Below are 572,226 nucleotides of genomic sequence, written 5' to 3'. Positions count from 1 at the left end.
CAGTCTTCTGTCAGCCACATAAGCTGTGTGCTCGTCCTTCGTCTCCGAGTAATTCTGGCTCTCCATTATAAACAAGAACAAAGTCACTCACACTCAAAAAACAATAAAAAGCAACTTAAAGTTTTCCAAATTTAAATTAAGAAACTTTCACCGTCCCAATTTGAAAATCGAATGCATTGTTCACTCAATAAAAAAAAAAAAAGTAGTGACAGCAATAATAAAAGCTCCCCGTATTTTAAGTGATAATTAATAGTAAATTTCCATTTTTCATCCTATAAATAACAAAAGTATCAAAAATAGACTCTGAATATTAAGTGCAAGTGTTATCCCTCCAAACAAACGATCAAAAGTGTATTAAAACTCTAAAACAAATAGTACATACTGTTCTGTGCAATTAAGTGTTTAACAAGTGATTGAACTAAAATATTATAATTAATTAGTGACTCTGAAAAGACCACAGTGACATTAAAGACATTATCTAATAAGTTTCGTGTATAACTGGATAATTATCGAAGAAACAAAAACTTTAGCAGACGTTAATTTTGGTTTGTTTACAATTTTCAAAATTCCTATCGCACCATAGACAAAATAGACCAAGAACCCAAAAATAATTTCTGACATTCTATACCACATTACCGATATACTAAACTGCATCCGACGTAAGACTGACATTCTCGACTTATTGACTGATTTTTACGGTTTATAAATATTGGAATGTTGCCAACAATAAAAAGTAAAGAAGAAATAGTAATATTTTTTTTTACGAAAAAATAAAATTTCATTTTAGTCAATATCAATATAATACCTACATTAAAATGGAGAATGTGACTATTCGACGACGACTAAGAACCTTTTCCGAAAACACTGGTGTCATTGAAAAGAGCCACTCCCTACTAAATTCAACCCTTTTAGACGACACTGGACTGAGTGACTCATTTATGCCAGCTATAGATACATCTTTGACATGCGATTTAAGTCAACAACTAGCTGCATCAAAAAAGGAGCTTGAATGCGCACATAATAAAATAGCTGACTTGAATGACCAGATAAGACATTTGAAAAATTTATTAGAAGAGAAAGACATGACTCTAAACAACACAATTTTAGATTCCCAAGTTGATGTAAAGAAAACACCTGAAAACATATTCCCATCTACGTTAATTAATAAAAGGATTACCGAAATTCATATGAGAACTCCTAGAATATCACCACTTCATGCAAGTACTGTAATATGTAAACAACCAGCCTTGAACAACAATGACTGTGGCGTTAAAGAGATTAACAAAACATTAAATAGTAAAGAATCGTCGCCCAAAGAGAAACCCAAGATAATCATCATAGGAGACCAACAGACTCGTGGATTTGCTCAAGAAATAATTCAGCAACGAGATCTTGCCAGATGGAATAATGTATACTCGGTACTGGGAATAACAAAACCACAAACAACTGGTACCCAAATTTTAGAGCAGTTAGACGACACTATAAAGACGCTTAAAAGTGATGACATTGTTATATTAGGGATAGGAAGCAATGATAAAAACCCTTATTTATTTTTATCTTCTCTTTGTTCAACTCTTAGAAAACTGAAAAATAACAAAGTATTTGTATTAAGAATTTTAAATAATGATTATCTAAATGTAGAATTACTCAACAACCACATTAAAGTACACCTAAAAAATTTCCATAATTGTACTTTTGTCGATACAATTGACAATATATATAGAGTTCAGGGAAGAAACATAATCTCTAAAAATTTTTTATGTGCTAAATTAAATATAGAAATTGATAACATTAATCTTCAGAAAATAATAACTAGACCGTTTATTAATTGTCCAAAAGAAATAGCAGATAATGTCCCAATTAATGTCAAAGATCCAAAATCTATACAAAGAACTATCCCAGATTATTTTAAAAAGCAAAACAGAATTCATAACTTGACTAATAATATAATAGATGGGCCTGAACTAACGAAAGCATTTTTTCGAGCCTAAACGTAAATGTACCTTACTTCATCAAAATATTGCCGGAGTTCTCAATAAAATAGACTTATTGGAAGTAACACTATCCGAACTGCAAGCTAACGACACTGAAATTGATGTAATCTGCCTCACTGAAACTTTTATACGCCAGGGGTCTGAAAATAACCTTATACTTAAAAATTTTAAATTAGTCTCAGCTTACTCTAGACCTCACCAACGACGAGGTGGAACATGCATACTTGTCAAAAAAGACCTGGATACAAAACTTTTAAATATAAAGATCAAGCCCTTGCCATACCATTTTGAATACTGTACAATAGAAATAACTTCTTTAAAATTATTTATCATTTGTTTATATCGTACACCCAATTCAAACATAAAAATTTTCTTAGATAATTTAAATCTCCTTTTGAAAAACATCGTGAAAAAAAATAGAAATGTAATAATATGTGGTGACTGGAACTTAGACTGTATTAAGGCTGATAAGCATTTTAAAGAATTAGAATCCATTTTATACAATTACAATCTTCAAAATCACATTAAAAAACCAACTCGAAAACTCTCCTGCATCGACCTTATTGCTAGCAACTTGTCCAATGTAGAACCACAAATTCACTACTTAGCTTTATCGGATCATGAAACAGGACAAAGCGTTTCTTTTGAATTACCTACATTTAAAAGCAAGCAAACTAAATCGTTCTGGTTTGAAAAAAGACGAGATCTTAGTGAAGACAATATTAAAATTTTTATAAATTACATTTCAGCTTTATCTTTTTCAGAGATTTACATTTTAGATGATACCAATGCGGCTTTTAATTATTTTCACGACTTACTGACCCTCTTTTATAATTTATGCTTCCCTGTACTAAGAGTTAAAATATTAAACAAACCACAAAAAAATAAATGGATCACAAAAGGTATAAAAGTAAGCAGTATTGTTAAAAGACGTTTATACCTCCAACATCGTTTAACACCTATAAATAAAAGGCAACACATGAGTATCTACAAAAGGTATTCAAAAACCCTTAAACGATGCATGTTAGAAGCACAAAAGTCTATAAATACTCAATACATAGTAAAATCAAAAAATAAATGCAAGGCGGCTTGGAAAATAATTAAAAATACTACTAAGGACCAAGATATCTCGAACGACATAGATTTAATAACACTTAATAAAATGACTTATACAGAACCCGACGTAATTGCCGACAATTTTAATAGATTTTTCATTGACACCACAAACAAATACATTGACTCCTGCCCGACTAACTACAATGACTACAAACCAACGTTACCTAATTTAGCAAACACCATTTACCTAAGTCCTACTACAGATACTGATATATATAAAACTATCCATTCATTAAATTCCACTAATTCTACAGGATTTGATGATATCAGTACTATGATATTAAAAAAGTGCGCAAAATTTTTGTCGCCTCCCATTTCTCATATCATAAATATGTCTTTTAACAAAGGACAATTTCCAACAAGGTTAAAGTTTTCTATCGTCAAACCTTTATACAAAAAAGGAGATAGAACCGATATGAATAATTACCGCCCAATAACATTAATTCCGGTACTTTCCAAAATTTTTGAAAAAATTATGCACGAAAAACTATATTCATTTTTAACTAATTTTAATATTTTAGAAAAACAACAATTTGGGTTTCGGAAAAACAAAAATACTACATTAGCATGTTTTAATTTACTTCAATTTGTTACTACTAGCTTAGACCGTAAAATTCCCGTAACTTCTTTATTTTTAGATATGACCAAAGCCTTTGATTTTGTGAACCATAAATTATTACTTTTTAAACTACACCGATACGGAATCAGAGGAAACGCGCTGGAATGGTTAGAAAGCTATCTAACCAATCGGCAGCAATGCGTAGAATTTAAAAAATTTGAGAAGCAAGAAAAGACTTTGTATCGATCCCCATATATTTTCAATAATTGCGGTGTGCCACAAGGTAGCATATTAGGACCCTTGTTGTTTTTGATATACATAAATGATATACCCAATGTAACTTCACATAATTGTATTTTATATGCCGATGATACTACTATTAGTATTCAATCTCGTTCTCAAAACCTATTACAGTACCAAGAGGAAATTAATAATACGTTAAATAACATTATAGAATGGTTGAAATTAAATAATTTACATATTAATATTAATAAAACAAAAATGATCCAGTTTCAAACATACAATAGCAAAAATTCCCAAATTCAAGTAAAATATAAAAATGATAGTATCGAAGAAGTTGATAACACTAAGTTTTTAGGTATTATAATAGACAAAAACTGTAATTGGAAAGCGCATATTGACGGTCTTTGTACAAAAATAGATAGATTTGTTTTTGTTCTCTATAAGATATTAAACGTGGCCGGAATTGAAGCAGCCATGTGCGCTTACCATGGATATGTTTCCTCAGTCCTCCGTTATGGCATAATAATATGGGGTAATTCTGTAGATACTATTAGAATATTTCGCGCCCAAAAAAGATGTATCAGAACATTATGTAGAGCACAACAACTAGATAGCTGTGTCCCACTTTTTAAAAAACTTAATATTTTACCTCTCCCAGCTCTATATATATTTGAAATTTGTGTCTTTGTTTATAAATATCCCTATCTATTTGATAAACATAATGATATGGTTTCTAGGCCAAGTAGAAGAATACACAAATTGTATATACCTCAACAGAGACTGCATTTGTTTTCCTCCAATGTTTTTTGTATGGCTATTCGTATTTACAACAAGCTACCTGATTATTTTAAATCTTTAAAATTTACTATATTTAAGGCAAAACTTTTTCAACTATTAAATGAAAAATGTTATTATTCAATAGATGACTATTTAAATGACAAACTGTGACCTTTTAGCTTATATGACATGTACCAATTCTGTTTTTTTTTTTATTTCTTTTTAATTTTTACTTTTTGTATTGTTACTAAAACCCCGTTTGCGATATGACATTTTTCTATTTTCATTCTAGACTTAATAATATTTGGACGCTGGAAACAGTAGAATATTATGGACTTTATTTTATGTAACACCTGTTGTAACAATATTCTTCCAAATAAACAAATTATTATTATTATTATTATTATTATTACAATGTTCATTTACTTCTATTTAAAAAATATTTCCGAATTCTTACCATTCGTCCGCAAATGCAATTTATGGCACATAATAATACAACAAACACAAAATTCGATATACTAAACATAAAAAAATACATTTTTAATTGTAAGCGCACACCGAAGGTTTTGTTTTGCTATTGATCAAAATGATTTTTTATCAAATCAACAAGTACCAAGCTTATCAATTATCACGAATGACGTACGTACGAGATATGGTGTTGTCTCACTTGTCTCAATAGTCAGTGACTGATGACGTATGCTACTTTAGTGATGTACTTGCTTATTGACTACAAAGCTACTAAGCGTGCCCTACTATTTATATTACAACTCGAGAATGGAATGGAATAAGATAGTTGCGCTTTATTTCCGTTGTATATTATTAATTAATCTTAAGTCGCGGCCTTATGCAACTACTCGAAACGCGTTTGAAGCGACAAACCTGGTCACGTGACCCCATTTTAAATATAAAAGAATTCCATATAGCATCGGTTTGGTATATTTCATGAAATTATGTCATATTGTAAAGATGCTGCTTCATGCAGTTGCTCGGCGCTCATTTGTAACGATAAATCTGGTCACGACGCCGCGACGCGACCCGAATTTTTAAGTCACTGGAAATGACCGTCGAACGGCTGCATGAGGCCGCACCTTTAAAAAAAACGAGAAAACCGTGTGAAAAGGTGTGTTCGCATTTTAGTGTAAACTCTTATAGAAAAAAAGTTTTTTTTGTTATCATTTAATAGTAAAAAACTTTTTGTTTGATCTAAATCAGCCATTCCGTTTCGAACTTATCAGAAGTTTAAGCTTATAGATTGGGGAGGCCTGTGTCCAGCCTTGGACGAATATGGGCTGATGATGATGATGATGATGATGAAGCTTATAGATTAAATAATATCTATACTAATACATAAAGCTGAAGAATTTGTTTGTTTGTTTGAACGCGCTAATCTCAGGAACTACTAGTTCAAATTGGAAAATTATTTTTGTGTTGAATAGACCATTCATCGAGGAAGGCTTTAGGCTATATACTATGAGGCTGCGACTAATAGGGGCGAAGATACAATGGAAAATGTGGAAAAAAGCAGGGAAAAATTATTCAACTTCGAGGGCTTCCGTTCAAAAAATCCTAACTTAAATCTTCTAACCACGCCGTCGAAGTCACGGGCAATACTTTTTCTTATAAAAATAAAACCTTGTACATAAGACTGCTTCAATATGATTATAATAAAGAGCTTTTAAAATTAAACAATTTGGACTTCCATTGAAAAGATAAACGGAGATTAAATATTTAAGTTAGTGAAAAAGAAATTGATTGGTCGGCGCTCACACCCAGCATCGGCACCGAAAGGTAAATCTTAATATATATAAATCTCGTGTCACAATGTTTGTCCTCAATGGACTCCTAAACCACTTAACCGATTATAATAAAATACGCACACCATGTGCAGTTCGATCCAACTTGAGAGATAGGATAGTTAAACCTCAAGTTATAGTCGCAATTTCTTCTAACCACGCGGACGAAGTCGCGTGCAACGGCTATACTTTTATACTAATATATAAAGCTGAAGAGTTTGTTTGTTTGAACGCGCTAATCTCGGGAACTACTGGTTCGGATTGAAAATTCTGACCATTTATCAAGAAAGGCTTTAGGCTATATAACATCACGTTGCGACTAATAGGAGCGAAGATACAAGGGAAAATTATTCATCTTTGAGGGCTTCCGTTGCGTGCGCTGTGAAAACGGTTCAAGATCTTCAAACCACGTGGACGAAGTCGCGGGCAACAGCTAGTCTTTACATAAACTTGTATCTTTATAACTATCTGTGACCGCGACGTGGTCCGCGTGATAAAGTGACTTTGGTCAGATTTTCACGAAAACCTATGACGAAGTATATGGGTTCCATAAAGTTAGGTCGGAAAACAGTCTATAATGAAACCTTTTTAAGAAAAGTATTTAGTTAATTCCTTCAACCTTGAAGGTTGAACAACCTTACAAAATAAGGTTATACAAATTTGTGGTAGGAACAGATAGCAATTATCCGGTAGTTTCGCAAAACCAGAAAAACATGTTTGCTTATCATTACGTCTATTGACAGCTTGTAAGAAGGTCACCTATTTACCTTGTACCGTGAAATTTACGAATCTATACTAATATATAAAGCTGGAGAGTTTGTTTGTTTGTTTGAACGCGCTAATCTCAGGAACTACTGGTTCAAATTGATAAAATATTTTTGTGTTGAATAGACCACTCATCGAGGAAGGTTTTAGGCTATACACCATCACGCTGCAAGGTCAAGCAAGCACTGTCCCAAAAGTAGCTGAACAACATAGTCGTCAAAAAGTGTATTAACACACGGCAACATTAAAAATATACTTTGTTAACCTAATTTTGTTTTTCTGCTGTTTAGTGACTTTTGACTGAATGATGTTCAGCGACATTTGGATTGATGGTGTACAGCGACTTTAGGAATACTAGTGCACATATACTTTTGAAATACACGTGTTTAACGACTTTTGTAAATTTCTAGTGTACAGGCTATTTTGTTTCCTAGTTGCGACTATAACTTATGACATTTTATTGTGAACAGGTGTTTGTAAAGTTGAGCTGGCTGTACTATTATATCTGATTTATTTAAAGGAGGCTATTGGTCTTGCAACTATAACCGACATCTAAGCGGTCGAAGCTGCGCGCAGCTGGTAGGACATAAATGTTATGGATCGAAATTAAACAAAATAATGCTTTACACTAAGAAGTTTAATAATTCACACGCACAATTCAGTGCCATTACACCAAACCGGCAAGTCGAGACGAACATAAAACAGATCCCGTACGGGGATCACAAGTAGAACATGCCAGTGTTCGCCTCCCGCCGCGCGCCTCTGATTGGCGCCAACATAAAATATTTATCTCCTAATTATATTTTATACATTAGCCAAGAACAACTGCGCTTGCTCTTGGGTTTTCCTTATCTTCTTTAATGCTTTTGAAGATAAGTGTTCCTTCCTGAACATTGATGCGATGTAAGAGTGCAGTTTCCTCACCAACTCGAGGCGAGTCTTCTTAAGCGGGCCCCCCGTGGGCCGCGCGCTCATGAGCCTCTTGTGGTAGAACACTAGCTTCTGAAGCATTATGGGATGTTTACTGGCAGTGGCCACCTCCTTCGCCTTCCCAACATTCTCTTTATTTCCATTTTGTATTGGCTGAATTTGTTGTGTTGGAATGCTGTTTACTTTTTTCATCAATCTATTTATTTTGAGAAGTTTCATTCTTTCCTGTCTTTTTTCTTTTTTATCTTTTTTTGATGAAGTAGTAGTTTTCGGCATGTGATACATTTTTAGTAAATCCGTGTAGTCATTTCTGTGGAACGCGGTAAATATAGTTGTGTAATGTTGACCGATCTCCTTGCGAAGTTCAGTCGGTATGGTTTTTTGTCTCAGATTCATTAGTTTCTCTTGAATAGAATACAACTCACTCACGTGTTCAGAGCCGTGGGCAAGGCCAGCTTGACCGACAAGTACCATGTTTAATTTCTTGAGCATTTGATTAATGTGCCCTCTATTATTGGTGAGCTGTTGTGGGTTGACGACTTTCTGTTTGAGGAGTTGCTGTTGACGATTTTGAAGGTACATCAACTCCTTGTACAGAAGAGTAGGGTCTCCTATATCCTCTTTTAAAGAGTTTAATGCTTTATTCAGTTGCCGAAGCAGATTATTTCTGTTCTTAGGTATCATGCTATAGTCCTGATGGTCACTTTTATTCTCATGTGTAGTGTCACCTTCATTACTTGGCTTATTAACACTATCTTTTCTTTCTTGAGGTTTGACCCAATCCCTGAGCTCTCCTTGGAAAGCTTCTTGATCCACAAGCTTACCCTTAATACTCAAAAATGATTTGATTTCAGCATTGTCTACCTCCACACCGTGTTTCTGTGTGGTGACTCTCAGCCAGGCTTTACCTTCTTCAGTGTTGAGTTTGTCAATAATGTCGTTTGTAATGTAAATTCTCGCGGAAGTAATAATGTCGCTCGTATCAGAGACTTCATTGTCTTGAATCATATTTCCTTTTTTGTCATGATTGGGCTGAGCTGACTGGAATGAAGTTTGCTGCCTTCTCTGCAGGAGCTTGATTCTTTACGTTGTCACTCTTGCTAGTATCCTTCTTGTGATTGTCGTCGGCATCTTTGCTAATGGAAGTCTTTCTCTGCGGCGTGACTGGGCTCTTGGTGTTGCGGCGCTCAGTTTCCTCGCAGGTGGATAGGTTCCTCTTCTTGTTGACATGCGTTTCGTGCGCGGAGGGCGACTTGGAGTGTCGCTTGGCGGCGTCGCTGCGGGCGGGCGCGGCGGGCGCGGCGGGCGGCCACACGGCGCGGTAGCAGCACACGTAGGGCGAGCTGAGCGCCAGCCCCGAGAAGGGCAGCGACACGCGGCAGGCGTGCACCAGGTGGCCGCGCCGCGAGCAGCCGCTGCAGTACAGCTGCTGCTGCTTCTTGTTGGACGTGCAGCGCTCCAGGGCTGTGTTCGTGTCCAGCTGTTCAAACAAGACGTTCATATTATATCGCAAGGACAATATTTTTTCATTTGTTTAATTTTTATTAAGGAAAGCAACTCCCGCAGTGAGGAATTTAACCCTTGTCTCGCGGGGGTTGTTCTGAATATTTGTATTCAGTTTCAATGAAACTTTTAAATTAGGTCTTGCGACATGCCGCATATAAAGCACAGATATGTAACAATTAATACTAACAGTGTTGTGGTACCGCCGCCAGAGGTCGGGGCAGTGGCTGGCGGGGTGTCCGCTCTGGCCGCACTCGGAACACGTGATGCTGCCCCAGTTGCAGCAGTTGCGGCACATCGACGAGTACATCTGATTCGGCGAACCGCACTGCAACAATGCAAATAAAACATTTTCATTAAGATTTCCTAATAAATAATAACATCATTGAGGCTCATATTGTGAATCCGAAATAAAAATAGGTGATGTGAATAATATTTGGACTTGGTTTACAACTAAAAAAGCTTATAATTAGGTTTACTAAAAAAAGCAGTCTTTATCGCAAAATCACCTATATCTTGTAGTGCAACAAATGAACAATAAATTTTGTTTTTTAAGATTGGTACGCACTAATTGATAAAATAGTGAACTCACATTGACACAAATCTTCCTAGGACACCGGGGCTCGTAGTGTCCGGTGGAGCCGCACATGTAGCAGACGGGCGGCTTGAGGCGGCACGAGTCGTCGCGGTGCCCGGCGCGGTTACAGTAGTTGCACCTGGAATGTAGTAAAATAACTGAGCTATAGGAATGATGACTGGGTATAAAAAGAAAAATCTAATACCCTCAGTTAGATAATTGAAAAGTATTAGACACGTATTTTTTCCTTTTTCAGAAAACTAAAATTGATAAAGAATAACTGCTTTAAATTTTAGGAGGGGCTTGAGATTTAATGATATGGTAAAATTTGTGATGTCACGCGTAATCATGCGTATCCATTATATGTATATACAATTAACTAGAAGGCGGACACTGGAAAAGTTATCATCCCTATTCTGTCGTATCTGCATTATCGTATATCCAATCATTTATCATCATTGATGTATCGGACAATACCAGGATAAGTCGTGCGGCTCGACATTTAAGTATTTTGTGCACACGAGTCTTAGGGCCCATTTACATTGTTGGCGATCATACCCGACCTGCCCACCTGCACAGTTTATTGCAACTTTCATGGTATTTCTAGCATCGGCTAAATGCGCCCTTAATATGTAGAACACAAATTTTTGTATTGAAAAGGTTCAGTACCTCACAAATCATCATCATTGGCCTAGTCTTTTCCCAACTATGTTGGGGTTTGCTACCAGTCCAACCGGTTTCAGCTAAGTACCAGTGTTTTACAAGGAGCGACTGCCTATCTGACCTCCTTAACCTAGTTACCTGGGCAACACGATACCCCTTGGTTAGACTGGCTGTCAGACTTTTTCAAGCTTCTGACTACCTGTAACGACTGTCAAAGATGTAGGAATAACAGCCGGGACCCACAATTTAACGTGCCTTCCGAAACACGGAGGAACTCGTTATGACAAAGATGGTCACCCATCTACGGACCAACCGCGTTAAGCATAGCTTAACCTGTGATCGAATCACTTATGCGGTTATAGCTTAGCCACGAGCTCCTTTGTTCAGTACCTCACAAACATACGAAAAAACATTATACGATTATGTTGTCTTTTTTCGTCATTGCAATTGCAGGTACGAATATTTTGCAAACATAAACTACCTACTACTTGTTATACAAAAAGATGACTTATAATATAAGAAATGTTTGTTTCTCGAAACATTATATTTACAAGTATTTATCATAACAGTATTGTATATAAAACAATGTACTTACGTCACTTTTCTTTTAACAAGCGATGGCATCCTGTCTTTAGGATCAATCACCCACAGGCTCTTATCACCTAAAATTAATGACATAATTGTTATATGTACAATAGTCATTATTCATTGTTCTAGAAACAAGATAAGGTAATGAATTCCAATTAGTAAGGGTTATTAGCTATAATTAATAACTTTGTTAGCAGTGATAACTAAATATAATGTAGCTTAATAGTAATAAGTTATACTTTAACTTTAATTTAGTAGTAATAAGTAAATATAATGTTAGGCACATATTTTAAATACCCCTCCTATGAATATTAAGTGGGTAACCTTCTTTCAGTAACTCAAGTCTTACAAAGATAGAATCCCAGTTTAAAATGGATATTTTAGCTAAAAATGATTATGCATCTTTGAAATCTGGTTAGGAAGTAGTAAGTAGTAGGGTGGTAAATATTAAAAAAAATACTCGTTTCATATTATATTATTATAACTGTCGTATTATAACTGCTTAAATAAATTTACCTTCTTATTCATTTCTAAAACCTGAAGGTAGTAGCAAATTTGCAAAACATTTCTAGTTTTTTTAGCATTTTACCACAATACCTTTGTTCATTTAAGAAGAAACTAATAAATATGACTTACGTGACATGCTCTTCTGTATTTCCCTGTGATTAAAATTCTCTCCTCCCCAGCTCTCATTGTAGAATTTCTCCATTTCGGCGCGAAGAGTTGTTAGAGAGTATCTTCGTCTTTTGCAAACCTTGTCTTTGCCTTTAAGATTGTCAAAATCAAGGTCCTCGTTCAATATTGCAGGTATTTTCGTTGAGCCAAACTTAGAAATATTGTTTTCGGATACATTTACATCTTCAAAATCATCTATTTCTGTAAACCCAGAGACATTGCCCATGATAATGCTTTCATGGATTTCAGAGTCATCTAGGGTTAGGCATTTATCATTGCCAGTGAGATCTACCACAGATATAGTTTCAAATGTTTCATTACCCTGGCTGGACTCATTTCTCTTGGAAGTTTTTGACAGAGGCTCTGTTATTTTATCCAATGACATATTGCTGTCTGAACTGTCAATATCATTTGTTGGTTTCAGTTTTGAGGTATCCTTTGTACATTCAGATAGATTTGAATCAGATTCATAAACATCAGTGCTGGGTAGACTTTTATCAGTAACAGTGTATGAGCTCCTATTTTTATCAATTGATTGGTTGCTGTCAGAGTCATACACATCAGGATTCGGAATACTTTTCTCGGTCACAGTATACAATTTAGTTTTCTGACGTTTATTCTTTGCCTTACTTTTCGGTGTTGCAAAACACACATCACTTGGTGTGGTCTTGTCTGGAGTAGCTTCTGCTACTGGAGTAGATGTCACAGCTTCTTTAGATTTTTTCTTTTTCTTTTTTTTTGATGGTGTACTTTGAACAAGTAAGTCAGACCCATGAAGACTGAAATCAAAGCTGGGATTGTCTGGATGTCGAGAGGATATGTTCAAGGCTATACAATCACCACGGATGAACTCGTCAGACACTGAAGACACCGCAGATGGGGCAGGACTTGCTGATACTTCTCTTTCCCTTCTGGTAGATGACTTTTCAACACTCACTTGATTCTTTATTGGAGATATAACCGGGTTGACAATTAGTAGTTCATCTTCATCTGAGCTTTCAATAGTGATGGTAGGTTTTGGTGGTAGCGCCACTTCCACTACCTCATCTTCATCACTAGATTCAAGAACTACTGGTTTTTCATCATCATGGTCAATAATTTCAATGGTTCTTTTTAAGTTTTGTGGTACAGGTGACTGGAAAATAGACAAGTCAACAGCGGGTGGTTTTAGGGGCGAATCACGTTTTTCTTCTTTGGGCTTCGGTGTTTGGTTTGTTTGGGTCACATCAGGTTGTTTGTTGTTGTTAGCGAGTGTTGTGGGCTCTTTTGATGTGTTCACCTTTTGGTACGGAGTTGTGGGTTCGCTGGTGCGCCAGTAACGACGCAGCGTACTTCTCGGCGCGGTGTCCACTATACTTAACCCATCGCTCTGGCTTGTTGCTAAGTTACCCTCTGTCTCATCCACATGATGTAGCATAGCATACAGCCTTTCCTCCAAATCATGCTCATTAAGTTCCTAAAAAAATAACAAATGTAAAATAACCACACAATAACGTTGCTGTATTGTGACACAACAAAAATATGGTAACATTGGTAACCTAACAACTCACCTCTTCCATGTTTCAGCAGCGAATTTGAACTAAACAAAACTCCACACGAGTTTAACATAATCGTAAATGTTATTTGGAATAACTGTTAAAGTGGTGACAGCATTACAAGTAAATAAAAAGGAAATTTTGTTATTACGGACACGTCCAACACTCCATTGCGAAAGGTGACAGATTCGTTCAGGGTTACCGCACTAAAGACTATTATGTGTTTTGAAAACATTTTTAAAATCCTAAAAAATCAATAATACACCTACTGAGATTTCTAAGCGATCCTGTGAGTAAAAGTAACTCTAATATTTAAAGTTTTTTAATATAATGTTTTCAGGTATTCTACTCATATTCATGAAAGCTCGTTTCACACAAAAATATGAAATAAGCGTGGTAGTTTCAAGATTTTTCGTAGATAGCAATACATTTGATTCTGTCAAATTACGTTTTGTTGTGCCATGACAATCGTTTTTTTCTTGTTGATCGACTTGTATTTAGAGATAGAACTGGTAGTTACCTATTAATAAATAATGTTTCCATATTTCTTTTTAATCTACACATTCTACACCGTTTTCTGCTGCTGACCAGTTTTTCACATGGTGGTGGAAAAGACAAGGGAGACATGGCTATGATTATTTTATGAATGTGGTTCCCTCATTGCATCGCGGGAGAGTTAACCCTAATGAATTTGGATCATTGCTAGCACAATAGGAATCTTTTATTATATAAATTAACACTGACGTAATTCACGAAGTATGCTCTATAAACCATTATGTCACTGACTGTACTTAAGAATCATACTTATTTGCTTAATAAGTTCTGGTATAAAAAGTAACATTTATTATAATTTGTGGGGACAAAGAAAAAAGAGCACATCTTAAAATAATTTATTCATAAAAAATATATTACAATACCACTTGATTAATATCTTGAAAGAGTTTTTATAAAATATACACGATGAAGAGGTAGAAATATCACGTTATTATTTTAAACCATCTGCAAAGACATTCTCCAACTCGGTGAACGGCGTTTCTGTAAAAGAAAAAAAAAATAGTGTTGCCAGAAACATTCAACATGACCATATGAGTGTGGGGTATTTTTAAGCCCAGTTCGGCCTTTCGCTTGGTAAAACTTATTATAAAAGTGTTAAAAACTAAGCCAAAGCCGTAGTCAACGGTGCCTGGGTTTAAATACATGTGCTTTGAAATCGATCGTGTTATATTAAAACACTGTTCAAAAATGTATAGCTGTGGTTATTTTTTTACACGTTCATTGTAAACTGAAATTGTAAATGAAATCCATTTGTTTAAGTGCTTAAAAAAATAAACTCTTGGCGTGTGTTTTGTTTGAAAACTCAGTCAAAAAATAGAACGAAAAAAAAAGTTTAAATCGAATATACCGCTGATATATGTAAATCATTCGGTTATTTATTTTGCATTTGTTTGTATGTCAGGATTCCCTCAAAGATATAAAAAAAATGAAGTCGACGAATTTAAGGTAAACAATCTTATAATAAATAACATTTTTAAGAATCTAAACAAATGGATCATAGTTACTTGTCCTAATAGGGTATGACGTCTGACGTCACTTACCAGTGCTCTTTTTACTAGCTAGTGATGTCTTTAGACCCACATGCTTTTTACCAAACTTGTGCTTTTTAACTTTTTAAATGCTGTGATGAAATGAAAAATACTTATTCTACATTTTTTGGAAATCTTTCTGACAGACTATGGAGTTTTATCCTATTTGAAGTCTCTTACCCTCGAGTGTGGGCCAGTGTCTCACCTGACAGTGTAGCTGGTCGCGTGTGGCGCGTGCGGGCGCGCGAGCAGGGCCTCCACCACGCGCCCCGCCGCGGCCTCCGCGCCCCCACATCGACCTACCCAGATGGGCTCACACTGAGACCTGGAACAAACACATACCTTATTAGCTCTTTATTGTGTTCTTACAACGTTTTTGAATAAACCAGAGTAATTATTTAATAACACTTCTGTTTATAGAAATACTACATAATAAGAAAGTAACTCAACTCTCGTCGTCACTAACCGATAATAATTTTGCGTGGACAGCATAATGCTTTTTGGTTTTCTTCTTTATTTAGGTAAAATGGCCACATTAGGCCATATAAGGATAAAGTAAATTTTGCTCTTTTTTTCGCTCTCTCAGAACGTAACCTGTCAACCACATTTTGCGACTATATAAAATGAGTCAAGGGACCTTGGTTTAAGATTGGCAGAGAATTCATCAAGCGTCTAGGTATATCGGGATCGCTCGACTGGTTTCGGAGTCAAATGGAGTTCTAAATCAGGAGCGGCGGCGGTGTCAAGAGTGGAGAATTAGAGTAATGATAGTAGATGTGTAGGTTACAGGTAGGTCTTACATTTTGGCCACATGCTGCAGGCTGGCCCGCAGCACCGTGTCGAAGGCCGCGCCGGCGCAGCTGTAGGGCCGCGGCGCCGCGCCCGCGCACGCCCACGCCAGCCGCCCGCCGCCGCGGACGCGACGCGACAGGGACTCCAGCAGCTGGCCGGGGAATAACACTACTTAAGTATACTCTAAAGTTTGTGCTGTAGATAAAATCTCACTGGAGGGTCTTATCTTATCTGCATCAATAACTCTCCTTCTTAAAATGACTGCTGCAGTCGTGAAAGCGAGACGTTACGCACCTAAAGAGTAAGAATACTCTAAACTTTTAGATATAGCTACAAAATAAGTAAGGTACGTCGTAAAGAGCGATTTTGAAGATAAATTAAGACACTTCCTGTCATTCGCTATTTTCCGTGAATGCAATTAAGTTTAAAGTTTTCTAGTTAACAAAATAAGGCCAACTACCTTATTTTGTTAACTAGCAAAGTTAACTCTTGCAGAAAGTATTCAGAGACAGGAAATATTGCCCTTCAACACAAATTTTTAATACTTAGTAAAAATCTATTAAATTTTTAGATTACACGCTCTGATTATCCCGTAAGGCTACGTACATAAGGTCAGTAATAGGAGTTGGTTAACGAAAATTTTCCATAAAGGAAAATTTGGTAGCTATGACTGCTGACACGAAAGAGCCACAACCGGTATGCCTTCTTTTCTTCTCCACTGCTCCCCCCCAAAACTTCTGATAGTCCCTGAAGTACGTCGAAGGCTCTCTGTAGGGGAAAATTCAATTTCAATTCCTCATTTACCTTCAAATTGTCATAAACATCTTCCGTCACGAGGGTAGCCATGCCATCCAGGCCGTCAGTCTTGGGTTCAGCACCGACTATAACTATCGCATCCACGATAGCGCCTCTTTCTCTGCTGGCTTCATTATGAACCTCAACGATACAGCCTCGCTCTTCCAGTTTTGTCTTTATTGCTCTTCCTAATAGGTTAGTCGTGTTTGTTACCTGTTATTAAGCATATGAAATGTAAGAAATATTTAGTTTACACATATTTTTCTTTTAGTGACTACTTATAATAGCTATATGATATTGTTGCAATCGTAGAAGTATGACATTTCAATACACGGGAACTTTAAATAATATTACTTTATGGGGTGGTGTACACCTTCAAAAGAAAGTGAAGAATATAAATTGCTTTGCATCCTGAACCCAAATTAATATTTCATTTCAAATAAGATTTGAAACAGCAGACAGACAATAAGGTATCATCTACATATGGCAGATTAGCTAACCTTAACAAATGATAGTGCAGACATAGCGGACCCGCGATAACCATAAAACATGAATTGTACTTACCAAGACGCGCCGTATGTCCTTCCACGTTCTAGTTTTCTTGGTAATCTTGTTACGAACACTATATACCAGGAGAGCAGAAGACGCCAGGAGTAGCGAGCCTCCTTCGAGCGTTGCCAGGACCCGCCAAGCGAGGGCTGCACCACCTTCCACCGCCTCCGCCATACTCTCTGCAATCAATTAATGATCTTTTTAGATGCACGGCAATCTATTTCCGGTACAACACTATATTAAAGTCCGACCCAAAAACGGGGGTGTTATAAGTTTGACGCAGATTAAACGGATTATAATGTTCATAGACATGTTTTTTTAAACGAGGAGAATCGAAGTGACTGAATGTTCACTAACTATCAGGGAATTCGAATGAAATTGAGCATTGATGGCAAAATCAAGAGAGTTCTAAGCTACGTTTATGACAAAATTGCCGGTGGAAAAATGGGATATGGAAATCCTACTTTCAAGGAGAGATCATTGATTACAATTCTCAGTCCGAGTTTTTCTAAATTTTATTGTGTGTGATAGAGGAATTATTGTTTCAATTTTTAAGAAGTGTTAAGAAGTTTTTAAGAAGGTATAGGGCGCCGTGTTGTTTCCACAGTTACAACAGTCTTACCGCAAAAGGTAATAGCAGACATCCAGTTCTTTTCTTGACTACTTCTACAATTACTTATAATTTGCAGCCGCAAAATAGACAATAAAAAAACATAAGTGTCAGAAATAGGTTTTATGGGCAATTGTCGCTTTCCCTGCAATAACAATTAACGAAATTACTACATAAAATGCAAATTATGCTAAAACACCTTAATGGTATTTGGAAATCGTAATTTAATGCCCTGATTATCGTGTTCAAATGTTTTATCTAAGTGTGAATTAATGGGCAAGTAAGTAGTAATTATTCACAGTTTATTAAAATTAAGGGATTAGGGTCCCTTATTACTGACTTAAAGTTACTGACCTTTTATGATGTGTATAACCTGTAGAGTGTAAGATAGAAGTGTAAGGTAGATAATAGAATCAATTTACATTTATAAATATGAGTAAAAACGATATCCTAAAATGCAAAGAGCGTCTCTTCATAACAAGTACTGAAACTGGTATCCGAAAATGTAAAAAACATACCTATAATAAATAAGAAGAATTAATATACCTTTTTATTATAAAATGGTTAAATGGCACTGAAAAAGAAAAATGGGGCCTCAGTATCTACCTTTTTGCATTTTCCGACTAATGTTTTACAAAATAAATATCTATAATAACTAGTTTTTATTCTAGTTTAGAGTGCAATAAAATGTTCGACGAACATTGAATTATGACAACGATTGATGTAACACTCATAATTGATGCGGACATAAACGCGTAAGAACCTTAATCTCGCATCCAATGACGTAACGCCAAGTTCAATAGTATCGTGACCCTGAGCTAATGGCAAACATATTTTTGTTATCTCACTTCTTGTTGAGGTTTTTATTTTGTTTGTTTTCGAGGAACTTTACCTTGCTGAAGTTAAGTGTGTAATTTAAGGAACCTTGTTACTTTAAAGTGCTTGAGTGTAGAAGAAAAATGTAATTTCAAGTTTTTGTTAAATTTAATGCTAGTAAATAAAAGTAGAGACTTCATATACTACATGTGTTTTAGTACATCTGCTGATATATTAGTTCAAGCCAGAACTTAATTATCAATTGAACTGATCAATTCAAAGTGAAATAAATAGTTAAATTAAAAATAACCCTATTAACCAACTTCGTATAATTATACTTCAATGCATTTAATATGTCTAGTAGACATAAATTACCTGTACGGAACTATAATAAAATATAAAATGTGTCAATGGCTAGAAAGGAATAATAAATCGTGTAGTGTGAATAGCCTGACTATTAGATTAGTGAAGCAACAGAATTAATTATGAACAACCGTCACTGCTAGAAGATTGCTGAAATCATTGCAGCTGGAAACAAGTTAGCCTGTATATTATAGATTTAGAGTGAAAGTATAGTGGATAAACTACGAGTTGCAGATTTAATCAAAGACGTCGAACGGTCATCGTTTGATGACCAATAATAGGTGTCAAGTTTGTTACAACATTATTTACATCATAGAAATCAATAGTGATCCAAATTCATTAATATTTTTTTAAGGAGAATTACGTTTTTATTTTAAATAGTAAGTTATAGTTATGAATCACATACGTACCCTGCGTGTGTACGTACGTATCTACTAATCATACATCTTTAGGTAACTATGTGATTAAATTGTAGTTTGTACGTTAATTGCAATTACGAAGTATTTGCGGAATATCATGATGCAAAACCCAAGAATGCTCCCCAGTTTTTACCCTACTGTGACACATTATTTGGAATATCGCCTCTAAAATACTCTAAGTACAAATGAGGTTTATAATATGAACTTGAAAAGTTAAAAATCAAAAGGAACTATATTTACAGTCAATGAACTCATTTAGTACCAAAACCAGTTACCGAATCAGCTGTTTCAATTTACATATTTAATTAATTGTTATGTCGGATTTTTTATTATGTTAAAACCTGTTTCAGATTGCGATTGCGATATCCATTAGAAATTTTAGAGTGAATCCAAGAAGGTGAGTTAGAAATGTAAATATGTAAAGTTTCTGGAATTCATACATTTTACACTTGCTACAGAAAATCCTTCTACGATTACTTTAGGTATATACAATATGTACCTAAACATACCTATTTTAGTACATTAGATAGACTTCAGTACCAAAAGTATCAAATTACCTGATTGTAGGTTGATGGTTGATTTTAAATACCGGTTTAAGCGTCCTTAGCCTAACTGCAGTAGTAATTGCAAGGTATTTAAAGGTGTTTTAGTCATTTTAATGACGTGACACAAATAAATATCTGTATTTATTTTGTATTTCGTTCAACGTTTTTATTCCCTAATACTAGCTATTGTCAGCGGCTCCACCTGCTACAAATCGAATATGATTCTACGGGAACGAATCGGGATAAAAACTGTCCTATGTGTTAGTCTAGGTATAAAGATAATAAAGAGTAACAAACATCCTTCGGTCTTACAAACTTTCGCGTTGATAATATGTAGGATTTACCCAAACTACTAAGTCTAGAAAATTCGAAGAAAAATTCATACTACTCACTTCTGGATTGTATTTGACTTAAGATAAAATAAAAAAAGCCTCAAAAAAACCGAAATTACAAAATATCGTAACACATTTAAAAAATACAAACGGCGCGTTGATGTCTTTTCAGTGTTCAAATAAATGCTACATTAACTATTTATTTAAACATTTCTGAGTGAACCGTTGACCTCTACAAGTGTATTGAAAAATAATACTGTAAAGTCACTGTACATGGGCATTGGGCTCTGCTAATAAGTCACGCTAAATATTTACCACCTCGTCTGACATGTCATTGTGTCTTGCGTAACTCGGTATGTGGATTGTTAATTCCTGACATTGAATCTGTACGTCCGTTAGATGTATGAAGATATGTGGTCAATATTAGGTAATGTTGAACTTATGATGTAGGACATAATTATAATATTTGGTTGGTATAGCCAAACTAAACAAAAGGATTTTAGTAGGACATTTCTTGCATACAATTAAGGTTTTTTCATCCAATAGATAAATACTATGGGGAAATATAATGAGATTAAAAATCTGATTCATAGCCCAGGGATAGCCATAGCCAAAGGATTAAAAAAGGTCTGTAACCGATTCAAATCGTTTAAACACCGAAAGAAAAAGGTTTATACGTTGACATTAAGATAATCTGTTTTTTGTAGAATCACGCATTTTCGAGTAAGACCTTATAGCTTAAATTGAGGGTCACCATAATAATTACTCAGCATGTTGGTCTCAAATAGTCTGTATTTGTTATTTATTTTGAGAACGCCTAAGTTAAGTGGTTCTCAAGTAGATCAAGGTTTAGTAACTAGTCGGTACTGGTTGAATATTAACTGGCATACACAAAAAGATTAGGTCTTACGTAAATACTAAAAAGATCGAGATAAAAAATTTAAAGGTGTACTCAATAAAAACCTAGCATCAACCAGCATTTTTACAGAAAAGCAAATGTAAAACACAAAAAACTATTTGCGTAAATAGTGATAAAGAGAAAAAAATACAAGATACACGGTACCTATATGGCTTTGTTTTACTTATATTGGTATTTATTGTGAAAAAGAATAAATAAAACAACGTACTCATTTTACGAGCGAAAATAAAAACAGAACTTACAAGGTAATGTCACAACTTACAAGCGACTATTTTTTAAATGCCAGCACGTACATAACTCTGTTTCTTAAGATAAAGTGAACAAGATTAAAAAAAAACTGGACGTCTGGAGGCAACAATAGTACTTTTTATTATATTCTTAATGTTTTGATGACCATAATAAACAGTCTAGTACATTTATTTCGTCGTTTTACCTTAGCTTTTGTAAAAATAACACTTACAACTGACAAGTGTTTGAAATTATGTCATTAGCAACTTACAAAATATTGATTGATTAGTTACCCTTAACCTTACCTTGTTATTTAAATTTAATTATAGAAAACGAATAGGATATTAATGCTTTCATTTAATTTATTAATTTCTTAGTAGAGTTTCAATGTATTCTAATGTCAAATAGATCAGCAAAGTGATACTTCTACAATCGTTTACATGAGTAGAAATAGCTCAAATGTGATATGATTTTTAGTCGTCTTACAAAAGTAGCCCAGTTCATGTGTCCGACATAAAATACCTCAAGGCGCGATTATTATTTTTTTATCTTCAACTAAGATAATAGGTACGAAGAAAAATAAAACATGAAAAATCTGAAACATCCTGTTAAAATAAAAATGCACCACGAATTGCATCATAATATTGAATAAAAAATGCATTTTAAATTTATTAAAATCTCATAAATACCTATTTTTTTATCATGAACGTGTTCTAGTCATTGGATACATGAACTGGGAGATGCTTTTGTAAGACGACTAAAAAATCACGGTGTATTTATTTTCAACGTGCTTATTCTGTTGGTTCTCGTCACAATACGGTATTGGACAAAATAAATATTCAATATTTTTTGGAAATCTGTCTGACGGACTAAACTGATTTGTTATTATTAGATTTAAATCACTTGGCTGGAGGGGCTAACAGTCTACCTCAAATCTGTAATGTTATTGCTTCACGTCGAACGCCGACAGCGTTACAAGTTACAACAGATGTTTTGACAAAATAATAAAACCAAAAAATAAACCCTAAAGTAGATTGCGTGGCTGTGTAAAGATACTTAATCGTAATTGTGGCAAGAATGTGAAGCTGGTGAAATAAGATTAAAGGACGGCGAAAGTATGGGCTTGTGTACTTAGTTTTTGAACGATAATTGTTGGTTTCCAGAAGTAAAAGTATTGATAAGATTAGCTAACAGTAAGGTAACTTGTTGCATCAGACATTGTAACTTGATATATGACTTAAGCACTGTATGCAACAAGCAAACCATTAAATGTAGACTCTCTTAGCGAAAGAAGAGTTCGAATACCTCTATATTTACCAAAGTGCATATAAAAATTTAAAAAAGTTTGTTAAATTCAAACATTCGTGTAGATAATTTCATTGTTTATTGTTTTTTTACTTATTTTATAAATAGACAAAAACCAGTCAGTTCTCATCTATTGTTTCATGATTGTCTCCATAAGCGTGGCATTATAATAGGGTTTCTCATGGCGAAGTAGACATTACCATATTGTTCTGGTGATTTATACATTTTCTTATTGAAGTTAACGAGTATCGGAAACAATGTTTTCTTGGGTATGTAATTCAGTTAATTTTCAACTGATTATCTGTAATTGAATTTGCCTCTGTGACCAACAAAGATGAGGTTTTTTCCATTTCGGTTCATTATCTTATTATGTAGGCTTGTTTAACATTTCAACATTGTCTACCGTTTCCCTCTTGCATTTATCTCGGGGACGTCAGGTTTTCATTTCTTAATATAAACTGTAAATTGTGTAATGTGAGCACATTTTTGTCCAGTCAACGGTGGCGGCTTGGTAAACAATTACCAAGGCTACTTTTTATACTTTAAATTAATTTCTAATGTTTCGAAACAATTAGTTTATACTTGAAAATGAGGAATGAAATCCGTACTTGTACAGGTGAAATAAAGTGTTTGAAGTATACTCAAGTATTCTCGGTCATTCTACCTGTACATAGGTACTTATTTTTTGAAATGACAGGCGGATTCATATTTTTATAACAAAAACTTCCCATCAACGAACTTTAACCGCGGAAATGTTTTTGCGTTTGCACCTGCAGGTAACTACTTACTGAATCTGTTTATAATATAAATATAATATATTTTGGAATAATACAAATATATATATTTACCTACTTTTGTGTTTTTAAGTAGATTACTGCAGACGTGTGTGTTCACATTTATATAAACCACGTTGTTTCTAAAAGTGAAGACTTATAATTGGCTTTCTGTAAACTGAATTATAGCTATTCCAGATTTGTTTAGCTGTTAGTCTTCCATATTGTATTAAATAAATAAATATATAAATATGCACTATAATTTAGATCTTTTTACAATGAAGGTTACTTTTCATTGATGTCTGATAATTGAACTTTCAGTTTTCAAACCAATCAATTTAAGATTTTTATCATTAGCTATCTGTTTGTACGACATATCAAATTATCAAAAAGTTAATTACAACTAAGTTAGTAATTACAAGATTTTAATAAAGATGTCAAGTACTATTTCGCCATAAGAACTGTAACATGAAAAAAATCTATGAATATTTAAATTGACTTGTCAATAGTAGTTGTTAATAGTAATGCCAAAGTATAAGAATTGACACATAAAAATGTTTACCATAATATATCAATAAATTTAGATCTAAAGTTAACATGAAAAGTGAAATCAGCCAATAAAATGCATCGTAAATTATATTACACCTTTGTTATTGCTTACAGGCTCCATACTAATCAAAAGGCGCAAAGCCAACATAATCAAGTCATGAAACAGAAAGGCATTAAAGCAACCTTTACGACTAAGGGCCTGTATAAAGGTTCTATTATCCTTAGTACACAATATTAGGTAATGCAGATCTAATCGATAACCCAACCCGCTTGCTTGGTATTAAACGGAGTACAGTAACTATTTGCTAACATTGAATTGATCGCGGCTAAGCGCTCTTTGTAGTTCGATTTACATTTGGCTTTCGAGGTGTTAGAATCAAGTATGTTTTATAAGGAGTTGGTAATCTTTGTCCAATGCGTGTACAAATTACAAACGTGAGCTCGGTCATGTAGCTACCGTGGCATGTAAGCATGACGATTTGATTGTTTTACGCGACATGCACCGCCGGTAATAGCTCACACAACTGGTAATTTTGATCACGAGACATCATGGCATCTTTCTTTTCTTTTGTAGTTTCCTACCTAGAAGTTTATACCATTACTTATTAAGTCTTCTAAGGTGATATCTGCATAAGTGAACATAAACGTTAACATAACATTTATAAACGTTTTTAATGGTTTCATTCTTTCTTACGCCAGCTTTTTTTTTAATTATCTTATTCAAAACAAAATGCATACAGAACAAAGTCAAGAAGGTGAAATCTGATCTAATAAACAGCGCAATTGTGTTGCAGGTTAAACCGTAGAATATCTTGGAACATCATTAATGACTAGATGTAACACGCAACCACTATAACCTTGAACCTTGTCAGCCTCATGTGATACAGACAACCGTCACATCTACTAATGATATACCTACTATAAAATTGCTGCGAGATCATAATAAAGACAAATTACGATGGTGTATTTTCCAAGTGTAATATAAGAATACGCAGTTTTACCTGCTTGGTATAAATATGTACTAAAATTGTTAGATAGAAACATAAAATTGCCTAGACATGAATTTGATTGTATTCGTAAGTTGTCTAACCATGTTTTAACATCATAATGCACAAATATCCAGATTAGAAACAAATATTTACACTCAACTAACTTCTAAACACTTTAATGTAAGATTTAACACAAAACACTTTAACACAAAATTTGCGAACATGCATTGAAGCCATGTTAATAAACCAATAATGACAAGCTATGTATTTATATAAAAGGAAGAAAATAAAAAAAAATCTAGAGAAAAAGCAGAAAAAAACATTTCTTCATTGTTTTGAACCTAGTTTTGTTCATAAGAGTCTGTACGCCTAAGTGCATCATCAACAAAACATTAACAAAATTAGTTTATTATTATAAATTGATATCGATTTGCAGTATCTAATTGTAGTATAATAGTTAACCCGTACGGTTAGTGAACCCTTTGCCTTGAAAAGTGAGAGCCAACGCACGTGCACCTAATAAGGTCGCTAGCTGGATATGTACATAAATTCGCTATTTGCTGATGTTAATTGATTTTCTGCAGGTCCTGCCAAATTTTGAATTCTCGTGTTAAATCTTTGAGTTTGGAATACCGTGAAATATTAAATGCCTGCTTGCTCTTTTTGTCCAATAACCGAACGTACGTGAGGTCACGATTTTCGCGATTACATAAAATAATTACGTGATTAACTACCGTTTGGTATTTACGCATTGTTCCAAGAATCACGAGTGTTGTTAAAGACTCTTCTCACATCGATAGGATTTTTTGCCCTCTTTACGGGCAAATCTTTTTTAAGTTACGTCATCAACATTATTATTAATTATCGTTCAATTCAAACACACGAAAAAGTGAAGAAGGTTAAGTTATATTTAAATTACAGTTAGTAGTATACTGTTTTCACTATTCATTATTACTTCATGAGACTAGTAACATCTACACACATTTTATGATATCACAGGATTGTATAAACCGTATACTACAAGTTGTAATACTGGTTTTGTATCAAGTGTTCAAGACGGAAGCGAATACAGGTGTAACCCAGTATTCTATAGATGCATGGAATATGGGGCTATATTGAAGATTGCAAGAATTATGGAACAATCCTTCGAGAAGAAGATCCTTTTATAATTAGGCATTAATCAATAATTAACTTGCGTGAGGGATAAATGGAAAATGATCTCATTTTTTCTCAGTATTTAAGTTTGTAAGAAGCATGAACAGTTATTTCTATACTACCTAGCTAGTTATTATATCCATTCGTCCAGTTGACCTTGGTACTTTTTAAAGTCTTCTTAGTAAGAGGAAATTGTCGTTTTGATATCAATACACGTAAGGAGAACTAAGAAGTTACTGCGCAGGAGAGCTGTAACACACATGCTTACAATGTGATGTAGCAATTTATAAGTAAACCTGTCGTTTCTGATCATGACACATACTACATTATCATATTTTAAATGACAATGTTTATAAAAGCTTAACATATTCATAGCCTAGCTATACTTACTCTGTATAATACGTACATTTCAGTTTTCTTATGTGTCAAATGTTTTAGATAAATGATACCTTAGTTTTTTATTCTAAGCCGGTGTCAGGGGCGTATGAAGTAATTGGTAAAGCTCTGAATAAGTAGGCAGGCACAAAAAATACTTTTAAAGGTTCAGTACCCGAGGGATAAAACGCTTGCTAAGGTTTCACTGTTTCTCCATTTGCCCGTCCATTTGTCACCAGTTTGTAGCTCATGAACCGTGATAGCTGGTAATCGACATTGTCACGGATGTATTTCTGATGCCGCTAAAAATAAACATTGGAAATAATCACTACTCATCTGGAAGTATGGTCTTAAATTTGATAGGTGACTAATGTTTACCTTATATTTTGACCCTTGTGTCAACAATAGTCAACATACCATAAAAGGAAGGAGATTGCACAGAATAGAGTAAGATGGGCTACACCGACACGTATACTGTGTACAGCACTTAAAAATTTGATAATGACAATGACTTATTTCTGATAATAATTAGTTTTTCTTTAGCCTTATTGTACGAAACCCTGAGTATCTTGAGACCAATTTGCTCTTGGCCGTTTTTTGCGATAATTTAAGCACCACTCCCATTATTGTATTGAAATACATACCATAAAAGGTTTCATCTGTTATTTTAGTTTGTACTAAATTATTTGTATTTTGTGAGTTACGTAAATAAATGACAAACGAACATCCAAACATGGACTCCTTGGATTTTACAAATTTTAGCTGTCTTTCAAATTCTTGAAAATTTAAAAATACATCTTATGATATTTACAATACATATTGAAATAAAACGCGATTGACACGAAAACGTATATTAATATTCATACTACTTTTGCAAGCCTTAAAATTGGAGCTTAATAAAAATAAAATGGTATTTTTATTATTTAAAAGTAGGTACCTAATTGTTTATTCTTGGCACATCGCTTGACTGTATTCTGTCTTTGGATTGGACGAAATAGCCTAAAAACATCTTTACCATGCATAAATTCTATACACATAAGTTTGATGTAAATTAAGACTATTTAAAACCCAATTCAGGTGAGTAAAATAATGAAAGTAGGGTACTTCCTTGCTCATGGCTAAGAAAATAGTTAAATTACATTAGACGATCGGAATATACTTTATTGTCCACCATATACATAATTAGTGATACTTATTACATACTACTACTACAGACTGGCCAGAAGTAAATGAAAAAGATGGAGAATTGCTTATAAATTAGTTACTAAATACAATGATATTACTACAGGTATAAAATTTCTAAAAATATACAGTTAAATATTAAAATAAACTTACAACTTATGAACATTACCATACTTTACACCCTAGACACATTACTTACACAAAATCCAAGTAAGTTGCTTTAACCTTTAAATACCAACAAGCACTCAGGACTTTATAAAGCCAGGTACAGCCTTGGTAGAGCTGATAAGTCGACTGACTTCGGCATCGTCACACTTGAGCAAAAAAAACATTTTTACACTGCCTTTATAACACTAACGACCAAATGATGACTTAATGCTTGAGGATACATGCCTTGTACTGTTTTTTTGACTAACGTCAACGGCTTGCGGGAGCAAACAGTTATGGTGAATGCATACAGGATATTGGTAAATTCTGAAAACCTTTGAATGTCAGAGCAAACATGACAATACACTTAAAAGGATACGACCTTCATGTTTTGCTGTGTACTTTGAATATTGTGTTACCAAACGAGAGTAGGAACCCACGTCTTAAACTAATATTAATGTGGGTGTGGAAGAGAGATGCCGTTCTACAACATGTATAGCGCTGTCACGCTTCCACAACCGTAGAACGGCCGTAGTAACTTAACCGTAACTTTAACTTAAGGACGTGGTAGATCCAGTGTTTGCCTGTTCCGTTTACATATTCCTCCCTAACCATAGCTTTTATAAGACATTACAATTAAAACCGCGGTAACAGTATAGTGTTGCTGGACACGACTCTCCTGAACTTTAATAATAATAATTCATTCGCACCACGATTGTGAAAACGTTCGGCACACCTCGGTAATAGTAGATTTTGATAGAGTAGGTAATCTAGTCTGGCTTACTAATCCCGTCTGCACGACATTTCAATAACAGTCAATATTCATGCATAATAATGATACATATACGATACGGGGTCAAAAAAAGGGCACACAATAAAATTGAGAACTTGCCGTTGCAAATGTTTGTGGTTAAGAAATAAGTGGGTTATAATAAATATTTCATAAGTTTTTAATATAAATTAAAATTGATTCTACAATATGTTCTCGAAATGTGCGCAGAGTCCGTTAATTACGGAATAAACATTACTTAAAAAGAGGACATGCATGGATGTATATTTTATACGTAACCTAGCTGTGCTGCTCGTGCCGACTTTGTTGAGAAGTATTGTTCGGGTTAATACATAGGCAAATAATGTGAATAATCTGAAAAGATAGTTTTGAGACTGAGGGTAGTCTTTAAAACTGCTTTTACACGACCTCACAAACTTCAGCTAGTCATAATAATACATATTTAGGTATAGAAATTAGAAGAATATTATTCTCAAATGAAACAATAAATATTAGGTCAAGCGCAAGACGCGACACTTATAGAAACAAAGTTTTGGATGGGTACCCTTAAAAATAACAAAAATAATCACCTGTGTGAACATCAACTCTCTAGCTATTTCGGTTCTTGAGATGCAGACTGACGACAGAGGTACCGGCCATTGTGTCTTAGTAAAAAGGCCCAGTTTCAACCGTTTAGTTGTGAAACCCCATAAAAAATTTTATCTACTCCAATAATAAAGAGCAGCAGAAAAAACTTTTCACGAGTATTTTAAAACGAAATATTAAAATACGTTTTGATGATTTTATTATGTACCGTTTTTGAGTGGCCTACATTTTTTTAGTTAATACAAAATTATTCATTGAATAACTTGCGGCAAAGACAAGAAACATCAAAATATATATTTATAGACTCCGATTATAATTTTTTAATTGTTTGTTCATTAAAAACTGTGTCGCTTTAACGTTAGTCACGGATAAAGACCCATGAAGTAACAAAATGAATGTTGTTATTTAAAAGGTTATTTATTTTTATCTTACAAAACCGGCTGTTTACATAAAGGATTAAATATGGTCTCAAAACATGCTTTCTTTGTAATTAATAAAAAATGTAAAATTACCCGATACATACCTAATAACATACAAAACATTATTAGGTACACTTTAAATTTTTGATAAAATAAAAAATTGAATACAAACAAACCTTCGGTATAAATATCCTTTGCGAACATCACACACTAACTAAAATAATTTGTACAATTTTACTGTAAATCGTCATTTTTATAACTTTACAACTTTCCCGCCTCACTGATATCCACAGACAAAACGAAGCAGTCGAATTTCGAACCAAATTTTTATTTTTAAAAGTCGCCCTGTGCGTTCCGGTACGCGTTCGATTCACGAATGCTGCCAGCATTTTCCTTCGGCGAAGGCGCTTACCATTCAGCCACTCACCTTGATTTTCCGGAACGCGGATAACATTTGGGTCATAGGGTTTGATTAAATCTATCAAATTGGTGTTATGTAGTAGGTTTAGAGTTACTCTCGCTCAATAATCATAGACTTGAATGTGATATGAATGAAACTAATACTTATATTGAATTCGGTCTCTTATTACATAAATTACAACTGGCTAGACATTTCTAGACTAGTCGGTAATAGCTATGTTGCAGACCTGTCATTATTTAAAAAAAGATAAGAAATTCATCTATAACGCCGATTCTATTCTGTTACTGCGTGCGATCAAAATAATTCGTAAAAAAGAATAAAAATACACTTTCGTCTATAAAAAGCATTTTAATCACTAAGTAGGCCGTGCCATACACATTTCAGTCAGGCCATTTAAAACCTCTTTAGTACATTACATAGAAAAAGTAAAGATCACTTATTTATCCGGAACCAGTTCGTTTCCACACTTTCCACGCGACACCCGAGGGGTCTCGTTACGCTGGTTGTTGTTAATACCTAGTTATTTAGCATGTAAAAGGCTGGCCACTCTAAACTATGTGTTACGTTGGTATAATCGAAGCAGGAATTACTATTACAGGCATTTACGTAACCAGGGACAGGGTGTTGAGAAAGATCTGTAACTGTATGGAGTATTTATGCAGCTAACTTGTTCTATACCTACTAAGAATAGTTTAAAAGTGTACGTAAAGTTTTCTTCGCCATTAATTTAAAAAAAAAATTGCGTGTTTAAAAAGGTTCTCGTATTCAGTTTATTGTCTATTAGGGGTTACCTCGACGTACTCTTGTTTTCGAACTCGTCGAGGTGTTACAAGGAAACCAGAAAAAAGTGATAATGGTTACAAAACATTATATATTTTTGCTAATATATGAATGATACATTGATAATCTCATTTCCAAACCCAGTTTAGTTAGACAACGGTAATAATACGAAACCAAATTGTTATAGTTTACAATACATTGTTAATGGATTTAATCATCCTGTTTAATGAACACTTAATTTATGTTCAAAGCGCATGCGTTGTGCGAAACGAGAGCCTACCACCGCCTCTAGAAGTAAAGACTGCAGTAGCTGTTAGAAAGAGACAGACAACACGATGTAGAGCGCCGTCTCTCTTTCACATCAGCAACAGTCTTACTTGATACGAAGGTAGTAGACCCTTAGATTGCAAAACGCATCGTTGCACAAATAAGCGGAAACTCTAACAATTAGCTCGCCTTGTGTTAAACTTGTATACAATATCCTGTGTATGAACAATAGCCCAGTAGAAATAACTATTCAATTTAACATGAATAATAAATAGAGGTCTCTATTCATTTGTAGTGTATTATCTGGGAAGCAAATCGATAATCGGCTAAATCGATCGGAAAAATTAAATTTTTGGCTGTTTGACTTTACGCCGCGGCCATTCTTGAACGAAATCGTCAAAATTTAAAAATCAAAATAGACAATTGAATATTACAACAGTAATTAGGCAACGTAGGTATTCTTGCAGGAATACAATGCAAGATCCTTTATATCTTTTTGTCAAAAACTAAAATTCAAAATATTTTTACGATCCTTAGTCATATTTTCCCAGGTTCAGCAATGTTAAATACAATTAATAACTGCTGTTGAATAAAACATTACGGCTTTTATATTTTACGAGTTTCATGCATAATAATAATTATCCATCTCCACTATTGTAAGAAAAACTATTCGTAGCTGCACTTTATTGCAAAAATCACGGCGCCGCGCCTGTGTGGTCGTAAAAACAAACTTTCCGTACAGTCTAATTAGCCGGCAATACTTAACAAGGAAGGGGAAATTATAAGATGGGAATGATTTTACAACTTAATTGTGGTACGTATAATAAAATGGCATCAATAGTGGATGATCTAACGGAAAGATGGAAAAAGTGTGTTGTAAATCTTAGAATTATGATCACAGATGGAATGGAACATCATCACCATTTCATTTGAAGTCGGTTTTTTTTTGGGAAAATTGACAAAACACATCAACATTGTCTCCTTTTAAATCAGCAAAACCAATGGAGCATTTTCATAGCATTTTCAAAATATTTCGGTACTTTTTGAACTACTTTCTCTACTCAGTACCTACTTCTACTAATTTTTCTGACTCGGAGAGTCAGCGAAAACTCTCGTAAGGATTAACATTTCAACACTCGTTTACTTTTAATACCGCTTGCGCAGATTATGTCGTAAACCATGTAATATGGAATTAAATAACATAATCATCTTACAGGTTATCAAATAAAGCACCTACCTGTATTTATAATGCGTCGGATTAATATCAGCTGAATATTTTAATTTCGTTCTTTATAAACTGTGTCGTGTTTATGATGATTATCTTTTATCACGCAGCTATTGTTTTAAGTACTGAGCATAGTTAATTATGATGCTCTTAGTGCAATTTAAGTTTCTAAGTTATTTAAGTAATTAAAACGAGCACGATAGATTTTTCTTCAATGGCACAGTACGAGTATATTTGCTTTTTACAATATTTTTATACACATACCAGCTGACCCAGTGAACTTTATTTTGCGAGGATAAGATCTAAATGATGTCCGATTCTAAGATATACCCAATTTAAATACCCCACAGAATTCATGAGAATCATTAGGTACACCGTGACACGATAATTTTATGTATTATCTGAAAATGTTTTTGTTGGATACATAATTTTTAATTGGATTCACAAATTTCTGACGTGTTTTATTTTAAGTATCAGTACTTAGGTAATTTACTAACAATAAGAGTAACTAAGAATGTTACTTGGACAGTGACAAAACAAAAAAATCATTTTAGTGAACAACCAACTGAACTTGAACTCTATTTTATATTATTACCGTGTGTCTGTGTTATTATTATGTAGGTACTATTCAATAATAAGAAATTAAAATCTGTACTGATAGATCTAATCAAACAGTTTCATGGTCGAATGCTTAATGTTATTGTAGTCAATATTTGATTTAAAAAAGAATAAAAAAAAGAATCGAGGTTTGCGTAAGGCCAGACTTTCGTTCGATATTTGAACACAATACATTGATATCAAATTTAAAACAATCAGAATTTAGTTAATAGTGTAGGTATCGATTTCTGTAAGTTTATATATTTTTTCTATAATCTAAACTTTTTAGTACCTATTCTGATAAATCAAACATACAAACAGTCGTGCAGCTGCGCAATGCTTTGCGAAGTATAAACATGTTTTTATTTGTTCTTTTTACTTTGGGTACACATAATGACTTTTTGAAGAGGTAGATATAATCTACTCATTATACAAAAACATGAATTAGTCGTATCCGGGATTCATTGCAATGAGATATTGTGACGTGGTACGTGTACGACGTAAGAGCGTAAAAAAGGGTTTACAAAAAGTTTTGTTTTAGGGCAAAAACCCTCACCCACGTGTATGGTAGATCAACAATCTAGAAAACGTCCCCTCAAGCTCGCGGAGACAACCAAGTGGTTTTTCTAGTCTGGGAAGGACTGCACACTCTGCACAGGTTGCTGAGTGGTTGAGGTCACCACGCCAAACCCACTGAGCGCGACATGTTCCTCAAGGATTAAATTCCTTAATCCAAGACCCGTAAAAAAAGAAAAGAAAGGTTGATTTGAACTTGTTTAGCGCGCAAAGCATCTGAATGTATTATAACACCAAACTTACATTTAGGTACACATACAATATATATGTTGTGTACCTACTTAAGTATTCCTATTGAATAATAAAATATCAAATATTGTATTGACACTCCTATCTCTACTTAACTATTCATACAAGTTGGATGGGTCGACCGAGTGTATTACCTAAGTGGAAATATTTTACTTAATTGCTAAATGTTTTAAACAAATTCTGACAGAAGAGTAGGTAAACTTGACCGCAATGAGTACAATGAGTAAATAAAATAAAGTATGTAATTGAGGTTTGTTTTAAAACAGGGACCGGACAACCCCACTTTAGAGTTAAGCCGTTTGACAGGGTAACCCGTACACGGGGTAACTCATATCGCAGTGTTACCTTTTGTTCGGGTTACATCCTCGAAACCCAGCGAAATGGTTAACACCTTCATTATGGTAACCACGTGAAGGGGTTAACCCCTTCAATAACTTAACCCTTTGAAGTGGTTACCTTCACGAAAGGCTTTTATTCGTGTTACCCTGAATTACCCACTAAACTTGAGCTGCATACTTGCACCCTAGCGGCCCCTCATTGCTTTACTAAGACTACAGCTGATTTTCTTCTATCGCCGACGCGTCGCGCCGCGACTCGCGCCTCTCGGACAAACTACCTACGCGCGAAACGTCATATAGGTAAGTAGCTGTTGCCTGCGACTTCGTCCGCGTGGTTAGAAGATATAAGTTAGGAATTTTTGAACGAAAGCCCTCGAAGATTAATATTTTTCCCCGTATTTGCCACATTTTCCATTAAATCTTCGCTCCTATTAGTTGCAGCGTAATTTTATATACCTAGCCTAAAACCTTCCTCGATTATTGGTCTATTGAACACAAAATGAGATCAAATTTTTTAGATGAAATTATTTATAATAATTTAAAAAAAAATCGAATAAGTACAAGTTTTTTTTCATTTTTTGCATTTTCTGAGAAGATTTGACGGGTGAATTCTCGATTGAAAATTAGAGTGTTTTTTTATATTAATTCAAAAATAAGGTGAAAAAATAAATGTTTTTAATCAAATAAATTACAGCGTATTTGGGACACAAAAAAGTAAGTTTTCACCAAATTTCGTTACAAAAATAAATTTTTGGTAAAAGATAAAAATAAAAATCCACAATCTTGGTTTTTTAGATTTTTCACATAAATTTTGAGGTTCTGTGAAAAAAATGTAAACACAAAAGTTTTAGATCTTTTTCTTTTAGAACTTTGCCATTTGACTTTTTTCGATACGAATTTTAGTTTTGCCGGAAATCGATAAAAACCGTTTTTTACTCTTCAAACGTCACTCCCACCCCCTTCCCGACCTCAGATCACCCGTAAATTATTTTTCCTTATATTTTTATAATATTCCCCTCCTTTTCTAATGGGTTTCATCCTACTATTTTTTTTTTGGTTTTAAAAATTATCGACCCTGGTCTACAAGTATAGACACGAAAAATATATATCACAACGTTTGAAAAGTGCGACAAGCAAAATTAAACTGTAAGATCATATCCACAATGATTTTTATTCTATGTTTACAAGTCGCTCGGTAAATACAACAATGGCGCCGCTGGGCGGTAAGATGTCACGTGCGCTCGTGGTTATACTATTTTCAAACTAATGTCTATGATAAAGAGTGCATATTGCATTGTCTTAGGTTGGAGTGGGTTACCCTGTTACAGTGTTACAGGGTAGTAAAGGGTAACCTGTTCGGAACAGGGTTACAGTAATCCGTTCGAAGGTGTAACATATGTCATAGGGTTTTTTCTTGAAGCGCTTAAAAAAACCCCTTCAAAAACCCTTTCAATGAGTATCCGGCCTGTCCCTGTTTTAAAACGAGGACCTCGCGTTAATGCATCGTATGTAATGATAACTAATTATATGTGACGTAACGTAGAAATATCTACTCCTTTTAGATCTTGCGGCTAGCTCTACACCGCGAAGAACGGTATCTCTCTTCCACAACTGCAAGGAGGTAATAGACTCCCATCCGCCTTCAAGTAGGGTTGCTAGGTCGTCAAACAAAGTCAAAGATTCCCTACATAGAAGGTTTTGAGTGGTAATGGGTAATATCGGTACGACAGAAATACTCTGTGAAAACATAGGTAAATGTTATTTAATTCTAAATAAATTTACATAAAATCGAATGTCAAGTCAGAGTAACAAAATACGGACTAGCCGAACACAATTAAGTTTGGCCGGACAGGCAATAAGAATGCCTTACTATGTCTTTATCCGGACGCCTGACAACCCTGTCTTTATGTAACTGCCTTACTCATACGTTAAAAACCTAAAAAGTAATAAAAGTTTTGGAAACTGGAGACAAAGGATTCTCAGGCAAGATTTTATCAGTTTTAGTATGAAGAATTGTTGATTAGCGTGGGTAATATTAAATATAGGTGTTAGGTACCTACTTAATTAACAATTTTCAATGCATACTTTGTCCTGTCAATTTAGTGAATGTGCATCTAACTTAATAATGTTTGTACGCAATCCGAGGACTTGGCACATTGCCTTTATGATTGATGATACTCAGTCAACCACACAAGTTTAAATTGCATTTCGAGGATGAAGTGAAGGACGATACGGCATCAAGCGAAGCAAACTGTTTCTAAAATCACAAATTAGGTACTTAGGTGCTGTAGCACAGTGATGTACTGACTGACATTTAGATTATCATTTTAATTGCACCTTCTTATAACATGACTTACATATATGCATCAGATAAATCAATAACGATTTCCATTCTTGTATTCATTCTAATATTTTTTATTCAATTGAATTTTTCATGGCTCCGTCCTATTTTTATGGAAAATTTGGCATATCTCTTTTTCTTCCTAGCCAGACGTATTCTAAATTAGATTTTGTGGTTTAATCCCACGCTGTATAATCCAATTTAGTTTAGAAAGGTGAACATAATACCTACAAGCATTTAGGTTTATTTGCAATTTCGTTTAGTCTAAATATGGCTTGTGTTATGTATTACTGTACATAAATAATTGTTTAAATGCACTCCGGGTGAAGCTGTTTATAATGATTGATTTAATATTTTCTTACCAACTTTAAAAGATAGTTAAATGTGATTAGCGATAGTTAACAAGCGATTTTAGAAATTAATTTAACTCAATTGTACCTATAAAAATCTCTAACTAAAACTAGAGACAGGTAGGTACTTCTATGAACATTTTCCGAAATTCAAAGTCACATCCAATCGAACGACCACTCAGTACTCACATTCCATTCCAAAAAATATAAACTCTGTTTTTTTTTTAAATATAACTAATTAAAGCGTTTTGTCTAGTATCTAAAGGTAAAGGTTTTCTGTACCTAGTCACTATACAGGAAACGCATTAAGGTAATAATTGTCAAGAACCTACCAGCCCCTATAATTAGGTACGGATTACAAGGCTAGGACGGAAGGCACAACTGCGACTATATTACTCCATAGGCAATGGATATAGGTACATGTACACAATAGTCGATGTAGGCCTTAACACAGTATATAACAAAACGAGTCTTTAATCCATTCGTTCTTTTTTAATGTTTATATTGGCTGTTTGCAGTTGATTCTGAAGGGGCCAAATACCGCTTCAGTTTAGACATGTTTTATAGTTCTGTATACGGCTATGATTTTCATAGTGGGTTGCCATTGTAAATAAATCATCACCTAGAGGTACACACGTAAAACTTACCTTCTTGTGTAAAACTATGTATTTGTTTATTCGTCTTAATCTTTACCGTAGATACTTTAACCCCATCCGTACTTACCCACCTAAATACAAAAGATTTAGATTAACGTATACAACTAGCACGCTGACGTGATGGCCTTGCGGTCCTATGCATGGATGTGTATACACGAGATTTTTACAAATTAATATGCCTTTTCTTAAATAGGTATTCAAAAATTCACGAAAACATCGTGAGGAAACCTGGATTCCAAATACTGGAATCTGAAATCACGAACCCGCCGTGAGATAGCGTGGTGATAAATACTCAACCCCTCCCTATACGAGGAAAGGCCTGTGCCCAGCTGTGGGACGTATATCTACAGGCTGGCATTATTATACTAGCATTATGCATATGACCATTGTGTAATAACTCACTTAAATTACTTTAATATTTTATTGCACAAAATGGTGCAATGATTACGAGTGGATTGCACATTACGTATGCAGTTATTTAATTAATTAATTAATTATATATTGTTACTACAGATAAAATGGTTCTTTTTCTCCTTAGAATATTACCTTCCCAACCGGCAGCATTCGAAGAAACTTATAAAGGATGCAGTAAGGGGCATGTCAGAGATGCAGAGGCCTACGGGCGGTTGAAAACTGACACAAGGGTGTAATGTTTGTTGTACGTCAACCATACGATAAGAAGACAATATAATACAGGATTTAAGCGGACTTTGACTTTACTAGAAATCAATATCATACATTTCCATTGATTGTAAAAACAGATTGTCACACTTTTTTTTTGCCTTTGACAATCTCTCTTTTAGCAATTTCTGCTAGTGTCCTGTTCTGACCACACAAGGTAACTGTAGTACTGTACGTAATATATTGCTGGCTGGAACACGAATCGATTTGCGGTAGGATTCCAGTGACTAACACAACACAATATAAAATAGATTAAAAAAATTGTGAACGGATGTTTCTTAGTTTCAATATATCTGATTTTGTAAAATATTATTAGGTATAATAACTTTTGTGATGCGGATTCATGAAATATTGTTCGACTCGCGAACCTGCATCTGAGTTACCTAATGATTTAAGATTCCAATCGAGGCCGGAACTAGTCGGGCGATCTCTGAATTACGCGTAACTATTTTGTAACGGAGTGTTCATATTTGTTTATGTTGTAGGTACATTATAGTGATGTGATTCGGTAACGAGTTGTAAAGGCTGAAGTATGAAGACCTTTGCCTTGTTTAGCGGTTAGTTTGAGAGGTCACGCGGGCACGTTTATTTACAATAGCAAGTGTTACGTTATCGAGGCTTACTTGCGGTCAAACAAACGCTTGTGTTCTTGGAGTAAACCATTTTAGTGAGTAATTTCAATAATAGTTCGTTCAACGAGAACACTCAAATCTCGTACAAAATACTAAACGCACTTACAATACGAATATTTTTATTAACATGGAATACCTGCTCGCCAACCACCATAAAAGGAATATTGTACAATGAATAAAAAATATATTGTAAGAATACATAACGAAAATAATAAGTAAATAAAGAATATTATTTTCCTATAGCTTGCCTATAGCTGTAAATTTACAAATTATTGCCATTCAACATGGCAATGCTGCCAGCCTTTTGGGCACAGTCCCAGCCAGCAGCGATGCCGATGATTTTTTTTATGCCTTGATTTATTTATTGTTTATGTTTTTTTTTTGTATATAGCAAATGATTGTACTGTAAATATCTAACTCTATAAAATTGTAAATTATAAAATAGATTATTTAGCAAAGTAGTTAAGTGTTATTTATTTTTCATATCACAACACATTCTCCACATATTTAATGTATACTTTACCTTCTTAAAGATTATCTTTACAATAAATCAAGAAGTAAAACATTTTCTTTTTCTACAGTATTCAGTCAGTAAGAGTAAGGCTGTTAAATTATCTAATTGCATGCTGGTTTGTTTCAACAAAATCATGTTATCTGTTGTACTGCTTTCAACTCTTTTACATTTCGAGCAAATACAGATATTTGATCACGATACAACCTAATATCATTGTGCTGCCATCTGTTAGGCACATCATAAACAATTAGAATACAGTGCCCTCTTAATTTTCACTGAAGCACTTTGAGGAGAGCGTGTTGACTTTCCGTACTACCCCATAGATGGCTCTGAATGGCAAATTGTGAGTATGATAGATGTCTGGTAATTAAAAAATGAGAAAAACACTATTGTAAGAAAATGTATTATATATTAAACTTGAAAATTACATTAACTTAAAATAAGCAATCCTAAAACTAACAAAACTCATTACAAATTGTCATTTATTAAAAATCTTAAATTTAAAATTATTTTGTCTTGTTTTTTATTCTGAAAAAACCATTATGACTTTTAAAACCTAAATAAAGATCCCATTCAACGCATTCATACAACATAAGTTACAAATATGTCCATAGGTAAATCATTAAAAGTTGCTTTACGCTTGTGCTCTTGACCGTAAGAAACCTGATTTTTTAATTAAAACATCATCAACATAAAACTCAATCAAACATAATAGCATGTGCCTCTACTTCTAGCTGAACCCTGTGGAAATGAGGAACCCACCAACAAGTATCAAGTAGAGGTCCGAGTAATAAAATTATTAATATGTGTTTCACAGGCAGTCTTTTGACAATCATTAAGGTTTGTCAAGCGTTCACCATTCTATAATTAACTGGAGAATACACTAAGCTAAGCCTACACCCTGATGTCAGTCTTGTTCATTATTACTAGAACTCTCTTCAGTACTTTCCTCCTCACTGGATTCCTCACTAGATTCATCAGATTTGCCTCCTTTAGCAGCTTTTTTCGCCATCATTTCTTTAAACTGACGAACAGTTATCTTACGCGGCATGATCTCTCGCAGAAAGTCTAACGTATCATCCTCCTGCACGACTTCGGCTATGTGTTTGTATTCCAGTAAAGAGTTTTTACTGTTTTTAAAAGCTCTTTTAGCTAAATCCGTTACAAACAACTCCTGCAATCGATATAAATGAATGAATTAGTAATAATTATAATTAGTTTCTTTCATCACTAAGTGTAATAATTATCACAAAGTTAATACAATTGCAATATTAAATATTTTAGAACAATAGGTTAGGTATAAGGCGGCAAAACGCCGGTACTCACAGTAACTTTAGTAACTAAATATAATGGCTCGGCTCCTACTGCTTCGACATCTGGCGAACTCTTCATTATAGTTTTCACTCTAGATAAAGGTAAATGCAAATCTTTTTCGCTCTTTGGGGTAGACATTTTCTGCCGTGCGTCGTTTACAAAACAAAATTTCGTATGTATAACAGAAGCAAATGTCAGCTGAACTTCATTGAGAAACTAAGCACCAATGTTGCCATTCCATTTTAATGTACACAGTGTAAATAATGTAAATATGTATACTAGATCTATGACGTAAATGTGACTGCATGGCATTGTTTCTAACACTGAATTAGTTATTGACGACCATAATATATTCATAATAAAATGAATTTGAATCGAGTAATGAAACTAAATTATTTATATTAATATAAATAATATCGGAATTCTTGAGCGAACTATCATTGAAGGAAGATAAGCGGACATATCACATAGCTTGCGCTGGTCCTGCACAAATAATCAGTATTGGAATATCAACATACCATCTATGTAATACCACGGATCACTTATTATACTCAAACAAAATGTTGCCTGAATTTGTCAAATATTAGTTCCAAGGACGCTCGCTACTGCTAACAGCGCCATTACAGCGGTATACCAATATTAGCAATAAAATTCAAATGTAATACAAATTATAGCTAAAGTGCTGTAAATGTAAGTCCCAATTCCACCACTTATTTAAGGTGGGTTTATATACTTATTCTGCGATAAGTGTAAGGATTGTTAGAAAGTTCTTTCATTCAAGATTTTCTAGATTTTACGAATTTCTTGAAATGCGAATGCAAGAGATCTGCGAAGTGCGAGAGTAGTAAAACCAAATTTGATGCTCAGTGTATGTTAACATAGAGGCTATAAACTATCATCTCGACAGTGGTAAGTTATTTTTTTAAGTTGAATTTATTTTTTGCATAAAACACGTTGAAATGGCATTTACAATATATTCATGTTCTGTTTCTTTGTATAATAGTGTATGTGTAGGTAGGTACGGTGAGAAATAAATAGTCAATAAATGGTCTTAACGCTAGCTGTCTTTATTTTCCATTTCCTTATAGAAAATACTTTTACGAAAAACAGTATATAGGGCCGCTTGCGTGGCCGGCCACACTCGCGGGGCGCTGACTAGTGCCGTTTGCCGGCCCAACCAATCCGACATCCAATCAATTCTTACGTGAAAACGATAAATAATACAAAAAATACTGATAACGCGAGATCGTTAAACCGATTTACAGTGACTTCTCAATTTTGATCAGTTCAGCGATGCCGTCGTACATCTCCTTGACGGCGTCGTACTCGGTGAGTCCCATACGCCTCTTGTTGGAGATGTCGTAGACGCCACCCTCGGCTTCGGTGTGCTCACCACGGGTACCGCGCACCTGCAAGTGGTACTTGGATGCGATCTCCTCCAGCTTGGCCTTGTCGGCGGCCAGCTTGGGCAGCTTGATGTGCACGGAGGCACGCACGGTGGTTCCCAAGTTGGTGGGGCAGAAGGTCAGGAATCCCAGCCTGTCGTCGTGAGAGAAAGGAATGCGCTTCTCGATGTCGTTGACGGCAGTCACGAGCCTCTTGTAGACCTGCTTCAGGTCACCGCCCATTTGCATGGAGATGAGGCGGAGGTGGTCCTCCTCATTGCACCACACCAAGAAGGTCTTGTTCTCGTTGTGGTAGATACCACGGCCAGAGGGCCAGAAACGGCAAGCGTTGGCAGCCTGCAGGAAACGGTCACCCTCCTTGAACAGGAAGTGGTCATCGATGAGCTGCTGCTGGGTCTCCTTGGACATACCAGTCAGGGGGTAGAAGGTACCCTTAAGCTCAGCCTCAAGTCCGGAGAGGGTGGTGGCAACCTTCTCTTCCATCTCCTTGTACTGGGCCTCAGTCAGGCAGGGGTTGAAGGGGTAGCCCTCCATGGAGCGACCGCAACGGACACGGGTCGACACGACGAACTCGCCGGCAGGGTCCAAGTTGCCGAGGGTCTCGACATCACCCCAGTTCTTGGCGGGGTGCTTGTCGGTTTTCTTGAAACCATTGTGGTAGTCCTCGATGATGGGGTCGAACAAGTCAGCGAACACTGTGTACGCCTCGGCGTCAGGGGCGTAGATTCCTACACCGGAGTCCAAGTTCTCAACACCTAAAAAAGATTACGTAACTCATTTTAGATAACATTTAAAACACAACTAACAATAAAAAATAAAATTAATGAAACATTGTAAATGTCTATAAATAATCTACAACTGCTTTATTTATCGCTTGATAGAATATAATCAGATAAAAAGCAAAGTTGATTGGTACTTGACGTAAGGGCCTACGTGCTGTCTTAGTAAACTATCAAAATCGAAAATCTTCCAATTATAAGGTCAGGGATTAGTCATAAGAAACACTACTAACCAGACTGGATGCAATCCAGGAGGGTCGAGCCGAAGGAGGTCTTCTTGTTCTTAAGAGCGTCGAATACCTCCTTGGTAAGGTACTTCTTCAGCAGTGACTTGGAGTCAGAGGCCTGGAGCTTGCTGAAACCAGCCTCCAACTTCTCGATGGTTGCGGCGTCCACCATTGCTGCGGCTTTTCTGCAAATACAATGTAACTGTTAGTTTAACATTTTCACTAGAATTCCTACGAAAATAACCATATAATAACGATTCTAACGCTTTTAACGCAGCGCATGTTGCTCTAGTGCACATTTTTAGTTGATTTTGTAAGAAAGTTCGTTGATATTGTAGAAAAATTCTGTTTAAAGCGACCGCAGCCAACTATTACAGCAATATTTTTAAATTTGAAAAATAGTGACGTACCCATGGTCTTTGAAATCGAGCGGGGGAAGTGTAAACCTATTTCATAACAACCAAAAAGTTTTTAATCAAATAATAAATTCAGATTTGTGTTTAACTCTTATTAAAACATAAATCATAAAAATACCAATTTAACTACGGCACAAAAAAAAACTCAACATGTAATGTTACTTTTAAATTATTACGAACCGCCTGATGATATAATACGCGAGAACGGCACCTCCGCAAACCACCACGGGAATTGTTACTTTTAGTTTATAATTCATTTTTATGAATTACACTAAAGCCACGGGTTATGGTAGAAAAATGAATGCAACAACAACGAGTACTGGAGATGTTACGCGGACTAGACCGGGATTGGAATGTTTTTGACCGAACACACCCAGGGATACACTCAGTTTTGTGGTGGAATTACGTAATTTAGCCAGAGGTCGCCTTGACCGACACGCGCAAGTCGAACGGATGTGTCAGCTCACTGCGCACCGGTGCTTCTTCGTCGCGCGCAGCCGTACCTCCCACTCGCGACCAGCGAACGAACGTGTTATCGCGAGTTTCTTGTTACTTTGCATTCATTTCTATTCGAGAAGGTAATGCAATAATTAAACATCGTCAGATTACGGAATCCACTTATCGTTCCATGAATTACACCCGTAGCGATATTGGATATAAGTTGATATGATTATGATAAACGTCTGCATGAATTAGCGAACAGGACACTTGGCTTTTAGGTAGACTTCTGCGTCTACTGACCCTGCATGAGAGGAACGAAATAGATAGATAATAGATATGATAGGTATTAATCTGCCACGAATCCTTACAATTCATTATATTATATACACATAGCCATAGGAAGGGAACCTTTATATGCAAAAAACAAGATCACACCTTTACATTTTAATAGAGGAAATAAAAGGAATTACGATCATTACGCGGTCGGTCATTCCGGAAATACCAAATTGCCCGTTCCGTATGAGTTCAATGTCCGACGGGAGGGCGCAAGTGAATAATACACGAATTATTACGTCCAGTCGTCAATTTTAAAAGAAAATTGGTAATTTTCATATCATACACAATTTTAGTGAGAACTTTTTAAAATCATTTCTAGGAATATAAACTGATGATATTTCAAGCAAAGATAATCAATTTGGCACCTCGCACCGGAGATAGAAATGCCGGCCGGAGAAATACGCACCCGTCGGCTTCGTCAGCCGGTTTGTTTTCCTTGTTTTCTTTGGTTGCACAGCCACCCATTTTCACAAATACTAATTCTTAACTAGACGCTAAAACATGCACTAATCCACTAAAACTACGGCAAATAAATAAAAGTAACGGAGGATACTAAATGCAATGATGGAATGATATTTTGTCCAAATGAATGTATCGGAGCCGGGAGTGGCAAGGGCGAGGGGTGGCCCGATCGATGCGCGACACGCAGCACGCACGCGGGTTCACGCTTCCCGCCCTTCGGGAACCGCTTCAAAACTTTTCGGAGAGAAAGTTCCCCCGTTAGCGCCACTAGTTACCTTCGCGGGTTCTATTTAAATGTAATGCCGATTTCTTCAAAGAGCGATATCATCTTATCGGAGAAATTGAACACTTAACGTTATCAATGCACATCTTGACTTTAAAATCGGTTATCACACAAAAGACTAGGAACATTGTTTCAATTCAGGTGCGGCGGTCGCGCGGTTCGGAGACACGATCTAGGCTTTTCGTCGATAGAAATAATTGATATGACCACCGCTTACCTTGCGCTTGTACAACCGTCAGAGTCGACTGCGAGGTGCAGAATGGTCGGTGCGGGTTCGCGCCGAGCGTTAAGCCCGCGGCAGCGTCCCGCGCCCCCCCTTCCCTGTCAACCTTGGCCTTGGTGTGATGCTTGCCTGGCCGGCAGATCGCGCGCCAGTTTAGCTCCAAGCCATGATTTGAACTATTATCATGACACTAGATATTTAATCTCATCTCATTTAAAGCATTGCTTACCTATCTACTATTGTAGGTACCTACATCTACATACTGCATTATTAAACTTTCTAAAAACTAACTGCAGCAACAGCCTGGTACAGGGAGACTAAAGATAAAGATAAAGATAAAGAAAATATTATTTCATCCTTAAAGGTTTTTAGCAAGTAAATATCAAAGATGTCTTTTCTTGTGACAAAGTCATTAATAGCTGGGGATAGGTAGGTATCTACTTGTAAAAGCTGGTGACATTAGGTTCATATTATACAATCTAAGTACCTACATAATGAGCTTAGTAAAACATATTTCGCAAGGAATAACCCCGTACGGATCACATTTAGAAAATATTAACCCTAGTTCACATTTAAATACTTAGACCTTTGTTTAGTCCTAGCTACCGCATAAGGCTAAGTAACCTGTAATGGTAGATTAGTGTGATAGTTAAATAAATAAATAAATAAAAATAAATATTAAAATAATAATAAGTAGGTAGGTACAGTAAGTTTTAAAGTTTTATTGAGCTTAATAGGTTGAGCATTTTTAAATTACATAATATTAAGTTTAAATAAACTTCGTACCAGTTAGATATACCTAGGTACGTAGTTTTATTGACTTAAACTAAAAGCAGAATTCATATCATAGGTAATCAAATAAATGCATAGATAACTAATAATTCCTTATTATTAATTAATCGATCGATTAAGTATATTGATTTGCGTCACGAACTATGGATTTTGTTATCAGCGAATAGGTGGGAATTTTAAAATTAGAACGTTGCTGGTTCTTTTTCGTGTCTGGATCAAGTCCAACACTCCAACGTGTGCCGCATCGGCGATGCCAATGTCAAGTTTGTTATTTTTCACTTTCATTGCATAAGTTTGGCGTTGCCCTATTTATTATTATTAATTAACATTTTTATTTGTTGAAAGCAATCATGCCGCGTATCCTACTTGACTACTATATGTGATGTATTCTGCAAATCGTTTAGAAAACTTTTTTCGTAAAAGATACAATATAGGCAGGCTTCGAGTGTTTTATTTCGACCTTGAACGTGTCCTTAGTCCTTGGGCCGTAACTCGTGAGTGCCCGTGACCCAGAGTTTATATAATAAGGGTACGCGGTACGGCGATCGCCTGTGGGTCGATTCGTTCACCTACATTCAAGGAAACCATAAAACACCCTTGGCTTGACGCAAGGTTATTGATCTAAATATCCATTGAATTAGAAAAATACGTTATTTCAGGCAACTTTCACTTTAATTAACAATATGATATTTAAAATTTTGGTATCGCGTTAGATACATGACATTACTTACCTATTTACGAAATTTCAATTAGCAAACATTCATTTATTGGTATTTTGGATGTAGGTAGGTACCTAAATTTATTTAAACCTTCCAAGTACTTACCTACCTACTTAGTTCATCAAACTAATAACAATTAAATTAAACCATAAATTAAATATCAATAATAGTAACTCATCATTAATTTGTATAAATCATTCATATTTATCTCGTAAAGCAAGTACGATTTTATTGTTTACTGAAGATACTTACCCAATGCATGTACCTAGGTAAATAGTAGGTACACAGCAGTTACTCAAATAACTCATTAGTAATGTTTACAAATAGCTTAGCTTACAATTAACTGCAAATTAATTATATTAATTGGGTTGTTTTGATGTAATTTAAACTACTCCTCCCCGGAACTAAATGTCAAAAATAAAATGACAGCAGGTGAAGGTTGTCAGGAAATGGCGTCGGAAAATATTGTTTTTTACAAAACGAGTTTTATCTGCATAAAACACTATATTTGATTATTCTATAAACGAATAAAGATTAATAGATATATTTTCTATGTATCAGGAATCAAAAAACAAATAAAAACCGAAAAAGTATGTATATTCTACTAGTTGGAAGTTTTTAAACCCATCCTGTGAGTTTGATTACAAGAAATATACAAATATTGAAACCAAATATTGAGAACAAGGGCCTATGCTATCTAATTACGTAAACAATTAGATGAAAGACGTTGAGATGTTTATAATAAAACCACATAAACATTGACGTGGCAAAGCATTGAAACAACTAGTGATGTTCCATCACTTTTTTAAACTTTATCGATAATTGGTCTTTTTGTAAGGTATTTAGTATTTGTAAATAAAAATACAATATAATTAAAAAAAGTATATTTATTTACGATGAAACATGTAAAATAAAAGAAAAAATAAATAAATGCAAAAACATGAAGGCATTTTTATTGACAATTTATAATTAAGTTGTTCAGATGTGTACAAAAAACAATAATTCGTCTTTGCTGTTATGGAGAAGGGCGATGAAGTCTTGAGGAGCCTCGTAACTTGGACGCCAAGCTGACATTCTGTAAAACAAAACGGAGAAAATCATACCTTTCGACACACTTATCTATTCGAAACATTTTATTACTATAAGTAATTAAAAAAATATAACAACATACAATCATCACTAACAAATAAAAATAAATACTATATTACTATAATACGAAAACGTAAATTATTATGAGTAGGTAATAAATAAAAATAATTAATAATAGATAATAAATTAAAATAAAATAATTAATTAAAATTTTTCAAACTCATTACAATATATAATCATAACTATCGATAAAAAATACTATCTATTCAAAACGTAATATTATCATAAGTAATAAAAATAATTAATTAAAATTATATTAAAGCATTACAATTTTCAATCGACACTATCGATTAAAAAAAAAATATCGTACATTTATCGACACACTTCATTCCCTAAGAAAAAAATAATAAAAAAGAAACAAAAAAAAATTCACTCGGATTTAGACTTTATAACTAACGGGATAAAGACGAAAATCGACGGGCTGAACATTTGTCAACAAACCGCCATTTTTATATATTTTTTTTATAAATAACAACAAATTTAAGCTTACTATTATTTTACAAAAAATGGATAAATACATTAATAAATCGCCGTGAAACCTTGCACAAATTACTTAATAGCATATAAATAATGCATTTTACTGTATTTACTAAACAAAATCACAATAAATCACTCGGAATTCCTAAACATTCTAACGGATTTTATCTGGCTTAATCTAATTGTTATAACAATGTATTTCTTACAACTAATTACCTAAATAGCATAATTATAAACAAAATAATCACATTAGTAAGAAAAAACAGCACTAACCTCAGACAAATTGTGAAATCCGCAAAAACAACACTGCACCACACTGCGCAACGGCCGCGCAAATGACAAATGTCTGATCAAATTTTAAATAATGGCGCGTAGATTACGTTTCGTTTTTGGTTCACGACATAGAAAATGTCACTAACGACACATGTCACTCAACTTCTTTATACAAAAGTAGTTTGTAAACAGTGATTTCAAGTGTTAAAGTCGAGTGGACAGGCGCGGTGCCCGGCACCGCGCGGGGCTATAGGGAAAAGTCGCGTTATGTCAAACGCGGTGCCCGGGCACCGCGCGGGGCTTTATGGATTAACTGTCAAAAGACAGGTAATCATGAGCTTCGTAAAAAAAAATGCAAGCTTCTAAGGGATTGGGTACTTAGTTGTCTTTGTTATTATTTTTTTTCCTCAATCCTGCAAAGGTGTCATAATTTTTGCAGCTGCTCCTCCTATTGATGCTTTCTTTAAGCTTCGTTTGAATATTAAATTTTCGTACATTTAGTATTCACTTTATTCAAACCTACATATTTTTCGTATAAATTGTTTACGGCAAAAACAGGTTTTACCACGAAAATGACGATGACCTGACTATAAAATGTATAGCTAAGTAACTAAGTACCTACTTTGTCGGTTTTGTTCATGGCCAAATAGAATGTAGGGAGGTAGGTACGTCTTGAATAGGTAAATTTAGGTAGATGCATTTATATACTGGATAGGTACTTATTTATATATCTACGAAGGTTCTTATGATCCGCAAGTTATCAAGTGCTGTAAGTAGGTACATACGGACCAGATAGAAAGGCTATTACATGTAAATTGCCTGGGTAGGTAACAAACAGAACATCGAAAGAAATTAGTAAAATAAATACCTTATGTCAGCAATTCGTTTTCCATTGTGAAAAAACCGGAAAACTAGTACTGCGGAAAGTACCATTGTGAATTCAGTGATCTGTTAGTACGATAGAATGAGCTTTTTTACACCTAAATTCAAGTTCAAGGGAGTTTCAGCATTGTGCCTTGGCGTCAATCTACACATTGTCATTTAAATATGAAAAAAAAACACGACGAAGTTTCCAGAAAGCCTTGGCAATGACAACGGTGTTCGGCCTTGGAATAGCGGTTCAAACGTTCGCAATTTAAATCTGTACGGAACGTGACGTCACGTAATTTCGCGATCTTTTGTACGTTACTTTGCAAGACGAGGCTAACGATTATGCAGTGTTAGATTTATTTAAATATAACATAATGCCGGAAAAAAGCCAGCTTATGTAACACAATCAAGTGCCATCCAGATTCTAGTACCTATACACCACAAAATATTAAATAGGTAGTAATGGCGTACCTACATTCTGCTTTTTCTTAATGTCAATGAAATTGCTCTATTTCTCATTAAAGCTTTGCTATAATATATGAACTTAGTCTTGCCTTTTAATCGAATTTAGTAGTGCCTTCTTTACTTTTTTGAAACATGATGTAACTACAATATAGCACAGTAAAGTTTGTAGGTTTCTTAGTCAAGTATCATCTGTCAGTGTATACTCGTATGTTCCCCTGAGCTCGGTTGAGTGGGAAGCTTGAAATTAGCACAAGGTTTTCTCAGTGTGTTACGAGTGGCCTCGAGCTTCACGAGGGTTGAACAGCTGAAAGCTCCAGCTAGGTACCTACTTTGAATGTTAGTCTGGCCTTCACATTTGTGTATAAGTACGTAGTACTATTCTATATTCTGTACCTATTTAGATAAGTCCTTTTGAAAACACTTATTAAAAACAGAACAAGCTGTACAGAGTTTCAACTGCCTGACACGGTTTACGATCCGTGTTATGCAGTTGAAACTCGGCTATGACCACTCAACTTTATGAAAAAATAATCTTTTTTTTTTTTTAAATAACCCAGATTTTATTTCTACTATCATGAACAACTCGTGAAAAGGTTTTGCAAGGTATTTACATTTCAGTTTTTGACGTTTTGGCCTTAATAATTCATACATTTCCATTGGGTTTGCAAATACAAATCAATATTTTATTTCTTTCTCGTTCTAAGTTAAAAAAAATATCCTATTTTAAATACATATTTGAATTGTTACTTATTTACATACGTTTTTTACGTAATAGTTAGTATACTTACAAACTGTAACATTCATTTTTGTGCTAATAAAGTTGTTGGTGCATTAAATTTATTAGGTGTGAACAAATGCGGTGATGACGAGTGGAATTACACATGTTGATAACATGCTTGTAACATACATCTATGTTATTTACGTTCATTGCGTTCTTATCAGCCTAGACAATAAATTCCAATTAAGACCTATAACCATGCAATTTATTACACTTTGTACACGGAAATCAATCGAAACTTTTTCTTTATATGTAAACAAATATTGCAATCTTATCAGTACCATAGACAAAACAGTAATGACATTCAACCTCCTTGCAATATTAGAGCATAAATATGGCCCTGATAGTTTATGGTCTGATTTGTTTACTCATGTCGACTCATGTGCTGTCGATTGAAAGCTTGTATAATCTGCGGCATGTGACTTCAATGAATTTGTTTTTCTTTATTCTCATTGACGTCATAAGTCTAAGGTATGTTCGAAATAATACTGCAGAAAGTTTTCTTTCTTAGAAGGCAATTATCAGTAATAGTTGAAATTTATAAGCTTAACAGCTGTTTGTCTTCCTTGCTTCGCGTGTCTTCAAGGCCAAATAGAAAATGCCTATCCGTGAAACTGACGTTAACCCTTCGTGTGCTCGTTAATAATCTAAAATATTCGTGGGCTTCGGGAGGCACGCACACGACCTTTGCTAGTTGTTGGCGTAGGAATCAATGGTATTACCCACATCATGCGAACGTCGAAGAACCGGAATTTATGATCGTTGGTATTTAAATTGGCACAATAAAATGAAACTTATCTATCTGCAACAGTAACAAGAAAGGATGACAGCAGAGAACATTTCAGTTTTTAGGACAGTTTACGGAGAAGCAGATATTGGTAAAATCAGAACAGGTTGTTAAGTGTTTTTCTGGAAATTCAGATATTCTTCATCACTCACCAATGTTTGTTAGATTTATCAGCTAGGTTGGAATATCAGTATCTCTCGTACCTGAAAAATAATCGTAATTATTCCTTCCCTGACATTTAGAATCCTTACATAACGTTTGAGGTTGGCCTTGCCCTATTTCCGTCACGGTCGGCCAATGTCAGTGCCGAAGCCGTACGGGCCTTGCCCGAGGTTTTGTACCGACTCGGTTTTATGCGTGACGTCAGTCAGATGTTGTGTTTACACGCTTATTCCAGATGTAAGGCACTCTTGTGAAACAAATTGGACGAGCCTACGTTTATTTTTAGATTTCTTCTTTACCTCGCGGAACTAACGTTTGGCTTGGTATAAAATCCGGTGTTATGGGTTAAATGTCTATCCAGATGCGGCTTTCCATGCTCGATAGGTACTATGCAGGTTGGTATACCACTTGGGAGAACCTAACCAACATTACATTGTTTATTTATTTTTATTTTTCCCGATATCTTGGTAATTGGTACATATTGTAGTAGAGTTCCTGAGGTGCATCGTTCCTCCTTACCCATAACAAGCACGGACACAAAACACGCAATCAGCATGCGTAATGACCGATCATTGCGTGTGTCATTAAAAATTAAAACGATTGACCGGTTTATGTTTGTACTCGACCATTAATATTCTCAAGCGAATAGTTAGACGGTACCTTGGTAGCTAGTACCCACTTCATATAATTACGGTAATAAATCGCGATGTGGTAGGGGGGCAAAGGTGGGCTCTCGTTTGGACTATTTAAAATGACGACGGGAAAATTTTCCGTTGTACGCATAGAAGATATCAAACTGTGATCTAAAACCTAAAGATTTTATTTCAAGTGGCCCATTTATCGGACAGTTTCTTCGCGCCAACAATAATGAGGCAACGGCAAGAACCTGCAAGAAACTACGATCTCCATAACTTAAGCCTGATGCTAATTCAAGGACTTTAAAGATCTCTCAGGTCAAACAGCCCAATAGCCACTTAAGCTTTCAGGAATGTGCAAACCTTTCGCAATAACAACTCTTTTTTTTCTTAAAGAATTGTCTCCCGCACTAAGGAATTTAATCCTTGTGTCATAAGGAATCCACAAAGACACCCAGACTCAGAACAAGCATTCGTGGATCACACAAACGCTTGTCCTACGCGGGGATCGAACCTGCGACACGTCGCGCACTCTGGGCTTGGCGTGATGACATCGACCGCTCGGCTATCCGTGCAGTCATACCTTACCCATACCGACTTTATAGCAACAGAAGTAGTTACATCGTTATACATCGTCATGTAAAGCTTTATTTTGTTTCTTTATATCCCACACAACGTCGACTTACCAAAATCCATGCCGGCTACAAAGTGGTTTAGAATATCAACAAGATTAGAAAGAAACCTTATGCGTTAACCTGTCTGTAATTATGTGACCGTCTAGACAGTTCAGATTATAACTAAGCTAGTGGACGGCAAGGTCAGATGGATGCAATAAGCGTCTGACTCAACCACTGATAAACACCAGTCACAACTCACAACTCATGTTGTAGTTGTTTACTTATTGATTTATAATTTAATTACTTACAGAGATAGATACCCAGAACAGTGTCGGCAGTTGTGGCTGAATACTAAAATTATTTGAAAATAGGAAAGAATGGCATAAATATATTATTTGATCAAGCAAATAATTTAACTTTCAACGAAAAAAAAAATGAACAAATGAGTCGATATAAGCGTGAATTCATAACGGTAAAACTAAATGATATATTTTCTGATTCGCATTAAAAAGACGGAATTCAAGAAAATTCGGTTTTTTTATGCGTCGATTACTATGATGAATCCCTATTGCACCAACATCCTCTATGTCACTGCGTGTTGTGTTACTATTTAAGTTGCATTTGCATTACTGCATAATTGTGGCTCAAAACTGACACAAAAGTTTATAATTTGTGTCAATTCTTAATTTGTAGATTTATTTCTGTACTTGTTCCCAAGTTTTATACTTCGGCAAACACGCTCATTACAATTAAAAATCGTATTACTTCTACAATTCAATGAACTACATAAAATCCACGATGTACCATTATTGTAGTAAATTTATTTCGTCGTTTTCCTTCTGCCTACTCAGTCTATCGTAATAAATGTAATTCAGACTGTTTATAGTGTTTATTTTGTAAGACTTTTGCAGCCAAATGAATGTAGTAATTAATCACCAAGCGGTAATAAAGTCCGCAATATTTTTGCGTCAATCGAATTCGTTTGTCGAAAGGATCGCACGATATTTATCTATTATCACCGATGTTATCTATAATCAACTTGGCAACACCCATGTAAGAACTTATTGCACGCATTTATCAACACTTTAGATAAGTTAATCTTGTACGGTGGAGCCTACAATTATAGTAAAACGGAACTACAAAATTCGACTTTATGGCTTTGACATAAGACGCCGTCAAATATAGGTTTTGTTACATGTCGATCGTACGTTTAAAAATGTTTACCCGGCTTAACTAAGATTACGAGACCAGCTAATGTTTGTTTCTAGAATATTGAAAGATTAATGATGTTTTCTTGAGTGATAGCCAAAGTGAATTCCTGGGCACTGTTTGTTGGCTGAGAGAAAGTACCTAAGGAAATAAATACAGGAAAACAAGTTTCTTAGACTTTGTAACAACAAAAAAACACTCGTTTTTTTCACGCACTTTTCATACGTGCGACAAGTCACGGCAGATTATTTAAATAACTTGATTGATTACTTACTTTACCTGTACTTGTTTTTATTCTATAAACTCATCATATATCCATGATTCATTCAACTTACGACTCATAATCCACAGTTTAGAATATTTCACACACTAGTGGAAGTTCCATGAAGTTTATACAATATTTTTATTTTTATGTGAAGCAATAGAAAACTGTATTTCAAAGACAGTTTTATAAACATTCACTTACCTATTCACATCCCGTGTCCCCATCGCGTACAAAAGTACAATCAAGCACAGAACTGCGTAAACCCTGATCCATTTTCTGGTTAAAACTTTTAACGTTGATGATATCATTATGGAAGTTTCGCGAACTGTAATCGGTCACTTCTGATAAATTATTGTGTGATTTCTTATCAGTTTATCAGGTGTTTTCTATTTCGTCGATATAGTATCGTGTGAGTTGTGTGTATGCGTGTCAGGATGTCACTATCACAATGCACCAGTTGTAATCTTTTAGGGAAAAATTACGGCCGTGTACAAATTAAGCACTAATACAGTTTCAATTTATAATCGAAGAATTAAAAATGCCAAATTAATTATTGAGTATTGATTCTGCCTCACTATTCAACTGTCATTTCTACAATTGTTAACCTCAACGTCATTAAATATCGCTTAAATATATCGAGAAGACATGACAGGTGAAAACGAAATGTCATTTCCACAAATTTTTATAAGCGTTATTTAATTACGTTAACGATTGCAGAAATGTTATTGTCTAGAGGGACTGGACACCTCGTCACTGAAGCCTGTATCCAGCCAAAAACGTCTCATTTATCTTAAAAACAACGGATTTAAACTAATAACATTTTTAAGTAATACTGCACAATATTACACTACTTCTTACAAGGTGTTATATCAATGGTCTCGATTTTCTGCATTACACCTCACACCTGTGCGCATGGGCATGTAGCTATACACCTCACTTGTTACACGTAGCGTATTTACATAAGGACGATAAGGCGTAATGTTTTTAAGCAGTTTACTTAATTTAATATACATAACTGGTACTGTGCTCAATCAGGGACCTCATAACCACGTCCTAACCCTAAGGATAAAATGAGACCCCCTAGGATTACTCTTTGTCCGTTTATCATCAGTCTATGTCGTACTAGCTTTCCGCCCGCGACTTCGTCCGCGTCGAGGTCGGTTATATCGCGTTTCCAAGAGAACTCTTCAAAAGTACGGGATAAAAACTGTCCTATGTTCTTTCTCAAGGTCAACTCTATGTCTGTACCAAATTTAATTGAAATCAGTTCAGTGGTTTTGACGTGAAAGCGTAACAGACAGACAGAGTTACTTTCTCATTTATAATATTAGTAGGGATAGTAGGGATTAACCGTCATAGTTAAGACAGGTATTTCTTCACATACTGTATTTTGTTGCCGCTGTAACATTAATACAAAAAAATAGTATACAATAAAATCCTTTTGGCTCCCAAACAACAAACATGGTCTCTTGCATTTCTGAGACTAGTATGGCTACGTCATGGCGTCACTACTATTTTATATTCTGTGTTATGGTACCCCTTGAAGTTGTACGGTCTTTTGCATTGTACATTTTTCAAAAGCAACAATTTTTCCCAAATATTCTCCATATAATAAGAGATATGGATGTCTATAACAAAATAAACGACTGACAGAAATCCAAAAATGCTAGTCATACAAGTATTTTCGGAGAAATCAAACGTTATCGACATTTACCTAACACACATAGCCTGAAATATCGTTCCCTTGTAACAATAAATACATATCAGAGTCAGATCAGTCTTACGGCTGATTTAGAAGATGAAGAAAAAATCATACAAGTAGCAATACATTGGCAGCAGTAATAAATAACTTTCGATCCCACAGCTACGAGACTCGGCAATGTATTGCACATCGTACGGTATTATTTAAATACGTTCTGAATTAGTCTTCAGCATAGTCCTCAGGTATCTTATCTAGGTTCGTATCTAGGTATCTAATCTTGTTCTTTGCTAGGCCGCAAGTGACGTTATGTCGTGTTAGATTGTGCAACTGGCTTACGGTCCTCTGACTGGCTGTGAACTTGAGTCATGTGTGATGGAAACTTTTGGGATTTGTGATGCATTATATGGCATGGATAGCGGAGTGCTTGAGGTCATCAAGTGTTTGTGCAATCAAAAACTGCTTGTCCTGGGTCAGGGTGTCTTTGAGGATTTTTGGAAGGATCACATGACCGTATTGCGAGAGTATTTACCGTAGTAGTTCCTAAGTTTACTCGTTCGCAAAATATTCTCCTTTTAGGAAAATATCTCTCCACAACTTATCATGTGCCACAGCAATTCATATTTTCGATAAATAATTTATCACACTAATATTATAAATGCAAATGTGAGTCTGCTTTTATGTGTTTGTGTATGTTCATAGTTTATGACCTCTTCACGCCCGGCGGCTCAAGGGCACGACCTTTTTTGATGAATCGAATTTGGTATGGAGTTAGCTGCCACATAGGCTAATTTTATCCGCCTTTTTAATGGAGGGCAATAGATGCATCTATAACCGAAATCAAAGCTGGCGCAACCGTGATTAACAGCTAGCATCTGAACAAATTCCACTTAAAATTATTTTGTCAGCTACTGTACCCAATGTTCGATCATACCTGTGTTCCCATGATGTGTAAAGAGAAAGTATTCACTCTACTTTGGCGATCCTATTCTTGATTTCACGGGTCACGAATTTATTTCAATTTTTCGGTCCAGTTGGCATCATGATCGCTATTTGGAAGCAAATTCACAATCTAAGTTGACCGACTATTTTGTATTACATTTTTTGACGGAGGTGACTCCATTGTTAAGTGTATTGAAAGTTCTTGACCATATTAGATTTCTTTTCAGAATTCTTTTAGATTTTTAATGCCTCGAATTGTTGGTAATGGACTTGAGTTCAGATAATTTGTTTTGTTTTTTTTTTATTGAGGAAAAATTTACTTTGTCTCTCAAATAGTTTAGTGACTAAGTAAGTAAGTAACAGTTTCTACGACAGTAAATTAGCATCAGAAATGATACTCCGTACGCTTTTAAATATAAGATTCAAACTATAACATTCTTTACTTAGGTAAAAAAGGCCGGTTTGATACAATTTCCGCAGTTTCTGCTACCCATTGTTATAACTGCGCATTGCAATTCTTGTGTAGATGTACATTGTTGTTATAACTGGCCGCCAGAGGGCGCAGTCGCCATTCAAGATGAATACGAGCAATATCCGGCCTCGCCTGCTTCCGACGACGCGACGCGCTGTAGGAGACAAACTAACATTAGACATTCTCGGGAATTACTGGAACTTGTACTCAATTAACGTCAACTCACTTAGACAGGTATAAAAGGGTTGACTATAAAAAGATTTCGACCACTCAAGCCATCAGTCAATAGGATGCAACGCTCATAATGTGTTTATTCCTTCTTTGAAGTAGCGTCCTTCGCATCATCAAGCAAAGAGGTCCTTCCAGAAACTTTTAATTTCTCTTTCAAGTGGCCAGTTTGACAAAACTTCAATATGATTGTTCCATCTATTATTTTTTATCTAAGACTTGAAGATTACTTACACGTATCTAATACGGAAGTTTTTGCTCATGACGCATCGGACTTGTATCCTGAGTCATTTCAAATTGATTCATATTGAGAACGCTATACATTTTTAGTGGAACTTTTTGTAAGTCGGAGGCGTTGTTGCGAAATTTTATTACTTTGGAAAGGAAAAACATCGCTTTTGTAAATAGGATAAGAATGAGTTAGCACCTGTGTTTTTGTAGGCGTAGATAAAAGCGAATCTGTCTGATTCATTTTTCTGAGAATTAAAAAGAAGAACCTCATTATATGTATGTATAGGGTACCTTACTATGATCTGGAAATACTTCGTATCGCCGAATTAAAACTGTTTGACCGTAACATAAAATACTTACTACGCAAAATGCACAAGCTGTTATGCGAGTTACTTCTATTTGCGATCACATTGGATCTGCTTGATAAATTCCTCCCTCCGTTTAAAAATCGTCACGACGTTTGTCCATGAATATACTCAGGCAAAAATGGGGCTACATTTTAAAAAAAATATACATACAGACTGTTTATATATAGCCTCTATAGTACCTACTTTTTCAGATCAAGTGACTCCCTTCAATTAATTAAAAAAATATTTGTAGATTTTTTTGTCGAATGTCCAGAAATAAAGCAACAACTTACTTGTTTTCCAATTTATTGTTATCTACATACTTATACTTTGAAAACACGCAGTTAACATTTGAATTGTTCGTTCAAACTAACAATTTATAACCTCAAATATTGTTAGTATGTAGGTAAGCATGTTGTTTGACAAGACTCGAAGCATCCGACAAAGGCCGTCAATGGGTTGCTGTCACAATTTCTGGAACAATATAACGACTTGTTTTAAAAAGGTGATTAAGATAATCTCACGTAAATACCGGTCTTGTTCACAGTCAACTGATAACAAGTTTGTAGCGTACGAGTGCCTTCGTGATAGGTAATAACTTCTTACAAAAATCAATCGTCGTAAGTTAGTTAATACAAGAATGTAAGCATTATATAGAATCAAATGTAATTCGAGAATATCCAATATCAATGACAGTATTGCACTTGCGTAATATTCAACCTAAATTATGTTGCAATAAGTCGTAGGGGGTGAAACGGGAGAAGGGAGGGAAGGCGGGGGGCGGGGCCGACTCCCGCGCAGAGCGCAGACATGCGACGCTGAGCCCCTATTATTAAGAGCTATTAACGCGACCAAAAGGGAATCCGTTGCAATTGGTTTGCATGAGGGCTTTTAGAGAAGGGGACATTAAAGATCCCTCATTGCAATATAAAAGTCGCGTCAAGTAAGACAATTCGCTAAATAATTTAGACATTAAAATCATGTTTCATGTTAGTAGATGAATTTTGAAACAGTATCCTCATTAGGCATAATCCGTACCTGTACCGAGCAATAAATAAACGTCAAAAGTTGTTTCATGCAGATCGGCATTGTTAACTGAGCGAAAAGCTACTTTCTAAAAACCTAAAATACCACCATCGCTACTTTTCTAACGACATTAATGTCTTACAAAAAACGTCAGCATGCAATGTACAGCATCGATTGTTCTTCGGACAATCGGCCTCACACATCAGTGGACAGACAGAGCCGGCTGTGTGAGCTGCGTCTGCGCTCACTGTGTCGCTGTGTGACGTGTCACGTGACCATTGCACCGTAATAGGCGCGGGTTAGCGGCTGAGTCACACGAGAGGCGCGCGGCCATCGACCCCGCTGCACTCGCGCGCAAGCTGACTCCGAGGTGTCCAATGCACGCCCGAAATATGAATATTCGCTAGTTTTCTCTATGCGATATTCATATTTCATATTCTTTTCCGTGAAGCGCGCCGTGTGTGTTCTCGTACATGCCACACTTCATTTTAAAGTAACAAAATTTCAAAACAGTTACAAGGTGTATACCTCTCCACTCTCAAAAGCCTGGAATTTGATATGGAGGCAGTAGCTAAATACCATGCTCGGCAAATTACGATATCACAAACGGATTTCATTCAAGTGACTTAAGTACTATAAAATAATCTTATTCTATTTATTATATTTTTAGGAAAGCCCAGGGTAAAACCTATGACTAATAATAAAATACTGACTCAAAAAGAGAAAATAATATGACAGTGTTGTTTTAACCTAGGTATAATATTTCTTTGGACTACCTAACTCATGTTTGCGTGAGGCGACACAGTACAAGATAGTGGTGACAAGTTGTCTTATCACGAGATTGTCAGGTGTCTAAGGGGCTCGGTCGATACTTCTTTGATAAGGATATGGTCTGATATCAGGGGAACACTTTGAGGCCTCATCGACGGGCTCAAGAAACATCGGAATCTTATCGGTTATTTAAGATGATATTTTTCGCGAGAATGAGTAGATGTGGCAGTTACAATATTTCAAAAGGTAGGTACGTAAGTAAAGGTAAAGAAGGTAAGGTAAAGTTCTCTTTTTTCATGTACATCTTATTATTAATTGTAAACACCTGCCAATCAAGGGGGAGACAATATTCCACCAAACAAAGTTGCCATAAAAATATAATTCAGATCAGTCAGGTATGGTGAACAACGTTTATCTGCAGGGGTAGTCGATTGGAATAAATTTCTTAGGCTATAAGTCGATATAAGAACATCACCCACTACATCATAAATAATCAATTTAAATTATGTCTCATCAATTCGTATCGTGTAGTATCTAAGAGCAACGGGCCTGTGCCCTGCACCGCGAAAACCGCATTCTGCGCGGGCGCAAGCCGACAGTGAAAGTATAAACCTTTCACGACATTGCAGCATTGGTACAATTCAAACGGTATTATCTTGAAGATTATGTCAGTCATCTTTGCTCATATCCAACGTCAAATGGAAAATCTATTTAAGACCGGATAATAAAGCCATTGCTGCCAATTTACATAAATGTGTTATTTTTAACGTATTTTAAAAATACTTCGCTTCACAAAGAATAGACAATATCGTGCCTATTCATAGGTTAAATGGCACATGTACTGACAATTAAATAGCAAATACCTGTATGGTAAATGATCAGACCATAATCGGAGCAGACCTTATTTACAAACTAATGGAGTTTACGTGTTGCTTCTGTCTTCCAAAACGACGAGAATGATACTTCATGAGTGGTGGCAGGACACCAAGAATACATGAAATAAGAAATTTGTCAACTATAACCTTTTAAGCTTTCGACGACCTCCGTGGTCGAGTGGCTTACACACCGGTTTCAAGGTGTCGCTAGCTCCGAGGTCCCGGGTTCGATCCCCGGTCGGGTCAATGTAAAAATTCACATTTCTACATTGTCTCGGGTCTGGGTGTTTGTGGTACCTTCGTTGTATCTGAATTCCATAACACAAGTGCTTAAGCAACTTACTTTGCGTTCAGAACAATGTATGTGATGTTGTCCGCATTTATTTATTTATTTAAGCTTTTATGTTATTCCTATGTTCTTCGACATAGACTACCTATGTTATTACTTATTAGACGGAGAGAATTCTGTACCACTGACCGCATTAGTTTCAACATGATCGATTCTAAGATGATCTTTATTGCAAAGCGATAAGGTTGATTTAAGTTGATCGTTGTGAATGACGACGTGCTGTAGACTGTACACAAAAAGTTGCAATAAATCATTTGTAAATGTTTGATGTAACAAGCCGTGCCTCTGTTGCTGTTACTATTGTGCGTGCGTTACCAACACGCAATATAGAGGGTGTATTATGAGAATCATGTGTGTGCCAGTTCATAGGCATAAGAAAGATAGCGTTATCTGCCTATATATCGCTATCCTTGTCATTAAAACTAGCTTTGCGGTTTCATTTCATATTACGTTTACCTCTAATGCTAAATATTAACTTCGCTTGGTATTCGTTTTAGGTTGGAACAGGTTTTTTGTTGAAACTATCGAAAATAGAATCTGTTCACGAGTTGAAAATGCAATTTTAGACACATGTTGAAAAGAAGTGATTTTAAAAAATAAAGTTTTTTTCACAACTTTGCTTGTTTACATACCTCTGCAATAACGGTCCAATATGGGCATAAGCGATTTAGCTGAAGTTGATGCCTTTTCCCGTCTGTAACAATGGTTTGATGTCAGGCTTTGCTTTGCAAATATCTCCTTTATAAATAATTGACTAAAGTTAATAATGCGATAAGATGTATTAGCGTCTACCCGGATTCCAGTAGACCGCATTCACCAAGTGTCACTGGAGCTTGCTAATGTGCAGTTCGTTGGGTTACTGGGAACTAGCTGGAACTATTTTCTAGTCCATGAGAATTTCAGACATAAGTAGCCGTTCCTCGCCGTAGCTCCGTAGTGCGTCTCGCTTCCACACATCCACACATTTCAAGAGGTGTGAGTACGCTAGCTTGTCTATACTTTGTCTCCTATAGCAGAGCACCCTGCGTGATCAGGTCTCAGGTCACAGGTTAGACTTCAGTGACTTACTATCGTAATTCGGCCAAAGGTGGCTTCGGATGCGGTGGTTTTGGGGGCTCGGTCTGCGTTCCCGACGCAGGAGCCCCGGGCGCGGCCGGTGCGGCGGGGGCCGCGGCGCCAGGCGGAGGAGGAGGGGGCGGTGGCATGAAAGGTATCCGGCCCCTAACAAACAAAAAAAAACAAAAAAATGTCAATACAAAAAGTTCTGCTTGCAAAAAAAAAACATTTTATTTCAATCGATTCATAATTAATCTTATTATATATACACCTGTTACTGATAACAAAGTTTAGCTTAAATAATAATTTAAAGTGTCTTTTATTACGCAGTCGTAAAGTCGTGGTTAATTATCGATTTTATTTTGGGTTAACGTAATTAATCCCAGTCCGCAGCTTAAATACTAATAGTTTCATACGATAATGTTGCAATGAGTCGTCAATATTAGGACGATGGCTGGGACCGACGGAGGATTGTCGGTACGTATCCGCGGTCGCCTAAGTATGCAAGTGCTTACTATCTTAGTTCAGGCGGAGGTGCTGGCTTTTCAGGCGGATCTGCGACTTCGGGCTCATCTTCTGGCTCAGGCAGAGGTAGCCAACCACTAGCAGGCAAAAAAAAATCACATGAAACGTGAGAACTAGAATATTAAAAAGGCTGCTTGAATGATGACAAATTGTGGCACACGAGTTAACTTTAGTTAGACTGCGACCAAGAAATTAATAAATCCTCTGGATTGGGCTAGATAATTATAATAATTTAAAGTTTCTTTATTTCTGCATTTTTTTAATTTTGCTGCCCAGGCGTTCTCTCACTCAGTTTTTTATATATTTCTGTCAAAATAAATTAAACGATTTTTTGCGAAAAATGGATTCTTGGGAAGGTCAAGTGTAAGTTAATAAATATGCTAGTAAACGCGAGTATCCTTGCGCATTTCCCTAAAATGTGCAATGAACAAACATTGCCGTCGTTCGAAGTCTGCGCAAACATTGCTTGATGTATTTGCACAGTTGTGCTGTTTGCAGCGCAACGGTGACTGGAACGGCTCTTAAGTTAACACTAGACTCGGGGAGGGACAACTTTATCGTCCTAACCAATACTAGTGATATAACACGGAGGAACCAGAATTGTGAGCCGAGCTGGACTTCTCGGTATAGAAGAAAGCTCCCATCATCAGAAAGACAGGTGATGAAGAGTTTTTAAAGCGTTGGGAAAGAATGAGAAAAGAATAACGATATTTGTCTTCACATTTAGACAGTGACGTCGCATTTTGTGTTATTTCGAAGTTCCTATTGTAAGACCACGTCAAATTTAGGGCGTTTACGAAAATCTTGATGATGTCTTTCTATTCGATTAGATTACTGCATAATATACATATTTTCAATTCAACAAAAAAAAAATGTTATTAACATACTGCACCAATTTAGCCAGTTGTAACTGGAACAATGAGACTTTTTTCGCGTACATAAAAAAAGTTGTGTTTCAAAGGAGGATCATCAAGTTACGAATATTTGTAAGTTTACATATTTTAACATTAAGCCATACCGAATTACCTCATTAAGTTTGTGACAAATAGTTATTAAATATTTATTTCAGTAGTTATTACTCGGTTTTTTTTATTCTGGAAACCACATAACACAAAATAAATTTAATATATACTTTAATGTCCTGCTCAAGAATTCATGGAATGCTGAGTCAGAAATTGGGTTAACAACATTAAGAGGAAAAATAATAACAATGAACAGTGAGGTTACATAAAGGGCAAACTAAATATAGATCAGGTGTCTGCAATTGATAGTTTGGAATATCAAAAAGTATAGTTAGAAGTCCAGGTACCGGAAAACATTTTTCTTTTATAATTTATTATGATATCTATTAAGTCGTTATTTATACTCAAATACTACCTTTTCGTTCACTATTGGGATCATAAAGAATTTGCAACTGATCCAGTAAAAGTGGACGAAATCCACTATGAAGGTTTAGGTTCTCTAGCTATTGCCCGCGGATCCGCCCGCTGCAAATCGAAAATAATCCCACGGGTACATAAAATCGGGATGAAAACTATCCTATGTGTAAATCCTGGTTATAAACTATATGTGTACCAAGTTTCGTCTAAATCCTATCAGTGGTTTTTGCGTGACAGAAGAACAAACATCCATACATACAAACAACCCCGGTTCACAGCACATGCAAGCGAAATGCGGGACCCTGGTAATGGTCGCAATTCCGTAAAACGGGGTGAATAGAGGCTAAATAAGCAAGTGTTCGACATCAATACATCTGTTCATTTGACATTGAGCTTGACTTTGTCTCTAGGCAGTATTTATCTATCTGATACTGACTCACACATCGTGTAAAGTGTCACGTTATTCGCAGATATTGTGTAAATATGCATGTGAGGCTCGTCGAGTCCTGCGAATTTGCACAGTACGAGTATTAAGTGAATATGTATCTACCTTTTTTACTTAGATGAAACGGATTATAGAGTAATTGTCTCCTCACTTAAACCTAATAATTATGCTCTTCCAGAAACCTTTATAATTTGGAAACAAATTAACAGGTTTGCCTTTTATTTTGAACCATGTTAAAATGAAGTACATGACGAAAATGAAGTGTCTGTAACATTAATTACCTGTTGACTGGTAACTGAGTTAACACCTCCGGCGCAGGCGCGAACAGACACACAGACAAACATGCGCTAAATGCAAAATATTGTTAGTAGTACTGTTGTAACATGCATACACGCCACAATCACACAAATAAGAACCTTCTTCACCAGCAGTAGAGTCCAAATTTAAGCAGCACATTTCATTTAACAATCGGCCGGTGACGTACCGAAAGGTCTTATAAATTTCCATGGTTATGCTATATTGAATCCTGACGTTGTGTGATACGGTTTAAATTTAGCTGAATTCTTCGGAGGAATATGTTTATGGTTACATCGCCAAAGCAATGCGATACGACATTGAGTTTCCTATGTTTGTTATCAGGAAAATTGTAACTGCTGCGAAAACTGAACGGAGTAATGTAGGTCAGAAATAAAACGCTTGGTTGTTTTGGAAAGTAATGTAATAAGTGAATAAGAGTCTAAAAAACTAATGCTGCTGAAGCAAATCTTCTGAAATGACTGTAAATGAGGACGAAACCAAAATACGATTGTAGATGCTTCAAAAAATGTTACAGTCACAAATGTACAAAATATGGCATTTTCATATAATATTCTCCAATGGTCCATTGGTCTTGAAAATTTGATTTGTATTAAACTAAAATATGTACTTAGTATCTCGCAAGGTTGAATGAAAGGTAAAGTGAGGGGGTTGAACTATACTTCTTCCATAGAAAAAGAGTCCTTATCTGATTCTGGCGGCGGTGGCGGCGATGGCGGCGATTGCGGTTGGGGCGGTGGCGGTGGAGGTAGGGGTGTTGGTAATTCTGGTGGTAGTTCTGGTGGTGGTGGTGGTGGTGGCGGTGGTGGTGGCGGTGGTGGTGGTGGTGGTGGTGGCGGTGGCGGTGGCGGTGGTAGCAGCGGTGGCTGTGGACCATATCTCGATTTATCACCGACGTCGCTGTCACGGAAACATTTGCATCGGTACGATCCTTCGCAACGACGGCGGCGAATCTCCAAAATCGGTGAACTGTTAATAAAGACAAGGTAGAATCATATTTCAAAGAAAAAATAATGTAAAAGGGAAAAAAAGCAATGAAAAAATCTTCTTACAAACAAAAATAAAGAAAACCAACATACCTTAGAAAAAAACCGAACACTGCATTAAGATAGATAAAAATATATCATTCCACGATTGGAGTGTAAAAAAAAAGCAAGATTTTCAGACATTCACTGATATTGGTATCAAAATTAAGATATGAAATATTAAAAACCTGTATTTAAGTAAATGTCAAGGAAAAGATATAAAAAGTAATTTAAATTTCATTTAAGCGGGGGTAACTGGGTTGAGGAGGTCAGATAAGCAATCGCTCCTTGTAAAACACTGGTACTTAAACGGGAAGCCGATCCTAACATAGTTGGGAAAAGGCTAGGCCGGTAATGATTTAAGCAGGGTTGACTATATCCCGGCATGGACTGAATATTATGTGGCATCCTGACGAAACAGCCGAAACGATGTGGTTTAGCTTCCACAATTTTGCTTTAAGAGGTACCTGATATTTATGAATTGTGATTGTGTCGTTCAGTTATCCTTTTTGGAATAGCCTATTCTCATTTGCTACTTCTTCACCCAAAACCTTGCTATTGTGTTTTTTTTTACACCTCATCTGCCAGTTAGAGGCCAAGTGCTAGTTTTGGGAACATTTAGTTTACGAGTAGATCAGGTATGCCGTGGGAAGAATAGAACAGAAGAAAATAATAAGAAAATGACGTAGTTTATTTTCGTTTAGGAAACTATTTTGTCTAAACTTGGCATAGTGACTTATTCTGTTTTACAGGCTTTTACAACCCAAACGATATCTCTACAAAGTCAAAAAAAAAGTTTCAATGACACTTACTTTATATAATTCACTAAATTCATTATTTTCTCATAAATCGTTTCATTTGGTTCGGGGATGGGATCGTCTATAGAAGGGCATTCACAGATAACCTTGGAACCCCTGGAACCCTTGCAAAACTTGGTAAACTTGGACCACTTGGATAACTTGGAAGGCTTGGTATCAACCGGTTGTATTTCGACCGGTGGTTCTCGGGGTTTCACGGGCAACCATTCCCTACCAATAAAAAAAATAAGTAAATAAAGAGTAAGTGGAGAAACGCATTCTAGCCTATCTCGACTTATTCCCATAGTAAAAGCCCGTAAAAACAATGAAAATATTCTAATAATTTTAAACGAGATTTTTGTGGATCATTATTTTGCTAAATGTATTAAGTTGTGATGAACGCAACTGTTACAAAACAATGGAGAAACGCAGATCAGAAATAAAACACAGCAATGTGTAGAAACGATTGTAATTAGGTAAATAAAAGCTGAAAATATAAAAGAAAAACCTACTAACCTTACATAATAACTGCTAATAACAACGATAAATTAAATAAAAAAGTATAAGTAGAAAATGCTTCTAAAAATTTTAATAACAACCGTATCTAAAATATTGTCGCTACGATCAATATTTATTTTTATAAGGGTATAAAAAGGGCTTCGTTCGAAATTGTTAGGATTGTTAAAATGTGATGTTTGGGTCTTCATCATCGGCAGGAGGTTCCTCTTCAGGGTCTATTTCAGGTGTTTCTTGGTTTCCCAGTCTTATATCAATCGGGTAATCAACTATGGGAATTTCATCGATCACTGCATCGATGGCATCAAATATAGTGATGGGTTTTGGTTTCGTGATTGGTACCGTTTCGCCGGGTATACCTTGGATCTCGCAGGAGTTGGACATAGAGATTTCAGAACACGTGCACGGCGTTGTGGGACTCGGTATGTATCCTAAACATTTGCAGTTGTATGTACCTCTGCCGCGACGAACGAATTTTGGGGCACTGTGAAAGAAAGCAAAGTTTTATATCAAAAATCTTCATTCAAATAATTTATTTTACTTTAATTGTTAAAAGAAAAATAATGTCAAATTACTGGTGCAAATAAAAAAAAGGAAAAACAACATACCTTAGAAAAAAATCTGGATGTTGGTAACATAGAATGTGTTTATCACTAAACAGCATTGAGGGAGTTAGAAATATCTTGTTTACAGCACTCAATGGCATAGGGGTTCAGCCAAACCGAGTTATTATTGGCATTGTGATAGCAATAAATGCGTTCGGGTTAGCAACAATCAGCTGATTTTAATTTAGTTATAATTTTGGAGTGTTTCCAAATTTTTATGAAATTATTTACGCTGTGCCACCCTGTGTGAACCGTTTGTACTTGGAATTCAATCGCGTGTAAACATTTTCCGCTTCCTAGAATAAAACTTTGTCAACAACGGTCGTATCGAGAATCATTTGAATGACGTCTTTTATATTTTTTTGCATTATTTTCGTTGATTACTTCCCCTTTTCAGGTCTTTACTGAAAGCTTAGAATTTTGTGAATGCTAAATGTTGTCTACTAAACTGTAGTACCTAAATATTTAGAGGCCGTAATATAATAATTTATGTGACGATCACGAATATCAATAATTGTGTATGACGAAATCTAGTGCCAAGTGCCCGGCCTCTAGCATCTGGCCAGGCCTAACTAACGGCCGCTTTCTATATTCGATCCCGAATCTAAGATTCCGATCAATCCAGATTTTTCTCAATCCCTCGATTGAGCTTGAATCTGCATTTCTTTAATCGATCTCGTCTCGAAATCTATCGAAAAAAAACGGATAGATCGCCCTGCTAAACGTTTTGTTTTACGCATGTGCCGAAAAAGTACTTCAGCGATTATTAATGTGTAAAATGGTGGCTATTTTCTTTTAAAGCTTATCTATTTTATGTATAATCACTAGAAATTGCACAAAATACAAAAATAAAAGATTGGGAAGTCGTAGCGGTAAATACTATAATTCTACCTGAAAATTAGAAAAAGCATAAACGACAATAAACGTTTATTGATGAGCAACGGAACGTCAGTCAATCGAAAAGTTGTCAGTCAGTTTGACATTAACATAATATATTTTAATCGCAAGTTTATTTGTTGTTTGTTTTTCCGATGTCTCAGCTATAGAATAGAATACAGCGGTAATATTCGAGCGCATTCAGAATAAGTTCACGCGCCATCTGTACAAGAAACTGTATGGGGTGTATCCGTTCTACCTACTCATGGATCCCACTCTGTTTGTTCTGGGCATGGTTGGCAATAATCAACTGTATATGAGACGGGAGTTTGCACTGGTCGTCTACTTGGTGAAGGTGCTTCGTGGAGTGGAGAATCACCCGGAAGTATTGCAGTGCTTGAGTGGCGGAGTGGGCGGCGAAGCCCGCACCTACTGCCGGTTCCTACCGCGAGAACAAATTTGCTCGCCAAAGCACCTCTTACAAGAGCTCTCCACACCACCAACTTCTTCAAAATCAGACTGACGTGTTTTTAATAATGTAATGTGTTGCAATTTTTGTTTAGTTTAAGTTCTCTGCTGTCGCATAAGGGTAAACCCTGTAATGATACTTCATGGTTTTAAATAAATAAATCAAAACGAGAATATTATAATCGTTATCCATTGATTCCAGTATTACAGATATTGGTAAAAGTGTACTTACTACACAAAAACTATCCGAAAGCAAAAAAGTTTAAGCGTCAGCTTATGCTTAGCAATCCAAAAGAATTACTGAGCGCTGGTCTTCAGCTTAAATCCTTGACCCCCGTTTACAAGTAAACTACAGAACAACCACTCGATACATCACAATCACAATTACAAATTTTGAGGACAGAGTTTGTTCTTCTTCTCTGCCACTACTATCCTAGTCCGATAGCTGAGCTAATACTTCAAGATCGCTATCACTATCACTTGAAAATATTTCCATTTTCACAGATTTCTCAGTACAATCCGTAAAAAATTGGGGATCGCGATTATAGATCAAAAACGTCAAAAATCGATTTGTCAAAACCAGAGATCGGTTATAGAAAACGCATAACTGTCACTTTCATAGAAATACCAATCTAAAATCTCGATCCGCCTTCCCAAAGATAGATTGAAGAAAAAGATCGAGAAAACGATCCATGGATCGGTTATAGAAACACTAAAAGTTGTAAATGGATTGAAATGTCAATCTCGATCCGTAAATTAGGGATTGAGATCGAATATAGAAAGCGGCCGTAAGTCTGCTAGAAAGTTTTCTTGCCGGTGAACTATTTTTGACAATGCAAAAAGCGAACTAGACGTCAAACCCTAAACCTCTTAATGTAAACAACATTTTGATTAATAGCCAATAGACACAATGAAATATTGTGACTAATTGCCAAGCCATTAAGAGAGAGAGAGAAAGTTTTTGAACTTAAACATATTATGTTTTATTTTATTTTATTTTATTGTTTAGGCTTATCAACAGTTGTTACAATGTTAATAGTACAAGGTACATTCAAAGTTGGTTTTAATTCTAATTGCACAACTACCTATAAACACAGCATGCATGTTTATTCAACAACAACTTAAAAATTGTTTAAATCGCTGTAGACAATGTTATTCCTGTAGTACATAGTAAATCCGTGCGCAGGAGTGGCGAGGGCCATTCGTAGAGCACCGGATGTGCGCGCGACTCATTACGCTGTATGAAGTATGGTGCCAGTGTGCGATATATCATAATCAAGAAGTACTGCGAAAATTTAGCGAGAGATTATCAGAGATATTACAACTGAAAACGAATATTGAGCGATAAAATGTGAGATAAAATCGCGTTAATTAGTCAATTGTTCATTAAACATTTTAAGACTATAATTAAAGCAAGTTTATTTTTTATTTTTCAAATAGCGTCAAATCGAACGCCAGCCAAATAATTCTTATAAAAAACATGGAAGAGGCAAAGACAATACGCACTATTCCTCCACCTTGGCTAATGGCCAGTGTTGAGCTTCGAATCTTTGATGTCAGATCTATTCAAGTCGTATCTCACGAACGAGTGGTATATTTTCCAACAGTTTATTAGATTTCGTTACAGTGAGAAATAGATTTGTTTATTTAAATGGGTAACCTTCTTTTCTTCGGCTGATTGGGTTTGTGGGTTTCGAATAGCACGTAAAGTGTTACATGACGAGATCGTTTTGATGTTTTATTTTTAAGACGGAAAAGGCTGTCTATCAAAGTACGATAAATAAAAACAATAGTGATTTGTGAAGTGTGTGGAATACAAGAATAAAGTATTCAAAATTCGATTTGACGACACATAGATTGAAAAAAAATCGGCACAAGAAACTTTGTAATGCCAGACGATTGGAAACCTGATAATCGGAGATATTATTTCTATTTGCATATTTTTTGCTGCATTTATATTATCTAGTTCTAAAACGTCTACTTGTCTACCTTTTGATATTCTATTGAGGTCAATAGTGTCAATTACAAAGTTTTTATAATAGAATGCAGTTGTTTCTTATTAATCTTTTAAAAAGCTTTGGCGAGAGAGCATAATAGCCACTTCGTTGAGAATTGCATTTATACGCCCACATACCAATTACATTTTAGAAAACGAGGTGTTATTTTCTACCAATGGCCTGGATTTCAATTACAAAATATATAAAATCGTGTTTTTGAAGTGTATTTAAAAATGAATAAATTATTTGCAATAGCATTTTGGTAGGATTAAGGGAAGATTTGATTAAAATTTGCAAGTTGTCTTTGTAAAACGTAAAACAGTAATTAAGTAATCATTAAAACAGGTATACGACCTGTTTTAAAAGGCAAAAAAATTAGGATATTATACAGAACAATAGATTTACAGTTAAAATTTTGTATTGTCTAGATTCCAATCCACATTACATCTAGATATTCGATGTAGAAGTAAATAACACGCCCAGTGTAATCCTATCTTGATGTTACGTTTCCTGCATCATGCGCACACGCATCCATAGTTGTATACGTTATAGCGTCCATTAGATGCGCTTCCTCTGCGTGGATGGTAAATCTCAGACGTTCATAGATAACATTACTGTTATTATGCATATTACATACATAGATTTACCTACTGAATGGTAAATACAGATAAACGAGGTTTTAACGATCCATTGCCAGAATTAGAAGGCCATAAAAAAGTAAATAAATATGACAAAATTATTTGGAAGCTTTAAAAAATATGTCGATTCGAATATGACACATTTATTCGGTCCAGAATAATAACAGGTATGAAAGATAAGTTAGTTGCTAATTGAAATTTTATAGTGCCGATTCTCAAGCCAAAGAATGTAGAAATGAAACAATCGTAATTTAGGCTCTAGACTAATTTTCTTGCAGTAGGATTACATTCAGATGAAGTTGTCAAAACAAGCTTAAGGCTACCAGTATAGTATAAATAGTAGCAAAAAGAACACTTGTACAATATACAAGCCTCATAGGCGAAATTCAGTAATCAAACGTGAAATAAATGTTCTAACAACAATGTAAGAGTAGATTCATCAATTTTACAGGAACGGCTAAACCGATTTGGCTTATTTTAGTCTTTAAATATTCGTCGAAGTCCAGAGAAGTTAAACGGCAATAAAATATGGAAAAGTTGCAATAAAATAAAATATTACTATCAACATTATTATTATCGACAGGCGGTACGTTGTTCGCCGGGACAGCTAGTCTTCAATAGAACTCGTTACTTTGTCGTGGTTTTGGCAGCCATTATTTCCTAAACCAGGAAGAGACGTCGTAGATTTATGTAGCGTTTAACAGTATTAAACTAAACTGGGAGCACCTGGGGGGCTACTACCGTACCTTAACCCACAAAATAGGTTTTTTTTCAGTTGTGGGAAAGAGACACCTGTATACGCTGTGCAGTTCACAATCTCACTTTAAACTAAGACTGTCTTAATTGAAGATGTGGTTGTAGGCTCCTGCAATCTGCATCGTGTAGGTAGTCTCGCCCATGTGGCGGGCTCGGCTATTTGCGTGCGCGCGCGCAGTGCAACAACCCCGTCTTATTGCCATGTTTAGCGATGACAGATTTGCAGTTACCAAATATAAATAGATAGATTTGTGGGCTATTCTGTAAGGTGAAGTGAAGAGAAATATTTTGTAAACTGAGATTTATGAAAAAAATAACATTCCTTCTAAGATTTTTCAATACCATAGCAGCCAATGATTTGAGAACAACGGCTTACAAATGATTGTTCAGTTGAGTAATAGTGTATGATAACTTTAAGTGAATAGTTTTAATACAAAGACCATAATTTAGAAACAAATATTACCTGCACATCATATTATAAATAACTTTTGTCTTTTTCCATATCGACATTCATTCCGTTCAATATAATGTCACATTACATTTACTACAAAGCTTAAGATTGCCTTCCATAATAAATTAGCCGCGAATACCGACAGTAAACACAATAGCAACGATCGTAAAGAATTAGAAAGCTCTCTAAATACAAGCTGATTAGCATCGGAGCGGTGTCCACTGGCATTCAGCTTTGAAATAATGGTCACTCGTGAAACAGGCGGTATCGGCCGCCCACGACACCGCACTGTAAATCAGGATTAGAAGTAATGCACTACAGAAGAACTATGCACATAAAGTACTTGGATCTTGTTGTGCTATCTGTAAATACAAATGGGATATTGCTAGAATATAATACATAGACCAGTCTTTTAACACCAAGCCTTTGGTTCGAAGGTTCATCTCAGGATAGACAATAACCAGCGGGATTGTCCGAAAGGGTAACAGCGGCCCCGGTACACAAAGGGCAAAGGAAAGAACATGGGCGAGAATTAGTCAATAAGAGTCTGACACCTCTTTTAAATAAAAAATAAAAAATAACTTTTGCTTAACCCAAACTGGGAGGAGTCATTTGATGATTTAGCATCCGGAAAAAGGGCAGCCAGTAAGGAACTGCAGGGATCACAAAAATGTAATTTGACATGACATCTTTACAAAATATTTCGTTACGTAGAACATGACGGATCAGTTAATTCGTGTACAATGGTCCAGTTGGTAATTTCAGTGAGAGCACACACAACAGTTGATAAGGGCATTGGATATGATGATAATCCAAATCTCATACTTCACTTTACATTGGAACTTCTGCATCCGTTTCCATGGTAAATAGTTTAGTGAGTAAATCAGCAACCGACGGACGCTAACGAGTACATTATGCACATTTGTAACGATATCCGCCCACAGAAAACGGGAAGCATTCTGCAATTGCAGCGACTATGCGAAAAATTCGAAAATGTTGGAGCGGTTTCAATTGTTGAATTCATAATGCAGTATTGAATATTGATGATGTAACATTTCGGTGGAATAAATATGAAAATTTACGGGCAGAATTTTATTTGGACGTGCATTATTTGTGTACGTATTTTTATTGAACGGATAACTACTTTATAGAGATCATAAAAATAACAAAAACCACGGTTTGACCGATTAATAATTATTTACAATTGTTAGGTTATAAGTTAATTTAATAAGCTCTAAGACAAAAGTGATAAGAATAGCCCCGAGGGCTATTGAATTCGCAAGAACTGATGCAAGAGGCGGGAAGCACCGATTTGTTTCAGCCGGAGAACCGCGCCGCCTTAAATGATCTAACATTCCTTGTTCCCACTCACACGCCTGCGCGACGTCGCGATCCGCCAATAATTGGAGCCGACTGTGCAATTGTTTGATGTGCATACAGTGGGCAACATATAAACATAAACTAAAATTTGGATAATAAAGACTATCATCCAAATTATAATGGGATCTAGCGCTTTCCCTTAAAGTTATGTTATTGAAGTTTTGGAAGCGTGGCAGCGCACCTATCTAATATTAAATATAAAGCGACATCTTTCTTCCACATCTGTTGATCATATTATATTTATCACCAATAATCCATCATCATATAATTTACTAGCTGTTTTTTAATTCGAACCAGTAGTCTCTAATTCTGAGATTAGCGCGTTCAAACAAACAAACTCTTCAGCTTTATATGTTAGTATAGATATAGATAAATGTGGCTGTGGGCTATCGAGTTCAAAATCCAGAATCGAGTGATAAAGTATTTGACAAATCAATCTAGACCGAGTTGCCCATCGCTTTAACTAACTCAACTGTCAACCTCAATGAAGTTATATTTGAATAAACACTTGCTTCTTGGGTGGCAGATACATATTCAACAGTCGCTGAATAACATGAATGTACATAGTTTCCGTTGTGAAACGAGTGAGCTCATTAAAAATCAATTTCATTACAAGAAGATGCATGTTTTGAGGTTAAAATCTGTAATCGGACTATCCTGATTCGCTATCATAGAAATGAATCATAGGAATGAATGAATTCATGGAAAAGATATTGTCTAGAATGTATGTATGGAATTTAGGTACTTAAGTAAGCAACTATAGTTTATGTGAGAAAATAACTCTGCTTTACTGTGAGAGATTCACAGACCAAAGCAAGCAAATCAAAACAAGTATTGGAAGAAATAGTTACAAGTAGAATAAAACAATAATCATAAAAGTACACCTACACGTAACGAGTATAAAAATAAAAGTGTTTATATCGAACGGTTTTACAGTCTATGATTTAAGATGCTCTTACCGAAGCAATTTGAATACCATCGTGAACGTTTCATAGAGTCCAATAAAACTAGGTGAATGGTAATGGAAGTTGTACCTAAAAAGAATATAGAACTTGCGTGGAAAGTAATTATGCTGGGAGTGGGAGCTTAGGTAGTAAATTAACATACATTGGACTGCACAAACAAAACAGCCAAACCAGAATAGAAAGAAAGATCTGAAAGTCCACAGATCCATAAAGAAAGTCTGACATCTAGCCTGCCTTAGAAGTATTGTACTGCCCAGGTTGGGTTGGAGAGGTCAAGTAGGCAGTTGTTCGTCGAAAAAACACTGGTTAAAGATAGCTGCAAGCTGCAGCCTAAAACAAAGGCGGAGACATGGTTTGAATTTTATTTTGTAATTACACGGCAGAATATTGTTGCTGCATTTTTTTCTGACAATCACAACGAAAATTAAGAAGACCTCTAAATTCATTCCAGTTTAGTTCCAACAGTCACTGCAATAAATAAAACGGAGAGACATCACAGCTTTACCAATTCATGCAATTCATGACTTGATTCAGAAGGCACAGGAAATTGTATAAGTCTGCCGGGGCCGCGCCGTCTACAGCAATGTGTCTGCAGTTATTTGCGATGCGGACGACGCAGGAAATCGACTGATTTGTGCAGAACAGCGTTTATCCAGTTACGAGACGGACGAGTCAATGCAATCTTGAAGCCGGGAAATGTAAAATATTCTACTAAACTATTATGGAAGACGCGACGCTACCTACTTGTGCAGGAACTCGGTCACAGGACTTAGTCGTATGAAAGCATTTTAGATTATTAACTTCTTTCGGAAAGAGATTATCATTTTCTGGTTACCAAGCTCCATAGCATCCCAGTTGATATCAAGCTATTCGCTCTTATCCTCTATGAAATGTATATTTTGATTGCCATTTGTTTCTAATAATGATCGCTCGTCTTATCAACTGAGATAGCCCAATCAGCTGATTACTTTTTTGTAGAGATAGTTATAAAGTTTGATTTTAATACTAGTATCAGCTATAAACTTTAGTAGGTATTTCATCATTCTCCGATGTCGCACAAAACCTTCGCTTTAATATTTCTGAAGCTATTTTTGGAAAATAAATCAATACCGTGACTGCAGGTGGTACTTCCCATTGCGATTCTCAATAAATCACACAAACTGTCCATTTAAAAATTTTTTTTCTAATAAAAGGAAACCTACATAATGTGTCACGTTAAGAAACAGTTTTGCAGTTGAACTGGTTTATTTATTTTGGAACTGTCAACAAACAAAAAATTCAATTAAGTTGACAGGCCCAAAATACATTTACAAAAAAAAAACATGCAACGATGTGTGACAGACAGCCTGACGAATGTTCCCATTGGTTGTTCCTAACCAGATGACGTCATTTGTCACGAGACGTGTCTCACCGAGATGTCAACCGTCACGGAACGAATTTCCCGATACTGTTTGAGTATCGCAAACAAGTTAATGAGCACTATTTGCTTTGGAACGTGCTATTTGCCTTATATTTAAGGTACATGCCTAGTATTATGTCATAATACCAGCTGTTATACATAAACGGGTCCATTTAATTCGGTATTCAACACTTTACCAAGTCTGGTCTCGAATCTCATTAGTTCCGGACTTCAGTTACAGCTGCAGTCTATGCATATCGAATGGATTGTCACAGTTGTCAGTTGCAACAAAGATGTAGACAACAAGATTATAGTAATAAGGTATAATCTCGCCTGATCATGTTTCACTCGGGTTTTTTTTGTTCACGTAGAGGCTGAAAGGATTTGCGAGATAAAGTCAAATGCAAGATAAGTTATCTTTTGAGAAGAGTTTAGGTTTAACTTTATACCTAGATTGTCAGTTTTCGTCAGTCTAACAATAGCCTTCCACAATTTTAAAATTTCGGGAGCTATGATGCCCCATCATAGCTCCCGAAATTTTAAAGTTGACAGCCAAGTCAAACATCAAACATCGCTTTTTGCGTATTATTTTGTAATTTTTAATTTAAAATAATTTGAAATGTACCTATATAACCGAGGATAAGTGTACATGCTGTAAGGATATTTTGAAAGGGTCTTTACTAAAATATCTACCAACAACATTAGAAGGCATGAGAGATGAGAAATTAGCCACTTTCAAACGTGTAACCGCTCATTAAAATACCTCTTGAAATCGTCATCTCACACAAACCATCAAACGTAGTAAGAATAATCCGTTATTAAGTAATAAACGGTAAGCAGCGGTTACCGTGTCCGCGGGTGAGACATGTTAAAATTACCGGGGCTGCGCCGGAGACAAAGACATCATGTCTATATCGGGGAGGCCCATGTAAGGCGCGCCCGGGGGACGCACGAGTCCCGGAATAGTAGCTGCATCCTTACAGGGCTAGCACGTACACATTTTTATTTAAATCTAGCGGAATTAGGCCTTGATTGGGATTGGATCTCAACTAACTAGTATGACTGCGGTCGGGTCCGATACTAGTTGGACGATCCCGATAAATACGCTTGTGGTAACAACTTTGTAGGGGATAGCATTTTATTTAATCGTGAAGTAAAATGGCTATTACACAAAATCTTATTTTTAATCTTTTATATAGTCTAAATATAATATCCGTGGATGTTGTAAATGGGCATAATGATATGTAAATGAGTTTAGTGGTATCATATTAGAGATGACAGAATCTGATAATGCTTTAAGATAGATAAGTGGTGAAAAGTCAGAAAAAATCGGGCAGTAAGTGCGTCATACTATCAAATCTATGTAACGTCAAAGCAATCTAATCTGCACTGCGCTTTGCGTCTGCGCAGGATAATATCAGCGATATACTTAACGCAAATGTCACGTAGATATTCTTAAAAATATGTTTTAAAAGCCGCAGTGAAAAAATGATTAATGATTTATTTTTCTTAAAGTCTTCTTTAAAACAGTATGACGCGTATTTTTTTGCATAGTTGGCGTAATTTCCTGTCCGGGAACTTTGAAAATCGGCGTAAATAAACGATGAAATGAAAAAGACCTATTTGACGGTATATGATTCTTATAACCCTTGAACAACATTTGAGGATATCAGAATGAATATTTTCATCACTAGAAAAATAAAAGTTGGCCGCAGAAAAACGTCACGGTTAAAGCATATCAGGGACTACACGGGGACAGCTAGTGTATGTGCTGTATTTAGTAGAACTACAACAAGCTGATCGCTACCCTGCACTAGTTTGAGAGGCATGACCAGAAGAAGAAGATGAATATTTCCCTTATTCAAGCAACCTCCCACTACATTCTCCTTATTAATCTGCCGCTCAGTACGGTAAGTAGTCAGAACAACCATAACTATCAGACAGAAGCTAGAAGGCTAAAATCTCTATCGAGCCCTGAACGAAAACAGATTTATTTTCTATTCCAATGTTGGTCGATTTATAAATATTATTCCATACCAGTCATAAAACTCTATTGAGGACAATTGTGGTTTCAAGTCTAAAAATAGTTCGCCTTGAATGATAGTCACAGACGTTATGCAGGTACCTGCCTGATATTGATCTGCAAACATGATTTTAAATAGTCTATAGTTAAGAAAATGATAAGGAGAGATAATATCATCTCTTTTGATTCCATATTTCGGTTTATTGCCTTGAATATGTTTATAGATTTTTAACAGCTCACTTTATGGTAGGTAAATCTGGCTAATTATAACTTGGACTTTTGTTTTACTTTTTCATGTATCTTGATTACGAATACGGATAGCCGATGGACGATGGTCCAAAAAATTACAGGCAAAGTGTTGGCCACAACATTTTGAGTATTTAAGATCAAAAACAGTTAGTTTCTGATATATTTCTGTCTGCCAGCCCTGATGCACCACGTTCAATGCAAATAAAGTTAAAACATGGAGCGCACGGCGATGCGCGCACGCATTTAGAACGATCGCCGCGCCCGCGCCGCTCGAAATTAACTACAAAACATTTGCTGTTGCTATGCGCGTGTCAACGCTGAGATATGCCCATTATTTACAAGACTACCTATCACACATGGCTGCGGCATGCATCTTCAAGTAACATTGACTTGTAATTTCTTTTTCAAATAATAGTTAAATAAATAATTTTACATGAACTATCAAAAGACATAATGGTCGTCTTTGGCGAAAACAGTCTGGATTCTCAAAAGAAAGAGGTCACCACAAAAGAGCTAGAAATTATATTATTAAAAAAAAAAATCTCTGAGGATGCAATAGGCAATTGGCAAATGGCAATAGTGTGTAATAAGTATAACTCTGCTATAACGCTAAACATCAAGTAAAAACAAAAGGTTTCGAAGACTTATGATATTTTATCAAGGCATCAAAACAGACAATTTCACAATTGCTTTTGCTCCACCTTATCGATTTTGCTAAAAATATCTGCCATATGCTGCATTTTTGATGAGAAAACACCGTATGGGGAAGATTGCCCGTAATTGATATAGAATTTTCCAAGGTTGGGTTATTAGTTATTTCTGGAAATAATCAGCGAAGGATCGATTTTCTTTGTCTTTTTTAACTTGTTTGGAAATATTCTGATTTAATGAAAAATATTCACTTAAAGAATTATTTTTTGCTTCTTATGTACCTAACCTTGTCGGCAGATTTTTGCTGTTTAGAAGTCTTAATCTACTATCTATTATTTTTTCTTAAAATAAATTTCTGTCATTACGGCTTTCGTCTGATTCTACGTCAGCTTACCCATTGCTTAGTAAAATTTTGGATAAAGCCCATAAACGAAAAGATGTAAGCCATCTTTTTAAAACTCAGAACGTAGAACATCAGTAGGACATCCTAGACTAGTACTATTGTGGTTTAAGGCACAATACCATCAATAATACCATTCAGAATATACCAGCTACCGTGATTGTCGGTGTGGGAGTTGTGAGCACAAAGGCACCGCTGTCACGGGGACCGCGGCGTGACGGACCGTGACCTTTCCCACGCCGCCAAGGACAGCTCGAGCTCTGCTATAGAAGCCAATTTGAATGACAAAATAGTATGAAGACGTTATATTTCGTTGTTGTCATAAACAAGTACGAATAGCTTATTAATTTCAGCATTATGAGCTCGTAAAACTCTAAAAATGCTTACTGTTAACGTATATTGGCTGTGCATATCCTGGGTAACACCGTAAATATAACCCTCCTTCTGATGCAGTTGGATAAAATAAAACAAATACTAAATCAACCATAGGAAGGCATTTATAGCACTATGAAAGACCGGCATCATATATTGTAGAAGAAACGTAACCAAAATGGAAAACTCCTTTACTCACACATCTCCTTAACATAATCTGGCATTGAACCCACTACGGAACGATGACAAGAAGCGATAAACTTACTACAAAACATTCACTATTCAAGGATACAATAAGGGAATATCGCGAGGCATGGTACAATCTGATTGTCGCTAATAAAATGTGGGCATTGTGAAGTTGTGAACGTACAATGGGCATGAATGCAAAGTTATCGAGGCTTTAGTTAAAGGGATATATGAATGAGGACAGATAATGTTTACTGGTTGTTAGTGACAGAGATGTATTGGGATCAATACTTGAGAAGCAAATAGGGTATTAGAAAAAAAATATTTCGTCAGATTTTCGAAAAAGATCGGGCACGTATTTTTTTATCCACTACTATTGGCTGTTTTCGAAAAATGTCCTAATTATAGAAAAACGTATTTTAATGGGGAATGAGGCTGCTTGGAGGATTTGTTCAGTCAATTTAAAAATTTTCACCCAATAAAGTTAGCGAACACATGCCCGCTTGGTCCACGACAAAAAGCAAAGGAAAAATACTCCATTGGACACCACCTTTGTGAGAGTAAAGGATATCCATACAATTAAAAATAAACTACATAAAACAAAAACATGATTGTTTCAAAACATCGTAATTATCCTTCCCGTATGAAAACGATCATTGAATAAAACCCGCATGTGGTTTGCCTATTCGAATATGCGACATGCTCGCGTCACTTAATAATTTTGTGAATTGATTAATGGCGTCGTTGAAAATTGTACGAATTCATTTAATTATCGTCGGTCGGTCTAGGTCAAGTGGCTGGTGAGTAGCGGGTGCCAATTGGGCAGTTGCAACTGGATGTAAGGCGAAGAAGGCAATTGGATAAATGGGAGACATTGTAATTTTGGGATTGTTCGTTCTCATCAAGATTTTTTTTTTAAAGAAGATATCATATACACCTGTATATACCTGAATCAAACCAACAAAAATTTTCAAATAGATATTTAAAGCCATTTTCTCGCAAAGAACTCCTAGAATCATCAATCATGAAAACAGAAACATGCAAAGCGAAGATTTACATACACATTACACATCGAAATTACTCAAACCATTTTCTAGCAAAAGTAACTAACATACCGCCATTTAACATACATAACAAAAATCATACAGTACTGTACAGGATGTTCCAAATACATAGGTATTACAAGAGACATAAGCATCTGAAACAATTGCTAATGTCTGTCTGTCGTCAGTAGTTTTCCTCAGGTCGGCCTTGAACCGCGCTATGATTTAGTGACTCATTGTCATCGCAATGGTAATCATAATGTTTTGTACATAATATATATTGTTGTGCTACGTATGTGTGTGTGTAGTTGCTTGTGTGTGCTAGTGGATCTAATAGACATAACTATGGTTGTCATTACAAAATTGGATTTGAACATATGCATATAAACGTCATTGATTTGATCGCATCAATTCTCTAGATAGTTAACACGTATTATTATGATATACATAAATAAACAATACGAAGGGAATTATACTGTTTTATGAAATCTATTTAATTAGAGCTACCTGTCGTAACAAAACAGAATATACAATTTGGATTATGTAGCCCCTCATCTGCTAGCCCGTTCACGCGTGACATTTGGCTGCTAATCACCATATTAACAGGATCTAAGGCTTCTCTAAGTGATGACCGTTTTAAGCGTTAATACATCTACATTAGCGTAGAATTAATTAAGTTAGTATTAATCTGTACAGTATAATGCCTCAGATCAAGAAGTTAGTGTTCCAGGACTAAGACTAGCATAAATGATAATTTTGCATCGGTAACAAGGTCAGTGCCAATATAACATCAAATAGCATTGACTATCTAATCAATAACAACAGTTCTTAGAATCAGTCCATGGTTGCCAAAAGGCGATCGATGTGTAATAGAGAAAATGAAAACCAAAATCTTGTCAGCCGGTTACTAGTAATCATCTGAGGCCCAATTCCGCTCTTCACAATGGCCGATTAAAGAATGGAAATTGGATTAAATTTGTATTATTCGTATTATTCTAGAATTTTTCCAACGATCTAATTTGAAATTCAGTCCGGGGCGGATCACCATGGTGAATACAATGAATTTCCAATTATTGTGTTGGCAAAATGCATAAGAACCATTACTATGCCATTACTACATCGGCCATAGTAAATAGCAGAATCGGGGCCCTGGTATAATATCAATGAACTGTTTCCTACAGACAGGATATGCCTTCATTATAGACGTACGCAGTTTTGCCAGTTACAGTTGCCAGTCTACAGTTCTCGAGTAATGCAATTCGCAAAGCCGTCTCCCTCGATTGGCGTGTTCCTGCGCCTGACTCATGTGATCATGTCCCGTCGACTTCCCGTCTTAGGGGTCAGTGTGACGAACGCGAGCGGCCATTTTGTGAACTAATTATTATTTCAGATGAATTCAGAATTTTTTGATACAAAAGTATTAGTATCTAACTAACTAACTATAAAATATATAAAACAAAAACATTATTGTTTCTTCCCGCCTTAGGGGTCATCAGGATCATCTACTGAGAAATTACGATTTCAAATTAGTTGAAATTTGGATTTGAGGGTAACAGCTTAGAATACCGGTCGTGATTGAATATAAAAGTGGAGCATAACGGAATATAGTAATCCAGCAGATTTATAAGATTCCAGATCACAGTAATAAATTCCTGCAAAAGTCCTCAGTGAAATGGGACGGTTTGGCATGACCGAACATGAAACAGACGATAGAATAGAATAGAGGATAGAGAATTTTGAGATTTGATGCTAGTCAACATTAGAAGTTTGAGACGTATTTTTTTTCTGGTGGAAATATCTTTATTCCTATATTCCTATCACCTCAATATTAGCTAGACCAAGCCAAATACGTAAGTAAACGTTTACTTTGTCAGAATGCGATAGAATGCATGGAAATGACAGGTCAAAGTTACATGACTAATCGCAACGACATAACATTTCCAAACATTTTAAAAGCGAAAGCCTTTTCTATCAACTTGACTGGAGGAGTGACGATATTTGAACATACGACATTTTAATTCCTTCCTCTCTCAGACATCCAAAACGACAGCGAAGTAATATGACTAAGTCAAATTGTGAGGAATGTGCATCGTAATAAGTTTATCCGCCGCGAGTCCGACATCGCGATCCAACGAGTCACTGGGGGACTACTGCCCCGTCTTAAAAGGAGACCTCTGCTGCAGATGTGGGAGAAAGACGGCGCAATACACAGCGTAGAGCGGCATCCCTTTCTCACTAAACCAAGAGTCTTACTTTAGGAGATGATGGTAGATCTAAAGGGATATCAATGTTCACTGTCACTTTTATCTTGAATGGCTTATCTTTATGTGCATTGAAGTATGTAACATGTTGAGGTAGATTATTCAATGATTATCTGTTATATCTTTCTGTCTCATTCGTTATGTATAAAGGCAGAAAGCGAGTGGAGAGTGACCTGATGTAGAGTTTTTTCGCTTCCTTTGGTATCTTGATTATCATAATTAATATTGATTTTGTTTGTGGTTTTCGGAATAAAATTCAATTGGCTGGCTGTACAGTTTTATAACTGCAAATTGTAACTGAAGAAAACAGTAGCCGTATCAAAAAGAAATTAGATTAATAAAACCATCGTTATCTAATTACAGATTATCGCAAAGTTTATCAATATTGATTAATTTGTTTCAGAGATTAACATGGAGAGACGTAGAAACAAGTAACAGGTGTTTCGAATTAATTATTAGAACATTCTCGATAATCAGTTCTGGAAATGAACCTAGATGGTAGTAGATAGATTTTAAATGCTAGTGATAAAGCTACAAGCATCTCTTGGAAGTTCGTGTGTTAACACAGCTTGATATATTAGGGTAAACATTTGTAAATATTTTACTCTAATCCGATGTACCGCTCTTAGTTTGCATAAATATTTACGTCGAAAGAAAAATCGTTAGTTAATGAATATTGAATGTGTTTGGAAACTTGATGTATTCTTTCCTGTAAGGGGTTTTGTTTCAATCAATATGCTTGTGAGCTCTTAAGTAATGGTCTGTCAACCAGGATAAATAAAATTAAAATATTGAAATGAAACTACTTTTACGGATTTTATCGCGGTTTAATTTTAGATTTTAGTTCCGGACGTTTAGAAACCTTTGCAGGTATCATGGTATGATAAAATCTAACATGAAACCGCGATGAAATCCGTAAAAGTAGTTTCATTTCAATGTCTAACATTCGCGTAAACCTAAGATACCATTAAAATTAAAATAAATATTATGCGTGGACAACCCTTATCTCTTTGGGGTATGTAAAACAGATAGTAGCCAATTTTTAGATCCTCTACAAATATCATAGAAATTGTTCAAGCCGTTTCGGTGGAGTACGGTTAATGGTAACTGACATTGTGACTCGAAAATCTAAAAGGACACAGAAAATTTTAAATCTTCTTCACAAATTTTGACCAGTTAGTTATAGTTTTGTATCGTAAGATAGTAAGACTTCCGTGTGACAGTCACTAATCTAAACACGACAATAGACAAATGCAAGTTGTCTTTAATTTGGCAAGCAACTAGTGATGATGTCTGTCCTAGTGAAGTCCTATTACTAATAGGCGATCGGCAGTCGCGATCGTAGTCTAGTCACCATTAAAAAACAAATGAGTGATTTTTAGTATTCAATGTAACTGTGTTTGAGCTATTTAATATAACACAGTAGTAACATATAACATAGTTACATGTTTGTGTGTAGGTTTTACGAGGTCGAATATAAATCTGTGTTGAGAGGACGGCTTACCGTCCAAACTCCTAAACGTTGAAAACAGCGAGTTCACTGTGCCCGTTACACGATCAGTTACGAGACTGACAAAATAATTCAAAAGTAAAACCATATAAACTTTAACCCCTAACACTTTTGAAATGGCTTGACCGATTTTTATCGAACATGTCTATGAACACTCGCACATAATTCAGCTTTAATACAAAATAAACAAAATTGAAATTGCTCAATCCGTTCGGGAGTTATGATTCCACGGACTGGCAGACAGACATGTCAAACTTATATCGCCAACTTTTACGAGGTTTAAAAACGGTCGAGTGCTAGTTAGACTCTATAACACTCACTTCTGTAACCCAACCCAGGGGTACCCACTAATTTATTTGTTTACATTACGGCGAAGCCACGAGCAACAACTACTCAGTAACAGATTACAGAATGTCACAAGTGTAGATAATAATATAGATATCTATCAGTTAAATCTCTTGTAATATTCCGTTCGGTGTTATCATGTGTTACACCTTGGACAGGTATAGACATCAACAAAGTTACAAACAGCTACCGACTTGTTTCAGGCACTGAAATGTGTGACGAAGGTCGTAAAGGAGGTTTTGTAATGACGTGCAAATGTACAAGCTATTTAACTTTAGGTATTATTTTATTCAAATACTACATTGTATTATAAGTGCTACCAATGTTTATAAACTTTGTATTTTGGGGTTAGGTAACCAAAAAGTAAAAACGAAACCTAGAGAGAGAGATACCTTGAGATAGAGGGAGTTCGTCTGTTACCAGGCTGTATCTCATGAACTGAGCCTAGAAACTTGAATATTTGATGACATGATATATTGCTGCAGCCGCTCTAAGAGTAAATAATGAAATTACGAGGTTAAGCTGCAGCTGCTAAGATCATAAACTGAGTCGGAGACCAATTTTTGTTGCTTATCTATTTTCTGAAGCCTATTTGAACTGAACCATCAGAGGTTTGCAAATCTCAATTGCAATTGACCAGGTTTTTACTGTCTCGTCTTGGTGCAAATAACTTATTTACAAAGCTACAAAGTAATTTTCAAAGAAAAAGGTAATATGATTTTGAATTAGCAAACATTTCAGAAACGAAGTTTTTTTTAATATAAAATAAACAAGTTAAAATAAAATACTTGTATAGAACCTGTATCATAAATTCATTCTCAAGTCCTCAATATCAATCAAATTCTCAATACTTGGTAAAACGGGAATAACTAAAAACTAAATATGTCTGTAATACTGTTAATTAAATATTCGCAAGACAGAGAACACGCACTCTCTAATAAAACGAATATCCGTGCATATTGGCAACGCTGATGCTGCTTTATATTACCGATATAATTCAAGCCAAGAGTTCAACCGATAACACTGAAATTCAGTAGACATCCTTCAGATAATCCTAGAAACTCCGAAACAGTATAAACAAAAAAGTTTCGCAACTCGCGACGCCGCCGCCGCACCGCCACCACGTCAGCTCATGATTAAAGACTGTGGTTGGGTCCGAAACTAGTCGGGCAATCCCGATAAATACGCGTTTCATCATTTGGTAATGAATTTACACACGATAATTATTTCAGGAAACTAGCTACAGACATCCAAAAAGTATGCGTTCATAAAATAATCTTCGTAGATTGTTTGCGAAAGGAAACCCGCTACTTATATGAGATTAAGGGCGTTCTAAGGGCAATGAACAATACCAAAAGAAGCCACCTTCACGGCTGGTTAGCAATTAGTAAAAACATTAACGGAACGTAACTCATTATTGCCTAATTAACGATTCAAAGGAGCGTGTCGTGCAAGGGCAAATCACCGTGTTTTTATGCAAATTGATCTAAATGAATTATTGTCATATGGTTTTAAATAATTTGTGGGATATTTCAGAATCCGTTATTAAAATAGAATCAATATGAGCAATGTAAACGATCAAAAAACATTTTCCCGAGGAGAAACAGCATAGGAAGTTTGTGACGCCCTCCGCGATACAAGGATTGAACTCCATACACATGGACTCAGCATAGTGTCCCCCTTGGAATGTAGAAACAAATAGCAACGATATTTAACGTTGTTAATAATTTAGCTAATTACAGACAACAATCGATCAAGTGCTTAAATAGTCTACCCTAAAATATAAACAACATAGTCTCATAAATAGTTACCTAAATTATGTACAGGTCTATAGTATTATATTAGTGATGTAATATAATGATAATCTTCTAATAAATATCTAGTGATAAACAAATCAATATAATTTAATGGCTTCCCTAACTTGGCAAGCGCGCTGATGAGAAACACTTAGAGAATAGACTAGAAGCCAGACGGGCTGCAATGCTTGGCATTCTATTATTCTGGCCAGTATACAGGAATATCAGAAAATCTTAAATTTGCTAGAATTTGATGAATTCTAGCAAAACTCAGTAGTTTAAAGCCCTTGACTTCTTCTTTTAACGACTTCCGCATTTATGACAGTAATCCTTGTGTCGCGGGGGTTTCATAAACTTTCAATTCACATACACAAAGACACCTAGACTCAAGACCAGCACATGTGGATCACATAAATGCTTGGACGGGAATACAACGCGCCGCGACACATCGCGCTCTGTGGGTTTGGTGGTGACCTCTACTTCTCGGCTATCCGTGCAGCTTGGCGATTTCAGAGAAACTAACTGCTTTTATAGTTTGAACAAAGAGTTCTTTATCCCTTCTATCCTCTCATAAAGTAAAACATTTGTTATTGTGGAAGAGAGATGCCGCTTGACGCTGTATTTTGCTTCGTCACATTTACACGATGGTTATGGTCTTACAAAGCCGTAGTAAACTTTCCACTAAAATGTTCAGGCGCGTCCTGCTGATTTTGCTATACAATAATATCTAAGATTGACGACAATGACAAGAAATTTTTGCTAGTTTATAAACTTTGTAGACTTTGTGGCTAAACATTTTGTTTTTGTTTATGATTTGATATAAATTTGATTTGAACTTCTGTTAATCTTTTATTTGTGACATAACATAATTAAAAGGTTATAATATATGTTTGTATGCATAGTGCAAAGAAAAACAACATTGTCTGCTGAATGTTATTTATAGATAATAGCTATAATTGTTTCGTTTTTACTTTCGATTTCTTTAATTTTATAAAAGTGATATCTATGTCATAGGCTGTTGTTCATATTATAATTGAACACGAATCGGAATCGGGTATTTTTCTTCTCGTTCCTTCTCTTTAAGGCTTGAAATGTCTAGTGGGTTAGATTAGTATGGGTATAGATGGGAATAGACCTGCGGTCCACCTTAAAGATTTCAATGTGACTATTTTATCTGTCTATTTCTATTTTCACCGAAACTTCTTGTTACGTAGAGTTCAATAAATTTGAAATTACCAACTACATACATTACAAAAGTAATTATAAAAGTGATACAAGTAATTCGCAAAGGCAGAGGAAAACCTTGGAATTGAAAAGAGGCAGTGACTACGAAAAAAATCTAACCCTATTAACAATTTTAATAAGCGATCAACATTTCAATAGACTAATATCGGTGGAGCGTCAATAATTCGGCGCCGCATTCTAGAACCGGCGGCTAGTTAATACAAGCTATCGTAAACATTGGCAAGAGCTGCTTCGGCCACCCTGGACCGACGCCAGGGATTATAACCGCTCCCGCTGACGGTACTACACGTTTTTTGATGTCTGTACCATTCCAAGAATACGTTTGGTCGATATTTGTTTTTTCGTCGGTGAGAGTCCGATAGAATGCGCGGTATTTTAATGGGTATTTAGATGGAGGTAACGTCGCGGGATTAGGTGTAAACATGAACATATCAACACGCTCAAGTGTATCTTTTTTTCTTGTATTTCGGGGAAAACGATGAGCAATAAACCTGGGTAAATAGTGCAGTAACCATAACTATCTGTGATTATTATTAGGTCTGCACGATGAAGATCAGTTATGTAAAACTGGGGAGATTTTGGCATTTTCCGTCATTTTTAACAAAAGTCTTTATGTTCCTATATAGAAAAATTATAAGTCTTGGAGGTTGAGTCAAATCCTCAGAAAACACTGGCCTGCAAAAGTACCTCCACAACAAATAGGTCAAACGTACAAAACAAACCTCCTTTAAAAAACCCTCATCAAGCACAGTACAGTGTATACCGATTGAAACTTAGGTCTTATAGTGATGTAGCTGCCCCAGATTCAGGGTCGGAGTGCGCACGCGCGTTGCGTAACCAGCTAACGACTGAGGAAGCAGGCTTTCAGGCGAACTAGGTTCATACAGAGGTCGTATCGATCCCAGCTTGCGTAACCCTGCGCCCCTGACATATACCAGCTGGTCTTGTATATATGGAGGGTTTTGATGCTGTGGAAATATGATGACGTCAGTATGAAGTTCTTCATTACGGACGACTTTTACCGGCTGGTATCTGTATATGAGGTTAGTTTAGCCAGACTTAATGATAAGGTGGACTGAGCTTATTGAGATATAGGTTTTAATTTAAGCACTTGAAAAATATTTGGTTCTGCTTCTCAGGGTAAGAACAAGCGATGTATGATAGCAAAAAATGTAGTAGAACCAAATGGGACAGGATAAACAGTAGTCAGGTAGATGTGGAACAAACTGTTTATAACTCATATGTGTGCTATATATATCCTGAACCAGTACCTACGTCAAGTGTAAACCGGAATATTCGTAAACAATTTCGTGTACCTAATTCAAACATTGACAAATGTTGGATGTTGACAAAAATAATAGACCTAAATTCGACTACACTTGTAGCCGAGTAGTATCGGTCATCATGCCAAACATTTTGTGCGCGAAGTGTCGTGAGTTCGATCCCCGCGTAGGACAAAAAAAAAGTATCTGTGCATGTGAATTAACACACGACACAACCGACAACTTTCTGTGGAAGCATTATATTAATAAAAAAATATATTAAAAACAGAACAAATAAAAAATAACTTAATAGATGCAAGGTCGTGCGAATAAATTATTATCTTTACAGTCCACCCTATCAACACACTGGCTTGATATTAAACTAAACCACCATACGAATAAAATAGCAAACAAGCAATCTGAATTGTGAAGGAATCGATAGATTTCAAGGTCTCATCGAACATGCTGGATTTAAATCGTTATGAATCGGCTTCCACTTTATGACCAACGCATGAATTAACCATTCCTTTAAAACGAACCACCATGTTTTATTGTAAGACTGTCATAGTTGTGAGAGGGAGAAAGAGCGTCACAACGTGTCATACGGCATCTCTTTTTCGCAAATTAAAAAAGGTGGAGTTATAAATGGCGTAGAGATACTAGATAAGATGAATGAATGAATGTGATCATTAGTAGTACGGCTTTATTAATCCTCGACGAATAGAACCTATGTTGTTGTTGTTGGAGAGTATAATAATATGATGTTTATATAAGGAAGAAAAGTGATTGCCATCATTTTAGCGGTAACCGAAATACACTATGTTTATGTTCTTTAATAATATTGTTAAGGTTTTATGAAGACTAGTTAACGACAAAAAGACAACTTAAAAAATTAGATCTATTACATTTTCGAAGATACATAATACGTAATCACTGGCTGACCTAAAAACTTAAATCAATCCCCGATGCCATAATATTGCGTCGACGACGGGAAAATTGCGTGTTGTTACTTCCCAGGCGTAAACACATAAAAACGTTTACTGCGTCATGTTCAACCCTTAAAATAACCTTCATTGTTATGAATTTGATAGTTTGTTACCTATCGATTTGTAGCCATTCGTGACCAATGCTGCGATGTTTTGTTATTACCATTTCATGTATTGGCCATGACTATATTATTGATTCTACTGAAACGTTCAGGAATTTAGAGGTTCTACGTGAGACTTAAGTTGCGATCACCGCTTGATGCTTATTCGAGGATATTATGTAAAAAATGGTCAAGTGAAAGTTGAACTCGCGGGCACTTAAGGTACAAATAAACTAAAAAAGCAAAATGCAAATGCTCATTTTTTATTTATTTAAAAAGTATGCAGTGCATTGAGAGAAACCAAAAATGTCAATTTTTCCATCACGGTTTTTATCCTTTTGGTACAAAACCCTAACAGCAACAATTTACCATTAAACCTAATATTGTTCCATAGGGAGACCTAACGGTAACCTTTAAGTAAATGTCAAACCCAAAGTATTATGAAAATGGTATTTTGATACAAATGCCTGTATAAAGATAGATTGTGTATAAAATGGCGATAAAAAGTAAAAACATATTAAGTCTGTTAGATAGATAATAGAAAAATGACACGTACTTATATGAGCAAAAAGATAAACTGCGTATAAGTTTAGGCGAGGAAGCTTGTGTCGTACCGACTAAGCATAATGTTTACACAGAAGTGACGTCACGCGTCAGGTTCATTATATAATAAAATTTCATTTTGATGTTGGACCAAAGAGTGGAAGGGTGTTTGTGGTACCTTCGTTGTATCTGAATTCCATAACACAAGTGCTTTAGCAACTTACTTTGGGTTCAGAACAATGTATGTGATGTTGCCCGCATTTATATTATATTAAAGAAAAATACGTATCCAATATTAGTCATTAAACTAGGTACTGAGCAGACATTAAAAAGTTAACGTCATCGACAAAAAATGAAGATAGGTAATAAAATAAATTTATGGCCGCTATAAAATTTTAATATGTTATGAAAACCAATCAACATCTTCTCAATAATGTATTGTAAAAGAGGTAACGTCATAAAAAGGTTAGTCTCTGATTATAAGTGCAGTCTGTAGCATTTGGCACAGTAATAGTATAGATATGTTAACTGTGACTTTGGCTTGATAAAACTTGGAACTTTGTGTGTGGGAACATAAGCAGCTGTTACCACTAAGTCATTCTACTGCATTTATATTTTATGCGTACTAATGTCTTCAGGCGTTCTATTCCCAGGACTCAATTAGACTAATACTAATAACTTTTTTTTTTCAGCATTACTCTTTACTGCGAATATTAATCACCTCTCCTATAGCATTCTTTTACCCATTTTTTTGCACAAAAAGTATTTAATAAATGAACAAAATAACTTCGACCGAAATAAGTCAAAAATGCGGGTTTACTTAGCTATTTGGATTTTATTGCCCGTTCTTTAACGCTTACACTTTTTAAAATTCACCTTGCAATAACGCTACAAAAATAAAAGAATTTCAGAAATAGAGCTTCAAAAAATTATGAAGAAAAGGATTTATATTTTTTTAAAAGGCATCTGCGGAATTTTCTGCCGAAACAACAATCATTCCAAAGAATCATAAAAAAAGAAGAATTCTCATTTGTCAGGAAATGCGGAACGCTGAAAGGTCACCCTCCAGGCTTACGTAACGCGACCTAAATTGGAACTGGAGGGAACTAGGTTGTACGACTGAAGTGGGGCTTGTTAGCGAATAAAATGAGCAAAAAGTTCTCGTACAATGATTACAAGTTTAAAGCAAATGTTAAATAATATATGTAGAAGAGATAAATTCACGAGCGAAATTTTAACTTTACATGTTTTGTCATGTCATTAATTTCAGCCTTGATACGTACCTAGTTGTACTTTATTGATAGGAAGGAACCGTCATGAACGTAATTGGCAACAAGGATTGCAGGTTAATATTGTTATTTATAAAATTGCGTGCAACTGTCTACCGCAAAAATATATTTTATCAGACACAAGTCTGCAATTACTGCACGTAATCGCTTAGGTAGTAATAAAAAGTGATACGACTTCGACAGTAGCCATTCTCCAGATGGGGAGATTTAAAAATATCTTAACCACACATGTTGTGTAGCTTATCTTAAATATAATGAACTAATAAATGAAACGATTTTAATATAATGTGGCCACCGACAAACGAAATTAAGTATCAGATGAAGTTTTTTTTTATTTTACTCATGCTTTGTTTGTAGACATTCAGCCCATGTGTTCCATTTAAAAATAGAGTGTTGTTATTATGAGAATAGTTTATGGCATGAGTAAAACCAATGGCTTAGGTAAGCATGTTTCAGCCAAGTTTTAAAACAAGGTAAAGTTAAGTAGGTATGATAACAATTTAATGAAGTTGCACGTAGGCGTATTTTAAAATTATTAATATGTATAATAAGTTTAAGTTTGTTGTAGTAAATATACCTTTCTTCGCAGATATTAAGGTGTAGGTTGATATAACAATAAAAATAATCGAAAATGGCAAGATGTCAAGACACTTTAAATTATTATATAAAAAAAACATACACGATTAAAATAAATCAGTAAAAATAAATTATAGCAGAAAACAAGTCTTGTTAAAAAAACGAAAAAAAAAAAGTTAGGAGCGATATCAAAATTAACTCTGACAAAAGGTAGACGGACGCTCGAGAGTAAGACTTTCTTGCAAAGCATCCAATTTAGAAACCATGAATTGCATTTTCTTAAAGCCAAAAAAAATCATAGAGCGCCATCTACTTTTTTAAATGCAACTTCAAATATTGTTTAAAATAAAGAACAACTCACATGTAATAGTTGAAGGCGATGCCAAGATACCATAGGATAAAGATGATAATGCCAGCTGTTTCGGCCATATCTAAGATGGCGTGTGTTAGCCCTGGGCAGTCGGGGCTGGTGGCGTTAGTGCTGCTCTTACTGCTCTCACTGCCAGTTCCCGTTGTCTGACTGACTATGTATCTGTATCAAATAGAAGGAATTGGAAAATTGAAGGAACAGGTTGTACTATGGCTGTTGTAGAAATTGCAGGTGTCAAAGGCAGACAAATTACTTAAACTAAACAAAACAATTGTCTTAAGTCTTTAGCCAAATATTAAGGGTGAAGGAGTATACTTCCACTTTGTATCTTTATTGTTAGGCAAAAGTAGTGGGCACTATCTACTAATACTCTGTAAGGATAATATCTGTCGACCTATAACGGTTTATAAGAGACAGTCCGCTAAAAGACTTCTTTAACAGCGGATTTAAGACGGTCTTAGCGGACTGATAGATTCTTGTTGTATATAAAATAAAGATTGCTAAGATAACACTTCTATTACTATGTGTAGTTCACACGACAAAGTCAGTGTAAGTACAAAAATATATTTACCGATGACTATAGTCGTTGTTATGAGGTCCAAAAAAGAACCAGGCTATAATTATAATAGGCTGCAATACGATCTTTAGCGGGTCCATGGACCAAGCTTGGCCGATCGCAACGTCTCGGCCCGTACCCGATTCTTAGGTATTATTCGCATGACACGGCAGAAGCAATATTAGCATTTTGAACTAAATTTTATCTGTTTTATGCAAATTTGGTCATACCGAAACTATTATATTGTTATGCGAAACGATGGTTTTAAACGCCTGACATTTTGTTGACAAGCAACTTTTTTTTGTTTCTTCTTAGTTGTTGACGTAATTGAATCATCTACAGAGTATTTATTCAGATAGTTATGCTGGAGTTTCAAGTTATTCTCGCTCAATGTAAGTGTTGGTTAGCAAACACATTTCTGATTATCAGTCAGCTTGAAGAATGATATTCTAGTTACAGCTAGAAGTAAAGTTCTGAATCGAATGAATAGGTTCCTAATATATAATCATTTATAAAATATGCAACTTACTTTATTTGGTTTTCCGAGTAAAGTGACGGTTTGTGTCATGAATATTTAAATCACTTTGGCTATGATACCTCCAGTGAATCATTATAATATTCTCGCCGGTCTTATATAACAATCGTTTGCTACAAACAATGGCTTTGGAAACACCTAACTAATTCAAGTGTCACTTATCGATATACGAACCTAAATCGTAAACATACATATATACTCCATTTTTTTTAAATACTTGAAAATAAAAACATAATATCATTAAGACTGAGTTTTAAGTCTTACACCAGATTATATATTATCTTTTTTATGTACCAAATGAAAGTGACAATTGAGTAGAACTTACAAAAAAAAAACCACAATTATTTACAGTATAATTTGTATATTTATAACAACAGGATAGAAAGGTAACAATTATATAACGTCTATAATATATTAGATACAAAATATTTTAGCATAAGTGTGGATAATTTACCAAGAAACCCATTGACTTGCCTTGCTTTCAAATTGCGTTCGTTTGAGCAAACTTTACGTTTTCAAGTGTGTTACTTTACTTTTCTTAATTAGATGGATAGATGTTATTATATTTCGCCTTCCTTAGTTCTAGTGAAATATGAGACATACACTTTATATGATATATTTGTTTGCCATTGCTGATGATCAATTCTGTCCCTTCTCGGTATAGAAAATATTGTGTTGGCCTAGCAGGTCGATAACCAGATTCGTATCGTATACATGTAGTTGCACGACCGAATCCGAAGTAGCACCAATGAAAATTTCTCAAAACATGCTTGTGATAACATAACACTTATCTGAAGATTGGAAAGTCTTATACTTCTTCTTATACTTGCATCTGTTATTAAAAACCAAAAGCAAAAGCATTCGGTGAAGGCATAACATAATAAGGTAACCTCAATTAGGGCATAAAAGACAAACATTTGAAGACATTATTTAAGTAAAGATATTTACAATAAATTCAGTTACAGCTGAATTCTTTTTTAATGAGTTTCTTTTATTTAAATTTACTTTCTAAATGGAATTAGTTTTCTTTTCTCACTGACTGTAGCTGTCAAACGCTACAAAATGTTATCACATTATCTGTATTTACGAGATTTATATCTTTCCTACCAATTTCCTACATATACTTGCTTATATATTAACTTACAAGGATTATTTACGCAAAAGCGTCGTATTAGTGGATAATCTGTTTTGAGTATTCCACATAGATTAGTAAATAAAGAGTGATTGTTCAAGATTCTGCTTTATGATAATATTGATAGTAAAATGTAGGTACATAAAGTTGATTAGTATAAATTAGTGCCATATACATTTTGTGCTTTTGAGACATCCAAATGTTTGTACAAATAATTAAAATATGAGAAGATACACATTTAATAAATATAGACTGTATTTTTTTTTGTTTTAAACCCTATGCATTTAGAAAGCAGCAATAGTTTTCAAATACAGACATTTTAGAAAGATCTTAAACCACTCCTTGTATTTATTAATCTGTGTCACATTTCACAGCATTCTTAACAGGCGGCCGCCACGAATCCCTTCTCGAGTTTGTCTACGTACTCCTTGCGGCACTCCATGTCGTCTGCTGGCCGGTTGTAAGGTAGCCACACTGGCTCACCGATGAAGAAACGCTTTGCTTTGATGTAGTTCTGAAATTCATACATAAGGCTTTTTACCCAAAAATAAATTAAACAGTATTCTAGCATTTAGGGTAGATTCTGTTAAAGTTCATAAAAAGAGTCATTCAAAGGCTTCTTTATTATGTGTGGAATGAGTTAATGTGCTGATGATTGCTTAAAATATTGCTGTCTTGCCATGAAAATTACTATTATAACATTACACATTGTATTTATGTTATTAGTTATTACTATGAATAGTAAGTCAAACTGCTGTAAGTGAATAGGGATAATTTAAGCATTTCTTTGTTTCATTATGAAGAGACAGGAAGCAAAACCTGCACATATCGGGACATGAAGAGGTTAGACTAAATTAAGTTTTTGATGGTGTCCGAGGAATGTCGTGCCAATGACGATGGCGGCTTCAGCAGATTATGGACTTCGATTAAGTGTAGTAACTACTTCAATAACTTTATCTTCTCTTATAAGACAGTACCAACCTTGGTATCAAGCGTGAACCGGTGATAGATGCCGCTCGGTATGACGATCATGTCTCCCGCGCTGACAGCGATGCGGATCCACTGGTCGGCACCGTCGCGCACGTCGAAGTAGCCCGAGCCGTCCAGAATGAATCTGGAAGTTTACATGTGGATTGTTTTATTGAATTTGCTAGCTATCCCAGCTAATGTTGTTTTGGTATAAAAATTATATAAAGAAAAAAAATGAAGGCCTGAAAAATAGATGTCCATTTCTCAGACTGACTGATTATGTACAGAAAACTTGAGAACTAGTCAAGCCATTTTAGAGGAAATGGAAATTACACACTTCAATTTCCACCACTGCTTACATATACTACAAAGTTTAAAAAAAGTTGAAAGTCGAAAGCACTGACATAAACAAAATGTCCCTTGGCCTGAAAAGCATTTGTCATATTTGAAAGTTTTGTTAGTATTTTTTTTTAATTCTATTGGTAGAAACACGGAAGCTTCCCTTAAATTAAATATTATTGGAACAAATGACTTTTAATACAAAGCAAATGCTTAACCTGATCTCCTCATCAGTATGCAGATGCTCGGTGAAGAATGACTTGATTTTCTCCTCATAGTTGGGCAAGCACTCCTTGGAGCAGACCATCTCATCCTCATAGCTGTACCCTCTTTCCTTCTTCAGCTTGTCCAACACTCCATCTGATGTGTAAGTGTCCACGTTTAGCTGGAAATCAGATAATAGGAGTGTCAACACTTGAAACCATAAAATATCTAGATAAAATACATGTTAAAGAATTCAAGGAAAAAAGTATTACGCTGTGGAAATGTCTAGAATTTTATGCATACAAATGCATGTACAAAAATGTAGAAAATGAAAGAAAGGTAAATTATGTAAAATTTTGTTTGTTTCACTGAACAAAGAATTCTCTCATTCCTGTTGAATGATGTTTATATGTAAATGTACATATATCAGATTCTATTTGTTACATGTACATGCATAGCTTGCTATTTATGCAACATTTGAAAGCAATTACAATTAATCATTACATACAGAGAAAGTTAAAAAATAATTTACAATTTAGCATAAGCTAGGTGCTTGTTATAACCCTGAAATATACCTTTCACATACATATGGCTTTTTAATACATGCAAACAATCTTATGTACTATATTTACTATATCATTTTACAGTAATCAAATTATACATAAAGTTCTTAAAAGCATGAATAAGCATGATAAGTTTGTTAAACAATATCTTTATTAAAAGACATCTATGTTGACATCAATTAAGTAACATTGTTATGATAACATTTAAGGTCAAAACAATTACATATTTGAACTCCATTATTTTGCAAACTTGAACATTAAATCATCAGTTTGCGTTATCTATAAGATGCCTGTAAGTAATGAGAAAAAAACTATAGATAAGCAGCACTTAATTAAACTTTGAAAAGACGCAAAAAAGTATACCTACTTTGAAATATTCCACACCGGTTTTCTTAAACAAGTCTTCGAGAGTAAGGTATTCTGGAGGATTCCTGTGGTGCTCCAATCGCTGGTCAGTTTTCTCCTCGTCCATATACCACGCCTGAACCATCTCGGGAAGTTAAATCGATAATTATTAAATAAAAACAAGCAGTAAACACACAGCCAGACTCGTTGATTGACGTTATCTGTTTGACATAAACTGACATTCGTTTGTGACTTTTTCATTACCACAGATAATACAGATTGCGTTTGCGATGGATGGATTGTGTGAAAGACGATATGGCTGTAAAGAGTGTTTCTTGTAAGATGACGGCCGATAGGAAGTTATGGAAAAAGATGATATGTTGCGCCGACCCCAAATAAAATAATTGGGATAAGGGCAATGATGAATACAGATTGCGTTTAGTTTTTTAATTCGCGATTTGAACAGTTTATTTTAAAAATGTTATTGTATTTTAAATCTTACGTCATCTTGTGCTACAAGATTTATTGAGTGTTATCTTTAACAATTCTTAATTGATGTTTTTAACTGCTTGTTAAATTTAACTGTGTTTTTTCATATTTAGTTGCATTGCATTGTAACGAAGCAGCCAGAGGAGGTAACTTGAAATTTATGTGGAAGTGCGGTGTTAGCTAGCTTGCAACGCATCTCACCTAGTCCAGGGTCGACATTTGCTGCAGTAAAGTGTTATACGCTTGCAAAGTAACGTATGTTAGAAACTCATTAAAGTGTATTTAGTATACCAACCAAATCTGAAACTTCTGAGGGTCCTAGTGGAAGAAAAGTCTGTCTCAGAAACTAAGCTCATTTGAAAATAATTTAATTAATAAATATTCAGCTTCACAATCTGGGTTATCGTTTTTCTATTTGTTATTTGTGACCAGTATGACTAGGTTTTCATTTAGTGCATCTTCAACTTCTATCATAGATGGTCATTCGGAATAAGGTTCGCCGCAACCGGGATGGATTTAATAAAACCAGAATTAGACACATCAAGACCTCTCGCATTACAAGATAGGTGGAACCAATTTATGATTGTGGTATCATCGTAAGGAGAAACGACTTTTTGTATTTAAGATTGAAATAAAAAACATCATTGCAAGTAAAAATATATTTAATGATACTAAATTATTACTATATTTTGGCTTATTAACCAATTACACAATACTGTGATCTACATAAATTGGGGGTTTTACGTTTCATTCTACTGCCATAAAATATCCTAGCACCTTGTACTGGGAACTTCATATACTTTTAAATTAAATTTTACATTAAAAACGAATTATTTATCTATGGCATCTATTATTTATAAGTACGGGTTATTATGGGTAGTTTCAAAAACCATTAAAATATGCATCTCACAACACATTAGTATTTTAAAGTTAAAGTACATTCAAAGTTTACATGGGAACTTATTTCTAATAGTTCTAATGTCCAATAATAAACGGGTTGAATGACGTACATATTTAATTAAGTGCCAGTGACGTTGCAGACAGACTATAACCGACTTGACCCGTCATGTGTCTCTCTGCAGTCGTAGAAAAGTGACGCCGCTCTCCAGCGTAGAGTACGCTGTCACTTTCCCACAACTGCTATAACATTCATTTTGGTAGGGGCAAGTTACGTTACGATATTTGCAACGGCACTATTCTTTGACACTTGATCACAAAACTTAAATACAAAGGCAAGAGAACTATTAGTAAATGATTGATATATAATGTTATAAGACTTCTTGAATACTTCACACAACACTTCTTACACGTTATAATATATCAGAATACTTACATACAAATAACTTGATATGACTGAATACAATGTGAGAAAACAAAGTGTCGCATTTTATAAGTAAAATGTTGACAGTAATTTGAATGTGGAACATCGCCAATAAATAATAATAACCAAGAAAAATCTCAATCAATGGACGGACATGGAATCACAAGAAACTAAAATAACATAATTATGTAAGAAATACATTATTAACATTCAATCATGCAATAAAATAAAAACTGTTAAAATAATAATTTAAAATTTGAATTACAGCAATAAAAAATATTATTGTCAACAAAAATCGAAATTGAAAAAATCAATAAAATTTATAACGTAGGAACTCATACAAACATACATACGCAGTATGCACTAAATGTATGACTTTAGTTCATAGATAAAAGTAAAATGGAATCTTTAAAGCTATCACACATTTTCCACGCTAATTTAAAATGATATATTGAGATCACATCCCTATGCCTAAGGACGCCCATACACGCGTAGATTCAACTTTGAAACAGTTATGAAATATTACTACGATTTTAGTGTCGGCGTGAATGGGCCGTTTAAACTATGATAAATGAATGTATGATGGTGGATTTAACTTGGAAAAACGTTAAAGAATAGTAATCTTCAATCTTACATTAGAAGTTTTTATATAACACTGTATTTACATCATCTAAATAGTAAGTTGAATGTTTTAGATAGAAAGAAAATCGATCACGTGACACTTAGCCAGGGTTTAATGACATACCTAGTTTTTTTTTCTTATAGTGTATCAAATCGAATGTGCCTGTTGACAAGTAATTCAGAACAAATCACTGACCTTGACATAAGATTGATAGGTGACGATCAATTTTTTGGAGTGATCACTTAAAAAGCCTTTACCATACAGGGGTTTTTTGTATTCTTAATAAAATACAGTGTTACATAATAACTTTGCTGAAAGGGAATATACAAAAATATCAAATTTACATACAAGTATGATCTACTGGGATAACACTAAAAGTGTTCAAACATTACGTTTTGAATGTCCCAGTAAAGTACTTCAGTATTCCTCTGACATTTTGTCGCACTGTCTGAACACACATTTAGGCAGTGGTCTATAATATTTGGTTTACATACAGTGCATAGACAAACCATAGAGATATATTCTTACGTCATTTTAGAATTTCCATTAATAATTTTAAGTATAGATTATAAATTATAGTATTACACGATATTATTAATACAGAATGCCAATTTAATATTTTTAAATGTATCTTAAATGTAATACAAATTTCAATGTTAAACTCTACACACCTTATCTAAGAGCAAATATTAAAAACCACGTTTTAATTAAAAATAATGATTTAACGAAAATTATCACATCAATTATTATGTATTTACAATGTTCAGGACATAAACACAGATAGAATCTAGTATAAATTAATAACTACATGTATGTATTTATTAAAAATATGAATTATTTTTATCTTAATCAAGATTGCATTGTATGTGTTACTAGTAAAAAATTATACTCAATTATAGAAAAAATATGATTCTTGTCAATTCATTTGTGTACAAACTGTACTGTCACATGGTACCAACGTTCTAATATCAACAGTTTATGAAGTTCCAATTTCAAAAAAAAAAAATGTATAAAAGTTTATGGACTTTTTGGAAATTTATTTATTGATTTTTTTTTACTCGAACGAGTCACTGAGAGTTATGATCATGTTAATATGTAAGTGTACTTGTAAGCTATTAATTAAACAGCTAAGTCCTAATCTCAGATTAGGATCATAGCAATGCTGTAGCTCTGTAGACCGGCTTTTATAGAGATTGCAAAATTCACAGAAACGTCAAATGAACTTACTAAACTGTTAATTATTAAATTCAAGATTTGGTACGCAATATTATTTCTCGCACATTTTTAGTGTAATGAATACCAATATTTTAGTCCTAGGCCAGATATAAATTGTTTTTATTGGCATGAAGCTTTTTTACACGCACATGGTCATACAGTGTCAAATAATTTAGTATCTAGTTAAAAAAAATGTCGAATAAGTCAGAGATATCATCGTCTACAAAGTGTTATTACGAATTATCTTAAACTAAATTGGCGAGCTTCATTATGTCAATTGTACAATAGTTATTTCTATGAACATAGTGTCAATTCCTGGGGATTTCATAGACAAACGTAGTAACGTCATACTATGCTTTAATCTGTCAAATCTTTGGTGACGTCAGTTGTCATGTGATGTTCTGCGGTCAATGTCATCAATTCCTCGTGTCTGACAGCTGTAGGGTTCGCCATCTAAGTGTGATGACGTCACGGGCGCTGTGATCACAGTTTGGTGTGCTTAACGGTGTCCGTCCAGTAGTTCTGAATGGTCATCGCCTCTAAGGAGTTGAGGAACGAGTCATTGTCCAGGCTGTACATCTCCTCGGAGTTATCCTGGAATTAAGAAAACAATATATTAGGTATAGACAATGACCTGTAGCAGCAACATTAGCAAGTCATAGATCGAAGGTAAATTAAGAGCATATAAATTAGCGCAATCTCGTTTTAATGTAGACTTTCTCCTTACAATGGGACGCTCCTAGCTCCATGAAGTTATAGAATATTGAAGTAGTTTTCGTTTGAAAGAAAAGGACCCTTTTCACATTTAAATGTTGCAAGCGGACGTATTACAAATACGACAATCGAATTTCAGAATAATATTAATTATTGTAATCTTCGATAAGTGTTACTTACTCTAATAGTGCTGTCATCAAGATATCCACTGGAATCAGGGTTCGAGCACTTGTCATTAAGAGTCTGCGGCTTGTTGAGATACCTCCGCCGGTACAGCACGAAGGCCGTGCTCCCCGCCAGCGCCGTGAGCACCAGCGCCGCGAACGAGATGCCCGCTATGGCCCCAGTATCCATCCCCCCCTCCCCTGGATCTATCACGCGCCTCGATGACTCAATATTCGGTGGTATTCTTGTCTGCAAGAACGTGGTCTCCAAAGACAATGGCTTCTCAGTCACGATCCTACTCTCCGCCACGTTACCCCCGTCATCTTTCACGAAATCTGGTCTAGTCAGATTCCTTCTCTTGGTCACGAACGTCGTGTTCTGCGTTTCAGTTAGATTTGTGTACGTTGGTATCGTCGCGTTTGCGTTTTGTGTTACGTTTGGGGTCACGTCTGTTATGTTGACTGGTGTCCATTGTATTGATGGATGAATGATTTCCTCTGTAGTGTTTGTTGTTGTTCCGTTTGTTATTGTCTCAGGTGGGTCTTGAGTTTTCTCTGTCTGGTTGTCTGTCGTGTTGGGTGTCTGTGAGAGGGGAGTCTTAGTGAAGTACATGGCTCGGCCGGTGCGCTCGGGCAGTCGTCGGTCAAGCTCTGATTCGCCTTTGATGTGTTGTAGCTCTTCTGACTGCGGCGCCGCGAAGCTCCGCCCGATGCTCGCTGGAACATATACAGGAATTGGTTAAATAGTGGGAATTATTAAGAACAAAAAATAAAATAATATTCGCTTCACAAATAATACCGTGTGAGTCACAAGCTATGCTACAAATAAAGAAACGAGGCATTTGTGTAAAAACCTTGTTTTTTCAACAAAAGACGAATGTTTGTTAGCTTTCAAAGGAATGGTTTAGCGGAAACGCTCGAAATTAATGAATGCGGCTATTTACACACACGTAGGCGTTGTAGCAGTTTCAACAAACATTTTACGAGATATGAAACTAACATGTGAAAAACATTTTTGTGCAGACAGAGGGTCCATATATCCTAGGGTTGTACTGTTTATCCATAAAAGCGAATAAGAGCTCTCAAAGTCACGTTTAAAGTATCTTGAATTGCGGCCTTCGTTGTTTCATATGAAAGTTACAAAACAAGGAATTTTATGAAGAAGTATTTTCATTTTTGTGGCTCTCAAGTTTGCGAGAACGAAGTCGAAGAATTTATTAAATATATAATTTTCCCGGTTCTCAGAAACAATAGCACGATATCCAATTATATTATTATTATTTCGATCAAAATATTTTTCAGTCTCCAAACTAACGCATTAATATAATAGCTATAAAAACGCAAACACTGACAACAGTCATGTAATTTTACATACATACACATCATTTTTTCTTACATCGCGTGCATTTTAACCTGACATACTGTATTCAATATGAAATCGGCTTCTAGACATACAAATTTGCAAATAATTTTAATAAATCAACCCTAAAAGTAAATTAAAAATAAAACCGTGTCCGCCATCTTGTAATTGAATATCGTTAATTTATTTTCCAGACGCAAATTATAATAATTGGATTACTGGATTCACCAAATGAAATGTTATCGGAAATTCCTTTGCTTCAAAACGAAGTACAGTTGGATACCAGAGGGAAGTGACTCCTGAATTATATTACGAATCCGCCGTCTCCTCGGAGATTGCGGAAATAAAAAATTGCCAGCTGATGGCAAATAGAATCATTAGAACTTGGCTATCTGTGGAGTCAATTGACTATACTGATTTGCTTCTAAAGCTGACAACATACCATCGAAATCTACAATCTCAAGTTATATATTTTACGATACAATGTCATCAACATATGTATGCTATGTCGTAAACATGTCAGTGCCATAAACATTTAATTTGTACCATCATATTTCGAAAGGAACTGTATGACATTTAATACAAACAAAGGTAGCATTCACAATAGCATCATACTGCAACATTTAAAATCCAGGTTATCGCGGACCTGAACGAAACGAGTTGTAAATAGGTAATGCAAGAAAGGGACAGGAAATGATTATGGTGCTAGACGAAGACGGAGAGATAACCTTTATAGAGGGCCTGCCATTTATTAGGTATGAAATGTCAGGTATTCGTAAGGCAGCCTGCGACTGACCTGTTTATGCGTCTTCCGCGTGAGAACCTGATCAGATCTCGAGTCGAGAGTATTATAGTAAAGAACAGTTCTGACTAGGAACAGATTTATTATTATTATTTTGTCTGATAGTATTCTAAATCAAAACACTGGACTATGTATCATGAAGTGTGGGTGACTAAGGGTGTTTACTTACGGATTTTTTTTATTTTGAATAAGGATCAAAAGCAGCATATTTTGGCAAGCAAACAAATTGATTAAGTACTAGGTAAAAGTTTATGTGGGAACACATTTTTATGCAGTATTAACGATTAATATCGACTGCATTGCTATAAAAAGACTACACAAAGCTCATCAGTCAGCCTACATCCATCAAATGTGGGTAGGTTTCGATTTTCCTCATTTATTTTAACTACGGGGTTGGGTCACAACAGGTCGAGGTCGGTTTCGACAACAAACAACAAAAACTAGTGAAGTGTCATTCGATACCGAGGCCTTAAACGAAAGCTATCAATAAAGTATAGTGTATGTACAATTAACATTGACACTAAAGTCACATTTTGTATGGAAAATGAGGAAGGAGGTTCTCATTGGTTATACATACCAATTAAAAAGGGGTCAGACGGTCAGAAAGGTTTGATTCACACACGAAGGTTCTGGTTTGACTCACAACGGGTTGATCATTTCAGCAGCAGATTTGATTCTTTGTATTATTGATGTTCATTTTGTTACATTTTTAGTTTTTTAGCTAACTTGCTTCGCGGCGACGAAATGCGGAAGGACGCTGAACAGCAGTTCAGGTTCAGTCAGTAAGAGTTTGACACTAACCGTTCCATGTCCTAAGTAGGTGGACGTCCGTGACCAAAAAAGAATTTAAAGGAAAGAGGTCTTCGAATTCGAGAGAAGCTTGAAGGTCCCTTAAACGAACCTCAGGTAGTAAGACAGAGACGCAATGATTAAATGAAATAAGTTAAGTCGTCTCAAATACTATTTATCAATAGCCTTTGTGTTTCTCCTTTCAAATCATTCAACTTGTTTTTCGTCCATTGAAAGTAATGAGAAACAGTTTGTAAAGGGCTTCGCAACGTTATTTAGAGATTCTGAAGGGTAGTTTGTCCGTAATAAGTTTCCTAGGGCCCGAGTTACGGACTTTGGATGGATCGCAAGCTCAGAAATTACATTATTGGGCTTCGATACGTAGGGTTGCCATTCCAGGAAAATGAAAGTGAAATAAACATTTTCAGCACAGCGGTTTTGTATTTGTCATTGGTTACAAAGTTACAACAGTAGTTACCATGATACTATGCCTAGTAGTAGTAGTAGTAGTAGTAGTAGTAGTAGTAGTCAAAGTAAGTATAATACTGTGAACATAATATGTTGACTATATTTAAAATTTATACCAACGATCAATTTAAAAACATAATAACAAACAACGAGATTCCTTTAGTGAACAAGTAAAAAATTGCGAGCAGCAATCCTGATTAACTCGCACAAAAATTACCGAAAACACAAAAATGTTTTATCTGAACGACAAATAATGCTTCGGTTAGTTCGACAACCCTACAATTTGCAAATAGTTAAGGTTTTCTTCTGTTATTTGTTAGTTGCTTTGACGTAGGTCTTAATGTAATAAAGTTTCTGAAAGGCATGTACATGGAGCTTACCAATACGTATTAAATCATCAAACGTTTGAGAGAGAGGGGAATGGAGTTATACTAAATTTACCCCCATCCCTCTTACTGAGTGTCTTATGGCTTCGTATAAATTACTTTCGTCTATTTGTTTGGCGAGTAATAGAAGTAAATCTAGTTAAGATATTGACCTTTCTCTTCAAGTGTTATTACAGTACTCATTAGGAGCCTAACCCTTTTTATGAGGGGTTTTCCTTATATCTTCCTCACGAGAGTTGGTTTAACGTAATTGTATATACATAACGACTTCAGATCCGTCTTCAGATCTTCAAAGCTAAGAATAACTAGTACACATATAGTACCGCAAGTAGTTAGGTTAAGGTTAAGCGCGTAGGTACAAAATTATTTTCTAATAAACTAAATAGTGAAATACAAAACCTCAGTAACCTAAACAATTAATTATTAATAGTTTAAATATTGTTTTACAGTGAACGTGAACAAAATCTAAATACATATTTGCGGGTACAAATATTGTTCTAAATCCTTCATAATAGCGCTGAGTTCTATTATTGTTTGGTAATTATTAATTAAATATACAAAAGCAAAACTAATATTGAAGGAAACAACAAATAAATTAATTTACACTACAGCAGCTGTTTGCTACATTGTCTGAAAAGGGTTGTCCACAAATTGGTCGCAACAAACTTTAAACAAATATTTGAAATACATTTAATTCGGTTAAGGGTTTAGCAATAATTTAATGAAAGTTGAGATAAATATTATTACAAAGACATAACCGATATTTTTTTTCTATTGTCTTTATCCAAAATGAATACTGATTTAGACCTTAAGTATGTATGTAGGTCTGATCTAAAGCTTGCTTTAAAAAAATATAAAAGTCTATGTTCTATACGTAACAAAGTAGAAAACTCCACGCAATTTTAAATAATACCTTGTTGTTTTACTAAATTAAATAAGTCTATCTGGGGTTGCACGAAAAAAATATTAAAAACACTATTATTACATTTCACTATTATTAACCCTGAGCAAGCTATTTATTACAGTCGAGATGTCAGACAGTATTAACTATTTCACCTATCACCTTCGCTTTATACCCTAACCTTGTATAAATAATAAAGTTTGAAAATAAACAAACAATTATTTTCATTGTTTGTATGTTTGGAGTCAACTAAAATATGGTGTTACAGTGGCCTAGAAAACCTAATCCGCTTGAGTGCAGGGTGACTACATACGGGGATGCAATGTGTGCGGTGCCGCTTGTATGAGTAAACTAGCTGTTTCCCGCGACTTCGTCTGCGTGGTTAGAAGATATAAGTTAGGAATTTTTGAACGAAAGCCCTCGAAGATTGATATTTTTCCAAGTTTTTGCCACATTTTCCATTAAATCTTCGCTTCTATTAGTTGCAGCGTGATGTTATATAGCCTAAAACCGTTCTCGATTAATGGTCTATTGAACACAAAAAGAGTTTTTCAATTTGAACCAGTAGTTCCTGAGATTAGCGTGTTCAAACAAACAGACTCTTCAGCTTTATATATTAAGTATAGAGTATAGATTATATTGTTAGTAAAATTAAAAAACTGTTAATGCGCGAACATTGGTTATGGAGATATAAATTAGGATTTTTTAATGGAATTAATAGTTCAGAGCCCACGTATTTCCTCCCTGATTTTCAGTGTCTCCTATTATTCATAGCGTGATGGTAAATATTCTAGAGCTTTCCTGAATAAATTAATGGAGTATCTAAAACTAGTAAAAAAAATGACTCGGACCAATAGTTCCTTAGATTTGCGCGTTCAAACACCAAAAAAAGAAATAAAAAAACATAATGACTTGAGATTGAATACCAAAAACATTAAAATTTATTGAAACTTTTGTTCCCTGGATAATATAAAAATGTTTTCATAAAACATATCCAGATGCTTCATTTCAGTTACTCAACATTTTAGTAAAAGTCTCAGATATCACGCTACACGAGATCTTGACTCGAGTAGGTTTATCTTTTCATGAAAGTGAAAATAATGACGTTACCGCCCATAGACACATATCCAGTATATTTCAACATAACTTCTTACGATAACTGGAACACTAACGAGATTAAAATGTGTGTCTACACAAAAATAGAACTCGGTAAGTTCTAATGTAAGAGTTTGTGCACATTGATGCGAAGGATTCAGGGAGAAGGTACGATTACACTTGAAAACAAGATCACATGTATTCTAATGTGTGTTGAATTTATGTATCTTCTCTTTTTTTTAAATTTATGATGATTTTTTGTCTGCAGAGCTAATGACGTTCGCATCTATACGGACTCAATCGAAAACATTACAATTAGTAGGGAGTTTATTATGGAGATATGGTAGGAATTTGATACTTATAATAAATCTCATAGTTCAAAACAAATTGTTTACTATGATTTTGATTCAAACAAGGTCACATTCATTGTTTATGGCTGTATATTGCGTACTTATATTTTGAATACCTTTAGAATACGTACATTTTCAATGTAAATACCTGAAACTCGATCAAGTGCGTCCATGTGTACACAACCTAACGAAGTAACAGAAAACTTTTGAAGTAGGTCAGCTGAGTTGAAAATAAAAGAAATAAACGATATTGTATGCGTGGGATTATTTTTAGATGTAAATTCGGATTAAGATAAAGTTAAACGGTAGCTGGATTTCTATGTTAGCGAAATTTAAAATGTTATTTTGTGAACATTTTCTGTTAAATTTTAAAAGAAGGTTAGGTATGGTTTTAATCCTGGTTTAAAATTGGCGAAGTAAAGTTATTTATAATTGTAGAAGCAAAACGTGAACTTTCCTACCTTCTAAAGAAATTGCAGATATTATAAAACATAACACATAATTCTTAATGGCAAAAAAGTATATGATTATGAAAATTTGAGGATTGGGTATCCATTATTTTAACTTTTATGATTCTACTTAAAATTGTCTTTACTGTGTTATTGCACAATACACATTATTTTTTCTCAAATTACGAGAGATGAAAGCATCATGTCTTAATATTACATAGATCATGATATAACGAAACTTGCTCTAGCGATACAAATTGCCACATTAATGGCGCATCTGCTACATAATTCTATTAATTATCATGTATGAGAAACATTATACAGCGCTTTATAATAGAAAATTACGTGTTTTACGGCCATTTATCTTAAATTGATATTAGACCTCATTTTTGATGTATTAAGACATCTTCCTCATGTAAAAAATATGTTAAGATGCGTAAATGCTGGTTAGAAATGATCACGTAAAAAAAAAGAACAGCCATTCTTTATTTGATTTACTTTGTCGCGATAAGTTTCTGTTGTTTCTGCTGTTTCTGTTTGTAAACAAGTTTGAAAGTTAAGTATTTTAATATTTTGCAGATTTGATAATGTGTTATAATAAAATTAAAGTATAAAGAAATATCGTGCGAGGCAATCGCAAGCGTGATGAAATACGTACAACATTAAAACACTCTTATATCATGAAAATTTTCATAAATACACAGCCTATTCAAAATTGCATGAGCAATACACGAATACGATTGGATCGTGATTTATATGCCCCTATGTCTGTACGGGTTTATCAGAGAAAGTGACAAATACGTATATTTTATAGGTCGTAAAAGTATGGGCAACCGTGCAGAGAGCGGCATGTTGCAATACATGTACTATTTGTATTTATGACTGTACTTAATTCAGATGGTTATTATGTTTGAATTAGTTTGGCCCAAATTATGTGTCAGGCGTCGGTAGAGCGGGGGACTAGACTTTTTCCCAGGCCAGACTAGGATAGATACTGACATTTATCGCCATAATAAAGTTGTATATTTGCCAGTGAAGTCGGCACTGTTTAACTTTGACATAAGCCGATATGTTCTATCAACGAAATGAAATTTAAACATTTATTCTGTAAGTAGGATATAATATTTCATTACTTTTACATGTCTTTTTTGAGAACACTAGAGTTGACTTTCCTATCTGGCTACCCTTAGAAGGAATGTGGAAACAACCTAAGCGATTCTTTTAAAGTAGAGTCAATTTTAAAATGCTAGTTAATTGTATATAAGTAAGTAAATACCCCTTGACACTTGAGACTTGAGCTTTTTAATACCATACAGCATGACTGGCTACTCCTTATAATGTAAAAGGTACTAAAATTACTTCTGACATCACTGCTTGCTTTTGAACACTAAAGCAATGTCCGACCTATTAGGATTAGAAGGTCCTCAATATGGTAAACGTTAACACAAAATATCGTCATATCCGTTTCACACGTTACAAGACAAACACGACTACAAACCATTACCATATGAAATTCTATTACGCTGACTGCTGCCATCCCCAAGGAATGAAACTGTATAATGTAGTAGTATACAAATACAAGGGGCCTACTACCATACTTAAAGTAAATCAGTAAGTTGCTGATGTGGAAGCGAGATAGTGCTACCGGTTCCCAACTTTTTCTTGGTTAGTATCCACTTTTAAATTATTACTAGACGGGATCACAATGTGGTTTGGGCTCGACTGGGTACCGCCTTGTATTCCGCTTCCTCAATGATGACGGCTACGCGGTTGGGTAAATCCTTCATAACAATTGTTTGTTAATGTTAACCTATATCTTTAGTTTAAAAATACCCGATTCAGGAATTGAATCCTTGTTGTCGAGGAGTTTCATAAACATTCAAATAACATGCACAAAGGCAACCAGACTCAGAACAAGCATTCGTGAATCAAACGCTTGGCCTACACGAGGCTTGGACAATCGACACGACGCGCACAGTGCGTTTGACGTGTTGACATCAACCACTGGGCTATCCATGCAGTCAGTGTCTTTATCTCGTGGGTAGAGTGATATCTCTCTCCCACAATTACAATCGACAAACTGGAAGCGACGTTGGTAAGTTCCCTGTATTTGGGAACGACATAGTATCACATTTAATAAACATTCACTGCTATTACGTTTGCACTTCGTTCCGTACTTTCGCATATCCGCTTGTTTTTTTGACGTCACTTTAACGATGGATATGCAAAAGTTATGTTAGCCTAGTTACATATCTGAGGAAGACATTATTCGTAGATAGATAACAGTGTTTGAGTATGAGTCGGATATAGAGTTATTTTCCTAAGATATTTGTGTTTGTAAGTATTCTTGGCACCGAGTGGTTTTTAGAGTTCTGCACCTAACCTAAAGGGTAAAAATGGAACCCTGTTATCAACACCTTGCTTTCTGTCCATCCATTGAAAGCTGTATATCATGAAACGTTGTATTTCTGAATTTATTGAGGTGATATTTTTTGCAATGTAAAACTGGTCTAGGGCCAGTCAGACTCGCACACCCTCAGAGAAGCGAGTCGGTTTTATAATTTATAACAGCCCATGTAGTCAGTCAGATGATCGCGGGGAAAGTGACCGCAATAGAAGCATTCATAATCCTAAATCTAATACAGGTTACATAAAAAAAAACCCATTTCAAGCCAACCCTGATTAAAGAAAACACTTACCTATACAAACAGCATAAAGGTTTCGCTACAAATATATTAGTTAGGGAAATACGTTAAATGTTAATGGCTGGAGTTAATCCCGGTGATTACGGCGCGGTACATTAGCGTTATCAGCGCAAAAAGCCGATTTGCCTAATCACTGGGCAGCGGTAGTGAGGGCAATCGGGGGCGGTAACTCCTGTGAATATATCGTGTCTATTGTTTTAAGTTGTTTATTAAACCTTTATTTCCTGAATTCGTGTGTTTAAAACATTATAGTCAGTTCAAGAGCCGGGAAAGGGGGATTCGAACTTGCGACACTAAGGGTCTAGTACGAATAGGCAAATACAGTCTGGTGTCGGCCAGTAAGACGAATCCTATATATTAGTATCGTAACCTTTCTCCTGATTCTTCTGACTGAAGTCGACGATGGCGTAATGAGTGTTTACGGATAGTGAGTGCCAAACATAAAATATACCTTCAATACGTTCGTAACATCTCAAAGCACGATGACACACCATAACGTTATCAGATTTGCAATCGATTAAATGCATATCACCATGCCTGTATTTATTACACTTACAAAAAAGCTCGAATGAAAAAACAAAAATAGATAGTGCTACGTCATTTATAACCCTTAAAATAAACTACTCATGACATGGAAGAGCCCAAAAAGTTAAAGCTCTAAAACTCAACTGAACGTGACATTGACACACTGGCGTCTGTTTTTCCACAGCACTTTTTACTTATTTCTCTCTCACAAATGTTTATTTCCATTCAAGTTTAAGTTGAAGTATTCAATGCGTTTGATCCGTTAAAAATCTACGAACTTTTGATATTCGGAACGAATGAATGTTCTTGCATTTAACGGTTGATTACTTGTTAAGAATATAAGGAAAATGTTCAATTGAAACTAGGTTTGCTCAGTGAAGTAACATTTCAACAGGTTTCATTTTCGGATGTCTAATCTATCTATGTATAAATAGTATGTGAATGTTGATTTGCCAGCTTCATTCAAATAAGTATGAAGATAACTAGCTGATCCGGAGAGCTTCGTTCTGCCGGGCTGATTTGTGAATCTAAAACATCAGAACCAATAAAAAATGAACATACAAATCGGTCCAGCTCTCACAAGTACAGTAAAATAAGAAATATAAAGATAAAAACAAAAATCATTCTTGTCAATAAAATCTAAAAATAATCTCTTACTTAACAAAATATACGTTATCATAGGTAAACTTGATATTCTCATTTCTTTTTCAGCTTTCATTTTTTTGTAATACAGTATGTTGGAGGATGCAGTTTTATGATTTGGACGTAACTAGAACAATTATTCACACGGGAAAACCATACGAAACGATTGACCTAGATAGTATGAGGGGGGCATTCAGATCATATCCTCATCAATGGATAAAGTCATTATGCAATATTGAACCTAAATACCAGCTACTTAATGACAGAATTTAGCATAAACAGTTATATACAGGATCCAGTGATTCAATTCAATGATAGTTTACACATGGAACGTTGGAATTCAGGCAGGCACGTGGCGGTAGATTTCCTGCGCTGGAATCGAATGCTAATCCGCCATTGTGACAACAATTTGCTGAACACAGGGTATTTGACACGTGTAGCATCAACCGCCAATAACGCCGCATTTCAATACAGACAATAGGCATAGCTATCTAGCTAGCTATAATAATATCGTTAAGGTTCGTGATTTATGAGGTACATATTTGTTGTAAAATTTTAATAGAAATTTCATTCGAGTTCCAGTCGTGAACTTAAATTATTTATTGAAGAAGACAAAAACATATGCAGTATTTTTTAAAACAACATAAACGTACAATCTATTCAAATAAACACTAATGAGCGAAACAGTGTTTTTTTATTGAATCAAATGATAGCTTATTCACGTTAAATGAAAAAAGAATAAACTAAATCGATTCTTCAAGCCCGAAGTTATGACGTACAACAAACATAAAAAAAATACAAATACAGACAAATTAATATCACCTTTTTTAAGTTAAAAATCGCACGAAAGGATATAGGCAACGAAGATTATAGAGCAGCATCGGAAAAGCTATCCTTTAAACCTCTCAGGAACTGTCCTACATAAATCCTTGTAACAAATAATGTGTATCGTGTCAATGACAAACAGTCATTGGTTGCAGCACACGGCCCACGAGGATGAAATATGAAGCGGTCACGGCTCAGTAGTCAGGTGGCCAACGTTCTCCCGATTGATCAACTCGCCGAGAGAATTATGATTGAATCATTGACACATTGCGTGTACAACGTTTACAATACGTTATTAGATTACTGGTTGACTTACGGAGAAAATGTTTGTTACGTTCGAGTGATCTTGCATCATTTGTCGGGTTGTATCTTAGACGTATAATTTAGAAGTATTTTTTAGTTACGTATATACGCACGCAAACATCTCTGATGTTATGGTAACTAGTAACACGAACTGACGTAGGAAATTTCAAGCGATTCCCAAAAAAATCCCGAACGGGCACATTGTAAACAAATAAATATTTCACTGTCATCAATAAACCTGCCTTTATTTATGCTTCCTGTCTCAGTCCTGTGCCAAATGAATTCGAAATCCATCCGTCTTTCTAACGAACGTCCATAGCAAGTCTATGAAATAATCTGAAGATAAATAAGTTTAAATTAAATTAAAACTCCTTAACCATTTAATCGTTAATAAAAAGTGCAGAAAAACCTCGTCGCATGGTAGTTGCTAAGCATAAATCAATGTGTTGGAATATAAACAGCGCAAATTCTATCCTCTTTTTAGTGTCCAGCGGACTAATCTAGTAGTTTATAAATAAACATCAACAAGTGCCTGAAGCATGAGCAACGAGGAGCGTTGACCTACACGAGAGTGCACAAAATTATCTCCACATTAGCAGTTGGCGCACTCGCGTACTGGACTCACTGAACGGAATAAAGTGGAAAATGTGACGCTTGCCATTATCGTCACTTCATGCGATTCTATTATGTTCCAGCACTCAGTTCTAGTTTCAGTCGCAATATGACTTCTTTTACGTCTTTTTTATAATATATGAATTTGTTCATTTGATAGCTATTGGGAGCTCATCTTTAAGTATTCAATCTTCTGTTCATTAATATTTAGGATATCCGTCAAGCAGTAGTAGTTTTTATGCAGGCGTTTTTACTGCGCAAAATGAGTCATATTATTAGGAAATAGTTTGAACGTGTAAGACATCTTCCTTGATGATTCAGAACAATGAATCTATTGAACACGATGACATAATACAACATATACTCTCAAGTAAATATAGCTCGTAAGCTATTTCTAGTCTTACATTCAAGTTTATATAAATACCGTCACTTAACGTATAGCAAAACCTTTTTTGCAGGTGGAGAACCTTCAAAGCTCTCGGCTTATGTGGATTATTACGGGAGAGTGTGGAAATCTGTTTAAAGCTGAAACCCCTCTTTCAAAGCTTACTATATGACTTCACTGGAAGCACTTTTCGCTAGGTATACTGATAGACATAGGCAGCCTTTTGTTAAACGTTTTGTCAAAACATCAATGTTATTGGAACATTCCTGTCCATTGTTAAACGTGATGTTGCGCACCTGGGGTTCTATTACTACATACCGAAATACCAGTTCGAGAATAAGACGCATTACACTTAATAGACTGGCTCTATCTTCCTAAACTGAACAGATATTAAATTCAAATTCCAGAGGTTACCGTGATCGATATTTTTATAGTAACTATCGTGAGACTGATTCATTATTAAATGATGTAACGGTTTACTCACGCGTATCTATCGGGAGTGCCCGCCTCTTTCGGTTTGCCTTCAGACTGCGGGTTCCGGGAGTCTGATCAGTCGACTCGCGAAATAAATACGCGTGAGTAAACCGTTACATCATTTAACCATTGGGATCGTGGTTGAAGATGGAGTTTCTTGCCGGCTATTCTCCATAGGAATGGCATTTTCGCACCTGGAGTCGATACTGAAATAAAAACTTTTTGAACAGCAGGTGTAGGTGACATGTGCGTGTTTCCTTAGAGAAACCTTTATTACGAGTTGTCACGCTGAGTCACACGGGCGCTGTCAGGTGGTCAGGAGTACAAGGTCGGTGAAACGATTCCATCTTATTATTCTCGCGGGCTATTGTGTGGAGTGAATGTAAAGAACCACATACTAAGTGTTAATGACGATAATTGATCTTCAATGTTGTCTATTATGGATAGTTTGGGCTAATTTTAGTATAAATTCGAAGTTTGGGATGTGTTTTTGCACTGCAATGTTCATGGCTCCTAAATAATATTTAGAAACCTAAGCATTTTCGTTGATAAGGTTACAATAGAAAAATAAAAGTAATTCTTTCCCATTTGAGTTTTTTTTTTGTGTTTTCATAAAAATACGATACAAAGTGAAGTTTCACTTTTTTTACGCTTCTACGCATTACTGTTTTACACGTAACTATATGTATAACTACATAATATTGCACGTTTATTTATAAATCTAATTACTTCCACACCTACTCACACTGTAGTTATACATAAGTAGATGAGAAGCCGTTCATAACCTAACAAAATAGTGGGCAGCGCGGCGAGCCAAGGTCAATGCTATAAGTTAAAAATTTAATTATTTGATGGAATTCTTTAGTAGGTGCGTTTTACAGTCGTATTCCAAACAGACGCATAGCAAAGAGTCACCCTTTACTATTACGCTGACCTTGTCATTTTTACGTGGAATGTAGGAACAAATAGACGTTTTAGAACTTCACTTAGTTGAGTATCTTATTGCTTGTCGTTAGATTGTTACTTAACAGAACAAGGGCGATAGCAAAGCGATGTCAGTTAGATTAATATTATATGAATCTATATATATATATTATAGTAATGCGACGTTTACGTGATATAAATGTCACACATAGCCATTAAACAAATATTAATATTTTATAAGCCGTTAATGTCGCAGTGTGTAGCTAAACGTTTCTTTTATTATAAACACATAACCATGACAAATTAGAAGCCATGCATTAGTTGAATCAATAGTGAAAACAAACAAATATGTGTCTATTATAAGACAATTTATTTCTAGTGTCTATTATATTTATTTATTTATATTGACGTGACTACGGATATAGCAATGATATTAATCACTTGCAGTTCCCAAGCTCTCGTTAATGTCATACAAAAGAAAAAGTTTTCGCAAGTAACGGTACGCTCTATACGTGTGAGGTCAATTTGACGAAAGATCAGACTTTTCTAAGGAATTCAATGGACAGAAGTACAATTGCAGTAAGTAGGTAAATAAAGCAATCAAGCTATTATATACGAATACCTAGTCATATAGGTAGAGAATACTTAAACAGTTCAGTAGTAACTGCTTAAGATGTGAATGCAGACATAGTCACGAGTCACGACTAATTGTGTAAGTACCAAAGAGTTTGCAACACACCATACCTACTTTATATGTGAGAGACAATCGCGAATACTGGTTGCTTGGATGTAAAACGCATTTCAAAAACGAATAAATCAACGTTTGAAAATGGAATATGGCACGTTTCTCTGCGACATAAGTCCGCCAGGAAATTCAATTTATAGGTTCGTTAGGAAACATGGAAAAGATCTTGCAAAAGGAAAAGATGCATACATTCTGCATACTAAGGTAGGAGCTTGAGTTGTTGATATGCAGAACATATAGAAGTGAGACGGGAATGTCTGCCTTCAAGAGTTTCTCTAAACCATGTTAGGGTCAACTTTTAGTGTTCACAGATTAAGCTCACTACCGAATTTTTATAATTATCGACTGCTGTCTATATGGCCACCACAATTGTTTGATATATTTAATCCCATATAAATTCAGCTCCAATTAATGGTTTTAATTACCTTGAAATAAACTAATATTTAAAAGCAGAAACGTATTTTTCCTAAATTAACTCTGCCTTTGGTCCTAACTCCGCATCAAAAAACGGGAAGATATACTCATATGTATGTTATTTCACACAGACCTATTTCCAAAAGTTGTGAAAATCGCTGGAATACAAGTTTGTGTCGACGACTTAACTTCGCACTCACGACGGGAGTGGTAACGAGAGCAACGGATAATGGGTTTCCAGAGTTTGATGTAATTAGGCAATCTCAATGTTTGTATTGAGAAGTTTTGATGACGCTGTGTTATGCTATACAGTTTATTCAAGACCGTCGTCCGATAGATGAAATCATGGAAATGAAATAGTAAAGTAACCTAATGAAATCTATTTTTTCATTACCAAAAGGTCTGATTGAATTAGATTCTCCGATTTATAAATTTCTACTAGAACCTTCCTTGTCGTACCTTTTCAAAACAAAAACAGTGCTAGTACCTTTTCTAACACGCATCGAATATCATTATGTATTTCAATCTTCGCGACTTCCCCGCCTCGGGAACGGAAATTAAAAAGCGATAACATTTCTCAGGAAAATTATATTTTCAAGGTTATAAACAAGGGCATTTATTATTTAGGAATAAGGTCCTTTTAAGGTCTGGCTTACTATTTGCTCTTGTAGTAGAGACTGTTGGCGTTGTAGAAGAGAAATGCCGTTCTAAGATGTGTAGTGCGTTATCTCCGTTTAATACCAGCATAAGTCCTGCTTTATGAGTCATAGATGGTGTGATGCTTTTAAGTTAAGTAGGCGCAAAGCTGCAGAGAGGCTTAATGGTCTCGCATGTGGGTTCACGTACAATTGTGTTATGTGTCTCTGGTATATGTGATCCTACTTCAAAAGGTGCTTGTGATAGAAACCTGTCTCAATATACTTGCGTATTATTTAAAGAGACGAAGTATATGAGACGATTGATTAGCGTCAAAATTTATTGTGATGATTGGGTTCGGGCCGTTGGTTTGCTTTGGAAGGTCAAGAGCAAGTGTTTTTTCTTTTCCACATAAAGTGTTTTGAAAAACCCGTCTCAAACTTAGAATATTTATCTGAATTGACACTTCATCGTTTTTTTGTTTTCCTATTTTTATCAGAAGTGGAACATTGACTACCTAAAGATGGTGAAAATTTTTGATTGTTGTTTTTAACAACAATCAAAAATTTTCACCATCTTTGACATTTTGCTATGAATCTGCTGCAGGCTAAATTCATCTTTTCCTTCATTACTTTTGTCCAATACCAGTTCAATTTAAATTGATCCAAGATTTAAATTAAGAGAAATCTAATCCAATAAAACTTTTGCATAAATCTTTCATACAAATTTCAAAATCTTCAAATTTTCGTCGTTGTCAGGTTTGATGTCAAGAGCGTGGGTTCTCGGCGATACTTTTCCAATGCTAATAAATATAATATCTGTGGCACTGAGATAAATCGCTTTCAGGAAAAATGGTACATAAATCTCACTTGTCATACTTTACAAAGGAGAGCGACTCGCGTGGGATGTGAGCAAACTAGTCCGCAAGTAAATGGTGTTTATTAAGTAGAACGGTAGAATTTTGCTGTCAAAGGAAATATAGGTGATATTTAGTTGTAGGTGGAGCAGGTATTTCTTACTCCAGGTAATTGGAGTGAAGTAGTTAGAATATTTGTTATTATGAGCATTTTCTGTCACCCTACCGGGCTAAGACGTTCCAAGACCTCTATATCTTCGGTTTATTTTTAGGTTGATTAATCTTATTTTCAATTTTATATGTTGAAGTTAAACATAAGTTCAATAAAATTCACGATCCTTATATTTTCCATCTGGACACGCTTAGTAATTATCGTTTAGATTATCCTGAACCGCTTTTGAAGAATAAAAGTTTAAACAAACAAAAAGGCCCTATTATCCAAAACTTAATATTACTTGAGTATTAATATTCCCTCTATTCCGAAGGGACTTAAATTTGAATAAAGTTTAATAGAACTTGGCAGTCACTTAGAGAATTCTTTTGTGAGTAAAGCTGACAGCACTTGTGCGTCCATTATCTGTTAATAGAAATTTGCCAGTACAAGTTAAGGGACAAAAGGCTAACACTTATAATGGAAGTATAGAACCTCTTTGTTGGCATTTGCCAGCATCGTTAATTAGCAATCGGTAAGTCCGTAGTTACCGTATTGTTTAGTTAGCATAATGAATAATTTGCGTATTTACTGTATTTAGTTTTGTAAGCCTTGACCTAATTGCTTCGTTATTGGTTCTTTGTTCGCGGTCGGCTTCATATACTGTAGTAGTTGCGGTTCCGCCCGCGAGGATTTTGGGCGGCAAATAGTAGATTAGTTTTTTTACTCCCGGGAAAATTTTCGTTTATTACTATTATCCTCCCAAAGGTGGAGGGATGCTACTTTCTTTTTTTTTAAGGGTACAGAAGTTTTTACATAGCAGCGTATGTCCTGGGACGTTCCAGTTAATTTCGCCGAAATTAAAATTTAGCTAGTCATTGCAGATTTGTAACAGAAGCTTCCGAACTGTCAAAGTCATGGTTTGCTTGGATTTTTTTATGGATGAGAACAAAAAAATAATAAATAGCATTTCATCTGAAGTAAAAAAAAATACATCTAAAACACTTATTCAAGTCACCAAGGGCGAAAAAATAATTTTCAAGTAACAAGTATCCTGTACATAGACATCAAAGTTTTCTGTTTCCCGAGAAGGGACTGACGTACATTATACCCACGTTCGTCACTTCCATGACAGATATTAAGCGAGGCTTCATGTGTTGTGTCGGAAGCAATACATTTGTCATCTATCTGACAACGAATATTATATTTTATTTGGTTATATCACAAGTAAAATGAAATGTCGTCGTACTTAACACGACGGTGTTGGTTCCATGTGTATGGAATGGTGTTTCTTTATTTGCCCGAATCATCTTTTTTCATGTGCTTGCGACTAATAAAGGTTAGCAGTCGGTTTTGTATAATGAGCCATATCACCTGCGAGGCGAAAATCATTCAGATTACAAAATCCCACCAAAATTCCTTCAATACAACTAAAACATGTACCGGCTGAAGTGAAAGTTTATACCTTACAAGCTTACCCAATTAAGAGTTCTATAATCTAAGTTTGGATTTTATATAATTAAGTCGAAAAATGTCCAATAAAGAATCATAGTCAGCAGTCAGCGTGTTTTAAAGCCAAAGCAAAATGCTGTGTTTGCATTCCATTTATCATTGCAAATATTTATTAAGCTAAGCGTGGCCTAACCTGTCACCAAGTTTGGCAGGTTGCCGCAAACGAATGTTGCATGAGACGGCAAGTTTAATGAAATGGCTACAGTGACTATGCGGTACTGCCAAAAGATACAGATACACGTGGCTAAACGCGTCCTTGAACTTTTGCAGTTATAGTATACAGTGACATAATAACACCTTTGTTTAGTTTAGCTTTCGCCCACGACTAGCGCTGCTTGGATTTTGGATGACACGACGGGTATAATATCTCTTTTAAATCGATTGGTTACTCTCCGCCCTAGTGGACGATTGGTATTTTTTGTTCGTTTTATAATAATTACTATTTAAGAAATTTAATCCTAGTCACATGCCAAAAGATATCTAGACTTAAGACAAGCAGCCGTGGATCACTCAAACACTCGTCTTACGCGAGGATCGAATGCGAGATACGTCGCGCTCGGTGGTTTTGGCGTGGTGACCTCAACCACTCGGCTATGAGTACAGTCAAGTTAGGACAAAAGCCTGCAGTCTCTTTATGAAGTTTAAGTAAGAACTGTTTGGAAGTTTAGTATAACAACATATTACTATTTGATGCCTGTAAACAAAGCAAACACTCTCACTTTTAAATAAAATTTTACCAAACAATCTCGTATTTCACGAACAAAATATAAGACAGCAAACAAACCCGACCTCTCACCGCGCCCTATACCTAACTACGTCTATCCGTACCGCCGCCGACACGTTTCCCTGTCACAATATTCATTCCTGGATTTTATTCGAAAACAAAACACTCGTTTTGTCCGCTACTCGCAGAACGGCACTGTTATGCGGGATTTGTTCAACTGTATAGTTAATTTCGTTTGAAATGTTGTGGGCCTGTATTTTATCTTTCCGTTATTAAAATATTCTCAGATGTCATTAGCTAATTTTTAAGACGAAAATGACATTCAGTAAAGTTAAACATGGTGAGGGAATTATTTTGATCTGAAATTGCTCCGAAGCGAGCTAGTATGGTGATCAATGGTCGATCTTTCTCTGTAAGGAAGGAAGGGAGAAGAAGGAAGGCTTATATCCTTATTAGTAATTTACATTTCTTTTCATGTGCTACAGGCTATTGCCTGTATTATATTGCCTACTAATTTAATTGCGCTCGCATTTTTGTATATGAATGCAAAATTAATTATTTAAATGAACAAATTTTTCACATGACAAATCAAAGAGTTTACTCATCCGTGAGAGAATGAACGTTATTCATGAAAAATAATTACCATTCGTGTAGGTGTACACGTGTTGACAGAAAGCCTTCTGTTATCACTCAAACATTTCAGAATGGGAGCGTAATAACTCAATAAAAAGTTGAATATTCGATGAGTGGTATTAAAAATAAAAGTCATAACAAGCAAAGTTGTCTCGTTGAACTCATATGTAACTAAAGCGTATCCTGAACTAAATGTAAATTCTAGTTAAAATGGAGAGCTCAAAGGAAATACGAAAGCAAAAAAATGGGAAAACGGGATTTCAAATGTCGAGGTTTCGGGATTCTCGTTTCGTTTTACCACAACGACACAACTTTTTTGGGTCGTGTAGAGTTCGTTATTTTGACTATCGAGTTTCTAGAACAGGCTGACCAAACAGTATATTGGAAATCTACATATAGATAATTGTATTAATGCTCTAACTAAAAGTAATAATATAAATGCGATATAGAATGATTCATTTCCTACATACAAAAATACGATTATTCGCAAAAGGAATTATTTTAAGAAGATAATACCAAAATTTCTTTTTTTACTTATATTCCTAACATTTCGTTTCAAGGTATCTTATGACACATCTCCCTTACATATGTCAAATAACAATACAAAAAACACTAACAAAACATAACCCATTTTCACATAAGCAATATCTGTCTTTGTGAACGTGTTCCAAGAAGATAAGTCTTAAGATATCACGTCACAATTACAAGTGGAGACTAGATCTCCAGTGACCTTGGAATTTGCAAATCAGCCGAGAGCTAAAGGGCCCTCCATCGGTTCAGCTGGATCAGGGATTTGGAGAGCATCGGGCGACACTCAACGAATATAATAAAATTAAAATATTGAGTGGGTGTCAAGTAGTTGAGTGCTGGTTAAGGATACTCCGGACAAGTGCTCTTCTACTTTTGTTTAGGTGGCAAGTTTAAAGTTAGACGTGATTGTAGAAAAATAATGTCTTATAATCAAATTAATTCTGGGTTTCATAAATACCAAGTTATTGGGTAGAAATGGGAAAATCAGTAATACTTCGGGTAGCATTTTCCGTGCCTTACTTTTTGGTTCCTAAGTAAAAAGGTAAGACATAAACTTACCTTGGATGATGAGCAGCGACGTCACCCAGAACCAGTGCATCCACCAGTGCAGTGTCATGACGACAGTTTGGTATTATCTGCTGACTATTATCGACCTGAAACAAACAGTAAACATGTTTACAAAGATTGTAAAAGCTCTGCGACTGTTGGCAATTCACATGACTGTATAGAATTAAGGAAAGACTAGTGATGCGACATTGTTTTCTAAAGTGCTAGGGGATATGTCAATTGGCCCTGCTTGGAAACAAACAGCTCAATTGTAATAGTTGCATAATAGCACTGCTTTAAGATGAGTATCCATTTCAGCATTCACCTTTTCTTTCTCGTCTTCATTTGCAAAGTAAATAATTTAATTTCATAAAACATCACTTTAATGTTACTTTCAATTGTATTTCTTGTCTAGTTCTAATCTACCGCAGTGCTAATGGTGCAGGATAATGATGGCTCCCATCAGCTATACTTGACTCTAGTAGTGTTGGGTGTCATTATGATAATGATAATGTCCAATGTGAAGATCGAGTCATTTAGCGCGATTGAAGACCTCAAGGTTTCACTGAAAGTAATTGAGAATCTCACTTGTTACGTGCCGTTAGATCATGTTATTCACTTTTCAATCTTCATCACTCCTAAACTCGTTAAGTTTATGTTAGTCGTTTCTAACATCTTTTTTGTAATCCTAACGATTAATTTGCATCTTATATTATTAATATAGGTACATAATGTTCCGTCGATAGTTCCATCATCAGATCAGCTCTTTGTTTTCTAAAATACTGCATTATCACGCAAAACACATGTGCAGACAAAAAACAGCACAGTTGGAAACCGGGATGTGGACCAAATTCAACTTTCAAGATTTGATAACAAACTGACAACGGGACGGGAATCTAAGAAAAGCTTGTAATAAGATTTATTCTATCATTAAATCCCAGATTCCTAGACACAAAAAGAAAACAAAATAGAAAATAACAATTGAAATCTGTACGAACTCCTTTATTAATTTCAAAAAACAATAAATCCGCCAACCGCCAGCACGGCGCAGTCTTTTCATGTCACATATAAATTCACAGCTGAATTTACGACGCATTAATTCCACATTTGCCTTTGAAACTGGCTTTTTCATTGAAGTGTTCACAAAGAGCGTCGGGGGTAATTGAGTGTGCGGATATATTATAAAGTGTATGTTGTTACAGGCGGGATTCAATTACAGGATAAACTGGTTTGGCCTAGACTGAACGTAGTTGTGAGTAGCGCTCATGATGGAGAATATACCTGTAGAGGTAAAGAGGATATTACCATGAAGGCGTCTTAGGAGCATGTGGAATTAATGAGGTTCTTAAAGTAAAGTGTAAAGCTTGCTTAAATTGGTAGGTAAGTATAAATACATTTGTAGAGTTGATTAGTGGATCTTGTGTTTATGGAAAATAAATCATATTGTAAAATAGCGGCTCTCAAAGGTTTAGGTAGGACTTGACATTAAAAAACCAAAAATGGCTGAAAATTAAAAACGTTTTGGGTGTCTAATGCGGTGTGGGTTGAATGTTTGTGTAACCCCCGCGACACAAGGACTAAATTCCTTAGTGCGGGAGTCGATAAAAAAGGGCAATACAAATTGTTCAGTGGTTCAGTTCAGAGTTCAGCGTTATTTTTCCAAACACGCACCGCTAGACGACGTCTTATAATAATAACTAGCTTTAAACAGAAAATCTGTTTAAAGTGCGATGTTCAATTCAAATTAGGAAAAATAATATCGCTCTGAATTTTGATTTTCTCAGTTAAGCAAAAGGCGAGAATTTACATGGTTCTATAACAAAGGATATTACCGATCCTGTTCGCGAGCGGTCTTATTAGTCAGTACCGTCTTAAGTTGGAGGAGGAAGAGACTTTGCTCTAAATTTTTGTAGTCTAGGAGTAAATATCTTGGGCCACAATTTAAAGCTCTATACGAATACAAAACTGTATACTTCTTTTGAAACACAAAAAAGACGATAACTAGACTTATACTGTCTTAAGGATGAAAATGCAAATTTCATCCCGATTTTTTCTGTTCTTCTTCATTTGGTCTACGAATGTGGATAGAATGAATGACACATATAACATACGGTCAGTGAATTTTATTCAAAACATTGTTGTAATAGGGGTTTTTCAAGCGGTGCTCACACGAACCCAGACACCGGGCAAATATTTGTGGACGTTGTTTCGTGTTAACATCGACTGTTCGGGGATTAAATCGAGCATCATATTTACAATGTCTGTGTTTTATATACCTACCTTACTTGCAAGAGCTTAATCAATAGGATCAGACGTACTGGTAGTATGTGGTATTATTGTAAATGCTAAACCAGCTTCATATTTCAATCAAAGAATAATCGGAACCAACTTTACATTTCAATCAAATAGTTTATCTTAGCATTCATGAATTCAACTCCAATTTAAAACGTACAGCAAAAAAAATGCAATCACCCAAGCCTTTGTCGAATTTAAGCATTATTTGTCACAACACAAAAAAGCGTAATTTTACAATACAGCCTTGAGACTGACAAAAACATGTTTTACCTACCTTCTGTTGAAACATATTTAAGTAAAGTAACTTTGTCGCTTGTGCTTCACAACTCACAAAGGGGATTAGCTAAGTACTAGCAATCCGTAATACCTGGGTCTCAGGTTGTAAATTTTCGTTCATTAGAAACAAACGCGTCTGTACGAAGTTTAATTAAAATTTTATCATGGGTATGCTGCGTTTGATAGAACTTTTCGTTGAATGGAATAAGAGTTGTTACTACAGTGTTCCAGACTTTTTTTATTTTCTCTTATAAATAACTTTCACAAAAATATATAGTTTAAGCTTAAGCTTTTTTGACGAGACAGAAGCGTTAATTCCTATTGTGACAAACATATTGTATGAGATCTTTATCAAGTATATTGTAGGAGGGCTCGTCACCCATCTATTTTCTCCAACACCACGTGATTGCTTTACTGACGTTAATTTGAGGGAACATGCCGGAAAATTACACGAGAAACGATGTGCCTTGTCGGGTTGAGAATTATCTTATAGTGATGAAGGTTGGGACTTTAAGAGGTGTTTATGAGAAACAAATAGGGTTGAATGTTTAGTTCCTTGCAAATGATGTGGGAAAAGAGAAACAGAAACTGTTCTTTGAATTGATAACTGAATAGAATAGAAGAATAAAATAGTTATTTATTTGAAAGAATATTGTTACAATAGGTGTTTTATGTACAACAATAGGTTCACAATATTTTGCTCGTACAGCCAGCGTACGAATATTTTATAGTCTAGGACAAAGACTCGTAATTTTCAGGTAAAAAAGATTTTTATTTGGATTTCCAATATCAAAAGATTACAAAAATTAACTTGCTTCAGTATTCGCAGGAAACTTTGCAAAAGCAAACATTTTTGCCAGATACTTACGCAATTGCCGGTATGATTTGTCATAACGTGAGTCATAATGACAGCGCTCGTTTCAGTGAAAACCCCAGTGCCCTTGCACGTCACGCAAAACGCGAATAGGTGAGAGATCAGACAGACAGTGTCGAGGGTCTTCTCACAGTTCAGGTAATAAACAAATACTGAGGAAATAAGACGAGGATTGAAAAGTGCTTGAGCTCTTGTACTATTATTACAATCGTTATTTACTACGTAATAATGTTGAACAATAAATTTCGTGCTTGTGCCTTTGACACAATGTGCTGGGAACTTCCAAGTCCCAAGTCTTAACAAAAAACAAGAAGTCTTAAGTTCGAAAACGGCTAACGACAGTTTTTTGTTTCGGTAAGTTCGTTCCCGCAGTAAAAAGTCGGTGGAAACTGTAATCGACTGACATGGCTCTATTTGAAGAACTTAAGTATAAGAAGCTTAGTTCGAATAGACTTTAAAAAAATAAACAGTTTGGTGAAGTTTTGAAATAAAGTTTGTATGGTATGGGGAAAGTGCGATTACGTTGGTTTAAGCCAATAACCTTGCTACATTAATCGGATCTGTAAACTAGGTCACCTCATTTTAAATACAAGGTTTGTAGTGATTACTTTTAAAGACTAATATACTTCCTATATGTAGTGGGATCACACACAGTGGGAGCTGAACACTAGGTCTAGATCAAAAAAAGGGTGTTTATTAATTATATCATACGTCCTGAACGAGGAACTAATCTGAGGGCTGATGATTGTGTGGTACACGACGAATGTTCCTTAAGTGCCTACCGTAAGAGTATCTTAAAAGCAATCTACCTGCTTCCACACGCTGGAATAATAGATAAAGGCAGCGAGGGCTCAGCCGTAAGCTTCTTATCTCTTACTTGGTGAGGGGAACTAATGGATACTTATTCATTTAGCGGCGGGTTTGTGTTCTCAATACGTCGGCCTCAATGGTTAATGTAAGGTAGGTGCTTTGGTTGACGAATTTAAATGAAATCATTAACTTAAGCTTCAACCATGGTAGCATCAAAATAAGTAGTAAAATCCTTATTAATATTACTCTTTTATTAAGGCATGTTCACATTCAGCCTTGCGCAACACTTGTTCCCGACGAATACCTACTTTCGCAAGAATAAATACATTCATCCCAGATCCACAGTGGAATATAAAAGGCTCTGGAAAATTTACGTCCTGTATTCGTCAAGGATGAAAGTGAACCACCCCTTACAGTCCGTTGGTTTTGTTGGCGGATACAAATGTGCTGTGCACGGGATTTCGTGGATCAAGGTGCGTGTGACGTCATTGGAGGTTAGGGTAGTCGGATCGATCCTTTTTGGGTTGTTGAATGAATTCTCTACGGAGATTTGATGAAGATAAGAAATAAGACGAGGTTAAGCGGCATATCGTGAAAGGTTTGATTCAATTTGGGGTTATTAGGCAATCATAAAGATTGGGATTTACTTGTAGCTCAGTTATGAGAAACATTTACAGAGAAAACCATTATATACTCGATTAAAGATTTTTCAAATTAACAAGGACAATAGCCGTCACATAAAGCTGCAATTTTAATTCTCCGCGATCTCGTTCGAACTAAATCGGGTTAAGTTAGTCGAGAGAATGAATGCTCGAAGTTTTTTCTCCTTTAACCTTTGTGGCTTCTTCATTTTCTATTCAGAGCAGTCTAGGCGTCTTTTTATGAAAATCCTTTACCAACTCGGGTAATTGAAAGCCTCGCTATTGAGTATGAAATATCTTTATCGGAAAATGAAACCGTCTAAAAATAAATTTAGTATATATCTAGTCTACTTATGTATGAAAAATCCAATATTAATATCTTTTGTTCTATCAAATACTTTAAAAACTAAAAATTTGTGAACTAACATGAAGACGGCTATCTTTGAAGAATTCTTTGAACAAAACAAAACTATTTATTCTATTCAATTAAGAGATGCGACGTGCAGTACATTCACCTGCATTCATGAATGGAATTGAATGAAATGAAATTGTAAAGTTTCGAAGGAGTGATACAATTTTCCGAGAACTTTTTTAAGAAAATTCTTCAGAATTTGCAAGATAACCTACGTCCTACATGGTTAGTGACTAGATGACAATGGTACATGAACTAAGAGCACATCGACATCGTTTGTCAGGGCATACAGCGTGAAGCGATTACCTTAGTACTCTGATACTTGTGCGACATGCTTTGATAAGCACGACCTGCTAAGAGAGCTGGGCTAAGACAACAATGGTTATTCAGACGACAGTTTTGTCATGCGAGATGTAGGTTGTTAGAAGAAACCTAAGCTGAACAATATCTAAGATGGTTGGATGCGTGTGGGTAATGTAGCAGATGTTTTATTATTATTACAACGTCGCAACGATATTTTAGTAAAAAACTCTGTCTATATCAGATCTAGGCTTACAGACAAGTTAAGTTTTTCAACGAATCGGTTGTATTTATTTGACTGAAAGTCAAAGCCACGTGATTTGACAATTTTAAGCACCACAATCTTCCTGTACCTCGAAAGCTTAACTATTAATTCAGTCTGTAGATCTAATACTAAAATAGTGCAGAACGTATTAATTGGTATCCGTAACTAATCAGTTTCGAAATCCATTTAAAATGAAATTATATTCGGTTATTTTTTACATTTTCAGTAGCAGACAGCGATTGAGAGCGGCAAAAAATGGTCGAAATTCAGTATCAGTAGCAATATCCTATATAATTCTCAGCTGGTTATATTAAAACGTGAGTTGAATTATAATCAGCACATTTATCATATTAGATGATATAAGCCTGTTTACGTTTTATAAGGGAAGATCTCGGGAACATTACTCAGCTTTCTGAAAACGTGTGAAATGGAAGCCGCAACCGTCATAAACAGGTTGTATGCTACTGTAGGGTTTGAAAGCCCTCTGGGAATGAGTCGGGCGCGCCGTCTTTGAGAATATGCGGGTGCATATGTGAGAAATGAAACTTCATAAGCTACTACATTAACTCGACAAGATTCAAGCCATATCAAAATACGGTAAAAGCTAATGTTTATTAAAGAAAAAATGACTCCTGCTTTAAAGAATTTAAACGTTGTGTCGCGGGGAGTTTTATAAACATTCAAGTCACATGTGCAAAGACACCCAGACTTAGGACAAGCATCAATTTGTTTATTTTCCTAGCCACAATAAAACCACGATTGAACCTTAAAATATGAACCTTCTTCTAAACGCGAGTAATAGATAATTCACTTTGCCGTCAACGACATTTTGTTCAAATCCAACCTCGATCATGATAAATATGCCTGTAAGCAGACAAAAGGCATTCTTCGAATAATACGGACTTGATAGCCTTTTGTAAAACATTCCATTATTTTCTAGTTCTATTTCAGGACTCACAATTCCATTATACGACAAACCCATTAACAAAAGCACTCGAAAAAGTGAGGAGTGAGTGAGGCTCGTGAGTTCTAAGAGTAGTGCTTCTATTGTTTGCCAAGTAGTTTCTGCGGGGAGTCATGATAACAGAACTGGATGCCGAATATAAGTCTGACGAACGTGGAACATAGGTAAGTCGGAGGAAATGTTATGCTGGCTTCCCGCGCGTCATAACTATTGACGATTGAAGGCGAATAAATTTTAGCGTATATAAATATGAAACGTTGCACGAAAGTTTCAGTTTGTAGATACACCCAAATAAGTATGTATAATTACTTTCTAAATTGTTCTAAGACACCGACTGACAAACGGTGAAGGAAAACATCGTGAGGAAACGTGGATTCAAAATAGCCATCCCGCAGTGACCTAGCATGGTGATCAATGCTCAAACCTCCCCTATACAGGAAGGGGCCTGTACCCAGCAGTAGGCTGTACATAGGCTGGTATTATTATGATTCATGTGACAGGCAACAAAGAAGACAACATGAATAAAAATGGCGATGATATAGCTAGTATTAGGCTAGTGTAGAGGCACTTCCACAACTTGCCTGTATTCCATGGTCACAAGGGACGGGAGTATTGTGTTTGTTCTTTGTTGACGCAGAGTACATGCCCCAGGTATTCAGATGGCTTTCAACGAGATTGTTCCTTTTGAGAGTTGGTAAGAGACAATGGGGAATGTTTGTTAATTAGTACAAGTAGGTACTGCATGGAGATTACTAAGTGAACATTGGTATTATTAGGGGTAGATAAGCCAATCAGGTCAATAATAATGGTAAGGGTGAAGATTAAAAACGACTTTATATTTTCATTCAGCTCATAGATTGACGGCACGTGAGGTCAACACGAAAAACCCGCAGAGGGCAACGTTTAGCGGGTTCGATCCCCGTATAGGACAAGTATTTGTGCGATACACACTATCTGTCCTGAGTCTGGGTGTCTTTGTGCACGTGCACGAGTTTCTTAATTCGTTTAAAAAAATATAATTTACTTAATATTTTACAACCTTCGGTGACTTTTTCCTTAAGATCCTCAAAACAGCACTGATTTTCTTAAAGGTCCACAACATGTACGTAATAAATATTTATTAATAGCATTTCTAATCTGACATTATCGCAGTACATTAACTTAAATGCCGACACTTCATTACGATCAAGGCTTCCGATAGCCGAACATTCCACGCACTATTTTCAGTACGTTCTAAGAATAGATACGGTTTTCTTCCAAAGAAAATACCCACGAGATTTGTTAAGGCTGGTTTCACAGTTGTCCGGGAAAGCCGTACAGCCCGTCCGTAAGGAATCCCGGAATGGAGACACATGTGCGCGGCTGAAACATCGTTTCACAGCCACGCGGATTAATCCGGACGCGATCTTATCCGGGTTGACCCCGTTCACGGTAGGCTACCTGGATAGCCGAGTGGTGTGGGTCACCACACCAAACCCACTGTGAGCGATGTGTCGACGTTTCGATCTTCGTGTGGAACACCATTTGTGTGATCCTCGAATACTTTGTTTTGAGTGTGGGTGTCTTTATGTATGTGAATTGAATGTTTGTGAAACCATATGCGACAAACGGATTAGATTCCTTAGTGCACGATTTTATAAGAAGTAAGAAAAAGAAAAATAGTTTCAGATAACTGCAGGCGATACTGTGTGTCTTTTGTGTCTCGGCATTTATGGGTCTCTCGAGTAGGTGTGAAATCAGCCTTAGTCTCCACTCCATTAATGTCTTAGGGATTACGCAACCGCTGCAGGATTGAAGGAAAGGATCGATAATCCTTTACTTCCAATATCATTGCCTCATCTATCAAGTAATGTGGTCCCTTCGTGGCACTTGGGGTCTTCACATTGATGCAGATCGACTAAGCTATGTAGAAAATGTACTACCAAGTGACTACTATAAAGTTGTTACAGTTTACATAAAAATCAATAATTTGGGTTCTCCACATTTTATTATGCTTATAGTCACGTCTAATTTTGCAGAAAAAAACAGTTCTAGGGAATAAAAAAATAGGGCTATAAAATATATGTAGATATTTTCCTATTCTCATCCCTACCCAATATGCACACAAAATCTCATTAGAATCGGTCGAGCCGTTTCGGAGGAATTTAATTTCATATTTTGTGACACGAGAACGTCACATATTACATCCACATTTTTTGTTGATGTCACAAAGTTTCAGTTCCGGTTTACAGAGCTATCGAAAATGGAAATGTAGTACAAACTCCACCCGTTCATTACTGTTGCTATGCCCCATGAGTCTAGCTTCCACGCAATATTTGTCTAACCTAACGATATTTGTCTGGTGTCTAGGTGTTTGTGCTAGTAAGATTTATGAAGCGAAATCGGAACTCTGTGACGTAAAAACATGCATTAATATTAGTACAATCTTTGTATCTTTGACAGGTAATATTTCATATCTGACATAAACACATGATTGTGTTTATGACGAAAAATGTTATTCCTACAAAAAGTCTTGTTATTTGTGACTTGTAGCCTCATGAATAACATGATCTATAACATGGAATTTGAAACATCTTTACTATGTGTATGGCTTAACTCCTTCACAGGAGGTTTTATATTTGGGCTCTAAGCGCTAGGTCAGTTTGCGATCAGCGTTATTCTAAAATCAGCTTAAGAGCTTATAGCGGGTACGTAGAACAGCGTTTTAAAACAAACCTTGAAGAAGGAATTTTGCCAATGAAGAAGCGAGATCACACAGTATATACCAGCGTCGTTAACGGAAAGGGTTCTGTTTTCAGTCTCATTTTCAGTAATCAATAATCTTGATTTGTCCTTTAAGAAGATCATTTTAGACACGCAGTATAATTACAGTATGTATTTCTATTCGTATTATGTATAATTCGCATCTATCTCCGGGTTATTTATGTTATTTAACTCTTTTTATATTATGCACCCGTCTTATGATCTCTGTATCACCCTTTGATTGACTGGTAGTGAATTCGTATTAAGTCCACCACTATACCTCCATTGTCCATGTATATCAAGTGTCAACACAATGTTCACCTCTAATAACGCTAACAGGAACCACTATACATTCACTTTCTTTCCGCGCGTTGGCTTAGCGACCCAAAATGTGTCTTGGCCTGTGATACCAGAGAAGGCCTCTTTACCCGACCTTTGGCCAGTTCTCGCCAGTCATCGGCCTGAAGAGGCCGAAGGATCACCCACTCACTTCACATTGTGTCAAATAATCGAAGTTGATAATAACAGCTGAAGATCACTTACCGACTACGCTCGGCCGAGATCCCTCAGCTCGCGATCATACGCGCACCGGACACGCCGAACAAAACCTAGAACAAAGAAACACTCATTAGTATGTAAAATGGTACATATTCTCTGTTCGATCTGCTTAGCGTGATTGTTTAATAAGTGTGCGTTTGCACGCGATATATAAGTATGTTTTTTTAAGGTAATTGCAGTTTGCAGTATCTAATTTGTTCAGTAATAGATCTAATAGATGTTTTGTGTTCGTTTCGTTGTAATAGTTTTGTATATATGTCTGTATCTTAGTTGCAGATTGAAAGGCACGAATGACACTCATAATTGAAAAACATAATTAGTCTGTGTGACTCAGGCTTGACCAATTTTTTAAATAAAATTCCTTCTTTTTTTATTAACACCTCGAGAAACTTTAATTAGCCCTACCTTTGTTGAAAACTAAATTAATAACAAACAACTATGTCTAGTATTGTAAATTGTTGGTTTAAGTTAATAACAACTTTAAGGGCAACGCCTTGATACCTTAATTGCGTATTTGATTACCAACCAAACGAAGCATTTAGAAAATTAATATTGTTTAGCGAGCTTTCATTCATCACAAGAATAAGGAATTTTACTAAATGGAACTTTTTATTCATCTGCCTGGATGTCGCTTATACCTCGCAATATTAAAGCCTATGTTTTATCTCAGGGTTTTAGTAGTATTCTTAAAAACAATAGACGAACAGTTCACACATACATTTTTACACAAAAGCTCATTTTTACACACTCGTTTATTAAGATTTTTTTACATACGTACAAACTTCTTCTGTCTTCTGTCTTCATAACATTCATCTTTTAACGCGATTTGGTGAATCTTTTTACCTACTACCATATCTAACAAAAAATGTGCAGTTGCATGAAAGTTTTCGAAGAAACAAAGGCTTTGTTTACAAGCATTAGGTATTATACATATCTGTGTACTTTATGTATATTTATAGTTTCAGAAACTACCTTAATTTATGAATAGCATAATATTTAATAATGAAGTGTGTTCGTGACCATAATCGGTGTTGTGGGCGCCAAATCATTACAAACACTCCTACTAGGGTATAATTAAACGTCACCCTAAAGTTTACCAAATAAATTATTTAAGCTTTACACAACAATCCGTTTTTGTAGATATATTTAACTGCTGTAAAATCTAGATATAAATATTGTTATATTTATACTAGTTGTTTCTTGCGGTTTGTCTCGTTGTCGTCGGTTACAGCTGCAAAAACATTACTCTCCTTTAAAGCAGTCGGCTAAAAGTGATGTATGAGTTGATTGATTTCGTTTCGTTTTCTATAACGTTTGCGTGGCACCCTGGATGGTTTAGTTTAACAAATCGGGATAGCAGAACAAAGTTCGCCAAATAACGCTGTGGAGCTAAAACAATGTACTAATTGTGACAAATTAAAATTTCTAAATCGTTTTTACGACGATTTCCATGCACCTAATCTCGGTATCGCTTCACAGCTGATTGGCTATCGGAGACGGCCTTGATCAGTCATCTCTCTAGATTTAATTACGCGACAACACTGATGAAAGACAGCCTCAGGCTTATGTGGCAATACTCAATTCAATTAGTTAGAGTTTTGAAAATGTTTCGAAGTTGAGTCGAAATTGAATCGGCGTTTGTATTACAAATTGAATACTTGTTCAATTTGTTATTTAGTTTAAAAGTACGGACTAAAGCTTATTGTGGGGGCCTTGGTTTAGGGCTCGGACAATACAGGGGGCAAAGTTACATCGCACTATCGTGGTCTCAAATAACCCTAGCTAATGTTGACTCCTTGATGTTTTATTAAAAAAGTACTACGCTGCTTAATCTGCGCAAGTGTCTAATTCTATAAAATAAAACCTAGATCGGTTTCATACTAAACTTATTCCATGTAAAAGTATAGTATCTTAAAATCTTAGACCATAACCTAAAACAAATCAAAATCCAAACAATATAGTAAGAAAACCAATTTACCAGGAAATATTTCCTTAACGAGGTTCTCATTGCATAAAAACAAATTGCAAACAATTAGCAAGAGATGGTTCCTTTTATCTTTCGCCAGTACAAAAGAGATAATATCTCAAATACAAACAAAACGTTGACATTTATGTAATTTGTTGCGGTGACGTTAGCTTATTGTATCGCTAATAGATCACTCAGTACTTTAAAGTAACAAAGGAGTATTTAGTATTAAAGACTTTGAGTAATGGTTCTTTATAATAATAAGACTTTTTAGGGTTAACGGAAACCTGAAACTATGGCTCTGTTGTCCGTCTGTCTGTTGCAAGGCTTTTATGGATGATATGAATTGAAACAGTTTGGCAGTTGATTTTGACAGATTATTTTTTGCGTGGTTACGCAAAGATTAGTCCGGTTATTAAAATGATATTTTTTGGAAATTTGTTTTCTTTTATCCTATTTGTGTAAAACCTTAAAACTCAGTATTTCAAAACCGGTTCGTACTTGACCGTTTTTTTAATTCATCTCATCCTTCTTTCATCATTTTGTGAATCATAAACAAAGCAAAATATTACATTTAAAAGTATGAATAAAAGAAATGTATTGAAATGAAATGAATTGTGGAATAGTCAATAGAATACGATAAGTGTATACTAGTACAGTAGAATTCATTGTTGTTCATTTAAATCGAATCGATATTGAAATTGCAAATCGATTCTAATGTGAAAAATTATATTACGTAAACTATCGAAGTTATTTCGCGGTTGAAACGTGAATTTATTCATTTTAATATTAAATCACAGAAAAATAGAATTGTTTAAAGAAATTGCATAACAATCAAACAGAATCAGAATATTGTTTAACCATAATATTCTGCTCTTTCAATATATGGACAGCTTTTAGACAAGTGACGTTTACTTCAATGTATTGTAAGAGTTTGGATCCGCACTCGAAGCGATTATGCTTATTGACAGTCTCATACAGATGTAATTTATTTCAGACTAGCTGTTGCCCGCGACTTCGTCCCCGTGGGTAGAAGATATAAGTTATGATTTATACCTGCCCTGTTATTTTGACATTTTCCATTGTATCTTCGCTCCTATTAGTCGCAGTGTGATGATATATAGCCTATAACCTTCCTCGATGAATAGTCTATTCAACACAAAAAGAATTTTTCGATTTCGACCAGTAGTTCCTGAGATTAGCGCGTTCAAACAAACAAACAAACAAACTGTTCAGCTTTATATATTAGTAATATAGAAGTATAGATATAATAATAATTGATGGGATGAAATTATATTATTGGTCACGAGACTTGATCAAAGGACGAAACGAATAAGTTCAATGCCAGCTTTCGTTAGTTGATAATATGTAACATGTCTACTTGCAACAGCGTGTTATCATTTTATCGATTCGCTAATCGATAAAACTGATTCCCCGATAGATTACAGCTGTTATGGTCCTGTAGAATTTTATCAATTAATTCCAGTTAAAGTTCAATCAAACTTTTGTAAGATGCTGTAAGAATATTTTTTGGATAAATGACACTTAATGGTTAATTTCTCAGTTTTTTGGAAATAAATTTAATTTGTTTTAGCAACAGATCAGCGTCAAAATGGACTATAGAGGATAATTTCTAAGGAATTTGAAATCTCAGAGCTTTCTGAAAAAATCGATAGAGCAATAATGTATTTAGGGTTTAAGTTAATCTCCAAATAGGCAATATACATTGACTCAAAAACGTCGTGACGCAATCAACCATAAAGACATCCTATTTAAAAGAACCTTTCAACATTGAAATTGTGCTCATTTAACAAAACAAAAGAGTGATATTTACCGTTCGTGTTCCGCCGCGCTGGGTCCGAGTGTACTCTCAACAAATATTTGAGGTTAGGCCAGCCTACACTATACAGGGTGTCCAGTATATGTTCTATTTAAATAGCTATGTGGATATTGGGTGAAGGTCATTTTAGTTAGAGATTAGTTTCATTAAACGAAAAGGTTAATTTTGGTGTTGCGAGGAATAATTTAATCAAACAATAAACAGTGGAACTTTAATAATTAATTTTAATGATTTATTTCGACATGTGTCCAAAATCACAATAAATGAAGATAATATTTATGTTACCTTTAAAATACACTTGTTTTATAATATTTAATTTCATTACAAGTATGATGACTAAGAACGAGTACATATTAAAGTAATAAGTTATTTTTAAAGGATTGATGAAGCAATGGCTTATTCAAATTACACCGAGTATAATTTACAGTATGATTTACATAACTATAACATATAATAAGCTATAAGTCATGAAAATCTACATAATTATAACTAGGCTCTCAACTTTATCGATTCGTTATTATTTTATAAAGTCCCACGGCTGGGCATAGGCTTCTTCCCGTACATTGTGAAGGGTTGAGCATTGAATAGTATATTATTTATTTGTCATCTATTTGTTATAAACATTAAAACAAATGACGCTGTGGATGGAACATCCATTTAGATCATTACGTTGTAAAAGTAATCAGACTCAACTCTGAATCACTCACTGAAAATACAATTGTAATATGTTATTCACAACACATGAAAAATACCTTAAATTAACTTGCTTGATCGCCCAATATTAGCGGGTCGAAATCTTCGACGAGATTAAAGATTTACTGTTGTTCTTGAAAATTTAATTTACCTGTAAATGTAAGAAACTATTCCTTTTCGAGATTCTTAAGCAATTTGTAATGTTGGACAGGAACTTTCAAACTTAGCACAAACTGCATTCAGACGAGATATCAAAAGAGATTAGAGAGAGAGAAACGAGATTTCCACAGCTGATGCAAAATTGAATTGTTCCAACCATAACCAGTAAAGGCTGTATAAAACTTATACTGATCTGTTAGCAATTTAGCGTGTGACACCATGTATGCGTCACCCTTGTAAATATCGTCGGCATACGTGTGTCAGCGTCACACAAATAAAAAGATTCAATAATGAACAATCGCTGTCAATCGCACGCACACATAGCGCCTCGAGCAAAGATGAGTTCAACGTTCAGTTCCAAAATAAAATAAAACAATGCTATTCCAAAACAATAGAAATTCAACGGACTATTTTAAAATGGAGGCTGGATTCAATTAAAAGATTATCGAGAAGCCTGCTCTGATTGGCTAACGCTTTGTCGTAGTAATCCTGTCTAGACTAGTTTTTTTCCATGTAAAAAGGTTATATTCGCAGCTTTGTTGATTTAACGAATCCATTGTATAAGGGAATAAAAGAGTTCATTTACGCCACAAACTGAAATACAAATGGTTTTGAGATCACTCATTAAATCAGAAAACAGTTTTTTTAACGACTCCCGCATTAAGGAAATTAAACCTTGTGTCGTGGGGGTTTCACACGCCCAGACTCGGAAAAACGTCGCGCTCAGTACATTTTGGCGTGGCGACTTCAACCACTCGGCTATCCATGCAAATTTTAAAAAAACTACCATGTCAGACATAATCCTGTCATCATAGTTCTCATCAAACAAAGCGATTAGTTACGGACGTAACACCTATGCGAAAGGTCATTAACGTGGCAGTAATTAAGCGAAGGATCATATTCTCTAGACACCGCCTTAACAAGCGCGACGTGTATTAACGGTAGCTTCACCGTCCACGCGTCTGTACGTCTGTGTACATTTGATGTACCTACCTAATACCCGCCGCTTGGCTGCCCACAAACTTAATTATTTACAGTCCCACGGGAATACAAGGCATTCCTGGTTCGAAGATAAAGAAATTCTTTAGTAATTTTACAAGCTTTGAGCTTAAGATTTTATGTCTTTGAATTATTGTTGTTGTGGCGTTGCTGTCTGTCGGCCATTAGATTTAATCTCTTCAACTGTTTATATAGATTCCTTCAAGAAACCGGTAAGTGTGAGTCAGACTGGGGGTACTGAAAGTTCCGTACAAATAAGCTGAAGTAAACGAAAAATAATTTGTCATCCGTCACTTTTATAACCATACCAGCTATTGTTTAACTTTAATAATAATATGTTTGTTGGTGTCAACATATAGTGACCTAAAACGGTACATGTGATATACAATCTGGTGGCAGATGGAAGCACGAATGTCCTTAGTCTCTCTAGGAAAGGTGTAACAATTCCCGTATTAGAACACCTTCTAGACTTATACGAACCCGTTGGGAAATATAGGGATTACAAACCTTAGGTCAGAATCTATTCTGGAAAGCAGATTAAGTTGGGAATGCTAAGAAGTTGTTAATAAACCTTGTATAACGTATGTCTTATGTAACCTACTTGGATTGATTTATGAGTTGAGGGGTAAAAAAGGGATACTTGTGGTATGCTAGACCGTTATACATGAAGCGACTACCTGACTTCCAACCTCTCTCTGGATAAACGGCTCACACTATATCCAATTGGAATATGCGTTTGTTTGAATTGGAATGAGTTCGCTACTGAGGTCATCGGGACAATCAGCTTCACGTGCTTCTGGGTCTTCCAAAGTACGGAGGTGTGAACATGGATCTTGAACTAACGAACTATAAAATAACAGTATCTTACTCTACAGTATAAAACTGAATTATAAATTCGGTCAGACTCGTGTGTGTTCTATTAATAAAGTAATATATTCATAACAAGTCAACACCTCGAAACAAAATGAAGTAGTATTTATCAAGCAGACATCGTTAAACCTCCTTAGTATTCAGAAAACGTGTTTAATAATTACTTTAACACAATTAATTATAGTAGACAAACTGTTTCTAGTATTGTACTCACGATATATTTTTGAAATTGTGAAATTCATTAATTACTTCCAGAACCTATATTTATTAAGACACAGGAAAAAAGCTGTTTAAATAATTATAAATTATTTAGTGTCTACTTTTAGTAGTAAAGGAGATTATTGAGATTTAGGTAGGGGCTGATAATAAAAAGACTCAGTCACTTGTACAATAATTTTATATTGCCCTTTTTTAAAAAAACTTGGAAGTAATACAACTGGATCCTACCACACAGTATGACGGAAGAAGGAATGAAGAGCATTAGATAGATTGAAGTAAAATAACAAGATGGTGGCTTGAATGTGTCATTCTAAGAACTGTCAATCTTTAGTCAATACAAAGATTGTTTTTTGCAATCTCAATCGAACAAATCAACAGAGATGATAAAGTACTCTTTGCCTTTCCATTTCCCAAGTTATTGTGAACCCTGTATTTTCAGTCTTACTGGACGTTAGTTATGCTTTAACCCTAGGCAAGTACCTACTTATTTGAATTGTAGAATATATTTTAATAGGTTAAACAATTCCTCTAGTGGGACTAATTATAGCTAAAATATTAATACGGGTAAAACCACGGTGATGACTAAAATATAAAGTTCCAATTAAGCATTTTCCCGTTCATTAAAAATAATAATAAATGTTGTCCCTTTTCCCTACATTGTTATTTTTGTGCCGTATTTGTCAATGTTTCGGTTCAGCTTTGTTAGCGCCATTGCTTCGGAAACTCTTCCAAGGCTTTTCTAAACTTGTTTTATTTTTTATCTCCACAGGAAGGTGAGGAATACTAATGGATTTCCTGTTGGCTGAATTGTAATGGACAAATAAAATAAAAATACAATACGTACTACTTGGACTTACTAAAGTGTTATACGATAAAAATATTATTGGATAAAAATCTATCCCCGACTTTCTAATACAAGAAAAAAAGGACTTTTGTGGAAGGTTCCAATAAGGGGTGGCATCAATGATTCTCTCTATCCATGCAAGTCTATCGACATCTACTCTACACCTTTAAAATGACAGAACAATATCAAAATTTTATGGCGATTTAAAATTGTTTTGGGTCTGAGTTAGAATGATGCTTATTCTTGCTACTAGCATTGTATGCTCAGACATGATGATGTCATTTCATTTACATTTGTAACGGGACTTTTATTCAGCTCCTTTTACGAAAAACTCGTAAAACCAAAACTTTTACTATAGGCGAGCATTCAGGATCCACGTGCGAACATCGTTTTATAAGACGGAATCCATTATTAATGTTACTATGATTTGTTTGAGAATATTTATTATCATAATCATATTGTAATTACGATCGCAAGAATAATGGTCAATACTTCCATATTATGTGAGAAGAAGCCATTGACGAGCGATAAGCAATTATTAGTATGTACTTTTGACATAAAATTGTAGTTAGTAAAAATAATACATATTATGTGTATTCGTTGTATTATAACTGTGTGTCTTCAGTGCTAGTTGATTGTATGTTTGTGAAACCTTCGCGGCAAAAGGATTAAATTCCTGAGTGCGGGAGTCGTTATAAAAAAACTGTTTGATCAAGTGACTTGAAAATGTACATGGTAGCTTATAATAACCGTCATATTTATCGGAAATATATGTCATATTTTTATTAGAAACAAAAATAAACAAAATATTTCCTTCCCTAAAGCGACCAGCGAGGCATGTCGGGCACATTTGATTAAAAATTCCATGAAAGGATAACAGGGTACAGGTTTGCGGTATTCCCTAATATTCTTTACAAATAGGCCATCAATCAAAAACTCATAAACAGGAAAAAGAAACTGATTTGTACGAGCGTGATGCGACATTCTGTCAGTCAAAGTAAAAGAAAACCATTTACTTACAACGGTATATTTTTTTTAGTATGGTTACGATTATTACTGTATATTGGTGCTGAAAAAGCATGATTATTTAAACAAATAATTACAAATAAGCCAGTTTCCTGCAATTTCCTTAAATAATTCTTAGGGAAAATTTAATTTCCATTTTCCACCGTTTCACTTAAGGGACCTAATGTCAATCGAAATTTAACAATTTTCCTACTTTTTTGTAATTTTCATTTTATCGCTTCGTCCATGATTAGGCTATCGAATTCAAATATACTTTGATATAAACACTAATATTATACCTCTCTTAAGACAGAATCATAATTATTTATTTAAAAACAGGTTGATTGGCCCTTCGCTTTATAATTAACGACTCCGGTTGAGTCCAGAACTAGTCGGGCAATCCCAATACGCGCGAGTAAACCGTTATTACATAACTCAGTGCGTATTTTTATACTTCATCTCATTATCACCCATATTATATCAGTTGGTATATCATCACGATATTAGCGTACTCAACGCATACCGAAAGCTTGCTGAATCATCGGAACGTGAGACATCAGACAGGGTATCACAGTGTGGTTACACGCCGCGTCAGCAAAACGGGTGTTACACACATGTATGTAGTGGCATGTGTGATATGCGGTTTAGTGTTGGCCGGTATTTTGATTTAGAACCTTGTTGTAATTAATGTTAGTATTCTCATAGTTGACAGGATTCAGGGTAGTTAGAGATATGACAATGATAAAGTGATGATATATCGTAAGTGAGGTACAAAATAAAGATATCATTTGCTTTTCAGTAACCTTTTGGACCTTTATTTTTTTTTGAATTTTACTCAATGAATTGCCTTTTATACCTTTTTCTTCGTTTGCAGACAGCCAACGTTTAAATTTAACGCAGTAGATTTACCTAATGCTCGGTATTTAACGAACCAAACTATGACCTTAAAACATAAAAATCATAAATTCTGAAGAATACATAAATACTAAATTCGTGAAACACACGTGTAGATATAACATAAACACATACTTCGATACATAAATCTGTCAACAGCATTCGAAATAACTCAGAAACCCTAATCAGAGATTAAGTTTCAATCGACAGAAACAGAAAGTGCCGGCCTTCGAACCAATAAGTCATAGCCGAGGACATACACATGACATTTTGTGATCGAGTTGTTTATACTCGGCTGTATTGGGTAAAGGCAACTTATGATTATAACCTACATTTGAAGTGGAACAATAATAATGTACGGAATTAGTGATTGTTAGGAGTACAGCCTTAGTGTAGTTTAAAACTTATTTTCTGATCCATTGCACGTTAAAGTTCACTTTACCTTCCTTTTTCTGGTCTCTAGGGCTGTGATGTTCTAGTGTTATTCTAATGTATTAAATACACTAATTTTAGGTGTCGTTGATGGTTAAAGGTCACTTTACCTTACCTTAATCTTTTTTCATCTATTGTTGTAATTTTTTAAATATATAAACTACATGCAATAGCCATGTCTGCGAGGCGTAAAGCTGCTTGTAATGCTCATTAAACATGCGTTGTCTTCTGCCCCCATTACATTCTTAAAAGAGGACTTTTCATGGCATATTTTACTTGTAAGAAATATAGGTAATTATGCACATCTGGCTGCAAATTTTCGCAAGTCAAAGAAGACGTAATAAAAGAAAACTACGAAGTACGACACCAGTATAAGGTTGTTATCCTACAAGTTGTTTAAAAGTCAAGAGGCAATGCAATTAGACTGTAGGTACTAAGCATCGTGAATGCCAGATATATAATCATACCTATTATGCAAAGAGTATTCAATTATCAGAACTAAAGGTGTTTTTGTGTGAAGATAATTTTATAACAATGACTATAATTATGAGCAGCACGAGATCCCTCCAGGCAGATATTTAGCTTCAAATTCAGTACTAATTAGGCAAATACAAATAAGTAGTATCTTAGTAGCTATTTAACAAGGATATATTATTCAAATACTTAAAACAAGTCATCAAATCGGATTTAAAGAATTCTTTTGTGATGTAAAAGTGTCCAGATCTGACAGATATTTGAAGCATTTTCCGTCAATCGTTTGACGTCACAACTCAAAGAGTATGAATGAGGCCAACGACCTTTTGACGTAATAGCCATCGGCGAGGTTTTTTACATAAGGGTGGTCGGATCATCCCACTCACAAACTCAATATTCAACAAGAGGAATAATATTTGTATGGTAATATAATCAAATTCTGGGATAAACAAAATGGATTGGTGAAATATTTTTTAGAGATGTCGATATCCTTACCCGACCTTATTCTAACCACAGAACGAATGAAGACGTAGATATCCTACTTGTTACCAAATAGTTAATACGAAAGTTTGTATGTATGCATGTTTGTTCGTCTTTCACGTAAACCACTAAATGGATTCAGATGAAATTTGGTAAACAGATAGTTTATACTAGGTTAGATTTCATCCCCATTTTATGTTCCCGTGGGATCATTTTCGATTTGTATCGGGCGGGCCTGCGGGCAACAGCTAGTTTTTAATATTTCCAATGAATATTTGCACGTCCAGTTTTCCATTTAGGCGGGTGCAGCGCCCCAACCCCAAGATATTAGAATTTTAATAAAGTCGGCCTTGGTATTACCTTTAGGTGTTTAACGTAAAATATTGCTTTCATCTCTCTTTAATCCTCTATTTATGACACTCTGAAGTACGTAGGTAGGTACTATGTCTGCCAGTGCAAAATCAAAATCAAAATCAAAATTCATTTATTCAAATTAGGCTACTAAGTAGCACTTTTTGAAGGTCATTTACATTGGACAGCACCCAGTTTCGCCCACCCTTCACCGCTTCCTAAGTGCTTTTGCTGCACAGATAAGACCAGCGTAAGGGTAGGGTAAATGAAGTATCTGTCTCTTAGTTCAAACATAAAATCTTCTACATACTTTAAAGCAGTTTACCTTTGTAAATTTTTGTTGTTTAGATAAAAACAAAAATCCGTGTCTAATACTTTTAATTATTTGTCTTGGGTTGTAAAAAGTTTTATCATTTAATATTTAATACTCAATTATTGCATTCCATAATGTATGTTAATAATGTCCAACGATGGTAAAAAACCCTGTTAATATTCACAATCTGGCTTCATAACACTACGGTACTATTTTAAAAGGTTTTGTTTATACTCTCTATGATTTATAAGGCGTGTAATATTCCCATTCATTGCTCGATAATTTCAAACTAATAGCTTTGGCCTTTACAGAAATACCTTTTTTATCGTACACAAAGGGAGCTTTCGAACTCCGTAATGGTTCTACGGGACAGTCAATAGAAAGATTTAACGTAATCGAGTTTTCAATAAATGGAGAACTTTTATTTTGTATTGAGTTTTTTGTGCCTGCTCGTAAATTGTTTATGTCACTTATTTATTTTAAGGAACATTGAAAAGATGTTATATAAAAATATGAAGGATCTTTTTTATGATGAGAAATTATGTAATGATTTCTTTCGCTTTGGGCTGAGTGGGAGGCAGTGTCAGACGTCTACTGATTAAAACTCACCCATATTCCTTCTTTTTCCTTTTGTTTACCGGGGCCACGGTAACCCTTTCGGACTTTTCCACTGCTACGGCAAAAAAATCTAAAGCCTGAATTTATCTTTCATTGCTTATTCTGGTTTAAAGAGAAATATATGGGACTTAAAAGATTTGTCAAGAAGTGAAATCTCTAAAAGTTAACAAGCAAGAGTACAAGCAAGAATACAATAAACGAAATTCTCTCATTTGGTTTAAATTGTAAGTAATCCAGTTAAAAGCCATGTTATTATGAGGACACAAAAACAAAATTAACTTTCTTTTTTAAATTGATTAAGAAAGTCACAATGCATTTAATATACGACCGCAAAGATGTTACAGTAAATGTTATTCTAAATTCAAATATCGATACTTTGACCTCATAACCTTGATGTGAAACAATAACTTTTAAGATAACCTACTACAGACAATGAAACACGAACGCTTGCACGCGTGTGACGTCACATTAATTTACTCCGCTAGGCAAATCATAGAACAGCAAAAAGGGCTCAAGAGAACCTACATTACCCACAGTGGGTATCTACTGGCACCGGTATCAACTAACTTATTGGCTAGCTGTCTTTTTCTCGTTGTCTGTCAAGTACAAATATTAAACAAAAACCATTGAAACGCTAGAAAGGGTTCTTAATGGACTAAGGAAAAATAAATTTGAATGACAAGTAGTCTTAATATGGTGACTGTTTGTTTTATTTATTGTTTACAACGGCAACATCTGTAATTATTTCAATCACCTAGCTGTACGGTAAATGAGATAAATGGAGTCTAGTGAAAGACGGAATCCTAAAAAGTATTGTCCAGTTGTTAGATTCAATTGAATGTATTTTGGGGTCTGTTACGCTGTACATACATGCATGCTAAGGTTAATCGTTATCTCTATATCATAGTCGCACGCGTGGCCCACACAATATTCCATGGTACGACTACCAAAAAGTTTGCGTAACTATTAAAAAATGTCCCACACTTTTGAATTCGTGTATTCGTTCGGATGCTAGTGACAGGCAGATCGTTTTGTGGCCTACAATGCGTCACGACATCCTATTGCAAGCAGAGATCGCATGACGTCGCCTACGTTGCCAGGGCCAGAATAACTTGCCATTCGATTTTGAACTCTAAAATTTGGCAATGAAGGGCCGTTTAGAGTTATGTCGTTAAGTAACTTGCTACGGGAGCTGTGTCTGTGACAGCCTCAAGAACATCAATTGTATTCAACATAATGGACAGTTAGTTTTGACATGATCGTTAATGTATATGTTGACGCAAACTGTAATAGGCCGGAACTAATTGTTTAGAACGAATACAGAGTGGATATGCTACTCATACTCAACTTTAAATAACCGTTAAATTAAAATTTTGTACTAAACTAGCCATGGCAGCGGCTTCGTTCGCGTGGAAAAGTGATGTATTTTTTGGATCTTTTTTGAACAAATTCTCTGGTTTATTCATTAAACTGGCGTAACTATTATGTATGAAATGATTGACATGAAACAAACATTAAATGTTAAGTGATCCTTACTTGTGATTCATCAAAGAAAACCGTATTTGCCGTTACTGAGTTCATTGCGTACAAACGCACAGACAATCAGACAAAAATATGTTTCTAGCTTCGTTATCGATTGCAAACAAAGTAGGAAGATTACTTTAAAATAATAAAAATGTACAGAATTCAGATTACACTTTGATACGATTCTGTTATAATTATGATAAGTTATTTTCAAGACGTCAAAAGTATGGTATTAAAGTTCAATGGGACAAAACAGCTGATAACAAGAAGAAAATTGCCTATTATTAAAAATATTTATTACGATTTTGAAAGTACTGGAGCACGATTGCAATTAAATGATCTTAAATTAATACCCGCCGAACAATATAATTGGCATTGTTTCAAAAAGTATAATTGATGTATAATTTTGTTATAATTGAGCTTGCTTTGTTTGCGTTCTCAAAAGGTACAATTAGCAATGTAAAATGAATGAAGAATATGATATACTCAGGACCTTATTTTAATTTAATTAGCTTTTTATGGCATTTACAATTTCATATTCATATATGGATAAGACAGCGAAACTTTATTCAACAAACCTGCAAAAGTCTCTGATTTAGATAATGTTTATGCAGTTTTGATGTTCCCATCCAAAAACGTTGTTAGTTACCTGAAAAAGAGAAAAGAAATACATAAGTCATACTTTAAAAGGAATTTAATAGAACCTTTTTATTATATACCATACAATTACAAAAATAATATTGGGTATAAATAGTTGAGGGATCGCTAATAGGAGCATCTTCCAGACAAACTTTGGGCGGACGGGAAAGATATACGCCATTAGTTTCGCTATTTAAAAAAGTAAACAATCTTTGTGTGACTATACAAACAAAGCTTTAATAAACAGTGTTATATGAGTTTCTTGGCAAAACCTTACAAACTTTATTTACAATACCTTTTTTAAGCTCCAGAACGAATATAGTATAGATAATAAACATTAAAACTTAACATATCCATCTAATATAGTCCGTTTGTAGTATGAAGAACAGTGATAACAAGCCTTGTCTCCTATAATCTCAGTGCTTGTGACTGTACACTAACAGAATGCTGATTACTAAGGACTGACACAGTTTGTGGAAACATATGGGACTGAGTTAGTTAATCCTAGAGTTGATCGCTGTGACAGAGTCTGTGCGGTGCTGTTAAAGTAATTGGGAATGGCTGATATTGAAATATTATAGAATCGATATAAGTAAGTATCAAGTTTTGTCGTTGAATAAAATAGATCAGCTCTGTTAATTAACCAGGTATAAGCGAAATTATTAAATGTACCAAACTCAGACTCGACTCGGATTTGTAATTGAAGCGTTAATTTTATTCTACTAGACAATCAGGGATTGGGATTTTTTTTTTATCATCGACTATTTTGTGGTGGCGGCCATCTTGGACCATTTTTCGTTGAACATAGCTAAGAACAAAGAAACAAGTATACCTAATGACTAATCTTTTTAAGAGCTACGATGGCTTCGAAGCTGTCTTCAGCTACACTCATGCGTCGATGGTTAATCTGATCCAAATTACGTCAGAGAAGATTAGGTGATGATTAAAAGGTTACAATTTGATTTTATTAGTTTACGAGCCAAGTTTTTGTTCGCTTATGCCTTACTACACACACTCAAACGGGCACAAAAAACCTAATATGTATGTAAACAAACGTTACCAAACCCACGGCCAATATGACACATACATGATGCAATTGTACAGTGGACGGCACGATACTCTTAGCAAGGAATCAATAAAGGAGTTTGTAATGAATCTTATACCATTGCCATAAAAGTCCTAACAAAGTCTAAATTCTGTCACCAATATGTGATGAACTGTACAATATACAATCACGGACACATTTACAGTTTTCATCACACGACCGCCAAATTAGCCTTTTTTTAAGTTTATGCTTTAACTTCAAAGTTTTGGCCAAACGTGTTGTTTAAAAACCTCATTTGTAAATCGGTCACGTTTCACGAGAGTTTGTGAACTGATTCGTCCTATTCCGATGGTTCTTTTGAATCATTACTACGGTTCTTAGATATCCAATTGATATGCGGTACGGTATATTTTGGAATGATCTATTATTACGTATGTATTGGTAAGCCATAACCTACCAATTGATGGTGGAAACGCATTAGATTCCGGTTTGAGGGATAATAGTTGGGTATTCAGTTTTCTTTTCGTCTATGATAATCTATACCTCTAACTTTTATTTGTTATCAAAAAAACATTGGACATTAATATTGGTCGAATACTGAAGTTTGGTAGATAGTCTATCTTTTTTTACTCTTTACTTTGACTCAAAAAGCATTACTTTAGAAGTTCTAATGATACACTCGTGATATAAACGTATCAAAATCGATGCAACACGTTATTACGAAATAATTATTTGTGTCGTATTAGTTAACATATTACTAAATAACCAAACAGTTTTTATTTGATACCAAATTGTAACACGATACAGCATGTTTTACTTTCGGCACAGACGAACACATTACCCTCCTTTTTCATCGATATGGAGAAACAAACGTGAACAGTGAGATGGTTTGCGTGCTAAGAAACAATTGTGTGTCGCGTGAGCTCATATATAAGGTAATTTTGAAACTTGTATCAACCCTAGGCGTGGTATGACGGTGATACATTTAAAATACAACTTATGACAATTGAAATGAAACCACTTTTACGGATTTTATCGCGGTTTAATTCTAGATTGTAGTTCCTGACGATTCGACACCTATGCAGGTATCGTGGTCACGGGCAGAGAGACGGCAGAGTCTGCCCGTGAAATCAAACGGCGATAAAGTCCGTAAAAGTAGTTTCATTTCAATGTTTAACATTTGCGTTAACCTAAGAAACCACAACTTATGACAACATTAAAGCAATCCTGCATACAATGAGGATAAATGAAAAGCAACTTATTGTGCCAACTCATAAAGAAGGTTTTGCTTAGTCTTGGCGGTATGAACTTGATGAATTTCATTGAATGGATGATTGTATTTTGTTAAATTGCTAGTAACGAATTGTCATCATAACAAGCCTTCAATAAATTACAGCTGCACAAGAGAAAACAAAAGAGGTCTCTATATTTACCTGCCATTCACTCATCTATTTCCATCTCATTAAACCTGTTACACTGGAGATAATTCCTAAAAATCCGTAAATAACCTCTCATTAATATAATTAGACCAAACTTAATATCCTGCATCCATCATTCGTTCTAATTCTAAAAGCGAGGCAATTAGAGCGTTATTTTTCGTCCAGCAATTAAAACCTAAAGGAACGGCATTAGACCTTTTGTACAGCACACCACACAAGTGTAAAAACACTTTAATATCGTGTCGACTTTATTTCAAAGCTTTAAGGTTCATTTTAGAAGTTTGTTCTTCGAAAGTCTTCGTGGTTCAGCCTACCCTGTACCCGACCTAGTTATGTAAAAAATTTTTAAAGGTGCGTCGAGTATGCCTGAAGAGCTTTGAAGTTAGAAGCAATTAAAATAAATGAATGACCTACATTTTATATTTAGTGGGTTAGGATTCTTGGCAAGAATTTTGATGTTGGTTCAAAATTTTCTTGGAACCTATTTGCTAAATTATATAGGTTATAAACACTCGTAAAATGAGTTAAAATTGTTTTAATAGTAACATGAACATAAGTTACAGGCACCATACGCATTGCTTTAGCAAGTAGTTTTAATTTCGAAAGGTTTTTAAATTTGCTCGGTAAAAATCTACCCCTTATCTCCCTTCTTTAAAAAATAAACTTGTTACGACACAAAATAAGGACAGTGTATACGAAAAGCGAGTAAAACAACAAAAAGCACTTGACCTATTATGAGTTAAAAGCGAATATTTTTCTTCCAGGTCTCCCGTTAATTAAGCGCGTTGTTACCTGCTCGCAGTCCTCTGAATATTCTACTGAAAAAAGGTGAAAAGTTCTGACGTCACTAACCTGGATGTCTGGATTTCAACCTCGTATAATATATCAACGATTTATATTGAACTAGTTAAGTTAAAAGCAAACGTAATTTTGTCCAATTCAAATAAGTTTGATGAGAATACTTTAAGAGGAATGTTTCTCAATCAATCCCAATTCAGGCTATTGAGGTCCATTGCTGGACATAGGCTTTCCCACAAAAATTTCTGCTTATAATTAATTAGGTATTTGTAAACGATGGAGCACTTGATACTCATAATCGTGAAACCATAAAAAAAGGATCCAAAAATTTTACATGTTAATTTCTTTGGAATTTTAAAATAACACTTGCTTCAAATCATTTTATCTTTGCATACGATAACACGCTTTATGCATTTTGGCGCCGGTACAATGTTTGGTTATTTGCACAAAACACATATTTCCATGACCACACACGTTTTGTTTGAAGTCTGTGTTTACTTATCTACAAATATGAAGGGGAAGTAATTGCTAACAGTTTTTGGTAATTCATTATATACTTTACCTAACCAAGAACCGATACGTAATCTTAAGCTAAATATTAAGCGTCAACTTATATTCAGGCAGTCTCGGTTACTTAAATATATTAGAAAGAGATAGTTATTCATTTAAGGACTTCCAAACTTAAACTAAGTTTCAGTGTTCCGGGGTTAGATATACATACAGTCACATAAACAAATGAACATTTTAATCATCGAAAACTTCAAGCTTTCTTTACGTGCAAGGCAAATACATTGTAAATTATGAAGTAGTTTGAATGAACCTTAAATCACTTTAACGCGGGTATCTATGTCGGTCGGTATTACATCACCTTCACCGTTAATGAATAATTCATCACTGCACTTTCAAACAATATAATTTACAGCAAGCGAACAATCATGATTGATAACCCGTTCACACTTGATGTATTCAATTATCAAGTTTCTTTTAAAATATTGCCTGAAATTATATTTCATTGACTAGTGTAAAGTAATATAATAAAGCAATATATCATACAGCAACTTTCTCACAATGCTTTTAGTAAAAACTTAGCATAAATTGAATTATGAGTACAAGACAACTGATACACATTCATAGTATAGTTTTTTTTACAAGCAGACACAGAGAAAATAAACGTGCTCATCACACAAACATTTGTAGTGGGTAGAAATCGAACTCAAGACGGTCTAGTAGTGAGGATCTCTAATCACTAGACCAGCACAGTTCCTACCATAATCTCTTAACAAAACTGTTTCTGATGTAGAACAAAGATACTATATGCAGTGTAGTATGATGTATCCTTTTCAAAACTGAAGTAATTATACTTTTAAAGCTGGCGGTTTACTCGAACAACCAATAATACAAGTATTTAGTAATGTACAAAATATGCTAATTCAAAGTCCGAGTGTATTTTCTAAAAGACGAATGCAGTAAGTCTGAGCACAGGCTTTTGTTTGTTTGTTTATTGAATGATTTATAACAAGTGATATCCTACTACTCCAAACAATTAATATCACATCTCTGCAGAAGTCTTCGTATAGAATATGAACACTAGCATAGTTCTCAATAATTAAAACACAGTTGCTATTAATGTTTCTATCGTCTAAACAACAAACATAAATAAAAAAATCCCTACGTACATATGTCCGTTCCCAAGAGTGCCCAAGACAGTTGGCATACCCAACTATAACTTAAAATAAAAATAAGTTCAATACATTTTCAGTGTCTAACATTAATAAATAATGCATGGATCTTTAGTCCTGACCTTAACCAAGGCAGCAATTTACGAGAAGACGTGACGCTTAGTAAAGGTCAAACGATTTAAAATAATACGCATCATCAAAATAAATGTTGAAGTTCAAACCACAGATTTCTTTTTCAAAGAATGTTGTTTACTTTTAAAATAAATGGTACAAGGAAATACTTATGAATCCTCGATAATTCATTGAATAGTTTTTTTTTTTGTACTGTTATTTTTAGATTATTACTGTCTACTAAATTATCCAGTTGATTCTTAAAAACCTTGTAGACTATAATCGTTTGAAAACATAAACGTTTGTTAATAAGAATCTCTAAAGATACCATAACAATCGCAATTTATATATTAGGATAAAAAAATTACACGGTCAAATTACACTGATTCGAATAAAAACATATAAATATTACAGAGACGTATTTTAAAGCATAAGAAGCTTACTTAATATCATGTTTCTGTACGTTAATCCTTGTAGCTACATATCATCTACAGACCGTCAGTATCCTATATTACAGCAACACGCATTGCCAAACCAACAGACATCGGAACAACAACGCAAATACGCATGATAATGAATTACATAATCCTGTTTCCGTATAACACGGCAAACATGTAACGGCCGACCGGGCAAATGAAATAATAGCGATGCGAGGAGCGAGCGGTTTCCTCGCTGTAATAACTCCCTTCCCTGTTTGGAAGTGTGGACGAAGGTACACCGAGGAACGGTGTTAAACCCGTTGGGAACTCTGGTATTGGATAGTTTTTGAGTTTGACTGTAAATTATAAGTATGTGTTGAAATCATCGTTGAAAATTTTGACTCAGACATAATTAAAAGTGATCATTACTCGGGTCATTGCGACCATATTTGAAGGTATGGGTGAAATGAATACATGAAGGTTTTACTCAAAATCGAACAAATTGAAAAAAAAAAAACAAATTTAAAACACAGAATCTAATTCAAAATAAATTTACACTAAGCGTAAAATTACGAAAGTAAAAAGACAAAAACTCTTGGCATTAGCAAATTCTTTTGGGAGAAAAGGGCGTCACTGTGTGTTTATATTAAAATAACAGTCGTAAAACACGAGCCTTTGGGAATTAAATTTTCGCAATACGACAATGCTACATTACAAAGCTGCGAGGCCTTTTGCGAAGCACCCTTAACATCGTGTGACATTCACGGTATGAAATAGGCAACTTACACTTACACTACTTACAATTGAAGACATGAAATACTTAAACTGCACGGATAGTCGAGTGATAGAGGTCATCATGCCGAAACCACTGTGCGTGACGTGTCGCGGTTTCGATGCCTGTGTATAAGAATTATTTATGTGTGACCCACGAATGCTTGTTCTGAGTTTGGGTGTTTTTGTGCATGTGATTTGAATGTTTGTGAAACGCCCGCGACACAAGAATTAAATTCTTAAGTGCGGGAGCCGTAAATATCATGGGGAAACACTCAAATTATACAGTAATATTGTAACTATTATCATGTCTATAACTGCTAGAATAACACACGAAAGTAAACCATATTTCGCGTGTAGAACGACACTGTGTGACACGGGTCGCACGGATATTATTACAGTTTCAAACGCATTTGGTACACGCGATGTTGGTGCTTACAAAACGTTCGTGTGAATACGGCTTTATGTTGATACTCGAATCTTAGTAACAGAGATTTGTCAAGACATGTACCTAGTATATGTAATGCATATGTAAGTCTCTATATAATAGTTATTTGATAGTTAGTCGAATAATCTCAAATATAGATTCGAAAAATTGTTAACGTTCAATATTTAGAATCTATTAATGATTGTATCTGGTAAGATAAACAGTGATGTAAGTATGTTAGAGGCATCATCTTTATTCATAGTTTGCTAATCTTAACACTATGCCAATCAAGAGCAGCGATCTGGGTCATTTAATTGCTTTTTTAATTTATAGAATTCTGTACAGATTATAAATAACCGTATCTAAGGACCATCAAGTGGCCATGTTTTAATCAATAAGAAACACTCTCAATTTACTTTAGTCTTGATTTTTTTTTAAAGTTCAGAGCAAACCTTGCACATATTTATCTACATTTTCTATAACCTGGCGAGTACGTGTGTTTATTTTTAGGTAATGTAATCCGATTATGCCATGAAAAAAACATTTAAACGTTTTTAAACCATTCCCAATCAGTATTTTATTGCTGTTCGAGGTTCTTTTTTTCTGCAATGATTACGACAAGTTAACATTAATTATTAAAAGTAATGACTGAAACATTGTTGTTAGATCATAAAAATAAAAACTTATTTCAAGTATTGGGAGGCCTTTGCCCAGCAGTGGGACACAGCGGGCTAGAGAAAAAAAAAGTATTGGAAACGACTTGAAGGGGCACGTAAAAAAAGGTGCAAGAATTGATTCGATAACTATGAAATCTGATGAATCTTCAACGTGAATTCTATAGACAACTTAATAGTTCCATGAGCTGAGGTGGCGACCCCGCCGCCGCGATCCAAGGATTCAATTCCTTAGTGAGGGAACTGTTGAAAAAAACTTACGTACATACGTACAATACTTTCTAAATTATTGTATAGCTCTCAGTATAGGCAAACATCGTGAGAAAGGCTAGACTTATAACATAATTATCTGGATCCGACCTACTGACCAGAAGTGATAAGGCACGTGCTCGGATTATGAGAGTGCGTGAGATAATATTACGGATACTAGACCGTATATCTAAACTCGTCTATTAGAATAGACCTAAAGAAACTTGGATGTACAAAGACGAAGATAGATTTTGTAGACAAGTTGTTTATTGGAAATTAACTGTACATGAAAACATTGGAAGCTGACGGAAATGACGGACTTAATCAAAAATCCAAAACCATTTCAAATCAACCAGTCTACTGACTAAAGATGTTTTCTTATGTCAGAATACAGCTAACAGAACCTTAATTCGTCCACCCATCATCCTAAGTGCACGGGACAAGAAACGGAGTAACTCCACAACTTTAGTAAAAGTTAGTGAAACACCCGCGACACAGGGATCAACATGCTAAGTGCGGGAGAGGTTTTTTTTTTAGAAATACAAATTCGCTTTTAAATACCTTGTAATATGGTATGGAAGTACTACTGTATCGATACGCTTATCTACAGAACGTTGTCTTTCCGATGCTCCTTGAAGCGGATTAGCATTGCTAATTAGCACCAAACGTGCCAGTTCACGAGTTTTATCGACCATAAGGTGTTGAGTATTGACTCAGCTGTTTCATTCATGGCGAGCTGTGAATAACTTGGTGTATTTATTTCGTGTGCTGTTGAGTTATTGGCTATGTGCGAAGCAATAAAAAAATACCTTGCAAATCAAAGACGCTAAGATAAACTGTTTTAGATTTGTTTGAATTTTAATTTTGTCATTGCTTAACTTAGTTTAAGAGAACGCTGTTTACAAATAAGCAATTTTAAGTACCACATTAATGTAAGAGGCTTTTTTTTTCAAATATATCCAAATTTTATTTATCAAACACCAATTTACGAAATAAAACATGTTACAAAATTTTACAACAAACATAGCTAGTACACTTATTCAGATTGTACCAACATTGTAGACGATACAATTTATTTAACGACGACGGATCGAGTCAATTCAGGTTTCACAAGGGACGGTATGGAAACGAGGAACTTTATAGCCGTCCCGTTCTGAAGTTAAAGGAGATTTGAACGAACAGAATAGAACTCGGGTCCCTGAAGACGAACGAACATATTCGAAGGGGTTACTGAAAAGCCTTCAAAAGAATTTGGCAAGATACGGATACAGCTCTTTAATTTCTTTAAAGAAACAAGTAAAAATAGGCTTATGATAAACAAATCGGTTGCACGACAAATATATTTGTGGGTAAGGTTGTTAACCCCGATCTTTTTATAATAGCGGCAGCAGAAATACACTGTGAAAGTTTCAACTATCTAGATATCTTGGTTCATGAAATACAAACTAATAACAAAAGAACAGGGAACTGACGCACAGAGGGCGGAAAGCTGAGCCTCAGTAAAAAAAGTTCCCTAAAAATATAGTCAGATTTAGGAATAGGTACTTATTTTTAGTGCACCAAGGAAACAGATTATATGTAGGACCTAGACTCAAATTACAGTTTTTTCGCTATCAATAACATATAAATCATTCAGTTATAAATCCTTCTTTCTCGTTCCAACGGCTCAATACTTCAGCTTCAGTAAAGTCTACGACTCTACGACTACAACATGGAAAGCCAATAAGTCTCTAATTACAAGTAGTTAGTTGCTGTTTAATTACATAACTTCAGTCTGCAATTACGTTTATCGGACCGTGTATTTATATCCAGCAAGTTCCCAATACAATACTTGCTTAACACAATTAGGCGTAATTAATGGTTTGTATGTCTGTTTGACTGGTTCAGTATTATGAGTGCCATAATTATTGTAATATGGTTGATTGATCGGGTTTTACCAACAGCAATATGTATGATTTGGCACATTAGTATAATTTAATATAATTCCTTCTTAACATCTTAGAACTCGCTAGTGTGGGAGTCTTTATAAAACTATCGTCGACAACAAACTCAGAAACGCGGGGATCGAACCCACGACTCATGCGAACAGGTATTTGTCGTGGAGACCTATCACTACCTACCACTTGGCTTTCCATACAGTCATCATAGCATTGCATTAGATTCCGTAATGCAAGCCTATGATGTCGCCGCTACCCTGGCCGCTTTATAAACCCAAACTGAAAGTTAACGATTACCTTGAAAGAAGAGAACATCAAGACAAGCGAGGTAGCAGCCAAGTGCGCTGAACTATACAGAAAATCGTAATTTTTATTTATGAAAACCCTTAAATCAGGTCGCTAATTTCTACATTAATTAACTTAATATACTTCTATCCAATTCCTAGCTGAATATATTACAAACTGTCAAATCAGGCGAGCTCCTAAATCCGCAACAACTTATGCAAAGCTGCTTAGAGCGATAATATGCAAACTTTAATCCATAAATACGGTTTGACTGTCAAAACAGTTTAAACTTTAGGGTATGGTGGGTACAGGGCGGCGCAGTGCTTGGATACATTACTCATTAAAATAACATGACGCTCCATTTTGAGCATGCGAGAAAAATAACTAAACTTTTGCTTTGCGCAAAAACGTTCTTAAAAATAGCTATTTTTGAATCGATAAGATGTTGAGAAGAAATGATTGCTTCTTTTACATAAATTAACAATTTATACATATATATTTTTGCAATTTTCGGCTGATATTTTGTTAACTTTCAAAACTTAAACTAAATTACCTAAGAAAAATATGAAAAAGAGTACAGTTATTATTGCATTAAATCTCGCTTAAATTCAACGAAAAGCTATAGAATAGTAATGTCATGTCTGTCCATATCTGTCCATGAAATACGCAGTTAAAACGCCATTTAGTACCAAGGTCTTGTTAAAACTTAATACCAGTTGAAAGGGCGACGCAGTTTGGAGCAGTTGTAGTGCTGCGGTGAACGGCGACAATTAGGACGCAGGGTCCGCGGTCAGGCCCCAATAAAGCACGATACAAACTATACAAAACTTTGTGATTCTAGCAACAAGGTCTAAATTTGCATAACTTGCAAGCACGTGAATTAACACACGTGTATAATTGGTATGTATGTGTTTTGAATTCGATAAAAGCTCTTTATAATAATTCACGTTGCCAATATAGAGTACTCTATCTCTATATTTGACATATAGGCTTAAAAAATGATAAATACATATTAAATATATTACTTTATAGTTTCATCCTTGCACAACGGGCGGTACATTTAATAGTTTTCATATATTTCACTAACGTCAAATTAGCATGCGTTAAAAAACAAACGGTAATAAAATTAAAACTTAACTGTTATCTAAGCCTTAAACAACCAGCACAAGGTTCTCTCACTGTTCCAGTTAACAATGGCTGACACTGACTACTATCAGAGGAACTGAAGTTCTCAACCTTGGATTTAAGGCATTATCCGTCAAACTATTGTCTTCTGACCGGTTATGCGGAATCATATAATTTGCACTATCTAAGCATCGGCCGAGACCTCATTAACAGGTCTTTAGTCTATCTATTTTTTTAAAGTCTCGCCCTCGTGTGTTGTTTAACTCAGAAAGGAGTCTTAATATTAATCCGGAATGTCGGCTACCGTCAGATTTTATCGAAATAGGAGCGAGAAAAGGTGCAAACGTAGACACACTGAACTTTCCTCTATCGAATATAAGTAATTTTCTACATTTTTAATCGACTAAAATACTATAAGTGATAGAAAAAAAATCGTATATAAAGCTCTTACGAAATGTATTCTAAATTCAAATCATATTGAGAATGAAATCGATACGTAACCTGACTGACCTGACCTTTATCAATAAAGGAATTGAAAGCTTAGTCATAACAATTATGTAAGCATAATCTAGATTGAGAATATTTCAATCTGTTCCTTTCTTACATCATTTTAAAGAGGCTTTAAGCACATAAATAATATTAATAAATAGATTTGTAACAACCTGTCATTGTCACAGAAGGAAACGTCTTTCGAAGAGAAAAAATTATCTTGAAAGTCTATGTAAGAAGACTTCATGCAAGAAGTACGTAAGTACAGTCGGAATAGGTGATTTATAATTTGCCAAAATGTTAAAAAATACATAATAATTGTATACAACGAGATTTGAGTAGTATTGTGCGCTATATTGATTCGTTTTCCAGTCCAAATACTGGTCTTCTATAATTCGGTTATATTCTGGCGCCCTGCAAACCGAATGACTTTATTTTTATTGTAACTATCGTAAGAATGATTCATTATAACATGGGTCTCCGGACTCCGGTTGGGTCTGAAACTGGTCGGGCAATCCCGATAAACAAGCGAAAGTAAACCATTGCATTATTTAGTATTCAATAACTTTACCAGCTGACTGTACTACTTAGCTGTATTTTGACTTGACAAATCTATTTTTAAGTCAACAAAGGATATGTATGGGTCGATTAAACATCGTTCATCTCTAAACAGCGTTCCAAATGAGATGATTTGAACAATTATCGTTTAAATTATTCAGGCGTATTAATGTCGTTGACTCCGCGAAATGAGTGACGAGTGCGTTGACCTGACATGCGTAGGAGTCGGTGATAAACCGCGATTTGTATATTGAGGCTTAGTTTGCTATTTAAATTAAGTTATAAATTATTTTGTAGGTTGCTTTTATTGTTATAAATATTGAATCGAACAGTAACGTGGGTGCGATGAATTTAAAAGTTGTTTTTATTAAAATAGATTTATTTTGTTTGACGAAACGCGGAAGATTAACGCTGACAATTTGCGATGGATGCAAGAGATATGTTTAAAGAATTTTAAAAGAAAGCACGTTAAGTTTCAGAAATAGGCTCATGCATCAAAACAAAGCGATTTTACAGGTTCTTGTAATAACACTTATCACTGTACATCTCTAGTGGACAGGCAGTTCACGTAATAAATAAAATAACCAAAAAGTTTCTTACAAATAAGTTCCTAATTTGAAACTAGCACTCACTTGCCTTATGTCAACAAAAAGTAAACCAGGATATAGCCAATTACGGACCGTATTCCGATCAGATTCGTGTCCCACTAGTTTCGTACTATTTACAATTATTTACATTAGTTTGAGTAGTTATCATACAGACCACGCAGGGCTTGTTTGGAACAAGAATACGAATTGTTTACACACTCTGTGTGTTTGTCATGCATGTGTCATGCTTACCTCAAGAATAATACTCTTATATGGAACAATACAGACGCTTATGGTAGGGAAAGTGGGATAATAGAATAGTCCTTTGAATTTCTTTTATATATAGGTAATTGTTGATATTATTTTTATAGTGTTATGATTAATTAGATAATAGAACGTGACAAGGCTACTAGAAATTATTTGATAATATTAGAACAATATTTAGTTTGCATAATTAAATGGCATTAAAATAAAGAAACCTGGCATATTTTTAACTTTTATCTATTCAGTAATAAATGAGAAGAAATCTCGCTTCAAATACAAAATAAATAAATATATTTTGGTCCAAATGTATTCATCATTCGCCTAGCCTTTTCCCAATTAAGTTGGGGTCGGCTACCAGTCCAACCGGTTTCAGCTAAGTACCAGTGTTTTACAAGGAGCGACTGCCTATCTGACCTCCTCAACCCAGTTACCTGGGCAACATGATACTCCTTGGTTAGACTGGCTGTCAGACTTTTCAAGCTTCTGACTACCTTGTAACGACTGTTAAAGATGTAGGAATAACAGCCGGGACCCACAATTTAACGTGCCTTCCGAAACACGGAGGAACTCGTTATGACAAAGATGGTCACCCATCTACGGACCAACCGCGTCAAGCATAGCTTAACCTGTGATCGATTCACTTATGCGGTTATAGCTTAGCCACAAGCTAACAAAACATGTATTACAACTAATAAAAGGTATCCGTCAGTTTTGCGTTCGATGCGTCATCTCGTACTTAAAACGTAAGGTCTCGGGGAGAACGTCCGAAACAAACGAAATCAACAAAGCAGTGAGTAATCAGCTCTAGGTCATCGCCTCCGAGTTATACTGAAGTAAGTTTTAGAAGAACTAATTTCACGACTTCAAGTTATATTATTGCCGTTGTGGAAGAGTGACAGTAGTATGAACACAATCTATTTCTCTCTCTCTTCGACAGATGCAAAAATCTTATTTAGGTAAATAGATTAATAAACATACGTATATTTTGTCAATATCCATACTTGCTAATTCGCTACAGAATAGAAAAAAAAGAAGTGCCCCCACTGCATACGATATCCCATTGAATTATGAAGAAATAGAATGATTATCAATACTAAGTACTGCAAACAATGAACAATTCATCAAATGGTACTAAACTACGTGCTAAATCAATACAGCGTCAGTGTTCTAAAGTGAGATATTATACTGCGCAGTCACACACAAACACACAAGGAAACTTATCGGAAAACTAGAAAATAATGACGTGGGTGTTTGTCCAACCAATGCATAATTATATGTATATAGTATAGGCAAATTAGATATGTATTTATTGAAGAATAAAGAACGGATTCGAATGTATGTGATTGCAGGTTCAAACCTAGTGTATTGACAGCTTGTAATTGACCCACTGCTATTCTTAAACTAGCACCTAATTATTCCAAAAAAATAAGAGTACCTTATTTATTATGAGGAAATTTGAATTCCAAACATTGGAAATCAGTAATCACCAATCCACAAGTATGGGAAGGTGGGGTAAGACGGGGTAGCGAGGTAAGATGGGGACCCTCCAAAAATATATAATACAGTATTAATTGAAAAGTTATTTTGACGCCATCTAGTCGTATTTATCAGTACTTGTTAGAGTCGCAAAAAGTTTGTTCGAAGGAGCGCACGATTCTTCATGGTAAGTACATTTTTAAAATTTGAAGTGGTTTTATCTAATTATTGAAGCATATAAAGTGCATGACTGTTATAATGTATGATAAACATAATGTGTGACATATTTTTTTTGTTAATTTGTATTTATTTTACTATTGTAAACTCATTAATTCATGCCGGTTTCTTTTGACTTATAACCTCTAAAAATTCAATACAACTTTTAAGTCCAGTTTGGGAAAGATGGGACACTTATGTGGGGCAAGACGGGGTAGGTACCCGATCTTATCCGCTGAGTTGTTATTCAGTTTGTATTGAGATTGCATTCAACATTAACTATTTTTTTATAGTACAGTTCCAAAAACAGTAATGTTGTCATTTCCTGATGCTTAAATGGCTACACCGCCGTAAATCATTTAGCAAACTCTCCACCTCCACCAACTGCTTCAACCTCATGTCTCAAGCAGGCAACAGTAAATGATTATATAGATAATGATGCATTCCATCTGGTTAGCCCGAAAAAGTTAATGCCTTATTCGCGATTCGCCGAAAAAAGACCAAGACAAGTTCGAAGAAGGGGAAAAGCAGCTATTATTACTGCTTTTCTATATAAAAAAGAATGAGAGGAAAACTAAAATAGGTAGAAACTAAAACCACATGTAACAAACAAAAAGTAAATGACAAAAATAACAATAAAGAGAACTTGAAAAACCGAAAAAGCGAAAAGGCACAGAAGAAGAAGATACAGAATGTCTATACTGTCGCGGCTTGTATTCCGATTATCATACTTGTATCACTTATCGTACTTGAGGCAAGTGAGCGCATTGTGTCTGTGCAGGAGTGGAAGACAGCGATGACGAAGCTGAACATATCTGCCCGGTTTGTGAAGATGACGGCGCTTAAATAGTCTATACCCCATCTTACCCCAGGGGTATACCCCATCTTACCCTATAGGTGGGGTAAGATGGGGTGATTCAGTTATTTTTTAAAAGTTTATATTTTTATGAGAAGAACTTATTTTTTTTGTTTTGACTGATTGTTATTAAAAGAAGAAAGACTGATTATTTAATTAATAAAAGTTCCTACGTTGTGCAATTAAAAAAGATGGGTTTTATTTATGAAATACCTTAAGGTCCCCGTCTTACCCCACCTTCCCCTACTCGTAACAGTGTTGATTAATATTATTCACCCATCACTTGAATACAGGCCGTATTACATTAGTAACATACATTCTAATACACCTTTTGTTTACTAAATATATTATGCAATACCTGCCAATATCTCACGATGTATTTAAGTCACTTACATAAGACATGTTTACATAATTCTAATTAAGTTCAAGCGTGGGATGTGCCACTCAAACTTTTACGAGTAACTTACTTTGTTCAAATAAAAGTTGTGTATTATATTCGTTCCATAACCTTTTGTATGATAATGATCGTTATTTTGGAGTCTCAAAATGAATTCTACATTTTCAATACATAATAAGTATGTATATCTATATGGTTTGCCTTATAACTAGTTTTCCCAACACTCCACGATATAGAGACAATTGAAACATACTGAGACGGAGAAAGAGAGAGGTAGAAAGGCCTCTGTCACGTAAAAGACAGAGAAAGAGTATAGAAGAAACAGCATAACGAAGAGGATGGTTAGAGGAAATAAGAAAATCTTCAAGTCCAATAGTAAATAAGATTATAAACCGCGAAACAAAACCTATTTTTGATGATGACCTTAACATAGAAATATCGATCTAGAACAATTGAATCTACGATAAGTATCGATTGCAAAAACTGCGTCTGAAAGGAAACAATCAGACATAGTTTTACGTTATTCAATAGAACAATAACATCATCATAACAATACAGTTTGTTTGTTTACATCAGATTCGCGTTATACACACAGGATCATAGACACGGTTACCTATAGTAAAATCATTTCTCTTGCAATACCTTGAAATTATCCAAATACGAAACGACCTTTAAGAACTTATTAAATATCTCTAAATGGTTGAATACAATTGATTGGTTTCATTATTCAGCCTAAATCATAAAGGCAAGTACAATCTTCATAGAACAAAATAATATTCAATTTCAATAATACCGCAAACAGATTTATCATAGCTTAACAAAAACCACAAAATAAATAAAACATAATAATTATGTTTTAGGAACAAAAACATCGAAATATTTAAATTATAACAAGCGTGTTTTCCGAATTAATATTAACATAATGCATAATTAAACGATAATGTAAAATGAAAGCTAAGTTTAACACAGTGACATAGATTTTACCGCTATAGTTATTACAAACAAAGCCATAATTATGAAATATAATAAGAGAGCAAATCTCATTTGGTACTGTTAAGCTATTAAAGTACTTATTTTAAATACAGATCAATAATACCCTAGTATATGGAACAATTTCTATTATTTTAATATAATGACAGTATCTTTTACAATTCAACTACGAACATTTTAAGACTTTAAGATAGACGAAGACAAATTAAGTGATATTGGACCATCGTTAGAATATTTTTGATAATCTGAGGACTGAATACGTGATTTGATGAAAGTAAGCCTTCCCGTGGCTATAAGAAAACAGACTAAATGCAATAACTTAATCGTTTAAGTAAAAAAACGGAGAAGAGCGAACATAAATACGACTAAATGCCTGATAGACAATTTTGTAGTTGACAAACTGCGTTCCAATTCGATTGTTTTTTTCCAGAATAACACATAACAATTACCATTGTTATTGTGGACTGTTCATGCGTGAATATGAATGGTTCCACTCTTGATATTCGCGAATAAAAGCTTGGATATTATAATGTGTTTCAACTACCAGGGAATATGGGTATGTCTAAAATATAACGTATCATTGCATACAGGAGATTTAAACAAATATTCATATATCAGTTTTGAATGAAAACCTTTGAGCATACTGTCAAGCAGTGGACTAAAACATTCTTTTAATTTTGATGGTTGGTGCCATCTGATGGCCCAGAAGTAAACCTGAATAATTTTAGTATTTTAATGGAATACTGGCTGCAGCGCGCGACTTCGTCCACGTGTATATATTAAGCTTCTATATATTTATGTATCTTATAGACGTATCAAATCGGACCAGCAGTGAGCCTGAGATTAGCGTGTTCAAACAAAACTCAGCTTTATAATATCAGTACACATGATGTACGATGTATATGCAAAGAAACAATAAAATTGCTTGTTTTTATCTAAAAATGTTGACCGATTAACGTCAGCCTTCAATCGCAGAAACAATACTGTGAAATACTGTGTTTAACTTCGTGAGTGTGCTTCCGTTGCCGATGCGCTTCGCCAAGTGTAAATCTACGTACAGTCATCCCGTCATTGGAAAAACTTTAAACACTTAATCCAACGCAATAAGGTCTAAATTCGTTCTTCTTCTATAGTGTGGTGTACTGTACTAGTAAGGTAGAAAAACTCATGCTTACGACTGTTTGCATTGTGGTAATGACACAGTCTAGATACAACTTGAATGCTTGCGACTTTTTCTTCAGACTGGAGAGGTCAGGAAACATAACTTTCAAGCATATCCTACTAATATTATAAACGTGAAATTTTATTTGTATCGATTGTTGTATCGATGTTCGTCTTTCACGCAAAAACTGCAGAACAGATTTAGATGAACTTGGTACACAGATAGTTTATAACCTGGATTAACACATGAGTTTTTATCCTGATTACATGACTTATGTTCCCGAGGAATCATTTTAGAATTTTAGCGGCCGGAGCCGCTTTAAACACGTAGTCTGTGAAGAGTTACGTTAAGAACTGTTTGCGTAATTTTCTCAGTAAATATTTGATTGAATATGAATTCAGGGAAATAATGTTATTTAAGACGATGTTAAAGCAGCGAGGACGTTGGCACTGACATATAGTGTTTCAATGCCAATACTTACTCTCATGTTTACGATAAGTAATACGATATTATCTACATTACTATACGAACACGTTAATCGCTTTTGTTAAGGACCGATTCTTGGTTTTCAATTTGCATTATTCACACATCCCAAGTTTTGTGAAATGATGTGAGTAAATGAAATAAATAAATCATGAGAGCTTTGGAATTATTACTAATTCGAATAAAAAAAAGGCAAATGCAAACAAATGAAATTTTTGTCTTACTTCTAAAAGACTAACTGTAAAGTTAGCTTTTTATTCTCTACTAAACTCATAAGGAACGAAAAAACTTTAAAGATTAACATTTCCGATTCAAAGATTGTGCGAGAGATCAGTCCAACAGTACTATGTCGTTTGTCAACACTTTCGTAGAACTTCACTTCTATTGTTCACTAACCTTATATAATTATTGCACTTCATTAAATTGGGTACAAGTATACGAGACACGAAGAAAACCGCACGTTTTAATGAATTCAGAACGTGTGTTACTCTCCGCTAATGGATGTACGGCTTAGGTCACGTTTTAGCATAGTTTCTATGACATAACAACTAGAACAAACTAATAATAACTTTCGTGAGGAGGATTATAATTGTTTGAGAACAGGCTCCTCATGGACCAAGACCTGACTCCGGATCAATCCAGAGCGACAAGTCGTGTGTTCTTAAACAGTGAGAAAAAAACTTAAAGTGATAATAAACATGTTAAAGGGTTAGTAAAAATAACAATATTACTATTACTATTATAAACCTCAAAATTGATTATGTACATTATACAATCTTGATGTATAAAACATTGTTATCTACCGGAGCAGTGGCTATAACCGTACTATTGTTGACAAAGCGTATCGTAATCAAAATCATCAGATTAATTATTTCGACGATCTCAAATAATCCTGATATAATAATCATCTTCATCGTAGCCTACATATAGGCTTCATACGAAAAGGCCTCAGGGTTAGCAACAAACTAACCAAAGAGTATCTAATTGGGTTTCCCAGGAATCCGTGAGTGGCACAAAACCCGCAACGTAGCAAACCATAATATTATTTTATTCAGTTCCATTTTATTACTGCGGACTCTCAAAAAGGAAAATCACAAAGCAAACACGGGTACATTAAACCAAGGTCTGTGTTTAAAGGTCTGAGAAAAATACGTGAAACAAATGCGTATCATTCGTTGAGCAATGTTGTAAAACAAATCCAATTGAATTGATGCAAAGCAGATTAGACTATAATGATAATGTCTCCTTGTGGAGTAGATCAATTTTAATGAAACGTGTACCTTCTTTTTTTGGTTAGATTGTAGACATAGCAAGAGTTCTGCCTCATTTGTACAGAAAGGGCTCAAATGTGTGGAAATGTAAATTCGTTTCGATAAATAACGTGAATTTGGCCTTTCATCTCCATACATTCTAGGGTTTACTATTGACATAAACTATTGTAGAAATGTCACTTGGCTAGAAGGGTGGAAACTTAAAAGCGTCCAGGTTGATGTTATTACTGCGGTACAACGGATCCAAATTAAGAGACATCTCGAGAACAAAAGGTTGATTCAGTTTAATCGTAACGGCCTTCAAAATTAAGAGAAGTGTATTGATTAGAATGCGAGTGAATGGAGAGAGGCTCTCGATGTAAAAGTAAACGTGGATTAAGAATCTGATGGCCAAATGAGATTGGTATTATTGTTATCTCTTATTGAAACTAGGCTGACCTTGTGTGTTTGGGTAATACTTGGCAAAGTTGGTTAAAGGCGGTTGTTTGAACAGAGAGATTAATGGTTATGTTAAATTTAGGACTATGTACAAGGTAGTAGACCGACACTATACATAAGGAATTCCAAAATATGTTTTTTGCAGAAATGTGTGCTTCGTATACCAAAAGATGGAAACTTTGCAGGTCAAACAGAAGTTAAAAATTCCTTTGCAGAAATGTATCAATTAAAAAGGAAAACTGATCCAAACTAAAAGTCACAGTAAACAAGTCACCGACCATACAATGGTTGGACTTTCAAAATATAAAAAGAACAAGACAACGTGGACATAAACTGATTGCGAAAAGGTCGCTTGATTTGCGGAAATTCATAAACCACACGATAAAGGTGTCGCAAATAAAGCAAGTGGTCGTGAACTCGTGACTGTTCGTGAAGTACGGACCAAGGAGGCAAAACTTCATAAAGTAAGTCCGTTTTAGGTGTGGAAGAGAGACATTTCTCTACGAGGTGGTCTGCCATCTCGCTTCCACATATGGAAGTTTTACTTCGAAATGTCGTGGTAAGTCCCTATCACAGCCCGCAGGAAAGCAAATCTTGGCAATGGGCCGAAAATTTCTTTGGAAAATACGTATAGGTGTAAATCTTTAGTGCTACTTGACCTTTCTCAATATCTAGCTTCAGATCATGGGTAACATAGAACGAGAAAAAAAATTTAGAGCCTATATCCAACAATTGGCAATCTACTCTCTATATCTCTACTAAAATTTTCGGCTTTAGTTGTACCTAAGTAGAAAGGTAAAAAGATCGGCGTATTGTAAGGGAAACAAAAACAAAAGACTATCGTAACGGACAATAACGCAAATGATCATTCAAAACAATTACTTGTCAAAGTGAATAAGTGTAACTACGACATGTTTTACATAAATTCTTCTGCGGTAAATTCCCATTTGAAACGGAGTAGGTACAGGTAAGTTTGTGTCCCTAATGCGAGAAGGTAGCGTGCCCTTAACCAGTAAAGGGCTTGACATGAATGCTAAGAAGTCATTCAAGTTTTTTTTCTAAGGGTCCCTCCGGCTCTCGGAACATCCCTTTTCGTGAGGTCGTCGAACGAATACACTTACTTTTTTATAAACCATTCTATAATATCCTCGATAACAGAGGTCCGACCTACACGGTTCATTCAATGTTAAATTACGAATGAGAACATTTTGTGAATGAGAGTTTCGGTAGAAGCTTGTGTGAGACCCGAATGTTGTAAATAATAAAAATAATTTAAATAGCAAAGGGTAATAAAAATAAACAAAAACAGTACTAAAAATAAATAGGGCTATGCCGGTTGTGATACGGATCTCAAATAATAAAAGTATCGCAGCGTAACAAAAAAGGCCAAAGAAATTATAGAACCAAATACAGCAACAAAAATTACCTTTCAACTTTTACGTGAAAACGCAATTTGCCGACACGCGATTCAGTCAAATCCAATTCACTAATATTGTAATCATTCACACAACACAATATCAATCCATATTTTCTAAACCACGTACAATGGCACGAAATACAGCGAAGCTAGTCACACGTCCGCTCGGTTTGCGCGCCAAACCGCGACTGGCAAGCTGAGTTCGCGGCAGGTTTGCCGCCGGCGAGCCTTTACCAATGAACTGCGTCTATCTAGATTATATTAGGATAATCTACATACATTGCTAATTTATTACTGAGAGCGGCATTAACGCGCTTTACTGAATCGGTAGTGGATTTTGGGTGTACTATTATCATAAATATAAACTTTACGCTCAGCGTGAGTGAATGTAATTAGCCTGTCGATTGGTTAACACCGTAACGACTAAGGAAGCACTAGTTTCACAGGGCTTTTAAAATTATTGTTTTTATTTAAATGACATAATAGAATCTGTAGAACAATGGGGGCGAACCCGTTAATGACTTCTATCTTAGAAGATCTCTGAACAATAGAAAATAAAAGCTTAGATGTTGGCACGAATGAATGGCTGGCAAATTAATTAGTGAGGATTTCCCATAAGACTGATCTTGATAAATACGGAAACCATTCGACAAATGGTTTGACCGAAACGAAATTGAAGTGATTAGATACAAGAGAAGGAAATTGAATACGGTATCGCGTGGTGTCTATGAGCCCGACCAGTACGGGCGTCAGGCACTAGAGTAAAAGTGTTTTGGCGCTAACTCTATGCGGTGTCCCTGACCCGGTTGTACAGCCTTCGGTGTTTTATGACCGCCTAGTACTTGACGATGCGGGCTGAACCTGAATGGTTAATTCATTTTTATAAGGATAACAAAATAACCGTTGTTTTTAGGAAGACCACTGATTGTCTTTTTTTATTACGTCGTAACGTATAAATGAGAACAGTATTGAAGGTATTTATTAATAATGCTCTAATTAACATGCAATTGATTGTTTTATTCTTATCTTTTTTTAAATAATTAATATGGCACACACACGCTACACTAGAACATGCAGTGATGTAACAAATGTTGAAGTATATTGTTTTATGAATAAATGAAATGAGGCAAAAAGTTGCTGATTCTCGGAATCATCCGCCAACTTTCATACCTACTAAAGTTGAGAATATGTCAATATAAGGAAACCTATTGTTAAGGGACGACCCACTATTTTGAGACTAATTAGTTAGGCTGAAGAAGTGCCGATATGACGAATTGCAATAATAAATCTTACTGCTTTGAAATAAAGGCTGTATATATATTTATGATTTGCGGTCGAGACTTTCTCGTTAAATGAAATGACATAAGTAATATATTATTAGAATTTAATTCTCAATCCATAAATATGAATAATTCGGGACAGTACATTATTCTATACATTGGTTTTCCTTATGGCAAAGCAGTAGTCCGAAGTGCTACCTATTTCGTGGGAATCGCTTCAGGCGAACTGGAGTAAATTGCTTCTCAAAACCCAGTTGTGTTATATTTAACACTTGGAAGAACTTGGGTCAATTTCTGAGGGATAGCTGAATAATTATTGGGTTATAAATTAAACGGTTTATAAACACAATTTTAAAATACTGTTTGATGCGACTTGCGCCTTGTTACGGGACGTTCGTACGGGAAATTTATTTTCCGAAAATGAACCAAAATTTAATCATTTTAACATAAAGGGTGAGCTATGCAAACGACTTTCCATCAATAAATGTTATGCTACGATGAAGATGACACAAACATACAGACCTAAAGCAGACTTTAAATTTCCTTATTGCCTCATACTTATATTTAATCAAGTGAACATCTAATCAAATTAAACCACCAAATGTAACTACCAAATCCTCAACTACCCACATTGTTATTTATCACCGTTCCACTTCATCGGTTCCTTATAGATCGCTAGCTTCCACCGATTAATTAAGCATTCGGCGACGCTCCAACGGGCTCCTGAAACCGTTTGTGTATCGGAGCGGGCGAAAGTTATGCCTGTCTTGTTTTTATGCCTTCCTAGTACAAACGGACGAGTTGGTGTATAAACAGCCAGACCAATAAAACTAATAATGTTTTTGGGAAACTTCCTTTACGATTTTTTGCATCACGAAAGTTTTTTATTGGGTCAATGCGCATTAAGTCTCCCAGTATAAAACATAAGTAGTTTTTCATTGCATCCATCTAGGAAGCATTATGTTGATAAATCAATAAGTTAAAGCAAAAGAAAGAATACAAGTCACCTGAGCGGCTGAACTACATAAGAGACGTAGTCAATTACTCCGTTGGATGCAATTATCATAAACCTATTTAAATATATGTAGGTGTAAAGGTATAACAAAACTGGTATTTTCTGTGCATAAATCAGCAAGCGTATGTTCGTTAAACGTTTTGCATTTATGAATAAGTTATGTCCAGTGAAAACTGTTCGTTACTATCGCTGGTACAAAAACGATGATCTATTTCTAGCATAAAACAATTGTGAATGCTCTGCAAAGTGGAGAATGGGACGATGACGAGGAACAAAGGTTAATGAATAGACCAAAACTGTTTTTCGGTTCGCAAGTTTAGTTTTCAACAAGAACAAACAGTCTTGCCTTCATTTGCACATGTAAATAGAACATTTTGCTTCGGATGTCACACCTCAACGGCCCCACCTACACCAGCTAGTAGGCGCATGATAAGTGATATCACTATATTGGAGTCACCTCGCTAAATTGTTTAGACCTCAGGTCCCGTATCGTGCAACCCTGACATACTTGGTACAGCAGACCACATCAAAAGATTAGGAATATCAGCCTTGTGTCCCACGAAATAAAGGCGCTTTTATTGCCAACTATGCGATTGGCACAGGAAACGACCTAGTTTTTGCTATCATTTCTCCTTAAAGAAGTAATGTAAATTAAAAATCTTGTAGGTTTAAAGAAATACCTTCAATCGATTCTCCTTTATTCAAGATTTTGCGATGTTTATTCGTCACAAAAGATTGTTTACATAGCGGCCACTGTTCATAATCTCGGTTAAAAATGTCCGCGTACTGATTGTGTTCATGCGAATGTAAAAGCGTAAAATCGATTATTATCGATTGACGCGCGATTGTTGATATCGATCGGTACTGTCGAATACAGACTGCGAGTTGTCACGTTTTTATGAGCAAGGGTTTGGATTCACGTTATAGTAAACAATCATTTACTGAAGTAAAAATATATTCCATTAATCAAATACTTATTGTTTTTTTTTCTATAGAATAATATACCATCACTTTTACGTGACTCAATACCTATGAGTCATTCTCTCAAACTAAGCAAAGCTTGTATTATCAGTATTAGACAGCTGATTAAATTTCTAGTTAAATTAAACTCAGACACAGAACAAGTGATCCGCCACATCACACAAACATTTGTCCTGAGGGGCATCGAATAAAAGACCTCCGGTATAGCAGTCAGGGCCAATACCCACTGGACCAACAGGCCTGTCAATGGTTATTAACAATGTTTGGCAAATTTAATGTCTAAACCAGATATCTTAAAACATAACTTCTGGTCACTGATTCGATGTTTTTCATACCGCATCAATTTCATTTCACAAAATAAAAAAGTGGAAGATGATATATGACTCTCGATGAACCAAGGGTCTATATTTAGTGTGTTGTTGTACTAACCACTCTCTCTCTGATTCACGGGGCACACATCCAACAACAATTTGTGAGATCGATCAAAATTCGTAGTCATCCTCGGCCAATATATCGAAATAGTTTAGACGATGCAACGTTGATAGCCTGGCCGTCATCCAACAGCGAGTGGAGATTCTATATCAATCGCATTCAGACAGCCAGTTATCACACTTGATGGATAACTCATCTCTATTCAGCTATTAACCTTCAAGTTGTTTATAGTTATTGAGAAGTGATTTTCATCGTCTTACACAGCGTGGTTAGACGGATGCACATTTTATTTAAATATCGCCTCTGGCCGATTGGGTAAATATCGAAGAAATTGACAAATTTCTTCAATGAATAATTTAATGTCATAAAATTTGCTTGGGATTACTATTGTCATAAGCTGATCAAAATTTGTAACAATCAATTAACTAATTCAGCTTATCGTGGGCAACTGCTGGACCAAATCGGAAAAGTCAAATTGATTTGATTGTTTTCTTAAATAAACTTGTTAATATCCATAAATAGCTGGATCGAAAATATGATGAAGCTTTTTTTTTTTTTTTTTCAGCCATTACTTTCCCACTGCAGGGCAAAGGCCTCCCTTAGGTTCTTCCACTCTGTCCGGTCTATTGCTTTTGCCATCCACTGTTTGTGGTACGCATCCAGTTCGTCGCGCCATCTCATTCGAGGCCGTCCTCGTCGCCGTTTTATGCTGAAGCTTTGATGATAAAAAAAACAAGTAGATATGCTCACTTCAATATTTTGATATCTGTGTAAAATGAGTAAAAGTAGCAGGATGAACGACGACGGGCATTCTTTCGTTCGCTTCATAATTCGAACACGTGGACACATCCCTTAGTTCGATTTCAACTAGAAAAGAAAAATATAATTCTAGATGGCCATCATTCAAATTCTCGAACGTTCAAAACATCATCCAAACACGTTAGGGTTGACGCCACAGCCATCAATCGTAACAATCTGACATCAATAATTACGTGTTTAGCTCTAATACACAACACGGTAACATTAACCCACGCCTCCAAGCTTACTTGAAATAACACTGTGGAGTTGTGGAAGCGTGACAGAGCACTATACCGCGTAGAGCGCCTCTCTTTCCCACAATTTGCAAACGCGCTCTCAGGCAGTAGTTACAGGCCCCCTTATTATGTGCAGTGTGTAATGCGAGTAAGAAATACAGCGAAAAACTCATCGATAAGCAATTAATTAAGGCACTGGGTTACTAAACATTCATTGTGAATGTAATTGAACTTTTTGTGGATAGTTGCATTCTCATAGATTCCCGTGTAATGGGTTTTGTTGGAACTATGGAAACTCTGATTGCATTCTAGGAAACGATTGTTATATTTATTTAGTTTTTCATGTGGTTTGATCAGCAGGTTTTGAGATCTATCTTCGGCTGTTTGCATCCAGCTCCTGATAGCCATCTTGCACAGATCATCACTCCACCTTGCCTGAGGACGTCCTACCCTATGTTTATGTTTAGGCCTATGTCCAGCAGTGGAAGAATATGGGCTGATGATGATGATGATCATAGTTTATTTTGCAAGTCAAAATAAAAGCCGAAAACAGCTTGTATTATTTGCAGTTCATTAATTTCTCACTTCAGAAATTGGATCTGAACGTACATCAAGACCATTTCAACCAACCAATGAGTTCACAAAAGCATGTAAGTAAAAATTCTGACCGCCTTTACGAGGGTAAAAATTCACTTTGTCAGCAGTAATAATACAGTTTCCCTTTTCGTCGTACTTTCAACAGTTTAGCGGGCATAAACGGTATAAAGTAGGAAATAAAATGGACATAAAAGTGAAAGAGGCATGTTTTTTCAAGTACCTGCTGCAATTAGAGCACTCTTTGTAATCGTTATTAAACGTGTGTGCTTTTAGCAGTCATTAGGACGCGTATACAGTATGTATTAAAAACCTGTCCAAACAATTAATAAATTTAGTGAAAAAGGATTATTATTAAGTACTTGTGAAATTATATCGTAAACTAGATAAACAAAAACGAAAATTTTAGGGTAATATTTGCCGTTAATATTGTAGTAAAGAAATACATGGATTTTGATGCTATATGAATACCTAGATTTTGATTTTTAACTTCTGGAAGGTCTGGAAAATCATATTTGTCCTTCATAATATATGTCGGGCAGGGTTTTTCATACATACTGTAGAAAGCCTACCACCACTTTTCAGAGACACTGATTGACTGACTGAGATAGCGCACTACACGGTGTAGAGCGGCGTCTCTGTTTAACAACTACATTAACATAAGCGGTGCGGGCAGGCCCCCTGATCGCCGAAACAGAGATGTAATTTCCATTTTTTTACGAAATGCCTTGATGCGGGTTTATATCGTCGATGGACTCTGTTTCATTTCTCTTTTTAAAACTTACCCGTATTTCCATAGATTGTATTTTGTTTTTACACATTCTGAGTAAAAACCTTTTTTTTTGTGAAAATTATATTACTATAATTAAAAAAAAACTTGCCTTGCGAAAACAGAACTATAATGTATTAACACACAAGTTTCCCGGAAAAGTGTCTGCGTATGTCTTCCACGTAACCAGGCTACTCGTATTTACCTAGAAATATGCTGATTTTTTAAATAGGTGACTGATTTATTTTGGCAAAGTGACAAATATGTATATACGTGTTCTCCTATTACCGCCTTAAAAGTATGTTAGAATTAGGCAAGTAGCAAAAGTCGAATATATTAGCGAAATGCTTAAAATTGCTCCCTCATACAAAAAAAAAATATATTTTTTTTTATTTATCACTCTTTTCCAAAATTTTAATTGTTTTGAAAATTATTTCCTACTTTATTTAGAAGATATTATTTATAAAAGCTTAGTATATTCGTTTTTTTAAACTTTGTTTCTTTTTTAAAAAATTTTATGGTTAACTTGATAATATTTTTATTCAGTTTAATATTTTTAAATTATTGTATTGTCTTCGGTCCTCGATAAACCTACTTGGTTTAAATTAAATATTACCAATTGAAGTGGGTAAAATCAAGTCAAGAAGACGAAAGGATCGGCTTAGAAAAAAGATAAACATTCATATTTGATGGTCCACTTACGGGCTGTTACATCACATTGAATGTCAAACAAAGGTCTCAAAACATTTGAATTATGACAGTTAACATCATTATCCATATTAGCGCACATGAGTCGATACTAGTCATAACAAGCACTCGATAAATACGCGGTGTGTTTTTAAGGAACGCTCTTCATATTTTAAACGTATATTTTGCGAATTTAGTACACAGATAGTTTGTTACATGGATTAACATATAGGACATAATGTTATTCCCCGATTTTATATTCTCGTGGGGTCAATTTTCAATTTTTAGCGGGCGAAGCCGTTGGAAATTGCTCGTCATATTTCTTTACCATATTCGCCTATCTAACAAGAACATTACGAAATACTTGTAAATTGTTCCACACCCAAGCCAACCCTTGAAGACGTCAAGCGTGACGGTTCTGGCTATCGTGTTAACAACTAACAGTAATAATTAACAAATGCAGTATACGTTACTCATTTTAATAAGTTGTAATGGTATGGCATCGTAAAGTTTTCGTAAAATAAAAAAAAATCGAAAGATATAGAATTTCTATATCACATATCTATGCAATCCTGCAACTTTTAGTCAGGGTAGGTAACTAAATAAAGCTTTTTTGAGTGTCAGGCAACTGATAACATATTTATGTATATACTTCTGAATACATATATGTACCTTTCGGCCTTTCGATAAATTACACCCTGACACAGAAGAAATAATCGTGCTTATCATAATATATCAAATATTTTTCCTGGATTAGAATCCCATCCACTACTTCTGGGAAAGCAGCCAGGGCCTTTAACCATTAGACCAACAAGCCAGTCAATATTATTAGCCAATCTATTCCGAACAAAGCTTCTGAACAACTCAGCCAAATTAAATAGCCCGTGCCTTCAATTTGGGTTAATTACCCGCCGAGTAAAAGTAAATCACATGTAGATAGCTTTATCACTTTCATCAAACACGCATGCGTAACATTCATTTCTCCTCCTAATGCATTATTAATTGATGTCGCCTAAATAAACGATGAAATGGAAAGCACTGTGTGAATTGGGTCGTCTTTGTGATGCGCGAATGTTTGTGTCGGTGACGTCATGCCATTGTGACGTGTAACGGGATGGGTGCAGGTTCGGACAAAGAGGTAAATGCCAGCGATCTGGTTGAATGCATTCAAATGGGAGCAGTTATGAAAGGTCTTTCTTGGCGGACATCCGGAGTTTAATGATGATCGCATTAATATCTGCTCCATTGATTTTTGTAATAAATAATTTTACAATTTTGCCTTTCCATACGTTGCGATTATAATTATTATCATTGCAGAGTGTTGGCGTCTAATGTGCCCAAATGCGATAGCCGTCAAATATTATGTTGGATGACATTTCACAAACAAAGTTTTCGCAATCGTTACGGTGTTACACTTGTATGAATAGTAATATAAAGTATATTAAATGTTTCTAGGACCGAATCACCCTAAAATATATATTACTTAAGACTTACCGTCTATGTCCAGATGATTGTTTCACCTGTAACAATACAAAACAATTTTGTAATAGAAGTCTTTAGCAACAATTATGAATTGTCAATACAATAGTAATATCAATATCAGTAGCAATAGTAACAGCCTTGTAGACAGGACGACGGCTAGACGAGTTGTGAAAGAATTGGCTGTAGAACCAAATTCAACCATACACTTAATTAATAAGGTAGGTTATTAATTGGCAGAGGTTTAGTCAATCAACAGCGTAGTCTAATCAAGCAATTGGCGGTTAATGTGAAAATCCTATTTATTAATTTGTATGAGAATTCGCTGTGTAGACGAATTGACAGGTACTTAGTTATAATCATGTGAAATAGGTCTACGGTTTTGAAAATTAACATATTGCATCTAGATAAAGAAACTGTAAAAATATGATAAACAAAAACGAATTAACTAATTTGATGTAAAAGTAGTTGATAATTGTGACACCAATGGCACTTGCTATCAATTAAAAAGCGATTTAATAAACATTGACATAATTTGAAATCATATTAATGTTTGACATCTACCTAATGACACTTATCTATTTTTTATAGACATGGACCTAATTATTTCTAAATTAATGTACCTCACCGATAAATGCTTAAAACTAACGTAGTAAACTCATTGAAAACTACACTCAACGCTATTTCGTTGAGTAAGTTAAAAACCTGGCTGAGTCTAACTACCAGTATATCCTTGCATGAAGAATTGCAACGTATTGCCATGAACCGACACCAAAATGCGAATGAAGTTGCATGGCAGTTTCGGTAAGAGCGTCTGACACTAATTCGTCAAGTGAATTGGTAGAAACAAATTCCATAAAAAAAGTAATAGTATCGGTATCAGTATAAACAGTAGTAGTCCATAATTATAATCACCAAAGCTCCAAATATTATCAAATTCTGTTACATAAAAGTAGACATAATATTTGCAAACCGAACAAACCGGTTCTTAGAATTGTGATCGAACATTCACCTTTCATCTAGCTATAAATAGATTCTTTTGTCGACACAAAAAACGAAACACTCATAGAACTGGTAAAAATACTCTTCTTACCTACTTGCACAAATCAACTTCAGTGGCTTAGAACATCAATAACTTTAAAAAACTTTTGTAATTTTATAGGAATATTGTACCTCTAATAGAGCCTTAACATTTCCGAATGTATTAGCAATAAGGACTGGGGGTTTGGGGCGTTACTTGGGTAAGGTCTATGTCCAGCAGACGACCGCGATAGGCTGAGACTGTTCATCAATCCATCCTACTAACAAAATTTGAGAACCACGTCTAATAGAATCGAAATACAGTCAACCTAAGGTAATGCTGAGACAATAAAGAGAGAAGAACCAACTAGTTTAAGTAAAGTCGTGAACGAAAGCTAGTTCATATATAAATTGCTATAAACGAGTGCAACAGTAGAACAAAACAGATCGGTATCAGTGCATTAGATGGTACTGCACATGCGATAATGACCGGAGATGTAGAAACTAGATCCACACACACGTTGCGTACAAACGCATCTTTTGTTAGGAAACTATAGAGAACGGAGCTATGGGCAAAAACTAGTTCTGTATGGATGCAGTTACAGGCTGTAGAGGTCATGCATGGCGGGTAGTGTTAGGAGAGGAGAACCGCATTTTTATAATGAACTTGAATCAGTATATGACAAGAAAAAATAACATGAAAATAGTAAACATGGCATACTACCTCTAAAAATATTCTCAAGGCAAGTATGTGGAAAGGAAACGTTGGTCTACGCCGTGCAGTACTCTATTAAGCTTCCAAAACTGCAAGATTCCTACTTTAAATAGCAGTTTAAGGATCCCATGAATAAAGCCGATAAATTAATGTAAATTAAGTTAGAGAGTGTCGAATTTTCATATAGTTTATTATAACGGGATTCTCAAGTAAAAGAAACTAGAAAAAATATTTTTCGGTACTAAAAGTAGATATAACAAATTTATGCTGATATGATAGCTTCATTATTATAATTTAATGAGTCCTGCTACACATTATACACGTGAAGGTTTAATTACATTTACGTATTTAAGTAAGGAGATTTAGGTAAGCTCAGAACCTTTTCAAATTCAATTTGCGGGCAGCGAGCCCGTCCTCAGGGTCTTATAAATTAATTTATCATTGTTAGTGGCATCCATATTCTCTGGAAACTAATCAAATTAACTATTAAAATTTATTAGAAGTATATTTCGTTATTATTATATATTCTCTAACTTGAGATTGATTCTGAAAATTTCTTCCTCTTAAGTTTTAGGACTTTGAAAATTCAATATTTGTTGTCAAGGAAACTTCAATGTGAAAGTTCTTAATGAGCTCAAGATTTGAAAATGGAAAATTGAAATGGTTAATTGAAGTCCATTACGAAACAATTGTTATATTAACTGAACTATTGTATAAATGGTCATAACTAAAGATTTTATTGACAAAAGAAGATCACCTCGCTTTCGCCAATAGACATGCGATGCCGTCACGATCTCATGACGTTTCCAATCACGTTTTAAACGTAACTTGAATGACAAACGTCAAAGATTGGAACATTTTGTTTATGAAGAAATCTATGATGTTTTGTATTTTTTTTCTGTGAAGTGGACAAATGGACAAGTGGAATATGGGTAAGGAATGACGCTGAGCATATCTAAGTCACAAGATTCTTCGAAAATTATTAAATGTCGTCTCTTAACATTCGAGGGAATCGAACGGCGACGCTAACGCTTGTTAAATTGTTATTTGCCAACCCTTTCTCTTCAAGGCTGTCTTTGGATATTGTTTTAGGGATTCGTACAAAAGGGGCGAAAATGAAACCTACTTAGGCTCTGCTGTCGCGTGTCTGTTTATCTGTTCGTTCTTTTGTTACAAGGCCGTATCTCATGATCCGTGGTAGGCAGTTGAAATTTTAAATATTCAATTGTTCCTTTGCTACTTTAACGAGAAATCATTAATATCAAAATTTAGGTTAAGGCTCGGCTTTTTACGGAACCCCTTCAATGTAGCGAGTCCGACTCGAGTGTGACAGAATTTTTATGCCATGTTTTTTTAATAATAAATTTCCCTACCTTGGGTTTTTGGTGCCATTATTCGGTACGAGAAAGTTTGTTCATAAAGGCTTGAAAATTCCTAAAATTGTTAGATTGGAAAAGTTGTCAAAGTGTTCGAAGAAATTACATAGAAACTTGAGTGTTTCAATATTTCTTAGCCTAGACATTGGTTCTTGTATTGTTGTAAAAAACATTTAATAGTTACTTATAATATGATCTGTAATCGTGAAACATTATCTAATATCATTTTATCATAACGAGAATTTTTAACACTGATTTCAGTCGGACCAAAACCTAATTTTTAAGACACACCAAGAACTTTCAAATGTTTAATGATGCAAAGTAAGAAACCACAACTAAACATATCGGAATTATTTGCGATATAGTTGTTTGATTTCCAGAACATAAACTGCAGTCATATGAAAAATTTCATTATAACGTACTAAACAGACACGTAAGCACCCCTTCGCCGCCTCACGTCATGAGTCAAACAGATAAAGTGAAGACAACAAAGTGAGGATCAAACGGATATACACTTTTAGTTATTCGAGACGACCTCGATGCACCAGACCAAATGATCCCCACACATACCTACACAGTATCCAAAGGGTGGACCAGGTCAAGCTGGTTTTGTCAGCCAATGTCAAGGCGAGAGACGTAAAGCCATTATATGGTGAAGCTATCGCGTTTCTGTTTCAGAGAGAGCTAAAGAGATTAACTTCAATTCAATTAAAGGTTACGTAATACAATTATTGCATGCGTTTTGTTATAAAACAATTGAAATGCATTGAAACTGGTGTGCGTGATGGGCGGTATTTTTATTGTCTGCGTTCTTTCTAGAATGTGCGTTATTTTTGCTTCGCGTAATGGCCCATCCGTCGTAAATAAAGATTATATTATCATGCACAGCTCATAGCAACGGCATAAAGTAACATTGGCGTTCAAATCCTATAATAGTTTTCTTTCAATATTCATAAAAATATATTCGATGTCTTTATTTGTTTCTATGTTATTATTGTGGTCTAAATGCAAAGGTCCTCATATTTTATTTCTTTTCAAAATATTATCATTTCATTTTCACCTCTTTTTCTGAGTTCGGCCGTTACCAAGTGTTTCCAGTAACCTTATGTCATCTACCTAAAGTGTTCAAAATACTTTATTATTGCAAAATACCCATTTTTCAATTGACTGTTAGGGGAGATTTCTCCATTCTTTTAAGTGGAAATGAATATGGTTACACAGGTGTTAAAAGCAAGGAAGAACTCTTGTATTATCGACTGTGAAACTAAATTAGCAGCTTGTTGGCAGTAAATATGATTCATAGATATTTTATTGTCCGTAAATACGCAGTAAACGGTTAGGAGGATATACTACTTTGTATCGATGAAATATTGAGTGACGGTCTACTTGAATAAAACAAAGTTCTAAAGGCTCTATTGTTTTCTTTAATTTGATCATTTGATTACTGCGCGTATGCAACCATTAAAACTGTATAAATAATTATGATGCAACTTCCTGTAAGGATCGGATCATCTTACTCGAGTATTGGAGTAGATATGTTTAAAGAACTAACAAATTGCAAGACTAGATCGGATTTTCTGAAATCATATAATTTGAATTTTGAATTATGAAACTCATCTAAATATAGTTCAAAAATAATGGTGATTGCACAGAGTACATTACATATATGGGTGATAATAGAATGACTTTGACGAAATAAGATGTCGCCAAGGACTACAGCAGAAGGATTTATTTTATTGGAATGTTTTAAAACAAGTAATGATCATAGGATTTGCGGATGTAAAGTACGTCGACCCGTCGTTATGACAGGATGATAATAATGTATTGCGTTACATAATCAAAAACAATTGAAGAAGTCGACTAAGATTTACGAGGTGAAACTTATACAATTTTCGTAATCGTAATTGATCACGCATTGATTCGTACATAGTAGACACCTGAACTATTATATTGAGAATAGCTTCTACAAATTTCAAGAAAAGATTTTAAAGAAGTTTATCTCTAAGAAACAAATCATATTTATGAAAATTATGCGAGTGTCACCACGCAAAATCTACTGCGTGACGTGTCGTTTCGATTCCTGCTTAGAAATATCAGGGATCGATCCATGAATGCTTACTTATCATGGATCACTTAGTGCGAGTCGCGTTTACAAAGTCAAAGAAAGAAGCTTAGGCGTTTTTGATCTCTCTCTTCTTTCAAATTCTTAACAATTTTGTTAAATACCAAAACAATCTCCATAGAATATAAATCAAATAAAAACGCAAAAATAATCTTTTCGTACCGCTCGTAAATGTGTTAATTTAATGTCAGTCGCGTTTAATTGCAATATCGTAAACGAATTTGTGTGCATTCGAGCGAAAATAATTAACTGCTCAAGATTACAAAACGGAACACAATATTAGTTTTTCTGTTCATTTGTGGGTTCATTCGGTTCCATCTACGAAATGATTTGAGTATTAATAAGCTAATAAAGTATAATATGCTAGGTATACGAGGCTTAGTAATAAATCAGTGTCCCTTTTTACTGCTAATGATTCGGGATTACAAACAGTTGCAATGTTGGTAGCTTTTTCAGCAATGCCTATTGTAAAACGATAGACAGGTTTATGCCGAAATTATTTTAATAGGCACCTGATTAAAAGCATTGTTAGGTTCACGACGCAAGTCTCCTATGGCTAATAATTTAGCATCTAGGGAACTATTGACATAAAACTTTGCAAAAGACATCATCTATAAAAATTTTAACTGTTTAGCTTTCATGCTTCATGAGATACACAGATTGGTGACGGCATACGGACAGTGCATCACCTGTAATAAGATTTTGTTTTCGCCCGACGGGTACGGAATCCTAAAATGAGTAAAGGCTTTTTTTTGTAGGCCAACAAACTGTTCCCATTGCTGGGCCCTATTTTAATTATGATTTAGTGTGCTTCTACACAAACAAAGATCATTAATTTTAATTTACCATCGTCAGAAGCAAGTGTCCCTTTATTTACTTTTTTCCATTTCATTTTATAAATAAAGAGTTAAAAGGAGACTCCTAACTCCTCTTTTTTATAGTCGGTAAAAGATATAAGCTCGTACATAAGCGCTTAATATTGTACGCTAAGCGGATAGCGTGATTTTGATTAAACTTTGGCACTGTAGGCAAAAGCATCGAAACTAATAATTATAATGAAAGATGAAACTGTACTTGATTGGTTAACTACAGCTCAACATTTGAGAACAGTGAAGATAACTTAAAATTTATCCCAGATGGAAAAACATCCAAGACCGGATCGACGTTCCGAAAAGCACACCTTTACCTGAACAATTCCGTTAAAACGATTATAAAAACACCTCTAAAATAGTTGGATCCGTGTCTGATTGCAGATAATTAGCAATCAACGAGCAAGACTCTTCCGATCATGCCTCATCGCTTGGACAGTCAAGGGCGTCCGTTGAAAGTCTCCACTGTATATAAACAGTTTATTAATAGTTATCTGAAATAGAACACAAGTTTATAAGTACGCATATTTTGTCCCTTATAGGTGCAAAAATGTAATAACGCATTTGAGAAGCTATTCCTCCTATATCGATATCCTAGGACTTATCTGTACTATCTTATCCACTAAAGGTTTTTTGTCAAACACAATATGATTTGCTTGAAATCGAAAATCGAGAATCGAAATTAATCCTTGCTGAAGAGACTTATCCCATGGTAGGGGTTAACAGCATAACATAATTAATAATATAATACTTACCACAAACATGGCAATTTGCCTAGACAATATCGATCACAGCACATGTTGCTCTAATTAAATCAGAACCATCAATACTGCTCATGACCTCGTTGGATTTACATGTTTAATCCAATTTGCATGACATGCAACGTGGTACCGGATTTGTAATGGATGATGATTTAATGAGTACTAATCGGTGTTATTTCAAGTTATTTTTTATTGCACTGTGTGATTCATTGTTAGGATAGTCGTGGATTTGAGTAAATTTTAGGATACAGGGGTCTACTAACGCTGCAAAGGACGAAACATGGGTTTCAGTCAGCAGAAGTTTGACACTCGCTTCCAGTCAACCCAAAGCGTCAGGAAGTCATTTAATGATTTCTCATCCGAAAAAGGGGGTCTACTACATATACCGTACCACATTGCGTAGAGTGTCTTCTTACTTTCACAACTGAAACAGTTCTACTCTAAGAAATTGTGATAGACTAGGGTCTATCAGGGCCTATCTAAAGCTAGGGCTTTCGGCCATAAATCTGCTACTGCAGAGCCTTACCTAACAAAGTTTGATACAGTCAGGTTTTATGATAAGCACTCAAATCGAAGCCATGTAATACAAATATGAACTTTAAACAAGCACAAGTCGGTCTGGTTTCCGTTAAATACTATTTTTAGGATGTTTTTCTATTTAATAGTCTTCTCTGAAGGTCACCGTAGAGCAACATCGTCACAAGCAATGCATATCATACAATGTTTAAAAACTCATAAAAATCACATAAAACATAAACGTCATCTACATTGTAATGAGTTTTAGGAGTTCGTTGTCTCTTATTCTCATGATGCCCTTGACAGCTTTCGCAGACGAAGTGACTTCTTTGCCCGACACCACGACATTCATATAACCGCCAATTACACACGCCTTTAACCGCCATATAGGTTTCCATTTAAACCGTTTATCATAGCAACGTCTTTGAACCACAAAGCTGATAGGGTTCATAGAAATTATTTCGCGTAAAGTATTTATTGGTAGGGGTAATGCTCTAGTATTTAGATGCTCTTGCAATTTTATTACTGTCAAACTAAGGACCTTATTGCCTCGTCTTAAAGTAACTTTTTGCGGGTGTGGAAGAGATGCCGCTCTACGCCGTGTATTGAGCTGCCACACGTCCTTAACCATAATTATATCGATTTCAGATGTAGTGGACTCACTGGATCCTATTTTACAGTATTTTTGGACAGCTTCAACAACTCTCGTGTTACTAGATTACATCATTGTGCATTTACAGTCGGGTAAGCAATTAAACCTTGTCTGAAATGAAATTACGGAGGATTATTGGGGAGGCCTATGTCCAGCAGTGGACGAAAATGAGCTGATAATGAAAATAATCAGTTCCCTGATTCAATAACACTGCAAACACAGGATACATGTAAATAATTTTGCATGAGGTCCGTCCCGCAGTGGTCATGATTTCAGTCATGAAAAGGCCCTATGGCGAACTAGCTATTGGACGAAATATATGCAATACATCTATGTAAATGCATTGTGATTGATAGTTATTAAGTCCATAGGATTAATATTACTTTGTCTTTGAAACAAGAAGTCAGGTACAAAGAAAGTGATTAATCATGTTTGTTGAAGCCTCTTTTTTGTTATCCACTTCGATCGCGCCAATCTGTGGTAACGTTCAATACTTTGCCAATATCTCCGATCCATCGCCTTCCCGACGGCAATTAATCAAGATAATTAATTACATTTTTATAAATGGTGTTCATTTTTAGTTTTAGTGAGTAATGATACACATAAAATATCTGTATTTAGGGAAGCGGCCTCGGAAAATTAAGTGATGGAAAAATTTCGGATGAAATTTGTTTCGGGCCCAATTTTGGCTCAGACATTTTTCGATATGGAAACAGTTGGTATCTGACAAATACATGAGTAAAACTACTTCGAATAAGTATTGCTATTTCGAGGTTTTGTGTGATGTCGAAGGCTTCAAAACGATGGAATTTATAAATGGATAATAAACGTAGGAATTTAGCGCGAGGATTAACAACGTCGCTACTACACATAAGTGGACAATTGAACATAGCTTATGTAATGTAGACATAAAATGGTAGTTGCAAATAATACTTCGAATTAATAATTTTAGTTTAACGTAATCCATATATTATCAGTGTTAATTAGGAGCGCCTGTTTTACTGCTTACATGTTCAAGATTTCGGGATAAGATTTTCAGAAAAGTTTCAATACAGAAAGTAAAAGTACATATAGGCCAAAAATGTTAAAGCAACTTTATCTTAATATTATGAGGATGTAGCAACACTTGGAAAACAACTTCTACAATAAGACCTTATATTCTATAAGTTAGCAAGGTTTGGTATGAAAAGTTTTGGGTGTACCTAAAACAGAATGTTTTAAATGAGGTCGACCTCCTTAGAAGTTTTGTAATCTTAAGAAAGTATCTACTGGATAATAAGTAGGAGATATAAATTGTTACAAAGTGTGTTCTTATTTTGTTATAATCGTACTTTACACTTTTAGTTTGACATTATCTAGTGTTAATGTAGTGTTTCGTAGTACTGTGACGGTCTTAATGGCGATACAACCTCTTTGGAAGTTCCCGCTCATATACCTTTTTTATTATGATCTGCCGAGGTACGGAAAACTTAGTCTCAACACCTACTTTATACTTACGTAAGAGACAGAAAAAAAAACATAATGAAACTTACAATTTGAAAGAAATTGTACCTGCCTAGGCGAGTTTGGCCCCTTAAGTTCGGATTTGCGGGAGATAAGAAGGCTCAACTCTTTCTGAGGTTTAAAATTGTATCGAAACTTCCGGCATTGCCGATATGCGACTCACGCGGAAAATCAGTGCTTTTTTTTTCATTTTGTTTTGCTTAGACACAGTTCCTTAGACATCTCTTCTGGTCTACATAAGGACTTCTAAAACACTTTCAGGAAACAAGCGCCACACTTCAGGTTCAGGGCCTCTAAACATTTTCCACACATTTATATAACAGCAATTACTTAGACAACACAATCATCTATTATTATCTAAGGTGATGAGAAAAAGCAGATCTTATAGTAACTCTTGCAACATAATGTAAACAATGTTTTTTATCGTTTATCTCGCGAGGGAACCGCGGACGTCACGGCATTGTGTTGAAATCGCTGATCTGCGTTCCACTAATCTGTGATTTGTTCCAGATTACATTCAGGTTGTAGTCCTTAAGTCAAAGCTGTTCTTTTAAGATTATTTCCAAGTGGCAATTTTTCTGACAGCTCTAAAGAGAAAAAAAGAGAAAAATTTCGGTAATAAGGTACTTAATTTATTAAATACTAGCTGTTGCCCGCGACTTCGTCTCCGTGGGTAGAAGATATAAGTTATGATTTATACCATCCCTGTTTTTTTCACATTTTCCATTGTATCTTCGCTCCTTTTAGTCGCAGCGTGATGGTTTATAGCCTAAAGCCTTCCTCGATGACTGGTCTATTCAACACAAAAAGAATTTTTCAATTCGGACCAGTAGTTCCTGAGATTAGCGCGTTCAAACAAACAAACAAACTCTTCAGCTTTATATATTAGTATAGAGTATAGATATAGATAAAAGATTTGTAAAAAAAATAAACTTTGATAATTTTTTACATGCAAATTCACAATTTGGTTATAAGTAGAAAGGTATATTTTTTATCTTGTAGGCTACGAAGTATAATAACTATATTCCTCGAAAGAAGGTTGGAAATTTTGCGCCCACGTTTTTCCACTTTTAGATAAGCTTATTTTCGATAATTCATAACATTTCTAAATTTGGAAGCTTTTAAGTAATAGTAAAAAATATTTAATAAAGTGGTAGATAAACTTCAATAAAGTAAACACATCCGAAATCGATTAAGCTAGTCAGCAGTTTCCATGAATTTGGACCAAATAATATTTTAATGGGAGGATTCATGACATATATTACAATAACTTCCACAAAAAGCTATGCAAAAAAAATCTGTAATAGATGATCCGACAATCGAAAGTATTTGCACTTTCGTAGGTAATTGAAAACAGTGCACCCAATCTTGATAAGGGCATTCCCAGGATCGCAATATAAACGGAAACAGTGAGGACACGCCCCTTGAGCACATGCTCTCACACAATATTTATTTAAGGATGTTTGTCGCTGCAGTATACTTCCGAGATGTACGGTCCGGACGTGCTGGGAACATCCCGTTTAATTCCACGTTTTCTGGAGATAAGCGAATTTCGGAAGGAATCTCTTGATGTATGAAGCACTTAGGATTAATTAAAGAAGCTTTGCGCTATGTCGTAGAATATATGTTGTTTAAGACCTAAATGTGTGACTTGATCCCTAAAACAACATATGTAATTTTTAAGCTTTAAAATAGCTTCAAATGTTTCAGCTGTTTATTTAGACGAATTTTAGGAGATATAAGAATTGAAATTTTTAATCAATTCTATTAAGGAAGACACAATATACTCTTGAAACTAACTATATGGTAATAGAGCCAAAAATATGTAGTAAGTACATGAAACTTCAACACCGTTAAACATTAAATAGAATAGAGTTATCAGACAAATTGTAATCGTTACCATAACAATTGGGTATTCTGTGGAACTAGACAGTTATTGTAGTCAGTTCGAATGGTTATGACGTAACAAATCGCGGTTACTATTGGAAATAGGACAGAAAATAGTGCACGCAGTTACCCAACCGTTTTGAAATAGACTAGAGCTATAAAATGTAGAAATAGTATTCAATAATAGACGAATTGTGCAATGATTAATGAACGCCATCGTTTGTAGCATAATGATAAAGTAGCTCAATAAATTATGTTGTAAAATTTTATAGTTTTTGACGTAAACAGTAACCTATTTGAGGAACCTATTCAAAAAACGTGGACTAGCTAATGTTAACAAAAACTCGATGAGCTGCTTAATTGAAAGGACGATGAGTCAGCGATGGCGTCGTTAAATTACACGTAGACCTTTTTCCACTCACAGCTCCGCAAAAAGCTTTGCTAAGTTGGTAGATTTGTTTCGGTAGGTAGTCTTCATGTCTATTTTTGGATCAGGAAAGTTTAGACATTGAATTTAAACACACGAAGAAATATGGAGCAGTTATCACTTATTCGTCAATTTAGAGAATTAAAAATCATGCAATATTTATTTATAAAATATTTAATTTCCTAAGAACAGATAGTTGCCTAAGACACGTCTAGTGCCCATAAAGGAACGGACACGGACGGTATAAAATTAAATAAAACGAAAGGAAATCCTGCAATAAGGCTTTCTAAACCAACACCAAGAATTTTATGGCCACTTGGAGGGTTATATAAAAGCACCCGTAATTGAGTTGTCAATCAAAATATATTTATTCTGCAGGAATATATTCATATAATTATAGCAACAAGAGTAATTGCTATGGTTTTGTATAAAAACAAAAAACTTGGGTAACTGATTGATATTTTTGATACTGCAGATGAACCTGTTGTTAAAAATAATTTGTCAGCTAAATCTTAAACGAATGGGAAACAAACAAATTATTGGTACAGAGAGGTAAGCAACAGAATGGACTGGTCTATCAGACACTAGCTGTTTGACAGTAGGATGACAAAAGTAAAGCAGAAATTGTGAAAGGTGTGGAGAGAAATAGTAATACTCATAAAATGAGACCTGGATAAAAAAATTGGACTATAAATTTTAAATTACGACATTAATATTCGATTGGGATAATAGCGTATTAATATTCCAGTAGCGGAACGATGGCCAAATCAATTATATTATTAATGGCGTATTCAGATGCATAAAGGCCTTTAATAAAACCACATTCGTTGCAATATCCCCGGAGCTTATTTATCGCACGCGCTTAATTAAGAATTTTTAATAAAGGGATTTCGAAGTTTGCAAGTTTTAAAATGAGGCTTATATTTCAAGGTTTTGAGGTAAGCATTTCAGTCACTTTATGTTGGTAAGACAGATAAATTAGGATAAAATTTAAATGAGGATAGAATACAAATGCAGGAAAATATCCTGGAACGTAGCTTCCAGTAACTTTCATTTTTTTACTGAAGAATGCGACAAAAAAATCTACACTGTTAAATAATTTCTCCATCTCCAGTTGTCTTTGTGGGCATGGTTATGGATAGGCTGTTAAGCCCTCATTGAACAGACCGTTAGCCATTGTACATTCCACGCATGCTGACGATGTAGTAAAATGCGACATACACGTTTTGAAGGTCTCGTTTGTGCTAAAAGCTTGGTATTCATTACTGCTTTCAAGGAACATTTGTCTTACGTAGTGGATTATAAAGGGCTGTGTAATTGTTAACCCGCGGGGTCTTATTCGGAGCTGTACTAAGTTACAATAATGTAAGCCTATAAATAAAGGGAAATGTATTAAAGGAGAAAATTATGCTGCGGGGAAATGAGTAGGCGTACCAAAATTTTAGATTTATTGTTACTGGTGTGTGTTAAATGAGTATTCTAGATATAACAAAAAGGTTGTATTTGAGTAACGAATAGGTTTCGTTAAAAACAAATGATAACCAATTCTCCAGGTGAACTGAATAGGTACATTACTAAAATGGTATTAGGTAAATTTATATTTTTGAATACACTATACTTGATTAAACATTATAAGTGACTGCCGATTTCCGAGCAACACAACCATTTCAGTAATTGATTGTTAGTCTTCTGCCCTACCATCACCATTCCTTCGTACTTTACAAAAGTTACATTAATAGATAAAGATAGGCAACATTTCCATAAATCAAACCAGCAGCGGCAGCATTTCAAAGCTTCTTCGACTGTTTAAATATGTAACAAGTACAAAAAATGAATTATATACATTTATAGACTTACTCTGAGCAGATGCTATGCGGCACTCGGAAGTTTTCAGCTTCAAGGTCAGCCCTCTACCTGAGAAAGATAATAAGGGATGTGATAAACGGCACCCATTCCGGTAAATTATGGCGACGGGAATATAGCGAGGTGGATGAACGTATTGCGTACGCTTGTTATACGGAGTTTAATATTAAAGAAGAAATGTTTAAAACATACTGTGATGAGTTATAATGAAGTGAGAGATAAGTTATTAAAATTAATTTAGCCAAAATTGCTGAAAACTGATTAGTTGAGATGGAATATCTTTCCATTTATATTTAAAATCAAAATAGTTACCAAGTGTCGTATAGAAACCGTTTCGTTATGAAATTACCAAATCAACATTTGTACAAATGTAGCGCTTAAACTTAATCTCTGGTCTCTTTCATAGTCAAGCTCTGGACAAATAAAAATCAAATTATATATGAGAACCTTTGCTTGGTGAGCTTCAAAGTCGTTCATTTATCAATATTCCTATCGAAATTAAGCAAACTTTACCTGTTATATTGAGTTTGAGCCATACAGGTACTTGTAGAAAGGCAATATTGAGAAACAACCTACATCCGGCCCGGTAGTCGCCCGGTAGTGACCGGTAATGGGCCACTCTATTTTCCGTCTTTTTCTACAATCTCTTAAGCATTCCTGCTCGTATTGTTTATATTTAATTATAAAACAAATTTAGGTGTATAAACATTTTTAAATCGTTGAACTTAATTTTTAAAATTGTTATAAATAAATATTAAATTAAAAAAATTATACCCGTTTTTAGTTTATCAATTGAAATAAAAACGCTAAAAATGAAGAGTGATGTTACAAACATTAAAATTATATTTATGTAATCATTTATGTAGGTACACACAAAATAGCTAAATATACAACATATAAAATATGATGATTTACATTCGGATCCCTATAAATTGTCACAAACCCCAGCAGGGTGCGCTAAGATACAGTCAGCTGTTGTCATTACGTCACAAGATGGCTGCCAGATATGAAATTGAAACGATGCGTGTAATTGAATCTATGGGAATGCGACTGACGTTTCTATAGCAACTAGATGAGACGGTTTAAAACTTTGTTTACACAATGGATGATTTATTAGTAGGCGGAAATAATGATTTACTAAATTTATCAGGTTTAAAATAGATAAAAAGGTCTAATCCATGATAATAAGTATTAATATGACTTCAAATTTCATCATATTAACTTTTTAATTTTATTTTGGAATCTTTCTTAAATAGGTACATAATAATTAAAGACAGGAACATTATTAAGTACGCATATATTAAGATTTTACATTTGAAGAGAATTTTTCAACATCTACAAATTGGTTCTTCATCATCATCATCATCTCAGCCTATCGCCGTCCACTACTGAACGTAGGCCTCCCCCAAAGAGCGCCAATCATCCCGCCAACCATCAAATTGGTTCTTACTAGAATCTAATAACGTTACATCGCGAAGTTCTAAATTAGGCTGAAGATGCCATAAAAACGTTTCAAAACGAAGCTATTTTTAATTATTACGCAATAACGAGATGCTTATGAATAAATTAACCCTAATTGGGTTACTAGCAACAAGAGTTTACCAAATACAGCACCATCCCACGCAACAGGACTAAGATGGCAGACTAAACTTAATCGTATGCTTGACATGAACCTATATTTATACCATCATCATTAGCCTAGAATAACTCATAGCCACCCTTTATTTTTGTCATTCTCTTCTGGTGTTTTTTTATTTGCCTTTCACATCCATCCGTTTTTGTACTATATAAAAACACAAATTGCTGCAAGATAAGTAGAAGGCCTATAATATCGCTTAAGTCTTATACAATAAACAAGCTGGTACGATGTGTTTCTCTCATCAACAATGATTCCAAGTATCTATTTTGACGTATAACATCTATAGCTTATTTTGAACCTGGTTGCCTAAATATTAGTATGTAAAATAAAGGGTTTCCTAATGACCTTAAAACCTGGCAATCAAACTAAAAACACATTGAAACGAACCTCTCTAAACTGCACATTAACGATATACTAACGATGTACCTTTAATAGTGACATGTGCCTTAACAGCAAATCGTTCGTCGAGTAATTGCAGTCGTGTCTAAATAAAATTGCCTTCAAATTAATGGATTTTTGATTGATACTGTTTCTAATACTTCATACGTGTTAAGTACGTCATACAATAGTTTATAGGTACTACAACAAACATCTCACTATACATATCAATAAAAGTTGCAATAATTTGGATCACCAAAAAAGATTGCCCATACTTAAAATATGCAACGGAACACTCATGCGCATATTTATTTACCAACCAGAGACCTCAATCATGAGGTACGCAGGGGCGGGATCGCGAGTCGAACTGGTCCAAAACTAGTCGGGCTATCCCGACCCAAAATTATAACCAAAACTGTTAAAGTATATTGAAAAGCAGTGATAACAGAAGGTCCAGTTGAAGACGGTGGTCAATCAATTGTAAATCAAAATTATCTTGCTGATTATAGTTTTATATTTTACTATATTTTAGTTCTAACATAAAGAAAGGAACGGATGGCATTTGTTCGCTCCACTATACATCGCTTTAAATACTACGAGATACAGCGGAAAACGAAGATCCACAAACGGGCGAAAACAGTCGACGAGCTGTGTCCAATCAAAAACGTTATGCCTATCAATATAAACAAACGAACAACACCAATCGTTTTCTAAGAGCTAATATCAGGTGATATTCGGCATCAGCGTCGTACCGTCTATCGGTCGTCTGTAGTGCATAACAATGATCGTTTTGTGGTACGTGACGAAACGACTTCCGTCTTCAGCAGGATCGATGTGTCGAATTGTATCAAATTGTATTGCATTCGAAATGAATTTAAGATCAAAAATTTTAAGATATGATGATGTAAATGTGAGGAGTATTAAATTAAATGAATTTGGAATAGAGGATCAACATGTAAACAAGGTTTTCGAGTAGTAACTAAAAATTTGTGGTTTTAGTATCCAAGCCCTTTAAATATAGGCATAAGAAGTTGCTTGGGAAATGTAAATTTATTAATGTGGAGAAAATACTAACTATAGGTTACTTACTATCAAATAAGGTTTTAATGTGCATTGAAAAATTACAGCGCATTGTTACGATAATTATAACAATCAAATACCACGATGACGTGAAATACGTACAAAACTGCCGCCTAAAGCAGGAGCAGACAGACTTGTAATTTTACTTTCATCAGGTAAAAGAAAACGATCCAGTTCAGATCACCTACAATTAGCTTTATAATAGACGTACCTAATTAATTACAAAAGAAAGTTATCCAATCTACGTTCATGTAAGAAGTTTGTTGCATCCAGTTCTGCAATTATAGTCATTATTCAGTTCATTACATTATAATTGGAATAAATTAAATTGGAACACGCCTAATCAAAACATCGATATTGCATGAATAATATTAATTGCTACTAGGGTTGGTCAGTAATTTCCTGGGTAGAAAGCTAACGCCCCATTAATGGGTATTAAGTGTACCAAGTTTACCAAGAAAACTGTGAAAACCATCTGCATTCGCAAAATCGTCATCGAGGTAAAATACGAATAGGGTAATATAAATTAAGCTTGGAATCTGATGACAATATAATGGCAGTTTAAGACTGTTGTTTTTAAGAGAAGTTTTAAAGGATTGCTGGCTCGGATGGGTGCAGCAGGCGGAGGACCGGGAGTTGTAGCGCGACTTGGGGAGGCGTCTGTCCAGTAGTCGACCGAGACTTTGAGACGAATGATCTATATGATAAAAATAGATTAAAGATAAATTTTGCTACATCACTCCATCCTATTTTTCCGTTTCGAGGTCCAGAAATATCTTGAAGACAAATGGTATGAATAGAGCCCTACCTGCCACAACAGGTAACCTCCTCGGACAAGTCTGACAAGTTCTAGCCATCTTTTATAACTATCACCTTCCACGTGAGCCCGAACAATCCCACAAGCGAAACTAGTCTTTAGAAAATGTAATTTATATCGATGCTTTATATGATCGCTTTACATCCGGACAAGCAAACCAGTTTCCAATAATCGCTATGTATAATGTTAGAACTGGCGTGAAATGTAATTTTACGGTACTACGATACCAATAAATCAATGCGATGTTATCGTAACTATTGGAACAAAGCTTGCTTGTAAGTTACGTCCCATCCTTAGTTATTACGTTTAAGTGCGGGTAAGTCGCTTTTATTAGCGGTTGTTCATCTTGATGAAGGCTGGAGGTTATTTCAATTTTTAAACCCGGTTTTCCCAGGTGTTCGTGTAGTATTTAGTATCGAGTATGAATCAAGCACTTTTTTTAGCATGCTTCAGTATTAAGTAAAGGTTACTTCTTTTATGAGATCTAAAAATTACCACACTTGCACACTTATTGGAACCTCTGTGAAAATCTGTGAAGTAAAGGGAAGTATTTCATTTAGGTATAATTCCGTATTTTAATTTTGTGTGTGGAACAGAGACAGTTCTATCTACAAAAGATTTTAAGTGAATGTAACGTTAGATTTTTATTTTAGGCGATTTCGCACGGCCGCCGTGAGAAGCCCTGCCTAGTCCTGATTGGACGAAGGTTTGATACAGTTAAACATCAAAGCTTTTGTTTTATGACACGAAAAGGTTATAATAATAATTATTATTTATTTGTGGGAATATCGTAGTTAGTTTGTGTCAATTTAAAATGTCCAAAATATTCTGCCGTTTCCGTCGCGCCCGACAATGCATACTTAATAGAAAAAAAAATAAAAAATTAATAATAGCACAATCTCTAAGTAACAAAAGTAGGAAAAGTTGAGTTTTTTTTATAGAATTAAAGATATTTTCTTTCATTGAAAGTGGCCGCAACTGAATATCAACATTAATCTAGAAAAAAAAAAACCAAATAATCTATTTTTAAATGTCACACTATTAATGTTTTTGAAAACATCCAGTAAATCCGAGTAGCCTCACAGAAAACATTGTCAGAGAACAACGAAATTCTCTCTCACATCAAAGTAATGAATTTTTAACACCGTCTACATATAAGAAACATTTAAATTCTTTAAGCGTCTCTAATAATGAACTCCAATTTTGTTGAAGATTCGCTTTTGACAAAATGTTTTCGTAATGAGCTGTCAAGTGAAGTCTTATTTAATTAGGGTCTTACGACACGATGTTGTGAATATTCAAACGGTTAAGCTTTTATATTATGACATCAATTCTAATTTATGAATAATGTGCTGATAAGCCTTTTACATTCGGATTACATTACATTCGGAAAATAAAACTGTGTAAATATGAAAACAATTAATTAGGTACACTTCGGGGCACTGACGCTTTTTATTTGTCATTTCCATAACCGCAAACGTCAAAATATTTCATTCAAATTATCTTGATAATTACTCAAATAACAGTTATTACAAAACCAGCCATACCCTAAGCCCTACAATTCAAGTCTTACCACATCCCCTCAAATTACCGCTTTTCTGAACGCAGCATATTAAAATCCATCATCTGTAAGTCAATTCCGATTTTTATTCTAACAACAACCGTATTAGGATCACAAGGAACCTGTGGGTCTACCATCCACACTTCTAAAAAGGCTGTTGGGTTTTTGAAGTATGGTGTACTACAAGGCGAAGAGTGATATCTCGATTCCTCAAATGAGGTTCTTATAGGAGGTGAAAGGTCCTTAGTAAGTCTTGACGAGTTCGGTATTCGTGGCTATGAATAAATTATGGCCAAAATAAGCAGACGTCCAACTTGAGATGAGGAAAAGATCGGAGATACTCCTTAAGCCTTCGTTCACGTGGCTTTGGGAAAGGACGTTTTATTTTTAGGTTAAATTTCGGTAAGAGGCCTTCGATGAAGGATATTAGAATTTAAGTAGGTTTATAATAATGTCGACGACTTAATTCAGAAGGATCAGAAAAGTGAAAATTACATTATTATATTAAAGTAAGTATCCAATGGTGGAAAAATCAGCCATCTTTGTTACATAACATTATGTTAACAAGCCTAAAAAGCACCACCATTATCCATACTAGCTATCTATGCACATAAAAGTTCACAAGCAAAACTTGTGCCGGACTAAAACTAACTTCAGTATAAAATATACCAGAAGCAACTATATCAGAATACCTATAAAACACGTCTAGAAAAACAGCAGAACTAATAAAGATTACATAAGACGCCTGTCACATAATTCACGATTAACAATAACGAAGTCTTCGGGTGAATACCAGAAACCATTAATATTCCTTTGAGCTTCGCATACAGAACTATGTAACATATACCTACTTAATACATCAACTAAGTACATTATATATTAGTTCATACGACGTGGTTCAGGAAAGTCCTGCTCATATTTGAAATAACTCTTTCATGCATGGTGATGAATAAATGTCTTCGAGAAACTCTTAATAATAAAATTGGGGTGGTCATTCATACATACTGTTTTTTGAATATCCTTAACGTCATATACCAGTCCCCTGAGAATTATTGAAGAGTATATAAAACCATGTTAGAGGTCAGCAGGCGGCTTGAGCTGTAACACCAGGTTGAATATCAACCATACGAAAAAAAACCTTAAATATTTCCCTCTGCTGGATATGTCTTAACTTTTTCCAAAATATGGATACTACATTCCTTTTAAAAAAGTTATCAATTTTAATGACCGGAACCGATACTTGAAATAAACATTGAAATACCCCCTCTTGTATACACGTAATACGTGACGTGAAATCTACGCCAAGAATGAAAGTCAAGACACATTATTAATGTATCTAAGGGGTCGTATTTGAAGACAGCTCTGCCTTTTATTCGTCCTGTCGTATTGTAAGGGAATTTCATTTCAAGTTTTTTCTTGTCTTTAAACGTAATATGACTTCTGAGAAAAGCAGCTTATTCTGTTGAAAGGGATGTCTTGAATCCTTTTAAGTGATATTAAATATCATGAAAAGACATAAAATAGCATTAAGTATCTTTAAGATCCTCAAATGTATGGACATTTTACTCATTGGTTTTGTCAGCTTCAACAGGTGAAGAAAATATAACTGCCACAACGTTAATTATGACTTAAGGTATTTCTTACTACCGACTTAAGCCAAATAAGTCCAAGAGCTTCACGTTTTAAAGCTTCTTTGCCAGCTAAGTTTCAAAAAGTTTCTACAAATCTTGAAACAGATACAAAACAAAAGTCAAACGCAATGACTCCGCAAGTAGTTTGTATGAGAGTGAAACATTTATAATACAAGGAACTAACTGTGAACAGTGTCGTACCATAACCACTCTGACGCTATTGTGGAAGCAAGACAGCGCTCTACACAACATCTCGGCATCTCGCTTGCACATTTACAATTGTGATACGTGAAGAGTTGGTAGTAGGTCCTCTGAAAGAACTATTATTTGTTCGCTCGGATAAGCTTGAGGAAACTTGAAAGTATTAAAAAGTGCTCAAGTCGATGAAAGATGAGCTCAAAGATATTTCTTTGTCGATTAAGAACGCAAAAGATGTTATAAGTTTATTCTTTCTTCGTGGTATTTGCGCTTTGTTGTTGAATAAGATTGAACAAGTATTTACCCGATGGTAAGTTAAAAACGCAACCTAACAATACATATTTCACAAAATGTAAATATACATAGGTACAGTTCTTCTTATTTTCGTATGGTTGATGTTCAATGGTGTCAAGAGCTTTAAGCCTGTAGCCCTCTGTGGCGGTTTTAAAAATACACTTGCGATGTTTTCAGGTTTTTCTTCGTAGAAGTCGATTCAGATATAGTTATGTTACAAGTATTTCAAAAATTACAAACCGTTAAAAATCTTTCCGTAAACAGGTTACGTATCCAATTCATATAATACCAGCAAAAAATCGCTCGTAATTTATTAAAAGAAAAACTAGGAAACACACTGCGAACATGTTGCTAATCAATTTGGTAACATCAATCAACATCGTGACACGCGATCCGCTTTCATGTAACCATGCCATACGTATTTGAACTTTAAATGTAAAGTTGCAATACTTTACTGTTTTTACAAGTAGAAGTGTTTGTCTCGTCAATGTTGAAGCAGCAATGTATGGAGTCACTCGATTGACTATAATTGGCGTGAAGAGGAGTATGATTAATTTGATTTTAGCATTCATTACTGCATTTTCGTTGGTTTTTTATCTTGCAAGTTTACTTACTGCTGCATTGCTGAAAAGTTATTCTACAGTCTACAGTATTATTAAAATGGTTGGCATCTAAACAAATTGCAAGTCTTCTTAAAGTTGAATTTTTTACTAGACTCTCATTATGTTTGTGTCACGCGAAGCTAAATTGCTATGTCATTAAAGTTGCCTTCATACTTCCGTAAACAAAGAAATTCCTACAAAAACTTTAGTCGCTTGTAATTTAGCTTGCAAAAAATAAAGACTATATTATGAGCAGAAAATTGAACTGAATCAAAATCAAAAATCGATAGAAATGGTCACAACATATATCGGTATTGAACTGCCAAAGGAGTTGGCTACTTAAATGATCCAATAGAAACACCAAGAACCCAGTGGTATTTTCAAAAAGGGCTAAGGAAGATTCATGGATGAGTGGTACCAAAAATTTTCCGTTTATCCCAAACCGGGAGGATGGATACGATGATTTCCCATCCGGAAAACAACACCAAACATAAAAACTACCAAATCGTTTTCATGCAAAAAGCAGAATCCTCAAAGACCGCAAAGTACGACCACTAAATACGTTCCATCCTATGCGCCTAGTAATAAAACAAAAGAGGGCTTATCTTAATCAAAACCGCACGAGCGACGAACAGACAACCTATCACCACCTCATAAAGTAAGTCTCCCAGTGGTGGAAGAGGGACAATGCTATACGCGATGTAATGCCATCTCGCTTCCACAATCCCGCTTTAACCGGTCTAAAAAATCCTTTAGCCTCGAGCCCTACTCTCTCGTCCATAGTTTTTTTAAACAAATTGCGTCTATTTTCGTAATGTCTTGTAATGAGCCATTGTCTACGGGTTTCGCGGACGTTACCAGCAATCTGTTCGCATCGTGTTTTTGTGAGAATGTTCATTGTTATAGTAAATTCGCTAACGATTTTGTAGCGAATTGCTTTTGTATATAGACAGATCTTTTTATGTTAACATTATTTCAGAATTTTTGTTGGCATTTTTATGGATAAATACATGTAAAAATGTTAGTGCGAAGGAAATAGATCGTATGAGACGTATGGTCAATAGCATAAATATTTATACAGTACTGTAATATTACTAACATCTCAGAAATTATCGGCATAATGGTCTCAGTCGGTAGCCAAGTATTCTATGCCTCAATGCTTGCTATTACGAATTCAGTTCAGTCCTACGTAATCATTCTAAGAATTCACAAATCACCTCTTTTGTGGAATGCTTTAAATGCTATAGATACCTTGCAGTCAGCGCTTGAACAAATGGCATTCATTATACATAATACTGAATTCTATAAAATGGCTTTCATTAAGCGATCGATATGGAAAAAGAAGTTTCTTTTGAACAAAATCATGGTCACGTTATTTGAACTCGTGTCAGCCATTCGTCATGGTATGATAAGAAAGAAATCTAGTCGCCTTATAATGCTTAGGTTTGAGTATGAACAACTCCTTGAATAAGATTGAGCAGAAAAAGAGGCTAAAGAGGAAGAAAACGGTTACAAATCAAATTGCTACAACAAGAGAATCGTTACTAATTAATGTAACTGACTGGCTCATGTCGGAAGAAAAACTGGAAATCACTAATATTTTCATTTACCAGCTAGTGCTAAAGACGAAAGACGCAAATTAGTCCTGCAACACCGGACGTAAAAATTGGAAGATGAGTTAAAAGATATTTACTGAAGCAGTTAACAAAAACTGTGATAATGCCGTTTTGATTGCCTTGATTAGGGCGATGTTAGTATGCGCACTTCCTTTTGAAACAGGAAAAATTGTGTCAAGATACTAAGGCAAAAGAATAGCAGGTTTGTTTAACAGTATTTAATTATATTATTCTTTCGTAAGCAATTTCTAAAGGATTTAACCGGGAATTAATAATTGGTATTTGGACTTTTAAGACTTACCTATGTCTGGTCTTTTACCAAACTCATTATTACCAATTACATAAAGATTGCGTTTACGAAACAGTCAATTCAAATATTCCAATTTTAATGCAAAAACGAAATATCGTCTACAATTTACGCCAAGGCTGCGGAGCTAAAGAGATAATTTGCCTGCGATTTGAAATTGCAACACGAATATAAAAGCAATTCCCGCTGTATCGCAAAAGTTGGCGCGAGTTAACAGTCCCGAACTAATTGAATGATACAAGAAAACTTTCTCGGGAACCTCGCCTGTTGAGCGAACTGAGATTCTGAACGAATGAACTAGTTACCAGAACGCCGTCGTTAGCATTGCTATGCAGATATGAATGAGAGAACCGAGGCGATTAATTCGTAGATGAAAGAAATCTAGAGATAAAAAAATTGAGTAGCATTTATTTAAATACAGTGGAAAAAAAGCGATAAAGGAAGATTACTTGTGGGATTATCGTAAGAAGAAAAAGAGCTATGTAGATATCACTGCAAATTACTAAGGTCAACAGGTGATAATAGATAAGTTATAAGATCGTCAGATGTAAACAAGCAATTATCTCTTTTATAAACCCGGATCTAAGACTAACTGCAACGATAATTTTCTTACTAGCTAACTAGCTGAATTAAATGAAATGCTTTACACAACCTGCATTTAATGGAATCCTTGACCGGTACAAACCGCTTCAGGTCGACATACAAAAACTAGGTCAAACTTCACTAATGGTCCTAGTGTGAATTCACACGGACTGAAACCTGACTGGAACTAGATTACACACGACAACATGGTTTTTTAGCCAACTCGCTTTGATATAAGGGTGGGATTTTTTATTATTCGTTTAATTCGGTTTTAAGTTCGGCAATGGAATATTTTTTTTGACGTGATTGGACAATCAGTCGTTCATTAATCCTATGATTTAATTTACACGTTTCAAAAACTTTGTTTCCGGAAATGGCAGCCACATTTTAATTTAGACTAATTTTCCTCTCCTCTAAAACACGTAATAAAAACAAATGATACACTTAGGTCTCTAAATTATACCACTAAGTCCAGTTTAAAATAAGACAAAGCAACTTTCTTCGAGCACTTAGGACGTGCAACATTTTAGACAGGACTGGCCATTAGCAAACAACAATTGTCATAAAGGACGAAATACTCAATTAGAACGAATTGCCAGCTCCATTTTCAGTAAAAGCTTTCTCTGAAACGCACTGCGAAAGAAAACTCAATGATATGAATGATTTGAGCATTTCAGAACGAAAGGAAAACAAATATCTTTATAAAATAATAATTTTAATAAATTAACAGGACTATCTGAAGATAGAGAGACCAAAATGATAGAATAAATAAAAATTACCATAAAAAGTATTTAGTGTAACAATAAAATCAATCAAGGAGGATGAGTTTTAATTAAGGATAAGGTTGGATGGCAAGTAGATTGCTTTATTAATCAGCGAGCTTTGTCTCGGCATCCAGTGTACACTCAGGTCGAAGTTTAATTGGATTTTTCTGCAACAGAATGTCATTGTTGAACGAAGGGGTAGACGACAAACTAGTAGAATTGTTTACGAAACTTTTTGAACCATGAAAAGCTGAAAAAAGTAAGAAGTGTAAGAACTGCATTTTTCTCCATAAAATGACCACCTGAATGCAACTGCTATAAGCTTGAATAGCCATCCCACCTTAAAAGCTTTTGAGTGTCAAGAATTGTTAGCTACACAGTAACATTCCGACTTCATGACAGTTTGTCATTTTGTAGCACATTTTTTTGGCAAACGATATTTACTGAGAAAGGCAAAAAAATGAAATTGAGACGTCTTAAATTTCACTGGAGGAACGGAAAATAAATGTTGGCACGATGCTGCCATATCTTTTGCTCCCTACAGACATTTCATAAATGATTTGAAAGAGAGTTCGATTTTATATTATCGTAGCTTTACGTCCCAAAAGATCTCAAAAAAAGACGTCACTGTTTTGTCCCTAGCGTGTTATGACTTTTGTTCATATGTGGAAGTTCCCTTAAAGTAACAATGTATGAAATTCAATTGTTTAAATAACAATGCCTCTGAAGTTTCAGAAACGTTTGTAACTATTTGACGTAACTCCAATTAGGAACACAACGGTCGTTTGTAAGTCAGAGGTCACAGAAACTTGTATAGCGTTGTGCGGTCGCAAACTGGTGGGTGGCAATGGAGGCATAGCGATTCAAACTATTATAGCTATCCATTGTAAAGTTGTAGACTGTTAGGCGTATAGAACTGTGTACAAGCTAACCGGTCACCAAAGTTAGTGTAAACTGAAATCTTTGGGTTGTCACTCGTCGTATTTTCACGGCTTCGTTTGATACATCTTAACAATGAGATATAAAGTTGCAGTCTCAATTTAATTTGACCATTTTTGATCAATATTTTGAAGACTTTCTTAAATAATTATTTATATACAATATAAAATAAAACAAGCCTTCCGTTTACAGTTGAACAACTTAAACACGCGAATGAAACAATTAGTACTCATTAAAATAATTACATTGGCTCAACTTGCATATTGATTTAGTTGGCAACGGCTTCCCGTTCATTTTAATACCGCATTACAACATAACATAATTTGAGAAGTCACTATTCAGACGGGGACATGACAACTTTGCATAAGCAAATAAATTGAACAACCCAAACCACTTTAGTTTAAACAGAAATTGCAAACGAGGGAATTGAGTCTTTGAATATTCCACAGTTTCTATCCAAAGTAAGTCATACGCAGCGAACATTCTGGAATCTATTCCGGTAATAATTTGCCACAAGTGCGGTGCTGTACGGAGGTTCAAGGACCGTTAGTGGCCCCATACCAGTTTATCCAGTGCAGCACTTAGGACGGGCCTGTGTTAGCCCAGCTGCTTGCATCGGGAAGGTACACCAGATGTCAAATAACTTCACGGACTGAACAACTATTTTTGGAACTTGTTCTAGGCGTATTGATTATTTTAACAACACCTTGAAGACAAGTATTTTATTTGAAAGGGTAGGAATTTCAGTCTACTGTGTATTTTTTCAATTAATATTGTAAGTAATAACTTGTTGAAGATTTTTTGTTTTAAAATCCTTAAACAATACATATATTATTAAAATCGTTTCTTCACCTTTTGCAAGCTCGCATGAAATATCGTTTGATCGACAAGGGCTCAAACTTTACCGTTAACAGTTATGATACTATAATTTCATATTCAAGTGAGGTAGGAAGGAAGACTTTTACGTGAAATAATAATATGTCTGAATAAATTATTGCAGACATGGAAGCAAATATTTAATTTCACGCGGACATGAAACGAAGCGGTCTGTCAATATTGGGAGTTCATCACCAATTCACCGCAGTTGGTTCCAACGTTGGCTGTACGACAGTTATAATTGAATAAGCATCATAGGACCCGGTATTTTGATCTAAATGGGTTTCAAATATTGGTGCTGTTCATTAATACTTACATACATAATTTAGATAAAATCATTTTGGGTGAAATACATCTGAGCTATACAGATAAACGCTAATTTGGCAGAAGATTTATTTAGAATGGATTCTGTTGCATTTATTAGGTACACATTTTCGCAAGCGTTTCATTTTAACTCAACGAATTTATTCTTATCTACAAATCTAAGAGGCTGAAGGAAAAACAAATTGACATCCATCAAACTAATAGCCTTGGCCTTGATTTTCATCTGTTGTAAAAGTGGCAAGAGATCCATCAACAGTGAAGAAGTTATAACGGTTTATGAGGTAGCCAGGTGGCATAAGGATTTGCCAGAGGGTAGTGTAGGGGCCCGGCCCGGGGTGTTGTTAGTGGAAGAGAGTCCAACATATCCCCGTGCCCGTGCCTTCGACGTGGGTTGAAGTCATTAGCTTTTCACACCGGAAAAAAGGGCATAAGGACGAACAAACAATGTTCCTTTTTTACACTTTGGGAGCCCTATAAGCAATTATGGAGTACTGATTGCTGTTGAACTCCATTTTTGCATCAAGCAGCAAGCTAGGTAATTCTTCTTTGTTACGTATATCGCACCAGTTTCAACATTACAAATACAGCAGTACTTCCTCTGTTACAAACCCGTGTATATTATGATTATCTACTTGCATTCAACATAAGTTTTCGAAAGAGACTTTATTCCCACGCTAGTCGGTGGGTGGACAAAATTATATGTTCATGTAACTTCGCTTAGCGTTGGTGTAAGTTATTCAGGATACTACGGGCTGCCAGAAACTGATGTCCGATAATTTCGTATATATTTATGGATCCTTATCTAGAATTATTATCTAGGTATGTATTTGCTAGTATTATCTACATATTTGGCAATATTCGAAACTGTTGTGTTATTTCCTAAGAAACGAAACTGATTCATGTTTAACTGTTTATTGGTACCTTTATTGATGCTATCGATAAATTATTTTCATTAGATATCATTAGAATGATCACAACGCGAGTGAAAATACAAGACTACGAATTTTATAACTTTATATCAGGAAATTATCCACATATGACAACTATAGGTATGTGACATATTGAAAAGTACCAATGTTCCCACACCTCGCCTCAGATAAGATAAATCCTGATAATACTGTTTGCTTTTCCTTTGAATCCTTTTGAGCACGTGTGAATCGTGTGCTAAATAAATACGAAGAAGAATCAGTTACTATTGACACATATTATTATTGTACCTGGCCTATACTTATCTGTAGGGTGAATGGGCTACATTTGTGTCATCACTAAATTGTAGTCGACCTCACGAAAGAAAAAAAAACACGATTGATTTTCCAATATTGATATGCCAATGCATAACTTTTGGTTAAAAGAAGTTTTTTCTTAAAAAAAGAGGATATATACACAGATTGTTTGCAACAACCCAACAATGATAAAATACATGGAATGGTTGATCAGTCAATATTTGGTGACTGGCGACAATGCAAATATAATATATTTATAGGTTAGAGAGCACCAGTGTGTTAGACTTAGGTAGAGTAGTTTTTTAATTTGATTATTAACAGATACACATACTAACTACAAATGATTTAATATACATTGGCAAATCACATGTGAAAAATAATTAAGTTTTAAATATTACCTTCCTGTAAATGTTGATTGATTGACTTTATACATTAGACAACATTCTATATTATTGGAAGGAAAATTTTAGGAAAGCCAGCCCGGCAATATGGTAAGTCCGGCAAGTCGGTCTAACAATTTAATTTAGTTTATTCCATAGGACTAAGTTAATGACAGCACCATGGGAACAATAAAGATTATTCTAACCAAGCAGTACCTTCGACTCTTCAAATTTTGATAAAATGTTTATGGTCTATCTGTTATATTCAGTAAATTTTATTTTTATTTTAATGTTCGCAAAGAATCAATGGGACTTTTTTACACATTGAGTAAATCTCATGTTGTTTATGTCTAAAGGGTTGCCACAAGACCATACCATAAACCTGGTTTTCTGTTTATGGAAGGCAAAAGTATATTATGTATATTTAATTATAATTCTAGTATTTTTAATAAAATATTAGGAATTAAATTGGCAAAACAAGCACAAAAGAATATTTTATTTAATTAGAAACAAAACAAGTTAGCAATTGTTTATCTTATATTAGATGATAAATATTAGTAATTAATATTATATCTTAGACAATGCTAATCGCATTGGCAATGGTAGCTATCACACATTTCTTGGTGATAAGATAGCTAGGCCAGGGATTAAGGAAATTTATAAATACATTGTATTATTACCTCATAGGTAAAAGAAGTCATAAATAAATAACATTTTAAAGGTTAAGAAATACAATACAAATATTAAACAGCCCTTGTAAAAAATGTATAATTATTATTATAATTTAATAAATTAAAACTACTAACAGTAGATAATATTTATAAGAGGCACATTTTATTAATTTCTGTAGAGAGAAAAATTATTGTTCACAAGTAAGTCAGAATTCTCTTGCAAATTAAAACAGTAGGTACACAGTCAGGAAAATTATGTTTACAAATAGAATAAAGTATGTTAACTTACGTTCGAATTCAAATTTTCAAACGTGTGCAACCGAGCGTGAAGTTTACGAGTAAGTAGTCGTTCAAATGAATGTATACAAAACAACCGCTTTTAATTCCGTACACATGTATGACCCCACCAACGCTACACATTATTTCTTCTACACGCAAGGACAAACAATAAAAAAAACAGCCATAGAACAAGAATGTGGTAAGAAATAAATAAAAAAAATAACTAAAAATCTTACCGATAAACGCGGTCCACTTTTATGTAAATGAACAACACTAACCACACGGAAATCACAGGAAAACTTTCACAGAACTCGCGCACTTAATATTTGTCCGTTTATTTACGTTATTTCATTCAGTATTATTAAAATAAACACAACGAAGAGGAAATCGTGAAACGATACACAGCCTTCCGTCGCGGTTTGACTTACGGAACTTGACAGATCGAGTAATGTCTATTTCGTGGCTAACTTCGTGTCAATGGAACTAAAAATTGCGTTTTGTTCTCGAATTAGTCGATAAAGCAAAACTGCGATAATTTCAAATTCTTCCATAATTATGTCACTTTCTTTATGATCTAAAAGTATAAATACCATTCCAATAGCATATCAAAGTCCAACGCTTAGTAAACGTAACGTTGCACTGTTGCCTAACTTCACGATTGTTGTCGCTTTTAATTTTAGATAGCCGATGTAGATGGCGTTGATTTCAGTTTTAAGGTTGTGTATAAGATTAATTTCACAAAGTATTCGATAGATGTCATTAAGCACACGCAGTTATAAAATCTAAGTCAGTAATTCTTTTATCATCATCTAAACATTAACGACAAATAAATAATATTTCAGGTTCAACCAACCCAATATAACGTTATTTACCTGTATATATAATAGTCATTTAAATGAGTCAATCTAAGTTATTACCTTGGTGATGCTATTAGAATTTAATTTAATTTGTTCATATCACGAAACGATAACTTTAAACCACATAAATAAATAGGTTTTATTATAATTAGGCACGGAATTAGTATTAGGCTATTATAGATAATAATTTTATCATTAGATTTTTTTATTGAGGCTGAAATAAATCGGCTTTCAGCGTAAATCTCTTGGTAGTTGTAAGGTATTGTATTCTACATAGAAAGTCACATACTTCTGAGACTAGCTAATTATAGTAATTATCTAAGTAGCCCTTAGAGCTGCTCTATTTTGATTGGCAACTACGAAACATAAATTATATATTCCTAAATCATTGCATAGCAATTGTATTAATCATTCATTACAATACAATTCATTATTGTTCGTAACATCTTCAATTCAACCCTTCAACAGCGTCGCCCACAAAAATCAATTCCGCCGAAAAACAGAATACCCGAAAATTGCGTTTCCAAGCAACGTGGCAAACATCAGTCGATACACCGATATACCTACGAGTAACGTTGTACCCATTGTAAATCACATGTTATACTTGTATGTGTGCTTGTTGTCAGGGGAATATAGTCATAAATCACAGGTCAGTACATAGTCAATGTAGACAGTTTATCTATGTAGTAAAGTGCTCACGTTAACAAAGTTCCGTGGGATGCTTGATCGATGCATGCGTGGCGTTAAGGAGGATAGTTATGTTATACAACCTTTTTCGACGATGTTTGAGGTTTAAAGCTATTAGTATTCTTAAATTGAATTTTAAAATATTGACAGTCCCATTATTGGTTGCTTACTTTCGTGTAAAGTAATGGTTGTTGATTAGTTTAATTTTATCTAGAGGTTAATATTATTTGATGTTTGGTTCTGTACCTTATAATGTCTACGGATATATTCGTTTTTTGGTAAATAGTTCCAAATCTATACTTCTATACTAAGATATAAAGCTGAAGAGTTTGTTTGTTTGTTTGAACGCGCTAAGCTTAGGAGCTACTGGTCCAAATTCATCGAGGAAGGCTTTAGGCTATAAACCATCACACTGCGACTAATAAGAGCGAAGATAAAATTAAAAATGTGAAAAAACAGGGCAGTTATAAATCATAAGTTATATCGTCTACCCACGGGGACGAAGTCGCGGGCAACAGCTAGTTAAAATATATGGGGACATATTGAGTTTGCTTTCTGCTCGGTGTCAAAAATCAACGAAGAAAGTCATAAGGCTACGTCATGCTATACATTAGATGGAAGCTTCCTGGTGGAATTACATTTCATTTATATGATTATATATCGTTAAAAATTGAATGTCTTGAAACGGCAGCGCAGAAACACAACCAAATAGATACAAAAAATAGTCGTCTATAATTCAGTCCCGAAAGTATTTTAACTGTCTCTAGGATATACTTCCAATATTACATTTCTAGTCCGTTTATACTAATTGTATCAGTCAATCAGTAAACCCTATTATTATAATATTATTTATGCGGCAAGCAGACAACATTAGCACCTAACAATACTTCAGTTATTTAAGAAATACCTAACTTCCATAAGGTAGCTTAGCTTAGAGATACTTGTGTCAGATAGAAATCTGACACAAGTATCTCTCTGTGCCCGTAGACTGTGTTATGACTTTAAATTTATTGACACGTGTATACGTAATCCCATAAACCTATCATAGAGCCCCCCCCCCCCCATAAAATCCGCAAAACATTTAAAAAGCATACAAAAATACATTTATTTGATAACGTATGAGTACATCGCGTGTTCAGTTAGGATTCGAATGCAAATACTATCATGCATTGCTCATATGAATATCGATACAATCTCTGAAGACAACGTAAAAATACCTTTTAAGAAGAACTGAGAGCCTACTGCCACGTAATATTACCTACATATTATTATAAAGTAATATTATTGAAATTGTCAGAGAGAGGTGAAGCTCTTTACCATAATATAACTGCCAAGATATTATTATGAGTTGCTTGAAAACTTAACATTTTATGTAATAAATGATGAGAACCCCTTCTGTAGGGGATGATGATTTTTTTAGGGGCCCTCTTGGAGTTTGATGCGTAATAATGGACACGTATTCTTCTTTTGTCCAAACATAAAATGATAAAATTACAATGAATGGAACTTGCACGTGACACCACGATTGTGTATAATTTTCGCAAGCCCCTAAACTCAAAGTAGTTTATCTTTGTCAATGTTTGTTGTTCAGGAAAAGGCAAAAATACGTGTCTAATTTGTTTTTATTATCTAGCAGAGGAAATCTATCATCCCCTATTGCCAAATTGTTTATAGTACCTAAATCAGTAGTTCCGTGTAACCAGAGAATTGTTTCGGTTTCAAACCACACGAAATTGCTGACATATTTCGGTAGATATAAGTCATTTTCAGATAACCATCGCTCGGGAAATATGCGTGGGAACTACTAATAAATCCGTAATTCCATACACATATTACAAAGTCAAAATGAAAGCACGAATTATTGTGGGCGCTGTTGGTAACTTTGTTTCGTAGTAACTTACAATCCTGTGACATTTAAAGGCAAAATAGGTAAATAATAGTTAGGAAACATTATAAAAGCTAAGCTAAAAGCAGGATATTTTACAAATAAAAGCACATAATATAAGGTATCCTAAAGGAAAGGTTACTAATAAAAAAGGCATTTTCATACGGCTTTGCAGGACTTCCCTAGAGTTTTTTCCGGTTTGATCAAAATATCGTACTTTTCAAATAGTGATCTGCCTAACCACCAGATTTTCAAAACCCAATTTACTGGATAACACAGTATTTCAAAGACTACTGGCCGATATTTAAACCCTACATAACAACTATGTCTCTTCGACTTACATGTATGTTGCATTATCATTACAGAACCAGACGATACTTACAAAAACAAAAGCTATTCACATTCGCTCTATTTTTCGTTACCCGCAATATAAGTACTAATAAAACCAGTTTCTGAACACATCACCTTTCAGTGACGCGCACGGTACACATAAAACATATATTTTATGCCCTGTCTTTGTATATTGCGTGATTGGTGCCCTTTGAGTGACACGTCGACGACCGCATTCACCCATCGAACTTTAATCGGGAAAATACTTCGAAATTGTAACGATATGAAATATGGGGGACAGGGACATGATTAAGTAAGGATGGGGTGGTTTATTACGGAAATTAGTTCCGAAAAAACGGGGTCCAATTCGTCGTTTGTAAAATACTATTATGCTTTCTCGATTTTTTTTGTGAATGGGAACTGATTTAATGATAATTATTATAATCATGTTGACTCCATCGCGACTAAATTACAACTAAATAACCAAAATGACTCGTCTACGTAACACTTAAGTTCCATTCACTATAATTCAACTAATTTTACGGTGACGGTAAACAAAAACATGTATCCAATATTCAACGACGTCAAAAACAATTATGTTACATCCTCATTAAGCTTAGATTGTATTTCATTATTTTTTCTCCTTCCCTTGTTCCACATCAATTAAATTTCATCACGATAACTATTTTACTTCCCACCGTCATAAGGACTTCGTAGGACTACATTATTCCTCTTTCTAACATACCCACACAATAAAGTCAATTTCTTCTTTCCGATTGACCTATTTCTTCCATCATTTTTACACGGCACATACACAAATTCAGAACACAAAGGGTTGGAGCTCACACAAAATCCCCAATCGACGAACGAAATAGACAAAAGATTTTGATCGACTATAATCTACATAGTACCAACTATAATGTATTATTATACATGAAAATGTGCGTCAGTTCCGTGGGGTTCTAATATAAACAGAATGTTACAATAAGCGATGTTTAGCGTGCCATCAGGCCGCACAAATTGATGTATGTCGGTTGACTTAAATGTATCGTTGCAATCATATTGGAACTGGCGACCTGATTGGGGTAGCATGTGACTATTTCAGAAATAGGGGTGTTTTGAAAACGGTAAATTAAATTGTTGGTTTTATTATTTGAGATATTTTTAACGACTCAAGTCATGTTGTTTTTTCTATTTCGTCACTAGAAAGAATGTTATGAATTAATTAGGCCTCAAAATATTTAGATACTTACTCAAAATATTTACTACAGAATTTGGAAATAATTGTCGAAATACATTGGTAGATATAATAGCTGGTCATATCCTTAAAAACAAATATTTTAGTCAAACAATATCTCAGTAGGTACAACTCAACTTCATTGAAAATTTCCTTTTCATTCCCACATCTATGTAACTTTAAAACTCCTCCACACTCACCTACGAAACTTTCAACCCTATCCATCAGTGAGGTAGCAACAAACTTCGTAATTAAGCTTTGTATCAGCTCGGTAATCGGCAGTCGGTGCCTTCCACCAACTATTTGAACTGGGTTAGCATTAGCACATTACACAGCTAAAACTATGCATGTCCGACTTAATGGGCGACGGTGGAATCACAGGAATTCTACACGATTAAGTTCAGCGGTATGAAGAACTCATTTTGTTCTGTAGGGTCGGAATGTTTAAAATGGGAATGTCGGTGACGATTATTAAAATCTCCTTGCTTAATAAAAAATAGTTAAACAAAACTATTTTTAACTAAGGTTTTATTAATTTTATGAAATTTTCACGTTTCCAAATTATATTCATAAATACTGATTAAGATACATAAATGTGAATGTATACATGTCATAATAATAAAAATTTCAGATATCTATGAAAAATTTCGTTATTTTACTCACTAAGCTTTATATTCAAATCCAATACCAATTCAGAATCCACGACATAATTCCTATACTTAACACAACTAAATTGACAATAAAAAAAACAATTGAAGTCATCGACATTACCTAACTTCTGATTAATCATTATTATCATCCTATCCTCCAGTCGCGTCGCCAGGTGTCATGACAGAAAACAAGCAGATCAGTATGGCTGCCAGTGCTATCGCTCTCCGAGGAGTGCGGCTGTTCCTGAACGCCGGCAAAGCTGCTGCAGACCGTCCCCAGACACAGGCAGCACAACCCGCCAAGTCCAAGCGCAAGGAGAAGAAGGCAGTCGGCACGAAGCCTCCGCAGAAAGTTTTTGAGATGCTGTTGAAGTCTTCAAGGTTTAACAAGTAAGTCCCCTTTTCATACCATTAGTATTGCTGTCAAAATACCAGATGTAATTTGCTACAACAAAAACATAGTTGACGAAGTTTGTCCTTCAAAAATTTGGTGTCCAAGTAGCAAGTAAGTAAATAGGATTTCGTCTATAAACACCGCCAGTTATTTAATGTTTTAAATTTTTATCCCTAAACGCAAAAAGAGGGTTGATATAAGTGTGACGCGTTTGTTTGTGTGAATTTCTGTGTAATCATGAGAAACGAATGAAGGGATTTCAATTGGATTTATTTAAAAGTTGTAGAGTTTTAACAGTCAGAGTTATTTTTTTTTTATTTACTTCTCTTGGATTTCTTATGCTAATTACAGCTCTACCAAACTAGAAGTGATCAAATTGAAGACGTCTAACTTTGGTTCTGACATATGCACTTTCGGTTTAATTACTTTGTAGACGAGGTCTCAATTTGGCTGTCAGCTGTCATCTGGAATGTGCACACTACACTCCCTAGTACCGAGAGTTAGGCTGCAATTGTACTAGGTGTGCGAAATCTAAAATTTGTTTTATAGAACTTATTGTATTACTACATTTCCCAAGGAATTGAACCTATTATTATTGCTGAAGTGATTCTATTGGTCGCTAAAAGCGCAACATTCACATCGGCAAGTGGAAGCATAGCCTTAAATTTGGGACAAACTATTGAGACGTTAATAAGTCGATCTAATACATTGGCTTATTGAAGCAACACATGAAATACTATTTCGTCGAAATTTCGTAATTTGTTTCCGCTTTTTGCTGTACGTATAAACAAGAGACCAAAAAGTTTTTCATCTTCGGGATCCTTTTTACACAGTTATGATCATAAAATTAAAACCCATAGACGTAGTTTCCATTAAAAATGCTAACCTACCTTATAATTGCAACGTTGATAGATAATAGCGATAGAAACAGACAGAAAGAAGGTAGCGATGGTGTTTTGTCACGGTATGACTAATGTCTCCGAACCTGCTACCTTGACAGTCATTGTAAATGGAATCGTGTTTCAAATTATTGAGTCACGTGATATAACGACCTGCAGCCTACTGTTTGCAAAATGTTGTTAACTGATATTTATTTTGTTTTTCCTATAATAAGGCAGATGTTTTCGTCGAGGTCATAAATTAATACCAAGGTATTAATAATTAAAAAAATTGCACGATGGGATTGACATAGTTGCAATAGCGTACTAAAGTCCCTAAAAATAAATTAGATGAAAAAAAACATAGGTACGAGTATCTCAAAGTTAGCATACATTCATGATGAATTGCTTTGCATTTCCACGCACCGACGACTTGCTTGAGACACCACATCATTGCAGGTTCAGCTAATATATAACTAATTGAGCAATATTCATATAATTAATCATTTTTAATTTAATAATAATCAAAGGAATCCAAACACCTTTGTACTTACACTCTTATTTTGTCTCTTTTTAATTGCATTTAATTTACAACAAAATGTTTTAAATGATACTACGAATCGGTTTGAATATCGAGCAAAAGCTTACAGCGAAAACAAAAATATGACTTAAGTACCTTAATAAAAACCAAAACAACATAATCAGAACGCATTACAACCCATTAGCGATAAATGAAACCATTGAGTCAACCTATAAACGATCGAAGGCATATGGGGCAACCCTTCGCTGCTCAGTCAGCCAGTAGGGTGACTGGGGCCAACCGCGGAGGTCGTGTATCAACTATAATGTAGCCACGATGCCTAATAAAAAGTTAAAAGAAAAACATCTCGACGCTTTGTATAGAACAGTGCATTTTAATAAGTGAGTTTAGAAGGTTTTTTTTTTATTAATTTAAAAGTTTTGACATTCTATCCTGTTATAAACTTTTTTGCGTTCACTTTTTTGTGTCAGTCCCAAAATGAGTTTTGAAATTCGAATGTTTTGATAGTTTCGTAATTGACAACAAACTTTTTTTAATTTATTGTTTTTCGAACATGCAATGACGAGTAAGTTCTGAGACTGATTGAGAGGCATTCACCATAAAATTTTCTTTCGGCACACGTCATTTCGACTGTAATAACAATGTAAAACTACACTAATTCTAATTTGATAGTAAAACCTACTTTTTGGTGTTTCAAGCCAGTTATACATACAATACTAGGTATAAACAGATTCGATAGGAATCCTATTTTACGAGGGAATCCGTTGTAACTGTACGGAGTTGCGTTGTTATCGTGAAATGGACAAATAATTGTATTCAGTGCTTGTATGGACTCGGTAGGCATAGACATGGTTTTACGAGCCACGGGTATTGGGGTACCGTAGTCGCTTATTATAGTTATATTTGTGTGGTTGTGTATGTTAGTTAGATTTTGAATTGGAATTACTGTCAACAAGGCAGGGAATAAGTTGTAAACAGTTCTTAATGAGTTTGTGTGGTATAAAATAGATAATAATGCCATAAAATAATACTTTTCTCTTTTTAAAATGACTTTTCATAATATGTCAAGTCTGTCTGCGAAATTGAACAAATATGTCCTTTTGTGTTTTTTACGCTTTTCATCTGTTTAACAAACCCTCAAAAGTATTCGGTCCCAAAAAAAAAAGATGAATTTTAAAACCAAACAATTTTGAAATGTGTACAGAACCCTTCGCACAACATTATTTTAATTTGAAACTTTACTTTTCGTTGTAGTAGGTTTTCTTTCTGAAATATTATATATTCTTTCTGGTAATAAGACAGTGTTTTATAGTCTTCAAGCAGATTTATTAGGGTTATAAAGTTGTTTCTTTAAAATTCTGACTTAGGTATATTGTTATACGGACTGCAGTTGCTAGGCGGAATTTTCTTCTGGGACCCGTGCGTGTGAGTTTTCATAATTGAAAATATGTGTGTGTCAACTTGATGGTGCGCTCTCTTGTCCGCTGGTTCTAAATCAGCCCACTGTGTGTAGGGTGGCCAAGGCGTTCAGTCCAGTCATCCCAGTTCAATCCAAAAGACCAGAAGTCTCCTGTGACGAATGTGGAAAAGTCATATTGGGGTCCATTTCAAACGTTCTACACAAGTACACATCCATAATGGAACCGAGGAAATCTAGTCTGTATAGGCACAACACATTTTTTTATTTAAATCCTTTTTTTCCACAGGCCTGAAATAGAGGCTCTCTACACGATGTACCGCAAACTGGTGGCGAGCGCGCAAGCCGCTGCCCCAGCCACTGCTATTGGACACTCTCCTAAGATTGATGTGAGTAGCTCTACCTACTGTAAATACATTATAAGCAATTTATATTACAAGCAATTCCAGGAGGACCAATGATGGGCATGTGTTTCAGGCCTATGCATATCAGAATTATCAGAAAATTACATATTATAACAGTTGCTGGAATTTAGACCTGTAACTATGTGCATAATAATTCAATCTTTGAAACCCTAGTTCACATAAATACTTAGACCTTTGTTTAGTCCTAGCTACTGCATTAGGTTAAGTAACCTGTAATGGTAGATTAGTGTGATAATTAAATAAATAAATTATACCAGCCTATATATGTTCCACAGCTGGGCACAGGCCTCTTCTCCTATAGAAAAGGAAACAGCATTGATCACGACAGAAGATTCCAATATTTAGAATCACGATGTTGTCAAGTATTAATGGTGCTAATTACTGAAGGCCTACCACTATTTCTTAACGGAAGCTTGTTAGGGCTATGTAACTACAAAGTAAAGAGCGGCATATCCCAAACCAAACACTTTCTCTTTGAATGTTAGCCCTAAAATCAGCGGGAAATTAGCAACAAGATTTGGTTTTAACCCTAAAAACGTGAAATACGTATACAGGGTGTTTGGCAGAAGAACTTTTAGACTTATACACTTTAAAGTTAAGAAAGTGGTGAAACAAGAAGAAAGAAAAAAAATTATTTAAAAATATCCAGTGGGCCAGGGCCAAATAAATTAGGGCTAAGTGAGTAGCAGATGACCCCACCTATCCACCATTTTCGTATGTTCAACGTTCTGCCAAACACCCTGTATAAGTTGCTTTACGCACACTTAGATACAAGTTCTAATAGTTTTTCCTACATGTTCTGTTCTGACTCACGCTATAAATAACAGACTTGACAGAAGTTTAATGTAGTAGGTTTGTTCTATTAGAAAAAGTTTGTGTAGCGAAAAAGTCAAAACTAGGAGAAACTTAAAACTTGTTCGGCAGAATCAGTGACATATTTACCAGATACGTCAAAAAGCAAAGATGATAAAAAGTAATTCACACAACCTGAAAATTTTGTCTTTCAAGTAAAAGACATAACTACTTGAAAGTAAGTGTTGACGAATAAACAAAAAACAGCAGTCCAGTGTGATTAATACGTCGTACGAATAATCTAAAAAAAATCTTAATTGTTCATCCATCACATTTAGTGCAGGAGAGCCGTTGCAGGTCACGTAAACTTTGATGACAAAAGTCTCTTGCACTCCTAATAACAACCGCAAAACAGACGAAATAATTCAAGCTGAATGGCTTTAAAACTAGTTACCTACATACGCAACCTAATTCTGCCCCCTGCATTCATAGAGGCACGCAATGCAAGGAATTTGTAGAAGATAGCTTCCTGCCCTCGGCGGTTAAACTGCGGTGTTATTGCCAATAAACTGTTTCGAATATTACGATCCTCGTGAACTACCGCTCAATTTTTATTTTCTACTATATTTGAGTACCTCAAGAATTATAGTACTGCAGTCAATGTTCAATAGAGGTGCTTAGGTTTTATTAAGTTGCAAATTTAGCGTAGCTTAATACATTATTGAAGACAGTGCGGTTTCTGAATTTTAGAACAGTTCACGGACGTTTTTGGACGACAAAAAAAACATATTTTTGAGGAGTGAAATAAATATTCTTCGCATTCATTTGTTATATGTAAAAAATAGCAGGTGATATTAAAGTTATAAAAAAGTATACGTTTAAACACTTCATTATTCTTTTTATTTATTTATATATTTTTTATCTGTGAATGCTCATTGTTCTTATCCCTATATAGTCATTAAATGGATTGATAGTACACAAAAATAATCAGCTGATCAATTTTCCATCCAATATGGAAAAGTCTTACCCAGAATTCTGATGTTTTACTGGTATAAGAATTCAAAGCTTCAATCTTCCAGGGTATAGACCAAAGCACGTTCCGCGACGTGATGCACAACACCTTCGACTTGGTGACGGAGGAGGCGATCCTCGAGCGCATGTGGATGACGTGGGAGAGGGGGGCGGTGGGCGGGGAGGGGGCACTGCGCTTCGACTCCTGGGTCAAGGGGCTCAGTGTGCTGCTGCGAGGGAACACTGAGGAACGTATCACCTACTGCTTCAAAGTCTACGATCTGAACAACGACGGGTTTATTACTAAGGATGAAATGTTTTTGTTGCTACGGTAATTTGTTTGTCTTCTTCTTTTAGCGTTAATTCTCCAAATTAGTGAAGGTTAGCAATCAGACTATTTTAGTACTCCTTGTCAGTAGCTCGGTGGTATCTAAGCTCTGATAGGCTAGCTATCCCGGTTAACCACTTGATGTTTCTAACCGAATCGCTTAATAAGTATCTACAAACAGAATTTAGATTTCTTTTAATTTTTTGTAAATAACAAATTAATTTAAAAGATTAATTCAAATTGAATCTATGCAAACTCACCATTTTACAGTGTTTAAAAGTCTTTATATCGGAAACTTGATAAATATGCAGTGTGCTTCGGTCTTTGTTGTAGGAACTCGCTCCTCAAACAGCCAGGCGACGAGGACCCTGACGAGGGAGTGCGGGAGCTGGTGGAGTTAGTTCTGAAGAAGTTGGATGTTGACAAAGATGGAACTGTTTCGATGGATGATTACAGGTAACCTTGATACTGATTAATTGATCTAGAGAAAAGGTACAAACCATCCTATTCCAGCTTATGTGTTTGATAATACAACCGTCTCCAGTCTTCTGAGTCATAATCAAAGAAATGAACATTTGCTTCATACGAAGCGGTGTCACCACAGATGACGCAAATTTTTATCTCAAACTAGTCAAATGCATACGTCACCGGCAAAAACAAATTTCAAGACAAACTAGTTTTGCCTAGGCTAAACTAATTTCCCCTGAAATCGGGTTTTGCTGGTAGCCCATACACCTGTCAACATATAATTATTCATTTACAGACAAGCGGTAGACCAGGAGCCTTTACTTCTCGAAGCATTTGGACAATGTCTGCCATCGAAGAGGCATTGTACCACCTTCCTCAAAACACTTGCGAATAAGTGAAAGTTATGCGTAACGTTATTTGTTAAATGTGTTATAATAATTTTAAGAATATATGAGATAATTTAAGAATTCCGCCGAAGCGTTTATAAGAAGTTAACTTTGTGATCGTTATGATTTTTTTTAGGGAAGTAAAATATTTTACGTAGATACTCGTAAGTATACATGTCTATACGGAAGCAATTAATGAAATTCAAGGAGCTTTTTATCATGTAGCAACTATTCCCTAAAAGTCTTGGATCTAATCCAGTCAATCTTAAACCTACGTGCAAACTTACTGATCCTCGAAAAACATATCTTCAAAGAAAGTTAGCAATGTGAGTTGCCTTGTTCGTTGAAAATCGTTTGAAATAATAAGCCTAAGTTATTACTTACTACTGTCCCCCAGTGGACAATGATTTTCCATACATTAAGAAAAATGTCCGTAAGTTTATCAAGTTTTTATTTATTTACAAAATATTTGTTCACAATTAATTTAATCGTGGGGGTCCAGCCCGGTGCCGATGAAGTCAGTCAATATCCTACCACCTGCTGGCGGGAACAGGTTGAAGATCTGAAAATAAAATAAATTATATTATCTAGAAACTACAAGGAAGTACTTAAGCCGAGTTATATGTTTAACAATATTCTGGCTTCGAGGAGCTAATGAAATTAATCATCTACTACCTAAACGCCAAAAAAACTACTATCATGGATAAGAGAAATATTATTAAAAGTTTGGAAAATATACGAATACTACTTAAAAATAAATATAGAAACTGATAGGTCTTCCGGAATAAAGAAAGAAGACCAGAAATGTCATTACTAGTTTCCACATGATAAGCAAAGGAATTCTAAATTAAAGTTTAAAATCAAAAACACCAATGTACCTTATTAGTATAATACAAGTCGCTTGGGATGGTGATCTCGTGGTACTCCCTGCGGACGGCGTCCACGATCTGGTCGGCGGCCTCGCCCGGCTCTACTGTCTTCATGAGGCCGGCGAAGCGGATGCGGGGGTTGTGGCACAGACCCGTGTTCACGATGTACGGGCACACGGTTGTGAACTTAATCTGGAAGGTGAGAAGGTTGGTTTTTGTATGATTACTAGGGTGAGAGTCAGGTCGTGTGATTCAGATCTCTGATTGAGGATTGAGTTTTAGTGATGGAAGTTCAACGCGGAAAAATATATAAAGTTGCGTTGAACTCTCCTTATGTTAGAGTTATGTAGGTCATTCCACTTGAAGTAAATTAGCAGTAAAGTAAGTAATACTAAATGCCAAAGTGCAACACTTGTTGACAGCTGGATAAATTCGATTTGAGGTATTTCATTTAGTATTCAAAATGACATTTTTGACTTGAAAGAAGTCTAGTAGAGCCTTATAAGTAGACCACAAAAATCCAAGTTTACAATTGATTTAAGACACATACGCCATTAGTATCTCTGGGGTCCTCGTGCAGTTCAAGAGCCAGGGCTTCCATGATGCCTCTGACGGCGTACTTGCTTCCACAGTAGGGCACCAGGTTACGGAGCCCCATCTTGCCGGCCATGGAGGACATGGCGACGATGTGGCCTGAGTTGCGTTCCAACATGGCTGGTAAGAAGGCTTGGATCATCTGAAATAGTGCGAAGAAGTATTTAGGTTAGTTTCTTGCTGCACATTATCGGAGCAAAGAATCGTGTTCGCAACGAAATCGTGGCGAAGGCAAAGACGGAATTGAGGTGTTTTTAGACAGTCCCCAATTGTGTTTGATGATGTTGGGCTATCGATTAAACAGAGGTTGGTATAAAACCAGAATAATCTGGTTTGTCATTTATTTTTATATTGTTAAGTATTAAAATCGGTCGAACAGACAAAATAAACAAAAAAATAGTCAATCTGCCAACTAATATTTTTTTTATCATGTTAACCATGTTAGTTTGTAGTCCAGTTGGTCGAGTAAAGCATTCAGTTGTATACGTAAGCTTAACGCTAAAGCTTGTTTTGTTTTTTATAAACCGCCCTAGTCAAGTAATTTTTTGGAGTCTGCAACATCAATACGAATAAAATCGAATATGAGAAGTCACAGTCACGAGACTTATCAAAACGAGATGTCATTTAAATACATGTCACCGTCATTAATCGGCCGAGTTGTCAACTGTTTAAAAAATGAACCACTACTGACTTGTAAATCAACTTCTGGTAACGAACCTACAGACAATCAGCCCATAATTCTAATTGTTTTTCTCAATCACATGGAAGTCTTCATTAATTTAAGTAAATGAAATCCAAAAGAACAAAGGTTTAATGTTATGTCACAATCAGAATTAAGTCATGTCATGTATGGTGTAGCCATGGCCAGCGACTCGCTAAGTGATCTTGATAATCACAAATTTGGAATGCAAAGCCCTAAATTGAATAATTATAAAGCAAAGAATGACAATTATAAAAATTATCGTACTTAATTAACATTTTTGGCTACTCTTTGAGTAAGATGTCAGCATTTTTGCTTCGATAAAGGTCTGAATGTTTTGATAAACGTTTAATTGGTGTCATGATGGCTGTATTACTTTGAAATTGCTGGAGTAAGTAGGCATGAATTGAATAATTTACTCGTACATACTTGATTGCCCATTTGATATGATCTGATTTTGATAAGATTTAATGAAGCAGCTTTCGTTGTAAAGAATTCCGTTTCGCGGGGGATTACATGACACATGTTCAAAGAGGGTGTCTTTGACTCAGCAAAAGCCTTTGCAGGTCAGACAAAGAAATGTCAGTAGCGAGAACTTTAGCATGATAACTTAGCTACTCATATGCTGTAGTGAATGTTTTAAAGTATCATAGGTACTGGTCAAGTAAAAATATACAATGACACCAATGTAACCTTATCATGGAATCAGGAAATTTCGAGTTCCTAAAAGGATGCATACTGGCGATTTGACAAACAACGAACATACTAAGACACATTCTAAGTAGATCAAAATTATGATTTTATCATAATTGGCATATTTTTCTGAGGAATATTTTCAAGTAATTAGTAATGATAACACTTATCACGCTCAGTTGCCGTTACTAAGGATTGAATAGATATGAATGGTAAATACTTATGGTGACGACGTCAAAATGTACGAAACAAAAAGTTTTAATATCATTGCAATTGGTAATGATGAAATTATAAAAATGAAGATAAGTTATGAATGTACCTAATGACCGCGAGAATTTCTCTACCCATTAATGATTTCATTGGTTTATTTTTAACTTAGATATAAGAAGTTTTGCTATAGACATATTTAACATCAAAAGCTGTAGCGATGAGTGATTTATTTGGCGAGAGTACTTTGTACAACAATTTTCTTCTTCTATTCGTATAATGATGTAACCTAGTGTCTTAAACCGACCGTAGGGCTCTGGCGTGGCTTAACACACCTTTGAAATATTCTTATATTTTCTCATGACATTTTCCTCACACCGTTCTTAGCTACCTATAGTAACTTTGTAATAGCCCTTGAGATTTGATCCTTTGAGTTGGCAGTTGATAACGTTTGAGTTGGCAGTCATACCACTAGGCGGTATAATCACGATTCTTAATTAATAAATCAATTGGTGGCAGTGATGTGCTCAACTCACCCAAAGGTTTCCGTTAACATTGATGTCCATGAGAGTGCGGATCTCCTTCTCGGAGTGCCTGAGTACTGGCTTGCAGGGCATGATGCCGGCGTTGTTGATCAGGATGGTCACCTCTCCTACCTCTCTCTCCACCTTCTGGGCCAGCTGCATGACGGCCTCTCGGTCTGTGACGTCACATCTGGAATGTCAATGTAAGGTTTTTAACCAATATCTATTCTCATCGTCATCATCATCATCCACAGCCTTTATCCTCCCACTGCTGGGCATAGGCCTCCCCTTTCTCGTGCCTACTACTTTCTACGGTCCTAGCGCCTCATCCAGACTCGACCCGAGACCTTTATTGTCATCGACCCATCTTGATCCCATATCATTGCATATCTAGTCTAAGTAATTGGAATTAGTCTATTTCGAACTGTAGGTATGATACCTATGGTTTTTTTGCTAATAAAATCAGTAACAGACTATAAATGCTGTAGTGCACGAACACCACACGTCACTATAAATTCTGTGTCATTGTCACTCAAAACAAAGATTAAAAAACAATCACACGAATATATTACGTCACGCGCATAGATGACTTGAACTATTAGTGAAACTAAGAAACAAAGGAACATCTTGGAAAAGCAGGAATCTAATAAAAACTTCGGTCGCTTAACATTTGTGGAAGTTTGTAATACGGACGGAGAGACTTTCGATGCTGACTGTATCATTCCATTTCAATTTCGGTTCACAATTTAAAATTTATGAAACAAGTTACACAAAGAATGTAATTTGTTTAATTTTACAGATAGTATTAATAAACCTTGGACCGAATTAAAAGTTTTTAAGGTATTTAATTAACCATTCATACTCCTTTTATTCATTTTCAAGGTTGTTATTGCATTGGAAGGGTACTTGAGCGTGAATTAAGGATCCGCTTTTAGTAAATAAGGTCGGGAAATAATATTGTTATTTATGGCAAGGAGATTTACCTAACCTTGCTGAAATTGTTACAATCCAGTAAATACGAATGACATTTAAGAATTTATTCTCAATTAGCTGTATCGAGCATTCGCTGTTATGCTACAAAAGTATAATATGGTCAAGTATGAGGCGGACTTGCACACAAAAAAAAATTGGCAATCGTTTGTTATAGCGGTAACCAATAGTAGTATTTCAACAGTGAGATATTTAACTATCTCGAGATACAGCCAAGTGGCAGATGGACGGACAAACAGCGTAAGCTCAGTACTACGGTTCGATTTTGACCTTTTGGTTACGGACTTCTAAGTCTCGGGTTCAGGTTTTTGCTGCAGAATCTCGGATATCGTTTCACCTTCCACAATAACTATTCTAACGAAGAAATAGTTTTAATTATAATCATAATAATCCACATAATTCATTTAAGATTGATAAACATTTAATTCCTTGATATTAGTGAATTAATCGATAGATTAGAACCTAGCATGTCTACAATTTGTATCCGTCAGTAGATATGAGTTGGATCTTTAAAAACTATGTGAGCTTGTCTTAAAGCCCTTCGTTTCAAAAGCAAAGAGAGCCTTCTAACACAATGATTCTGCTGAGCCTTAAGACACGCGCAGTCCATTTTTATGCACTCACTATCCGTAAAGGCAAATTAAATTGGACTTCGCACACAAATTGTAATCAGAAGATGTTTTATGACAAGACTATTTTTTCATCTTAATCATCATTATTAATCTACTGCCAGCTTAAATATGCGTTAACTCCAAATAAAGAAGCGGTATGTAAAATATGACTTCACTCAGTACTTATTATAAAGTAGCATGACGAGGTAAAAAAAAGGAAAAATATTTTATCACAGGTATGCTCAGACTTTGTACATCTAAAAACAAGCTTACTCGTAGGTGAAGCCCTTGCCCTTAGCCTGTTTGATCATCTTCAGGGTATCCTCGTTACCCTTGGCGTTGATATCGATGCACACCACAGTTGCTCCCAACTTGGCGAATCGTAGCGCCACCTCGCGACCCATTCCATGACCGGCGCCGGTGATCTGCGGGAGAATCATTTAAGTAATTTTACTCTCAGATAATTGGGTTACATGAGTTCCTTTGTTTGTTTATTACATCATGTAAAATCGAGTTGATCCTAACAACGCATGTGTTCTAAGATTATTAAATTACTGTTTTCTTGCATAGTTAAGAAAACAGTAGGTATTTTGATAACTCGGCTACTAAACAGGGTCCCAAATAGAATAAAGTCCTACTGTTCATTCAATCCTTTATGCCAGGAAGCCTTGGAAAAAGGTTTAAAAAAGACTGAAGAGAAAGGTTGAAGAGAGCCGACGACGACCATCATCTGCCTAGTATTTTTTTGCAAATATTTTGGGGTCGGCTTCCAGTCTAGCTGGATGCAGCTAAGTACTAGTGTTTTGACCTGGCTAGAAGACCTGAAGACCTGGGTACCCCTTAGTAAGACTGCTTAGCCGAAATCCTAGCTTCTAACTATCCGTGACGATCTTTTTTATATTCAAGCTTTAAACTAAGGTTTGTATTTAATAAGCTTTTGTCTAATGTTATAGCTATCGGAAACATTACAAATACCATTAGCAGATAAGCATGCTTACATACTTAGTAAGAGTTCAAACTCCACTGAGCCCTAATTTATTACAGATAAGATATGGCCAAAAATAATGCGACCTTTGCATAGAAAGTCAGTTGATAATACATGATAATAATGCAATGTTATTAAAGTTAAGCATATAGTTATTACCAAGTAGTATACATTTACTTTGATTATTTTTATTAAAATGGGCTCCAGCACTGAGATATCTAATCCTTTCCCAAACATTCAAATCACTTGCACACTACATCCAATGAATAGGGGAGAAATACTATTATTTTGAGGTTTCTCATGACATGTTACGTAAATAATTTCATTCTTTCCGTTTACATTGCAAACGCAGACTTAAACCTACAGGATATATCAAAATTGTTTAAAATATTTTATACCACAAAAAGCTCTTCATAAAAGTCTGCGATGTCTTTTAAGCTTGACTCTATATATAACTATAACTATATTTTTTCAGCAATATTTTAATTAAATCAATGCATCAAAAAATTCATCGGCATCGCTGCCGGCTGCTATTTCTCGTGACCCAAAGGCTGGCTTTTACCTCGCTCAGAGGATTAGCATTGCCATTCAACGTGGCAATGCTGCCAGCCTTTTGGGCACACTCCCAGACGGCAGCGATGCCAAAGAATTTTTTAATGCATTGATTTAATTATTGTTTGTTTTTTTTGTATATAACAATAAACAAATATTTTCCATATGAAAAAAAATATATATTTTAATTTCTCAATAACGCTTATTTCGAAGTATGTTTTTGTTACAATGAGATGAATTTCTTATCAAAATGCAGAGAAATTAGTGTAGGTTGATTAGTACTTATTGCACCCGTGAAAAGCCGGTACGATTACACGATGCTTAATAAGTCAATGCTAAAGTTAATCGTATCATGTCGAAACACAATCCGTCTCATTATTAACGCTTAATTGACACAAATAAATCATTTTAATAGCTCATAAGACCTTTAAGACGCGTTAATTGTAAACAAACAACTTCATTTAAATTTTAATTGTTGTTGTTGGTTAAATCTTGTCAATCTGTTTTACAATCAAATGACGATTACAATCGAATGATGAATGTTTGATGTGATATAGATTATTCAGGTGAATCCCGAGCTTGTTTTAAACCTGGCTGTATTTTGTGAATGTAATTAACACCAATCAATATGCCTTATGACGATTCACCTTTAAACGATGAAATTATATATTTGTTTTGTTTTATCGTTGCGAAACCCTCAGGATAAAATAATTCAATTTCAGTCGCTAATCGTTTGTCTCAAACTCACCATGAATTATTGTCTAAACATGTTGTTCGCATATGTACAGTAAATGACATTAACTACTTGATAACTGAGTAAGCTAACCTAATAAGTTAAATTAGATGCAACACCTTAGAAATATTGAGGTGGTCACAAAAGGTTAAATAAAGTTAACATAAAGTAGATAATATCGTCTCCACAACAAACAACACTCATTTGTTTAAAACAACGATGCGTATAAACATGAAAATCACACTCAGCAAAATCGATTCACAATTTTCCGACAACACTATAGTTATGTACCTTTCAATCTTTGAAAAAGTTAAAAAGTTAAAGTGTCATAGATTCAACCGCCCTGCAACGTTTATTGTTAAATACGCAGAAAATAATATATCGAAATGGATTTTGATTTTGATTGATATTAAAGACAAATAATGACAAAACGTAGTTTATTAAGCTAGCTTTGTTGGTAAAGTAACTATTGCATATTTAGTGCGTATGAACAGTCGCATGTACAGGGTATTAATTATTCCATTACATTAGTTGTTACATGTTCTTTACATTTTCGGCCACAAATTACACAATCACGTAAAAATATTAATTTGCCAACGTAGGTCCCTTTGCTGAGTACAGGAATCATCTCGTATAGAGAAGGTTGAAGTTTAAAGAGATTGAAGAGAGTTGGTAAGCGTTATCTTAGTCAGCTCAAAGTTAGGTAGCCCAATTATAGACAATGGCAACATGTTATATACCATCACACATATGGGTAATAGAAAGAGTGAAGTAATGAAATATATAACAAAAACGAGGAGAAAACATTCACACTTTAAACTATTAATCCGAATAAAAATAAATCCTAACTTATATCTCCATAACACCGCAGAGTAAGTACCGCGCAAAAGCTAGTATGATAATAAATCTATTAAACTTACCAAAATGATGTCTTCATTAACTTCCTTAGGGGTTGGAGGCACCACAAATCTGAACAGCGCCTTCAGAATCTCGAAGATTAGACGAAGATGCGTCCATATTACTTCGAAGAGAATACGGATCGCCGAAATGATCTGCGGTTCCTCAGCCCTGGAAACGTCCATAGTATTTAGCACAAGACTTTATTAAAGATATAATACTTGAGAACTGCCTGTTAAATTTACGAAGTCTCGAAATGTAACAGGCGCCCAACTGTATCGAGGTCTGGAAATGAATTCAGATATTGTTAAACTGAGATTATTTTGGAATAAGGTAAGGATGTGTGCAGATTGTGTTTTTGGACTTTTTTGAGTATATTATAAACAATATTTTTAATCTGACGTCTGAATCTCGTTTTTTGTGCAGAGTTTATTACTTTATTTACAAAATGTTAATTAACGGCTTGAAAAACATACCTACACTTTAAAAAACAAAACAAAACTATTTAAAACATGCTATCTACGTAATCTTTGACATTGATTTATTTTATCAAATATTCGATAATTCGTAATTAGGTGGGTATTAAAATGTGTTGCAATCTCTGAAGTCTCTTTACAAGTCCCAAAGGTAATTAGAACAAAAATGTGGAATAGAGACACCGCTCTAGGGTATATATAGCACTGTCACCCTTACACCACAATATTTCTGCGATAATATCTTTTTATTAAATCGCGGGTCTACCGCGATTTAATATATTATAGTAAAAAATCTAAGTCGGAAGATCTATTCTAATTAAAACCTTTTTTTGTGAACAAAACCTTATGTACTATTCGACGGAGATTATGACGTAGCCGAGACCTTGATAAATAATTAAAAAAGTAGTTCTCAATCGAGTCGCCTGACTGGTTACCATTTTATTAACCAGTGCGACTGATACCTAATACAAATTTTTTTTTTATTTCGACTTTGTGTTTAATAACATAAAGCCGAATTTTCCACAACATTTGCAATGTAATTTTATTAGTATAATGGCTTCCGAATCACAACATGTTGTATATTGTTTGATAATTTAATAAATATTTTTTTTTTTGGAGATTGGTTTTTGCCGAACTTTTTGGTTATCTTTCCATCGGGATTGTCCGAAAAGGGTTACCGCTTGCTGAATATACAACACGATTTAGATGGCATTAGTTTGAAAATCCTTTCCGTTTAACCCAAAGCAATAATCATCATTTGACGATCTCCCAACCGGGAAAGAATGAAGTTTTGGGTATGAATTAAATTACGGAGAAAAAGATGGAAGACGTTAGAAGAATAAGTAATATTTGGACTATGAGGGACGGATTGGCGAATACCAGGTAGTTTATAAACACCATGGCTTGAAAGAGAAATAGAATAACAAATGTTTGCTTTGTAGTTCTATTTCTGCCCTTAGTATAGTTGACTCAGTTCCAGTTTCCAAAAGGATAAACAATGACATGTTGTCAAAACTTCTATGATTTGTGAAACGAAAGATTAACGATCAATTAAAGCGTTTGACATGAGTTTTGACAGCTGTAGCTATTGCCCTGACAAAACCAAAAAAAAAAATACCGTAAAACTTAGAATTAACCAGAATTTTAACCTCCACACCCCAGTTCCAATCAAGCAGTCAAAGTTTGAGGCCTGACATTTGTACTTTGACAGGATATTAATGACATTTGACAAATGCCATTCCTGACACGATGACGACTTAAAATTTTGGTAATTATTGAACTGTCAGCAATTGGCCTTGTTTGTCAATCTTTATGATATTTTGAGAGTTGATAATTATGCTATTTATATATACATAAAAGTAATTCTGTCTTTCTGTTAAGCTTTTACTTAAACTACTATACCAATTTTGAATAAACTCTGAAGACTACGTTTTCTATTGTACTTTTTTATTTTACATTTCAGCGATTTCAGCTATCATTGACCGCAACAATTGGCCTTGACTTTACACTTTAATCATTATGTTAATAAAAACAGTAAATAATAAAGTCGTCTGAAGTTTAGTGCACTCATGCGTGTGCATTCAAAGTTTCATTAACTAACTCATAAATCTGACGAAGACAATTAGACACCGAGACAACGACTTGACGTGGTTTTTGAGGCATGGAGAGATTCAAAATAAAATTACCAATAACCTCAGAAAGCAAGACCAAAATCGATATGTTTTTTTAACAGGGGTCCTACCACTGAAAGTGTTTTTGTGATGATTTGATGGTAGGCCCCTTGAACTTCCGCACAAGTCTTAACATTACAATCATTAATAGGTACTTTAGATGTTTATAAAAAATGTAACAAAAAATCGTAATAATAAATGTATGAACTTACATGTTATCAGTGTATGTTCCCCTTAGCTACTAAAAAAAAGTGATTATAACCGTGTGTGATATGTCCTGATAAAGTATTCTGTATGTTAGATTAGCGAGCCAGAGATATCGAGGTGTTAGGCAGTTTACATACATGCGACTGTCTGGTGATAAAAGGTACTTTGTATAATAGATATTATAGTAATCCCAGCCTATATGTATTTAAAGTACCATTGCTGGGCTCTCGTCCTAAATAGGGAAGGTTTTAGGCATTGATCAATACGCTAGTTCACTGCGGGTTGGCGAATTCCGATACGAAAATTTTGAATCCAGGTTTCCTCGAAATATTTTCTTTCATTGATTATCAGTTTATTTTTATATATATATATATCCCGCCCTGTCACTCACATCTTCAAAGTCCAATCTTTAATTACCATTCAATACGAGATCCTACTCAATTTAGCTAATATCTAATCTGTAACACACAAACATTGGTTACCAACATGTCTACAAACACTGGCCACCAACAAGTACAAACATTGATCTGCCAACATGACAGTCTTGACAGAAACATTTAAGATAAAAAGGTCGTTATTCCGGCTTCAAGTTACATCACTAGGCCACATAATTAATAGTACCGGTTCGTTGGCATAATTTTCTAAACAAAGTATTTCGAAAGAAAGTTACGAATCTATTAGTTAACACATGCATGTGTTAGAATAGAATTTAAACGGGTTCATTATAATTTGTTAATGCATTGAACCGAAATTATATGAGTTTTCTCCTAATATTTGTTCAACAGATTCGGTGTAAGTTATAAGATGTATTTCAGTTTTTCGTAAATAATTTAAGTCATTACTTTAAAAAAAATAAAAAACAAAACTTCGTGCAGAAATGCATTTGTTTAAGAACAAAGGATTGATAAGGTCCTAACTACTGTCAGAAATAATGATAAAAGGTTTATAAAGATATTAATTAATTTAATAATAATGTTGCAAATTACCGAGATACTATCAAAAAGTTATGAAATAAATATAGTCGCATGTATGTATACGTCCTAATGATAATATTAAACGGACTTCAGAAACGTCATTGTTGTAAAAGATTATAAATAATCGTAAGTAATTAGTATTAATGTCACCAAATCACATATTTTAGAGTTAGTAACATGTGTACACTTTGGGAAAGATGTAGGTAAAAGATTTTTCATGTTTTACTCTATGAATAAAATAGGAACTAACTATCTTAAACAAAACACTAGGGTTTTTGAGACGAATCAATTGTGACTTCATAACGCTGTAGTCATAATATTTGGTATTAACAAACAAACACATACACACACACCGCTAGAAGATATGCACGAACGAAATATTCCTTTGCAGGAGGGTAGTTTGATTACTTCTATTTAAAAAATAAAGTAATTTCCGTCCATACCTACGTCGTAAAATACATTTAGAAAACATTGATGCAATGCAACACACGCGAACTTCAATCAATCACTTAACAGAAATAAAAAAAAAATACATTTCGCGCTATTTTTTAAATTATGGAACGGACTCGCGCCTCGGCTCGCGGGATCTCGCTTCTTCTACATTCCGAAGACTGGCCATAGACACTGGCTGACTAGACGAAAGCCGTCTGGCCGTATAATTTTCGGCCAGTGTTAGATAATTGATTTATAATTTAAGTATTATGTATGTACTTTCATTTTGGAAGCGTGACCGAAACGTGATTTGTAAACAGTTTTGCCTCTGCGTTGGTCTTCAATCCGAATTGAAATTTCGAATGCGCGAATAAACAGTTCGTTTTTATTTTTACATAACTCATTAAAGAGGCTATGACCCCAAACATTTTTTATTCGCTCTAGTTTTCAGGTTTGTGATCAATGTGCAATGTATAAACAACAACTACAACGGTACAGACAGAAATTATAATCACTTTCTAATTAGGGACGTACAACAACGAACGATTCTGAAGTCTATTAAAAAAAAACTATTTTGGTCTGAGATAAACTTAAAAAAACACACCACTAGTAACTTGGCGGGAGTTAAGGAGTGAACTGTAAATGACTACATTGTCTGTCGTGTTTAATTACACGGAGATAACGCGATGATAATCATGTTTATTTCTTTAACACTGGAACACACTCGACAGGACTAGTTTTGTTGTTTTTGCTGCCAAAAAATAACTGTTAGTCTAATTAATAAACATAAACGATTTTTTTTATTGTTAATAATGTCGGTCGTTGAAACAATTAGACAGGCTCATTTCAATGGTGGCTAGCGTATAAAAATAATGTAAAATCATCAATCTAGTTACAAACTAGTGGATATTGTTCATACCAGCTGCGTAAACAAACTGAAATCAACCCGTCACTATAAACAGATGCCTTCAGGCTTCTGTACTCAAAGGTACGCTATAAGTGAGGATTCGCTGCATGACCGTCCTCGTCTGTTCGCATTTCTCTCACCAAACTGTATCCCAAAAACCGTCATATCTCGAACTTCACCGGTTTTTTTCCCGTCAGCAAAGTTCAATGTTTTTATTATTTATCTACGTAGTTTCGCGTTTGTGAGCAACACCTTACTGTACTACACAATTTTGCGCAGATTACTTAATTCATTATGTAATTATAATTCACCCTTTAGACCCATGATAATAAAGCTCAATGTTAAACACTAGTTTTTATGAGATTTTTGTATGCAGATTTTGTTAACAAGAGCCAATCCTGGTCCTTAGAAAGTAAAGGGTTTTATTGCTGTTGTAGAAGCAGGACAGCCCACTAGACGGCGTATAGTACCGTTAAACTGCCACAGCTGCGATAGTTTTAGGTACTCTAAGATAAAGTAGAAAGCCCCAGTTCATTCCCTGATGTTGGTGTTCTGATTCTCCAGTTTGTGATCGCCTAGTGGGAAGACAGTAGGTCTCGAGTTTGATCTCAAGACACGCACTGACTTTTCGGATGTTGTGTACTTTTTACCACTGCTTCCAGTTTTGGTAGGGTCCTGTTAACATTTTTGTCCTTGATCTCCTCCGGTCTTGTCGAATTGCCGTCGAATCAGGCTATGAGAATAAGGGAACAGAGAGTGCTCCAGTGTTCGTACACACTGCTTGTATATATATAATTTAGATATTTTAGAGGTAATGAGGTGTCTAGTGTTTAGTGGCACCTACTGCTATACCAGTGGTCGTGGTTCGATTCCCACCCAGGAAAATGTGAAGAGCGTGAAGAACACAATCGTTTGTTCTGTTTGGGTGTAATTTACTTATAATATGTAAGTATTTAGGAATATATAAGTATGTTTATCAGTTGTCTAGTAGTCATTACACAAGCTTTGCTTAGTTTGAGACTAGATGGCGTTGTTTGAAAGTTGTGGAATATTATTAGATATTATCTTGTAAAAGCTAGTCACTTATTTTTTTTACTTAATTCGGCATATTGTGTGCTCCTACCATTATCCGACATTCACTAGATAGCGCAGGGTCAACAGATAAACCTACATTTTTTATCAAACAATGACATAAAGTTCAAGACGTGACTGAGTTATTTCTTCATGTTTTCACATTAGGAGAATTGAAGTTGTTGCACTTAGTAATTATGTAAGTCGAGTGTGCTATAACGAAACATACATATTCTGTTATTTTCTTTTCATATTTGTTTCAGGGAATGATAAATTAGATAACGTAATTAAAATTTGGAAAGCAAGAGTTCAGCAATCGATTTTTCTCTGTTAAAACACGTCTCCAGCATTAAGGACTATAATCTTTGTGTCGCGGGAGTATCCCAAACGTCCAAGTCACATGCACGAAGACCCAGGATCCCAGATCCAGGATCGTGGATCACACAGATTTCTGTCGCGTTCCGTGGATTTTTTGTGGTGACCTAAACCGCTCGGCTATCCGTGCAATAATAATATTAGATTAGTTTAGTGAATTGCTAATAATCTAAAATTGGACTAAATGATGGTACTCTCCTCTTATCTCCTACTTTTGCAGTGTAAGACAGAAACCAAAATGGTTAGATACCATTTTTTTCAGACCTTCATAGATTGTGGAGTGCAAATAGGTATAGTATTGAGTGAAAGCATAAAATAAGTGGAATGCTGCAATAAATTATTTATCTAAACACAAACAAAGTAAGTATTTTGTTAATTGACTAGCAACGATAGATAGTTAATGTTTTTTTTTGATCAACTAAACTCTTATGAGTTTTTTTTTCTTCACCTTATCAAAATAATGTTCTCATATACCTAATAATTTTCGTAAAACTGCTTTAGTGGTCTGTGTAATGTTAGCCCGTACCTGTAGCACACCAATATAAAAATAAAAACTATATACTATTTTTAACTATATATATATTGACTGATAACCTCTTTACACTGAAAGTATATGAACATAGCGCCTAACGTTAAAATAATAGCTATGTGTTGCTGGCTTGTGTAATTGTAAATCCCATACATACGAATCTACCGCTAATTGAGCAAGTCTTTTGAGCAAAAGTCGACTTTTTAATTGTGATGATTTGATAAACACATAACACAATGGTGCTACTAAAGTATGTTAAAAATTTAAGGTTCCATTAAAATAATAACAACAAAAAAATTGATTTAAATAAGTACCTACCTAATGAAAAAACACAATCGCCTCGAAAAAAAACATTCAGGTACAAAAACAAGTTTCTCGAACGGACAAAAAATCGTGTTTACTCATTGAAAAGTTTCCATTAAAAACAGTTTACCTGCGATAAATTAAACACAAGTTCCAAACTTCCAAATATAAATGTTTATTCAAAAGGGCCTTGATGGGTACATAATTAATTGCAGGACCAAATATCTTGTGAGCAAGAATGTGAACACGATGTAGATCACCTTGCGCCGGATCTTTATATCTAAGTGGATGTAGGGCAGGCTGTACGGTTCCATAATTCATACCCTGACACAGTTGACCGGAGGGATTCAGGTGTGAAGTTTCACGAGTGTCTTCGGAAGAAGTGAGGTACGAGGTTCAGTTTCGCGTGAGCGTCTTTTTTAAAAAGGACGACTCCCGCTTCAAGCAATTTAATCCTTGTGTCACGAAGTTTTCACGAACATTCAATTCAAGCACCAATACACCCAGACTCAGGGCAAGTATTTACAGAACACACAAACGCTTGTCCTACATGGGGATCGAACCTGCACTCAGTGGGTTAGGCGTAGTGACTTCAACCACTCGGCTATCACGGCAAAAGCAATGCATGTGCTACCACGGTTCTAGCAACGTCACAGATGCACTCATGGAGGAGAAAGGGTATTGTCTAATGATTTTAATAACTAATCCAAGGCCTCCACTACGCGATAAACTGAACGCTTGTTCTGCTTTTAAATATTATCGTGGTTGTGACTTGTGACTAATATTTGTGTGCCGCCAATTTACTTCGTTACTGGAGGATTCGTTTTTCGAGAACAATAAAACAATATATTTTTAATGGGAATGATGGCAATAAGGGTATCAATATCATTGAATTATTCACCATACATGCATTCCTACTTACCACAAGAGGAGTCTGTACTTACTTAAATCAATTTACAAACAACTGAAAATAAGTAGTTTGACAAACAAATACACTTACATGAAGTGTTTTGACATCATCATCATCATCATCATCCACAGCCTTTATCCTCCCACTGCTGGGCATAGGCCTTCCCTTTTTCGTGCCAATTTCTACGGTCCTGTGCTAGCCTCATCCAGACTCGACCCGAGACCTTTATAATGTCATCGTGTTTGTCATTGTGTTTTGACATACATAAAATTAATCTATTTGCTGCAAAACAAAAAAAGGGCAAGCTCGAATCCTACAGACTGGAACTATCAAGGCTGTTACCATTCATTTACTTACTTAAAATAGTCTTGTGTGTATTTTGATACAAACATTTTAACATATGAAGATAGGTATATTAAAGAAAAACGATTCCCGCATAAAACATTTAAATCCTTGTATCGCTCGGGGGGTCTCATGTACGAAGTCACCCAGACTTAGGGCAAGCATTCGGGGATCACACAAATGTTTGTCCTACCGTTGATCAAACCCGCGACTCGTCAACCTCTGTGGGTTTGGCTTGGTAACCTCAACCACTCGACTATCCACATATATGTGCCGCAATTTTTTTTTTAAATTAACACCATACAATCAAACAGTAATCTTAACATATTGAGACATCCATGGCGCCAACGTCAGCTAGACACCTATACTAAGAGAGTGGTGACGCAAACCTATCAATCGAGTTTGTCAGATTGACGATAGGACTGCATTCAGTCCGTGAAAGTAGATGGATGTTATAGATGCTGTTTTATGTTATAGCAGTGTTGTCCAATCTTGGCATAAAATGCTATAAACTGTGTCGGAAGATTATCATCATTATATGAACCCGCAGATCGCAATAATATATTTTCAAGAGCAAGGCCCTTCTCCGTCCTGCTATTTTGGTCTGTCCAAACCATTCTTCACCAAACTTTTATCACTAACTCAGCATACTCTTGGTAGTCTTTAGATGTCCCGACGACAGGTTCCAAGCCTATTCAGTAGCTCACGTCCCATTTATTGCCTTGCGTAGATATATGAAGAATTTCACGTGCACCAATACCAAAACACAAATGAGGTTTTCTATTTTTAGTCAGAAAGAGTCTGACACTTCCTCTTCTGAGGCGGTGTCCATGAGGAGTAAACCGACTTCCAAAAAAAGATGTCCTGTGCAACTGCGTTTATAATGTGGAGCCTGTTTATATTATAATCCTTGTAATGTTTGAATGCTGGTTATAACCCTTATAATAGTCCACATTCATTTTAAAGGATTTTAAGAAATCTCCCAAAAACGTCAACATAATATTTTAGCCAGTTTACAACGCCATCACTATAGTGTGTACAAATATGAATCGACCTTGGACTAGAAAGCTCACGTGTGTTTCGCGCTGCTAAAGGCGGGTCCTCACTGTAACATAACTAGTTAGTGAATAAATGAATAGAAAGGATACATCTGGAAGTTTATAAATACAACTAAGATATGAATTAGAATATCAAAAGGTTTGATGTAAGAGGACAGAGATATGAGTTATTTATTTCGCTGAGCAGATTTTTTTTAGCTTGTCTTTGACCTTGATCCAACTACCCTTTCTTAGCGATACCTTCCTTTTTTTTCTCCAGTCTTGAGGCCTTGTCGAGGCAGATTCCTCGAAAACCGTTGCTCCAACATAACAGTTCCACCATAGAAAGTATGACATGTAAACGCCTCCTAACATCCAACATGCTTTTAGGCAATTGTGAACATTCCCCTCGAAGGTCGCGTCTCGTTGACCCGTGGAAGTTGCTCTTACCTTACCAATGCGTGCAACGGATTTGAGCAAATTTGCGTGCAATACTTGCTCAAGATGTGTTGCTGTACGCGTACTGTGCAATGATATGCACGGGTTTAGTTGTTGGCTATAATTTTATTTTAATGTCCCTCTATGCGTCAAAGAAATGGCCTGGATGCTCAAGGTGGAGTATTGTGTGACGTGGCGCAAAGTAGGAAAAGCCTATGTCCAGCTGTGGACCACGATAGGCTGAATCGATTATATTAAAATTTTCTACAATTTGTAAATTTTAAATTAAAATTTCGTAGTTCTATTTAAAGACTGTGGAGGTCAAATTAAGATTTTAAATAATACATGAGGATCGACATCTGCGGTTTTAATCAGCAAATCAAAGATTTGATTTGGAATATACCTGTTAATCTGCAATTAACAGTGAGTGAAAGATCTGTTACGTTTTATCTTCCTATCCTTTCTTATCACGCCCCTTTGCATCACAACATTATCACTGTTCTCGCCATGCAAAGGTTATAAAATTGTCGAGTTAAATCTAATTTTTAAATATCAACATAAAATCTCTATCGATAATATTTTTACGCAAGGCGCTAAATATTTTTCTGATAGGCACGTTTCTTCACTTCCATGTAATTTCTTACAAAACTCTAGAAACAATTGATTGTCGAGTGTAGTTTTCGCAACGACACGCCTTATCAGTGCCAGTGGCAAATGCACGTGCGAGATCATTGACTTGCATCCTAGGGTTGTCCGTAAAGGAAATTTTCAAGACGTACTTAAATACAGCTAAAAGTGCTATGTCATTTCTTTATGACACTAACTCTGAGCATTGTTGTACTAAACATAAAAGAGACGATTTTAAGTATTCTTGTTATAGGTGGTCGACATTTCTCTCGAAAAGATTCTGTTATTAAAGTGAAAACAGTTTTATCATTAAAGCAAATGCTCGTTTGAGCGATTTCTGAAGAATACATCTAATTTAATACCAGGATTCAGTAAAGAGCTCCTAAGAAGATCGTTCCTAAGGAACTGGTTGATATGTAGATAATAATGATAATGGTGTTTAATACTTTTGATGGAATTATAAAATTTTACAAAGGCAACAAAACTGAAGTTCAGATTGAACTATGTACCTACTCAAATAATTAGATAAGTGACAGCCCTATTAGTAGAGCACTGTTCTCAATTAGCGATAAGCCGGCGACCTAATTTAGTGAGCGCATCGCTGGCTACCGGCTGTGTTCACATGCTGTCTGATTTGAATGTCAGAAAATCCGCTGAAATACATAACAATCAAATAAAACTATTCTTAGAAACCAGAAGTGAGGACAGGTTTTTAAAAAGCAAGCACGGTTACGTCACAAACATTTAAACCCAATCATTACAAAGATAACTTAAAGTTAATACATCAAACTCTAATTACTGCAAAGGAATAGGTATGAATGGCAATTATCGAAATAACAATATGGCTGCTATGCTGAATAAATACAACGAAGGTCACGGAGATGTTCCAGCGAAGCCAGCTGACACAGGAGAGAGAGCGTTGCTAAGAGCGCTCCGTCTTTTATAGCGGACTGCTTGTCAAATCCCAGGTTCGAAAGAGGTTTCACTAAGGATCTTGAAGGAGGTTTCACTTTGAAAAGGAGGTTTCGTTAACACGGCCGTTCCTGACAGCGAGGCGTCCTCGACCGCATCTTGCTTGGAGTCTTCACTAACTCAAGCATCACCAGACTGCTGTCGCTCTTAGACTGGAAATAATCATCTGCAAAATGACAACAACACATACTAAACATTTGTTTTCTTGCGACACTTGTGTCGAAGCTGGAAAACAGAAACCATTTGAAGTGATTTTGTTAAGTACGCGATAGTGAGCGTGCACTCCCACCATCAAGTACCCAACAAGCGAACAGAAAGATTTCAGGAATGTTATTGAAATGGTAAACTTAAAAGCTATGACTTAAAAATATTGCACAGCAAAATCAATGATTCTTAAAAGTAAATAAACTTAAAAGCTAAGACTTAAAAATACTGCACAGCAAAATCTGATTCTTAAAATTAAAATGTAAATGGAGCTTAGTAACATTCCAAGCAATGAAATTCCCAACTTCCATTGTGTAGAATGCTAGCCAAGATAAACAGATGGTATTGAAGCTGATATACTTAACCAGATCGGAAGCCATGAACCGTAGGTCCAGGCCAAACAGAAGCCATGAACCGTAGGTCCAGGCCAAACAGAAGCCATAAGCCAGAGGCTCAGACCAAACAGAAGCCATGAACCAGAGGCTCAGGCCAAACAGAAGCCATGAACCAGAGGTCCAGGCCATACAGAAGCCATAAGCCAAAGGCTCAGACCAAACAGAAGCCATAAGCCAAAGGCTCAGACCAAACAGAAGCCATAAGCCAAAGGCTCAGACCAAACAGAAGCTGTGAACCAGAGGTCCAGGCCAAACAGAAGTCTTCCTGTTGCTCTGAATTCTCGAAGACAGCACAGCATACGTCCAGCGTGACTCGCCGCGCCAGATCACCATACGCCCGGCAGCCGTAGCCGAACCAGCCAGCAGTTCCAGCTCGCAGCGATGATGTAGCTGTACACGTAGGAACTTACAGGGCTCCCGCATGCCAGAGTCCAGCTTTGCTGCACTCCACGAAGCCTTCTACAGAGTCGCCAGCAGCGTATTCTCGTGGTTGTTTTGGTTTTGGTGAAGTCGTATTGACGCCGCTGATTGTCTGTAAACAATTCTGAGGCACGCTATCTCCTGAGAGACATAAATGCTTCTCGATTAGGTTTACGGTTGTCAAGTGTTACGTCACACACTATAGAGCATAATACTTGTGTAGAAGCCTACCAGCGCCTCAATTTTCTTGAGCTCGGCCGCTCCTGACCATTATCAAGAAAACGTCCAAAGTAATCTATTTCAGTGTCTACGAAAGAAATATTTTTAAATTAACCGAATAAAAACCAGCATTCGTGACAGTACTCAAAACTTGACAACAAATAAAGTCCTTCTTGACACATAGGTACTAACAAAAATTCAACTAAGTCTGTTATTTTAAGTTTCGCATTCGTCGCAGCAGCCCTTATTCGAGTATCAGTAATACCTCTGACTATTATTGCAACTTTCAGATCGTCAGACAAACCTTTTTGGTATAAAACGCAAAAGAGACTTTCGGCATATGTCATTACTTATTTAAATGTTACACATAACCTCAACGAGCTAATATTCAACCTAAGGCCCGATCACGCGTGGAATCACGGCAGCTATATGAGTTATCACAACGTCTATGACCACTTCATGGACTACGGAACTCATGGTGTTTATGCGATGATAAAGCGATCTACTTCTCAACATGCGAGAACAATTACGACACAATCTACGCGAATCGTTTTGGTTTTTAACACTTTTTCAAACGTTTGGGCATGTCTCGGGAAAAACAGAATAAAAATAAAAAGCTCACCGATACTCGTGGCACAGTCAAAAATAAAATTTGCAGTAATTAGATGAAATTCAACAAATCCTTTACTTTAACTGAAAACAGATGGCACAAACAGCACTAAGCACGTGGTCTATCCCACTTCTGATCTTAGAAACCAGAAGTGAGGACAGGTTTTTAAAAAGCAAGCACGGTTACGTCACAAACATTTAAACCCAATCATTACAAAGATAACTTAAAGTTAATACATCAAACTCTAATTACTGCAAAGGAATAGGTATGAATGGCAATTATCGAAATAACAATATGGCTGCTATGCTGAATAAATACAACGAAGGTCACGGAGATGTTCCAGCGAAGCCAGCTGACACAGGAGAGAGAGCGTTGCTAAGAGCGCTCCGTCTTTTATAGCGGACTGCTTGTCAAATCCCAGGTTCGAAAGAGGTTTCACTAAGGATCTTGAAGGAGGTTTCACTTTGAAAAGGAGGTTTCGTTAACACTATAATGTGAATAGGAATAACTGTCCAGCTTATTCGCCTTTTTGATGAGGCATTGGATTATATTTGCTTTTTATGATGTATTAAAAAAAAACTTAAGGCCACGTATACACAATATGGTTAAAAGCTACAAAATAATACAAAAAAGAAATATATCTACATAAGTTGAGACACATTATGTAACTAAAAAACGAATTAAATCACTCAATTATTTAACATCCAAATCCATCTCTATTGTGTTAAAAATCCATTTATAAAATAATTAGTCGTCTACTGTAGAGATTATTGTGGACTTGCCCGTGCGGCAGAACGTGAGTTACCTTTGCTCTAGTCACTCGCGACATCCGACGACGAGCGCACGCGGCCGCCATTGCGGTTGGTTTCCCGCCTATTATCTGACAGTTGTTAGTCTGTGATCGTTGTATTGTTTTACCGTAAAATATTATGTAAGTTGCTTTTAAATTATGCATTTATTACTACATTTTATAAATATTATCAGTATTATAAATATATTGTAATATACTAATTTATTTAAATTGTCGGCAAATACGAGACTTTTTACTAGTAATTAGATAATTTTTGTTTTAATTTATGCCATTTAAACCTGTCTTTTTTTAATTTATCTCATTTGTTGTTCCGTCATTTAACTAATAAGATGCGTTAAAAAGTATTTACTCTGAATTAACTGTTCGGTCATTCATTTCATCAACATTGTACAACAAAGTTAAAGGAGCAATAACATTCGATTAAAAACTCAATGTCACCAACCTATTGAATATTTATTAATTGAAATTTACAATTGTAACAGCTAAATAGTTAGAGCATAACGGTTAATCAAATCGTAGGTCATGAGCATAGTATCTAATAATGAGAAATTCCAGTTTCCTTATAAACTTAGATTTTAGTACCTACTTATCTTAATTGCAAGTACTAGCTTATGTAGCAAGTGTAACAATATTTTTTATTCTACACAACCATCCCCCTATATTGTTACTTCTCAGACTGAATTATTTTTCATTTATACTCCCTGTTAAATATTAAAAACGTTCTAATAAGTGAATTAAAACAAATATTATCATAACAATAGTATTTCAACGTTTTGAATACTCTTGTAGGTCAAAATTAGCATTTAGTATATCAGCTCTCAATCGGTACAGATGCAAACGGCGTGATCTAAATATAGACACAAATATGGAATACAAATGGCGGATCAAGACTTGCCGGTTTTAAGAACTACCTACATAAGATCATACTGTAATGAAATCTGTGTAATTCGATTCAGGAATAATCCTAAAACTTTGAGATTTTCTTGTGTTTGTGAGTTTGATCAAACTGACTTGACTTATGAAGTCACCAGTTGGGTTTAATTAATTGTTTTGGCATATAATAGTTGAAGAAGGTTATAGGTTATTTATGTCATGACGAAACTTCTGGACATAACTGGAAATAAAAAATTACACTTACATGATTTCGATAGATCGTATTGAAATAATAAAACAAAACTTGTCAAAAAAATTTGATTGATCGATAAAAATAAGATGTTCTTTCAGAAATAAAAACGTAACCAAGTATCGAACATGTAAATACTTTTGGAGAGCAACCGGCATTTGAATAATTGATCTCAAGTTATATTATTTTTGTTTACATATGTTTCGTTTTCATTTAACTGTAACCAGTGATCGAATCAGAAACAAACTTCTGTTACAATTGATAAGCTTATTTTTTCCGGTGCAAAAACATTTCGTTTTTTCTTTATCTGTAAAAAGCTGCGGCAGTTTGTGTAAGTAATATTTACAGCGGTTAATTAAAAACCAGTTTTAAGTGTACATTTGGTCTTGAGATGGAAATCGAGAAATCGAAATACAATCGATAGTCTAACAAATGAAATTCGAATAACAAGTCCCCGATTCTGCTATTTACAATGGCCGATGAATGAATGGCAATTGGATTCCATTTAAAAATATTCTTATTCTCAAGCATTTTGCCAATTAGTTGGAAGTTCAATGTATCGACCGTGAATTTTCCGCCCCTTACTGTATTTTCAATTATTATGTTGAAAAAAATGCTTAGAATAATACGAATAATGTTAATTTAATCCAATTTTCATTCATTTATCGATCATTGTAAATAACAGAATCGGGGCTCAGTTTAGTGGCAATGTATTTGTTCAAAGCGTCTGTAGTCTACCAGATCATAAGGAATTACCTTTTAAATAAGACTTACCTTCTAAAATCATTACCTTGAGTATTAACGAACTTCTCTTCCTCCGTTTTATCAACAAACGTCAACCATTTTCCTTTCTACTAAATTTCGTGTACCTACTGAACCATTTGGACTGTCAATAAAGGTATTAATATTAATAGTAAGCTTAGTTTATTAGCCTATTATTATCTGTTTAAGAATGCAAACTGGAGTAAAAATCAATATAATTAGAGGTTACTACGACTGTCCTTTGGGAAATATCACATGTGCAACCGACTTTAAAGTTATTAGCACTGTTTCAATGTTACAAGTAATAATTTAATTTTTAAAGACAAATATGTATAGAAAAAGATAAACTGCAATTAAAAAGCTTTTGATCTTTAATTAATTTACAAACTGGCACATTTTAATAATAATCTTTAGGAATAGCATATATACTCATTCACTTCTAATTCAAAGTTAAGAGCTTGTTACAATAAATACAAATTTATTTCATATTTATATTGAGCAATAACATCTAAAAACAAAATTAGTCCAATATTTGATATCCAAAAAAGTTTTCTTTAAACATAAAACATAACTTTAATTACAATTTAAACTTTTTTGTTATTGACTAACTTTACCTTACTTTCTGCACAACAGCGAAGGCTATGCTCGAGTTTGTGCATAACCTGTCAAATTCGATCACCTTGATAAACAAAAAGTAAAAATAACTTGGTTTTGTGAGTCGAAGCAAGGCTAAGTCTTACTCCACACACTTTAAAACTATATTAAAACAAAATTTAGTCAAAGCGGAACAATTACCGAGGTCTCGGAAGTTCTGCTGATGTTGAGAGACAGCTTATCCTTGTTGTGTATGACGTATTGACAATATAATGTATGGTACACAAACTAGTTCTGAGTTCAGTGATCTTCGTGACGTCACGGCAATCGATGCTGTTGGTTCTTCCTAGAAGGATATTAATGACTTGAAATAAAATTATTGCTTGAAGAGTGTTGTATTTACGGAGGTCTTCCCTTCCCCGTTGGTGATGATAGCGCGATTTCTACTGTATTAGAATTCGTTAAAAAGAATGTAATACAATATCTTCAGTCTAGCAAATATACTTTTCAGCTTTGTTATTGATATTACTAGTCCAATAGACAAGTTTGTTTACATTTGCACAAGTTGTTTATTCTTGTACATGATATGTCTACATCCGACTCATGGATATTGGTAAATGAATCGTGTATACTTAATTCAAGTTTCAATTTAAGTTTTTCCTTTGGTATGGGATTACCGGCTTAATAAAAATCCTTGAAAAGTCTTTGAATGAATTATTTAGTTAATTTTGATCATTGACTGTCCCCGTTCTGGTTATGTTTCGTTTATTATTAGGTATTTAATTGAACGTAATATGTCACTGGAAGTCACAGATAATTTATCCAAACTAACACCATATTATGTCAAAACTAGCTGATGCCCGCGACTTCGTCCCCGTGGGTAGAAGATATAAGTTATGATTTATACCTGCCCTGTTTTTTTCACATTTTCCATTGTATCTTCGCTCCTATTAGTCGCAGCGTAATGGTATATAGCCTAAAGCCTTCCTCGATAAATGGTCTATTCAACACAAAAATATTTTTTCAATTTGGACCAGTCGATCCTGAGATTAGCGCGTTCAAACAAACAAACAAACAAACTCTTCAGCTTTATTTATTAGTATAGATTCACTGTATTTTATACGTATACGGAAAACAGAAATAAATAGATATTGGTTTAAATTTGACAGTATATATTCGTATTCTCGTAACCCTTTTTCCAACGCAATAATTAGAAATACAATATCATAATATGGTACCGGGACCTACCTCAATCGGTTTTCAGTTTTAGATTATTAAAACTTGGCCTATTCTTAACCGCTAACATGTAGACCCTATGAAAAACCTTCTTCATTTTCACTACAATCACATAGTAATTTAGTAAACTGTTCTCGACACATGGCTACGAATTTGCTAAGGCTGCTGCTCACACGCACGGCGCCAAGACATCGTTAGAACTATCAACTAGCGCTATGAACTCATATGAACAATAGACTTATCAATTGATGGTACTTATCGAGTAAAATTTTCCATGATGGTACCGTAAATGTATTGAATTTTGTACTATAGAGCAAATTGAATAAAACTACCGATGCAATTCCGTGAATTGCGCAAACGTACTAGAGACCTTCACTACTTATTTTCTTGCGTGCCTTGTTAATTGTAAAATGGTTCCTTAAGTGAATATTAAAAATTGAGCGTCGAAAAGGACTTCAAGATGGTTTGATACGTTTCTTTACTGTTGACGTATTTCACCAATAAAGTATAATTAAACTAAAAGTTAAATTACAGTAAAAGTACTATTTAATCCTGGTTTCATACAAATAACATTGTAAAAGATAGTTCACCTCATTCCCTATTAATCTAGATTCTTTTATATATTTCTAACTCTTCAAAAGGTATGTACAAGTTTTAATTAATCTCTGAATAATTAAACTGACAATATGCTTTCTATTTCAGTTTTCAAAATGGCGACGGTAACTGGAGAGTCAAGTAAAAACGGAGCAGCACAAAATTTGATGGAGAAAGCACCATGGTGAGTTTGAAAGTCAAATATTCTACTCACAGTCGAAATGTAATTGCAAGGCTACTACTAATAATCCCTACTAATTTTAATGGGAATGTAAGTTTATTTGTTACGCTATCACGCCTAAAAACTAAACCGATCTTTATGAAACTTTACACACATTTTCTTGAAGAAATTAGAAGTAACGTTAGGGGTTTGTGTTACTCAACTTACTAAGATTACGATATCCCAGGCGTTCAGAACCGAGGGAAACAATAGTTAGATATTTATAAAAAAGAATTAAAAAAAATTGTTCCTCTTGATACAACGATACGACTCGATTAAAAACTCATTGACGGAACCTTCGGCAAACGTAATTACTTGAAATTTTGTTATTCATGGTTTAATTCACAGCGGATATGCATAATCATTACATCTCGGTTACATTGTTGCCAACATGTCATTCGCATAATTGATCAGCAGTTACAATGTTAACTTTTATAGGATTTTAAATTTATATTTAAATACATTTCACATGACTGTGATATATTTCCAACGACTACAATATAACTATAAGTGCCCATTTATGATGATATAAAATATTGTTTAGTGGGTTTGTGTAATGACAATAGATAAGTCTTTTAATGATGTTTCCACGATTTTTTAAGCTTAATAACCATTCAAGTATTAATTTGGATAGCGACGAGGATTTCGTGCAAATATGGTAAAAATAAACGGTCCATCAACAGATGTATGACCGTAACAACCGTTGCTTATCAATGGCACTAGAAAACATCACTTTTAAAATTTTAAACTTTCTTCTAGCTATCATGGACAGAAAGCAGAATCTCAGAAATTGGGTTCCGATTTTACCCTTTAAGAACGAAATATTAAAACAAAATGATATAAAATCCGCTGTTTTCCAAACATTTTCTAATCTTACAAAAAAAAAATATGCATAAATAAGCATAAATACTGATCCAATCTAGTTCTTAATCTCTCTTATTCATTCAGCAACTACTTAAAACTATCAAGGTTACCAGTTCAGAATATTGCGTACGACAAAAAAAAACACCAACATTGGCCAACTTTACATCAAATAAAATTTCAGCACAGATCTTCCAGAAACTTCTATTACGTTCTAATTCTGCTGGCCGGTATTACTGTATTACTCAACCCTCTGTGGCATAGGAAGGAAACCTTCGAATCCGCGGCAAGCAGCTAGTTAGTGCAATTTGTGTGTATACGCATGTGCTGTTACACAACCTCCTCGCATCTCGATCACGCGCAGACTATTGACCTTACGCCGTTTATACGTGACTGTGTGCGTGACATTGACTTTCGGGTTTATGGGAGATCTTCAAGGCCGTTCAGGGTTAATATGGTGATTTGATATTAAAATGGGTTTTCTTATTGGGTTCATTGTAAATATTTCGAGTAGGTATGCAGTGGAGATAGATGGATAATTTTGTGTGGAGTGTTGGTGTGCGCTCATTTTAAGCAAATACAAAAATATTAGTGTGTTTAAAGGCACTTTATGGAATAGAATTGTATATTCTCTCTATTGTACTCCATAGTATTGCAGCAGTGTTTACGTACAGAGAACGGGTAACATAGCGATGCTGTCTCTAATTAGTTATAGCGCGCGACTTTGTCCACGTGGTTATGCTGTTAGGATTATTTGTTTTATAAGATCCTTTAATTATAGCTTGATAGTATCAACCCTATAGCTTTCCTCAATAAATGGGCCATCTAACACTGTAAATATGTATTCAAATCGGACCAGTCGTTTCTGAGATATATTGAGTAATAATCTGAGAGATACTTGACCTGTAAAGTTCTAGTAAAGATAGCTATATCTTCCAGACTACCTTTGATGTAGTCGACGGAGCACGTAAATACGTAAACATATTACAGTTAGTATCAATTGCTCATTAAAACTATTCCCATGTACACCGATACGCGACGCTTCTGCGCGTCCAACATTAATTTGCGTAAATTAATCTTCTAATACAGCATTAAAAGTATCTTTATCACATTACTAAACAAATGATCTCATAAGAATAACGTGTCATGAATAGGCGATGACGAATTATATTATTATTTAAAAATGTTTGTCAATAATATATGTATCCTAAATTGTAATAAAATAAGGTTTAAATAATTCAATTGTTATTGTGTGATGTACTTTTGTTTTGTACTTGAAACAATGAAGGTGACTGCATTGTATTGTTTCAAATATTTTTGGTAGCTATTTACATATATTTTTTGTGTAGAATAATAAAATTTCACCTAAACTCGCTTTGAATTTGAGTATAGTTAAATATAAAAATAATATTTACATAAATACAAAACAACACATCTTTGTTTATTAACGTTTTGCTTCCAATTAAACTGATTAAAGGAAAAATCATAGGAACAGACGACCAAAATTGCTAACAAAACTGACTCGGGAGTAATTTATACAGCTATCTAGATAATTTGAATCAGGATACGTGGCAGCGTGAAAAGCCAAGTTCAAATAAGAGAACTAGTATGCCGCACCGCGTGTTTGTACTCTACACGAGTATTCCAAAATTGATAGGTATGAATATCGATGCCATTGTAAATGTAAATAGTATTAAAATTACAGGTCTAGCCGGAGGTAGCTGACTGTCTATGAATGTTAGTAACAATAACGATGCTTTATTTAATTTTAAACAATTAATTAGAATTGAAATAAAACGACTTTTACGGATTTTATCGCAGTTAAATTTTAGATTGTAGTCCGCCGCTCAACGAGGTCTGCCGTCGCCGAACATGCTGAAAGCCCCAGCCATTATATTAGATTTTACCAACCACAGATCCTCGCTAAAGAATCCAAATTCCTACCTAGAATGTATCGCGAGGCTATTGAGATTAAAAAAAAATACCAAGAACAGAACTATACGACAAATACTTAATTGTTGAATCAGTCTTACTGAGGGGTATTCCATTGTCCAGGTATAGGGTTGAGGATATTAGATAGGCAGACAATGTAATTGTTTTCTTCTCTGGAATCGTCAACCCGCTAGCAAACAAGCTTGTATATGGTAAGATGTCTTTGCCCGGCATTAAGATAACCGACAATGTTCTATTTAAAACAAGTTAGTTCAATTCCTTACTGCTTGGACTATTGAATAACGTTTTAACGTATACCCGTAGACTGGTCAATATTATGCGTACTTACTCGCACATAATGTGTACTTAAAGTACAATAGACAAGACAGCTTTCTACATCTTATTAACTTGTGGTTGTGTCGAGTCAAATACCTTTGTCTTAAATGAAACCGCACATATAACAGTGTTACCAGTTAATTATAATACCGATATCATTCAAATATTGGCTCTAAAACTATTGTATTCAATCTTCTTGTTCATACTCGCCTATCGAGTTGTTATTACGTTTTTAATGGCCTAAGAGTTTTGATGATTTTCCTACAGCGTACTTACCTACTGTGTATATAAATGGACAAAAATATTGCGCAGAAAGAACCTTACAATAATACTCCGTGATGAAGGTACTAAGTTTTATGCAAATGAAGATATCCCATTCTAATTTCATTAAAATTTAAATAATTCTGTCTTCGTTTGATGCCGTGGCCAATATATTTCGGTATAAGAAGGCAGCTAATTGTCTGCGGCACACGAACACACTGCACGCACTCCACCTGCACTCGTACTGCTTCACTAAACGCAGGATGCCTCACAGGATGCACCTATATTGTGTATTATGCTGATTTTCGAAACGTTTCCTCTAATTATGCAATGCACAGCGCTGCAACTGGCATACTAGTGAAAGTCGTCTTGTGTGCACCGCGTCTGTACTGCAATACAACAGTTTTATAAAATAAAATCTGTGTTTGATGGTACACATCCCTCATTTCACTTATGTTTTAAGTGATTTTTATGATCGGATTGACTGGGTTTGACATTATCTGTGTACTATGTGGTTCGACGTGTCGTTCGTTGGCAAAAACGGTGGAAAGCAGAACCTTCTATTTTTCGAGTGAGTAGATTGCTTGATTTATTTAATTTACGGACGAATAGAAAACAAATAACAATTGTCTTTCTATCGTTTGCGTCCAATTATGTTGTAAGCGTTGGTATTATAGTTAGTTTTTCTTCAATTAACCTACTTACAATTAGTTCTAGACACTTCAGCCTATTATCTATAAAAAACCTACTCAAGCACTTCATTTATTACTTTTCCTCATGATTAGTCAGCTTGATATAAAGAAAAACGTGTAAGAGCAATAGCATTAATGAAAAATTAAACATTAAGAGACGTTTGATGTGCAGTGTGAATAAACTTAAAACTCTTAGTATTCAATTGAATACAGTTAATGAAAAAAGAATCTTTAACACAGGTTTAGTCATTTAAGTAAGAATGCGCCGATCAAATCAATTAGATCTAGTCATAGTCTACAACTTATTTGCGTAACGTTTTGTAATAGAATTATATGCAGTAATAATATTATAGCCAACAATATTTCTTGTGCCACGGAGACGTACGTGTATACAATTTTTAAATATGAGATGTGTATTCATACTTGGCACCATACGTTTATATCCAGGTCACGGTCCATGTGCCAAAATATGCCCGAAACCGTTAAGGCTATTAGATATTAACACACTCACAACTAGGAGATTAATGGCCATAATAAAGTTATTCCGAAATCTTAGGATATGATGAATCAACTCTATAGGTATGCAACCTTTTTCTGGTACGAAGTGGAGGGTAACGACTATACCAGATCGTGCCCAAGACCTAGGGATACGATGTAGGGTATGGGAAATTGTCCGAATTAAACTATCCCAACCCTTTTTATACTCTGGGAATTCCTCCTAGTCTCTTTCTTCCTTTTGGGCAAGGCGTTGACAACTACTGAGAACCACCAGATTCTTTCGCCCTTCCAATATATCAATCTTCCAATGGTCCTATAGAAACGCAAATTCCACAATTTCCAGTACGCAAGCTTTTTTCTATGGATAAGCGACGTTAAGTAGAAGAAACTTTTTCTCTTCGTTTCTCCAATTAAGGGATCCCGTCTTTACCTTTGCCAGAGTCACGAGATCGCTTGCGCACGCTTTTGGCTCCGTTGAATCCTGCCAAAACCTTGAAAAAACAATAGCAACTTTCCTACCCACAAGTACTTACATAATTGTGCGTCGGCGATATAATTGGTTCAAGCGAAGGTCTTTGTAGATTTCTTATCGATTAACCGTATTAATGATATCCTCTGCTGTTTATTTAGCAGTTTGAACAATGAGATCTAATTCATTTATTGTCTAACCTTGATAGAATAGTGCCAGCTCGACTGACGTTAGAGAGTTCAAGATAGTTTGATTTTAAGATTTTATTTGTTTTTTGTATTTAGCTCGTCTTTAAGTTACATTTCTGGGAGGTTGAATGTTTGGTTCAAAAGTATGGGAATATCATTTCTTTTTGACAAGTGACGTAGTTGTTAAAATGCATATGCCTTGAATTATAATTTTTAACAATTCATTTGCTTTGTCTTATCCTGAATATTTTAATACAATTTAGGTATAATGCGACTGGGATGCGGGGATGGTATTCCAGTTGCACAATTATAGTTCCACATTTTTTGTGTGAAGTCTTGCTTCTTGACTTCGACAAAATCACTAATATTTTAGTACGGTCATAATCCTTCTTCAAGTTCGTTTACCAAACTTGCAGGCTTTCAGCTTAACCGCATTTAAATGGCTAGCTTAACCTTTTCTTACTTTAAATCTGTCATCGCAAACATCAGAACCACTGCCTGATCTCGCAATGCGTGTCAAGAAGTACGCAAGATGTGACGAAAGCATTGCCTTAGTATTTTGCAAACATCACTCATATCACTAACATCTGCGGAGACTAGAGTTATGCTATTCAATTATAAGATGTAGATATAACTGTAAATCTGTTACCTTTAACATTTGTTTACTTCATTCGTTCGGGAATCGACTAAGGATTCGATCGTCGCTTTTGTTTTTGAAACAATGCATATGCAAAAATGCGTGCGTACATATTTTTGTACTGTAAAAAAATGTTTTTTTTAATTAGTATCTCATTTTAAGTGATGGGTTTTCTTTGCATCTGAACTTGTAAAGGATAGGAAGAGAAGAGTGAGGAACTATATATGTACTATATAGCTAATTAACTATATAACTAAGCTTGGATTTCTGTTTCAAGTATGGATACGTATCAAATGGTGAATTATTATTTGTTCTGGATTGATATAAGTGTCAAGGCAAATATACATAAAACTTAGGCAAATATAGTAGATACATACATAAATATTCCAAAGACTCAACATTTCCCATGCAGCGGAAATCGAAATTCTAAATCCAATTTCATTATCAACAAAAGACCGCTGCAATCACTAAATGTTTATAAAACATCATAACAGCTCTCCACATGCAGTTTATCAATCTGCCTTAGGAAACGATGATAATAACGTGTAGTGCATTTATCAACGACACAACGCTCGTGTCATGAACGCCAGTTGCGTCACTAACCCCGAACTTGAATACGCACTGTACCGTATTACCGCCGCGTTTCAACACCGCTAACTAAATGTGTTGTAAAATATATTTAGGAAATATTGTTTGCGATGTGAGCCAATCATTTACTGAATGGATTTCTAATGGCTTTTGTTTAATAATGATCTGATGAGTTGCATTGAGTAAATAAAATATCTTGTCTGGGCGACTGGTTCTGGACTCTTAACTATTGGACATGATATTGCACAATTATATGATCACCTTTTGATGCTATGATTATGGTAGTTAATTTAATTTCTTATAAGGGTTCACGAGTGCGTCTTTAATTATTTTGCGATCGGTGTTATTGAAAAGTTATATTCCTATAATGTCAAATAGAGTCTGTGTGACACAAATCAGATTAGTTGCTGATTTTATTTATTAACTTCACAAAAAAGACGAAAAACGGTTTGAGTAAAGTTCTGATTTTCTTGACAGCTGGATAAAGAAATTAGCCAGCATAATTCTATGCTGCTGTCACACCTACACTGCCTACCTAAATCCCACCTATTACTAGAATTGATAATCACATTTCGACTTATTAATTCATTCCTGACAACACGATTAGTTGCACTGGTTGTATCTATTTTTCATAAAAATATTTTGAAGCCATATCAATATTGAAATGTTATGATTTTTTAATTAACGATATTTTACTCTTCTGTTCGATGTATTTATACAGACGCTGTTTTATCGAGCGTTCGATATCCCCAGTGCGTACTGTTATGTCAACACAGGCAACCGTCACGTACACTTGATTACTGGCTGGGTGGTACGTAATCTGTTCTAGTAATTACTACTTATACACGGTATTCTTAGCATGGCTTTCAATATTCTAGCCGTATTGTTTCCGTGGTTATTTTCAGACTAATTTTCATTATGAGTTTCCTTGTGTAGTTCCAACGTTGTCTCAAATTGTATGCTTGTGTGTGATTTTCTAAGAAATAAGTAACACATACTTATGAATGGGACTTAATGAGTAGTATTTAAATCTTCAATATTCCAATCTTTATTTTATCTCTGTGTATGATATTTAATTACTAATAACTTTGGAGAGAGAAGGAATACTACAGTAATTAACGATTAAGGGTACAAAGATGCAAAAATTATTCGTCGGATATCAGATATTCGTGAGATGCCTTTGTGTCAAAGATCTTAAGAGTCTAACATTCCATTATTTTTTGACGTGATATCATTACTTTAAACAATTCTTCGACAATTCATCGTGGCCGCGTCGTTTAAAACACAACTGCTTGTCCTACGCGTAGATCCAACCCTGCGACACGTCGACCCGTCGTGTACTGCGTTTTCGACGTGGTGACCTTTACCACTCCACTATCCGTGATGTCAATTGTTTACTCGTCTACCCAGACGTATTAGATTTGATGATTTTACACGGCAAATATAAATCATAATAAAACGAATGTGTATTTAAACAATATTTGGCCTACATTTTTGTAAATAATTTTGCATGTGGTTATTAGTTTTGCCTACATCTTGTATCTATGTAACTATGAACGAAATATCCATAAATTAGTGAAGCAAGGCCAAATAAAAATGTATATGATCCGTAGCCCTGATTTTGTGCTCGGTCATCATTAAGCGGTTTTTTTAAGACAGATATAACATAAATTCTGTTTCAATAATTTCGAATTTAGTGAATGAAAATGTAACGAAAATATCGAAAAATATATTGTATGAATTTAACGCAGATTATCAAAGATTCATAAAGTATTATATATCAAACGCAAAAAAATAATAAGGGAAGAATTTCTTTTACTTTAAATAAGTATCCTATTTTAAAACTAATAAAGTAATAATATACCTACATATGGTATTGCTTTATTATGTGCTTTCAAAATTATTACTTCCAATGCATGTCCTAATTTAAATAACATTTAAAATGACTTTCAAAACGCTTTATACTTGTTGTTTATTGATATTTACAGTCGTCCTCTACATTGACTGCGCTTTGTTGGTTGATAATGAAACGACTGGAAATGAAATCGGTTATCAGACTTATCGCCTGTCACTAATAAATGAATTTAAACAAGAATATTCAGTCTGCTTGTTGGAGAAATAATAGAAATTTGTTGTTGAATGAAGGTTAAATAACGAAGGACAAATTAAACAATAAAGTTTCGTAAACAATTTCGATGTTAATTCCAATTTTAAAATAAGATTGTTTTCTTATTACTTATATTTTTTTCTATTGTAGTTACTGCAAAACTACGAGTATATATTTGACAACCTGAGTGCTCATGTATACAGCCAGTACCGTATATTTTGAAGATTAAATAAAATGCAAAAATAATAATCTTGTTTATTGTTGGATAATATTGGATATTATATCTTAAGTGTTAGAATTTCTTTATCAATGTTCTGTTATTTGCATAATCGGAATGTTGTTGAAGCAATGATAGACCTTACCCAACTGCGCTGCGAAATAGGTGGTATAATTGCTAAATTGTAAATCTCAATGTCAGTTGCTTGTGTTGGTATATTTTGTTGGATGTTTTAGCACTTGAGTGATTATAAATAGGCAGTTTACTATTAAAAAGTGAGAAGCCATCCCTGTACTTGTAGATGCAATGAAAATCCATGGTGGCACACTCACACAGCGCACTAATACAGCTTTCGCTGTATTACGCTGTCAATCTGTTTCGAACGCTATCATTCTAGATTGCGGATCGCTATCAAGTCTAAAAGTGTACAAACACCTAAGTTAGATGGATAAGATAAGTGGGATTAGTTTGTTAATTTTTATATTTAAGTATTCAAATGATTTGAATGACTTGCACTATGTCTTCGAACTTGTCCGGAACAGTTGAATCTTGATCCCCGCAAGGTCTTTTATATTTTAATTAAATATACTACCGTATTTAAAAAATAATGCACTTAAATTTATTTTGCTAAATATTTTTCATTTATTAATATTTTTCGTTAATTGAAAACCACGCAATAGGTACTAAGAATTAAAAAGTAGTCATATAAATAATTAAAATGTCACCATAAAATTTAGGATATTTTGTAATTATTCTTATTTTTGGAAACCATCAACAATATAAATGTTGTAATACATTGTTAAGTTGTTTAGGCGAGGCGCGAAATACCCTGCTTTTTACTATACATTGCGAAGCCGCTCAACTATAATATCAAAACAGAAATACCTTCGCCGGCAATGTATCGTACTGTCACTTTATTTCTCTTTGCGTCTAAGCGAGCCTTAAGTTATGAATGAAATGAGGTAACGATACACTGACATTCCTATGAATCCTGTCATTGTTTCTTGTGTTATAAAGTTGGCCAGGGTCATGGAAACAAATAGAATATACAAAGTACGGCATATCAACATATTAACCTATGATTTGTAATGGCCGACTTCCTTCGTGCTTGTAATTCACTTAAATACGTATGGTGTAGGTACATTTAATGTAATGTGTAGGTCGATGTGTAATGAATGATTGATGTTTACGTGGTTAGGGTGTATGTATATGAGCGCGTTTCATGTGTTGCGTTTGTTATGGTTCGTTAGGGCTCGCGTTTGTAAAAAAACGCGCGTGTATGCATATGAACGCGTTTTGTAAAAAAAAACACCCTTGCTCACGTTTCCTTATTGGACAAGAAATATTCTCAACATGTGGGCAGGCCTTTAGACACAAAATAAAACGAATTTACCACATTATACGAATTTTAGATCCTGACCTTTGACTCTTACCCGAAGCCCTGGCACATGTAAAGCGGATCAAAACATGACCATGTTGTAAAACCGCTTAGAAAACCTTTTATAATATAATCACGTATACATAAACATGCTTTAATGTATCCAGTAGTCCAAAAAAGAAAAAAAAACTCATAAAATAAAACAAGTTTGTCCTAGGAAACGACAACAGAAAAAAAAACTAAAATTTTATTTGTTTATTTTTTTGTTGTAGCTTATAAATGTAAATGAATGGGGATCTCAGTCTATTTATTGTGCAGAATTTATCCTTACAAATGTTTTTGTATCACATCTAACTATCATGGTTAACCTTGTGCCGAAAGATTTTTTTTACAAACGTCTCTATAAGGAAAATGATTAATATCTAATGTAGCTTTTTGTAGTCACAATCTTAATTATCTACCTCATTTTGTACAACCACTATATCGGAAGCCCTAATACAGGTGGTATTCTGTAGATTTGGGACCCACGGTGCGTGACTTGTCATGGGAACGAACCCCGCGTAGGACAGACGTGCGATCCACGAATGCTTGCCCTGAGTCTGTGCATGTGACTTGAATGTTTATAAATCTGATTAAATTCCTTAGCGCAGGAGTAGATATCTCTCAGTATTCTAATTAATCTTTAGATGACTATAGTAGTCGAAGACCTGTCTTAGACTGAGTTTAACAGGCTTATCACCATGTCATAAATGTTTTTATGATGTATGAAGTGGACTACGCACTTTGGACACAAACTCATAGCAGTTATATAAGTTAGACATTCAGAAAAACAAGACAATTAAATTAATTACAGACACAACATGTAATTTGTAATGAAGTGTCATAATGTTATCCATGCTTAATCCTTCACTACATTCAAAATGGCCTGTGCCCAGCAGTGACACATGTGTATTATTATCTTAAGTGTCTCAAAACATTCCTAATATCATCACCTTAAGTATATAAATCATCTTATACTGATGATAAACTAGATCATTACAGCGAGCTGCTCTTTGTTTTGTAAGAGTATACGATCAAGAGTTTCATCACCATTATACACATGCAGATTCTGAATGATTCTAAAATTTCATATGTCATCATTATTTATTCTTCCTCTTTCCCCAGGACTGACGAACAAGGAATAGCGATGAAGGTGTACAACGGCATCGCGCTTGCCCTGGAGATCCTGGTGCTCTACATCAAGATGACAGCCACCTGGCTCCACTGCCTCTACCAGCTCGTCGTGCCGCCGGAGCCCAAGAGCGTCAATGGAGAAATTATTATGGTAACTATCTTTATATAGTAAACTGGACTAACAGATAGACCTAAGACAGGAATGATTTGCAATGCAGCACGCCTTTACAAATCAATAGAAAATTTATAGAAAAAGACAGACCTAATTTTCCTGCAGTGGATGACGTCATCAGCATACATGCCGAATTAACAATGATAATATCTATGTCGAAACGCAAAATTATGAAAAAGCAGTCTTGTTATAATAACATATATTATATTTCTTACAGCTATTTGATACTAAAACGGTGTTACATATCGGAAATTGTGTTTTTGTTCAATAACTTATATCCATCTCCTTCAATGAATCATAAAACTCTTATAAAACCATGTTTATAGATGCTTTGCACCACTACTACGTACAGATAGTTATAGGTTCCTATTACAGTTACACAATAAAATTGAAGTATAAAAATAAAAAAAAGCTAACGATTCCAGCAACCTAATGACACTACCACCAATGCCATTCAAGGTAACATAAGAGGAAAATTATTTAATAACTAAGAGTTAAAGATCAAAGAAAAATCCTTGATGAGAACAATCTATTATTTAATTAGTCATTCTTTATTCTCCGCTTTATGGTGAGTTCCCACAACCTTACGATAAAATTATCGTCAAACCGCTTGTTGTCTTTAGCTGCTCTTATTCTGTCAATTGTATTTTTTACTTGAAAACTTACCATCATCGGCCATCATTAGCCTTTTCCCAACCTACAGCTTATAAATACTGGTTTCTGAAATCCTAGATAACTGGCGCTGGTCACGGCATGGGAAGGGAGACTGCTTTGCGGTTTGCTAGACTTGGAGGGACTATAGTCTGCGTGGACATCAACCCTACTGGCAACCAGGAGACCGTGGACCTGATCAAGGAACAGAAGGGGAAGGCCCATCGATTTGAGTGAGTAACAGTTATTGTGATCATTTTCAAGGTCGAGATAAAATCGTTCTGAACAATGCGACGTTTTTACCCTGTTAAAATTGTATATTATAGAAGATTAGATAGAAGTTGGTAAGAAAATCTTTTTTTAAAGGATAAAAAAACGTGTCCTCATTGGATTAGGACTGCAAATTGTTGCTTCTGACTTTTTTTAAATACTTTCATATCAATTCGCACAGTTAAGTACGTATCCGTATAGCAAAACGAGGTTGTTTTTGCTGTACAAAAAATTCTATTCCATCAATATTTTATATTGCTTAAATTTTTTCCCACTGGAGTATTCCGGAGGCACGCAAGGCCAAGAATAAAAGATCAACAACACAAAAAGTGTGACTTAATTCCAACCGTCGTTACCAACGCATGCTATTTAGTGATGACAAATAAAACTAATTACAACCAGTTCTAGATTCATTTGCCATAAAGAAATAACCTCTTGTTTTTATCTAGCACATATCATATTAAATTTATAAATAATGTGAGTTTATGATGTGAGAAACAAGGAAAAAAAATTAATGTGAAATTATGGGTTTTTTTTTGCTTCTGTATTTAGTTATGTTAGGTATTGTAATTGTTATAAGGTTTTTGAGACCGTCGAATCAAAAATGATTACTTTTTTCCAACTTATATTTAACAAAAAAGTTACAAGGTCTATACAAGTATATTGTACCTACCAATGTTTGAAATAAACCCAAATATTACTATTTTAAATTATTGAATTTTAGTTCGTTACACATCATTTTGTTCTGAAGTGTTAAGACAATTATCACGTCAGTCACTAAAACATCCTATCTCTTGAAAATCGAATCATTTACTGCATTATAAAATTAGGCTATATCACTCTAGCAGTTGCCGTTTTAAGATTCCATAGAACTTTGATGATGGTGATTGACACCAGCCAGCTGCGCAGTTATTTGTATTATGCACACGCGTGTACGCAAACACAGGAGCACTCACTGTTCCCTTGCTCTCATAACCCGATGCGACGACAATTACCTAGCCTAGGACTCACACCTTTACGTGCCTTCTGAAACACGGAAACTGATATTTATATCTAAAACGCACACATTCGAAAAGTAGTTTCGTGCTTTGATTCGGCTGTCTTTTTTTAACACCTTTTTTTTTAACATGACATATTGATGGAACATTTTAAAAGTCAAGGCTAGAGATCAGCCTTAGTCAAGGCAAGAATATTAATTTTAAAATAAATCTTAGTGATTATTGTTGGCGCCGTACCTTTGTTCTTGTGCTTTGAAGGATTTTATGAGCAATAGTTGGCACTTGATACGCATAATTAACATAAATACATGATCGAACGTCATCCGAACATGGAAAATATACATGTGTACATTACATTGGTGTGAAAACGTAAGGAAATATTGAAATTAGTGTTTACTTAACTCAGATTATAAGGTTAATAGTGATGCTGCATTAAATTTTATAAATAAACAAACTCAATTGTAAATACTAAAAAAAAATGCATCAATATTACATGATCAAAGCCTGTCTCCTTTTCATATCGCCCGTAGTCTCTGAAGTGGTTTCACACACTTGAAAAGTTTTCAGGCGCGTTGGATTGGTCGCTATGTTTTCTTACGCCATTTTTATCAAGTGATAATTGCTTTGCAATACACATATGAATGCCAAAAGACATTGATCCCACGAGTATTTTCTTAGCTGTCCAATGGTCATATCTCTAGGCTATCACTGATATACTACCAACGTAGTACCACCGTGGTGGGGCCTGCGGGACGGACATGTCGTTTGGCGCATCCGATCTTACGAGGAAAGGAGGGTTGGCTCTTTACATCCAGCCATAGCATCCAGCCTTCGAGAAGAAGTCCAACGGGACAAAGGGGGAGGTTTTCGAACGGGAGGACTATAAAAGGCTATCACTGATATCACACGAAATTGGGAGCAATATTTTTATAAAAAAATATAATATAATATCATATAATATCATGGGACAACTCACACACGGTTATCTGATCCCAAGCTAAGCAGAGCTTGTGTTATGGTAACCAGACAACTGATAAACTTACTTATATATTTCTAATTACATACATATTATAGATAAATTACACCCAGACACCAGAACAAATGATCATGCTCATCACACAACATTTGTCCTAAGCGGGAATCGAACCCACTACCTCCGGTATAGCAGTCAGGGTCACTAACCAAGTAACCACTAGACCAACCATGTCCTTAACTTTAAATCATTTTAAGTATTGAAATTTACATTTATTTTAGTCATTGTTTGCTCTTTGAATACCATCACGTACTGTATATAAATGTTCTTGCTAATTTTCACACCTACTCAATTTGAATTTAAAACAAGATTTCGTATAACTCCATGGTAATTTGGGTGGGTGATAAATATGACTCGTGCGTTAATTTTATGATGAAGCACGCAATTAAATATAAGTTTTCATTGTGATTTAAATCATAATTCAAATAAGAATTTCAGGGGTTAATAATTTTCATAATTTATTTAATTTATATGTTCCACTGTCATATTTATGGAGGCTATTTTCTGAATCTTTAAGAAAGTTATTAGATAGAAACAAAATTAAAAGATCCTTAAAGATCGTTGAAATACGAACATGGGTAAAAGAACGATTTCTCTTTGTCATTGCAATTTGTCTCGCTTCTACAAATACAACTGCGTTTTAATCATCTTTTGCTCTACTATTTGTTATTTTTAGTAGTAGTTTTTTTCCAAATTCTTTTCTACTAGTGAAAAGTATGACTTTATTATTAATTTACACCACTCTAGATGCGACGTGACAGACCGCGAAGCCATCAACGTGCTGGCAGAGAAGATCCGTCGTGAGGTAGGCGAGGTGACCATGCTGGTGAACAACGCCGGCATCATGCCCTGCAAGCCGCTCCTGCAGACCTCCGAGAAGGAGATCCGCGCCTCCTTCGAAGTTAACATCCTCGCTCATCTGTGGGTAAGTGAACAGTGGCGAGTGTCGAGATCAGATCTAATGTCGGGGCGACGGAACTGTCCATGAAGGTTACCGTGGCCCCGGAACACAATAGCAAAGGAATTAACATGGATGGATTTTAGTTAGTAGAAGTCTGTCACTCCCTTCAGCTCGATCCAAAATGGAAGGAGTCATTTCCAAGTCACATCCGAAACTAAAAATAGATCAGATGTAGGTAACTAGATAGCATAGAAATAGCAAAAAGAGATAATTATAGTATCTTTAAATGTATGGGAAGGATTAGAGGATCACATTATGACAACTGTCGAGAATATTTCTAACTATACACAACCCGTTAAAACATGGACTTCGTTTTGACATATCATGGTAACTATATCGAATACTCAGTATGTATTTAGTCACTCATACAACCCCGTGTCCTATCAGTGGAAAAAAACATCCTAAACGGGTTGTCGGTAATGTTAATGTTACCAACGCTTCAAAACAACCTGGGCCCCTTCGCCCCCTTCATTTGCTAAACCGCTTTTTGTTTACGCGTAATCACTGCGCATGACAACTTATAAATATTAATAAATACTACCGCTGTTACTTGGTGTCGCTGGATTTCTTTTTTGCGTATTTTTTTTTATTATACACGTGTATCAAGTTTTATTTTAGATCTTTTTTCTCTAAGTAAATTATGTACGGCTAATGTTAGATAAAAATGTTCACTAACAAATTTAAAATATAATTAATATCTGACTGAACGTTTCCTTACTTTGCCCTAATATCATAAATTGAAAAAGATATGAATTTTTCACATCAGGACATAGTATACGTGAAAGCCATTTTCGACAGACGTTTTTCTGGTTTTTCAAAAATGCCCTTTATGTTGTAAACAAAACCCGATTTCCTGATGCCTTTAACACCCACTCACCAATTCACGTACTTACACATAATATTGTTCCAGCTCCTCCAAGCCTTCCTACCCTCCATGATGGAGCGCAACCACGGCCACATAGTCGCCATGTCCTCCATGGCCGGTGTCGTCGGTCTCCGTAACCTCGTCCCCTACTGCGCGACCAAGTTCGCCGTCAGGGGGCTCATGGAGGCCTTACATGAGGAACTCAGAGAAGACAAACTGAAAGACTACAGTGGAGTAAGTTTTATACTAATATTATAAAGAAGAAAGATTTTATTTGTTTGACACGAAAAGGCTTCGAAACTACTGGACAGATTTGAAAATTGAAAGTGAAAATTCTTTCACTGTTGAGAAGCTACATTATCCCCGCTGAACATAAGCTATAATTTATTTTGAAAAATATTAGGGATCCGTAAGAAATCGGAAACCTATTTCAGCGTACGCTGCTAATACTATAGACTAGTATAGACAATATAACAAAATGACAAAATGATGTACTACGGTACGGGGCTTGCCTACCACGCGGACGAAGTCGCGGGCAACTTCTAGTTACAAATACAGCTCATATAATATATATATATATTATATATATATATATATGATCTGGTGAAGTAACACAGACTGCGGTCAAGTTTACTATGTTATGGTTTTACAGTTCCTTTTTTCTTGATGTCCCCGGATCTAAGGACTTGAATAAATGTGTCGCGGAGTGTTTTACGCACATTAAAATTAAATGCATGACAAACAGTCTTGGTTCGTGAATTCGTAAAAAAGTCATTTTTTTTATTTACTTTGTGCAATTACTTACTAACATCCTTATGCACATCCGTATTGCCTTGCGTCCTTCAACTTTAGGAAACTACCTAGTCTTTATCTTAAGCACAATCAAAATTGTGATCATTTTATACCATTTAAAAATCCAAGGTGGTTAACTCTCAAATCCAAGATTATTTTTAATAACCTTAATGTGCTAAATATCTATTTTTATACATAACATTTTGTTTTGCATTTAATATGTATATGTAGCAAACAGATACAGTTGTATAACATGCTATACGTCCAATGTCCATGCTGTGCTTAATATCTGTTAATCATAAAGTGCTTATCCCATGTATCGAACAAAATAGAGTCATCAGGAATTACTAGAAACTGCAATAAAATCTGCACTTTCTCATAAATTTCAAAGGCTTAATCGAGTAGTTATTGGGCACAATATAATTACTACTTACGCAATATGTCACAAGCTCGACCCCCGTTTCTATGATATATAAATATATGATCCGTCTTTACACATGTGATTTGAATGTTTGTAAAATTCCCACGATACAAAGATTGTGAAGATTTCTTGATTTTCATGAAAAAATCGTCATCACCCCTACCTAAATAATAATATTTGTTTCAGATTAAACTAACAGTGATCTGCCCTTACATAGTGGACACTGGGCTTTGCAAGAACCCGAAGATCAAGTTCCCGTCTCTGATGAAGATTCTGACGCCTCAAGAGGCCGCTGACAGCATCGTAGACGCCGTCAGGAGAAATTACTATGAGATCACCATTCCAAGCTCCCTGTACTACATCAACATGGTGAGTTGTATTTTGGACCTTATGCCGAAGATGATAAAGCTGACGGACTCGATAAGTGGCATTAATATAAGTGGTAACATGGATTAATTGATCATGCGGATCAGTTTTTTATAGTCAGCTGATAGTTTCAGCAATTTTTGTGACTTTTTTATCCTTATGGCAATCTGGTGATAGTTTTCTGAGAGTGTTGTGTTATAACGGCACATAAGCACAATTTCGAACTAATTGGGATGTCAAATCAACTTCCGAACCAATTCGATCGACGCTAACGCTTGTGAAAATGAAAAAAGAATCTGATATATAATTATATTAAAGTAGAAGCAAGGAGAATATCATGTAGGGTCACATTAGCAGTCACACTATTTAGACAGAATATAGAGGCCATCCTTACAAATTTATTTAAAAAAGTACAATTATCGAAACTGTGTAAATGAGGCGAACATAAAACGGCAAAAAAAAATGACAATGGCACTCCCTCAATACCTATCGTACCTTATAAACACAATCTAGAATAAATCAGCTCCAACCCAGTCAAGTCAGGTCCACCCTGTATGTATGTCGGCGTCCTTGGACTTACGAGTCTTGAAGCTAGCACCCGTGACACTGAACAATAAACTCGTTGGCTGACCCTCGCTGAACAACCGGTTTCAATAACTGCTCATATAACTTAATGACTTCTGATATTACTACTAATGCTGTTGGGTCTGCTTTTTTTAGCTACATAGTTGCGGAATTCAAACTGAAATGGAATAGTTAATTCTGCAAGAAGGATTTATTATATCGCTTTTACTTGTTAAAGATTTTTTTTTTAATAATAGTAACTGCTAAACTAAAATCCTACTTTGATGTTATAAAAGCGAAAGTTTGCGTGTATGGATGTTTGTTGCTCTTTAACGCAAAAATCACTGAACGAGTTAAGACGATATTTGGTACACAGATAGTTTATAAAAAAATATCCCGGATTTATGTTCCCGTGGTTCCATCTTCGATTTTTAGCGAGCGGGCCCGCGGGTAAAATCTAGTTTTAATATAAATTGTTTATTTTCAGATCTGCAGAGCATTCCCGAGAGCGGTTCCATTATACCTGAAAGACTTTTTAGATTCAGGATTGGAAGCCCATACATAAATATAACAATCAAAAACTTTACATGATTCCCTCATCACGTGTTTAAGGGAATTCAGCCCTTAAGAACTAAAACAATTATTAGGCTGAAGTTTATTTAGAGATCAGGTCCTAAATCAAACAAATTTTATGTTACAGGGCAAAAAAGATAGCCCATGAAAAAAAAATATTTGTAAACAACGTTTTGACCCAGGAAGGTCAGTTGGTCGAACTAAACCCTACTGCGGGTAAAGCCTTATTTAAAGAGGGTAAAAATTAATTAATAAAGCCCCTATTTGTTTGGGTCTGTTTGTTTTTATGATTTTACACAAATGTTAGCACATACCTATCACAGAAATTGTGTGTTTGCCGATAGAAATAAAAATAAATGTTTTAAATTAAGAACAATTTAATGTTATTCTTTTTTTTAAGTTCTTAATTTATATTGATGGAAAAGGTTTGAAAAACACATTCGACTTTTGAAATTATGTTTCGATATTTAAATAAAATAACAACTCACTTCACATTTTGGTATCATTATTTTATTTTTGACGTGATAAGTTTTTGTTTTATTATGGTAGGTTAGGCAATAAACAGTTTTAATTACGATGACTAAATAGCCAACCGAAGTATAAAATTTTAAATAATCTTCTTAAATATTATGATAATAAAATATTGTTTATTTCATCAAAATTTGTTCAATCTACGAACATAATCTGTAAAATATTTATTTATATATTTAATTGTTATTTTTGTATAATTTTCTTAATTGCCTTACTTATCTGTAAGATTTGTGATAATAAGTCTACATTGTACTGAAACCATTTTAATATAAATATAGGTATAACCATCGAATACTAAAACATCACTTATACAACTTACACAAAGTAACTCTTAAATGTGTTGTTGCTGCGACACACACCTTAAAGTGGCAACAGAGACAGCATGCGACTTAAAATAAAGTGACGTTTTAGTATTCGATGATTATTTTCATACTTTTTTCAATATTAGTATAAGTATAAAAGTCAAACAATGCGATTAAGTGATATATGTGCCTAGATTTATATGTTTTGAATGTTTTTGTATATTAATATAAATCTTGCCTTTGTGTAATCCCACATTTATATACTACATATACTATTCTATGAATTAGTATATATGTAATATATTTTTATATCTGTATATAAGATTATTACCATTATATACACAAAGTACAGTTGTGAAATGTTTTTTAATATTATCAGAAAACAATAATATTAGGAAACTTTTCTTCAACACAACTTAGAAATAGATTTACTAAATTCATTTTTTTTAAAGGATAAATGCTAACTTATGTTTAGTATTGTAAATACATGATTAATCGTCCATATTGTGATCAATACTGAATTTCTGAGTGCCATCGTTAGTAAAACAGTGAATGAAAACATGATAATATATATATACTTAAGTTTATCAAATATTCTAAAGTGGTTCGTTACTCAACTTTGTTTTCTTTACACAAAAGGCCAGCCAACATCATTTATCATTATTATTCGATGAAAATTTCTCATTCTTAATTAATAAGTTTCTTGAAAACTGGCTACATATAGAATTACAGTATATGTAGTTATATCCCAAAAAAAAAGTAAGCTCAAACGACACTTTGCATACTTTGCCGGTGTCGATTTGTCTCAACATTTCACTTTACCGCAATAGAGACAGGATGCCACTTAAGGGTAAAATCTAACTAAGTGAAGTTTGCGAATACGGCAATTATTTTAAAGTAACTTTCGTGAGAACGATTCATTATTAAATGATGCAACGGTTTTCTCACGCGATTGTATCTGGAGTGTCCGGCTAGTTTCGGACCCAACCGGAGTCCTTAATTATGAGCTGACGCGGCGACATGACTTAATGATACGGCAGATAGTTTATTGCTTGTGTAAATTAAACAAAGTTGACAGCCACTATTTTTTTCTTTATTCTACTGTTGAATGTTTGATGTGCGAGTGCCTGTTACATAGGATAGTGAAGCTGTGTGCAATTGTTTTTGAATGTGAAACAAAAAAAGTTACATAATTTGCTTACTTTTTGTTTTATTTTTCTACCCTTACGTAGGTAATATATACACTTTCTCAGCATTAAATGATGTAACGGTTTACTCACGCGTATTTATCGGGATCGCCCGACTAGTTTCAGACCCAACCGGGGTCCTTAATCATGAGCAGACGGGTTTCTGATCGTTAAGTATCGAAACCGAACATGGAGCTCAAAACGTATTTACGCATGATTGTAATTATTATTTTTATTTGGGCCCAAAACCCAAACAGTAGAAACTTGAGGCGACAGTAAAATTTATGAATTGACCAAGCTATCTCAATGAATTACAAAGGAAATACTTCTAGTGGTCCATACAAGAACAACGTTCGGTTTCATGATTAGTCATTAAATTTTATAAGGTCTTTCAAAAATGAAATGCCAAAATAAATTCACAATCTATTTAATCAAGGTTTACATTTGATTATTCACATTTAAAATGTACAATTTCCGCTACGTATTACCTACATGGGTCCTACAGACATTTGGCGTACAATCACCGTATCAACGACATTAACTATGTCACCATAAAACGATAGCTTAGATAAATAAATTATTTAAAAAGTGGTTTTAACCACGATCTCGTAGACGCGGGATACACTGACAGTTTTATAATAGATGAATTCTAAGTAAGTTAATTTTAACACAACATAATCGCGACGTATCTATGCTTAGTGGCTTGTATGGGGTCTCATCTTTGCACAAAAGGGAGAGAATAAGAAAAAGGAATGTGACAAGAAAATGACAGTTGACTTGATTCATTTGTTTCTTACTACTACGCGTATTAAACAAATATGTATTTGCACTGATATAATACGGCACCCAGTTACGTAACCTTGAACCAAACCAATCTAGTTACTGATCCTATCTTTTTACGGTAACACAGTAAACGTCTTATTTTATTATCAAAATATTCAAAGCAAATGTTTACAGCTACTTATGATACAAAAAAAATTCATTGGAAGTCGGAATTCTGTGCATTATAGGAACTATTTTAAAAGCAAGTGTACTTTTATAGTATTCTTTATTAATAGCTGGAAGTGTTCAGGGGTTTGAGGTTCTGTATAAAATGAGAATTATTTTCATTACGAATATTTTTAAATAACGTAATTTTATTCACGGTTATTTTTCACACGCTTGGCCCAAAGATGGCGCTATCTGTCATTTTAGCTCCATCTCTCTCTGATACAATTCAAGGCATTATAACGCCAGTTCTGAAAACCTACTTAAAGTGATCACATTTACATCAACTTCGTTGATCAAGTGCCAAAGTTATACTCAAACAAGCGTAGGAACCTTAACAAATAAAACTCGGGACATACTTTGAGTTTGGAACCTTTTCAAAGTAATCTGTAATCTAAATTCCACTAAGTACTACGTTACGTAACAACTGATTATGTTTTTTTTTTACAAAATATCTTTACTTTACTTTACATTAGAAGCACATTTACTGGATATAACAATTAAATTCATTCAATATTACGCAACGCGAGTTTCCGATAGCCTCCTCGCGACTACCGCGTCACAGACTCATAGTTGCTATAGACGTCATCAGACCCTCCAGACAGTTGGAATAGCGTTGATCGCTGACGTTGATAGAAAAAGATTAAAATGTATGGAGATGACAGGATATAGTCACGTGACTAATCGAAACAAAGGGTCACATCCACACATTTCAGCGTTTTCCATAACTCTTACGATTGTACAAGTCACCTGAGGTGCAGGTATCGGGCCCTTACCACAAGAGTCGCGCATCGTGCATAAGCGATCCTGTGACTCTGGCTCAGGTATATAGTAAGCGAAAGTTGGAAATTTCTCCTCGCTCAATCCCTCAGTGAGGGTTTGGAGTCATTAGATTTTCACGTGGAAAACAAAAAGTAAAGGTATCGAAGACTTGCAATGCCTTGTACTTGAAGAAACTTTATTATAAAATTAACATTATTTTAAAACAGCAATGCAAATATGACCTAATTACTAACGTATTTAAGTTATTATTTGCACGCCAATGTTATCGTAGGTATTAACAATTAAGTAGACGCTTATTCCACGCGCATTAAATTTAATAGCACACGATTTCGTTAACAATCAGTAAGAGAATTCGGTTTACAAAATCCAATTTAAAAAATTTCATTCTTTTTTTAAAATTTATAGGTTAAACCTATAAATATAAATAAAACCTATAAAAAAGAATGAAATTTTTTAGCCTAAATGAAACAACAACAAACTTAATAAATCTGGTTTCATACAGTTCTTCTGAAAATCTATATTTGTTAGCCGATTTCTGCTGTTGACCTTAACACATCGTGTTTAATCGTAATTACATGCCATTTCCAGTTTATGTGCCCTTCACCTAACATCGACTAGATATCTTATATATTTAATACAACTTACGAATATAACGCAAAATATTACCATTTTCACAAGTACTTATTGTTAGTGCAAAATATCTTTGTATTATTTTTTGCTTAACAATTTTAAAGTTATAATTTTTGCTAATTAAATTTTGATTTTATTTTATGATTATAGCCTTGTTCTGGCGCTTATAGTAGACGTAACTAAACGGATGCACGTTCATCAGCGGAGACAAATGCCTAAGTTTATGTGCCCTCATAGACGGACATGTCATTTTCTTTTTAGATTGACAATAAGTACTATCAACGTTACTGAACACTGAGGGGACCCTTTCTCCGTATTTAATCTCCTGGTTGCCGCATACATAACAATAACCCATATAATAATTCGTCAACATACTGAATTACCATTTAGTCATCGGCTATTGTAAATGGCAGAATCGGGACCCTGCGAGTTTCCCCGACACCAATGTTTTATTATCATCACATGTTTATCCTTTACAGTCACGTTTACAAATCCTTCTATAATAATCACTATTTGTTTTCACACTGGCAAGTTTTTCACATCACTTTTTCACACGAAATCTTTAAGATTAGCTGATGAACGCGCATCCCGCTTACCGCTTCTAATGTTTTATTACACCGACATCAATGACATTGAAGCTACTTATAAATGTTCATATTTTATATCCACATAGATTACCTACCACAGACCTATAATATCATTGCAATGGAGTGCTAAAGATAGTACAAATACAACATGTTATTATGTGACTTTGCATTAGAATCTCTCGTATTCAGTAAATTACATAAATGCAAATTCAAAAAAGAATATAGAATGTCTATAGGTAGAATGAAAGTTTTTGAAAAAAAAAACAATTAAAATACAGTACTATTTCTTAACAAATAGCATATTTTGTTTAACCAATTTCTGTACGTGTTTCCGATTTTTTATATCGACGGTCGACCAAATTGATTAAGTAAAATTCCAAAAAAACTGGAAATAAAAAAATGTGGATCTGTTGCAAGTCACCATGTTGTTGTGAGTTCACTTTCGACATTTGTTACACATACAAGCTTTAATCTACAATAATATTACAAGGTCTACTACTAAACTTAAATGTTGTGCCAAAAACTTAATTACTGCATCAAATTACAACTTCATTGACTTTATGCCAACTTTGTTGAAAACAACAATTTTGTAACCATTTTCGTTGGTAAAATTGATTGTTGTTATTTGATCTTTATAAGATTAGTGGTTTCTTAGGTTTACGCGAATGTTAGACATTGAAATGAAACTACGTTTACGGATTTTTTTTACGGTTTAATTTTAGATTTTAGTTCCCGTACTTACTGCCTAGGTCGGACCACAAATAATTAATTAAAATATGAAGGTAGAACGAGCAACATCTTTTGTCAAGACGAACGCCATCTCAGTCTGCCCGTGACCATGATACCTGCAAAGGTTTCGAAACGTCGGGAACTAAAATATAAAATTAAACCGCGAAAAAATCCGTTAAAGTAGTTTCTTTATAAGATTTTTATTTTTTTTTGCTTTTATGAAAGTCAGCAATTCTTTTTCTTTTATGCTTTGTTTTGATGTCGGACTTTCCTCCGTTAGTGGTCTCCAAACTCGGTTCTCAGCTAACAATACCTTACGCATATAATTTCTCTACGCATCCATTATAAAAATGTTGACAGTGATAAATGCAACGTAATGCGTTATTATTAGAACTTTTTGATGGAATGACAATTAAATACATTGGAAGCATTGGTAAAAAAAAATAGTGCTTTTAGAAGTTTAACCAAAGTTCAGGGTTCCAAACATTTCAGTTATGTTTCGAGTGAACATTTTTGACACAACATTTACTTGATACAATTTTACTAATAATTGACATCACATTTTTAGTGTATCGGAGGCAATTTTTAAATTAAAATTAAAACATTTTATTCTACATCTTTAAACAATATTCAAATATTTTTGCAGTTACAATATTCATTTAAATAAAATATTTAACATTAAGCGATAAATTAATATACAAGAATTACATTAAGTACACGTTTTCAATCTTAACACTACCTTACACATCGTAAGCACACTTAAACAATCTTAATTTCTAATTATATTCATGAATGTAATTTAGATTTTTGACTTTTTAGGCAAAGGTTATGACTCTAATTTATGTCTTTCATTGCAGTTTCAGCATTCTTATGCGTTGTGCCGTTGTGAGATGTGCTCTTCGAGCTAAAGCTAGCAAGCTCTTCTTTCGAGATAAAGTCTCTTTGCGAAGGACTATACTAGCAGGAGCAAAAGATCAAATGACGATATACCTACCATGTGGTTTGAAGACATTAGCTGTTCAATCCCGGAAAAAAGTAAATCACTAAATTTGTACTTTAGTGTAAGCGAGATGCAGCTATGGGCATTGCTTTGCACCGTGTCGCTTCGCCATACCAATTGTCTTTCTCTAAGAGATCCTGCTACTTCGACTGATGATCTTCATAAACTCAGTCACATTTATTTTCGTCATAATCTTCGCCACAATAGTCGTAACCGTCGTATTTTACACAAATCGCGATGAAAATATTTATCTTTCGTTATAATTCCATTTCATCTGGTCCACTACTATATAATATTTTATATTCACTTTTTAAATACACATTTTAATCTTTTTTTTTATTTTCAATTTGCTTATTTACAGTTTTTGAGGCCATAGCTCAGAGGTAAGTAGAACAGTGCCAAAAAAACAGAAAAAAAAGATTAAAACCCGATAGAATAAATGAGAGTTTAGCAATAATGAAAATAAATGCATTGTAGCGGAACTAAAATAATGTACAATTGCATAATAACTACAAAATAAATAATAGTATTTTTTTTTTAATAATCTCACCATAAGGTTCTAAGGTAAATCTCAACTTATTTTACTTTACTTTGCCAAATATATCATTTACTTTTTTATTTATTTTTCATTAAATCCACTCCACCACAATAATTTCAAATTATTCACTCCACTTGTCACGTACCTACTTCATTAAATGCAACACTCAGAAATATTAATACGTACTTCAGGGAGATTTTAATGGCCCTTAACTATATCTGTTAAATACTCTTTGGTACTACACACATACCTACAAAACTTCAATTTCAATTATTGTGCCCCTTTCCTTTCCAACATATTGTATCAATTAAATTTTAGAACGACACATTATCATAGTATAATAAAAAACTAAAAAAAAATTGTATCATTAACTCAACTAGTAAATAATATCATTTGGCACAAAAATATCAATAGCTTAGTCTGTAATGTAGCAAAAACAAAATTTATAGTAATTCAAGTCGTATTTGTACGCTGTTAAGGTTTAAAATATATCGACGTCTTTCAAGTGTTGGTAGTTGCGGTCCCAGTAGCCGCCGTTGTAGAGCCAGTCCTCCTGTTTAGTGTAGGGGTTTGTGCCTTGGCTGAACCACCTGGAAAGTGACAAGGCAAACTGTCAAAACCTGCCTAAAACATTAAACAGTTTATAAGATTAAACTCGGAAGTAAAAGCCACAGGTATTAAAACAAAAATCAAGGAACTTGTAAAGTATACTCCACAGTTGATAAATGTGTCGGCTATATTCTGGCTAACTGTTGAACTGTAGGCCAGCTTCCAATTACCCTTGAGTTTATTCGTTATCTATTAAACACAAATGTATTTATTTACGATCAATTGGTTGGAAGATTTTAACGAGCCATAAAAAAGTCCATTATAGCACAAGAACAACAATGAAACATCATGTTGTGTAACCATCCATCAGCTTTGAAAGCAAGATAATCCAACACTCTAACAAATCAGGATGCTTTTTTCACAATGCCATCTAAACATTCAAGTTTACCTCGGCTGCCAAGCCTCAGGTGACTTCTTGAGTAGTTTCCTGGCGGTCCTCTGCTTCTCCTCGAGGCGGGTCTTCTCGGCGGCTGCTGCGTCGATCTCGCCCTGCTCCAGCAGCCGGATGTCGGGCCGCAGCCGGCTGTCCGTGGGACACAGCTGCCCCTTCATGTCACGCTCCAATTCGTTCAGGGACATCGCGAATTCCGTGAACTGGTAATACTGAAAGCAGATAAAGTTTGATTTTATGAGTTGAATCGGCTCTATAAATAATAATACTGGACGAATTTAGACGAAATTTGATACACAAATAGTAAATCATTTTTGGATTTCATGTTCACGTGGAATCATTTTCTTATTAGCACTTAGCGAGAAACAAGCAAAACTTGTTACTATAGCAACCGTCACAATATTCACTGTTAGGGTCAACAAAGCGTAGAAGTTGAATTAGGTACCTACGCCTGCGAAAACTTTTTTTTCCACTATCTTCTTATAAAAGAAGATAATTATACTTAATCCTTGTTTACCTGTGCGCTGGTGGCTGGTCTTGGCCTGGCCTCCCACAACGTGACGGAGCCGGCGATGTCGATGTTGTTCGTGTCGTCCGACTTCGGCACGTCTTCCGAGTTCTCAGCATCGTCTGACTGCAATCAATCATAGTAAAGTTGAGCAGGTTTCCATGATCCAAAATGGGAATGTAATATATTTTTATATCTTCGTTCTTCTGTCGACCGTATCTGCGTTATACTATCGACTAATTTACTAATGAGTACAACAGTTTAATGATTAAAAATCTAAGTGCTTAGAGAGATGAATCTCTGGCGTTATTCTTAGCCCTTCAGCAAATTTTTGGTATTCTAAATTGAAAATAGCGATTTCCACTTATTGTATCACAACACTTTTCCTTCTCATCTTAATCATCTTTTGGACAACTATTCTTAACAAAAGCAGATAAACCTTTCCACTTCTCTTAACCAATCAAATCAATTACAGAAGCATAAATAGATCCTTACATCCTGTATAGACATGGAGCGCAGCGCCCCAACTTTGAAGCTGTTGAGCTTGGCGAGCATCTTCTTGGGCGTGTGCGAGGGTGTCTGCGAGGACGCCTCGTCACCCTTCTCCTTCGCCCACTGCTCGTAGGCCGCCGCGCTGCAGCACTTGATGTACTCCGTCCACTTGCCGTACAGGAACTTGATGCGTTTCTTACTGGAATGTTTGAGACAGACTTGTACTACTTGACATTAAAGTTAATTTGAATCCTTTATGTGTTTCTACATTCCGGATTTCGCCAAACCAATGGGAATCATTGCTTGTATAACAATGCAAAAGTATGTCATCATGCAATTTAACACTGATCTACTTTTTTATTAAACCCACAACACGTGCAAATGTAAATTGTCAAGATCCCATGACGTATAAATACCAAATTCGAGCTACTATAACCTGCATACGTAACCACTTACTTAGCATCAACAATGAAGCCATCAACTCGATGCAGGTCCCTGTTATTGAAGCCAGCCGGCTTGAACACGAGGTTGGCCTTCAGGCCGGCACCGCCGTGGCATGTCACCTCCATGGCTCCAAACTGCTCGATCCACAGCTTGCCCACGATCACATTGTGGACGCAGCAGTTCACGTTACTCCAAGTGTAGGCTTCACCCCACCTGAACGATAGAGGAAACATTTAAAAGTTATAATTTTAAATATGAACATCTTTGAAATGTTTTTTTCCAAGTTTTTGAAGCGTCGATTAAGCATAGTTCTAAGTTAATCTATAATCTAAAAGGCTTGAAAACTCGTGATCCGGCCGCCACCCAGCCAGCTCAGGTTAAGGGTCCAAGTTGGGTCCGAAACACAAAAATAAGCGACATGTAAAAGAACATAAGCTAGCCAAAAATAAACTTAAATTATTAATAACTTAAGAATTAAATAATGTCCAAAAAACATCATCTATAAAGTCATCTGAATTGTCTGTAAACTGGCCACTTTCCCTGTTAGATAACAAAAAATGGAATGTAATTCCAAATTCAAATAATGACAGTAGGTATCGGGTGGACCAAAAGCCGTTTGTTATCCGAACGAGAAGCAATTTGCTTCCCAAATATTTGCGAAAATTTTCAATTTAAAATCCTACCTAAACTTCCAGACTAGCCAGATATTTAACTTGACAACGTTCGGGTACTTTAAAAATATACTTTACTGGTATTGGAATACGGTATAGTTTTTGTTAATATCAAAAATGGCCATGTAAATTGAGTGTTATTTCACGGTCTACAAATGCGATCGTTTATTCGGGTCCGAGGGCTTTTGTGTAACTATTAAGATATAAAAATAATACAATTTCTAGTAATGACGGGCAAGGGAAGGTAATAACATCATCATCAGTGGATATGGAACCATAGCTAATAGTTTGAATAAACTTGGCTCATAACATAAATGGTGTAAGAACATGATCGCGTGGTATGTGTACGATGTCTGTTCGTGTTCGTTTTTAAGTTCCTTTGTCAGGAGTCGCATTTTAAAAGAAACATTCTCTTAAACATTGCTTCATTATTTAAGCGTATTATATTCCGAAAGCAGTTACCTTGGCAACTCCACAGTGACGTGTCCCTTGGGCTGTATCTCGACGCTCTTGCCGCAGAACTTGAGCTTGGGATGCACGGAGCCGTGGAACACGAAGTGAGGGCTGTCCGCGTGGAAGGCTGACACCGGGGGGTGGTGGGACACCTGGTGTAAAAGGAGGAAAACATGATATTTTGTAGGTTAAAGATTTGGAGAACTGTCTAGTAATTTTGAGACACGAACGATCCGCCAGATTCTTTAGTTTTAAAATGGATATAGATGTTACTTTAATGTTCATGGAGTCACACTCCCAATGCCACCCACACAATACCTGTTGGACATTTTTGTGGAACAATCTTAAGTCTCAGTTTTCCCAAAATAATTTTAAATACTTGGTGCTCTATATAGCGTCAGCTATTATTTTAGCACACTTTCCTATGTAATTTATCTCTGCTTAATAAATAATAACATACCTGTTCACAAACAGCTCTGAATTCAGGACGTTCGAGTTCATATGTTTCTCCCAGCAGGGGGTTGAATGGCTTGCCCAGGCGCTCCCAGTTCGATGCTAGTGCGCTGACAGCAAATGCTGGAATAACAAGGTTAAGTTATGGAATAATAAGGATATTTGTAAAGTGAACTGAGAAAATAAAGTCCTCTTTTTTTATACACCAGTGCCTGAACAAAGAGTTATTTAAGGCTGGACTGTTGTCATTATGAAAATTTGAAGGTGCATTGCGCTTAAGAATTTCTAAATCAGTTGCACGTTTCAAACTGCATCCTGCCGTTGAGATTACCTAGCAAGCACGTAAATAGTTAGCGAGCTACGTTAGTCAGATAACGACAAAACTGAACACAATAGAGACGAATTTCTTTAATTCGTAATTTAAAAGAAGTCCTACTAACAAAAATTTCCAAGCAAACCTAAAAGAAAATTAATATCACTAAACGTATTATCAGACATAATAGTTCCAGACGCGAAGATACCGCGAAATAATTCTTCTTAGATAAGATCAGAGGCTGTCAAACGCAAGAGACGGAATAATCTCCTTCATTATCCCTGGCACATAGAAAATAATGAGGTCTGCGCCATCGAAAAACATTGGCTAAATATTTCAAGGACAAATTGGACACCAAAGTATAGAATATCTTGTTATTTCGATCTAAATTGTTACGAGCAGGAATAACGATCGTCATTTGTAATCTGATGGACTCGACGAGTTTTGTTTTTTGCCTTCCTTGAAAATTCAAGTGGAATTTTATGAACAGAGATTCATACGAGGAAGGATATTAAAAAAGTAATAAATTCGAGAGAGTACACATGAATAATGTAGGCTGCTACTCTTTTGTCTAAACATTAAAGTAAATAATTCGTCCTTAAATTTGCTCTAGACACTGTTATAAGAAAAAATTGCCTTCAAATAATTGGTTGATGATGATTGACAATAAATATTAATATTGACCGCGAGAATATACTTAAAACCTCAAAACAAAATTCCTAATTACTTACTCAATTCAGATTACAACCGAGGGAAATGTAAAATGGTCACGCATTAGTAATTAAGGTCAACGACAACGAAAATTTGTTGAATTTTAGAACACTCATACTGAGTGCTAAAAATAAAAAACGTGTGCCACTTAGCACTTAAACCTAGAGCAATTCAAACGCCACAAACTTTTTTATTCGCAATTTTCCCTTTCAAGCGTATCTGTACCACATAAGTGCCCACTTGTTGCCTCGAAATGGGTATAGAATATAATATAAGGGGCGTTAAAAATGTTGGGCTAGATACAATAGCCAATATTGGTTACACACATTCTGCTGGCGATGAGGGCTTTTGTTAAGTCTTCTGTATTGTTGGTTTAACAATAGCCGAGGAAAATATCCATAGTTAAATAGCTTGATGACGGTTTTCTTTAGCCTGTTGATAGGGTCTTGATAAGGTTTTCATTATAAAGCATTTCATTTAATGGATGTAGAATTTTTTTAACGTTTTGAGGAACTCTTATTCCGCTGCAATTCAGAAATGTAAGCATTTCATGATTTAACTGTTTGACCCGAAAAAAGTGATAATTGATCATGTAACGATTTTTTTTTTGTTAATGTGCCTATTTCCCACGTTTGGATCTGTTATAATCTTTCAAACCAACATAGCCATATAAAGAAACATAGATATAAAAACTTACTGCCAATAACAACATCCAGATTGTCTCCTTTTAATTGATACTTAATATTACCATGTCATGGATTGACAGCAGATGCTTGCGTGTTGTCAACGTTGGTCCTATTTGAACTACCCTAAAACTACGTCGACAAGGGGAGGCGATAGACGAACGGCAATGTAATCACCAAGGAACCTGAAGTTAGCTAAAACCTTACCAGCGATATACTCCATCCTGGCCACAGGGTCGGTCTGCTCCGAGGCCATGCGCAGCAGGTGCGCGTACTCCAGGTACTCCAGCATCCGCTGTAGGAACGACAGCGGCTCGTTGAACACCACCGGCATCGTGATCTTCGACAGCTCCTTACCGACGCAGTTCTTCAATACAGACCAGAGGGAGAAGTCGCCGCGGCTAAATTGAGCCACTGGGAGGGAGGTTCTGTGGACAACAATTGTAACATTATTAATTTGAACACGAATTCTGAAATTTTAATGTAGTTAAGGATTCTAGGACTAATAGACAGTCAAATTATCCTACATCGTCAAACGTCAGTACTTCACAAAGGCCACTCTGTGATTTACTGACCAAGATGCGCACCTTGGGATCGGCCTCGAAACCTTTGACTTCGCAATCCTGCGGTTTTATAACTAGTCTACCGCAGCATCAAACATTCACGTAAATACGTATTAAACAAAACGCTTTTTATAATTACATTGATGATGAATTACATCTTTTATAACTCATTAGATCCTCTCAGTACCCAAAAAAGCCAATTTTATCAGTATTAGGCATAAAACTACCGTTAACAACTTTTCTTCCAAGTTATTAAGTAATTCAGTGCTTCTAGCCTCAACTTAGCACTGAAATGGACCTATTAGTATTCCTGAAACGTTAGTCACAAGGGTAATAATTATGCTCCATCAAAGAGGCTGTATTATAGACCTCATTACGCCATTTTCTCATAAAACTGGTGAGAAAATGCATTGACATTCAAGTCTCGCTTTAAATTGTTTCGTTTTATAGAAATTGAGTTTAGTTTTGTTAAAGGAGGTAATAATACGCTGCGAAAGTCAGAACAGCGCTTCAGGGATTTAGGTAGTGTAGGTTCATGAATGAATAATGCCTGAAATTCATGTTTCGAAACTAGGAACAGCACTAGGGAAAATCAGGTGGCAAAAAATGTTACGTCTTTTTTAAATGGGATTAAAAATTAAAATGAACGCTGAGAAAATTCTGGTTTTATTCAACGTCGTGTTATAGAATAGAAGGTAAAAGTAGCTCCGAACGAAAGCGGCACTACTTGAACTAACTTTCTTTTAGAAAAGTTAGCAAGATGAGATTACCTGATACGCTGTCGCCGGCATCACTTCTACACATCGTTGCTTCCAAGTTTAAATACTTTGGATTACTCTACACTTCACATAGCTTAACATTTTATACACACGTAACTCAAACAAACAAAACAAACTAAATAAATACACTATTATTATAATAATACCCCCATTATCCACATAATTTCCACATGTCGGAACAAGTGACCTGTGACAAGCAAACTAAATCAGCTGCTGTTCTAACCCGAAAATGCCTTACAATAAATCGGTGAGGGTGCTATCGACCGAGGGAACGGGGCCAAGGGCGGCTTAGCGAGTCGCTCAACCCCCAGCTATCGCGTGCCACTGTTAAGGCAAGTTAAGGCTGCGGGCACACAGCTATGCGAATTTACCGCGACGCTCGACCGCGCGGCTTCATAAATAACGAGCTACTGGTTTCTTACAGATAACCGTTGTAATTACCTACCATTTTAGAAAACTGAAATTGCTACTTTCACTTCTTCATACATTTGTATCAGGGTATAATTGTAGAACGATCCTAACGTAAAATTCGGTTGTTTACAGACTTACATCCAGCCACTGCATTGGATAAAAGTTGAAATTGGTGATTGGTATGTTTACTGTTGTTACAGTGACTAAACCTCCTCTGTAAAAAATATATGTAGCTTCAAAAACGGAAGAAAAAAGGTGACCAATAAGGATGACTTGGATAAGGACGATGGAATTGTAATTGTGGAAGTAAGGCACGGACCTTGCGGTTTTAACTACATTGAGAAATTTAATCTTTGTCTCGCGGGGGATTTCCAGACATTCAAGTCACATGCAAAAGACACCTAGATTCTGTGGGTTTGGCGTTATGACCAGTAGGCTATCCGTATAGTCATTGCAGTTTTGCAGGCCCACAGGTGGTAAAACAAATGCCTTCTTCATCCGATCTCTGTCATACGACAATGGTCGGTGTATCCAACCCTAAGATCCCAGTGAGCGTAAAGTCGCTGGATATTAGAATGAAGTGCCGACGCGCTGGGCTTTACACGCTTCGCTGTCCCCAGAATAAAGACAAGAGGTTCATTTTAGGGTTCCCTACTCGAAGGGTGAAAACGGAACCTTTAGCCCTAGTTATCTGTCTGTCAGTAGGCTATACATAAAGAGAGTTAAAAATTTCTAAAATGTTGTATTTCTATTGACACTATAACAATGAAATCAAAATGGAGATTTAGCAGCAGTTGATGCGATCATTGATGGGAAAACCTTAACCGTTAAAAAATTGTTTTTCTTTGCCCCATAGGCACGGAAACCTAAATCGTGAGACCGACTCGTACTTGACGGGTTTTATTAACCCTCAACTCCAGCACTCCAGGGATTTCCTCCGCGACAAGTGAAAGACACTTATAAATGTTAAAGCCGCAAGAAATGTAGTTGTCTTCTGGGATTATTGAGAAGTACCTAAAACTGTCGTATCCCAAGGCATTTCTATTATGTTAAACTTTTTGGTTGTGCCTACATTCATCTTGTTTGATGGATAAAAGGGATACGGAATTATTTTTAAAGGATTTTGCTCTACCTACGCAGTATTCAAGGAACTAGGCAGGCATTGAATACACCCACATTCGGCAAAAGGTTCTGTCAATATTTGGAGATCCAGTTGCTGTTACTAGGAAATATTCTCCAAAAACACAAGGCTGTTTTATTAAACATAGACATAAATTAAGAAAAATTATAGAAAGCACGGATATCGTAAAATTGACCAAGATTTTTAAATCAGCAATTAATTTATGACCGAAACAAACTTGAACGTTGCTTTAAATTTTGTTTTTTGTTACGGCGGCAGCAGAAATACCTCACCTGTATATATTTAACTGTCTCAGTAATTTAGGTTCATGGATAGACGGACGGACAGAAGAGCCGTAATAATAAGGTTTCGTTTTTATCTTTTGGGTTCGTAACCATTAAACGTGCATAAAACGTTTTTAACGAACGAACATCAATTCAATTAAATTGAACGAGATCATTTCCGAATCACGCTCAATTTTGTTTAAATTTCGTTGCAGAGGGATTAAATTGTGCGGTATCTCTATCAAAGAGACTTCTTCTTTCTTCTTTCACAAATGCTGTTTTGACGTTATTCTTGTTGTTCCGTTTCTCTGCAACTTGGGTAATCCCAGTTTCGATACAGGATAAAGTAAAATATCCCAAAATCTCGAAAGTTTTATCTTTCGATCAAAGTCGGGCACTTAATAAAGATTCAGTTTTCGAGGCCACACGAGACATTACTGGGGCCCATACGTACACTTATACCTTTATAAAGATTTCAGAATAATATTAAGTGGTCCATAAATTATGAAAAATATTGTCAGTTTTTCTCATTGCGGCGTTGAAATGAATTTTAGTATGAATGATCGTGCGATATTTTTAATTTCAATTATATTATTCGAGTTAGCATTAATAATAAGGAAAATATTGAATTGGATGTGTAAAAGTGTCATTGGCTTATTGTTTCTGCTTCCGATAAATAATATGAGAGACACACATCATAAATACCAAGTATTTTATTCGATTGTATAATTTCTGACAATGTATTTTTAGAGGGACTGAAGTTCAAGAGTCAATTCTGCAAATGAATGGGTGGTTGAATATTCATTGAGAACACAAAGCGAACAGATTGCAGCATCATGTTTATTTATTAAATAATTTTTCGTTTCAGCTACAAATAACGGTTAAAATACTTTTGTTGAATTGAAGCTGTGAAGATTAATTTAATCAAAATATTAAAGTGGTATTGTAAAATATTTGTGCACTTTTTCTCTATTTAAACATCAATATTTTTAAAAATTGTCATTTTGTAGGAATATCTTACGGTCTGTTTACATTTAATGACACACAAAACTAATTTTGTTTCAAGTGAAAACGATAGAGTTTTTTTTACTTGAACCGTATTTTAGTCGTGATGTTAAATATAACGAGCGTAACCGCGAAAGGCAGTTAATTGAAAAAAAAAATACTTTATTTTTCCGGCGAACACGTATGCTCCTAAAATTTTCAATAAAAAAATTAACTTTTATTCCCCGAAAAGTCCAACTGAAATTGACAGCACAATTTAAAACTTTTGTAGAGCAAAACTCGGCGTAACAATATGTTTACTACTGTCATAGGACAAATATTTGTGTGGTCCACGAGTGAGTGTCGTAAGTCTGGATGACTTTGTGCATGTGACTTAAAAGTTTGTGAAATTCCCCGTAACGCAAGGATTCAATTCCTTAGTTCGGGAGTCGTTTTTTCTAAGAGAAAAACATTTAAGTCCTTAAAGATCCATTAACCAGTTGATAAGGATAATGACGTCCTTAATTTGTGTGTTTTTTCCTGAGACTCACCCTTTAAACTATGAAAGGTAGTGGTATTCCCAAAGGTAAACTTATATGAGGAATGGAAATACAATTTCCGAATGAAACTCGAATAAATTTCCTCTCATATATTCCGTTGGTATCGAAAACTGACAGCGCGATGTATTGATGCCTTAGGCGGCTATGTGGATGTTACGTGTGATATGCTATTCCGAAGCGAAGTTGCATTTGTGCATATACGAATGTTCACTTGAATTTTTTGCTCTTTTAAACGATGATATTTTTTAGTTTGGTATACTTTTTACTTTATTGGATGTGCTAAGTCCAAAGGGGAATGTTTTAAATGTACTAATTTGATTTTATTAATATACGTTCATTGAAACGCCACAGGTAAAAAAAAAGTTCTTTTATCTGAAAGAAAAATTTAAGGTACAAAAATCTTCGTTTGTACCGCAAGGTTAGGGATGGGAGGGTTAGGGAGACAACAACAACCATCCGTCCGCCGTTATTTCGGTAACTAAGCTCGTAAATTAGTCAGATATAGCTAAACAAATTACTCTGTAAATAAAATTATAACAATATAATAATATCCTCAAAAATAACTTTCGCAATCTCACATCCCTAATTGAATCAGACACATCGCTATACAATAAGGTATCCATAAATTAAGGCGGACATTCCTGACGAGGGTTTATCTAGGAAATAGGACCGGACGCCGCTCGATAAGGGACTGTCCCGGACTTATCAGATAAAATTATTGTGTCCTTTTATAAACTGTGTCTTTTTTGGGACACATCGTATTTTTCTGGGAAAAATTCTTATCAAAAGATTGTACCTTTACGGAATTTCTCAGTTAACTGGGGAATCCGTTTTTCAGTTAAGCTGATTATACGAGTCTTGGGAATTTGGAAGAAAGACAACGACAAAAAAGGGTTTAATTCAAATGCCTAAGCAAAGTCCAAAGTTACACAGATAAAGTTGGGGATCTCAACAATATATAATCTCAAAAATATGCTTCGCGCATTAAGAATACACCTTATCCTGAGCCAACATTAGGATAGTCGTACAAACAGAAGGGTCGCCATTTATCTTCCGTGAGCTGTAAATCCTGAATGAAAACATCAGGCAAGAGGCAGCCGCTAGTGTTGAACAAACAGCGGTAAATCAAGCCGCGTCCTTGAGCCGTCGAGGTTACGTTTATTTAATTTCAATAAAAGAGTTAGGGGAAGATAAAAGTAAAGGACCGGAGAACATTATCTAGATGATAATGAGGAAAATGCGATTTGAACTCCATTAAGTGTTTCTTTTTCGTCAAAATGTACCACTTCAAATATTTTGGGAATTGTTATATTTTTAATTTTAACAATCAAATTGTTCTCATAGACAGGTGGATACATGGAAAGTACAGTATCCACTCCTCCTCGAATAAATTTAGGTTTCCTATATAACCGTGAAAGGATAAAATAATTGCTTACTCGCCTCTATATTTCAGTTTCTACTCTTATAACTCATCGAATTAACTAATAATTAAATTCAATCTATTTTGACGCTATTGAATAAAGCTAAAGCAGATACATCGCTACTTTACGAGTCAAAATAAAAAGTTAAAAAAATAGCTTAATACTTCCTTAGCGAAACATATACATAGCACATTAATCACTCTTACATCAAAGTACCAGGTTAGCATAAAATACGAGAGCTTACAAACTTAATCAAGCGTAGGCGACCTCGGGCGTCACCCGACAGCTGTCAACCAGCCGGCAGGCATCCAAGCCTCTGAACGAATTCAATTTGAAATACGTAGAGCCAATTTAAACGTTCATAATTGATTTATGCCAAGGTGTTAGAAATTAATAGGTTAGTTTCGTCGACGGCTCGGTGGCGTGTTGTAGCCAATATTGATGTTTTGATTAGATCTGTGAAAGATTTATAGATCTTTGTTTGGTAAAATCCTTGGATGACAACTATTGGGTAACAGAAATAGTTTTATACTAGTGTGCGAGTCAAATGGCGAGTTTGATTTTTGTTACCAAGTCTGAACTACTGGTCTTGCATTATCGATCCGCATTCAAAACCAGCTTTAGCTATCACACTTTAAAACAATGCTCTCAAAAGCTAAAACTTATTTGACCAAAATCCCTATAACCTAGTAACACCTTGTATCTTCTATGTCTTCAAGTTAATTTCGCATACAAGATAGAACCACTAAACTCCGTTACCGTCTACCACCCACCGTCTCCAACACCAGTACTTAGTAGTGCAAACGGGACGCCACTCCACGCTGTGTAGAGCGCTGTCTTGCTTCCACTCATGCAACAATATTACTTTAAGAGATGGTGGTAGGTCCAGACTTAATTTGTGCCAGAGGGGTATGAATAATGAATACTGGCATATTCGCAGCGGTACTGAGTGCATGTGTTCTAGCATATGCACGAATAATGTAGAAGTAGTGAAGCTGACTGCACGGATAGCCAAGTTTTTGAAGTCATCACGCCAATCCCACTGAAGGGACGTGTTGCGGGTAGGACAAGCATAAAACTCCGTTTTACCACCCACAATCTCTTACACCAGAATGTAGTCGTGAAACCCCCTGCGAAACGAGGATTAAATATGTTAAAGAGGCCGAAGTACTTAAAAAAGAAATTTTAGTCCTTGCGGTGATCAGGTATTACAATAAATTATTTTAATTTTAGTTGTTCGTACTAAGTTTTGTCGTAGCTTAAGGATTGTTATGGTTTTAGCCATGTGATTCCCTTTTCCCAGGTGTTTTAGCCCAAGTACTATTTACATATACACAGTATTTATCATCAAGGTATGTAGGTATAGTAAAACAGCTGCAAACAAACCTTGACTTACCTTGGCTTAACTATGTATCCTTCGAAATGGTCTCAAGTATATGTCAGTAAATTATAACAACTTTAATGCAACGCCATCTAGTTTCAAACTAAGATGAGTACACATGGCTACACAACTGATGGGCAAAGTAATATATTCCTAACAAATAATAATTATATTCATTTAAATGCCTTACATTGATAGTACAAAATACGTACTGCAAACAAAACAACAGATCTAAACCACCAAGCAAATAGCAAATCAGATGAATCCATTGAACTTCCCACAACTAACTTATACATACATTTATAAAGTTTATCTACGTACGCAGCATGAATAATAGAAAACGTCCCAATTATTATTAACACTGGACCTGCCCCCCCCCCTCCTGTTGAAATCGGGATCAATACGCATCGACCTTGAGTCAAAGGGTCGCGAGAAAAATAAGCTGCCTATTATAAGCTTGGATTTTAAATGCTTGAGCGACGTTCCAATAAGATTTTAATCAGAGATTGGTTGGCTTATACTTATACGTTCTAGCTTTTGTTGGAGGAAAGTCATTTAAAATGATTTTTTATAAAAGGCCTAATTCACTAGAGGTAGCAATAAGGTTCCGTCACCGGTGACCGACCGACAGTTTATATTTCGTTGCCTGATAAATCTTGAGTCATTTTTTAAGTATGATATTATGAGAGCCAAGAGTGTTGTTCTTGAGATGTTTCCGGTTAAACCGATCAAATGAATTGGGGAAAACTGAAGCTCTAAAAGAAAACCGATTTGTTTTGACGCTATAAACGGAATCACCTCTTATAGAGCCAAAAACAAAGCCTAAATAAAAATAATAAGAACGTATCTCGTTTTATTAGCTCTTTTGGAACAAAACCATGTCAAATTCGGTGTGTAATGATACATTTATATTCTACGGCCGTGAGCCATGAAAATAATGAAAACAAAAGTATATCACAATACTCGGTAACGCCTGAGGGCAAAACACAATTATTCGTTTCGTTAATATTTATTCTACGAACGTATCTTGTAACTTTTCCGAAAAACCTCGAACCTAATACCCATTGTACAAAATAAACAAATGTATTATTTCGTATTAAGTACAGTTGAGCACAACAAAAGTATAAACTAAATGTTAAAATTTACATTTTGTCCTAAGACATGGGAATCTTAGGATCTTAAACATGCCATTTTCGTTCTTAAAAGCCTACCTGTCTCTATTTTGAGCCTTGCAGTGATAGAGCTAAAATTTGATTTGAAATTATTTGGACATAGTACTGATATTTTTATAATAACTATCGTGAGACTGATTCATTATTAAATGATGTAACGGTTTACTCACGCGTATTTATCGGGGTAGCCCGACTAGTTTCGGACCCAACCGGAGTCCTTAATCATGAGCAGACGCGACAGTTCGACTCGCGATCCCGCCGCGTCTGCTCATGATTAATAGTACTGATATGCTATTTATTGAATATCACTGAAATATCTGCCGCCAAAAATTATATACTTACTCATTCTTGTTTTTTGTTGAATGAAATAAAACTGTCTTCAACATATAAAGACCAAACTCTTCTAACATTTTTGTTCACGACTGTACAGACATTGACAAAAACCATCTTCTTGAGATTGTCTTACATATTAATAACGTTCGTTTGTTCGTCTGCTGATTGAAAGCAAACACTCATAAGATCTACCCACGCATTCAGGAGACCACCACGTACAAGAGAAATGAGGTCTTTAACCGATGTGGAAACGAGATAGACCTCTACATTAGATATAGCAGCATCCCTTTTCAGCAATAACAGTGATAGAGTAGTAAGTAACAGTGAGACGGTGATCAAGCGTGGGAGTTATGATGTAGATTACAAAAACAATTGAAGCCAACTTGTAGAGGTACACCGATGTTATAAATAACATTGACTTTAGAGGATGGGGTCCTTTTGGTTGCTTAAAATGTATTTTATATTAATTTTATGACGACCAAGCAGAAACTACTAATAATATTGGTAATAAGGTATTTAAAAGAAAATCTTTTTAGCTCATCAGACAAATTTACAAAAACTATTGAATACGTATTTATTTTATTTCGTTAACAATTATTTATTATTGAATTAAGTTGTTGTATAAATATTTTGAAATTGATTAATGACAATACATTGATTAGGTGATTAAAAATCTCGTGTGACGTCACTTACCAGTACGTTCTTTATAAGCAAGTGATATTTTTAGCCCCCACTGCCATACTTAAGTGCTGTTTATCTTCATTACTTTTTAATATTGTAATAAAATGAAAAATACGTATTTTTTTTGGAAATTTGTGAGGTGGACTTAACAGATTTACATTATTGGATTAAGTCAAATACCCTATTGTTGTCTCTATGTACAACAATACGTAGGTAGGTAGGCATATATGGATCTATATATACTCAGAATATGTAAACGTTCTGAGATCACTTGAGTTCCTGTTAAGGGCTCTTCGTGACAAGATATTGACAAAGATAAGGTCATGAGAGTTAGGGAGGAATATCTTTGCCAGGTTCGATAAAAAAATATTTAAGATCTTTCACTTTAAAACTGAAATATGCCTTTTATGTAATATTAAAAACTACAAAAATGTAAAAACTATCCGCGACACGGTGTCTCTATAGGTAGCGATATGAGAAAGCTGAGCTTATTTTTAAAACGTTTTTAATATTATTAATATAAAAATCTTACTCAGAAGATAAGATTTAAATAAAAAGCGAGGTGCACGTTGTCAGTAGATGATATTAAATAAAAAAACACCGCTCAACAAAATATTCTCTGCATTTTCTCATTCATTTACGCGAAAACAGCAAAAGCTTTTCTGAGAAGAAAACTTTATTTGTTAGTTTATTAAATTTAAAATTATATTAATTAAAAGTTTGATAGGTTGGGCTTGGCTTCAAAGATTTACTTAAACATTAAACTATATTCGTCTTTTAATAATGCTCTTATTTAAGATCAATTGTTAAGTTTTCATTTGTAAATAATTTATGTTTTGGCCCACCTTGCTATATGTTGCATTAGATAGAGAGGTATGGAAAGAGAAGATCTATATCTTACGGTTATTAATCTGTTGATAGAATAGTAAACAGAGTAATAAAACATTAGTTAGTATGTGATAAATGATGTTACGAGCAATAGCGACTTATAACCTCAATTGCGAACTAGATGTCGCCTTTATGTTTTGATGGAATATTAAATCTTTCATTATTTATCAATGTCTATTTTAATTATCCTCAACTTTCAGTAGTACTAACTTATTAAACACAATATGATTAACTTTACTCAAATATAACTGAATCGTATGAATTTTATTATTTAATAACGATTTCTTTTTGAGTTACGTACCCAGACCGAAATGTCCTACTGTTCATCCAACTCTCGCCAGGCTATATCTCATGAACCGCTATAACTAGACAGTTGAAAATGTGAGACGACCGCTATAACAACAAATAAAAACCTCAAAAACGAGGTTAAGCAATGATTGGTGCAGTCTTAAATATGAGGGGTGAAAATGTTCTTTCGAAAACTCGTTTTCTGAAACCGATTTAAACGTAACCCTGAGTGTTGCAAGCCCGACTTGCATGTCACTCTTTTTATAAATAAGAAAATAAACATCGTGTAAAAGATACTTGTTTCAAAATTAACTTACATTTATTCATGAAATTTCTAACACCGTTTACCCATATTCATTATCAAGCGAAGTATCCTTAAGAAAATGTTAAAGTTATATGGAATATTATAAAGTTTGGAGCGGTTTGGAGAGCGTGGGTATTCACGCAACGTAGCTTACCTACATAAATTATAGAAGTTATTCTCTCTGCAAATACTTAAGTGAATAATTATTGTTGGGAGTTTAGGTACTATCTAGGAATCTGAATTTGAAGGTAAGGTATTTAAATTTAATGCGCGATTGGAAAGCTAATTTCAATTGTAACAATGAACAAGCATAGTAAGTATATATTTTTATACACATAAAACCACCGTTCGAAATCGAGTCCGACTTACGACACAGTAGATTTCGCACAATTAGGATTAATAAACAAATACTTTGTCTAAAACATTAATGAATGTAATAACTGTTGCTGAATCTCGATTTAGCTGTTATAAGGACGACAGAAATACATCATCTGTAAAAATGTTAACTGTCTAGCAATCACAGTTTCGGAGATGTTCACCAAACTCAAAATCTATGTTTAATTAAAATTGGTCGAGCTATTTAAAAGCAGTAAGAGTTATAGTTTTTTGCCGAGGTTTTTTTTTAATTTTTATGTTACTGCAATTATCCTTTATTATACTCCATCGATAAGTTCCAATCACAAGTAATGACTAACTAAAACTCTGAAACAAAAAGTCCTTTGTGTCTGTCAAGAGCTACGAAGTTACAGAGGGGTCATTAAAATGGAATTCAATGCCTTTGACATTCGAGCTTTGTTCTCTGTACAGTCTAGCGTCTAGGTCACAGAAAATCTAGAAACAACTTGAAATCTGTCGACTTTGACAGAGGCGAACATGTGTAGAGGGAATTTCAACTGGGTACGGTACCGCTCGGAACCTCTGTACATATTTAACACGTAAGGATGGCGTAGAGTTATGGACATGTAGAGTCGACAGATTTTGGAATTGAGGTTATGTCGGTGTGTAGTGTCAAGGATTGATAGTCGCTCTTTTTGATATTTGAAAACAAAAGTGTTCCTGCTGTTTATCATTTTTTTTTGCAAATTTTAAAGCTGAGTTCGAATCGGCAAGAGCACAGTCGCAGTAGATTTAGCTCTCCATATTATTATTGATGAATGACGAATTAAACGGTTTAAATTGGCCAACCTATTTTAATAAGTAAAACAGTAGCCGCTAGTTAGATTATCTTTGTTTACCGTCGATAAAACACAGCCTTTCTAAAAAAAATATGTGTACCTAAAGATAAAACACTTAAAGTTATTTAATAATTGCTAAAAGTAATCCCACTTACCTATATTTACACTGCCTGTCAGCATTATCTTCCATCTTACACCTCCACTCCACTCCGTTCGGCTCCGTCCGACTGCACCCGACGTCGTCCGAACTTATACGATGAGACCCGAACACACCCGAACACTCGACGAACGATCCAAGTTCAAATTACACAGCACTATTCAATTGTTTATTTTGTCAACACTATTTAGTTTCCATAATGATTGGAATAGTTTTTAGATAATTTAGTTTTAAAGTTTCTAGAAAATTAATTTCAAGGAATGCGTTATTGCCTACATTTTAATTTAAGTTGAGATGTTTAATGCGTTTTTTGCTTTTGCAAGATGGCGTAAGAATGGCATAAATGTTTGTATATGTTTTCCCTGATAGAAAATACTTATTAAAAGAAGAAATGATAACAAGAGATAGTTTCTTAAGACATTTCTGTTCTTTTCCATAAAGTTTGCCATATTAACAGGCTCTTGTTTGTAAGTATGCTTGAAAAACCTTTCAAGATTAATTACATAGTTTTGTAGAAGTCTGGGATACCAACAAACTAGCATAAAACCCAAACTTGATTTATACCTAAAAATCTAAGTCCATATTGCTTTTGTGTCTACCTACACAGTAGAAAACAAAGTCATTTTCTCCAGCACACTACATAAACACTTATCTATATCTACACATGACTTAGTTGAAGCTAACCGAGGCTGTCTAACCGTTTAATAACATATTGAAGTCTAAATGGTACCGTCAGAAACAGATAACATGACAGGCTGCCTCAGACGAGTTACGTATGTACGGTCAGCAAAAAATTTAGAATAACAAATTTATATACTCAAAAATGGTCTTCAGCTAATTTTTTGTAAAATTCTCCCCTTATGACCAAGCTACATTCCTGGTCCCTGATTACGCTATTATCCTAATCATTTTGTAGGAGAATGTGATCAGTTTTACTTTAATGCAATTTCCATTCATTCATTGGCCATTGTAAATAGCAGCATTAGGCACTGTTCAATAAAAAACGCTTAAATATATGATAAATGACCTTTGGTTTTGTTATGTGACTAAGATTTGTGATTTTCTGCCTGTAGAATTGTCACTTTCTTTATTTTAAGATAGTTTATTTGCTTGTTATCAAGAGCTTTATAAGTTCATCAGTGTTCCATTGGCTTTTGACTCTGACTGTACATATGTAACTACCCGTGCCCGCTCCAAGAATAATGAATTACTAACTAGTGAAGTTCCGAACACGATCTAAAACACTTAATTAATGATTAAATATTTATTGTTACTGGAAACTGAGCGATACGAGTAAAGGTTAGTAGGTTTTAATACAATATGTTAGATAGCCTAGAACTATAGTCATGAAATCTAGAAAGCTTAATGTAACAGTCGATTTTATTTTAAAAACATTATAATTCTGTTACTAAAACATTTTATTTTTAATGTTAAAGAAAGCCTAAATGTATGTGTATTAAGTGGGATAGTGCAAAACCTTATTCGTTTTCTCAACTATACTAACTCAGACACTAACAAACGACAATAAATTTCAGATTCAAATGTGTTTTCCATGGAATACACCCGAAACCCCATCAAATGACGTATGTTGTTTTGTATGGAATATACCCAAAATCTCATTAAATAACAGTCGTAAAACAGCTGCCGCTAAACCCCTTTCCATCCTAATCCCGCTTTCCCTCAAGTCATCCCTCCATTCACCCTCTCAATGGGAAATGTAACCCCGATATAAAGGACCTACGTAACTGCGTTACGATAAATATATTCTACGAACTGCTACGACAACGCTACGCACGTAGCGCCTGGGAAAATGTAGTTCCCAATGTCAACGAAATTGTGTGGAACACAGAAATTCGCTTCGGCAACGGTGATAATGGGTCTGTTTTATTCCCGATGGCTACACTTCATAATGTAGGTATTGTTATGTTAAAATAGTGGATATAGAGATTCGTGAAATTCTTAGTAAAAGTCTTAGCACCAGCTTCAGTCAAACTGTAAAACTACAATGCAGTAATATAAAAGAAAATATAAAATTTCAAGGTGTGCTTATTTATTATTATAGATATAGAACACAGCTTTTCATGCAAAGGATAATAGATCTTATATAACTTTATTTCTATTATTTTCAAAGGACTATAAAGAGTTTTGCTATGACGACATGAAATTTAACTTAAAACTTAGACTTTTACGAAATTATCAAAAAAGATTTTAACCGTAACATGTTAATTTGAACTGCTTGAAGCTTCCACTCAAACTGCTTAAACCAGTACAAAATCGCTGACACACAAAAACATATAAATCAAACTAGCTTTAAACACGTGAATGTTTGACAAATCATTTCAACAACTGCGTAAAAGACATATTTGCATCAAAGCCTCGAAGACTATACTAGAAACCGACCCTAGTTTACACGTACAATACGAAATGGCTGCGTGATATACCAGACTCTAATAAATTAGACAACCTTTTATAATTATAGATCAACCTTTACGCCCTATAGTAACAATTTTTTCAACATTACACTAGGGTAAACACATAAAAGGAATCACCGACACCTTTTAACGAACCTCATCGCCAATATTACTCCATTCAACCTTTACAAGAACAAAGAGAAAGTTCATTCTTATTAAAGTTGGTAATTAAAGGCACCCGCATTAACTCGTTCACGCCCTGATTCATTAAGTGTTGCCCTGAGTTTGAAGGTTTTATATTAGCATTTGGCATTGATGTAATGTAGAGTCGTTGGCCAGTGCAATGGTGTGGCGACCTGAACTAGCTAGGAATGGAATTTATGCTACCTACGTGATAATTGATCATGTCAGGAATTGATATTAAAACTATTTTGAAGCTAACTCTTTCCTGGTTAGTTATGTAGATCTTAGTTTCTAACCCTTAGGCTCTAGACAGAGGAATGGCATTTCAACTGCAATCCATCTGCAAATTGCTATTTGCAGTTGACACGACCGCAAACCAAACTTGCAGTGCAACTGTATTCCGATTGCAATTGCACTGCACGTTTCATCTTTATAGTAAAGATGAAAATCTACCATTTTCTAAACTACGTGTATGAGAATCCTTGAGCCTTGAGCAAAGTAGAGCCAACTGCATTTATAGTAAAAATGTTTCCATTGCACTAAAAAAAAAACATAAAAACTATTTTGTTATTCTTTTTTCTTGGTGTTGTTAATTAGAGCACGCTAACGAATGATTCCCAGAGCCCGTATGAGCGCGGCGGTCACACGAGCCGGCGCGCATCACTGAACAGATTACTGGCACTCGTGTCCCAGAGAAATAACTAATTAAAACTGGATTTTGTATTTATATAATTGGGATTTCGGTTGAATGTCTGTCCTGTTAATTTATATGTACTATATTACTGCGACTTTAAAACAAATTTAGCTAGAGGCTTAGTATTAGTAATTGCTTTTTTGAGGTTGTTTTTTTAAAGGACTCTACCGCTAATTAATGTAATCCTGTGTTACGGGGGTTTCACAACCAGACTCGGAAAAATATACGAGGCTTACGCAAATGGTTGTCCTACGTAGGGATCGAATCATGGTTTAGCGTGGTATCGAAAACTTTGTTGGTGTCATCGGCATTAGGAAATTGAAATACTATAAGATATCGTTGTATAACCAAAACCAACTTTTACAAATATTCCATAGTACGAAAAGGCTTAAGCATTACTTTTCAAAGTAATACAGCTGCACTACCCTCGAGTGCTACGGTACTTTGCCGCTTTATGCTATCAGCAGCAAAATGACGTTGCACGTGACTGAATATAATATGTATCCTTATTAGCTAGATATAAGAGAAAATAGTTCTTGCTCGGAGCTTACCTGTTTACCCGAGCATGAATTTTTATGTTGCAAAAAACTATAAAGTGAACTTAGAACAAAAGTCGAGAAATATATACTTAGCCTCAGAAATTAGTTTTGATTTCCGAAAGGTTTTATCTGGAAATAGTGGGTGAATGGGAAATTGACGCTAAAACTGCGAAGATGAAGATATTTTTATGAAAATATTATTGAAGATGGCTGGGAAACTGATTTTATAATGATGACTGAAAGATAAAAGACTAAAACCATGAAAGGACCTGATAAAAAATCCGAACGCCGCCGGGAGGTCCGAAATCATGCCCTGGTTTGGGAAAAGGGATTGCATCGAAGACTATTCGAGAGTGTCCAGCATAGAGAGAGAGAAAAATATATTATTATTAGGTTTTGTGTCCAACTTACACAGCAACTACATTTTGTATGTATATACTATAAAAAAAAAGTTCTCTTCCTTAATTTTCTCTCCAACATTATTCGGACGGTTAAATACATTTTATTTCACAAGATGGCGCTGAACGAATAAAATTCCATACAAAATCCTAAATAGGAAAGAACACGCTACAAACATTGAGAGACGCAAATTGCCAACGAATTACATTGCAGAGGAAGATTTGTTAGTTTGACGAATGTTACATTGTAACACAATTTCTTTTATTTCTTCCTTCATTTTCTACAACTTTTTCTCTGTGTTTTTAGACTCTGTGTTTTCCTTGTTTCGACCTTGGGGATTTACTTTCCAAACTATTAGATGTCATTTATATTCTGAAACTTTTAAAATAATAATAAAGGAGGTTTTAGTGGTATTAGTCTCAAGGTTTTCCGAGATATAAATTGTAATTCAAACTTATACAAATCTACACTGTCCACTCAGACTACGAAACAGATTGAATTTCAATATAAGTTTAGCAAACTTATTCAGTTTAGAGATTATTCGAGCTAAGATATGAATCTGATCAAATAAAACTTTTCGGAATAATTAATAATAATGACAAGGTCTAAGGTCCGTTAACTTTTCAGTTTCAATTAAATACCTCGAAAATTACCTACATGAAACAAGAAATACTTTAGTGATCGTCACATTGGTACTGTTTATCTTTTCTTTAAATAAACCATTGCCCATTTGCGCTCAAAACTCAAGTGCACATTGCACCCAATACCAGTTACTGGTTACGTAATATTTTATACCATCTTAAATAACTAGGTTTGACGATGCAAAAATGGATGAAAATGGACGACGTCACATCTGTTCTCGGTTGCAGGGACACAAATTCCCATTTCAATGCATCCTTAGAGACTCACCACGAGGTTGTCTTGGTTCTACCGAAGAAGTATCAAATATGGCTTGGGTTTACAAGATCCAGGGAGATTTAGTGTCTGTTGATATCGATATTTCTAGAAACCTCTACTCAGAAGATAAGGCTACTTTCATCACTCATGGATCAGAATACAATATTTGGTTACAATGTACCTACGATACAGAAATGCAACTTAACACAATATAAATCGTTGATTTCTAACAAAATGATTATCGACTTATATTCAACATAAAAACGACTGCAGAGTTGATTGGAGAAAAACAACAGATTATAACCGTTAACATCCAAAAAAATACTAGAAATTAAGTCGACACTGAAGAACTAAGAACATTTTTAATAAAACTCCGCTTGAGAAAAAGACATTAATACAGAAGGGATTGCGAAAAGTATTTTCAAAGTATGAGTAAAACTGTTTCGCCGTTATTGAAGACATAAATCACAGGGAGCGACGTGTCTGAGAACTTTTACAAAAACAATCTGATTTCGTATGACGGATTTATTTAGAAAAAATAAAAGAAAAAAATGAATTAAGTTATAAATGTGGAATAAGCAGACCCGTATAAAATTTATAAATGAAGAGGTATTTATATTATAACTTTCTCCTAAAACAACTTTTAACTGACACCTTTAGATCAATTTAGAGTCGGATTTGCAATTGCAAACTAATAGATACCCATCAGATATAAGACCGTTCCGACGTTTGCTCAACCTAGGTACTCTGAAAATAGCATGGAAAGCCATTTTTTTACTAGTTATATTAAAGAAAATGAAATGTCCTGTACAACACCGGTTGGATATGACCGGTATCTCGTGAAACATGTTGTATAGAGAACCAATGAAAAATAATTTAATAATGAGTAAAACACTTTGTTTTTAAACTTGTTCCGTACAGATCTGTAATCACTACCTGGATCAACAGTCTTAACAAAACAAACATTCCATTGAAGTCAAACTCAGGATATTGCACAACCTCTTTAGACAGAAACGAACGTCTAAAGAAAACGCTATGAAAACATAGTTGTTAGCGTCTGGGAAATAAATGTGCATTATTTTTAGAGCAGCTTTTGAATGTGATTTGTGAAGAAATTTTATTTTCCGTTTAGTTTATCCAACAAAATAAGTAACTGGATGTTAAGATGGAAAAATACTGATGTTTCTTAATTACAAAATTTAACTAAACCTTTTTTCTCGTTTTGTCCAATGGACTTACGAGTAGCTCGTCAAAATGGAGCTTTATCTTTTTCTAGGAATCCAAGCTTACTCTGGTCTAGCGTGATGTGACTTGACAAATATTTCCATTCACATCTAAAACTATAGAGTACCATTTTAATCTTTTAATCATGACAACTGGTATTGTAAGCATAATACATGCGAAAAGGAAAATAGGGCTGTCATACAATATTAAGGTTAAAAACAATGTTGTGCCTTGGTGTTGACTGTTTGCGAAACCTCCGTGACTGCGAGACAACGAATAAGATCCTTAATGAGGGAATCGTTTAAAAAAAAAACATGGGTATGGAACAAAAAAAAATCATGGATACCAAATTTTGCTATAGTTAAACACAACCTTAACTCCCATTTTAGGTACAGGTTTACACAGCCTTCTTTGCTAAGAGCATGTATTATGAGCGGTGTACGGTCTCCTGAAGGCGTCGCTCGGATCGCTTCAGCGATTCCTTTGTTATACCTGACCCATATACTCACACGCTTCTACATTTAAAATGTGTTCAGAAAAAATACTTTTTTAATGAAAACTTGGATTGAAGATGAAAAATTGTGTTACAGGTTTGTGTCTAGTACATGCAAAAAATATAGGCTGTCACGTGGGCTATACAAATGATGTTTAAACTTTCATCTTTCATATATAATTGTCCCCCGATAGACAACTTTTAATGCTTATTTGTCCTCATCGAAAGAAGTAACGCAAACTGAATATTTGTAACATATTTAGTAGACCTTTCGTGTTACAAAAGTCCAGAGTAGCGTTGCCCTGTTATTAAGGGCTCTACTGACTGCTTGTCAATTTGTGCCCTATTATATAAATACACAATCCCACCTGATTGGACCGATGGATGAAAAGGTTTTATAGAAAACATACACGTTCGTTACTTACAAAAGTAATTAAAATACATGAGAAAATTAAGTCGAAAAATTTCCTCTTTTAATATTTTGTATTTTTTTTGCACCCACAAATATTTAGGTCCATCATAATATTGTTCGAAATGTACGAGGAAATGGCAGCTCATATGATATAGAATACGTAGCTGGTCAGAACAAATATTAGTTTACAGTGAAATATCGATCTGAAGCCTCTTTGAGATGGTATATTGATATCAGAGAGGAGACAAGCAGCAATCAAACAAATATTAATATCACTACATATGTATGAATACGAGTAATTCTTATAAATAGATACGCTTCAGGCATTAAGTCCGCTATTTACTTATTTGTAAGAGAGTATTAAATAAATTAATAGGGTGACGGGACCATCTATGTCATAACGAGTTCCTCCGTGTTTCGGAAGGCATGGTAACTTATTGGTCCCAGCTGTTATTCATACATCTTTGATAGTCAGTACGGTTATATTCAAAAGCTAGAAAATGACCACCAGTCTTACTAAGGGAATAAATAATAGGGTATCGTCTTGCCGGTCAACAGGCAGTCTTAGTCTTCTCCGTTCTTTCGGTGAGACTGGAAGCCGACGACAACATAGTTGGGAAAAGGCTAGGATGGTAATGATGATCTGAACGTAAAAACAAATCTGCTACACACATAAAAGACAAAAATCCAGATTAATGTCAGTAAAAAGCAAACAGAATGTTACTTGATCGACCTAAAAATATTCTAAGGTAATAACTTTTCCCAACATTGTACCCAAAACATCTGGAGATAAATGAGGGGTGCAAAAAGGTTTTTACGACCGCCAACAAAAGATGGATCACACTGTCTCGTAATAAGGTGAAAAATGTTGAGCATCCCTCCCTAGTCATCTAGCATGTGACATCATCTACCTTACTGGGTAACATACATATGTGACACGTACGAAAAACATCTGTTTTGTCAACTCGAAACAAAGCCTAACGCCAAATATTTTCCCGATAAATGCTCAACAAAGAGAAAATATCAGTCCACAAAATCAACAACGCCAAATACCTTTGGGAATCTGGCGACACATTTACAAACATACACAAAAGTTTAGCTGTGTAACTTGAGCAGCCTTAATCTCGGAAACACCAAAAACTACAATATCCATAATCCCCACAACAAAAGGGAATAATTACCAGCGAAAGCTGAAATGAATTCTAGACACAGTCGTCCAGCTGACCGCCTGGCAGTCTGCCAGAGACGCGGGTCGATACGCCGCCGCCGGCGAGCCAGTCTGGTCTGGCCTCCTCTAGCGACCTCGTTGCCTGTTTGTACCATTTGGAATTTATTGGTTACCGCTGTACAGGTACTAAATACTAATATTCATGCAAGTTATTAGGGTACCGTAACCAAAGAAATAGACCAATGTGACTAAGGTTCTGCGGCCAGTCCGTCTGGCGGTACATTTCCTACCACACAACTATGCATTGGCAATTTTGTTAACAAATGAGATACTACTGTATACGCCAAAAGAAAAAAAGCAAGGTTAAGCATCGGTTGGTAGGTGGCGCAAGTTTGATTTTTTAACCTATTTTTAACGTACGTGTTGGACACTTGACCGGTTATTCGAATCAGACATGAGTTAAGGTGAAGTCATATTTATGGTGGAGGTTTTCCCCGAACCAGTTTAACAGTAGCAGGTACATTTACTGCGGCTCACATGACCACTATAAGCAACTAGGCCAAATTATATTAATAAGGCAAGGCATTATTATGTTATACACTAAACGTAGCTATAATGGAAGGTCGTTAGTAAGACTATCAGAATCTGATTATTTTGACGCTTTTTAGTAACGCTGGATTGTAAAAATGGTATTGGCGAGAGAGCCTGAATTCAGATGACGTAATCTTTGACGAAAATTTTAAACATAATGTTAATACCTGCTTAAGCTCTTAGCACTAAACCAAAAACCGCAAAGACTTTGCTTAGCAACATCGAGTGGAAAAAGTTGTTAGGATACATTTTTTATAACCACCTATGTGGATAACAGAATAAATCATACGTTTGAAATAAAATGGAAGTGGAAGTTGGAAAACTGTGTGAGAGATTAGTTCCAGGTAAAACCATTAATCAATACTTTGGCACAGCTGTTTCCATTGCGAGATTACTATAGGAAGGTTTTAACCGCGGTCGGGTAAACTGATCGATATGTTTTAAACGTCCCACGCGTAAACAGTGAAATTAGTGTGAGTGGGTGTAACGAGTACGAATACAACATACACCGGCCTTATTTCTAATGTATATCGGATTTGTACCAAAGTAGAGCTGAATAGAAGAAATGACTGATTAATTATTTAATGACGGTTTACTCACACGTATTTATCGGGATAGGACGACTAGTTTTGGACCAACACGGACTCCTTAATCATGAACTAATGCGGCGGACTAACTAATTATAGTGAATGGGCTTCATAATTAGTTATTTAACAGCTAAAGTTATTTTCATTAAAGTCTGAATATTTCCCAAAAAAATACGTCTGTTCGTACAAACTCGCTGATCAAAATTTGTACTTTTGGGTGGTGTTTGCCTGCGCGGATAGCTAGTCATATATGTAGGTCACCAAGCCAATTTCATTATTGGGCACTACACGTCGCGAGTTCGATTCCTTATAGGTCACATGTCTTTGTAAATTTGATTTGAAATATATGAGAAACCTGCGGCACACGGCTTAAATGAATAAGTGCATAAGTCATCTATTAATAAAATATTTTTTTAAGTTATTTAGGTAGATACGGAATGGGTATTTCAAATAGGTGTATTTGGGGTCTGTTTAAACAATATAATAAATGATAACGCATAAATCGTCCTTCAATACTAAATACACAAAGGAAAACAAATGTTTGCGAATTAGGATGTTTAACGACAATGTCAGGCTACAAGTTTGCCAAACACCAGCTGACGCGGCGTATCAATATTGCTTCAATGGATAAACGGATTGAGATAAAACTTGGCACACTGGTGAACCATGACCTATGCCAATAGTCAACATATAATACTTTGTCCTGTGATCATTTTCACGACTATGGACAAATTGTAGGTGTCTAATTTTTCGAAAATCGAATCTATCACTGCTTAGGGCGCTTGATGATGATGAATTACATGATAAAATAAAATTAAATAATTATATATATATCTTTAGTCACGGCCTGTAAGAGCAAAGTGAGCGCTGACTTACGACGAAAAAGTTTTGACAAAACAGTTTAGTCGGTCTTCCTTGAGTTGTCACTAAGTAGTTGTTATATATATTAGTTTTCAGTTTGGTCTAAAGGTCGTCATTTAGTGCTGTTTATTTCGTTTCAGCCTTGCATATTATGCAACAGTAATAAACTCCGTGAGGGTAAACTTTTTGGTCACTGAAAGTAATCGGTTTGAGTAGACAAACAAAAACAGCTGCAATACTGGAGTCTCAGTGGACAATTTATTAATAGTCCGAAAGGGAGTTAAGGTAACAACTCAGAACACACGTCATTATACCAGTCCTAAGGGAATCATTCTCGTAACTACTTTCACACACACATCGTCGTGTGTATATGATTCGGCGACTTTTCTACTTCGACTTGCTGATCGGGCGAACTTCTGCTGTGCTGTTTTGTGAATTTACCTATCCAGGAAGCCACGAAAAGGAATACAAAACATGATAATACAAATCGGTCCAGCCTTTTATGAGGAGTTCAGTCACATACCAACGTACAGTAGAATAGGATTGTTTGTTTGTCTGGGTATTTGTTGTCATTTCCCTCTAAAACCACTATTGTTACTGATGACCTGGATTAACACATAGGATAGTTTTAATTCCGATTTTATGTTCCCGTGGGATCATATTCGATTTGTAGCGGATGGAGTCGCTGGCAACAGCTAGTTTTATATATTTTTATATACCTAACTAGTTTTTATCTTCTTAACATAAATATAAATCTCGTGTCAAAATGTTTGTCCTCAATGGACTCCTAAACCGCTTAACCGATTATAATAAAATTCGCACACCATGTGCAGTTCGATCCAACTTGAGAGATAGGATAGTTTAAATCTCAAGTTATAGTCGCAATTTCTTCTAACCACGCGGACGGAGTCGCGGATAACAGCTAGTACTTCTATATAATGATTGCATACTACAACGAATAAATAAATTTAAATGTTAGTGGCGCATTGCAAAGCCTGCAATGTCATACGTGTCGAAATGTCTATTATATTAAGCCAATGACAAGAGAACATGGCTGACTTCTTTTACGCCAATCTGAGCCTTATGGACTAGAACACAACCCTTTCGTTCCTATAGCATATATTAGCATCAAAATCCATCCCCAACATCTTAATTATTTCAAAGATGATTGAAATAATGAAGCCACGACAGCTCATGATTAAAAACTCCGGTTGGGTCCAAAACTAGTCTGGCAATACCGATAAACACACGTGAGAAAACCGTTACATCATTTAATAATGAATCATTTTCACAACGACTTAATAATTGGAAAAACTAATATTTCACAATGAAATAAAAATACATGTTATGACAGAAACGCAAGATCATCTAAAACTGTATTTAATACACGGATGAGTGAGATAACTGTCACATGTGCAAGCTTTTGTGACGTAATGAGTATTCAATGCAAATGACATTTCCATGAACATAAAACTTTGCTCCATATACTATTAAAACGAATGAAACTCAACTTTACAGACGTTGGAATTAAGTTGTTATTTGTTTGTGTTTTCGTGGGAAAATTAAGTAGGAATTTGATTATAACTGAATAGTCAATATTGTTAAATCAGTCAGTCATTAAGCAGTTTAATTATCAGCTGAATTCGTGATTGTTTTTGTGCATGTTAAAATAATGGTAAATTAATATTGATGTGGGCTTGTGAAACTGTTCATTAATATTAATTTGATGAACCGAATTACGTTGTAGTTTGAAATATGGAACAAAGAAGTGAGTAACATTTTGTAAGATTTTTTTTTAGGATTTTGTATCCCAAAGGTAAAAACGGAGCCCTCATACTGAGATTCCGCTGTTTGTCCGTCAGTCACCAGGTTTTAATGGTTTGTTTTATTCATTCATACAACAATATTCATTATTATCTATATTTTGTTTCGCAAGAAAAAGGCAACAAAATAATCAGCACAAATATGAAGTCAAATTACTAATTAGACAAACGTATCGCGATAAAGAGTTCAAATTAACAATTTGACAGCGCTAATAATACTCCGCTGTCACATGCCATCGAGTGACTTCGAAAAGGTAATTATAACATATTATTTGAGCGAACCCAATACAATAAGAAACAATTAAACCATAATTATTCATAAATAGTAAACGAAACGCAAAAAACCCACTAATCACTGTCAAGAATAATACCAAAAAACATTATTAGATAAACACCAAAAATGACAAAATAATATTCAATGAAAAACATTTCGTGTCGTTGCCTTAAGGGCTATTTATTAATAATATAAACATTTGCTCCATTTGGCTCCAGTTAACTTGGCGTGCCCCACAGCTAATGCTGCCCGCCCCCCAATTAAACCGTAAATAAGATTTAGACACGACTCCGGTACAAATTAGGTTATTTTTTCATCATTTTGAGTAATATACAGATTTTGTTAATAAACGGCAACAGTTAAACCATATACCATGACCCGTGTCATGTACATACATGGTTCTTAATTATTTTTGGGTAGTTTTTTATTAGGGTTACATTAATTTTGAATTGTTATTTGTTGAACAAATTGGGGTCTTACAGAAATTATCAGCTTATAATGCATTTAAAACTGACTCTTATTTAAACTAACACATCACCTATACATCATTTGATAGCATTTTTTGTGTTAGCTACATAAAATTCTTTACTTTTTTGACTAATATCAAAGTATATTATTTTTATACTTTATAGAAATATGATAAAACAATAACATAAAATATTTTTCTATCTAAGTAAACAGGAAAGCTCTACCGTGTTGTGTTATTTCAGTACTCAGCTAATATTTTTATATGAAATTTCGGTTAACCCTCTTACCCGAATTGAAAACATTCTAAAGGTCAGGAGTGAATCTGTAGAGGTGGAATCCGCAGGACGAGATTATAGAGAAATGAGTCCGAATATGTCTTCTTAATGGACTAAAAGCCGGCCTAAAGACCTGAGAGCTATCATTTTTGTCAAGGAAAACTAAGTACATATAAGAAAATCAAAGTCGTAAGTTATTAAATGCTTTACTTTCGTTCTTAAAGTTACGAGTTAAGTTACGGAAAATTCAAAATCCCCTATCGAATAACCGTTATCCTAAGACATCATTTCTTTCAAATATACTATGAAACAGAATATAATCAAAAAGTTACTTGCCGGTTCGGAATAAAGTAACCTTTGAATTTTACAAAAAATATCAGTTGACTACAGACAAGCTCAGAAAGAGGCATGCTAACCTAAAATAATTACGATTCTTATCAATATTAGCTCTTAATCAAATGACAAATTACTAAACTGCCCTGCCTTAAAACATTACGGTCACAAATGCGTATTATAATGAATATCACTCTCCATTAAGGATGGAACGCCGTCTGAGGCTGCAAATTACCCTGGAACTTGTTGAGGAGCGGTAACAGCCTCTTAACGTAGTCAAAGTTTAGAGGGTTATTAGTCACATAAGGTAGGAGACCCTTACTTTCCTTAAGGTACAACTGACCTTGTTAATTGCGGATCTTAAGGGTATATACATTATGTCTGGTGGGTATGTTTTAGTGATTTTGAAAGCCATTTGTTATGTTCACCGTTTGATTGAAGTCCGGTTTTGAAAGGCAATTTAATTTGTTGTTTTATGTTGAATGTTTGATTAAGATTAACAGCGCGTTAAATGAGATTTGGCAGCTGATTACGTGACTTACAGGTAACATTGAAACGAAAATATCACCATCTATAAAAAAATAACAACAAATCTTTATTGACTAGTTATAATTATTATTATTTCGTGTGTTTCGTTTCGTTCTCTCTCTATGAAAAACTCTTTATACTTTGACTGACTGTATAGGTACCAATTTAATAAATACAACGTATAAAAATTACCTGCTTCTTAAATAAACGGGCAGTTTGAATTCAATTTTAATAGAAAGTTTCAATATTTTTCAGATTAAATCGAATTTCTCGATCAAAGAGCAAGTTAAACACGATCGCTTCGACAAATAAAACGTTCGAAAAATATTGAAGGAGAATATTGGAAGTTTTCGAATGTTCCTTTTTAGTAGGATTCTTTGTTTCGCTACAATTCGATAATAGTATTTCCGACCATAATCATATTATTCATTTTAATACTGTCTGTATGCCAGTTCCTGTTTAATCACATATTTTAGAATTAGCTTACTAGCTTTGCTTTTTCAGTCTATCGTAACTTACTGCTAACTAATAACTTACCCTTTTCAACATTGAGCCTACGTATTCTCCTTAACCCATTTTTTAGAGATACTCGTATCGCAGTATTACCTAGCTTGTCTATTTGCGATATCTTGATCAATACAGACTGCAACTTTCTTCCATTAAGTATACCTTTTCTGTACCATACTTAAAGGTCAATTAAAATCGTCAGCCTTTTACTCAATAAAAAGCAATATCTCAAAAAATCTTTTAACCTTCCTCACACTCTACACCAATTAACAAACTCATCACTCTCAACTTCTTTCATACAATCCCAGAAACCTTTCATCAACACACGTCTACCCCTCAAGCAAGTTATTATCAAAATTAATATCTTTACAACGTGGGTTTCCCGACGCAGTACTGAGTCACCCCACAACACATCTATCATAGAATTCAGACAGCCGACAGAAATCCTTTCACAATGAAGCTTAGGTATATGTGTATGTAACGACATTGATGTAAAACTCGGTATTTTGCAGACAATACAAGTTTAGCTAATGGTTTCAAGAAGAAATGGCGTTTAGGTAAGTATAGGTAAGAGGAAGATATACTTTCTTTAAAGAGTATTATGTGTACGGTTGATATTCTTATTGTTAAGGAAAGCCTTTTTTCAGCTGAGTAACCACGGACTGTGCTTAAAATTTTGTAAATTTTGTAAGACATGATCTAGGAATATCCGTTCTAATCTTCCACATATGTATAATTGACTTGTGACACATTTGACGCTACAAAGCGCTCGCGTAACCGTAGACGATAGAAATTCACGCTGCGTACTACAAACTGCTACGGCGTAGCATAACCTACAAGCTACGCCCTTTACATGCGCTCGAAGTAGGTCAAGGGCGACGGTTGTAGAGGGTTCCGTAGCTCTTGTGAGAACTTAATTAAACTTCTTTATCTGGTTTGATCGTATCTGGAATTGTTTGAAAGCTGATATAAAAGAATAATTCAAAGAGTTGATATTAATTAAAATTTCTGCACGGGTACCCAAGTGGTATTATAAGTTTTAGCGCCGTGCGCGACGTTTTGATCCCGGCGTAAGAAAAGAAAATTTTGGTAAAATCATGCTTGTTCCAAGTCAACATGAATTAAATTACACAGAGCGGTCGTATCTTTTAAAATAGTATCACAATATATGAAATAAAAAGGTGACCAATGACGAACAAATTTTGCCGTAAATCGTCAGCTCATGTTTAAAGACTCCGGTTGGTTCCGAAACTAGTCGGGCGATCCCGATATATACGCGTGAGTTAAGTATCGATTAGTCTAGTTTTAAAAATAATATTTATACTAAACATGTATTGTCATCAAATTCTTGAAAGTTAGTCCTAAAATACGTATCGTTAAACAATAGCTGTAATCGAACAAAGTGAGGGTAAACCCTCTTTTAAAATGTCTGGAATCGCGCACAAAGGCTATGTAGGCATACTGTTCCGCTTTTAAAATTAATTCAGCCCTTCATAATGACTGTACACTGGGGGCCTACCACTGCCTCGCACAGCAAGAGTATCATAATTGTGGTGTCGCAGCTCTACACGTCTTGTCTGGAAAGCTTCACGTTATCGCATTAGTTACTCATGCACCACGCGGTTTATGTCGCGGCACACGGCTCATGTCTTTGCTCGCGTCAAAAAAGTCGAACTGATTCTGTTCAGATGATCGATGATTATTTATCCGGGTGAAAGAAGTATAACCATACTTTTGTTATTCTATTATTTTAAGACAGCAATGACTAACTTTGAGGGAAATCATCATGAAACCTGGATTCTTGATTGAAATCACCTCCAATTTCATATTGAAATCCGAAATCACCAACCCGCAGTAATGTAGCGTCCTAAGTAGGATAAAATATATTTTATTTATCACAACCTTTATAATTACTAAAAAAACTAAACTATGAAAACACGCGTGTGGCAATTGGGAATTTGAGCCGCCAAGCGAGTTACGAGCACACAGTTTACACTCGCGCCACAAAGTTCCAGTATAGAGGCGATGGTAGGCCCCTGTTCAGTATACACACTAGATTAAATTCCAGCCCTCCTAGCTCTGCCTTAATAAAGTGTAAAGGAAGGGTGTACTGACATAAGCAAAGGGTGAAGTCACTTTATGGAGTACGGTCAGCAATAAAATGTAATTAAAACAACCAGATATACACAACGTCAGTATGCGATAAACAGAATATGGGGTCGTTATAGTTAGGGAACTAATTAGCCTTATCCCAAACGGTTAATACTATAAAGTGCCTGGGCTGTTGGTCTAGAGGTTTGTGACCTTGAATATCAAGCAATATCTGACGTCGCAGGTTCGTTTATTTTTACCCAGGATAAATGTTTGTGTGATAAGTACGATCACTTGTTCTGTGCCTGAGTGTAATATTATCTGAATTGTATATATGTATCAAAGTATACTCATAATACAAACTTAGAACTTAGTTTAGATTGAGACTAGATGGTGTTGTTTGCATATTCTGGAATATTTTTATTATAAATCATCTACTGTATATCTAAATCAACTTTGGTCTATTTACACGCTTTAAAGCTTATCATATAATTTTCGAGGAGAGTTACTAAGTTCCGAGTAAAAAACTCCACACTCGTGGTTGTATAATTTCCACACTTCCGTCTCTCAGCGACTGATTTGTCCTTTGAGACATGTCATATTTATATAGAGCGACGGCACATAACCTCTGAGTACAGTATATACATATAAGAAAGGTTAACAAACCAATAAAACCTTTATGTACAGTCAGAAATGAAAGACGACGAATAAAGTCAGTTTTACGAAGACGTTTTAAGAAGTACTTGGGCGGTAAAATCCCGGGAGTCCAAGGCTAATATGGGTCGACATTATATAAAAAATACAGGAATAGGATAGACGCAAAGGGTTAGAAGAGAAAGGCATATAGTAAAAAGGACTTTGCCCAGCTGTGGACTATTCAAGGCTAGTGATGCTGATGATGTTGAAGTTTTCAGTGGATTCCCGAAGGTTGTTTATGTCAATAACCCACTCCTAAGATTCCTCATCATTTTTTGTTTATAATTCGATATACCATCTCAGGATAGTCAGATGGAATTACTTCACCAGCGAGATAAAAAAAAATATTATTATGTAAAAGTTATCATTTCCTACTTACATAATACTTAAATGATTTCATTTCGTTATAATTCCGTGGACTACCTGCACAAATATGGCTCCTAGAATCTAGTCCATCCAAAGGTTGTCTGTAGAAGATCGCTTTTAGCGATAAGAGCGCACTTGTGGCACCATGTAACGATTCATTTGTATAAAATCCTGTACTTATGTGGTGTGCAATAAAGAATATTCTATCTATATATAATTCTGATATTCTTCAAGCATTGTTGTTGCTGTCTGTACATGATCACCCCTACACGTTGCCACCACGTCGATCCGTCGACGTCTAACTTAGTCTTATAAAATCTCCCATCCAGCGAAGTTCAGAAAACTTATATAATTTAGGGATAAGCTTCATGTGACGACATTAATACTAATGTATCGATATGAATGATAGTCTTTTATTTTTATGGGTAAAACATTTTGATCAAGGTGTAAGGTGTTTTCGTGAAGGGGCAATGGACTTACGACGACTGTAGATAATTTTATAAATGAAAGTAATCGTTTCATATATTCGGCGAAGTAAAACACTCTAAATAATGGAATCTGGAATCGCCAAACCACAGTGAGCTACACGTGATGAACAATGCTGAAAACCTTCCGTATTATATTATTTTTAGATTGGTGTCATTGTATTATTAATAGTTTAGATATTTAGATCGAAACGTAAGACAAGGATGGTTGGCGCTTTTTGAAAAAAGGGCCAAAAAGCTGGTGAGTATGATAAATTTCGTATTATCACAATATTTTGCGTACAAATGATTTTGTGATGAGTACGATCATTAAAATTTGTTCTATCTTGTTTTGTATCTATTATAAGATGTATGTTTAAAAAAATGTATAAGTATACTAGCTGTTGCCCGCGACTTCGTCCGCGTGGTTAGAAGAAATTGCGACTATAACTTGATATTTAAACTATCCTATCTCTCAAGTTGGATCGAACTGCACATGGTGTGCGTATTTTATTATAATCGGTTAAGTGGTTTAGGAGTCCATTGAGGACAAACATTGTGACACGAGATTTATATATATTAAGATTTACAAATGTTTAGTACTGATAATAAAAGCTTTGCTTAGTTTGAGATTAGATAGCGTTATCTGAAACTTGTGTGAATGAAATGAAAATTACTATAATAACTGCAATCTACTTAATATTCTAGTACAGTTAATTTTCAGATATTAATTACTTAACAAAGTAATCAGCCTAAATAACAAATGACTTCACAGAATAAAACCGACACAAAGGCTCTAGAATAAAATGCACGTAATTAACTGCTAATGGAGATCAACGCAGACAATTCAACTTTGTTTGAAAATCTACTTTATCTAAACGGGAATTAAGTTCTTTATTAAGTGAGATAGATGTTTTAAATCCGAGGAAAGACTCGAGAAAGCAAATAGTGGATGCAATCGAAGATGTTATTTTGTTTGAGCGCTTGGTATGTGACGCAATATTTGAACAGTACTAGAAAGTGTGGAAGAATGTTTTAAAAGAACGTACTGTAGCTATCAACATTTATGATAAAAATAGTTCTTGTTAGACGAAGATTTTTTGTTGGGACAGAATATGTGGATTTTTTATTTAATTGTAGGTACTGAATATAAGGAAAATATAGGTAAGTTGGAAATTAAAAAAATAATAATTCTAACTTAAATTTCCTAGGTATAAATTAAAGGAAGAAAATGATTGTAGTATATTATAATAGTAGCATGAAAACAAACGATCTTTTAATAACAGTAATAAACCAGATAAAAATACTTTTTTTCTAAGTACATTAAAATTTTTAGAAACTGGAATTGTAATCCATGTATAAAAATTGATTTAATAACAATGTATGTTCCATCGAGTCTGCTTTTAACTTTTACATTATTCAATTTTGTTACACTGGTTTGTAGTCGACTCAGTCATTATGTCTTATAGGCTTACTTTGTAAGTGGTTAAAAAGGGTATTTTTCTCTAAATCACATTCTCTTTCTCTGTTTTTTGCCCATTAGTAATTTTATAAAAAAAAGTCGACATAGCGGAATTACTGAGCGCCATTGCCGCTAAAGCGCGCGCGCGCGCGATCTTACACGTTGATTTTATTGCTTATCTGCTCAAAAGATAAAACTACTAACATATAAAAGTGACATTAGAAATACCTAAGTACGGCTGCTAACACGTTTGAAATTGATGTTAATATGGTTGACAGCGCAATACACGGCGTAGAGCGGCATCCGTCTTATACACTCGAAATAATATTACAACTAGCCAAATGTGTGGTGCAATAAAAATTGATTATCTATAAAATCTGATTTTTTATTGTAATAAATCGTGAAAAAGTGCCCGTCCCTCCCCTACCTCCCCTAGGTCTTAATTTTATAAAATACTTTAACATAATACTATACTTAAATATAACCATTTAAATAACACTAAAAGGAACAGTTTCAGGTAATTACGTAAAAGCTTTTGTCTAGTTTCAGTAGGTTATCTAAACCGGCTTAATTATGTAAGACTACATTACCGGCCTAGGTTTAGACTTAGTGTACTCTCATAAATCTAAAATTCAACAGTTTATGTTATTTTTAGCACAGTTTGAAATAGACACCAAATTCTGAAACTTTCTAATTTAAAATCAAAAGGCAGTGAATAAATAATTTTTGATATCAGTTATTGAAACTATATAGCAGATTTTGAATTTCATGATTACTTTAAATATCATTCATTTATGTGCTCTGACTGTGAAGGGAAACGGAAAAACCAATTCTACAAAAAAGCCCGCTAATTTTATGAATTTTATGTCTTAATTTGTCATAATAAGTTTGAAATTATACTAAAACCGTAATCCATATTTTCCAACATACAGAAACATTTTGAGCAACTGCACATAGAATATGGCACCTTCTGCATATGCATACATTATTAAAACTTTTAATGATGTAATTAACACCTGTGGAGTACTTCACTTAATATCTGAATTTTGGCGAGCCTCCAAATAGCTATCACAAAACTTTACAGATACCGACACAGCTGTATGTGTTGCCGGTGGTCTTAATAAGTATCGGGATCAAAGCGATAGCAGTTGGCAGCATATATCCTAAAATTATTGCTGATTATGTTATATGATGTGTCAATCCCTCCAATATTATTATAATCGCGAAAGTTTCAATGTATAGATGTTTCATCCTCTTTGACTCAAAAAAAAAACACGTAGTTTGTAACCAGGATTAACATATAGGACGAAGTTTTTATCCCGATTTTATATTCCCATGGGATGATTTTCGATTTATAGCTTTCGGGTAGCAGCTATTTGGTAATAAAGTTAGGGTGCTTATGTCTCAAACTATGCAAATAACTTGGGTATTAAGCTGCAGTAGGTACATATTCATTGGACTTCCCGCAGCAAACTTATTGCAGTAGTGAGTCATGCATGAATACATAACTATTATACCTACCTATTTGCTTTTGAAATCGTAGAATAGGATTGATATTCTGTGCACTTATTAACAATGTCATTTATAAATTTTTGAATAGCTCACGTTGGTACTGAAAATCATTAAAAAAGATAGAAACACATTTTGAAAAATATTGAAATTTAAAAAATCTTTTGTTCAAAAGTTCATTTTTATGTTTATGTCGAACTTGTCAACTAGACAAGTTCGATAGCAGCGAGCTCAAAACATACTATCCCATTTACAGAATAAATTACTCCATTCCCGAGGTCCATTTCCAAGTATTACGTGAGCCAGCTCTAACCTTATAAAGTGGTAATAAAGACAACAAGTGTCATAATGAAAGATTATCAGAATTATTCAAGCCTGCTATCACAAACATGCTATCTCATATATTTCAAGTACAACATAATTTATTTTCGAGTGAATGAATGTGCATATTTCAGAAACATTCCGACCTTTGACCGAATATTGGTTACAAATAGCCAGCGTTCGAGTCCTAAGTGCCAAACTAAAGGGTAACTGGGCTGGTCACATTAACCGCATGAAATTTAATAGCTCGGTAAAAACAATTACGGAATGGGTTTCTGAAGCTAGAACTCGTAAATTAAGTAGGTTGACGCGACGGTGACGGAATGACATCAATCAAGTCTTCCGGATTTTTTTTAAATTTTTACTAAAGTGTCGGCAATGTTGCGAAGTGACTCAGGACAGAACAACCTCAGAAAGTCTCCTGAGACCAGTGGTTAAATAATAACACCGGTGAACAATCCGACTTGCGACACTAAGAGACCCGGACAAATACATTTAGAAGATTAAATTTGCAAAAAATACCAAATTTATAGTAATATATAGTAATTTATAGTATATAAGTATGTGCGAAAATTTCAGCTATCTAGCTGTCACATTTTAGAGATACAGCAGTGCCTCAGTATTAATGTTAGAGTGACCTTTTTATCCGTTGGGTAGCGGAAAATAATAATAGTCAAAAAGACAACGATTTTCCTAACATACGAGTTAAAGTTACAAATGTTCATTACTTGAAGTTTCATTTAAACCGGCTGACTATCGGAGAGCACTTGAAGTTTGTTAGCGGTCGCTTTCGTTCCGCAGTAATTTACTTTTGTCGCTACACAGTCCGTTTGAAAGGAACCTCGCTTGCAATTTATAACGACAAAGTTTCCAACCAAGAAATATCGTCAGATACGCAAAGAAAAGCTTTTGTGTAATATTAAAGCTAACTTTGTTAAAATATTACGCTTTCTGTTAATTAATTTTACGAACTTTAAAATTTTCATTACTTTTAATTATTTTCTTCTTTTACAGAACCTCGCTTCACTGTCTTGTTCCAAAAAAAACACGTTGATATACGAAAAAAAGTTCTATTCACAATGATTACTAATGAGGTCCAATTTTAACATTAGTAAAGCTAGCCATATCACTGAATTTCTACAACAAAGAGAGTTACTGAGAAATCACTACAGAAAAGACTTGGAATGATGCCCGGTTACAATCGACAACTGACACAAAACGCTGCATGAATAGACAGAACACCAAAATATTGCACAAAAGAAAATAGGAAAACAATGGCTCATTGCTATAACCAAATATTCCGAACACCGAAAATGCGATTCATTTCTTTCGTTCTACCATTCAGATGGGATATAAAACGAACTCCACTTTCCATAGATACTTATCTCATATTTCAATGATAGTAGGTAAAGCTTTGCTTCATAAATCCACCTAGCAACATACTGCATAATGAATCGCCACTGTTGCGAGTGAAACCCCCGGCCGTAGACAAAAAATAACTGCAAAGAGTTTGAAGCGGACCCGGACGCTTCACTGACAGCAACGAACAGGATTCAGGATTAAAAATGCCAGTTCATATCACAATGGGAGGCATTGTCTCTTGCAGGATAATATGCGAGGATAAATGCAGAAGCGAGACGGAATTAATGACGCTGTTTCCTCTTTTAGATCATTATTTTGAACGTGAATATATATTTAGGTGAGTATCTAATATTTTCCTGGGTAGTTTCAGCAAGAAAAAAAAAATAATCCCCGAAATGGATGATAAAGGTTTTATCCTTTGACAGGCATGTACAATATATGGTACACGCCCACATACAGCAGCTGGGTATATAAGTAACGTGGGTGCGATGCTACTGTCACTTATTTTACCTTTCACCGACCTATGTATTGCTTTCCTCTTGCCCATTGACCGAAAGGATTATATTCTTAAGTACTCCACCTACTAACATATCAATGAAAACATACATAGCTATAGCAAACCGAATAAAATAAATGAAGGCTACATTTTTGTAGAAATACGTAAGCTGAAAAATGTTCAATGGGATATCCTGCGCGCTCCGGTTTTCCGTCTTGACAAAGATAAGATTGCGACGGATCGAGTTGTTTGAGCGACTTCCATGTTTCTATTGAGTATTGCTCCGGCAATTGTCTGTTTGTTGACAAAATGCGATATCATCTATGAAGATATGACTGGCTGCACCAAGCCATACGACATCAAGTCACTGTTGTGAGAATGATTCCGGTTGTATCCGAAACTGGTTGGGAAATCTCGAAAAAAAAACGCGTGAGTAAACCGATGCATCATTCAATGATGACATTAAACTATTATAGTGCGTCTTTTTTTATTTAGATGTTCTGCTTTGCTACTTGACATCTCTGAACCACACTATAAAATTTACACCTCCTCTTTAAGTGGGTATCCTTGTTCCCGGAAAGAATGTTATGCTTCTATAGTCTTTTAAATAAATCCTTGACATTATTCAGCTAAGTAAGTGCAGTGCAAGAGTTATAAAACAGTACCTAGGACACGACTGATACCTGCATAGTGCATATTACGCAACTATTCTGCAGATTGTTTACCAAGAAACGATAGTTATACACTTATACCGTAGTTAGCAAACGTATTTCTCCAAGTCTAGATCGAGGAAGAGTCTCAATAATTGCCGAAAAATCGTTTCATTATATACAGTAAAAAAAGTAATTAGCCGTAGGAAACCAAATACCTAATTTGTCGAAACATGGACAGACGAATGGTAAATGATGGATAAAGGGAAAACCGCATCAATCATGGCGTAATTTTGACGCAAACATTTCACGATTGATAGGGAGTTCTAAATGTTGCGTAGAATTTGTTTAGCAATTCAGTAACCGTTTCAAACATTTTTAGTCATCCAAACCCCATGAAAAATCCGGTCGGGCTTAACTAAAATCAAATTATATTGGACGATTTGAACACAGAAAGATTTCTAGTACAATCCCTCTGAGAAGAAAAACCGAAATATACCTAAGTAGGTATCAGCATAGATTCAGAATCATCTCTCACAATACAATGTCATCTACTGCAACTAGAAAATCTATCCAAAACGACAGTTTTATTTAAATCCACCAATAGTTCAACCAATAAAGAGCGAAATCCCAGAACTTTTTAACGCTTCCGCACGCCACAAAAAAGGGCAAGCTTTCCTCTATATTAAAAACTCCTTTATCCCCTCTCCCATTAAAATGTAAGCTGTAAAATCGTCATAAGCTCTTATAAATTGCCATATCGCAGTCATTTAGCTGAAACAAGTTAATCCAAGCCTAGTTTATGATGTTATAATAACATGATCAGCCGACGGCAATCGATTCTGATGCGAACGAGCGCCGAATAATCGAGTATCGTTGAAGCAATTGAACTGGTAAATCGATTTTAGATGAAAACGTGTACATCCTTATCAAATATTTTAAGGTAATTTAATAGATTAATCGAGTGCCTCCAGTCCCTTCTGCGCATAACAGTCGTTTAATGAAACTTTATCGTTGGATAGTGCCACTTTTTAACTGCACGCACTATTTTAAGCAGAACGAGAAAAACAAAAATTACGAAAGAAATTAACAAAATGGTAACAAAACATTCTAAATTATGTGTTCGTTGTAAAAAAAAACGTGAATCTTTTTCAATGTTTTTCAGAGCTGTAATAACTTACCTTAAAAGAGGCCAAAAATACTAATATATCACACCTATAGGTATATCAAGTACCAAGAAAATCTTAATGGCAAAGTTAGATAATGCAGGTTATATAAAATTCAAAGTAATAAAAGCCATTTGAAATAGCTTCTTACTTTTTTATTGCATTGAAATGAGGACTGCCATAAAATGTAGTAATTTGTGAGTACAATAAACTCATATAAATGTAGGTATGATTGATTTCAAATAAAAACAGAACTACCTTCCGTTCTAGTGTTTACGTTACAGTGCTATTCAAATATGTGTATAACTCTTAAATATTTGAAAAAAAAACTGAAAGTAAAGTGTTAAGTATATTCGGGAAAACACATGATCTATGTTTTCAAAGTTGGTCCCCAGACACCAGACTTTTATCTGCCGAAATATCCGTCGTGACAACCAATCGATGCAGTACAGCACGCAGAACATCTCAACTTCTCGTAATAAATATATAAAATAAAGGCATAGAAATATATAAATAACAATGTCGTTAAAAGTTAATAATTATGTAACTGTAGACCACTCACGCACCGGTGTCTAGGTCATGTGTGGGTGATCGTGCACAATCGCGGGCGCTAGCAAACGTGAGCGCGCGGCAAACGCTGCGGCGCAACTGGCGATGAGGAGCCGGGCGAGACCGCGGGCCCCCCTCCCCGCCCCGCGCCGGCACCCCCCGCGCCGCCGCATAGGTATCTTGGCGCACACCGTGGGACCTCGGACTCTGTTGCGGCTACCCAAATGTTTGCAAATTTCCTTTGCTTAACATTGACTTAACACGAAAATATCCAAATAAACATGGATCTTATTAAAACAACGTAATTTCGAAGAAGCGTATTTACTTGTTAAACAAAATTATAATTAGGCTAATGAAAGATTTAATCAGAAATGAGAATTGTTTTAATAACTCATAATGTTATAGGGGAAAGTTTTGCTTTTATGGTTAGAACGCAGAATATTTACAAGAGGAAAACAATTGTATGAAACTTAGTACTAAGAAAAGTGTATCACTTTGTTTTTCGAGGTATTGTGAATTGTCTGCCAACATTTGCTAACAAACAACCTTCGGGGAATATTGAATATCGATGGGAACATTCAGAAAAAAATGTATGCTTCTTGCCGAATATCGATTCAAAGGGCGAGAATGTTAAATTACCTTCATTTTTTGTTATCGGGTCGTGAAGCAGAAGTACCCACAAATAATATACAGCCCGTACTTCACATAAATTGTATTTTATTCTTGCTTGAGATTAAAGTACGTAGTGAAGAATTCCACACGTTTTGTTTAAGACATTCATGTTTTTTAACGTTATATAATTGTGTTAGCGGGTATGTATAGATTATGACGTTTTGTGACGTGATGTGTCTGAGAAATGTGTGAAAAAAATACGTTTTGGGGCTTTCATGACTCATTTAGTGGTGGACAAACATGGACGCATTGAACTCATATTAAAAAGACCGTCGGTCACCGGTGACCGAAGCAGTAATTGAAGGTTTAATCATAGTGAAATTGATATAACAAATTTTAAATCAACTTAGAATTATACCTATGGTTATTATTTAACAAACTTTGTCTAATTGTTCCATTATCATATTGCAAAGATGAAATTCCGGGCTAGTCCCAGACTCCTAGTAATTACTTAGCAGGCTTCTCTTTGATGTAAGATGCGGCCGAGTGATTACTGGATCCTGGGACGGGTTTGTAGAATATGGGACTGAGGGTAGTTTATTTGTAGTTACACGTGTCAGTCTAGTATTGATTAGTGGGTTGTGAACACGTAGGTTCCTAATATCTATACTAATATTATAAAGAGGAAATATTTGATTGTTTGTTTGACACGAATAGGCTTCGAAACTACTGGTCCGATTTGAAAAAATATTTCACTGTTGAGAAGCTACATTATCCCCACTGAACATAGGCTATATTTTATTTCAAAAATATTAGGGTTCCGTAAGAAAATTGCGATATTGTAAACCAAGATGTCATAACTTATATCATCCAAACACGCGAACGAAGTCGCGCCCACCGGTAGTAATAGTATTTATCGGGTTTGCCCTACTAGTTTCGGACCCTAACGGAGTCCTTAATCATGAGCTGCCGCGAATAATTCTGACAATAGTTACTAGGAACCTATTATTATTCTTGAAAAACAATTAATACACTATTTATTAGGTACAAGGGAAAGTATGTTAAGGTCGATTTAGGCCCGACCTAAAATCGAATAAGTTTTTACTACAGAAATCAAATGAATTATTTAATACATTCACAATGATGAACTTACTTAACATTTTCCTTCTCCGTAAACTCGTATACCCAGAAAATGCTTCTTAGGGAAAAAGTTCTAAAACAAAACAAGACCAAAACTTAAGCCCTCAGATATTTACATAGTAACTTAGTCCTTTTATCCTCAAAATACTGTTGAAGGTAAGGATGGATGCTACAGATGACCTATCTAAGACCGAAGAAACGTTAAGTCTAAGCTTCCTCGATTCAGGTCAACGTGTTTAAATGCGCGCCCTGGGAATTAGCCGGGTCAAGACGAACTCTACGAGGATTTAGGACACTTACTATACATCTTAACACGTTTGACATAAAGGTCAAAATGCGATGTCAAAGGGATGCTAGGATTATGTCAGCAATATGTATAATTTTCTTAAGTTTTTTTTATGATTTAGCGCATAATAAATTGGTCTTACAAATATGAATTATAATAAAATTTGAGGGGCTCATATTCCTCCTAAATTTATTGACAACTAGCTGATCCAGCAAACGTTGTTTTGCCGAATATTTTTTTTTCTAGTTCTATGTATTTTTAATGCCACATTATAAAAAAAAAAAACAAAAAACTTCGTCCAAATAAAAAAAATTTTTGTGTGATCAACCCTTATCACTTAGGGGTATGAAAAATAGATGTTAGTCGATTCTCAGACCTACTGAATACGCATATAAAATTTGGTAAAAATCGTGACACGGGAATTTTATATAGTAGATATTTGTCTCATAAGTATAAAGTTTCCAGTTTCATCATGTGTGTTCGTACACATATTCCTACATACATAATTTATGTATCTGATGGTCAGAAGCTTTGCATTCATATTTTCCTTTTACCTGCATTGTGTTGTGGCAGCACTGTGTTAATTGCGCTCGTTTCAATTACCTTAATGCACGGACTTCTATTATGATACGCCGGACTAGCCAATGTTGGGAAATTTAATTTTGTATCGCCATATTGAGAACAGGATCAGCTTCCATGAATTTTATAGTTTTTAAACAAACGTCGGACCTTTAGAAAGATAGAATAGTCTTTATTGCACACCACATTAAGTACAGGATTGGACAAAATAAAAGCGATACAGATCGCAGATCTTTTACAGATTTTTTTAGTTTAGTAGTCTAAGAAGACGTTGACAGCGTGCTTCACATAGTTACAAAATATAAGTAGATGTGGTTTTGTAGTATTACAGCAAACTCAGCGTATGATAATAAAGGCCAGAGCCACAATGGTATCTAAATCGGTGTTGACATAAAACAAAAACAAAATAAAATAATAATACAAATTTTATTGCTAATACATAAATGTCATATTGAGCTTAAAATAAAATAAAACAAAACTATCACAATTTGCACTCTACACTAACAGTGTCAGGTACCATTTAATAATACAAATAAAAATAAAATAAATTTATTAAATACTCAAGCAGTTTTATAATACATTTAAATACAAATTAAAATTAGTTATGGCGTAGGTTTTCATTTGGGTATTTTGTATTTTTAAGAAAACTGACTAACGTACTCTAAAATTTAATGAGACTTCTTGTAAAATTTGATCGAGGTATATTTAATTAATAATTACTATAAATATATTTATCACATAAAATCTCACTCAGTAATTTTGAACTCTGACAATTTCGGTAACCGATTTTTTATCGATAAGTAACAATGATCTTAACACGACATAATTATATAAGTTAATTTGTAGAATTTCGTGCAAAAACGCCTTCAATTAAATATCTAAATTTTGAACAATTTTAGGCATTTTTTTACATATAAAATAAAGTAAATTAAGGCACTTATTGTATAACATTAAAGTTTAAAATGCAATGGCAAATTTATTTGGAATTAATTATTAAATTAATTAAATTCAATATCCGCACATTTGTGCTTCGTCTAGCACTATAGATTAGTGAGCTAACTTTGCAATTTTTGTGCAATTTGTTCTAAACTATTGCAAGTGTATAACGGTTTATATTTAGCTAAAGCTAAGTGTATGTTTGTCGACGTTATATACTGACCAGTAACAATACTTTAAAGGGACCACTGAGAACTGAAACAAAAAGAAATAAAATAAAAATAATGAAATAAAACCACTTAAGTTTTCATGCAAGATATCCAACATCCTGTATATGAGGCAGGTACGGCCAACCCGCAGTGACTTGCTCAAACCTTCCCTATGCGGGAAAAGGCCTGTGCCCAGCAGCGAGACGTACAAAGGCTGGTATAATGTTTAGTTATTCATTTGACGAAAAAAAGGCACTTAATCAAAAAATGCGAACGTCATAACACAACTAAAACGGACATTATGATTAAATGAATATAGTTTATAATAGTATTTAAAAACCTATTAAAATCTTCGATAAGAGAACGATAGTTTAACTCGAGACTTACTACGTCTTACTTTACTACTCAAGTATATGAACTTCCATATCGAAATATGTTAATTTTATCATATCATATTAGTTGCTAAGCAAAAAAGAACCTTAAAGTTTCAAAGTACAATTTCAATGTATACTACTCTTGTTTGATCGACTATGTGGTTCAATCTTCTGGACTTATGCTATAATACAGTGACGTAATAGGGGCGCGACTGTCGGCGAATGCACTTCGGTGTCAATATTTCAAATTCAATTTCCTCTGCCTTTTCCGATACACGAATAGCACCAAGATTATTAAGAATAGTGGTCAAATTTATAAATAATAAAGTAGATGCTTTATCATACCTTACTTGTACAAATTTGAACTTTAAAGACACAATAATAAGCTAAAATATCATTGAATGTAATCGAAATGTAATTCAGAGAACACCGGATGCCATTTTAATATTACCTACGGGAGTGCTTAGAGTAAATTGGATGGAGGTAACAGTCATGTTCTTAGTACGTACTGATTTGTATTTCCGATTTTAACTTAGTTTTACGACAATTCCTTGACGAAAATATACTATATGCAACCTTTTTCCGATCTATTCGTTTGACATAAAGTTTCCAGAAAAAAAATCCTAATTGTAAATTTTATTTTTTTTTGCTAAATTAAAATTAAATAACTGAACAATACTTTTTGAAATTGTTTGCGGGTTAAAAGTTAAAACTCTCCGTATACGCATCATAGATGTATGTATAAAGAAAGTAGTAATTCTTGCCGAAATAAGTTCGGTAAGCTGCCGTCTTCCATTATGTATTTCCCTTCGCAACTTAACTCAGCTTACCTCTCGTTCACTTCTGTGTACGCTTTTCTAGTGTCTATATTTTACTTACCAACCTTCCGTGAATGACGTTAGATGGCGCATTCTCTGACTTATTATATTTAATTAACTTATTAAAGAACGCGCGGAACTAGTAACTCGCGCCTTAGATGAGCGGTGATACTTTACACATACTGAGTATCTCGCCGCCACGATTCTTCACCTAAGCTGTGACAAATTAGTTCTAGTAGTCAACTAGTATATAATATATCATATACCAGTGCAACCGCCTTTAACTAACTTTGTGTTAGTATCGCTAGATGGCGCTTACTTCAACATAAATTGTACTTACCACTTACCATTAAAACTATATATGTATACTACATGAGTCTGATACCTGGAAAGCCTTTTCCTTTTGCCGGTATTTTCTCGTCGAGAGCACGGCGTGAGGCTATATCAGACTTCCACCGACTTAAAACACCCCTTCTACTTCTTAAGCCAGACAGTATCTGGCGTACCTAGTAGTATGTAGTAGTGGCTGGTTACATATGTTTTATCGTTCCATCTAGTTACCTGGGATGAGCCTGCTTGCGGTAGGGCCTGGCGTTCCTGTAGACGTGTCCGCCGGCCGACACCAGCGTGCCGCGCGAGCTGGCCGCGCTCAGCGCCGTGTGCAGCGACACGGGAGAGCCCGACGACAGCGACAAGCGACGCTCGTATGAACCGGGCTCCTCGTTCGTTGGCGTCTTGTCGCCTGGTTTTGGAGATCGATTGATTGTAGTAGTAATAAGAATTTGAGATATCATAGTTGCTGCATGACAGACTGTAGCTGTAGGGGTGTAGCGACCGAATATTATTAGCGGAATCAGTAAAAGCTTCGTTCATTTTTTCATTTCGTCGAATGACGCGTTTCACCATCCTTCGACACCGTTGACTATCAATTGCTGAAGTAACACTAAAAGCGAAGATTTTAATGTCAGTTTAATATAGTGTCTTCGTACCTCAATTCTTGCGATACAGATTAAGTTTTTGTATTTAATTACATTAATTAGATCAACGGAAAAAACACGTCTGAGAAAGTCTCTGATCAGTCGAATGAAAACGGACTACATTCACTTTAATACTCTAAGTAGCAAGCAGAAAAAGCAACATACTTCGACAAATATCATCGAATTATCACTCAAGTTTTGTTTTGCGTTTTGGTTCGGTATCCAGTCTTACCATCGAGGCTGCCGATGGGCGTCCGTCGTGTGAGGTCGGGGCTGCTTCCCCACGGACTGAGCGCGCCCAGCGGGCTGGACAGTCCCGCCGTCACCAGCGTGTCGTCCTCGTCCTCCGATTCTAAACGATATAAATATATGAACATTCGGTGGTAGCAGATAGGAAACTAGGTTACTGTTCTATTAGCACATATAAAGTTAAATATCAGTAAGAAACCGTTCTAAATAAAAAAAAAAACTACTTCACCTTCAAATACATCAAAGAAGTTCTCCTTCGAATCGTTCAGCGTCGACGAGGACTTTGACTTTTTCTTTCTTTTACTCTGAAACAAACACAACCTCTGTCATTGCTGTATGTATACATAAATGAAACAAAGTTATTAAAATAAAACATCGAACCGCTGTGTCTTCGTAATTTAGGTACTTTCGTAATGTAATTTAAATTTCAGTTTTGTAGATCTTAATCAAATACAAAGAAAACAAATCACTCGTTCTACTCGCAACAACGATATAGACGAATTTTTTGAAAATTATAAAAAAAATGCTGTATTTGTGTACCTTAGTAAGTTCTTCAGCTACTGACATCTCTAATGCGTGATGCGTCCTCGCTAAGGCAGCGAGCGCTTCTTCCAGAACTCTGTTCCTTTCAACCTGATAAACATTAATAAGCACTTTTATAATGACTATTATGTATTGAACATAATATACGTGATGCATATTATTTCAGGAGGTTTAGGTTATGTGGGTAATTTGACCCATTCGATGACAAATATTTTTGTTTGTTTAATTAACTAGGAAAAATGTAATGTCTTATGGTATTTTAAAAAAAGGTGTACAAAATATAGAGAATTATAAAATGCACAAAGCCTCTCTAAAAAAAATGGTACTATTCTAGAAATGATGATCATCGTCTTTTTCAACGCGCGAAGTGAATTTGTCCAGCAGTGGGACATTTATAGACATGTTATTATTATTTGCTTTTATTTATTATAAAAAATCTGACAATGTACAATGGCGGTCGTAATGCCTGACTTAACTTGAATTAAAGCTTCTTTGTTTTAAAACAAACTATTGCTGATTAAAATTTCACTATATGGGAGGAGTAATGTAGGTGTGTCCTGGTGTTACCTCTCTGTTGAGCCGGGCGGTGTCGGCGTCCCGCGCCTGCGCCACGAGCGCCGCGCAGTGCTTCAGCGCGGAGAGGGCCTCCGACCCCGTGCCACACGCGTGTTGGAACCGCTGACATACACAAATTCATTTTATTTGACGAGAAATATGCTAGGTTAATTTGAACTACAGCTTAAGATTTGTACGTGTATCACTTTGAAACTTGATATAGTCTCTAATCACGGGTTTCTTTAATTTTTAAGAAAACGTTTTGAAAAGTTGTAAAACATAGTGCTTGTTATGCAGTTATCATAATAATAAAAAAAAACATTTCCTTTGGGAAGTTTAGGTAATAACACAAAAAAAAATATATATATATTTTATAAACTCTGATGAAAATTCGGTCTTATTCCATATTACTTCAAACATATAATTGACCAAAATTACGAGGGTCAAAGGATATACCATATAAGCGGAGTGGTGCAGTGAGTTGCCAACGTTGACGCTTTTATCAAGAGCCGCTACGATGGCGGCGCACTCACGAAGCTGTGTGTCTAGTAGCGCTAGGCTGTTCGTAGCAGCTGTTAGTGCATCTTGCATAGACCCTGTAGGGATAACAACATGACGCATTCAAGGTAAACAGTTGAGTATCTCTGCAGCCGTTAGTGGAAAAGTTTTTTTTTATTCTTCCAATTTCCTCAAATGGCTTCACGAACTTGTCAATTTCAATTCGAATCATGAAATGGTCTAACGGTTACAAGCACGAACCTCCACTCACTTAAAACAAGACTTAGGTGAAAGAGACAGCGCTCTACACCTGGTACAGGTAATTAAACTCTTATAAGTTGAAAATGTAGGTAAATTACAATGAATTGCTTTAAACTTTCATACCAAGTGGTTTACACTCATCTTCCAAATCCTCCGTGGCCTCCCTGGCGGCGTCGGGCGAGGCGCCCGCCCACAGGTAGTGGCCCGAGTACGCGATGTGCTCGTTCAGGGCAGTCACCCATTGCTGAGTAATATAATCTTAGTTTAGTTTGAACCAACAGTATTATACCACTATTAAAATGGATCGCATTAAACAAGGGAAACAAAGTAACGAAGAGAAACCCTCGAGAAGATGCTTGGCTGACGCTGCTGTTTTGTAAATATAAATGTAAATTATTATTATTAACATAGAAGTCTTTAGCAAAGCGTCAAATACGAATTTTGTTTTCTTTTCTCACACAGCGTTCCTAACATTCCTTACAGCGAAATTTAGAACGAAACTAGCTGTTTTAAAGGGCCATTTAACGGACTTCAGAAGTTCAGGCGAGTAAAACAACTTGCCAGAGCATAGGGATTGTCGAAAAGGGTTACCGTGGCCCTGGTATACGAAAGGCAAAGGAACTTGGGTGGGTTTTGATCAACCAAAAGCTGAAGGAGTCATTTGATGGACAAGGCCCGATTACTTCAAACAGGTCCAACAAACATGTAAACTTAAATTCGAACTTTTTCGATCTTCTTCTGATCCCTTAAGCTACTATCTCAATTGGTTATCAGTACTGACCTGCCTTACAGCCGCCACATCCCTGTCCCCCTGCACAGCCAGGCGGTGAGTGTCGCCGTCACTGAAGTTCAGCACCAGCAGTGCGGGTTCTGTGTCCGCGGCGGAGAGCGTGGCCGCGTCCAGGTACTTGCGGCCGCGCCAGTGGGTGCCCCCGCGAGCTGCCTCGGCCCGCGACCCGTAGTACAGGAGGACACCGCGTTGGAGGACCGCCTGGGTAGGTAACGTACATTTGAATAGGTTTTATGTGGACGACAATATATAACTATCTCAACGTATGTCATGCTTTTGGTATACCAAATAAATAATTATAGCATTTCTTTTCAACTTGATGAGATACCTCACGTATGTACATGACAAGTGAAGGTCTGTAGGAACAAAGCTTCCAAAAATGCGAAAAGCACAGTATCAAAGTGGTTGAGAAAAAAAAATAGGTGCTGGTTCTTATGTAAATATATTTTTTATTTACAAAAGTATTACTATTTTGGGTAACAGGTCTCCGAGCGAATATCTAAAAATAATATCCCCTTGTTTGAAAACTGTCCCCTTTTGAATTTTGTTGCAATAGAGCTAGATGAATTGAAATAAATTCTCCAAAAACAGTAATACATCTTGTTAGCAATACTAAACGTAATCCTACTACTCCACATTTATCCTACTCACCCAGACAGGTCTCCATCCCAGGAACCTGGACCGCTTCAGCAGCGGCCCCTCGAACCTGGCGGCGGTCCGCTGCAGCCGCTGCACCGGCCGCACGCTCAGCACCTCACGCATCTCGGCGTCTTTAGCCATGTCGATGGCTAGCTGACCTGTACGGGAGATTTTATAGGTTCACACTTAGAAAAAACCAGGTGGCAACCGGCTGTCATGATATGCGGAGGAATGAGAATCATGGGGTGAGGAAGGTGCTGAGTAAGGATGTGGATGGATATAGCGAAAGAGGACGACCAAGCATACTAAGGTTGGATTGTGTGCAAGACGATATGGGTGCAAAGAGTGTTTCTTGAGAGATAACTTCAGATAGAAAGGTACGGAAGAAGAAGACATGTTGCGCCGACCACAAATAATAATTGGGATCATGGCAATGATGACAAAATTTTGCTATCGTGATGGAAATTAAAGTCATTAAGTCAACTTCAAACAAATGTACCATAACTTATTAGTATTGTATTTAAGAGTACCGAAACCAGACAAAAACACTAAGGTTCTAGTAGGAGAACCTTGGGGTATCCAAGGACTTGGTCTTTTACAGATTGCTTAAAAGAATTTTAGAAAAACGTGTGAAATCGTAGCCTAAAATTATCTAACCTTACTGTTCTATCAACGCCATTTTTTGTGGGGTTTACGTTACTCAAGTAAGATCATCCATTTGTATGACTCAAATTACTTCTATCGTGTTTGACCCTATGGCCTAATTTTAATTAGATAATCCTTCAAAGGCATCGGCAATTTAATTTATTATTTAATCCTTATACCTGGTACAAGCTAATCTCGTAAGCCGACTGTAAAGCCATCGATTAAAATACGGTGACCCGAATTAGGCCAAGGGTTAGTAATCCCAAACAGGACATGTACCTTTAGATTTTCGGTTCATTATGTAATAATCATACGGTAAATAATTCCACCCCTTATAAGTACTTACAGCCTAATGTCAAAATTTTCTGTCGTGCCAGCTCTTTAACGATATAAACAACTGTGTGTTAGATGTTCAAACAATAAGTACAAAAAAATATCATGGCAAAATTTATCAAAATAGGCTTAAAAAGGATCGGTGATATAATCTGATACGTTCCGACTAATTATAAATTCGTTAGTTACACCATACTCATGAAAACTACAATTAACGACCAATCTCCAAAGTCTATAGTCTACATGGGCCATATATTCATAAAAAAAGGCAAAATGTACTGAAAAAGGAACACAGGTTCTTCAGCTCACCACTGTTGTTCCTCAAAGTAGTATCGACGCCATTTTGTAGGAGTAGCACGGCGAGTCGTGTGTGACCTCTGTACGCGGTGCAGTGTAAACACGTGTTGCCTTGCGCGTCCACGCAGTTTATGTTCGGGGAATTTGGACTGCTTAGCTGGGAAACAATTGAAGAAACATTGTTGATGGTTCAACTCGGAAAGTTACGGCGTTTTCATGAGTTACAATATCAAAACGATTTTTGGATAGAGACATAGACGTACCATTGAATTTCCCCTTTTCTTATAGACGGCTAATAAACTGATATAAAAATAAAAAATCTTTTCAAGACCGCAAAATAAAGTCATCGATAGTTTTCAACAAAAATACTAAACTAAAATATATTTAAAGTTTGCCTACCTATCCTTTCACTGTGACAACATATAGCTATCATAACAGGACATTTTCATCCAATTTCGACCACCTATACTTATACAGGACCTGGAGTTTTCGGGTCCAAATCTAAAAAGCCTTTTTCAAGGTTAAAACGACCATTTCAGCGTGTACCAGTACTCAACCTATCTCATTTTTTCACATGCCGTCGACATGCTCAAAAGTAACACCATTAAAAGAAACATGCTGCCCGCTTACCAGTTCCTGTATATCCTCAATCCTGCCATCTTTGGCGGCGGTGAGCAGACGTCGCTCTCGCTCGTGCCTCTCCGCGCGCTCGGCCGCCTCCAGCAGACGCTGAACATCGCGTGTCTTGGATACATCACACGGCGTCCGACCCTCGCCGTTCATAATACTCACATCGGCTTTGTGCTTGAGGAGTAGGATTACTAGCTCCTGTAGGAAAAATATGAAGTTTGTAGCACGCTCAAAGAGCTTTATTCCAATTAGAGTATTAGGGTATTTGTTGAGCTAGCTAAAGATCGACTTCAGACTGTTCCGTTATGGGCTACCTTACGTAAAGCATATATCCTAGCTAGTTTTTTAAAAAAGCTAGAAAGAGCAGTGGACTTCACGGAGCAATTTTATTTGAAATCAAGCCATATGAAGATATTCTGTGATCCTTGATATTAATTTAGGTATATTTTTTGATGTTGATCTTGTGGATCCGGACCAATCTGTACAGAGTTATGACTGAAGTCTTCTATTCAAGCAACTCGTAGCAAGTCTTTACCTCATTTCCAATAAAAGATGCTTTGTGCAGAGCTGAATCCCCGGTGTCATTAACCTCGTCGACGTTCGCGCCTGCTTCGAGCAAGGCTTCCACCACATCTGTGTGCCCGAAGTATGTGGCCAGGTGGAGCGGAGTCCAGCCAAGGTTGGATTTACTTTTACCTATGAAAAGGATTTTTTTGTTATACATCAAATAGGCGGGCTTTATCTGATCTAAGCAATGTGATAAAAGTTCCTGTATACCTAAAACAACCTATATAAGGATCACAACTGCATGGTTTGTATGTAACATCACATCTCATGCTGTCTATCTGTTATGCAGTGTAAATGAGGGACGGGTAGAACTTTCGTGATCTAATAGATTTCAGTACTTCTGACGGATTGAGTTCCATTTCAATCAAATGGAATGGGTTGATACTGAAGAGACTGACACTGGCGCCAATTGGTACTGTGTCACAATATTGAACTACATTCAGTTCACTAATAAAACCGCTAAGCACACTAGATCATCATTTAAGGGCAAAATTGTATCATATTGTTTTTAATGTAACCTTATTTAATCAAGTAAGACTTTAAAAAAAAAGGTTTTATTTCTTTACCTGTTTATAAAACAATGACAATAAAACAACAATGTATTATCATACAAAGTTCACTAGTTCAATCTGGTTGTTTTCTTGAAAACTACTAACATAACAACACATTAGTAATAACTCAATAAGCATTTATGATTCATGCATGAAAACAACAATAAGGTATAAAAGAGATCCAAATTATTATACCTACATACTGAACAGCATTATAGCCCATATTACAACTTATTTTAGAGTTTATTTTTGCTCGTGTTTTATTAAAATACAGGTTTTTTTAAGAGTTCATATTCTATTAATATTCTCTTTATATTGCACAATATTTCTTGCAATGAATATTGTTAAGTCAAAGAATTTTGAACCTTAAACACTGAATTAATTGTAAACAATTACTTTTGTTTGTGTATAAGACAGTTATCACATACTAGGTCACAGGTGTTTTATTATTATAAATTGATATGTTGTGTTAACAAATAATAAAAGTGATCAAAGATTTGAGAATTTCTTTAATAAATAATTGATGACTATACATCCATATAATGGCAGGACTTATTTCATGTTTCAATGTGAATGGCCAAGTTAAGGACATAATTATGTGGTAATAGGCAGAATGAAGACTATTTTGATCACTTAAATTCAGAAAAGTATTACCATAAACATACTGCTTGTAACTACTTTGCATCATTTTTATTCTGAAAATTAATAATAATTAAAAAATATAACAAATAATAAGGAAAGCACTATAACATCGATAGACTTTTTCCTCTTCGCCAAGACCCCTAAGACAGGTTTTCAAGAACCATAAACAGAAGTACAATATTATTTAGTATACTATTTAGTACAAATCAGGTAAACAATGTAGAATACCGCTAGGCAGTGTTTCAAGACTCTATTTTAAAATAATTTTAACAAAATTCCTTGTAAAAGATTCATACCTTTGCAATTGATGTCCAGAGTGAGTTTTCCTTCAGTTTTAGCTTCCAGCATCGCCTTGACCACAGACAGTTCTCCATGTCTGGCAGAATACAGCAAGGATTCCTGTGCCTCAGATCCTGAACTATCGTCCTTTGACATTATGGAGTCAATTTAACCACTCTCTTACAATAAATCAAGGGTTTCACGTTACAGATTCAATCATTAAAGCGTCACTAGTCGCATTAAATTACAAAACACATTTTATAAACATGTTTTTATTTTTAATCATATTCATAGACCACTTTTAATAATTTAAATTTCGTCACGCTTCACTTCGATATTCAGAGATATAGAACAATGTGAATATGAGTCCGATATGTTTATTAATAAAATAATTAACTCGTAAACTGCAGTTGACTTCCCTTACCCACCTATCAAGCCTATCCTACCGACAAACGACTATTAACAAATTGTCAAAACAGACTGTCAAATCATTCGTCAGTCCGTGTCAAACTGCACGGGTAAGGTTCCGTACTGCAAGAGTCTCCATAAAAAGTTCTATTAAATTAACCTTTTTTGGGTATTTTTCACTGTCAAAAAGTAATGGGTAAACACGAGCCGATGGGACACGAATTTAATCTGTAGTGGGTATTACAACATTTCAATAGGACAACTTTTAATTTAAATGAGAAAAGAAAATATTTGTCACATGTTATGCATTTTGAATGAGGGTAGGTATCAGTGATCGAAAATTTTACTACTAATTAAATAAGATAAACCTGACAGGCAAAGAAGGGGTTTTTAAAGTTACCAAGGGTTGCTAATTTCAACGACCTTGATCACTTGACTAAACCTGAATGTATAAAATTCGTTCCAAAACAAAAGTGCTAAAATAGGAACGTGCACAGATAACTTAGTATCGATTGAAATTACAGTAGATAAGTTTTATAATTATATTCTCTTTTGTTGATATATTTGAATTTGTCTTACTGCCATTACATTCAAAGAAGACAAATCCATTCTCTAAATAACATCCGAAGTTAGTTAATTGAAGATTCACTTAGTTAAATTTTCTAAATTGCTGAACGGAACGTATTATAGCAATATGTCAGTGTCACTTGTTGAAATAAGAGAGCACTCGGGCGCCCGGTTCCTTATTGTTAATTATTATTGTGTTTTTGTCTTCTAGGCTCATATTTATTAACAAAAATGTGTGAAGATATACAGAAATGTTGCCGGATATGTTTAGACATAGAGTCGGACCATGTATCTATTCTAGGCGACCCAACAATTAGCCTTCATATGAAATCCTGTCTCTCAGTTGTAGTATCGCCAAATGACCACCTTCCCAAAAAAGTTTGCTCTTCTTGTGTATCATTATTGAACCAGTTTTACAATTTTCAACTCAACGCCCGTTGTTCCCAAGACTGGCTAGAATCCTCGATACAGGAAAAGATGAAGAAAACATCCGAAAACAAAATGGTTGTCCAACCCTTGCCAGACTCTGAATATAATTCAGATTCGCTCTTAGAGTTTCTAAATAACACTGCGAACATTGAGGAGTACCTAAATAACCTTGGGAAGGAAGATATCCCCTGTATAGTGAACATGTTAGATAGAAATGAACAAAACATGGAAGTTGCCAAAGCTAGTAATAAAATTACTAAGATCCCTAGTCCTAAGAAAAGAGACACACCAAAGAAATTCAAAATGGAAGTGATGGAGACAGATATACAAGTAGTCAAGGGAGTATTGATAAAGGATGCAGATCCAAAAGTGAGAACAATACAAGCTAAGTTTGATAAGAATTCATTTATATGTTTTGGATGTAAAACTAAATTTGAGAGTGTACAGAAACTGTTACACCACTTGAGTTTGTGTGACTTGGCCTCTCGTACTTGTGTACACTGTGACTTATTATTTAACTCAAGACAACGTATGCAGCAACATTCTATAACACACAATACATCACTGCCATTGTCCTGCAATTGTGGTGAGCAATTCCAAACTAAAGAGAGACTGATGCAACACCACAATACTTGTCACACAGACTATGCAGCTACTGTTGGCTGCGTGTACCGATGTAAGGAATGTGGAGATACGTTCAGGGAACGGTTTCAGCTCTATAAGCATGCCAAAGAACATATAATCAAGTTGGAAGAGAGAGTTTGTGATATTTGCGGTCACACCTTTATTGGTAGCAATGCTTTGAATAATCATAGAATGGAGGAACATGAAAAGCCTGAAAATGTTACGTACAGGTGAGATTCATGAATGATTAATTAATGTTTCATTTTAAGCATATAAATAAAATAATAAATATTTTTGTTGCAAAATTACAATATTATTATTTATGTTAATACACAGCAAGTAATTGTTGCCTTGCAGTCAAGTCTTGCCTTTTCAGAGCATATTGCTTTTCAAGTTTCAAATAGACCCAGTTTTTGCGAAACATAGAATACATCATTGATGTAATTATTTCTTTAAAAATGGGTTCATCATGGCAGCCTGTCTAATTTTGATCACAACCCAAACTGGCCCGGCGGCCGCGACAGGGTCGCAAATCGAACATTTTGATAGGGACTCTAGTTAGATAAATATGCAAGTGTAAGCCATTATTAAAAGATCAATCCACCTTACGAAGGTTATATTAACGATACTGATTCTAAATATTTTTTACAGATGCAAAATATGCAATGCAACATCCACTGACCGCAAAGAAATGTACCTTCATGTTAAGAAGCACACCGCAAGAGCAGAGCCGACGCGTCATCTGTGCGAGTCCTGTGGGCGGAGCTTCGCGACCCGTGGCTCTCTACTCCGCCACTCTTCACTCCATGGCAACAGTAAGATCATGTGCACTATCTGTAATGAACAGTTCTTGGAAAAGCAGTTGCTTGACGACCATATGCGAGCGCATATTGAGATGGTCATATGTGAGAAATGCGGACAAAGTGTTAATAGCTATAAGCTTAGTCAACACACTTGTGTTTAAGATGTGTCTGTTTTCTGTCTAACGAATTTTTGTGCCAATGCTCATCCGCCTATGTTCTAATAAATAATTAATAGGTTTTTTTTACTTTTCTAGTTTTAGTAATTGTCTGCAGTTGAATTTCGCACAAATATTGTATTACAATGGAGAACAGTATAATTTTGATACTTTTAGTATGCAGGGCTAGGTCTAAAAACTTTCTTATAAAAGACCTTAGTAACTAGTTGTATGTTTCCATATTGTAGTCACATTTGGCTTTGTATAACATTTTGACAATCATTATGAATACAGCTGGCAATTTAATTTTTGCGTTTTAATTATGCGATTGATTTTGTATTGATAAGGATCGCCGTACACAGGCCGGCTCACACCGGCTGCAACAACAAACCACAACAAAACATTTTATATGAAAATTTTATAAGTGGCATGCTATAAATCGTTCTGTTCACATGCTTCAGATGACCGCATGCTATTTTAGTGTGACATTTGGTGGTTGTAGCCAGTGGGCTGTGTAAGGTGACCCTAATTGCGCGCGTGCATTATGCGACGTCTTGCATGTTTATTAGTGCGCTTTTGGCGATACTCAATATAATGTAACACATACCATTACTTAAAATAAGTATAGGTTACGTATCAACCTAATTTTGTGAAATTGTGATTAACGTAACATTTCAAATACGATGTAAAGATATTTGATTTAAGTTTTGTATCACTATTGAGTGCTTATAGCACAACGTATACGTAATATTTTTGTAGTTAATGATTGTTCAGAACGATCAACGTGATATGACATATTCAAATTAAGTTTAGGCTGGCCAAGTACGAACTACTTCATAGATCCTCTTCAGGTAGTTCGCGTACTCGTAGGTATAGCCACTATAGCCATTGATCTATTTATGCGATTAGCAACTATTGCTCAAAGCCATACCTAGACTGCTTGAGCTGAGTTTTCTGACAGACACCGCTTCAACCTTGCTCCTTAAGCGGCGTCCAATCCAAACGTGCAGTCGCCGGCTGACCAAAAGCTTCATACATACATATTTAAATACATATTGGCATACTAGTTCACTTAGTAAAGGAACCAGAGTCGCGAGCCCCCCGCCGCGTCCAAACAAGACGGGCTACCCAATAAATACGCTAAACTAAATCGTAATGAAATAAATTATTATGCATCCGCCTCACGAAAGTCATTACGGTAAAGTATGCTTCTATGCCACATGACTATGCGCTTGGTTTGAACACTGTCCTATCTTACTGCTCGCTTTTTGCATTGCCAAGAATTTGAAAGGGATTGCTCAAGCAGTCTGTTTCAGCTGCAATTTTTAAATTAATGTTCAAAAAGTTCGCATTTGGCTGGTCTAAAGATACGTGATTATAAAAAGTATATCCTGAACAAAACGCCTTGATTGATTATGATTAAGACATTTGATAACTTACATAAAGATAACGTTTTGACATTTTTCTTTTATTTAAAATTTTCCCTTTTAGAAATACATCAAAGATTATTTGAGATTACTCTACAGTGTGTATTTAAACATCTAAAACTATTTGTAGATGGAGTCAGGTCAAATAAAAACTCATTGATTTAAAGGTACATGATTTATTCAAGTAATACCTGAACCTGTTCATAATAAAAATAAATTGTAAAACATGTACAAGACAGTCACCACCAACTACACATTAAAGCTAAATAAACACAAGTATCAAACAGTCGCAGGAATTTAGAAATGCAAGCAGTCCAATGCAGTATATCTACATCTCAATCAAGTCATAAGCATCAATTCGCATTTTTACGCATATTTCGGCATACAGATGGCAGTACTGATAACTAAATTTATGCGCACCACGGGACTGGTGTAATCGGCTGAGAGCCGAATGTTTTTTCCCGTGCCTGCACTTCGAAACATAACTGCAAACGTCTTCCAGATGCATCCTAATTTCATACAAAACTGACGTTTCATATTTATAAAATGCGAATGGACGCTTTGAGAGATCCATCAGTTCCTAAGTTCCGAAGTTTGTATTCCCAAAATACTTACAAGATATGTTGTATCAGATAAATTGGTCTTACGGCTAACCTAGCCGAGAACCGTAAAGATCTCAGCAAAAACAAAACCACCCTCTGTGACGTATGTTAAAAAAATCTGTGAAAATGACCCTTAATCTGTAAGGCATAAGGTTGTTGAGGTCGATCAGAAACTTCATGCACGATGGTATGCTGATGTTTCTGTGGTTTTTACGAACTCCTGGAACAAAAAAATACTATGATGTTAGCTAAAAAAAAAAGAATTTAAACACGGGTACAAAAAAGATTCTTAATGTGTCTTGCCGCCTAGCAAAGGTAGGTAGCAACTCAGCGGAACACTAAGTGCTTTTATTATATTTTGAGAGATGAGCACCATTTAAAGGGGTCAGAAGGCTATATCAATTTCGGTGGTATTTGACGATAAAATTATAGATTCCAACAAGGTGAAATAATGGTGCAAGATAACTAGCCTTACCTTGAATAATAGTCCTGGCAGCTTCCTTAGCGGTGATCTCGGAATACCAGGCGGTGAAGCGGTGCGAAGGCGGCGGGTACATGCCCGTATTGACTGTCGCGAGGTACACAGACGTCGTGTGAATATTCTTCGTCCACGAATCCAACCGGAGCTCCTCTGTTAGTGAGTCCATAAGTCCTTGGAACGAAAGAGAAGAACAAGAAGTTTATCATTGTAGAACATAAATAAGGCGAAATTTGTGAAGTACTGAGAGATGAGGATATAATACACCTGCTTGCTTTTTCTTGAAAAGTCAAGTAACTCAAGTCATCTTACTAGGTGTAGTGTTTATGTAAATAATTTGATTCAAACTTACCTCTAAGCCCAAATTTAGCTGCACAGTATGGTATCATATCCGCACACGGCATAAGGCCTGCGCTAGAGTTGATAGCGACTATGTGCCCATGCCGTCTCTCTATCATACTTGGTAGGAAGGCCTGGATAACCTGAGACACAAAAAAAAATATATTATTCAATATATTTAATAATACGGGACATAAGACAGCGAGTTCAGGAAAATTGCTAATGTTTAAGTTAGTACTAGGCAAGTGCTTCGGATAACTTAATCAATTTGGTGATAAAGAGTTTATCAGCAACGTTGTTAAAAGCGTCCCCTGAGTGTCATTGTCAAGTGGAATGTCGAGGCAAATAGACGTTTTAGGAAAACTTGGCAAAGAGTCGTTTTAGGAAAACTTGGCAAAGAGTCGTTTTTGAACCAGGCCGTAAGACTAGCCACAATCCGAAGGATATTGCATTAAACTTCGTTTCGGTCACTACCATAGGCAAATAGGAGAATACAGCATAAAGGACACACCCAAAAATGCGATAGCAGGTTAATCTCAACCAGCTTGACGATGGCCTCCTGCCGCAGATGGCTGATGGGTGCGCAGGAGAGCACTCCCGCGTTACTGATGACCATGGACACGTCGGTCAGCTGGCGTCGCATGCGCGTCGCCGCCGCAGCTACTTGTTCACGAGCCGTTACGTCTATCGTGTAGCCGTAACACTAGATAACAGACGAGGAAATGGTCTTCATGATCCCAAATAAAACATTTAAGCTTCATAGTTAAGGAATCGTTATAAAGATCGTTCGAAGCATCTACCGATGGATATGTGTGGAGCTTAATATTCGAATGTCGGCTCAATAAAAAGACATGTAAGCTGCGCAGTAAGTTGGTACTTATTGGTCTAGAGCTAGAGCCTCTGTGATGCGAAAGTCGCACTGGAACTACCCGAATAGTTACGGTGCCAACCAGTCTTTAGTCAGCTTACGCGGCTGGAAGTCGCACGTCGATATTTTTTTTTATGAATCCGCCTCACAAAAGTTATTATAATAATGTTCGTCTTCATATTTGGGCTTATGTTATGGCTTTATGGCAAAAACTTTTTATCCTACCTCTCCATCTTTAAGCCTTATTTCATCGACGACAGCATTGTTTCGCCGCGTGTCATTGTCCCAGCATATTACAGTAGCCCCGAGCTCCGCGAACTGGAGGGCCAGCTCACGTCCGATGCCATGGCCTGCGCCTGTGATCTGATGAATGTACAGGAATTTATTAACTTTTAAGTATTATTTACTTTTTAATAGGTTATTAGTTTAATAGCTTTAAGAAGAATAGTCACGCATTCAAAAGCCTAGGCAGTCGTAGTACAGATCTGCATAAAGCTACTGTGGCGATAATGTACCCGTTAAACACCGGTCGACCACAATATGGAGTATGTATTTAATTGTATAGGCTAACGCCTTAAAACTTGCAATGCTTTGTAAAATATGCTTCATTATGAGACAGATATTTAATCAAGTAGACCGTGGCATGAAATGAACGATGATCATTTAGGTACCGTAATAACCTAACTGTGGAAATATAATTATGCTTCTTAAACACTAGATACCCTAATATGGTCTAGAGCTAGACATCTTTGAATCAAAGTATAATATACACATACCAACACAGTCTCCCCATGCAAGCTCTTCAAAGCCGGTGGGATTAATACTTTCGTAATAGCCACAGTGCACGTGGAGCACAGTTTGACAAGAAGCACCAAACTATCTAAGGTCCACAGCGGCACCGCGGCCAGTCCCCCACTGCCCCACCACGGCAATATCCATACTTCCTGCAGTACCCTGAACTTCCTAGCCAAGCTACCTATTAAACGCACGAATATATTTTTCCTATGCATAAAGGTAAAATAAACCTAAAAATATATTGACAATTGAGTTCGAATTGTCACCTACGTTTGTTTTCAACAAGACCGCTGGTTCCGGCCAGTTTAATCATGTAAAAATATTTTATAAAAATATAGAAAATAAATATTTTTGATTGACGACTCCCACATGATCGTTCTTCCAAAAGGAATGATCGCAGTTTGGATTTCTCGATAAATGAGTTTGGATTACAAATCATTAGTTAACAACGTATTTGTGCAACCTTCTTGAAGTTTGAGAAACGTCACTCGATACGATCATTTCACGTTGAGCGTTTATAGTACCTTAATAAATAATCATGGCGAAACCAATGCAAAAGGAGAGAGAAAACCGGTCTGCGGAAAAGAAAGACACCACCTTCCATCCGTACACTATCTCCCCTGAGAGTGCGCACACTTCGATACTGCTATTGGAATCACCAGAACCGGAAATACTATGCCAGGTAATCATTTCTTTATTTCCACTCACCACTTCACAGGAGTCTGGAGTCCTATCTTGTGGAAGCGTCACAGCAACTGACACGGCGGTTTTCTTCCACAGTCTTTATTTACTATATTACTACCGCCTTATGAGGTGGCGGTTTGCCACTTATCCCATTTTTGTATATGGGTCATGTACTTAGGTACCGTTGTCACTGTGTAAAAAAGTTGCACTTTTTATATTTTCTAACAGACCCTGCGAGCGATAACAAAATTCGCAGCACAAGAAATGCAGAATCGGCAAATCTTGTTCAGTCTAGACGCAATCAAGTTCATTCTCCCGCATGTGGAACACGTAGAGTTGAACATCCGAAGGTTCGCTCTAAAAGCCTTGGCCCAGCTTTGCCAGTTGCCAAGAGGACCAGAACAAGTGCTCGCTAATCCGCAGAATTTGAGGAAGGTGGCGTATATGCTGGTTAAGGTACGTTCACTTCGTTCTGAAAGGGAATTGATGAAATATTAGCATTTACTTTCATTTTATTAGGTTCTCCAGCCTCAGGTTTGCACTAATCGTTGTCACAGCCCTTGTCGTCATGGAACATGTAATTAATATAAATTTAGTTTCTATATAACTATAGCGATGATGAAAAATTTGTAAACGAGCGATAATAATTGCTTACCAGTTTAATATACTTCCAGACTTCACTGTATTTACTTGTGTCTTCTTGATACGACTCTTTTTCTCACAGAATGAAGATGTTTTCGTATTAGAATTCGCTTCTTTAGTTTTATCCGAACTTACTCGAGAGCCTCTTGGGTGTGAACAACTAGTCACAGCGAATATATTAGGCAGCTTGTTCTCTCGAATGAAAAACAGTTTGGACCCCGATGTTCAGAAGAATTGTTTACAGGTAAGCAAGTTGAGTAAACTGCTTATGTAATACTGTGCTTTGAATTACTTAATCTCTCAACATAAGGGCTGCATTCTATTGGACACAAAAGTATTTTTATAATTACACTGTGACCACCAATCTGCCCACTGCCTAGGTAACTGAAACTGGGTTGAGGAGATCAGAAAGGCAGTCGCTTCTTGTAAAACACTGGTCCTTAGATGCATCCGGTTAGACTTTAAGCCGACCCCAACATAGAGGGCTTTGAGAAAAGGGAGTTTCTTGAGTAACATTTCTTTGGTTGTAGACATTAAGTAATATTCTGGAGGATCCCATATGTGCGGCAGAAGTTACGAAGAACTCTCAGTTCAGCTGGCCCTCACTACTAGCCTTAATGCAGAGCAAGTTCCTGGCGATCCAACACGCGGCGCTCAAGACTGTCGATCAGCTGATCTGTAGATATCAGGACCAAGTAGTGCAGAAAACTTTCAGGGCGTCCACTGGGGTTTTGGATTTGTGTGATATACTTGAGGTGAGTTGATGAACGTACTTACATTCTTCGGCATTTACCCGTTTTTTCATGGATTCTTATTGTTCCTGCAGAGATCAAATACATCCATGCACTACACAGATACAAGACTCACTTCATCATATGTTTGTTTTTGTTATTACATACTATGTAGGTAGGCTTCAAGCCTAGTACTTAGCTGCAAAATATCAGTTAAATTTTATCAATTAATATTACAGTACGCATTAAAATTCTGGACATGAGAGTTCGGAAAGTGGTCACATAGATACCAATTCTAATTAAACGCGTCTTAATAAGTATACAGTATTTGACCTGATTTTTATATACCGCAGTCTTACGAATTCCGTGACGTCCATACGAATGTGTTAGGCGTACTTCGCAACTATGTGGAGACCGAAGAGAATGCCTCACACCTGTATCAGTCAGGGTGCATACTGAGGCTCCTGGCGTATTTAGAAATGGCTCTGCCAGCGATGAAGCCGCACTGCCTCGCAGTGCTCACGAAAATGTCCTACACTGCTAATGGAAGAGATGTAAGTTATGTTTTAAATTCTAGATTAAGAAACATTTGTGTTACAGTCCAATTGCAATTTACAGCAAGGGTCCATATAGGACCCTAGTATATTGTTTTAGCGAGAACAGAAAGTTATCTCGCCATCACGGTTGATTATAGTTTTGTAACAGACGAAGAGACAGCGGAGCCTTGGTGACAGGGTTCCGAGTTTACGGAGTCCATACGGAATCCTATAAACAATTGTTTTTTAGGCGCTGTTCGAAACGGATACTGACCTGGTTTTCTGCCATCAACTCCTCAGCTCCAACGTGGAGCTACTCGCTGATGCAGCGATGGGGGTTGCCAACATGACGAAGCTTCTGTCTTCTGCCGTTCGGATGTCTGACACCAATATAATAGAAGCGCTGTGCGGTATTCTTCACTTTTTTCACTAACTTATATTGAGACGGGTAATTCTATAAAGTGGTAGTCATAATTGTATAAAGTGGTAGATTGAGTTTTACATTAAACCTTTTTATGTAAATTTTTGAATAATTTGCACCTAAAATGGTTCAATTGCACATAACATTGTGTGCCAAAAAATTCCAACATCTATTTCCAATACGTCGGTTTTGGGTCGCCTAAAATCGGTTCACCCAGTGCACAGTTCTCAGGTTAAAAACATGAAAAAATATAAACAAATCCAAAACCTTCTGTAATGATAGAATTGAGTTTCCATGTGTATATTTGCAGCTATACTAGCCGACGACGCTGCGGTTTGGTTCTACATCAGAATCAATTCGCTTCGGGCTCTAGCTGAGCTGTGCCGCATCATACCTAAAGCTGCCTTCACTGTGGTCGAGCCAAAAGCTTTTGCCTCGCTCAAGAATATTAATAAAAAATGTAAGGAATATCGATATTTTATTTTTGTGTTTATTATATTGCAAAGTATTTCGCTCTTGTCATTCAGAAGTGTTCGTTATGGCTTTAGCCTCGCGGGCTAAAAATATTATCTAACTACTCTTCTGTTATCTACGACTAGCTGTTGCCCGCGACTTCGTCCCCGTGGGTAGAAGATCAAAGTTATGATTTATACCTGCCCTGTTTTTTTCACATTTTCCATTGTATCTTCGCTCCTAATAGTCGCAGCGTGATGGTTTATTAAAGCCTTCCTCGATTAATGGTCTATTCAACACAAAAATATTTTTTCAATTTGGACCCGTAGTTCGTGAGATTAGCGCGTTCAAACAAACAAACTCTCCAGCTTTATATATTAGTATAGAGTATAGATTTTAATGAAATTGGGTACAGCTGGTATGGTAACCTGGGATTCCCAAACAGGATAGAGTCTACTTTTTGCCACAACCGGTATTCCGACGACCAAACAACTGATAAAAAGTAGTACATACGAATAGAATATAATGAACTCAAAATCAAATATTTTTCTAGTCAAAGACACTCCTATAGAGGCACAGAGACTGGCCGTGCAGTGTTACATCAACCTGCTGAACTACCACGTCAGTCGCCGGGCGATGCTTACTGGAGACTTCATGCACGAACTCCTCGGCATCCTACAGGTAAAGCCAGATACACACTATCTACCATATACATACATATTTGTTCCAATGGTAGATAAGCCATAGTGTAATGCGAGCATCGAGAGAGAACGAAACGCGTTAAAGCGGTGGTGGTTTTGTCTGTGAATACAGATTACAAGCTAATTAGTGTAGGCTTTTGCCTGTCTGTAGGATTTTTTCTCAAGTCAAGGCATATTTTTTTATTAGTTCTTATTAGTTTAAGTAGATTCGAGTAATCATTTGATTTTGCGTTTTATTGTTAATCTACGCGATTGAAAATGCAGATGCTTACTTTTTCGGTAGACCTGACATACTGATTAATAATGTTTGAAAAATATCAACAGTATTTTGATTAAACACATTTTTTCTTGAACTTGATTCACTCCAAGAACTTTGCTGAAATAGTTCAAAACTTGTGTGAATTAATTTTAGCGAACGGACACAAGTTTGAAGATTATGGCTTGTACCGTACTGACAGGTCTCATGTGCGAAGAGGTGGCAAGAGACTTGTTCACTTCGAAGCGGGGCGAGGAGGTAAATATTGCACACATATTGTATAATCCAATCTCAACTCATATAAATGTCTTTACAGGCTGTTGCTTGCAGGCTTGAAAGTTAAACAGTAACTAAAAAAATAAAAAGTTTTCCAAAAGATACTAACCTTAGCTCTCAGCCATGATGAATAAAGACATGAATATCAAGTCCTTCCTTACATCAAAGGTATAGGTATAGGAAACAAACGTTAATCAAAGAATATCTGAAACAGTATTTGCTTAAATACTTACTGATCAAAGAAAAGCTTCAGGAATAACGTAGACAGTACCAAAACAACTTAAAAACGTCTTAAATTAGAAAAAAAAATGTGGAGCCACCATTCCATGACTAATAATTCAATGTATCCGGATTGCAATAGCGATAGATGTTATGAAGAAGTTAAAGAAATACTTCCATCTGCAGGTTGTATCTAAAAACTTGCAAATCGAGCACATTGGGCTCCGCACCGCGCTGTGCACGGTGATCTCAGCGAGTGTGTCTGAAGATGGGGCAGACGTGTATCTTGATCTTGGAACAATACACTAGTGAGTAGTTCAAAAGATATAGAATAATATTGAGCAGAATTAATCTAAGAATTACTAAATATAGTGGCTGTTCCTTGTTCAATGTTTTGATGAATTTATAAAACTGTCGGGTGGATACGGTGGGCGCTGTTTCGAGGTCTGCCTGAGATTAAAATACCTCCCAAAAAGTATTCGAATTTAGTTACAAAGCGGAAAAAGCAGATGTTAAGATTTGGATTTTTTTGAATTGGAACACATTTTAGAATATGGTGAATGGCGATTCCTTTCAAAAAATCAACTGTGGTTAACATGTCGCGGGTTCGATCCCAGCGTACAAGTGTTTGTGTGATCAACGAAAGGTTGTCCTGGTGTCTTCTTGCATGTGATTTGAATGCTTGTGAAACCCCCGAACACACTTCCATAGTGCAGGATTCGATTTTTTTTCAAGAATTGACGCCCATTTACCTACTTAGTTTTGAGATAATGTCGAAGAGAATTACCATAACGTTTTAATCAATTTACAGTATGGTGGAAGAAAAGGAAGCAAGGTACATGGTCGGTGCGTGGGAGCCGGCGTTAGAGGCAATCTTCCGTCACCACCCATCAGCTAAACTCGCCTACACTGGGAGGCTGGACATTAATGACTTCACTCAGGTAAGCTCACTCATGCATACATGAAAATGTATTTAATTGCCGACAAAAAATTTATACGACCAAACCAAATAATGAAGACATCATGGACTGTCCAGAAATTCGTACTTATTGGGTGTCCAAGAAATCTTCGCCGAAAAGGGTGGTAGGGACAGGAAGGTTATCAATGATATAAACGAATATTAGTTCTGGATTTCCCGAGTTCAGAATATCCAAATAAACCGGTCAAGTGCGAGCCAGACTCTTGACACTAAGGGGCGCTTGACACTAACTATAAATACCGGGAAAATTTTAACCTGTCTAGCTTTCAGGGTTTATTAGATACATCCTTGTGTCAAAAGGACGGACAAATTTATAGAGAGCCTTTAGCCGTAGTCTTTGGGTAAGGAACTCCTAAAAATACTTCCACCAAGTCTTGCATCGTCATTGCAGGAAGGTTTCTACTGCCTCAAACGCCTGGACGACCGCTTCCCGACCATATCCGAGATCATGTGCCAAAAGCCTCCGTTCAACAACCCGGTATTCATGTGCATGTTCCACCACCAGTACGACAGTTCTTCCGGTGTGGATATCCGGTCGGCACGTGAGTAACTGAATATTGCCTATATTTTTCTGAGACTTTCAACAATAGGAATGACGAAGGAATGTCGTCATTTTGGCCTTTTTCCAAGTCTGTTTGGGACGAATTTCAGTCTAACTGGATGCAGCTAAGTACCAGTTTTACAAGGTGCGACTGCCAATTTGACCTTCTCTGTCAGCTGGGTATATAAAGTAAAAATCACAACCGAGAACAAAATTAAAGAGAAGGTACAGAACCCTCTCAAATAGAGCCTTTGAACAAAACTCTACTCTTTTTTACTCTTTGGTACTCTTTTTTGAAGTCATGAGAATTTTAGCAAAGCTCAGAGGATTAGCATTGCCATTCAACGTGGCAATGCTGCCAGCCTTTTGGGCATACTCCCAGCCGGCAGCGACGCCGATTAATTTTTTGATGCTTTAATTTAATAATTTTTTGTTTTTTAACTTGTAAATATTTAACTCTGTAAAATTGTAAATGAGAATTTTCCACTTAAGTTCTTTAGAAAAAACTACTCTAAATCTCTAGACCTCTTGCCGCATAAAACACCTTAATCCCTAAGTAGTAAAGACTATAATTGAATGGGCTAACCATTTTTATTGTTTGTCACAGACGCACGAGAATCGAAGCTGGCTATGTCGCCGTCAGGAGCACGGATGCGCTATCCCCCGGCACCTGATGACGTCAACTTGAGATCTTATCTCCTTAAGTTGCGACTATGGTTTGGAGACCCGTTAGTTACTTATTGGATAACCTGTTTTTAATTCTGGATCTTAATATCCGTAGATTAAAATACATTATCCTAAGTTTATTTGTTTTAATGTCAAATTAATGATAATTGATCCAGGTTTTTACATTGTTGTATTTTTTTTTCAGAGCGAAGTCATTGCATTACTTTGAGATTGACGATGCACATTACGAAGTTAGGTAAGATTATATTATTAATTATTTCAACTTTACATCTCAGTTTAAATATTTAACAATGCCTTGAAATGTATTTTATGTGTGTTTTATTTGCTAAAGTGCTAAAGCTAAGCGATTTAATAATGCGTTAAAGTAAAGGTGTGTCTTGCTATAAAGCTGGCTTGCAGTATGCATACTTATAGGGCACTAGAAAAGTCGTTACTCACCTACCTAACCTTATTTCTTTCCTGGCCAGAAAAAAAATAGTAAGTAACATTAATGTCTTCCTTTTTCGCCGTTTCTGTTCAGAGCTTTTTCTAATAATAATAATTTTATTCGTCCGATGCAGATACCGCGATAAATGCGTGGAAGTGTCTACGTCATTGAAGCAAAAGGCGCAGCTGTTGGCGGAGTACGTTGTGGAACAGATGAGTGGGCTGACGCAGGAAAGGGACTGTTCTATGCCCAGCGTTGATCTACATCTTGTTGACTTGATGGTGAGTATAGGACGGTATAGATACTATAAAACGTTGTGATCACTCTTCCCTGTTTTACTAAGGCACCGCTGTCAATTCGTCTGCCCGTCTATCTGGCACCAGGCTGGGCGTAATGAACTTGTGGTAGCTGGACAGTGACATTTTCAAAGTTAGAGGTCAAGTAACGTTGATATCATAAATCTGTTGGGTGACGAATAAATTGTAAATATATAAATCACTCAACTCGCACTCGTCGCCAGTCCGACTCGCATTTGACTGATTTTTTTTTCTGTTTCAAAACGCTTTTATAACAGTAAAAAAAATAAAAACCTCTTATCGGATTTGCACTATGTATCAAAATACAGTCAGGTTGTCTTGGAACCAATTGAATCATCTCCACATACCCCCAAAAAGAGACTTTTAGCAGACGTAAAGGTAAAAGTTTCAACAAATCCTTTAGGTTTATGCAGTATTTATAAAAGAGTTATCTATAGTGGTTTCTTAGGTTTACGCGAATGTTAGACATTGAAATGAAACTACTTTTACGGATTTTATCGCGGTTTAATTTTTGATTTTAGTTCCAAGTTCCAGTCTGCCCGTGACCATGATACCTGCAAAGGTGTCGAAACGTCGGGAACTAAAATCAAAAATTAAACCGCGATAAAATCCGTAAAAGTAGTTTCATTTCAGAGTTATCTATGTTTGAAAATTATATTTAGATAGTCCCAAACTTTCTTTTGTTTGCACTTATCTATAGCATTGGTTTCCTTTATTTTCGTTCCCAGTTGGACCTGAATTCTCCCATCATCGGTTTAGGCTACGTGAAGTGTGGCGGCGCTCTGGAACGTGCTTTACTGTATAAAGTGTTGTCCGACCGCCTCGGCCTGCCGTGCGGCCTGTACAGGACTTCCAGCGCGCATGCCTGGTGCGAGGTCGCGATCCCGGAGGTGGATCCCGTGAGTAGAAACATTGGCATACATATATCTTTTATTGATAGAGGTAGCATATTTCAAGACTGCGTTGAGTCTTTTACCTTTGGAATCAAATGGCTAAAAATTAAAAAAAAACTTTTCGAATGGGATCTGTTAGTTAAAAATGACACTTTCCTCGTTGTTTCTTCGTACCTGACTCGTTGGCGAAGCTGAATGGCGCAAAAAAATATACAAAATAGAATATCAATACTATTATTATGAAAAAAATTGAAAGGATAGGAAAATGCGATCCAATTTTCAAAGAATCAGTTCTCTACACATCTTCATTAAATACATATCTATACCTACATACAGATATCACCATTGTATCAAACCAACACCATATTCCAGGAGGACGACCCTCAGAAAGAGGAGAACTTCCCCGCCGGCCTACTCCGTAACAACTACGTAGTGGACCTGACGATCCGTCCGGGGCGCCTGCTGCCGTGCGGGTCGCGCGTCGCGCGCCTCGTGTGCGGGCCCGAGTGCTCGCCGCCATACACGGCCAGGAACATGCCCGACGTGTGTCGGTGTGAACATTGAACGACGTTAATGTTTTATAATAACTATCGTGAGACTGATTCATTATTAAATTATGCAACGGTTTTCTGATGCGTATTTATCGGAAGTGCTCGACTACTTTCGGATTCGACCAGTTCGAGTCACGACCCCGCCGCGTAAGCTCATGATTAAGGACTCCGGTTGGGTCCGAAACTATAATAGAGTGAGTAAACCGTTGCATCATTTAATGACGTGTTATAATATATTATGATCCGGTAACACCATACTACGATGTTACCATTTGTAAGTTTTTTGTGTAACGTTTTTATGGCAATACCAGTCGATGCTATATCTGATATTGAAAGCCGAAAGGTAACTGACGATCCGTCCTGGCATTGATCAGTCACGTATACGTGGCCAGGAAATTTGCATGGCCGACGTTTGTACATGAGCTAGGACATCTAAAGTTAGAACAGTAGTCGGGCCTTTTTGAAATGTGGCCATTATACACCGCATAGATTTTCAAACTATTTTTTTTAAGAAATCGATTGATTTCGATTTTTTGCAGCGAGTTGTGTCAAATCATGTATTTTCTTCTACTATTTATTAAATAAAAATAACAAATTAACTATTTCAAGATAATAATTACCGGTCTATATTTAATCATGTTGACAAATATTATTTTACTGTTTCGAAATTACCTGCATAAGTACATTTGTGTTTTATACAACGATTCTATTGTAAAAATGAAAAATAAAACCAATATTCATATTAAGAGATATTTTATTTCATTAAACACAGCATTATTCGTTTAGTGCCGTAAATACACTACACTACAATAAATATAATTTGTATCAAAACTCTAAAACAAAGGCACATGTGGACAAATTGCACAATATGGACGGACGGGACGATCACAACAACATTCACTTAATAACTACGTATTTTTAAAGTGATACTGCAATACTGGCTGTGAACACAAAAAAAGTGTGTTATATAATTATGTGTGTACGTATTGCGTGCCATTACTGTGATTCTGAACGTCATGGTCATTTCTAGGCTATTCTAATAAAAGTATGGAAAACAATGTTTGAGTATCCTCCTTCCTACTAATGTTATAAACGAGGAAGTTTGTATGTATTGACGTATGGATGTTTGTTCCTGTTTCACGCTAAAACTATTGAAAGGCAGCGCCGCCGTTAGGGGGTGCGTGATGGGGCGATGGCCCAGGGCGACACATTCTGGGGGGTGCCAAGATCTGAAGTTGGAGTCTCTTGCCTCTCCTGGTACAAACCCTCAGAACTGTGCTCTTCGCTCTGTGCCTATGCATATTTTTTATTGAGACTTTTTTTTAGATGGATTTTTTGAGGCTTTGTAGTCGAAGAGCGACTCTAAGGATATCGTTAGAGACAGTCCTCGACCACACGATGTTTACGCTTACGATTGGTGGCTTAATATTATTTTACTTGGGATAAGCATAAAACTAACACTTGATATTGCCTCCCTCAAGTGGGCGCCACAATCTTTTCGCCCGGGGTGACAGTGGCCCTTACGCCGACACAGCTGAAAGGATACCGTAACTTGGTATACAGATAGTTTATAACCAGGATAAACACTTTTATAGTATAAATATATTTTATCAACAGCTCTATTCATTGTTGGAAAACTAATACCCCGTTTTGTTTGGGTATTGGATACTTCCATAATAATAAGGTACCCTAATACATTATTTGTTTTATTCGAGTAAGGACGTCGATTTTTGCTGTTTTATTGGCAAAACACAATACAAAATTATTGGGGACCATAATTTCTTGCTATTCATATTGTAATGCAGTATCAACTTTTTTATTTTATAATAAACAATAATTTCGAATACAAAGAAATATACCTTGTAGGTAACGTTACGTTGGGTATAAAACTACCCACATATTTGATCAAATTTTGATAACGAATTTTTCGTTGAATTATAATTAAAAATAACCTAACTGTTACACCAAACTTCTCCAAAAGAAAGAACACCACAGAACACAGAAATATAATGCAATGAATTCTCTCAATTTCATGGCTTTTATGATGAAAAAAGACATAAAGGAACACTAATTAATACTACTTCAGTCTAAATATGTAGTGATGGCATATCTTAATACAGCTGAAATTAATAAGAAGCAATTGATTATTATAATTAGGCTTTAAATGGCGGGTCAATAAGTTACGATGTTAAACCAACATTTTACGGAGGAAGAACACATTTCATTTATATTTTTCCTGTACTTTTAACATGGCTTCACAAATATCTATACAACCCTTAACTGTTTTCACTCCTTAGAGGCAGTATTTTCAATAAATCCGTAATATAGGTCCAAGGTTTCAAGTTAGGGCCTTTCAAAATAACATCTTAAAAATACGTTTTTCACGATTTCAAATTTACAAGTGTGGTATTGCACTATACTGCTTTTTGCTTCAACCGCTAAAATTAATACATTTGTATAAAAAAAAGTAAAAGTGCATATAAATAATTTCATTTAAAGTGATTTAAAAAGTTAAAGCTGCCTTAAATCTATACACGTGTATAATCTTGAACATAAGTTCAAGCGGTGGTCAGGAATATCAACTACATTACTAACAAACTAAGTATTTTTGTATGCACAATATTTTACATGCACTTAACCCGATAGATGGACCATCAGAAAAGATATATTTCCTATAATGATTCATTGGTCATCAATGACCGATACGGTTACTACGAAGGTCACTGATGACCGAAACGGAATCTCGTCGAGAAAACCGACTTATCTGATCGTTCGGATTAGAAAGATAGAAAGAGCCACCGTCTTAAAATATTATTGTCTTATTACTAGATAATGTAATATAAGAAGACGAAACGATCGCAATTGTTTCATTTCGATCTAAGTTTTTACTACATAAGTGTATCAAACAATGCCCATCCCCACCTAACACGGGTTTGTCCATCTATACAAGGTTATATTCCAGGTAAACAAAACGATGTACAGTTTACTTGCCCAACCGGCAACAAATCAATTTAATCGACTTACAAAAGAGGCTTTCAATCCAAGCTCTAGTTTCTCATTTGGAATGCTTCACAAGTGCTTGCTAGCTAGACAGTGGTCTGCGGAACCCCGTGCACTAGCTGCGTGCGGGAGCGCGCGCGCGGGAGGGGCGCGGGCACTCGTGACACGGAGCCCTCCCGCAGGGACAGCGCGGAGCCTGTGGACGCCTCGGACGGCGCCCGGGACGACTGCAGGTTCTGCGGCTGAGAGCGCTGGGGAAAACACGATGCTATAAGTTACAATTAATTGAACATGTTCTATTGGTTTGGGTGCTTATATGCGTAATAGTTTTCAGAAGAATTTGTGACGTTTTGGTAGCCTTTTTTTATACATTATTTTGTTTAAGTCGATAGTTGTACTGTGGAGTAAAACGCTTGTGATAGGGTATTGCTGTAAAACTTCTTAATCAGAATTGAATGACAGATAAAATCAATTTAAAAAGGCAGCTATAGGAAAACACGCCTTATTTCATTAGAATACAGTGTCTTTTTCTATTGACTATATGAAATAAAGTATTAACTCACAGCTCTGCTCAGAGGTTGTGGTGTGACGGGCTTTTTGATTGGCACATCTCTATACTCGTAGATATTGTCTCTGGACCGCGTCGAGTTGTCTATGCCACTCTCTTCTACTTCAGGAACCATAAATATGTCGCCGTCGTAGAAGCGGTCTGTTTCTCTGTACGTACGGAAAATATAATTGTTATGTATTTTGTATATTGTTAATTTTATAACGTAAAGATATTGTAAATATATAAACCTAGTTTTAAAATAAATTTATCATAAACATTGACTATTGAACATGCAAGAGCGAAAACATCAAACATACATATAATTATAATAAACACACGAAATATTAACAAAAGATACAGTGAAGATGTGCATTCGTGTAGCCATGTTATTGTGTTAATCCATGGAATAAAGATGTGTACGAAGCTGTGAGAAAAACAAAGTGAGAATGGAAATCTATTCTTTCTTGGAGCTGAGTTTTTATAGTTGTAGGCCTTGTGTACAACCAACGAAATCAATTCAAGAAACACCATAAGCTTATTTCATAACACTTAGCACGTACTCAAATGGGCCTCCAGCTATGTACGTTGATACGTGTCTACAAACCACACAATTTTCAACTTTTTCCTATCGCAGATAATATTTTAGATAAACAGATATGATCATATTCTGAATCCAAGCTCAATACCTTTTCCTTCCCATAATCATTTTCTTGTCTATATGTGTCTGTCTAATAAGTATATCTTTGTTGTTTTCGATTAGAAAATATAATAATTAGTCGTTAAGGTGGTTCATAATAAAATTAATTCAAAACAAGTACAGAATCATGCAGAAAAAATACTCAGTTCCTGGAAGGCTGGTCAACGTAAAAAAAATACATGAAAATTCATCTCAAGTATTGTAAATTGACTACACGTATAGCCGAGCGGTATTGGTAACCACGCAAAACCAACGGCGTGCGAAGGGTCGCGAGTTTAATCTCCGCGAAGGACAAGAATTTGTGTGTTAAATCTGGTGTCTTGTATGTCTGAAAACCCTTGCTGTACAAAGCGAAATTTAATTAAGGAGTTAGAAAAAAGCATGCCCCTCGAGTTACCTTAGCCTTTCGGAAACTAGACGCTATATTCTAACGAACACATTACAAAGCACTTAGAAGCAATAATGTTATGTTAGTTTCACCTACATCGCCGGAATCATTTTCCATTTGGGTGGTCTAGCCCTGTTAAAAGGATTTCAATGTGGTTAGTATTTACATACAGTTATGTATTGTTAGTCATGGAATGAAGGGACAGAGAGTAAAATATTGATCGAAACATACCATGAACGTGACATCACAAAGTAGGTTTTAAATTATTTTATATAATATATAAGCCTAGGCCTTAGTTAGAAACCGAAAATTGAAAACTGGAATCTCATATTTTGTAGAAGGTTTCTTTTTAATTGGTAGGATAGCACCAAGACACCATTTTTGAAAATCCACCCGTTAAGGGGGTAAATCGGGGGTTTAAAGTTAGCGTGAAACTTTGCCTTTTAATTAAATTTAATTATGAAAAACTTGTTTACTGATTTTCATTTGACTTATTCAAATAAAAATCAGTAAACAAATTGTAATATGTTTCAATCTTATAAAGATAGAAACACATTAACCCGTTAGAAAAGTGTCTACTCTGCTAATTACATGAGCACCCATCATATGCTGCCTACCTCTTGGCGTTCCTCCACAGCATGCAGCAGACGACCAGCAGCACGATGAGCACGAGGCAGGCGCTCGACACCGACCAGAACGCGATCTGCAGCGGCTGCTTGGGCTCCCACCAGTACTGACCACGCAACAATGTCGTATATTAGTTAACATTGCAATATTATTTATATTTATAAAATCATATTACAATCATGCTTTAGCGACGTAACATGTAAAGGCAGGAATTAATTTGAAAGTTCTTTCATTGAAATTCTATTTTCTTTACTTTCTTATACATGAGACAAGGAAGTATTTATGCCAGCTTAAACTGAAAACCAAGCGGGCTTGCTTCAAAACCTAGAAATTTTAAGAATAGCAATACAATACAAATTACGAATACTAACAATATCTAAGTAAACATAAAATGAAACCACTAAGATCATCATCCTTGGTTGGACTGGAAGCCCTATAGAATGGGCTTCCAGACCAACCGAATGCAGCTAAGTATCAGTGATTTACAATGAGCGACTGTCTATCTGACTTCCTCAACCCAATTTTTTTAAGGGGTAAGCAACAATATACCCCTTAGTCAGACTAAAGTAGGTTATGTAATCTTATAATATATATATAAATCTCGTGGCACAATGTTTGTCCTCAATGGACTAGTAAACCACTTAACCGATTATAATAAAATTCGCACACCATGTGCAGTTCGATCCAACTTGAGAGATAGGATAGTTTAAATCTCAAGTTATAGTCGCAATTTCTTCTAAACACGCGGACGAAGTCGCGGGCAACAGCTAGTAATCTCTATATAATAGAAACAGAAGAAAATACCTCAGTGATAGGCGGATACGTAGGCACAAGTCTTCCAATGACAGTGGGTAGGTACATGGTCCAGAAGGCGAGTTCCGTCTGCCTATAGTTGAGCTGTATGGTGGAGTTGAAGGTGGTGTTCAGGTTGAGGTAGCGCAGCTGTCCCGCCTGCGCCTTCTCGAAGTGGACGCCCAGCACGCGGGAGCGGGTCGGGTTGCTGGAGGATGGATGTAGGTTATATATTGTGTTATAGTTGGTAGGTAGAACATAAATAAGTACTGTGACATGGAGTGAATAAGACTGGCGCTAAGTATTAATTTATAGATTACCTCCGTCTTGCTTTTAATGATTCATAAAAAAAAATCTGGCATAAAAAATGCTATATTGCCGATTCCTTTACAAAAATCGTCACTATAACCCCGCCAGCCCTATTTACCCGATTTTACGCAGTAAATAACCTCTTATATTAGTATTAATAGTAGATAGCTGTTTATACCGAGATTCCCGAAGATTAAGAGCCGGATACTCAATTATTGACCATAAAGATAATTTGGGATAAAGTACACAGAACATGTTGCTGTAGCTGCATTTTCTTTTCTTTTTGAACACAAAAAAATTACTACCATTGTCTTTCACAACGAGTAATGAACTGGGTTTACTAAACAACAATAAACTACTACCTGGATTATTCTACTTAACAACAAAATACACTCACCCAAACCGCGCGAAATCAGCATACGTCTTCATAAAGAAATGGCTCATATTCCTGTCATTATTCGTCCACATCTTATTCTCGATCCTCTGCTTGACCGGGAAGAACTCTTGGTCCATGAAGGGAGCCCCGGTCAGGAAGTAATGTTCAGTATCGTGTGAGTACCGGCGCCACTCCGGCCACTGGAAGGCTTCTACTGTGGTGTTCATCACGTACATGTAGACAGGGACGTTTTGTTCTAGGAGAAGTTTTACCATTTTGTCCGTTGGCGCTCGGTATAGGAAGTCGGAGAGTAGCTGTAAAGGTATGATGTAGTTTGTATTAAGAGTTATAAAAAGCACTTAGTTTATTAAGTAATGTAAACAAATAACTATAATTGCGACAGGATTTGCTATTGACCTAAATAGACGATAAAATAATAGGTTTTATTTTATTTTGTTTCTTTTATAAACGACGCTCGAACATTCTCAATTGCCGCTCGCATTGTCAAATTAATTGATTATGCGGGAATTGAACCGCACAGCACGTCGCATATAAATCGCAATAAAGTTTGAAATTATAGTATTAAATTAAAATTATTGCTATATATTGCGTGTTTCAAAATCGTTTAAAATCGGTTTACTAACGCCTATTTATTACGATCGACTAGTAACCTGCACCGGACTTACATAGACCGGCATTTTAAATTAAATACTCCGGTTTAGCCGGAACTAATCCAACGATCCCGATAAATACGCCGTAAACCATTTTTCACCAACTATTTACTACACCTATATAAATCATAACCACTCACATGTATATACTGGTCCCTGATGGCGCTCACGTTGTGTGGCTCGGGGTGGTACGTGTACATGTACCGCACGGCCTCGAACACGCCGCGCGGGTTCAGCGTGTAGTTGTAGCGCAGGACCAACTCCTGCAGCTTCTGGTTGAACCACGACTCTGATATCTCGTAGTTGGGGGCTAGCGAGTCGTTTGTGTCTGGGAATAAAGAGAATAATTATATATTATTATGTATTTCAAGGAGAGTCTAGTCACGACTGTACGGATAGCCGAGTGGTTGAGGTCATTATGCCAAATCAACTGTGCGTGACGTGGCGCGGGTTCGATCCCCGAGTAGGACTAGCATTTGTGTGATCCACGAATGCTTGTTCTGAGTCTGGTGCACGTGATTTGTGTGTTTGTGAAACCGTTTGTTATCGGTCAAAAAAAAAGTGGACTATACTTGTAAGGTGCAAAATAATTTGTCTCACGTGTGTTTACTCTTTACCCACTATTTTTGCTGATCTGGTTAAGTGCAAAATAAGTTAAACACATTTTGCACTTAACCAGATAAATATTACTTTTTTGTACGGTAAGATTTTAAATTAATTTGTACACTTCCAAATACTTGAAATCTGTTCCAAATGCAACCGGATCTGTTCAAACATTTTACATAATACTTTACAAGTAAATACTCACACAGTACATAAGCCGCTTCCTGCGTGGTGACCCCGGTCATGTACCTGAGCGAGGGGTTGAACCTCCTCCTCAGTATGAGGTCCTCGGGCTTCTCGTTGAGGAAGTGCCAGTCGCGTTCGCGCCAGCCATCGTACCACTCGTCACCGGGGAACGTGAAGTTGTTCTCTAGCACCGGGCCCCATGGGATGAAGCCTACTTGCGGCTGGGAGGAGAGCAAATGGATTAAAATGAGTAGGTATTGAAAAAAATAGTTTTGATAAAAAAAAATATAGTGTTTTACTATTGTTAGCTGTTTTCATAGGTGTGTTTAATTTTTTTTATACGTCAGAATAAGCGTTAAGCAAGACGGGTCGAAAATCTAAAATCAATATTTTAACTAAACTATATTTTGGAGATGCTTGCACAACTTTTTTCGGAATAAGTTGAATTCTTAAAACACTATCAATTACATTCTGTTGTTCCCTAAATCTTATACAGAAAATAGAACTAAGGATTTAATAAAAAAAGTTGTTAAAATTCATTTGTTTTTCTTATAGATCGATGATATCGATTAAGAATAGAGAAGAAAAAAAAAAGTTTTTTCTTTAAAAAAATGACTCCTCAAATCACATGCACAAAGACACCCAGACTCAGAACAAGCATTAGTGGATCGCACAAATGCTTGTCCTACGTGGGGATCGAAACCGCGACACGATGCGCACAGTGGGTTTGGCGTCGCGTGTTGACCTCAACCACTCAGCTATCCGTGCAGTCAAACCCAGTATAAATCTTACCTGAAACTCAGCATTCCCTAGCTCGTAGAAGCTCCGTCCCTGCCTCAGACAGTTGACGAGCTTCCACGAGGAGTCTATCGGACAGCCGAGCAGCCGCCCGAACACAAGCGACGTGTTCTGTACCCTGAACTTATCTTCAATTAGCGCCCAGTCTGCTAAAGCTGAGCCACTCTGTAAAATAATGTAGGAATGAATCAAGTCAACCTTTATTACTCTTAAGTAAACATACCATAGAATTAAGCCAGGATCGTCATAAACAAAACTAGCTGGTATATTTATTTAATTTAAGGAAATGATTAAACAGATACGTATGTAGTAAAATAAATTATTATTCTTTAAGTGATAAAATTATCATTCAGAAATCTATTTAATAAATGATCGAGTCTTAACTTGGTGTTACTAGTGAATAAAAAATTATCAGCTTTTTTTATAAAGTCAGCTTACAATCCCACGGCTGGACAAAAGCCTCCCCTTTTTCGTCCACATGGAAGAATAAAGAACATGTCCTAAAACATATTAATGTCATCCCAAAATAAACCACATATTAATCTACCTGAGCAATAATCCTAGTAACGAGATCCCTAGTCTGCGGCGCCACCGCCAGCAACCCAGCGGAGGCCGCGCCGGCGCCGGGCCCGAACAGCGTGATGGACGAGCGGTCGCCGTTGAACGGGGTGATGTTGTCGTACACCCAGCGGAGGGCCATCGCCTGGTCCAGGATGCCGTAGTTACCGGGAGAGTTCTCGTCGCCGGTGGACAGGAAACCTGGACGGAAATTGTTATATTGTTTCTTGCCTTCATGAAACAATTCTTAATATCACATTTTTTTTAAGACAGTGTCTACTATAGAAGATGACAGTATTGCAGAATTGTAGATAGAAGGATTATACAATATTCCACAACGTCACCTAGTTTTAAACTAAACAAAGTTTGTATATGAATGCTCGACAACTGACAAACATACTTATATGCTTCAAAATACATACATGTTAAAGATAATTTGATTCGTTGAAGGAATAGTTATTTACGTCGTCTAATATAAAACACGAACTTAATAGTATTTAAGGTTTAGTATTAGAAATTAATTTATGTAGCACGTCTTTTAAGGAAACACATCGTAGTCTAGATACAACAAACTCACCGAGAGCGCCAAGCCTGTAGTTGATGGACACAACAATGACGTTATAGAAGGCAGCCAGCATGTGGCCGGGGAACAGGTTCGATGCCCCGGACGAGAACTGGCCGCCGTGGATGTACACCATTACGGGGTAGCGCTGGGCAGTGGAGCCGGCTTCCGTCTGAATGAGGACAACATAATATAAATAATACGTATTAACATATTATTATGGAGGTGTGTTTTGTACAATAGACATTGATGGGTGTTTAGGTGTAAAAGTTCAAATCTCGTGATATTATTTTAGTGAGTTCTTTGAACAGTTTCGAAATGAAGTATGTTCCAGATTCAGCATTTTTTATCGCCAACAAAAAAATAAATATAATAATAGACAGCAGTATTACCCTTTGGGGAACAACCCTTAAAGTACACTATGCGAAAGACCCCCAACAGTATTCCTTCATGGCGAAAGTAGGTTGTAAACTATAGGATCTATTTTTAAAATTAACTATTATTTCACAAAAGAACTATGTAACTGTGTAGTGTAAACTGAGTCTAATCAAGTTACTGGTGATCAATCTACGACAGGCCTGGATACCGTTTGATTGATTGAGTTCTAAATGCTAAACGAAAATGGAAACACTAATTCAATTCTACTTTCAGCTTCATTGATATATTCTACTTTCAAAAGTGGAATGGATACTTAAAGTAAGAATTTTGATTGGGTATAAAAAGTATTAATGTCAGATAAAAATAATTGTTACACACTTATTTTTGACTTCGTCTGAACAATAAAAATGCCCGCGACACTAGGAATAAATTCCTGGAAGTTAGGAATAAAAAAAAACATTTATAAAGAGCTTTAAAGTTAAGGAGTGGGGTTAGTGACGTAACTGCGTGTCCATTGAATGTATCTTAATGAATATACAGGTTGTCCCAAAAATCAAAATTGTCTCCAATGGCCGCACAAACGGTAACAGTCAGAAAGTTGATGTCTGGAACACCCTGTGCTTTTGCATGCCATGGGGAATCGTAAATAGTTTTTGACCATCGACAAAATTAGTAGCATTTGTAAATGGCACGTTCAATATGTATGTAGGTCCGCGTTGTCATAGTTTAATCAACTATCAATTATCGAAACAGTTGCAGCGTAAACTAATTAATTACAACTGACCTAGTACACTTTATTTTACTACTAGCAACCAACAATGTTCACTAAGCTTAAAAACCTATAAAATTAACAGGACAAGCTATTTTAGTCTTTATGTACCAAGTTATAAAGCTTATACGGGCTTGTTGATTAAAAGTGCAGGCAATTTATCGTGTTTCATTGGATTAACCATCTTTTTCTAAAGATAATAAAGCTAACTCTAATTTAATGGGATCATAAAGTTCATTTCAGTTTGAATTCTATCAAGTTTTTGAAAGTAGACTCTATTTGGAACAGTTACAGTTGATTTTTGTGTGCATTTTTTGCTGAGACAAATCGGTCAATTAAAATCATTTAGTCGGTAGCTAATGAATCATTATTCAACAATCTCTGTGATGTAACCGCCTTTATTCAAAACTGCAGAAGCTGTACCAGGTTTGCGAGTCCTGCATTTAGGAAGATGTTGCCCAGGTCCAGAAAAAACGATTGATTGAGAGACTTTTACGAAAGTTTAGAATCAAATAACGTTAGGCTGTAACCAGACCATGCGCGTAAGAGAAGATAGGTCTAGTGCAATTAGGATGGAGAGCAGGGAACGTTACGCAGGGTGTTGTTAATTAAAACAGTTTGATACTGTTGTTTTCACATAGATAGTTGCTAAGACAATGAAACAATTAAGCTACAACAGTAATGGACATGTTTGAGTGATTAAACAGGGGCAACGCCTATTATTGAAAGCAATTGAAGAGAATTAATTGAAGAGAATCCTTGGCAAGTGCTTAGCGAATTTGAAATTTTAGCAAACTAGCTTATGCGATTGTGTTTGCATGTGTGTTGTAATCGGGATTAAAGGTCGTCAGGGATTAAAAACCTATCGAGATTTGATGGGTTGATGTACAACCTAGAGTTTAAGCAGTATTGTAGACCTTTGAAGTGTTTTACGAGATAATTTTAGGGAATTGAACCTTATTTTTAAAGTTGTTGTATATAGAACTTGGCAGCAACATTAAAAATTGAGGCAGCTAAACAGCTAAACCTAAATAATGTAACAATTTAACGTATGCATCAATCAAAACCAGCTATAAAATAATATTAGTCACTCTTAATTCATTCCACATTATCAGATGGACTAAATATTCGCTAGGGACAAAGGCTGAATGTTTAGCAATGTCGTAATTGCGCATGCGGCGAGCTAACCTCGGTCGTACAGGTTTTTAGTCTACACATAATGATTATGCAACTAGACCATATGCAATAGTTATTACTTCAGTTATTTACATTGTCCTAGTATGCATATATAAAGTTAAATAGCTGGTTTTTGCACTTTACATGCTATAATTGCAAATACAATAAAAATAATAAATTAGACGATAATAATATAAAGTAGAATATGAAAACAAGGTCAAATTTATAAAGCTAAAACTTTTAAATTTAGAGCAAAAGTATAATCATATCAAATCAATGATTAAACTAAATTGGACCTAAGTCAAATTTTTTGAGTGTTAATGTGATGATATTTACATGGAAAAGCAGTCCAGTTTAAAAGATAACTATTAGCTATCCTTTAAACTAAATTATTTGAGAAATTGTTAATAAGGTCTTTTTTAAATAGTTTCTATGTATTTTTATAATAACTATCGTGAGACTGATTCATTATTAAATGATGTAACGGTTTACTCACGCGTATTTATCGGGGTAGCCCGACTAGTTTCGGACCCAACCGGAGTCCTTAATCATGAGCAGACGCGGCGGGATCGCGAGTCGAACTCCGAGTTTCTATGTATGTACTTACATTAGGTGAAAATATATTCAAGTAGAGGCAGTCTTCATCCATATCTCTGATTCCTTTAGTGGCACCTGTAAAGCGCACAGGCTGAGGACACGCCGGGCCCCAGTCCACCGCCTGCATGAGCTGCCAGCCAGGGTGCTGGCGGGGTGGCTAAAACAGTAACAGGAGTTTAGTATTTCTGACAGTATTAAAACTCTTTGGTTGATTATAATCGAACCAAAAGTTATATAAATATAAACTTTTGAATGGTTTTTTTCTATTAAGATACGAGACCAGATCTCATACAAGCATTTTAGCTAATATGAGGTCATATTTATACTTCATTTAATATCTATTTTTCAATTGTCTAGTATCCATAGTCAGCAAGATACTATTATCAGAAGTAATGGAAAGTATCTTACCTACTAAGTTTTTCCATATAAATAATTATAACATACAATTTCAAAATGTCATGTATATATGTTAAGTAACATAAAGACAAGAAGACAAGCTCACCTTAAATCTCCCCTCAAGCACAGGTGGGCGAGCATATGGAATACCCAGGAACACTGAAACTTCTCCCTGTATCCTCTCTACTGGGGATAGCCATGGTCGGTACCCAGAGTCCGGGTCAGGGTTATCATATAAATATACCTGTTGAATAAAGTTGAATGAGGAAAGGGGAAACAACATACTTAACGCACATATAAGTGTTGTTCATAGATCTTTGAGTATTATTTGTGATTCTTAATGCAGATTTCATACAGATTAGATTTTTTATGTGATTCATGATGTTATGTTAAAAAATGGTATATTTCCACGAAAGTTGGACAAGATAAAAAGGAAACAAGTTTGGTATATAAAAACACTTGAGCAAATTGTAATAATAGTTTACAACCAACTCTAAAAAGGAGGAGGTGTTTAAAAAAATATATTTTAAAATTTATGCTGATTCTTCTATAATTCAAAAATTGCTGTCATTTGGTACCATAAAATTCCATCAAGTTTGGCTCAGTAGTTTTCTAGTTGATGTTCTAGTTGAATGTTTTTGTCGTCATAACAATATCATTGTTCTCTATAAAACATAAGTTTAGTCACATATCCCTTCTTACCTTAAACCCTTGTACTTGTCCATAGTTGGTGGTTACAAAGACATCTCGTTTCAACTGCCTGGAATCCCGCCGCTCTCTACCCTGTAGGTCTTCTCTCCAGCCTCCAAGAACACCAGGGAATAATGCATCAGGGTTATTTGGGTCTCGATTCTAAAACAAAATTGATTTCTTAAACAATTACAAAGATAATACATCAAATAACGTTTTATCTTATTTTGCTAACCAATTCTTTACATAGTGGCCTTTATTTCTTGTATAACAATCATAAGCAGCAGTTTTGGACTAAGAACTTTTAAGTAAAAGCAGTATATACCCTTCATTCAGAAATATTATTTGTTTTTTTTTGGTCAAATATGCAGAAATACCATGAAATATATAAAAAGTTAATTTCAGTAAGAACAAAGGTAAAGAAAATTTATGCTTAAAGCTATGCCCTTCCTGGACAACCATTAGCATTCTTATTGGATTATGAGTCAACTTACTAACGGCATAACAGAATGGGCAGCATGTATTAAAAAATAAAAAAGTTCGAAAAAAGAACACAATGGTCTACTCACAAAATTAAACTTGAATTGGTCATCCAAAGGGTTTGTGCTTATTGGATTGTAAGGGAAACCTCCCGGTTGGTTTATATTAGGGTTGTAAGGGTTATATCTTGTAGGGTCTGTTCCGTATCTCCTACTGTTGTAGACATACGTCCTGTAGTCACTATCACCTGGACTAGGTAATCTTGTGGACTTAGAAGTCTGTTCTCGCGAACTATAAAACTCATTGTTGAATTGCCCATTGTATAGGTCCTTATTTGACTGACACTTTACACTAACACACAGGAACAGCGTTAATAAATACTTTTTGAACATTTTCACATCACAGAACACATTAAAAACTAAGTTTAATCAAGTTTCCGGATGAGTCACCATAATTCGCTGAACACGAATCTTAGCAGTTTGACTGCAATATGAATAGTTGTCATGAATGAAAACACTTATATTAAGACGTTAATTGACCGCGAATTTTATTAATTGGATGTTATTTACTGTGACGAAGAAGATATGCGAGGAAATACAAAAACAAAGTTTGGCATAACACAGTAGCGTGTATAGGTTTATGTATGACTTTTTATCAGAGAAGCCCTAATTTCAAAGTAGTACAATGTCGCGAAAGTACACGAGGGCTTATCTCTCCTGTAATCAGATAAATAATCGGTATCAGAGCGTACGGCAACGCCCATTCGATCACAGTTTGTTTATATCAAAACTTTTGTTTGAGTGGTTGATTTCAACTGATTTCGACATCAACATGTTGGTGCCACTGATATTCCCTACAACTCACTAAAGTTTGTTTTAGTTCCTATTAAAATAAGAAACCATCGAATAATGTTTTTTTTTTAAATATGTGTATTTGTTTCCATGGAATTAATTAGATACAGTTATTTATTAATTTGATTATGAAAATTAAGAAATGACAACGAAAAGACATCAGTATGCACACGAGAATATCAATCTAGAGGTCATTGACTTCATGTTTACTTCGTTCGGAAATTAAATCTTGTTCGTCTGGAAACTACGGGCCGCTTTTAGTTAAATTGCAGTATTTAATAAACAATAGTTAAATTTTTCTTCATATTTAAATTAAATCATACATCCCGGAACCAGTATAAAATGACCTCGAGTTTAATTAACAAATATTAAGGTATTAATCTTTCACTGTTCAATGCTACACTGTGCTTACATTATTTCTAATTCCAAGGGCTCTTTTGAAATACGGAGAAGAATATTTTTGATGTATTGAGCGCTTCTAATGTATTAAGTAGTAATAAGCTAATATAGTGATTAAATTAAGTACCTACTTACTCTATCCAGTATCCAGCTCGATGTAACGAGTTTTACCACAAAAGGGGAATCAGATTATTAGAAAAAAAATAACCTTAACGAAGTATTTTCGTCACAAAAGTCTGTTGCCATATTGCCACATTTAAAATTATAACATAAAGACAACACCGTTTTGGCAGCTACTTGCTTGACCCAATTAATCTTATTTGCATTTCCATTACAAAGGGTTCTTCTGTTATGCCTGTACTACAGAACCTACACAAATAGCGAGAATAAAAGATATTAATACTTTTTATTAGTTAAACAAATCTTTCCGTGATTTATATTACAATGAACACTGAAGAAGAGTAAATGAACTTAGCAAAGAACTCATTGTGCGATGGTACAATTATAAATAGTTGATAACAGACTCCATAACAGAGCTTTGCTTTTTTATTCTATTTTCAAAAAATAATCAGGTAGTGCATAGAGATTCGTTTTATTTTAAGATTTTTCTGTGCGCCTTTTATTTTTGCCAGAGCAATATGCTTATTTGTTGATTCTATATTTGGGTTTATTTACGTGACTGCGTACCTACCCGTAGGTCACCGACTTAGTTTGTTACTTAATTTATTGTTTTATAGTTTATCACCTTTAACTATAAATGTATTTCATGTAATGTATAAATGTGTACCCACAAATTTCTCTTTTTTTTTGTGATTTTGAAACCAGCCGTATTTCACCTGCGGAATGGTTGGTGAAACCAGTAGGTCGAAAGGTAGTTTTCTAATTCATAGAAAAAGAGAATCTAACAAAACATGCGTTTCTCTCAAATCAAAGCATTTCTCTTTCTCCATATCTATTGAAAGAGAAATAATTATTAGAAAAGCTGGCTTTGTTATTAGATTGTGCTATTACCCACCGATTTCAAAAACGGCCTCCTCCCTTTTTGAAATCGTGTGACCTAGTGGAAATTCTCAATTCGACGGTTTTTTATGTCTCTTACCTAAAAACTTCGAACTGGATGAATCAAACTTGTTGTTTTTTTGTTCATCTAACGTGGAATGCCTGTCATTTATTCCCACAAAAAAAAACCAGTGAACTCTTCCAAATACTTGTATTATATAAGAATGGAATCCAGGACAAAATAACGTGTTACATTTATTTTTGGTTTATTTTCGTATTTACAGAATAAAATAATTCGGAGTAAGAGCTTTATCAGACCTTTCCATTAAATCACAAATTGCGCTCAATTACCTAAGTGCACGTGTTTTCCCGCCAAAGTCACAGTATTAACATAAAAGCGGGCTAAGGCACGAGTGTGTTCAGCCTGATTCTGCCCACAGCGAGTGCTGTTCAATCTCTTAATTACTCCCAAGTGATTGGATTATGGATAGTCTGGATAGCTAGCCTCATTTATCTAATAGTCGTAAGACGCTTTGGGATAGGTGATTAAATTGAAGAGTGTTACCATAATGAATAAAATAAAATAGCAAGTGTGGTGAGAATTCAAATTAAAAGCTTAATATTATTGCCAATTTAACATTAAAGACAATATGTAGAGAAAATCTATATCTATCTATATACTAATATACTAATATATAAAGCTGAAGAGTTTGTTTGTTTGTTTGAACGCGCTAATCTCAGGAACTACTGGTCCAAATTGAAAATATCTTTTTGTTTTGAATAGACCATTCATCGAGGAAGGCTTTAGGCTATAAACCATCACGCTGCGACTAATAGGAGCGAAGATACAACTGAAAATGTGAAAAAAACAGGGCAGGTATAAATCATAACTTATATCTTCTACCCACGGGGACGAAGTCGCGGGCAACAGCTAGTAATAAATAAAGCTAAACAAAACACTCATTTAATGTGTTCTTTTGTTTTGTAACGTTTGATTATTCATACAGAAACCATTTTTTACTGTTATAAAATTACGCGGTTCCTTATTTAATAGGTAGTTTAATGCTTTCCGTTCGGTGTTCTAAGGACAAACGATTTCTACTTTTTCGAAAGTACGTATATTATTTGTGACCGTCAAAAACTTGGAGAAAATCCTTTTTGGACAAGCATCATAAATCTTTTCCGAGGGTTAAGTTCTACTTCGAATTTAAACTTCTGATTTTATATTTACAACGACAATTTTCGCCCTCGTCGGTGGCACATAAAAATAACTCTAACAAGTCCCTACCTATATTTAACTGGTGGAGGGGACATTTCTCAAGCCGGGCATTATTTATCAGCAAAAAATAAGCAACTAAATAACAGGATAAACTTACAAAGAGCTCACTTAAGTAATATAAAACTTCCGAAGGTCCGCTATATTAACATACAGAGTGTCATTCCAAAAGAACTGTGAGAAAACTCACTCAAGAATTGCCAAAGTAGAGTAGTGGACTGTGCAGTGAAATGTTAGGTTTTGACGCTCTCTTAATAGTTTTTTTTGCTATTAGAAACGATTGCATTCAATGACTAAACTACCTAGTAGGTTTTTTTTAATAATTGCTTTTTCAGCAGACACGCGCGCTGGGAAATACGCCAATTGTGCGCTTTTACGGTTGTAATAAGTTGCCCTCTAAACAGCATATCGATAAAGGTTAGAAGTCTTTCTAAAGGTAGAATTTTTGTAGTAAACATGGTTAAATGCTGTTATAGCTAGGATTATTACCTATTAATATTGAAATAACATTGAAACTTCTGTTCTGTACACCATGCGACACAATAATTAATCTTAACGAGTTCTTTGTTTGACGTTTATGTCGGTCGAAGGCCCATTTTAAGTTGACCCAGCTTTTGGAATAAAAAGTTGCCGAGTAAAGTTTGTCTTAGGATGGTCATTCGGAAGTCTGAAGAGCTTCTGAGAGTAATTAAGGGAATGTTGGAACGTTACAGAGGCATCAAAAGACAAAATTAATTATCGATACGCCCTTAGAAGGGATGACGATATTCTATCGCGAGGACGACAGTGCAGCGGTAGGGATAGTGGATTAAATGTTATGAAAATGGGTTAATGAAGACAATGCGGTGGATATGAAGAGGCAAGAAAAGTATGACTAAAGGCTCATTTAGATGCGAGAAATATCGTACAAGTTTTAATACATTGCGGGATTGAGGACTGGCTTCAGAAGTGACATATCATGGCCGGCAATGTATCGCAACTTGCATGATACTTTCCGCACTGTCTATACCGGTTTTAATATTGATAAACGAATCAAAAATGACAGTCGAAAACCCAAACAAGATTGTTCAAACTATGTCTTTTTATGGTGATAGGTATGTTTTGGGAATAAGAAGAGTGAGTGATGGAAGTCTTCAAGATTCAGATAAGATACTCCCTAAGTACTGAAAAGATTGTTTATTATCATGAATCAGAACGTAAACTACTGAAAATACTATTAGCTTACCAAACAAAATCACATTTAAAACGTACAAATTGCCGAGCTGCTTGAAGCAAACTGTCTCAACTTCAAAGGTAAAAAACACTGAGATAATATCCGCAGCGGATGTGTGACGCGGTACCAAAGCGGCTTATAAAATATGAAACAGCCAAGTCTCATACTAGTCGCTAAGAAAGGTAAATAATTTCAAAGAGAAACCTCGCGAGCTCTCGCGCTCCGCGGAAAAATACTAATTTTGCAAATGCATACACAGTAATATTCTCATTTCGGCGAAAATGTTCCAAAGGGGCAGAAAATGTTTTCATCAGATATTACCCATCTTTGTTTGAGTTGTGACTGCCGGTCGGTAGGCAGTAAACCAAGTTTTATTGACTTTTCCTTTTCTACGTTATTAAATGTATTGTACTTTGTCCGTTCATTTGTTTTAGTTCCCCAAATGTTAGCATCCAATTTGTTAGCTGTTTGATAAATTAGAATGCGGCTGCCTTTTCGCTTTTTTATGTTCTTATAAAAAGGTTTTTAAGTTATCATACGAGCAAGGTTTTGGTCAAGATGGATATTTATTTGTGACAGTATTTTTTTCCAGTTAAATTAATCGATTTCAGGGAACAATCCAATTACTACTTAAAAATCTCAGCTTCATCAATACATACAATATATATTATGGGCTTGCTTGAAAATGAATTTCAACCAAAGCATCCGAACGTTCGTATTTTAGTTAGATAAGTATAATATTGTACAAAATCTCTTACAATACAAGTTATCCTACTGCGTATTCTCTTACCGTGTTCACATAGATTGAAAAAATAAGCCGAATGAAGAAATTTATGCGTACGGTGGAGGTTTTCAGCCGCGTTCGACGTATTTATTCTGATGTGATCGCTTTCAGACTCATTTGGAAGTCGTATTTCAAGAAGAATGGGTTGGTGTTACTCTCACCGATCCACTGATTGAGAGATGTTTTGATTTTATGATGTTTGAAGCATATTTAAAGAGGTTTTATTGTATGCAGGTTTTACAGATATGTCCATAAATATCGATTTAAAATTCAAACTAAAATTCTATGAGACCACAGGTTGCTTCCAGAACCTTTAAGAACGACGCCGAGTTCCTTCATGTCATTGTTTTACTAATATTTGTCGTTTCGTACAACTTGAGAATACTCAACCAATCACTTGCTGGAGCAAGTCTCGTGTGACCATTCACCTGCAAAGCTCTACAATCTAGAGAGTTCAGAGTACACGTAGGTACAGGCTAACCGACACTGCAGTAGGTATATCAAAGTGCACTCCAATTCAAAGATTTCGGTACCAAAATGTCCGTCGACTCCCAAATCTTCCGCACAGTGATTCGGACATCGAAAATTCATTTCTGAAATCCGAATGCTTCTGGCCCGGCCGTCATTCCTTGTCACACTACCCACATATCGGGCGAAACCGGTAAATTATCAATGTGCCGGGTGCACCAAAGTCATTGGTTGGTGCATTAGGAATGTAAGCTATCTGGGTTGGCATGCCGCTTGTATTGAAGCATGCCGAGACAGATTGCGATCCAACATTGTATTGGAACTTGGAGCTAGGAAAGTTTGGAGGTGACAATAGTAAAAAACGCGGTCTCACAATAGGATAGAATTTGAGCATATGCTATTATCAATTGCGATAGGTTTTACGTAGGTATATACTTATGCTTGACTCTCAAATAAAGCAGCGAAATAAGGCACCTTAAACAATGTGCACATTTCGGAATAAATTCAGACAGAGTGCCTAAATCCTGGCACAAGTTTATGGTACTTTGATAACTAAATATCAGCAGTAATATTATTCTACTCGAACATATTCATGAGGAAATTGAGTTTGAAGGTCTTCATCGCCCGAAAATGAAGTGGAAACTCGCCAGGAGGGCTACCACAAAAATAAATAAAACAAAAACAATATTTCTCTGGCCTCTCGGAAGGGAAACTCATCGTAAAACTTGATATTAATTCACGGAATCTTTAATTTTATTATTTTATTTTAATGGCTTCCTCAAAGTATATTTAATTTTAAGTTAGATTGTCTTTCCTTTGAACTTTGTCTCAGATTTTCGGTGACGTGTATTGAGCTATCGTTGTTATTTCGAGTAGTAACAGACACTATCCCTCCAAATCACCTAAGAGCAAACTGAGGTGGTTCAGAACAGTTTTGCCTAATCTCAAAGTAACAGGAAGAGTTATTAAGAAATCAAACATCTTTTTTTGTTTATTAAGTAGCTATTGCTATTAGCTTTAATGGACTACTAATACATAGCTTTGCGACTGTGACGCAAATTAAATGCATCTTGTAAGTTTTAGATCATGTATCCAGCATCACACACTTACCTTTGAATCGTTTTTTTTATAGAACTACAAATTTTGTACCCAAAATACAGGTACGTAGATACAAGTAATGAATAGTTTTACGTTTCGTTAATATAATGTGGAAAGGCGTCCTATAGTCTGTAATAAAGTTACAGGTCATAGCGGTGTTGGAGCTCGTGAAATTGATTTAAAGTGATTATCGCCTGTTCCAGCAATTTTTTCATATTACAAGCAAGTGTAACGCAGAGACTTTGACAGGAGATGCGTAATTTTGGGATGGTTTGTAATCTATTATTTTGTAGCGTTTAAAACATGATTTTAGTCTGCTATTGGTACAAAAATGTGTACAAAGTATGCTTATTTTTCTTGGATAGAAACTCATTATTCTGTGCTATTTTCCACTTCATTCAGTAAAAAATATCTAAACTTATAAATAAAATCAAAGGATAAGATTTTTTACTACGTTTTATTATACAAGATATTTATAACAGAAAGATGCCATAAAGATTATGGAAGCTTTCAAGTGATTGTATTTTTTTTTCAGTCGAATCCAATGTTTTAGACGGTTCATTTTACCGAAAATCTCCTAATTAGATGTGAAAGGTTGGTGATTTTAAATCTTAATCCATTATCATAGGTTTGATTATTGAGAAACGATCTATAATAACATCCAAGTTAAAAGGAGGTCCTATTAAATTAGCTACTATGATAGAAATATAATGTGATCGTTGTATTGGAGTATCTTATCATTACGTTGAAAGCCTTGACCTTTTCTAAATCCAAAACAAAGTCTTTAGAATTACGGAATCATATCAAAAAACCCGGTTTAAAAAGATCCATTGAGAAAGTTGAAACAACAGAAACGAATGAGTAGATAGCTTACTAAGGAGTAAGAACTCTTTGCTTATTAATTGCTACCGATCGTCTGTTCCAGTCCGAAGTTCATCATCATCATCATTATCATCATCTCAGCCTATCGCCGTCCACTGCTGAACGTAGGCCTCCCCCAAAGAGCGCCAATCATCCCGGTCTTGGGCAGCCCGCATCCGTCCAAAGTTAGTAATAGTATATCAACACTTAAACTCTAACACCCCACAACTTTTTAAATGTATCGACTTTCTCTTTATCAAACATGCCCAAGAACACTCGCACACAATTCACCTCTAATACAAATCTAATTAAATTAAAATCGCTCATTCCTTTTTGAAGCAACGATGACCCAGACAGATTGATAAACGAGAAAGACATGTTGAACTTATAACACCTCTTTATTTGGATCGGGCTAAATCATTACGTCACACAATGGAAATCGAATAAAACCTCATCCAATTTTCGTCCTCCTTGTAATAATGAATGTATAATGGCCCCGCATGGTCCCGGCACTGTTGATATGAGCGACTCCTTCTCCTCCAGTTATTTGTTTGTATTTACTCCGCTCCGACCTCCTTTCAAACTGCGCGTGTAAGCTGCGATTTGTGTTAGAAACTTCGTATTGATGTATGAGGTAGGAACTCCCAAGTATGGATGTTAGAACACTTGGAACCTTAGTGCATGTTACTTTTGTAAGACATTCAATTGTTAGTTTGTTGAAACGGATATGTGGGTGAACGGAGTGTGGATGTGATGTATTGCTGTGTGGTTGTGTGAGAATAGGTTTTAATTAATGTTCTTATTTCGCAAGAAAGTGGTGACAATTATTTCGAAGTCCCTGATTCTTGTACTTGGCGTTATATCTGTGTTCCAAAATAAAACATGAAATATAGAGGTTAAATTAAAAGTCTTTATAATTAACGAACTAAGTTTTAGTACTTACTGCATGTGTCTCCAAAAACCATTGTACCCATTATCATGTTACAACGCGCGTCTCTGGTACCTGGGAATTTAATGTCCAATGTCTTTGTGCGATCCAACATGATATATTGTACGTATTTTTACTAGAGTTGTGTGCAAGGGTTTTTATTCATAAAACTTCAGCCTACTGATTTTGGTCACCACACCAAAACCACCAACGTGTTATGTATGTCGCGCACTCTTGTGAAATAAAGTCCTCAATGTAAGAGTCATTTCTTATATATAGTTTAAATAATCAGTAACTTACAAAGTAATTATTACACATTCTCTGTATCTCTCCGTAGTAAGACTTAGTTAATGTAGCAGAAGCGATGATTTATTGCCGCCAGGCATTAGATCGTGCTTGCGCTATCAAATGAGACGTCACTCAAGCTCGATACAGAGACACGAGCATGCTTCTCTATATTAATTTAGAATTAATTCCACATATTCAAAGTATTCAGTACGTAATACTTTTCTTCATCGATTTTCATCATTCATCCATCGAAAATTTTGACTACACAATTTGGTAGTATGTAGGTTACGACTAAAGAAGTAGTTACTAACGACAAGAGAGATTCGTCAAAAACAATTGGTCTCGAGTAATTTGAATACGTACTCGTAACAACAGATATAACGTCCAGATGTTAAAAGAAAGTTCTTAAAGAATATTCACAGAAATCTGCAAAATTGGGCAAAACATTCTTTGTTTTAAGAGAGCTTATTTCCCAGCGGCTGCGTCAATCGGATCATAACTGAATTTTAAACAAGACAATACCTCAATTACACAATATTCCCTAAAATAAATCTCCTTAACAATGGCTCAATTTATTCGACGACTTAATTTCGACCGTTTGTTCTAAAACAAGGAGGCTTCACATTTTTTCGTCCTATTTTCATTTTAATCCCTTCGTGAGTTTCTTTTGGAAGTCCCCTTGTAAAGTTTTTTGTCCGGTCTTTTGAGCTGAATACTAAATATACGGGAGAACCCGCGGGAGGATGTGACGTGTTAAGGTAACTGTCCGATGGATCGGACAAAGTTAGTCTCTCCAAGTCTCTGGAAAGCATCACAAGTGTTTGTACTTTTAGTCACGTTTTTAGTGTCCATATTTTTAATGAAGTAGATAAATTTAAGTGCTGTTAATTAAGAACGAAAGCACGGTTAAATAACTAACATGATCTACGATGCACTTGTATTTTTTTTTACTTTTGGTTCAAACCTAGCCGTATCGAGAGTAGATACAACAACGGGGTTTTGTACACTAGCTGTCGCCAGAGTGTCAACCCGCTTCAAATCAAAGATAATCCCATGGGAACATAAAATTGGGACACAAACGATCCCATGTGTGCAATTCAGGTTAAAAACTATCTATGCACCAATTTTCATCCTAATCTATTAAGTTATTTTTCATGAAAAAGCTACAACCAACCATCTGTACCTTAGGACTCGCTTCGCATTGACATAATAATGGGATTACGTTTTGTAATAACAAACATCTTTAAACATATTTTTCAGCCACCCCTGTTACACTGCAGTGAGCACAAGCCTTAACCTTTGATTTTTTCATTGTCCTTTAGTATTCAGTTTTCAGCCGACAGTGAAGTTAGTCGAGTTACTTTTTGTTCATAATGTATCCTCGAAGGGTAAATATATTTGGATAGGGGAATATTGGGTTTGAATTATGGAACTGTACCCAAATGTTAAAAGAATTGCGTTTTATTATGGTATGATTCAGTATAGACCCACTGTTATATAATAATATTGATATTTGTTTGTTGAAACTTTTTATACAAAAGAAAACTCGATAAGTGAAGTGGTTGTATCCAAAACCAGTGTCGTGATGCTTTCTTAACCAATAATTCTACATGAAGAATATTCTTGAACAATCTACGACACTTACTTATGACCTTAATAATTAAAACCTTAGCAAAAAATGTTGAAACTTTTTATACAAATATAAAGTCGAGGAGTTAAGCGGTTGTGTCCAAAACTAAAAGTGTCGTGATGCTTTCTTAACCAATGATGCTATGTGAAGAATATTCTTGAACAATCTACGACACTTATGACCTTAACAATTAAAACCTTAGCAAAAAAAGCAAAAGAAACCGAAATCTTAATAAACCATTATTTAATGCAGCCATACGTTTTAAATAACCCAGAATTGCCTTAACAATCTGGCAATACGAACTACATATAAACAATTTCCCCCCGACACACGACGTCTCAAAATATATTCCCCGTAACACAGTCCATAATATTGTCGCGTCCTGAATCCTAAGTAGGCAACGAAAAAGAAACATTGATTTAAAAGGAAAACCTTATGCATTGATTATGCATTTAGTCCGACACTCTCGGTCGGTGGCTGTGGAACTTGGAGGATAATGATCGGGGGATGTGGTAGACCTTAGCGAGCCAAGAAGCGATTAAAAAACTTGCAAATGTTTAGAGATTCTTTCTGTAGAGTATGTAACTTAGCGTGTCATATAGACTTACTGAAATGTAACTGGAAGAAATTACATACATTTGGATCTTATGAAGGACATATTAAGGTATTAAAAGGCAAGGTAAAATTTAAATAAAAAAACCTCTTCCAAATCGGTTTACCCGTTTACGAGCTACGGTGCTACAGACAGATACATAGCAGCTTACTTCTCAATACTAAATACTTTAATTCATTGCGTCGGGTGCTAAAAAAAAATTTATTACTTTCCTTTTCCATCCATGAATCCTTTTCTTTATTGACCATGATCATAAGTGACCTTTTGGTACAGTAATATTTGGGCTCTTTGTTAATATTTCTCTAGTTTAACAACAAACACGTTTACAATAAATGGAATTAGGTCACTTTTTTAAACATGTTTAATAGATACAACAAATAACATTTGATACCAATAAACAAGTCCGGCTTCCATTTTGCTGCAAAAGTGTCCACTTCACAGCAGTGTTACCATTATACTATCTGCAACTAAAGAAAAATCTAGACGCTCGAGAACTATCAGACAATCTGTCTTCGTCAATCCGAGGTGTGAATACTTATCTAACGCAGGTCTAGGAAGGAACTCAACGTCAATCGTATTTAAATCCGTATAATTCTCTGTTCGGAATACAGAGAGATACTGCTAGAACAAGGGCTAGAGTACTAAGTTTTTTTTATGAGATCTGATTTATTGGAAGTTGTATTGTTCTAAAATATTAATCAACCGACAAATTAGCTTTAGGATGGGTTTGCTCTGGGATTTTAGCGTTATCCAGCATTAAGACGTGGTTCTTAGATTTTGTTATTTCTTCTTTATTATTGTGTTGTACTTTTATCTATCAATTATCATTCATTAATATCATATAATTATTCATCAGTCCTGTACTGAAAAAACTTGACGTAATTTTCTAGGTTTTTGTTTGTTAGGTTTAGCTCGGAGAACATATGCGCCATAGATAAAGAACCTCGGTAGCTCAAGACTCCTTGAGTTATCAAAGTACTTTAGTTCTTTAGCACAGAGAGTTTCCCGTAGGCAACAGCATAGTCTAAATCCAGGAGCCGTTAGTACAGGTTCAGACAGTTCAATAACCCAATATACCAAGACTGTACCATTAGCAGGGCATTAGCTCCAACTTACACTCTCATAACTTCATAAAAATATAATCAACAAAGGTAAAAGTTATCGTAACTCGCTTAAGTCGCCTACTTTCGTTTAAGAGTCTGCTGTAATCCTGCAAAGGGTCGCTTTATTGTATTAACTTGGAACTGAAACATACGAGATTAGTTTACGAGAGGTACCGCTTCTAGAGAAACGGGAGAAACTTAGAGCATACGCAATGCTTACAAGTACTGCAGACTTAAAATTCTAGGAGTTTTAGGCACACCCATAATCGTGCACTGCTGGATATAGACCTCCCCAATTGCACGCCATCGAAATCTATCTTTGGCTAGTCGCATCCAGTTACTGCCAGCCATCTTGTGCAGATCATCACTCGACCATGCCTGAGGACATTAATTATAATATAGCTCAAGCAAATATTGATCGAATATAAGTAAAAGCTTTTAAGTGAGATTCCACTACACACTATGCTATGTTAAATCGCATTTGAAATATCAATAAACCAGCATAAAGTGGAGAACGAAGAAAAAAGGAGAACTGGACGAACAATCGGATCGTTTATTGTCAGACATCAAAGAAGTATGTTTCCATTTTATTGTGTCCTAGTACAATAAGATCAGCACTGTTGAACTGAGGGCGAATTATAAAGGTTCTGTTATGGAAAGAGATTGAAAGGCCGTAAATCTATTGGCGGCAAAAGATGTCCGCGTCTTGAGATCAAACGTTTTGTCAAGTATCTTAGTAACACGAGTATTGCAACTTATCTGATATAGTGCATACAATCTGCAATTTCGATGTACGAGGTCAGAATATGGAATAATTTAGTCTGTTTTTTTGTCACGTTATTTGAGCTATTAATGACGTTGAAGAGTGAGGTCACATATTATTTTAGAATAACATAAATTTGTTGACATTGCTAATTAAATTTTCAATGAACCACTGGTCACCTTCATAGGTATAGCATTGAGTGGCGGAATTTAGACCACTGTTGGACAATGATGTAGCTTTAAGACATTTAAATAAATTTCACAAGTTTCCTTACCATCTTTTTCTTTATTGTGATATTTTTTTATGTAAATCACACATGAATATGAAAAGATATTGGTACTCGTACGAGATGGTTTCGAACCTATGACGTTTGACTTGAAAGTCTTTATACCGTTACGTATACCGCTAATCCGCTTCATAATATTGAGGCTTTGTTTCTCTTGAAATTGATTGATTGAGGTCAGCGCCGAGGCTATCTATTTCGTTATCGATTTTTACGTACATAAAAATATCATCATCATCATTCGGTTGCTCGCATCCAGCTACAATACCTATTATAATTATTCAAATGTAATTTACGGCTACAATACTTCATTTTGTTCTTTTCATTTTAAAAACATGCATATTTTCCCTTAAAAGTTTTGCTAAGAAGAGTCTCCTTATATACAAGCTTAAGACTTTCCACCTATTACCGTAAGAAACTCAACTAAGCTGCGAACCGCCGTGTGCTCGAAACCTAAACCATTAAATATATAACACAACGACAAATACAACTTGTAGGAACTTGTGAACAACAAAGTTCGGTATTTTACAACTTGTAGATTCGGTTTGAGTAATATTTTATGGATAGGCACACGGTATTGCGCAGTAAGTGCATGCGCAAGTTATATTACAATGTAAGGCTCGTGTTGGGTGCATGTCTGTGTTCAGTCAGATTGGGAAGTAAGGAGGTTTTATCATGTGTATTTATCATGTTAGAATGTTTCTTAAACCTTCTGCCTCAATTCTAAATTATAAGCAAAAAATAAAGAATCCTGTTTCACTAATAATAGTAATGTATATCTCTTTGATGTAGATTTCGATCAAATAAAATTGAAATCGATTTAATTATAGTAGCAACACAAAAATGGAGAAGTGAAACATATTTTATTATTGTTCCGTACCTTAAAGGTAAAAAAGGGTCTTTATTACGGATGTTCCGGTGTCTGTCCGTTCGTCTTCTCCACAGATCATCAGAATGTTTCAGGTGATCCGTGATAGTTAGGCAGTAGAAACTTTCCGTTGCCGCTAAAACAAGAAATATTAAAAACAATGAATGGAGGCTAAGCAAAGGTTGATAAAGCCATAATTTCAAAGGAGTACATTTTTTTGCATTTGTACGAAGCTCTCAGTATCGCTAGTCCGATTCGCATTTGCCCGAATCTTTCTACATTCTTCTTTACAATAGGCTTCAATAATGCTTCTTACCTCCTTCTGAAATACTTCCTTAAACATAACCGGTTATAAAACTCCCCAGAACGAAGCAAGTATCAAAAAAATAAGTACAAAGTTTGTTTCCCCGCCTCATAACTATACAAGCAGGGACGCTTGACAGTCAACCCTTAAAGGGAAACCTTCAAACAATAACGTGACAGATTAACAGAGGGTCCTCCCTACAACTTCTAAGATTACCCTCTTCGCATTGAAGGGTTAATTTAATAATAAACAAGCGCCCTCCACGTTGCGGGGAGGTTGGTTTCAAATGAGTTGTGGAAAAATGTTTTACTATTGTGTCTTGTTTTTCGTATTCTTTTTAATTTGATCTTTATTTTCTCTTTACCTAGAGTAATCTCTATATATGTGAGCGAATAGACAAGTTAAATAATATTGTAAATAAAACGATTCCCGCCCAAAAAAATGCACTCCTGCCCTAAGAAATTTCATCCGAGTGAGACATCCGAGAGAAGACATCTAGTCTCAGGACCAGTATTCGTGGATGTCACAATCGTATTGTGGTTTTGGTCATACATACGACTCCGCTATCCGTGTATTACTAGACTATACTATATTTCCTCACACTTGTACTTGTAGATTATTAAATGATGTAACGGTTTACTCACGCGTATTTATCGGGGTAGCCCGACTAGTTTCGGACCCAACCGGAGTCCTTAATCATGAGCAGACGCGGCGGGATCGCGATCCCCGATAAATACGCGTGAGTAAACCGTTACATCATTTAATAATGAATCAGTCTCACGATAGTTATTATAAAAACTACTTGTAGATTCTTCTACAATAACAAACATAAGATTTTTTTTTTATTTCTGTTACCTTAAAATTAAAAATTTGAAATTAACATTCATACTTACACTATATAAGTAGATTTTTACGTAAATAATTAAGAGTTTTATAAGTCGGTCACAAACATAAACAAAATGGATACAAAAATATTGGTTATTTTATAACTGGAAACTTTAATACAGCCAAAATTCCAATGTTTAAGACTGGAAACATAATAATAAATTTAAATATATTTAATTTAACTAGCTAACGTCTTATAAGCTAAGCCGGCTCAAGTCAAATCGAGATTACAAATTCCATTGTACTGGGAAGTTAAGCTTGTTCTGTGAATGCACCGAAGTTATTTGATTTAGTATTTAATATGTATTAGCATTTGCCTACTTCCTTATTAATTATTCGCTTTGGACAGTATTGTTCAAGTCCTGCAATTAAGATTTTATTAATAGACATTAAGTATTGGTAAATTATTTGATATTAAGAATATTTTTGAAGTTGTCATAGTAAGCTGGTGAAGTTACAATATGACTCAAAACGTGCCTTGCGCGGGGATTTATGTCTAGCAGCGGGACATAATAATATAAGGGCTGAAATTATGATTATTAAGGATACATTGATTTATGAACTCATTTCTTTCAAGAAGTCCACAAATTAAACTCAGCTGCTTTCCCCGTAATAATAATGTTCCGTTACAGCCGGTTTCTTAGTGGGATAGTTTGACAACTTCAGTAGATGATTATGAAGTTTTTGTAAGCGTGCGTGATGCCGAAATCTGTAGAAGTGTCGAATAATTAAAGCGGAAGCCGATGACAGCCATTGTAACTCCATTAGAGAGTGCCAGGGATGTATTTTTAATGGAAAGTGTATGAGATGCAATGACCATGATAATGTTGTGCGTCGTGGTCAGTTATTTGAAATTTCGGGGCTCTTTTTATGTGAAAAATTTATAGACGAAGGTTAACCTGATTGTTTGCAATTAATTATATATATATTTTTAATTAAAGAATTATTCGGACATCAGACTTTATCCAGTAGAGAATATCTTTTGTCAATCGTTGATTGTTACTGTTGAACGTTTTAAAGTCATTTTTTTTGGTTTTAAGTGGGCTTTTTATAATAACTTAGAAAGAATGACTCTAAAAATATATTTTTTTCTTACTTTAACAGTTGATGTTGCTTCTTCTTGGTAAGTTAGGTACGAAATTCTGACACAATCAACAAAAAAATATACATAGAACACTCAACGCAACTCACACACAACGTTAAAATTTTCATCGAATTCCAATCGTAAATACCGCTTCCGCAAATCCTGTATCTCTGGCTAACAGTTTCGTCCCGTCCGCGCCAATTAGCTGGGACGTCGAGTCGATAAAATAACCAAATTATATCGACGTTCGATACCCATTACAATTTGGGATATTCTCCAAAATTATGGGATGGAACTGCCGAAATGACGGAAACTCATTCGATAAAATACTGGAGGGTTTTTTCATTTATTTAAGAAGAATTTGAGGTATGACTGCCGATGTTTGAATAGAGTTTGAAAATTTCGTTCTTATTTTGATGTCACTTCTAGTAATTATATCAGCCTATATACGTCCTACAGTTGGGTAGAGGAGTCTTTCCTTATAGGGAAGGTTTGAGCATACATCACCACGCGAGCTCACTTCGGTTTCAGATTCAAATTTAGTCCAAGTTTCAATTAATCCAAGTTTTCACACGATATTTTCATTCACCGCTGGTTTAGAATAATTAAGTAAGGACATATTTTACATTTGAAAAGTCAAATTCATATCTACCTGCATTTTGATTGAATCTGCACTAAGTTCATACAAATCATGCACAGAACCACAAGGTTAAAACGACATCTGTTATCCTCTTAAAACATTATTTTTAGGACTTCTTCTCTAGGATATTGTAAAGGTAATCACTACTTAAGTCCCATGTTCTCTTGAGCCACGTGTTTCATATCTAAAATGCATCTAAGCTTGCATCCATTACCGAAACCAATTTCCTTCGTTACTGCAATCAGGGATCTCTGAACTATAAACACGTTTTCCCATCAGCCTTTATTACTCATAGTTTTTATTTATTGTCTTCGATAGTAGCTATGTTAGCAAGAATTTCTCATTTGCACTTTAAAATGTACCATTGGGTTTTATTTGTTAGACGGATACGACACAACTCATTTGTTTGTTCTATGCGATGAATTTGTTTTCGTCATTTACTTTTTTTGTGATATTAAGTAGTCAAAAATCTTAAGAATTTTTTGACCATGCAAATATGGTCAAATGTGTTTTGTGGAAAATAATAATGTCCTGAAACATTTTCGGCAACGGCGCCTAGCGTCTCAAGACACCAGCCAGCGCAGGACATTTTATAGTGCACAAGCATGTGCACGAACACAGGTGCAATTTCTATTCTCTTACCCACAAAGCCCAATAGAATGCCGGACGGCAATCCGACAAGATCGGAAAGAGATCAATGTCAGGACCCATTATTACGTGCCTTCCGAAATATGGAAGCTGTGATATGCTTCCAAAACGCATACAACGCTCGGTAAGTCCTACCGCGGTTTTATCACTAGGACTTTTCGTACAGAGTTAGTTATAATCAAAAAACATTTTAAATGAAGTACAATACTTAAAATCATTAAGGCATATTAATTTACCTGTCTGACCGAACAAGGAAGAAGTTAAACATAAGGCTGTCTACACCACAAACAATCCTATATCCATTGCTTTGTTAAGAGATCTCCTAAAGCGATAAGGCCCTTTGTACAATATAATATTCAGATCCAACATCTAAATAAATTATCCCCTCGCCTATACCTTACTTGCTATCTAAAACCCATGTTTCTCTTCGCGAACTACGATGATAATAGCGAGTGTTGTGCGCGATACCATCGCGGTACTGTATCAAGATGTTATAAAGAAAGTATATTTCGTTTGTGCAAGCGAGATGAAGCTCTACATTGCGTATATTGTCATCGCGCTCTTTCAACTTCCAGACTAGTTTTCTAAGTTATTGTTAGTGTTAGGAAGGCTAATTTATAGGTAAACGCGTGTACGCGTCAATTTATAGTGTAAGATAAGTTGTTGATGCAATTTTTGTGTTACCCTCTTATGTTGAGAGATAGATAAAATGAAGCACGTTTTTATGTTAAGGAAGTTGATATTTTTGTTTATTTTGTGTTGTACTGCTGTAGTTTGTAACGTAGTAAAGAAAAAGTGTTAATAGAGAACGTCGTCGCGTGTTAACTTTGGACTAGTTATCGCGATTCGTTTTTCTTGCAAGATTTATTTACTTGTACTTTTCCATTGTCTGTTATCAGGTAACACAAAGACCCACGTTCTCGCAGGCTCGGAACAAATCTTTGTGAATCGCACAAATACTTGCCCCACGCGAGGATCTAACCCATGATAAGTCATACCTTGTGAGAAAAATAGAATTGGTTATTTGCGCAGTCCATAAGTCAATGTTTGGACTGTATCTACTACACTATAATCATATCAAAGGCATTTGAATTACATTACCGTAGATTCCAGGTACCTATATAGCACAATTTGTATCTAACCTTGAGTAAATAGCTTAATCTCTGCGCAGTACAACAGTACCTACATCTCCTAGAAATGTAATACACCAAGTAATACATGTATTTATCAACTGAATAAAAGAATAATAGAAAATAAATTTACGTAACCAGAGCGTCAATTCAGACCTATCATTCAGAATACATATCAAAGCACCTTATCAAAGTGACGTCACAATAATTGAAAATCAAATTCAAATCATAAACCGTTTCCAATTCCAGGGTTGTCATGAAAGGGCTGCGCAAAAATAAACAGGTCTCTGCAAACACAGGTTTCAATCGGCAGTTGTTTAATCTGTGGGAGGCACTTATTGATTTCACTAGCCGGTAGGGACGAGCTTTATCTGCGGCCTTTGATCGGATAGTTCGCTGTTTAGGGTACCGTGTTGTTTAAATTTTGCTGTCAAAAAGTTTGAACATCAAATTATGCTAGTTTCGTTTTGCGTATCTAAAAAAAGTACGAGTAAACGAATAAGTAATAATAGTAATATAAATAAAAAAATAATTTGTGAATTGCAATTAATTAAATTTGATTAATTGTCACACTTAGAGCTGCGATTGTATTCATTTTAGTCCAAGCAGATTGGTTATACACTAATCTGTTTTATTATTACCACGAAGCTATCCAAAAGACTTTTTCACAAGGTTCCACTTGAAGCCTTGTTGAGTAAAACCAGTTATGATGCCAGCTATGTGAACTAGATTCTAGTTCATCGCAGAAACATGTGACTGAGCAAACGGTTCGGAAGTCTCTCGCGCCAGTAGCTCTATTGTCCGATACAAACCTTGTATTTCGCTTGTTTAATTAAATCTCTGACTGATAACAGTTTTCAGGGTTTCCCTGGAGACGCCTTTGTTGACGATTTAAAAAGGAGGATCATCTAAGAACCAAAATTTTGATGTTTGAATTTGAATCAAAATTGAGATGAAATGAAAATCTTGCAGTTGTTTACTTTCTCAAGCTCATTTTGTTTTTCAATCGTCTAGATACTTAGAGGAAAAATTATTGCCATAACGCGAGAAATAACAGTTCTTTTTGCGATCTCGCTACATCGCGATATCACGAATTGTTGGAATGGCCACGGTACACTATTTACCTACCTAAATATCTTTATTTTCGAGACTGGTTTGAAAAAAGTCTATGATAATGTAATGGCTTCAAAATGTAATAATTTAGATTATTTTACGCATTTTAGCGATTTAACGACATTAGCACGCCTGGTTGTGAGGTTGCACAGCGTAAACTCCGAAATTCACATCATACTCTAGGTACTGAACCCAGGTTCTTTCAGGGCCCTCGCTTGCTCGCTGTCGTCCAGCCTGACCTCATTTCGCGACAGGTAATAAATGTTTGCCGCTGTCTGTTTGTAAGTCATCAGTTCTTGTTTGTATCGCAACAAATAGTTGAGCTCCGCAAAACATTGCAATTTTGTAGTTCGCAATTTTCGGCTTTTCAGTTTTATTGGGTATCCCGATCAATATTGGTTGGCTAATTGGTTGAACTTTTGTGAATTTTTGTTTAAATGGTCAGCAAAGAACTGGGTTGAAATGTTGGTTTCAGGTAAAGATTTTTCTTGATCTCGTTGAATTTATGTTGCACTGGAAACAATGTTGTTCCTTACTCTGTACTAAAGTAAGAAATCAGTTAAGTGCGAGTTAGACTCACGACATTGAGAAAATTTCAAACAAATTGGTCTTCCATCATGATCGTAACAAACGGTATTATACCGGTAACAGAAAGACATCATTTGTGATTTATTTAAACGGTCTATCTTTCACAGTTCTTGAGATACATCCTGGTGATGGACGGACGCACAAACAGACAGACGGACAGATGTCGGTGCCCGAGTAAGCGGTTTGCGTTAAATCAATTTCGTTTAGCCCCTTAGCTGTGGTACCGACCTATAAACTTCTTTTACACATTTCGTACTCTTGCGCTTGAAATTCATCTAGATTTTGAATTTTGAGACTAGACCGTTGTGAACATATCATGTCTACCATTTAACCAAAATCATTCTCTTCAACTCTTCATCCACCCATTTATCAGCAACAATTTTAAATCACTCTATCTAATATCAGGACATTCCTAGCTCCAATAAACCTGTCTATACGCTACCTCTTATTAAAGGCTATAACTCAATAGTCGATAGATAGCCGCAGGCTTCGGCCATCTGTCTCTATAACTGCTGCTGCTAAGGTGTTAGCCGCAACTTGTGGTCACGTGGTATGTCGCGGTGAACACGTATTTGAACTATCTGTTCTCTATGTGCGTAATTATACCGCTCTGTAATTAGGTATATCGGATACAGTCGTTTTTGTCGATTATGTAGGTATATTGAATAATTGTAAATAATATTTTTACTTGATACCGCGTTTTAGTATAAAAATTAAGAAAGGAACTAACTGTCTGTCCGTCCATCTGTCACAAGACTGAATCTCATGAACCGAATCGTACTTGACCGGCTTTCAAATATTTATTGTTTTCAAAACATGTTTTCACTTTGGGTCAAAAGCATGGGACAAATAACCATAACAGAAATAATTGATAATTAAAAAATAGTTAATGTTCTTTGGTCAAAAGTAACTCAAAGGGATATTAGAAACGTATAACTCATAGACTCTTTGCAATAAATAGGATAGATGGTGCCTAGACCTCGCCCGGAGCTCAATATTGAGTTATAGACCATAATATAAAGAAAACTGAAGGAAAAAATAATCATTATAAAGGCTTTTTGTACCGCGTCAGCTGTGAAGATAGTCCCGCGTACTATAAAACCTTAAACTAAAACCGTTATCACTATTTAAGCAAGACACCTTTATGTGCTTCGTAGAGCGCTATCTCAATTCCACATTAACGACATTTAGCTTTAAGATATCGTGGTACAGGCAAGGGTCTCAAGTTTAAGATTATCGTTTATGAGGTGACAAATAACATAACCTAGACTGGTTTATAGTACTAGGGAGGATATTAAACCTATTCTGGTATAGATAGGTCTATAAATCATACTAATATCGGAGTTGTGTATCCGCGAAAAGGCTGGCAGTGACTGAAATTGCAGGATAACTTGAATGTACAGTTGATTTAAACGACAAAATTAATGCAAAAGAAATTAAATACAAAGAACAGAATGTAAAAAAAAATCGTCAGAATGGGATCGAACGTGCGACTCCTGGTTCTACACACTAGTCTATGTACATCCTAAGCTGCCGAGATCATTAGCAGGAATCAAATTTGTCCCATTTATCCAGGTCGAGGTCACATTGGACCATTTTGTATAGTTTCTGATGAGTTAATAAAGATTGATGAGAATTATATAAGACAGAATCTAGAATAACACTCGGCAAAGGACACCAACCCATGCAGTCTAAGCCATTGTCATGTGAAATGTAGAGATAAATGCTCAGTATAAGACTACGCGTAATCCGACAATACTGCCGATTGATTATAAGGCATATAGAACTTTCAAACATCAGTCTTTTGTAGTAAATAGGTCAGTAATAAGAACAACTTAATAAAACAACATAATAAATGTAAGCAAACTCAAAAAAACTCTGTCCAATAAAATTAATCCTTTCCTTTTATACTAACTTTAACATTCTTTTGATGTTTATTATTCAGTTCTCTGCATTTAAGTAGCCTTAACAAAGTCAATCTTCGTTTATAAAAGTAATGAACAGGAGTTTCCTCATAATGAGCAGAATAAAAACGTCATCTGTCGTTATGAATTCACAACGCGCCCCTTAGAAGCGTAGCGCGTATTTCTCTATACAAATATACGGGAGAGTTTTATGCGCGGACACGTTTCTAATTGATGGGAAGTCATTGTACTTACAGATGGGATTTTGTTATGGATTAAATTTTCAAACAATTTTTGGTCTGTTTTCAGTAGATGTTCTCGAAAAGCTGAATTTATTGATTAAAATATTGTTTTAGTTTACATATTAAAGCTGGAATTTGAAAGGGGCAAAAGAATATACCTTTATGAATTCATTACATAAACATTACAATAATATAATATAAGACTAATATTTAAATTGTAATTATTTTTTGCCTATCCGTTTTGCTACAAAAATTTACTACACTTAGTAGCTATAGCCTTCTTTAGATCTAACTTTAGTTGTTGAATATTACCCAATGTCCAATATGAAGATTACCCAATACAAGGTTAACGATAATCATTTTGAAAACAATACGCGTATTAGGTATTTTCATCAGTCCAATGTGTAGTTCAGCGTACGTGCCAGTAATGCAGCGTTTACCACCAATTAACGCGTTAATTATGGCTCAAAGCACTGGTTAATGGCTTCGCTCATAAGCCTTGCGTTCGGTGACTAATGTGCCTATTACCCACATTTACTGTCACACTTTGATGTTAAGTAAGATGGCCTCCGAACTGGGGGACTACCACCACCTGATAAGGTAACACTGTTGTCATTATGGGAAAGAGATGAAGCTAGAGGCTGGTATGTACCATGTAGCGCTCTGTCTCGCTTCCTTAGCTGCCAAGTTTTAATTTATGAGGCTGTGGTAGGTACACTGATTGACAGTTCACAATCATTGCTGGATGTTATGTGGCGAGTTTCGCACTTAAGATTCGAATTGCGAACGATATAGCTCATTAGCAAATGCATAGTGCTGTGATACACGTTACTATTTGTATCGTGTATTGGTACCTTACGCAATAGTTCACAAAGCTCTCATTAGTTGGATTCACATCAAGAACATTTATCGAGAACGGGTGACTAGTTTCAGACTTAGGCGATCCCGATAAATACGCAAGAGGTGATCGGTGATAATCAATTACAGATTTGAAAATTACAAGCTGTAGGAGACTTGACATAGCTAAATATAAAATTAACTTTAATTGACTCACTAATTAGGCTAGGCCGATGATGATGACTTACTAATTGAACCTGCGATTTTACAAAATGATATTATTGTTTTGCTATAAGCTTATTAGATAATTGCAGTAGCATTTGCCAAAAATGTGCAAAAAAATACACAATTCGTCCCCGTATATTCCGCGCTATTTTATTCCTCGTACCGTTTTACGTACTACATGTGTCAGAAGTTGTGACGCGTACGCTACGCCACCGTATGTTCGTAAGCGTCTGAATTTACGTCTGATTCATATTCCCATATATTACGATAAGTGTAGGTAAATTAGAGCTTTCGGGGATTATTTATTTATTGGTATATTTTGGTGATAAATCAACTGAGATTAACACTTGCGTTTCGTTTTGATCGTATTTTAAAGGACTGGAGAAGTTATGTTGTTTTTGTGTTTTGCGCTTTAATAAGTAAATGGGTTGAATTGAAAAGTGTTTTTGTACGATGAATACAAAAGGTGACATTTAAATGTTGTTTTGTTTTATACCTATTCTAGTTTATTGATAATTGTAGTTGGCCATATCCAAATAGTCATCACTTTCCTGTGACAAATCCAACTAATTATAACTGTAAACTGTCGTATGGAACCTATTAATAATAAAGTTAAATAATTACCTACATTTACGACTATTGCACCTTTAACAAAATAAATCGACTAAGTTACATTCAAAATTTTTTCGTTAGAGGTCAAATTTTTAGTAGCTGTTTTTTTATAAACCCACAACTGGGCAAAGGCTTCCACTTTTTTCTTTTAGACCTCTCTGTCAATAGCGATTTCTAGCCACCCGGTTTTTATGAACTACAAAATCTAGTCTAGTGAGTCTAGTCTGGTGAGTTATGCTATAGCAATATAGCAGTATGGTACACATTTCCAAATCGCTGGTTTCCTACGACGCTTGTGTTCCTCGTTTTTTAGCTGTCACCTACATTCATATAAATGTTTGCCATTGAACGCGTTGTGGGTGTAACGTTGCATGAACACCGCAGTTTTTAGAGCTAAGTGAAAGGGAAAGAAACTATTTGTTAATATTACGGTCAGTATCAAAGGTTGACCATTGCTTGTGGTAGGAGATTTTTGAAGGTGGGATGTTGTTTTTGTTAAAGCGAAAGGTTACGCAAGAGACGGCTTCTCAATTATAAACTGAATCGTTGTTACCTTTGAATTACTTAATTATAAAAGTTTAAATTTAATGTAATCATTTTAGCCATGTTTTTTGCACTCACTTTACTTTTTGTTTGTTTGTCGTACCATTTGTATTTTTGCAACTCAATTTTGAGGCACGTCCCGATAAGGTAGCAAGCTGAAATTTTCAGAGTAGCTTCAAACCTGATGACAATGCTACTTACATCTATTAAAATGGATAGGCTGATTTTGAAAAAAAAGTGAATGGAGTGACATTTAAAAACGTGGGTTTTTAGATTAATTAAATAAATGAATTATTCAAATTAATGATTTATTCGCGCAAAAATGATAGACAAACTAAAACCGTGATAAAACTTCTACCTATAACATTGAAAAATGTAATTAAACCTCCAATTCTAAGTTTCCACGTATGGATTTACTCGAAAAACATTACCCCCATTTTAGCTTCGGCGAAGTCAAGCAAAAACCAGTCGACTCGGAAGATTTATGACTTAGAAGCAAGATAAACATGCGGGCAATGGCTCAGCTGTGTTGTACTTTTAACCTTAGCGTACAACACACAACGATAGACCTTTGATATAACGATTGTGCTCGGTGTGACTGTGCCTGATCTTACTTTGCAGATAGTGTTTTGTTTTTTTGAGTAGGTAGGTAGGATTTTTTAATGATTAGAGAGACAAAGAATTTTATTCAGTAATCTATAGGTAATCGTGTTATGTTTAACATGTTTTACTCTTAAAAATGCAATGGCTACTTTCCGTACTTTTATGTTCTTTATGTTTTGCACGGAAAAATCAAACCTATTTGAAAACAAGCTCACACGTAACATTCGGTTTTCGATTCGATACCATGAATAGATGAGCTACGTTTTCACATTCTGCCGAAAGTAGCGAGTGCTTTTCAAGAATTATGAAAACATGAGTTTGTTCGTGAGTAACAATCTGGTGACGGAGTGACAGACAGACAAAAACATAGAGCAGTCTTAGATAGTGTTTAGTTTTTACTCTGTGAGCACAGAACAATACATCCTCATTAACAATAAAATAAATCAACTAGTAAAACCAACTTCATAGGAAAGAGTACAAGAAAAGCCATTAAATCTATTTCTATGAGCTGCAGTCTCTTCAAACAAAAATCCTAGTTCAAATAAGATACGGAATTATTGAACACTACAGGGTACGTTTCAATTAGCGAGGGCTGATAACTTAAGGGGAATACTACTTCAAACTCATCTGTAGAAAAGTCTTACGTCTATATGTTGAAAAGTAAAAGTTTGTATTTCTGTATCCTTTTCACAGATTTACGCTGAACAGAGTTTGAAAAAAAATTGGTACCTATAGAATAAGCTTTAATTCCGAGAATAATGAGAATATGGGTTTTTGGTGATATGCATTTTTTCGGATATCCAATATGGCGCCGTGATGACGTGTTGACAGAAACCTTGTTATATTTTGGACTTGAAAGCGTGATAGGTTAGGTACATTATTGTTTGTAATTCATTCGCAAGAAAGATAAGATATAACATTTATGAACCAGACTCCAAGCATAGATAAACGTTGTCACAAAAATAAGGGAAGTAAAATCATAGGACGCTGCAAGTGTAACCCGATTCTAAACATAAAATTAATATTAAGAATTTTAGTACAGTAGCATCTGTGGTTTACTTTTAAAACGTGTCTTAAATCCGGTTTAAGATGCTCATGAAACAGACTTAAACTTCAAATCAGTAGTTTTACTTTACAGCCAGTATATGAAAAACAGAGTGAGTTGGCTCAGTTTAAGTATGGCCTGATTTTTGACTGCGGTTTAAAAATGCATTTTAATACGTACCTACTTAGGTTTTATTAAAGGTTTAATAAAAAAGCCATATTTTAACTTTTTTCGGCATTAAAATAAAAACAATTTATTTAATAAATTATAACCTTAATAAAAATTACAAAATTTAGCCATCAACCGAACAATTTTTTGGTATGCTGATATTAATTTTATACATTTTTAAAAAGTAGTATTCGCCTTAACGAACACGGCAGCCATTGGTTCTAAATTCAAATATTGGTTCATGCAGCGAACTTTGTCAGAACTGTATTTGCCAACCTTGAATTGTGCACTTAAAATCTAGTTAAAATTAAATACTTATCTTCATTCCGATTTTATTAATTTTACTATAATTGGAACTTACACTTAAGCGAAGTTAATCTGATGATAAAACGCTAGATCAAACTCAAATAGTATTAATAAGTATTAAACATGACAAATTTATTATTATTTTAATTATTTATTTTTTATCGAATTTAGGCATACTGTAACTGATCACGATCACATTTTTTATGGAATGACAAATTATTGCGTTAATATTAGATACCGTTTTACTGAGTTTTATTTTCGTTTCTAAGACTGCTATTCACGGCGTGGAGCAGCGAATCTCTTTCACATCTGTACTTTCGCTTTAAGCAGTCGTGATAGTCTTTATACAAATGAAATGTAATCAGAACTAAGATAAAGCAATTATCCTACTTAGTGTTATAATAGTGTATTATAAAGTTTCCTAAGCGTGTGTTTTACTCACACTACACGTAAAATCATTTTGATCCCGATTAAATCGGAGCATCACGACTCACCCACAACTAAAAACGTAATTTCACAAAAAACAAAACTTCACCACCAAGCAAAAGCACCAAGCAGCCCGTACAAAAAATATCACCTGCAAAAAGTACAGTCACGAATTTCCGACTCCCTTCATAATTCCGCGTTCTAGTTCTAACACAAACGATATATATTAAAAAGTAAAACAAAATATGAGCTGAGTGAACATTATTGCTCCTGGGAAATCACCGTTCACCGCACAATAACTACGGCTAGGTAGTTACGTTGTCATGGCAACCAGTACTAGGGCAACGCAAAACGTCCACCTAGGTTAGGGCTAGTTTTGATGGACATAACTGGGGTAACTGATATTGGTTGATAGTGTGTAAGGGATGTCTAGGTATACACGGAACAGTTACTTTATATAATATTGCAGCTGTAGATTAGTTTTAAAACCGCGAGAACACTTTTCAAATAATGCCTGCGTTCAATATAGGTATATACACAGCTTCTGTGTTTCGAGATGCACGGAAAAGTATGAGACCTCCGCCTATCTCTCTCCGATCTTTGGATTGTCATCCTATCGGTCTATAAGAGTACAGGAACAGAGAGTTCACCTGTTTTCGGCAGAAAAGTGCCAAAAAAGGCTTACTTGTAAAGAAAGGTGATTACATTTCGGTAAAATGCATACAATTGAGGAAAATGCATAATTAGGTTGTCAATTGTCAGAAATTAAAACATAAACAGTTTATATATTTTCAAAAATGTAAATATTACATCGATATCTTTAATAACCAATTTTACTTATGATCTTACAAAGTTTCAATGTAAAGCTTCATATACAGCGTAAGGTCCGTCGCAGTGTAAATTGCTGTTATTTACAGTTTTTATGAAGTCCCCTACGACGTGTACAAAATGCGTTTTACCTAAGTTCCGGCTCTCGAACACATGTAGTCCTATGTAAGTTTTATATTGTGTGTGCTTAGATCTGAGAAGGAAAGAATTGATATGTTACTATTTTACTTGGATTATTTTTGTTAAGTGACTATGAAAACTTGCTAAAAAAAGTAGCATGCTTTATTCTTAAGTTAGCTTAATGAGGATGTATCAACATTTTATTTTGATGGGTTTTCTGCTGCTTTACCTGATTTTAATGGGAAAGAGCACCCTTTGATAACAATTATTAGCAAATGAAAAATCTTTTTATCGTGAACAATGATGGACTTACAGGTGGACAGACATTGGTGTCTCAGTAATTGCGATCAGTTTTTAGTCTTCGGGCAAAACTCCTAAAAATTGTCCCACGTTGGGCTCCAATGAGGAAAAGCTCCTATAAAGCATATCCAAGGAAAAAAAAACCTTTTCTTCCCACCTTAATGTAAGATTTTAATATAAGAGTTCGATATAAAGTTTAGTTGGCACCGATAAAGGGTCAACGGGAGGCTTGACCCTTTTCACGTTGATTGTACCGTGAGGCCTCGAATTGGTTTCAGATCTTGTTACAAATCCAACGATAAATACTTAAATTTTGTTGGCTACGCAACTGCGTATTGTTGGAACTTGATTGTGTTGTAGGCATTCACTACTGGATTAGATGATAACATTTGTTGACCGGAAAAGGAGTTTATTGAGCGTTTGAGTCTTTATGCAGTGTTCTAAAATTGGATAATGTTTTGTTCATGTCTGTACTGGAGCGATGTAAATGAAGATTTGTCGGGACCAAGTTTGTCAGAAATTGAATAATGCATTTTATTTGAAATATGAAAAATTATAAAGCAATGGACCTTCTTTAATTGGCTCTACATTAATATTGGATGTAAAGGAATAAACAGCCATGAAACTTAGAGGTGTATTTCACCTAATTGTCGCCTTGGAGTACCTACTGACACAAATCCACTTGAAAAGAAGAAGAATCTACTTGAAATCCTATATACGGAACCAAGATATAAAACTTCTCCATCGAATCCGACACTCAAGACAAACGAAGGCACTTACTAAAATACTTTTCTGCAAACTCCAAAATTCAATGGTCTGCAAAACCGCAATCCATTTCCACCCACCACTCGAAGATTTACGAGCGCAACGGTACATGTACTATAATTTAGATTTGTCACCGAATTACCATAGAAATAGTTTTTTAAAATAGTTCTAACAGTTTAATGAAGGTGTGGTGTGCGCAATAACTCCAGTGGAAGGCACGCGAGCTCTTGGTAGCAATCATGATTTCTGTAAAGCGATACACGAAATTCAAAGGCGACTGTTAAGTCGATAATTATATTTCGAGAATAGGTTAAGGAAATAAAAGGCTATCGAGCTTTCGATATGATTGAGGCATATTTATAGAAAGCGATAAAGGATATTATGCTATATCATTATGTTCTTATACTGAAGGGATTAAATAATGTTAGCTTTATTTTCAAGCATTTTGTGGAAAATGCTGAATAGTTTCACGCTGAACTGGAATTTTTATTGATCAGTAAAATCGTGGGATGTGATCTCACAAGAACCATCACTTGCTACAATGGCAGGTACTGAAAAGAAAAAATGTAAATTACATCACAAAAAATACATTATTACGATAATGTAAATCATTTCAAGACGTCCAAGGAGTCTGAAATAAAGAAGGAATTATATCGACCCTTCTATTCATTCTAAGTTCTACAGAAATAACGGCCGCTGACCTCAATTTACGGTCGATCCAATTCTAATCCTTTATTGACCCCTTATAATGTTCGTACTGCTATTATTGCATCCAATAACGTTTTAAAAGGGGCTTTGTTCCTTCGATTGCTGCCTTGAGGGAAAACGACATGAAAATGTTGGGAAAATATTATATTGTTTTGAATAATTGTAATTATGATTGTGCATTTTTGGTTAATGACGACTGCAAAGTTTCAAATAAAACAATGATTATACAATTTAAAGGGGTGTTATGGCACAACTTGGAGGAGGCCTATGCCCAGCAGTGAGCGTTTCTCATTGTTTGATTGATTGATACTATATACCTATTTTTATAGGCTCTGTGAGAAATCTTTTCATTTTAAAACGCTGCTCTTAATCAATAAATCTGAATGGCGTTGTTTATCTTTTAAGCCTGTTGTTATAACCGATATTTGAATAGGTAAGGTAAAACCGAAAATAGCTTTTTCATTCTTTATCTTAATCTTAGTAAACATAGCTTATGCATTTCTTTGCAAAATATAAAATAATATTAATATATAACCCATAGAACCAAAATTAAAAAAAAGGACCTATGTCCTAATTCATGAATTACACAATAGATAGTTAAAACTGTTTCTTTGAAGTACCATAGAGTATCCGATTGATTTGAATTCTTCAGGCATACGCCCTTTAGACGGGAAACTCAGAACTGATCCCAAAATGATTAGTTCGGCATTGTTTTGTTGTGGATAGCATATCTATTGCCCACTTTGGATTCAAAGGCTCTATTTTATTGACATTTTCAAGTTAAACAAGTAGTTTTCGTTGTGTTTTCCTGTTAAAGTACCTACCAATTTGGAATAGGGGTCATTGAGTATGCAATTTAGTCAATTTAATACGTAATATTTTTTAAGTTACATTAAGGCACAAATTACTTGTCGCCAGCCAACATTTGCTTAGCCTCAATCTTTATTCTTAGTCGATTTTTTTGCTACAGCAGAATTATGTGCCACGGCAGATCAGTTAAAACGCCCATCTAGTGTTGGACAGACGGGCAGACTGCGGGACCTTAATCTGAGCTTCTATTTTCACATTTGAGTAGGACACTCTCAAAACGTTCATCATCATCATCAGCCCATATTCGTCCACAGCTGGACATAGCCCTCCCCTCCCCAAACCATCGAGATCATCTTCTCAAAATGTAATTAGCCTAATTGTTAACATTTTTCATAAAAGACTGAAATCACGGTGTCATGTAACACTTCAAATCATTCAAAAATTAGAAAAGTAATAGCGAAATAGCTTTTTGCTCATTATTTTTAATTAATACATTACATGACAACAGTCTTTTAAATATTACCTATTACAGGATAGGTTCCAAGTCTGCCCAGTAATAGACCACCAAACTCGAATTGGATGAGAATGTAAAAGAAGGTAAGAATTGCACATTCAACAAGTTTGTAAATGTCAAAAGCTTCGTCCGCACATAGGTCAGGTTTGTTGGACCACGAAACACAGATTTTTTGTCCTCTGGTTTAGTCGAATCACTTTGAGACCGAAACCAAAAAAGTTTCTAGCACTGCATACTAGCACAAGTCGACTATGTGACCGATTTTTTTCCGAACCTGATTTTTTGTCTTTCGTAGAACTGGCGACGTGTCTCTTTTTGCGGTATGATGCTTCCACAAATTAATGAGGGATGAAAGATGGAAAGACGTAATAGTCTTCTTCTGATGACCTCTTTAAACCTATCACAATTTGGACATAAACATTTTGAAAACCGTTAAAATACTTACCCACGTTGCACAAGAATATAAGTTCGACAAACAACAAAATATTACTGATAATGGGAAAACTAATTCCCATTATCACGGAAGATCTACAGTTTATATTAGTAACAGCAACTATTAAGATTAAAGTTCACATTCCCGTCATAAAATGGGTTAAGCAGCAAGGGACTTAACCTAATTATCAATGCTACTAAGGATGACAGCAGACCAATATTCACACTCGCAACAAAATAAACTTTAACAAAAAGCCGCAAGGTCTATTTTTGCATATGGTTAAAAGTCGGCCGGAGAAAGGAACGTGCGACTCGTGCGCGCGACGTCGCACGCATCGCGCTTACCTGATACCCGCTTGGGTAATGGCTAAATTGTATCGAAGGGACGTCCATGCAAACATTCGTATCTCGTTTAATGTAACATACCTTTTGGCTCTATATGATGGCATTTTGTTGATACTTAGAGATTAGGAGAGCCCACGGGATTAGGCCGTGGCTTCCGGATGTATTGTTTGTGGATTAAGAAGACGATGTTTGTAGAAATTATACTAAGGTGGGGTTTGTTTTGTATTTCTGGATGATTTACAAATTTCTTTATTACTTTTAGACTGGTTGGTTTAGACTTTGAAACGTGACAATAGCAGCTCTTGACCTAATAACCAAATTTCATTTTCCATATGAAGAAACTGACAAAAAGTGTTGAAATATTATGTCGATGGTCCCTTTAAAAGAAGTCTATTCGGTTATCATGGATCGGAAACAAAGAAGCACTCAAGCAACTTAAAAAAGAGGAGAGTCCAGCACGATATTTATATTAGTAGTAGTAGATGAATATTAGTGACACATATCAGTCATATGTATCCTTAATATATTAATCGCAGAGCAAAAATGCACAATCCTTTGAACACGACGGTCGCATCAAAAAGGTTTGACGTCCGATCATTCGTTAACCCTAAAATGTTATGGCCGGTCATTCGGTAACAATAACCGGGGAAGTTCGACACAAAGGACGAAAGAATAAGGGTTAGCCGCCATATTAACCGGATGTCATGCTACGTTAATCTGTCAAGACGAGCTAACGATCCATGCGAGTTGTATTTATATTTTCATTGAAGAGGCGGAGTGCTGAGATAAATTGGATGTCATGGTCATAGAGTTAATGGATTTGTGTTGTTTTATTTGTCGGGAAGAGCTCGTGGCTAAACTACAACTGGACAAGTTGATCGATCACAGGTTAAACTACACTTGATACGGTCGCTCTGTGGAGGGGGACCGTCTATTTCATAACAATATCCTCCATGTTATATACACTGACGTACGTACTGAGTTCAGGTCCGTATAAGGAAGGTATGAGCATTGTTCTCTACGGCAGCTTAAATGCGGGGCAAGGCCAAAATTACATCTGGGAAAATTGCTATATTAAATGTATTAAATACTCAAAGCACACACAATAGCAAACCTCTTCTTACCATAAAAATACTATGAATAAAATATCTACCATCATAACTACACCTCAAAAAGAAAAAATCCACAATGACCTCAATCTATTACCTAAAACATCCCCAAAGGTTCAACACCGTTCTAAATCACCGCGTTAAGTCAATTCGCGTAAAATTATGACCGACGTTCGCATTTAACCCCACAACTGCGCTCAAATAAAACGGAAATTCCAGAAGTGAGCTTTGATTTGCATGAAAGCTATATAGGGCACTTTTGACCGGCGTAGCGTAGTTTTGCGTCCCTTTGACAAGTCAGCGCTCGTAGGGTTATTTGTGTGCCGTATAATGTACAGACGGCAAAACTACGAACAGCTTAAATGCGAAAAGTGCTCGAGCTTTTACTAAGATCTGAAGCAAGAAATATAAAATTTCTATCGGAATGTTCTTTATAGTTCAGAATCGGTCTTAATCATATTTATTTATTATTATGGTTATTAGTGGCGTTACAAAGCAACTTCGAAATTTTGTGTTTTTCAAAAATAAAAATTTTGTTTTTTTGCTATCTACACTTAAGTTTAAATATATTCTAAAATTCACGTTTAAACATCATCTACGATATATTCACATCTCATACATTTTGATAAGTCGCCATTTTTTTTTTAATAAGCAAAAACATTAACAACATGCTTGATGTATCATCAACACATAAATCTTATTTTTCTCAATATAGCAATCAAGATTTTCAGCAAACCAAGTCGCATCATTGCATTACACCAAACCAGCGCATCTGAAACAAAAAAAAACCGATCACATTTTCCAACAGATCAGCAACAGTTTAGAAAAGACAATCGATTTAAAATGTATCGCGCAATCTCGGGATTAATAAACTAGTGAACAGAATCAAACCATCAGCGCGGGTCCCGGCCGGCACATTACCTTATCCGTAGTGAGGCGTGCTCGCCTCGCTTGAGGAGTTCCGCACAAAGCGACCTACAGGGGTCGTTTCGAGGATTTTTCACTCCACGCTCTAGGTTATTTTGATACTTCGATTATTTTTAGATGTTGTTTATTTTTTTTTTAAGAATTTAGTGTATAGTGAGTTTTTTGTATAGTGTTTTTTTATTATATAGCGATCATTGTTTTATAGAAATACATATCCATAGGTACATACATATAGGTTTTATAGGAAAAGAAGCAAAAAAGACGCTGCTGCATAATTCATAATTTATAAATGAGGTTTCAACTTTTCTTTTTGTATGTTTTTTGAAATTTTGTCGTCTATTTTAGTATATTATTCGAAGCGCCAATAACATTTTCTGTGAAATGTGTTAGGAGATTATTAGCATCCCAGCTTGGTATCAAAATGAAAACTCTAAGGAAAACATGCTCAACTAAAATAAAACTAGTATAAAATTCAAAGGCTCAAACCTTACAGAAACACTTCAATACGTCTTAGATTAAAGTATACCCATTGAACGCTTGTTAGTCCACCTCGTAAAGGTCTTTATGTTTGCATGTAAGGAACAAGCTATTTATTGGCGAGCTACTGATTTCCCATTGGGCTCCACTATTCATTGCTTTTCAGGCGGCCATTTTCATTTTATTGTTGACGTACTGCGCCGCTCAATTGTTTTTTTTTATGAAACTGCGGCGTTCTGAGCTATTTGTGATGTGTTGAGAATTTCCGGAGAACAAAAAATGAGAAAGGTAGTCGTTTATAAGCGCCATAGGTTGCCTACAAAGTCATGTTGTATGAATTAACTAATAAAACAGTTGTCGTAGTTAGTAGTCCTATACAAAGTTTCCGCAAACAGCGACCCAGTCTATTCGTTATCTCTATCGTAAGACTAACATAACCAATCTTGGACTCTCACATCTAGTCATATCGTATATTAAAATGCTGATCGCTAACATCAATGTGCCAAAGAGACTGGAACTAAAGACGACAATGTCACATCGCATTGGATTAAAAAGTTAAAATTGTTTGGGACTGACAGTTCTTTTCGACTTTTGACTTTTACCTGACAATTAAATACATTAGAGCGATTCAATCAGGGTTAGCACTCTTGAGAATGGACCTGCAACCCTACTTAATTCATGACGCGGTATACGGCGCAGCAAATTTGGCATCCTATGAGGTTCATAGGAGACTGCAGCCGAAATATTGAATGAACGAACGGATATTGAAGTTTGGTCTCTGCTAAAAGTGCTCGCGGTCTTAAAATAGATTTTGGCGAATATTGGACCAATATGCGGAGTTTGGAGCTCCTATTAGAATTGGGAAGAGTAGAATCATAGTTGGCATTGTTCTGAGCTTATGAAATAATAACGTTTATTACCTACATAAAGTATGGAGTGTTTACAAATTTTGTTTTTTGTTGTAAGAGCGTTATTTTTTATTAAAAATTATTATTAAAATAGAATATTTATTGCTGATGATGAAGAAACCTGGCAGAAAACTTTTATTTGTGTATCTTGGAAATCAACGTTTACCCATATTTAAACAAACAATTTAAACAAATGCGGACATCATCACATACATTGTTCTGAACCCAAAGTAAGTTGCTAAAGCACTTGTGTTATGGAATTCAGATACAACGAAGGTACCACAAACACCCAGACCCGAGACAATGTAGAAATGTGAATTTTTACATTGACTCGACCGGGGATCGAACCCGGGACCTCAGAGCTAGCGACACCTTGAAACCGGTGCGTACGCCACTCGACCACGGAGGTTTATGTTAGATACACAGATTTGTTTAAATTACCACTATAATCAACTACCCAGTGTCAGGTCTTTGATACCAAACATCTCCCAAAATAAACACATCATAAAGCTAAAATTTCGGCTATAATTTTGTGCAACTAAACGCTTGTGGGCTGCAAGGTAAGCCGAGCAACCTTAAGATTTAATTCACCTCTATATTAAAGGTACGTTTCCGTGCGTTCCGATTGATCACACAATGTCGCAAGCGTCTGTCGTGTGTGACTATTGTGATCATAGTTCGAAAATGAGAACGTACAAGTTAGTGCATTTTAAGTTGGTCGGGCTGTAGTTACTCATACACTCCTCTTTTTGTGTCGGGGCTTAAAACAGAGACGACTTTCTATGAAGAGAAGTTTATTGCGACGTTTCTAAAACTTTAATAATTATTGGTTAAGTTATATTAGGTAGTGTTAGCACCTATGATTAAAGATTAAAAAAAAAACAACGACTCCACCTTCAACGAATATAATACTAAAGTTGCGGGATTTTTTACAAACATTCTAGTCACAGCCACAATGACACCCAGATTCAGGACAAGCATTTGTGGATTACACGCACTACGCGGGTTTGGGGTGGTGAACTCAACTAGTCGACTAGCCGTACTGTCGCATTGCCCACATGCATTAGCCGCAAAGTTCGGAAGTGTACCTTAAGGGTAGGTATAATTAATTCACGCCCCGCCCTGATAATTACAAGACATTCGTCTTCATTAGAGGTCGCGGTGCCGTTTCATTAGTTCACAAACACTGGCTGAATTAAACTGTTGCTTGACTTACTATTGATCTACTTGTATGTGTGTATGTTGACATTTGGTCTCGTATTTGATTAATCATTGAAGGCAGTTTCGGTCAAAGCGATTTATTTATTCAAGTTTTAAGCTCAACAAATATTCAAGTAAGGGTTTTAAAAAAGTAATTAATCAGAAAATGAATAGTTTATAATGATTTAAGATACGAAGAATCAGTTTAAACTGTAAATTTTTATGGTTCGTTACCAAGGGTAAAATAGAACCCTTTTAGGCAGTAACTATGTAGCTGCAATTTATGAATATTGAGTTGAAGTTGTTGCCGCAAATTCTTTGTTGTTAACAAACAATTAGATAGTCAGTAATGAAATAGTCAAAAAATACTCTAAATAAAACATAATTGAAGAGACAGGTCATACAAGATGATACATTACGCATTTTAAATACAAGTCTTCGATTAAGATAGAAGGAAGATTTTGTAACCTTTGATCAAGATGATGTTTTGTATAGATTGGTAGTAAACTATATTTCCAATATAACTGGCCGCATGGGAAATTACTAAAGGAACGATGTTTCGACTCAGGCTGACCACACATTCTTGATACAGCGGCGATCGATTTGGTTGGGCAAAGAAACAACATTAGATTTTTTATGTTAGTGGCAAACTGTGTGTGAATTTACAAGAAGGAAAAAATGAATTTATAAAAGAATGACTCATGCTTTGTCAGATAATCATTTTCATTACGTTTCTTTCAGTGATAAAAATGATAGAAGAAAAATGTAAAGGTCAACAAATAAATATGCTACGCTATTTTTTTTTATTGGTTTAAATAATAACGCCAGGAAAAATAATTCGCTTCTGAATGTATTTTAAGGTTTGCTAGGTACTTTATACTCAAAAAATGATATAAAAACAATAGAGAAATATAAAATACATGTATGTATTTGACTACCAGTGAGCGTAAAAGTCGAAGTTTAGAGTTTTGACCACATTTTTATAAGTTATCAGCTGATAATTGATAGATAACATTTACGGAACGTAATTTTTATATTAATGTGCGGTATTTTGCTCTCTAGTGGTATTTTTACCACTCCCAGGATAAGTACAAGAGAAGAAACTAGGTACATAATATATTCTTGCGTGAGGACAAAAGTGAAATTCGCAAGTGCCTTGTAGACAACCTTAATGTAATATGTGATAGATAGTCTACCAGGATCTATCCACTCCAACTAAATGAAAGGAAGATATGAACGATTCAAAGTAAATGTAAGTAAAATTCATGTTTGAAAAATTGAAAAGAAAATATTGATTATTTGTTTTCTGGATTATCAGATAACAATTAGCGGATATATTACGTGTAATCCATACGAATGATCAGAAGAATGTTCTAGACAAGATTAATGTCAAATGTATTGTAAACAATTGCACGGCCATTGACCAATCTTTAGCTTAGTTTTAATTTCCATATCGGCTCAGACTATAAGTCCAAGTGCATTGTAAGATAAGATTGTAATTAAATTATTATGATTATAATTAAGACCTGTCCTAATTATGCACATTAATAAGAATTAATATGAATATGCCATAAATTAAAAACAATAATGAGAATGACTATAATTTGGAACTTATTCCTGTGTCACGATGATTTCAAGTCACATAGACAAAGGCACCCACATTCAAAATATGCATTTGCGGATACCAAAAATGCTTATTCCCTTTACCCACTCACAGCGCAATAGAAAAAATGAAAATGGTCCACTTTCGTATAATTTATATTTGAAACTAAGATACATGAATGCAATGTCGACTGTTTTAAAGTTTACAATGTAACAATTTTACCTAAAACCGATTAATCTGTTTTCTTTTTGCATACTTGATGTGAAACCTGGTGTCCGAGTTCGTAGAACACATTTAACTTCACCCATCTTTGTCTGTTTTAAGATACTCACCTATAGTGGTATAGGTTTTTAGGTTATTAACCTAACGTTCTAACAAGAAAACAATTTCAAATAATCTATACTTCTATACTCTATACTAATATATAAAGCTGAAGAGTTTGTTTGTTTGTTTGAACGCCCTAATCTCAGGAACTACTGGCTCAAATTGAAAAAATATTTTTGTGTTCAATAGATCATTAATCGAGGAAGGTTTTAGGCTATAAACCATCACGCTGCGACTAATAGGAGCAAAAATACATTGGAAAATGTGGAAAAAACAGGGTAGATATAAATCATAACTTATATCTTCTAACCACGCGGACGAAGTCGCAGGCAACAGCAAGTTGCTTATATATGCTCATTAATTAATAACATTGACACATACGGTTTTCCCAAATAGATAAATCTTGTATTTAATCACCTTACATTAAAAATAACCAGCAAGGAAAAACCATAAACATCATGTGGTAATGCATGATAATAAGCTTTGATAACTAGGTAGAAACATGGACTATTTTCGTGACTAACTGAGCCCTGTGGGTTCATCTGCCTTTTACACGCTGTGACACAATAGTAAGTTAACATTAGGATTTTTATGTTACTTTATTTTTTAAATTGATACCGTATTATAATGTTACTTGTTGATAGAATGCTACCTACTTGTGAGTATTATTAAATGATGCAACGGTTTACTTACGAGTATTTACGTGGGTGCCCGACTTGTGAGTAAGTAAAAAGTGAATAAAATACATTTGTTTCATTCAAATTTAACTCGTTTACAAGACTAGTCGAAATAAACTTACTTATACTCGAAAAATACGATAGTATACATAGCTTTAGCTCAATAACAATTAGTTTGTTGCTTAAAATCAGTAAGCAATAACTTTAACTCCATTTATTTAGGTGTCTATGTAATAAACAATCTTCATCCACAAACATTTAATATTCCTTGTTTGTGTAACCATCTCTTTCAAAATTGAATATTCAGCCGTTATCTATAACAACGTCACATTTGGATGAAATTTTTAAAGCGCAGAGGCAACAAAGGGCTGCGAAACGAGCCGTATCTTATTTGAATAAGTCGCGGTATGAAAGCTTGCCGCCGCTTGCTGTGAAACTGACGGGGCACAGAGTAACTGTATACAGTACGATCAATATACGATACGAGATTAAATTTACAATGTGCAAGGGACATGTTTAGAATACAGGCAATTTTTTTCCCCTCGGCCAGTGATCTCGGTAGTATAGTTGATCAAGCCACTCTGGTTAAGTAAAACTGGTGGCTAATTTGACTCTTACCTGAGGTTCAATATTCTCCGTATTTAATTCAGGTACAAGATAAATCATGCAATCAGACTCTATCTATATACATCCAAAATGTTATCATTTAATTTTTATTAACAAAGTTATTTTCGACTATTTTCCGACCCGATAGGATTCCGTAGAAATATCACCTTAAACTAAAATCTAAAATTAAACCGCGATAAAATCAGTAGAAGTAGTTTTATTTCAATGTCTAACATTCGCGTAAACCTAAGAAACTACTAATATCACCCTATTTTGTAATTGTTCCAAGAATGACCATACTGTATATTCGTACTCTACGTACACTCAACAGTCGTTATTATAAATTTCATTTCACGCTGACCGGCTGTAGCGATGTTTTTACATAGCTCTGTGTGAACCAGTCGGAACAGTTACAACTTATGAGAAAAGCCTTCGCGTGCATATTTAATCGAATGTCAAAGGCAAATGAGTTTCTTTGATACAAAGCCTTTGATAGACAAATTAATTGCTTTCGTTGTGACGTCATAGCGTCAACAGCTGCTTTTGACGTTTAACGTATTAAAGAATAACAGATATTGGATTTCCGTTTCGGATTTAATAAAAAATAATGTTTGTGATTTGTTTTTTTTTATTGAATGATTATAACCTTTGTTATTGCTTTTGAATAAAGATGATTGATCATCTGTTACCTATTGACGTATTATGCTTATCGGTGCTTTCATAACTTACGTCTACAATTTAGAAGCCCCTGCGTTTTAAGGTGACAGATCTTGCAATATTTTCACCTAAATCCACGTTTTTGTGGTAATATAGTATCTACAACTAATTTTATTTTATAAATGAGCACACCCTATCACCAATATCAAAGTCAAGTACCACAAGAAGCCTTCTCCTAACCTTGTATCATAGTGACACGCTAATCATTTATTTTACAAACTGTAGATATATTTATCTCCTAAACATCGAACATGCGAATCCCCAGTATCTCCGGACCGCGATCTCTGAAATCCATTAGTAAGTGGTACAGCAAAACAATTATTTACACGGTAACGACTTTAAATTTTAAATTAAAACTCAGGCGTCCGCATTAAACGCGCCGTTTTCATGCAAACTTTAGTTTCGAGTGTAAGGGTGTTGCTACATTGGTAACTGTCTACACTAACCGACATTATTTTTATGAAAACGATTAGGTATTGGTATAGCCGACTACACGGATAGCCGAGTGTTTGAGATCACTACGCCAAATCCCGCGACATATCGCACACATAGCGCGATGCGACACCCAGGCTCAGAACAAGCATTCATGGATCACACAAATGATGATCCCACAACACGGATTCGATTAATAGATAAAATAGATATTTTTATTAGATAAAATCATGACAATCAGAAGAACTATTTTGTAAGTAAATAAAACATTTCAATGTCGTTGATATCTATTAGTCTATAACATTATGGCATAGTTTTCATTCTCTAAATTGCTCTTAAGTAAAGCAAGATTCGTCGTTAACTTAAATGTCTCTTTAAATATAATTTAATTATTTCACTCAGCTCCAGTTTAGTTAATAGTGGAGAACTACACAATCTGTCGGCGCCCTTAACAGTGTAATTTATCGTTCGCTGTGTGCCGTTTACGCGGTAAACTTTCAAATTAACATAATAATTTGGTTTCACTATAAATTCCTTCGTTTGAAAATTCTTCCAGCGGTTTTTTTATGTATCTCTGCAGTTAAAGTGGTACTTTATTCGTAAATCTGAGTGAATTTTACGAGTGAAGTTTATATAACCCCATAATAGTTGTTAACAAAGAAGAATAAAATCTATGGGCGTACTAAAAATTGATTTATTTACAAGATACATTATGTTTTTGTAAGGAGGTTGATATTCTAACTTCTTTAAATCCATGACACTTAAAAAACGTTTACATTTTAAATATGGAACAGCAAATTAAATAAAAGTATGTTTCACACACTGTTGGATATGAACCATAATATTCTTCACCAATATTGAAACGCGTCTAAATGATCCCCACATGTTTGTATTTCCCGGTTACACCGCAGAAAAAATAGACTTTTTCGCATGCAGATCAGAACATGGATAATAGGCAATTTAGATATTTCCAATCCTTATTTATGATTCGACCTTTCGCAGGATTAAAAGGGTATCGAATTAAGCCTCAAACCGAGTATACACTCAGGTAAATATGTTTAGTGTGGACGGGACGATAACGATACGGTAATAAGCTTCAAAGAAAAATTAAAGAGATCCAAAATGTTTGTCTCGTACAATTTTTGGTTGGCTCAAATACGTTTGATCGTTTACGTAGTTGGTTGTAAATGTATGACAAACATTCAGCTCTCTTAGCAAAGTGTTATTTCGACAATTATTGATTTGAGATTGTCATTAAATAACAACTGTACTTCGATACTGGAGCAGGCGTGTAACGCTCATTGTGTTACTAAATTCGCACCGGATTCAGCAGTTCGGTTTGTCGGACCTTCAAACGGTCTTAAAAGTAAAATAATATATAGTTTGAATAAAAAATGTATGATCGTTGCAACCTTACACACTTTTCGTCTGCACTTTTCCCGACAAAATGTTATACCTATACAGTTCTGAGTAAATCAATCACGACGTGTTAGGATGTCTCACTATCGTTCAGTCGTCAGAAATCATCTGTCAGTGCGGCTGACATCTTGAAAATCTGGGTACGCAAGTACCATACACAAGGGGTGTATGGTACTTGCGTACCCAGATATCACTCAGTAAATAATGTGACAAGTCGTGTTGAGGGGAATCTGAAAATATGTAAAAATAAAAAAAATGAGGAATTGAATGGAACGGAGTTTTTTTTATAAGACCAGAATACATTACTGCGGGGATAGCTGAGAGGTTGAGGGAACAAGCATTTTTGTGATCCAGTAATGCTTGTTCTGAGTCTAGGTATCATTGTGCATGTGATTTATATGTTTGTAAAACCCCCCTCTACACAAGGATTAAAATTCTTTACTGCGGGAGTTGTGTTAAAATAAAACTTAAGTTCTTAGAGACCGATGCAGTATATTACCAGAATTAATTAAATTGATCGTTTAGTGTAAATGTCTTTCTCTCCGCGCATAATAAACGCACGCGTTACCAATGTAAAGTCGGTTAGCGTACGACTGGTTACGATATTTATTGCCGTTTTACAGTTTTAGAGAAATTTGTTGGTTTACATATTTAAAGCTAAAGTTAATGAATAAATATTAGCTAGTAACTATTAAAGCACTTAATAAACACTTTATAAAGCACTTTATTCTAAATTTTCTGCCTGATAACTATCACAACATTTCAGTTGCGTAAAAAACAAGATACCGAATAAAATAATTATTTCTTCTAATTAAATTGAAAAGACAAAACCTCTTTGTGCTTCAGATACAAAATAACATCCCTAGATTTATTTTCCGTCGCCATTTGTTTTAAAAACGAACATCACCCAGCCGTGTGTTACTTTTCAATCACACATTTTACGACAAAATAAGTATACCCGTCTCTCTCTGACGCACATAAATTCCCCGTAATGTAGTGCCAGTGGGTTGATAACGAGGTCTTCACGTAACGTCAGATCTGACGCGATACATTACAGCTGCTCTCAACATTATTTATGGCCCGAGTAAGGTTCTTACATTGACAGTTGTGATTTGTCGGCCATTTTGGATTTGTTATTTTGGTGGGATGCTTGGCTGAAGAGTTTAGGTGTGTTTTGAAGTTTTATGTTTATTTTGAGGTGGTTCAATTTGAAAATGAAATTACTTCGATTTTTATTTTGTTCATTACGAATCTTGATACAGAATAATTAAGTCTTGAGAAGTGTCTGTTTCTGAATTGAATAATAAGACTCAATTTACTCAGTTATGTCAAAAGACTTCCGAAAATTGCCCGAAAGAACGGTTTTTGCAGAAAAGTGACATGTCAATAACCCGTTAACGTTAATAAAACCTTAAAAGTATTGAAGAGACAAAGCCTAAAAATTTAAGAATATTATAAGTACTTACCTTGGATATCAGAGTTATGTTTTATCGCTAGAAAGTCTTAATATTGTCAAAACCTCAATTAATCTACTCCGTTGGGTAAATTAAGTTTAAAAAGCAAAATATATTTAAACTTTAATCAATAGACCAATATTTTGAAGAACGGTTCGGTCCATTACAAAATTGTCTGAACGAAGCTTGGGTTAAACTTTATAATATTATAAAATTTAGAAGTCGTTGAATAAAAATAATGCTATAAAACGATCTTTCGGCAATCCGTACAATCTTACTTCGGTGTTATACAACTTGTTTTGTTTTTGGGAGAATTGGGATCTTTGTGGAAACAAAGGACTATCGTTGTACTATACTGCTTACCCAGGTTACATCATTCCAGTTGTTTTTTTTTCATGTTTAGTTTTTTTTAGTATTTTTAATGCACTTTAAAACATGATTGTGATATTTTTTATTCCTATGAGGGGTTGTGTCGTTACGGGTTTCACGAACAATCAAGTCACATGCACAAAGACACCTAGACTTAAGACAAGCATTCATGCATTACGCAACGGCTTGTCCGCTTGGCTATTTTCTATCTGTGGTAAGTTAAAGGCTCTATTAATATAATAAGAAAATAAAAACCGAGCATTGGAATGGTACCTTAAGTATTAAATAAAAAAAAATGAAATAGCACATTTCTGCTAACACCTTTTTTCAGACGTTAGCATTATATTATACACACTTAATATTAAGGTCATATAACATTATTAATACATGAGAATCATAACAGTGGTTTGAAGCAAATATTATTGTTAACAAGTTTATAGAAGTTTTAGTTCGGTTGCCATCCAGCCGGATTGTTCTACGCACGTTTATCTTAACGATTGATCGATAACCCTAGCGATAGGGTTGGCTACGTTATATTCTGTACAATTTATTTGAGAATGATATTAGACTATTGAGAATTTTAGGTAAGATTTTATTAGCATCTTAGATAATTTCAAGTGAAGTTAAAGTACTGTCTCCATGTTAATAAAATAGCCCTGTAATTACTCATTTCGACGGTGTCCGACTGTCACCAGGACGTACGTATCTAATAAATTGTTAAAGAAAGACTGGAAATTTTCACAGATTATGAATTTCTGTTGGCGCAGTTTTGTTTCCTTGTCTTATTAACATCTATACTTCTATACTTAATATATAAAGCTGAAGAGTTTGTTTGTTTGTTTGAACGCGCTAATCTCAAGAACTACTGGTCCAAATTGAAAAATTATTTTTGTGTTGAATAGACCATTCATCGAGGAAGGCTTTAGGCTATAAATCATCACGCTGCGACTAATAGGAGCGAAGATATAATGGAAAATGTGGAAAAAACAGGGCAGGTATAAATCATAACTTATATCTTCTACCCACGGGGACGAAGTCGCGGGCAACAGCTAGTAATAATATATACGTCTTGTACTCTCTTAAAAAATCTATATCACTAATTTCATCTGTTTTTATTTGGTTTTATAGGAACAGCAACATTTTTTTTTAAATTGGATGTTATACAGTATAGAACAACCTGCTTTCAAAGTCTCTTTACAGTTGTATACCAAATATAAATTAAAACGTTAATTGCTCCAATGTACACAGGTGAATTCAAATAGTGATTGGAATTCTGAATAGCAATTAAAATGATACATTTATTGCTAAATGTATAATTATCATTATATGTGCACCTGTGTTTCTGAGTTTTGTAGAACCTTAATTCATTTTCGTGTCATAATTTGTGTTAAAAACAATGACCTATTTATTTTTCTTTGGCTATAAATTGTACCTATATTGTATAGTTCTTTTTCTTAGTAGACCAAATTTTTCTAACTACACTATTTTTTTTCCTTCCGCAGGTCTCCTCGAAGATATTTTTCAAAAAAATAAACAGTACCTTTGTACATATATCTTTCTAATTCTTGTGTTTCTGTAAGTATACTTTGTAGCATTCTGTGTAGCTACAGTAGTAGTAAATTGTTAAATAAATAAATCAAATATTACGGTGCAATCAGAAAATAAATAAATGCGGACAACATCACATACATTGTTCTGAACCCAAAGTAAGTTGCTAAAGCACTTGTGTTATGGAATTCAGATACAACGAAGGTATCACAAACACCCAGACCCGAGACAATGTAGAAATGTGAATTTTCACATTGACCCGACCGGGGATCGAACCCGGGACCTCGGAGCTAGCGACACCTTGAAAACCGGTGCGTACGCCACTCGACCACGGAGAAAAAAAAGGACATATAATCAGTAATAGAATAAAAAGAGCATCATAATTATAAGTAGCAGCCCTAAGACGTGAAATGTATAGGGCTGACGCGCACAGAGATCATAAAATAATTTATTACGATCCATACCTATTGAGATCGCAATGAATGCCCGATATCTGAATAATACGTCCGACGCTCGATCACAATAGATTACATTAAAACGATAACTTAAATCACTTTAGTGATGTATTTAACATTTTATGGGCGTTTCATAATAAAATATGACGTTTTTTGTTTAATGAGTTTAAGGTTATTGATGTGACAATCATAATTTAAACGATTTAATTCGGTTTTTTAACCGACTTCTAAAAGGAGTAGGTTTATAATTTGTATGTATTTTTATGTTTGTTACCTCAGAACTTTGTATTGGATCTTCCGATTTTTGATTATTCAATTTATTTTAACGTAAAATAGCTGTCATTTGTTCCCATAAAAATTATCAAGTTTGGCTCACTAGTTCTTTATTTGAAGTCGGTTATCTGTTTTTGTTGTTAAAACAATATTATAGACTGGTTCAATTGCGACTTTCTTTGAACTTTTTTTTTAAATACTGATGAATAGAAGAGTCGCTTATTTCTCTTTTAAATGCGAATAAAATAAAACAAATACAACATTTTTGTAAATTCAATGTGTAAACATTAAATCAAAGCTACAAAGTACGAAAAAAAAGTTGTTTCAAATTCGGTATTTACAATTTAGTCGGTCGAAATTCAGATTTTAGATTTGGAATATTGAGTAACGGCCGGTACGCATATTTGAACATGAAACAACATTTAGAATAAATAAAACTATCTAAACTAGGTTACAGAATTTATCTATTTTAACAGTTTAATTTTACTTATAAACTAACGATACGAACTGCTGATATGAAATATAAAGATCTCTGTACACCAGGTATCACAAGTACTGACTCGTCGAGTTTAGTGTCTAAAGGTTTTTATACACAAGGCGATAATTATCTTATAGATTGAGATGCATTGCTCGCGATTATATAGGTATCTCTTTCAGAACCAAAACTGCACGGTCCCGCAATATATTATAAATGGCATGATACTTCTTGTTTCGACTAAACTATCCAAAACGGCAACAGCCATACGAACTAATAACTATTTATACAAAAACTTTGAATCCATAACAATTACATAATTACACTTGTTTTCGCCAGATGAAATGACTTTGATCACGTGACTGCTCTATATGAAATGTCATTCCCACACTTTTAATCGTTTCGTATAAATTTTAACGATTGTAGGACTTCACTTGGTTAGAAAAAGGAGGAGCAATATCACTTGTACTACAGCCACTGGTATCGGTGCCTCAAGTGTAAATGCCCTTACTGAACAACACTTGAGCGGTCGTGTAGTCTCTCGAGACTTATCATTTGTTTTGGAACATTTATTTGATAAACACGAAGTTTTCTACGTATTGTTGATATTATATGTTATCCTATGAGTAAATACAAAGTGAAGAACGAGTCATATTACAATATTTTTCTTTTGTTGAATATGTTTCTTAAATAATCTTAACGTGTTCTTGCAAGTATCAAGAATATGTCAAGATTATTTTATATTGATGGCAAATTAGTTGTTATAAAATAGTATATAACTTTGGAAAACCGGTTAAATGTGAGTCAGATTCGACACTGAGGGTTTCTAATGGGCCAAATCTATACAACAAAAATATTTTCATACATCATGACCTAAACCACTTGGCCATCCGTTCAGATGAAATTCATGTTCAGTCAATTCAATGAACGTCTAATCCCTACTAATATTATAAATGCGAAAGTAACTCTGCCTGTCTGTAACGCTTTCACGTCTAAACCACTGAACTGATTTTAATGAAATTTGGTACAGAGATAGAGTTGACCTTGAGAAAGAACATAGGTTAGTTTTTATCCCGGACTTTTGAAGAGTTCTCTTGGAAACGCGATATAACCGACATCGACGCGGGCGAAGCCGCGGGCGAAAGGCTAACTATGTAACTGCTTACATAGTTAGCTTCGTAGCACTTTCTGCGTTCTAAAAAAATTTTTTAAGAAAGTCTTACAACTAAAAGATGAGTCTTTTTGCGAATATCCTTGTTTTAAGAATGACCAAATCAAATATACCGCTGACATATATCTGTCGTTTAATTATTTAACACGTGTTTGTGAAACAAGACATACCTTTTTTATTAAGTACCCGAACTAATGGCATCAGAAAATTAACCAGATTGTAAGGTAATACTATAATGTGGAAACTGGTACTAAATAATTAGTGCTATTATTAATACGGCATGATTAAGTCAATTTACCGAGCTATTAGACATTGGTCTGAAGGCGAGGTAATGGATGCACGCGTCGTAATCCAGGATTTAGCTAAGAGACTACTTTTGGTTAGGCATTTACAATTTAGGTAGTTAACATGTACTACCTAACTGATAGATGGAGATTAAGTTCTTCGAGAAGTCAATGAACTATTGATAACTGACTATTTATAAAAGAAATTACATATAAAAAGCTAAATTTAATGAGAATGAAAACTGCTTAAAAACATCTATATAGTTCGACAGTTAGTTAATTTTAATCTGAATAGTAACAATAATTCTAAATCTAATAATCTAAATCTGTGTAGTCGGACATTTCTAAAAATATTGAATACTTATTTTCATTCTATCACATCGTTAAATAGTAAGGCAGATTTAAAGAAATTAAAGTGATTTAGCGCTACTCAAAAACGCCCTGGTAAGTGACGCAAACGAAATTTTAAGTCACATTATCTAGTTCTTTTATTTCCGAGATAAAAGAAGGATGCTTCTTGTCATAAGTCCCTATTTTCTGTAATCATTCAGTTTTTTTCCGCTTTCATAAAATACCGTAAGCTCTCACATGTACCTACCGAACGAAACCTATCTTTTAAACATACACAGTGTAGGCACGACGCGATGTCATAGCAACGGAGCCGGCACGTTGACACGAATATTAAAAAATCCAGCTAACGAATTCGGAGAAAACTAAATTTGAACCTCAATTTACGGTACTAGCATTTCAGCAAAAGCCATTTAAGTAAGGTAATTAATTAACCGTGTCAGGAATGGTACACGTTGATAAGTTGTGTTAAAGCCCACCGTATATCAAGATTAAGTATTTGGTAAGTATTAAGTTATTCAGAGAGTTGGAAATGTATTTCAAAGTTACGACTGATTAAAGTTTAAATCTGATTTTGTTATCTTTGTTGTTCATTTTAATTTTATTGTTTTCCCTTTTCAAACTCTGTTTTTTTATTTGTAAGATAAATTGAGATATATGACTGTATTGAATCCTAGTATAATAAATAACTTATCTTTGTAATATTTTTCAACAAATGCTAAAGACAGAACCTAAGAAAATTAAATAAGTATGAGAATATTATGAATAAAAATTATATAAAATGTCTATCCGTTCGTGTCATCAAGCTATCTCATGTATCACGATAGCTAAAAAACTTGAGATTATAGAATCATCCAAGCCTTTTCCCAAATATGCTCTAGTCTAACCGCATTCAGCTAAGTACCAGTGTTTTACAAGGAGCAACTACCCATCTGACCCCCTCAAGAATATTTTCTGGATAAAACGATACTCTTTAGCAAGACTTATAAGACTGGTTGTCAAGTGAGACCGACTCTCACTTAACCGTTTTTATTCTTCGACTTTTCCACAAAGCAAAACAAATCACAGAAAAAGTTAAAAAAAAAGAAATCGATTCACCTAAAAACAAAAAGCAATCTATCAAGTATCCGAACATGGAATGAGGAGTGTTCGTTAATTCATTAGGAGGTAACATCAGTCAGAGTTTCCCTAGGTCCGCTGAATACAAAACAGGGGGTCCTGAGGGGTCCTGAACAAACACAATTACTGGTCTGAAGGCCCCTTTATTCCGCGGTACTTAATGTAATTCGAGAACATTTCTTTTTGTTTTGTTACCTGCGTTCTGTTCTGATAGGCCATTGGTGGCTGATTAAATCATTATATTATGGGGAAAGTGTTATTGTGTGGTGTATTGCGATGCTGGGTTGGCGGTTGTCTTGAAAGAGTAATATAAGTTATTTCGTGTCTTCATTGTATGTGGCACTTTTAAACTTATGCATGAGAATTTTTTGGTATTTGTGCCCAAAGGGTAAAGGGCAGAAAACTTTTACTTAAACTAAGTGGTCTGCATGTCTGTGACCAGGCTGCATCACATAACTGGAAGTTTGGGTCAAAACATGCTGTAACAAAAAATAAAAAATAAATAGGAAGACAGATTAAGGAAGATATTTTTTTCAGTCTGCCTCTTTCATTACGATAAGAAGTTTCAGGCTCAGGTATATGGACCTAATTGGTCTAACAAGGAATAAATACAAAAGTAAATGTAATTTAAAGTCAATTCGAACATTGAAATTGTCGATTAAGAATGAAATCACCTTTGGTTCACAAATGGAAGGAACAAAAATTATATTCTGCGGCAAAATGAAAGAAAAAGTCGGACCGGTTAGAAGATTTTAAATTATGAAACTTTTCAAATTGTAATTTAGATTTTTAAAGCAGCTGTTGCAGGACTTTTAGCACTAAGAGGTTTTATTCAAAGTGAACTTTTTAGTACGGATTTAAGTGTGTCGATGTTTATATTAAGCTTAAGATTTTTTTTGGATTACAATGTGAGAGAAATATACCGTCCTTGAGCGAGTTACATTATTACATATTTGCTTTATAAAAATAAACATTAAAAAACAATGGTTATTAAATATGTACATCGAATTAATGGCCTTGCAAATGTTCCATAACCTCATTGTTTATTTTTATTGTGTTGTTTTAACGACAACATACATTATATATGTGAAGATTTCAACAGACGGAAGGACAACGGAGCCCTAGAAATAGCGTAAACGGGTATGTAGTGCACATTTTTTTTCACCTTTATTTAGGTCGACATTTTAAGAGAAACTGGATTATCACACCATTATTTAACCTACATATAACAACACAACATGGCAGTTAGCAGTATGGAGTAAAAGCATTTGCCCATTATATTTACACACCGTGTGCGGTCTGATCCGCAAACGTCAACCGGGTTAAATAAAACCGTTAAAAAAACATTACGCTTGGTTCGGATGGGAGTAAAGTTGACAACCAAGATACGTGTATACGTGTGTATGTAGGTACGGTCAACAGATCGGTGACCGGTGGGCGCTTGTTTATTTTAGCGATCAACAACCCTGCGTGGTGCGTAGGGCTGGCATAGCAATAGTTGTAACTGTTTTGTTTTTTTTTGTTTATATCGTTTACAACGGATCCGTACCAAAAATGTAAAATTGGAACCTTATTACTAAGGGTGCGCTGTCTGTGTGTCTGTCTATCCGTCCGTCATCAGCTTATATCTCATGAAACGTAACAGTTGAAATATTTAATAGGTACACAGTTAAATTTCGCAGCAAACTAGGTATGTTTTCAGTGTTTAAGCTCTAAGCAGAATCATTGGACAGTTTAAAAATAATGTTTTATTTGACTGTGTTATAGTTATTTACAAAAAATTGTTTTTTATTTTATAAGTTACTAGCTGTTGCCCGCGACTTCGTCTGCGTGGTTAGAAGATATAAGTTATGACTTTTTCTTCGCTCCTATTGGTCGCAGCGTGATGATATATAGCCTAAAACCTTTCTCGATTAATGGTCTATTCAACACAAAAATATTTTTTCAATTTGAACCAGTAGTTCCTGAGATTAGCGCGTTCAAACAAACAAACAAACAAACTCTTCAGCTTTATATATTAGTATAAGTATAAGTATATTAGTATATAGATGCCAACGATATCTTCGCTACGTTTCATCGATTTTTAATTTCTCGCGCGGAGATTTTAATATTACGATAACTCATTACCTATTCTTTTTTGGTGTAGTGTAACAGGCAATTTTGTTCTATATTACATGTATAATATATCTAACTTATTTATTTGGATAAGGATTAATACTGTATTGTTAAAAATAGGTTCGTAAATAACCCATAATTTTACTGTATTAAGAAAACACATAAAAATGGTTATTGTGGGTTATCCTTGGAAGATAGACATATACCACCGCGGACTTTTTTGTAGATTTATTAAAGAGGTACAAACCCGCCATACATAGTTTTGTTGTAACTCAAAAGGTTTTGGCAGCGTTCTGGAGGAAAGCTCTCGAATGGCTTAATTTTTTCCGACATGTTTAACTAATATCGTTGTAATATTGTCAGTTTACACAAAACCTAAACTTATTATACACTAAAACCTTCCTCAAGAATTGTTCTATCTATTGTTGAAAACCGCATCAAAATCCGTTGCGTAGTTTTAAAGATTTAAGCGTTCATAGGGACATACAACATGATGACAGAAAAAGCGACTTTGTTTTATACTATGTAGTGATAGGAGATTATTTGTTCGGTACCCGTTTGTCTTAGTAATAAATGCCATAAGTAGAAACCTTACACCATTTTCAATATACTTCTTAGGTATAAAGTAAACGGTATTTAATTTTCAGAATAATAACAGTGTTGTGATAACCCTAGGGCAAGTTAAACAACTAATTTCCATAAGAATATTGGTTTTCATTGTGGTACGTGTGACAGCCTGAGCTTACTCTTCAGGGTATACAGCCGTGATGTACTGTTGTTGTTTTATTTGATTAAGAATTTAATGTCATGTATTCAGTATGTAGGTATATTATTTCTCTTAAATTCAGAGCTCTAACATGAATACTTTTTAAAAGAGTAGAGTGTAAAACCGAAATGATTGAAATTGCTTACGTTCAAATAATTTTCTATTGATTTCGTACCTACGTTTTTCAATACCTAGCTTTAGTTGTACTACTAAAGCTAGGTATTGAAAAACGTAGGTAACTAATTATTCCACAAATGCACACTGAATCACTAAAACATATATTAATAAAACAGAGGCAACCCTAATGCCTAAGTTAGGGTTGTCACGTGCCGACATTTTCACCAATTTTGACGGACGTTTTGTTACGAGTTTGTTATTCTATTTTCTTCACGATCCAATGGTATTTTGACAATAGAAGCTTGTACGGCCTTCGTGTTGAGTAAGAGAATGACTTTTTCGACCTGTGCGATAGTGTCGGTCGTTCAGTTTGTCGTGTGAATGAAAAGAACTGTGAGTGAATGGAACTTGGAGCACATTGTTGAAGAATTGAGCTTTGATTCATGATTTTATTGGAAGAAGTACATGTTTGTGATTCGCTTTTACGACAGTATATTTTGATTCAATGTTTCCATGTTTTGTCTTTGTGTTTGTTTATTAATATTTATGTATCAATGACTCATATTTATATTAAAATAAATTCGTCATTTGTTTTTTGAAATTCGCTTCATTTTGTATTTTTTTGCAAACTCTCTGTTTTAAAGTTGCGATTTATGCTACTAAATTAAGAGGCAGGATTACAATATAACACTCATTTATCTCCCTGACAACAATACAACCGACAATTTTCAAAATCAAAATCCGATTCCAATGTAGATTTAATTAAAAAAAGCCTTAAAAGTTTTTAAACCGTCGTCTATCGGCGCAATGTAAATCCAGCTGTTGAGGGTAGTGCGAAATTGGATTTAGAAATGGGAATCGAATGGCGTACCTCATCCGACTCCGGCAATAATAGAGAGCCTGTTGAGTTATTCTACCTCGAATGTAGGCCAGGAGCTGCTGGTTTGCAGGTATTGTTTATTTTCTATAATAATTACAAAGCTGCAAAAAAAAAGTTTTTTTTTGGTTGAATGCCTTATTGTTAAGATTTATTGTTACAATTTGAAAAATGGTTTTGTATTTGATAGTCTACTTGTCCAGAAAGACATCATCCAATAAGAACGGATAAAACGCGTCTAATTTAAATTTAAATATTGCAATATAATTGATACTTAAAAAAATGAAAAGAGGCAAATCAAAATTTGACATGAAATAGATACTAAAAAGGCATCAAACATCTGCTAATCGTAAAATTGATAAATTATTTTACACATAACGACAACAGGAGTGACTGTTATCTTTAATTTTAATTACTATTGTGATAACATCGATACTGGTTTTATACTCAATGTATCAACAAAATCCATGATACAATCAGGCTGATTATTTCTTTAGATATATTACGTAGGTAAGTGTAATATAAAATGTAGCTGAATTGAAAAACATCTGTAGATTCGTACTTTCTCATAGCTTGTAGCACAGCTACGCCGTAGCGTAGTAGCTACGGCGGTTGCTACGACGTATACAGCCGTAACTAATCGTTCATAGATCAAATTTAGGAAGCACCACTGCTTCTCATAATAAACATAAAGTACCCTGAAACACGCCTATCTCCTGCTCTACTTTACATTGTAGAGCCATCAGGTTAGATAGGCCCCACGCGAGACCTATCTATAGAACATTGACCCGATGCATGAAACTCGCATAGAATTGTAAGAGCTTTACTTACCCACATTTGAATAATGACGTGATGATTGAGTTTTAATGTGTCCTCGATATTTTGGGTCAGATCTTTTCGATTTATCTGGTTGGTGATCAGTTTTGGGGTAGAGTTTGTGCCATCTTGTTTGTTTATATTTGGTACGATAGCCTTGCTTTAACAAATCATTTTCATAAGATTTTCAATGATAATAATTATATCGTAAGTATATTTTTTTATTTTCCATCTTTTTAAGCTCTCTTTTGGCGAAAACTTTTGTTAAAGAAACATAATTTTCGTAATCTTTTTTTCAATTTACCCAAAAACTACATTAAAGTATCTTGACGATACGATTGGTACGATGTCGATAAAAGACTAAAACTCACCATACTATTTGTTCCTACCCACGATAATCGCCAAAAACCTCAATATTGTTGGACATATACGAGGACATTCCTACACATGTGACATTCCCTCCAGTGTTGCGGTGTGGCACCTGCAACTATGTCCAACTATGCACACACGTCTAGACGCAAGCCGCAAGCCTGAGGTTTATAATACCGTATTAATTAGGTGTTTAGTAGGTGAGCGTACTCACACATGAAGAGGCTTGCGGTGTCTACAATGCACGCTATATGACACGATTCTGTCGAACATGATACTGTTAATTCAATTGACAAATTGACAGTGATTGTTTTATTATTATATATTATATATCAAAGCTTTTGAAATATGAAGGGATCACATTAGGATTTTAAAGCCAACTCGCTGGCTGAAATATTTTACTCGCGTTTAATTTACCTTGAAAAAAATTACCTGCTTGTCATAAGACTTTTACCCTACGTGAAAATAAAACGTTGTGGCTACTACTTTGTTTTTCAAAATTCCAAGAGAATATTTTCTACTTATATTCATTATAATCAGTGTGCATAAACAACACTAAGCTTGATTTCGACACTATCAACAAAATGATAACATTAATGACACAATTAAAAAAATACTAAATGAGCGAAACATCTAAAGTAATTAAATAGCAAGATGTACACTCGTACTTCAGTTTTATCTGAAGGTTCAATCTTGCGGTTTTACAAGTAAATATAACTATGTTTTATTTTTAATAACTGCGTGGACAAGAACGCGGTGCACAACCAAAATAAGAAAATCATTATTTAATACGCAGAAAGCGCTTATAACCGAGAATACAAAATATATAGGAAAAAATCACGTCCGCCATATAACCCGTCACGATGGTATGAACAAATTCAATAAGCTAATAGTTTCAAGCGAGTTACAGGTTCGAATACTCTCTATATTATAGCAAAGAGTACAAAAATGTTTTCAAAATATGTATTTGTTCACCCTTTTGACATTCCTAAGTGGATATAAATTCAGTTGTTTCAGCGATATTTTGGAATCATACAACAGACGTGATATCGTTATCTCATAATCCAGGAAATACTTAACTTGTGTATTACTTGTTATCTATATCTATACTCTATACTAATATATAAAGCTGAAGGGTTTGTTTGTTTGAACGCGCTGATCTCAGGAACTACTGATCCAAATTGAAAAATTATTTTTGTGTTGAATAGAACATTCATCGAGGAAGGCATTAATCTAGAAATCGTCACGCTGCGACTAATAGGAGCGAAGATACAATGGAAAATGAGAAAAATCAGGGCAGGTATAAATCATAAATTATATCTTCTACCCACGGGGACGAAGTCGCGGGCAACAGCTAGTCATATCATAATATTAAATGTACAATGACGAACATAAATATCTATAATTTATTTCACAACGATTAGTGGATATCCGTTCCGGATTTAATATTGTTTTAATCGTAACATCCGTTTTCGATTTTGGACTGTATTAAAAATCACTTAATCATTCTTAAGATTTTTTTTATCGGAAAAATATGATAAGTTATTTAATCCTTATTAAGACACTCTTAGTACAAGGAGATACTGATGTATACAACTGTCCACTGCCAACGTCTTCCGAGCTATGAAACAGATACAGGATGTATTAAAACTTTTCCGATCAATTAGCCTTAATTGTTTTGTAGCGTAAAATGATTATGATACAAGCGAAATAATTACCTTTGTCAGCACTGAAAACGAATAAATCATAAGATCTAGGTAACCACCTACCTAAACTAGAGCTTTGTTTGACATTTCTAAAATATATGGTAATGATATTTCATTTCGATAAGTCACGTGACTTTGGCCTGCCATCGCAATACATTAGAGCGTTATTGACTCACTAACAAACGATTGTAGAAATGAAACTTGGCTACAATGCATAAAAATTATGTATGTTTAAGTAAAAGCCGATACTTATAATACATCGACACATCACACTTGCGTTGCTGTATTAAAATTGTCGTAATAAAATCTTATGTTACCTCTTTAAGTTTAATTTAATTTTCATTCAAACGTCTGCAATACCAATTTAAAAGACCCTTTGTGCAAATTACACCGAATGCAAAACTTAATAAAACAAACAGTGTTTAATAAAAATCTTTTATCTCCTTCTTTTGTTGTCAATGAACGAAGGAGGGAAAGGGACGACTGTATCACAATGGGTATCTAAGTGTCTGGCCATTCGCGCAGAGAATTCATATGTGTCGGTGCAAAGCACTCGTTATTATCTACGATTACAAAGGTTCTTGTGTCTGCCCATTCTAAACTTACGTATGGTACATGTTAAGAGAGATCTCAAACCAGTACTTAATGCAAAATGTAAAATAAATTGTGTTGTCGCCGTCATCATGATTTGCTAATTAAATTGCGAGAAGTTTCTGTGATTAAACAAAGCTATATTCGGTATTGTGCACTGATAGCTGACTGCTTATAGATAACATTGGCTTATTGCAAAAATGACAAACGTCACTCTTGGTAACATATAAAAATATCTAAGAAAACAATCAAATACATTTACACCGAGGTGTTGTGGCGCACCCTGAGCGAGCAGAGGATAGACTAAGTAAAATATCAAATTTCTCAAATATTAATAAATTTACAGCAAATAAATAAACTTAATTAAATTGGGCTTATTAACAAAATTTGTATAGGAATAGTTTTCCAGCATTTCCTTTTTAGACACTTGCACCACACCTTAGCCGCTACGGAACCCGCAGAGCGTATGTTTAATCAGCACCCCGTGGATATTGGCTAAGCAATGAAACACGCCATGTTAGCCCTCTATGCATATCTTACTCTAAATAAATCTTTTATGATACACTTAAGCTTTAGTTTCTACACTTAACACTGACACACAATTGTTGCATGTTAATGCGTAATATATTGTTAATTTTATAGTAAATAGTATCTTTTTGCTCCGCCAAAAACTGTGTTTATGCACTTTATTACGCTAAAGCAAAAAAATCACTACGTAATTTAATACGTATATCACACAAAACACCTGAACTTAGGGCAAACATTCGTGGATCACACGAATGCTTATCTTACGCAGGGATCAAACCCGCGTCACGTCGTTTACAGGTTGGGCTTGGTGACCGTCACCACAAAACTTCTCTCTTCTACAAGTCTTGCAAATGTCATCCGTTAAGATTCAGTGGCTCTGATCGGTCTTTGAATTATCCTATAGTACAATGTAATACCAAAATCAAGTATGGTAACTTCGTGAAGTAACCTTGTCAATGGTGAATTAATGAAAAAATTAAGCTGGCTTATTGACATACTAGCTGTTGCCCGCGACTTCGTCCGCATGGTTAGAAGATATAAGTTAAGATTTATAACTACCCTGTTTTTTCCACATTTTCCATTGTATCTTCGCTCCTATTAGTCGCAGCGTGATGATTTATAGCCTAAAACCTTCCTCGATGAATGATCTATTCAACACAAACATATTTTTTCAATTTGAACCAGTAGTTCCTGAGATTAGCGCGTTCAAACAAACAAACAAACTCTTCAGTTTTATATATTAGTATAGATTATTCTATCTACTGGCCTTTAAATATTACAAATCATAATTACTGTTGCAAGAAGAGGTGAAACAGGAAAGTACTCATAAAATGAACAACTCACAAATATTAATCTAATCCTAGTATTCGGGCAAAACAGATTAACGGGATTACATACATTGATTGATGATTTATAACAAATATTATGCGAAATATATTAAAGCAATTGTATGACAAATTAATGATAACGTGTTTTTGCAGTATTTTTTTTTTATCACTCCCACATTTTCGTGTCGCGGGAGGTTTCACAAACATTAAAGTCACATGCGCAAAGACATTCGGACTTAGATCAAGCATTCGTGGTTCACTCAACCGCTTCTCCTACGCGGGGATCAAACCCACGACACGACGCGCATAGTGAATTTTGCTTTGTTCATGTATGTTTTGGAAATAAATCTAAGTTTATATGGCAACAAATAAAATTGCTGAACGACTGAAGGTTTAAAACTTTTTTATTTGTCATCTGATAACACCAATTTATTGTTTTCGGAAATATGTGTATTGTCATTCTTTCGCCGGATAAGGCCGGAACAGTAAGCTTAATTTAAAAAAAATCTTATCGATTAATCACGACTGAGGTGTTTCGTCATATATTTCTCTGTATAAATACTTGTAATTAATTATTGTAATCATACTCGTAGTTCGTGTTGCAACAAGTAACAAGCAGGTAAGCTCCTAAAATCAAAGATTAATTTATTGAATTGTATTATTTGCTTTATAGAAGAAAAAAAAAACAGTTATACTTTAAGGCTCATGAAGTGTCTTGTATTTATTTCAATTAAGCAACATTTTTAGAATCCTTTTACTTCAGAAAAAGTGACCATGTAAGGAATGCGTGTTGACATAAATAAACTTATTTGTTTCAGCAATCAAAAATGAAATCGATGCTCATCTTCGCTTCAATGGTGGCCCTGGCCATCGCCAGCCCCACTCGTGGTATCATCACTCCTGGTCCAGCTGGTCCCATTCCAATGCCAGAAGTCCCAGATTACGAACCTATTGTCGTTGGGCCAGCGATTGTACTCGAACAGCCTCAGGCTGCTCCCGCCTCTCCGCTTGTGCAGATCATCTTGAACATTAACACTGCGAATGCTGCTTCTCCTGGTGATGTTATCGAAGTTGCTCCAGCCCCGGTGCCCATCCCTGCTCCGGAGCCACTCCCTGTGCTCCCCGCCCCCGTCCCTGTCCCCGCTCCTGAACCTCTTCCAGTGCACCCTGTTCCTGTTCCGGTGCCTGCTCCTGAGCCACTCCCAGTGCAGCCTGTTCCCGTGCCTGCCCCTGCACCTGCACCGGTCCCCGTGGTCCCTGCCCCAGTTCCCGCGCCCGCTCCTTACCCAGACCCAGCTGTCATCGGCACCCCCGTACTACCCAGCCCAGTCGTCGTCCTGCCTGAATCTCTCAACTAATTTAAGATGAACTGCGGAGCAGCACTAATGTAAATAAAGCATTTTAAACATAATGCCATGTTTTATTCAGTTTACAATGATAATAAAATACACAAACCAACTAATTAGATTAAATCAATGACACAGTTTCGTCGTTTCAAAAAGGGCAGTATCGTTCAAAAGCCTAATACTAGGTATAATTGTGATGGGTGTTTAGATAGACATTGACAAAATCATCAGATAAGTTCAATAACATGTTGTTTTAAATAGCTCTGGAGGTGCAATATAAATGTTTATAGCATCGACAAGTAGTGTAAACAAATTTTTAATTTCATCTTATGAACATCTTTAAGCTGTTCAGCTGTTAGTAACTGTTATTAAGGATGACATTTTATTAAAAGATGAATGTCTGTAGGCTCATATAATAAAATTAAGTGCTAAAAGTATTCTTTTCAAAAGATGTCTTTGACATTGTCAATGCTGTTAATTACTTAATTCAGCGTGGTAAAGAAAACCTATTCGACAAATTATTTTGTTTAATAGTTTTGGATTTTGCTACATAAAAGGTCATTAATGAAGATGGCCCCAAAACACAACCTTACTGCATCCCCAAGTCGTTGCTTTAAATATTGATCTAACATAATTATTTTCTCTACCATTATACTTGGTTTCATTGACACATCGAATTCGATAGAATTAATAGCTATTTTGCCGATTACCCGATTACTACCTTCTACCTCTTCTATCAGAGAGTTAAAATAATGAAAGTTATTTGTAGTCAACAAAATCAAAAGCTTAACGCTTGCATTGGGGAAGACTGCAGTTTATGCATTGTCTTTATTTAGAGATTCCATGAATACTCTTATAAGATTATAAGAGACCGGTGGCGTAACATTGTACCTCTAAAAACAATCTGAGAATCTTACTGAAAAATACTATTTAAGAATGTGCTGCTTTATAAATCAGAATGAATAGACTAGCAGGATTCAAAAATTATATTAAAATCCAAATGCGAGCCCATAAATGTTCCGTTGTTCTTAAACAGAATAAGCTTAGTCTCCATTCTGACGTGATCATTTATTAAAATGAGTTTATTCACACTATTTCTAGTTTATTTTTTACCTAGCCCACTCTGTAGATCTGCTGGGCAAAGTCTTTCCCCAAAATTTTCCTCGTCCTCATGGAACTAGCTGTAAGGTTTAGATTGTACCGACACCGGTTCCTAGGTCACCCACGACGGTGACGGCGACGGCGCCGTCCATCTGCAAGCTCCTATTGGGTGGTCACTTTTGCCTACTGCTCACTGGCATGTTAGCGTGACAGCGTTTTACCACCTCGTGCCGTTTGCTAGCCCAGTTTTGGAACGCAGCCTGGTTTTCAGAATTCGGTCTTGCAACTGAACACTGAGAATAATGCGTTCATCTGAGCACCGCAGGCTCGGATCTACAGAATATACATATCGATGAGCAATAGTATCTTTATAGACCAGTAGCTCCTCCAGGTGTTTTCGATACGTCGATTGATTTCTATGATATTTCGTTAATAAAGTAAAAATTTCAGAATGCCTTTACGCGTACGGCTAAAAACCCGACATCTGTAAATCTTGTATCAAATGAATAAGTAACAGTTACACTATCATTATATGCGACTGAGTTTTTTTCTATAAGTATATCGCGATTCACAATCCCTTGCTTTGAGGTGAAGTTCTTTACTGAATGTCAAAAGCTTGAAATAATAATGTATTTCATCGGCCTAGCCTTTTCCCAACTGTGTTAGGGTCGGCTACCAATCCAACCGGTTTCAGCTGAGTACCAGTGTTTTACAAGGAGCGACTGCCTATCTGACCTCCTCAACCCAGTTACCTGGGCAACACGACACCCCTTGGTTAGACTGGCTGTCAGACTTTTTCAAGCTTCTGACTGCCTGTAACGACTGTCAAAGATGTAAGAATAACAGCAGAAATAATGATGTATTTCTCTTCACTATATCTAACTTATGCTATAGTTTTATATAATAACCATCTATAACAATAAATAATTTAGTGAATACTGCTGTCCGATGTAGGTCTGTTCATCATATCAACCTGTATTAAAAGGTCATAAAACCATTCCGGTTTACTCTATTTTTAATTCACATTAACCTTCATAATATTTAAATGACATACGAGAAAGTAAAAAAAATGATTCGTGATTTAAGGAATTGGAATTGGATGTTTTCTTGAAGTTGTAATTTAATCTACTATTTTAGTTAATAATATAATTACTTGTATATAAATTAAGCAGGGCTTTAAACGTAGAACTATTAACATTTTTTTTGAGTTATTTTATCATGACTAACTCTACGAGCTAACTAGGCGTGGTCATCTGATACCTAACATTTCATATTATCTGCGAAATACATGTTTTGTAATTCTTTGTCTCTATGACGCATAAGCCCGGAACAGAGAGCTTAATTAACAAAATCTTATCTATTAATCACAGCTGAGGTATTTCGTCACATTAGTTTTAATATAAATACTTCAAATGATTTACTGTAATCACAGTTTGTGTTGCAACAAGTAACAAACAGGTAAGCTCCTAATCCGAGATTTTTTTTAACTATATAAAAAAATATATTAATAGTTTGTTTTACTATTTTCTTCTTGTATTCCACAATGAACATTTCAAGGTTCATGGCTTTTAATTAGACTTTTGAGTAATGTACCACAATTTTGAGAATAGCTTATTACACAAAAGGTGTGCATAATCATTTTTTTGTTTTAGCAATCCAAAATGAAATCCCTGCTCATCTTCGCCTCTATGGTGGCTCTGGCCGTCGCCAGCCCCACCCGTGGTATCATCACTCCTGGCCCCGCTGGTCCCATCCCAATGCCAGAGGTCCCAGACTTTGAACCTATTGCCGTTGGGCCTGCGATTGTACCCGAACAGGCTCAGGCTGCTCCTGCCTCTCCACTTGTGCAGATCATCTTGAACATTAACACTGCGAGTGCTGCTTCTCCTGGTGATGTCATTGAAGTTGCCCCTGTCCCGGTGCCCATCCCTGCTCCGGAGCCACTCCCTGTGCTCCCCGCCCCTGTCCCTGTCCCCGCTCCTGAACCTCTCCCAGTCCAGCCTGTTCCTGTCCCAGTGCCGGCTCCTGAGCCACTCCCAGTTCAGCCTCTTCCTGTCCCCGTGCCTGCTCCTGAGCCACTCCCAGTCCAGCCTGTTCCTGTCCCCGTGCCTGCTCCTGAGCCACTCCCAGTGCAGCCTGTTCCCGTGCCTGCCCCTGCACCTGCTCCAGTCCCCGTGGTCCCTGTCCCAGTTCCCGCGCCCGCTCCTTACCCAGACCCAGCTGTTATCGGCACCCCCGTACTACCGAGCCCAGTCGTCGTCCTCCCTGAATCCCTCAACTAAGTTGTAGAGGTACTACAAAGTATGAGGACTTTGTGGACGCGTTAATTTTAGGAAGCATTTTTATAAATAAAGTATTCTATACTTAAGTTTATGTTTCATTTAGTTACAATACGAAATAAATGTTAACACGAATTTTGAGAAAAACAAAAATCATTAATGATATTTATAAGTATGACGCAAGGATAAGGGTTGCAGAGGCAGTCGTGAGAAAAAAAACGAACTTTTCAATTTGTGTTATTGAAAAATGAGGAGATAAAAGAAGCTTAGCGGCATTACTAGATACTAAGGCATAGTCCACTATAAAAACAGACAATCTTAACAAAGGATAAAGAAAGAAAAAAAATGATAGGCATTCAAAATCTTATTGATAAATGAAATTTCAAAAAAAAATCTTTAATCGATGAAAAATAGTCTCAAAATCTACTAATAGTAAGAAAAAATGCAAAGGTGACTATTAAATTCCCATAAGTTTTTTTTCAGAAGTACATTGTGGTATCAGGTAACGGCATCAACTCAGACATTTGAATCAGACCCACAAAGAACTCCCAGACTTGGAAAAATCATTTTTCCTATACGGAGATCTACTCAGCAGACATTCACTCACATGTCATAAGTTACTGGCGTGGTATCGCATCCGTAAAGCGAAAAAATAAAACATTTCAAACATATTATTGATGCAAATTTTCCATCATTGATAGAATTATACAATTTAATTTAAGGTTAAAGAATATTGGCTGATATCAATTTAGCACCTTCTTACACCAATGGAGTTGAGGATCAATTTATATCGGATTCGCTTAATCCCCAGGCGACGCGATTTCGATTAGGTTAATATAATCTCAGATTACATTATAATAAAAATATTATCAACAAGATTGACTTCATATCAATTTACAATATTGTACCTGTTTATTTATTATTTAGTATTTCGAACTAAAACTTAGAAGCTAATTTTGATGTAATTTTTTAGATCGACTTTCTTGCGTTAGTCATAATCTAAATCTAAGTCAAAATCTACTGTGCTCTTCCTGTCGCCTTTCACGAAATTTTTGATGAAGCAGTATCGATTACCTACAAAAATTAATTGAACCCTAGGGTGATGCGTAGTGGTCCTTAGTAAATTTGTTTTTCTGTACTGTGTGGTATCGCACTTGATCGTGTTCTTTTTTATTTTGGCTGTACAAGTACTGATATTTAAAATAGCTTCAAAAATTAAGTTTTGGTTTCATTATATTCAGGTAAAAATTCATTGTGTCTAGTGCCTTACCTATAATATATATTGAAATCAAAATTTTAAAGGGTTCGAAATAAATACTAAATGTTTATAGTTATTCCGGAACTGATGTCATTTATTTATATTTTTATAGCAAGTGGTTGTGTAGATATTCACGCAGTAGCGCAGTTCCTGTAAGATCCTTACTCGACCAGATTAGTTGAGTTCCTCGGGAAGGACGACAACGGGGACGGGCAGAGTGGGGGTTCCGATGATGACGGGAGCGGGGGCAGCCTCGATGACCTGGACGGGTTCAGGGGCGGCCTCGACGACCTGCACGGGCTCAACGGGGACGGGGGCGACCTCCACAACCTGCACGGGAGCAGGGGCGACGGGGGCGCTGTCTACAACCTGCACGGGGGTGGCGACGGGAATCTCAAGGGGAGTGTCGATGACGTGGCTGACACCGTTGATGTTCAAGATGATCTGGACGAGGGCGGGAGCAGCGGGGTGGTTGACGGCCTCTTCGACAACAGCGACGGGAGAAGGAGCGATGGGCTCGAAACCTTCGACGATAGCGGGTCCGACGGCGATGGGCTCGAAAGCGTCAATGATGGCGGGTCCGACGGAGATGGGAGCGGTCTCGATGATAGCGGGTCCAACGGCAATAGGCTCGGCCTCAACCATCACGGGTCCTACAGAGATAGGATTATTCTCGATGACGGCGGGTCCGATAGCGATGGGCTCGAATTCGGGGGCCATGACGGGTCCAGCGGGTCCGGGGGCGACCAGGCCACGGTGGGCAGGTCCGGCAACAGCCAGGGCGAGCACGGAGGCGAAGATGAAGAGGGAATTCATTTTTGCTGCAAGGGAAAAAGATTAACATTAATACATTTGAAGAGGCAGAATTAATTATTATTTCCTTATGTAATACATTAATAATTATGTATGTAATATAATGTAATAATGTGCGTTCTTACATAATATTGTAAGTACTTGTTCTTACCTGCTTTTGTTTGTTAGATGTTATACAAACTATGATTAAGGAAACATTAGTAAGGTATTTATACAAAACATTATCTATCGGACCGCTGATACGCAAGTGATAGTATTTTATTGTTGTTAATCCCATTATTAAGATACAATAGCGATAAGAAGGAGATGGATTAATTATTGTGATTGATCGTTGGTCCGATGTTCACGTTAGATATCAGTAAAGCCTTTAAATTCTATCTGGTAACAGGTATGATAAATGCTAGTAATTTGGTTAAACTGGTAGCCCAATAACGGATATCAAACCTTGTTTCAAAACTTTCAAATATTTTGATGCCATGCTACATTATACAACTCTATGTATGGTCGAATTTCATCAAGTTTGGATGATTACTTTTTATTTTATAGTCAATTGTGTTTGTTCTTTAAATTTTCATGCCAAAATTTAATGAACATGCTTATTTTTCTGTTGTTATATAAGATAGAAATATTGTTACACTCTTTGATTATACGTAGTTATACTCTGGAACGAAATTTGCTTGAATTTAATCATGGTATCATCAATTAAGACATGTTAAAAAAATAACCAGCAAAACGAATTCATTCACCTTTGCATAGATGGTCCCCTAGCTACGGACTGTCCCCGAAGACAATTTCTTAACCTAAGATCGACTCTACTCGCAACTCATTCCCGTGCTAGGTACTTACTCGCGAAAGCCTCCTTTAAACTTGGAAGCAAACTGATTTGAAAACGGGCATTTCCAAAGAAGACAATAAAAATCTGAAGCATTCGAAAAAAGAAAAACCCAAACTTGCACTTATCAAGGTCAATCTTGTTGATCGGAACCAAAAATGTGGGGCTGCCAGCCTCGGGCTTTTGTTTAATACCCTTTTTTGAAAATCGGAAACCAAGTGCCATTTTAAAAATTGTAATAGACTACTTACTCACACTATTCTGAAAAATAGACAGATACCGCACATGTCATAGGACATCTAGCCATTTAGACTGCAAAGAGAGGTTGCAAAAATTTGCCAACTGATATAAACATACGGTTAGTGTTTTTTAAATTGACTAATTACTCGTGCCTTGTCAAAAAAGGTTTGACGAGCGACGTACGCGGTTTATCGTCTAAACCGCGTACGTCGCTGGTCAAAACTTTTCTTTATTCCAATTATATCTTCGTGTAATAAGATCCTACTATAACTGTCGAAAATATAATAATAAAGCTTTTATAGTTGGTCATTTCTTCTTATTCTCTATGTATCATTATTTACATATATAGGGTAAAATAAACACAATTTTGTACACAGTTACGTTTTTTTTACTTTTATTATCTGGTTATCTCCTTGATGTCTCTAGAATAGATGTTCAGAATATGTTGCCTAGATCCTAATTCTAATTTACCATATGTCAGCGGTCACGAGGATGCCTTATCATTGTATTAGTGATCACGTTTATGTTAGCACCGGTAGAATCTAGATATTGCTGGTACAAACAATGACTGTACTAAGAATTTTGATAACATTTTTTTAGCTTTTCACCCTTAAAATAGACATTAAAATATTGTGGAACGGTTAAACAATGGGAAATAGGCAAAATACAGTCTTGGTTTTTAATGGGTAAAAGTTTTCCCCTCAATATCTTTCTGACCAGGGCTGATAGCATGGAAATGAAAATATTAAGTTACTTGCTGAAAGGTAGCCGAGAGACTTAAACCTTTATTGCAGGAGTTTTGGTGACATATAGCTTTAACAAGCTGGTAAAGTAGCCTGCATGGCATGTTATCTTTTTTGTAATTTTCTCTAACCCGTTCTGGATAATTTAACAATTTATAAGATTTAGCTCGAATCTCCACTTGGAAGTTTGTTTTTTTATTTATTCGTTTTTTAGTTTTAGAATAAAGTGCCCGACAAGAATGTAAAAGTTATAAGCACTTCTACAACACTCTAATTATATGCTTAGAGTTTTCGAAAACTCAATTTATCAGTCACATTACATTAGTACATTAGATCCAGATACACCGAGAATAATACATTTTTCATTTATACCATCAAAAAAGTATTTTGTTGTTAGTTCATTTGTTTTTTTACTCCAGTTTTTAAATTCTCATCTTTTAATATGCGTATAAAATGCTGATTGTCGGATGAACACTTAGAAGATTCCGCGCTCCGCATTCCGTATTACATAGGGATAAATTATATAAATATTCTCCCGTCGAATAAAAGGGGAATAAGTTTGTGTGGCTAACTCCTTGGTCAGAGGTTTATCAAATGACTTTTCGTAAGGTGAGTACTTTGACTGGCCTGTTGGTCTAGCAGTTAGTGACCCTGACTGCTACACCGGAGGTGCGATTAACACTCAGGACGAATATTTGTGTGATGATCACGATCATTTCTCCTGTGTCTGGGTGTAATTTATCTAAATGATTTATGTATTTAGAAATATATAAGTATGTTTATCAATTGCCTAGTACTCATAATACAAGCTGTGCTTAGTTTGAGACTTTGACATTGAGCAAGCCGTGGAATTTTATCCATACTAATTAATATAGTAAGAAAGGACATAGGCTATATTTTAACTGAAAAAGGGTTGTGGATGGGATAATGCTTCGATATGTATCGGGCGGGCCTAAAGGGGTCATGGTTTTAGCGAGAAATAAGCGAAAATTGTCACCATAGCAACTGTCAGAGTGCCGATATTATTGTCATTACTTTGTTGTTTTTACATTGTTTCTTGACCAGATGACTATTAACGAATTTTGGCCTTAGGTATTATATAAATGAGAAAAAATAATTATTTCGGAACTGATGTTTTATTAAAAAATTACAAAGCGAGTGGTTGTGTAGATGTTGACTCAGTAGCGCAGTTCCAATATATCCTTATTCGACCAGATTAGTTGAGTTCCTCGGGAAGGACGACAACGGGGACGGGCAGGGTGGGGGTTCCGATGATGACGGGTGCGGGGGCAGCCTCGATGACCTGGACGGGTTCAGGGGCGGCCTCGACGACCTGCACGGGCTCAACGGGGACGGGGGCGACCTCCACAACCTGCACGGGAGCAGGGGCGACGGGGGCGCTGTCTACAACCTGCACGGGGGTGGCGACGGGAATCTCAAGGGGAGTGTCGATGACGTGGCTGACACCGTTGATGTTCAAGATGATCTGGACGAGGGCGGGAGCAGCGGGGTGGTTGACGGCCTCCTCTACAACAGCGACGGGGGAGGGAGCGACGGGCTCGAAACCTTCGACGATGGCGGGTCCGACAGCGATGGGCTCGAAAGCGTCAATGATGGCGGGTCCGACGGAGATGGGAGCGGTCTCGATGATAGCGGGTCCAACGGCAATAGGTTGGGATTCAACCAAGGCGGGTCCAACGGAGATAGGGTTGTTCTCAATGACGCTGGGTCCGATAGCGACGGGCTCGAATTCGGGGGCCATGACGGGTCCAGCGGGTCCAGGGGCAACCAGGCCACGGTGAGCAGGTCCGGCAACAGCCAGGGCGAGCACGGAGGCGAAGATGAAGAGGGAGTTCATTTTTGCTGTAAATATAGACACACAGTTATTTCAAAAGTGTGTACAATAAAGTCAAATAATCAATATTTTGACTACTTACAATTATCAGTGTGATGTGTTTAATTACTTAAATAATTAAGAATATAAACATTTGTTTTCTTACCTGCTTTTGTTTGTTAGGTCCTGTACAAACTATGCTTTACGAAACATTTACAAATGTTTTTATACTACAAATTATCTAAGAAGCTATCAGATCAAATGCTTAGCAATGATAAAAAAACGAGAATTAATTTTTGGGGATCGTATAATTAGTGATTTTGTCAAATCCCTAAATACCTTCTTTGTCTTTAGAGCTAAGACAATCAGCTTAAGCCATCTTCTAACCATTCTTTATTGACATTAAAAAAGCCTGTCAGTTCAGCCACATATGATCCGTGACGTTTTCAAACTTGATCTTGAGAATCTTCTTTTCTTATTTTGTCGATGTTTCATTCCTTCTTTGATTAATCCATGCTTAAATTGCAACACCAATTACGTAGGTTATGTACATCAAAGAGTAAGGAGCTATTTTAAAGCAATATTATTAAACTATTAACCAATACACCTATTGAGAAAGTTTGTGAGGATTTATATGTATTTTTGTTAATCTTTCACGCAAAGTATTATTAATGGATTTATATGAAACTTTACAATTGCCTTGTAAGGCGGTACGAATTGTAGAAGTATTAAGTGTACTGTAGTACTGTAGCAGATGAAAACAATTACATAACATTACATGATGTAAACAGGCCAATCTTCCCCGCATCATCGTTATCCCAATACCACCCTCATATATATAGAACTTACACCTGCCCTTCTGGTACCACCGTTATGATAAAAATACGTTTGCTTCTAGCACCCTCCCCATACTACTTTTGCCTGCTCACCTAGTACTACCCTCATCACTATTTCTAATACCTTCTTTCCTTCTGCATCTACTACTACCTGTTCCCTATCACCATTATCATATATCATTACTCCCAGCCCTCCTAGTACCAACGTACTTCTCGCGAAGTAAAGTATATTGGTTGCATTGATAGGTGCATCTCTAAAGGCTCTACAATTTAATTAAAAATAATAAAAATAAATCAAATAAAATAAAATTTATTGGGTAACACAGACAGACTTAAAATACAAAACTTAAAAATAAAAGGCTTATGAAATGAAATGAACTTATTTATTTTGCAAATAGGATATTATATCACTTTTACATGTCTTTTTTGAGAACGATGGAGCCGACATTTCCCAGCTGACTTAAAATTTACAAAATAACAAATTATGATTTACAAGTATATTATCTGAACCTTAAAGGAATTTACATTAAGTGAGCTTCGCTAGTGCTTTCGGTATGTCATAAAATTTGTTATTTTTCAAGCAACGCATTATATTAGCTATTAAAAATACAAATCCTACGAGAATCCAGTCGCGAGCACCAGTTCATTTCTTATATACCGGCGTTTTAAACTCTCTTACCGGGTTCTGCATGAATTCTACGATAACATGAGAATAAAGGATAGTAAGTGCTTGATTACGCAAAACCAATATCAGTATTACTTCATTATTCCACATTAATTATAGCGTTCAAATTAAAGTAAGTCTCACGACCACAATCAAACATACGTTAGTAATAAACTGACATATCATATAAGTAAAGTACAAAAAGCTGTTGTTCTTTGATCATCATTTATCAGGTGAGGAAGGTGCAGACAAGACAGATAAAAGAATTGCATTAAAATTGGCATTTAGACCAATTTCATAATTACTTACGTCCGTTTGTTGGAAACTTTCACCTAAAACTTAATAAAATAATTGTAAATAAAGTTATTTTCTCCATCGTGGACGTCAATGGTTCCAGCCAGATCAGCAGCAATCTTGTTGAGGTTCTCGTTCCCACCGCCGTGCAAGTCGTCGAGATCGCACCAGCAGTGCCATAATCATCGCAACATTTATGAATGTGATCATCGTGATAGCTAAACATAGAAATTCTCCGATTATATACTTCTGTTACCTCCGTAACGAAAAATATTCAAAATAAAGATCAACACTAAGCAACAGTTATGCTGGTAGGTGACAAATTGAGGGCTCCAACCTATTTCTTTTTTAGCCTCAGCGAACATTCTTTTTTCCGAGGTTTAACTCCAATAACTTATTTATGCCTCTTGCAGTACTCTTTAAGCATCTCAACTAATCTCATCGTACAAAAGCTGATTGAAATTCCGCAATTCAGTTTACCTCAACGCCGCTGCTTATGCTTACAATGACTTTCGATTTTTTTTTTTATTTATGTTAAAGAAGAAAAAAATCAGGAAGTACCTCACATTCATAGTTACTAATACTGACTTGCAATTGTTCCCACTGCTAGGCAAATGCATGCTCTTATGCTATAAAAAAGGAAGATAACTTCGACATAACGCATATAACCTTACCTGATGCTCTTCAATATATAGTAGTTATAAATAAGGGATTTTTGAATATTTAGAAGCGTAAGACGATCTCCTTCGTCTATTGTACACTTTATTTTCTTAGTTATAAGCTTGGTCTTATAAGTTTTCTAATATTTACTGCTCGGTAGTTACTGCACATACGTCCTTCAAAATGATTTTGGGGGAGAGTATATTACCCTGGTTAACTCCTTTTGATTTAAAATATGAGTCTGTTTTAAAAACTGTAAAGGTTTATTAAACTTCTACTAAATCGGTTGGCACATTCTGGTTGATGGGCGTCGATTAAGTTTCTTATCTGCTTTGAATGGCATGGAATATTAAATTATGGTTTAGTGTGTCAAACGCTTTCATGGAACTCGTATAATCTGGAAATATGGAAGTAAATGGTTGTGAACATTTACATAAAATTATTTTCTTTATATGGTTCAATGCAGTGTAGGAAACAAACTTCATAATTTTCTTTTTGCTAAGAAATACCAACAAGTAATATCATTTTATTAGTTTTGTCGGATAAACCGCATCGTAGCACAATATTATGAAATGACCAATCCATCGGCCACAACCATCTATTTAACTGTATAAACTGACTGGACGAGTAGCCGAGTGGTTGAGGTCACCATGCCAAACCCACAGTGCGTGTCGTGTCGCGGGTTCAATCCCCGCGTAGGACAAGCATTTGCGTGATGTTTGTGGAACCCCCGCGACACAAGGATTTAATTCCTGACTGTTGGAGTACATATTTTTTTTAATAAAAAGACTAAAAACTATCGAACAGATTTTTCAAAGTTTCATACAGTATATCTTGAAAAATCTAAAGATTATGTAAATAAAAAAAATGGGGGAAATAAATTGACATAACGTTTAGCCAGTAGTTATCTAAAATAAAAAAAAATGCTGTATTATTCAAACAAGTCGGTTTATCATTGATTGCTATGATTTAAAGCAAAGTAACGCAAGGTGGATTTTAAATTAAGTAAGATAACTATTAGCTGTATTTCCTCCACGAACATTGCCAAGTTTTGAGGACACTTTGATCAGTTTTTGAAATGACTACTTTCTAAGTCTATTTCTTTCATATTTAATTTACATACTACGAATTAATCACAATACCTAAATATTTTTTTTCTTCTACATTATGTTCAGTTTTAAGGAGATGGTGAGTAAAATATTGTCCAATGTCCTGTCTATTGATATACGATGATTCACTATATTTTGTACCAAAATGTTTTCAGGCATCACTCATCAAAAAGTCTGAAAAATCGTGTGTGCATGTGTATAATAATGTGAACCACACATTTCGATGGCACAGAGAATTGAAACAAGGAATACTTGGGTATGTACCAAAAATAAATATAAAATTTGTAATTCGAAACTGATATGTTTTATTCAATACCTTAATATTAAATCACATAGTAAGCGGTTGTGTAGATGTTAATTCAATGGTACAGTTTCTCTAAGATCCTTAACTGACTAATTTAGTTGAGCTCCTCGGGAAGGACGACAACGGGGACGGGCAGAGTGGGGGTTCCGATGATGACGGGGGCGGGGGCAGCCTCGATGACCTGGACGGGTTCAGGGGCGGCCTCGACGACCTGCACGGGCTCAACGGGGACAGGGGCGGCCTCCACAACCTGCACGGGAGCAGGGGCGGCGGGAGCGCTGTCTACAACCTGCACGGGGGTGGCGACGGGAACCTCAAGGGGAGTGTCGATGACGTGGCTGGCACCGTTGATGTTCAGGATGATCTGGACGAGGGCGGGAGCAGCGGGGTGGTTGACGGCCTCCTCGACAACAGCGACGGGGGAGGGAGCGACGGGCTCGAAACCTTCGACGATAGCGGGTCCGACGGCGATGGGCTCGAAAGCGTCAATGATGGCGGGTCCGACAGCGATGGGCTCGAAAGCATCAATAATGGCGGGTCCAACAGAGATGGGAGCGGTCTCGATGATAGCGGGTCCAACGGCAATAGGCTCAGCCTCAACCATGACGGGTCCAACGGAGATAGGGTTGTTTTCAATGACGGCGGGTCCAATAGCGATGGGCTCGAATTCGGGGGCCATGACGGGTCCAGCGGGTCCGGGGGCGACCAGGCCGCGGTGGGCAGGTCCGGCAACAGCCAGGGCGAGCACGGAGGCGAAGATGAAGAGAGAATTCATTTTTTCTGCAAATGGGAGAAATTCGATTATTTAACAAAACACAATTTTAAGAAAGCTTTATATTTTCCTGTAATAATTGATACTATATTTACTAAATTATTAATAATTATATCGCTAGGAAGGTACTGTGTCTTACCCGATTTGTTAGAAAAACTATGCTTTACGAAAGATTTCGTGAGTATTTATACTGAACATTATCTTTGAAGCCATGCCGACGATTATGCTATCAGGATCAACTGCGTTTGCTAGACATTGACGCGAACATTTAGGGATTGAACTCACGCATAAATCATAATACTAGTAGGTATGATAAAAATTTTGATATCTAAACAGAATTGTTTCCAGTTTTGATTGAAATCGTTTTATTATCGTTATAACAATTTAATGAAAAATATAAAAAAAAAAATTCTATTTATCATATAATATTAGCTTACTATTGCGATAAAATTACGGAAGAAATTTTATATGGAAATAACTTTAAAGAAATGATTTTTTTTGGGATGCCTTCACGTTTAAATAAAAAAATGAAGTATGAGAAATATTGCTGCTCTCCTTTTTTAAAATGCAGAGCTTACTACTTTCCTATAAATAGTCAAAAGTTAGTAAAGGTTTTTTAATACTTTTTGCCTTATAATAAGTACACAGTTTCACTCTATAGATTATTTTTTTAAGTTTTGTGTCAGTTGTTATTTTGATTTCCTATCAGGAACTGTTCAAGTATTAGTCCTGCTAACTCTTCATGGTGCCAGAGTATGTTTACAAAGTTATTGGCACATTTAGGACATTTTTTTTAATTATCTAAAAATAAAACTCCTTTCATAGTTTAATTTGGCATTTAAATTTTACAAAAATCGACGTCTAGCGAAGCTTATAATATTTTCAGTATGTATACTTTTTTGGAAGGTACAATTTGATTGGGTTTTTGGCGTACAAATCCTAATAAACAGAATCATAACCGCCTTGAGAATTCAAAGTACAGGAAGGCTGAATAGACTAGGTGATTATTAGGTACCCAACTTAAAAAGTTCTTGGTAACAAAGAGGGATTACAATCCTACCTAGAACATGCAGTTACGCATGATAAAACAAACAATTTTAATCAAAACAAAACACGATATCGGTCTATCAGAATGAATTAAACTTATCTATTATCGAAATAATTTATTGCAAATGATTAAAACATTAACAAATAAATATATGATGTTTGATAGAAAGATAAACTTGTAAATATAATCGTGCGGAATCCTTTTTGCAATAAAGTTTTATGGTTGCGATTTGCTTCCTAATATGATAGGCGTGCTGGCGACAAATGAACCAATCAATTGAAATTTAAACTCGAAGATTAGCATGACTCAGGGATGTATTGAAAAGGTATGCTGTACCGGATGAAACAATTGTATGTCAGTTTAGTTTAAAATAGTTTTGGACTATATTTTTATTCAGGATATCTTTGAGGGATGTAATTTTTTCAAGAAACTATAGAAAAATAATAAAATAAATGGGAAGGGGTTGGATTTTGACGGCTCAACCAACAAGACCCCGTCATATATTATTAATGTGAACTATAGAAACGTACGGGTTTAAAAAAAACTCTTCAGTTTCGTAATTCCCATCCAAAATGATTTGAAACTTTTGTATTAAATCCTCATATTTGGATACTTTGCATATAGCTACATATCTAGTTGTGTAGTGTTTGGTAGTTAAGGTTACGAAGTTTTAACACCCCCAACTTGAGTGCTGACTTATGACTGCGACGTGATTGATAATTTTGTATTATGCCATGTCAGTAAAGGTCATTCAAAAGTAAAATTATTTAAATCTTTTTAACCTTATCCTCATACCTCATGAGTTCATGACTTGGACATTGGCTGGAAAATTATGTGATTACAATTTTATCTCAACGAAAGATAAGCTCAACAAGACAATTTGTGTTTTTAAGTAGGTAGTTTGAACCTGCTGAACCCAGAAATGACTAGACCGTTTTTTTTTCAGTAATTTACAAAGCATTAAGGCAAGTTACGTGTACGCTGTTTAACATTGCGCGATGTGTTCATCGATTTTATTGCTACAAAAGCAGAAGAACTCGGCTGTTTAAGAAAAAATATTACAATACTCTCTCTAAACTTCAGTTGGAGAGTGTATTAGTACCACATTAATGAATAATGTCATATCTGTGATGAGTGTTATGTAACTGGTCTGTGTGAATACAGATGAAGCGTATAGACGCGGCTAGCGTCAGCCTGCATGCTCGCTTTATTGCGTCGTTATTGTACCTAGCCATTTAGTATTCATTATTTCAACCCAGCTAGAAGCATGAAACCGATTTGTACTAGAATGTAAGTAAAAAAATAGCCTAAAACGTAAAATTTTAATGTTTACCTCTTATTTGTTAAGTACTTGCATAATTTGTGAAGCAATGAAAAATTGTAGAAGCGTCAAGCGATTAATTGATAATAATAAATTACTGAAGATAACATTTTGACAGCAAGCGGAGAAAAGATGAGAAATCAAATATGGTTAGGTTCTTTTTAATATTTATCGACAGTGGCATACTTATAAACTACATTTTTGTTTACCCAACGTGACGGAACAGAAAATAGGGTAACACTCATAAATCTTGAAGTAAGTAGGTACTGCATTAATAAATCGTAAATTAGCGGTTATGTGTAAAAATAATTAATGGCTACAAAAACATCGTGATATAGCCGTGCAAGCTGGTGCAAGCCGCGTCTGCACGCTTTACTCCGACCGGCATTGACTAAGGTCGAATATTAATTATTGCAGTTGCGGAATTAGGTAAGATAAGATTTTACTGGTAAGTTTTGTAGTATGGTGTCATTGGGTAAAGTATTCTGCCATTTCCAGCGTGCTTCGCTTGAAATATTAAAACTGAATTATTAGATAACTACTTCTGCTTAGCCTTATTACAATATTTGTCGTTGATGACCTGTCTCACCCAATTCGATTTAATTATTATTATTTATTTTGTTAGTTGCGTCTATCTATCACTGTACCTAAACCTTGACTTGAAAATGAATAATTGACCTAGTTTTAATAAAAAAGCAGCTGAAAAACCCGACAAAGGAAGGACACACTTTATTGGAAAAACACGCTTTTGATAAACAATTAACTCAAGGTAAATGAATCGGAAAAAATGACATTTATATTTGAACAGAAATGTTCAGATACCCGGTCTTCAAGTGAATAGTGAAACAACCAAATCACTCAACTGAATGTTTATTATTAACTAAACACAGTACAAGAAATAAAAAATTATAGTTAGGTGATATTTATAATTTCTCATGTAACCAAACCATAGCGCGATTCAGGATTCACCTGCAAACTAACAACGCCATCTATTGAGGCGCTGTGTGAACTTTTTCTTAATACAACTTGGACAATATTTTAAAACTTGTGTGTACGTTTAATAAATAAGAAGTTCTTAGGTATACAATTAAGTTGGTGAATATTGATTCGATCACAATAACCATTGTCATCAGGCATATGTGTATAGGTTAGAGTTAAGACTATAGCCGCATTCAATTAATTTTAACAGAATCATCATCAGCTCGTTTGCAGATCAATTGCTGCTGGGTTCAAGTCTCCCAAGTTACACTAAAGAACCTTGTTGCATACTGTCCCTAATCTCTGGCGATGAGTAAATGAATTAAAAGAGGCACCAATTGTAAAAGGAAAGAGAAAAATGAAAGAATAATCGTTATGTTAAGTAAAAAGTCGCATCTGCAACTTATAATCGTTGGAACATTGCGGCAAGTCGTAGCGTGGATTAAATCGCACGCAAGCGAATGCACCGATGGGCTAATTGCTCACACAGACACATTGACAAACGTTTTGATATGTTTTAGTGCGAGCGAAGCTAACTCACAAAGGAAGTAATTTAGAATGAACTGGAATTACGATGCTACATTATTTAAGGAGTTTAGTTGATTTGGTAGGTGTTTTTCACAAAAATATTTGAAAGTTACCATGTTATTTTCATTAATTATTTAGGTCTTCAACACTACTTGTTACCTCGTGACATGATTATATTTGTACTACGTAGGTTGAGTATGAAGAAACATGCGAGCAAACGAGCTTGATAGGTTTTAACCTAAAATGTGTTTTAAGATTTGTTGAACTTTATTAAATTCATTACTAAATTTTTCAGGTAGGAGGTGTCGTAACCTCATGTTTTTTTTTTAATTACGAGTCGTGTGAATTTTCATACGTTATGTACTAGTTTATAACTTTCAAACTGAGTCCACATTCCACAAGGCAAAATTTATTGCCAGAATAGCTTATTTAAAGTTAAAACCCACTCGAAACTTGAACAGTCCTCCGTACATGTAAAGTAAAGCACCCAATAAATTGTGTGCACTTCGAAAACCGCATTGCAATCCCAAATGTAAGTCGAAGTACGAAAATCTTTCTTCGACGTGCAAAGCTATCACTAAATAAATTGTCCTATTTCCAACATATAAATCCAGTTAGTTCTGGACTGGAGACTAAGCGGGAATGCTTAAAAGCATCCTTCCCTGATTGATGTTGGCAGAAACTGGCGAACAACCATAACCGCTCGTACAAAGCCTACCACCACGAATTCAAGCAAGACTTTTGCAGAAGTGGGAGCGAGATAGCTTATTAAACTGCGTAGAGTTGTGTCTCTCTTCCACATCTATAGTAATTTAACTTTTAGAGGTGGTTGTAGGTCTCCTGGACAGTAACAAACTCGGCAAGTTTCATCATTTGAACAACTTTGTGCGCGGTTGCTATTTATTTTTGTTGTTCAGCTCTCTCGACTTGGTAACAAGAGCTCTCTGGATTGAAATGGTTCTCGTTGGGATTAAGTTGCATTTTACGATGTGTTATTTTGCGTATAAATATGGAATTTTATTCAAGATCGTTTTTTTGGGTTCCGTAGTCCGAGGGTAAAACGGAAACCTTTTAGTAAGACACCAGGTATGTAACTCACGAACCGTGACAGCTAGACAGCTGAAATTTTCACAAATGATGTGTTTCTTTTGCCGCTGTAACAACAAACACTAAAATAACTGTGGTGACAGTTGAGGTACGGTACGGTATGAGGTACGGAACCCTCTGTGTCGTGAGTTCATTTCCCACTTGACCAGTTTTTTGTGAGAGTGGACGGGCTTAGCTTGTTGTCCTTTTTGAATGTTTACGATAAAGAAAATAAATGTGAAGAATTTCCTGCTTTAACTTTCCTGACAAATAGTAGCAAACGCTTTAGCGGATTTTTATTCGAGATTACATGCTTTGTTTTTTGCTGCAAAAATTATTACAAATATCATTTCTCAATTCAGCCTATCGAGGTCCACAGCTGGACGTAGGGTTTATTCTTATTCGGTAAAATCCTCATGGACTATTTTCGCTCTTTCATCACCTTACTCTTACCGGCGAAAAACCCGGAGTGTTTGACCCTTCCCTTGTACCTGAGACCTCGTGGTCTCAGGTACAACGCGACGTAAACTACCACGATCCTAGGCATTGCCGCTCTTTTCAAGGGCCAGAGCAGCGTCTTCAAATGGGAGTTAGTCTTCCTTTCAGCAATTGGACATAGGTCTGCCCCATGTTGCATCACATCACCCAGTCCTGCGCCTTTTGCATCCAGTCCAGGCACCATTTTTAGGTCATTTGGAATACAAAAGGTAAAAATTAAAACGGTACATATTAAGTGTTCCCAGAAGTTTAAAACATTGAACCAAAACATGTGCTGTGATTTTTAGTTTGAATGTATTGAATGGATTTCTAGTGAATTCGGAATTGGGTTTGTAGCCCGGAATTGTTTGTTTGTATTCCTGTTGACAGATCTATTGACGTTACACGTTTATATTCGAGTCAATATTTCAACGTACGCTTTGTATTTACTAAATGTATTTACCTGTATTCCAATCGCATTGGTACCACTAAAAATAAAGAAGGCCAATTGAATAGTTGTTCGCGTATTGGTGAGCAAAAAAAAATTTTTGAAGTAAAAGGTCGGGGGGCTAAAGTAAAACAAATAGGTATTGATGTTTTTCAACAGTCTAGCTATCACAGTTCATTAGGTAGGATAGATAGACGGACTGACGGACTTCTGTGAAGTCTTATAAAAGGTACAGAAGCTTAAAAACGAGGTCTTCCTCATGTGACTTTTTGGGCAATAGAGTAAAAGTGCACTATATCTCAAAATTGGCACATCTATGCGGCTGTAGTTTGTTAATTTAAAGATAGTACGATTCTTTTTTAATTAAAATAACATTGCTCCTAGAATCGTCGTATGTGTTCGTTTCCAAAGAATAATTCATAAAGGAGCTCTAGGAAATCCATTTCGTCTTCATCTAGATGTAGTATGATATTTTTTTAAATGATGAATGTATTTCTGACTATCCTCATAAAAAAGTGTTTTCGTAGAAATTCGTGACAAAGAGCAGTATTCCACACATGTGCTTTCACAATAATTCCTAGGAAACTGTAATAATGGAACATGGATAGATTGAGGGATGAGAAACTATCGTTATACTGGAACCAGTACGAGTGAAAATATTATCTCGTACTTTTTTAATCTTTTTGCGTAAAATGTTTTAAGTTGTTAGGTACTTTTGACAAGCAAAAATGATGGAAAGAAAAACATTATAAGACGCTACAGGATAAAATTAAACTCGCTTTGAATCTGACAAATTCATAAATGACCAGATTGATGTTTATCACCACGCCATTGCCCTGTCCTTCCAATAATTTTGGCACCGCAAAAACCGAGGATATTTCAATACATATAATAATAAGGACCAAAGTAAAGTAAGAACGCAGGACGTGTGACAATATCGTGGCGCAGCTGCCGACCAACTTCCAAAGTCGGTGCTTCGACGTCGAAGCACGACTTGTTCCCGCAAGTATGGGAGAAATTATTTATTTTGCTTTTGTTGCCGCTAATGGAGTTTTTGAAGTCACATTTAGATTGGTTATTGTTTATGAACAGAGGACAGACAAAATGGTAACGCATGTGGTTTGGCTATTACAATAAGTTTTGTGAGGCAGAGTCATTATTGTTTTTACATAAGGGGTTTACTCACGCGTATTTATCGGGATTGGACGACTAGTTTCGGACTTATACGAAGTCCTTAAGTATGAGCTGACGCGACCACGTCGAACAGATTGAGAGCTCAGCGTCACATGTCAGCTCATGAATCATTTTGCAAGTATTTTTGGCCGATTCAACTAATAACGTAGAATAAAAAAGTAGATGAGAAGAGAACAGAAACTTGTTAAACATACTTCTGAATCCCAACCTAATTGGAAAAACGTCAGCGTATGTTTTTGTAAACACGTCCTTATCTGTTCAAATCTCTACAAAACTCAAAGTAACATTGAGAACTGAAGTAAAATAGTTACTTTATTCTACGGAACTACGATATTCATATAGTTAGTACCCATTCACACAATAACATTTTCAATGGAATTTCTAACAACAGACTGGCTTCAGAGCGAATAGCTTCTAATTTTGTAAAGCACCTCACTGCCTTATTGGCTCACTTCACCCTTCTGGAGAGTTCCAGCGTTTTCAACTTTCTAGAATTAATACACATATTCCTTTTATATTTTAAAGAATTTCTTGGTTCAGTTGGTATTTTTGAAGGTTGCTTGAGAGTTGCGTTTTGTTCATTTTTGTTGCGTTTGATTTTATTTTTGTAGTATTAGAAGTTACTATTTTGAGTTATTTCCGGCTTGTTATCATAGAGTTAGGTTCATTATATTACTTTTAAATTAATGTAATGTTAATTCCTCTTTTTCGATTTTAAAAAGTCAATTATTCAACCCGTTGCCTCAAAAACTTAAACAAAAGATACTTAAATTTTTACGTAGGTAAGTGATTTAAAAAAAAGTTACAATTTCATGTAAAACTTACAGACGAGACAATAAACGATGTACAAAATAATAAAAATCTTTATTTTGTCACCGACGTTTAACAAGCAACATGTTTAATTAATTTCAGTTTCAAGAAAAAGAAATCATTTGTTTCTTAAATTAAAACACCCGGTTGCAATATTCCGAAAAGCCGTTTCCTACCGTATTTTCTTTACAGTTTTAAAACACGCCTTTTACGATTATCCCTTATTAGTTATTATTCTGTTTCCTTTTGTTTTCTCCGTAGTAAATGTTCGTAGGAATCCTTTAGGGGTTTTTTTTCTTTTAATGGGTGTTGCTGATGTACTGCAGTTTGATTTTTAAATGTTCCGTAGAATAATGCGGAACGGATCTTATCTAGGTTAATTTCAAAGATAATGAAGACGTGTTTTTTGTATAATGCGTAGTGGATATATTATGTCGTATTTAGATATACGTCTTTAAGAGTAAAAGTCGTTATCAAAAGATGATTTTGTCCTCAGGTTAAAGATTTTGTTTAGGTTGCTGTTTAAGTTCGATTTTATTTAGATTGTCTTATACCTTTTCATTTGCATTAAAATTATTGCAATAATTCTGCAAAAGCCATTCTTACATGTTTAAATAATGTTGAAAACGGACTTGAAAAAGTTCGTTCTTATCCTCAGTAAAAACGAAACGTGTTAAGTCCTGGGTGTTCCGTGAGTAATAGTGTTTTTATTCCGGCCACTTCCACATTTTTGCCATAATAAATCTGAGGATCTTAAGTTTTTTTTCGTAAAAACTGTTTAAAATCCAAATGAGAGGCTTAAGTGCCTACACAAAGTCATTTAGCATCAAACAATGTCGGTGTACGCGTAATCCCTGGCGATACAAATTTTCCCTATGAATTATCCACTTTATTCAGACAAAGTAAAAACTTTACTTAACTTTTTACACTTTTTCGGCAAATGTGAGAAATAAGAGTTTCTTTTTGTGTTAATTTGTTTTGATTATGAAGTTACGTTTGAAATTACAAACAACGTTTTTGTTTAATATTGGAAATTATAAAAGTAAAGTTCAAAAAAGGATATTTTTTACAGATCTGTTTCTGAATTGAAGCTGTGTGAAAGTGATGTTTGTGAAACTACATTATTATTGATTCCTGACTTACGTTGTCAATTTGCTTCGGAAATCTATTTTATTACGTATATTATTACGTATTGGGACGATGGAAAGGAAAACACTATGCAAGCAATGCAAGAGTATCAGACGAATGACCCTAATATAGAAAAAGATTTATCAAGTCTCAAAGTGAAACGACGCTCTATCACAAAACCTTCGCAGAGCAACAATCCTGACCCGCCATCATTACTCTTATCCTAGTTTTTATACATTGAAAACCTCCTTGGTCTAGACTAGAAGATAAATTGAGCTGATTTTTGCCTTATAAAATCTTTGTGCAAGAAATCTATAGAAGTTTCGTTTTTTTTTTGAATTCGTTTGATCAAAGTGAGCAGTGGATTGTTATTGATGATTTGATTTAAATGAATTTGAGTGTCGAATTGTTTAATTGACATTATGTATTTTTTATATAATTAATACTACTAGTACATTTCTTTAATTGCACACATATACAATGTGCGTCTTGACTGTTAATTTTGCTTGAACAGAACTGAGTGGAGTTTTTGCAAAACTTCGTAGAATGATGAACACACCAATTAGAAATCTCTTTACAACTAAAAAGGTCACTGTAAGTTCACCTTATATTTAGCTCAAACTAAGTACTCCTTAACCACAGAAATCGGCTCAATTGTTTCTAAATGTACCTTAAAACTGCTATAGCTAACGAAAATCCATCTAAATATTTAGTTAATCTGACCGCACGGCGACCGCAATAGTTCTGTGGATTCGCCGCAAATTCCCAACTTTTCCTCGAATCTGGGACGAAACGCAAAGAATTCAATCATGATTTAACAGAAGTAAATGATGAAAAGTATTTGAAGCTCGTATTCCAGGATTGTGGAGTTGTGGAAGCAATCGCTTGAAAGGGTATATAGAACTAAGTTTATAAAACTGTTTCTAAAATATGGAAGCCTGGGATACAATCTATATATAGTTTTTCTTAATTGAGAATGTTCTGTAACTTACCGTTGCAATATTTGCCATAGTCGTACAAAAGTTAATATTTAAAAAAAGCAAGGCTCTGCTGGATTTAAATGAGATTTTTTCTAAGATAGCATAGCAGTAAATGGAAAAAATCGAGTTCGCAGCAGGCACAGGAGATATTGGGACGAGCTTGATTTATTTTCGCGAAACGAGACTTCACCTGCTAATTAATTTACATTGCCTGAGAGAGAGGTGGGAACAACATTAAATCTTTGAAAATGATCCAGATAGTATCTTACGATATACATATTCATATATTTATTTGCATGCCATAATGTTACAAAAGATGTTGAAGAGGCTTAAAGCTAGATACAATATCGCAATATTTTTTACACATTTATTGTGCAATAGTAATGGATTTGGATTCTCCAAGTTGGTCCTTTGTTAGAACGGGGGTGGATAATCTCTGGTAGCCCATCACATTTTTGGTAAAAGTTCTAAGCAAAGCCACTGCATGTTGGGCCAGTGTCCCTGTGCCTTACAAAGGGACTGGGTCACTTCCTATGAAGTTATCCCTTGAAAAAAGAAGCAAATAATTACATTAAGTACCAGAACATTTGTTATACTACTACCGGGTTTCTTCAAAACACGTGATATACTATTAAATTAGGTATCAGAAGCACAATGTAAACAAGCTAGATCATACGTAACTACACAATGAAATTTATAATAGGGGATTATTGAACAATAAACACATACGTTACTGTAAGATTGACAATAGTTTAGGCAATATTTAGATAAGGATTCACGCGGCTAACCACAATCACGTTTCTTATTTCCTCGTACCATGAAACCGTCATGGAACTATCGTCAATATTGAAGCGAGATCGCTACGTGGCGCGTAGAGCGCTGTCTCTCTTTAACGTTGTCGACAGTTTTGTCGTAAGCTATCATAGTACAAGGGAAGATTATTCACCTATTGTTATCGATTCCTGTTAAGCTTTCTATGGACAGACTGAAATTCGCTTCGTGTTCGAGCAGTCCTTTGTTTCGGGTTTTCGCTATTGTTTTTCTTTTGTCCTCAAAACAACGTTTCTTGCATTTTGTATCGACAGGCCGACATTCTATTGTTAGGTTGTCCAAGTGATTTTAGTACGATGTTATTCAGATATCGATTCGATAATCGTTTGACAGTTAGCAATGTTTTTATTGTCAATTTCCTTTAATTTATCAAAAAAAAAATACGTTTTATTGAGAGTATTATATATTTTACTGTATTCATCCGTTTAGCAGTGATTTCTTGCGTGAACTGTAACATTATTCTGATTTTTTATATTTAATTCATTTGATAAGAATTTATTAACCCATTTTCCGGTTCTTTCGATCAACATCTTTTATTCTACGTAATAAAGACTAAGTAGTTCCGAGGGCTAACTACTACTTACTACCTTTAAAAGCTATATTATGCAGTTGTGGATGAGAGATGTATCTCTAAGCCATAAAAATATTCTGCATTATCGCCTTCATAAGTTTTTTCCTCTTTCTCATAACTCTGAGATAGTGAGTCGCTCAGGATAGTATTTGTCATTGATAGTTTGCTTCTAACTTATGATTAAAACCTCTTTAGTCCAACACTCTGTAAATGAAACGAAAAGTTTTTTCTCACGTTAATAAACATTAATAACAAAGTCCACTCGTGAACAATAAATTTTATTTTTCTGTGAGCGCTAACTTTCGCAACTCAATTTGACTAACAACATAGTTGTGAAGTACAATAATAATATTGTATAGTCAAAACATGTAAGTTTTCGCGTTCAATATCAAAAGTCCGCGTTCACTTATAGCGCGGACTTTGGCAAGAGATCACCTACATAATTGTACAAGTTGGTGCGTGGAAACATACAGGCTGACAGAGTATGACGTGCGCGCTGAAATAGATAGATATAAACGGATTTAAAAAAACTCAAGATATACGTCGTATTTTAAGAACTGTTTTATGCAAAATATGTAAGCGTTTTAAGAAATAAATAATGAAAATCTATTAAAAAAATATAACCGTTCAAGTACCAATCGGCCTTGCCACACTGCGGATCCCGTGTCACTACTACGTTCTACAGACCAAAAAATAACAACAAAAATACATCTAACCGGACTTATCATTTTGTAATGAGAGCCCTTATTTTATGAGAATTTAGTTAGTTTTGCACGGACCACGGACTAAATGAACCGATTGCGTTGATTGTACTTTTTCTTTTTTTTTCAAATAGCTATGTTTTTTTTTCATAAATAATCGACTGTGGTTCAGTAGCAATTGAAGTCAGTGTTATGCTTTTGTTAAAATAATATAACGGTATTTACACTTTTAGATTCTTCCGAAAATTAACCTTGAAAATTCTTATGTGAAGAAAATCTTTAAAAATAATAATAAAACCTCTGTTCCTTTCCTGAACAGCGACATACCTAAGTGTTATAAGACACAGGAAATTGTTAATCCTCGATAATTATCTAGTTAGCAAATGAAGCCGGCGATAATTAATCAGTTGTTATTTATTTATGATGTTATTAATTAACGTATGATTTTATCCTCGTGATCGACAACGAGGATCTGACAAACTGATTATATTTTTTTAAGTGATAATGTTTGCACAAATATTGGTGCATTAACCCAATATTTGTGACCAGGAACTGCCTTACTGATTCAAGACGATAGTTACAAAAACCGGTACAGTCTCGTGATACTCTGGTTGGGCGCCAATACTTTAAAGATGAACAAATAGGTTGGGTGACTATGAAAGTGAGTTACCACAATTAAATTTACTTGTCACCCAAGAACAAATTTCTGACCGTAATAATTGTTGCTTAACCTCGATCTTTATTTTTAGTATTTGTTGTTATAGCGACAGCAGAAATACATTTTCTGTGTAAATGTGAAGTGAATGTTGCTGTCACGGGTAATGAGATATAGCCTGGTGACGGACGGACTGTCCACATTACGACCAAGGGTCCTTCCACTACACCCTGATGCAGCTATGTAAATCAGTGCCTCGTCAATAGGCCGTAGACGGAATCAGACAAGCCTCTAAATATCTCATCTGATATTTTGGAAATCACCTTTTTAATAAATTTTCTGTCATTGTACCTACTTTCTGTGTAGCTCATAAGTTGCCGAAATTCAACGATTTTACAACCAATTTTTTTTTCTTCGATCATTACGTAATTTGATGTAAAGCCGTATCAAGTACCGCGTATTTAATTTAATCAGTTATATGTATCTTGATGTTATCTACACGCTAATCCGTAGCAATAATATGTCGGATAAAAATACTACTGATAAGCCGCACCTACTTAATATAAATTATTAAAAATACTTTGTGTACTTTTACATGTATTATTTTTATAACTTTCTTTTTGTATACTCTTTCGAACTTATAAATTTTTATGTCATTTTTAAATCGAGAAACCGAAGAGTAACATGCATTTATAAGGTCCAGCCATCATTATGGCCCCGTATACACCCAGCGCAGTTGTACCGCCCTTGTTTCGTGGGTTGCTTACAAGGAAAATGCCTCTCTAAGCCCCAAATATTGAGTATTATATAGATTTATTGTTCTTCTGAAGCTTATTTCTTTTGTTTCGGTACAAGCTACCTAAAACAAATACATCGTTAGGCCTCATAATGTTATTAATAGACTATTAATGTTACATCTTCGACTATGCGGTTCAAGGAGTTTATTGGATGTTTCCATAGAAAGCGGGAGATTTTTTCCCATATATGACGCTTTGAGTCCTTTCGTTTGTATTATTTTTTGTGTGTTACCCTTCAATCCGCAAAAAGGACCAAAACGGTCAGACGTAATTGTAATAGCAGTATATTTTTTCGAGTTAATTTAGTATAGATAAAGTTCCATTGTCAAACTTTTTATGCATCGTGATTTTTTAGTCGTCTTACATAAGCGTGTATTATATGTAAATTAATAAATAAATAATTATTATTCAACCTTATCTTTGCAAAAGAAACATATAAGAGATAGGTAATATCGTGTTGCGCAATCGTGTTGTCTATATCAAATGTCCATATTGGAAAAAATAAAAGGAAAACGTTATTTCTTTTTTGAGAAATTGGTTTTATCCTAGTTTTAGCCGCGGATCACACGGGTAGGTAAGGATTTAGAAAGGCCAAAACTGTAATATACCGAGTAATCCTAGAGACCTTTTAAATAAACACAAAAAGCAATATCTCACTTCAAACTATAGTTTCCTCCCTTTTTCTTTTTTTTTTAATTTTCAGGATTTTTTTTTATTAATTTTCGCCTTATTAACTCTTTTATTACTTTCTCTTACTATTCGGTACTTATTTAAATCTTTTATTATACGAATTGCAAGACATGTAACACCATAATTATTACAATAATTTTCGTAAGGCGGATCCATAATTATTTATTTACCAACGCTTTAATCCTGATTAATAAGCGTGTTATTTTTCACCAAACTCTTGAGCAACGAGATTTAAAGCACATTTTGTAATTGATGTAAGGTAAGTTCGAAGACCTATTAACTATTCGAACGTCAGTTAGACAAGGTTTCCACAGCGATTGAGACAATTGATGGCCACATTCGTATTAGTCGAACATTTCCGTCTAGGTTCCTCTTCGAATAGATGCTGACCTGAGGTTCAGACTCAATCTGTTTAATTACATTGTTTGTCTCCGGTGTAAATGTAGAGAAAAAGGGATATCGATTTAGTTTGACGAAATGTGGAAAAATCATAACCTATATCGACTTAATTGTGTGTGTCAATGTTATCGATACTACTTAACTGTGCTGCAAAAAAGTATACTATACCAAAAATGAAATGTTTTTATTCCCAAAAGCTTATATTGACATATATTATCATGATAGGCAAGATAACTCTGAAACTCCGCAAGACCTTACCTCGACCTTTTCGAACCCTATGCATCGTCTAATTATTATTAGTTAAATCTGTTAACCATCCTCCAAAATTACATTGAAAACCCTTTCAAAAAACTAAACACCATGACCGTAAAATGAAAAGAAACATAACACTCAGCAAATACGTTTCGAATCAAAAGACCAGGGCAAAAGGACCAAAACGGAGGCAAAGTCCGCTTACCACGCTCATTCTTCGCTTATTATTCAGTAGATGTACACCATTAATATGCAAATCAGCTCGTTAACCGTCTAGCGTGGTGAAACAAAAGATCCAGGCTGAGGTGCTATTATGTATGAGTGTATTTTATAACGGGAATAATATATGAGTTAGGGTTAGTAGGGCTTGGCCTTGGAGACATGGGATGTGGTTCCACGACTGGTGTTCAGAGAGGTAGGTAGAGAGGTGAAAACGTGTTTGGGTAAAACATATTCAAAGTTTAAGTTGTTGGCTAGGATGTCCTGTGGGAATGTGATAGATTCGATATAGGCCTCTTAAATTGCAAGCAATCGAGATTTGTCTTCGTCTGTCCAGAAGTGGATGAAAATGGGCTGATGATGATTATGATGATGGCATAGGTTATCTACGTATGAAATGGAAACTTTTAGTTTTTAATTGTTCTATGCAGTATATTGAGTGCTGGTTCACTTCATCTTATTCAAGCGTCTGAAGTTATTTTCATCGAGAAAATTGTTATTTTGAATGTAAAATAAACCGAATAACATACAACTTCCATTGCTATTCATATAGAAGCATGTACAACATACTTAGGTACCTACTTACCTATAGTTGTGTGTGTATGAGGTACGGACTATTACTTCACCGACCCCCCATCTAGTCTGATATTAAACTGTCGATTGATTGATAGTTTCCAAGAAGCGAGCCGTACGTTGAGGTTGGAGTGTGATATGTGGTATCACCGCATAAATCGATGTTACAATACACAGTAAATGAATGGAGTTTAGAATGCAAAAAAAGTAATACTAATTTCGTAAACGGTTTAGAAGCAAACATTTTGGTATTTATTAAGTTAGTATTAAGATATAAATATAATAACTTAAGGGTGCAAAGACACTGGCTCCTGTAACAGAGGCTTTAAGCCTAGCACGGGCGTCAGGGATACATTTATGCTGAACTGTATTTTTATGTCAATAAAAACTTTTTAATTTTTAATTTATGTGTCAGTGTATTTTTTTCAAATGACAGAAGAAATCTGTCCCATAGTAAATTAAAACTTAAACAAAATATTATAAAAACAGATCAACTTACAATCTAAAGTTTCTTTTCATTTAATTAGTTCCCATTTTTTCTAAAAGGAAACTTATCTTCATAAGAGGCTGTTAATAAGAAAAAAACTATTAAGATAAACAACCAGCATCAACTGTATTAAGTTTTTATTTTTCTAACGAACATCAGAGAGGAATTCCTCGCAACTTCTTCAGATGAAACAGTAAAGCGAGCAACTTTATTATTTTATAAACTTTAAATGAGTAAATAAATAAAAAAACGTATCAGTAACTGTTGAGGTGCAACTTTGCAGCAAAAAAAGAAACATAAAAATTGTTTAGCATTCAAGGGACTGATTTCACCGGCGTACAAACGCGGTTTCGAATTAAACTGAGTTTAGTGCTTTTCATTCTTCTTCTCCCCTCTTATCTCTCCTAAAACTTTTTTTTATCTAGCCCACTGTGTCCCACTGCTGGGCAAAGGCCTCCCCCAAATCCTTCCACAAAACTTAACACCGATAAAACATTTGAGCATAGTTCTTCCTTATGTAGTTTGGATTGTATTGGTGAATTTGTATTCCACGTCCGTCGTAACACGGTAAGCACGATGGAAAAAATTGAGCGCGTGGTCAGTGACCTCGGTATCTAAGTTAAAGCGACTGGTGATTTGAACCTGGAGTGTTTGAGGTTCAGGTCATATGCGTTTTTAATAGTAACTATCGTGAGAATAATTAATTATTAAATGAATGCCCGACTAGTTTCGAATCCACCCGGAGTCCTTAATCACGAAATGATGCTGAGTCGAACTGGGTATTCAAACCGCTGCATTATTTCTGCACTGTTCTGTGTCTGTGACACATTGTGTGAAAAGTTGTGAAATATTATATTTACTATACCTATATTTATTTATAATGAATCTTTCATTTTACTTTGAAAAAAGAAATCGTTTTAGTTATACCTAAATGTGTCTTTAAGCTTGGCGGTTTTGGTCTCTGTTGACATAAATAGTTTGAGTCTATTTACGTAATGAAAACTATGCCATGAAAGATATATAGTGAAGCTCATAATGTGCAACGAATTCTCAGCATTACAATCTTTCCAACGTCATTGCATGCTTAACATATTATTCACATTCAGCGAGCAATCAATCATTATCGAGCAACTTTAAAGCGCTTTTCAATAGAAAATTAAGTAAATACTCGGTAGAGCATATGTACATTAGTTGCGGTAACAAGATTTTTAGATTAAAATTCTGTTCGCGGTAGTGCCAAGTTCGAAGAAAAAATGGCAAAAGTCCCAGTAATTATGAGAAAGAAATAATTGTAGATCGTACTGAAATAAGAAAAATTCAAGTGATTGACATTCAAAGGATATTTTTAATTTATTCAATCGTTTTTAATAATGTCGATGTCTCTGGGTTAAACTTTCAGATCATTATTGTTCTCAATAGGATTTAATATGTAACATTCATACTTAAATTCTCATTTTCGACTACTCTATGGACATACATATATGGTAAAAATCTTGAAAACAAGGTGTGCAATGCGCTCTCTGTAAAAAATGTAAGTAATTCAGTTTGTCAGTGTCCCACTTATGATTTATTTATATGGCGAGTACGACTTGAAACTGTAATAAATCTTTTACGAAAATTGCATCTATGTAATTAAATTTTCTTGCAAAACAACTAATTAAAAGTCAAACATTCTGAGGCAGGAGTTGCAACCAGCGTATGGGATTGAAATGCGAAAACGTGGAAGCACCAAAACGAGAATGAAACAATCCAAGGAACCGCAGTTTCATAATTTAAATGTATTTCAATTTCTATGCTAAGTTTGTTATACCTATTATATAATATTATTTCTAAAATGTTTTTCGTGTTTTTTAGTGATTGCGTATCACATCTTCAAACAGACAAATGTTTGTTAATCTTAATCTCATGATTAAGGACGCCGGTTGAGTCCGAAATTTGTCGGCAACCGTTATAAAGCGCGTGAGTAAACCGTTGCATCATTTAATAAGGAATTATTATAGATACTATAAAAATCTTAATAAGGTAAAATACGTCAAATAATACTTTACTCAAGTTGCAGTATTTTTTTTGACATTATTAACAGGAGTTAGATATACGATACGAATTAAAAAATACAAAAGCCATTGAGTCGGAAAACTATTCAATTGGACTAGACGTCCATTTGCAGACCGACAGGGCTACCAAAACGAACACAACACCTATGCAGCTGTCATAAATGATACTTGGCGAAAGATAAAGGCGAAAGATTTATGCGTTTTGAAGGGAAACCAGAGATTGGCTAAAGATAGAATTGTATATAGGCTTCTAGTCCGTTTTTTACAGATTATGAACGATATATCCATCATACTATTGTTATAAACGCGAACGTTTGTATGTATGGATGTTTGTTCCTCTTTCACTCAAAAACCACTGAGCGGATTTAGACGAAACTTGGAACACAGATAGTTTATAACTAGGATTAATACCTACATAAGATAACTTTTATCCCGATTCTATGTTCCCGATCATTTTCGATTTGTACCGGGCGAGCCCGCGGGTAACAGCTAGTATGGCCATGGGGAACCTGCTGAAACCTATTCACCATCAGCAATTTACTGCTAAATATTTAAAATTACACTATTTCTCGATAACCAGTACAAAAGATTCAACCGCCATGTTCAAATGTAAAACTATTTTCCGATACGTCGTGTTCCCGCTACAGAGTAAACGTTCTAGTTGGATTACAATTTGTACATGACATATGACTTTGACGAAACATTGTGCATTCCGTTGGTACGGCTTATTCGCTTGCATTTACCCTTCTATATCCGCGCACAAAATATCTTTACAGTACTCTATACCAGCGGGCCATAGATTAGTAAAGTTGAGTTTTGATTGAGATGTATTTCACTATGTACTTTCGTGCAGTCTTTTATTTACGAATGAATTTCAAGTTTCTGTTTATAGGTAGGTTTTTAATTAATTTGATAGTTAAAAAAATGGACTGTAATTTGTGTCTAACAACGTCATTATACTACTGTAATCAATGTTATTCAAAGAAATAGACTTGCATTTATTATCTAATTTTTCAAACCATTGTACAAGAGAATATTGGAAAATGGTATCTCCATTCGCTTACTTCTGCGTGGCCTCGACAATACAATCATGTTCAAATTCGTATAGGATTGGAGCAGTACATTGGTGCACAGTTCGTAAGCTGGTACAATCGCGTGCATCGGCGTATCGCGGCGCGCACGGAAGCGACGAGTTTCACTGATTTATAACTCATTCACGTGGTTCAATGTAATTTAGTGTATTACGTTCATTGTGTACTAGACTCGCGTCTTTATGCTGCTTAATGAGTTTGAATGTAACACTAATTCTCTTCTAGGTTTAATAATGTTAAATAGGATCTTTAAAATTCAGGAAATCGACATGGAAGAAACAAGAAAGAAAATCAACACATTTTTTTAAGTTGCATGTGAAATAAATAACAATAACTTATTAGATATATAGAAGGTGTTTTAATACATTTATTCTACCTAATTAATTTTGTAGTATAAAACTACGAATACTACGATAAAACCACCGCTCTTAAGAAGCATAACAATTTCTTTATAAGGAAATAAATCCACTGAAATAAAATTAAATATTTACTTAAAACAAATCTCTAGTTTACGTCATGTTTTACAACCAGTACTTGAAACACAGCTAAACACCACACAACTACAAAAATCGATCACGAAATTCAATTCACATCGATTGAGTAAAATACCATCTAACACTTTTATAACCAGTCGTCTACTTAAACGCCAAAGTGTAAACATTGCGAACGATTTAAAAACGTCAGTGCAAAACTCCACAAACTTTAAGCTGAAATGAAATTCTGCGGTGACTGTCCAAGTAACTAAGCTGGGGAAATAATTAACTTTTTTTGCTGACGTTACTTTAAGTTTGGTTAGAAGAAATAGTCGTGCGAAATGAATTAGTGTTGGAGTCGTAGAATATTGTATTGCAGTGATTAAAGGGTGTGCAATTAAGTATTTTTATTTAGTTGATACATAATTTCATAGAAAAATAAAAATGTAAAATGTCTTTTAAAATTAAGAATTTCAGCTGACTAAATAATTTGGGCCAACCGATCCAACAAATACTAAAAATAAAGATTGATGTTAACAAAAGGTTGTTTTATGACATCTTAAATGATAACCTTTAGAATAAAGTTAAAATACTAAATTAGACTCATAACAAGTTGTTATACTTCGATGGTTTAAATTTGCAAATCATTTCGTCGATACAAAGATCGCTGAATCAGCAAGTAATACCGTAAGTAAATTCACGAATAAAAACGAAACGATAAAACCCAGTGCAAAACATTTACACCAACATAAAACACACTAACTAGTGAAATAACATCTGTTAATTTCCTTCCAACTTGGTACGTTTTATTTTAATTATTCCCACAATGCACGTAAAATTCAGTCCGCTTTAAAAGTTCGATCCCATTTATTATTCACGATTCGTAGTAAATTAAAATCAAGTTTAAATGTATAAAAAGCTGTGATAATTCTATTTAATTGAGGTAAAATATTCTCCAAGGAGGAAGCTAAATTGGAGGTTGTAACTGGAAGATAATATGCTCAGAGAAAAATGAGCTTTTGGCGTTGATTAGTTAATGTTTTTAGTATTATATGCGCTCTGGGAATCTTAATAAGGAGAGGTTGTGGAATAATTATACTTAAAATATGTCATAAAAAGTGTTAGTCGAACATGCGACACAGGGCCATGCATTATACATATATGTATAAGACGCAATAAGGCAAATAACAACAAAAAGTAAAAACAATTTTTCAGAGAATTGGTCAGCCTTAACAGAAATACACCATCTGGGCATCTCATATTAAATCAATTCTAGATTCTAGATTCATGAGAACAGCCTCGTCAGACGGATGGACAGTGGAACCTTTGTAAATAACCTTATTGCTTAATTGCCATTACTCAATTCTCTTCTTGTAAGGATATTCACAGTGCCTAACGAGACTACCTTACTTGATGTAAGGTAGATTAAACAAAAGCGCAACGACTATCAATCATTCCATCCTACTCACTCATAAACAAATTTCATCTCCAAATTATAGAGCAAAAGAGACAGAAGTATTTTAGATGTAAGTGTGGAGTAACAGAATCCTTTACGTTTAGAGTTCCAAGTTTCAGAAAGCGCATTAAAAACCTTTGACATAACTTAATTGTTGGCGCCGTCTTGTAAGAGACAAAACGACGGCTTGTAACGACTCATGGTGTAATTTTTTTGGTGATGTAAATTATGATTCTTAATCATAGTTTTAGATTAATTCAATAATAAAATATTTTTAACTTGATTGCAGTAAGAAATAGAAAGCATTTGCGAACCTCATGCGTTCTATTTCTAATCGATTCTTTTTATCTGAATCGCCCAAGTGGTTGAGACTGAAACCATTCGGACAGACAGTTTCAAAAGCTATGAATTTTATACGAGATACAAAAGTAATTAAAAAAATATTAAATGAGTAGACGCGGTGGCATCGCAAGTCGAACTCCGCCGCGTCTGCTGATGATCAAGGACTCCGGTTGGGTCCGAAACTAGTCGGGCTACCCCGATAAATACGCGTGAGTAAACCGTTACATCATTTAATAATGAATCAGTCTCACGATAGTTATTATAAAAATTAAAAAAAAAATAGATTTAGCTAAAATAAAATTACGATCAACCACATAATCTCATATAATATATAAGAACCTACACAAAAAGCCCATCGTATTACTAGGTTAACTAAACACGGTCTTTTTGTGCTAGAATCAATGTGAGTGTTAGCAATTCGGAGATTAGATACTAATGTTAGAATAACGTGACTGGAATCACGAGGCTTAGGTCGTATCGTTCTATAATTAGAAGATAAATTGTTTTTATTTAGAACATTTTTCTACTTTCAATCTTTGAGCATAGGACTCTTATTGGAGGAGCTTGTGGCTAAGCTATAACCGCATAAGTGATTCGATCACAGGTTAAGCTATGCTTGACGCGGTTGGTCCGTAGATGGGTGACCATCTTTGTCATAACGAGTTCCTCCGTGTTTCGGAAGGCACGTTAAATTGTGGGTCCCGGCTGTTATTCCTACATCTTTGACAGTCGTTACAAGGTAGTCAGAAGTCTGACATAGATAGACATAGTAACGTCTATCTCTTGCACCTACTGCGTCTAAACAATACTTTGTTTCAATCAATTAGCTTGAAATCATTTGACAGTATACGTGTTTTTTTTAAATTTCAAAATCGTACTACACACGACTAATAACACCCTACTTTTTGCGTTTGGGTTTAAAAAGGATTCATTTCTCCACACAAACACAATCTGTACTCTCCCAAAGCTTTTTTTCAATGTAAAACATTTTCCTTCGATAAAACTCTCAGTTTTTGTTTAAAATAAAGTCATATCGGATACTAAAACCATTACAAAAGACTACACAGCCCATAAAATTTAATAACATCGAATGTGCCGTTGTATTTTCCTTTTCATAAAAGGGTAATTTCATTTTTCCGTTATAATCGAGTTCAGCTTCAACGACGTAAGAAAATAAAAAATAAGAAGCCATTTTTCTCTGACGTCATTATATGGGCTAGTTCCTTTAAGCTTTTGTGCTGATATAAATTATATTATGTTTACTCTTCTCTACTGGATATAATGTTTGTTATGCCATCATTTCGAAAATAGAAGTCACGCGTTGTAGAACTAATATAATCATAATAATTCTCTCCCAATAAATCTATGACCTTAACAATTACTCGTAACTTCGTTTTATTTTGTTGTTAGTCAGCTACCTAAATCCATCATCTATGATAATTCAACTATTTAGCTCCGCGGTACATTAGATTCAGCCTTGTGAAAGACGGACAGACTGACAGGGTTACCTTAATAGTAGAGTTCTGGTTTTACCCTTTAGGTAGAGATCTCTAAAAATATTCAATACACGATACTAATAACGTACAACTATTTCTATATAATATCCAACATCTTTTATAACTCCCCTTTTATAAGTCGCTCGAACTAACATGGCCTCTGTAATATGTAGTAAAAATAACAAAATTATAATAACAATAAAACTTTACAAGTCTACGCCAAGTTTCAAGTTCAAAACAAAAATAAGAGGTCAATACACTTTGTACAATCGCAAGCAAAAACTCGCTCATTTATTTAGCTTTTCACAAAGTAATAATTTAATTTATAAGATACTAGCTGTTGCCCGCGGCGCGTATGATTTATACCTGCCCTGTTTTTTTCACATTTTTCATTGTATCTTCGCTCCTATTATTCACAGCGTGATGGTTTATAGCCTAAAACCTTCCTGGATGAAAGGTCTATTCAACACAAAAAGAATTTTTCAATTTGGACCAGTAGTTCCTGAGATTAGCGCGTTCAAACAAACAAACAAACTCTTCAGCTTTATATATTAGTATAGATTAGAGGTACAATCTTCTTAAGAATTATTCATGTTGGTTTAATAAAAATAATGTTACAAATTTTTAAAAGAAAATTGCTTTTGAATTCAATAGTTTGCGAGTGACTGTACATATATAGTTAACCCCGAGTCGAGAACGCTAGTTAAATTTTATCTTTCTTTTAATGTGTTTCATAAGTTCAGATGAAAATTATGGTTGTAATATGCATGATTTCAATTAAAATTAACTGGTTGGTCGTTTGTGGCGCCATTTTGTGAAAGAGTTCATTCGTGAATAGTCTTCGGTTGACTATGTCATTAAAACTGAAGCAAATATGTTGTTTCTTTTGAGTATATATTATATATTTTTTAAATTTCGTTTATTGAAATTCGATTTTGTTCTCTTTGTTGATGTAATCTCCTTGGTGATGTAATCTTCGATTTATTTACCAGCTGTTTCTATGCGTTAAATGTGGTCAAACTTACCCACGAAGAGTATTTTTTTGTAAATACCTAAATGATATTGAATCTTTGTTGGTGCGGGCGTCGTGGACTTGCGACTTTATGATTTTATATTCATCGAGCTGGTTCGATCGCAACGAGTTATCTACATATATTTTCGACATTACTGTAAAATACCACTTAGAAACGTGAGGAAACTTGGATCCGAAATATCGGAATCTGTAATTGCTAACCCGCAGTGAGCTAGCGTGGCGAACAGTGTTCCAACGTTCCCCGAACGGAAAGAAGAGGAATCAAATATATCCAGGTTACCTAACGATATTTTCCTCCACCATTAGTATTTCGTGAGCCATCAGTACCGAAAGCACTGAAACAATTTATCAAGCTATTAACATTTCATCACCTTACATCGGAGACGCCGACATCGTTAACTAGTTCATGAATACTGCACTTCATTAACTCCCGACAAATGGATGTGTGTTTAAAATTAATAAATTAATGGGTGAACATTAGTTTCGCTTAGAAATACCGTGTTCTACGAAAGGTAGAAAGTTTTTGATGGACTAGGTAAGTGAAATTTAGGCTTATGTGATAGTTCAGATAGTACAGTGCGAGTCAGACTCCCGGCACTGATAGTGCTGAACGAATAGGCTTAAAAAAAAAGTTATAAAAAATAATTGGTCACGTAAAAAACTGTTGTTTAAGCGGCAATGGACATGCATCATTACAAAATCAACTAGCTAATATGTCTACCTATTACGGTTATTTAATGCAGCTTGGTAACAATGGCTAAACCAGAAAATCATTTTCAAATCTGAACGTAGAATACGTTTTTATTTTTATTTTTTAATGCTTTGTAGTGACGTCGGCAGTCAGTTGTGCTTGCCATTGGCGTTCACTTGTTTCATTGATTTCAATACCCATTTAATAAAAATATTCAATCAAACAACATTGGCACTTGTACACCAATCTTCAGTCACCCTCACAAACTAATTCAATCCATTCTATATTCTCGAATACATTCAGCGAAACACTTGCAATGAATGTGTCATATGCACGTACAAAATTGAATATCAAACGCGATGAAATATCTGTTTTAGTACCAGGAGAGCATAAACGCAAGAACTTGCTTTTACTTAAGTTTTGAAGCGCAATTTCAGCTGTTGAAGTTAGTGGGATGTTTTCACAAGCCGGTGCGGGGAATGACGTACAATTTTATATTAAAGTGTTCATTTCGCTTGGATACAAACATGTTCATGCATGTTACAAAGAATATGTCAAGTGATACGATGTTATAGCGAAACTTGATATTGCCTTAAGTGGCTGTTGTTATGCCACAGAAGAGGGTACTTAAAGTCGCTTTTTGAAACGTATATGAAAAATGTGAAAGAAGATTTGAATTTCAATATTTATAAGGGAGTTTAAAAAATCGTATCAACTGTTTGTTACCGCCTTTAGTGGTGATTATATTGAAACAAAGTGTTACTTAAATATCGGTTTGTTGACTAAATGTTCATGATAACAAAATGTTCCATATAATTTACACGTCAGCAAAATATCACACGAAATTCCCTATCAATACTTAAAAGTGCAAAGACATTCAAAATTCTTCAGCCTATGTCCACAAAGTTAGGTCCTCATTACAGGCATCGTTACCAATAATGAGCTGGTGCTAATAGCAGCGCCGACGAAATATTAATAAGATGCTTTGTCGAGGCACAGCGGGGCTTTACAGGAGTATCGAGAAGGTATATACGTTGTTTGATTTTCTCTTGTTGATTGGTGATTTACCTTTGAAATAGTAACTGTTATTTTTTATTGTTTAGTAGAGTTTGAGTATACGGGTGTGTTTGAGCTGAATGATTCAAGGTAGGCAGAGCAGTGCAAGATATGTGCACATACTCACTGTTTTACTCTTATAATCCTATCGGGTTGCAGAATATCAGTCTTCTCTATCTGGAAAGGGATCGATGCGCCTACTACCACCTTTTAAAGTAAGGTTCTTGTACATGTGAAAGCAAGACCGCGGTTTAATCTCCTATAGCGGTATCTGGTTTTCACATCTGCTTTAAGTATGCGTTTTCTAGTAATAATACTACTAATGCTTTTTAATTTATAATAGCTAAAGAGTTCATTGCACAGTTCATCTAATAACATTACCAATTAAAAACCATTCTTATTTTCAGAGCACACTTAAGTCAAATTCGAAGTGTTTATTTGCAAACTAAGTTTAAAAAGGTCTTATATCGTCTTTGTCTTCCTATCTACACTATTCCAAAGACACCTCAGTAGTGTATCATATTATTGTTTACCTAAAACAATATTTTGGCCAAAAAGCAGAATATTATTGTATCAGACAACCCGCTGGAGAGGAATACAGAGTGTCTACATTGTCGTTAAAATTCAGGAGCTTGATCTCAAGCGAATGTTAAAGGCTAAGTCACACTGCGTTAGATTCTATTAGCATTTAGGTAGTTGTTATTGTTGTAGACTCAGCTTAATAGATACTTATTATTTTTTGCTGAATATTTGGGAACTTGAAAGGATATAATAGGAAAGCGATTTATGAAACTATATCGATAATGGGGAAACATCACTAAAATGGGGGAACACGATATTTAACAAGACTTTATTGTGTCTTGTTTGTTATTTATTCCTCATGTTAAAATATTATGAACCAGTTACAAGGGGGCTCTCTGAAAATATTTTTTGTGGAATTTGAGAACAGTCAGATTCTCATCTGCATGTTCAATACATTCAAGTTGAATGTAAACTTATATAACCTATTTTCAACACAAATATCTACAATATAAAAAACTGGTTAGGTGCAGTCGAAGGTGCTGCGAGGTAGACGGCCTTTTACGAGCACCACCGTCCATCTACTAACAAATTTCATTTCAGACCTTAACAACAGTCTGCTTAGTCACTATCTTAATTTTAGTATTTTTCAACGAGTATCTAATCTGCAAAATTTCAACTATTGGACAGACACGGACAGACGGACGACAGCGGCGCCTTAGTAAGACGTTTCCATTTTAACCCTTTGACTACGTAAACCTTAGAACCAAAAATCTCTATATCAATATAAGTACATCGCATCTTCACCGCCGTCTTGAATCCACTTCCCTTGCACCTCCGACCGCGGCGAGTCCAACTAGTTGGGAAGTGCGATCGGGAACTCTCGGAGCACGCAGCACCTGCACTTTGTTACTTCAACAGTTCAAAATCTTGTTAGACAAAGCCGACCGTGTGTGAACTTTTGGATTCCTTCAAATGGACTCTACATTTCTTTGAGTGTTTTCGATCTGGGTGTTTCTCGTTTTATCTTTTGTGCTATCTTAGAATTAATGTAAGTAGATGAAATGTGTTAAGAAGAAAAAAGTATTTAATTGTTTTTGCATTGTAAAAACCACAACAGCCATTACTGCAAAAAATAAAGCTCTTTTTGAATTGTTTGCATTGTTTTAGTATGAATACGTATTTCAGTGATACGATGAATCATTAGGCGTCAGCAGGATATAAAATATAGCAATACCAGCTTTATTTTATTTATTACTTACTGTTGCTTGTAGGTTTTAAACTATTTGTGTACCAAAAATGTGTCTAAATCCATTCAGTGGTCTTTGCGTGAAACGGAAACAAACATCCATCTACACTTACAATAATTCGCTTTTATAACATTAGTGGGATATAAATCGCATTGCACTAACTCCCTAACAGACAAAACCGACCAACCAAACAAGATCACGTTCGTCCCTTGAATTCCACGTTCAAATCAATTTGGCGCTAAATCTTATCGCATCGCTCCCGCTGTACCCAAACCAGCCAAGCACAGATCCGCCAACAGATTTATATATCTGGCATCGGTCCAGCAAATAGCAACAAGTTAGTGTATTTTAATGCCTACAAGCAAACTAAACGCCTCTTAAACACTACCGCAAATTATGTTACACGCTCTTTACGTTAGTGCTTCAGTTTTCATGATGGAGTAAAAGGATATTAATGGTTTTAGAGGCATTGTTGGTTCTCTACGAGTGGGTCTGGTTCGAGGACTTGTCCATTTTATTTTAGGTTAGGTTTATTTTTGTTCCTTTTTTAGTAAGAAGAGGCTTTTGTCGAAGTGTTATAGGATATTTTAGTGTTAATTTTTTTGTTTTATAGTGTTTTTTTCAAGATCATTTTCACTCTCACTTTGAAGCACGGTTTCGCATCAATATTTGCAGTCACTATACCTGCATTAAAGTGCAGCACATTGATAACAAGATATTTATGTTACCATTTCACTTTAAGCAATAAGAAAACGAATCATAATCTAATAGGCTTCAAAAACAACACAAAATTCAATTATAAAACATCAACCAACTAATTTGAATACATCTTTCGCTCTCTTTCATATACACTATCTCTATCTCTTTCTCTCACAGCCATTCTGAAAACATTACAAGTATAATCCCGCCTATTCAATATTTAAATTAAGTATGATAAAATACAAAAAGGTTTAATATCTGAGGCGGTGCACCTGAGTATCAACAGTATGGCTCCGTGAAGCAATATTGTATGAAGACTTGACTTAATATCGGCCACCTGAAAATAGAATTTTTCTTAATATTTTGGACTCTATTTCCTAGACACTAAAACTAAAATTTTGTGTTTTTTTGGGGTTCGATTGATATTTTGAGTGTCAGATTTTTGATCAAGAAATAATGTTTATGTATTTGAAATGAAACGACTTTTACGGATTTTATCGCGGTTTAATTTTTGGTTTTAGTTCCCGACGTTTCGACACCTTTGCAGGTATCATGGTCACGGGCAGACTGAGATGGTGTTCGTCTTGACAGAAGATGTTGCTCGTTCTACCTTCATATTTTTAATTAATTATTTATGGTCCGACCTACGCAGTATGAGCTCACTGTTCTGTCAAGACGAACACCATCTCAGTCTGCCCGTGACCATGATACCTGCAAAGGTGTCGAAACGTCGGGAACTAAAACCAAAAATTAAACCGCGATAAAATCCGTAAAAGTCGTTTCATTTCAATGTCTAACATTCGCGTAAACCTAAGAAACCACTGTTTATGTATTTTTTTAATTGACTGTTGTTACCAACATATTCTGAGTTTGGAAAACTCCCCCCGATAGTGCGTTTTAAGTAATATATGCCAAACCGCAAGTTAGCAAGCGTTTCATTGCAAACCTTTTCTTTTGTTTAGTTCTCACTCTGTCTATCTTAAAAAATTACTATTATTAAAATCCTACTTAACTTATCCAACACAACAACACCCTTTTAATTGAATTATCGCCTTTGTTATTCATGATAGCAAGCATACATTGTTCAATGATGCTAAAGTGTTGAATTGACAAACTAGACACATTCGATTGGCTTTACATTTTATGTAATGGGCAAATGAGAGCGATTTCATTAAAATATGTTGTTATAGCAGATGTGCGTTGAAAAATATGTTCCTCTTTACTTGTATAAGACATTTAAGTGAATAATTGAAAGACCTTTATTTTTAAGGCAATGGGAAAGAATCTCTTTTGTTTAAAGGAGTTATGTGTGTAAAGGAAGTACCAACGATTTGTAAGTTATGGTAAACCGTTTATCATGTGTGCTGAGTGTACAAGCTTCAGAAGATTGAAAAGAGATGGATGAACTGTGTGAAAGTAGATAATATGAGAAAGGTGACTCGTTGACGCGTTTTAGGGAAGAGTAAAATCGAATTCAATTTGGTAGGAAAACGGTCATAAAAATTCAAAACCAAATTAAAATACTTCAACTTAGACAATATAAGTTACTAGCTGTTACCCGCGACTTCGTCCCCGTGGGTAGAAGATATAAGTTATGATTTATACCTGCCCTGTTTTTTTCACATTTTCCATTGTATATTCGCTCCTATAAGTCGCAGCGTGATTATTTATAGCCTAAAGCCTTCCTCGATAAATGATCTATTCAACACAAAAATAATTTTTCAATTTGGACCAGTAGTTCCTGAGATTAGCGTGTTCAAACAAACAAACAAACAAACTCTTCAGCTTTATATATTAGTACTAGCTGTTGCCCGCGACTTCGTCCCCGTGGGTAGAAGATATAAGTTATGATTTATATCTACCCTATTTTTTTCACATTTTCCTTTGTATCTTCGCTCCTATTAGTCGCAGCGTGATGGTTTATACCCTAAAGCCTTCCTCGATTAATGGTCTATTCAACACAAAAAGAATTTTTCAAATTGGACCAGTAGTTCCTGAGATTAGCGCGTTCAAACAAACAAACAAATAAACAAACAAACTCTTCAGCTTCATATATTAGTATAGATAAGTATATAGATATAGATGATAGCAAAATTTTAGTAATCGTTTCTCTTTAACTCGATTTTATAGTTTTTTTTAACTACTCCTGCAGTAATGAATTTAATCCTTGTGTCGCGGGGGTTTACAAACATACAATTCACATGCACAAAGACACCCAGACTCAGAACAAGCATTCGTGGATCACGCAAATGCTTGTCCTGCGCGGAGATCCAACCCGTGACACGTCGCGCACAGTGGGTTTGGTGTGGTGATCTCAATCAGAATGCACAAAGTAAACAGAACTTTTCGAAATTCAAATGAAAGTAAAAACAAAGACCCAATAAAAACAATGAATAAATCGTTAAGAACATGTCTTGACAGGTCATGAAAGTTTCAGACGTCCTGAATTACAGTTGGAAACCTTCAGCTTCGTCCGAAGTGTGACGTCGGAAACATTTTACTTGTAAAAAGGGATTTCATTTATCACAAAGAGTTTTGTGTCAGTAGTTTTATTTTTTCAATTTATTCAGTTCTTTGGCTATCCTTTTGCGGGTTCTGAATGTTTTAGTAGATTTGATTTGAGAAATTTTACTGGACGTTGCTGGTGTTTGGAGAGAAGATAATGGGTAAGGTGAAAACCTTCACTTCTATGATTAAGAATAAGGTATTTCGTTTTTTGCAAGCAAATGAAGATACATTTTAATGAGACTTTTGTTGAAAAGAAAAATCTTTGGGGCTTACACTAATTTTAGATAAAACTAAGAAACTGCCACGTGTTGGACAGTTAGTATCTTAGACTCCTGAGGCTGAATAGAAGTGTATTAGGTACTTGGTGCTATAATTTAAGCAAGCGGTAGTTCATAAATCACGAGTAATAAGATTTATACTTTAGATTAAGAAGAAACATCTCCCATAACTATCACGATTTACCTACTTGCAATATATCTTACTCTATGTATAGAAAAAAGTCGCAGCTTGAAAAAATAAGATCGTGATACATTAATCGTAACTTTAATACCACCCCACATGGGTAACTTATCGTTAAATTATGCAAAGAGATTTAACGCTATATATCGGTTAATTAAAATATTTCGTTTGCATAATACTCGCTCTACATTAAACCGATTTATTTCAAGAGACCCCACATAAATATGACCGTTTCGAGATTAACTTGAGATAAGATAGTTCTCGTGTTACCGGTATGGCTTTTCAGCTGTGAAAATGTTATTTAATTTTCTTGGTACCTACTGGTGGCTGAAGGTCATTTCCAATATAGCTACATGATCGATGCATCATGAATAAATGCATCCCGTTCAGCTATCATTGGAAACGACAATAATATTAATTCTGCAAGCGAGTGGCCGAAAATGGGTTCGTTACTGGTGTTGTAGCAAAAACCTCTATAAATATACCATGTTTAATTTTCGGATAAGTTGTCAGATCGATCGAACTAAGTAGTTTGGTGGTCGATGGCAATGTACCTTGAGAAAGTGCGTGAATCGTAATATAGGGCTTCAATGGGCACTTCGAATTGAGGTCCTATATTACGTTAAGTAAGAAAATCAAAAATAAATAAACCATTATACCAAACGTTATTTTAATAAATTTTCTTACATCACAACCTTTTGTTCAAATAATAATGTACTTCTAACAAAGAATAAGATTATTTTCTGAAACGTAAAATATATAAGAACGCTGGAGCAGTGTATATTTAATACAAAGTTTCCCGAAGCCCCAAGATTTTTCATTTATACTGTAAAAATACTTTAAGTCAACCGTCCGCTGGGCAAAGGATGCAACGAGACACAATCGTATTTTTATTAAGTTTTTTTAGAGACAGCAACTTCATTTTAATGAATGGGGATGATATTTTTGTGTCTTTGCCAAAATTAATAACCTATTGTTCAAGATTTTATGATTCATATCCTCTTTATTACTTTTAGGTAGACTTGCAGAAGCTTTATTGAGTTTAGCTTGAATTGGTACTGAATTCACTTTATTCGTAGTTTGAGTTATTATAAGCGAATTTTCCTGATAAATTACTTTGCTCCACACATTACTAAGTCAACCACAAATTAACTGAACATGTAACTGTCTTCGCATTGAACATAATGAACAATTTTCTACTACATCTAAATTATGTGTAATGAATACAAGGCGAGCTATAATCATGTTCAACTTTACGTAACGTAAGAGAGTAAAAGGAAGAGTCACGAAGGATTCGTGCTTGTTACTGATAGGAGTTGACGATCAACTTTAGAATGTTTTATAAATGGTAGTAAACTTTTTGAGTTCCATACTCAAAAGGTATAAATTAATTTCGTTCCTCCGTGACTAGAATGCGTCACATGAACCATGATAGCTAGACAACTGAAATTTACAAAAATGATGCATATTTGTTGCTGCTATAAAAAATATACAACAACAATCGATTGAGGTTAAGCAACGTTACCCACAAACGCAAAGAGCAAATGTCGATCAAAAATCTCCAATTACAGCAGACGACTCAAAACCACTTGACAAAGAATAAAGTCATTTTCACTCATTTGGAGTTTCTGTTCTAATGCAATATGACAATGTGTAGACTCTGTACTATAACAGTGCTAGGACTCTTCCTTGAACTTTCCTATGTTCCATGTTTAACCCTCTCGGTCCAATAACCGGAGTATTCCTGTCACGTCGGATGACGTCACCTAATGAACCCTCCTCGCCTTTTTAATAGCACCCTTTACGGTGTGAAAAATAAGTTTTTACTTATTTAAACGTTGAAGTTTGCGTCGAAGCTGTTAGTGTTGGAGCTTCAACCTGAGATTTCTGCCGCGTATTAACTTTTTTGAATGGAATCTAAAAAAAATACCCGAAAACATTTAAACATTCCTTTATTTAACAAGTTTTTGAGAGCTTTAGTAAATATTTTTCCTATTGACCTGATTTGATTAATGTTGGAAAATGACATATAGGCGCAGAGATGATTTTAACTTTTGGACATCATACAAGTCACATAAAATTCATACGTACAAAATATAAATATCTTTAGTAGTCGAGTAGTAGAGTAGTATATCTTAGTCATTCTCTACATAATCCCTATAGATTAGAACACCTACATACATACATACATACATACCTACCTATACTTGCTTGTTTACCCCACTTTGTCCTGCGGGTGTCGACCGCGGAAATTTATTATTTTTTTGTTTCCGTTACAATGATTAATATTCTATTGTGTCTTTATTTAGTGTTGTGATTTATGTCCCCATGGGGTAATTTATAACACTTTGTTAAACAAACCATGGGCGCGAATTAAAGCCTCAAATTATTTTTTTGTTGCGAAAGGGGTGAGCTGTTTACTTTTAATGAAACCTTTCTATAGCAGCAACTGTTTAGACAAAAGAATAATCAAATAAAAATTTGTTCTGAAATTAAATCTAATAGGTACGTAGTATGTATGGGGATATAACAATGTGTGATGAAGGAATTGTTAGTATCTTCTATGGCCTTGCTTCTATTGCGTAATTTCATCTTAGTCCTTTACTAGACGCATTCAAATTCGACCTAATGTTCCAAATAAAAAAATGAAAAAAACCAGCAAATGTGTGAGTATTGATGAAACTTCGATTGTAGAGTATAATTTTTGACTTTGACATTTTACCCTCTTAAAATAGATACTAATTAAATATTACACAATTCTAATATTTCTAATAAATATCACCATCCCTTTCTTGCACTGAATCTAAATTATCAGTTCAATTATGATGTACTTGATTGCTAACACCACACAGTTCAAATTCCAAAGCAACTAACTCGCGAAGATCATGATCTCTATCATTAAGATAATTAGCTGCATAACACCAATACAAAGCTCTCTATCTTGACATAAGTACTTATATACTATACTCGTATGTATACTATAGCTATACTCATCCGAATATCCCCGACAAGAGCCGAAGATACAGCAATTAATTAAGACGCAATCCGACTTTATACTTCTCTAGATCATTAACGGGAAGACGTTTCCGAGAATTACGTTCGCCATTAAGGGGTATCTCTACATCTGAAATATTATTATTTTTCTTCTTCGTTTCAAAATGTTGTGTTGTTTTTGTTAGAAATTGAGCAGTCGATCGGATGCCTTTCAAATAAAACTCGTTTTATAGCTTCGGTAGGGCTTCATTTTGTTAAAATAATATTGTTCATTTGCTCATGAACATTTTACACTCTCCATGTTCTGAAACACTTGCTAGGTATTTGAATGTGCTCGCACCTAATAGATTCAATAAAAAAATATTATTTCCTTGTTGTTTTGAGAAGGCCTAGAGTTTGTTCCACACTTGTCTTATCGATTAGCACTACATTTGTTTTGATAGTCACATCTACTCTACCCTTGAACTCGTGACGATAAAAAACAAAGTTAACAAGGCCAGCTCCCCCACCACGGCATTAAAACACAGGACCGTCAGCAAAACAACAATAATCTCATCATAAACGGGGGAAATTCCCAACTGGGGCTCGAATACCAAAACTTATCGAGTATTTTACGAAGGGTAGAAATATATAAAACAAGTGAAGCAAAGTCCAAGATCAAGGTCATATTAGATTTACGATTTTGTTTTGGCAAAACGTAAAAAAAGTTCCGCAGGACTCCGCCAGATGGCGCCTAACAGATTTATTACTTCATTTGGTTTTCTGTTGCAATCGATTTTTAATATGTAGAGTCGGCGAATTATGATTTGTAGCGTAAAGTTAAAAGTTCTTAGAGGTTTTTCTATATTTTTGGGCATGTGCTTGTTTTCTATAACTGCTATTTTATTCAGAAAAGATTGCATAGGCAGAGAAATTTACCAAGAACGGTACGAAACACACAAGAAGCAGAATCAGCAGCTATGAAAGCTCTGCTTAAAAATAAAGGCACTATTAATGAAAAAAATGTAGTACTAAATTAGTAACTACTAATATGCAAAAATAAGCGCAATATAGCTCACAAAGCACCACAACCTACAGGAAATATCTAACAAAAGCCACAATTTATAAAGTTATCCCAGTAATTCAGGACAAAATAATACACAATTTAATAACTACAATTTACCATTACTGTTATTCTAAAAGCTAACTTGCTACGTTATTATACGGGTCATTTCTCATTGGCCAATAAGCAAGGTATGAAAACAATCCTCATTACTGTTACACGAATACCGCATTAAACAAAACGTGTTATCACTGAATGACATTACACCAATACGGAACGAGATTTATTTGGTGTTTCATTAGCTGAATGCCGCAGAGATGGGAGTTTTGTGTAGTGTAGATTGGTTTTTCTGCGGTTATCGCAAAGTACCCATATACCTACCTATAAAAAATGTCTGAATACAAGCAATCGTGGTTATTGGGTCAGCCACACAAGTCAAACTCACTTGACCAGTTTTATGTAAATAGGTATTTTAAAACATTATTTTTTTGAAGTATTTTTATAAAATGTGTTGAACTAAAATTTTGCGCCTTGCAATTATAGACTTTTATAATCTGTGCTCTCTCTACTCCGTGGAACATGTAGCGACGATTCGCACTTTGAATATTAATTAGAATAAATCCAGTTTGATTATTATCCAAATCCCTTTATTGCATCATTAATTATTTTTCTCTGTTCTTCCAAGTAACATTAAATAATACCCGTTTTATGTAATTATATCATTACGTTTGTGGCTGTGTTTCATTTGTCAAGAGTGATGTAAAGCCAATTAACTGTTAATAGATGATGTTGGCGTTTGATATCTGTCCTATTACACAGATATGCAAACTATATTAGAATGTACAAAGTAATGAGGCTATCTTTGACAACCATCGAAATTTCGTCATCTAGATTAACCAAGAGTTTGCGAAGACCAGCCTGTACGGTTGGTTGGGTGTTGGCTTTACTGTTGGGAACAGGCCTCTTCTAGTATAGGGAATGTTTGAGTCTAGATCACCACGTCAGCTCAGAGAGGGTTTGCGAAGAATATGTAACAAAAGCGGACTCTGATTGCTTGATCGAACTATTCGTAAAAAACAGTTTTCACCAAATATCGGTGAGTATTGAACGCTGATCCCATTATAGACAATAAAAAGGGCATAAAAAGTAATAACAGATAATATTTGTCAGTTTTAATATAATAAGAAATACAAGAGAGCAACAAACTGAATGAAAAATAGTATTGTCATATTTGGTACTGACTGATGTTGGCGCCGAGCCGATTTGCGTGGTTATTTTTTTTTAAGGAAAGGTTGTCTCTCGTCCTTTTTAAAGATGTCTGGTGGATGGATGGTGATTTCACATTTTCGTACAATCAAATATCCATTTTCGAAAACTTACTTCACCACTCACATTGTAATGACAAATGCAGCCATATTTCAACAGTTACCCGGTAACTGGGCCAAACTAATTCCGTAATCGTCCCGCAAACAAATCTTTGGGAGTAGGAACGGGGAGTGCGTACAAACAGCGTATTTAATTCCACTTAAGACGAAAACTTTAACGATGGCGAGAATAACACTAATACATCACCGGTTCTTGACCCGGTTTGGGTAACGCCTTATGCTACAGAGTTTTGGTTTTGTTTTCTTACCTGAGGCTTAAACATTGTTATTATTTTACATTATTACTTAAGTATTTAATTTTAATACCCAGAATGTACATGAATATGTTTTGTCCAGAAATCCGGTGTTTGACAAAAAAAGCCTCACGTAGATTTCAAAAAATATTGGTAACGTAGTTTTGCTTTATTAAATAATATGACAAAACTCTTTAAATATGGTGAACCGTATGAAAATAGGGTCTTATCCGTAAAAGAAAAAAAGTCTATCCGAAATTTACCGAAGTTTAGGGAGGCCTACGTTCAGCAGTGGACGGCGATAGGCTGAGATGATGATGATGATGATGATCCGAAATTTTATGAAAACTATCTGATTTTTAAATTTTAATATAGCAAAATCAATTTAAACGAAACTAAACATCACCAACGATGTATCAAAAGTATCCTGCACAATAAACTATCTTTCGCAAAACTTTCCAATCTTTTACGCTTCAGATGTTAATGCTTGCCGTAACCGATTAATTTGCATACATCGTACGTTTGCATTCACACCCATAGTGAAACGAAGCAATACCGATATTGATATTCATATCAAATAAAAATTGAATTTATACAACACCGCTCACCCTGAATAATACGAATTGTTATTTGATATTTTGTTTTTTGCAGAGAGAGTGGTATTATTTCAGGAATTCTGTTAGTTTGTAACTATCTTTTTGCCCGGCGTTTGCTATTCTTCTGTTATTTAAAATTTAAATACTGAGAACGCAAATTGTGGGGTTTTGTTTCACATCTTCTGAATTTGAAGTGTAGAAAATAACTATTATACATACATCAGACAGACTTGGGACATAAATAATTTAATTATGGTGAAAAGTTAGAACATAAGTGGAGCATAACTTTAGGTGTCAATATTATATGTATCGATGGATTTTACCACTAGAGAGATAATTATGCGAGATTTCCGATCCGATCCGATACCGAATATGACAAAAAAAAGTTTATATATCTAAATTCTATCGACAATACATAAACATAAAATAAATATCTGGAAAATTACAAACAAAATGTACCTACCTATACCTATTTCTCTTATTTCTGAGTTCTTATCGTTATCTCGTCGGTCCTTCCGCACAAATCTGTTTTGCGATCGTCCTTCCTATAAATCTGGACGGGACAAACAAAGTTTTGGATGGCGCCCAAGAAGACTCGGTTTCTTTCAAAATAAATGCGATGATAAATAGTCCATTGTTTAAGTAGTCACCATTTGTTATTGAAAATGTCCGGAAGTATTTGTAGTTGTTGAATAATAGGGCTTTTATAGAACTTTCAATTTGGAAAGTTTTCAGACACGTTTTTCATTTTTGTAGCGAGCGAAGATTGGTATTGTCAATAGTTTTGTAGTTGTAATAAAATATATCCGTTTAAGGTAAATGGAAATTGTTATAAATGCAAACATTTTTTGACAATACATCTTTACTTTACTGTGGTTCAACGTTGGATGGTTGTAATGCGTGCCGTTACTACATTTAAGTATTTGGTTCTGAACGAAAATTGAAGGTAAAAAATACCTTCATTTAGGGGTTCAAATTGTTGCATTTAACCACAATTAATTATTTTGTTATAAAATAAACCAACATTGCTTTGGTAAAACTTGTAAATTTCAAATTGTAACTAAAATAATACCTATTCTTCATTTACACGATCTAAGTGATCCAATGCCCACAACTGGCGTGGGTATTAGATGAAGTGGTCCGGGGGCAGCTTCACCACAAGCCGCGGTTGCTAGGCAACCATCATATCACCTGACACTCACGCGTGAGACTAATGCGTGGACGTGCTGCTGTCCGCAACAGATTACCTACTTAATGTCGCTGTTTCAACTCCTACGTAGGTTTGAGGAAATAGTTTTGGTAAAATATCTTATTTTGTAGTCCGTAGTAAAATACATAGGCCGCTTCCAATGAGGGGATGGTTTTGAGCATTGATCACCACGCTAGCCGTATAGGGCAACATTGAAATCAATGGATGTGATGAACATTTCTATTAACTTTAGTTAATTGAAAAGTTTTTGCAACACAGTAATATTAATTTTCAAATTTAAATTCTGTTTAATAACATTTTATAGCCTAGATAATGTAAACGTTATTAATTCGTGCACACAATAATAATTAAGGCCCTTGCAACGCCCACTTAAATTTTTAAATAATTTTATTATATTAAAGTAATAATAATTTGATTTAATTAATTGATAACTTACTTATAAATCTTTTATTTTTGATATTCAAGTGCCATCGAAAAAAACCAAAGCGTTTTTTAAATGATACGTATGAGTTAGAACGGAGAAGGTCTTTCAAACCAAAAAGTTACCAGAAAGTCGCTAAATTAATAAAAATGATAAATAAGTTCGTTTCATCATTGGCCTAGCCTTTTCCCAACTATGTTGGGGTCGGCTACCAGTCCAAATAAGTTCGTTTATCTTTCAAATTAACTACGCTATACGAATTACTATTATGCAAATCAAGAATTTTGCACCTTCTTATTCCAATATGATAGAAGCAACATGAGACTCAAATAAGACTCGGAATAAATATTGCGTACATTTTTGTTACAAAAATAAACCAATGGACATTTCTGTACCCAGGTCTCAATACAGCTGACATTTATATCAACTGGAAACCTTCACTATACGGAGCAGCTTACAATATCATGGAAGTGCATTGCACTATAAAAATTCTTCTCAACCGGAGAGCATAGCTTCGACATTTTGTTCACGAAATTGAGTAACGTTGTTTCACATAGAATTAAGTGAAGGCATCCGCGCTTTGCGTAAACTTAGTAACGAACTAACGAGTGCAAAATTATGTAACACATTACAAAATTAATGAAAATTGAGAGAGTGATTCCTTTTTGAAATAACAATGAATTTCTAGTTGCTAGAATCGAATAATTCGAGCTTTTAAATTAATTCTGGACAATCATATTGCATTTTACGTTTTGCAATGTATTTCATTGGTCATTTAAATATAGATAATTATATTTGCTCCTATTTCATTGATACTAAATAGAATACCGTGTATATTTATCAGTATCAGCATTTGTTCATTGCAAATAATTGTGAATTGAATCAGACGACGATGTTTGTTTACGTGTAACTTAAAACAAGGATTTGACTCAGAAAGGGGAACATCAATTTGAGTCTGAAACGGACACATAGCTATATTTAAACGAGGCATATTCTAATCACAGTTCCTTAAGGTAAACGACACTATAACTCACCGCAATAAACGGAACGTAACATTTTATCACCAAGTAATTCTCCATGTTAATTTCAAGCACTATTTATGTTTGCTCATTTCAAATGTACGCTATTTGAAGCTGAGATTAAGTGCAGACAGACCTTGACAAATCCTTGTTACACACGACGTAAAACTTGAATCATTAGTCTTTGCCAACAACGGGGATGTTCTCCCTACTAATGGAGGAGGTATGTTAAGTTTGGTGATATTGTTCACTGTTGGGGAGTAATTAAATAGAATTTACAAGTTGAGATAGTAGAATAGTATAATCGGTACGGTTGGAGTTTCTTATCATATCTTCTCCATAAGAGTTACCTTTTGGAACGTCGCACCTATTAGACAGTTTTCCAAAAATTTCGTTAACACACAATTAGGGTGATACAGAGATTTGAAATGAAAATAAATGAAATGAAACTATTTATTCTGCAAATAGGATATTTTATCACTTTTACATGTCTTTTTTAAGAACGATGGAGCCGACATTTCCTAGCTGACAACCCTAAGAAGAAATGTCGAAACAAACTCAGGGGTCGCAGTCTCTTTTAAAGTCCAGACAATTTTCAAATTCGAGTGTATAAACTAATGCAGAGTATTTCAATAAATTGATAATATACCTGCATAAGGTTTATAATTACAAAAAAAAAAAAAAAAGATTTAAAAAATAATAAGCAAATGAGTTGCATGTTATTAAATCAAATGATAATTAATATTAACAAAAATAAATTCATGCAAAAGCACAAAACATGTCAATAATTATGTACATAAATAATGATAGCTGTATAAGCGAGCAGTTCAATCCCAAGCATTTTTATCATTTAAATAATCTGATATTTTGTAATATCCTTTTCCGGATAATTTTAATTTAATAAAAGTTTTAAATTTCTTAGTCGGTAGCTTACGAACATATGACATACAATTTAAAGCATCGTGTGACGTTACCTAACAGTACCTTCATTTTTTACAAGCATATGATATTTTTAGCAACCACCAACATGCCGTGCTTTTTATATTAGTTACTTTTTAATATCTATACTAATATATAAAGCTGAAGAGTTTGTTTGTTTGTTTGTTTGTTTGTTTGTTTGTTTGTTTGAACGCGCTAATCTCAGGAACTACTGGTTCGAATTGAAAAATTCTTTTTGTGTTGTATAGACCATTTATCAAGGAAGGCTATAGGCTATATAACATCACGCTGCAACTAATAGGAGCGAAGATACAATCGATCACGTGGACGAAGTCGCGGGCAACAGCTAGTTGTAATATAAAATGTATTGATATAGATGTTTAGATATTAGATGCAAAATACTAGCCGATACTGTAGCCGATTTTTGGTGATAAAGTGTAAAATAAATTTAAACTTAATGCTGCTTTTACATTCATTAACACATTCATTCATTAACTAAAAATACCTACCGAATAATCAAAGAAATACACAAATACGATTGTGATCTGGTCTTTTGAAGTCTGATCAATGCTATGACTGAAGTTCAAAGGACCAGATTTCGTCACAATATTTATACTATACACGTTTCGCTGTAGGAGGACCAAGGAGTCTCATTACTGCTTTGAATTCAGCTCAAACAATACACAGGGGTGGTAATGAAGGGAAATAGAGAATGGGAATTATAAACGTGCTGTGGAAACATTTCTTAATATATTTTGTTATTTTAGTCTTAGAAGTTTTGCTTGTACTCCAATTTTAGAAGAAAAATTGTCATCCTTTTACAAAATGACTATGTTATATAATAATATAGTAGTGTCAACCCCTTTAGGGTTCCGTAGTCAAAGGGTAAAATTAACCACTTTATTAAACCCCCGTTTATACTTTTCCAGAAGCCAGGCTGTATCTGTGAGAGTCGGACTTTGGACGTTGGACGTTTATGACCGGCAATACGAATACCATTGCTTAATGAACTTAATTCTTAGTATTGTTGTGAGAATGGCAACAGGAAAACATCATCTGTGAAATTTTCACTCTCTAGCTGTTTCGCTTTTGTGAAATTCATTATTATCAGACGGACAGACGTACGTGAGCAGACAATCAGACAGACAGTTCCGTTCGTTAGGTGTGCAACTCTAAAGATATAATTTTTTACATCATAATCATAATCATATTATTATATCGTAAATAACAACTCAAACTTCACAAACACATTGACCCAATACTAAAAAAAATACTTTCATTTCATTCATAAATAATATAGATACGGAAATATTTCTTACTCAGTCCCAAACCATTTCTCGAGCCAGTCAGGGAAACGGATATCGCAAGATATAGATGGCTGTAGGAAATAGTCGGTCAGGCGGCCGACAAGTAAAAATGATCATTGTAATGCAGGCAATTACTTGTACAACATCGAATGATGAAGACTTTTTGTGGAGAAGGACTTGGGTTAGTTGAGGGATTATGAATGGAGAGAATTGTTTTTTTTTTAAATTACATTAATTTAAATGTTTCTGGGATCTGGTTTATTATTATTGGGTTGATTATTTTCTTTCTTCTCGACATTTAAGAGAAATTCATTAATTCTTAATCTTGAATATAATAAGGCCATTATTGCAATACCGATGTTTACAATGCAATTGACACTAAAGTTTGATTTGATTTGAAAATATTTTTGACACCATAGTGTCTCTTATTTTTTCTCTTACATACTTGATACTTTCCGTAACTATCATAACTAGTCAAATTAGGTACCAAAATTTTGATGTCCTTATAACAAACTACGATGCTTAACAAATAACCTTAATCACCTCACACTACACCACCCAAACAACTCTCAAAAAATACACCTCCCTACAAATACCACTTACCGCATCCACTCGTTCGCACATCCTCTCAAAGCTTCATTTGACGCCCGTCTTTGTGCAGCACCTGCACCCGCTGACAGCTCACACTTCTTCACTAAACTGTACCTATCCAGTTCCACGGTATATTTAAACCGGTCCTTTTTCACTATAATGGAGGATACATGTTTCAATTGTTTGTTTAGAGCTTGTTCTTGAAGCTAAAAGACTGTTGTCTAAGGAATTTAATTGTGAATGAGGTGCAGTTTTATTGCTTCTGTAAAAATTGAACCTAAAAATTTACTGTTTGAGATATCAAAGATACTAAAAGAATTTTATTTCGTTATTTAGTAAAGAATTTAGTTGTTATGCATTCTGAACACAAAAAAAAATGAAATATGTTGATATTGAAATACAAATCGAAATCAATAGTTCGTAAAAGCTTCCCAGTCGAAAATAACAGAAGGTTTTATGGTGCAATAAACCTTACACAACGACACAGCTCAATAAATATTGACGAATTTGATATAGCGTACAAAAAGACCAATAGTAACAGAACTGGTCCTTTGATACACAAAAAAGTTATTTCAAAATAAATTGGGCGCGGATGGAAAACATCAAAAACAATTAATTCGTCCCTTTAAAAATATGATTGATCATTGAGGGTATTAAATCTTAAGCGCCGCCGAGTGGCAAATTAAATGTATTTGTCAACGTCAAACGAAAATAAACGAGAACAACAGCTGAGCTTTCTTGTTCATATTGTTTTGTTTTGATTAGGAAATATGAGCGATTGTAGGGCAATAGGGACAATGTTTAATATTCAACAAAACGCTGGCTCCGTGTCGTACTTGTTGATGCAATCTATATGATAAAAAAATAATGAAGCTTTGGTTTTAAGGAGTCAATAGGTGATGATAGAATAGGCGTTCTTTTTAATATTTTCTCTTTATTTTCTTATGATTTACACTTACGAATATGGCTGGCAGGAGCTGGATGCGAGCAGCAGGATATAGATCTCAATGGCGTGCTCTTGGGGATGCCACTGTCTAGAAGTGGATAAACATGGGCTGACGATGTAGATGATGGACACAAAATACGTATACATCGAGATGAGTGTTTTCTGGTAAATAACATTTAAAAAGAAATAAATTATTTCGAATGTAAAATACGACTTGGACAAAATATCATAATATCAGATAATATCCATAAAACAAAACATTAAATAAAAATAAATCACCTGTACATGCACAAAACCCATCCAATTACAAACCTACATAAATACCGCTTAACTCAACGCACTATTCATAAACAGAGCGACCCTCGTATAATAATATAAATTACACTAATCCGAAGGCTGTATCCACTAACCGTATATATAGAAGCACCTTAATTAGGGAAAACATAGATGTTATCATAGAAAACGATAATAATGTTCTGTATTGTTTTCGTATGTGTTTTGCTCGCGGCGTCTCATGAGATCCAAGACATGTGTTTTCATAACACACAGGTTCTTAGAAACTCGATGAATCTGGAACTTTGATTCTACTGTCTATGTCTTCATTTATGATGCCTGCCCCAGCCAAGTTGACGTTGACGCGGTAGAAAATGTTTGTGTGTCGGGAAATGTCAGGTCCAAGTCACGTGACTTATCGGAATAAAATGTCATTTCCATACATTAAAACGTTATTTATTAATGTAGATGATTATAGAAATTACGCCATTTGGTGAGCGGGACAGTCTATATGTATATGCTGGGCTTACTTTTTCCCTGTGTAGAAGGATTGAAAATGCAATATTAGGAGAGTATATTTTTAGGATGTTCTCACATTTTCTTCACAGTTCTAGTGGTATATCAGTCAATAATTAGATGCTTACAAATTTGAAGAAGTATAAGGAAGTAATATTAAGGAGGAAAATGGGATCTTCTCGAATCCTCATTATCAACATAAACGTAAATATCCTCTTTGAAAAGCTTCCGGATTTATAAAACAATCCCAACCTGACATGTCCCAACTTATAATTACCACTAGGCCTTCGTCGAGAGGGTTGACAGCTACAATCGACCCTTGTAATCCCTGAATAGACGATTAAAAATAACGATTATATTCTCCAAATTATTCTACTTTCCATTGCGTAGTGAAAGGACATTTTTTGTGATTCCGTGCGTTTTTAAATTGTAATGTATGTTGTACATTGCGGTTTTGCGGCGCGCGGAGAGTGAGCGGTTTGCCGCGTTCGGTTGCATTTATTATGTAGTTTCGTAATGCAATCAAGCTCTTTCTGTGCATGAATTACAGTGTAAGTTGTTAACCGTTTTAAATGCAGTTTATTTCGTCGGCTGTGGGATTAATTTAAATTCAAGTATCTGCATGTTTGGGTTTAACAAGAGTGACAATTAAAGCAAGATTACATTTTGAAAGCTTTACAGTATTTATGGAAAAACAATTATTAAATTGTCCTTTTTCAATTGTATTATATTATTGGAAAGAACCAAATCATATGGGTAAACGTACTCTGTCAGTTTGATTACCTGTAATTCTGTTTTTTGTATTTGAAGAAATTGATTTTAATTATATATATACAGTATTTAATTTTGAATCCATTTGAAGACAAAAGCTCTTCGAAGATCCTGTATTCTTTCTTCTAAACTCAAAAAAATAAAAATATCTGATACAATTTTTTTCGAACGCCCATTCTCAAACCGCCGCTGGTTCCTAAATCGCACAAAAGATTTATGCCCGACCATGACCGGTACATTAATCGTGGTTTAAAAATCTGAACGATCCATCAGTCGGCCACCGTTCAGACCGGAAACATTAGGTAGACCGTTTACTTTCAATGCCAATGTACTTTGCATTGAATGAGGTCAGTCAACCAAAATTATCGAAGTTCCTCATTTCTTTTTTTCGGTATTTTTGTGTACCTTTTTAGAGGGTTGGGTTGTGTCGTTTTCAATGTCAATTTAGGTTTATATTTTGTGAGTTGCATACTAAAGTCTGGGTATGCGGGACTTCGTACTAGATAATTGCGTGATCAATATTTTTTCTGTGAAATATGATTCCTGCAGTGAGGAATTTAATTATTTTGTGTTTTAATTTAAATCATATGCATAGAAAAACCACATAACGCTGTCCTATGCGGGAATCGAACCTGCGACGATCGATCTGCATGAATCGATCAATCAATGTAACTTCAATATCTAGAGATACTCAGCTGTAAATTTTCCCCGAGACTGCCGTAAAATCGAAGTATTTACAACTACCACGCCAACTTATCCTGCGTTCCTGACACAGCAGTTTAGTGATTTGGATTCATTGACTTTTTGAAACTGGTTATATAGTTTTAAGACTGTATGATGAAAAAAAATAATTCTTAAAGAAATGAACATTCATGGTTTCAAGTAGTTTAGTTCAAATATTACCCACTGCTGATAATCATCATCATCATCATCATAATATTTTATGAAAACTGGGTGTTTCAAGCGGATTTGCCTGCCTAGATATAGGTTATACATTACTTTCCTTTAAAGAAATCGCAAAAATGTATTAACCAAGGTGTCAACTTACTCCACAACAAATTCCATCGACATCGTTCCACCCTTTGAGTGTAAAAACATACACAAATAATATTAGCACGACACATTTCACAGAAATTGATGCAACTATTATAATTGAACAATGTTCAAATGTAATTCACAAGTACCTACCAGTATTCAATTTAGATCTAAAATTACACAACAGTCAAATTCAAAATAATTACATGCCAAAAATGATTCGACTACAAACAAACATCAAACCGCACGTCATAGCTATCAAATTTGAAATTTCAGCCAATATAACCGAAAATCACAATATTGTTGAAATACTCAGGAATAGTTTGAACGGTATGCATATTATATGCAATTTGGTAGTGCCAGGTGTGACGGGCCCAGTCTACTGTATTCTGACCGACAATTATCCCGCGGATTCCATCTAACATTCATGCATTCAAAACTATGACGCGATGCGATAGACATTTTAATTGATCGCGTAGGGTTGCCTCCGAACGAGGGGGTTATGTAACATTTATTTTTTTATCGATTTAAAAAATTGTGAGGTTTGTTACTGTTTTTTATGCTATTAAGATACTATCTATTTAATGTAAATACTGCTTTAGCGTTTCGTCAATAATCAATACTTAAAATGTAGATCACTTTAAAATTCATTTCACTAGATTTCGGTTGATTTACTTAAAAAATGATCTAAATCATAGGCAATAAAGCTGTATTGCAGAAATTTAGAAATAAATATTCCATGGGCTGAATATAACGTAATGTACATGTAATATATGTTCATAATAATATGTGCGATAGTATCAATCATATATTGCCAACCAAATTTTGAATTCATAAGATAAAAGAATTGAAAGTTGATGTTTGACAACCCTAGCCACATATGACGGCAACATTCAACTGTTTGATTTCAATACAGATAATGTCAGGAATAACTCAAGCTGGTGTTCAGCAGTTACGATTCATGGAACTTTACCGTAAAATGCTTACATGCATACGTTAAACATGGCTCAATGCAAAACATTCGTTCTTGTTTGGAAGTTTATAACGTGTTTTCTGTTTAATATAAAATTAACTGATAATGTGGAAATATGAAAATATAAGTAATCATGATGATGATGATGAAAGGCAACGCTTTTCTCACGCGTATTTATCAGATCTCTCGACTAGTTTGAGAACTAACCGAAGTCCTTAATAATCAGTAGCTGAGCTCAGGAGTCGCGAGTCGAACTGATGTTGCTGATACTCGAGAATATCAGCAGCAGTTGGGCAATCCCGATAAATGTAAGCGTCAATCATTCTTTAAGTTGAAATGAAACTACTTTTACGGAATTTATTGCGGTTTAATTTAATTAAGGTTTAAGTTATTAAACCGCCATAAAATCCGTAGAAGTAGTTTCATTTCAATGTCTAACATTTGCGTAAACCTAAGAAACCACCATTCTTTAAGTGTTATTCATTGAGATTTATCCTCACAATAGTAAGGTTTTGCTAGGTGAAATCGCCACGTTATCTGGCACAGACGAGTTGGTTGTGACTATAAATGAGAAAGAATTTTCACATTCCTCAACGAGTTTCTTTGCTAGACTTTAGTCCCAAGAAAGCAGTCCAAGACTCCAAACATTCATATGACATTAACACCAAAAAATTCAGTAGTTCACTCCAACGCTGCGTTAAAATAAACAAAATATCAACTGGAGCGAACATAAAACGAAATGGAACGTGAATGATGAACTTAACTCGTGTTTACCGTACCAACAGGTGAATGTGATGCAAAGAATCTCGAGCGACTGCGCTACAAATATATTGTGTCTAAGAAACTTTAGAAGCGGTGTATAAATTATTTGGTTTATTTTTATTTACAGTAGCTTGCATGCTACAGGTCTGAGAGGGAACTTGCATGGAATGTTTGCGCATGTTTTAATTTTTTTAAAGGGGTTTTTGAATTGAGAGTGTTTTTGCATATTTTTATTTGGCTGAGATAAAATATATGGCCATATTGTGAGCATATGTGTGTATGTTTATTTGCACACTTGAATAAGTTAACTTAATCAATTTTAGAATTGAGTTTTTGGTTTCGATAAAGGATACTTTGCTAAGTTTCAAGCACGTAATATTCAACATGTGTGTAGTTTTATTTGAGACACAGTGATAGCCTAGTGGTACGTGGGCGTTGGAGTCTAAGACAAAACTTCAAATCTCGGACGCACCAATTTCAATAAGACTTCATTAAGCCTTATGACTGTAACTAAGTAATAATCACCTTGCCTTTTACTAAAAGTTTTTTATCTTTCATTCTAACATTGAGACTCACTCATAAATTTAACACCTAAGCTCAAAATAAACTTTCCTTAACCTCTTCGAATTCTATAAATACTCTACCCTACACCCGATGTAAGTCTGTACCAATATAAAGTGTAAAAACAGATTTGGTTAGAGTTTGAATCGTAAACGAGATAAAAACGTAAGCTTGTCAGCCTCAGTGAGATGCGATGATTGATTGAATGTGCCTGTTAAAACTTTCAGCGATGTGTTGGTTCAAATTTTACGGTGAGGAACTTTTTACTCGGGGAAAAGGTATTCGTGATTTGCATGTTTTTAACTGTACCGTTTTGTTTGCTTAGATTGGTTTGTAAGGTAAATGTTTAAAAGGTTTTTAATTTTATTTGAAAGTTAAATATGAAGGTTTAGTTTGGAGATTCGCGAGACTCGCGATCCCGCCGCGTCTGCTCATGATTAAGGACTCCGGTTGGGTCCGAAACTAGTCGGGCTACCCCGATAAATACGCGTGAGTAAACCGTTACATCATTTAATAATGAAGGTTTATGTATTCATACAAAGTCTGTAACAGAATGAGTGATAAAGTCGATCTGATACGAATTGGTTCGAAAATTTGCGAAAGAGTAATTTCCAATTTTACATGTGTTTTTTCTATATACAATATCGAGATAGTTTTGCAGTAATACAAATTCAGAAAGAGACTTTTACCTATACCAAACGACAACTAACTTTGACTATTGACCATTTTCCTGGGTCCATTATCTTATTAGGTGGACGTCAGATTGCCATGACTGAGGTTAGTGTTCTTTTTTGTAAACAATAAACCAGTATAACTATTTAAGATTTGCTTATTTTCAGTATTTTTTTTAAAGACTTATAAAAAAATATTTAATAAATTGTGACGCTACGTACCGTTTATATAAGTCTACAATGTAGCTAACATATACTGTATAACAGAGTTCCATAGAGTTAGGTTTCTATTCCTATATAGATGTAAGAATAGAAAATCCTTGTATATTTTTACGTCCAATATTCCGTAGTTTACAAGTATTGGGTGTCCAGTATTGAGCGCTGCCGGCGAATGTGTAAAATGATAGAGTTTTCAAGAGAGCGCACTGTACAAGAATGGGGGGAACTTGTATTTTTAGAAATACCAGCATACCATGTTGTTGTTGCTCTTTTAAAAGTACTAGTTTGGTATATTTTCTGAGGGACGTAATATCCATTACTTTAACAAGAAATGTTAGCTTTTTGGGATTCGGCTATAAAGGTGTTAATTCCATAATATTTTATTTACGAGAATATTACACTAAACAAGTAAATGCCACCTGACTGCATTACGTAAAAAAAATGAAATTTTGTTAATTGATTTGATTGAAAAATACCACTTTTACTTTTAATTTCATGGAATTTGATTTGCTTAAAAACATGAAGGTTAAAATAATATCATTATGTAAACTAAACTAAACTGTGTATACATTGTCCGCAAGAATAAATAAATCATGTTTGAAAACTCTTACGAAAAGGTACGCTAGCAGACGTATCAATGCAATAATAAACAGCGCATTTCGCCACTCCGATTAGTTCCTCAACACGTAAAAACCCTTCAGAAAAGATTTCCCGCTGTTCAAATACTGAATGCAGTCCACCGAGACCAAACGTGGCGTGACTGCTATAAGGCAGCTCTCCCTGCCGCGGGCGATTATGGAAGGGAGATGGCGCTCTACGCTCAGTTATGCTCTCTCGCTCATACACCTGCAATAGTATTCTTTTTGAACGTGGTGGTAGGCAAACCGTATAGTCGTAGATCGTGTGAAAACGAAGCCGCCGGCGCTCTAGGTGTTTAGAATCTCGATGTGAAATACACGGGGGTTACGGGTTTTTCAAATGTGGAAATTTTAGTCTAGTTACGGTAGGAAACTTATTGTTTTTGTTTTGTGTATAATATTTTTTACGACAATAAAGAAAAAATATAGTAATTAAAATTTACAATAAACTACACATGAGACAATATTCGTAATAACCTGAACCTTTCAAGGCATTGTAATACGCTAATGAATGCGAAAAGACAAAACCGTCGAGTACTCTCAACGAGGTTTATAAAAATAGTTTTCCGAACAGTATTTTCGGCTGGCATCACCTCCTCTGCTGTGGTTAAATGATTCCGCTCTATCATTTCAATTATACATAGGATGCAACTGAGAAAACACTTGTACAATAGAAAAATAACTACAACAAGAAAAAGCATAAATTAAAGGTATGTTATAATGCAAGTCTTGTATTGTCCTTAAATTAAGACTTTCATGCTATCCATTTTAAAACAAAGGTTAAATGGTGGTCCGTCGTAAATTAACTTTAACCCACATAGCTCCGGGATCATGTAACGTTATTACTTGTTGCTGGCGTCGGCTTGCCAAGTTCTGGCCGGAGAGGTCGCTGGTTCGTGCCCCGGGCAGCGTAATATTTTATGAGATATGCACGCTATTTTGTAATTACTATGATACTGGGAATGGATATTTTTCGGTAGACATTTTGTGTTTCCTGATGTCAATTAAATGTTGCTTGGTAAGTTTAATGTGTTTTTAGGTAAGTAGATCTTGATTGGAAGAAAGAATTATGGTATAAGAATTTCAAAAAATATTCACAATGGGTAAAGTCCAGTCCAGTTGTAATTAGATATATTATAAGAAGTTAAACAGCATAACTTATAAAATCATACATATTATAGCTTACATGACTAACTTTAAGAAAATTCTGGATTTAAGAAAACTCTTTTGCAAACCTCGATTCGCCTCTCTTAAACTATTCCCGAATTACTTAAACCTTCAAACTGTTATCAATAGACTATTCAATATTATGTTATAATAACAGGATCCCTCTCTTAAATTTAATACACCTACAGTGCCTCATATACTACGCGAGTGAAGCTACGTGACTAACCTGCTTCCCAATAAATGTTACACACAACATATATATATATATATATATATGTACAGGTATATAGTATACAGTCCCTACAGACGTGTTATCAGGAATAGAGATCTTGAGATGGGCGCGACAGCCTTTCACATTTGTAGGTGAAGCTTACACTCAAATATATTTGATCCTGTAAATACCGTTGGCCACTTGTAAGCAATAACAAGGGAATAACGAAAATCAACCGTAATACTTTGGAATAAAGTCGATGTTGATTTTATTGTGTTTGTATTGATGTATGGCGGTTAAGTACTTATTATTTATGTTTAGTTTTGATATTCTCGCAGGGACCAGATTGCTGACCACAGATATTATGTTTAGGCATCTATTTATATTAGAAATTTGTTTTCATAAATACATATATCACAAGTGTCATCTAATATATAAAATTCCCGTGTCACGATGTTAGTTACCGTACTCCTCCGAAACGGATCGACCGATTTTTATGAAATTTTGTATACATATTATGTAGGTCTGAGAATAGAACAACATCTATTTTTCATACCCCTAAGTAATAAGGGTTTCTCACACTAAAAAAATATATTTTGATGATTTAACACATTCAGCACAACTTCACGTCTTACTACTGAGTAGGTATTATTATTAATACACAGTCAAATGTCCGGTAATTGACCCCAGCTATTTAGAGGTCACAGAGCTGCTTCAATGAGGTCATGCGGGTCATGCAACTGATTATCTAAACGTATTTAAACTTTTGCGATTCGTAAACAAAATGTGTAAATTCATTGAAGTGAATGGCCTGTGTATGGAGGCTGTATTGAATACCATTATGCTGGTCTTATGAAAAGGGTTCGCAGACCTGTTTGTATTATGCCTCAAATAAATAGTCTTTTTATATTTAAGTAAATTTTTACTTCATACATAAGAATATTGAACTTTTTTGATGTTACTATAAAAGAAAATACACAAGAGATCAAATTAAATCTTTATATTTTGTCTCACAATTGGGCTAAGGATAAGCTAATTATCGAATTAGAGAAGGGTTAATTTTGATTTAAACATTACCGTATTTTTAATTTAATTTTAGTATCAAATTCAACAGCGTATATCAAAGGCATTTTTAAATTTTTATTGACAAAAAAGAGAGTAACCCAATAAAACGAAATAAGACACACGAAAAACAACCTCACCACAACATTGTTCTTTGACATAGCTCAAAACGCACCCCTCCCTAACCTAATAAAAGCATAAAGACAAATATCTACATATCTAAACAAATACCGTCTGATATCAACAAGAATATCTCCACATATCTCACGTGTTAGCAAATAAAATGTAAATTGAAAAGGAAATTAAACCAATAAAATGTAGGTGGGATAGGTACTGGCATTATATTCCATAATACACTCCTAACATGAGATATGTATTTATATATAATTTTGGTTTATGGCGTGTAGAGTCATTCAGGGCTTTCAAAATTTTAAAACTAAAATCCAAAATATTCGTTTTCCATGAAAGCTGCAAGTAGTACTTTTAATAATCATTCCCCTGCCCATATATTTCAATTATTTTACTTGCACCGACTGCATTTAATCATTTTTTTTTCATATCGCGCCGGTGTCATTATTTAAAAGTAGTTAAAAGCGCATAAATATATCATGCATTCTCATTTTGGTTTGCTTGTCGAACACGTTGTTTAAAGTGTGGAATATTTTGATCAACTGACTTGGTTCGTTCTTCACATACTCATGTCCATAAGTATAGCTGCAATAAGTTATTTATTTTTCCATCAGCTCAGTGCAAGGTTGTTAAATATGGACATAGAAACCCCTTCAATGAACCTCTTAATTCCCTCTCAAAACATCAAGCGTTCGTTTCGTAAAAATCAAATCTTATCACTTTCGTATATTTTCGAGAGACAAGGGTGACACGCCCCGGGGGTTGCCATGGCAACGTTCTCAGCCCGGTCGACGGCCCACTCGTGACCTTGAGCACCAAGGTTGCCTAATCTAATTGAAATGTTTTGGGTGCTAGCCTGATGTTTAAGTGTAAATAGATAGGGATTGATTTTGAATTACCGTTTATTTTTAAAATGAAACGTTCATTAATCATGATGGATGTAATCTACTTATAGTATTCGTAATTCGCATTTTTCAACGCGAGGACTTGTAATTGACTTTCTCATGACTATTGCCTCCTTTTTGGTATGATTTTGTTAGCTGTTAGCCTTCCATGTACAAATTGATAAATAAATCGCATTGTTAGGGCTAACTGCAGAAGATAAAATAATACTAGAGTACTTTAAATTACTTTAAAACTACGAAATCATAGTTTTCCGAACAATAAAACTGAAATTATAGTACCCACACATAGACTTTTCTCGCATATTCTTAAGTTTGAGTCAATACTCTAAGAAATGGACCAAAAAACAACTCAATTACCCAAGAAAACACTAGACTGACCTTAGAAGACTTTCAAACAAGTCTCTTAGTTTTAGTGGCCCTTGACTTTATCCAAAATATTCTATACTTATTAAACTTGTAACTATATTTTGTGATATCATAAAAACTTTAATTTTACAGCTGAATATAATACAAACATCTATTTGAGATAACTTAACGACTCTTTGGAACAGCGATAACGTTAATATTCACTGAATAACTAACGACTGTTTATGAAATACATATTTTATCTTTCTGATACATTTTATTGCCAGAGTTACTTATCATTTCATATTTATTAGGCATAGAAAATAGGTAAATAACTGTGCAATTTTGTATTCAAAATTTATCTAAATGTTTAATAAGTATTTCGTCTCGTATTTATTAAGATTAATTGTTTGAATCTTATTTCCGCTTTTCGGTGTGTAATTGCAAAATTACTCTATCTATCCTATCTATTTTAGGAATTTGAGCAAAAACTATTTTTGACAAGTTGTATCTGCATGCCATATGCATGCAATTTGCAAATGCATGATAATTTTACCTCATAAATTTCCGAATCAGCATCTTTTGAAGTCAATATCTTAATACCTTATAATAATGGACGAAACAAGACCGTTTATGTTGTCAGATCACCTGAACAATTTCTAATGCCATATTTTAATCAAAATGAGATTTCGTCTGCTATCTTCAACACTACAATGAAAACAAAAGATTAAACTCTTTGATAACTTGACAGCGCTATATTTATCGGAGAGCCAAGCACCACAACCTGATTTTATAGCTCTGGAAGCAAGTCGAAGGACCACACGTCGTAGAGCGGCATCTTTCTTCCACAATGCATCAATTCTTCTTCTGGTTCTGAGGTACTTAAATTCTCGTTTCTTCCGAGTTTGGCAGTAAACGCACCGATTTGCTAGCATCCTCATCGCATCTGGGAGTGCCTCGGTGAATATTTCATGTGTTATAGCAGGCTGTCGCTCTTATGTCGTTCACAACATAGATAAGCACTTATTGTTTACAAACACCATGATTTGTGGATGAGGGAGTAAATCGTCGAGTGATTGAGTAGTCGCGAGGAAAAATGTAGGATCCATTTAAAAGAAGATGACTCTCCTTACTGGCTTGCATTGATAAACCTTAAGGATTTGAATAAAGGTTGGATTTATGAAACTGGTATCTAAATTGATTGTCTTTACCGGTCTTGGCAGAAATGTAGTTTTATTTCGGTAACAGTATTGAACAAAAACCTTATATTTCCAAACAGATTTTACAAGGAGAGCCATAAAACACCACCTACATAGGCTGTCTTGCAACCCACATGAAAATTAAACAACCTGCCTTCTACAAGAATATATTACTCAAAGAGGCCCATGAGAAATGAGTGAGCCTCCATGTAACTCCTCAAGAAGCGTTAATACAGAAAGTGATGGACCACTTAAATTAAGCTTTTTAATTCACGAAATGTCTGGGGAAATTTATGTACAGTGGAAAGTCAAATAAAGTCACCGGTGTTTGGGGGCATAGCATGACGCTTTTTGATGAAGTGGCTTGGATCGGGATCACATACAATCACCTGATTGTTTCTACAGAAAACATCGTGTATTGACTTTTGAATATGAAGTTTAAAAGAAGTAGTTATTTGGGAGTCATGTTTACGAATTCAATCACTATAACGGCATCACTGATTAGACGTAGAAGAGGAAGGATGAAACCGCAATTGTTGCATCGCCTACGATTTGCAGCGTATTTAATAATGCATTAATACCTTTATTAATTCCCACATCTCACTGTTGAAATATTTTCTTACCATGTAAATAGATATATTTGCCATTTACAAGGTTTTAGTGAAAGGTTGAATATTATTAAATATCAGGTCTACCATAAATCTCCGTTACTTAGCCCACTCCTGATATTAGCTCACAAAGTGATCTCTATATTTAAGTCTAAACTAAACTAGACCATGCTTCACATGCTAGTCTCACATAAATAATTATCTTAGTTACGTTACTCAGTTAATAATGCAAATGAGGCAAGTATTTCATGGATCTACGACAGCGTAGCCTCGTAGCCGCGTAGTGACCGCAGGGTCTACGACCGTAGCATGTGGGGTTACGCAGTCAAAGCATGAATAGATGAGATTCTTTGTTAGTGAGATTTTATATCGAAATTTTTGAAATAAGACACCATCTCAAAAAATGTTATTGTGAAACAATTTATGCTGCTCTAGCAGATATTATAGTTTTTTTTATTATTATACAGATTTTTCGTGCTGAATAATAATCAATACAGTTAGTCAAATAAAATACTGAGCCCAATCATAATTTTGCGGTTCCATCAATTTATAAAATAGTCAAACTATATCAATGTCCATATATGACAGGTCTCGGAACAGGTAAATTCAGTGCAGTAACCATAAATTATAAAAGTTTTCTTGTTTTGTTTTGAAACAATTACATAATTGATAATAAAACGGAAAGCCTCTTCTCACTATCAACGTATTTCATTACAACAAATACTAAAATACCATCACGCCGAATCCATCAAACATTTTAGGTGCCCTAACTCCCAGTCGTTATGTAGGATGCCCTCGTGATTTATGAGGAACGGGACACATCTCAGTGTTTCGCTACACGATGTGAATGTAGGGTGACCATGCATGCGGGAAATTTGTGACAACCTCGCAACCGCCGCTACCTGTAGTGCGTATCATTAATCGTGCTTTTGTTTTTCGTCGCGGTTGCCGACAACCAGGTTTTATAGCAAGTACTTTAGTGTGGTGGCCTTTTGGCATGAACTGAATTTTTGGATGATGTTGTAAAATTTTTGTTTAAATAATTTCGTTAAATTTAAATGAATTACTGTTTTCATATAATTAGGACTTGATAATTTTATAAAGAAGAAACGTTGATCTTTTCTACGTTGATAAAAACTGCAAATATAATTTTCTTATCGTTATAATTATTTCATAACAATAAAACTTCAGATTCATTCCCTGTTCAGATGGAACACTAAGCCTAGTCACCCTACAAATATAGTCTCTCGTTCCGCAGATCGAATCCTTAGTTATTTAGTAACGTTTACGTCGAAAACATTACGCCACGTACTATTTTATATTGCAAATGGGAAACCGAATGTGGTTGGTATTCTAGCGGTATTTGTACAGTCGCCCACAACATCACGTTACATCGTTTATATAACAAATATCGAAAACCCGTTTCTGGTTAACCTTATTTTTATGTTGACTTTGTTTCATATCCTGTATTGATTTTGTTTGTATCAGATAATTATTTACATAGAACAATGGGAACAAAGGGTTTCATTTGTGATAGGTTTTGAGAGCTTTTCACTCAAATTGCAATTAATTAAATTGCAATGTTTTTATCTAAATTTAGAGTCAAAAATAGAACAATGTTAATAAATACCAAAGCTTCATTTCGGATACGTATGAACTTAAAAGTCTGATAAAGTTATATAATGATACGTAATTTGGTTAAATTTACCTATAAAACAATTTTGCCCGTGTACCAGGATGTCAGAGACCAAAAAATGTCATTTTTATACCCTCTGCTTTAAAGACCATCTTAATACTAGTACGCTCGCTTTTTGCAAGCGATTGTACTTTAAAGTCTGCATGCGATTTGCTTAGATTTGTGAAGAAATTGCATGCCTGCGTCGTGATTGGCTGGATTAAACTTAGGTGATTCGTGCCGTCACTCAACAGTCAGCGCTGAGATGCCGTCTAATAGGTTGTGCACTTTTTAAATGCGTGTAAGTGAACGTTAGAAAAACGCTTTTTTCGAACATAGTGAAAAAGTCTTAAGGCGTCTTGCTTTTTTTTTAGAATATTTGATATTTTATGTGTTACTGTTTATAGCGAATTCAATCTAAACGCAGACTTAAGTAAGTAGAGTCCTCTTTTTAGAGATAGAGTATGTTCGAATTGAAGTTAATAAAAGTGAAACTATTATAATTTTCTATCAAAAAGTACTAGATTAATCTCTTTTCTTAAAGCTCTTTATGTGGTTATTTTTTCTATTATTTAATTTACGCTGAATAATTGTTATCTCTTTATTCCTATAAATCATACTGGTAACTACCGATCAGGAATACATTTAAGAAGGTATTCGTCTTTGTTTTAGATACGAAGTAGACAAAACAGTGCGTACATGTTGGTATGTAGTGTCTGGTAAATTTCCTGTTTAGACTGGGGGAAAATCTGGCTTTCATCATGACTTGTAATTTCACTTCATTTAAAACTAAACTAAGCTTTAACCTCACGTCATCCCAGCAATATTTTTTACTAACTGTGGTATGTATACAATAGCAAAACATTCACTCCAATATTTGAGTTTTTATTTACTCGTCCTTTTGCACATTTGTTAGTTTTGACAACTGCTACGAAACATATTTTACGTAGGTATTTCGAAAATATTCAATATATTTTTCTGTTTTGTTTCAAAAATATACATAGAATTTAATCCTTATTTTGCGGGAGGTTCCACAAACATTCATGTCACATGCACAAAGATACCCGGGGATCCAACTCGTGACATTTTGTGTCAAGATAATGTAGCTTAGTGACCAGTAGCAGTACCATTCAGCTCTCCGAGCATTCAAACACCGTACAACCCATTGTCCTCGTATACAGTTAGATATTGTCCATAAAATTCAAGCATTGCAAGAAGATCGTCTCATCAAGTCTTTAAGAAGAAGCACGTCATATCGCGCATCAACTCTTTAAGGAGTTCACAGTACTATATCGATTTCATGACTGCAATCATGTTACTTCGTATAACTTTTAGATGTGCTGGCAGGCCCTCTGAACTCACCCTTTTTTCACAACATTATATGCATGAGTGATTTGTATTCCGCAAACTTGCAAGCCTGCAATATTGTTTACAGAGCCGCCCCCGATGCAAATCCGCGAAGAATCTCTCGTGGTAGATATAAACCTTCGACATATATTGTTTGAATAAAAAGATTGCTTTTTGATATACGGAATAGTTTAAGATTTTCAAAGTAGGTACATTTTAAGGGAAACTCGAAAACTGAGAAGATAAATTATTAAAGTACGAAATGTACAAAAGTAAACGGTGGTAGAAATCGTCCAAATATACGGAGGTAACATTCTGTTATGGTATAACATTTTTCTTATGCTCGATACTTCCATACATAGAAAGATCATTATTCGTAAAGATCACTTGAATTTTATTTTCTTCGTAATTTTATGGACATAATAGATACGTTTTGAGAGTCAATTATTAATTCACACATTTTTTCCACATAATTCAAGAAAAACAAATCCACGAATCTACAAAGTCTTCGGCAATATGAAACTGCCGTAAACACAAAGACAGGCCAACAAAGTTTCACGTAGATGCAATAAAAGAGTCTGGCTCAGGTAAACAAAATCATAACGATTACGCTGTCTATCCTGTGTGCCTGTCTCCCTTTCAGACTAGGTGATGACGTCAAAACGAGTTTCTAAATGTCATATCACTTTGAAGACAAGTTTTGAACTCGTGGAAAAGGATAGGACAAGTTTAATACAATAAATAAATGGAAATGATGGAAAAAACCACAGCCTAAGGTTGCGCTTCATGTTTCACTGTCCCGGTTGTTTCATAATTTAACATTGTTACGGTACTAAATTTTTTGGGAGTTTTTTTTTTAAATTGACTAATTATCATCAAACATGATGATGATCTGGTCTAGTGGCTCAGAATATAGAATTATGGAAGAACTAGGTTGAGGTTTTGACCAACTAGGGTACACATAAAGCGGAAAATAAATAAATATAATTGCACTAACTATTGCTATAAGTGACCGAGGATTTTATATGGAAATTTAAGTTGATTTCATATGGTTTTAATAAAATAAATTGGCGTTCTCTACTTTTTGCCGAACACTCGCTGTCAGCAGACAAATCGTATCGATAAGGCATGACACGTGGAATGGGTCATGCGAAATACAACAATAAAGTTATAATTTAAATTTTGTAGAGATAAGGAAAATCCCTACTAATATTATAAACGCGAAAGTAACTCTGTCTGTCACTCTGTTACGGTTTCACGTCTAAACCACTGAACTGATTTTAATGAAACTTGATACAGAGATAGAGTTGACCTTGAGAAAGAACCAAGGATAGTTTTTATCCCGAACTTATTAAGAGTTCTCTTGGAAACGCGATATAACCGACCTCGACACGGGCGAAGCTGCGGGCGAAAAGCTAGTATTATATAAAGATAAAATAACGCGTTATATAGTTAAGTTCGAATTATAGTTAAGTCACCCTAAAAAACTTAAAAAAAGAAAGCTATGAACCTAATTCGACTTATAGCTATATCTGTTAGCGATTAAGGAACTTCTGTTAAGTTTAGTTTTAAGATAAACTCGAAATTAATTATAATAATATCAACAGCTTAATTACACTCCAAACACTCTCAAGGCCAAGCAGTAAACAAATTATTATTTAAAGGCTTAAGAGCGACCCCTAATTTGCAGGAAACATTTTAAAAATTACGTGGTCACAGAAGAAAATCGACTACAAGTTATCGTCAAGGGAGATTGGAATCATAATCGATAAACAGTTTAGCGATTACAAATCGACTTCTCAGAGCATACGATCGATGCGCATATAGAAACACGTGTAGGGCCTCCAAAAAGCATTATTGATACGAGCCAACGGGGATCCCGTTGATCCGTTTACATATACCCTTCAGAAAGTTGCCAACCCTAACAGACTTTGTTTCATTCTTATAGTACAAGTGGATTCGCTTCATGCCGTATAGGATCAAATAAAATGCTCTGAAAAGATTTTCTAGACTATTTCCTTTGGCTTCCTCTAAGAAGGATAAAGCCGGATTATGTATTACGTCCATAACGTATGGTCAATGCTACTGATGTTATTCTGCAATGTTATGTTTGTTAAGTAGCTCTTTTTGGTATTTATCACAGTTTTTATTAGGTTATGTTGTTTTTGCCACCCATCCCATTTTTTTTTGTTTTTATTTTCTAACACAACGTATACGTATCGGAGCTCTTTCTTTTATCAAAACTACTTAAAGTATTCTTAATAAACATTTCTTAATTAATCGACTACTATACATATCGCCTTCCAATACATAATTGAGTCTCCAAACAACAGAAACAGGAACCAAAGTAGTTAAATCTGGAAATCAATTATCATGAAACATATTAAATTGGGCATCGAAGCAAACGAGCCTTGTCTGCGTTCGAAGCGATCTGCAATACTATCAGAACATCAAATAGGCTTGCCGTTGTGTGGGAGTGAGATGCCTATATACATTGTAGAGCGCTATCTCACTTTTACAATGGCAACAGTCCTACTTCAAGAAGAATGAAGGTTTATAGTACGGAGACTGTTTATTGAAACCAAACGAAACGTCAGTTGCACGCGTAGTTTTAAGTTCGTGTCAGTACCCGCGTCACGTTTTACGCGGTATTCCCAGGGATTCTATTTATTTTGACAGTTTTAAGGGATAAGCATTTTAAACGAAAATTCTGGTTTCGTTTTTTCTTATTGCGTAGATGGTTTACTTATGTGTATTTTCTTGTGGTACGGGGTAATGTGTAAGGAAGATTACCTGACCATTGTATTGAATCAAATCAATATATTAATATGATAAAATAAAAAGATTATTACTTTTACCCGAGTCGTATACATTTTGGGCATTATTAATTTGGTCATAACCTTTACATTAAATCCACAATTTTATTTTTAACCTCTTTTAATTCAACTATTTATTTTGTCTTGTAAATCAACCTTTTTACTATAACACTTCATATACAGACTTCTAGATACATTAAAAATAAGGTTACCGTTGGAATACGACCTCGTGCTAGAGTAATATCGGTGGCAGGAATGTGTGAGCGGGATGTGATCTCAGATCATACAAGAATACGTGATCCTACATCCGAGTCGTATGAGTGCCGATATCTAGTAATATTGCATTTAAAAAGAAATATAAAAGGAAAGAAAGGTCGTTCTAAAATGAAAATGTGATGTCGAGTAGAAATTGATGGGATAATATAATATGCTGCCTATACCTAGTCCGAAACTAAGCATATCTTGTATGGGGAGTAATAATAAATAATTAATAAATAAACAACTGATAAACATACTTATATATTTATAAATACATACGGTACCTAAGATAGATAAATTACACTCAGACACATAACAAATACTAAAAAGCAATACGCATTGTAAGTGTATTAAAAATACATGCTATTAATTAAAAATGGTTGAAAACACAATAGAGGATTAAAATTTCTCATAAAAGTAAACCACACAAAAAGCCAGCGATTCTACGTATTCACCACTCAACCAGTCATTATTTTTATTTTAAACTATAAAACGGAACGGTATTTCAATACTTGGAGCGTAAAAAAATCGTACGGAAATTTAATTTCAGTATTACTCCGTTCATGAACGATTTCGTTTCATTCCCGATACGGATATTGCAATTGATACCTCCGATTATTTTCTGTTTATTCGTAGTGCTCCTGTAATTGGCTACGCGGAAATTTTATATCTTCCGTCTTCCGTTTTTTGTAAGGATGAATATTGAAATAAGATCGTATTGAATTTCTATGAATAAAAGTTTTTATAATATTGAAGGAACCTACGCCGTTGTTTTTTCGTAGTTTGCTTTTTTATAGTTGTAGACAACGTCGTGTGAAATACGAGTATTAATTAAAAGATTGTGTAACTTTTTCTTATGCCATTACGTATGATTTTTCCTTTCGTTTCATAAAAAAAACTAAAATAATTATATTCTGAAAAAAAAAAACAGGATTGAAGAATATAAAGTTATCAGTTGTATGTCATGTCATAACAATGCATTGTCGTGCAATATACATCATTGACAGATTGTCAAAATTTCAGCTGAATTGGAACCCACCAAGCGGATTAAATTCAACTCTCAACATTTTATTACAGACAGGTGAAACTAAATAAAGGCTTAAAAACTTCGGAAAAATATCTCAACTACCAATACAACTATAACCCACATATCTAAGTATACATTCCTTACCTAATCAGAGCTAATCGAGTATAAAACTGTAACCCTATAAACGCCACGGGCCGCAGTTAACCCCATAATAAATGGCCAAGAGATTCATTTGAATAGTTTCCTTACTACAAACGATTATTTGTCTACTTTCACAATACTCCGGAATCCATTTAAAATTATTACGCAATAAATATTCCGTACTGTAATTTTGTTGTTGGCTGTTATGAATATTCGGAATTTCGAATCAGACGAAGAATAAATATTTATAGTACTTAATTTAAATTAAGAGTATCAAGTTTATTTTTGTATGATGTTCAATTGTTAATTGGAACTTTTGAGTTTTTATTCAAAAGATTTCTCTCATAAAATAAACGTAAATTCAAGTGTTATAAACTTATCTATCTTGTATATCTTGAGTTCTTAAAATTGTTATCCAATTCTCAAATAAAATTCCCCAAAAAAGCGAAAACTGCAAATTACAGAAAAAAAATGTTTAAAACGTACTTATTCAACAAAATTCAAGCACTCACTTAATACAATAACCATTAAGTTCCCACTAAATTCTATTCAGCATAAATTCTTACATTAACGCGACAACGCGAGCACTTAACCGGTTGAAAATTTAAACATGTTTTAATGTTATTTTAAGTTGAGACTGGCTGATAATTAATTTCTTTATTAAATTAGACGCGAGCTGAGGCGGGGTTACCTTAGACAATGTTATTCCCCGGAGTGGAACATTCCCGCTGATTGCCCTTTGTTTTAATGTTCCTTGTTCAAAAATTTGAATTGTTTTGAAGCCAGTTTATTTAAGACGGTGTATTAGATGAGTTATAGAGTGCTGTAATTTAGTTAGAACACAACAGGGCTTTGAGGAAATGAGGAGAAAGGATTTTTTTCTAGGTTACGAGTCAAATTTCATAATAGTGGGAAGTAGGTATGAAGGTAAAAAAATATTATAATATAATTAAATGAGTGTTGCTATCTGCAAGAAAGATGCCGGTTTCAATAATATCACTCTGATTGAATTGTTTAAATATTTAAGGGTTAAATAATAATACTAAGGTATTTATGCTTCGATAGTAATGTTACACTATTATATTACGGTCCTCTGCCTAGATTTTTGATGTTAACATAGCGTAGCATTTATTTATTTTCGAAGACTAATGTCTTAAACTGGCCAAAAATTTGCCTGCACTGCAACCATTTACAAATCAGAAAAATTTACAAAGCGGCTACTATTAACTAAAACCTTTATTACCTAAAACTGTAATTTTTTTAATAAATTTTGACACCGTAAGCCGGGCACGACTTTGCAGTCGCTTAAGAACGGTTTCAAAGTCGTTTCGGTACTTTATAAACAAGTTGGAACAAGTCGTCGTTAAAATCAGGGACACAGGTGTTTCGTGCAATGACGGGGATTGGGAGCAGGCGTTTTAAAATACGTGTTTTATAGGATGAAAGTTCTTATTGTTTTTGTGGAAACTTATATTGAGGCAAGTTTATGAGATGTAGGGTGTAAATAGAATGCAGGGATTATGTCGCGGCCTTTATTGATCAGACTTTATTGACAAGCTCATTAAGTTAAAGGATTTCGTAACCTGTATTACATGACACAGTAAGCTGTATAACAGCTTCTTACATTCGTGCAGCAGTGGTAATTTTTGTTTGGTTTCGACTAGGGATGCGTACCGAACCAATTTATTTTCGTCCTAACCTAACGTCGACTAGTGGTAAGACCGCATTATTGCTACGTAGGTCTCGAGTTCGACCCCTCGGTACGCACAAACATAAAACAGTTCTTTTTATATAATCGCCCATTGAAAGCAATTTGTCAACCGATTCCATAAATTGATGGGGCATCTAAAATAAAGGGCATAAGAGAAAAATAGCTAATCCGATTGTGAAAATGAGATGATAATATTCACAGTGTAAGGCAATATCTCACTTGGACCACCTCACCATGAGGTCGTTTGAGACCTCATACAGGCGCTGGTATTTTTCTATCTGATTGCGTTCATCCACCTTTGTTGCTGATAGTACCCGGTACAAGTTTCGTAATAGCTTAATTAGTATTAAAAGTCAGGCTGGCTTTAGTAAAAACTTTTCTATACGACTTTCGGATATATTGATCAGGGGTTTCTATAAAAACTTTTTACATTCAGACCTTTTTCGTTTTAACGTGTTTCAATTCCGGTGAAAGCGTGCAGAATGTTCAAAAGTCAAGGAGGATGGACTGAATAATTATTTGCTCAATGCTGAATGAAAGCTTGGATAATTAACTCTATGGAGAGAGCTATCTGTTACTAGCAAATCAAGATAAAACTAAAAAACCCCGTCTATAAAAACTTGTTAAAAATGTTAATTAGTTTGACCAATTTTATCAATCGCGTCTAAGAACAATCGTGCCATAAGAATAAAATAAAATTTCGCAATCTAGGAGTTATGTTACCGGACGGACCCGTGACTCTTATAGAAGTGCTCATTGTGTCAGGGGTAAAAAAATCATATTACAGGTGATACAAAGTGACTCGTCTAATTTCCACAATCTCAAATACCAAACTATCAGCTGACACTAAACAATCCAACCCTAAGCTGCAGTACACGGAACACTGACAGACGCGGAATGCGCGTCGCCGGCCTCTTGACCTGCACATAATCTGAGTCACAAGGTAACATATTTTCTCGTCGCTGTTCTCGACCTGATTTCTTACCTCGGCTTGCAAGTGAGGATTACGGGATATTATGGCTCCAAACGCCTGTTGTGTGTAACACGTGAACGGCGAAAACCATTTTTATTAAAACGCGTCTCGGATTTGAGGGTTATTTTTTGCTTGTGTTGTATTACAGTTAGATGTTTGAAAGGTTTTAGAAAGGGAACTTTTCTTTGCGTTAGTTTTGTTAGTAGTCATGGCAAAATGTCGTATATAAGCCATCTTAGACTTGGAAATCAAGAAAGAGAAAATTACCAGAATATAAAACGCGGACAATTTTTATAGAGTCAAAGTAGAGTTTCACCAATGTCCTCGCATCCAGATTTATTTCGTTTGGTTCTTACCATTATCTACGCAATCCCAGCTCTATATTTTGTGGGCACATCGCCACACACGACACATTAGGCGGTGGTAATGTCGCACGGGATCGTTACCGCAGCTGACTATTTGCAGACTGGCTCGAAACAGCATGGCTTTGTAAGTCAATGTGTGATTTTGAACGACTATGTGTGATAGAAGATTTAGAAGCATGCATAACCTTTGAATATTCGAGAAAATTGTGGAAAACATACTGAATGTTTTATTTTTATTTTAATATTTTGAACACGATATTTAAGTTCAGTTAAGATAATGTAAGGGTCTTTAGTGTCTTGTGTGTATTTTCCAAGTGTAATATGCGTCGTTTTGTGAAACTTACTGCTTGAAAGTCAAACCTTTAAGTTGATGGTGTTTTAGAGAAGCTCTTATGGCCATCTTCCAGTATCGGATCATTGCATTGTCTTGCAATATACATTAGCTGTCAATATTTCATCCAAATAGGAATCCGGAAAAACGACTTGCAAGTCATATTATTTAACGTGAAAGATAATTACATTTTAAGAAGTTACTTTTCCCCAGTCTAATAAAAAGTGAAAAAAAAATTACTCGAAGAAAAACAAAAAAGGTACTTCGGTATTTCACGTTCTCATTCATTCACATCCATTCAGTACTTTACCTGTATAAAGAGCACACTTTCAAAACGAAGGAAAAGTTAAAGCAAGTTACATTCGGCGTACACTCGCGATCAAGATAATTTATCTAAATTACGAGTCTGATTGCGATATTCTCAAAGGTTCAAACAGGTTATCTAGACGAAGTTTCGTTATACAGATGGACCCACGTTTCTCATTCCATCTTTCGCTCATTCAAGCGAAGTTTTTTTACTCGCCAGCGAACGAAACGGAATCAGCGTGAAACTGATTTAAGCGTAATGACTGTGCGCTCAAGTATTCAGTCAATTTCACAAATCGGACCCACCCTAATTGGAGAGAGGTCATACTGAGAAAATTATATGGCCACTAAAACAGCGGGGCGTTTTAAAAAATAGTTAATATTCAGACATGGTTATTCGTCCAGTACTATTAATTTTCATTTAGTGGAGCAATATATTCGAAAAAAGTAAACGTAAGCAGAAAATCCTGTGTGTACTAGCCTTATTCACGGTTTCGGTGTTCAAACCCACCAATTCAAAGTTTGAATTCAATTTTGCCAAAATAAATTGTATTTAAGCTATATGAACATGTTACTTATGATTTACACCAGTTATATCCGAGAGTAAGATTATTATAATCCGGGCGAGACTTCTCTCTGTCTAGGTTCTAGAAAAGCAACAAAATTTAGATTTGCAGCTTCTAAACTTAGTAGTTTTACACCTGTACGACCACACGCCTGTTTCATAGCCAAATATAAAATTCACAAATTCCCTGACAATCCGATTTGACGGAACCGGGGAAAATAAAGGGGCTAAGATTCAAGGCTCAATTAATTAAGAAATAAATAAGCAATATTAGGCTAATGCACATAACTTTGCCTGTTGGTTTGTTGTTCCGAAAGTTTCAGCGTTATGTGCGGTGTTCTTGCCAGGAACTAGCGTATCCTGAGGAATAACATTTTCGGGGTATTTTTAGTGTAGTATAGACGTGTATCATTTGGTATACGATAAAAGGAGAAAAACAGATTATCTTTGTACAGCTTGATGAGTTTTCACTCTGTTATTTAGATCGAGTACGAGTATTAATTATGAAAGAAAAAATGCATGTCAACGTTGATGTCTGTCTGACGTCGGTATTCAGGATGTTAAGCTAAATTTTGACCTCGCTGTTTAAATATTCAGCTTGAAATTATAACATTTAAACGAATATTTTTATAAGTAAAAAAAAATTGGGAAAGTGTTTTTACGGTGCAAAAGAACGTCTTTTTGGAATAAGGATAGAAGTAAAACGGGTAATGGATTCTTACCATTGTTTATATCAATTACATTATTTTTATGTCCCACACGTAAGTGGTATTTCATTTCCATTTGAGTAAGTACAAATACTATTAGCTTTGTAAATTAAGTCGTAAAAATGCTAGGATCGAAGGACACTTGAGTTAAATGGCTTAGGGGATATTTATGATGTATATTTATGATGCTGTAAAGGTCTAACTGTGTACTAAGATTTACTCTCACACTTAAAGCTTTATCGGCAACTCAGAGTTCGAATGGTTTTACCGATTTAAAGTATCAGGAAGAATGGTGAGGTAAACAAAAATATGTATTTTGAAAGTAGACAAATATATCACTGACCGAACGTTGGTTAATGTGGTTTGGTTTTTGAGTTAATATACATTCACTGTTTCACTACGCAGCGGAATAGGTACTACGTTTGTACTGATAATATAACGTGGCTTTCTTAGAATCAATGCTGAATGACTTTTGAAAACACTTTAATTTTCGGAAAAATGGCTTTACATTCGAAAACGGTAAAAATGTTGAATGACGATAATTATAATTAAATTGATTCAAAACCTCTCACAAATATTAAACTTCTTTAGAAACTAATTTATTCTTTAGAAACCATTAAAATGAATCCAAATCTGATCCAGAACCAAATTGAACCATCAGCCAGAAGTCTCTAAAGATTGACTGACATTGTGTGAGCAAAACGCAAACTTCCAGCATTTCTCTGCACAAAAACATTTGACAATAGCATGTTCTAATTATAAATAGCAGTATAGGCACCATTGACCAATGGAAATCGACTAATTTTCCGCCTCAACGTCTGTTTAACCGCAAACGCGTCAGATGCCTTTGTGTTATTCGCGGCAGCAATTGTGACTGTGTTGCCAGCAGTAATTAAACTTCCGGACATAATGACATCGAACAGAACAAAATAGGTATAGTGAGGTAATAGGTGTGTTGGAGTTAGTCGTAATCATAGCGCTTGAGTTTGTATTCTATGAGTAGTTTTGCAAATGTATTGTGTTTTGTGTGCATTGGACAATGTAAACGTTTTTTAGGCCATAATTTTGTCGAAACAATTGTTGGAGCTATCAAAATATACTACAAACTAAAACCAGACCCCTTAAGAGTATCATTCACTCAGTGATATGTGTCGACTATTTCAAACTTACGTATATGACGCACATATAAAATAATGTTGTACGTTGTACTTAAATAAATAATTTATTTCCTGGTTCACTGTGAACACTAAAAACTAGTGCATTAAAACAGCTGGTGTTTTTGAACTCTACTTTTATAGCTTGTATTAAATTTTAAGCTCTACCAGATTTGATAAGACATGTCGCAGTTTCTGCACATGTAATTTAATATTATTCTCAATTGCAAGCGCACATAAACACAAAAGAAGTTCTTATTATAAACCACGTACAACCAAAAAGGTCAGTAATCAGGAGGTTTATTACTTAAAGAAATTCGTGTCTGAACATATATTTAACAAAGCAGACAGCAAAAACATATAAGTCTAAAAACGTATATATCTACATAATCCCTGGGAGGAATTTAATTTGCTGCCTCTATTATGGGTCGATAACGAAAGGGTAGGCAAACCCTCCTGTTTGCGCCAATTTTAAGATTCCTTCATTTTAAGTGAATGACACATACTCGGAGTTTGTTTTATACCCAAATAAGGGACGAGGCGATCAAGCATGTACCTTATGGTTTGATTAAAATACGTGTGATCGAATGTAAGTTTCTACGATTCAACCAATTTTGCTGTCGAACCCTTATTCTTGGCTTACGAATACCTCAGTGGCCCTAAACATGTGATATTATTATGACAGTGATAACTCTTTTGGCCAGCAGTCTTAAAGCAAGCGAAATGGCTGGTCTCTCCTTGCAAAATTTTAAAATTCATTATGACCAGATTTTCAGTCTTTCTAGTCAAACAGAAGGGCCATCAAACCACATTTTCCACATAACTCTTTATTTTAATGAACAGAAACATTAAAAACAAAACCAACACCACCCCTTTCTTTCGGTGTATCGAAACAAAAAAATAAATCAAGCTACATTAAAATATGAAGAACGTCCAATTAATAGGTCCATCATTCAACCGCAGACAATAAACTCTCCTCGTTTACATTATCAGAGCGAACGAATGGAAGTTTATTCACACGATTGTTCAGTTGTATAATTAAAATGTAATCCCTTATAATCTGGGGACATTGGACTGTGAGTCATGTCGCCGCTTAACAAGAATATTTTGGTTTTAAATTATTGCTCACATTATTATTGTTTTTAAATACAATATGGAGAACCAAGGCTGTGGGGTGTTGAGTCGATGGTTATTGCACGGCCATTTTGTTTATATTTTAAATTCGTGGATGTCAATCTTCATTTGTAGCAGACGCAGAAAAGAGTATTCGTCACTACACTTTTAAGCAGATACATGGTAAAATCCAAATTAAATACAAACTGCCTCTTTAACCACAAATTTTATCATACATATTTTTAAATCACTGACTCATCCCACGTATCGCCATTAAAAATGTCACAACTACGTAGTCGTACAGAGGACACAATAGCTGTGTAAGTGAAACGGACTACTATATAGTGTATAGTGGCCTCTTGCTTCCACAACAGCAGAACTTGACATAAAATGGCAGTAGATACCAATACAGTTGAATCAATAACTAGGCCACCTCGATCAACTGAGTGCGTAAAAGATAATGTTATTTCCACTATACGTGGTACACGGATGTTCAATAAAAGCAATCTCATTACAATTATGAGAGGATTCCCCTGATTGCCGCATAACGTTAATGTAAATAATACCTAGTTGTAATGAGAAAAAGGTACAATATTTTATGATAACAATTTATTTCGGCGTGATATCATCTGGAATGAACAGTAATTGTACCGTATTTTGAATTCGATACATTGTCATAATGAGGCTTAAACCCAATTTGACGAGTAGCGAATTTCATGACATAGCAGATTGGTTTGGTTCCTTATACCATGTATAAAAAAATAATTTAGGTACCAATCGAATCAAATGTCGTCAATATTCTTTAAATTAATCCTGAAACTACTACATAAAAGGATAGAATGCCATAGAATTTGCGTCGATAGTTTAAGCAGTTGTAAATTAAGCCAAACTCATATGCACGACCTCTATAAAATAAAGATTCAATAGGATCCCGCGGTCATGGAAAACTGTCATATCAGCCGACATTATTTTGCCTTTCCTACTGCCAGCTATCAATTGACCAAATAATACTTTGGTACATTATTTTTTTTTGTGAAGTAGGACTGTTGTATACACTGCTCTTAAAAAATTATTGAACGTGTGAACCATATTTTGAAAAAGTTTGATTGCTTAGCTACCGCTTTCTTAGACAGGTGATGGTCAAGAGAATTTAGCCGGTCATGTCGCGCACATGCAAACTGATGGGCAAAAATTGGCACCTATTGGTTACCGAAGTAAAATGGTAAGAAGATCTGCCAGAGATACGTAAAATTTCGTGGGTTTGGAAGAAAAATAAGGAGGCCTTTCTTTGACAGTGGGATGTTATATAGTCCGTAAGTAGAATAAAGTTAGGTGCCTTAGTATTGCCTATAATTTTGACACCCGTAGCTACTTAGTCAATGATCAAAGGATACTCAGTAATGCTGGTGTAATTCCTATTATTTATATCGCAGCCCTTATTGATTGGGCACTGTACCCAGAATATTAACAGCGTCATTCCTGCTATTGATTATTCAATTCATAGGCTTCCCAGTATATATAGGTATAGGTTTAATGTTTATTTTATTGGAAAGTGACCTGGTTTTTATTTATCGGAATGAGTCTTTACTAGGAATCGCAGCAATATTGACTGATATGATAATTCTTGCTCTTATTTCCATCTCAACAAGGTCGATTTTAGAATACAACTCAAGATGCAAGTTAATAAGGCCACTATATCAGCATGATCGTGTATTGAGTTAAAGTTATTCGTGCGTGAAGGATGCGTTTTAGCAAGGAGTCTACTTGAGAACACGCCAAACTTTACTGAACCAGACTTCGGTGAACAGTCAGTGACAAAAGTTTATAAGCACTGTCAGCTCCTGAATATCATCAAATACAATAAATTATAACTGGGACTGGGCAACATAGCACCTTTTATAAAATGACTGGTTAAACACCGAGATTTGAAATATTTTCAAAAAATTTGCTGCGCACATCTAGTAATCGCAAAAGATAGAGAAATTTGAGAAGGCGCAACTGCGAGGTCTAAAACAGGCTATATAAAAAAATGGGAGTTCGAAATCCGAAACGGACCATTGTTGCTCACTGTACCCGATGTGTTACCGGTCTTAACTAGACGTAGCCAGTTAAATGTAATTGAAATCACACTGCTGTAGTTAACGACTGCTACTGTGAGATAGTGTGAGCTAAATGTTACCTATAGTGTAAGGTACCTTATTAAAAAAGTGTAGTACTTTATTATTTATTTATTTATCAAATCAATTAAAACGAAAATTAATAGTTTATTTATCTAGAGATATACGTGCACGTGTGTTTTAAAATTAAGTATTTGGAAAGTGATGTTCAAAGGTGCTGCTTATTTGTTTCATGACTTCTTTACATCAGGCTGTCAATATATTAGAAGCACTGGACACCGGTCAAGTGCGAGCAGGGGTAGCGTACATTTTTTTTGTAGGAACCTCAAGATTAATTATTATTTATCGTTAGAGTTGCAACCGAATTACATTATCTGTATAAATTAAACTCTCCACAGACGGACTGACAGCAGTGCCTTACCAATACGACTTCCATTTTCACCCTTTAAGCAAAGAACCCCAAAAACCGACATCATTTAACTGTCACATCATATTCCAACTATAATTTAATTCAAACCATTCTTTAACAACATACATTATTTATCAACCCCCTTCAATTCCCAGCCCGCTGGCCGCGAGACACACGCCCGATGACCTGTCAGTTTTGATACAAAACTATTTTGTAGTCATAGGACTGAATGCGTAAGTCCACGACTGCTGTGAGTTATGCTGACAGGGTTTGCTGCAAAAATATAACACTATTACTATATTGTAATATTTTGGTGTTAGGGTTATAGATGCTGAAATTTTGATAAAAATAAAAGTCATAAAAAACAACTAAGGTAGAGCAAATTGGATGGAAGCTTACAGGTGGCAATTATTTTTGTTAAATGCTATCGTCATTAAAATTGTTACTCTGGCAATTCTCGAAAAAATACAAATACGAAAAAAACAATTAAATAAGATGTTTTTAATAAAAAACAAAAGAGAAGATTAGACTGAAAAGAAAACAACAAGTGGTTTTTGATATTTCAGGTGTTTTATTTTTCCTATTTGTAATTGGCCATACAATAGCCAAATGGTGGTTAAAATGGCCAACAGCATAATAACTCTTTAAAAGCTCCTTTCATATCTCACTTAAGTCTTCTTCACTCAAGACTAATTAAAACTTATATCGCAGCTTGATGGCGCCATTAATGCCATACTCGACCTAATTGTGACGTCATCAATTATAACCTTCATAAAGTTACCGAGATCGCAAATAGAGCCCGTCTGAGTAGCCCACAGTGTACGAAGGTACAATGATTAACGACTGTGCCCACAGCGCAACGTCCAATGATGTATTACTATTGCAACCGATGTAGATCTTGTATGTATACGCAGTAATGGGTTACAAAATGCATTCTTATTGCAACGATCGTTTCGTTGTTGTAAAACAGTGTTTGATTATTATGTTGCATTTTGTTTTAAAAATGGATTGCTAGCCGCGAAATATGAATTTCTAAATTTGAATTTCGACTAGAACTTTTAGTTTGTGAGTTGAATTAGTGTATTTTGGGAAAATTTGATTTTAATGTAATTGCTACTGAACTACAAAAAGATATACGGGATAGAGACATCAAACGCGCCGTCGAAAATATGAATAATGATACCTAACGTCATTTGAGGATTGTAATCATTTGCTTTTTCTTTTTCATTAAATTCTAGAGGATATTTGACTCATTTCTACAAAATTAATTTATAGAATGAATACTTTGAAACAAGGATGAGAATCATTTAATTTTATCTTGTAAATATTAATAAAAAGTCGCAGCTGTTAAATCTTGGCATCTTAGCTCGATGTCTAGGCAAAACGCCAGTAATCTAAGGAAATGAGCGAATCCATTAATGAAAATAAATATTTCTTTTTATCTTCGTGGTATGACTTGGGAATTGTTTTCTTTCTTTTTTTGTAATGTGCACCAACCTCTTTGGTAGTTAGGTATTTTAACGTAACGGAAACAAAATTGAATTTATTATGGGATTAATTTAATTTTATTTAAGTAGCATAAATATTATAAATCAAAGTAATTACACTAGTACCTGTAATTTTGAGGTCACAAGTAAACACTATCTGGCCCACTATCGAAATCTAAACAATTTAAACTTATTACTGTGTGTGGCAACCCTACTCACATACGAACTTCAAGCTTTCGTTACAAAAATACACGAAAACGATCTTTAACACGTTGTGATAAGGTGTGAGTTAGGTGCAAATATAAGTTTGTTTCGCCATACATGACACGAAAACTCATGAATAGATATTGCGATGACAAAACCGCGGAAAATTGGAGTTTGGTGTGACGTCGAATTATTGTTTTAGTCCCTTTAAGGTGCGTTTAGAAGTAACGGCCGTCCGGGGAACGCTGTATGTGTAGTTTTATATGGACAAGAAATAAGTAAGTGATTCTTTATGTAGGCTAGTGTGTCTCACGTGTTCTTCAGCGATATTTATTAGAACTGTCCTGTATTCTTATGTTTTTTATTTTATTTTATTAAGCAAGTGTATTGTAAATATTATTAGTTTCATGGTGTAGTTGGTCTTCATTACAGACTAGTTACCTAAAATTCATTTTTGAATCTAGTTTTCTAACAAGAACAGCCTTTTGAAAGTAAAAGCTTAATAGCTTATTTTTAATAATTTGTAGCCGAGAAAAATTATACTTGAATATAGAGGATAGTAGTAAAAAGCCCAACAGAAACACCAGTAAACTTAATAAAAACTGAAAAAACATCGTAACCAAACACAAAATGCGAATTTTTCGTTTTATATCACGCCATCATCTAGTTGCAAAATAACTACTGATATTATGCAGAAGCATCTTAAACTAAAGCTCCCTTTTCAATATCCGGAGATCCAAAACAAGCTGAAGAAATCTGTTCCGGTGCATTTTAATGAGGTAGCCTTCTGGGGTGTAAGATGTTATAAATGCAATTACATTGTTCATTCACTTGTATCGCTCTCGCGGGGCCGATGCCCGCTAATGGTAAATGTTCTTGTTTTAGGCCTTGCTTACGTTATGTATCATATGACTTATTTATGTGGGGTGTTGTCCAGTTTATAGCTATAGTGTGTTAATATGCTAAGTATGTATGTACCTGTGAAGAAGTCAGACCAGATGTGTTGTTTACGTTGTTTGCATTTCTAAATCATTGATGATTTTTTTACTTCAACGATCGTCTAAAAGACAACTACTCAACTCGACTCTAAGAAATTAGTATTCGTTCTTGCTTTGAACTTAATATGCTTACCGATAATTTCGAAACACTATTTAAAATCGAGATACATCTATTTCTTACTTACGTGATCTATAGAGCCTGATAACTCAATACTAATCACTTTACCGACTGTATACGCACATCCACCTATTCCTATCAGACGTACATATCATGATATACAAGCAAATAAACTGGCTGACAACACTATAACTCAGTCAGCTGTGATAAACTGCATCCAAGGTTACAAGAAGGATGTATACGTCTCACCTATCTCATATAAATCAAATAGTTAGCAGGTGAAGGTAACTTACACATCGGGTTAATAAAATAATACTATTATGAAGACTACTAAGATATTTCAAAAACAAAATAGGATCGTCATCAGAAATCTAGCTGATTTGTAAAATACCAATCTCTGCCAAGTGCACTAAAATGCAATAAAAATAATTCTCACAACATTAAAAATAAATATTATTAAGTTATTCAAGCGTGTGTTGCATTTTAGAAAGCAGGATGCTAAAGTTATTTTCCAGACGCCCACTTTAAGCCTGGCATAAAAATATACACATTAAAATACGAAATAATAACGTCACAATTTTTAGTTTGAACAATTTCTAGAAAGTTCCATTGTTTTATGGAAACTTCATGTAACTGTCTGCTTGCCTTCAGAAAACCTAGCGAAACAAGTTTCTGTTTGTTCTTGCTATTACGTCATGAACATCAGAACAATTTGTAAATGTCCACTATTTTACAGTGAACTTCAGTAGGAACCTTTTTGAATAGTAGCAATTTAAAACGTAGCTATTTTTATTTAAGTTAGGTTTTTGAAGGGTACACATTGCATTGCAAATTCTTAAGCTATTCATAATAGATTTGACAATTTCAAATTAAGAGTATTTTTAAATTATTGACAAGTTTTTGTGAACAATCACTAAAATTTTTATACAAAATAACAGCACTTTCACGATACTAAAAATACAAAGAAAAGCGGTTCATCTAGTCTGAAGTTCTGCCAACAAAAAAATCCGTTGAATTAGGAAAAACCTCCTTTTTCACGTCGGCTGAAAAACACGATGAATCAGTGATATTTATTTTTGTTTGAATGACAATGAAGTCAACAACAATTGTTTAATGCAAGTAGAGAAACAAGAAAATAACTTATGAAAATGTATCAACAAAAGACAGCATCAAACAAAAAGAAGTACAGGCAAACTTCCAAGAAGTTTATCATAATTATTCTCATAACTGAGTATGATAGCTGCATTTTCTTAATATCCTCGTTCCTCGCCAATCAACGAGAATGAAGCGCTAAACATTTATCAAACTCAACGGCCATATTTAAATTGTATGCACGTTTTAAACTATGCCAGCAGAAATTGCCTGTGAAGAATGACGTCATAATTCATAAATTCTGGGAAACGCGGCCAGGGTTCATCAAGTTGGGTTGAATTAGTTATGACAGTACCTCCGAAAGGTCTGTTGTCGTGTGAATACATTAATAGTTGAACTGCGGTGCGGCTCAAAAGACCCGAAATCTAACCGGGTAACGTTCTCGGTAACAGTTGCATATCCTTATTTGAAGAAGTTTTAGCTTTATTTTCAAAACAGGTTATAAATGCGGAGGGTATACTTCTTTTACTTCAAATGTACGAATTGTGATTGAGATTTGTAAATAAAACGTTCGTATTCCTCTGAATTCTGTAGCAGCATAAGTTAAATCTATCATAATTATATTTTTTGTTAAGCACAAAGACTTTTACTATTTATGATATTATTTCATAAATAATTTTTGTTAAACGCTTAAGTGATATTAAAAAATAAATTATTCTTATGTTATTATAATTCAGAAATATTTTATTCATAATATAAGTTATAAATGCTGGCCCTTCAGGCCCCAAATATTGAACAAAAAGCTGCGACATTGAGCGCGTTGAGCGCCGGCCTCGCTATAAAGTGGTGAATTAATGTGCCTTAAGCAAACTTTTCTTAGAGATTTCCCAGTCTGTAAACAAAGTATGGGTTAAAAAGAGATTACATAAGGGTGTGAAGGTTTTTAAGGGTCCCATTTTTTTGGGCTCAATTTAGGGAAAAGGACCAAAGAAAAAGTGCCCGAGGAAGAAAAACTAAACACATTTAATATTTATTGTGGACTCTTTCTCGGGATATTAATTTCAAACTTGAATGAGTAGAGTGTAGCGAGTGGTTTTTAATAATTAATAAATGAATTCAATTATTTAATACTGATTTGAAAATAAAGTAACCACTATCATATGTGGGTCCTAATTACTGGCTAAAAAGCCAACCTTCCTTCCTCGTAACTTGAAAATCAGCAAAAAGGTTCTACTTATATTTACAAGCAAGGCTCACACGTACCAAAAAGATCGTTCCATACAATACCCTCTCGCGCTCGATACAGATAAGCAACATTTCAATCTGATTACAATGCGTAAGGTTCGACCAGGGACCCTCTTTTTAAGGCTACTACCTCATTTCTATGTTATCGAGACGCCTGACGAAATCTTTTATTCTCAGCGATACATATTTGTTCCGCTTCCTAGAGTTGCAGTACAGTTAATATCTGTCCCTCTAGCCAAATGACGTAATATTACTATCTAAAATCTTTAACGTCAATAAAAAATCGAGTGTATGGAGATGACAGATCAAAATCACATGAATTTTCTAAACAAAATGTGAATATCATATAGGTTAAGTTTGTGTCGTCGCGGTCGTAGTTTTGATCTCCAGAACTAGTACTAAACCGATTTGAGATATTTTTAAATAATGAAAACGTGATTTGTGAATATCATGAGAATATACTCGTACTACGGTAGGTGCATGAAGAGATGGCTCGAGATAACTTAAACGAAATAAAGTGATCAATAATAAGTATAAATGTATTTTTAATAACTAGGATTCATATAGAAAAAGTAAACTATTATTCTGAAAAAGAATGATTCAGATTATGATGAGCAAATTTCTAAATAAAAATTTCTAAAATTCACTCTTCTTGGTGAACACAACACTGAATTAAAGGCATGTATCGGAACAGCAAAACGCAAGAGTAAACCAAACGTTCCATTCGCTTTTGTTTTTTTGCCAGTAACAGGCTGTGTGCAATGCATGCATGCATCATAGTTAGGCTTGTTAAAAGAGAGCAAGCATGTTTCAAATTGGCTTACGCCACGAATCCAAATGTCAAATATAAATATTCAAATTGGATGTTAAACTAAATATTTGACAAATACAACAGTTAGGTAAATACCGTTTTTTTTGTAGAAATGTAGTCAACAACAAAATCCAATACTTTAGGTTAATTAAGGATTGGTGTCCACCTTATTTTAATAAAATCTAGATTATAGCTAGTTTTAAGCCTACTTTATATCAGATTAGACGTCATTATGATTTGAGAGTCATTAAAGTTCATTGTCTTCAGAGGGTTCTACCTTTGACAGTAATATTGTAAATCTGCGCCGTTAAATAAGCTCTCACGCTTCCACAACTGCTATAACATTGTTTTAAGATGTGATCGTGTGAGATGAAATGCTACACTTGAGCTAACACCGGCCAAAACGCGGGAGATGTTTCAGGTTCAGTCAGTATGAGTCTGACACCAACCTCTTCCTTCTTCCTAGGTGTGCATGAGGTTTCGACCGTACAAACAAATAAAAAATCCTTCGTAGTATTAAAAATCTCATTTTATTTCCCGACGTCTATTCCTGGCTGTACGATCACCATGTGGCGTCAATGAGAAATGAACAAACTTTACCCACTTAATCATTTTTTTCGCTGTCAGAGTTCTTCCAGTATATAATTTGGAATTATTTCTAAAGATACGAACAATACACGTAAATAACGCGAAAGCCCAGTGAGCGATAAAACATTAATATTCCGCAACGCGTCTTCGATATTTCACCGACGTTAGGGCGACCAAGTAAAGTGAAGAGCGGAAATTTGGGACATTCCCAGTTTATAACTTTCACGGGAATTGTGTGGAATTTTTTTATTACTCCTGTTCGTGTATGGTGGTTTTATGGGTGTGTCGAAAGTATTAGCTAAGCTATAAAAAAGATACATGGCAATGATGTTTTTGCTTTATAATCTGGTGCTCTTGTCCTTGAGATCGGAACAGATTTAAGGGTCTCAGGTATTTTTACACTCTAGATTTGATCAAAGAAGTAAACTAAACCATTTTGTTTTAAAATACTTCCATTTTCACAAAAAAATACACGTCCTATAAATATAATCACAAAGATAATAAAATCATATGATTCGTCCTTGACATAGTAACAGGTACAAGTAATATATGATAAATAAGATAATATATTAACAATATTCTTGTTAACATATCCAATTAAGCTTAATACGTTGGTTCTGTGAAAGGGCGAACCGCAAAGGGCAACCGCTAAGATTTGGAGACGATACTATTGGATAACGACCGATCGAGACCTGTTAGCGAGGAGAAGCAATTGTGTGACAAATTAACTGATGTCAAATAGTCTGGTTGATAGTACATATACCAGTATAGACCCGGCACGACGGAATTTTTTGTCAAAAAAAACTTACCCTGTTATTATGTACGTACAATATAAAATTGAATCTCAGACAATCTGGCATCAAGAATCTTAAGTGGGCATTTTTATTTAAGAATCGAATCAACAATATTTATGAAATATTCATTTATTTTTGAGATAAAATACTAATTTCAACGTCTACAAAACGTCAATTCATCGTGAAGTACTTATCGCAAAACAAAAAGTAGAGAAATGGTTCTCATAATAAACATGTACGCTTGAGTAAACCTCAAGCGTATTTATCGGGATCGAAACTAGTCTGGCCTAGATACGCGTGAGTAAATAAAAGGTATTTTAATAAAAGTAGAATTGAACGGTTAGAGATAAATTTAAATTGATATAGTAATATAGATATAAGTCATAGTTCCCAACTATGTTGGGGTCGGCTTTCAGTCGAACCGGATTCAGGTAAGTACCAGTGGTTTACACTGCGACTGCCTATCTGACCTTCTCTTCCCAGTTACCTGGGCAACACGATACTCCTTAGTTAGATGGGTTGTCAGACTTTCAAGCTTCTAGCTTTTGTAACGGCCGTCAGAAAGATACCGGTACACGGAGGATCTCGTAATGACAAAGATGATCAACCAACTCCGGACGTAAGGTGTTGTTAAACCTGTGACTGATTCACTTATGCAGTTATAGCTTAGCCACGAGCTACCCCTCATGATACCTAGACAAATAAAATATTTCACCTTCCGAATTAATTTCAAGTCACTAAATCTATTTACCAAAACGTTCACCTCAACTCGTAAATTACGTTCAATAAACCTTATTCAAAATTTCCATTTAACGTACAAATTGAACATGACAGACATTTGAAATTCGAATATCCGCTTCCTAGAATTCCGTTTGATGTTAACACACAGTCCAACGATATTCATCATATATGGTATTGCTAAATATTAACTAATATATTTGTGAAAGGAATTAATATGCTCGTCTTGCACGCTCAATGATTGGAAATTAAAAATGCGTTTATCACTGCTTTTGAATAAAACAATTTCGTGCTTTTAGCTTAAATTACCGTAATTTTAATTAATTTTCTTGTTTTATTTACATTTTATATGGAAATTTAATTTTGAAAGCTTGATGCTGATAAATATGTAATTGACTAAAAAGTAACTCAGATTTGTATGTTATTTCAATTAATTACAATGTATATGTATAAGAACTTCTTTGAGATCTTTAATTTACACTGACAACATGTAAATAATTACATTGAATGTAAAACACTCTTCACATAAATAAATAATAATTATCAAGATTCCAGAATGACACAATAAAATCACGTCCAAAATCAATGCAGCCTTTTTGTTTTAAAATAATAATTCAAAAACGTTCCAAAAAGGTTACCAGCATTTCGAAAATATAATTGGGCGCGCCTCCTTGCAGGCTAAGGGTGGGTCCTCAAATTAATTCAAGTTCGGACCGGACCCTGTTCAAGGGCACGTCAAGTCAGATGTAATGGAGGACGTGACTGTCGCAGTAAGACACACTTACTGTTATTCCTCAGGATATCCTCATTACAGATTATATCCGGAGTTTGAGTTCATCATCTAAGGCTTAATGTTGTACTTCTTAAAGATGGCAGCTTCGTGTGAATTATTTAGAGAGGTTCATGTTTATAAGATGGTTTTTATTTAACTGATATTTGGATGGTAATGTTTTAATTGGTTGTTTTAATAGCGATTTCTATGAGTAAATTTTTCTGTATATTATTTTCTGCTAAATCGATATTTGGAAAGAATGGTTTTTTCCATTTAGATGCATTATTTTCTGCGTATTTTTTTTACCGAACATAGCACCATTAAAATAGTGTTTTCAGGCAATCTGTTGAACTTTCAACTGTTCTTAGTTTTTTAAATTTATATATAGCTTTATGTGACTACTCCTAACACCAGTATTTTTATTCCTTCAACTGTACATAATCAGAAAAAGAAAACCTCTCCACATAAATGTAAAATTCCGAGACATCGTTTAAAAAGCAAGTGGTCATTAAAAACAAATAAGAGCGCGAAAGCAACCGCTACCAATCGACGACTGTGTAGTTCGTAGCGAAAACTTTGATAATGTCCTGAAGACCTGCTTCAGAAAAGTTTCTTCAACTTCAGTCTTTTTCACTTAAACTCAACGTCAGCAGCCATAAAGCGTCCTATTCATTACTATTTCCACGTAGACGAGAAGTGATCTTCATAGTAAAGTAAAATAAGATATGAATTGCTGAAGAGCATGAATTTTATGCCGATAAGGTATCAAGTTACTGACTAAGGCTATTTTATCACTATTTAATTTAGTTTATTGGGCATTCAAGCTGAACGATGTGCGTGTGTCCTTAAAGAGACGGCTGATAAAACTTGGTCGAGTCATTTAAAAATTGCGGGGTTAAAGATTTGACTGTTAGGGTTTTAATTTTTTCGATTGTATCTTGTTTAAGAAGATGATTAAAACAAAACTAAAGATTCACACAGAAATCAATATACTTAAACTGTTTATCCTTTAGAGTCGGGAAGTAAACTAGTAAACTGCCACCAAAAGACTTGGCACAGAAATAACACTGACAAACGTCCATCTTAATGTAAAGGCCCGCTATAAATTGCTTTGGTTATTCATATTTGGCAGGCCAGACACATAAAATTGTCACATTACAGAAGGAACGTCGTAAAAAAAGAAAAATATCCCGTTGGTTGACGCTGAAATCAACTTGTTGCTATGTCAGTCATATCGTCACGTCGCTTACGTCATCATTGTAAACGACAATTGAAATGGGAAGTTTTATTGAAAACTTTTTTGTTTTTGAAACAATTGTGTCAGTTCGGCTGAGCCTACCTATACGTGTTCAAGTATGTATACTTATGTAGGTATGTCATCTTTTAAAGCAATGATTTGTCTATAGAAATTGGGTCTCCTAAGTTAAAAACAGCCGCGTTGGAAGAGTGAACAATTATCCTGTAGCACGTTTAAGGTTGTTGGTGCGTTTGCAAGGTTGGACTTGTTGATCTAGCAGTTAGTGGCCCTGATTGCACGAGCGGAGGTCGTGGGTTCGATTCCCACCTAGAAATATGTTTAAGGATTGTGTATTTTTTTTATTTCTAAGTGTTACTTGGCTCTGCAACCAATAAGAATCCAAAGAGTATCCTTTTATTTGCAAAAAAAATTAATAAATGTCCATTTGGCCAATATCAAACCAAGTACCTACTTACACGTAAGCAAAAAAAAATTCGTTTATGAAATATCATACCGTCACATACTCGACCAACCCTACCTATCGTCCTTTAAATCGGGAATCAGTTTACTGAAGCATTAATTTTTCCATTCGGTCTCATTCAATCGGTCTGTTATGAATGAGGAACGAACTATGAATAATTTGTTGTATTCAACCAGCGGAGTAGAAATTATTGACGTCTTTTGGGTTTCAGCGCCTCTCTGAGCGATCGTTGACATTTTAGGCGGGTCTTTCATAAGTATCTTAAAGTATTATTATTTAAATAAGTAGATAAAACATTTTTGTTTGAATGAATAATGTTCTTTTATGGACAGGCTTTGTTCTTCCATATGTATATTTGACAAATATTAAAATTAATAACGAAGACGTATAAAATACTTCAAATAAAAATATTTATTACATAACTTATATGCACTAAGTTATCATTTATTTTCAGGCCATATAAATTACTATCGTGACTGAAATATCTAACAAAAACCTATTTGTAACCTCAAAAAAAAAACTCGAATTCAGTGCAGAATTTTGATCTGTCTCCAAATACAATAGTATTCTGAAATGTATCACATATGCATATACCATTTCAAAGTGTAGATTGCCTATTTCAGCACCCTGTTACTGTATTCCTGAAAGCAAGTATCAGATTAGTCATACGCCGCGGTCACAAGTGCTGCAGTCAAGACTTTGCTCTGTCATAAATACTGGCATAGCACTAATATGAATGTGTGATGTTAAGAAGCGTAACAGTAAGATTAGGTACATTTGAGAACAATTATTTGGATTGATTTTATATTTTTTTTTTACTGACTGACACTGACAGAATAACTCTTAGTTAACTAGGCTCGCCCACCTGGATGCCGGTTATAGCTATTGAAATTCAAAGTTGATAAAAACTGTCAGGTACCAATATACTTTTAGAAATTAAATGTATTTTTTTAATTATTCTAAGACACCTTTGGCAAACAGTGAACGAAAACTTACTGATGAACGCTCAGCTCAGCAGTTCTGGTTGCGCTTGCAGGTTGAGAATATCACATTTACCTTTTTAAATCATGTTTAGGTTTATCCAAGAGCAAAAAAAAATTCTGTTTACCAACAACAATGAAATTTCGAAAAAACCCCTGAGGACGGAAACCGAAACAAAAAAACGCCTGCTTATAAAAAAACGTAATAAATATATTTTAAAAACCTTACTCCGTATGATTTAGAAATTGTGGGACTGGTTTGACAAAGTAATGCTAACGACCGGGACCATCGCCAGGGGAAAATGGCGACATCATAATAATTTGGAAATTTTCAACCACTTTGTTGTTGCTTGATTTTTACGATGTTTTAACGATACCTAATTTACTGTTTGCCTTGCTGGAGGCTAAGATGAGGTTGTTAACTGTTTATGTTATAAAGACATATCCAAAAATATTATTTATTCTTAACTATGGTCTGCTTCTTCTTCAACGCAGAGTTTTAGGGTGATCAATCGGTCACACATGATTTTTACGTTAGTTTAACCTTTGACTCATCGCACGAAGAATAGTGGTAATTTCTTCCAGTTTGCGTAACCATTCTCATTGCTACTTTATTTCTAAGTTTGTAATATTTTTATGATCGGGACAGTAAACTTGTGCCCTTTGTTACAAACATACAAAGAAAAGGAACTTCTTCTCTTCAAAATATTTGTAACATTTTTTTTGTTGTCTTCCCTTAACTGGAGTGAATGTCAACATGTATAATTGGGATAGTAATAAAATTACATTTGTATTTCTTGTAAAAAAACACAAGTGACAAGTTTTTATGTCGCACGAATATAACCTGTTTTTGTTGGTGTAAGTACTTTCATGTATGGTAGGTACAATAACAACCGAAACACCCTTGTCATATGAGCTTTAGGTACATCTGTTAGGAAATGTTTTAAACAACTCAAATCGTCAAGTCATTGAGAAATGCAATAACATTCTGTCGACTCATACAGCCGTCATTACTCATTGTTCATTAGAAGCTTGTTAATTATTGTGCTAAAATTAAAAAGACACGTTAAAATTATCCCACTAAAATTATAAACGGGAATGTGTGGATTTTTTAATTGTTTTGCAAAGTCATGGTCTGAAAATTGTGGAATATTATACTATATTAAAAAAAACATTATAAGTGGTCTGTGTTAGAATTATTTCTATCAACTAACATGGACGATTATTCACGTTAACACCACTAAACATAAGTCACACATTACTTTTACACGTTCCTCCCACATTCGTACAAAAAGACTAACACAACACAAACAAGCGCTTAAGAAAAAACCAGAAATATCGCCAACAATTTTGTTCTAGCAGATACAAAACCTTATCTCGTGTAGTCGTGTTATAATAAATCTTTGCGCATAACTCATTCGCAGGTGCACTGGACTCGACTATAGAGGTTATGTCTCTGGGGACCAGTAGAACTATATTTTACGAGACTACGCTATTTGATGCTAACCACTACATTCAAGTTGTGCTATTAGGAATTTTGATTTAGGGCGATGGGAAGTTCAGGTAGTTTATTCTTAATATAAACCGACATAGGTAGGTTTTGAGCGAGGCAGTCTTAGTTACATTTAAAAAGTTTACTCGTATGTCAAAAATAAAAATGAAGCTATACTAAACGAAGTCTTTAGTAGCCTTCTACTCGTGACCCTGGCACTGTTAAAACGACTGATGCCAAATATAGTCCGTTCTAATTTAGTCTGAATTTAAGTTCTGTTTTAAAATGAAGCGAGTTGGTTTTACCTAAAATACAAAACTATTGCTTATGCAAGTTCGAACAGAATCGTGTTCTGCTAAAAAACGAATTGAGAACCAAGTGTCATTTCGTAATCTGCATCTGACAATGCCGATAACACTAGATCGCTTCTCATTCTTAGTTTGTCTGAAATTACTACCTTTCAGAACTTAGACACATATAGACTTCTACAAACGTTCACCAAACACTTTTTACTATCAGCTTTCTATAACAAACGACTTACACTAAGAAAAAACAGATAATAACACAAGATAACAAAAGCAAATCTAAAATAAATATCTTTAAAACAACGTTGTAAATAATGTGAAGAAATTATGCATGTCTAACGACGTGGCTAAGCGAGCACAATTCCTTGCGGCTATGAATGTTCATTAGCACGAGGACCGCAAATCTCCGAGATGTTATGAATGCAAACCTTTATGTGTTTGAATATTGTTAGCAGAAAATCACGTTCTATTATCATTTAGATTATAACTCGTTCATGTATAATGTTAAGAACAGTGATCTAAAATATGACAATGAAATGAACAAAGTCTTGGTGGTCCTTTGGTACGTAGGGAACATTTTCCAACAAACGAATTATTTAGATAGATCGTAGTGAAATCGGTTACTTTTTTTGGGCTTAATGCATTTTTTAAACTATTTTTTTTCTCTAGCACACTGTGTCTCAATGCTGGGCAAAGGACTCCCCCAAATCCTTCCACAATTCTCTGTTCTGGACAAGACTTCGTGAAATCAGCCCTCGCGGTAAGCGTTAAGATCGTCACGAATCATACGAAAGGAATATATTCAAATAATTAATCACGCAGTGCAGTGAGCCATGGTAAATTTAATCTCAAAACGAAACCAAGCAAAGAGGTTTCTAAGATTCTGCCTACAAAAGTTAAAACATAAAAGCTTTTTTGTCCCCATATTTTAAAAAGTAATCACTTTCCATATCATATAATCCTCTGTCAAAAGTACTTGTTAAGTTCTGACGTCATGAATTTCACACTTTAAGAGCCAATCGGAAAGTTACCGGCGAGAGGCGAGAAACGACCCCAGCTCCATACTTCGTGAACAAAATTCTAATAAAAAAGTTAATTGTACCTTTTCAGACTGTTTTTGTGTTAACTATAATTCTTTGAGCCTTCACCTAACTCTATTAAAGTTGGTTTCCTTTTTAACCAAATAGCTCAAAGGACCAGCTTTTGTAATTCCATTTTGTGTGAAACTTCGTTTTTTCTTGTGCAAAATGTGTCAAAAAAAAACGATTAATAAGCTCTTGAAATCATTGATGTAATACCAAGTCAGACGTTTTATTTAATAGCAAATAAATGGCATCAAATGATATGATTGTATAAAACAGTTTTAATACGTATGTCCAAGTAACATAAAAAACACTAAAAATGTATTACCTGCTTCGAGTAAACTTTGAATAGGATCAAATAAACCTCTCGATACCCATAAAAAATCGATATCTGCCCTAAATAAAGGTTCGTACAATAAATTCAAAAGACTTTTACTAAGAAACATAACAACAAAATCCATATACAATACCCATACACAATTCAATCCCTCACATCTAAACTAACAAATTGATGGATCCCGGAATGCGGAACAGCGTAACAAATGTCATATGATCCCGGGATTTACAGGAAAAAAACCCCGTATGAGACCACCGATAGACATGTAATAGCATTTTCAATTTCCGTCCATCGCTTTGATGTTATGACGCAGCCGTGACGTCATTTGAGACGCCATATTGATGAGTGTTTTGAACTCGTAAATTTTGGACAATTTTCTCTGGGCCTTCCTGTTTGCTTGTCTGGTGCTTTGTTGGGAGTTCTTTGTTAAGGGTATCGGATGTGGTTATAGCTTGTGTAAAGGCTAAAGGTTAAGACTTTGAAATCTAGATTGACTTTGGTGTTTGGATATAACCTACAAATATTAGTTATCATGGTAAGAAATTATGGAATATTTTAAGAGTAGTTAAAGTTGGTGTTGAATTGATAATTTTTTTCATCAAGCCGATCTAGGGAGGGCAAAGTATTCCCACTGCTGGGCAAAAGCTCCCTAAATCCTTCCACTATTCTCTATACTATATTACAGCAACACGCTGAAAAAAATTGCTTAAACAGAATACAATTTTTCAAGCTTCAAGCAAGCTGATATTTTAATGAAATCTCTAATAATTTTATAAGGTAGGATGAACACTGAACAATGAGCTCGTACTTAAATGAGCCAAGAGCGCTCAAAGAAACTCAAACCAGGAGTAATCCAGGTAAATCCATACAATTGTCTTTCCAAAGAAACCCGATCCTGGACATTTTCCCCGTGAACGGCGTCAGTTTCTAGAACAATCTTATAAAGTACTTACAAGTTTTTTTTTTATATTGTAAGGAAATTTTTGAACCTTTGGTACTAAGTAAGTTGAATGCGTTTTCATGGTTTTATTAGATTAAAATATTCTTCGAAAGTTTTGGGAAGCCATTTTCGACCTGGGCAAAGTTTGTTAGTTGAAACATAATTGGTTGTGTTTTGTTTCTTGGTTATTTTCACGGTGACATTGGTGTCATGGTGGTCTTGGTAATAATTAGTTGTCTTCATGGTGACCAATTTCCTAAAATTCTATTGATCTTTCGGTATTTCGATATTTTGAACTTTTGGTCCTTTGGTACGAACAATGATTTCTGATTTTGGTTTAAGATCCAGTTAAATTTTAAGTTTTCCTACTCTGTTATGATATAATATTAATGTTATGCCTACATCCTTAGCCTCGCAAAACTAAGTTTAAAACATCAAGTACACTTTTGCTCCTCATATATTCAAAAAGTTGAAATAAAACATTCGAACTTTGCTAGATCCTGAAGCGTATATCACATTACTTGCACAGTTCTGAACAACAGTTGTTTACTTCTTCAAAAGTTTATGAACATACATGTTGCCGTCAAAATTAGCCTCATGCCGCAATGAAACTCTGAGAAAAAAAATACTTTGCAAAACGAATTAATCTTGATAAGTGTGATGCGAAAAAACTTGGGAAGACGCAACTTATGTTCAGGCGAAGCGGAAAACTTTTAAATCGGTTATGGACGCGAATCCATTAAGATGAAATGTTGAATTTTCAGTTTTCTATCAGACGAAAAGTTTGTCCGGCAAGTTTCTGAAAGAGTATGCTAATGTTATATTGAAAGAGACGGGTTTAGAAGTAACTGTGCTTAACGAGGCATGCATCTAGTGTGCTTCAATATTGGTACAAGTATACAGGTATTGTAGAATTTCCATATACTTGTTTACTATCAGCACGTTAAAACCACTTAAATCTTTACCTAAGCATTTGATTATTTTATACTTGTTCAATTCACAAAATATTATCGTAAGTTAAATCCCAAATAAAAACAACCACTACACAACAGTTTATTAAAGCTAACCGCTCTAATCCCACTATCCCCCTAAAACTTTGTAATAACACTAATATGAAACCCCAAAATGTCCTACAGCTGTTATTTACGCAGTTTAATTAAAAACTAAACCGGCACTTGGTTGTACGCGTAACGCATTCAAATGAAGGCAAACAAAATTGTACACAATTAGTGAACCAAATGAACTGCCGCCGAGTGAAATGCTAATGCGTACTGAAACTCGACGCTACACGGCAAATATCCTGAATAGTTTGGAGCCAATCTTTATGAAGTTACTGCAGTGTTACGGTATTTTTAGTACAGGTATCGTAGGTTCGTTAAAGGATGGAATTTAAGACAGCGGAGTGGTTGAAAAATATGATTTTGTTGAAATAATAGGTATCTTAGAATATCGTTCCTACTATGGGATATCGTTTAATCGAGGTAACTGGTACATATCACCACCCGGTTCAGTGAGACATGACGACAATTACATAGTTGGGAACAGGTCAAGCTGACTGTTGATCGCTCTTTTCAAATTGTAGGTCATTTGGAAATATTGCTTTTGGATTTTTTTGCAATAGGTATTTAAATATGCTATTATCGACTTTGCAAGCCTAGATAATATCGAACCACCCTTTATCATTGTCGAACTCGACTGATTACCGCAACACCCTAAATAACCAAAATTACTCACGGTAAAACAAAGAACATTCAAAAGCCGAAGCTACAAAGTACCTAAAAGTTAATCGTTTCAGAAATTCGATTCCACACCTCTAGAAAGCCCTCCAGACAAATCGCCGTGGTAAATAAAAGAGTTTACGAAGGACACTTCACATCAGGGATAAAAGGACCACTCATTGCTGGCGGTATCCACCGAATAATCCGATTGCTGCCGACTATTTATAAAGCTTTGTGCCCGCTATTTGTACTATGTCACTTTTCAACTTCACTGTTTGATACAATACGGTTTCGCTCGGGATTTGCATAATACTTTTCTATCGATGTTAAATTGCTGGAGTTTGAAACACGATATGTTTTTGTTTTGTTTATTCGTAAAAGCACTATTGATGATGGATGCAATGATGGATTAGTTTTTTATTCTAAATTGAAGTGGTTTCAAAATTGCTGCATCACAATTGTCTATATGTTGTCTCTTCTGTTTTAAAAATACATGTTTTTCATTAAATTGGAATGTAACACTAGATTGCAATTTTTTTTAAATAACCAACAAATCTTTTGACGTATTCATCTTATCAACAAGCATCCTTAACAAACATTCAACATCAGAAAACAAGACTCTACATTAAAACTACAAATTACATTTTAATTAGTACAAAACTTGAAATATTCAGTCTCCGCTTTCCACAGCTTTGCACAGAAGCGAGAAGTCACACAAGTACAGTAAAGTGGTCCAGTACTGGGATCCTTTGGAAAAGTTTTATCGTTTACATGACTTGAGCGCTGCGAACAACTATTTAATGCGAATTACTAATGTGCAAGTTAAACAGACCGATCTGGAGAAGTGTTTCGTACTCTATGTTGGAGTTCTGTTAAATTATTGCAGTCTTATTGGATATTTGTAATCACTATATTATGTTTTTGGTAGTTAATGAGTAATGCATTATGTTTGGTTTAGATAGATATTAAATTCCTTATCGCACACAACATAATTACGGGATTGGATACAAATAAATAGTTACATGTTTCCGAATGGGCGGTCTTACCGCTAAAAGCCATTCTTTACAGCTTAAAGAATTTAATAACAAAGATTTTAAATAATTTATTAAAACATTCACTACCTGAATAAGTTTACTCCTAGTAACGTACTATTATCAAGCTCTCTATTCCAAGACCAAAATCCTCAACCTGTTATAATTTTCTATCTGAAAGTGGAAAAAAAAACTAAGGAGTCCATACTGCCCTAGTTTTTCTATTTTTAAGCATCCATCGACTGAATGTCATTTACAGCGGGAAATGAGTCGTAACGCAGTCGAGCGCTCAATCACAAAACTGTCAGACGTATCTGTGACTAGTTTATTCCATTTCAATACAGATTTTCATTCTTCATTAGGATCTAGAGATAACCAAAATGTTTGGCCCAGGCAAATCGATTCTGGCTCGCAATAAACAAAAATATTATTAAACTGAAATAGTATAAAAAGAATCTTGATTATCAGAAGAATGAGCTTCAACCCTTTCTGAATAAGGCTCATATCTTACATACTTGCGTTTAATATTATTCAATAAACCAAGCTTATTACGTGCTACTAGTAGCCTTGCATATTCGACAACTGCTGACAAAATAAAGCAAAAAGAAAGCAACCCAACAGCAGCAACTTCATCGTAGACCTGGATAAAAAATCTAACACCTACGTTCAAAAACTAGTTGAGTAAAAGTTAATTTTCATCAGAACGTCGCATGTCGGCCCAAACATGATCAAATTTCATAAACACTCAACAACTTCATCTTGAATTTTAAACAAAATGCACAAGGGTTGTCTCACTAGAACAAAAACAGGAAAGATATGACTTGTACAGCACGACGAAAAGAGTTTTTTTTTGGCATCGATTCAGTCACAGGTTAAATTAATTATAATGGAACTTTACTTAGCTTTATGGTATGGGACTTTATTAATGTTCAAAATAAATAAGAAATATAAAGTTAGGCACGCAGATTTTCGAATAAAACGTAAATTTGCGTTTGGTCCTGAAGAAGATGAAGTCCTTACGCAAGGAATGGACGCATATAATTTTTTTCAAGCATACATTTTATGTTGTTTAATAAAATGGGTGAATTAACGGAAAATCCTTTTTAATTCAGCTCGTCCACCAATATTTTCGGCAATGGTAACACAATCTCATAAGCGTTCCGTTTTTGAATAGGAAAATTTAAAATTCCGACTGAATTTCAATGTTAGTGTAAATAAGGACAGGGTTGACATACAATTATTACAGTTATATGCAAAGCTACGTTCTTGAAAAACATCTGTGCAATAAAATAGTGAAAATAGAAAATACTAAAATAACAAGAACTTGAAAGAATCTTGAAAAGTGACTGCTTAAAATTGCCTCTAATTCAAAGAAGGCATTTTTTATTAATTAGTTATTTATGACGTAGTTCTTTGATACAATTTTTGTATTTTTATTGTGTTCCTTGTTCAAAGTTCAGTTCAAATATGTTAGATCTTTAGTCATAGATACTCGCACAAAGGTAACTTCATTATTCAAAAATCATTATGTATTTTAAAATTGTTATTTTAATGACACCATTTCGTTCTTCCAATCATTTAAGTACGGATCATCCTTACAAAAGTTTCCATTCAATTGCTTATCTTCACTTAACAAAGTCCGTTCATACTCCATTCTTTCAAACACTGCCAACCCTGCAGCATGCATGCTGACTTCAATTACAAAATACGGAAGGACCGTTAATTGAGTTCCGAGGCTCGGGACGACGCGTGCGCCGCGCTCGCTATGACGTCACTCGCGAGTCGCGATCCCGCACCGGACAAGCGACGTATTTAGTTTACGAAAACGATTTTTGGCATCCCGGGAATAACTCGTTTAGAAGGGTTTTGCAGGAAGTGTTCGTTTGTAGTTGATTTTGTGTGGAGTTTTACTTTTTCGTCCTTTTTTTTATGTTGTAGGTATTTGGTGTCCCACTTTTGCATGGCATGTTATCAATGAATGTTTATTTAGGTAATACTTTGGTCTTGATAGCTGGGACTGCGTAAATATTTATTTCAGAAAATAATAAAACTGAAAGTAACTGAAAAGTCAGTCTTCGTGTTGAAAAATTGACATGCTTAAGCAACGTTGCTTCAGCCCACTGATGTACTTTTTTTTTTTTTTTGAAAGCGTATAAATACGCGAAAATAGGAGTCAAGGTTCAATAACCTTTGTTTTTATTATCTGCATATACGTGGCATTCATCTACAACGTAACCTATACACGATAAAAAAATATACGATACTAAATACCAGGAAAAATTCAAACTTGTCCCAAATATTAATTTAGCACAAAAGCAGGATTACAAAGCCAGGAAAATCTAAGCTTAATAGAATAAAATCTCTTTAAAGCACCATAAATCTACGGCACCCATTGATAGGGGCGCTTTTCAATTGCTTATAAATCCAACGAAATGGTTATTGGGTGAAAAATGGACAAAATTGTTATATACCTCTTGGTTAATTTAACATTTGGGTTGTGGGGTGATATTTCCTCGGATTATGTACGTAATAGCATTTCCCGACGGCAGGGCGTGTAATGAAAAACGTGGCGTTTTGTTTCTTTTTTTTTCAAATTGTTTTGTAAAATCGGCTAGTATTGTGCTTCGCTTACTGTTAATTGGTTGCGCTTAAATCTTTTCGTGCTCCATTGTTTTGTATTTTTGTTTATCTGGACAATGGAATTAGCCGATGTTCAAATGTAAGTTTGGTCGCTTTAATTTATAAATGTATCTGTTTGTTTCAGTTCCTTAATTTTAATAATCCGCACACTGTTGTCTGCCAATATAAATTGCGGGCATGCTGGTATATTGTATATGCTATACTATTTTGTGTATAGTGCATAAACTATTAAATAGATTAAGAAATAAAAACAATGATCGTACTGATTATTTTTATCTAAACAGAGTGGCGGACGCGCTCTGTCTAAACGTATTTACCCCGTTGCCCCATTTTGGCAAACTTTATTCAAAACTACACAATGTTTACTGCACATTATTTACTTTAATACCATTTACCTAGAAGCATATTCTACACCTTTGCAAATCCTTAATAAAACCATGTTCATGGGTAGTCGGTGCCCCACACTTTATGGTCACCGGGCATGCACCAGCTTAGGTATTCAATTAATTGAATTCAGATAGCGTATTCAAGGGCTATTCACGAGAAGCTTCCAATTAGTTCAATGTACTTGGAGTGCGTTCATGCGATGTATTTTAATAACAGCATGTGAGGACAACTCTTTTGATTCAATTGTTTTTGGATATATTAGTAATCTGATTTTAATTACAACATACATTTTCGACATGCTGTTACCCGCGTACCCATCCGCTATAAATCGAAGTCAGAACTGGTTAGAAACTATCTGTGAACCAAGTTTCGTCTTAATCCGTTCAGTGGTTTTTGCTTCAAAGAGGCAAAAACATACATAAAAAAAATCGCGTTTATAATATTACTACGAAAAGTCAACTATGATCACACTTAACGAAAGCTACATACACCGACAACCAACAGTTTCTAATTTGAATCAATAATAAATGTGTGTTCAGTTAACTGACCTATATCAATCATACTTATCTAAACAATACATCATTAGAAAAACAATGGAACAATGAGCTACATTACAATAGAAGGCTTGCCTAAACGATCATATATAGAGATTACAAAAAGATCTGAGTTGACGTTTCTAAAGCACCTTTCACTTATGTTATTAGAATGAGAGAAAGAGTCTAAAAAGCTATTATAATATTTCATATCACCCTGTACAAAGAGATGTATGGAGCATAGGGAGATCTTTAATTGATAGTAGGACTAGCTGTTGCCCGCGACTTCGTCCGCGTGGTTAGAAGAAATTGCGACTATAACTTGAGATTTAAACTATCCTATCTCTCAAGTTGGATCGAACTGCACATGGTGTGCGAATTTTATTATATTCGGTTAAGTGGTTTAGGAGTCCATTTAGGACAAACATTGTGACACGAGATTTATATATATTAAGATGAGAACAGCTAGGAAGACAAAATCTTAAGCTCAGCTGGAGACTAGCAGTTATTACCGTGAAGAGATCTTTAACTAAACCGGCATCTACGAGTTGTGTTTGAATCCAATGCGTAATTTATAAGTAAAAGAAAGAGATTCTCAATTGGTCTGTTTATTATAACCTCACTACTTTGGAGTGGATGGTACGATTTTGTTGATTCTTTTTTATTTAACTTGACATTCGGTCACATTAAAACGCATCAAGTTTGGCTCAGTAGTCTTTATTAGAAGTCGGCTGTATGTTTTTGTCGTTAAATGTTTTAGTTATTTTTAAACTAAAATAATCTAATAAAAAAAATACTCCATAGCAGAAAAAAAGACTTCAAGACCTAAAAACAAACGCAATGAATGAAGAAACCAAAAGATTGAAATCTCTTTAAATCACCAAAAAAGATTTCTAACAAATCTAGTATAAACAAGAAATAAAAAGGTCTTAATTCGCTGTGAAATACGCCAGACTTCCTAGAAAACTAATACGCAACAAAGTGTGTACAAAATTGGAAGAAACAAGGTTGAAAATTGCGTAGCAAATAATAGAATTACAGTATTTTACTGTCCTTACACAATGAAGGCAGGTTCTACGCGATTGCTTTTGTGGACACACCTTTATCTTGATTGGGATTTTTTGTATTGTATTGTCAAAGATTTTGCGTAGAAGATTACGTGCGGAGAAACGATTTTCTTTCATTGATTTTGACCTGCCGTGTTCTTGAAGTTTCCTGAAGGTTTAGGCATAGATGTAACGGAACTATTTGTTAAATACATGTATTTAAGTTAGTGATAATTTATTTTATTTATCACATACTTCTCTTAATATATAAATTTCTATAAATTTGGGTATGCATAATATAGTATATTGTATAATTATCTTAAAAAAATTTACATTATCTTTGAAAATTTGCCATCATACATAAACGGTAAAATTATTTTGATTGAAATCTTGTAGTTTCTTGTCCTCTTTGACCATTGACAAATGCTTCTCATTTTTCCCAATGTTCTCTAAATCCTTTTAGAATCTCGGGTACCCAAAGGGTAAAAACAGAACCTCGTGAGACCTAAGACTACAAGATCTGTCCGTCTGTCACATGGCTGTATCTCGTGAATCGTAGTAGCCAGAAAGTTTCAATTGGTGCAAATTTCAAGTGTGGTTTTTTTATTGTGAATTTAATTTTTGTTTTGCTATCAGACCTGGTCACTTGTATAGTTTTTTATTCTGAATAGACTTAGATACCGACAACCTTGAATTCCCAATCCAAAGTAACATCACGAGTTTCACCACAATTTTTCTTTAGCTCCAACATCACATCCCTTTCATTCAAATTCAAACACCAAGGCACAGCTGCTAACACAACAAATTATTTCACCTGTCAAACGGGCCGGTACATACCCGCATTCGTACTTGTACGTGACTAGAGTACCAATTGGCAGGAACCCGTGACGAACGCTCTACGAATTCAATATCAGCTAGACTGTGACACCTGGCTTTTCCGGGCCACTAGACGGAAGGTAAACGTGATGTTTTTATAATAAAACTATTTTACTCACTCAATTTTGGTTCGGTTAAGTATAGGTAGGAAGGAGTCAATTTGAAAGAAGTATTTCCTTAATAGTGCGTAATGCCAATATATTTTCAATTTAGGTAAGAATATTGAATAACAAAAGTACTTATAATATATTTTTTTCAATTTAATTAAGTACGAAAATGTTGGTCCTTGACACCTACATGATGTTATGACGTACGTTTTCAACTAACTTTTAATGCTTACTGTCATATAAAAAAGGAAAAATAAAACCATGCTCGATTACAAAGGTAAGGTTATGTTTTTCTCATACAATAGTGTATTATTAGCTAACCAAATTCGAATAACGCCGTCCTCTCCTTGCTCTCCTTATAGAGCTCTTAAGACGCTATCTTATTTGTATTGAAACAACTTATACCCACACTTTCAGTAAAGCTAAAATGTTCATATAATACCTTCGCATCTTGACCCAAACCTTTGCCGTGTGAACCTTTTCATGCATGAACAAATCTCCGAGCACCAATACAAGTTCTGAAGCAGCAAAAGGTTTGTAGGGATAACTAATTACGTACTGGTCCTTTATCCCGCATTTATACCTACGTTTTTTGAGATTATTTTAAATGTTGCAAGAGTTTTAATTAAACGGATACCTTTAGATAAAGCATGAATTACGGCTATGATGTTATCAGTCGACGGCATGAGGTGACCGGACTACGTATCAAAGGACCAAAATGTAATATTTTTGTGTAACCTTTATTTATCTATGGCTTTTCCCCTTCCTTTTTTAATCTTTGTTAAAACGTTATGTTATAAAACATTTAAGGTACGAAAAGCCTGGCCCCATTTTGTAGAATAAAGCGACAAATGAATTGGCTGCTGAAAGTAATATTCAATTAAAAAACTTCATCTGACAACTCACACAGTACCGAATATTCTTCATAAAAATCTACATGAACTTTGTGTCTTCAATCAAACCGAAGTTTTGCAGCAATAAAAAGTGTAGCAAGTTTGGTACAACGTAATCACGCGTGTCAAGTGCAGTAAAAAGTAAAAGGGTCGCTTTATAGCTCGTAAACATGTGTCGTGGGTTTCCTCGGCTTAAGATCGAACGGTTGGTTCCCAATAAGGAAGAAAAGTTAACGGCTGGTGTTAGTTACTGAAAGAATAATGACGATACAGAAAATAATTAGGATTTTTTAGTTTTTCAAGAGTATCTAAAGGTACGTTTTCGTAATTTTATTTGTTTTGTTCCATAATTTTGTTTATGTACATAGACAATTTATAGAAACACAAGAATCGAAGAGAATTACACAAGTACCTACTAATTATTTTTTAAGCAATGTCTTCTGTCTTGATTTCTTTTTTCAATACACTTTCACTCTCTTGTGTCATTTTCTTCCATGCTGCATGGTTAGAAGAATCAACTTCCACAATCGCTATTGGTCCCACCAACCTACGTCCCAAATTCCATTCGCATGTTCCAAGTATTTAAAAGCTTATAGACACTTAAGATTGAGTCGTTAGCACGTAGATGAAATACAAATTTACGATCGGGGGATCGTCGATCCAAACTTTGCGTTTGTGATGAAAACAGTCCTAGAAATTTATGGGAGAGACATGCCTTTAGGACCAAACTTTACATACAAAAACATTTAACTTTGTCTTAACTTTTGACAGTATAAATAAATATTCAAACTTGATATGTTTATTAACTTTCTTGTTTGAAGGTCGAAGGACTGGGGAACATGCTAAATGAACGATATTTATTTTACGTGGCGTGTTAGCTATCAAGATTTGTATTTTAGTGTCATGTGACTTAGTTGAAGAATGTTTATCTGTTTTATGGGTGAATTTCCCGGACCCAAAAATTGCGTGGCATCGATGAAATCGGTACTAAAAAGCATTGCTATAATGTTCTAACATTTTTTTGTAGGTAGATGACATAAAAATCTATCTGTAGCACTAAATATTCTATTAATATAATTAATAGGTTTTCCAAAAAAAAAAGTTAAACCACATAATCTTTCATCGCCGTGTTTGTCCACGACTCACCTTGATGTATTAAAGTCATCATTGATCAAAAATGTATCGTTATTTATATTAAAACTTAGTTTTATTTGGTTCGTGAATAGTTAGAGGATTGACTCGGAATACATTTATTCAAATATTTACACAATACAACGTATGGTTAATAAAAAACCATTTGTCCCAGAACTACCTTTCATCGCCATGTCCTAAACATATTTGAGAATATTGCATATTCTAACGTTTTGCGTCGCTCCCGTTTTGCGTTAAACGTTGCATATAAGTAACGTCGAAAGGCTAGACAAGGAACGACGTGTGTACGTGCCTGCGTTTTCGAGCTATAATTAAAAGTATTCAATTTTTTTGGTACTGGACATTTTTTCTTTCATCGCCGTGGATAGGTCTAACTTCTATTTCAATAAGTTTTTAATCTCGATTGAGCATTCAATACAATGCCATTTATATTTAGCTTATTTGTAAAGTGTTCATTACTGTGAATTATTACCAGTTTTTTAGTAAATTGAATTATACCCCTTGATTTTCATCGCCGTGCTCTCATTTCCGTGGTTTCCGTGGACAAAATTTGCTATGGCAATGAAAAAAAATACACGGGAATGAAAAAAATATCATCGCCGTGCCTTGTAAAACAGTTTCCTTTCATTGCCGTGGCCACGTGTTTCATTTCCGTGACTTATGTTTGTTTCGCCACTAGACAGGAATGTATCTATTTATAGTTATATTATAAAATAATATCATGTGTGACTGGATTTTTACACATTATATTCTATTATTATTGCGTATAAATTAATAGTATTTATTTTTGTTTCAATGATTAACTTTATCATTTAAATATTCTTGTACACTATAATAACATTTCATTGCCATGGACGCCTGTTTCATTGCCGTGCATGCATGTTTCATCGCCGTGGCACGGAATTTTCAATCTTGTATATCTCGTTAGTTTTTTAAGCTATCTGCTAGATATTAAGCAAAACTGCATATCTGATCGAAAACTTGAGAAAACACTATTTTTTATTGTTCTAAAGTTGAAGAATAAAAAATCCACGGAAATGAAGATTTTTTTGGACCTGTTGAAATTCACCCTTATACCAGATTAGTGTCGATGGAAAATTAATTCTTCAGATGACAATCTTTAAACGTAAAATTTGTTTATTGTTGTTTACGCTACTTATAAATGACGATTACAAGTATAAATCTAAAATGTCATAATTATATCATTAAAAACATACTTTGTTATTGTACGTTCACCAAAAAGGTTTTTCAATTGTGTACATATCGCGCCTTTAAAATGTCGTAAATGAAACGCTTTAATGTCAAAACCATAACTCTGTTGCCCACTTCAAATAAAGCTGAGTGAGTTACGTTACGTATTAGGAGTTTTTAAATTCAATTGTTTGTACTAAAGGACCAGGATTATTACAACAGTAATACTAAGTCGGCCCGATTTGAAACAAAATATTGTTTCAATTGTTCTCACGCTGAATTTATGCACTGTTTGTTATAAACGTTATTATGGATTGGTAAAGTGGTAATAATATATGATACTGCTTCTAATAATAAATTTAGGACATTTGACATACTTAATACATAATTTTCTTACCTATTATTATATAATTGGTAAGAAAATTATTAGTTTGTAAGCCATTAATTAAACCTAAGAACAGGTATGCCAGAAAAAAATGCATTGCATTGAATTCAAGAATATTTCTCGACTTTATTCATGTAAATAAATACAACGAAACGAACTTTGGACCAAAGTGGAGCGCACCGTGTCAAGACTCAATGGATACTCTCCGTCGAGTCTTGTTTCAACTAGTTTGACTTTTACGCGACAATTACACCAAACAAGTTCCTTAGTTCCGCAAAAAGACAAAAGAGAATTTTCCAATTTAACATTCCACTTTTATGAGGCAAGTTTTGTAACAAGTAGTAAAATTTACATTTTCAAATTAGATTTATATTACAGCAACGTTTCTAGGTGTATTACTAAGTAGGGAGGTGATTTAAGTATGTGGTACTGTAACACTTTATTATAATTTGCATAACTATTTCGTTTTATAGCAACAACTGTATGTTTGTATAATAATTTACAAATATGGCTACTCTAGATAATACTGCGTCTGGAAGTAAGATATAAAATCGTCAGTACTCAAAATATTTTAAGTTTCATTTTTTTATTCTATATACAAAATAAAACAACAGTAACCAAAATTTTTTTTTTCTTTACTTAATGTAATAAAAAGTATAAAATAAACTAAACAATACGCAGCAATAAGTCTGGTCCTTCGAGTCAGATTCAGATGTGACTCGGTAGATGGCGCTGTCATTCCAGCTTAACCCCACTCCAAGCGTTTGACCAGCGATTAAGACATTTAATCCCGACTGGTAGGAGTGTGATAATATCCAGCAGTCTGCTGAGCTCGCAGCCAGCATCCAACATGTGCTAACTAAGTTTGTACCACGGTCTCGGAGCAACTGAAATCGGTTTACTGAATTTGTTTGACGCGGGGTGAAAGAGACAGCGACTGTCATGATTAGCAGAATATTAGTGTGAAGATTTTATTTGTGCAATAATGTTTTGCCTTTTGTAATGTGCTTTGATTGATTTATTTCACGGATTAAACAACATTTTAACAGGAATGTTACTCAATAAAATCTGTGGCGTAAAAAATGGAGCTTTCATTTGCGCTCCTCCGTGAATAGAAGTTTTTAATTCATTATGGGTTCAGTTATCTCCGAACAATGATTTGAGCGTGTAAGAGACGAATACAAAATTAGGTCTTTGTCTGATGTAATCGAATAAATCAAACATGTCTTAAAGACATTCAAAATAAATCGCTTCAGCTCATACCTCACGCCAACACTACATGTCAAGCGTACGACTTTGCACTCAACTTTGCTTATTAGATTGTTTTGTTTCGCCTTGTTAATTAAACCCGTCACACACCTAGTTTTGGTAATGTCGTCTTAATTTCACAAGTTTATTAACGAACTGCCGTGTTGCCGAACCGATCGTGTTTGGACAAGTTTTTCTTTATGGCGCTGTTCTGTTAGTTTATGCCTTTATGTAAACTCGGTAATGAGGTTTATGCAGGGAAGAGTTTTTGGAAGTAAGAAGGTTGCATTGAGTGTGATGGTGGAGCATTCAATTATTGAGTATGTTTCGCGAGTAATTGGGTGTGTTTGGGTGGAATGGGTTGAAACAGGACAGAATTGGAACTATAGCCTTTTTCCCGTAATGTAATAGCGCCATAGTACATTTTCTATTCATTTAGTTCGATGTGATTTACGTTTTTTTTTCTGTTACTTTATTTTTGTTAGCTATAGAAAATGCAATGTCTTCGACTCGGCATTAAAAATGAAACCTTTTTTACATATAAAAAAAATATAATTCCGATGATCAGTATCTTTTTAAACAGACTAAACAATTACAGAATAGAAACATCTACATGATCATCATCATGATCAGCCCGTCACAGTCCACTGTTAGACATATGCCTCTTCCATGGCATGAAACTGAGCTCTCCTTCTCCAATGCCTGCGCACCCTGACCTCTTCAAATATTTTATAGTTGCCTTTCACTCCAAGAAGGGGTACTCTTATCGCAATATAATATCCATACAAGCTAAACCGCAAATGAAGACTAAGTAACTACTCACTATAGAGCACCCCCTCCCCACTGCATTATATCGTACTGTCAATTTACTCTCACTCAAGACTCCTTTATTTAACCAAAGCGTCACACGTCGTACATTTAATTGTGTCGACTTGCGACTAAACGCTTGCGATTAGTCGCACCAACAGCTAAGCGAGTGAGCACTTAGCTGAAGCGGCGGGAATTGAGCTGTCGCTTACTACGACATTGAAAGGGTTAAAACTATGAAGGCGTTTTAAGTTTCTCCTATAAATCAGATTTTACAGTTGTAGGGGGTTGTAGGGGGTGGATTCTGCTGAATATAATGAATTGAGTCGAGTTTTACACAGCCAAAGCGTTTAGGAAGCGGTCAATGTGGGGTCAAATAGGGTTTTTCACAAAAGAAACCGTCAGGTAAATTAAAAAGAATATAACACCTATTTAAAAATGACAAAACGCATCAAAGATTGTCAAATAATACGTTTCCGATATTTTTTGAAAATTTATCTAACGTGTGACTGTTTTTTTAATTGACAAATACACCATTAGCTGTTTGTCGAAATGATTATTAATAATCCATTTTATACAGTTGATAGTCGATATTTAAAAATTGACAAATAAACACTACAGCGTTCGTAAGTAATCTATTTCACTAAACCCTTAGCAAACATTTATTAAAGTTGGATCAAAAGTACTAAAAGATAAATACATTTTTAATTAAAATCCTTTTCCATCTTTATTTCAATAAAACCACATAGAATCGTTCTAATGGGAAGAAACTAATAACTTGCTGGCTTATAAGAACGAAGCCTACAAAATGTTCTCTTTGCAAGCTGGCTACTGGACAGAATTAATATCGGCTCTATCCTTCTTTGGTAGCCTCTTCATTAATATCATAATAATATGCATATGACAGTCTTTGTAATCCTATAAAGGTGTGCATGGAAGAAAATGGATTCTAAAATATATAATGCAAGGAATTGTCGATTTTTCCTAAGAAATTATTCAAACTGGTTTCTGATCTAATATGACTCTACATTGAAAAATGTATTGATTGTGTACATTCTCTAATCTATGTTAGGTAATTAAGTTTCGGTCAAAATTATGGACTTGGTGCGGTGTTAAATTCAGAAATTTTGTAAGTGTCACTAGAGTCAAGACAAATAATTTAAGACATTATAATAACGTTATAAAAGTGCCTGAAAACGCGGCCTAACACCTATTTATATCCTATCTGCGAATCCCAAAATAGTTTCATAGATAAAAAATCTGATAATAGAAACAGATTCATCATTGCCAAACAAGGCTTTCCACTTTGCTTATAAAATGCCATTCAATCAAACGAGACATTCATTCCGAGCCACAAAATCTGAAGCTAGACTAGGTTTTTGCCTATACAGGCAGAAATTTAGCGAACATCTGCTAGCGTACTAGAAATTCGATTAAAGTTTTACAGGGCACTAAGCAAAGATTCTTTAATAAATATTAATAAATATTCTTTAATAAAATTAGTTTAATTTATTTTTTAACACTGAGAATTTACCTTCCAAATTATGATTTTTTTTACCTGTATATTAGGACTATAAGTATTAGTAGCAAAATAGATCTTCAACGTGATTTTATTTAAATGAGCAGTAGATTGCAAATCGTAGGGAAAAAATCAAATGGCGGTTCCATTTGATTGTTTTCTAAGGATAAGCTTCTAAAATATGTTTTCCAGTACGCATGAAGGCAAGCTTGGCTTAAACGTGGTTTTATAGCTACAAGTAATTGAGTTAGCATGTACTGAAGTAGTAAAACGTACGCTCCAGCAAATTATCTTTACTGCGACACTTAGATAACAGGATGGTCAGTTAAAGGGGTCGTTACGTTTAATTCAAATAAAGATATAACAAAATACAAAATTACCTAAAAAAAGATAAACGATAAATACCATTAACTACACTCGCTACAAATAGACACCCAATACAAATTTCAATAAAATTTGAGGATCAAATAAATTCTAACCTTGGAACAGCATTCCCTTTCCTCCCCATATGGAATGTCTGTTTTTCTTATCTAATGCTTCTCGTGACAAGACAGATCGCCGCAAACAGCGACTCCCCAAATAGTATGTTTACCAAAGCAGTTTCCATATTGTCGAACTAATAAAGCGGTTCGGAGACATCCCCGGGGTGTCGTTAAGCGATTAATAGATTTTCGGAAGTATGGAGAGGGATTAATGGGTAATAGCACGTATTTGCGAATCAATAATAACGGCGGGCGTTAACCCTCTCGAATGTAGAGGTTGTCGGAACAAGTTGTAAATGCCAAAACATGTTCACAAAAGTTGAAATACGAAATATTCCAATGTAATATAGCTGCTTAAGCCAAAAGTGAATTGAATTTTGTGGTGGAAACTTGACATAAAATTAATCAGGAATTTAAAAGTTTCAGGAGAGCTGTGGAAATGCAGAATCTAGTAGATGAAACTGACAGAAAATAAAACTAGAAATACACATACAATTTTAATGAATCTTTATCATTGCCGACGATTACTAAAACACCAAAAAAAGTAGTTATAACTTCATTGTTCATTGTCATTCATATGATATGTGTAGAGAACCATTTGGAAAATGTAATTGGAACTCTAAATCGGATATCTACGTAACAGTAACAAATAGCACAACAAAACTACCTTTTACTTTTCAACACATGTGCTATGTTCCGAAACGGCGCGGTGTCCCCAATTATTGGCGCCCACCAGGGGCATTCAGGCCATCGCTTGCACGTGACCAAGTGAGTCTGTTCTGAGATAAAAATATTATAAGGACAAGGGATCCTCGTTGGTTATTGAATATCTTGTGTTGATCGTGTTTTGTTCTATTGACAAATTTGCTGATTGTCAGTGTTTCTGAATTCAAATGTATATTTTTTTAAGCTGAAGATAAAAGTAAGTGCACACTATAATTTAAAACTATGAATAACTAAAATATACTTTTTGGACGCTTAAATAGTTCCGTCAAAAACACTGGCCTCAAAAGTCATCGTGTAATCCTGTCACGTCACGATCTTATATTGAACAATGCGACCAATTGGTAAAACATTTGTCTTTTCATCATTTGGTAAATCAGGTTGAGATCTTTCAAGTTTTGATTATTGAGAAAAAGATTCTACTTTTCTTAGGTTCTTGCCTAATTAGACCGTTTTAATGTCAAGAATTTGTCAATCAACAAAAGTTAATCGAGGTTATAGATAGTATATTATGGGGTGAAATGGCACATTCGATTAAAACTAGCTGCGGTTTCAAAACCTTCTATGTTCCCTTAGTAGACATGTTAGAGTCTTTTACACAGTAGCATTCTCTAAATGGATCACAAGACCTTACTCGTAAATAATGAAAAAAAATATTATAATTATAGATTATTCAGCAAGAGAAAAAGATTTTCATGAAATACCTCCCTAACTTCAAAGTCAAGTTCTTCTCGAATTATCGCTTTATCAATTTCCATTAGACTAAATTATCTTATATCCACGGCTTATATTCAGTACGTTTAATCCAGCATAAAGTAGCTTTTCAGTTGATTTTTAATGGGAAAACTTTTCCAGTTTGCGTGAGATCCACGCCGAGGAATACGCAACTTTCTAATAAGTAGAAAAATATGTTTGCATAAGTCTACTTACTTTTATTTAAAGCGAATTTGACGGTAAAGAGTATACTTTGATATGTTTTTATAAATCATAATTTGATTCTTGGTTCTTTGGTTCTTTTAAAATATTCTTAACCAATGTTCTTTTTTATAAGTAGCAAAATTACAATGTCTTAAATATATAAATTAAAACTGACCGACTTTTAAAAATATTTGACAAACACCTTCAATAAACACTGCAAAGGAATCTAAATTGGCTTCACAATAGCCGAAAACCAAAAAAAAAAACACAATTGAGTTTCTTTCCTTAATTAAGAGATCTTTTCATGCGTTCTAAGGGAAATATTTCTCTTTAAAAAACAAAAGAAAACATTTTAGAACAATTCCTTTACATTTTCTTCGCTAAACTCTAAACAAAGATTTTTTTGAATTGGGGCAAAGATCAATGCTGGTTAATAACCTTCGGCACAATGGTTTAAATACAATTGACAAATCTGTGTGACGTCTTGGTATTCACAGAGACGATATTATTATAAAACAAAATTGATATCCAATTAACTTCAATGTTTCGATCGTTATCAAATTTAATTAAAAATCGTCGAAATTGCATTTTAAAGTATCTTCAAGTGTGTTCCTTAAGCTAATTTTCCTTGTTGAACAGTTTCAAGATGGCTGCGTTCAAAAAGGTACCTTTTTCTGTTACAGCATCGGTCTTTTTGGGACTTGATACAATGATATAGTTCAACGCCAATACGTCAGTGTAAGGCCCAATTAAAGAATATATAGCGGTCGCACGTAATCTGAGACCTTTCGCGCTGCAGATTGATTCAGTGAGGTTGGATACGTAAATATTTTATATAACAGAAGCCCCGGCTGAATTGAATGGTTCCTTTGCCAGGCGGCTGAATAAAAAATACATGCGCATTGTCTTCGGCTGTACGTTTTGTTTGGTTTCGGCGGGAAAACATTTGTCACTGATGTGTTATTTTTCAGAAATCTTTTGTTTGATTTGAAGGGTTTCATGTTTATGCAGAGATATTGGGTATATACGGCCGTTTCGAACATCTGCTGATCATGAATTTGTGTGTCAAATAAAGGAAGGTTTTTGAACTTGTAAAGGGCCCTTTTGAAAGGCGAACAAGTGAAAGAGGTGTTTCGCTAGCGAAGCAATACAGAGTTTTTTTTTTGTTTTAAGGCATTTTTCAAGTAATATAGTTTTTTGACAACGCTTTAACATTCAACAACAAATAAATAAAGCTGTTTGTCTAGTCAACACACAGTACTAGTAGTAAATATATAGATCGATAGAATATGTTTTATTGCACACCACATAAGTACAGGATATAAAGATATACCATAAAAAAACATAAAGGCTGAACAGAATGCATCCACCGTTTTTAAGTCGTTTAAAAATGGCATCCAATTATTATGATACCATTTTCCCGTTACTCACATTTTACAATCTGTAAATAAAACAACCATCAACACCACTAGCATAATTAAAAAATCCAATCGAACCGTATGACAGTCGGATCCGGTCGCCCGATCCAGCTTAGCCGGGACAAAGGCAAAATTGTCGGGATTACATTAATATTGCAGATTATATTAGTGGCTAGGTATGCAAGCGACGGGATCGATCGGCCGCTCGGGGCACTGGACCTGTCGTAAATATAATAACAGCTTGTAATTATCATAGTACCTCGGAATTGCAGTAAAATGTCGCAACACTGATTCTAGGATCGCTTAGTAGCTGGTATGCGTAAATTTGCCTCGAATTTTGGTCGCATAGTACGACGTAGGTAAGCCCTCGCTCGCAGGATATGCTAGAAATACACAATGAACATCTTATTAACTGTTGTATCATAACTGTTTTCTTAACCACCATTGAAATACGCAAGGAACTTGTAATTCATTGCCGGTTATGATATATCACTTTTGATACCAGAAATGCGCAAATACGCAATGTAAAGCAACCTACGATATTTTACCTATATTTTACTTAGCGTAAAAGCTTCTGATTCTCCTAGACGGTTTTCTAGCATGAACTTGTATTGTCGAGTGGTTCGTTCGCACTAACTATTGCCCGCCTGAGGCGAGACCTTGTCATAATATCATTGAAATAGGTCGAATCTGCCGGAACGGCTTCATGAGTGACATCACGTCTTATCTGTGTAAGACGTAGGGCTCTGACGTTTTGACAGGCTTCGAAGTGTCTTAATTCCGTGTTAAGATTCTTGATCCATGCCTGTACTGAGCTTTCAAACAGAGACCGTAGCTATTTTGCAAGCGAGACAACACTATTTTTTGTGTTGTAATAGACCTGTGTAAAGAAATCATATCACACAACTGACGTCACTCAGCGCAATCACAATATCGTCAACATTCTAAAATTATCGGTTTCCATTTGTCTGCAAACGGATCCAAACCTGGGTTGGTGTCCACGAGCGCGTTGAGCACCTCACATTCCATAACAATTCTCAATACGTCTCATACCAGTGGAGCATTTTTGATTATTTATACATCAGCATTTATCATCATAATTCAAAGTTTTGTTCAATTTTAACAGAACTCTTAACTATTATCAAAATACAATCGACAAATGACGTGTACTATTACAAAAGCATAGTCAATAGAGCATTGAATAAAGCTAACACTGCGTTCGACCGATAAAGCTGAATAATAATTATTATCGTAACTATGAAAATTTGTGGCTGGGTGATATTATTCAAACAGTATAAGTATTGAAAATTGGTCTATACCTCCTATGAGTAACAAAAATTTAAATGACTTCGTTTATTTACTTAAATTTTACGTTGTTTTTTTTTTGGGAAGCTGGCAAAAAATTAAATATTGTTGCAATGTCGGTACGAAACCAGGCAATGTTCTTGTGACATAATCAATTCTTTAATTCTTGGAGTCAATGAATCATGAATGTAATGTCTAGAGATACACAATTTGAACTCTTTTAATTTTTATTTTATTTTATTTAGGACCTCAAACAAAGGATATACACACAAAATCACAAACAATATAAATAAGATGAGACCATTTCAGTGTACTCCTTCAATTATAGGAAGCCACAGCATCCAAAGGGTTTCGACTGAGCTATACTATAAAACATGAAATACAAAAACTAATATTATTATACATAATGAGTTCAAGAAATTAACAATTTTAGAAAATACAATTTATAGAAGTACACTTCTACAGTTCTGAAGGGAGTTAGGATGACTGGACTGACAGCCTCCTAATGCCATCCTATAAACAACGGGCTGATTTGGATCTCACGTCCGAAAAAAAGAGCACATCACCAAATAATAAGGTACACAATCGATTAACATAGTATTTATTAAAACCAGTTTATTTTTAACCACTCTATGTAAAAATACACGGAATTGTGAACAAACCTCTCCCTTGCCAACTCAATAACAATAAGTATTCACATCACACACTCAAACAAGGTTTCTTGGTCTGTTCTTCACAAGTTTTATTTTCAAACAAAGTTAAATTATGTTTTTCCTCTTTTTACTCCCGTATTCTGTATCGGAGTATATCGACGGATCAACTTTCGACGGTCCTTATACATGGAGTTTTTAATGGCGTTTTGAGCTAGAACATTATAATAACACAGCGTGATCTATAAATGCTTGTTATGAGTCTGGGCTTCTTGTGCATATGACTTGAATGTTTGTTAGACTCCGCGGGACATGAGCATTTAATTATTTTTAGTATTGGAATTGTTTAAGGAATCGTGAAATGTAGATGATAGATGTGTTCTAAACTATAATCAGTAGCTAGTCTACCCTTGTGGTCCAAGTACACATATAAACAGTAGCTAGAAAAATAAAAATCAATGTAGTAAGCTTTTGAGGCACTCAGATCTGATATAATCCGATATAATCGCTGATACTGACCAGAACGCTCCAATGTTTTAAAATCATAAATTAAAGTTATGTTTTCGACACAACATTTTTTCGCAAACATTCGAAGTTACTATACGCGAGAGCAGTCTAATATGAAAACCATCGAAAGGGAAAAAGGAGAAGAATGATCAAAAAAACAAAATGCAATCACAGGCAACGGCACCATTGTTTTACTAAACCGACATTAAATATTCATGTTGATAAGTAAATGCTAACACGAATGGAATCAGGGATCAACACTAGTCCAATAACAGACAATTATCGGTATGCCTCAGGGAAGGACCCGTCAATCCGAAGCACCGAAAGCCACCAAATAAGGATCGCTGTGTTTGACGTATATTCGCAAATGTCGGTCAAGCAGATCTTAGTACCAATTTACCGACGGATCTTCGGAGCGATTTCGGTATCCTAAGCTTAATTGCCGTGTGCATCTTGTGGCGAAGGGGTCGTCTTTGATTTGATTTGAGGTTCGAAATGCTAAAAATAGAATTTTAGCCTGGGTTTGAAATAATAATCATTATTATTTAATTATGTTTCTATCAAAAACAATTCAGCAATTCAACTTACTGAATCTATAAAATGATTATAGAAACCAAATATTAAGTAATTTTATGAAATTAAAACGACAAGACAAAGGATTAAATCGTACGATAGCTATATATCGAGTAGGTAATCTCAAGCTATAAAACTATCCAGGACATTTAACTCGAATTTGGCTTATAAATTCAATCTAAATTTTTAAAGGGTCATTCATTAGCAAACGACAGAAATATCGACCTAAAATTATCCCTCGGTCTCCAAGCTAACTTTAATATTTAAATTTGGGAAAGTATCAAACAATTTCTCATCGTAAATATCAAAATCCGTCTCTGTCAAAGGGTTCCCAATTCATTGATTTACACAAATTTAGAACGGGGTGCCGGCTTCTGCGGCGAGATCAATAGCTTCACAGGCATACCTTCCTACATATACGTATATATGTAAAGACAATGGCTGGAATACAATTGGAAAATATCACTTATGTATGTTTGTTAATTAGATTTTGCGAGAGTTTTGTCTTTCAAAATCTCTCGAAGGTGGTATACCGTCGAATGTATTTTATATGTGAGATTAACGGTTCCCTAATGCCGCAAACTTAGAGAATACGTGCAGGTATTACAAATGGGGTTCGAAACGTTGATTTACAGGAAACTAACAAATAGTTTATATTATGTTGAGTGTTTGATGGAAAATCACTTTGATCCAGATTTTTCTGACCAATAGGTAAGTAAAGATAAAATATCTCACTAAAATAAATCGCAGCAGTTGATAAAAAAACAAAAGAGGTTCATAACATCATCTATATCTATACTAATATATAAACCTGAAGAGTTTGTTTGTTTGAACGCGCTAATCTCAGGAACTACTGGTCCAAATTGAAAAATTATTTTTGTGTTGAGTAGACAATTAATCGAGGAAGGCTTTAGGCTATAAACCATCACGCTACGACTAATAGGAGCGAAGATACAATGGAAAATGTGAAAAAAAACAGGACGGGTATAAATCATAACTTACATCTTCTTCTACCCACGGGAACGAAGTCGCGGGCAACAGCTAGTACTAATATATAAAGCTGAAGAGTTTGTTTGTTTGAACGCGTTAATCTCAGGAACTACTGGTCCAAATTGAAAAATTCTTTTTGTGTTGAATAGACCATTCATCGAGGAAGGCTTTAGGCTATAAACCATCACGCTGCAACAAATAAGAGCGAAGATATAATGGAAAATGTGAAAAAAACAGGGCAACTTATATCTTCTACCCATGGGGACGAAGTCGCGGGCAACAGCTAGTAAACGATATAAGTTTTAGCTTAACCACCCAAAAGCCGGTAATGGCGAGTAACAAAACTCCAAATACCTTTTTCAAAAACGCATGAACATTATAATCCTTCAAGTACAGACTGATAATTTATGGGAAAAACAAAAGTAATACCAGTCATGGACAACTAATCCACGTCTGCCTGACTTATTGTAACGCTGCAATATTTTATCCCCTAGTCGTTCTAACTACTTACTTAATTGCACTTGCATAAGACTCACCTGTCGCCCAGACAGGGAAACTACTGTAAGTATTAAAGTATATGGAACCACTCAAAAGTATTGAACAAACAAAATATGTACGCAAATCTCGCAAGAAACTGGTAAAATAAGAAAATAATCTGACTTTAATTTTAGTAATTAACTTTTTCTTCCATAAATCTCTATCCTATATTAATCAAAAAGTTAGAGGTAATGGGGCCTTGATAATTAAAATAAAACTACTTTATAAAATATTTTGAACTGTTTATTAAACCCCACGCAAAAAGAAGGGTATTATAAGTTTGACGTTTCTGCCTGTCTGTCAGTCTGTTGCATCATCATCCCGTATAGATTAAGCGATTAAAACTTAGTTTATTTTTTGTATTCAAGGTAAAATTGGCCGAGCCATTTAAAAGTTGGGGGTGTAAAAGTTACTAAAGGGATTTTTAATCGTATCTTGTTTCTGACGACACGAACAGAATTATTTTCAATACAAATCCATATTCAGGGAAAGTGTCAACTAAATTCAATTCCCAGTTCGTATCTTAACTCGAAACACAAGTCCAAACAGCAGCTAGTTTAGATAAAGGAATCATTCCAATTAGCTAGAGCAAATACCTAGAATTGAATACAGATTTACGCGGCGCTCTTGGACTATTAACCAAGGAGGTCAGAAGGTCAACAGCATATAATATGATACACGATCCATACACAAAGCAAAGTCACATCTTGTAATTACTTAACTTATGACATAACTGAAATACGTACGTGAACTACGTTCATTTTAGTAATTAAATTAGTTTAGTCTTACTATCAGAATTCTAATTAACATACCTACTCCACTGAAAGATATTTTTTTTACCTGCTTTCTATCACGGCACAAAGCTGAGGCAAATTGGAAAAGGCCTTTTCTAAAAATATAAAATAAACCTTACTATACCATGGTAACTGATTTTACACTTATCAGGTCACAGACAGCTTTACCGCAGCCAGAGTTCCAAGTCTTTCGGTATTTGTATGAATTGATATCCAATCCAACTTGAACAAACTGAAACTTTGCTAACAACCTACTTGGTGCCACTGAATCTCCAATGTCTCCCGTCGCACTGACCTCCAATTATAATTGTTTCGTATAACCATCCATTGTTAGCAGCTGAGGTAAATTGTAAACGGATAGATGGGAGTCGACTTAAGTGTCGACTTGTTAGAGCGAAAAGGATTGTCATTAACTGTGTCCCACTAAATAGTATATTGGATACGAATTAAATCGGTAGTGAGCAAGAGTAGTAAATAGAAGAAGCAATTCATTAAATGGAAACGTGTGACCCAGCGAATCAGAATCCACCAAAAATGGAATTCGCATCCCACCGCGCAGGTCGGCAGCTGTAAATTATTCGGGCCTTAGGCTGAGCGCCAGCCGCACGTAATAGCGACAATGTTAAACGCGAGCATGACACGCTACAAGGCGATTCAGTGCTTCGCCCCTGCGGAATTAGGTGCAAATTTCTATTGAATTGCCCTCCATACGAATAACAACTGGCTCTAACAACAAATATGGTGAAAAAATTGGTCTCGCACGGTACGAGAAATAAATTCGAAACAAAATTGAATACGATTGCAATATCGATGATTCAGATATGACTTTTATGAATAGGGAGGTAGAAGTCGGAATTTGTGATAAGAATTCTGTTTGTGTTTGAGAAATTGATGGAAATGTAAAGGTGATGGATATCAAATAACCGAGAGTCGAAAAAAATAATCCTTTTTGTTGTTCCTTCAGATGCCCTATACAACCCAGATGTTACGCCAAAAGTCACTGATAAGGTGTGATCATACCAACACATCGATACACAAAATGCAATAAACAACACATACACAAACGAAATAAAATTCATGTGCACCCCACAAACTTTTAATTTAAAACATTCCTGTTTTTATCAAAACCGCAAACAAACGTGAAAAATGACTATCTATCTGTTGAACCGAGCAATGATTTTTGCGGTTGCAGTGGCCGTAAAATGTACTGCGAATTGTAATAGTAAACCAATTTACTATCAAATATTTCGGTTCGATACTTTATTAAAATATTTGCCCATTCTGTAACATTTTCATAAAATGGCTATTCTTGCAATAGTCATATATGTGTGGGCTTGTAACGGTAGGAAATATATTCTTATGAAGGAAAAACATAATGTAGAGTCAAATGTAAATTCTTTGGATAATATCACTCATGATGTCGATTACCACATAAATTACTTGATATTGATACTTTTTTTAATGCCTGTCTTATAATGAATGCAGCCTGTGTAGCCAAAAATTACATTCTTTCAGTTTTGAAAGAAAAACGTTAGGCCCGTGGACACTTCAAAAGACGTGTTGTCAAGAAACTTGTGACGTAACTGACTCAACATTTTTTTTAAATCATAACCAAAAGAAATGTATACATTTGACTAGTTGATCAGGAGATCTACTATAATAATCTTCTACAGGCAAATTAGTAACATGAAAATCTGGTTAGAAATACTTTATCTACGTAACTAAAATTAATACCCACTTATCAATTCCAGAGTAAGCTTCATGAAATCCGAATGAGCCTCAAACATCTAGCACATTGCAGACAAAGTACCAGGAGTCCAGTAGAGCGAGTTGATCTATTATTCCGAATTTCAATAGACACAAAGTTGGGTACGTGACCGGCGTCCGCGGGGAGATCGCGTGCTTCCCCTCGTTATAAGACCGGGCTTATGGCTAGCGATAGCGATTAAATGGATTATGATACTAGGACCACATATTTTATGCATTATTGAAGCATTATGGTAATTTGGTGTTGTGATTGCCAAGTCTTTGGTCGACGGAATTTTGTAGCGAATGTACTATGACAGAAACAGTAGTGAATCATAAAAATGTTTTTGTTTTCCGATCAAGTGCAAGTCGGACTCACAATTTACAGATTAAATAGATTTGCTCGTTCCATAGTCACATGTTCCTATTTGTCGTCCACCAACTATTACTGTAATAACCGTCCAACAGACAGCTCTCTCCCAGTTAAAGGGTTTCATTTTCAAAATCTGGTAACGGATTCTTAAAAACTAATATTATATACGCGGAAACGGTGACCGATCTGTATGAAATTTGATCAGAGCAAAAAGTGGCTCGGTCGTATCATCTTTTATCAAGCAGATGGACTAGGGTATGTGACAAAAAAACACTGTATAGTCCCTGAGACAGATTTCCAAAAAATATTGGATGCGTATTTTTTCATTACGTTTGTGTGACTCACTTACCAGTAAGCTGTTACCTCAAGCTAAGCTGTTAATTTTTCATTTTTTTGGGAAACCTGTCTGACGGTCTTCTTAGATTTATTCAGACAAATACTCCCTTTTGAGCAAATGAAACTGTAACCTCAGAGTACAAGCATAACTTTTAATTTTCCTTGCAATATACGATAAAAAGTATTTGAAATAGCGATAATTTATTATTAAAAAAGCATAATTATCGTTAAAGTATACCTCATTTTGTGAACGTATTGTATCTGAATTTGCTCGAGTTAATTCATAATTAGACGAGAATATCCCGCTAATTAGCCAAATGTAAATACGTATTGTGAACATCGGGGAATATCATAATCATTATGACGTGGATTGTAATACACAGGGTGCACAGAAGTGCGTCATATCTTGTATAATGTTTTTCCCAACAGAGATAATATACAATTTTGTTTTTTTGTGACAGTAGTATGTAGTACAACACTTTAAAAGAGACTGCGACCCCTGAGTTTGTTTCGACATTTCTTCTCAGGGTAGTCAGCTAGGAAATGTCGGCTCCAGCGTTCTCAAAAAAGTCATGTAAAAGTGATAAAATCTCCTATTTGCAGAATAAATGATTCCATTTCAAAAATTTCAATGATAAGGTAAGATTAATATAGGTATATTCAGATATTCCGAAGGCTGGCAGGCAGTGGTTGGAGAAGGAGAACTAAAGAACGAGTTCAGTGACCATCGGAGAGGCCCAAAGTTCAGCAGGGGGCTGAGATGGGCTGATGACGACAAATTTTTCAAAATCTCACACCAACAATTTTAATTAGCCAATAACAATTTTAATTGTAGGGTTTTTATTCGAACTTGCTATAATTTAAATATAATAAATATGTATCTAGGTAGTTTAGAAACACCCTGTAAATAATAGTTTGTTCATATAAACAGGTCACAGGTATGCTTTGAACGTTCATAGCTTTTATAACGGTAATCAATTATGTACGGAGGAATTTTGTTGATAAGCCCACACGCTGAATTTCATTGTAAAGTGAACTATCACACTTCGGCTGCTTCATAAGAGAGGCAGAGATGATGTTTCCTTGAATGAAGACATAGCAATAATAGTTAAACTAAAAAAATATACAATTGAATTTTAATTTTTCCGAATACTGGCAAATTACCAAATGTTTTTTTGCGTTTTGTCATGGGTCATTTAAGTTAACGAAAGATACACATTATTTGATGTTACAAGTTAAACTGGATTATTTGAGACTACAACCTTAAGTGGATATATCAGGATTTTGACAATTGTCATTTTTTTTATTTCTTTCTCTACTGATTCAAAATTCACAAATATTGCTAAATTAAATACGAATGCATTTTGGTTTAACATATTTGCTTTAACTGGTATTTCGACATTCTACGTTACAGTATCTAGTACCTGAGTGCCATTAGACGGAAGCAGGATTTAAGCAGGGAGATTAAGGGGCAAGCAGGCGATCGGGCGATTAGAACAGGTTCAACTATCATTTAGTTAATATTAAGATGCTTTTGAACCACATGTATTACATATTGGCGTCTTCTAACGATAATTAATTGCCCTACATATATTGAAAATAAGGACCTATGAAAGTCGTGAACTAAATGTATTTAATATTACAGTACTTAATTGCTAGGTACGCATTTGAATGTATTCTCGAGTTGTGATGTAGTAAACAGAAGGGTTTTTTTTATATACGTGTAAATTTTGTAAAATGCATGTAATCTTTTCATCCCGACCGTCATTATGATATTAATTATTGACAGTTGTTACATTTAACCAGTCTGGCTATAGAAAAGAATCGGTCTGTGATACCCGGTTAACACATTCAATTGTGATTGTAGGTTTTTACAAAAAATTCTGAAGCAATAGAGGTCGTTAAACCAAATGAGTTGAACAAAACAATGAACGTCAGAAACTCTAATAAACAAACTTCGTTCTTGTCTAATAAAACATAATTTAAATTGTTTCTTAATACCAGTGCCCTTACTATGGTCTCTTTCAATCGAACTGCTGTACGTGTTAAAGTGAAACAGCGCTCTTTACTTCTGATAGTGGCGTCTCGCTCCCACTACGACACCAGTTTTTTAATCCCTCGTAGTAGGGGCTCAGGTCACGGTGAGGCCGCATTTCGTCGCAAAAATGTTATCCCTTTCATCGCACCAGAACGAAAATTAGTTTCTAGTCTTCCTCAAAACACATCAAAGGATTAAAGGAAAGTTTAATTTTAAGAAATTGTTACTCCGAGGGGCTTTCGAGTAAATTTAATGCTAATTAACAATTATTATTAACTCGAAGGAATCAGAAAGTTGGTCATCTTGTATTAAAGCTTTTTGGAAAATTCTTTTGACTTGTTCTCGCTTCTTAATAAATAAAAGGTCCTTCCTTTTTGTGATTTTTACCACTATACGGTTCAAGAATATTCCGAACATTGACATATACATACATAAAATATATTTATTACGTGTAAAGTTTCCCTATTTTATGTTCCACATACAGACCTCATACACTTGGTCTTCCATACACTTGGTCTTCCATACACAAAATATTCCATACACAAAAACTATTAACGGCTCATAATTTTATGTAGCGTAGAAGTATTAATAATAATACCAGTTAATGATTATTGTCATAACTTTTTCACTTTTATTGCGCTCGTAAAGTATGTATTACGATTGCAAAATCCATAATACGACTGTCGAGAGACGATAACTTAGCGTTCCATTTTATTGCAAGATCAGCTACATAGTAACTCGTAAACGTTCGAAAGAACAATTATCTTATTAATTATATCTACTGATTTGTCTGTCAGTCTGTTTGTAATCAAATCTTGCAATTAAAAATTTGATCCACTTCCCAGAATTCGATGGAGGGCATTGTACCATATATTGCGTGATAATGCAATATTATGACATGGCATAGGTCTGATCCAATGCTGGAGCTGGAAGATGGAAACAGCAGCTCCGCTAAAAAAAAACATTGTGTAGTTTGGATTGTATTTCCGAAAACTTTGCGTCCAAACTCTTCTTTTCCACCAACAATACAGCTTCCACGCTGCAATTTCCCCAAACCAACTAATTATATAGTAATTGTCTGCATTTTAAATCTAAGACTATTCTTTACAATTTGCCGCACAAAATTAAATAAAAACATAATCAATTGCATGCAATAAATAGTCTGGACGGTAAAATCTCGACAATAAAACAGCATTAAGCTGAATTTAAAGTTGCCAGGGAGGGATGAATAATGGAGGGTAGAAAGAAATATCCCTGCCGGCCGGCAAAACTTCCAGCCACCCACTTAAAAGTAAAACAATTTTTGCCTATCTGTAAATAAGTCCCCAAAGGTTGTAGTTATAAATTTTGTATGCATCAACCAGTATAAAATTACCTTGTATGCTTCCTTAAAATTTTATAGAATCATTTAAGAAAAAGTGCAAAGATTCAAAGCTCTCTATAAAATGGTTACTTCTACGAAGATTTTTTGAGTCAAAGGTGTTGCAAAATTGGTTTTTACTTACTTTGACACTCTTGGTGAGATAGAAAAAAGAACTGTTAATCCATGAAATACATAGCGCAGTAATTTTCAAATTGTTCTGTATCTTCTTTGTAATACTTAATTTAATTTCCAAATCTTGAATCTTTCAAGAAATACGACAGGGAGGACTGTGCTTCTTTAATATTACTACTAAAAATCTACATCTACATCACCTACATCATCATATTCTTATTACTGACTTATTTTTGACTTTTAAATATATTTAATATATTATATATTAATATATTATTGGACAACATTCACACAACGCCATCTAGTCTCAAATTAAGCACAGCTTGTGTTATGAGTACTAGACAACTGATAAACATACTTATATATTTCTAAATATATATAAATTACACCCAGACACAGAACAAATGATCATGTTCATCACACAAACATTTGTTCTGGGTGGGAATCGAACCCACGACCTGCGGTTTAGCAGCCAGGGCCACTAACCTCTAGACCAACAAGCCAGTCAAAGGACTTTCAAGTCTGAACTTTTCAAGTAAGAACTTGAGTAAGCCCAGCAAATATTTGTCCATAATACACAAATAAACAGTTTCCGAACAAAACTTCTCGTGTTAAATCCTACTTGAAACCAGACCATAGACTCGATACATTTGAAATTTCATTTTACCGATATGAAGGATTTTACTATTTGACGTTCAATTTTCCAATCATCCCGTCAGCATTTCAATATGAATATCAAAATTTCTGGTGCACTCAAAAGAATTTACACAGTTTGGTAAGCGATACGTATTTTGAGAATGTATTTTGCAGCGGTTACGTATTAAATGTTATGAATTCCATATTATTCTGATGGTATGAGTTCATTTTTGTGCACGTCTGTTTATTACGGAGCTACGTGTGCCATGCTTTGTTTTTAATTTAAAGTCCATGCATTTTTGAAGTGCTCTGAAATTCGTATTAAGTTTTCTGATGTTATTATAGCGGCAAATTAATATAAATCATGAATTTTGTTGATGCTGTTTCGTAATTCGATGTTTTTATAATTTTACTTATGCATAACATAGGATGATTGGAATTTTAGCTTTGTTTATGACTAAATGTATTTTTAACAAGTATTTTCCACTTTGTCATTAAAACCAGTGTGAGTCCTCACATTAACCATAAATTATTTTTGATAATCATGAAGATGATAATGATATTCTCCAGTTTCAGAGGCAATCAGTTTAGTCATAGAAAATGTCATGGCCAAGTGCCACGTGTGCAGTCGTACCCCAACCAGGACACCATCAAGTTAGCGACGGTTCGCATCACGCCAACGCTGAAGCTACTTTCCTTTAGAGTCTCCAAGAACTACCTCTACTTCAGCTTTGCGCGACCCGATACCGACCTATTGGAGTTCAATGAACTATGTAGCGAAGAAGGGTAAATCTAGACCTTAGAACCAGTATTGTTATAGTATGTGGGGAGAAAAAACTTCAAGTGTTAATTATATGGATTCAGCTAAAGAACGGGTGAAGTGGCCGTTTTGAAGCCAGGGTCTCGGTACTGAAGCACGGGTTGTTAAGACACGTGTACATTTTAGTGAATCATAAAATAATTTTAATGTAGCATTTCAACTGCCGTTTCAACTTTCGGAATTTTTTTCAATAGATTTTTCTTCCACTTTGTCTGTTTCTTTGACTGCTACTAAAGAATCTATATCTTTATTTATACTTTGAAGATCATTTTTAAAACTCCCAAACGGACTATAACATTACTGTTCACTCGTATTTATGGTAATATTAAGTTTAACCTCGTGTGTCCTATGAATTGAGTCCATGTGCCTGTTTTGTTTGTCGCACAAAGTAAAATCGGTAAATATATGTTCGTGTAATGTTTTGTCTGTGTTAATGTCATGTAACAATAATGTCTCTTACGTAAGTGTATTGTAATGTCGGAAAATAAAATAATTGGAAGTTATGTTATCGTTTTATTGCACGATTGCAATAATTTGCAGGAAAACATTGAATCTACTAAGTACATCTACTATTTATAAAATTCTCGTGTCACGGTGTACGTCATTGAACTCATCCGGATCAGCTCGACCGATTCTCATGAAACTTGGCATATTGGGTAGGTCTGAGAATCGGACATCACCTATCTTTCATTCCCCTTAAACTCATATGTATAGCAAATATAACATTTGCCGGGTCAGCTAATGTTATTAAAATTCAGCCATATTAAGTAATTACTGTTGTAAATGAGCTGGTCCGTCTTTTACAGTTGGCAGATTTCAAACCAGTTTCTTTTAAATTGAAATAACTTAACCTTCTTTCATCGCGCTTTTTTAAATTTAAGTCAGAAAAGTTCAATTACAGGGCCGGGATTTTCTTGGTGACGCTTAGTGCATTGATCATGATACTTTTGACTAGCATTGATAAATGACGCCAAAGAGGGATATTTAAATGTTAAATTTTAACCTCTTTCGTTTAACTGTCATCTCATTTTAGCTACAGCTAGTTGTTTATAATATTGCACATTTAACAATTATACATTTGATAGCTCAGCTTCTACTATTAAACGTGTGATATCATTACTCAGACTCTCCATATTACTAACTACATCCTATTCAAACACGTAACAGCACATGATTCCCAACTCCAAGAATCACAACTGCACTCAATTAATTCTCACTATTTCGGTACTAAACAGAGCTGGCAGTACAAATAATTCGTACTACATACAAATCTCGCTTTCCTAGTACTTAACCGAAGACCTACCACCGTCTTTAAAGCAATGTGATAGCTGTTGTGTGTGCGGGATAGCGCACTCTTTCGCGTAGAGCGGCGTCTCGTTTTCTCAACTGCAATACCGTAACTTTAAGTCGTGGTACAGGGTCTTCTGTACTTGGGGCTTAAACCCATACATCGCACACATAAGGCTCACTGGGAAATTGTACAAGGATTTTGTTTTAAAACCTCGTACTTTTGTTGTTTTAAGATTCCAGTTTTGTTTTCCAGTTTCCTGTTGAGTATGAATTTGTGTTTTGCTTTTAATGTTCATGCATGGGTTTAGAGCTTGAGTTTGTTCTTATAAAAATTGTAAACCTTATATACATTTAGGAAGTTACTGTTAATGTGTCGAGACTACAAAAATGTTTCACGTAATCATCATCATCCTAGCCTTTTGCCAAATATCTTACTAAGTAGGTACCAGTGTTTTATAAGAAGCCACTACCTATCTGACTTCCACGACCCAGCTATCTTTGCAACACGATACCCCTATATGTATAAGACTGGTTGTCAGACTTTCTAGCTTTTGACTATCAATCACGTGACCCTCAATTTAACGTGTCTCTCGTTGTATTTATGAACCCTAATCGCAACAGTATTGAGTTTAAACGATGTGGATTACATTTATCCAGCTTATTACTGATACTTAAACAAGTAATTAAATCTCATTTACATATTCCGATGGCAGAATAAAACGTTTCTAGTGCTGTCATCACTAAAAAGTAGACTAAAATTGACTTCTGTCTACTCCTGTCACATTCGGGCAAACAAACAGATTTTACAAAATCTTTAAAATTCTAGTACGAAACATATTAATGATTGAAATGCATAATGAAATCAAATAAAACATTTTAAAATGGTCGCGAAATAGGCACCTATTGTACTATGGCACAAGGTCGATGTATGGTAGGAAGAACTCGGAAAAGATGTAAACGGTGTTGTATAAATTTCAAACGTTGTCTGAAGAGAGTATTTACTTGTCGCAGCGGGAGGATGCGGAAGTGCCGTCGGCGGATGAAGAACTGTTGTAAGAAGATGTGTTGTAACCTGCCGTGCTGCACGCGCATCAACCTGTGCGAGAGCTGCCGCAAGTGCCGGCGGTGGGCGCGGCGCTGCGTGTGCCGCCCGGCCTGGCAGGGCCGCCGCCGCGTCGCTCACGTCGAATACTACAAAGTCAAAAAGCGCAGACGAATCGCTACCGAAGAGCAAATCCCCAACGATCACAGCCAAGTGTTCTACTGTTCCGTAAGCTCACATTCCAAATCTGCGTTAGACAAAAATACTAAAGACAGTGCTGAAACTAAAAGCAATCATGAGGGAACTTCAAAATCAGTGAAAAGTGAAGGAGTTGATGAAGGTACGAGTACAATGTGCGTAATGGTGTCCAAATGAGAGTGACTCACAACTATTGGTGTACATTATCTATGTTTTTATATTTTTTGTGATGAATTAAATTTGTCGAGGGTGACGGAGACGCGTTGAGTTATTTTTGAAGAGAATCATGAGATCACAAGACTATTAAATACCTTATAAGGAAACCAATACCGTTATAAAGATGAGTACAATATATTTTTAAAAGTAAAGTCTTTTTTAATGAACCATTACTATGTTAGTGAAGGAATCATCGAATTACTGGCTGAAAACAAGGAAAATAAATCTTGAATATATAATACGAGCGGGTTTGATACTAACTAAAGTTTAGCTAGTAATTTGGTAACTTGCTGAAATGATCGACCACCAAAACTCAATGCAAATCATACTAATAATGCTTGAATTTTAGTTCCCAAACTCTGCACTTTTAATGACCAGATTTAAAAACTCGACTTATTTTCCATGAAACTAGTTTTCACATTAATTGCTTATGAATTATGCAAAAATGTAAGTGCACCGTCAAAGTTTCTCGCGTTCATTAACGAAAGTTCCTACTGATATGTAACTTTATAGTCGCCGTTGACGTTGGAGGGCACTATGTGGACGGACTGCATAATCACAGAACTAATTTGCCTAATCTTCTTCCGGAGCTAGATTCCAGTTTTGTTGAAGTTGTTTGTGTTACGTCACGTAGATGGAATTGGTTTTATTATCTTTTGGAGTTCCGAGTACAGATGTGACACTATGTTTTCTTGCTATTGTGTATTATTGAAATACTTTTGATACCCAATGCCATAATTTTAATTAATTTTGCTAGAAGGTATTATAATACAAACGTGTCGTAATGGCCTTGCAGTTCTATGTACGGATTTATATGCACGAAGCTACAGGTTCGATCACCAACGTTAGTACTATATGACTTTTTACTGTCATATTTACCTTCTATTACTAAATCAAGGTGATGGAAAACAACGAGAGACAATTTCCAAATATTAGAATCTGTAATTGCGAACCCACTACTGGGCTCGGCTGGGACCCAGCAGTGGGGCATTTTAAGGCTGGTGTTATTATTTTATACACAATGAATATTTTCGAAAATGTTAGTTAAGACTTTGAGACATACTACAAGTAGGCATAAGGAATATTTTTGTCACGCCCTTAAAAAATCTCATTGCACTTTCAGTTAACACATACTAAGTAGATTAATGTGAAATATAACATTTTGTGCATTAAAGTTTTGTCATTCATCATTTACTACGCTACAAATTCTAATTAATTTGACTACCAAGTTTACATAGTAAACAAATTAGTTGTGACAATGATACAAAGTACGGTAGTGCAAATAATGCTTCCTAATATACCGTTGTAATTAAAGGCTTCACTATACTTAATACAACCTCCATACCGACAGCATGTGACTATTAACTCAAGACTCGAGCTGTTTTCGTCGCTCACAGACAATTCTATGAAGTTGGTTCCGTCTATGTGAAAATACACTAACGTCACGCATTTGTATTATATTATTTGCTTTAATACTGTTTTATTGAAGTTTCTACTTTATGTGCTGTGCAAGTTTGTATGATAACGTAGCTATTCGGATTCAATTTTGTAAAGGTTTTTTTTTCAAAGTATTCGTATTCATATATTTATTTGCATTCCATAATGTTACACTGCGTACTTTGAAAATTGTTGCTTTAACGTATGAAGTCTAAACTTATTTATTTTCATTCTCTCGGTTTTTTAGGCTTTTGACCATATTTGAGCATAAAATGAGTGCGGAGCATAGTCTTAAGAAAAGCACTTATGCTTGTCCTACGCGAGGATCGAACCCATGACACGTTACGGTAACGTGAGTTTGGCATGATAACCTCAACCACTCGACAATCCATGCAGTCTACCTTAGACTACCATCAACTAAAATAGAAGAAGAAAATCAAATGATTACGTAAAATGTAATGAAAAATGATTAAGGAGCAATGAACAAAGCTCTAAGCCGCTTATGATTTGGTCCAAAAGCTTTGGGAAACAAGATCCGGGGAATTTCTTAGTCCTTTTATCAGCGATTCCTTTTTAACTACGTTCCTTACACAATTTAAAGCAAATGAAGCAAAATAATGAACGATTACTTGTTTTTAGGGGTCCGAGAAGAGCCTTGGCATTTTGTACGATGTAAATTCTAGTTTAAACGTCTTATTTCGTAGCCTTTTTTTCTTTCTAGTTAAGAACAATTTGGGAGCCAGATTTTTTTTTTTTCTTAAGCTATGAAATTCTACCTACGAAGTCAATGGTACCTTGCATACTTTTTCCGAAATGTGATTTATAATAATAGTAGCACTTTAAAATGGCACAGAATCATATTACATAGACAGCGCTCAATATCGCCCACCAAACCACTTCCTATGTGCTCGCAGTGAAAACGAACGGTGCAACGAACTTCACAGTACAGCACGCTGTCACTTATTATACAAAAGGTGATTTTAATGTATCAGTCATGTCGATCTCAGTGGCGTGCACTTGGAGAGGCCAGTATCCAGCAGTGGACTGCGATAGGCTGATGATGATGATGATGATGAGTCATGTCCAAAAAATGGCCACTTCTATTAACGGATATACTGAGTACGAAGCATTGTCTACTAATTTTCTTATACCGACCTTCTTTAATAATGGGCAATATCCTTAAAGTATTTGATGTTACCGTCAAAGGTTTATCATTTTAATGGAAAATCTTAACTGCGATCTCTAAATTATATGTAGTAAAAGTTAATAGTAATTATAAAACGTTTATAGCAATAATTAAAACATTTTGATCTATGTCTTTTAATGAGTAAAAGTCGTCGCGTCATAACTTTTAATATTTTCTTTAACTGCATCCTTAAGATGCATTTAATGTTTTCTGTAACTATGCCGTGGTTAGCTTGGTATTAGCTTTTAAAAACTGTCGTAGAAGTGATCATATCTGAAGACGTTCATCCGCCAAGACATTCTTTTATTCTAGAACAGTGTCTGTTCACTTTAGTTTTCACCGCCTTTTTCCATCGGTGGTGGTATACTGTTATAGTAACTAGGGGCGGATTTAGGTCTCTATTTGCATAATGTGGCGTATTTTAGGTTTTCGTTTTTTTTACTTCTCCCGCACCAAAAATGTTAAGCACGGAATCCTATTATTATACTGAAGCCCCGCTGTCTATCCGTCAGTCCTTCTGTCCATCTGTCTAGCCAACCGTCCGTTACTGGACTGCATCTTATGAATTTTAGTAGGTAGACAATCAGAATGTTCACACATTATGTACATATTTCTGCAATTGTATTCTACAGACATAAGCGCCGCAGATTAGCGCCTGAGAAAACCTTCATTCATTAAATTTAGCATGGATTTGTGCCAGGACTCTTATAAGCTAATTAATATAATTATAAAAAATATAAAACCATTCATTTAAGACCACATTACTATTTTAATTATAAAAGCAAAGTTTTTAAAGCAAGGAGTTACTTTCAACGTTTCAGCTAAACCAGATGCGGTTTGGAAGTTCGCCAATACACTTCAGTTTAACCTCTTGAACTGCAGACTACCAAATGAAATTGACCGTGAAGATACAGCTTACAGATTTCAGCGGCGTTCCAATTGTTTTTGGACGATTAGGTTCTAGAAATAAGATTAAGTTTAAATAGTTTTAGTTGGATGAAGATTGATGTCCTTGAAAAATATTCAAGTAACCGGCGTCGTCGTGGGCGACTTAGGAAGCGGTGGCGAGACGACCTTAACGCTTACCGCGCAGGCTGATTCCATGCGGCCCGGAATAGAGAGTCGTGGAAGGATTTGGGGGAGGCCTTAGCCCAGCAGTGGGACCCAGTAGGCAAGAGAAAAAAAAGCGACTTTCACATGTTTGTCTATCAAGCTAAGGTTTGTTGGAAAAAACACCTTTACTGGGTTAAGCTCGCCTTTTATTCGCCTTTTTTATGTTATTTTGTTATTATGAGTATCTGTCTAAGCTGAAAAATAATTAACAGGTGATCATTTTCATAAAGGAAATGGTTAATGATTAGTTGGACAGTACAAACCTCACGAACCAACATTTACACTTTCTAGATCGGTCTAGCTAGATACGGTCTGATGACAGATGGATTGAGAGACAGCGGCGTATTAATAATAAGGACCCATTTTATACTTTGGGTAGGGGAGTTAAAAAAGCTTGCTTTTCTATAATGGAGTTTACTTTTCTTACTAAAAAGGTTAGTTATAACAATCATTATCTTTGGAAACTAACTGTTGCCCGCGACTTCGTCCGCGTGGTTAGAAGATATAAGTTATGATTTATATCTGCCCTGTTTTTTCATTGTATCTTCGCTCCTATTAGTCGCAGCGTGATGGTATACCTATAACCTTCCTCGATAAATGTTCTATTCAACACAAAAAGAATTTTTCAATTTGGACCAGTAGTTCCTGAGATTAGCGCGTTCAAACAAACGAACAAACTCTTCAGCTTTATATATTAGTATATAGAGTATAGATTGGTCGAAATTTAATGAAATCATTTATTCTGTAAGTAGGATATTTCATCATTTGTCTTCTTTTATTTGAGATCGCTGGAGTCGACATTTCCTATGTTGTATTGTGTCCTATAAGCGATATGCGTCATAGCTGCGAATAAATGCTTTCTTTCTTTCTTTCCTATTTGACTATAATAATGGTCATAAGAAATGCCTCAAATGGTAAAATTATGGAAGACAAATGCGCTTGTTTCGTATAACGAAACACATTTACTCTCCTCTAGATTTAATTCCCCCATCTGGAAGTATTTAGAAATAAACCAGCTGCATTCAGCTTTTAACACTAAACGCGCTTTAAGTTATCAAACCTCCAAAATATACAAGAAAACCACATTGTATATAATTATATTCAGCAAGTAAGCACCAGACGCAGTCATAGCTGCGAATTTAAAGCGGTGTTGCAAGTTTTAATGTTTCCACAGAGATATGAAGTTGCCAGATATTTTAAACAATTGAAAATGTCGAAATTTAACTCTTAGATACTTTAACTTAAAATATTTAAATTTAAGTAAGTTTGTCGTACATTCTTTAGAAACTTTTCCATTTGAGTGCAATTGAATTAAAGAAGTAGGTATTCATCTGAGTAAGACGTCCTGCACGGATAGTTTTAGTATTTGATCTAAAACGCCAAACCGAATAGTTAAACGTGTAGGACAAGCGTTTGTAAGATCGACGAATGATTGTTCTGAGACTGGGTGGCTTTATGTGACTTAGAATTTGTGGAGGATCTCGCGACACAATGAATAAATTCCTAGTAATATTTTTAGATATAAACAAAAGTAGGTCGTCTCAAAAATTACGTGGTAACCATGTCTGTGAATTAACATTTTTCAAGGAAAAACACCAGAACTATTTCTAAAAATTATGAGGAACTATAGAACTCAGCTGCATGCGAAAAGAACTCAAACTTAATTTTGATCTGCTGGAAAATGATCTGTTAGGTTCACAGACATGTAGATGGATGTAGGGGAAGAGGACGACCAAAGAAACGATGGATGGATTGTGTGAAAGACGATATGGCTGTAAAGAGTGTTTCTTGTGAGATGACGGCCGATAGGAAGGTATGGAAGAAGATGACATGTTGCGCCGACCCCAAATAAAATAATTGGGATAAGGGCAGGGGAATGATGAATGAGGTCGTCTCAAAAAAAGCGTTTAGTTATATCAAGGATGATATTAAATTCAAGCGTCATACAAATCTTTGCTTATTTGTCTCTATAGTCTCCTCCAAACACCGAATATCAACAAAAACAAAATTTCACAACAAAAACCTCAACGACCAAACAAGGAAGAAATTTCATCAATATCAATTCAAAATCTTAAAACATTTCACCAAAATTCCTGCCAAGAATATGCAAAACCACGCGCCATCAAAAACCGGAGAGCTTTGCACCCTAAAATAATAAAATACATTGTAAGAACAATATACAGGGCTAATATGACGCAGTAACGTTTCAATTTGCTGGCACATTTCCTAAATATGCCCGCTACGGTGAATGTATATTAGACAGTGTTGGAGCAGCTGCGCCTGAACGATTTCGTATGAGTTCGGCTCCTGATGTTTGATAATGTGATGTTTAATCACTTTGTCTTTAATCGAATTTTAATTGATTTTGGCAATTTAATTGAGAGTAAGTTTTCTTCTGTCTTAACTAAATTTTAATGACTGCATGGAGAGGTAAGTGGTGGAGGTTGCCACGTCCAACTCGCCTAGGACGACAAGTCGCGGGTTCGATCACCGCATCGGACAAGTATTTGTGTGATCAATGAATACTTGTCTTGAGTCTAGGTGCCTTTTGTGAATTCCTTATTATGGGAGTCGGTATAAATTGTAAAATGTTGAAAGTATGAGACCTTAAATAGGCAAAAAGCTATAGTAATAAGGTACACCGTGTAAAAATAATAAACGTGTTGTATATTCGACACAAATTTTATTTCACTGACCAAAGGTAAGAGCTATGTAAATCCTTCAGGAAAGCTATAAAAACAAATCGAAAGACGTAAGACCAACGTTAGGCTATTTACAATCTAAGCACTGTTTAACATTTGACCTACATTTGCTACCAGTTCACACGGCCCGAGGGGTCATGTTACCTGGTTATGATAAGCACGGACAGCGCACGCGATGTTTTGTCCTTAGAACGTGATCTATCTTCAGTCCATGGACGTTGTTTAGTGAGCTTTTGTTGTGTATTTGTTACGGTTTCTTAGTACAGAGACACGTTTGCTTTACTTTGAAGTAATGTCTTCAAATGCATGTTTGAATTCTGTTTTCTGAATTTACTGGACAAGAAAATGTACCTAGTGAATTAACAAATTTTACTTAATTTTTGCTAACCTTGTTTTTCATTATTTAATGCAAAACCACTCCAAATGGTTGTGAGTCTGAGAGCCATCTACAAATAGACTAAAGAAAATTCTTAAAAGACCTTAATCAGAAGGAAATGAAAAGAAAATTCTTGAGACAGAACATGGTGATAGACGAACAGACCGTACAGCCCTAGTAACATCGTTGCGTTTTTATTCTTGGATAAGTAACCCTAAAATTATTTAAGTTTATCATAACATGCTACAATAACTACATACCTGGAAACGCCGATACGGAGATACGAACGTAACTTCGAGTATTGCCTCAATCAAGACTTCAGCCTTACATTCTCCAAATTAAACATTCTACGTACGTGAACAAACTCATACAATATGTGAGAGTCGCGTACTCTAATTTAAACTCAAATTAACTCCTTAGAGAAACAGTTTGGTGCGAGAGTACAGTCAGCTTTGCAAGTATATTACAACAAGGAGGTTTTTATAGAAAGCATTAAAAAATAATTGATCCCTTCATTATATACAAAGAGGTCGCAAAACGTCGTAAGTCTTGGAGAAAAATAAGCCATAATACCGGGTGTTCATATGATAGTCTTGTTGCCATGATGCTAGAAAACTACTGACAGGACTATATTTTATACATGAAGGGTAATCGAATCTGAAGGGACATCGACGCATTCCCGTTTTCCTAGGGTTCTGCACATGATTCCAGAACCCTCTTGGGTTGAAATTTTTCATCGGTCTTTTCATGAAAGCTACATTTTTTCTGCGTTTTTATGCATATACAGAAACGGATATTGAAGCTTTCAATTACAATATCCGATTCTGTGTATGAAATCAAAACATATTTGTTCATTCAAAAACAGTCAATTAAAAAATGGAAGATTCACAAACAAGTTGTCACTATGTTTGTTTGAATCCCTTTAATTGTTCATCAAAATATGTTCGGTAAACCCATATTTTATAGAATCATCTCTTTTTAAAATAAGTTGTTCATAATCGATACAACTTTAAAGTAACTGTTTAATTTTTTTTCGTGAGCTCTCATTTAGAAAACCGATCAATTACACTGCTGGCTGTACAATAAGCATTTCAATTTACCTTATTGGAATACCTTATGCACTCGCTAAGATTGCAATTTCCACTTAAGAAGTTGTTCTTGGCTATACGGGAGTTTCAGGCTTGGCTATCGAGTGTGTGCTGAAGCTAAATATCCAGACACGGTGAACTTTGACTAGGAGCGTAGCTTTAATCAATAGTGGAATTAATAGGTATCATTATTGTTATTATTTGTTAGTAAAACTTCTACGACAGTCGTTTTTTTTCGTACGGGTGGAAAAATGGTACTGTGACTTGAGATGTAAAACGACGAACTTGTTTAAAACGACGACAATTCACAAACAAATACCCAAATATCAATGACTTCCAATTCACGAATACTGGCACCAAAATTATAAATAGGTATCAATAAAAAGGAAAACATTACAAAAGAAACAAAGTCTATATTCGCACTACTACGATTTCTTCCCGTATTTTCATCGTTCGACGTATCTCGTATTAATAGGCTATTACAATTGTACCCTCTTCTTCGTTGAAGGGGGCTAATGAAAAAGTAATTGCGCTTAGTGCGGACACATTCGACTGAAGACCGACTTCAGCGATGTGAAAGCTGTTTATAGTATAAATGTACCTTTTTAAGGAGGATTTTTATGGTTTTGTGGTTAGGTAGTCAGCAAAAAAAATCGAATGTCACTGTCACAACAATAAATATGCAAACATAAGTGAGCAAGGAACATTGTATTGACGTATTAAAACTGGGTTAGTACCAAACATATTTAGAGAAAAAAGAAAATTCTACATTAAAACGTATTTGTACCCATAAAATAAAAACAAGCAGCAGTATAAAAACTCAATGGAGTACTAAAAGCAAAGTAAGAAAAAACTTATGACGCGACAAGTCGTAATCAATCAATTAAGCCTAACGAGGTCCACTGCTGGACATAGGCCTCCCTCCTCCAAGATATGCCTCAATACTATCTAACTCTAACAATACCACCCATATCTGTAGCGCCCAAAGCCGAATGCTATTCCACGAAAACCCGCAGTTTGCTTACAATTCCCGTAGATAATGGACAGGTTTATGCGATGTCAGCTGGAAAATGTCCGCCGAACAAGCTTGGATTTGCATAACTACCGTCCAGATTTGTTACTACAGATTGATAGCAAATGTACCGGGGATTTACTGTGATATGATCCTCCATTGTCTACTTCCAGGTATGGATGTGGAGACTGAATGGTACTGAGATCTTGTTACTGAACAAATAGTTCCTCATAGATTGAATGGACATAGACCAATGTAGTGTGTCGTAGCGATAATGTAATTGAACAGAACCCGGCTGAATGTGAATACCGCTGCTGTATGGGATTAAATAAAAGAACGTGTTAGTTAATTCTAAATATACATTATTTTTCGTTTTATATTTTGATCGGCTGATGACAGTTTTCCATTTAAAAACAGACCAATATTACTAAAACATCGCTGACTATCCGTTGTGAGACAGTTGCAAATTCAAAAAAAATTTGGGCACATTCCTGTTGCGGGAATCACAAAAAATGGAAATCGAGATTTAACAACGGTTGACAGTCATAAATAATGGGTGATCTTTTTCTATTGATTTCTTCCCTTATTCTTTTATACGGAATAATGTGTTGCAACGGCAGATTTTTTAACGTATCGATTACTTTACTTCAGGCTTATAATTTTTTTAATGTCATTTATGCCAGTAACCTGAACTAGACACTCACGCCATAAAAAGGGAAAATAAAAACCTATTACGAATATCGAAAATTGAGAAATACACTAAACGAAGCAAAAATAACAAAACAGCAGACTTAAATATGAGAAGCAAGTTAAAACATCTATACTATAGGATTGTGTATACAAGATAAGATAATGAAAAACAATAATTTTGCTGGCAAAGTAATATGGCGTCAGAGTTTATCGTGAGTAAAGCAAGTGGGCGAAGTGTCGCCAATTGTTTAAGGCCTAATAGTAAAAGTAATCTCACAATTGTTGCCTTTTGCCTAATCTTATTTTTTTGCTTGTTCCGTTCCGGAGTCAAATTATCTCTTGGGAAAAAAGATAGATTGATAGATAGAAGAAGATAGAAAGGCTTTTTGGTACTCCGAAAATTCTTTTTTAAACTTCAGAAGGGAAAGCACTAGAAAATTCTGACGTCGTTTTAAATAATTTCTGTTAAGGATTTAGAAGCCTGCAAAGTTTATTCCTATCGTAGCAAATTAAACAGCGCAAAAACGCTCTGCAATCAAAATCTAAACACAGAACAAGAAACTAAATCAGCAGTTAAGTCATAATCACCATCGCGATCACGGTAAAATCAACCTTAGACAGCCAGATGCGGGCAACGATCAGTAGATATTTTCATTATTATTATACCTACTTACGAAAACATAAAATAAGCCCTTTACTAATAAAAGCCGGGGCTAACGATCTGAAACGACCGCATAATACGTCTAATGGTCTACGCGAACCACACACCATGAACTTTTAAACCTTCTTGTTAAAAAGAGACAACGTTATCTACATACAGTCAACCACACTACTACAGGCTCTTTGACAATAACACCAACCTTATTACAGAGGCATAAGGACAAATTTCGCAGGTCCTTTTTTACATTGCGTTGAATACTGTACTATGGTTGACTCTTTCCATCCAAGCCTGCGGTTTTTGATACTTTAGATCATTATATTCGTGTAACGTTTTCACTGTAATAATTTGAGAGTTAATCCTGTTATCATGAGATGATTCTAAAAATAGCAAGTTTGTAAGTTTTGATTATTTATAGCACAAGCTTTGGTATATTAATTGCATTTAAACCTGCTTGGTTCCTCTATTGTCGCAAGAAACTTTCACCCAATTACAGCTGGCCAGTAATGAGTAATGAGTTTAATCTAATCTGTTAACACGACAAACATGTATTTTTTTTAAAGCCACGTTAAGTGAATTTTAGAACAACAACTTTACAATCCCATCATTTATATTAGAAAAAGCTCTTTATCCTAGCCTACCAAAAGTACCAGGCTTCCATGATCCAATGGAGTAAAACTGTGAATGAACAAAGTATTTTTAGCTGTCTGTAAATACCTAAAGTAAAAACCATTTACAAAAAAAAAACAGATGGACCCTTCATCCTCAGAAACGCACAAAAAGTACCAGGGCATCATAATCCTATGGAGTATAACTGTTAATACGAGAGTGCGTAATGAAGTGTCAATCGTGGTTAACATACAATCGCCGCATCCGCTCTGCAGCTGACATGCCGCCTCAACACGTGAAACTCAATTAATATATTACATATTTTTTAAATATTGGTAAGGCAAGGCACGCGGTAAATTAATTAATCAAAAAGCTCACTGAACTGAATTTTGGTAGAGATACCGAGAGAAAATGGACAAAAACTTCTGATTGGATATTTTGAGTAATTAAAAAATGTCTTTTTTTCGATTCAAAAAAATGACGGAGGCTAAAAAACACAAAGTAGTGAGCTTAATAACACTGCCTAGTAATCTGAAACACAACAAAGAAACCACCTAAAGACCTGAAAGAGGCTAACCAAAAACCAACCCATCCGTCTAATTTCCGGACTAGGTAGACCGGACAAAGAATTCAGACCATTGTCATATTAAAATAACAAACTATATGAAATTAGTAAAAGGATTAATATAAATTAATTTTAAATAGGAATATCATTTAAAAGTTTGAAATATATCAACAGGAATAAACTGCGGTATTATTAACCTAGAACACAAAAGAAAAACACAGATCTGACCGAAAATAAAACAACTGAAAATCGGCACATTCGTCACACACGGTCGTGTGACGTCATCGATCCACATAAAAGCAAGTTTGCTTGACATAATCGGTCAATATCGGAGAGAAACAAAAGACTCGCGCCCTATTACGCGGAACATAATACTCGCATCGACTATATGTCCGTTAACAATAGGACGCCTCACTTTGGGAATATGATAGTGCTTCCATATTATCACAAAAAGCCTCTTATTTTGCCTGTACTAGTAGCTTTTTTATTG

The 572,226-nt window shown here is 35.1% G+C and overlaps 20 protein-coding genes, 1 long non-coding RNA gene and 1 pseudogene across 33 annotated transcripts; 7 read left to right on the top strand and 15 right to left on the bottom strand.

The window, feature by feature from the left end:
• Positions 1-7,866: 7,866 nt before the first annotated feature.
• Positions 7,867-13,916, bottom strand: LOC113501662 (annotated as a pseudogene).
• A 687-nt stretch (positions 13,917-14,603) lies between these two features.
• On the bottom strand, positions 14,604-30,368 carry LOC113501663. The gene is made up of 6 exons (XM_026882840.1): positions 30,118-30,368; positions 17,453-17,619; positions 16,898-17,101; positions 16,102-16,244; positions 15,507-15,626; positions 14,604-14,753 (listed from the first exon to the last, which is right to left on the bottom strand). The coding sequence occupies exons 1-6, from the start codon at positions 30,143-30,145 to the stop codon at positions 14,696-14,698; spliced, it is 720 nt and encodes a 239-aa protein (XP_026738641.1). The 5' UTR covers positions 30,146-30,368; the 3' UTR covers positions 14,604-14,695.
• Positions 30,369-39,957: 9,589 nt separating this feature from the next.
• On the bottom strand, positions 39,958-41,187 carry LOC113501646 (chromatin accessibility complex protein 1). The gene is made up of 2 exons (XM_026882822.1): positions 40,895-41,187; positions 39,958-40,742 (listed from the first exon to the last, which is right to left on the bottom strand). Exons 1-2 carry the CDS (start codon positions 41,018-41,020, stop codon positions 40,476-40,478), a joined length of 393 nt encoding a protein of 130 aa, XP_026738623.1. The 5' UTR covers positions 41,021-41,187; the 3' UTR covers positions 39,958-40,475.
• A 741-nt stretch (positions 41,188-41,928) lies between these two features.
• Positions 41,929-45,550, bottom strand: LOC113501645 (arginine kinase). Of its 3 annotated transcripts, none has more exons than XM_026882820.1 (3): positions 45,450-45,550; positions 43,301-43,479; positions 41,929-43,043 (listed from the first exon to the last, which is right to left on the bottom strand). In XM_026882820.1, the coding sequence occupies exons 2-3, from the start codon at positions 43,464-43,466 to the stop codon at positions 42,142-42,144; spliced, it is 1,068 nt and encodes a 355-aa protein (XP_026738621.1). In that variant the 5' UTR covers positions 43,467-43,479; positions 45,450-45,550; the 3' UTR covers positions 41,929-42,141. The 3 variants fall into 3 exon arrangements, with proteins under 3 accessions (XP_026738621.1, XP_026738620.1, XP_026738619.1); XM_026882819.1 differs by lacking the exon at positions 45,450-45,550 and adding an exon at positions 44,894-45,218; XM_026882818.1 differs by lacking the exon at positions 45,450-45,550 and adding an exon at positions 43,891-44,108.
• Positions 45,551-58,861: 13,311 nt separating this feature from the next.
• LOC113501729 (ras-associated and pleckstrin homology domains-containing protein 1-like) lies at positions 58,862-95,465 on the bottom strand. 3 transcript variants are annotated; one of them, XM_026882934.1, is made up of 7 exons: positions 94,966-95,464; positions 94,386-94,556; positions 67,151-67,366; positions 63,165-63,251; positions 62,662-62,814; positions 62,226-62,287; positions 58,862-59,046 (listed from the first exon to the last, which is right to left on the bottom strand). In XM_026882934.1, coding segments are annotated over exons 1-5 (561 nt in total). In that variant the 5' UTR covers positions 95,052-95,464; the 3' UTR covers positions 58,862-59,046; positions 62,226-62,287; positions 62,662-62,813. The 3 variants fall into 3 exon arrangements, with proteins under 3 accessions (XP_026738735.1, XP_026738733.1, XP_026738734.1); XM_026882932.1 differs by lacking the exon at positions 63,165-63,251 and having other exon boundaries at positions 94,966-95,465; XM_026882933.1 differs by lacking the exons at positions 58,862-59,046; positions 62,226-62,287; positions 62,662-62,814; positions 63,165-63,251; positions 67,151-67,366 and adding an exon at positions 67,589-68,135 and having other exon boundaries at positions 94,966-95,345.
• Positions 95,466-95,826: 361 nt separating this feature from the next.
• On the bottom strand, positions 95,827-99,283 carry LOC113501730 (1,2-dihydroxy-3-keto-5-methylthiopentene dioxygenase). The gene is made up of 4 exons (XM_026882935.1): positions 99,060-99,283; positions 98,144-98,310; positions 97,599-97,731; positions 95,827-97,131 (listed from the first exon to the last, which is right to left on the bottom strand). Exons 1-4 carry the CDS (start codon positions 99,180-99,182, stop codon positions 96,997-96,999), a joined length of 558 nt encoding a protein of 185 aa, XP_026738736.1. The 5' UTR covers positions 99,183-99,283; the 3' UTR covers positions 95,827-96,996.
• Positions 99,284-101,137: 1,854 nt separating this feature from the next.
• On the bottom strand, positions 101,138-208,915 carry LOC113502216. Of its 6 annotated transcripts, XM_026883673.1 has the most exons (8): positions 208,705-208,915; positions 192,302-192,358; positions 178,612-178,637; positions 148,702-148,772; positions 134,428-134,492; positions 124,318-124,412; positions 103,579-104,279; positions 101,138-103,278 (listed from the first exon to the last, which is right to left on the bottom strand). In XM_026883673.1, the coding sequence occupies exons 6-8, from the start codon at positions 124,373-124,375 to the stop codon at positions 103,168-103,170; spliced, it is 870 nt and encodes a 289-aa protein (XP_026739474.1). In that variant the 5' UTR covers positions 124,376-124,412; positions 134,428-134,492; positions 148,702-148,772; positions 178,612-178,637; positions 192,302-192,358; positions 208,705-208,915; the 3' UTR covers positions 101,138-103,167. The 6 variants fall into 6 exon arrangements, with proteins under 6 accessions (XP_026739474.1, XP_026739473.1, XP_026739477.1 ...); XM_026883672.1 differs by lacking the exon at positions 148,702-148,772; XM_026883676.1 differs by lacking the exon at positions 192,302-192,358.
• A 991-nt stretch (positions 208,916-209,906) lies between these two features.
• Positions 209,907-221,121, top strand: LOC113501761 (EF-hand calcium-binding domain-containing protein 1). 2 transcript variants are annotated; one of them, XM_026882987.1, is made up of 6 exons: positions 209,907-209,974; positions 214,276-214,504; positions 217,634-217,733; positions 219,641-219,903; positions 220,234-220,356; positions 220,664-221,121. In XM_026882987.1, the coding sequence occupies exons 2-6, from the start codon at positions 214,293-214,295 to the stop codon at positions 220,764-220,766; spliced, it is 801 nt and encodes a 266-aa protein (XP_026738788.1). In that variant the 5' UTR covers positions 209,907-209,974; positions 214,276-214,292; the 3' UTR covers positions 220,767-221,121. The 2 variants fall into 2 exon arrangements, with proteins under 2 accessions (XP_026738788.1, XP_026738789.1); XM_026882988.1 differs by lacking the exon at positions 209,907-209,974 and having other exon boundaries at positions 213,808-214,504.
• Positions 221,122-221,194: 73 nt separating this feature from the next.
• Positions 221,195-231,545, bottom strand: LOC113501760 (epidermal retinol dehydrogenase 2-like). Its single transcript, XM_026882986.1, has 7 exons — positions 231,468-231,545; positions 229,133-229,280; positions 226,216-226,367; positions 224,354-224,531; positions 222,174-222,359; positions 221,633-221,815; positions 221,195-221,316 (listed from the first exon to the last, which is right to left on the bottom strand). Coding segments are annotated over exons 1-7 (927 nt in total). The 5' UTR covers positions 231,470-231,545; the 3' UTR covers positions 221,195-221,238.
• Positions 231,546-243,018: 11,473 nt separating this feature from the next.
• On the top strand, positions 243,019-266,843 carry LOC113501859 (short-chain dehydrogenase/reductase family 16C member 6-like). Its single transcript, XM_026883152.1, has 8 exons — positions 243,019-243,158; positions 247,456-247,531; positions 258,896-259,055; positions 259,809-259,960; positions 262,776-262,953; positions 263,900-264,088; positions 265,254-265,436; positions 266,485-266,843. The coding sequence occupies exons 2-8, from the start codon at positions 247,464-247,466 to the stop codon at positions 266,560-266,562; spliced, it is 1,008 nt and encodes a 335-aa protein (XP_026738953.1). The 5' UTR covers positions 243,019-243,158; positions 247,456-247,463; the 3' UTR covers positions 266,563-266,843.
• Positions 266,844-272,954: 6,111 nt separating this feature from the next.
• LOC113501851 (oxysterol-binding protein-related protein 1) lies at positions 272,955-318,169 on the bottom strand. Its single transcript, XM_026883143.1, has 10 exons — positions 317,890-318,169; positions 292,072-292,312; positions 279,780-280,000; positions 277,873-277,988; positions 277,422-277,564; positions 276,301-276,501; positions 275,848-276,043; positions 275,362-275,478; positions 274,842-275,056; positions 272,955-274,434 (listed from the first exon to the last, which is right to left on the bottom strand). Exons 2-10 carry the CDS (start codon positions 292,104-292,106, stop codon positions 274,326-274,328), a joined length of 1,353 nt encoding a protein of 450 aa, XP_026738944.1. The 5' UTR covers positions 292,107-292,312; positions 317,890-318,169; the 3' UTR covers positions 272,955-274,325.
• A 3,263-nt stretch (positions 318,170-321,432) lies between these two features.
• LOC113501655 (oxysterol-binding protein-related protein 1-like) lies at positions 321,433-331,768 on the bottom strand. Its single transcript, XM_026882830.1, has 14 exons — positions 331,300-331,768; positions 329,779-329,939; positions 329,244-329,441; positions 328,626-328,770; positions 327,351-327,496; positions 326,691-326,900; positions 326,033-326,153; positions 325,607-325,746; positions 325,163-325,273; positions 324,593-324,685; positions 324,282-324,357; positions 324,036-324,155; positions 323,388-323,568; positions 321,433-321,680 (listed from the first exon to the last, which is right to left on the bottom strand). Exons 1-14 carry the CDS (start codon positions 331,436-331,438, stop codon positions 321,662-321,664), a joined length of 1,860 nt encoding a protein of 619 aa, XP_026738631.1. The 5' UTR covers positions 331,439-331,768; the 3' UTR covers positions 321,433-321,661.
• Positions 331,769-332,409: 641 nt separating this feature from the next.
• On the top strand, positions 332,410-335,728 carry LOC113501656 (zinc finger protein 224-like). The gene is made up of 2 exons (XM_026882832.1): positions 332,410-333,540; positions 333,962-335,728. The coding sequence occupies exons 1-2, from the start codon at positions 332,489-332,491 to the stop codon at positions 334,272-334,274; spliced, it is 1,365 nt and encodes a 454-aa protein (XP_026738633.1). The 5' UTR covers positions 332,410-332,488; the 3' UTR covers positions 334,275-335,728.
• A 127-nt stretch (positions 335,729-335,855) lies between these two features.
• Positions 335,856-339,071, bottom strand: LOC113501657 (17-beta-hydroxysteroid dehydrogenase 13-like). The gene is made up of 6 exons (XM_026882833.1): positions 338,759-339,071; positions 338,208-338,345; positions 337,626-337,817; positions 337,128-337,257; positions 336,773-336,949; positions 335,856-336,517 (listed from the first exon to the last, which is right to left on the bottom strand). Exons 1-6 carry the CDS (start codon positions 338,990-338,992, stop codon positions 336,372-336,374), a joined length of 1,017 nt encoding a protein of 338 aa, XP_026738634.1. The 5' UTR covers positions 338,993-339,071; the 3' UTR covers positions 335,856-336,371.
• Positions 339,072-339,235: 164 nt separating this feature from the next.
• LOC113501658 lies at positions 339,236-348,801 on the top strand. The gene is made up of 17 exons (XM_026882834.1): positions 339,236-339,459; positions 339,690-339,917; positions 340,186-340,347; positions 340,634-340,858; positions 341,188-341,388; positions 341,621-341,780; positions 342,102-342,251; positions 342,798-342,925; positions 343,358-343,459; positions 343,883-344,004; positions 344,508-344,637; positions 345,067-345,217; positions 345,824-345,944; positions 346,088-346,138; positions 346,464-346,611; positions 347,376-347,546; positions 347,913-348,801. The coding sequence occupies exons 1-17, from the start codon at positions 339,316-339,318 to the stop codon at positions 348,102-348,104; spliced, it is 2,586 nt and encodes an 861-aa protein (XP_026738635.1). The 5' UTR covers positions 339,236-339,315; the 3' UTR covers positions 348,105-348,801.
• A 26-nt stretch (positions 348,802-348,827) lies between these two features.
• On the bottom strand, positions 348,828-363,595 carry LOC113501654 (cholinesterase). Of its 2 annotated transcripts, XM_026882828.1 has the most exons (15): positions 362,784-363,595; positions 362,227-362,376; positions 361,631-361,768; positions 361,139-361,285; positions 358,224-358,380; positions 357,636-357,847; positions 357,083-357,253; positions 356,310-356,511; positions 355,642-355,829; positions 354,852-355,144; positions 354,158-354,353; positions 353,344-353,459; positions 352,823-352,858; positions 351,655-351,808; positions 348,828-351,342 (listed from the first exon to the last, which is right to left on the bottom strand). In XM_026882828.1, the coding sequence occupies exons 1-15, from the start codon at positions 363,084-363,086 to the stop codon at positions 351,178-351,180; spliced, it is 2,628 nt and encodes an 875-aa protein (XP_026738629.1). In that variant the 5' UTR covers positions 363,087-363,595; the 3' UTR covers positions 348,828-351,177. The 2 variants fall into 2 exon arrangements, with proteins under 2 accessions (XP_026738629.1, XP_026738630.1); XM_026882829.1 differs by lacking the exon at positions 352,823-352,858 and having other exon boundaries at positions 362,784-363,594.
• Positions 363,596-422,387: 58,792 nt separating this feature from the next.
• LOC113501994 (alpha carbonic anhydrase 8-like) lies at positions 422,388-423,262 on the top strand. Its single transcript, XM_026883343.1, has 2 exons — positions 422,388-422,470; positions 422,670-423,262. The coding sequence occupies exon 2, from the start codon at positions 422,679-422,681 to the stop codon at positions 423,207-423,209; it is 531 nt and encodes a 176-aa protein (XP_026739144.1). The 5' UTR covers positions 422,388-422,470; positions 422,670-422,678; the 3' UTR covers positions 423,210-423,262.
• A 2,411-nt stretch (positions 423,263-425,673) lies between these two features.
• Positions 425,674-426,666, top strand: LOC113501691 (vegetative cell wall protein gp1-like). Its single transcript, XM_026882885.1, has 2 exons — positions 425,674-425,756; positions 425,951-426,666. Exon 2 carries the CDS (start codon positions 425,960-425,962, stop codon positions 426,578-426,580), a length of 621 nt encoding a protein of 206 aa, XP_026738686.1. The 5' UTR covers positions 425,674-425,756; positions 425,951-425,959; the 3' UTR covers positions 426,581-426,666.
• A 1,235-nt stretch (positions 426,667-427,901) lies between these two features.
• LOC113501690 (calphotin-like) lies at positions 427,902-432,488 on the bottom strand. Of its 2 annotated transcripts, none has more exons than XM_026882884.1 (2): positions 432,464-432,488; positions 427,902-428,656 (listed from the first exon to the last, which is right to left on the bottom strand). In XM_026882884.1, exon 2 carries the CDS (start codon positions 428,649-428,651, stop codon positions 428,010-428,012), a length of 642 nt encoding a protein of 213 aa, XP_026738685.1. In that variant the 5' UTR covers positions 428,652-428,656; positions 432,464-432,488; the 3' UTR covers positions 427,902-428,009. The 2 variants fall into 2 exon arrangements, with proteins under 2 accessions (XP_026738685.1, XP_026738684.1); XM_026882883.1 differs by lacking the exon at positions 432,464-432,488 and adding an exon at positions 428,800-428,876.
• On the bottom strand, positions 431,680-433,314 carry LOC113502094 (calphotin-like). The gene is made up of 2 exons (XM_026883475.1): positions 433,227-433,314; positions 431,680-432,326 (listed from the first exon to the last, which is right to left on the bottom strand). The coding sequence occupies exons 1-2, from the start codon at positions 433,312-433,314 to the stop codon at positions 431,680-431,682; spliced, it is 735 nt and encodes a 244-aa protein (XP_026739276.1).
• A 2,827-nt stretch (positions 433,315-436,141) lies between these two features.
• Positions 436,142-436,972, bottom strand: LOC113501858 (calphotin-like). The gene has a single exon (XM_026883151.1). The coding sequence runs from the start codon at positions 436,937-436,939 to the stop codon at positions 436,259-436,261; it is 681 nt and encodes a 226-aa protein (XP_026738952.1). The 5' UTR covers positions 436,940-436,972; the 3' UTR covers positions 436,142-436,258.
• Positions 436,973-556,572: 119,600 nt separating this feature from the next.
• LOC113502120 lies at positions 556,573-558,057 on the top strand. Its single transcript, XR_003401333.1, has 2 exons — positions 556,573-556,873; positions 557,305-558,057. It is a non-coding gene; the product is annotated as an uncharacterized LOC113502120 (long non-coding RNA).
• The last annotated feature ends 14,169 nt before the right edge of the window (positions 558,058-572,226 follow it).

Source organism: Trichoplusia ni, chromosome 16 (genome assembly GCF_003590095.1).
Source record: "Trichoplusia ni isolate ovarian cell line Hi5 chromosome 16, tn1, whole genome shotgun sequence".
Classification (NCBI taxonomy): domain Eukaryota; kingdom Metazoa; phylum Arthropoda; class Insecta; order Lepidoptera; family Noctuidae; genus Trichoplusia; species Trichoplusia ni.
The sequence above is the reverse complement of the archived record's forward strand: the minus strand, read 5'-3'. Positions and strand labels throughout refer to the sequence as shown.

What these genes read in the sequence shown, in the direction of transcription:
- LOC113501663 (XM_026882840.1), bottom strand. Translation starts at nt 30,145, where the DNA reads ATGTTCGCAAAGGATATTTATACCGAAG. An exon ending in AAAGGATATTTATACCGAAG is followed by an intron (nt 17,620 to 30,117) that starts GTTTGTTTGTAT and finishes AATTGATTGCAG; the next exon opens with AGAGTATGGCGGAGGCGGTG. An exon ending in GCGACCAGCTACACTGTCAG is followed by an intron (nt 14,754 to 15,506) that starts GTGAGACACTGG and finishes TTTCTTTTACAG; the next exon opens with AAACGCCGTTCACCGAGTTG.
- LOC113501646 (XM_026882822.1), bottom strand. Translation starts at nt 41,020, where the DNA reads ATGTCTACCCCAAAGAGCGAAAAAGATTTGCATTTACCTTTATCTAGA. An exon ending in ATTTAGTTACTAAAGTTACT is followed by an intron (nt 40,743 to 40,894) that starts GTGAGTACCGGC and finishes TATCGATTGCAG; the next exon opens with GAGTTGTTTGTAACGGATTT.
- LOC113501645 (XM_026882818.1), bottom strand. Translation starts at nt 43,967, where the DNA reads ATGAATTATAAACTAAAAGTAACAATTCCCGTGGTGGTTTGCGGAGGT. An exon ending in GCGTATTATATCATCAGGCG is followed by an intron (nt 43,480 to 43,890) that starts GTTCGTAATAAT and finishes TTGTATTTGCAG; the next exon opens with AAAAGCCGCAGCAATGGTGG. An exon ending in CCTGGATTGCATCCAGTCTG is followed by an intron (nt 43,044 to 43,300) that starts GTTAGTAGTGTT and finishes AATCTTTTTTAG; the next exon opens with GTGTTGAGAACTTGGACTCC.
- LOC113501729 (XM_026882932.1), bottom strand. Translation starts at nt 95,051, where the DNA reads ATGGACCCGCTAAAGATCGTATTGCAGCCTATTATAATTATAGCCTGG. An exon ending in AACAACGACTATAGTCATCG is followed by an intron (nt 94,557 to 94,965) that starts GTAAATATATTT and finishes TATTTGATACAG; the next exon opens with ATACATAGTCAGTCAGACAA. An exon ending in ATCGCCTTCAACTATTACAT is followed by an intron (nt 67,367 to 94,385) that starts GTGAGTTGTTCT and finishes TTTTATTGGTAG; the next exon opens with GGAATGGTTGCCCGTGAAAC.
- LOC113501730 (XM_026882935.1), bottom strand. Translation starts at nt 99,182, where the DNA reads ATGGTTCAGGCGTGGTATATGGACGAGGAGAAAACTGACCAGCGATTG. An exon ending in CCGGTGTGGAATATTTCAAA is followed by an intron (nt 98,311 to 99,059) that starts GTAGGTATACTT and finishes TCTGATTTCCAG; the next exon opens with CTAAACGTGGACACTTACAC. An exon ending in GGTTCACGCTTGATACCAAG is followed by an intron (nt 97,132 to 97,598) that starts GTTGGTACTGTC and finishes TATGAATTTCAG; the next exon opens with AACTACATCAAAGCAAAGCG.
- LOC113502216 (XM_026883673.1), bottom strand. Translation starts at nt 124,375, where the DNA reads ATGACACTGCACTGGTGGATGCACTGGTTCTGGGTGACGTCGCTGCTC. An exon ending in GTCGCTGCTCATCATCCAAG is followed by an intron (nt 104,280 to 124,317) that starts GTAAGTTTATGT and finishes TATATGTTCCAG; the next exon opens with CGAGCATCGGGCGGAGCTTC. An exon ending in TTGATGACAGCACTATTAGA is followed by an intron (nt 103,279 to 103,578) that starts GTAAGTAACACT and finishes TCTTAATTCCAG; the next exon opens with GATAACTCCGAGGAGATGTA.
- LOC113501761 (XM_026882987.1), top strand. Translation starts at nt 214,293, where the DNA reads ATGACAGAAAACAAGCAGATCAGTATGGCTGCCAGTGCTATCGCTCTC. An exon ending in AAGTCTTCAAGGTTTAACAA is followed by an intron (nt 214,505 to 217,633) that starts GTAAGTCCCCTT and finishes TTTTTTCCACAG; the next exon opens with GCCTGAAATAGAGGCTCTCT. An exon ending in GAAATGTTTTTGTTGCTACG is followed by an intron (nt 219,904 to 220,233) that starts GTAATTTGTTTG and finishes TCTTTGTTGTAG; the next exon opens with GAACTCGCTCCTCAAACAGC.
- LOC113501760 (XM_026882986.1), bottom strand. An exon ending in TTAATGAAGACATCATTTTG is followed by an intron (nt 226,368 to 229,132) that starts GTAAGTTTAATA and finishes ATTCTCCCGCAG; the next exon opens with ATCACCGGCGCCGGTCATGG. An exon ending in GGCAAGGGCTTCACCTACGA is followed by an intron (nt 224,532 to 226,215) that starts GTAAGCTTGTTT and finishes TTGACATTCCAG; the next exon opens with ATGTGACGTCACAGACCGAG.
- LOC113501859 (XM_026883152.1), top strand. Translation starts at nt 247,464, where the DNA reads ATGGCGACGGTAACTGGAGAGTCAAGTAAAAACGGAGCAGCACAAAAT. An exon ending in ACATCCTCGCTCATCTGTGG is followed by an intron (nt 262,954 to 263,899) that starts GTAAGTGAACAG and finishes ATATTGTTCCAG; the next exon opens with CTCCTCCAAGCCTTCCTACC. An exon ending in AACTGAAAGACTACAGTGGA is followed by an intron (nt 264,089 to 265,253) that starts GTAAGTTTTATA and finishes TATTTGTTTCAG; the next exon opens with ATTAAACTAACAGTGATCTG.
- LOC113501851 (XM_026883143.1), bottom strand. Translation starts at nt 292,106, where the DNA reads ATGGAAGATAATGCTGACAGGCAGTGTAAATATAG. An exon ending in CAGGATGGAGTATATCGCTG is followed by an intron (nt 277,989 to 279,779) that starts GTAAGGTTTTAG and finishes TTGTTATTCCAG; the next exon opens with CATTTGCTGTCAGCGCACTA. An exon ending in GACCAGCCACCAGCGCACAG is followed by an intron (nt 275,057 to 275,361) that starts GTAAACAAGGAT and finishes ATCTGCTTTCAG; the next exon opens with TATTACCAGTTCACGGAATT.
- LOC113501655 (XM_026882830.1), bottom strand. Translation starts at nt 331,438, where the DNA reads ATGTCAAAGGACGATAGTTCAGGATCTGAGGCACAGGAATCCTTGCTG. An exon ending in TTGAGGATATACAGGAACTG is followed by an intron (nt 328,771 to 329,243) that starts GTAAGCGGGCAG and finishes ATTGTTTCCCAG; the next exon opens with CTAAGCAGTCCAAATTCCCC. An exon ending in TAGCTGAAGAACTTACTAAG is followed by an intron (nt 324,358 to 324,592) that starts GTACACAAATAC and finishes TGTTTGTTTCAG; the next exon opens with AGTAAAAGAAAGAAAAAGTC.
- LOC113501656 (XM_026882832.1), top strand. Translation starts at nt 332,489, where the DNA reads ATGTGTGAAGATATACAGAAATGTTGCCGGATATGTTTAGACATAGAG. An exon ending in CCTGAAAATGTTACGTACAG is followed by an intron (nt 333,541 to 333,961) that starts GTGAGATTCATG and finishes TATTTTTTACAG; the next exon opens with ATGCAAAATATGCAATGCAA.
- LOC113501657 (XM_026882833.1), bottom strand. Translation starts at nt 338,992, where the DNA reads ATGCATAGGAAAAATATATTCGTGCGTTTAATAGGTAGCTTGGCTAGG. An exon ending in TGCATGGGGAGACTGTGTTG is followed by an intron (nt 338,346 to 338,758) that starts GTATGTGTATAT and finishes TACATTCATCAG; the next exon opens with ATCACAGGCGCAGGCCATGG. An exon ending in TAAGGCTTAAAGATGGAGAG is followed by an intron (nt 337,818 to 338,207) that starts GTAGGATAAAAA and finishes TCTGTTATCTAG; the next exon opens with TGTTACGGCTACACGATAGA.
- LOC113501658 (XM_026882834.1), top strand. Translation starts at nt 339,316, where the DNA reads ATGGCGAAACCAATGCAAAAGGAGAGAGAAAACCGGTCTGCGGAAAAG. An exon ending in ACACTGCTAATGGAAGAGAT is followed by an intron (nt 341,389 to 341,620) that starts GTAAGTTATGTT and finishes ATTGTTTTTTAG; the next exon opens with GCGCTGTTCGAAACGGATAC. An exon ending in CGACTATGGTTTGGAGACCC is followed by an intron (nt 345,945 to 346,087) that starts GTTAGTTACTTA and finishes TTTTTTTTTCAG; the next exon opens with AGCGAAGTCATTGCATTACT.
- LOC113501654 (XM_026882828.1), bottom strand. Translation starts at nt 363,086, where the DNA reads ATGTTCAAAAAGTATTTATTAACGCTGTTCCTGTGTGTTAGTGTAAAG. An exon ending in GACAAGTACAAGGGTTTAAG is followed by an intron (nt 361,769 to 362,226) that starts GTAAGAAGGGAT and finishes TTTATTCAACAG; the next exon opens with GTATATTTATATGATAACCC. An exon ending in TTACTAGGATTATTGCTCAG is followed by an intron (nt 357,254 to 357,635) that starts GTAGATTAATAT and finishes ATTATTTTACAG; the next exon opens with AGTGGCTCAGCTTTAGCAGA.
- LOC113501994 (XM_026883343.1), top strand. Translation starts at nt 422,679, where the DNA reads ATGAAATCGATGCTCATCTTCGCTTCAATGGTGGCCCTGGCCATCGCC.
- LOC113501691 (XM_026882885.1), top strand. Translation starts at nt 425,960, where the DNA reads ATGAAATCCCTGCTCATCTTCGCCTCTATGGTGGCTCTGGCCGTCGCC.
- LOC113501690 (XM_026882884.1), bottom strand. Translation starts at nt 428,651, where the DNA reads ATGAATTCCCTCTTCATCTTCGCCTCCGTGCTCGCCCTGGCTGTTGCC.
- LOC113502094 (XM_026883475.1), bottom strand. Translation starts at nt 433,314, where the DNA reads ATGATATATGATAATGGTGATAGGGAACAGGTAGTAGTAGATGCAGAA. An exon ending in AGTGATGAGGGTAGTACTAG is followed by an intron (nt 432,327 to 433,226) that starts GTGAGCAGGCAA and finishes CTATATTTACAG; the next exon opens with CAAAAATGAACTCCCTCTTC.
- LOC113501858 (XM_026883151.1), bottom strand. Translation starts at nt 436,939, where the DNA reads ATGAATTCTCTCTTCATCTTCGCCTCCGTGCTCGCCCTGGCTGTTGCC.